General features: G+C 32.4%; 76 protein-coding genes, 1 long non-coding RNA gene and 4 pseudogenes across 103 annotated transcripts in view; 48 read left to right on the top strand and 33 right to left on the bottom strand.

Annotated features, from left to right (window-relative positions):
* The first annotated feature begins 1,374 nt into the window (after positions 1-1,374).
* On the top strand, positions 1,375-2,636 carry LOC137823928 (uncharacterized protein At1g08160-like). Its single transcript, XM_068629275.1, has one exon. It carries the CDS (start codon positions 1,469-1,471, stop codon positions 2,162-2,164), a length of 696 nt encoding a protein of 231 aa, XP_068485376.1. The 5' UTR covers positions 1,375-1,468; the 3' UTR covers positions 2,165-2,636.
* Positions 2,637-3,226: 590 nt separating this feature from the next.
* On the bottom strand, positions 3,227-5,744 carry LOC137823927 (fructose-bisphosphate aldolase, cytoplasmic isozyme 1). Its single transcript, XM_068629274.1, has 3 exons — positions 5,444-5,744; positions 4,140-4,822; positions 3,227-3,738 (listed from the first exon to the last, which is right to left on the bottom strand). Exons 1-3 carry the CDS (start codon positions 5,469-5,471, stop codon positions 3,376-3,378), a joined length of 1,074 nt encoding a protein of 357 aa, XP_068485375.1. The 5' UTR covers positions 5,472-5,744; the 3' UTR covers positions 3,227-3,375.
* A 1,263-nt stretch (positions 5,745-7,007) lies between these two features.
* On the bottom strand, positions 7,008-13,769 carry LOC137825985 (uridine kinase-like protein 4). 2 transcript variants are annotated; one of them, XM_068631812.1, is made up of 15 exons: positions 13,742-13,769; positions 12,403-12,563; positions 11,580-11,671; positions 10,393-10,462; positions 9,917-10,035; positions 9,485-9,581; positions 9,257-9,336; positions 8,766-8,960; positions 8,573-8,656; positions 8,418-8,478; positions 8,219-8,279; positions 7,933-8,026; positions 7,781-7,853; positions 7,588-7,670; positions 7,008-7,504 (listed from the first exon to the last, which is right to left on the bottom strand). In XM_068631812.1, the coding sequence occupies exons 2-15, from the start codon at positions 12,551-12,553 to the stop codon at positions 7,331-7,333; spliced, it is 1,434 nt and encodes a 477-aa protein (XP_068487913.1). In that variant the 5' UTR covers positions 12,554-12,563; positions 13,742-13,769; the 3' UTR covers positions 7,008-7,330. The 2 variants fall into 2 exon arrangements, with proteins under 2 accessions (XP_068487913.1, XP_068487912.1); XM_068631811.1 differs by having other exon boundaries at positions 13,609-13,762.
* Positions 13,770-20,462: 6,693 nt separating this feature from the next.
* On the top strand, positions 20,463-29,801 carry LOC137825543 (kinesin-like protein KIN-14F). 3 transcript variants are annotated; one of them, XM_068631236.1, is made up of 18 exons: positions 20,486-20,667; positions 20,900-21,074; positions 23,571-23,887; positions 24,474-24,803; positions 24,959-25,027; positions 25,116-25,340; positions 25,439-25,520; positions 25,632-25,727; positions 25,805-25,984; positions 26,281-26,387; positions 26,810-26,988; positions 27,121-27,285; positions 27,538-27,791; positions 28,106-28,269; positions 28,345-28,539; positions 28,652-28,843; positions 28,982-29,361; positions 29,472-29,801. In XM_068631236.1, the coding sequence occupies exons 2-18, from the start codon at positions 20,906-20,908 to the stop codon at positions 29,632-29,634; spliced, it is 3,267 nt and encodes a 1,088-aa protein (XP_068487337.1). In that variant the 5' UTR covers positions 20,486-20,667; positions 20,900-20,905; the 3' UTR covers positions 29,635-29,801. The 3 variants fall into 3 exon arrangements, with proteins under 3 accessions (XP_068487335.1, XP_068487337.1, XP_068487336.1); XM_068631234.1 differs by having other exon boundaries at positions 20,463-20,667; positions 28,652-29,361; XM_068631235.1 differs by having other exon boundaries at positions 20,511-20,667; positions 20,860-21,074; positions 28,652-29,361.
* A 958-nt stretch (positions 29,802-30,759) lies between these two features.
* Positions 30,760-32,136, top strand: LOC137825546 (uncharacterized). Its single transcript, XM_068631238.1, has one exon. The coding sequence runs from the start codon at positions 31,099-31,101 to the stop codon at positions 32,026-32,028; it is 930 nt and encodes a 309-aa protein (XP_068487339.1). The 5' UTR covers positions 30,760-31,098; the 3' UTR covers positions 32,029-32,136.
* Positions 32,137-32,910: 774 nt separating this feature from the next.
* On the top strand, positions 32,911-38,383 carry LOC137825544 (uncharacterized). The gene is made up of 6 exons (XM_068631237.1): positions 32,911-33,049; positions 33,300-33,568; positions 34,143-34,278; positions 35,443-35,535; positions 36,674-36,761; positions 37,489-38,383. The coding sequence occupies exons 1-6, from the start codon at positions 32,970-32,972 to the stop codon at positions 37,774-37,776; spliced, it is 954 nt and encodes a 317-aa protein (XP_068487338.1). The 5' UTR covers positions 32,911-32,969; the 3' UTR covers positions 37,777-38,383.
* Positions 38,384-40,945: 2,562 nt separating this feature from the next.
* On the bottom strand, positions 40,946-45,064 carry LOC137825852 (LRR receptor-like serine/threonine-protein kinase RGI3). The gene is made up of 2 exons (XM_068631639.1): positions 42,092-45,064; positions 40,946-41,637 (listed from the first exon to the last, which is right to left on the bottom strand). The coding sequence occupies exons 1-2, from the start codon at positions 44,904-44,906 to the stop codon at positions 41,225-41,227; spliced, it is 3,228 nt and encodes a 1,075-aa protein (XP_068487740.1). The 5' UTR covers positions 44,907-45,064; the 3' UTR covers positions 40,946-41,224.
* An 11,485-nt stretch (positions 45,065-56,549) lies between these two features.
* LOC137826159 (heat shock cognate protein 80-like) lies at positions 56,550-60,035 on the top strand. Its single transcript, XM_068632027.1, has 3 exons — positions 56,550-56,954; positions 57,826-57,967; positions 58,053-60,035. The coding sequence occupies exons 1-3, from the start codon at positions 56,832-56,834 to the stop codon at positions 59,882-59,884; spliced, it is 2,097 nt and encodes a 698-aa protein (XP_068488128.1). The 5' UTR covers positions 56,550-56,831; the 3' UTR covers positions 59,885-60,035.
* A 3,385-nt stretch (positions 60,036-63,420) lies between these two features.
* Positions 63,421-66,892, top strand: LOC137826158 (heat shock cognate protein 80). The gene is made up of 3 exons (XM_068632026.1): positions 63,421-63,751; positions 64,666-64,807; positions 64,893-66,892. The coding sequence occupies exons 1-3, from the start codon at positions 63,629-63,631 to the stop codon at positions 66,725-66,727; spliced, it is 2,100 nt and encodes a 699-aa protein (XP_068488127.1). The 5' UTR covers positions 63,421-63,628; the 3' UTR covers positions 66,728-66,892.
* A 5,345-nt stretch (positions 66,893-72,237) lies between these two features.
* Positions 72,238-73,172, bottom strand: LOC137825454 (putative receptor like protein 25; annotated as a pseudogene).
* A 47-nt stretch (positions 73,173-73,219) lies between these two features.
* On the top strand, positions 73,220-74,400 carry LOC137826879 (receptor-like protein 9DC3). Its single transcript, XM_068633035.1, has one exon. It carries the CDS (start codon positions 73,223-73,225, stop codon positions 74,222-74,224), a length of 1,002 nt encoding a protein of 333 aa, XP_068489136.1. The 5' UTR covers positions 73,220-73,222; the 3' UTR covers positions 74,225-74,400.
* Positions 74,401-77,383: 2,983 nt separating this feature from the next.
* Positions 77,384-80,486, bottom strand: LOC137825848 (uncharacterized). Of its 2 annotated transcripts, none has more exons than XM_068631633.1 (3): positions 80,392-80,486; positions 78,358-80,178; positions 77,384-77,852 (listed from the first exon to the last, which is right to left on the bottom strand). In XM_068631633.1, exons 2-3 carry the CDS (start codon positions 80,149-80,151, stop codon positions 77,742-77,744), a joined length of 1,905 nt encoding a protein of 634 aa, XP_068487734.1. In that variant the 5' UTR covers positions 80,152-80,178; positions 80,392-80,486; the 3' UTR covers positions 77,384-77,741. The 2 variants fall into 2 exon arrangements, with proteins under 2 accessions (XP_068487734.1, XP_068487733.1); XM_068631632.1 differs by having other exon boundaries at positions 80,331-80,458.
* Positions 80,487-81,057: 571 nt separating this feature from the next.
* On the bottom strand, positions 81,058-85,460 carry LOC137826494 (ABC transporter G family member 26-like). Its single transcript, XM_068632473.1, has 9 exons — positions 85,219-85,460; positions 84,521-84,810; positions 84,265-84,420; positions 83,578-83,761; positions 83,213-83,491; positions 82,847-83,131; positions 82,479-82,763; positions 82,294-82,401; positions 81,058-81,580 (listed from the first exon to the last, which is right to left on the bottom strand). The coding sequence occupies exons 1-9, from the start codon at positions 85,423-85,425 to the stop codon at positions 81,314-81,316; spliced, it is 2,061 nt and encodes a 686-aa protein (XP_068488574.1). The 5' UTR covers positions 85,426-85,460; the 3' UTR covers positions 81,058-81,313.
* A 3,504-nt stretch (positions 85,461-88,964) lies between these two features.
* LOC137826493 (nucleotide-sugar uncharacterized transporter 2) lies at positions 88,965-92,753 on the top strand. Of its 4 annotated transcripts, none has more exons than XM_068632470.1 (7): positions 88,965-89,092; positions 90,314-90,465; positions 90,852-91,060; positions 91,142-91,235; positions 91,366-91,532; positions 91,843-92,013; positions 92,318-92,753. In XM_068632470.1, exons 1-7 carry the CDS (start codon positions 89,068-89,070, stop codon positions 92,586-92,588), a joined length of 1,089 nt encoding a protein of 362 aa, XP_068488571.1. In that variant the 5' UTR covers positions 88,965-89,067; the 3' UTR covers positions 92,589-92,753. The 4 variants fall into 4 exon arrangements, with proteins under 4 accessions (XP_068488571.1, XP_068488570.1, XP_068488572.1 ...); XM_068632469.1 differs by lacking the exon at positions 88,965-89,092 and adding an exon at positions 89,123-89,455; XM_068632471.1 differs by lacking the exon at positions 88,965-89,092 and adding an exon at positions 89,621-89,816.
* Positions 92,754-94,786: 2,033 nt separating this feature from the next.
* Positions 94,787-102,289, bottom strand: LOC137823656 (GBF-interacting protein 1-like). The gene is made up of 9 exons (XM_068628874.1): positions 101,965-102,289; positions 101,401-101,444; positions 100,716-100,815; positions 100,137-100,269; positions 99,082-99,674; positions 98,355-98,592; positions 97,663-97,960; positions 95,742-96,173; positions 94,787-95,515 (listed from the first exon to the last, which is right to left on the bottom strand). The coding sequence occupies exons 1-9, from the start codon at positions 102,140-102,142 to the stop codon at positions 95,225-95,227; spliced, it is 2,307 nt and encodes a 768-aa protein (XP_068484975.1). The 5' UTR covers positions 102,143-102,289; the 3' UTR covers positions 94,787-95,224.
* Positions 102,290-106,821: 4,532 nt separating this feature from the next.
* Positions 106,822-109,617, top strand: LOC137827203 (ER membrane protein complex subunit 8/9 homolog). Of its 2 annotated transcripts, none has more exons than XR_011083681.1 (5): positions 106,822-107,197; positions 107,423-107,569; positions 107,699-107,758; positions 108,963-109,118; positions 109,277-109,617. XR_011083681.1 is itself a non-coding variant. In XM_068633434.1 (5 exons), the coding sequence occupies exons 1-5, from the start codon at positions 106,988-106,990 to the stop codon at positions 109,305-109,307; spliced, it is 615 nt and encodes a 204-aa protein (XP_068489535.1). In that variant the 5' UTR covers positions 106,822-106,987; the 3' UTR covers positions 109,308-109,617. The 2 variants fall into 2 exon arrangements, 1 of the variants encoding a protein (XP_068489535.1); XM_068633434.1 differs by having other exon boundaries at positions 108,952-109,118.
* Positions 109,618-110,645: 1,028 nt separating this feature from the next.
* LOC137826428 (oligopeptide transporter 1-like) lies at positions 110,646-114,644 on the bottom strand. 2 transcript variants are annotated; one of them, XM_068632386.1, is made up of 7 exons: positions 114,421-114,644; positions 113,434-113,882; positions 113,057-113,154; positions 112,271-112,843; positions 111,804-112,074; positions 111,531-111,713; positions 110,646-111,447 (listed from the first exon to the last, which is right to left on the bottom strand). In XM_068632386.1, the coding sequence occupies exons 1-7, from the start codon at positions 114,467-114,469 to the stop codon at positions 110,830-110,832; spliced, it is 2,241 nt and encodes a 746-aa protein (XP_068488487.1). In that variant the 5' UTR covers positions 114,470-114,644; the 3' UTR covers positions 110,646-110,829. The 2 variants fall into 2 exon arrangements, with proteins under 2 accessions (XP_068488487.1, XP_068488488.1); XM_068632387.1 differs by lacking the exon at positions 114,421-114,644 and adding an exon at positions 113,973-114,418.
* Positions 114,645-124,599: 9,955 nt separating this feature from the next.
* Positions 124,600-129,786, top strand: LOC137824043 (red chlorophyll catabolite reductase, chloroplastic-like). Its single transcript, XM_068629468.1, has 2 exons — positions 124,600-125,113; positions 129,060-129,786. Exons 1-2 carry the CDS (start codon positions 124,712-124,714, stop codon positions 129,669-129,671), a joined length of 1,014 nt encoding a protein of 337 aa, XP_068485569.1. The 5' UTR covers positions 124,600-124,711; the 3' UTR covers positions 129,672-129,786.
* A 1,456-nt stretch (positions 129,787-131,242) lies between these two features.
* On the top strand, positions 131,243-133,589 carry LOC137824044 (red chlorophyll catabolite reductase, chloroplastic-like). Its single transcript, XM_068629469.1, has 2 exons — positions 131,243-131,738; positions 132,743-133,589. The coding sequence occupies exons 1-2, from the start codon at positions 131,352-131,354 to the stop codon at positions 133,352-133,354; spliced, it is 999 nt and encodes a 332-aa protein (XP_068485570.1). The 5' UTR covers positions 131,243-131,351; the 3' UTR covers positions 133,355-133,589.
* A 1,538-nt stretch (positions 133,590-135,127) lies between these two features.
* On the top strand, positions 135,128-138,886 carry LOC137827202 (phosphatidylinositol/phosphatidylcholine transfer protein SFH9-like). The gene is made up of 11 exons (XM_068633433.1): positions 135,128-135,326; positions 135,441-135,469; positions 135,792-135,875; positions 135,981-136,034; positions 136,339-136,413; positions 137,132-137,185; positions 137,346-137,405; positions 137,483-137,578; positions 137,688-137,789; positions 137,893-137,973; positions 138,409-138,886. The coding sequence occupies exons 1-11, from the start codon at positions 135,272-135,274 to the stop codon at positions 138,688-138,690; spliced, it is 972 nt and encodes a 323-aa protein (XP_068489534.1). The 5' UTR covers positions 135,128-135,271; the 3' UTR covers positions 138,691-138,886.
* Positions 138,887-138,947: 61 nt separating this feature from the next.
* LOC137827201 (uncharacterized) lies at positions 138,948-142,041 on the bottom strand. The gene is made up of 5 exons (XM_068633431.1): positions 141,558-142,041; positions 141,309-141,394; positions 140,910-141,215; positions 140,684-140,767; positions 138,948-139,715 (listed from the first exon to the last, which is right to left on the bottom strand). The coding sequence occupies exons 1-5, from the start codon at positions 141,930-141,932 to the stop codon at positions 139,271-139,273; spliced, it is 1,296 nt and encodes a 431-aa protein (XP_068489532.1). The 5' UTR covers positions 141,933-142,041; the 3' UTR covers positions 138,948-139,270.
* Positions 142,042-143,496: 1,455 nt separating this feature from the next.
* LOC137825523 (WEB family protein At5g55860-like) lies at positions 143,497-147,061 on the bottom strand. Of its 3 annotated transcripts, none has more exons than XM_068631208.1 (4): positions 146,614-146,770; positions 146,459-146,507; positions 146,121-146,357; positions 143,497-145,503 (listed from the first exon to the last, which is right to left on the bottom strand). In XM_068631208.1, the coding sequence occupies exons 3-4, from the start codon at positions 146,298-146,300 to the stop codon at positions 143,746-143,748; spliced, it is 1,938 nt and encodes a 645-aa protein (XP_068487309.1). In that variant the 5' UTR covers positions 146,301-146,357; positions 146,459-146,507; positions 146,614-146,770; the 3' UTR covers positions 143,497-143,745. The 3 variants fall into 3 exon arrangements, with proteins under 3 accessions (XP_068487309.1, XP_068487308.1, XP_068487306.1); XM_068631207.1 differs by having other exon boundaries at positions 146,121-146,359; positions 146,454-146,507; positions 146,614-146,754; XM_068631205.1 differs by lacking the exon at positions 146,459-146,507 and having other exon boundaries at positions 146,614-147,061.
* Positions 147,062-151,458: 4,397 nt separating this feature from the next.
* LOC137825519 (cellulose synthase-like protein E6) lies at positions 151,459-155,990 on the top strand. Its single transcript, XM_068631201.1, has 8 exons — positions 151,459-151,896; positions 153,319-153,646; positions 153,719-153,859; positions 153,960-154,091; positions 154,204-154,416; positions 154,514-154,735; positions 154,874-155,221; positions 155,301-155,990. Exons 1-8 carry the CDS (start codon positions 151,595-151,597, stop codon positions 155,847-155,849), a joined length of 2,235 nt encoding a protein of 744 aa, XP_068487302.1. The 5' UTR covers positions 151,459-151,594; the 3' UTR covers positions 155,850-155,990.
* Positions 155,991-158,171: 2,181 nt separating this feature from the next.
* On the top strand, positions 158,172-162,574 carry LOC137825518 (cellulose synthase-like protein E1). The gene is made up of 8 exons (XM_068631200.1): positions 158,172-158,794; positions 158,920-159,244; positions 159,328-159,465; positions 159,553-159,687; positions 160,336-160,548; positions 160,792-161,019; positions 161,107-161,454; positions 161,872-162,574. Exons 1-8 carry the CDS (start codon positions 158,523-158,525, stop codon positions 162,430-162,432), a joined length of 2,220 nt encoding a protein of 739 aa, XP_068487301.1. The 5' UTR covers positions 158,172-158,522; the 3' UTR covers positions 162,433-162,574.
* Positions 162,575-166,309: 3,735 nt separating this feature from the next.
* LOC137825520 (cellulose synthase-like protein E1) lies at positions 166,310-170,367 on the top strand. Its single transcript, XM_068631202.1, has 8 exons — positions 166,310-166,718; positions 166,844-167,168; positions 167,252-167,389; positions 167,477-167,611; positions 167,939-168,151; positions 168,383-168,610; positions 168,713-169,060; positions 169,670-170,367. The coding sequence occupies exons 1-8, from the start codon at positions 166,447-166,449 to the stop codon at positions 170,219-170,221; spliced, it is 2,211 nt and encodes a 736-aa protein (XP_068487303.1). The 5' UTR covers positions 166,310-166,446; the 3' UTR covers positions 170,222-170,367.
* A 2,531-nt stretch (positions 170,368-172,898) lies between these two features.
* Positions 172,899-176,603, top strand: LOC137825522 (cellulose synthase-like protein E1). 2 transcript variants are annotated; one of them, XM_068631203.1, is made up of 8 exons: positions 172,899-173,459; positions 173,570-173,894; positions 173,980-174,117; positions 174,205-174,339; positions 174,588-174,800; positions 175,038-175,265; positions 175,372-175,719; positions 175,995-176,603. In XM_068631203.1, the coding sequence occupies exons 1-8, from the start codon at positions 173,188-173,190 to the stop codon at positions 176,544-176,546; spliced, it is 2,211 nt and encodes a 736-aa protein (XP_068487304.1). In that variant the 5' UTR covers positions 172,899-173,187; the 3' UTR covers positions 176,547-176,603. The 2 variants fall into 2 exon arrangements, with proteins under 2 accessions (XP_068487304.1, XP_068487305.1); XM_068631204.1 differs by lacking the exon at positions 174,588-174,800 and having other exon boundaries at positions 173,088-173,459.
* Positions 176,604-181,013: 4,410 nt separating this feature from the next.
* Positions 181,014-185,418, top strand: LOC137824259 (cellulose synthase-like protein E1). Its single transcript, XM_068629817.1, has 8 exons — positions 181,014-181,584; positions 181,706-182,030; positions 182,114-182,251; positions 182,339-182,473; positions 182,834-183,046; positions 183,282-183,503; positions 183,610-183,957; positions 184,719-185,418. The coding sequence occupies exons 1-8, from the start codon at positions 181,271-181,273 to the stop codon at positions 185,268-185,270; spliced, it is 2,247 nt and encodes a 748-aa protein (XP_068485918.1). The 5' UTR covers positions 181,014-181,270; the 3' UTR covers positions 185,271-185,418.
* An 823-nt stretch (positions 185,419-186,241) lies between these two features.
* On the bottom strand, positions 186,242-187,982 carry LOC137825554 (protein NOI4-like). Its single transcript, XM_068631246.1, has 3 exons — positions 187,844-187,982; positions 187,520-187,705; positions 186,242-186,556 (listed from the first exon to the last, which is right to left on the bottom strand). The coding sequence occupies exons 1-3, from the start codon at positions 187,847-187,849 to the stop codon at positions 186,512-186,514; spliced, it is 237 nt and encodes a 78-aa protein (XP_068487347.1). The 5' UTR covers positions 187,850-187,982; the 3' UTR covers positions 186,242-186,511.
* An 8,549-nt stretch (positions 187,983-196,531) lies between these two features.
* On the top strand, positions 196,532-202,564 carry LOC137825305 (uncharacterized). The gene is made up of 16 exons (XM_068630980.1): positions 196,532-196,782; positions 196,877-196,939; positions 197,027-197,181; positions 197,662-197,772; positions 197,940-198,005; positions 198,395-198,478; positions 198,569-198,655; positions 199,437-199,528; positions 199,626-199,686; positions 199,942-200,001; positions 200,292-200,460; positions 200,673-200,791; positions 200,874-200,945; positions 201,053-201,138; positions 201,372-201,468; positions 201,795-202,564. Exons 1-16 carry the CDS (start codon positions 196,638-196,640, stop codon positions 201,924-201,926), a joined length of 1,599 nt encoding a protein of 532 aa, XP_068487081.1. The 5' UTR covers positions 196,532-196,637; the 3' UTR covers positions 201,927-202,564.
* Positions 202,565-205,191: 2,627 nt separating this feature from the next.
* Positions 205,192-208,704, top strand: LOC137826640 (uncharacterized). Its single transcript, XR_011083548.1, has 3 exons — positions 205,192-205,331; positions 206,413-206,635; positions 208,569-208,704. It is a non-coding gene; the product is annotated as an uncharacterized lncRNA (long non-coding RNA).
* A 1,455-nt stretch (positions 208,705-210,159) lies between these two features.
* On the bottom strand, positions 210,160-212,660 carry LOC137826639 (probable L-type lectin-domain containing receptor kinase S.7). Its single transcript, XM_068632694.1, has one exon. The coding sequence runs from the start codon at positions 212,493-212,495 to the stop codon at positions 210,507-210,509; it is 1,989 nt and encodes a 662-aa protein (XP_068488795.1). The 5' UTR covers positions 212,496-212,660; the 3' UTR covers positions 210,160-210,506.
* A 1,553-nt stretch (positions 212,661-214,213) lies between these two features.
* Positions 214,214-218,369, top strand: LOC137826323 (nicotinamide/nicotinic acid mononucleotide adenylyltransferase). The gene is made up of 10 exons (XM_068632253.1): positions 214,214-214,353; positions 214,721-214,803; positions 214,920-214,993; positions 215,416-215,501; positions 215,749-215,832; positions 216,005-216,089; positions 216,817-216,896; positions 217,522-217,623; positions 217,975-218,033; positions 218,130-218,369. The coding sequence occupies exons 2-10, from the start codon at positions 214,724-214,726 to the stop codon at positions 218,230-218,232; spliced, it is 753 nt and encodes a 250-aa protein (XP_068488354.1). The 5' UTR covers positions 214,214-214,353; positions 214,721-214,723; the 3' UTR covers positions 218,233-218,369.
* A 4,634-nt stretch (positions 218,370-223,003) lies between these two features.
* On the bottom strand, positions 223,004-224,030 carry LOC137826320 (protein TIC 20-v, chloroplastic). The gene has a single exon (XM_068632250.1). It carries the CDS (start codon positions 223,887-223,889, stop codon positions 223,245-223,247), a length of 645 nt encoding a protein of 214 aa, XP_068488351.1. The 5' UTR covers positions 223,890-224,030; the 3' UTR covers positions 223,004-223,244.
* Positions 224,031-225,466: 1,436 nt separating this feature from the next.
* On the bottom strand, positions 225,467-226,430 carry LOC137826321 (nuclear transcription factor Y subunit B-3-like). Its single transcript, XM_068632251.1, has one exon. The coding sequence runs from the start codon at positions 226,330-226,332 to the stop codon at positions 225,769-225,771; it is 564 nt and encodes a 187-aa protein (XP_068488352.1). The 5' UTR covers positions 226,333-226,430; the 3' UTR covers positions 225,467-225,768.
* A 5,040-nt stretch (positions 226,431-231,470) lies between these two features.
* LOC137826322 (uncharacterized) lies at positions 231,471-233,399 on the top strand. Its single transcript, XM_068632252.1, has 3 exons — positions 231,471-231,860; positions 232,639-232,736; positions 232,824-233,399. Exons 1-3 carry the CDS (start codon positions 231,818-231,820, stop codon positions 233,094-233,096), a joined length of 414 nt encoding a protein of 137 aa, XP_068488353.1. The 5' UTR covers positions 231,471-231,817; the 3' UTR covers positions 233,097-233,399.
* Positions 233,400-233,736: 337 nt separating this feature from the next.
* Positions 233,737-236,398, bottom strand: LOC137826319 (cysteine synthase 2). 2 transcript variants are annotated; one of them, XM_068632248.1, is made up of 6 exons: positions 236,020-236,398; positions 235,876-235,950; positions 235,471-235,614; positions 234,667-235,056; positions 234,343-234,578; positions 233,737-234,193 (listed from the first exon to the last, which is right to left on the bottom strand). In XM_068632248.1, the coding sequence occupies exons 1-6, from the start codon at positions 236,272-236,274 to the stop codon at positions 233,971-233,973; spliced, it is 1,323 nt and encodes a 440-aa protein (XP_068488349.1). In that variant the 5' UTR covers positions 236,275-236,398; the 3' UTR covers positions 233,737-233,970. The 2 variants fall into 2 exon arrangements, with proteins under 2 accessions (XP_068488349.1, XP_068488350.1); XM_068632249.1 differs by having other exon boundaries at positions 234,348-234,578; positions 236,020-236,277.
* Positions 236,399-236,763: 365 nt separating this feature from the next.
* LOC137824433 (uncharacterized) lies at positions 236,764-237,638 on the top strand. The gene is made up of 2 exons (XM_068630080.1): positions 236,764-237,173; positions 237,311-237,638. Exon 1 carries the CDS (start codon positions 236,867-236,869, stop codon positions 237,161-237,163), a length of 297 nt encoding a protein of 98 aa, XP_068486181.1. The 5' UTR covers positions 236,764-236,866; the 3' UTR covers positions 237,164-237,173; positions 237,311-237,638.
* Positions 237,639-240,515: 2,877 nt separating this feature from the next.
* On the bottom strand, positions 240,516-243,398 carry LOC137826394 (two-pore potassium channel 1). Its single transcript, XM_068632354.1, has 3 exons — positions 243,241-243,398; positions 240,924-241,857; positions 240,516-240,824 (listed from the first exon to the last, which is right to left on the bottom strand). The coding sequence occupies exons 2-3, from the start codon at positions 241,817-241,819 to the stop codon at positions 240,674-240,676; spliced, it is 1,047 nt and encodes a 348-aa protein (XP_068488455.1). The 5' UTR covers positions 241,820-241,857; positions 243,241-243,398; the 3' UTR covers positions 240,516-240,673.
* Positions 243,399-244,437: 1,039 nt separating this feature from the next.
* On the top strand, positions 244,438-248,416 carry LOC137824378 (meiotic recombination protein SPO11-1). Of its 2 annotated transcripts, XM_068630014.1 has the most exons (16): positions 244,438-244,537; positions 244,615-244,714; positions 244,783-244,856; positions 244,997-245,098; positions 245,702-245,775; positions 245,956-245,972; positions 246,429-246,498; positions 246,578-246,614; positions 246,741-246,788; positions 246,877-246,935; positions 247,008-247,039; positions 247,199-247,304; positions 247,474-247,594; positions 247,681-247,744; positions 247,820-247,929; positions 248,260-248,416. In XM_068630014.1, the coding sequence occupies exons 1-16, from the start codon at positions 244,465-244,467 to the stop codon at positions 248,295-248,297; spliced, it is 1,125 nt and encodes a 374-aa protein (XP_068486115.1). In that variant the 5' UTR covers positions 244,438-244,464; the 3' UTR covers positions 248,298-248,416. The 2 variants fall into 2 exon arrangements, with proteins under 2 accessions (XP_068486115.1, XP_068486114.1); XM_068630013.1 differs by lacking the exon at positions 248,260-248,416 and having other exon boundaries at positions 246,877-247,039; positions 247,820-248,128.
* Positions 248,417-250,332: 1,916 nt separating this feature from the next.
* Positions 250,333-259,936, top strand: LOC137824379 (mitochondrial import inner membrane translocase subunit TIM50). Its single transcript, XM_068630015.1, has 11 exons — positions 250,333-250,469; positions 253,684-255,680; positions 255,886-255,974; positions 256,543-256,579; positions 256,994-257,055; positions 257,158-257,271; positions 257,661-257,765; positions 257,838-257,936; positions 258,214-258,373; positions 258,556-258,658; positions 259,485-259,936. The coding sequence occupies exons 2-11, from the start codon at positions 255,491-255,493 to the stop codon at positions 259,525-259,527; spliced, it is 1,002 nt and encodes a 333-aa protein (XP_068486116.1). The 5' UTR covers positions 250,333-250,469; positions 253,684-255,490; the 3' UTR covers positions 259,528-259,936.
* Positions 252,253-253,219, bottom strand: LOC137824382 (uncharacterized). The gene has a single exon (XM_068630016.1). The coding sequence runs from the start codon at positions 253,081-253,083 to the stop codon at positions 252,385-252,387; it is 699 nt and encodes a 232-aa protein (XP_068486117.1). The 5' UTR covers positions 253,084-253,219; the 3' UTR covers positions 252,253-252,384.
* Positions 259,937-261,253: 1,317 nt separating the features above from the next.
* LOC137825584 (pectinesterase QRT1-like) lies at positions 261,254-263,548 on the bottom strand. Its single transcript, XM_068631285.1, has 5 exons — positions 262,971-263,548; positions 262,424-262,619; positions 262,062-262,265; positions 261,733-261,968; positions 261,254-261,606 (listed from the first exon to the last, which is right to left on the bottom strand). The coding sequence occupies exons 1-5, from the start codon at positions 263,273-263,275 to the stop codon at positions 261,459-261,461; spliced, it is 1,089 nt and encodes a 362-aa protein (XP_068487386.1). The 5' UTR covers positions 263,276-263,548; the 3' UTR covers positions 261,254-261,458.
* Positions 263,549-265,683: 2,135 nt separating this feature from the next.
* On the bottom strand, positions 265,684-269,206 carry LOC137827128 (pectinesterase QRT1-like). Its single transcript, XM_068633345.1, has 5 exons — positions 268,788-269,206; positions 267,906-268,137; positions 267,243-267,440; positions 266,875-267,110; positions 265,684-265,941 (listed from the first exon to the last, which is right to left on the bottom strand). The coding sequence occupies exons 1-5, from the start codon at positions 269,063-269,065 to the stop codon at positions 265,794-265,796; spliced, it is 1,092 nt and encodes a 363-aa protein (XP_068489446.1). The 5' UTR covers positions 269,066-269,206; the 3' UTR covers positions 265,684-265,793.
* Positions 269,207-271,402: 2,196 nt separating this feature from the next.
* LOC137825464 (serine acetyltransferase 1, chloroplastic-like) lies at positions 271,403-272,961 on the top strand. Its single transcript, XM_068631128.1, has one exon. The coding sequence runs from the start codon at positions 271,655-271,657 to the stop codon at positions 272,702-272,704; it is 1,050 nt and encodes a 349-aa protein (XP_068487229.1). The 5' UTR covers positions 271,403-271,654; the 3' UTR covers positions 272,705-272,961.
* A 1,439-nt stretch (positions 272,962-274,400) lies between these two features.
* On the top strand, positions 274,401-278,141 carry LOC137826043 (proteasome subunit beta type-7-B-like). The gene is made up of 9 exons (XM_068631885.1): positions 274,401-274,534; positions 274,659-274,819; positions 275,867-276,008; positions 276,138-276,234; positions 276,314-276,383; positions 276,486-276,590; positions 277,040-277,138; positions 277,233-277,320; positions 277,800-278,141. Exons 2-9 carry the CDS (start codon positions 274,679-274,681, stop codon positions 277,871-277,873), a joined length of 816 nt encoding a protein of 271 aa, XP_068487986.1. The 5' UTR covers positions 274,401-274,534; positions 274,659-274,678; the 3' UTR covers positions 277,874-278,141.
* Positions 278,142-279,429: 1,288 nt separating this feature from the next.
* Positions 279,430-291,163, top strand: LOC137825453 (pentatricopeptide repeat-containing protein At3g06920). The gene is made up of 6 exons (XM_068631118.1): positions 279,430-279,619; positions 279,726-282,415; positions 288,497-288,544; positions 288,619-289,672; positions 290,434-290,665; positions 290,768-291,163. Exons 1-6 carry the CDS (start codon positions 279,595-279,597, stop codon positions 290,790-290,792), a joined length of 4,074 nt encoding a protein of 1,357 aa, XP_068487219.1. The 5' UTR covers positions 279,430-279,594; the 3' UTR covers positions 290,793-291,163.
* LOC137825058 (tabersonine 16-hydroxylase 2-like) lies at positions 284,435-286,767 on the top strand. The gene is made up of 2 exons (XM_068630732.1): positions 284,435-285,429; positions 286,064-286,767. Exons 1-2 carry the CDS (start codon positions 285,262-285,264, stop codon positions 286,679-286,681), a joined length of 786 nt encoding a protein of 261 aa, XP_068486833.1. The 5' UTR covers positions 284,435-285,261; the 3' UTR covers positions 286,682-286,767.
* Positions 284,530-285,216, top strand: LOC137825059 (cytochrome P450 71D10-like). The gene has a single exon (XM_068630733.1). It carries the CDS (start codon positions 284,530-284,532, stop codon positions 285,214-285,216), a length of 687 nt encoding a protein of 228 aa, XP_068486834.1.
* Positions 291,164-293,861: 2,698 nt separating the features above from the next.
* Positions 293,862-297,040, bottom strand: LOC137827143 (receptor-like protein 9DC3). The gene has a single exon (XM_068633362.1). The coding sequence runs from the start codon at positions 296,924-296,926 to the stop codon at positions 294,011-294,013; it is 2,916 nt and encodes a 971-aa protein (XP_068489463.1). The 5' UTR covers positions 296,927-297,040; the 3' UTR covers positions 293,862-294,010.
* Positions 297,041-297,857: 817 nt separating this feature from the next.
* On the bottom strand, positions 297,858-299,245 carry LOC137825452 (ABC transporter C family member 3-like). Its single transcript, XM_068631117.1, has 3 exons — positions 299,152-299,245; positions 298,312-298,551; positions 297,858-298,223 (listed from the first exon to the last, which is right to left on the bottom strand). The coding sequence occupies exons 1-3, from the start codon at positions 299,243-299,245 to the stop codon at positions 298,099-298,101; spliced, it is 459 nt and encodes a 152-aa protein (XP_068487218.1). The 3' UTR covers positions 297,858-298,098.
* LOC137827139 (serine/threonine-protein phosphatase 7 long form homolog) lies at positions 299,060-304,659 on the bottom strand. 2 transcript variants are annotated; one of them, XM_068633357.1, is made up of 8 exons: positions 304,515-304,659; positions 303,532-304,419; positions 302,199-302,450; positions 301,473-301,539; positions 300,312-301,157; positions 300,120-300,210; positions 299,639-300,040; positions 299,060-299,563 (listed from the first exon to the last, which is right to left on the bottom strand). In XM_068633357.1, exons 2-8 carry the CDS (start codon positions 304,331-304,333, stop codon positions 299,549-299,551), a joined length of 2,475 nt encoding a protein of 824 aa, XP_068489458.1. In that variant the 5' UTR covers positions 304,334-304,419; positions 304,515-304,659; the 3' UTR covers positions 299,060-299,548. The 2 variants fall into 2 exon arrangements, with proteins under 2 accessions (XP_068489458.1, XP_068489459.1); XM_068633358.1 differs by having other exon boundaries at positions 303,532-304,659.
* Positions 304,660-312,047: 7,388 nt separating this feature from the next.
* On the bottom strand, positions 312,048-315,155 carry LOC137827136 (receptor-like protein 9DC3). The gene has a single exon (XM_068633355.1). The coding sequence runs from the start codon at positions 315,103-315,105 to the stop codon at positions 312,187-312,189; it is 2,919 nt and encodes a 972-aa protein (XP_068489456.1). The 5' UTR covers positions 315,106-315,155; the 3' UTR covers positions 312,048-312,186.
* A 4,280-nt stretch (positions 315,156-319,435) lies between these two features.
* LOC137825451 (receptor-like protein 9DC3) lies at positions 319,436-322,575 on the top strand (annotated as a pseudogene).
* Positions 322,576-327,548: 4,973 nt separating this feature from the next.
* LOC137827138 (serine/threonine-protein phosphatase 7 long form homolog) lies at positions 327,549-333,972 on the bottom strand. The gene is made up of 8 exons (XM_068633356.1): positions 333,800-333,972; positions 332,817-333,690; positions 331,457-331,711; positions 330,726-330,792; positions 329,564-330,409; positions 329,372-329,462; positions 328,891-329,292; positions 327,549-328,815 (listed from the first exon to the last, which is right to left on the bottom strand). The coding sequence occupies exons 2-8, from the start codon at positions 333,616-333,618 to the stop codon at positions 328,801-328,803; spliced, it is 2,478 nt and encodes an 825-aa protein (XP_068489457.1). The 5' UTR covers positions 333,619-333,690; positions 333,800-333,972; the 3' UTR covers positions 327,549-328,800.
* Positions 333,973-338,847: 4,875 nt separating this feature from the next.
* On the top strand, positions 338,848-340,587 carry LOC137827141 (receptor-like protein 9DC3). Its single transcript, XM_068633360.1, has one exon. It carries the CDS (start codon positions 339,250-339,252, stop codon positions 340,585-340,587), a length of 1,338 nt encoding a protein of 445 aa, XP_068489461.1. The 5' UTR covers positions 338,848-339,249.
* Positions 340,588-348,129: 7,542 nt separating this feature from the next.
* On the top strand, positions 348,130-356,924 carry LOC137825450 (receptor-like protein 9DC3). Its single transcript, XM_068631116.1, has 6 exons — positions 348,130-351,085; positions 355,319-355,540; positions 355,758-356,063; positions 356,146-356,209; positions 356,289-356,528; positions 356,617-356,924. The coding sequence occupies exons 1-6, from the start codon at positions 348,176-348,178 to the stop codon at positions 356,739-356,741; spliced, it is 3,867 nt and encodes a 1,288-aa protein (XP_068487217.1). The 5' UTR covers positions 348,130-348,175; the 3' UTR covers positions 356,742-356,924.
* Positions 352,735-355,189, top strand: LOC137827140 (ABC transporter C family member 3-like; annotated as a pseudogene).
* A 309-nt stretch (positions 356,925-357,233) lies between the features above and the next one.
* Positions 357,234-358,966, top strand: LOC137827142 (receptor-like protein 9DC3). The gene has a single exon (XM_068633361.1). The coding sequence runs from the start codon at positions 357,855-357,857 to the stop codon at positions 358,806-358,808; it is 954 nt and encodes a 317-aa protein (XP_068489462.1). The 5' UTR covers positions 357,234-357,854; the 3' UTR covers positions 358,809-358,966.
* Positions 358,967-360,465: 1,499 nt separating this feature from the next.
* On the top strand, positions 360,466-368,425 carry LOC137823500 (DUF21 domain-containing protein At1g55930, chloroplastic-like). The gene is made up of 14 exons (XM_068628670.1): positions 360,466-361,394; positions 361,722-361,819; positions 361,908-362,001; positions 362,580-362,657; positions 362,830-362,933; positions 363,362-363,443; positions 363,827-363,966; positions 364,047-364,125; positions 364,234-364,297; positions 364,953-365,044; positions 365,851-365,916; positions 366,702-366,818; positions 367,260-367,430; positions 367,973-368,425. Exons 1-14 carry the CDS (start codon positions 360,822-360,824, stop codon positions 368,207-368,209), a joined length of 1,995 nt encoding a protein of 664 aa, XP_068484771.1. The 5' UTR covers positions 360,466-360,821; the 3' UTR covers positions 368,210-368,425.
* A 2,720-nt stretch (positions 368,426-371,145) lies between these two features.
* Positions 371,146-372,320, bottom strand: LOC137826011 (heavy metal-associated isoprenylated plant protein 47-like). The gene is made up of 3 exons (XM_068631850.1): positions 372,216-372,320; positions 371,730-371,808; positions 371,146-371,598 (listed from the first exon to the last, which is right to left on the bottom strand). Exons 1-3 carry the CDS (start codon positions 372,225-372,227, stop codon positions 371,453-371,455), a joined length of 237 nt encoding a protein of 78 aa, XP_068487951.1. The 5' UTR covers positions 372,228-372,320; the 3' UTR covers positions 371,146-371,452.
* A 5,848-nt stretch (positions 372,321-378,168) lies between these two features.
* LOC137826019 (zinc finger CCCH domain-containing protein 18-like) lies at positions 378,169-383,335 on the top strand. Of its 2 annotated transcripts, none has more exons than XM_068631859.1 (8): positions 378,169-378,808; positions 379,460-380,365; positions 380,456-380,611; positions 380,715-380,894; positions 381,703-381,770; positions 381,931-382,107; positions 382,209-382,290; positions 382,864-383,335. In XM_068631859.1, the coding sequence occupies exons 2-8, from the start codon at positions 379,476-379,478 to the stop codon at positions 382,922-382,924; spliced, it is 1,614 nt and encodes a 537-aa protein (XP_068487960.1). In that variant the 5' UTR covers positions 378,169-378,808; positions 379,460-379,475; the 3' UTR covers positions 382,925-383,335. The 2 variants fall into 2 exon arrangements, with proteins under 2 accessions (XP_068487960.1, XP_068487959.1); XM_068631858.1 differs by having other exon boundaries at positions 378,301-378,808; positions 380,450-380,611.
* A 1,984-nt stretch (positions 383,336-385,319) lies between these two features.
* LOC137824500 (transcription termination factor MTERF9, chloroplastic) lies at positions 385,320-388,120 on the bottom strand. 4 transcript variants are annotated; one of them, XR_011083264.1, is made up of 6 exons: positions 387,702-388,120; positions 387,429-387,495; positions 387,221-387,354; positions 386,427-387,129; positions 385,672-386,289; positions 385,320-385,596 (listed from the first exon to the last, which is right to left on the bottom strand). XR_011083264.1 is itself a non-coding variant. In XM_068630166.1 (5 exons), the coding sequence occupies exons 1-5, from the start codon at positions 387,996-387,998 to the stop codon at positions 386,234-386,236; spliced, it is 1,257 nt and encodes a 418-aa protein (XP_068486267.1). In that variant the 5' UTR covers positions 387,999-388,120; the 3' UTR covers positions 385,320-386,233. The 4 variants fall into 4 exon arrangements, 2 of the variants coding, with proteins under 2 accessions (XP_068486267.1, XP_068486266.1); XR_011083263.1 differs by having other exon boundaries at positions 386,440-387,129; XM_068630166.1 differs by having other exon boundaries at positions 385,320-386,289.
* A 130-nt stretch (positions 388,121-388,250) lies between these two features.
* Positions 388,251-389,955, top strand: LOC137824501 (uncharacterized). The gene is made up of 4 exons (XM_068630167.1): positions 388,251-388,482; positions 388,670-388,719; positions 388,799-388,880; positions 389,585-389,955. The coding sequence occupies exons 1-4, from the start codon at positions 388,251-388,253 to the stop codon at positions 389,629-389,631; spliced, it is 411 nt and encodes a 136-aa protein (XP_068486268.1). The 3' UTR covers positions 389,632-389,955.
* Positions 389,956-394,005: 4,050 nt separating this feature from the next.
* Positions 394,006-397,242, top strand: LOC137823743 (scarecrow-like protein 21). The gene is made up of 2 exons (XM_068628997.1): positions 394,006-394,250; positions 395,237-397,242. Exon 2 carries the CDS (start codon positions 395,440-395,442, stop codon positions 397,054-397,056), a length of 1,617 nt encoding a protein of 538 aa, XP_068485098.1. The 5' UTR covers positions 394,006-394,250; positions 395,237-395,439; the 3' UTR covers positions 397,057-397,242.
* A 103-nt stretch (positions 397,243-397,345) lies between these two features.
* On the bottom strand, positions 397,346-398,682 carry LOC137823744 (uncharacterized). Its single transcript, XM_068628998.1, has 2 exons — positions 398,308-398,682; positions 397,346-398,036 (listed from the first exon to the last, which is right to left on the bottom strand). Exons 1-2 carry the CDS (start codon positions 398,510-398,512, stop codon positions 397,447-397,449), a joined length of 795 nt encoding a protein of 264 aa, XP_068485099.1. The 5' UTR covers positions 398,513-398,682; the 3' UTR covers positions 397,346-397,446.
* Positions 398,683-401,687: 3,005 nt separating this feature from the next.
* On the bottom strand, positions 401,688-407,426 carry LOC137823461 (probable WRKY transcription factor 20). Of its 3 annotated transcripts, none has more exons than XM_068628605.1 (6): positions 406,890-407,426; positions 405,197-405,373; positions 404,275-404,827; positions 404,011-404,176; positions 403,762-403,920; positions 401,688-402,418 (listed from the first exon to the last, which is right to left on the bottom strand). In XM_068628605.1, exons 1-6 carry the CDS (start codon positions 407,106-407,108, stop codon positions 401,938-401,940), a joined length of 1,755 nt encoding a protein of 584 aa, XP_068484706.1. In that variant the 5' UTR covers positions 407,109-407,426; the 3' UTR covers positions 401,688-401,937. The 3 variants fall into 3 exon arrangements, with proteins under 3 accessions (XP_068484706.1, XP_068484707.1, XP_068484708.1); XM_068628606.1 differs by having other exon boundaries at positions 404,338-404,827; XM_068628607.1 differs by lacking the exon at positions 406,890-407,426 and adding an exon at positions 405,728-405,837.
* Positions 407,427-410,577: 3,151 nt separating this feature from the next.
* LOC137823462 (FRIGIDA-like protein 1) lies at positions 410,578-415,242 on the bottom strand. The gene is made up of 3 exons (XM_068628608.1): positions 414,220-415,242; positions 413,348-413,511; positions 410,578-413,273 (listed from the first exon to the last, which is right to left on the bottom strand). Exons 1-3 carry the CDS (start codon positions 415,037-415,039, stop codon positions 412,581-412,583), a joined length of 1,677 nt encoding a protein of 558 aa, XP_068484709.1. The 5' UTR covers positions 415,040-415,242; the 3' UTR covers positions 410,578-412,580.
* Positions 415,243-423,090: 7,848 nt separating this feature from the next.
* Positions 423,091-425,751, top strand: LOC137825627 (probable serine/threonine-protein kinase WNK11). Of its 3 annotated transcripts, none has more exons than XM_068631344.1 (3): positions 423,091-423,359; positions 423,973-424,476; positions 425,059-425,751. In XM_068631344.1, the coding sequence occupies exons 1-3, from the start codon at positions 423,318-423,320 to the stop codon at positions 425,431-425,433; spliced, it is 921 nt and encodes a 306-aa protein (XP_068487445.1). In that variant the 5' UTR covers positions 423,091-423,317; the 3' UTR covers positions 425,434-425,751. The 3 variants fall into 3 exon arrangements, with proteins under 3 accessions (XP_068487445.1, XP_068487446.1, XP_068487444.1); XM_068631345.1 differs by having other exon boundaries at positions 423,235-423,359; positions 423,958-424,476; XM_068631343.1 differs by lacking the exon at positions 423,091-423,359 and adding an exon at positions 423,392-423,532.
* Positions 425,752-428,459: 2,708 nt separating this feature from the next.
* Positions 428,460-431,077, top strand: LOC137826861 (probable inactive receptor kinase At5g53320). Its single transcript, XM_068633011.1, has 2 exons — positions 428,460-429,723; positions 430,190-431,077. The coding sequence occupies exons 1-2, from the start codon at positions 428,562-428,564 to the stop codon at positions 430,849-430,851; spliced, it is 1,824 nt and encodes a 607-aa protein (XP_068489112.1). The 5' UTR covers positions 428,460-428,561; the 3' UTR covers positions 430,852-431,077.
* Positions 431,078-436,953: 5,876 nt separating this feature from the next.
* On the top strand, positions 436,954-441,478 carry LOC137823329 (heterogeneous nuclear ribonucleoprotein 1). Of its 2 annotated transcripts, none has more exons than XM_068628410.1 (4): positions 436,954-437,958; positions 438,284-438,505; positions 438,789-439,992; positions 440,935-441,478. In XM_068628410.1, the coding sequence occupies exons 2-4, from the start codon at positions 438,284-438,286 to the stop codon at positions 440,946-440,948; spliced, it is 1,440 nt and encodes a 479-aa protein (XP_068484511.1). In that variant the 5' UTR covers positions 436,954-437,958; the 3' UTR covers positions 440,949-441,478. The 2 variants fall into 2 exon arrangements, with proteins under 2 accessions (XP_068484511.1, XP_068484513.1); XM_068628412.1 differs by having other exon boundaries at positions 437,114-437,958; positions 438,279-438,505.
* Positions 441,479-445,517: 4,039 nt separating this feature from the next.
* On the bottom strand, positions 445,518-448,507 carry LOC137823700 (uncharacterized). Of its 2 annotated transcripts, none has more exons than XM_068628925.1 (2): positions 447,791-448,507; positions 445,518-447,051 (listed from the first exon to the last, which is right to left on the bottom strand). In XM_068628925.1, exon 2 carries the CDS (start codon positions 447,008-447,010, stop codon positions 445,748-445,750), a length of 1,263 nt encoding a protein of 420 aa, XP_068485026.1. In that variant the 5' UTR covers positions 447,011-447,051; positions 447,791-448,507; the 3' UTR covers positions 445,518-445,747. The 2 variants fall into 2 exon arrangements, with proteins under 2 accessions (XP_068485026.1, XP_068485027.1); XM_068628926.1 differs by having other exon boundaries at positions 445,518-447,030; positions 447,791-448,463.
* Positions 448,508-454,371: 5,864 nt separating this feature from the next.
* Positions 454,372-460,095, top strand: LOC137826123 (kinesin-like protein KIN-12F). The gene is made up of 16 exons (XM_068631982.1): positions 454,372-454,785; positions 454,914-455,051; positions 455,350-455,433; positions 455,524-455,649; positions 455,741-455,800; positions 455,886-455,939; positions 456,041-456,133; positions 456,225-456,320; positions 456,469-456,617; positions 456,815-456,961; positions 457,052-457,181; positions 457,277-458,236; positions 458,327-458,416; positions 458,497-458,610; positions 458,698-459,477; positions 459,645-460,095. Exons 1-16 carry the CDS (start codon positions 454,492-454,494, stop codon positions 459,885-459,887), a joined length of 3,558 nt encoding a protein of 1,185 aa, XP_068488083.1. The 5' UTR covers positions 454,372-454,491; the 3' UTR covers positions 459,888-460,095.
* A 1,614-nt stretch (positions 460,096-461,709) lies between these two features.
* LOC137827027 (mitochondrial import inner membrane translocase subunit TIM22-3) lies at positions 461,710-463,794 on the top strand. Its single transcript, XM_068633220.1, has 5 exons — positions 461,710-462,042; positions 462,584-462,648; positions 462,765-462,837; positions 462,919-462,972; positions 463,336-463,794. The coding sequence occupies exons 1-5, from the start codon at positions 461,877-461,879 to the stop codon at positions 463,587-463,589; spliced, it is 612 nt and encodes a 203-aa protein (XP_068489321.1). The 5' UTR covers positions 461,710-461,876; the 3' UTR covers positions 463,590-463,794.
* Positions 463,795-465,404: 1,610 nt separating this feature from the next.
* On the top strand, positions 465,405-467,251 carry LOC137827026 (tubulin-folding cofactor A). 2 transcript variants are annotated; one of them, XM_068633217.1, is made up of 4 exons: positions 465,405-465,534; positions 465,817-465,980; positions 466,131-466,217; positions 466,928-467,251. In XM_068633217.1, the coding sequence occupies exons 2-4, from the start codon at positions 465,828-465,830 to the stop codon at positions 467,027-467,029; spliced, it is 342 nt and encodes a 113-aa protein (XP_068489318.1). In that variant the 5' UTR covers positions 465,405-465,534; positions 465,817-465,827; the 3' UTR covers positions 467,030-467,251. The 2 variants fall into 2 exon arrangements, with proteins under 2 accessions (XP_068489318.1, XP_068489320.1); XM_068633219.1 differs by having other exon boundaries at positions 465,415-465,534; positions 465,687-465,980.
* Positions 467,252-469,879: 2,628 nt separating this feature from the next.
* LOC137826280 (pirin-like protein) lies at positions 469,880-473,093 on the bottom strand. Its single transcript, XM_068632191.1, has 6 exons — positions 472,781-473,093; positions 472,552-472,601; positions 472,403-472,441; positions 472,245-472,273; positions 471,505-471,671; positions 469,880-470,590 (listed from the first exon to the last, which is right to left on the bottom strand). The coding sequence occupies exons 1-6, from the start codon at positions 472,894-472,896 to the stop codon at positions 470,086-470,088; spliced, it is 906 nt and encodes a 301-aa protein (XP_068488292.1). The 5' UTR covers positions 472,897-473,093; the 3' UTR covers positions 469,880-470,085.
* Positions 473,094-479,174: 6,081 nt separating this feature from the next.
* Positions 479,175-484,394, bottom strand: LOC137826404 (glycerophosphodiester phosphodiesterase GDPDL3-like). The gene is made up of 9 exons (XM_068632363.1): positions 484,182-484,394; positions 483,390-483,683; positions 483,077-483,195; positions 482,486-482,987; positions 481,791-481,829; positions 481,363-481,647; positions 480,926-481,068; positions 479,867-480,356; positions 479,175-479,778 (listed from the first exon to the last, which is right to left on the bottom strand). Exons 1-9 carry the CDS (start codon positions 484,273-484,275, stop codon positions 479,483-479,485), a joined length of 2,262 nt encoding a protein of 753 aa, XP_068488464.1. The 5' UTR covers positions 484,276-484,394; the 3' UTR covers positions 479,175-479,482.
* A 2,762-nt stretch (positions 484,395-487,156) lies between these two features.
* On the bottom strand, positions 487,157-492,437 carry LOC137826403 (glycerophosphodiester phosphodiesterase GDPDL1-like). The gene is made up of 9 exons (XM_068632362.1): positions 492,146-492,437; positions 491,186-491,479; positions 490,873-490,991; positions 490,282-490,783; positions 489,592-489,630; positions 489,172-489,456; positions 488,710-488,852; positions 487,902-488,391; positions 487,157-487,813 (listed from the first exon to the last, which is right to left on the bottom strand). Exons 1-9 carry the CDS (start codon positions 492,252-492,254, stop codon positions 487,518-487,520), a joined length of 2,277 nt encoding a protein of 758 aa, XP_068488463.1. The 5' UTR covers positions 492,255-492,437; the 3' UTR covers positions 487,157-487,517.
* A 5,018-nt stretch (positions 492,438-497,455) lies between these two features.
* Positions 497,456-500,590, top strand: LOC137826090 (receptor-like protein 9DC3). The gene is made up of 2 exons (XM_068631939.1): positions 497,456-498,556; positions 498,680-500,590. Exons 1-2 carry the CDS (start codon positions 497,456-497,458, stop codon positions 500,465-500,467), a joined length of 2,889 nt encoding a protein of 962 aa, XP_068488040.1. The 3' UTR covers positions 500,468-500,590.
* A 3,797-nt stretch (positions 500,591-504,387) lies between these two features.
* On the top strand, positions 504,388-507,649 carry LOC137827031 (receptor-like protein 9DC3; annotated as a pseudogene).
* An 18,257-nt stretch (positions 507,650-525,906) lies between these two features.
* Positions 525,907-529,071, top strand: LOC137825706 (receptor-like protein 9DC3). Its single transcript, XM_068631445.1, has one exon. The coding sequence runs from the start codon at positions 525,908-525,910 to the stop codon at positions 528,908-528,910; it is 3,003 nt and encodes a 1,000-aa protein (XP_068487546.1). The 5' UTR covers position 525,907; the 3' UTR covers positions 528,911-529,071.
* A 3,110-nt stretch (positions 529,072-532,181) lies between these two features.
* The window catches only part of LOC137825592 (receptor-like protein 9DC3), a 2,953-nt gene continuing 621 nt past the window's right edge, over positions 532,182-534,513 (top strand). Inside the window, exon 1 of the mRNA XM_068631292.1 lies at positions 532,182-534,513. This exon is cut by the window's right edge and continues 621 nt beyond it. Within this exon, the coding sequence (XP_068487393.1) occupies positions 532,214-534,513 (2,300 nt within the window). The 5' untranslated portion in view covers positions 532,182-532,213.

Genomic DNA, 534,513 nt, shown 5'->3' with positions numbered 1-534,513 from the left:
AACTTTAAATCTAATTCAACCTTATATAAAATAAGTTTTGCACCACTTATATATTATGTTGGACAACAACAACAAAATTATTATTAATAATAATAATTATTATAAACATCAACTTCCTTAAAATCATGATTATCCACTAAACATTACTCACAACTTTTTGATCATTTTCACTCAAATAAAAGAAGAAAGTGTTTTTGTTCTTTACATATGAACAAAACTAGATGAATTCCACCCTGCAGAAATACAAAAACGAGCATTGTTGTGGGTAATTGAAAGCATCTGTGATTGAGACTATGCAGAAAAGTGAGGAATGCTGGATCACTATGAAACATTATTAATTTGAGTTTGAATTATTGGTTTCAATGAAACATGAACCTTTACTGGCTGGCCACTTTCTTCCTACTTTTCTTTCTTAGTGCTTAAACATCCAACGCAGCATAAGTACCAACATTGATCTCAAGGGACAAAACCATGCTATAACTGCTGCACACGCATAATCCAAGCCCTTAATCAAACTCACTATTCTCACACACTGACACATGATTTTTTATTGGGAAAATCAGAATTAATTCTATTTCTTTTATATATATATAAAATGGACACTTACGAAAACAATATGCAGATAATAAAAAAATATAGTAAATAGAATAATGACATTGAGAAATTTTAACATGGTAAAACTTCCTTAACTTGCGAAGTAAAACTCACGGATCCTAGTCCAGAAAATGTCTCTAATATGAAAGTAAGATTACAATATTTGTTTCTCTGACTCTGTTAGGATAACACTCAATCTCACCCAACAAAGATGAAATACAATGTCTCTCTAACATCTCACTAGGATTTATAATCTTATACTATGATGAATATCTATTCTCTCTATGTTGCTCTTCTTCCTTGCTTACTTTTCTCTTCCTCACAAGTTTCACACGTTTCGTTTATATAGAGAATGAGAGAAAGACTTATCATATAAAGAGATGGTGGATAATTAAAACTTATCACATTTTCAACAGAAATATAATTCCAAAATTTTTGGAATGACCATCATTAAATATATTCAATGGATCGATTATAAGATTCATTACTTATGGTCCATTAAATTAAGAAGAGATAACATATTTGACAAAGTCTAAACATGCAAAAGTTGAAGCCTTAGAGAATAAGCAATCAACGAAGTGTGGCCTCTGTAGAAGTCACTCTTTAGGACCTTCTCAAACTTTGCTGCATACCAAAAAGCATGAAAATTAAAAATTGAAACACCCATTTGGTCCAAGTTTAGTTCACCAATGTCACCTTTTTCCAATACCAAAAAAACACACTGTCCCCACTGCACCATAGCTCAACTTCAAAAGCTTCTTTTCCTCTTCAGTTCCACTGATCCATTACCCCATTTACAATAAATAAACATATCACTTCTTTCTCTCCCTCATTCACTTCCATTGGTCTATTTTAGCAGTGCACCTCTTCAAACATGCTACCATCTGTTGAAGAACTTGGCATACCAAAAGAACCAAGGAATCAACACTCTCTGAGATCTGAATCTTCAAATTCCCTTGCCAGCACCAGAGCAATTCTTGGCCAACCTCGACTTCAAAGGACCAAACCAATTATATGGTGTGCTGCAATACTCTGCTTCATATTCAGCCTCGTACTTATCTTCTGTGGAATTGCAACACTGATCGTCTACTTTGCCATGAAACCAAGAAATCCCACTTTTGACATTCCCAATGCAAGCCTCAATGTGGTGTACTTTGACTCACCACAGTACCTCAATGGTGAGTTCACTCTCCTTGCAAACTTTTCCAATCCTAACAGGAGAATTGGGGTGAGGTTTGAGTCCTTGAACATTGAGCTTTTCTACTCAGACAGACTTGTATCATCACAGACAATAAAACCTTTTACTCAAAGGCCAAGGGAAACAAGGTTGCAATCAGTGAACTTGATATCAAGCTTAGTGTTTTTGCCTCAAGATGTTGGTGTAAAACTTCAAAGGCAAGTGGAAAATAACAGGATCAATTACAATGCAAGAGGAACATTTAAGGTGAGGTTCAACATTGGCCTTATCCATTTATCTTGCTGGCTGCATACCATATGCCAGATAGAGATGACTAGTCCTCCAACTGGTATTCTAGTGGCCAGACAATGCATAACAAACCGATCAAGATGAGGCAACATGGTAGAATTCATTTTTCTTGTTCATTATTTTCTAGTTTCTACTTTATTAGGAGTTTTATAGCTAATGGTAAATACAGTGTTAATGAAATATCCTGATATCTAGTCGATGTGAGATCTCCAACACACTCCTCACGCAGAGTGACAACTCGGACGCGAGATAACATATTATGGGTGTTATTCGATAATGGTGGTCTGATAAGCCCGACAAACAATTGTTAGGATATGTTTGAAAATGGCTTTGATATCATGTTAATTGTGCAGTGATATGATTTTTGTGAGAAATGGAGAAAGAGAAGATTCAGAGAGGATAGCATTTGATTTTGGTTGATGTTTTATAGTTTTCATTTGTGGATAGAGACTTGGGTGGAGGGTGTTGAAACCCTTACACCAGAAATATGTAGTGGATGAAATTTAAATTTATCTTCATCTGCTAATATCAATTTAGCAGTTTTCTTTTCCAGAGACAGGGCTAGTGAGTTCAACTCAAACGCTAAGACCAAGCAAGCGTTGAATCAACTTTTTGATATTGTTTGCTTTTGATTCCTTAATTGTGTCAGTGTCAGCTGCACTAATTGGAATGCCTTTTGATTGTGTAAGATACTTAAAGCAAAAATGTTAAAAGCAGAAAGAAACTTGTCAGAAGTTGATCATTGACGTGGTATCAACTAGGACTTTAAAATAATACATAAATAATTTGTTGTGGTGCTCTTTACATACCAAAACCATGCGTCTTAAGAGACATTTACCATAGTTTAAGCACTTCCCAAAATCATGTCTTTAAGGCCTTTAAAGCATATAGCAGAATATCCTTTTATGGTAGATGTTAGGCACAAAACGGAGTATCCTTGAATTATTAGTGACTACACAAAAAGATTACCATTATTTCTGGTTAACTCAACATGTTATTTACAAGTTACACGGGATTCGAGTTCAGCGCCAAAAAGTTCTTACAAATTACACAAGAATTCAAAATAAGTGCAGACAGTAACTTTGCCATATAATGGTAATTGCAAAATTTAGCTCCTATAATGTAAACTGATATTTGTAAAATATGTAACCCAAAAAATAAAACCTGTTAATCAGAAGCAAATGCTTAGACTGTATCATATATATGCCAGAATGCCCCCACCCCAAGTCTGTTTACAGTGTGTTTGTTACCATGGATTCACATTTAAACAGAGAAACAAACACAGTCTTGGAAGCCTAATATTTGTAGTTTTTCTCATACAAACTCTCAGAAGCCAACCCAGTTTGGCTTTCACCAACATGCTTCCCCAGAGTTGCCTCAGAATTGGCCTTGCATCTTGCAAGGAATGCTTCTTGAGCTTTGGCAACATTCTCTTCCTTTCCACCCCATGTCTTGAGTGTGCTTTGCTGCAGTGCCCTCCCAAATGAGAATGAGAGAGTCCATGGCTTCAACACCTCCAACTTGTTCATTGCATTGAGGTTCAGGGTAGCTTCTTCTTCACTTTGTCCACCAGACAGGAACACAATCCCTGGCACCGCAGCTGGGACAGTCCTGCGAAGTGCCTGAACTGTGTACTCAGCAATCACCTCAGGTGCTACCTGCATGCACACAAACGAAATTCTTTTCCAAGTTACTAATTTCTTTTGGTGCAAATGAGTGATAGGAAAAGAACACACTCCAATACAACTAGGACATCAATGACCTGTTGATACCAGTCCGACCACACTATTACAGCAAAGAAGATTAACAAAATTAATCAATGTTCAAATACTAAGAAATACATTCTTAATTACGGCATACATTCTTAATTCGGATCATAGTAATCATATAAATAGACATAAATTCTAAGAATCAGTTACGTCATCAGTACTAAATACACTAAGTTTCAGATACCAAATCTCACATTCCATCTTAATAATTCTATCTCAAGGACTACTAAGTAGTTGTATGAAGTTTTCAATTCAACCATTGAATGTATCAGTTTGAAAATGTTAGTTACCTTGGGGCTATCAGAGCCTGGAGTGACCATGTTGGGTTTGAGAAGAGTTCCTTCAAGAAGAACATGGTGATCATTGAGAGCTTTGTAAACAGCTGCAAGCACAATCTCAGTAACAGCAGCACATTTGGCTATGTCATGGGCTCCATCAGTAAGAATCTCAGGCTCAACAATGGGTACAAGGCCATTCTCCTGGCAGATGATGGCATAGCGAGCCAAACCCTGTGCATTCTGCTGGATGGAAAGCTCAGAGGGCTCATTGGGGCCAATTTTGAGAACTGCACGCCACTTTGCAAAGCGTGCCCCTGCCTTGTAGTACTGCTGGCACCGAGCTCCAAGAGAGTCAAAGCCCTGTGTGGTGGTTTCACCGTTTGTGGCAGCCAACTCAACAACACCCTTGTCCACCTTGATGCCTGGGATCACATTGTTCTCGTTAAGGACCTCAACAAAAGGCTTCCCATCAGAGGTTTTCTGGTAAAGGGTTTCCTCAAAGAGGATGACACCAGAGAGGTATTGGAGGGCATTTGGAGCGGTGAAGAGAAGCTCTCGAAGGGCTTGGCGGTTTGCCTCAATGTTCTCAACGTTAATGCTGGCTAGACGCTTTCCAATGGTGCCAGTGCTCTCATCTGCTGCCAAAATACCCTTCCCTGGTGTGGCTATGTACTTAGCATTCTTGATAAGCTCATCTGGAATTCACATAAGAACACCCCATTTGAAAAACAAAGTCAAGAGTTAATTGTTAACCTACAAAACATTGCATTTAGTTGACTACTAAAAAAAAAATATTTTGAATCTAACTTAACTTTTCAAAATATTATGAAATGCTCTAATCTCTAATCGATGTAATATCTCTAGAAACTAGCTTTTTCAATGTTAAAAAAACTATTACGTAAAATTTAAACTCTAGAAACTAGCTTTTTCAATGTTAAAAAAACTATTACGTAAAATTTAAACTTAACTCAACTTCGTGTCGTTTGCACCTACTTCTCTACTACAAATTCTATAATTTTGCAGGAGTTATTTATTTCAACTAATGTCCAAGGAGTTAGCTTTTTGAACTAAAGTCCAAGCACTCTGAACATAAAAAATATTGCATGAAGTTGGTGAAGCTCCCTAGACATGAAATCTTCATAATTTGACACTACTCATTTGATACCTTATACATGTATAGTTAACTTTCAAGTCTTAATCCATAAACTTAGAAATAAGTAGTTTAAATTATTATCCATGCAGAAGATGCAGAGATAGTGGAGTGAAATGAGAAGATATGTATGTATATGTATATGTATATATGTGTATATTTATACCTGCATACTTGCCAACAAACGCAGACATGGTTAATAAAGCTTTGAAAATGGTATGGCGGGAAACAGATAAGAGATGACAGCATGAAAACTGAGTTTAGGGAAGAAGAAAGCTATATAGATAAAAATGTGAAGGGAATATACCAAATGGTATCTGCAGAAGCCATGCAAGAGAACCACGTGTCCCCTGATTAGCCTAACGAAGGTTATCACTCTTGGATAAAGAAACGAGTGATCCTTCATTTTCACTATAAAATGGATATTTTCTGGAAAACTCTCTCACCTCTCATCTTGCACTTCCCTCTCTTCTCATATCATCTCAACCATATATATATATAAGTGTATATATATATGAATATGTATAAGTGTATCTATATATGTATGTGTTGGTGGGGTTGGTTTTGGCCCCTCCCAAAAAAATTATACACACATAATTATCCATATATAATAAATTTTAGTAATGATTTTATATGTCTTTATCTTTTGTAATATCTTTTCTTATCACAGTTCCATCTCATTTTCATTATAGTTTTTTCTCTTCCTATTTCTTTTCAGTCAAAATAGTTACATTTTTAAAAATATATATGTACTGTAAGAAAATTGTGAAATATAAATTAATTTTAAAAATCAAAATAATTAGTTATTATATTAATTAAATTAGAAATAATTTTATAAATTAAAAAAATTATTAGTATTTAAAATAATTTTTATCATTTATAAAGTAGAAAAATATTACTCTATCATCCAATCGTGTAAATTGTTATCTATGCTAAAGTTGTCGGTTTTTTCATCATAATTAATTTAAGGTTATGACATAATAGTGTATAAAGTTTAAATTATCTTTGTTGTTATTCTCGATAATAAAAACTAAATTGCTGTTAAAGGAAAAATATGAAGATTAATTTAGAATTTGAAATATAGTGTCTAAATATAATAAGAAATTCCTATCACTAGATTTCTTGTTTAATTTTTAAAAATTGATTTTCTTTTTAGAATAATAAAATATTCTAGAATTTTTAGCAAAATTCTGAAAAATAAAATATTCTAGAATATCTAGATACTAACTTTTAAGATAAGTACTAGAATGCTCCAAAATCTAATAATCAAATAATCAAATAACTCTTACACCCTCTTTGTTTATAAAAGCACGGAAAAGCCCGGGTAGAAGATGATAAAAAATGGGCAATTGTTTTTTTCACACCACAAATTTGAAGAAGCATCCATTTTTAACAGGAAAGGACAAAAATAACCTTAAATAAAATAGGTGTACGGGTAAAAATACATTTCAGACTTTCTTTTTTAAAATATATTTTTCGATTATTATTTTAAAATATATATTTTTAATAAATGAAAATAATCTTAAATAAAATAGGAGTAAGAATAAAAATACATTTCAAGCCTTTTTTCTGGAATATGTTTTCTGATTATTTTTTTAACATATTTTTTACAGTGTTTCAGCCACATTACCTATTTTAGATTTTAATTTGTTTTTTCACTGTTCTCAAGCTACATCTTATGCAATTTACAGACTCCATATACTCCCAAATAGGGAATTCAAGAAACAGTATAACTGGAACAAAATTAGATTAAGAGCTTATATATTCATTTATGCATATAAAGTACAAATCTCTGAATTCCATAAACATGAATTTTGACAAGCCAGTAGCCCACAAAGAATAAATTCAAAGAAAATTCTGGAATAATAGTAAAAGGTAAAAAAAAAAATGCATTGGAATATTCTGAGTATGTGTCTGATTGTAAAAACAAAAGGATTGTGATCAAAATTGATTTAGAACTATAACTCAGCAAAGTCTTGATTCAGAAAATTTTAGCTCTTTTTCTCAGTGAAAGACTTCATGATATCAAACCCAAAAGGGTTGGAGAGTATAACTACTGTGAAGGGAGCACCTCCTGCTGATCATCATCTGTTCCAAAATACCGATCCCCAAACTCACCCATGCCAGGTATGACACGGAAATCTTCATTCAAACCAATGTCAATATCAGATGTCACGATCTTTATTCTTGGGAAGCTTTTGCAGACCTCATGAACACCTTGAGGAGCCTGAAAATAGGAGAGCATTATGTAAAAAATTATGATAAGATATAGTGATATAATGAGGAACCACAAACATTATAGTAACTTACTGATATGAGATTGAGAAATATAATGTTGGACTCTGGTACACCCTTCTTCAAAAGTAGAGAAATTGCTTGCACAGCCGAATTACCTAAAGATGAAATGTTATTCAAAATAAAAAATCATTAAACTAAGTATTTAACTTAATAAGTCACGTAACAAACAGTTAGCATAAAAGAAAAGATGATGAGAAATGCAAACCTGTGCCTAAGATAGGATCCAACAGCAATACATGTCTATCTGAGATATCCTTAGGCAACTTCTCATATATTAGCTGCTCAATGATCAAAGGATAGGTTAGTGACCCTGAAATGAAACAAAAGCATACATAACCAAGCACACAGATGACAAACCTGTTGACCATTGTCACCTTCTCTGTGAATAAGAATTTTCCCAATCTTGATGCCTTTGCAGCATGCTCGTAAAGCATTTTCCATACTCTCGCCACTGAGATTAGATTGTAAATCAAATTTAAGGACAGTTTTTTTCTCTAAGCAATTTGTTCTTGTTTATATAAAATTGCATTATCATCATAGGAACACATCAAACCAAGTAATAGGAAAGAAAATATTTTAGTCAATACTTTATAGCAAGGATGACAAAGATAATCATAGAAAAAAATCTGCACTAAAACGATACCTCCGGATGATGGAGACACCACACAACCTCTTACAGAAATCCACGCCACTGTAAACCGACCCTGCATTAAAAGACAAGTATCAATGTAACCATAAGAAAATAAGACACGAAACAAACTAGTTCTACTTTTGAATGTTCGAAGGAGAATGTCAACTACGAATACAAGCCAAGAAAATCATCATTGAAAAGAACAGCTTACCAGTTGGAGTGAATACTTGCTTTTCCGTAAATGGAAGATGCCCTAGGCCATGTTCTACAACCTGTTCAAGTGAGAAAAAATTCACCATTAATGCTTAAAGAAAATGTCATGTCACCACTAAAATTAAGAGCAACAAATGAACCCCGTTTACATACCAAACGAATCAAACGGTCAGAATAAAATATAAAGTCATGTTTCGTTGTTTGAGAATCACGAATCAGGGTATGCATACCCCGTATCTGCATCGAAGCAATTATCCTGATAATTCAGCCTCTAGTAGCAAAATCAAAATTTGGATCTCCAGCTGAATGGGGATGATTGAAGAAATTCAACAAAAGATAAGAATACCTGAAAAGTAGACTGAATGACATATAAGTTAGGGTGTATTTTACACAAGTCATGCTGCCCAAGCTTCGTGCGGATATGCTGTACAATCAAATCAATAGCTACATGATTATCTCTTCCACGGGGTATAATGATATCAGCATACTTCTTGGTGGGAAGAATAAAGTCATCAAAAGCCGGCTTCACAAATTTAGAATACTGCATCAAGTATACAAGAATCGGATGGTAAGATAAAAAGGAATATAATAGCCTGATTTACCATCAACACAAAAAAAAAAGACAGATCATTAAAAGATTTAATTTCATAAAACTGAGTAATTACAAGTTTTTTAACCAATGAAATTGCATAACAGTCTCTCAGCAACATGAACTAAAATAACATATACAAGTCTTGAAATGCAGTGAATGTAAGAAACACGAACGCGAAAAAAAACAGAAGATAATCAAAGTGTATGAAAATGGAAGTGCAAATGGTGTGGCTGGACAGTAGCTACCTGATCGAGCACAGCTCCAATATCACGAGCATTGTCAGCAGTATCCCGCTTAATTCTTCTCGCCAAACGAATATCAGCATCTGCACTGAACATTTCATAATGTAAAATGACAGCATAACTTAGTAGTGCAACAACAACATAAGCATTCGTTTACAAAAGCCACAGGAAACACAATAGTAGAATGCAGTACGCTATAAAAGATATATTGGAAATAATATAATAAAGGACCTGTGTCGACAAATATCTTCATGTTCATCAATGCCCGCACTCGTGGATCATGGAAAACAAGGATACCTTCCAAAATAATAACATCTGCCAGGTTTACCTGCAAAACATATTAAACCAAAATAAAATGGAAGTGTGGCAAAAAATGTATTCCATATATATTTCACTCTGCTGGAAATAATAAACTCCAGAAGAAACATATATACTGCATGATTTGGCAATCATTAATAACCAAATTATTCAAATTCAAATAAGAAAATCATTGTCATGCCATCCAATATTTTTTTTTTACTTGATCTATGCAAGTAAAATAACTATTATTTAGCATGATATAAAAACTAAAAGTAATAAACTATATCAGTCTTGGCCTGTTCTGTTAAACATTTCAAGATCAAGGAGTAAAAGGTATTAATTGAGATGGAAAATATGAGATACCCGTCTCGCTGGAAAAACACCACTTTTGCAACCCTTAAAGTCATACTTCGGAATATCTACTGCTTGGCCACACTTCAACTTGTCCATTACACGTAGCAAATGCTCAGTGTCAAAAGCTTCTGATGATATCAACAACATGAATTAGAAATAAAATAGCTACAGAAAGTCCAAGAACCATAGTTCATATATATATAAAAAAAGATAAACGCTTTTAAAGTTGCTATCATGTCAGTTATTAGGTGTATTATATTTAGTAACACTTTGACATGAATTTGCAGTGGTTTCACCAACCATGCTCATCTATAGGCTAAATGAGAGAATATTCAAGCTCTGAAACTTCTTTAACACTTTCATGTTCAAATCACTTAATTTTGAGGTAAATTATGATGTAAAACTATCAAATGTTAAAATCCTGAAGCATTTTGAGAGTAAGAAAGATGCAGTAAGGAGAGAGTAACCTTTACAATTGAACTTACCCGGATGGTCAAAGTTGTAATCTTGTACTCTTATAAGTTCCTCCTCAGTCAAATTATGGTAAAATGAATCCTGTTTTAAAATAAGTAATTCATTTATTCCACTCATCGTATCACCATGCGTACAATAAAACACATCAATTCTAATTCTGAAACACATAACCTCAAAAACGTAAGAGAAGAGCAAAGTACAAAAGGAAAAGGTTAAGATCATCGCTCAAGCAACTCACTTCAGTAGCCATAATAAATATTTTACATCGTTTAAATTCAAAATATAAGAAAAAAGTTGTCGAGGGAAGTTTAAATACAAAGAAATATAAATAATTATACCTATTTAATATTCCTAAAACGCCATTCTTTATGTGGCTATTCTATTTGCACTGTGTTGTTTTTATTTATGATATCAAGTTCCAATGGGGTATTTAAAAAAAAAAAAAAATCGAATTGAGAGTAATAAAATTGAACGATGTTAACGGACTTTCTTAATTATTATGATTTATTTTTCTTTCGGTAAGCAGTTAAATAATTTTGTTTCCAATCCGCCAAGTATAGAAAATTTCTTAAAAAGACCCCAAAATTTGACCCCGCTATTTTTTAAAATAAAAAATAAATCTATAATGATTTTTACTTTCATAAATTTTTATTTCAAAATTTAAAATGGAAAGAGAAAAGACCGAATTTTTTATATATATATATAATAATTTTTACTAATTAATTTTTATAATAATGACAAAAATAATGTGTACTAATAATTCAAATAAAAATTTAATTTTAAATTAATCATAACTTTAAAAAATACGAAGAAATATATATTGAAAATATAAATTATTTTAAATGATAAATAAACATAAATTAATTTTAAATGAAATAAAATGCTTTTTACAAATAAATATATTCTAATATTTAATATATGAAATTAATTAGATTACATTAAAAAGTAGAAAGCCCTATTACTCAGGATTCAATATATGACTACTGTTGGTGAGAAAATCATTGATATTTTTACGGAAATTCAGGGAGGAAAACATACAAATTCATGGTAAAAGAGATGATGAGAACAACAAAATGCTGAATATGAATGAAAAAAGAAATAGAGGTGAAAACAATCAATTCAAAAGATTTTTGGGATATCACAGGGACAATAACAAAATACCAAGGGAGTTCAAATATAATTTGTAGGATATAAATACCTGATTAACAAGTACAACTCGTTGGTCATGAAGCTGCTGAATAATCATATCGCAAACTGATGTCTTACCAGATGCTGCTCCACCAGCAACACCTGTCACATACACAAACGAAAAAGTAAATAGAAAGGGATTTAGAATCATAGATAACTAATAAAAATTGTTAAGATGTGAAAATAAGACATCCATAGTTGTTGAGATCTTATTTTCAAAGCTCCTGCTTCTAACTTTGAAACAAAGAAAAACTCAAGTTTGCCGGAAGCTCTAATTTATGTGTTAGGTGCTGAGGTAACCACAATTTCAAAACTATAGAATGACAAAGTAACAGGAATAATCAGGTGAAGTGATGCAAGAACCTGAAGTATGTTCATTTTGGATAATTTTACTTCCTAGAGAGGAAAAATAAATACGATTAAAATATGAATTCTGAGTTGGTGGTAGTTAATCTTTCAGAATCAGATAAACTTCTGTTTCAAGAAATTTCGTTGATCTAATCTAAAACAAAATTGCATTGAAGTACGATGTCTTGAAAGGTAATATGTTCTTCTTCACTTAACAACACCAACTCACTGGAATCATTTGCTAATGCGGGAGGAAAAAGAAAACTGGTGATATTCCTCTGCCTTAACAGAACAGCACAATTCACATATGGGGTAGTTCATAGCAACCAAATCCTTGGTATACTTAGTACCATAGTGTACATTAGATGAGGCCCAACAAACAAGACAAAGTTAATGTAACAAGTACCAACATTGACTTCCATTACACAAATAGACAAAATTATGATTTTATGACTGCGTAGGCAGCTTGGCATGAAAAAACACACCTATCACAAAAGGTTGTTTATTCATATCAGTTGCAGAAGTAGTTGGTTGCTCTGTGCCAGCGTTTCTTTGCTCTATGTCATTCATGTAAACTCCAGAAAAGTGAACCTCAGATGAAAACTCCATTAAATCCACAGCGGAATTAGTTCCCATAGGCAAAGACCTGGAAAAATAAAAGTAATTGAAAATAAAAAATATAGAGAATAGGGTTGTTCACCAGTTGGGATTGATGGCAAACCTGTTATTTAACCCAATAAAAAGATATCGGGTTGGGTTAGGCGGGGTTTCTGCATTTTTTATATCAAACTCAATCCAATCCAACAGGCTCTTGAGTAAGTTGGATTGGGTCAATATTTTGAAAAAAAAATCTTCTTTTATGTTAAAAGTTTTTCAAGTACATTCAAGATTTCACGTAATTACAAGAGTGAGTCTGAATTTGAATTTGTGGTAATCTATACAAAATCCATCAACCATGTGTTTGTTTGTGTTGTTTCGGTTTAACCCAATTAAACTCAACTCAATTCAATTGGATTAGATTGAGTCTGTGCTGGGTGATTAACAACCTGATCCAATTAACACCCTTAACAGAGAAACCAATGGCAAACAAACACTGAATAAAAGATAGAAGAATATGAACAATAATAACAGTTTTAACAGCTTTCAAATGAATGTGGCTGATTGGATGAATCAAGGCAACCATTTAACCAGAACAGCAATGCATAAGCTGGATTCACCCTCCGGAATGAAGTTCATAAAAACCTTGTGAAGGATGATTTCAGCAAAGCACTTACTTCATAAAGCAGTTACACATATAAATAATCAGCAAAGCGTTATTATATATTCCTGAACTGAGCTAAAGGACAAAAAGAACTATTTTGAAATCTATTTTTTGTTTGATACATGAAATAAACAACAAGGATTGAGGACATCATCGACGCTCCCATCCGATCCGATAACAACAAAAACACGATTCCATCAGCATGCGGTGCACGTAACAATCAGTTCAACCAGAGAAGTATCAAGGCTTATTCATTCAGCGTGCAACCAAACAAAGAAAGAGATAAATTAAAAGCGTTTGAGTTGGTAAACGCGGGCATTGCAGTGTGAAGAGAGAGGAAGCAGGCATGAATGAATGAAGGAATGAAGAAATCCAGATCCAGAGAAAAGGAGAAACGAAATGCGAAAAGGATCGAAACAGTGAAACGTACCTGTGAAGAAGAAGTGAAAGAATTATAGGAGGAAGAAAGAGGAAACGGAGAGAAAGAAAAACGAAAGAAAAGGGGAAATGAATATATAGCAGCGACAGATACGGTGGTGCACTCTCTGGCGCTGCCTTTTCACCTTTATTATCGTGCTCTTGGTATATATAGTGACGTCGATTCAAGCCATAAACAGAAACAGATAATGAAACCTTCATTTTCGGCTCTGCGTCAAATTTTTTAAATATTATATTAATAGAACTAAATATAAATATCTCCCACTATTAAAAATAAATCATGAATGCTATTCAAAATATTAAATATTAAAATTAATTATACCTTTATCTGTCTTTTATAATTGTGGAAATTTGTTTATCTTGTGAATCCCATGTTTAATAGATTCTATTAATAGAACACACTTGATTACATGTGTTTTTGTTTTGATAACATGGTTAAAGTTGTATTTATGAAACTTCGTGTCTTAAATGTTTCTGTCAGACACACGTATGATTAGTAGATTATTCTAAAGTGTTCAATTCAAAAGATATTAGTTAGATTTTTAACAACTATAATCTATGTATACGGACACTAATATGTCACGGACACGAATATACGTAAAATTTCTAAAATGTAGAATACGGGGACACAAATCTATATATTATATAATTATGAATTATATAAATTGACAATAAAGGTTTATGTGCACAAATATGTTCCAAATTATTTTTTGGAGTAAAAACATGTTTTTCATGTTCACAAAGATTTGTTTCTTATTTTATAATCATAATAACAATCTATACAATAAAGTTTGAATTTTTAGAAAATTAATGTATTTTTTCTTTTCAAAATTGTATTAGAACCGTACTAGAATTGTCAAAAATCTAACAAATATTTTTTTAATTGAACACCTCACGGATATGTATACTATTAAGTGTCATACGAATGTCGGTGTCCGATCACGCCATTTAAGAAGAGTGTCCAAGTTTCATAGACTATAATACCGTTCTAATCCAATTTAAAATATATATATATTAACTTTTTAAAAATTTAAATTTATTGTATAGTTTTTTATTATAATTATAAAAATAATAAACAAAATTATTTTAAACTGAGAATTTTTTTTTATTACAAAAATTAAAATGCACATAAATTTTTATTAACAGTTTATAAAATTCATAATTATATATGAAAAGACGTGTGACGTAGGAGAAAGGTAATGAGACAGGAGAGTGTGGTTGGTTAGTGGGTTTGTGTTGAGTTGAAAGTGGAGTCTCTAATCTGTGGGTCCCACAACAGAACACCATGTTGTGCTGTCATCAAATTTTTAGATCCAATTTCCTTTGGCACTGAATCTCACACCTTTCACTATTTTCATTTTACAATTATTTTCTCTAAATATTCATTTATTTATTCCACTATTAAAATAAAAAAAATCCCTTTTATTGGTTGAAAAATAAATATCTTTACGACTGGAAGTTTTCATAAAATTGGGATAATTTTTATTTTTTTAAAAATTAAAAATATAAAAAAGTCGTATTTCCCAATTTCATAACAACTTCATTATGAAAATATAAAATTATGTGACTAATCAACCACTTTTCACAGTTCCACCTCAATATGTCAAAAGTTATAAATTATGTTATCTTTAAACAATTTTATATTATTTCTTTATATCCATAATTTTCTCAAAAATAAACTTATTTCAGTCAAAAAAAAATTATCCCACTCTTGTAGATAATAATGTCTTCAAATATAATTACTAATAAAAAAATATTTTGAATGTATTTTTGGAAAAGATAACTGTTATAAACTAAAGCTAACTAGTTTCTAAACCACTGCAGCTCTGGTAAAACTTATGATTATGACATTGTATAAGAGATTTAATGTTAATTTCAGTCGGAATAATATATATATATATATATATAAAGACAGATAATAATATTCAACTGTGATCTTTTGTACTAATGACATATTTTTAACTTGTTAAATATTACTTTAAATAGTGGTGAGGAAACTTGTAGAAAAATTGTGAACTTAATTTTATAATTAAATATTTTATAAATAAAGAATGGTAGAGAGTTTAATATTTATATCATTTATAAAAAAATATTCGTAATTTTATTTAGCCTCCAATGTATTATTATTAAAAAGATTTACTTTCATATATATGTTCTATGTTTTCTTTATTTGATTCTCTAATTTAAGTAACATGATTTTATTTACAGTCATAAAGGAAAATAAATAATATTTACGAAAGCTATAAATAGTTTACTGTGAAAAGAATAAATCGTGTTAGTAATATGGTCGAAATATTAAAAGGATTTAATAATTTGAACTTCTAAACTCTCTTAATTTTCATACATTATCTTTAAAACACCAAAAATATATATATATATATATAAGAAAAAACTGAATAATAAAGTAGATGAAAAAAAACGACGAGTAGAAATGAAAACAATGAAGTTGAAGCTAAATATATTTACTTAAAAAATCAAAGATAAAACAAAAAAATTAAGTAAAAGTATATAAAAATTAAATATACTTTACCTACCATTACCTTGATTCTATAATTTGTATAAGAGTTAGTAAAAAAATATTCTATTTATTAATTTTTTTTATAAAAAATTAAACATATGAGAATAAATGTTACAACGTAAAAAAAGTTATTAATTAACAATAAATTAGTTCTATAATATTTTTTTTAACCTAATTCAATGACATAAAAAAATTTATGTAAAATTTGTTCAATAAAAAATGGTGTGACAAGTTTAATAAATAATTACTATAATACATTTAAGATGACTTTATATCATATTAAGAAAAATTTTAAATTTAATTTTATAAAACAAGGCTTAAATCGATTTATATATTATAAAAAAGTAAAGTTTAAATCGATTTATATATTATAAAATATTTTAATCTAATTAATATGTGTTTTTAATAATATTTTTTTAAAATCGTATTTTTAATTAATTAATATTGTGTAAAAAAAGTGTATAGATTATGATAAATAGCGTAGGTCATGCGGTTCCTTGTTGGGTCCCACTAGAGGGCACTCATAATGCATCATTCATCCCTTGAAACTCGAAATTGTTGAAATCGAAAAGAGTGTTATCTTCTGTTTTAGTTATATATTGCATCAAAATTATACAATTATTGTATAAGCCCAATAATTGTAAACATAATAACTTGTGTTTTGAATTCTGGATCACATTCACTGCTTCACTTTTCATATAACTACTGGGTTAAGGTTATTTTACCTAAATTTAAAACATTTTTTCTTTCATTTTTAATATAATGATGCATAAGTTATTCATTATAGTTTTTTCAAACATTTTGAATGTATGATGAAAAAAAATTAGAGGGTAGTTAAAAAAATAATATTTGAAGAGTTTAAAAGGTAAAAAAAAAATGATGAAGAACAATTTTTCTTTTGCTAAATTACTATTATATGAAAATATAAAAGTATTTAAATTGATAGTTGAGAAGTATTTTTACTGCAGATAATTGAGTAACATAAAATAGTATTAGAGAAATAAAATATTGTAATTTAACGATATTAAAAATATAAAATAATTGTAACATCCTAAAAATTAACTAGCTACTGTACTATAAACCTTTCTCAGAACCTCTAGAAGCTCCCTTTCTCAAAACTTCTAGAAAAGCTCGTAATAAATCATAAATATAAACTTAAACAATAAACCGTATATATTTTATAATATATATATAATAATAATCTTTTATTAAATTAAATTCTCATCAATAGTATTAAATTCAAAATATTATGAAACAGACCTATATTAGCTAAAACCAAAATAATATTCAATTTCAAGCATTTAAACAAAGTTCAAACAAAACATTTATTTTTCATGTAACTCAGAATATTGTGACCATGTTAACTTTATATTCATATCATCTATAATAAGGTTTTATAAAAAAAACACAAATAATTTTTTTACTTGAAACTCATTATTTTTAATCAAATTTCAACTCAAATAAAAAAAACTACTCAAAATTTATAAAAATAAAGTAAAATATTTAAATATAACCAAATAAGTTTTTTCAAAGTGACTGAAGATAGAATCATAAGGAAATGAAGAGAATAAAAAACTTCGGCTAAACCAAAATCTTAATATATTACTCTTTGAAGAGTTTAAATAGCAAGAAGGAGGTTTAAATATAGAAAATATGGAAGTTGAAATATGTTATTGGGCCTAAAAGGCTAAAACATTTTATACCAGGGACTTCTTTTTACACCCCATGCTGCACCTCATAAAAGTTAAAAGGCTGATTCTTCCTGCACCCAATCAAATTAGACCTGTACCCAATTGCGTTTGTGAAAGTACCGAATTGTCCTTAATGAAAATGAAATTAGAGTTAAGTGATTTTTGCACCCAATCACACCTCCAAGGGTTTCTCCCATTCTGCCCCCATCGTTCTCCCATTATGCACCAATGTTCCCCTATTCTCACATCCAATCACACATCGAAGAGTTTCGTTCCCCCATTGTCGCACCCAACTCGCTCGCACCCAACAGCGAAGACCAACCCAGGAGCGCTGCGTGAGACATCATCTGTGAGGACAACGACGGTGAAAAAGACACCGAAGAAGACAAGGTGAGTTTTAACATGCATATGTGTTGCGGATTGTTTTAGGCGGAATTGATTTTTGACTTGTGGATCTTTTGATGCGGAACGTTTGATTTTTGACCTGCGGATGTTTTGATGCAGCACGTAGTGGTGTGCTGCGGATGGCTTCTCTGCAGCTCAAATCATCACCAACTCAAACCAAGTTTCTCTGCACCACACCCTACACGCTTTTTCAAAATAAAGATGACAAGGGTATACTAGAGTTTTCAAAATTCCAACAAATATTATTTTAAAAAATACTTCTGAATTAATTCAATAAATTCCCAAATGATATAATCATGAAGAGAAAACAAATGAAACAAGGAAAGTGAATGTCTAAAATTAATCCAATAAAAAATGTGGTGCAAAAAGAAGAGAATTTAGTTAATTATATAATTTTATCATTTGGGAATTCAAAATTTAGTTAATTTATAAGGAAGAGAATTTAAAAAAATGAGAAAGTAGAATAAATTATTATTTTGTAATATAAAATAAAATGGAATAAAGGTGAGATAAAATATAAAGATGTGGAATATTTAAATTGGGTAGTCAACGTTCGGAAAGAGGTTTGAATTTTGGAAGATTTTGGCTCTGATGTTCGCATTTCAAAATCTAACATGCCTTCATAGATTTATCACATGCCTTTATTCCTCTGTCAAACACTGGGTCCCACCCATCATTTTTCTGTAACTATTTTTAGACACTAAATTTGGTCAGACAAAATTATAAATATTTAAATCTAATTTTCTTTTATTGGAATCTAGAGAACCTAGTTCTATATATATATATACTGTATTTTTTAATCAATAAAACATTTTTTAAAGATAATATTACGATGAAAATATTTTTATATAGTGATTAATTTTAATGATATTATTTCAATGAATTTAAAGTTAAAAGCTCTGAGAAAGAAGAAAAACGAATTTTGGATATTTTGACCTTATAAATTTTATCATTCAGTACATTATCCATTTTGTAACAATATTATTTTAATATAGTTTTATCCATAATACTCTAATTATTGGTTTTAAATACCATCAACCACTTCTATGATGTTGACAAGCGTCAGTTATTCTGTATCTCTGACTACATAATTTTAATTATTAATTAAAATAAATTGTATGAGTCATTTTAAAATTTAATTATATATTTGTTATAGGAATTTTAAATATTCATATTTTATCCTCAGTTAAGTTTTAAGAATTTTGAACATTTTTAATTAATTCTTTTAAGATATTTATTTTTTCAAATATCCAAATTTTTTATATTTTGTAATTGAATTTCCGTTGTAAATTGAAATGACATTACGCAATATCTTAACACGAAAGACAATAATGATTTTTTTCATAATTATAAATGTAATTTTTTTAAATGTTTACAATGAAAATTGTATTACAAAATGCTTTTTTGATCAAATTAGAAATATTTTCTTCATAACAGAAAAATTGTAAAAGTTAAATAAATATACTAAAAAAACATTTAAATTATTTTTTTAAAAGTAATCAATTTTTGGTGACTTATGTAATACAAACACTCACACGGACACAGAGATACGTATAATATCTAAAATATACAGAAACATAGATTTATATATTATATAATTATATAAATTAATAATAAAGATTTATGGGAATAAATATGTTTCATTTTTTGTTAACATAAAGATATTTCTGTTAAAAAAGATTTGTTCCTTATTTTTGTAAACTTTACATTGAATTTGAGTTTTTAGAAAATTAATGTATTTCTCTTTTTTAAAATTATATTAAAATTGTAAAAAATCCAACAAATATTTTTTAATTGAAATTGATACGTGTCACATATCCGATAAATTTATCTGATACAGAAACAAAGACATTATTTAATAGGAGTGTCCGAAACTTAGTTGGTGACAATAAAAAATTTGTGTATAGTTATCAAATTATAACCCTTTAAAAATGATAAAAAATGGTTCAAATTTTTAAAAAAATATATAAAACACCAAATTTTCTTAAAGATATATAAAAAGTTCCATTAATTTCAAAATTAAGATACCTGAAAGTCATGAAAAACTTGAACAAATAAAAGTTTCTGAAGGCACAAACCATGTTGGTACGACGTCACTCAGGGCGAAACGTGCCGTTCGGTGGGTCCCACCGAGGACAACAGTTGCCACGTCAGACAGGACTAGAGGCGCCGTTAAGACGCCGTGAACCCCGAAGGACACAACAGTGACGGATACACCAACGTTCAAAATTCAAGGTGGTTTGTTTTTTAAAGTTGTCTCTGAAGAACTCAGTTCAAACTCTCCCTCCCATTGAACCAAACATTTAATACAAACCCTCTTCGAACGCTCGTTTTTCATTCATCAAATCCACGAGAACTCTGCTTCTCCTTCCAAACGCGCTTCTGGGTCAGATCCAAACACCCTTTTCCGTATCAAGAACAAAGCTTTACTTCCCAGGTGGTTACCTCTGTTTTATATGTATGAAATAGCCTTTTTCGATTCGAACACTTTGAAATTTTTGTTCTTAGATATGACGAATCACAGAAACTAATTGGAACACAAGAATGCTTTTCTCTTTATGCATCATTCAAGCACCGTTTCCAATGAATGTGTGACTTGATCGAGTTTTAACCGATACTGCTATATTAGGAGCTGCATTGAAGCATTTCTGCAATTGTTGGTGTTGCAGAGAAACATGCCACAGGAACCTTTAGCACACTCGATTTTCGCATCTCCTCTTAAGAGAGGATTGAATTTGAAAAGTTCAGGTTCAGTTTGTAACAACAATGAGGCTTCATACACCGTGATGGCGGAGGAGAGCATCAACGATCATGAATTGGCTCAGAGGAAAGCAGAGGAAGCAGGTATCAGCTTTTATCTTACTATGGTTATGTCATTGCACATTAGCACTGTTCTAATTGTCACCAAAAATGTTTCATCACATCTTCGAGAGCTTAAGAAAATGTTGTTTTTAAGGTTGTTGTTCCTCAAGATTTAACCAAAACTGGGAAGTGGGAACTCTGATTCAAAGCTGATTGAAACTAGAAACAGTGCCTGAACTCTGATACTATCTCTGTGTTTTGAAGTTGTTAACAATACTTTAAAAAATAAATTCATAGAATAATGAAACATGCTTGTTGCTTGAGTTCAGGCATATTTCTGGGAAAAGTTTCATTATTTGAGCTTAAATAACTATCTCTACCCCATGCTTTTTCTTTTACTATGATTCATATTTCATGCATTTAAAAATGTACCCTAAAATAAAGAACAAAGTTTTGTGGTCTCAGAATAATGTTTCTTTATAGTCACAGAAAAAGTTTTGCTTTTTTTTAACCCCATTGGTTTTTCTTAACGTTTATGATTTGTTTCTTACAATTTCTTTTCCATTCTGTGCACTAAATTATAAGTTGCACCTTGTTGCTCTGTTTAAGAAAAGGGGAAAAAAAGGGGATTGTGAGAAAGAGAGAAAGTAATAATTAGAATTAGATTAGAGAAATTAAACAGAGTGAGGCTGGAAAAGAAAAAGAAAGGGATAGAGAGGACACATGAAAAGATGGTGGAGCACAAAATTATGAATCGCATTATGAATTGCCTGGGATGTGTTGTTGTGAAATGGGATCACTCCCCCAACTCACTAGCATTCACTGGTGGCGTGGGCCTTTAGCATTCTCATTCATTTTTTTTCTGATTTCAACCATGTTCTTATAAACATATTTGATACGAGACGAACACGAATTTACGTATAATATAAATACATAAACACATATTTATATATTATATAATTATAAACTATATAAACTAATAATAAAGATTTATATGTATAAGTATGTTTCAATTTTTTTTAACAGAAAGATGTTTCTCATGACTGATTCAAAATAATTTGTTATTTATTTTTGTAATCATAATAAAAATTTAAATTTTTAGAAAATTAATGTATTTTGTCTTTTAAATTTGTGTTAGAACCGTACTAAACTTATCATAAATTCAACAAGTATTTTTTAAATTAGACACTTCACCGATACATATTCTACCAGTATCTTACTTACGAATATCGTGTCCGATACGTGTGTCCGACTTTGTTGGACCTCTCATAACTTAAGGAACACAAAAATCTATTATATTCATGGGATATTTTAATTTTTCCCTGGTTAATGTAGGTTTAATGAAGAATGTTTAAATTTACAACCTTATTTTACAACTACTTTTATGTCATTCAAATAATGGTCTTAAGTTGTTACTTACTTTACAGTGTATTATTATTCTTTGACTTAAACCAGTAATAAGGCTTCATTTCAAAAGGAAAACAGCATGATTTTGGTGGCATTTAATGCAACAATGCTGCAATAATCATGGCTAGATTGCTTTAACTTTAACTCCAGTGCTTGTAATTGAAGTAAACATAACTCAGTCAAAAGCATAACAGTAAAAGCCATTTAGAGAGTATGAAACAGCATGTGTTTTTCTGAATCAGAAGAAAATAGACACGTTAAGTTAATAATACTAAGAATCTAACCTTTTTCTCTTTGTTCTTTTACCATTTATTTTCTCCCTCTTTTCTTAACCAAATCAATAAGTTGAAGTAATAATGCAGTGGGTAGAAGAGAAAAGAAAAAGTAAGAAACAAACACAAAGGAAATGAAAATAAAATAAAATAAAGGGAAACTTTTTTCTGTCAATATATAGAAGCATTATTCCTAGTTAATGAGTGTCTGCTATTAGTTAATGAGATTTTTTTTAACATGTTTACTCTTGCTATGAATAACAAAATATTTTTTAGAATTTAATAAAAAAAAGTATATATATATATTTAAATTTATTATTATTTATTTACGATAGGTTACAAAAATATTGTGTTTCAGCAACAAATCATCATCACAAATAAAAACAAATGTGAAATAAACTTCTATAAGACCATGTTAAGTATAAGTTAAAAATCTAATTTTGGAAAAGTTATCTTCACAATTTTTTTATAAATTAGCTTAGAAAGAAATTTATATGATTTTATTTATCTTTTTCTATAAATATTTACCGAAAAATGATATAATTCTAGTTACAAACTTAGAATTTGTTTAGATAAACTTTTCCGCAAATAATAAAATAAATACTTTTTTCATAAATTTAAATAAATTAGTTTTAAATTGTGAAAAAAAAAATATTTTTTTGGGGTAAACGATGATTGTAAAATAAAATAAAAAAGGAAATTATGCATGTCATGAAGCATAAAACGATGTCGTATAGGGATTTCGCGCCATATGCATGACATGAACTGTAAAACGTTGTCGTATAGGGATTTCCCGCCATTTCTTTGTCTTGTTCAAATACTGGTTGTTTGTGTGTTGTGACATGGTGAGTGGGAACAGCTTCAAGGAGATACGAAGCAGCAGAATGGCTTGCCCAAATGGACAATGGCGCATCTTCATCTCTCTCCAAAGAACCCTCCGAAGAGGAATTCTGCCTCGCACTGAGGAACGGTCTCATTCTCTGCAACGTCCTCAACAGAGTCAACCCCGGCGCCGTCGTCAAGGTTGTCGACAATGCGGTGGTCGACAACCTCGCCCTTCCGTCTTCCGAGGGACCCGCCCAGTCCGCAATTCAGTATTTCGAGAACATGCGAAACTTTCTGGAGGCCGTCACCAACATGAAGCTTTTGACATTCGAAGCTTCTGATTTGGAAAAGGTGACCATGATCATGACCCTCACCCCTTTCACGTTTAAAGATGCTACCTTTTCTGTACTGTTTTTATGGGGTTGGGTCACAAAATACTATTACTTTGATATGCTTCAGCAATTCATATCTTTTACTCTTGGGTACCTCGCTTATGAGTATTTGTGAAGTATTAAGTCAGTGAAGTTATCAAAATTCAATAGAGCTACTGGGCTTGTTTGGAGAAACTTTTCCATAAACACTTTTAGAAGAAAAAAATTGAATCAGTTCCTCCATAAGTTGAGATTAACTTTTCCATAAGGTAGTTTGTACAATTAACTTCTCCAAATCTGATTTTTTATTCATGCATAATCTAATTTCATTTTATAGAAAAGCTGATTTTATTTTTCTCTCCAAGAAGATCTTATGGAGAAATTTCCTCCAAACAGGCCATATATGATAGACAGAAACATAATTCTTTTATGAATAAAAATGGAACCTGTCTTCTTTATTTCAATTTTAGTAATGCCCGTTTGGATTCGTAGAGTTACAAATTGTTTATTTATTCTGTTATGTAAAAACATGAGCATCTTTTTAAGGGTTTAATGTGTTTTTGTAGGGGGGTTCGTCGAGCAAAGTTGTGGACTGCATTCTGTGTTTGAAAGGGTATTATGAATGGAAGCTGTCGGGTGGAGTTGGTGTGTGGAGATATGGTGGAACTGTCAGGATTACTTCCTTCCCCAAATGGTCTCCTTCCAACATACTCGGCACTGAAAGTGTTGACGAGTCTGAGTCATCACAGTTTCTTCATCTGTCTGGAGAGGTATCCATTGAAGAAACCAAAGCTGCTAATGCTTTGACTTCCTTTTTTGATCAGTTTGGACTCAAGCTTCTCCTGGCTTACCTCAAAGAAGCTGATGAGGTTGATGATCTACCGTTGAATGCAATGGTAGGTAAGATCCTTCCCTATGAGGTGTAATTTTTAAGTCTGGAAATTTTGATTGTTGTTTGGAATATGTTGTGAGAAATTAAATTTATGTATGAAGATTCATTTGATTCGTGCGATCAGCAATCTTATTTGTGACTGGGTGAAATTTTGTGCAGGTAATAGATTCTTTGCTCAGGAAGGTTATCAGGGATTTTTCTGCATTGCTTGATTCTCAAGGCACTCAGGTACTTCTGAATTTAATGCATCTGTTTTCTCTTGCTGTGACGTTTCTGTTGTTTGAAAAGTTACCTAAAATATAACAACTCTCTGCAGCTTGGACATTTCCTCAAGAAAATATTGAAAGGTGATACTGGTTGCCTCTCTAAGAGAGAATTTGTGGACGCTATCACATTATATCCGAATCAAAGACGTAGTTTGGCATCAAATGAAAGCTCTAAACTATGCACTTGCGGTGGAAAACGCGACAGTAATCAGCGCAATGACAAATATTGCGCCAAGCATGCTGAAATAATTGATGCCCAGCAAAAAGAGCTTGAGGTATAAAAGTGGAAAATCTAATGCACTGCTTTAGACGATTTATCATGCGATCTTAGACTATCATCATTCTCTGTAATGATGTTTTTTTACTGGTCTAGGGACTGAGGTACTTCTATGAAGAGATAAAATTGGAGCTCAAACAACTTCAATCGAAGTGGGACCAAGAATTGAACAGGCTTGGTAAATAATCTGAAGACTTCTATTTTCAAAAGAAATATCCTTTGATGTGTTTAAAATCTTCTAATGTAATATTCTTTCATAATGCTGAGTTGAGTTCTATCTGCTTCTTAGAGAATCATATAAGGAGCCTTGAAGAGGCCTCCTCTTCGTATCATCAAGTTTTGGAGGAGAATCGTTTTCTTTACAATCAAGTACAAGACCTCAAAGGTACACAAGAATCCAGTACACTTTTTCAAGGATCTACTCGCATGATTTATATACTAAACAGATTTGCTGACTTACAGGAGCCATTAGGGTCTACTGTAGAGTGAGGCCCTTCTTGCCAGGGCAACCAAATGGACAATCTACTGTAGATTATATAGGAGAAAATGGAAACATAATGATTATGAATCCCCTTAAGCAAGGAAAAGATGCTAGAAGGGTATTTTCATTCAATAAGGTGTTTGCAACAAGTGCCACCCAAGGTATTTTAATTTTTTGACATTATTAGAAAATGTATAGGGCCAGCAAATACTTTGTTCTACATGATTATTCCTAAACGACTATGTAAAATGTAGTGTAAAGATTTGAAAAATAATAATGGGCTTATTTTAGACAATGGAGACTTGGTTATGTAACGAAGAGTGATAAAAAAGATGTAATGTGATAATATACCATGATATCATAATGTAATGCACTTGTTACAAATAAATAAATAATCTTTTTTGAAATTTATATCTTCTCAAGAAGCTTTTATGATTATTTTCTTTGTAATGTGCAGAACAAATATACGCTGACACTCAACCATTGGTTAGGTCCGCCTTAGATGGATATAATGTATGCATCTTTGCATATGGACAGACTGGGTCAGGAAAAACCTACACAATGGTAACATAACATTATACACAGAAATTAAGCAATCTATCACAATTTTATGCATTCATTCAAATTGGAGTGCTTTCCTCATCCTAAATTCTTTGATTTTATTGGATGCCTCATAAGAAATAACAGGATTGTTATGGTTTTGTACTGAAATTGGTGACTTTCTTTTCATGTCTAGTAGTAAGTAGTTGTAAAACATATAATGAATACTTAAAATGAAGAGTATATCATATGTTTTGCCATGGTATAAAATTCTATCAATCTTGGTTTCGAGATGTTTCTTCTCACAAAGGAGACAACTAAATTTTTTAAAACGACCTGAATGTTACTAAAAGCTCAAAGAAACTGGTTGTGTGATACTGCAATGTCATAAAATCATTCTAATATTGTCTTGTTTCTTATACATGTGTGTTTTACTGCTTGGATAGAGTGGTCCTGATCTGATGACTGAAGAGACATGGGGTGTAAACTACAGGGCTTTGCGTGACTTATTTCATATTTCAAAGGAAAGAGCAGATGCCATAAAATATGAAGTTGGCGTCCAGATGATTGAAATATACAATGAGCAAGTGAGAGATTTACTAGTCAGCGACGGCTCTAACAGAAGATATCCTTCAAGCCATACTTGCTGTATTTATATTAACCATTTTTCTCCTCTGCATATCAAAACTTTTTACAAATTCCAAAAGAAAAAAAATATGATTTAATTTTTCTTGTTCATTTCCTTGACAAGACATACATTGGATATACGAAACAACTCTCAATTGAATGGGCTTAATGTGCCGGATGCATCTTTAGTTCCGGTTAATTGCACACAGGATGTTCTTGATTTAATGAAAGTTGGTCAGAGGAATCGTGCTGTTGGTGCTACAGCTCTAAATGAGCGAAGCAGCCGTTCTCATAGGTAATAGTTCTTCATGAAAATAGATGGCTACTCTTGACAGAAAGTAGCAATCAGAAATGCAATAATATGCTAGAAATTGATTAAGAAAGGCTTGTGTATTACATATGGTATCATGAGTGTTTATATACAATTAGGGAAGCAAAATAAGCAGATTTCTACGTAATAAACAGAAAAGTAGAAGTTAACAGTATTAAGAACTCTAACCATAAAATATATTTTACTTAAGCATATTTCTTTTGCATCCATATGCAGTGTATTGACAGTTCATGTCAGAGGGAGGGACTTAGAGTCTAACTCTATTCTTAAGGGTTGTCTCCATCTTGTGGATTTGGCTGGAAGTGAGAGAGTGGACAAGTCCGAGGCTGTTGGCGAGAGACTAAAGGAGGCTCAGCATATAAATAAATCTCTTTCTGCACTTGGGGATGTTATTGCTGCTTTGGCCCAGAAGAGTCAACATATTCCTTACAGAAATAGCAAGCTCACACAAGTTCTACAAGATTCATTAGGTAACAAGCTCACTTCAATAGAGAAGAGATTTACCTTTTTTCTTTGTACAAATTCCACATTATAATTAGTTAGATCAACATTAAGAGTTGTTTTTTTTTTCGTTTTTGACCTTCAACCACTATATTTTTCTAGTACAGTTTTTTTTCACTCTGTTGCTTGAGTTTGTTGTCGTGGAGTTGGGAAAAGGGTTGAGATGGGTTGATTAATATTGATATTATTAATGTATTTATAAAGCCATAGTGGTTTTCTATTTTGCATTTCCGTATATAACAACTTAACTTATGCTTTGATTTTTTTCTCTCCATATCCATAGGTGGTCATGCAAAAACTTTGATGTTTGTTCATATAAATCCTGAGCTTAATGCTCTTGGAGAGACAATTAGCACACTTAAGTTTGCAGAGAGGGTTGCGACCATTGAACTTGGGGCTGCTCAATCTAATAAAGAAACTGGAGAAATTCGGGAGCTAAAGGAAGAGGTTTGGTTTTCTGCATAACTTGAGCGGTTTTCAGTTTTTCTTGGCCAATGTTTTAATAGTTTGAACATTTTATAGATATCAAATATGAAATCAGCATTGGAGAGGAAGGAAACTGAACTACAGCAATGGAAATCTGGGAATGCACGAAATCCTACAGAATCTCAGAAAGCACCAAGAGCTGTTTCACCTTTCCGTTTGCCCAAAAATGGTACCAGTGACAGCATGAAGCCTGAAAACTATCAAAGACACATGGACGATAGAAGTTCTGAGGTTATTGCATGCTGACAAAAACTTTAATATAAATTTGTGTGAACATATATTAGAAAATTGTGTTACACTAAAGTGTAATTTGTAGTCTCTAAACCTGAAATTATAATTTCAGGCTAAAACTTGTTCTTCGGGTAAGCAAAGAAGGTCAAGATTTCCCTCAACTCATACAGAAAAGGAGTCAATGCCAAAAATGTCCATTCTGGCAGAAGAAAAATTAGTGAGCTCAGGGAAAAGTAGATCACCATCTCCTCCAGTAAGGAGGAGATCAATATCCTCTGGTAGAGGGTCAGTCATTAAAAGCAAGGTCCGAAGTGACACAGCAGAAAATCAACCAATATTAAAGCATCTTCTTCCATCTAGAGTACTAGTAAATAAATCTCTTGTCACAATGCCAATGCCCTCCTCTATAGACAATAACTCAAGGGTGAATCTGCATTCACAGGAGTCAGTGAAGCAAGATCGCACTAATGAAACTCTCTTCAACAACCTCCAGAAGATAAACTCCCGAAAAGTTAATCAAGAACATGAAGAGGAACAACTCAAGCAAGCTGCTCTTGGTGTGGTAAGACAAGGTGGAACTAGGAAAAACAAGGCCAAGGTTAAGCCTCATCAACAGTTTCCCTTTAGGATTCAAAGGCCTGATATGATGATACCTATTTCTGACATGGAAATTGGCCGTGATATGATCGTGGAAGCACCTCGAAAGAGCAATTATTGTGAGCCAGAAAATGATATAAGCCTAATGGAGTCTGCAGTCCACGGTGTTAATCTTAAAAAGATAAACCATAACATCTCTAGGAATTTTCAGAACATTGGATCAAGGTAAGGATCATTAAAAAACTATACTCATTTCTTTGTGTCTTCTTATTGAAAATAACATTATTCATAGAATCATAGCCTGATTGATAGATGAGCCATTTTGTCTTTTGCAGAGGAATAGTCCAAGCAGCTGAACCATTATTGTCCAGCAAAGTTGAAAATAAAATATTTCAACATGGTTCAGGACGCAATCTTAAGGAAGGCACCAACATTACATTGCCTGAATTTAGAAGGAGTCGATCTACTCCACGTGGAAAGTTTTCTGTTTTATCTTGAGGATTTCTGATTAAAATTTGATAATTTTTTATTTATTTTTGTACAGTGACAACTATTGATGTGCATGTTGGAGTGCTGGTTCACATAATTTTGTTGACCTTCCTCTGTTTTCATGTTATGCAGCTCTTTTGTAATTTAATTTTTTGTATGTCAACATACTTCTGATATCTTGAGGTGTCATGCTGCTACATGGATAAGGTATCTTTACTGCATTTTATGCATTCAGCTCCCCATTACAAATTCAACAAAAGTAACGGAGGAACTAAAGAAAAATATTGAAAACCTTGTACAATTATTACAATTGTACTTGGTTGTATATGTTTTTTACTGTAATTTTTTTATTTAGTCTTTCGTTGCACATTATCAGTCAAATTATATTTATCCTCTACCTTGGAATTAACGAATTATGATCTCTATAGAACGCTACATGTGTACTTAATGGTGATAAAATGGAGAATTAACAAAGTGATTTTTTTATAAAGTTTTAAAATGAGTGTCGAACTATGAGTTTCAGACACGTCTCTTAAATGACGTGGCTGTGTCAGACACACATATCGATGAAAGTGTATAATTAAAAAAATATTTACATTAATTTCTAAAAATTTAAATTTATTGTATAAAATTTTATTATGATTATAAAAATAAATGAACAAATCCTTTTAAACTAGCTATAAAAAACATCTCTCTACTAAAAAAAATTAAAATATATTTGTGCATATAAATCTTTATTGTCAATACATATTTTTGTGTCCGGATCGTATTCATGTCTGTGTCTATGCTATATAGATTTCCAATATGATAGTTGATAATGAATCGTTTCTTATTTTTATAATAAATTTAAGTGATTTTCTCAGAGCACCCTATATTTAAATTAGTCCCTGATAACATTTGACCAGCTCCTTCCTTTGCTGGTTTTTTCCAAACGTGACATTTACTAAAATTAATTAGGTTGAAAATATTGCAGAAAGCGGCTCTAGTAGGGTTAAAGTTAGAAGTGCATCTTGTTTCTATCTTTCAATTTGTGAGAAATTAGTCTATTAATAGATAACAGCAAAAAAAAGGATATTCTGTTCTTGACACCTCATTGACAACCTTAGCCTAGATTTTGTTCCTCAAATCATGTCTTAATTTTCACGTATTTCAGATCATTACAACTATTGCACATAATTTCCTAACATTGCAGTTCATTTAGCGTTCAACCTTTGATTAAGAATTCAACAGAAAAGAAAACCCCACTGATTAAGAACCCCCTTGAAGCTGTTCAGGTTTTGAATATACAAGGGGTGAAATTAAGATGATGCGAGATTGTTGTTGCATTGTTAGAAGCATCTATGATGGATTTACCAATCATAATTCTCTCTGACCATTGGAGACCTAAGAGGGTCAATTATCAGTCCTGCAACAAAATTAGAAAATCACAGAAATTTGCAGGCTCAATCCAGAATTGTGCAGATTATATGGTCAATGCCTAATTCTCCTGTGAAATCTGTGATGTTAACCGTGCAAGAACCATCATCCAGGAAGAAAACAGGCAAGGATGATAAAATCACAGAAGGAGATGCCCCTCAGAATTCTGTCACCTTTGTTTATCAAACCAAAGTAGGAGAATCATTGCGAAGTGTAACAGTTTCATGGTGCAAGGACCCCACAGATCATTTCCTTGCCATGAGCGTGGATAACACATTGGAAGAAAACAAATTCTCCTGCAAGATTGATTTGGAATCAGGGCAGTCTTGGGGGAAAAAGGGTCTCAGGTCCTTTGAAATAGCAGGTGCAAGAGTAGACATTTACTGGGATCTTCGACATGCAAAATTCTCTACAAGTCCACAGCCTAACTCAGGCTATTACATTGCCTTGGTTTACAAGAAAGAGGTGCTTTTGTTGTTGGGAGATTTGGAGAATGATGCTTTGGTAAGAACCAAATCAAAACCATCCCCAGAAGAGGCTACCTTGGTATGCAAGAGAGACAATGTGTATGGGAAGAAGATGTTTTGTACCAGAGCCATTCTGGAAGATGGTAAGACAGAACATGATGTTGTGATTGAGACTTCCCTTTCTGGCCCTGATGATCCAGAAATGTGGATTATCATAGATGGTATGTTGACCAGCAGAATAATGAACTTGCATTGGAGATTCAGAGGGAATGAAATAGTGATGGTGAACAATTTGCCAGTGCAAATCTTTTGGGATGTGCATGATTGGCTTTTTACAAATGACCTTGGTCCAGGCCCTGCATTCTTTGTTTTCAAGCCAGGCTTTTTGGAAACTAGTAGTGATCCTATTAGCACAGAATGCCCAGAAAGAACTGGGGATAGCAGCACAGATGAACTGCTAGAGGAGAATTCATCCTCCACAGGATTTTGCCACTTTCTGTATGCTTGGAGAACTGCTTGAGATTGATTCATTGTGTTTTCCAAAAACTATTTCCCTTCCTTTCCTTTCTTGTAGCAAAGTAAAAGTGTTGCTTTCATAGACTTTCTTTACAAGCATTTCACATAGACTTGTTCACAACATTATGTCTTTCCCCTTTCTTGTTTTTCTTTCTTTGAGCTCCTTCATATATATGACTTGAAAATATAAACACGAACACACCCATTACCTTATGGGAATGAAAATAAAATACAAATTTAATACTTGTCCCAAGAAAAAAATAAGTATAGGTTTTTATATTGAAAATAGAGAAAAGTATACTCAAATTCTTACTCTTGTCTTCTTGTAAGAATGAAGTACCTAAAAGTATGGTTTTATACGTTTATAACTCACATTTTTATATAATTATATTACAATTTTTAATACTATTATTTTAATATTTTTTATATAATTTAATTTTAAATTTATTCTTAATTTTTTTTAAAAAAATTATTAAGAATTATACCATTCATAATACAATTGTTGCATTTCAGGAAAAATTGTATTTTAGATTACACAGTTTAGAATATAAAATTTTCATTCCAAATTACACAGTACGAAATATAATCCAGAATACAAATTTTACATTCTGAAATGCAAAAAAAAAATTACAAATATTACCCTTCAGATTTTATAATCTAAAAAATCTTCAGATTCTATATTAAAAAATAAATAAAAACGTCAATAGAATATGGGGATAATTTTGATTGATATTTTCGTAAATGTGGGGTGGAGGAGGAAAATATTGAGGTGCAGGAAGAATTTGTCCATGGACCATGGTGCTAATCCAGACCGGCCCAAATATGAGCCCGATTGACCCAGAAACTAAATTTCGAACCAAAAAAAATAAAATGGAGAAAGTACGCAGTGATGAAAACTGAAAATAAAACCCTTGAACTTGGTTGATAGACACAAACTTCAGGCGAATGAACATGGCAAGTCTCGCGGGAAAAATGGTGTTCAAAATCTCGTGCCAGCTTCCTTCTCGCAGTTTTTCAATTTCCCGGTAACTTCATTATCTCGTTTTCTGCTCCTAAGTTAAATGTTGCTACCCCTGTTTCACACTGAAACAAAATGACAGAAAGATTAACCCTTTTGAGAGTAAATGAGTAATGGAGTTCTAATTTAGCTGCCCAATTGGTGGCACTGTGTTGGATTGAAGTTAGAAGTTCAGTTTTCAGCAGGGACTATAGGTTGATTCTGAAATATTTTTGGTCATTGTTCTAATCTTTTTTGTTTTGGTATTAACAAAATAGGACCATTTGGAAGCCACAGATTTCGTGCTTGAAGTGCAGAGATTTCAGTTCTTCTGTTTCTGTTAGGTACATTGCCTGTACATTGTACAGGGTGAAACTACCTGAAACTGCTCTGCCAGTGAAAAGCCGGGGATATTGTAGTTTTCCCCATGTTAATGTGCTCAAGATAAATGGTGGAAAAGACGTGCATGCAACAATTGCCCATTGTGAAATTTCTCAAGATCCGAGTGAAATTTGCCCTGACTTATTCTTTGATGACAGTGAACAAGGTTAACGTCTATCTAATATGATATGGTTTTAGTTCATTGTTTAGTAGTTAGTTGGGCTTCACTATGAAGGATGCAGGGGAATTAAAGGTTTGTAATTTAAAGCCTTCGAATTAAATTTTATGCCTGGCATGGGATTGGTGACATAGTTTTAGGTGTGGTGATACAATTTATTATATTGTGGTACTGATTAATCTCAGCTTGTTATGAAAACAAACAATGAAAGAGGTTGTTCACGCTTCTGAGGCTACTTTGTGATTTCGTAATTGATAAATTGAACAAGTAAGCTGCTTACAGAAAATGATGATTATTAATTTAAAAGAAGGAGAAGCAGTGTTGGTCCTCATGGTTAACTAAAGCTAATTTTCTCCTGGGTCTAATAAGATCTTCTTATATTATACTGTTAACATTGCGGGTGGTTTATAAAGCTTCTAGATTCACAATTTATTTGTTTTTTGTCACTATAGGAATTGCATTTGATATCTTGCTTTAACCTGTTTTAACTCTCGTCTTGTGGCATTTTTATATCAATTTGTTATAATGGAGGATTCTGAGCGTTGTAATTTGTGGATTTTAGGTTCTTTCGATCAAATTGAAGAGGTAGCAGAGTTGACAATCAATCAAGGAGGAGACTTGGGTGACCAGGATTTGATACAAATTGACAAATTTATTAGTGATGTTGAGGAATCTGCTGTTAAATTTCTTGCAGCTAGGTTTGTTGTTCCCCTTTTGATTTTCTTGAAAATTTAATTTATTCAATGCTTGACTAGCTATGTATGAACTATATAGTCAAACAAATTGAGGAGTTTCTGAACCAAGTATGGGCGAGCATAATGCTTATTCATTTTTAAGTGCAAGAAAAAACAATTTTTGCCATGCTAGTATACTAGTCAAGTTTGTTATAAATTTTATCAACACGACAGGAGACCCTTTGAGAGACTTAGTGTATATGTGAGTTAGTTGGTTGCTCGAGTTGACAAAGCTTCATGCATCAATTTGGTGCAGGTGTGTGAAGATGACACGCCAAGGAGCTAGTGGTACATGGTGCCAATTGGTTATGAGTCAGGAAGTGTAGTGGTTGTTACAGAATGGTGGCTCCAGTCGAGTGGTTCAGTTATAAGTCAGAGGATGTTAGGCTGCCAGAAGAGCAAAAATGCTCGGAGGCCATAGAGATTGTTGGAGAGCAAAAATGAACGGAGTGTGCAATGGCTTCCAAAAAGAAAAAGTGCTCGAAAGACACAACTATTACTAAGTAGGACCATAAGTGCTTGGATTGCACAATGGTTGCTAGAGAGAAAAAAATGCTTGGAGATGAAAAATGTTGCAGCCGGTATTGTTTACTTGAAAAAGTTTGACTGACAAAGTCAAAGCTGATCCATCTAGCGAAGAAGTCATGGCCTAACCATGAATTAGTGACAAAATAAGTCACGAGGGATGGTACCACTTTGATATCATATTGAAAGGATTGCTTGTAATTGTGTGTTGTGTACATGAGTATTTTTATTTATAATGAAGAAGAGATAGAATAACAAAGAACAAAGTCAATAATTAATAATGAGAAACATTTGTTAAGATATTTTTCTATTTGATGTAATCAATCATATAATATTTTCCCATTTAATGTAATCCAATCAAAATTTTAACATCCGTGTTGACAAAACTTTCATTTAACTTTTACTCAGTGTGAACCCTTTGGAAATATTTTAGCATAGTGTCATTAACAATGAATTCCTGGAGATGTATTTGCCTACCAGTTGTTAACAAAGAAGAATTTTTGTAATAATTAGCTAACTAATATATCTTCTCTTCTGAAAAGTACAGCGTGCAAATTTAAAATGCAGTATTTTCTTTTAAGCATACTTGTCTCTGTTCCGTAGGGCACTCACAGCACTTGAATTGAGAAAGAAATTGCTTGGAAAGAGATTCTCTCCTAATGCAGTGGATGCAGTGATAAACAAGTTCCAGAGAAGGTACGTAATTTACAACATAAAATCTGTGGAGCTGTTGTTTCTTAGCCAATTTTAAACGCTTCTTACTTGGAGATTTACATGCTTTCAGACAAACACTTTCTAAATTTGGTTTCCATCAAGTTTTCGTCCAGTTACGACAAAGAGATTAATATATTTTATTTGATTTCTGTTCTAAAAAATAGATCTATGCAGTTTTGGATCTAAATTGCTATCATAGGGCTGACTTTGAATGCAGCTTTAGCCAACTATTAATTCAGTCATGGGGTCTCCATGAAGGAAATGGTTAGATAACTGGATGCTGAGGAAGAATGTGTTTTGAGAATTTGAGTGTCCCATCTTATAATAATTGGAAGCATGGTCGTTTACTGCTTTAAGTATGAAAATTGGACTAACTTATTTTGTGTTCAAAACAACATATAATCAAAAGGAAATGATGTAAGATTGCTGATATTATAGAATGAAAAGGAAAATTATCTAAGGCTTTTACTAGACATTATTATTTTACCTGGTCACTTGTGGTAAAGGGCGATTACTTCTTGGCAATCCACCCACTGAAATTTTTTCCTCGCCCTTAGATTCTTAGAATAAAGAAGAGTGACGATTAACATTAAGATGCGGTTTGCTATGAAGGTTTTATTGGCAAATAAATCATGGAGATTAATTGGGGAATTGAAATTTCTAATTTTCTTTTTTTTCATTTTAGGATGTAGTTGTTTGATAGGGTGTAAAGCTTCAAATAAATATGCATTTGAAAATGACAAATAAACAACAGATCCACAGTTTTAAAATGAAGTTACCTAGTAAAGTTTTATTTTTCCATTTAATTCTTCTTGCTCTTGGAAGGATACAAACTCTGAATTTTTTTTAAAGTAGAATATATTCTAGAATGAGTTTTATATTATTAGTTTATATATGCAGATAAAGTAATTCTATTCTATTCAGAATAGCTTGTGGGGTACATTTATCTCAATTTTTTCAAAAGCTTGCATATACCCATTTTTGGCATATTAATACAATATTGTGCAGTAATTTTCAAAATATGCTTTTTTTAAGTAATTTGTAAAGTTAGTTTGCTGGCATTTTATACTTTTGTTTATTTATTAGGGTGCTTAGTTTAATTAACCTTGTTTTGTATCAGAGGGTTGATCAATGATAGGTTGTATGCTGAAACATTTTCTCAGTCAAGATGGTCTTCATCAAGTTGGGGACCAAGGCGGATCAAACAAGTAAGTTATTCTACACAGCCTGTTCGGTCATGCATTTTTCTATTCTTGATCTACACTTCCCCATGTTTTGTTATTAATTATGTTGCAGTGCATAAGAGGAAATAATTGTGTTAGTGGTATGCTTACACTCTGCCTGCTAAAATTTATCATCATCTTAACTCTAGAACATAGAATTAGGAGGGATAGATGTAGTGCATTGTGACAGCACCTTGCTACTTCAGCAGAGCTGTGTGCACTTACTTTTTGCATTCCACAATTACTATGAGAATGCAAATGTGAAATATCATTTTCTAGTATATGTAATTATCTGTATCTGAAAATTTAGCTTGTGTATGTAATCTGTATTTTGATTTTTCCCTACAAAGTTTTGTAGTTTAATTCTTCTTTACTTGTGTCGTGGTTTAGTTTATTTTTCATAACGAATTGTTCAACAAATGCGTGACCCAACCCAACTCTTTTCTTTTGTAAATTATCTGATCCAATAACTTCTTCTATTGCTTAGCTACTTCAATCTTCTCTTCTCATAATTTCCCTTTAGTTTAGATGCTCCAAACACACTTTGGATGCACCAAAGCAGTGCTTGCTTAAAGGTTCTTCACTTGTTGTGGGCCAAGGCACACAAACCTTTCATCACGCAAGCCTTCAATACTCACTAGCCATATACCTGCTCTGCCATTATTATCCAATGGAAGTGCTTTTGTGTAATGGACTGCAACTGTTGTGGCAGGCACTGTTCAAGAAGGGAGTTAGTCAAGCTGATGCTGAGAAGGCAGTGGAAGTGGTCTTTGAGGACAATAATTGCACTGAAGATCACAAGTCAGTTATTGGCTTGTCAAAACATTCCTTGGATCATCTTTATACTCAAGTCTCAAAGCAGTGGTTCAGAGGTCAGAATGTACCCAAGGAGACAAGAAAATCAAGAATTGTTCGGTGGCTTCAGTACCGTGGTTTTGACTGGAATGTCATTAACTTCATGCTAAAGAAACTAGACATGCAGGACCAGAATTCTCCATAGTGCACAACTGGAACATCCAACATAGCAATCAGGAAATTCATTGGTGGGCTCCATACATGTTTCTTCAAGTGTATAGTAATATGGTGGTGGGGTTGAAGCCTCCTTTGGCTCTTAATGCTGTGGCAATAAAACTTGTAGTTCTTTGCTTCAATTTGCTAAAGGCATGTAGCATCTGAACACAAGGCCACACTTGTCTGGGTACATTGAAGCTACTTTTTCATGTTGAGGCTGAGATAAAGCAGGAGGCACCACTGAGAAGGTGGTACTTGTAGTCCACTCTGTCAATTCTTGTATATATGGTGCTGATTTGATATGATCCAGAAAAATGGGTGATGCGTGCTAGAAAGATTATCAACATGTCTATCCATAACACTCATCCATCAACTTGAATTATGGATTTTCTAGAGCAGAATGAGTGCCATTAATTATACAATTGCATGTGTTGAATTATTTCATAAAGCGATGGAGAGTGGAGACTTAAAGGACTAGTTGGGTGCAAACGTACTGTTCCCAGAATTCTTCACTAGCAGCACTAGAACTAATTTTAAAAATTGTGTTTGGATTAACTTATTTAAAATAAGAGTTAAATATGTTTTCTGTCATGAAATTGGTTTTTGTTACCATCCAGACAAGTGCTTATAGTATGAGAATGATTGAAACAGTTCTTTTGTATATATAATTGATTAAATTTGTGATTTTACTTTATCAATTCATTGAAAGTAGTTACAATGGTCATTAATGTGTAATTAAAATAATAATAAATTTTGAACAAACAATTTTTGAAAAAAATTAACAGAAAAATTTATTCCAATTATTTTCATCATACACTTGGATAGTTTAAAGTTTGGATAAATCAATTTTTTGTTATACTTAATCCTTAAAAGAATAATCTCTTATTTATTTTTTCATGAGAGAGCTTATGAAAAATAAGTAATTATTCCCTCTTAAGTAAGGTCTCTCAAATATGCATAAAACTATTCTTAAACCATAAAATTTGCGACAATTATTGTGGAAAGTCTGGTACATAATTACAGGGAATTGCATGGAAACAAGTCAACTTTAAGTTTTGCTAAAAAAAAACTTAATTTATATGGGCCAAAATATTCTTTAGTTTTGACATAGCAAATATATGTGACTTCAATTTGTTGCTATAGTTCTTAATCAGTTTTTGTTGATCAAATGATCTTGACCATCAACATGAACCATAAAATAAAACTTTGCAGTTCATCTTATAAATGAAAGTAAATAGAAATTAAAATATCTAGAATTCGCAATAAGGTCTTTCTAACTCTAAGGTAATTAGTAGTTCAATGCGACACTTGATAACGGTTGATTTATTAATGTAACCAAACAAAACCATAATACGAATAACTAAATAGCTTACCAGGGTTCTTTAAAATGGAAAAATATTGTGACACAAAAGTAAAAACAACATTTAGAATTTAGGGTTTAAGAATGAAAGTATCAACACTCTTTTAAAATATATTGCTAGAATGGAGCTCTTTTGACCTAGTTAAATTGCAAGTTCCATATCATGAAGGTAGTGAGAGGTGAAGTAGTGAATTTTGAGTGGTGAGTTCATTGACATATGATGCCAAATAATAGGGACTATGGAGTGAAGTTAAAGGCTATGTTTAGTCTCATATGGAAGAAAACTTCATTTGATTGCAATTATGAGAGTATAAAAAATGGAAAATATTAATCTGACGAACTACACAATGTAACACATCAATCTACAATGTAAAGTGATGTGCCATTTCAGCTGACTGAGATCTCAAGTAATAATAATCATTTGTCATCACATGAAAAAAAATATAAAAAAATAAAGAGATTAGACCCAAACCCATATATTAAAAAAAAACAATAGATATGTATAGTATACTTATTATATCAAATTAATTGTTTTACAATGCAATACCTGACATGTCAGGGAAAATCAGGAAAATAGTATTTTGATGAGAATACATACTTTATATCAAATCATGCCCCAATTTTCTTTTTCCCTTGATCGAATTCATGTATTATAAAATAATAATTCTAAACATTCTTGCAACTTCATTTTAATGTACTTTTTGTGTCTGTGGATATTCTAATGTACTTAGAAAATGTTATTCTCCTATTCTTTTCATGTATTTCTTGTTTTATTTTATCACCTAATACCACAAGCTCTTGCTCCTCAATTATTTTCTGTCATACTCTTCCTAGAAATGCCAAAAAGTCGTTCAAGAAAGAATCTTATAAAATAGAAGTGAATCTGCAAGTTCCTTGTTCTTATTTGAAATCTTCTGATCTATCTGTTATACATGTTATCTTTCACTTTTTCAGAGTAGTAAGATACATGTGCGTGTGATTAAGATACACAGACTTTCATTCCCAACTTCTTATATGTGCTTCACAAAGAGTTTTCAATTCTTGCAAAGTCTCTTTCAGACAGCACATGGGACGTGTGAGGTATTCAACGTGGGACCATGTGGTCACTCTTTGAATGGAAAGGCTGACTTCAACATGTGTGCGTGTGAATAAGAGGGGAAAGAGAGTTGCAGCCTAAGAAGAGTGTGTTTATTAAGTTATCTAATAGAATCCAACCCATGTATCTATTTCTCATGGATTTGACCAATTTCTATATGATAAATAATATAATCTTTTAACTTAGGAAAAACAGTTGATAATTCTCGGAGATTTCACCTCGATTAGAGATTATGATATTTCATTCTTTATAACTGGGTGCAAACCTCATCTTATAAATCGATTTTACAAAGTTGAATTAGGTTTAAAGTCCACTTCTTAACATGGTATCAAAGTCATTTAAAGTTTATCCTAACGAGAGTTTGTTGGACCTATCATGTCACACTATCGGACAGTTAACGGACCACCCATAACATATATTTCCACACACGAGTTGATGGCCTCGACGTGAGGAGAGCCCGATTTATGAAGTTGAGTTAGGTTTAAACTCCACTTCTTAATAATAATTTTTGACCATGTGTCATATGAAGATTTTTTGAGACAATACTCCATGTAATTTTTCCTCATTGAGAGCAATATTTGAGAAGTTTCAGCTCATGTATCCCAGGAACATGTCATCAATTTGTTTCCATGTTAATTAGTTCATTAACATGATAGACTAAAATAAGAACCTCAAAAGTTGAATTCTGGTAAAAACCACAAATATCAGTAAGGCCTTATGTCCCTTTATATAGTAAAGACCAACCAACTAGCCTGAAACTTAATTTGTTCTTTAGAATGCTTTTTATTTGTATCCAATACATGGTTTCTTGAAATATGCAGCACATATCTTAGATTACATTTGAGCATCTCTAGTAACTGTGACCACCTCTAACTCATATTCCATTTGACTCTGCACAAATGATATGAATCATATTCATACGTTCTTCATGAGTAGCATGCTTGAGTCCTCAAAAAATTTAAAGGAACATTTAGAAGTTCCTTATGAAACTACAATTTTAAGAGGTGATGGAGAAGCATGCACTGTTGAAACTCCCTTCAATGCATCAGGATCTCTTGTTGGGGCCTCAACAAGTCGAATTTCCCTGAGCAGTGCAACAGTGTCCTTCATTGTTGGACGGTCCTCAGCTCGGGTGCTGACACATAGAAATGACACAGCTAGAGTTTGTAGCATTTCATGCACAGTGGAATCAGTTCTCCCTCTCAGTTTTGGGTCAAGAATGTCACATGGGTCTCCTTTGCTTGCTAAGTGGTTCCTAACCCACTGAACCAAGTGTGCACCACCCCCAGGAAGTGTTGGGTCAAGTGGGTGCCTTCCTGTCAGAACCTCAAGTAGGACCACACCAAAACTGTACACATCACTTTTCTCAGTGATCTGCTGCATAGATGCGTGTTCTGTAATCATACCAAAAAACAAAAGTTAGTTCAGTTTCAAGGGGTTATGCAAGTACTCTGAAAAATAAATCTCACTTAAATGACGTGTTTGTGTTGGACACGGACATATGACACTAGTAGAACACGTGAGATTTTTGACAATTCTAGTATAATTTTAAAAAAGATATATATTAATTTTCTTAAAATTTAAATTTATTGTGTAAATTTTATTATGATTATAAAAATAAGGAGCAAATCCTTTTGAACCAGCCATGGTTTGCTAAAAAAAATCTAAAACATACTTGTGCACATAAATCTTTATTGTCAATTTATATAATTCACAATCATATAATATATAGATATGTGACCTCATGTCCTATATTTTAGAAATTATATGTATCTATGTGTCCGTGTCGTATCAGTGTACTGCGTGTTGCTACATAGAAAAATAACCAACTTGGTAAGAAAAAAGTACCTGGAGCCATGTACCCATAGGAGCCAGCAAGGTAGGGTCTTTGAAGTGGCTTGGAATTAGCACAATCAACATTTTCACTTGCAATTCTAGCTAGGCCAAAGTCAGCAAGGTAAGGCTGATAGCCAGGACCTAACAACACGTTCATGGCTTTAACATCTCCATGCAATATGGAAGGCTCGCAATCATGGTGCAAATATGCAAGTGCATGAGCCACTCCTACCATAACATCATATCTGGTCTCCCATTCTGCTTTTCCTTTTCCTAAACCATGAAGTAATGAGCTCAGACTTCCATTAGGGAGGTACTCATAGAACAGCAGCTTCATGTTCTTGCTGGACCCCCAACCCAGAAGCTTGATGATGTTCTTGTGTCTGATTGAACTTAGTGTTTGAATTTCAGAAGTAAATGCTCCTGACTCTGCCGATGACCACATCTTTTTAACTGCTACTGTTTGTCCATTTGGAACTGTAACCTTGTACACAACTCCAGAGCTTCCAGTGCCAATCACATTGGATGAAGTCAAATTCCGAACAATATCATCAACAGACAATTCAAACTTCTGATACAAAGTTAACACCCAATTGTTGTTTCTCATGAGTACTTTGTTAGAAACATGAGCACGAATTAAGACAAGGACTGTGAGCAGTACTAGTGCTGCACTGATGCTTAAGAGAATGGACAATGTAATCTTCATGAACAACCTGGCATGACCCTTGGCTTCCTTTGGAGTTGCAACACCAACAATGTAGAGGCCATCATTTCCTGTGAGATCACTGAGAGGGAGCTTCCTGAAGAATGGGGTATTAGCCAATTCTCCAGTGAAATCATTGAAGGAAACATTTAACAAAACAAGGTTTTGAAGGTCAGATAGAGCATCCAACTTCCCTGAGAGCTTGTTGTGGGAGAGGTCAAGCACTTCAAGTTTCCTAAGACCAGAGAACTGGGGTGGAATTTCACCAGAAAACTGGTTACAGCTCAGATTGAGAACGATTTCTAGTGAAGGAATTTGAGCAACTTCCTTGGGAATTTCTCCAGAGAAACTATTGTTTCCCAAGTCCAGAAGTTGTAACTTGGAGCAAGATAGGATCTCAGCAGGGATGCTTCCTCTGAGTTGATTCTTTCCCAAGTTGAGTTTGGCTAACTCGGTTAATGAACCAATGGAATGGCTCAGTTCACCAGTTAGCTTGTTGTCTGAGAGATCAATTAACTGTAGATTTTTGGGCAGATTGTTTGGAACTGAGCCAATTAGACCATTTGAGTGGAGGTCAAGAAACTCAAGATTTTGGCATCTGGATAGTGTAGGAGGAATTTCCCCGACAAGATGATTGCTGCTCACATCCAAAAAGTTCAAATTCTTCAAGTTGGTGATCTCAGATGGAACTGTACCTGACAGTCTATTGTGATTTAACCTCAACCTATAGAGGCTTGTGCAGTTACCTATCTCTGGTGGTATAGAGCCTGACAAATCATTGGAAAGAAGCAGCAGTTTAGTGAGGTTCCTCAGCCCAAAAAGTTGTTTGGGTACTGGACCAGTTAAGTTGTTGTAAGAGAGATCAAGTGCCTGAAGATCTTGGCACTGTGAAAGACTATCTGGGATTTTTCCTGAGAGCTTGTTCTGCCATGCAAAGAAGAGAGTCAAGCTTCTCAAGTTGCCGATAGTTGGAGGAATCTCTCCAAAAATAGCATTATTGTCAACTTCCAGTTGAGTCAGGGAAGTGCAATTTGTGATTTCAGGAGGTATAATGCCTGAAAGCTTGTTAACACTCAGTTGAAGCCCTTGTAGATTTGATAGCTTACCAAAACTGGTTGGTATGCTACCTGTGAGAAGATTTTCTGAGATGTCTATGACTTCCAGTTGAGTGCAGCTTCCAAGCTCTTCTGGGATTGTACCAACTATATTGTTTTGCCATAAGAGAAGATTCTGAAGCTTGCTGAGCTCTCCAATTTGACTTGGGATTGAACCAGAGATTGAGTTCTGATACAAGTACAGGTTCTGCAACTCACTGCACTTCCCTATCTCTTCTGGTATAGAGCCTGAAAGCAGAGTTGTGTAAATGGCTATGGTCTGAATTCTTTTCAGCATCCCTATTGAAGAAGGAAGATTCCCAGAAATGCTGGTTTCTGCAAGGCCTAACACCACCAAGTTGGTGCAGTTACCAATTTCCCATGGCACCTCACCCTTAATGTTTGTGTTCCCTCCTACTCTCAACACTTGGAGCTCAGTTAATGAGCCAATACTCTTTGGAATTTCGCCACTGAATTTGTTGTCATAGAGTGTCAAGTTCACCAGACTTGATAAATTTCCAATGATGGATGGAATGTTGCCTTCAAGAAAGTTGGCATGCAGAGCTAAAGTCTGCAGTTTGCTCAGCCTGCAAATTTCTTCTGGGATTTCACCAAAGAGAGAATTGCCACTGAGATCAATGAAAGTGAGTTCTTTACAGTCTCCAATCTCCTTTGGAATCCTGCCTGTGATGTTGGCTGTTGAGAGGGCAAGAATCTTCAAGGATCTTAGAGCTTGAAAATTTGAAGGTAATGAGCCTTGCAAGTTCACTGACTTCAAGTTTATCTCAACCACCTCTCCATGTAAGTTGCAGCTCACCCCAAACCAATTGCATGGGCTTGGGCTGGAAGGATTCCAAGATGCTAATGCATCTGCAGTACTGTTTAAACTGTTTTTCCATGCTAAAAGAGCTTGGCCTTGCTCATTAAGCAGGGAGTAACAAGAAGAAAACAAAAGAGAGTTCAACAAAAGAAGCAAGGTGAGGGAGAAGCTTTTGGGAGGAAGTGAGTGATTCCTTAAGCTTACAGACATTGCTTAGAGCAGAGAAGTGGTGATCTGTTTTGGGATTGTAGAGGGGGAAATCCTATGAATTGTTTATAGAGGAAGAGAAGAAGCTCTGAACACAAGAGCCAGCTTCCTCACTCTTTTATTAGTGTAATAGGTTCCTGTTCAATGACAAGGACCTGTCCATACCCATGATGATGGTTGTTGGTTTTTATTCAGCCAAACTTCTCTTTTTATTCATTTGTTTTTGGAAAGTAGGTGTATTCTTGAACAAAATTAAAGACTAATATATTGAAATAATGAAATTCATACACTGATATGACTTTTTTCAACACATGTTACTCTATACATATAGATTGGTGTTCTATACATATAGATTGGTGTTCGAGACGTCCACTAGATATTAGAATATTTCATTTATAAAATATAAATGGGTACAAACTTCACTTTATAAGCCAGTTTTATGAAGTTGAATTAGACTTAAAGTTCACTTCTTAATATAGTATCAGAACCATTTAAAGTCTATCCTAACGAGAATTTGTTGGGTTTATTGTGTCATCCGCTATCGGGTCGTTATTGGACCACCCATAACATATGTTTTCAAGCACAAGTTGGTGTGTTGGAGATTCCACATCGATTAGAGATTATGATATTTCATTCTTAATAATTTGAAAATCAAATTTTGATCACATACTTAAGAGATATAATTATTTTTCAATCATATCACATTACTCTTCCCTTTATATTGTTTCATCTTGATTAACCTGCCAAGCCAGTGAGTTGAAATTTTGTCAAATATGCAATCTGAACATAATCCAATTTCTTAGTTTCTGTTAGATAGTGTTTCACTTGTAGTGTGCTATGAGACATGAAACTGGTGGAGGGGTGAAAATCATGTAAGAAGACTTTTGCATTTTTTGTTCCCCACGTGGACACATATATTATCTTGTTTCTTGCTTTTATTAGACAATAGTAATTATTTTTCATCTTCATGTACTGATTTAGTTGCTGAGATTAGCAGCAAACAAGGCATGGCCAAGTAAGCACAAGGGCTAGTAAAATGACTTTAGCACTTTTGTTAAATTAGCTATTAAGATAATTATCTTACCTCAGATAGTGATGGTTGATTAATCAAATAGAATAGACATTTTGATGCTTGAGTGAAATAGCTCTGTGTTCTGTTAATCAAGATAATTTCTTCCTTTAATTAGCTAGGCCCGTTTTGTGGTCCATTTCTTTTGTGTGGCTGCAGTTTTTGATGAGCCACTGATGTGGTGGTTGCTACAAATCACCCTTAGAATTTCTAAACTTTAAGCAACTAACTTGCATATTTGAATCAGATTATCAAGAATGCAAGGAAAGGGTTTCTTTTCATGCCAAAATCAAAACTGGGTACCCATAATTGGTGTTAAATTTACTCAAATCACTGAGATATTCGTATATAAGCAAAAGGGACATAATTTATTTAAAAAATAACAGTAAGACCCATTTCGGCTTGTTTATGCATAAATGGAGTGCATGAGGAATCTGATGGAGAAGTGAAAGTGCACATGGAAGCTATTAATACATTAAGAACGATATTATAATTTGTGCAGGATATGGTCATGAGTATAGGGACAAAATTACAATTTAAAAATATATTGTATTGGTTGGTACCGAACGAATCAATCTCGAGTCTGGTGATTGACCGATCAAGTCAAAGAACACCTCAAGTCAGGTAATACAATAACACTTAAATGAGTCATATTCATATTCATATTCCAAAATATGCAAGAAATATCTTCTACAAATTAGCTAAATATGGAAAGATGTTACAAATATTCTACAGATATTCCAACAACATGTTTATATACCAATATACCTCCATATTAATCAGGGATCACGATGCATTTCAGTTAATAACTGATATCCGGCCCATCATAGCAAGGACCTATAACCAACACTATAAATAAAACTCTCTGCGGAGGTGCAAGTACGTTTCAATTAGCTTTACAATATATATTTTTCACACAGAGTAATTACTTTAACATACCTTTTTCAGGTCCATCCGACTGAATATCAATAATAAAAGGAGAAGACTTGAAGTAAGGAACGAAAAGCCTATTGACACATCGACAATTTTACAATCAGTTTTAAATACGGTTTAAACTCCTCTTTATCTATATAAATATATATATATAGACATGTCTAAAAAAAAATGAGAGAGAACAGTATCATTAATAAAGTATCATTAATAAAGCACATATTCATGATTTACACTGAAACTCCTTAAACTAGTTTTTATTTGTAATCAATATGGGTCCAAATACATGTTACACTCAATTCAAAAAGTAATTAAATAGTTAGTTAATTTGTACAGAAGCATAAGAAGTTTAATTATAGAGATAGATTAGATTGATGGGACATATAGAAAAGAAACAGGAATATGATTAGCATATAGAAAAGAAAATAATTAAGACTTGTACGTCTAATGCGAGAAAGGAAAAGAAATTCTGTTGAAGTATATTCGGGAGTCTGCACTCCCTATAGAACTCAAATCATGCAATTCTATGGTTATCATTTTCTAATTAAAAAACTACAATTGAGTGTTTCATCTTTTATGATTTCTGCAATAAAGTCTTGATATTTAAAATATATAAAAAAATTATTTAATTACACACTTTTATCTGTATTCCTTAGACACAAAATTCAAATCCAAAATTAAAAATCTACTTCAAAAGCTTGAATGACTTAAGCACTGTGAAACGGTTTATTTATAATGAAAAAGTTACTTTGACAATTAATGCTAATTGAAATACACCAGTTTATAAAATTGATCTATTTTAGTAAAAAAATATTTATTTTTTTCGTTATAATCTGTTATAAGTTGAAACTTTTGCAGACACAGAACTTTAGTGTAGCAGTTCCCCCACCTATCATATAAATGAATCTTGAAGATGATTGGATTGAAGATCCTTTTGCCTTATCTAATTTGAACTTTTGTGACTGTGTTCTGTGCATTATCAATCTTCCATGATATCCAAGTTAATCTTGGCCACTGTCCCATCTACTATTTGCTTCATTTTGCTGATGGATGGCTAAGTTTCAGCTAAGGCCACTCATACATCTTGAATCATCAAATCACCACTGTAGACTTAGGACAAGTTTTATTTATGATGCATTCGTGTAATGTGTAATTGACAGCTTTTCATTCATTTCACTCAATTCAATGAATGTGACTGCATGTATCACCTTTAGTTTAACAGTTTGCAACCAAATAGCTGCATGCTATGCTACCATATATATATATAGTCCATGAATTTTACCATAGTTAAACTTGTTCTTTTACTGATTTGGAGATGAGTGTGTGTATGAGTGTGCTTCCACACACTCAAAATAAGCATATTATGGTGAATGATGACAGAAGATTTAAAGAAAAAAAAGTGTGTATATATATAGTAATATTTCATGGTAAAAGGGAAGATCAATGAGCCAAAAGAGAGTGAATAAGGGTCCCAATGACATTCAAAAGAAGAGACAAAAGGTAGCAGGTATTCATGGATGGAAATTCCTTGCATATGTGTAGGATCCATCTCTAAACCCACCATGTTTTCTTTGTAAAAAGGTAAATCATAAAGGTATCCAAACACACAAAAAAAAGTGCAAGTCTCATAAAGTCTTACCATGGGGCATGCTATGAACAATCATGTTTATAGCTATGAGACTCGGACACACCTCTTAAATGGTATGACTATGTCAGACACATGTATCGAACATGGACACTCGTATAACATGTATGTTCAATTCAAAAAATATTTGTTGAATTCTAATAATTCTAATACGATTTTAACACAATTTTAAAAGGAATAAATACATTAATTTTTTAAGAAACTCAAATTTATTGTATAAATTTTTATTATGATTATAAAAATAAAAAACAAATCATTTTGAACCAGTTATGAGAAATGTCTTTCCGTTTAAAAATAAAATGAAACATACTTTTGCACATAAATCTTTATTATCAATTTATATAATTCATAATAATATATAGATCTGTGTTTTCGTATCCTACATTTTAGAAATTATTTTGTACTACATAGGTTTGAAGTACTCATAAATAATGATGTCATTTTTCACCCAGCAGCTACTTATGTATGAAAACAAGAAGACCCTTTTGGATCATCACTTGCCAAGACGAATTCGGTAAATGATAAAGGAAGATTAGAGAAAAAAAAATGTGTTTCTTTCTAGTTCATCTTATTCATTTTTATCTCATTTTTATCTGATGTGAAACTTTCAACTGATGTTGAAGTACATCAAACACGAATGAAAATTAGATTTGACATGGGAATCATATTTTTTAAATCTAAATCACATTCTAGTGTTGGATTCCACATGAATGCACAATATATGCATAAGCTAATCTCTTACAAAGAAAATAGCCTGCCACATGGTGACATGAATCAAAATTTTAATTGCAGGAATTGCTATGGCAGTAATATTTAAAAACAATGACTACATGCTGCTGAGGCTGTCATAATGGTGCACCTTTTATTTGAATTGAAGCAAAAATTGTTTATCAGCATTTTATGGTATTCCTTTCCTTTATAAGATTATAATAAACCTTCCCCCAGCTCCACTGGTTCTCTTTATATGTGTTTGTTTATTAAAAGTGAGTGTCAGGTTTCAGCTTTTTACTTTTAGGAAAACAAATTAATTGCATACACAGGGAAAAGAGAGTTTATATAGGTAGCTTTTCTTTAGATTCCCTAAGTATAGATTGTTAACTAGCTAGGTTCATGCTCAAGAGAGGAAAATATCTATAATCTATTTGAACAAACAACATCAGTGGAAAATTCAAATTTGACTAACAATAGAGTGCTCAATCACCACCACTCTCATTCCATTATGTTCCTACTGTCGGTAGCTATTTTATCAGTACTTGTAATGGTCCATTTGATATGTCTGTGCTCAAGAATATGGCCATTAGAGCAGGGTAATTCCACTCACATAATTAAAATAATAAGTTTTGAAAAATGAGAATCCTGACATTGAATGTGTATTTGAGTTATCTAAGTACAGATCTTGTACTTGGTTCTCTTGTTGGTGAGGAACTTTCTTTTCATTCTCTGAGTGGACAATATGAATTGTAAGTAGCAGGATATGATGCTTGGTAAAATTTGTTGGTGAGAGAATAAAAGCATTGGACATGTCTTTGTGTATACACAAGAAGGGTTGGAGTACTTTGTACCCTCTCTCTGTCTTTGTTTGGTTATAAAAAAAATAAGCCATTTACAATACTAGTGACTGTTCTTAAAAGGTCGAGTTGTTCTTAGAAGGTCGGATTGTTCTTAAAGTGGTTTTTTTGTCTTCGTTTTCGGTCTTCACGGTCTTCAGATACGGTGGTCTTTGATTAGTTCTTTTTCTTATCTAGATAAGTGGAGAATCTGCAAAAACACTCTGACGATCGAGTTAGTTCGAGTACAATATACAGTGAGTTGAGAGTAAAAAATGATCTCTGGTGTTGGATCTTCTCTGATATTTATATCTTTCGAATGGGCCTCAGTTGTCATGGACCTGCTCAAAGTTTAAAAGAGGATTCAATCATGTTGTAATCATGATTTACCATTAAACTAACTTAATTACAGTTAGTTGTAAATTTAAAAATTGTAATTGGATTAAGAGACTAATTCGACCTTCTCGACTATCCATTATTACAGTTACTATCTATTACGTTTTCAGTATTCTTCTATACAGTTTTATCTGAGTAAGATAATTATGAACAATAATGTTACCTCTTTTGAGAATTTAATGCACTTCAATTAAGCCTTTTTCCTTGGTGTTTGTTTATTATGTTTGGTTTGCCTTAGCCAGCTCTTTAGCTTGCAATAATAGAAGCAAATGTAAGCACAGAACAGAAACAGAATGGCTCCCCGTGCCCCATTTTCTGGAAATTTGAGATCAATGGAGGTAGAAAGATTATGATTTGCATTGAGGTGGACCCTTTTGAGAGAGGTCTATTGGCAGTGTAGCATCATAGGAACTTTTGTCCTTAATGCATGGCACACGTGCAATAGAGTCAGCAAGTGGTGAATTCGATGCACATCAAGTGGACTTTTGAATCCCAATAATGATGGCACAGATTGATGGAACCAACCATGATTTGTTATTGACATCATCATGATAATGATAATGAGCATAACAACAAAGAAATGGCATCAAGATTATAGTATTGGTAATTGATTAATAAGCCATTGGGTCCATCCATGGCATCCAAAAATCATGTAAGAAGAGCTGCCAAGTTACACTTCCCCGGTTCACACGTTTGGATGCTCCATCCTCATCACCAATCTTTGACTATATTATGAACAATTGAAACCTTTGTTTCTTTCTAATTATTTGCCCAATTCCTTCAACTTGTGATTGCTTCCCAAAATCATAGAGATAAGACCATGTCTGTCAATTTCTCCATAATTGAGATTTATCACCTACCCCATCACATGACCTAATTCAATTCAATGCTGTATCGTAAGGGGTCGAATGGTTTTCGGACATCTCAGTATTCGGTATCGACCGACCGTCATAAGAAAAACACATTAAAGTAAAAATATATTAACACAACAAAAAATTAAATAATACACTCTTAAATCATGATAAGTAAGCTAATATCGATCCAACAATAAAATAATCCAGGAAGACTATATAAATAAATACAACAACAGTTATTATTATTGTATTTAGTGCATCAGTATACGAAACACTTACTTAAATATCAGATAACCTTTTACATATGTATTTCGCTGAATTCCAAACGTCAAGATAAAAATCTAAAGTAAAAAATGAGAACACAACTAAATCTCGTAGAAAATATTATTTTAGATCTTTATAAAAAATAAATGTGAAAGGGATTTAGAGATTTAGAGTGCAATTTCTCCATTAATTTTACTTGTTTTTTCTCATACACTCTTTCAAACCTTTCAAAGTGAGTTTTCATCCATATTTTTACTCGATCCTTTCAATAATTCCATTATCAAAAACATTATGCCATATCCTAACGTTGCTTTAATGCTTCCAAAAGATAAATAGACCCTATTAATTAACCAACTGATAATTGCTAGTTTGGTACGAAAGAACCGATTTGTTTAGCTACTAATCACCCAAATAAGAAAAAGATACAGAAAATGACGAAGAATGCACAGGAAAATAAATTATTAACATCACGTCATTTTATACATTTATGTGCGAATAGATCGATTTCGTACTAAAAAAGCATTTCTGATTTAAGAGAAAAAAAAAATGGGGTGAGAGTGAGTTTCACATGATTGAAAGAACTGAAAAGAATGACATTATATCAAATGATAATCTCTGATCCTATCTATCATTCATATATCCGTAAGTTCTGGTTTCTGCTCCCAAATCACTTTCCAAATGCTATAAATTATTATATCTAATGTGTGGAAAGTTACATTATAATAATGGTCATTCTGCATCCAACAATAATTTTCATTTCAACCAATATTCTTTTATGGCAAAAAAAATGGACTCAAATCCATCATATACAAATGGAAAGTTAAGATCCAAACAAGTACCAATGATCTATTATTTATTATAAAAAATATTAAAATGAACTTTACCATAAAATCTAGATTTACAATCCTAAATATATTATACTAACGAAATAATAAATAAAAATACTTAATTATACTCAATCCATAAATAATATCATATATTAATAAAATATTAAAAAATATAGATTAAATATGTTTTTTTCAACTTTAGACTTATGGGTGGTTCTTATCAGTGTTTTTTTATTTAACAAACAAATTTTTAATATTCACCTCAGTTATAAGTTAGCATCAAATATTACAACATTCTAGTTCACATTAAAAATTTGTTTGTCATATAGAAAAAAACTGAAAATGACTTATTTCAATAGTTTTCTTACTACAAGTATCAGAGAATCTAAAATTTAGATTATAAATATTATAAAATAGACTTTAAGTCTAACTCAACCCCATAAAACCCGCTCATGAGGTGGGATAATGATTTATGAGTGGTCCGACAACGACTCGATAGCCAGTGGTCTGATAAGCCCAACAAACACTCGCTAGGATAGGATCGAAATGACTCCATATTACGAAGTGAACTCTAAGCCTAACTCAACCCCATAAAACTGGCTCAATGAGGTGAGGTTTGCACCCACTTATATACAATGAAAGATTCTAATCTCTAGTTGATGTAAGATTTTCAACAATAAACAAAAAATAATTTTGCATAAAAATATAACCACAAAAAATATATTTAACCTAAAAATATAATGAGTTGAGGAGAAGAGCATGAATGAAGTGCACATTATCATCATCTTTTGCCTACAAATTTTCATATAATTTTTCTTTCAAAAGATTCCGAAGCCTTGATTTTTCTATCAATAAGACTTGTGCAGCCCATTAATTAAAAGGACTGTTTGGTTTGTTATTAAACTAAAATACCTTTTTCCCTTCATTCAAACTCTCCAAATATTCTCTTTACCTAACATTATGTATTAAAATTGTATATTGTGATTGTGATGTTGTACTTTAGCTTTTTATGTTTTATATGATATATCTAGTACACATTACAATAATACCTCCTTTTATTTTCTATGTAATGAATCAATAAATATATAAAAATTAAAAGCTATAATATATAATAAATAATCAAATGCACAAAATTACTATATTTCAGTAATTTATAGATAATATGAACGTGATTAGGCTGATAAGGGTTTTTGCTTTTCCTCTTAGTTTTTTTATCTTAAAAAAAGAAAAAAAAACAATTATTTTCTTATTGTCTAGCTTGTTAATTTCGTGGAAGCATCGAAGCTGAAGCAGTGCCAATGCACTTGTGCTTATTTTCTTACAACATGAATTATAAAATAGTTGCAAAGAGTAAAATTATACCAAAATAAAATCATAGAAAAAATTAGTCATAAATATAATTAATTAATCGTAATTAGTTAAAAAAAATAATTTTCAATTCATGTTATATGGTTGATCGATATAGTTTTGGCAATATATCTGTAACCAATATTATTTTCCTCTAACTTTGGTTCCAGGAAATATGTATGATTGTCTAATTAGTTTTTAAAAATATACTGTTTTTATTTTAAATAAGTTTTTACTTCTTCAGTTGTTCCTTTTTTTAATTTAATAATTTATTATTATTATTATTGTTTTAGTCTCTGAATGTATATTAATATTGTCACCTAAATCCCATTTTTTAAAATTCTAAATTAAATTACATTTTGAAAGACTTATTAAACCGTCTTTGAAACTAATGTAAGAATATAATAAGACACATTCTCCCTGCACCCAACACATTATAACTGGCACCCAATCACTTAATAGTAAAAGACGAATATATCTTTAATGAAATTCTGAAAACTATAATTGTGATATGCACCCAATCACCTGCACCAACCCTATTCTTCTCTTCTTCCATTTCATTGTGCCTGCTGCAGCCACCGTAAGCCACCGTGTTGTGCAGTCACCGTGAGCAAGCTTGTTGTCCAACCACCGTGAGCGACGTTCTTCTCCATTCTTCTGCACCCACCGTGACCTCCATTATCGCAGGCAGAGCACCAGATCCGAAGGTACGTCATGGTTCCGGATATTTTTATCCATAAGTGAGTGAGAGTTGTGGATATTTTTATCCGCAAGTGACTTTTGAGAGGTGCGGATATTTTTATCCGTAAGGGAGTTTGGGGTCCGGATATTTTTATCCATAAGTTTGTTTTGACTTACGGATATTTTTATCCAGAATATAGTTGGGTCCGGATATTTTTATACGTAGGCACAACTGTGGCTGGCTTCCGGATATTTTTATCCGTAGGCACAATTGTGACTTCCTGATATTTTTATCCGTAAGCAACGATCAGTTCCGGATATTTTTATCCGTAAGCAACGAGCAATTCTGGATATTTTTATCCGTAAATGAAGAAGACAAGGGCATTTTAGGATTTTTAAAAGTGTGTCGGGTGCCAGTCACAATTGATCGGGTGCAGGAAGCAGTTGCCATATAATAATCTTATGGATTTTAAATCTAATATGGGCTGGACACAAGGGTTTAGAGATATCGATGGGATATTTCTTCTTGCACGTCCATACATTTCTTTTACATCTCCATTAATATGAAATTTTTTATTTTATCGTTTTAAAAAGTTTCATTTGGACTACATAGTTCAATAAATCTCTCGCATTGCACAATTTATAAGAAAAATAACTTTTGAATTATACAATTCAAAAGTTATTTTTTCTTTAAAAAAATACTTATAGTTTGCATAATTTCAAATTATTCAGTTCAAAAGCCAAAAAATAATTTGGATTATGTAATTTAAAACCATGTGACCTTTTTCATAAAATAAATGTGCCAGTAATGGTTGAGATCATGTTTGGTGCTCGTGACCACTTCACTAAAGTCAGGAACACAACAACTTCGTTGTCGATGAACTCGATGTTTGTGATAGTTTTCTTCTTAGTGACGAGTATTGTTGAAGAATACATTAAGATGATAAAATTTATCCAATTTATGCAATTCAAAAGTAAAAAATGAATTATAAATTATACAATCCTGAAGTCAATTTTGTAAATTTTATAAATAAATTTTAAGAACAAAATAACTTTCAAATTATGAAAATGTAATTCATAAATTAAAAATAACTTGCTAATTGTTTAATTTGAAAGTTTTTCCTTGTTGCACAATTCACGAAGATACTTTTAACTTCTGAATTACATAATTTGAGAAGGAGAAAGTGAAATTTTCATATTTAGAGAGTTGAAGAAGAAATGCATGGAGGTAGAAAAAGAAATGGCCCACACTGGTCACACGAAAGAAGTTATTTGGGTTGGTGATAGATTTGGGCTTAGGAGTTCCAGGCCCATATGAAAGTGAAAAGGGAAGCACGCTTATTTGGGCTTCAACACCTCAAAACTAACTTCCCTAATCTAGCACTAACCAAAATGCGTAACTAAATCTAAAACTACCTTAAAATTTCATTAATTTCAATTAATTATCTTTAAACATACAATAACTCTTATATAATCCCTCTTCCTTTTTCACTGTCATATTTTTTAAATACTATTCACAAAAACAAACTGACATGAAGACACTTTAATTGTTGTTTCAATATATCACCTTCATACTAAAATTGTCACTATATTCACAGTGTAAATTAGGATTGTTTTTAAATTTACCATATAAATTAAATTTGTCATTATATTCATCATATAATCTACACTTGAAAAAGTCAATTTTATCAACTTTTCCCTTAAAATGTTTGTAAGTTAAATAATTTCTCAAAATGGTTCATTACATTTTTAATAGGCACACAGCATAATAACAGGTCAAAAGAAAAAAAGATGAAATAATAAGTAAATTTTGATATTTCAAATTAAAAATAATATTTAATTTTACACAAAATTCTTTTATGATATTAATCTTAGCAATACTTTTTATATCAACTTTACACATGTAATATTCTTCTAGTATTATATAGTGATTTTACACTCATCTAATCTAAATTTAAGCTCTGACTTATTTTATATGAAAAAAAAAACTATTTAAATTATGTTAAAATATTCAAACTATTTCAGAAGCCTTCTTTTTACACAATATGTTAATTGTTAAATATTTCAGAGTGGAAAGGAAAAATGAAAATTAAAAAGGTGAAGAAAAACAACTCAGAATAGAGCTTCTCCCACCAAATGGACCCAAATATAGGAATGGGTCGGGTCGGGTCGGGTCCGATATATGCGATGACTATTGGTAGTTAGAGCGGAGAAGGATCTAGAAGACCCAAACCCTAGCCAAGCACTCCTACTTAACTTCACACTCCTCACGCTTCCGCCATCTCCTTTCCTTCTTCTTCGTTGCGACTCTCTCTTTTCCTGAATCTCTCTTTTTCTGCATCTCAAGATCACAGAAGGCAGATCCGAAATGTCGGAGACGGAGACGTTCGCTTTTCAGGCCGAGATCAACCAGCTTCTCAGTCTTATCATCAACACTTTCTACAGCAACAAAGAGATTTTCCTTCGTGAACTTATTAGCAATGCCTCTGATGTAACGTTTTTTCTCCTCTCCTTCATTTTTTGCTGCTTATTATTCATGTATTTACCATTCCTTTTAGGTTATTGTTGTCTTTGTTGTTTTTGTTGTTTTTTACGTCATTTCTGGCCTTTACTGTGGTCCTTCTACATATCGTTTGAGTTTTCTTATGATGTTACTAAAAAAACATCTGCATGATTTTTTGGATGTGTTATAGTTTAAATATTTTTCGATTAACTGTGATTTCTATTATTTGCCTGCTTTTAATTTATTTTATTGCGATTGATTTAACGCGGTCTTAATTTGGCTGAGTTACTATTTGCGATATTGTGTTTTTGTCCGTTGTTGTTGCTTCGCACCAAAGCGATGCTGATAATTCTCCTTTTAATTCCTGATGGTTAGAAAATGGATTTTAATGGTTTCGTCCACCTTTTATTCTGTTCCGTACCTGTTTTACTACTTTATTTGAGTTGTTGGTAGGCTTTTGCATGGTTCATTTTTAATGTTACTAAAATTCTTAACCCAACAAAATCAATGTTCGCCATTTTCTTTCGACAAAATAAATTGTTGAACTTCATTTTACAATAGAATTTGTTAAAACATCTTTTGTGTAATGTTTTGATTGTTTTTTATCTGTTTTGTTTTGAACACCATTGTTAGGATTGTTTGTGGTTTCACTGAATTAGTGTACTGTGAACTGTATTTTACTCATTCCACTCGAAACAAGGGTGGAAATATACTGTTTTTTTTTTTTTTTATATTTCGAATGGAGTGGATGGTTTGGATTGATTAGGAGGTATTACCCTTTTGTGACATTCTATGTAGGAATGTTTGCTGATCTCTGTTGGCGTTATATCTGATTTCTGGCATGTTTTTCCCTGTACAGGCTTTGGACAAGATTAGATTCGAGAGTCTTACCGATAAGAGCAAGCTTGATGGGCAGCCAGAGCTGTTCATCCACATTATTCCTGACAAGACCAACAACACATTGACTATCATTGATAGTGGTATTGGCATGACTAAGGCTGGTAAGTTAAGATGGTTTGTTAGTCTTGGTGAGATTGGTGATCTTGTATGGTAATGTTTTTTTAACATGTGCGTTTTATGTTACAGATTTGGTGAACAACTTGGGTACAATTGCAAGGTCTGGAACCAAGGAGTTCATGGAAGCCCTGGCTGCAGGTGCTGATGTGAGCATGATTGGTCAGTTTGGTGTTGGTTTCTACTCGGCTTATCTTGTAGCTGAGAAGGTTATTGTTACCTCAAAGCACAATGATGACGAGCAGTATGTCTGGGAGTCCCAAGCTGGTGGGTCCTTCACTGTGACAAGGGACGATAGTGAGCCTCTTGGCAGGGGAACCAAGATAACTTTGTATCTGAAGGAAGATCAACTTGAGTATCTTGAGGAGCGTCGATTGAAGGACTTGATAAAGAAGCATTCCGAATTCATCAGTTATCCAATTTCTCTCTGGATTGAGAAGACCACTGAGAAGGAAATTTCTGATGACGAGGATGAGGAAGAGAAGAAGGAAGAGGAGGGTAAGGTTGAAGAGGTCGATGAGGATAAGGAGAAGGAGGAGAAGAAAAAGAAGAAAATTAAGGAGGTGTCTCATGAGTGGTCTCTGGTGAACAAACAGAAGCCTATCTGGATGAGGAAACCTGAAGAGATTGCCAAAGAAGAGTATGCTGCTTTCTACAAGAGTCTTACCAATGATTGGGAAGAACACTTGGCTGTCAAGCACTTCTCTGTTGAGGGTCAGTTGGAGTTTAAGGCTATCCTCTTTATCCCCAAGAGGGCACCTTTTGATATCTTTGACACAAGGAAGAAGCCCAACAACATTAAACTTTACGTACGCAGAGTCTTCATCATGGACAACTGTGAAGAGTTGATTCCAGAGTATCTTAGCTTTGTTAAGGGTATTGTGGATTCTGAGGACCTTCCTCTCAACATTTCCAGAGAAATGTTGCAGCAAAACAAGATCCTGAAGGTCATCCGCAAGAACTTGGTTAAGAAGTGCGTTGAGCTTTTCTTTGAAATTGCTGAGAACAAGGAAGATTACAACAAGTTCTACGAAGCCTTCTCTAAGAACCTGAAATTGGGTATTCACGAGGATTCCCAGAACAAGACAAAGCTAGCTGAATTGTTGAGGTATCACTCCACCAAGAGCGGTGATGAGATGACAAGCCTGAAGGACTATGTGACCAGGATGAAGGAAGGACAGAGTGACATCTACTACATTACCGGTGAAAGCAGGAAAGCTGTTGAGAATTCACCCTTCTTGGAAAAGCTTAAAAAGAAGGGATATGAGGTGCTATTCATGGTGGATGCCATTGATGAATATGCTGTTGGTCAGCTTAAGGAATTTGAGGGAAAGAAGTTGGTGTCTGCGACTAAGGAAGGACTGAAACTTGACGAGAGTGAAGACGAGAAGAAGAGGAAGGAAGAATTGAAGGATAAATTTGACGGTCTTTGCAAGGTGATTAAGGATGTATTGGGTGACAAGGTGGAGAAGGTTGTGGTGTCTGATCGTGTGGTTGATTCTCCTTGCTGTCTGGTGACTGGTGAATATGGGTGGACAGCCAACATGGAAAGGATCATGAAGGCGCAGGCATTGAGGGACAGCAGCATGGCTGGTTACATGTCAAGCAAGAAGACGATGGAAATTAACCCTGAGAATCCCATCATGGATGAGCTGAGGAAGCGTGCAGATGCTGACAAGAATGATAAATCTGTGAAGGATTTGGTTCTCTTGCTGTTCGAGACTGCTCTTCTAACTTCTGGCTTCAGCCTTGATGATCCCAACACTTTTGGTAACAGAATTCACAGGATGCTCAAGCTTGGACTCAGCATTGACGAGGATGCTGCTGATGCTGATGCTGACATGCCACCTCTTGAGGATGTCGATGCCGATGCCGAGGGCAGCAAGATGGAAGAAGTCGATTAAATCTAACTCCATTGCTACTTCTACTGCCTTTTAGAATGTGTGATTTCACAGTCTTTTTATATTTAGTGTTCGTTTTTATTATATTTTGGAATATTTGAACTTTTGTTAACCTAGGATTCACTCTCTTTATTATATGTCAAATTTTTGTGTCCGTTTTTTTTGTGCCAATTTTCTTCCATTTTATATAACTGGAGTTTTTATAAATATATCTCGATCACTGTTTTTACCAAAAGTAGCTTAAAATGTGTTTTTTTTATGAATAATGTTTTTAAAATGATATTCAGTGTAAGTTTTTTATTTTGAAATTTAAATATTTTGGGCATTTTATGATAATAGTTTTATTGAACTATTTCTAACATTACTATTATTGTTTTGATAACTTCTCCGTAATACAATGTCTGAATTTTTTTTTGGCACTATGATGTATTATACTTACTTTTTTCTGAAGCAGATTAAATATCGAATAAAATTATTTTACACTGTTTACGTTTTCAAAGCTTTTTTTTTTTTATTGTTCATATGTATATATGTGTGCTTATATATATATATATATATATTAAACGATTGGTTTATCAATCTTTTTATGCATCATTTAATTTTATTTATAAATAATCTTAACCAGGTGAAATTTTTCCATGAATTAACATGTTCGATTAAAATAAATTTTCAAATCACTTAAAACTGAGAATTTTTAAATATTATTTTGATCATCACAGGGAAAATGGCTAAAGAAAGCAAGAACATAGAAGAAACAAATATAGGGTAGACCATCGAAAAAGTTTGTTATTTGAGAGAAGAAGAATAAAATATAGTTTATTAAATTTTTTATAATGTCATATTTCCTTTATTTTTTTTATATAAAGTTATTTAATAAATATTTACCTTATTCCCTTCATACGAAAATTGAATATCGTGATCGTGATTTTGAACTTTAGCTTTTTATGTTCTATATTTCTTTACGATCTACACATTTCTTTTTCTAGCTTCTCATACTTGTGGAAGCATCGAAGCAGTGCCAATGCACTTGTGATAAATCATTTAAAAAAAACGTATTTTAGAAAACATTATATATGTTCTAAAATATATTTGATGAAATTTCATTACGTAAATCTTGTTCTGAAAATTTATTCTAAAATTTCTATTTTAAAAATCCTATTTCAAAAATTTCATTCCAAAAATTTTAGAAGTCCCGTTCCCGGAATTCCTCAAAGTGTGTTATGAAAATTTTATAGAGATATAAAGAAAAGAAGAGTAAAATTATTATTTTGAAAGTATGGGAGTGCAACAAGAAAAAGGGGATGCAGGAAGAAAAAGTCTTATTTGGTAGATGATAGATTTGGGATTAGGGATTTTCGGCCCATATATCTAATGTTCTGGATACATAAATCCAAGTCAGTGTTTTTTTTTTTTCATTTGATGCCATTTATTTTATAAGTAATAACTTTTGGGGATGTTATATATTGTCCTTGATTCTCCATGATTTTAAAATTGTGCATGAAGAGAAATACACATTTCTTTAAAACCATACTAAAAAAATATGAAAAAGAGCATTACTATTTGGTATCTTCATAATCCTAAATGGATCAATTAAGTTTTGTAGTTTTGTGAGTTCTCAAAGTTGGGAATTTAAATATGAAACAAAATCACTAATCATTAAAACAATAAAACCAAGAGAATGTCAATCCCCATTAACATATCTCATAAAGTGACTTAAATGCATAGATTTACTCTTTAACTCAAAAGAATATTTGTTCTTTATTTTTAGTGAGAATGACCACCCTTTCATTATCCAAGAACAATTACATATAAAATGTGAATCAAAATCAAATTTATCATAAACTGTTACTTGACATATTCTTAATTTGTCACTTGACATATTCTTGTGTCTCATAAAACTCCTTTTATATTGCTTAACTTTAATTCCAAACTTAAAATGGTAAGAAATTTCATCTCATAATATTTACCATCTATCTTTCCATATAAACGAAAATATATTTGAAACCTACATCAAAAACCTTTTCTAATATAATATATTGACTAATTGATTTGCAAAATGTCAGGTAGAAAGAAAAAATGATAATTAGAAGGGCAGAAAAATATAAAATCAAAACAAAAGATGTATTTTTTAAAAATTCATAATATATATATACTAGTATTTTGATCAGTGGAACATACATGGTTTAGTTTAAAAATATGATATATCTATTATATAAATTTAGTTTTTTTTTAAAAGATTGTAATGTAATGAAAACTAATAATATATATAAATATTTACTATTACATAATCTTAAAATAATAATTATAATATTTTTTTTTTCAAACAAAGTAAAAATATATATATAATAGATATTATTAATAACGGAGAACTAAACATATAATCTATATAAAAATAAATCGATAGTATTAATAACAAAGAATTAAAAATATAATACATATTATTAAAGAAAAATAAAAATTTATATTAAAAAAAATAAAATTATTATTAACGAATATCTTTATTGATGAAATTATAACAATAATCAAATTATATAAAATAATTATTTTAATTTTAAAAATATAAAAATTTTATTTATTAATTTTAATTATTTATTAAAAAAAAACAGTTTCCAAAATTAATTGAAAAAAACACACTTTTTTTCTTCTATTCAAAATTTATTATTTATATTCTTTTTGTTAATTTTATATGAGTAACAACAAATCAAAATTAATAATTTATCATGAAAATGAATTCAAATGATTTAATTGTTTTAATATAATTATGTTTATTGTGTTATAAATTTAAATTTGTTTAATATTTTTTTTAATTAAATAAAAAAAATAAAAACTATATTGTATGAGATTTTTAAAGTTTTTTTACCATATTGCATTACATTTGTAAACTTAAAATAAACTTATTATTTATAAATTTACCATATTGCAGGAATATTTGTAAATTTAACTATTATATTATATTGACTATGTTTTTCACAATATCACAAGAGTGCAGTTAGATAATTTATAAATTATATTCTTTTAATTTTATATATAAAAAATCAGTATTAAAATATAATTTGTTTAATTTGTCGTACAAAAAATAAATACTGAAAAAAGAATTACTCCCAACCCAACCAATCACAGAACTATTTTATTTCTTAAATACCAGTATTATCATAATATAAATTAATTAAGAACTTATATCAAAATTTTTAGCATAACATTCAAACTCAATTTTTCTAACATGTTCTACCAGTTATTTAGTGGAAAAGATTAAAATAAATAATTTAAAAAATTAAAAACCAAATCAAACTTTTTAAATTAAAGTGACTAAGCAAACACAAAAATAAAATAAAGAATTAAAAAAAAAGTAACCTTTAAAAAAAATAGTCAGACATACTTGTAGTGTTAAAATTGAAATTAAATATAAAATAAGTAAAATTAATTTGTATTTTGTAGTGAAATAAACCATTTTTAGTACATAAAATAAATTATAGTAATGAAAAAAAGCAGGGAGGGGTGGAAGTGTAATTTTAAAAACAGATGGACCCAAATAAAGGAGTGGGTCGGTTCCGAGAAATGAGAAGAATAAACATTGGTAGTTAGAAAGAAGGATCTAGAAGACCCAAACCCTAGCCAAGCACTCCTACTTAACTTCACACTCCTAACGTTTCAGTGTTCCATTTCCTTTCCTTCTTCGCATCTTCGCCTGCGACTTTCTCTCTTTTCTCTCTTTTTCTGAATCTCAAGATCACAGAAGGTAGATCCGAAATGTCGGAGACGGAGACGTTCGCTTTTCAGGCTGAGATCAACCAGCTTCTCAGTCTTATCATCAACACCTTCTACAGCAACAAGGAGATTTTCCTTCGCGAACTCATTAGCAATGCCTCTGATGTAACGTTTTTTTCCTTATTATTCATGTATTTATCATAATCGTCTTATCATATTTCTGTCATCCTTTTTAGGTTATTATTGTCTTTGTTTTTTGACGTCTTTTTCCGTCCTTCTATATCATGGTTTGAATTTTCTTATTCTATTACTCAACGCCTGCATGATTTTCTGGATGTGTTATAGTTCAACTAATTTTTGATTAACTGTGATTTCTATGATTTGCCTGCTTTTAATTGTTCATTCTATTGCGATTGCTCTGGCTTTGTGTCTTTTTACCTGAAAGAGGACTGTTTGTTTCAGAATATAATTGTTTTGACGCGTCTTAAATTTGACAAGAGTTATGAAAACATATCTCTACGCAAGAAATGGTTAAACATTTTTTTGATAAACTTTTCTAAAATGGAATGGCATGATGTGATTTTTTTTACCATTGTTGGGATGTTCATAATATCGACCTTAGTTGTAAGATAAATAATTATACTGTAAGGAAAATAAATCATAACTAAATGTTGTTTAAGAGAAATACTCGTATATGTTTGTTAATTGTTAATTATTTCTAAGCCTCTTGCATTGTATGTAGTTACAACGCAAGTTTTGTTTCATTTTTTTTGTTTTGTTTTCAGTCTGAACGAAACCTTTATATCGAGAAGTTAGGGAGAATTCAAGGGAAAAAATGTTTTGTTTGTTTTTGGATCTGTTTTGTTTAACACCTTGTTAGTAATGTTTATGGCTTCACTGAATGTATTTTATTAATTCAATTCGAAACAAGGGTGGACACATACTGTGTTTTTTATTTCGAATGGAGTGGGTGATTTGGATTGATTATGAGGTATTACCCTTTGTGACATTCCATTTAGGAATGTTTGCTGTTCTCTATGGGGTTATATCTGATTTCTGGCATGTTTTTACCTGTACAGGCTTTGGACAAGATTCGATTCGAGAGTCTGACTGATAAGAGCAAGCTTGATGGCCAGCCAGAGCTGTTCATCCACATTATTCCTGACAAGACCAACAACACATTGACTATCATTGATAGTGGTATTGGCATGACTAAGGCTGGTAAGTTAAGATGGTTTGTTAGTCTTGGTGAGATTGGTGATCTTGTATGGTAATGTTTTTTTAACATGTGCGTTTTATGTTACAGATTTGGTGAACAACTTGGGTACAATTGCAAGGTCTGGAACCAAGGAGTTCATGGAAGCCCTGGCTGCAGGTGCTGATGTGAGCATGATTGGTCAGTTTGGTGTTGGTTTCTACTCAGCTTATCTTGTAGCTGAGAAGGTTATTGTTACCTCAAAGCACAATGATGACGAGCAGTATGTTTGGGAGTCCCAAGCTGGAGGGTCCTTCACTGTGACAAGGGATACCGATGGTGAGTCTCTTGGCAGGGGAACAAAGATGACTTTGTATTTGAAGGAAGATCAACTTGAGTATCTTGAGGAGCGTCGATTGAAGGACTTGATAAAGAAGCATTCCGAATTCATCAGTTATCCAATTTCTCTCTGGATTGAGAAGACCACTGAGAAGGAAATTTCTGATGATGAGGATGAGGAAGAGAAGAAGGAAGAGGAGGGTAAAGTTGAAGAGGTCGATGAGGATAAGGAGAAGGAGGAGAAGAAAAAGAAGAAAATTAAGGAGGTGTCTCATGAGTGGTCTCTGGTGAACAAACAGAAGCCTATCTGGATGAGGAAACCTGAAGAGATTAACAAAGAAGAATATGCTGCTTTCTACAAGAGTCTTACCAACGATTGGGAAGAACACTTGGCTGTGAAGCACTTCTCTGTTGAGGGTCAGTTGGAGTTTAAGGCTATCCTCTTTATCCCCAAGAGGGCACCTTTTGATATCTTTGACACAAGGAAGAAGCCCAACAACATTAAACTGTATGTACGCAGAGTCTTCATCATGGACAACTGTGAAGAGTTGATTCCAGAGTACCTTAGCTTTGTTAAGGGTATTGTGGATTCTGAGGACCTTCCTCTCAACATTTCCAGAGAAATGTTGCAGCAAAACAAGATCCTGAAGGTCATCCGCAAGAACTTGGTTAAGAAGTGTGTTGAGCTTTTCTTTGAAATTGCTGAGAACAAGGAGGATTATAACAAGTTCTACGAAGCCTTCTCTAAGAACCTAAAATTGGGTATTCACGAGGATTCCCAGAACAAGACAAAGCTAGCTGAATTGTTGAGGTATCACTCCACCAAGAGTGGTGATGAGATGACGAGCCTGAAGGACTATGTCACCAGGATGAAGGAAGGACAGAGTGACATCTACTACATTACCGGTGAAAGCAGGAAAGCTGTTGAGAATTCACCCTTCTTGGAAAAGCTTAAAAAGAAGGGATATGAGGTGCTATTCATGGTTGATGCCATTGATGAATATGCTGTTGGTCAGCTTAAGGAATTCGAGGGAAAGAAGTTGGTGTCTGCGACTAAGGAAGGACTGAAACTTGACGAGAGTGAAGACGAGAAGAAGAGGAAGGAAGAATTGAAGGATAAATTTGACGGTCTTTGCAAGGTGATTAAGGATGTTTTGGGTGACAAGGTGGAGAAGGTTGTGGTGTCTGATCGTGTGGTTGATTCTCCTTGCTGTCTGGTGACTGGTGAATATGGGTGGACAGCCAACATGGAAAGGATCATGAAGGCACAGGCATTGAGGGACAGCAGCATGGCTGGTTACATGTCAAGCAAGAAGACAATGGAAATTAACCCTGAGAATCCCATCATGGATGAGCTGAGGAAGCGTGCTGATGCTGACAAGAATGATAAATCTGTGAAGGATTTGGTTCTCTTGCTGTTCGAGACTGCTCTTCTAACTTCTGGCTTCAGCCTTGATGATCCCAACACTTTTGGCAACAGAATTCACAGGATGCTCAAGCTTGGACTCAGCATTGACGAGGATGCTGCTGATGCTGATGCTGACATGCCACCTCTTGAGGATGTCGATGCCGATGCTGAGGGCAGCAAGATGGAGGAAGTCGACTAAATCTAACTCTACTATTGCTACTTTCTTTGCCTTTTAGAATGTGTGATTTCACAGTCTTTATCTTTAGTCTTTGTTTTTATTATATTTTCGAATATTTGAACTTTTGTTAACTTAGGATTCACTCTCTTTATATGTCAAATTTTTGTGTCTGTTTTCTTCTGCCAATTGTCTTCCATTTTAAGTAACTTATGATGTTTTTAGAATTATATCCCCCCATCTCCATCACTGTTTTTTTTTTATTAAATGTAGTTTAATAAACCAACTTTTTTTAAGCAAAATAATTAGAATTAAAATAATTTTACACTGTTACGATTATTTGAGTGTGTGTACATATATATTAAACGGTTAGATTATCCTTGTTTTATGCATCAATTCATGTTATTTATAATTTATAAATATTTTGTTTTCTGATATATACATATTTATTTATTTTTTAATTTCATTTAACTATTATTTTTTTTTCTCGTTTATTGTTTTAGGTTGTTCATAATATCAGTATTTAATAAAGTACAACTATTTCATTTTATTATTTAATTATAAACATATGTAATCAAATTTTTATGAATAGCTGTCAATAAGTCGTAACTCTTTAATATGAGAAAAAGCTGTATGTCAAATATGTCCTAATTTTTCTCTTATTTTATGTCCCAATTTTATTAAGTATCCATTTTTATACTCTTTAAACTTCTCTACATGGACACAGTTTCCATGAATTAACATGTTAAATTAAAAGGAAATTTTCAAATAATTGAAAACTGAAAGGATTTTTTAAAATAACTTTAAAAAAGTATAAAGAAAGAGAAGAATAAAGAAGAAATAAATATACTTCTTCAGAATAGAAAAAGTGTTATTCAAGAGAAGAATAAAATATACTTTATTCAAACCAGAATCCATCCTCAAGCATAGTCCAAGCCTTCACAATCAAGAAAATCACAAACATTTATCTTCTTGAAAGCTTTGCATCTACTTTGTTGTATTGTTCTTTTAGAGGACTGTTTCTTTCTGCACCTCCATAGTTTCTTCTTTCACCCCATACACAACTAGAAATACTTTTTTATCCATACTTTTGTTTCCGGATTATGTAATCCAGACATACATTTAAAAAAACTTTTAGATTATGTAATTCAAAAACTAAAAAAGACTTATGAATTACATAATCCGAAAACTAATCATGCATCTGAAAAAAAAAGTTTTTGGATCATGTAATCCATAAGCTAATAACAGAAGGGTACTTTTGAAAATTGAAAATATGAAAATTTACGAATTTGAGAAAAGATTATAAAGGGGTATTTTTAGAAATATGAAAATTTATGGAGGTGGGAGAAGAATAAATGGAGGTGCAGAAAGAAGCAGCCCTTTTAGAGATACTTTCCTTTTGCACCTTGGGAGAGATTAAATGGGTTCTCATCAAAATGCAACAAAACTAAGTATAGTTTTTCATTTTAAAAACTATATAACTAATTCCATAGTCCCTATCATTTACCCTGTTTTTCTACCTGTACAGATAAACACCTAAAATAAGTACATTTATTTTTGTACTGCCATAATTTCCTCCTGCATTTCCATAAATATGTATTTTTTTTAAAAACATAATTATTTTATTTATTCATTAGTTATAAACAGATATAATCTAACTTTAATAAACAACTGTTAATAAATCATAATTCTTTAACATGATTAAAGTTCCTTATGTCAAATATCTCCTAATTTTCTCTCTTGATTTTTAGTATATAAATATTTTAATCATACTATTTTTATATTTTTTAACTTCTTTTTGTAAAGAATATTAAAATTTAAATAATTCTTTCTTTTATTCATCGCTCAAAGAGATTACTATTGTTTTCATGAATTAATGGGTTCAATCAAAAGTAAATTTTCAAGTCTATAAAAAGTAAAATAATTTTGATCAATACAATGTTCTATAAATTAGAATAAAATAGCTTGACACATGATAAGTTATTTAATTCTAACAGTTATGAAATCTCCTTAACAAGTTAATTTCATAGATTCAAGAGACAACACGTTCTTAATCTAACATAAAAAAATTGTTAAAGGAAGAAGAGAATAGAGAAGAAATATACCTGTTTAGAAGATAGAAAGGCTTTATTATTTTGATACAACAAAAAAAAAAAGTAGTAGTTGTTTGTTATAATATACAAATTTGACCAAGTAAAAGAGATAAATGAAGTAAGAAAGTACATACATAGTTCATTATAACACGATGAACGATATATTGACAACTTGTTCCAGTATACAATCTCTAATTGATGATATTAAAAAATATATTTTTGTCGTTTCATACAAAATTTAAAATTAAAAAAAAAATTATATACTAGAACAAAATTGTCAATTTATCATTTTTCTTGTAACACGAGAGTTGTTTCCATTAAAACACTTGGTATAAAACACATATTCTAACACATGCATCAACATTAGAAGAATCCAAACAACTTTATTGTGGTTGAAGTGAGGGTGTAGAATCCATTGTGGAGAGATTGGAACTAGAGTTTGCATGACTCATTCCACCACGATGGTGGCGACACTTGAAGGAACCAACATGTGTGGTGGGTGAGCACAAACAATTCCTCCTCTCACTACTAGACTTCTTCAACAATGCACGTGCACTTGTTGGTGATTCAGGCATATGCTGGTTCTTGATAACATCCATGTTCAACTTTTTTATTTCCATTTGTGTTTTTACATTCTTTACTGTGATGCAACTCTCATTTTTCTCCATTTTCCCCTCCATCTTCTTCCTATCAACATTCATTCAATTAATAATTCACCAACAAAGTATTCTAAAATCACACCAAATCAACATTTCAAAAAGATACTTGCATGGTTGGACTTTACACATCAACTATTACCGATGAACATATATTTATTCACACTCAATAACTTTAATCATAGATTATTGGAGACTATAATAATAAATAAATCCACTGTTTTAATTAATATTTATATAATTGAGTTTATTTGGGTTTTAACTATTATTTTTGTTAATTTTGTGTTTTTAGAATAAATTGGTCAAATAAGCAAAAGTTCAAGTTGTTTCTTGAATCAAAATAGAAAATAAATTCTGAGAAGAAGAAAGAGATAGTAAAAGGTTCAATTTCTCAGAAACAAAATTGAAAGCAAATCTTCTGCAAAATAAATGATATCCTATGTCTTGTGTTTAAGGACATGCATGAACGAGATAAAAGAAAAGTGATGCATATATTTTTTTATAAACAAGAAAAAAGAAGAAGAAATATTTCAACCCTTATACAATAGATCCTAACAATACCATCTACTTTTACATATCCAACTAATAAAACATCAGAAAAAAATATCTCCTCAAGCACAATCTGCAACTCTAAAATTTCATAAGGATACATGACATTCAAAATCTTGCTTTGCATTCCGAATAAGAAGTTCTAAAAAGAACCAAAAGAAAGTCATAAAAAATCCCAAACCACAAACAAGTTTGAATGTGTATTTTAAATTTATTATTATGCTTTGTTATGAATTTCTTTGGATTTGTTCTATATAATATATGATTGGCTAATGATTTAACATCTAATTATGCATCATGGTAATGTTTGAATGGGTTGACTACAGAAAACATGCATGCACATTTTGTAAATGTTAATTGAAGGGTGAAACCATATATGAAAGATAAGTACATATACCTAGATAGTTGAGAAGGATTGCACAAAATGTGATGTTCTTTTGCAGAATGAATTGTTTGTTTCACAAAAGGATTTGGATTAATTATCAGCAACAAAGTAGAGAAAAATGATCCATAAATGAAGATTATTGTTAACCCAAAGCTTAGATAGGTTATCAACCAACTAAGTTTTGCTGTTTCAAATATGTGGTATTTACTCTCAACAATTTATGGCCACAAGTTCTCAAAATGTTGTGTTACACATGAGAGAAAGATATGATTCAATTATTTATTAATTTCAACACATTTCTATTAATTTCACAGCTTATGAAATTTTACCTCTTATGAATATTCTTTATTTTGAACCATTTTGGTTCTTTATTGTGTCATCTTGGCAATCTTAAATATTTACATCATATTATTGTCTTTTATTATCATTTTGACATTTTTAGGCTATTTTAGATAATTTAACACTAAGAAATAATAATAAGATTATTTGGATAAATTTATTTAGTTGTTGACTTTATTTTAAAGTAAATTTTGTACTAGATATACTAATAAATCATATGTTCATTTGATAAGGACTTGATCTTGTGAAGCTCATCCCATTACAAACATCTACATAGTACAAGAAAATCATTAAATATAAACTAGTTTTAGAGATCAAAATAATTAGTTACTATTTAACTAAATTAGAGACCATATTATAATTTAAAAAAATTATTGGTATCTAAAACAATTTCTATTATTAATTTTTTTTATAAAATAGTTTTTAAATTGGTATCTAATCATTAGCTACCAAAGTGTTAGCTACTTACTACTTTATATTCTAAATTAGTTTCTATTAGTCTTTTAAATACTAATTTAGAATCTAAAATATTAGCAGCTAAAACCTAGGTAACTAATTTAGATAACAATTTAGAAACTATTTTATAAATTTTTATTAATAATAGAATTCACTTTATATATGAATAATTTTTTAGTATCTAAATTAGTATCTAATTTAGTCAATATAGTGACTAACTATTTTTGGTATCTAAATTTAATTGTTATTTAATGATTATCTTGTAGTACTGTCTACTACTGTTAGACGTCCTGAGCATCCTGGTCGTGTTCGTGCAGCCGGTGCAGGTGTGGGATTACACACTACTTTGGGACTCCCTCTTCACATGTTCACACTGCTACATCACTGAGTCCTGAAGAGTTGGAAAAGATTGAGCAACAAATCACTGAGCAGGTCACAGAGCGTGTGATGCAGGAAATGTCTTCAGTTGATCCTTCCTCACTCTTCTCACAAACAAAGGGAAGTTGTGCTGCTGTAGACCCATCAAAGAAGAACACTCACTCACACCAATAATCAGCATGAGTTATATATGAGGATCCTAGATAATCCACTCCACATTGAGCTGAAAAGATTATGTTAGGTGGTTTAAGATGCTTCACTCAAAGTTCAGTGACAGAACTCTGAAAAGCTTTCATTTTTTGGTCCCTAGTTAGAACACTAAAAAGGTATATGTTCTTAAATTATATATCAAGAATTAGTTATATTTTGGTTAGGAGACTAAGAAGGTAGTAAACAGGTTCCTCTCTACTGTCACATAGAAGGATACTATTTATAATTAGACAACTCTTGGTCTAAATTTTTTCATGCTCCTTTTCGGATACAGTGAGATGTTTTACTATTTGAGATCACATGTCACTGTAGGTAAATTAGAAGGATGCAAATTGTTTTGTGAAGTGTTTGAAAATTTCAATCTTACAATGGGGATGTAAATTTATAGAACTTAGAAATGTCTTGAACATTTATACTAATTTTGAAGCATTACAACAATGCACATGCAATTAGTGAACAAATGAAACATTATCACAAAGGATAATTTAGTTTTAAATTTTAAAGAGAATACAAACTTGCTAGATTTATAAACCTTAAAACACTCTTACAAATTCACCACAATTAAAGAAAAGAAAACAACATATAAAGTATCACATTTAGCTGATTTATTCTTTCATGAATCCTCAACTCAACACAGTGTTCCTTTCCAGCATATAACTTAGTTAAGCACCAAACATTCTCACAAGAAATTCAGGCTTTCCCATGAGAAATACAAACCTTCCCATCATCACTCCAAATACCATTCCACACCCATATCCTATAGCCACTGCTTCCCAACCAAATCCAAATTTCTCTTCTCTCCACAAGCTTTGTGAAGGTGGAGAATGTTGATCATGCTTCTCCCCACATTTCATTGTCAAAGGAACTCCACATAAGCCCAAGTTTCCCTCATAGGAATCATTCAAAAAAGAACCAAACTGCTTTCCTTGAGGTATTTCTCCCACAAGATTATTATAGGAAAGATTCAGCACTTAAAGAAAGTTCATATTCACCAATTCTGTAGGAATCCTACCAGTCAGCATATTTGAAGAGAGATCCAATGACTCCAGTATTATCAAATTTCCCATGGATTGGGGAATAGGACCACTGAGTCTGTTGTGGGAGAGGTTGAGTCCAATGAGTGCTTGAAGCTCTCCAATTACATTTGGAATCTCTCCTTCAAATTTGTTTCCTGATAAATCAATGCTTACAAAGTTTGTTGGAATTTTTCTGAATGGCACACTCGTGCCTTTTGTTGTAACAGTCGTAGGTGAATAATCTACTGCAATAATAGATGGCCATAGCATGTATTCTTGTGGATTTCCAACCACCTCATCTTGAACTATATTCTTCATGGATTCAAAACTTTGTATGTAGTCTTCTGGAATTGGGCCGCTGAAGTTGTTGGATTCCCCAATACCTTTTCATTGGGCCATAGCATGTATATTTCTACATTGGATTCCCCAATGTAGAAATGAACAGACTTAATGGAACTTTGCCAAATACCTTTTCAAAGAACAATCTCGAGAATCTGAATCTCAATGACAACCGATTAGAAGGTCCTTTGCCAGAATCTTTGTCCAACTGCATGCAACTGGGGCTTTTAAATCTTGCCAACAATCAATTAGAAGATACATTTCCCCACTGGCTTCCAACTCTACCGTATTTGAAAGTGTTGGTTTTGCGGGCTAATAAGTTGCACGGTCCCATTGGCATATTCAAGACCGAGCATGGATTTCCCAGTTTAAATATTTTTGATATCTCATCCAACAACTTCAGCGGCCCAATTCCAGAAGACTACATACAAAGTTTTGAATCCATGAAGAATATAGTTCAAGATGAGGTGGTTGGAAATCCACAAGAATACATGCTATGGCCATCTATTATTGCAGTAGATTATTCACCTACGACTGTTACAACAAAAGGCACGAGTGTGCCATTCAGAAAAATTCCAACAAACTTTGTAAGCATTGATTTATCAGGAAACAAATTTGAAGGAGAGATTCCAAATGTAATTGGAGAGCTTCAAGCACTCATTGGACTCAACCTCTCCCACAACAGACTCAGTGGTCCTATTCCCCAATCCATGGGAAATTTGATAATACTGGAGTCATTGGATCTCTCTTCAAATATGCTGACTGGTAGGATTCCTACAGAATTGGTGAATATGAAGTTTCTTGAAGTGCTGAATCTTTCCTATAATAATCTTGTGGGAGAAATACCTCAAGGAAAGCAGTTTGGTTCTTTTTTGAATGATTCCTATGAGGGAAACTTGGGCTTATGTGGAGTTTCATTGTCAGTGAAATGTGGGGAGGAGCATGATCAACATTTCTTGTGGAGAGAAGACAAATTTGGATTTGGTTGGAAAGCAGTGGCTATAGGATATGGATGTGGAATGGTATTTGGAGTGGTGATGGGAAGCTTTGTATTTCTCATTGGAAAGCCTGAATTTCTTGTGAGAATGTTTGGTGGTTGACTTAGTTATATGCTGAAAAGGAACACTGTTGAGTTGAGGACTCATGAAAGAGTAAATCAGCTCATGCAAGTATTATACTTTATATGTTGTTTTCTTTTCTTTAATTGCCGTGAATTTGTAAGAGTGTTTCAAGGTTTATAAATCTAGCAAGTTTGTGTTCTCTTTAAAATTTAAAACTAAATTATCCTTTGTGACAATGTTTCATTTATTTACTAATTGCATGCGTACCATAACATCTACATTTAAATTGATTAATTTTGTTTATAAGCAATATTTGTTTTGTTTTGAAGGATTGTCATTTCTATTAATTATTTCGTTAACATATTTTTATTGGCAGCAAATAATATTTCACAATATGATGTTTTGTATAAATTATAGTTTATTGCATTGGATTGATTTTATTCACACTTTAAAGTTTTAATCAAAGATTATTTTTTAATGTAATCATGAATAACTCTTTCAATTAAGATTTATTTAATTGAGTTTATTCTGAGATTAACTGTTATGTGTGCTATGTATTTATAAGTAGAGATTCTAACTAGACGATCTAGTAATTACTAAGTACGTAATTCAAAAGCTAATTATAAATTTAAAAAATACTTTCGGATTACATAATTTGAAATATTGAATAAGATATTTTTGGAAATATGAAAATTTATGGAATTGAGAAAAGAACATATGAAAGTGCAGGAAGAAACAGTCATCTCGCAAAGGAAAGTCATCACAATCACTTTCAGAAGATGGATAACAAATGGGATATTTCTTTCTGCACCCTTACATTGCATTTGTTTATTTACAATGCGGCAACGAGCGACAATTTTGAAAGGTTAATTTTGTTATTTTGAAAATGTAGGGGTGCAGAAAAAAAAATTAGGGATGCAAGAAAAAAATACCCTAAGAAATAAGCACAATTGAACTTGAAGCCCAAACACCATTCTTAACATGTGCACACCGAGAAAAATAAATAAATAAAAACTTCGAAGTTCAAGCAAAAGGTTTATTACGTTAATATTTACAATTAATATTATCAATCAATTACAAATCATGTTATAAGTAATTTCTAAACTTGTTACTGTGTAATAAATTAAATTATAGTATTTTAATCGGAAAATTTGAGTTTTACAATCTATTAAAAATTGTTGACATAAATTAAAATTTTCAAAATAAAATTCTTCAATGTGACTTTGGTTTATTTGCTTAGGTTAGATTTGTTGGCTATACAAATATTGAATATTATTTGAAAAAAATCACATTTATTGGCAAGTGCATCATCGTCGACAAAAAAACAAAAAAATTGATAATTATTTGTCTGTAATTTATTATATTTGAACTTCTTTTTCAAAAACTCATTCATTCAGGCCAATAATCGACCAATTACAACAACTGGAGAAAAATTGACTTGTACTATTATTTTTACTTTAATTTAAATATAGTTTTAGTCTAAAGATTAATACTATTTATCAAATTACATATTTTGTATTTTTCAAATTATGTAACTCTAAAGGTTAATTTTAAATTTATCTTAAATTTGAAGAGACTAATAATATTTTTCTACTTTTAAAGATTTCTTTTATGTTATTCAATTTTTTCATAAATAGTTGATATTTAGATTTCTAAGAGTAACTTTTTAAATGTGAATAATTTTATTACAATTGAAAAATTGGATAAAAATGAATTATGAGTCAACCAATATAAAAAAACATCATCTCTTATTCAAAACTATGTGTATGGATTTTTTTTATATTTAATTTAATTTTTATTTTTAATCAATGTATAATTTTTAACTCATTTAAATTCTTAAGCTAGATAAAAAACATTACTACATAGTCCATTTTTCATACATGTAAAAAGAAAAATATATGAACTTATGTACTGGTAAAAGAAAGCTATGATTTTTTTTATATGAAATTTGCTGAATTCTTGAGATATATTAAAAAATTGTACTTTAATCTAACTTAACCTGATAAAATCGGTTTATAAGATACAGTTTGTACTTACTTATATACTATAAAATGACTAGTTGATGTAAAATTAAAAAAAAAAAATAGAAATAACTTCAGTAGAATTTTCTGCATAATACATCAAATAAGAGGACAAAAAGTAAGTCAGTGTGTGCACTCTTGATTTGATTCAAATTTCCCTTTGAAGATTTTGTGTATGTTTTAGATTCCTCACTCTCACTCTCACCCCATGTGTTTCTTGAGGATAATGCTCAATTATTTACACTTTAAGTAACACTTACACATCAATACTTTATGTGTGTGAAAGTCAATTGCTACAATGTGAACTACTCAAAGAAGTGATAGATGTTACAAAGCAGTGATTTGTTTAACAATTTTGGCCATTATACAAATTTTAACCCTGTTTTTTATGCATAATTATTTGGAATTAAAACCATACAAATTTAATTGTATATTTAAAAATTAAGAACATATAAATATATTTAAATATTAAAAATTCCCCTAAAATTATTCTTTAGAATTACAACAAAGTCAAATACTGTGCAGTATCATTTGAATTAGTGAAAGTCTTTTGACTAAAATGTGCCAAAACTAGACTCTCTTTGCATAGAAACAAACTTAGAAATTATTATTCTGTATACTTTGTGAACTTCTGCACACATTTTCTCAGCCCCATTTGAAAAAATATGACCTTATGGCTGATAGTGATAGTAGCCTTTGATTCTTAGTACATTCAATAATCTCCACAACTGAAAAGAGGTAGTTAATTAATTTTAGATAAATAGACACTTGTAGTCAAATACTAATAGTAATAATGTTTCAGTGATTAGTAGGATTAATTTTACCTCCTTCACAGTGGACGTCAAATGTAAAACTGAAGATCAAGAATTTGAAGGTAATCTTCGAGATTATCCCTTTATAATTGCAACTTTGAAAGTTTAGAGATCACGATAAGATGAAAGGAACTGTTGACAATATTCCGACGATAAGTCTCCGAAACTAGTCGAACAAATAATAATTTTATTATTTAGCTCAATTTTTAAAACTATGAACATGCAATGAGAGACATGTGGTTTCTTGAGTATCTTGTAGGTTTCTGCAAAAACCCACTTCAGGAGAGTGAGTTTTCCCTTGGGAGGAAAATAAACAGTAACTGAAACCTATCACAATGGCTAAATCAAAAGAAAACTACAGAAAATTTTATGCCGAACAAACATTTGTGGATTTTTTTTCTCTTCTTTATTTCATATTTCTCTTCTGGTACAAAGAATCTGAAAAATTCTTTCAGAGATACAACACAGGACTATTACAACCATCGAACACTGCCACCAAGTGTAAATCTTCATGCCCCTAAAATGGTGGAAAAAAAGAGAGGAAAACAAAGTCCTATATCTGGTCAATTACAACAATGAAATGATATAAATAAAAAAATAATTACAAAGAAATGATGAGCCCTTGACACAAGCTCCACTGCTAGAATGGCATAGAACAACAAACAATGTACCAGCAGCCATCTTCAACAGCATATATATACAATCATAGACACACATAGATGCCTAATTTTCCTTCTGCTTCACCTTATCATCAGGCTCCCCCAATACAAATTCAGCATATAAATCCTTCAGAGCAATCATGACTGTAGTTATTAATGGCCCCATAATAGCCCCCTGCAGACCAACAAATTCCTTCAGCAATGCTATGGAATGTAAGAGAAGTAAATCTATACAAGCTCACTTATAAGATGAAGCGGACCCCAGATACTACACATATTCATTGAATCCACATGTTCACACACAATTTACAAAAGAAGACTACAATATCAAATCAAGGTATAAAGCCAAACCAGTCTAAATTTTAGAACAAGCATGGGTTGGATTGGAACTTCATGTGATCACTTAATCTAAACAATGACAATGCATGTGAGACTATTACTTCTAATTGTATGCAGTCTATGAACTATAGTGTAAAGTGTTGTTATACTATCATTCTACCACAATTGTCATTGCCATGTATGATAAGTTTATCCACTTTTATCATCACTATCTTCTTAAAAGACGTATTAGTATGATTTCTTATTGACTGGCTTGTAAAATTTTTTACATGAACAATGCATAGAAACAATACTCTACAGAAAGAGATCAGAACATCAAACGATGGAGGGTAAAAATTTACCTCTACAGCAGATGGAAACAAAGCAATTCCTCCAATGATGCTCATTCCAGTAAGATATGCACTGTGTCCGGGCACATCTTCCAGAATTTCAGTTGCCCCATAATCCATGAGGAAAAGGTGAGTAACAGACAAGAAAATGGCCACTATGTATCTTCCTTCCAGCACTAGCTGTAGTGCTGCTGGAATTGTTGCAAGCCAAGACGGAAATATGGGAAGCAAAGGGCTAATAAAGGCAAGAACAGTTGACACATACAAGAAATGTATTCTGTATAGCCTAAACAAAAGCCAAGTCAAGCATCCTTGGAAGAATGAAATCTCAGCAGTGGACAAAAGAACTCCTGAAATTGCCTTATCCAACACTTCAACGCATTTTACCTTAGCCGAGTTTGAAATTGGAACCATGTGCATCACTTGTTCTGTTACCCCACCGGACTCTGATGTTATGAGGTAATACAAAATCCAGAAAAACACCATTGTCTGAGACACAAAATTGAAAACCTCTGCAGCACCAGAGACTACAGAGTTCAAAATGGAAAACACAAACTTTGCACCGCTTCCAAGCACACTTGTACCACCAGCCAAAACACGTTGACCAACATCTATCCCTTTAACTGCATACCCTTTTGCCCTCTCAACCAAATCTTCCCTAGTGAATACAAGCTCTTGCAAAAGGGTATTAAGTTCTGCATAAATTTCCCCCCACTCTCTGTTCCTAACCCTGCCCTTCAAACTCAAGATCCTTTCCGCGAGCGGTGAAGCCACCATTAATGAATCCGTTGAAGGCTGAGAAGAGTTAGCACTAGCAGGAGCAGTTATCACAAACTGCTTAACAACCGTCACAAATTCAGTCATATTGTACTGCGCCGCCAACCCATCAATCTGATCAGAAACCGTCTCATAGAACTGACTAGTGTACTTATCCACAACTCCAGCAATGTCATTCTCCTCAATCCACTTCTTCACACCGATTCTCTCAGCATAGTTGTTCTCTTCCACTCGCAATTTCAGCGAGATCACTGCCTCCTTCCCTTCACCTCCAATCTTGTAAGAGAAGAAAATCACCCCACTCAAGAACCCGACAATCATGCCGACAATCAACCCAACAGCCACGACGGTTTTCAACCTCTTCAATATCCCTCTGGTGAAAGACGCCCCAAAGGGAGAGAAACTGAAAGCTACATTCTTGGAACTGAAAACGAAGCCTAATCCGAGAAGTGACAGAGACCCAACAGCACCAAGCCTCTCATAAGCAACAACAAAGACCCCAAAAGACAAGAGCAAACGAAGCAGAGTGGAGAACCCACTAAGCTTCCGCGAGTCCTCATTCTGGGGCTTTGGTTTCCGGAGAAGGATTGTGAGACAAGCTTGGCGAATCTCCGCGAGGCTGGTAACGAAGAGCGAGAAAACGGTGACTGGAAGGGCGAGGAGAGTGTGGAGGAGACCTAGTTTGAGAGGGTGAGACCAAAACGAAACGATGGCTTGGTGAATGAGTCTGAGAGGGATGGAGCAGAGGATGGCCCATTGCAGGGGTTTGAGGTACTGTTGCAGGAGTTTGTAGAGAGAGAAGAGGATGAGAATGGCAAAGGCGAGGCCGGCGTGAGCCATGGCTATGTAAAGGGCAAGCCGCGCCTGAGAGTCACCAGACGGGTTGACTTTTTTGTCGGCATTCGGCGGCTGCGGTGGCGGCGGCGCTGGATCGGAAGAGGGCTTTCGAAGGGAGGCGGATCGGAACATGTCGTGCCACGCCGGCGTGGACGTGGCAGAGTTAGGATCAGAGTAAGGGACAAGGTCCATGAAGAGTGGAACAGAACACAAACACAACTGCAAAAGCAAATCAACGGATAGATACAATTTGTGAATGTTAATGACAAAACATATCTTGTGTCAGATTTGAATGGCTAAGAAAAGAAACAGAGATACATAGTTTGATTTTCTAAGGTTTGTTTTGTGGTAAAAATAGTAAAGAACACAACCTTTTAAACTGACAACAAAGGAAGAAGAGTGAAGTGAAAAGTTGTGAAAAAGAATAGGTACTTGTCTTCATGGGACTCTGTCTTTTGTTGTGTTGTTCCCTTTTCCACAAGTCATCCCAATCTTCACCCTTTCATCATATCTAAATTATGAGCTTTGGTAAGCATTGATTAAGTAATGATAAATACTTTTATTCTAAAAGATTAAATTAATGAATATATATTTTATTAACAAGTGATGATTGGTTATTGAACTCAGTATTTTTCAAGTCTGCTAGATAAACAATATGGTTCTTAAAAATAGTATACTTTTAATTAAATTCTAAGCTAAAAAAATTAAGTGTTCATACTTGATACTTGGAACTCCGTTGAAGAAAACTTTATATGATTAAAGACTCAATTTTTTAAATTAAGTTTAATGATCATGTTATCACCAACTAACCCATTATTAAACATACAGAATAGAATTGAAAAAAGATAATATTTTTGTTGTTTCATTTGTGAAGATACCAACATAATAATAGTACACGAAAGCAAAATATAACCAGATTAGTTATTCTACTCACAAAAGGATTTTTTTTTATTTTAATTAAACTTTTAAATTATGCATGATCATGACTTAGTTTTGATAAAATAAATAAGTCAATAGACACTTGTTTCTATGTGATATTGTAATTAATTTATATTTAGCAACAACATAAATAAATAAATAAACTATCTGGCACTGGACTAGAAATAACAGTGTTTTCATTGTTAATAAAAGGTTGTTAAAGTAGGAACCAACCAACCAACTGTTACATAATAAGTAATAAAACAATGAGAGAAAAAGCAACCATATTATTTTTAGTTGAAGATTGAGGTAATACATAACCAGTTATGAAACTTGTTGGTAATTGTGTAGATCTTGAATACAGTGTTTTGTTTTTTCTTAGAATGTTTTGTGAGATGTTGGTGCTTGGTTGAGAAGAGAAGTTGATTTGGTGAGACTAATTGCGAACATCAATTCGTCTGCGGAGACAGAAGTAGGCAAAGACACGGAAGCAGAGAGCCATGGCTATGAGAACCCATGCTTCAGTTAAGCCTCCTTCCAAGTTTACTGTGTCAAATGTTGGTGAACTCTGCAGTGTTCTGCACCCTCTTTTGCTTTCACACTCATAGAGTTCTTCTCCTGAATACTGCACTTTTAGAAGAAGTCTGAACCCATAGTACACGAACGACAAATACTTCAGCCACTGCATCACCTTCGGTACGTGCTGCATGCAAACCATTCTCTGTTAGAAGCTATTTCAATCAAAAAAGGGTCACATCAATATTTCACATAGGTGGTGTTTATTAACATGTGACTTGAGCATTTTCATTGAAGTTCTTTTTGGAGACGAAATTCGTGAAATTGAGAAAGTGGGGATGCAGAACTGTGATTAAGGCTGCAAATTTCAATGTTGGTACTACTTTTCACCTTAGCATAGACACGGACACTAACATTGATACGACACTGACACGGACGTTAATACGATACAGACACGGAGATTAATATTACACAAACACAAAGATATGTATAATCTTTAAAATGTAGTACAAATGACACTTTATCAATTATATAAATTGACAATAAAGATTTATGTGTACAAGTATGTTTTAGTTTTTTTTTAGCAAAAAGATGTTTCTCCTGAATGGTTCAAAAGGATTTGTTTTTTATTGTTATAATAATAATAGAAATTTATACAATAAGTTTGATTTTTTATAAAATTAATGTATTTCTCCTTTTTAAAATTATATTAGAATATTAAAATTGTCAGAAATTCAACAAATATATTTTGAATTAGACACTTCACCGATACTTATAGTGTCGGTGTCCGATACGTATATCTAACACGGACATACCAATTAAGAGGTGTGTTCGACACGAACATTACCATGTAGAAGCGTGTCCGAGCCTGATAGTTTTTCACAGCATAGAGATTTATACCTGGACATAGTAGCCACCGGTGAGAAGGAACAACATTAGTACCAAAGAAGCAACTATCCCTGCTCTTTGAATGCTCATAACTGCAGCTCCAAATAGTTCTCCAGCACCCTGTAAACAACATTGTGTTCTTTAAAGCTTCAAGCCAATGATGGTTCATTTACATATAATGTCTCAACACGGCTTACTTGACTTGTTATAGCTATTAACAGCACCGCGAACAAAGTCAGGAAGAAGCATGCAGCGGTTCTCTTAAATCCAGCCATGAAGTACAAGATGAGCATGAAAAATGTAGGGTAAAAAACATGCGCCACCATGTCACACAGAGTGCTGCTTACATAGTATACACTCAGTCTATACATGTCTGCTTTCCTTTCTTTCACCAAGTAGATCTTCTCAAAAGGAAAGACATAGACTGCTCCAAAAATACATGAAGATGTCCAGAATATACAGATATAGAACATTAAACCAACCTGCAGAAAAGATAGTGGTCCATTATAATGTTAGTCTAAGAGAGTCTCAGATAGGTCTTTTTGTGTAAGGGTTTTGAAACTACCTGATCTCTAACTTGAGCCTCTGTATTGGTTGAAGATTTCCACCAAAGTAGGCCCAACAGAAGAGCAATGCCAAGTGCTTGAACTAATCTTAATTTATCAAAATAGTCCTTGCATCTTGCTCTGAATGTTCTCTTGTAAAGAATGAAGAATTGGTCCAACCAACTCACTGTCCAGTCCTTTTTAACCTGAATGGCTAGCTGAAGATGTTCTGGTGTGTTTGCTGCTCCATGATTCTCATCTTTTTCTTTTGGTTCCAGTGTTTCTTTATACTTGAGTTGTAGATACTAACAGATCAAGGGAAGGGTTATTAGGTGGTGTATAATAAGATTGAACATGCATAAAAGATATATAATGCAGAGTCTTACTTCAATAACAGATTTTGAACTGTCAGCAGAATCTTGTTCTTTGAAAACATCTTGTGGAAAGCTTATGTTATTCACTTGTCCAGTTGCCAAGTCAAGCATGAATTCTGCAGGATTCATTGGTATTTCTGGGGTGAACCTCAACGATGAAAAGTACTGCATTGCGTCCTTCGCCTTCCCATAGTAAATGGGGTATCCTTCTGATATAAGAAGAAGTTTGTCAAACATGTGAAAGATTCTGCTGGATGGCTGGTGAATTGTTGTGATTATGGTTCTTCCACCCTTTAGGCAAATCCAAAGTATTTTCAGCATATATTCCAAATTCTTGGGGGGTTATCAAAATGAGAATTAAATATGGTTACAGATACCTTGGCAAGTCCTTGAAGAGTGACAAGGAGTCTGTTAGCTGCTGTGGAATCAAGGCCTGAAGTTGGTTCATCAAGTAGAAGCAGTGAAGGATCAACAAGGATTTCATAGCCTATGCTGGTTCTCTTCCTTTCTCCTCCAGAGATGCTTTTGAGATATCCTCCACCTATTTTTGTGTGGCGACATCTATGGTTATACAAAAGATTATTTAGGGAAACAGTTTTGTTTCTTTCTTTTGGAGGAATTTGTAGCTATTTTTAGCTATCTAGCATAGACACGTTTTAATCTTTGAAATATAGGATACGGGACACGAATCTATATATTATACAATTATGAATTATATAAATTGGCAACAAAGATTTATGTACATAAGTATGTTTCACTCTTTTTTTTTAAGCAGAAAAGTATTTTTCATGATTGTTTCAAAATGATTTGTTCCTTGTTTTTATAATCATACTAAAAATTTATAAAATAAATTTGAGTTTTTAAAAAATTAATGTATTTTTTCTTTTTAAAATTGTGTTAGAACAATGTTAGAATTATAAGAAATCCAATAAATATTTTTTGAATTAGACATTTTACGAGTGTCGTATGAGTGTCGGTGTCCGATACGTGTATCCGACACGGACACGTCATTTAAGAGGAATGTAAGCATCCAGTAATCACATGTACACCTATTCTAGACACACCTTTCAAGGCCTAGGTCCTTGATAGTGGTCTCCACTCTTGCATATTTTTGTTGCTCGCTCATATTGCTTGGTAACCTTAAGAATGCTGAGAAGATTAATGTTTCCTCTACTGTAAGTTGTGGGAAAAGCACATCCTCTTGTGTAACAAAGCCAATCCTATAACACAGAAAAACACAAACAAACAGAAATTCTGTTAAATATCTAAGCACATGTCATGACATGGATGCTGATGCCGATGCCTATGAAGTTTTCTAACCTCCTTTTGACAGCAGGATTAAATCGAACATCATTGTAAGTTATCTTTCCCTTTACATTGTCTACCAATCTTCCCCCTACAACTCTCAACAAGGTTGTCTTTCCACTACCAGAAGGACCCATCAAAGCAAGAATTTCACCAGGGCCAATGCTTCCTGTCATACCCTTCAAAATTTTCTTGTATCTATCTTCTTCCATGGTGTGTTGTGTGGCAACTTTTGACATCACTGACTTCACAGGATTAGTGGAAGCCACTTGGCTACCTCTCACCTTATACTCTACATCTTCAAACTGCATATTATTGAGAATGTTTATGGCAAATAACAACAATCATAACAACTATACAATCAAGAAGCAAACACTGTTAATGATGATATTCTGACAGATTGAAATCAGTAAGTGGAAAATCATCAAGACCCTCTAAGTGCATTGCAGGAAGAACTAAGATTCTGATAAAAACAAAAACATTGCTCTAATGCAATAGAATAAATTATCATATGATCTACAATTCCAGCCAATTTTTGTAGCTGTCTAGCTGAGTTCTATTAACTCTTTCATAATTTGAAAAAGTAAGTTACATGTCACATAGAATTTGACCAAAATTATTTATACATAGTTTTTAACCATGCAATAATCTGTGGTGATGTAGGGGGAAAGAAAATCCTGATTAAGTTGCAGAGTTTAACCATTTTTCTCTACCTTGAGATAAATGGGGAAGGGGGGATCTTGGTTGAAATTGGAATCCTCAATTTTGATGTCAATCTCTGTGTACATATTCGGAAGATAAGCCTGAGACATGAACTCCATGCTGTGACCAAAGCCATTGCTCCCTGCAAATTGCATGGAGCCAAGAGATGGGGGTGACATTGACATGTCCTCAATCTCTTCTTCTCTTTCATTCTCCATTATCTTGGAAGCTAATGAGAACTTGTTGAAGTCAAGTATTGTAATAGTATAGTTTAGATACTGTGAGTCAACTGCATCAGACCAAGAGGTTGCCTATATATCATGTATGGAGGCAGAATTTTGGTTGGTGGGCCACATACTTTTCATGGCAGTTTCTTGGTCCATGAAAGGTATGAATGTTGTTCTCCCATATGCTTTGAATTCAACCATTGTGATTTGTCATTAGAACATGTCAAGAACATGAATAAATTGGCTTGGTAAGTAACTGAACGTTTATCAAATACACTTCTGCATGTCTTCAATCTCATGTTTATTAGATTGATGTGAAAAAAAAATGGAATACTTCTTTTACAATGAAAACTCAACAAAAAAGTCATTTCCATTTTGCAGATTCACTTTTCTTTTTCAAGTATTTGGTGTGCATACTTTTTACTCACAAAACATGTGGGATAACAGGTATAATTTGAACACACCTTGTTGTTTTCAGCCCAATCTTATTATGCTCATTGTTGAATATGTTTGGTTGAGTGATATGAGATATCTTTTCTTAATTAATCACGTTAGTTGTCTGATTAATATTGATACAATCATATTTAATATTCCTTAAAATTCAAATTTTGATTTTGTTAAGTGTTACCCATTACTTCAAGGCAAGAGTTAAGGAATTAAAACTATTATTTCTTGATTAAAAATTTAACAGAGATTTCTGGTCTCATAATTTCAAGGAAAATGTTTTTTTAACTATCAATACGGTTTAAAGTCCAGCACTCAGTCAGAATCGACTGAACCATTACACGCAAGCAGAGAACTAGTGACATTAATCAAAAATTAAACATAAAACAGTGTATCAGGTTAAATTCTTAATCAGGCCCAATAACAAAGGATTTAGAATAATTATATAAATAACGTCGTCATCTAGTACTAAACAATTAAGTGTTGAGTGTCAAAGTCTGACTTGAGGGTTGGAGTGTCTTTTGCAGTACCATCCAAATTCAGAGTTCACGAAAAAGAGGAAGGAGGAGTGACAGAAGAGAAGAAGTTCATCCGAGAGGAAGGAAGAGCAAGTCGACCAACCAAAAAAGGAAGATAATAGTTCTTTTAGTTTCAATTTCATTCAATATCATTTAATAAAACTGTTCTAAATTTTATAAAATATGCACGGTTTAGAAAATTGACAGATAGAGAGATAACAGGGTATTTCATGATATCAATCAATTCTCAGAAGATATGCAAAAACAAATATGAGTGGAAAACATGTGAGATGTGACTTGTGAGAAGCATAAAAAAAGAAAATTATGCAACTAACACCTCATGGAGTGAGCAGAAAAATTGGATTTTGGTTGAAAACCAGTTAGTGGCTTTTGTTAATATGAAAGCTTCACATTAATGGCAGAGCCATTTTCCTCATTTTACCATTCCTATTTCTAATATATGTTTTAACTTTTGAATGATAAATTTATTATAACGTTACGTTTAAGATTTCTCATAACCTAGTCTACATCAGCTGTGCTCATTCTGAGTAGATTTTCTTTATACACTTTTGCAGATCATTGACTGAATTAACCTTTCTTATGAACAATTAATGGAATCAAAATTAGTTGTGTAACGTATGTAACACGACACGGATCCTGATATGATATGGATATGGACATAAGATACGTATAATCTATCTCTTAAATGTAGGATATGAGAAGACATAGTAACATAGGTCTATATATTATATAATTATAAATTTATAAATTGATAATAAAGATTTATGTGTAGAAGAAGTATGTTTTAAATTTTTTTTGTAGCAAAAAGATTTTTGTCATAGCTGGTTTAAATGGATTTGTTCCTTGTTTTAGTAATTATAACAAAAATTAATACAATAAGTTTGAATTTTTAGAAAATTAATATATTTCTTTCTTTTTAAATTGTGTTAAGAAAGACCATGCTAAAATTATCAAAAATCCAACAAATAGTTTTTAAATTTGACACTTCAACTATACGTGTCATACGAGTATCGGTATATCATTTAAGAAGTGTGTGCGAACCTAGTAGCCTATCACACAACACATATCCATGGACTTATAAATTCAAAGTAGAAATTGAATTCCTAAAAGTACTAAAGGGATATACAAGTATGTGATTTTAGTCTCTAAATAACTCTAATGGTGCCAATTGAATCCTTCATATATTAAAAATTTTCAATTTTAATTCTTTTGTTATTTGCAATATATTGTGGTGACATTAATGTATTACATGTTTGGAAATTAAAATTGTACCATTATTACATTAGAATCTAATGGATTAAATCTCACACTTATAATATCAATCAAAACTAAAACTAAATCTAATATTTTACTAAATTATGTTTTGATCCGAGTTTAGAATTCTTTTTTATTAAATCATGAGTGAAATAAATTTAACTAATATTCTAATTAGTGCAAATTAATATATTTTGTTTTGCGTTTGAGTTTAGATAGAGCATTTATACCCATATCATCATACTAAACAAAAGTAAAAAAAAAAATTATATATATATATATATTATTCTTTTAATTTTTATTTAGCTAAACAAAACAAAAATAGTCATCCATTCTTATTTGTTTTTCTTTCCTTAAAACTGCAAACAAATTTGATTTCTTGGAAATTGGAATAGCATCATCTCTGGGTTTCTAAACTATTGTTAACAGGGTGTTATTTATTGGATTATATTAACTTAAAAGAATAAGATAATTCGAGTCACAACAGTTAAATTAGTTTACGATTAATTGATTTTTTAACCTTAAATATAATTAAAAAGTGATTATAATTGGTTCTGTTCTCAATTTTAGTTTAATCTTATATATTAAGCATTCAATTTCTTCATTTTTATTGTACTTATAAGTGCTTGTTTGTCATAACTCAATTTTTCTATAAATATACATGTTTTCAATATATAAACTATATAAAAATTGAAATCATAATAAATAAATATTTTTAAACATATAAATTGTACGGTGATACAGTGATATTTTGATAACATTTTCAATCTTTCTTATCTTAATTCTCAAATTCATTTTTCAATAATATTTAAAAATATACAGCAAAATGAATTATTTAACACAGATACAAAATATAATTTATATGCAGAGAAATCTTAGGCTCGTGAATTTTAACAATAACACAAGTTATATTGCAGAAAAAAAGGAAGCATTTTCCTTGCAGAATGCAGAAGGCAGAATAGCAGTAGTTTGTTTGTGATGGAAAGAAGAAAAGAAAGTTTGGATGAGTTGAATGGTTAATGGTACCAACCAGTTGGTGGAATATGAGAATAGGAAAAGGTGAATTTGTGGTGAGTGAGATGAAACTTCTGCATCAAGTTAAGCTGATATGAAAGCAGAAAAGAAGAGGTTGTAGTGTTGAAGGCATTAGATTAGGCAATGATACCTAAAAACAAAAAAAGTGCATGGTGGTGGTTGCAACAAGTGTTTGACTATTTCATAATGATATATATAACAATATTTGATTTCATGATGTCACATTAACTTCCCCGTAAATCAACAGTTACATCAATTCCTAGTGTACGAGGTAGACAGGTGTTGCTACTACCCTCACCTACACTTTCTACTAGGTTCATTTCACAAACACGTGGTGCCCTTTTGTTGGCACTCTCATCAGATGCAATATTCCTTTGGAGAAGAAAGTAAATTCCCTTCACTTTCTCTTTTGTCTTTTTCTTTTCATGCATTTCAAAAACCCCTCCTTTCACAATGTAAATTTTCTGTTTCCCCACCCTTTTGCGTTGATTGTATTTTAAGCAACATGGCCTATTAATTCGTATTTATATCAACACCCTTTTCTCTCTGCCTTTCTGTTTTGGCTTCTGCATCTGATTGGTATAGATAATCATAGAAATGCATGTGTTTTGCAAAGATTGCCTTGCATTTTCATTGCATATGTGATCCAAATCCATGAATAGGCCACTTAGTAATGGGGCTTTTGGATTCACTGTGGAGAGGAGGACGAAGGTTTATTAAAAGGAAAGACAGTGATGCTGGTGATGCAGGTCTTTTATGATTTTCTTAGCTGATTTCATACCATCTTAGTTTTATTGCATTATCTAATTTCAGTAATGTATATATATACATATCATACTTTCGCTTTTACCTATGTTCATTCATGTGTGTTTGTTTTTTCTGGGATTGGTTTTCTGAAATTTGTTATGTAATGGATAGATCTCAACTATGTTCATCTTGCATGATCTTATTTTCCTCAGCCCTTTTTGTGTGAAATGATATTTTATCGCTTAAAAAGCATTGGATACTCCGGTTTTGGCGGTGGAAGACTATAAGTTTGTTACGTTACTTTTCTTTTCTTTTGTTTTTTTCCGCAGTTTGTGTTATGCTTTATCATGGTTGCATCAGAAGGTCTTTCTTATCATGGAAACTTTCTAACACCAATTTGCATTTTGATTGAACTGATGCTGCTGTGTTTATGTTTCTGCAACTTTGATTGATGTTCTCACTCGCCAATTCAAAAAAATTACACCACCTTGATCTTCCTTTTTACAACAACTTTGTAAATTGTTTGGACCTTTGTTTGGCTAATGAGGACATGAAATGAATGTGAAATAAAGATGCATGATTTGTCTCTGATATATTCATCTTTCTTTTCCTTCCTTCTTCTTTAGCATCATCTGGCCCTTCTGCTCCATTCTTCTTTCTCTGTTGAGCCATGATGATTTAAGCTAATTTAAGGCCCTGTTTGGAATAATAATAGGGGCTTATTCAATGTCTTAAGTTTCCATTTTGCACGAATTTTAAAGATGTTACTCGTTCAATATTACTCATTATCGTTAATGTGTGTTTCCAATAGCAATATAAATAAACTAGACCTGGCCAGTTCTAATGAATCAAACTATCAGGTAGAGCACTGGAAGAACTCAGAGCTTCACTCTACAATGAAATCCGAACCTCAGAAGGAGCCAAGCGACAACAGCAAAAATATTGTGGACCAGTGGTGGCACTGTCCTTCAACTTTATGGTTGCTGTTGGGATTATCATGGCAAACAAATTGGTCAGGACAATTTGCATTCTTTTTGCTTCAGTTTTATAATGTGATGATCTGAATGCCCCAACTTATCACACTAGTAACTCTCTTATTAATAAATGGATTTGTAAGCCTAATTCAACTTTATAAAACTGACTTTACTCATAATATGTTGTCTCACGCACGAGCTCTCACTCTCAGCGTGAGGAGTGTGTTGGAGATCTCACATCGACTAAAGATTAGAGCATTTCATTCTATATAAGTAGGTGCAAACCTCACCTCATAAGTCAGTTTTAGAAGTTGAGTTAGGCTTAAAGTCCACTTCTTAATATCTTTAGATGTTTAGCCTATTGATCAAACACCCTTACACTTGAATTGTGTATAATTATGTTAACTGGTGATTATGTTAACAGGTGATGGGTAAAGTTGGCTTCAACTTCCCAATTTTTCTCACATTTGTACACTACATCACTGCATGGCTTCTACTTGCCATTTTCAAGACACTATCAGTGCTTCCTGTGTCTCCTCCATCTAAAACAACTCCATTCTCTTCTTTATTTGCCCTTGGTGCTGTTATGGCCTTTGCCTCTGGCCTTGCAAACACTAGCCTCCAGTATAACAGGTTCTTGCTCTTGCATTAGTTAGCATCTTCGTAATAAAATATTCAGAGCTTTACTGTTTGCTGACAATCCAGCTTTTGCAGTATTGGTTTCTACCAAATGGCTAAGATTGCTGTCACCCCTACAATTGTTCTTGCGGAGTTCATTCTTTTTAGAAAAACCATTTCTTTTACAAAGGTGAAGAATTACGCGCGCACACACCCTTCCCTTCTTTTCTTCTCTTTTGTAAAGCATTGAACATATCTGAAAAAGAACTATTCCACTCCCTTGTTTTTAATGCACTAATCATGTCATTGGAATGATGCAGGTTTTGGCTTTGGCTGTGGTGTCAGCAGGTGTAGCAATTGCAACTGTAACAGATTTAGAGTTCAATTTATTTGGTGCTCTAATTGCAATTGCATGGATAATCCCAAGTGCCATTAACAAAATTTTATGGTCTACTTTACAACAGCAGGGAAACTGGACAGCTCTGGCGTAAGTAGTAGTTGTTAGGGGTGCATTTGGAGGAGTTTATTCACAACTTATTTAGGCTTATGACGAGTATTTTTGTAAGTGATTGAGAATTTGACAGAAATATGACAAACATTTATTCAAGTGTACCAAAAAACTCATGGTTTGATCATGATTATGAAAACAGATACCATTTTGATCTTATTTTGTCTTCAATTGAACAACTTATACGTAAGTATTTGTTGAAGTGCTACACTTAAGTATTTACTTACTACCCAAATTTCTCTTAGGAAAAAGTATGTCAATGCACCAGCTTGAAACTTTTTCATTGTAGGTTGATGTGGAAGACAACCCCTGTCACAATTTTCTTCCTTGGGGCATTGATGCCATGGATAGATCCACCAGGAGTGCTATCCTTCAAGTGGGATGTGAACAACTCAACTGCTGTTTTTGTGTCTGCTCTCCTTGGTTTTCTCTTGCAATGGTCAGGGGCCTTGGCATTGGGGTGAGACTGCATTTCCCTTCCTACACCATTTTCTGGTGCTGATAAATTAATACTCTCAATAGTAAAAACATACCCTTCACACCTTAATAAATTAATATTTTATTCATTTTCATTTTATTTTTTAATTTAAAAATATTATTATACTATATAAACAGTGTCAAATGTATGTTTTTTTCATGGTGTTAACAAAACTTTTCTCTTTTCTGACACAAACACTATGTCATTCCTTTTAGTATTGTGGCTCCTTGGTGGAGCATGGACAAGATTAGTTTGCTAACATCACATCATGAACCAATCTTTGCAGGGCCACTTCTGCTACAACTCATGTTGTTTTAGGACAGTTTAAGACCTGTGTGATTCTGTTGGGAGGGTACCTATTATTCAAGTCAGATCCTGGGGTTGTGAGCATTGGTGGTGCTGTTGTTGCTCTCTCTGGAATGTCAATCTACACATCATTGAATTTGCAAGGGTCTCAGGAAAATATGCAGCAAATGTTGCCTTCACCGAAGCCGAAATCAACAGGTGAAGACGGCACAGATTTGAGTGTAAATATTAACAGCAGCACCATTGTCTGAGCCATATAATACAAGAAAAAACAAACACATCAGACAGACTCATTTCATGTCCTTTTCTTTTTTAGCAATTCTAATTGTGCAGCCACACTTTTTGTATAGACAGATCAGTCACAGTAATTTATCAGTCACTGCAAATTTGTTGAAGGGTAGCTTTTCACAAAGTTCCATCAGTTTCTGTTATATTTAAGTAGAAAAACTTGATTTTTGTTTATTCAACCACAATTTCTCCTGGAGCACTGAGATAAAAAAAAAAATCAACAAATATGATGAATACTCCATAAGAAAAAACTATAGCATGATATTGAAGAGCTTTAACTTTAGCAACATGTTAAAAGTATTAGAAACCAAAATAATTTATTATTATTTGATTAAATTATAGATTATTTATAAACTAGAAAGTTATTTATATTTAAAATAGTTTTTATTATTAATAAAAATTTATAAACTAATTTTAAATTAGTATATAACTATTAGTTATCAAGTTTTAATTATTTATTATTTTATATTTTAAATTAATCTTTATTAATCTTTATGAACTAATTTAAAATCTAAATATTAATAGTTAAAATCTTAATATCTAATTTAGATATCAATTTAAAAATTATTTTATAAATTTTTATTAATAATAAAAAATAAAAGTGAGAGAAGCTAACTCATCTCCAGTCTCCATTGAGAAATTGAATTTTTTTTACTAAAATATTCTAACATTCTTTGTTATTTCACTTTTTGTAACTATTCCACATTTAAACAGATAATTATTATATTTTTTATAACCACATCTAATTACTTCCTTATACTTTATTTTCAAGTTTGGAATTTTTAGAATTTTTGTTTCTATTTATTGTTATTTGTCAACAAGATATCAATTACCCTTTTATCAATTATAATAGTTTCTTGTAATCTTTAAACGATTTAACATATATTTATTGAGATAAATAAAAAATTATTCAACTATTTAGTTAAAATCAAGATAATTTATTCTATTTCTTGCAGAAACAACCTTCAGAAACAGATAAAAAAAAATAGAGAGGGTAGTTTGTCGTTAGCAATACACTAATAATTGTTAAGCAATATTGTCTCACTTATTTAGTTTATGTTCTGAAAGAATTTATATTAGGGTGATAATTTATTTAGGATGATATTGAAATAAAATTTTAATTATTATAATGATATAAGTAAATAACAGTCAATTTAAAAAATTAAACGACACATAAAATAAAAGAGAAAATATTTTTTTATTACCATAATTAAATTCTTTGGCTTTCAAATAACATTCTCTGCAATCATGTAACCGAGTGTATATTTGATATTAATATCATAATAGAATTATATATGCAGAGTTCTTAATATCATTTTAAATTTTCTACATTATTTTTAAGTTAATATTTTTTATTTCAAAAATAATTAAATATATCAGATATGAAACTTTGTAATAAAAATTGATTGACTAAATTATTAAAATATATTTCATAAATAATACAAGATAGAGTGCCAGTATTATCATAACTCAAATTAATATTAATAATTTCGGATTAATATTATTTTCCTTGATTAAATATTCCATTAACTTACCTTTGTTTAATCTATTTAAATCGTACTTATTTTCTTTCTAGTTAATATCAAAGTATAAATATATTACTGAATAAAACATCAAAAGTTATCATTCATGGAAATGAGACTTGATTAATTATTTTCTTTTCTTTTCTCAGTTCAGTTATTTGTTCTACCTTTTTTCCCTGTATATTTCTTTTCTTAAAAGTTTTAATTTCTTTTTATATACATTTCTCCAAACTTTTTTCTTTCACTTTATTTTTTATCAGACAATCTAAAAATTGCCACAAGTTTTACTTCTTTTCTTTTTTCTTAGTTTTTTAAAACTTTCTTTCATGAAAGAAACGCAAAAATCAGAAAATTCAACAAATAGTCAAACTGATTGAAAGTGAGACCTACATCAACATTCCAACTCGATATTAGCAAATAGATTAAATATCCGAAACCAAAATCACCTTTAAACAATATTTCAGAAATGAAAAACTTAATTAGAATCATGCTGGCTAGAAAATAGAATTCAAAATTTTGGAAATCAGCAGTGCCAGAAAAAATCCATAAAAAAGCACTTTCCTTCATGCGAAATCAGGTTAAGGCTCTTGAGAAAAAAGACTTTGAAATGTTCTACTGAAGAAAAATAGATCATACAATTCTTATGCTCCAAATAAAACTGTATAATTTCAATGTTCTCTGATATCAAAATGTAATATACAGGTGAGAAATTGGAACGGAAAAATTTGTAAATCTCACCTTCCAACTCTTGGCTTAGTATATTATCACTAGGAATTACCAAGTTTCTTATAGCAACAACTAAATGTTCTCTCGGGTAAAAGAAGAGGTGAGGGATAAATAGACTTAAGGCTCAAAAATTAAAAAAAAAATAGAGGAAATGAAAACCTGCAACTAGCACCCTTCAAAATCGTTAGTACAAAATCTCCACCAAAAACAGTTACTAATTTCCTTTCTCATTCTTTGGCCGCATTTTTATTTACACTTCAGATCTGGCCAGTGTTCATTCATACTTCCCTGGATCTGAGCACATCATGTGTGAACATCAACATTATGGCACCAAGAAAATGTTTTCCAGCCTAAAAATTAGAGTTCCAATTGATCTGCGCAGGCTGAGGTTGCTGGTAAGATCCTGAAGGGGGCCCTACAGTTTCAACAGGCCCAGCCACAGCTTGAGACTGTTGCAAAAGTGTTGAAGGTGAAGCTACAGTCTGCCCTGCTTGATAGATACCAGCAAATGCTCCATGAGCAGCCTGTGATGGGGGAAAGGTGAGATGTTGCCCCTGAGGGGTAAGGTTATACAGAGAATTAACTTGCAAACTGGATATGTCTTGGCCTGGAGCAGGTATCCACACTGCAGAGCCTTCACTCTGCAACAAAAAAGTATAAAACCATACAAGTTTAGTGATTACAGAAATCCAAGAATTTTGTTTCATGGGAGCACAATAAAAAGGACATACATCGATGAAACCAACCTAACAAAATAAGATTGATACTGTAGAAAGGAAGGGAATAGAAAATGAAACAAAAATTCCTGATTTATCAAGAAATAAGCATGGGTGAAATAAAAGATCATTAATAAGGAAATAAACCAACCAGCTGTCCTGTTGTGTAAATCTGATTTTCCTTTAACTGCGACACAGAAAGATCTTCATTTCCAGTGGAGCTTCCGGTACTAACTGTTTGACCAGGCGCATAACCTACAGGTGGAGTGATAAATGACCCAGAAGGAATTCCAATATGAGCTGCATTTCCTGTGTTTGTTCCTGCCTTGTATTGAGGGAGTGGGAATTTGATGCCAGCTGCTGCTGGTAGATACATGTTGCCAGCTGATGGCTGTTGAGGGAAACCATTGTGGCCTAAAAATTGGTGTATGGGAGACACATAAATTGGAGGGTAATAGTGGCCATAAGGGAAGAAGTTAGTAGGGTAGGGTGGCCTGAAAATAGAAACTGACTGTGGAGACACAGGTATAGAACTCTGTAGGGGTGGAGTTGGGCTAGGGGACACACCCTGAGAACTTGCACTCTGCAATATGAACAGATAAAAGTCATAATTAAAAGAATAAATAATATACATAGTGTAGAGTTCTGTTGACCCTACATTCAATTACTAATTGATACGCATGGTAAATTTTGTTGACTTTATGATATCTTACAAGCAATACCAAAGATAATTTCTAATTGGTTGCTGGCGTAAAAACCTTTACACAACACTGCATACCCAACACACTCCAACTAAAAATAAAATAAATCTATTTTAAAAATTGGAAAAAAATGTTAAAGGTAAACTTAATTTCTAGCGTTTAAAAAGGCATACCAAATTCCTAATGATAAAAACCTAAGGCAAACAAAAAATTTCAAAAAAGAATGCACTAAGTTAATACCTTCCTGACAAGGACAATAAGCAGGAGTATGTACTCACAGAATTAGGGGGACAAAAGGTGGGGTATGCAAAGATACAAAACACACTAGAAAACAAGAGAAACCTCCACTAAAACTATTTTAAAAAATAGGAAAGTAGATTCTGTTTCCATAATTCAAAATCAAACGATGCTAATTTTCGTAGGGATAATATGTCAGATGAAAAAAGCAATTCTCCAGTTCATCAAATTCCATATAAGCCGTAAAGCGTTCTTCTACAATCAATATCAATCAACTAGCTATCTTCCAAACTGTACAAGCTTCATAAACAAACCTAAGAAAACTTTACTTTCATTACTTGCTTTGACAATTTCAACAAAGTATTGTTGTTGCCTCTGAACTGTTTGGGGTCTCTTTGGGTAATTTTCCTCATAAACAGTAAAAGAAAAATAAGAAAAAGTAAAATAAGTTTCTTCCTAAGATAAAACTAGCTTATGCATAAGTTAAAAATCTGATATCAAAGAAGCTAATATGAGAGTTTCTACTAATTAACTTATACATAAGCTATTTTTAGCTTATATAGAAGTCTATTTCATTTTCCTTTTCCTAGATGGAAAAGTTCATCCAAACAAGCCATTGATCTCTCTTGGAGATCCATAATGTGCAGTCTCATAATTTCACTTCAAATTTCTTGAGCCTGATAAGTTATTTTCTGATTGATGGCTCACAAAAGTCCAAATGTATAACTGACACTGAACTACTGGGTCATTCCTGCATAGATTCTAATTCATAAGCCAATACTGAAACCATGCATGGGTTAGGAGTTGAAATTCATGTTTTACATTGTCAATATTTGGTAAATTCAGTAAGAGAAACATCAAGGATCATAGTGTTATCCAATAAATAAAGCATCCAAGCTGATTTTCATGAGTTTACGAAGGCAACTGTAATGATAGCTACGTACTCTCGAAAAGAAACGACTGAACAATAGAAACTGCAAATTATTACTAAAGATAGTTAGGCATCATTTATGTACACATACAAATCTAGGCACATTGAAACGTAAACATATGAAGAGAAAAACCAAAGACCACCATGAAATCCAAGCATAGGGAGAAACAGTTTTAAGCAGATGAAGATATTAAGAAACTTACAACATAGTTAGGAAATCGAGAAGTATCTTGTGCCTGGGGGTCAGTTCCCTCAAATTGAACCTGCTGAGTCCCTAACATGGTGGACATGAAATTCAAACCATAGTTTTGAGGTGTTGGAACAGTTGGAAGTTGATGGACCTCAGGGGCCAACAGAACCTCCTTCTTTGGCTGATCAACCTTTGTGTCAGTACCATTTATAGAATTGCCTTCTGTATCTGGTGTCTTTTCAATCAAATAAGTTGAAGAATGTGGATAATCAAGATGATCCCCTTGTGAAGTTAATGATGCATTTTGGTTGCTACATCCAGACAAGAAATACCATTTAAAAAAAAAATACATGAACACACCATGACACAAATAATACCTTTGGTAACAGGAAGAATAATCAGTCAATTCAGCCAAAATTATTCACGAAATAATTACCCAGCCTTATGATTGCCAAAGGGATTTGAAAAAGGTATTAATATTATCTCCAGAGAAAAACTTTCTAGAACGAACTCTCAGGCAGGTTACGGTTATTCTGCTGGTGAAGAAGTTTGATATTAAAGCACAAAGCTAAGATAATCCAACCATATACATCATTTAGAAGGGTATGAAAGAAAACATAAGCATGTGTATGCACACACAGGACGAAGGGATCTGTGATTTGATATGCAAAGAAAAAACACATATGAAGCATATGAATTACAGACCTTGAAGTTGCCGCTTCATCACTCACTGGTGAAGGTTCAAGAGCACAAGAAACGTTATTGTCCCCATCAGTTCCACTGTTAGATTTTTCAGTTGGGCCAAAAGTATCAAAGCTTCCAAATGTCAGACCACTTTTTAAAGCCTCTGGTACTTGGAAATGGTTCGGAAATGTAACATGTTGCCTTAACTCTGCTGAAGATTGCACAGAAACTTCTGAAGTTGAAACCTCCGTGATATTAGCTGTTTCAGAAACATGTGTGAGCCCACCAAAAGACATTATAAGTTGATATAATTAGAGATATATTGAAAAGTACTGAGAAAAATTATAAAAATAAAAAATACACAGTTCTTGATTTTTTTAGGTTGATTCCTTCCAACATGGAACAGTATCTAAGCAATTCAAATTTGGGTATTATTATTAGCACACAGAAGCAGAACCCATACAAGTGACATGCTTATTTAAATTATAGGCTCAGTCATCCTGCCTGTCACTTAAAATGCCTTCATGAACAGTTTCAAAGGTTCTTCTCCTGATTTATGCCCTCCAATTTTCGTGGGCTTTATTTCAGTTTCTCTTCTGAAAAATTAAATTGTCCTCCATATGGTAGAATTGTTTGATAAAAAAATCAAGGAATACTTCAACTAAGACAAGAAAGTAAATTGAAGGAAATATAATATGAAGCAACCTTGTTGCTCACAAGATTCAACAGATACAAAATAAAACTTTACCTAGAGGTGGCTGGCTGCCAGAACTAGAAGATGGCCTCAATGAATCATTTGGGGATGGAGATGAAAGTTGTGAGGGCTCAGATAACCGATTGTGTTCAACTTCATTTGACTTCTGTGGGGCATTTGTTCTGCTTGATGAACCCATGGACCCAGATTTATCATTCTTGGATGCTGATAAATCATTAACTTCTTGAACAACAGGTTTATTTCCTTTAACATGAATTGGACCAGTAGATATCCGATTGCTCCCAACTTCCCTACTGATTGCACCACTGACACCAGGATGCTGGGAGACAGAAGATGCTACAACAGGATCCAAAGAGGAATGGACACCCGAGGCAGAAGTTTGAAGTTGATCAGAACTTGACAAGGACTTTCCTTGGTCGTTACTAGTAACCAAGCCAAAGGTTTGAGTAAGGGAAGAAGGTGTGGCAACAGCAGCAGCTTGAGGTTGGACATTTTCTCCATAGCCAGTGTCATTAGCAGCTGAACTACTTTTAGGTACACTAACAATGGGAGATTGACCAGCAGACACGTGAACAGACTTCCCATTGGATTGATTTGCAGCACCATGAGGTGCAACAGCTGAAACTCTACAGTTGAAGAAATATTATTTAAAAGAAGATAATCTAACAATAAAAAGAATAAACAATCATGTCAATATTAACAATGATGTATTTATCATCACATCAACAAACAACTTCATATAAATTGTACTTTAGCAATCCAGGAGTAGAATCATAAGATATTATCAAATTGAGCATGCAAGTCAAATTTCAAGCAGGCACTTACTTCTCCTGGTCATTGAAGTTGTTACTGTGCGTTTTTGTTTAACATAAAATTTTAAGCATGACTTCAATGTGAGGTTCAGTCAGAATTTTAGCCACAAAGGAAAACAAAAGTAGAGTCATTCATCAGTCTTATTTTCACTTCTTTTAGAGTCTTGCCTTGTTTATTATCAAATAAATGCCATTTATTTCCACCATACATTTTCACATATTCAGAATTAATCTGACAAAAGAAACAAATTAAAGAAAATACAAAAAAATAGCTACCTTGTAACTTGAGATGCTGTATTAGTCTTAGTTTTCTGCAAAACTGGCTGAGTAGAGGGAGCGTGACTTCTCTCTGCAATGTGATTGACTCCATTTTCCCTTCGATTAGCTAAGTTCCTCCCACCACCACCATCTAACAACAGACATTTGCAAGATGGTGAAACTGACAAACTAATAAAGTAGCAAGAAATTTGCAGATTCATATGACAGGTCTCTGCACTAAAGTGGGTTCATTGTTCTAAAAAATAAAAAGTCATGGAAAAAATATAAATGATGGCTATTGAAAGATACTTATAGTGCCGTGCTAGATTCAAAAGGGGCGTGATAGAGCTTAACAAGCAGCAAAATAAAAGCATAATTCTTAATATTATGATAAAAATGTCTCAGTAACAAGTTACTGAGAGGGAAACACCACATAGTACTAATATCTCGAAAAAATGACTGTCTTCAAGAAGAATTTTCCTTTGGAGAACAATAGCTTCCAGGTGACCATATGTGGAAATGAATATCCATTATTGAAGAGACAAAACAAAACTAATGATAAAGCCCAAAGTCACTAAAAAGGTGGGGAGATTGTACCAGGAAAGTTAGGGGAATATCCTCCCGAAGAACCCCTTCCCCACCTCCCTTGTCCACCTTGCTTTATCCTAGGCTCATCAGAAACCCTGCTGCTCAATCCCTGAAACAATAAATTTAACTCAAATCACTCAGGCCCATAAAAATCATTAAGGAGAGAAACATGGGGCAATACACGTTTACTTATAACACGATATAAAGAATTACAGAACACATAGATAAAAAGAAACATTTTCATAAGCAACTGCAAAACAAGACCCAAGTCATTTTACTCAGCAAATAATATTATTGCATGATACCACACATCATAACAGGCAGGAAACACAAACCCAAAGTAACCAGACCTACTCAGACATTCAAACCCATAGCAACCGACCTATAAGAATCTCAACATGAAGTTTGCCAATCACAGTGCTCATAAGATGACAGAAAGGCAACTCATGACACATTGAGAACTTCTGCCCAGCAGCTCACAAAAATCAAGAAAATGAATACACTTCAATTTACTGGATAAACAGATAAAAGATTTATCAACTTCAATTGATCCACTCAATGGCAGAAGTAGTAGATGCCCCGGCCTAACAGGTTAGGGCAAACAAACCAATCTGTTTCAACAACTAAACTTTCAAGAGCAGTAATAAACCAACTGAAATACAAAAGCAGAGGAAGTAAGGAGGGGGAATCTTACCTCCTTCTTTCGGTCACGTCTCCTTCGCACCTCATGAAAAGTATCTGCGAACAAAAAACAAAAACTCAACATTAAAAAAAAAAAAGAGAGAATCTCAAAGATGCCAAAAACACATTTCTTTTCAAGAAATCCTAAATGATTAGGAAGCGTAGATACAGTGCTGAAACCATTCACTAAGCAACACGTGTGAGCGAGAGCCAGAGAGATACCATTAAACACATAAACAAAACCCTACAAAAACAACTTTAGGATGTCAAAAACTCCTTGCTCCCAAACATTGAACAGCTAAAAACCAAACTTTCAATGTCGAAAGAGGCACCCAGAACTCCCCTCAACTCCCAACAAATCAAAAAAGCTAACCAGCAAAATAAAAGAACTTAAATTAAAAGAAATTGACAAAACTGGAACTCAACTCGGGAAAGCACCTCTAACTGAAAGTGAAGCTCAGAAAAGTGGGAAGCAGTGTCCCCATTCGTGGATGAAGAGAAAGAGTAGGAATCGAGAGAAAGGAGAAAGAGAGAAAGTGGATCGAGAAGAGAAGAAAAGAGGGAAAAGTAAAGGGACCTAAATAGAGAAGCTTCTGAGCGGTTTCGTTGGGATCCATGGAGCATTCGCGTAGGACGGCGTAGATTTCATCGTCGGTGTGCTGTTTTCCGGTGATCTCGCGGATGTCTTGGATGATTTTGCGTACATTGTTTGGGATCGGAACCCTAAAAGTGGAAGAGCCACCACCGCCGCTCATCTTTGTGTCTGTAAGACAGCAACGAAGGAAGAAGGGACACTCTCTTTGTTCCTCAGACTTATTATTACAACACAAACACAAACACAAACACAACACACACACACTTACATATTATTTACTTTGAATCATTAATATACGCCAATTCCATTACTGTTCCTGTGCCTCTCTTTTTTATTTTAAATTTTAATAATAATAATAATAATAATAATAACATCTTCATAACATAACTAGGGTTTTCTTTGCCACACCGTTTCGTTTTTTTATTATTATTAAAACACCATCCCAACCCACCATTTACAAACACTTTAATTTAAATATTATGTTCAATATAAATCTAAGTAAACTCTTTTTCCACATTTTTGTAAATATGAAATCTGTTTTAATTTACTAGTTCTAGTACTTTTTCACCAATTTTTTATTAAATAATTGTGTCCATGCTAATTTTTCTAGTCAGATTTATTATCCATTTACTCAAAAAAAAATATGATAAAGAAAAGTGTGACAAAGTTTTGTATAAAAAGTTTGTTTAAGCTTGGTTTGATTTCGGAGAGATTAATAGTAAATTTTAACGGTATCGGTCGAGTTCGTACGATACTTGGAGGTCTGGCATCCGGTCAAAGACCAATCGATATGATTGATATGATCGAAATTATTACACCTAAACAAAGGATGAACGAGTCAATGGTCAAGCACTAGGTAATACACTCTTAATCATGGTACAAAATCCTAATCTGATTCAATGACGAAGGGTTCATGATAATCATATAAATAGACACAAATTCCAAGAATCAGGTGTGTCATCATTCAGTGTACTAATAGCACCGAGCAGTGAACATCGGAGTTTTACTTAAGCGTTATAGTGTCTTTTGCAGGTATCATCCGAATCCAGAATTCACGAAAACAAAGAGTAGAGAAGCGAGAGGAGTAAAGAGATCATTAAAGTAGAAAGAAACAAAGGTAGACCGATCGAAAAAGAATACAATCGCTCTTTTAATTTCCAACCTCGTTCGAAAAAAAAAACAAAGTAATTTTCTTTTATTTTCCTTTTTTTTATCAGTTTTGGATTTTTTTTAATTAGTTTGAATCTTAAATATAATATTGATAACTCTAATTCATTTCCACCATCAAATATAAAATAATATATATATATATATATATATATATATATTTTTTTTTTGTATGGATAAAATTAAGCATTCAACTGAAAAATTTACAGTATACAAATATTTTCCATAAACTAAATCAAAGGCCATGATTTAATATATGATGTTTAACAATTTAATATATATTAACTTTCAATAATTATATTGTTTCAAGATCGTGAGTTTTTTTTTTCGAAAAAGAATTATTATTTTTTGTGTGAACAATTATTAAAAATTATGAATCTCATGTTTTAATGCTTTTATTAAAATATATTAAGAGTTGCTGTTCTCAACTACATTTCTAATCTTTTAAGTTAGTGGTCCAACTTACTTAAGCAACATGTATTATTTGATTAAGTGAGAGAATAGATTTTTTCTTCTTTGTATTGTTTAACACTTTTAGTTACTTGTTTATTTAAGCAAGGAAAATGAATAGTGGCTCCATGTATTTCACATGAAGGAAATCACAAATTCCAAATCCACACTAATCAATAATCACTCGCAATCTAAATTTAAATAAACAATAAATTTAATTTATCTATTTAAATACATTAACTCCTTAAATATGCCTATTTAAACTAATTAACTTCTTAGAAAAGAAGAAAAAAAAAAGGAAGAAAATATGTCCATTATATAATAGTTTTTTGCCAAACTTTAACCAATTCTTATTAAGATTGCATCATCCTATGTACAAAACAAACTCAGATTAATTATAATACCAAAAGCATTGAAAAGGTGTTTTTTTTACCACTCTAAGAGACAATTATGACACTAAGAAAATATTTTGGACAAATCTCTAACTTTTAGGAAGTGTGTTAAAACAAAATAGGTTAAAAAAATTGAATTATAATTTAAATTTTATTCATAGTACTTTAATTACAAATAGGTTTTGATAATAAAATAAGTAAAAGTATAAACTCATCAATCTCGTTAGAATAGACTCTACATGATTTTGACATCATATTAAGAAACCCTATAAACAATATAATTCATAATGTGAAGTTTTGACTGACTTATACACTATGAAATATCATTATCTCTAGTCGGTATGAGATTTCTAACACATTTCCTCATGCCAACTTATCAGCTCATGCGTGAAACTGTATATCATGGATGGTTTAAAAGCAGATGATCTGGTAAGCAAACAAACTATTGTTATGATAAATTTTAAATAGCTCTGGTACTATGTTAAAAAGTATTAAAATGTGAACTTTAAATTTAAATAAATCTTATAAAATCAATTTTATAAAGTTGAGTTAGAGTTAAAATTAATTTTTTAATATATATTTATTTATTTTTAATAATTAAGATGTATGATAATTATTGGTATTAATATATATTTATTTATCTATAAATAACTCCTTATATATCTTTTAAAAGATAAAACTCTTATAAGATAAGTTTTGAAAAACAAATAATATATTGAATACACTGATTAACCAATCCTTTCAATGACTTGAGATCAAACTATTAACTAATAATTTTTATTTAAATGAAAAAAATATTACAATGACCAAACATCATTCCTCTAATCATAGATCTGAAAAAATTGTTAAAACTACAACGAAACACAAAATTTCAAACACACACAAAAGATATAATTATTAATTATAAAAATCTCAACATGGTTTTGAGAAAAAAATGTGAAGCTAAGATTAATCAAGAAAAAAAAGATATAAGTGAGATTAATTTTTTGAATGAAATATAATAAATATGAGGGTATTGCATATTGGATCCTCACAGAAGATGCAATAGAAACAATTATTGACAGTGACATATTTTAAGAATAAGTTAAAAGCAATAACTGAACATGCACTCATCTCTCATCAAAACTAAAACAGAGAATACCAACAAACCTCTGAAACTCCATTACTTTTTCTTCCATTTTTATACACATCAATTATTCCTCCACTTATTTTACAAAAAATATAAAATTTTATAAAATAATTTTATAATATTTTAAACTTCCTCTTCTTCTTTTTATCTATAAAATAATTTTTAAAAAATTATTAAGATTAACTAAATCATGTTGTTAATAATTCAGATTTATACCCACTTGTATAATTTAATATAAAATATGATTTTTTTAATCGTGAGATCTCCAATAAATTACCTAGTTTAATATTTATTGATTAACCCATAAAATAGCTTTATCAAATGCTTGTGATTATAAAATATTGTTTACTAACTTATCACCTTAATAAAATAATATATTATGCATACTGATATCTCCTCGTAACAACGTCCAAATATTAAAATCTAGATAAAGTGTTTGACCAAATCAAAAATTAAATAAGGTGTATTGTTTTTATTTGTCCCAAATCATGAATTTGTGGATTTCTGTGAAATAGTATTAGAATTAAATAAGATACGATATAATATAATGATAACTCAAATTTAAAGATTGCGAAAAACATTGGTTGAAGAAACATTCTATTTCACATTGTGCCAATAAGATAATACAAAATGTGTTTCATTGCTTTCTGTTATTATCAATAAGATGTAAAAAATAATAATTACAGTGATAGTGTACTACTACCAATAATAATAATAATATTGGAGGATGATAAGTGATGAAACATAGAGAAAATATTGTAATATTTTTTTTTAATTTTTAAATCCAATTCTTCATTGAAAATAAGTACACTAATTAACGTAAATTATCACATCCATGAATAAAAGAAATGTAGGATTACGATAATCCTCTTATATTAGTGAATAGTAAAGGTTAACCTAATAATTAGGATTGTTTCTTCATACACCTCCATAATTTCTTATGACACCCCATGCTTTTTATGGATGTAAAAATTCCAGATTATAGAATATAAAAGATGTTTTTCCAAATTCTATGAGTTTCTTTAAAAATTATGGTATTCGGATTATAGAATCTCTCCGGAAATAATTTTGCAATTTAAAATATATTTTTTAAGAACAAAATATCTTTTGTCTGAACTATCTGGTGTTATGGAGGTGCATAAAGAAACAACCTTAATTAAGTTTCAAATAGTAAAATACTTCCATTTTCTTTTTGCAGGCCTACCTTTAAAGGCTGCTTCTTCCTGCACCTCCATACCTTCTTTTGTCACCCCCATAAATTTTTCGTATTCCAAAAATACTCTTTTTAATATTCTGGATTACATAATCCAGAAGTATTTTTCTAGATTCAGAATTAGCTTCCGGATTATGTAATCCAGAAGTCTTTTGTGATTAGCTTCCGGATTACATAATCCAGAAGTCTTTTCTATACATAAGATTAACTTTCGGATTATGTAATTCAGAAACTTTTTTTTCAAATGTGTTATTAGCTTCCGGATTATATAATCCAGAAGTCTTTTCTAAATATGAAATTAACTTTCCGGATTACATAATTCATAGGCTTATTATTTCAAATTCAAGGGGATGGCACAAGAAGGTACGGAGGTGTAGGAAGAAAGAGTCACCTTTTAATAGACCATGGCCCGTGTAGTAAATGGGCCCAAGCCCAAGAACTACTGACCCAGGCCTGACAAACCTCAGTTACTGATAACGATTGCTATTGCAGCATTGCATAGGATACGACGTCGTTAAAAGTTGTGGCGGAGTGCGAAGTCCACAACAGTTGATACTAGATTGCTTCTGCGTGTGTTTTGTGTTTGACATTGAAACAGAAGAAGGAAACAGAACAGAACAGAAACCTTAAACCTTTGTGTCGAGAATCTCAGCCATGGGTAGCAACGGATTGAGGTACGAGATCGCACAAAACGCTTATATCAAACTCGTGCTTCACTCCCTCAAACACCCAACCTCCGCCGTCAACGGCATCTTGATCGGTCGCATATCCCCTTCCAACGACGTCGTCGAGATCGCGGATGCTGTCCCTCTCTTCCACTCCCACATCCCTCTTCTTCCCCAATTGGAGATATCTCTCATTCTGGTTCTCTCTCTAGGGCTTTTTGCATTGATTTTATTTTTTCATTCAGCTCTGATCCCATATGCTTATTTACAAAATTACTCACAAAGATGTATGCTTTCTTACTCAACAAGTGAACTAGTCAACTGGGCTAATATTTTTTTCTTCTGGGTGTCTGTTAAATTTTCCCTTTTTCTGAAGTTTTCTGATTTTTCTTTTTTGCAATCACACTTTTTTTTTGTGAGATAGATAGAGGAATATTTTTCTGCGAAAGGGTTGAACATAGTGGGCTATTTTCACGCGAATGAGAGATCTGATGACAGTGAGCTTGGTAGTGTGGCGAAGAACATCGGTGACCACATATGCCGCTACTTTCCCCAAGCTGCCGTTCTATTGGTCTGTTGTTGCATTTTTTTTTTAGTTTTTGCTAATTATTTGTTGAATTTACTTTTAGTTTTGGCTAATTTTGGTTTTACTTATCTCTTTTTGCTCATCATCTTTCTGTTCCTCTTCAATTATTTGCAGTTAGATAACAAGAAGCTTGATGCTTTGAAAAAGAGTAAGGAACGTAGTGCCATAATGCAGGTTAGCGATTTTATTTAATTTCTAAGTGTTATACGATCATTGTGTTTATCCACTCTATGAATTGTAATTGGGCTTCTTTAGATAATATAGAAACCCTGATGTCAATCTAAACATAGAAGTATACATACCCAAGCTTATTTGTGAATGAACTATAGAATTCCTTTCTAATGATGGAATCACGAAAACCTATGAACTTGTTAGAATATAAACCTTTTGGATAAACTTATAATTAGTTATTATAGAAGAAAATAAGGAGGTAAAATGAATTGAGCTTCTCTCATAAGATAAAATTGGCTTATGCATTTCAACTTTTATGGAAGTTTTCCTATGTAACTTTTTCAAAAGCTATGGTCAGGACTTGATTTTAACTAATGGGAGAAGTTCAATTGATTTTAGTTTCTTACTGCCTTCTCTTGTAAGTGTTTGTGAATAACTTTATCCAAACAAGACCGAAGTTCTGTAGTTCACTTTAGCACTGGAGAATTAGCTTTTTGCTTAAGTTTTTTGGTCTCCCTGTCCTGTTTTGGGGACTTATTTTGGTACATCAATCTCTTTATTTTTACAAAACTGCTGTACCTAAGAGCTTAACTTGAAATTGGTGGTTTTTATCTTGATGTGTGGGTTTTCATGGGTTGTATTGGTGTATAAACATTGTGGAGCTCAGATTGGATGCAAGAATTCAAGTTTCTGTTGAATGTTGTGATCCATTTTCTCTTGTTTTTTCGTAAGTCAAAAGAGAGGAATATTCATTTTTCATCTGCAACATACTGCAGCATATTTGGGAACTACTCTTTGGGCGAGAGATTTTTTTTTCCAAAGTTCTGAGGGAAGCTAGCAAAAAGCAATTATTTCTCTAAGCTAAGCTAAACCAAACTTTTACTAAGATTTATCCAATTTAAAGACTGGGGAATGAAATAATAATGCTGTGTAATGTGCACACTTTGCATGACTATAACCTCAAAGGTCTAAAGCTTCATCCAACATTTGCACTAATTACAAACGATTCTTGTTATTTGTTTCTTCTAGTTACAAAATTAAGGGTTCATTCAGAAAGCAACCTTTTTTGTTATAAAAGAAGACCATTATGTACATGATTATGGTTGCAAGAGTTTATGATATATGGCTCCCTCAATATAAAGAGACGCCTTTTGGTTGGTTACATTAACCAAGATTACCTTTTTCTTATGGTTTAGCTTTATGTTAGGGATACAAATAAGAACTGGAAGTTGGTTCCATCAGATGCGAACAACCGGTTTTCCCTCAGAGAGCCATCAGCAAATGTAGTCTTATTGGACTATATTGCAACTGAGAAGTGGAATGGAATTGTAGATTTTGATGATCATCTTGATGACATTAGCAAGTGAGTGCTTTTGCCTTGCATCACTGCTTTCTTCCCTAGCATTTTATTTATCTGTGCAGCTATAACTGACTTTTTTTTTTTTTTTTTTTATAAAAACTTTCATGTTAGGTATAACTATGCAACTATAACTTATGCAATATATATTGTATTTTTTACAGGGATTGGCTAAACCCAGGGCTCTTCAACTGATCCCAGCACTTGTTTCCATTTTGCTCGATTTACATTGCAAGTGACCATGTTCAGATTTGTTTATGCTGGATTCTCAACAATGAACAATTAGAGACTATATTTTGACCTTAGGGAAGTTGCTTCATTAAGTTTTTTCAGTTGTATAAGCAGGATATTTACCACCAGTTCGTAAAGGATTTTGGTTGCAGAGCAATTTTTTCTTTCTTTCTTGGATGTAGGTATACTAGAGTGGAGTTTTTTGTTTGTTTGTTTTGCCTGCGAGTTGTGACGATCTGTGTTTCTTGGTATAAATAGGAGTTTGAAAACAAAACCTGTTCTGACGAGATGGGATTTAGTTTGGTTTTCACCTGTTTTTTAAAGACTCTTGTTTTTTTAAAGACTCTTATATAGCTGAAGTGATGAATTTATAAATAAATATATATAATAAAAGATAAGTTTAGAATTAAATAATATAAAAAAATTAAAATAATCGTATTAGTATTTATAATGCGATTGGATAAAAAATACTAATTGTTAAGATTAACTTCTCTTACGACAGTTTTATTTTAAAAAAAAAACAGAAAATGATTGTTTATTTGATCAGGTTAAAGTAGTAGGCAGAAAAGTGTTTCCTATTTAAAAAATAAAATAAAAACTCAAATTATTAATATTATTATTATTATTATTATTATTTATAGTAATAATATTTTTATTATCAATAATAATATGAAAATAAATTTTGTCCGTGGTTATAAGTGTTATATTTATCCATAGAATCTAGGTTCGATTGTCCAACGAATAAATTGTTAATAATAATAATAATATAGTTGTATTTTTATATTTTCACATTTTAAAAATGTTATCTACGATTCACGGATTAATGTAGTGAATAAATAATTTTATAATATTTGCCTAAACATAATATTTTTGCTTTAAATTTTAATAAATACTTAATATTTTTGCTTTAAACTTTAATAAATTCTTAATATTTTTGCTTTAAACTTCAATAAATACTTAATAAATGTTGACTGTTATCATATTTTAAGCAACAATTTTAAAATTTTGTCGTATAAAAAAAACCCATTGCTTATTGCCCCATTTTTTATTGTTGTCTAATATTTTTGTATTCTTGTTGTAGTGATAGTTTCACAAAAAGAAACCGGATGAAATTTTTCTTTCGGAATTTACAACTAAAAACCGATGAAAAATTAATCGAATAGATTCAAATGTTTTTATGTCTTTTGAAATTCACTTTAAAACTTTAAATCGAAGTGATGCAAGTAGCAAGTAGATTTGTAGCGGTGGCAATGAGGAAAATTGAAGCTGAAGCAAAGTTATTGGAACAAGTTTGATTGCATATATAGAAGGAAGGAATTCACTAGAGTAGATTTTGAATACAAATTTTGTTGCATAACAATCTGTACAGCTTGTTCAACTTGGTATTGGATTGGTTTCTACAATGGAAAGGAGATCGAAAATATGGAGAAATAGCAGAAGACAGATTGTATAAACTAAGAGATGAGAAGAACATGGATGATGGGTGTCAGAGTGTAGGGCACCCAGGAGCAATTACGCCTGGAGCTGTAGGACACTTGGCCAAAGGACAGTGGTCAGCGTCTGCACCCCACCAGGCTGGTCCTAAATTGTCATAACTTTGGAGGGCAAAGTAGAGAACCACACCCATGAAAGCAAGTCCAGCGTCTAATGCAGCTGAGAGAATGTATGTGTGACGAGCCCACCAAGCTTTGAACTTGTAGTAGACGAAGAAATTGAAGAAGATTCCAACCATTCCCCAGGTTGTATAGTTCACAGTTCTTGCTGGTGGAATACCTCCAGCACCAGCAATGATGAGGGGCATGTTGATGAGTTCAATCCACTTTTGGTTGGGGTATTTGCGAGCAAGAATCCACACTGGAACAGGAAGAACTGCACCAATGAGGAAAAACCAGTTCATCCCCGGGTAAATGCCATCCTTGGTGAACATTCTCTTTGGACCCACCACTCCCCATATGATTGAAGCATTGTAGAACACATCGTCACCAGGGCATTGCCATGGACTATTATCCGGCAACTTTGTTTGATCACAGATGTTTGGAACGGTCGTCAGAAGCCACCATGCTGTGCCAAAGTACACACCTGAAGCAACTATGGTACCAACCAACTGCACACAAAACAACAAAAGAGTTTAAGTTAGATATGTTTTATGTATGTTTTGAAACCATGCACCGTCTAATCCTCTCCTACCTGCACTATGAACATGGATTTTGGAGGGATTTTCATGTAGTGGCCTAGTTTGAAGTCTCCAAGGAATCCTAGTGCCTGTGACATGCTGATGTAGCCGTAAGTCTTGAAGGCTACATTGGCAAGTGGCTTCCCGGGGTAAAGGTACCCGATTATTAACTCTGTAATCACGTTGAGCCCGGCTTGCTGCAAAACAAGTTACACTCTGTGGTGAGAAAAGACAAAACTTTGAAGCAATGGAAACTGTAAAAATGTTTGTTCTACTATGGACTTTACCATGTTTGTTGTTGCTTGAATTACCCCAATTGGCAAAGTGAAAACCAACGCAATAACAAGAGACAGTAGGACTCCCCACCACGGCAACTGAAGTTGCTTGCCAAAGCCTTCACAAGTTATTAGGGCCACAACTACCATTAGAACCAAAATGCTCACAAACCACCACTCGGGTACTTGTTCATAGTTTTTCTTCATAAGTCTGGTGTGCACATCTCCGAATCCTTTTTCTCTCAGTGCAGATGTTGTCTTCTTCCACATCTGAACAATCGTTCTGCCAAACACATACAGTTACAAGAAAAGTTAGATGATTTATACACTTGGGATATTTTATCTCAGTAATAAAATCCAACCTTTGATAGGAGAAGTTATCATCCATGCATATGATACTAAGATAAAACTTAGATACAATTTTAAGTATAGTGGTATATTAAGTATTTAAGCTTTTTCTCAAACTAAACATAACTTACTTTCCATGGAAGAGAGCAACATGCGAAATAGTGGCGGTGAGAGTTGCAAAGCTCAATCCGTAATCGAATGCAAATGTGATACTAAGATAGAGCTTGCTGTAATTGTTGTAATTATCCATATTGATGTCAAAATTTGCAGCATTCAGAATCCTTGTGACATTATATTTGGCGCCAGTGGAATCAAACGTTTTAGAACTGATGATGGGGAACTTTTTGGCATCATATACGTTGTTCCAATATGAAATGGGAATCAGAACATACATAAAGAGCACAAATCCAACCAGAATGTTGATGATGGCAAAGCCAGGAACAGCCAAAGGGGTCCCCAAAAAGCCAGCCACTGTGTTCCAGTCCAGGCCAAATGAACCAATGCCAAGCCCCGTGATACCCGAACCAATTTGTTGAGCAAGGATGGACTTTTTCCAAACCAAGCAAACCCATGAGATTGTTGCTAATCCTGGGAACAAATAACCTGGAATAATGTAATAAGCAAAGCTGGAAACAAACACCAGCAAAAAGAATTGCAGCCTTGTGTTTCCTCCTTTAGGCCTTTTCTCTTTTTCATGGAATGCCCTGCCATTCAACAAATTCATAACTCAATCACCATAATATAAAAATAAATAAAATAAAATGAAACACTTCAGTAGATTTCAAGCCACTATCTCTTCAGAATAATTTATCAGTAGACGTGTTAATACATAATATTAGCTTTAATATAATAATAATCTCTTTCATTACCATTAAAAGACAAAATGCATAAGTCACCATGAAAAGATAATAAAATACCTGAATAAAGACACCTGGACAAGGTTTGAAGGCCACCACATGTACGGTGAATCCACCAGGAATTTTCTGAAAATGCCAGCCCATCCATAACCAAGCATCTAAAAATTCAAGGACAAGAATTAGTAGCCTAACCAAAATTTTTTGAACATGCTTGTCGTTTATGGTTAATCCTCTTAAACGTGTAAAACAATTATCAGATTCCTGTATTTCATTTTTACCCCTCTTTGTCTGTATTCTTCCCCTCATCTCAGTCACATGTTTTATGCAATTTAACAATTTCTCTCTCTATTCCTTCCACCCACCATAGACACCACTATCTTTTTTCAACAAAAAGGTGTTACTTTCAACAACTGAATCAATTAATAATCACTGTTCACCTGGGTGGATAACGCTAGCAGGAAAGCAGCAACTGGGTGGATGTTCCTGTGGTAGAAAGCCTTAACAATCGTGATAATGTTGATGGCATAAACACCACTAGATCCAGCACTGGCAAAGATGGTGATAAGAGCATGCTCCTTCAAGTTGAAAGGACCAGGGTTCATGGAGAAAGACCAGTTGGTGAAAGGGAGAGTAAAAACTTTGGTTGGAAGTGTTCTGGCCATGAGTTTCCCAAGAGGGAGAGAAATAATCTGTGCTGACACAGAAGAAATGGAAAGAGGGGTGGTTCTGTAGCCGAAGAACTGGTTGATGAATGCAAGAACAATGCATGAAGCAAGTCCCAGAGTCCATGTCCTGAATGTCAGCACAGGCTGCGTAGGGTCGTCGGTTATTGGAACCGTCAACCTCACCTGCTCAATCGGAGAGTCATCCACCTCGTCGCTTTCCTCTGCAAAAACATTCACTGTTTAATCAAAAACAAACATACATACATACAAACAAAGCCGCAACAACGGATAAGAATGTTAACATGTTTCACCACTTTTGGTTGCATTCACCAGAATGTTTTTGCTAAACAATTACTGTCTCATATAACTTCACAATCTTTTTGGAAAACCCTCTTGAATGAGGACCGACAAAAAAACCCCAACACAACACTGCAGAGCAGTATTTGTTTGTCACCAAACAATTTTGTGCCAACACATAAAAAATCATTGAAAACCATTCCATTTTTTTAATTTTTTTTTTCTGATTGTGTAATGCAACTTCATGCTCAAAAATCAACCATATCCTTTAGCAAATAGTTGGTGGTAACACCATGTGCTCTCTGTTATGGCATTGACATGGAATAAAACATTAGCATGAATGTTGAACTTATACCAGAAGAACAATTATGTAAAGTTTGTATACATTTATAAATAATAAAATATTTTAATTTTTAGTTGATATGGGATTCAAATAAGTTTGTTTAGACATTGAAATGTTACCAGATATGACGAGTTTGGAATGGTGTTTATTGTCCTGAAGCTCATCCATTGGAGAGGATCTGCTTCTGAAACTGTGGATAGAACTTTGGACTCTCTCTTCTCTCTCTTCTCTGTCTTCTTTTGATTCCTCGTTCAAACACGAGAATACTCACATTGTCGGTTTCATTTTATAGGAAGGTGTGAACTAAACCAAGCAGTTACAGGAACATGTGTCTGGCTCCAATAGCGGTGTTCATTCGTGATTGACGTAAGCATGGTGAATCGACAGACAAAAATCTCAAAATCTAAGGTTATTTTAGCAAAATCTTGTTCCTGAAACCGAGTTTTCTTATTTTACAACTTGCAGCCCAAAAATTAGTTGACTTTATGAGTTGGCCTAAGAACAGTTTCAATCTTTAATTTTTAATTAAACCATGTTATTCTTTTTCTATAATAATAGTTGATAATATTTTATATATAGGGAAACTATATATTGACACAGAGAATACATGCATCTAACATCCTAATAAATTAATATTTTAATTATTTTATTAATTTAAAATAGTATTAATAATATATTTATTATTATAAACTTTTCTTTAAAACTCTAAATAATAAAAACTAATAATATAATAATATTTTAAATTAAAAAATTATTATTATTAGAATATTAGGAGCATGATTTCTGTAAATGGTGTAAATATATCAGTTTTCTCTGTATATCTATATATTTCTTATTTAATATAAGTAGAACATTTTTTACCCATTTAGTAAAAATAGGTAAGCAACTTTTCTTCTAGTGCTATTTTATTTTTTATATTTTTGTTTTCATTATTATTAAAAAAGAAATTACTTATTTTAATTGTAGAAATTGAAATTGTTCCTCCTTTTTAAGAGTAAGTCAAATTCATTCAAAAAATGCCTCATTACTATTGGGTATCAATTTTTTTTATAATTAAAAAACTTAATTGAATAATTAGAGTCTTAGCTTAGAGTTTAATTCCAAATATGTGATGGCTTTCATTAAGTATAATTTTAATTTATATAAAAAATTATTTATTTATATAAAATATTTGATGTTATCTCACTAATCACGTTCGGAATCACTTATTTATTTATTTAGTTGCATAATAATATTTAACATGAAAATTTTTATTTTAAAAAAATCACTTATTTATCTAAATTTTTAAAAGAGAATTTTTAACAACAAATTTTTCGTTAATAATTAAGCATCATATTAACTAAAATTCTAAAACTATTTAATTTAAAAAATGAAAGATTATATATTTATGGCTTATTGCTTCATGCCTCCACGCACCCACGCTCTATCTACACGAGCAGTTAAATTAATAAAATGCATTAATTATTTTGATTGGTTATAAATTCATTCAGGAAACAAATCAATTCTTAAAATTATACTAAATATATTTATAGTAGAATACATTAATTATTTGGATTTGGTATTAATGCATTTAAGTAACAATTGAATTCTTAAAATCACATTAAACTTATTTTGAATAAAATGCATTAATTGTTTGGATTTGTTACTAATTCTTTCGAGTAACAGATGAATTCTGAAAATAATAATAAATTAATTTTGGACTAAATTCATTAGTTTTTTTGAATTTTTTTTATTAACTCATTCAAGAAACAGATGAATTCTTAAAGTTATAATAAATTGTTTACTTCTATTGTATACAAAATTATAATAAATTTAAATTGAGTAACAAGCATTAGTTATTTGAATTTATCATATTTTTTAGTAGAATGTATTATTAATTTAAATTCATTATGTAAAATTAAAAATCAATAATATCATTTAAGGTTCGATAATTTTATTGATGTTATTTTTGAGGTTTAAGTTATATTGTTATACCATTTAATTGAATATACTTGTATTTAATAAAGAATTAACTTGCTAAAATTAATACTATTTATATATAATTCTTTTAATTTTAATATTAAGCATAACAATCTACATATTATATAATATAAAAAAATATAAATTAAATAATATATTATTATGCATGTATCGATACATTTTATTTTTAAATTAAATTAAAAACTAAATATCATTGTAATAGTAATACAAAATATAATAGCAAAAATAATGTACTCTTAGATTCTTACAAGCAATTACTTTCAAATATAAGATATATCTTGTATTTATCATTTTATTTTATTCAAAAATTAAATATTTCATAAATATATAAATATAATAATAATAATACATGCTATATTAATATTTAAGATGAAATCTAAAATAAGTAAGTTATAATCATTAGATACACTAAAATTATTCAAAATCTTAACAAAAAATAAAAGGATATCTATTGGTCAAATTTTAACATCAACATCAGATAATATTAATTAAGATTCAAATAATAACAAATAAATAATTAGACTTATAAAATACATCTCTCACCATAAATAAATTAATGAGACTTAGTAATATTTGTCGAAATTGGTCATGTCACTAATTGTGGGACTCTAATTGGACCACCCACAAACATCTAATTTGAAGTTCAAGATATTCATTTTCAAAGTGCGATGATGTGTTGGAAATTTCACATCGACTAAAGATTAAATCAAATTATAATATATTGATGAAGTGCAAACCACAATCTTTATTATTGAATTTTTAAATCAAATTATATAATTTTCAAATCAATACTATTTTCAACTTCAACGTGACAAATAATTCTCTATTATAAATTTAAGATATATAAAGGTAATTATTTGTTTTCATTTTATCTTAAACTTTTTAAAATTAAATATTTTTAGTCTGTTATCAAAATAACTGTTATGAATCACACCCCCCTCACGCCGAGAGTGATATATAGAAGCTCGTGCGTGCGATAACATATTATGGACGGTGGTCGGATAGGCTCGAAAATGGCTCTGATACAATGTTATGGAGTGAACTTTAAGCCTAATTCAACCCCATAAAACCGGCTCACAAGATTGATGTTTGCACCCACTTATATACAATGAAATGTCTGTATCTCTAGTCGATGTAGGATTTCCATCAATAACATATATAAAAGTCTTTTATTCTTTTTCTTGATATGAATAAGGGAATATCTAATAAAATATTATGAAGTAAATTTTAAGTTTAACTCAACCTCATAAAACTGTTTTATAAGAAGTTTATATTCATTTATATACTGTACTGTAAAATATCTAATGTGGAATCTTCAACCTCTATATTCTAATTTCAAACACAAACAAAACTTTGAGCTTATGGAAAATAAATCACAACTAAAATCAATTGATTTCATGAGTCTATAACCTTCTAGAGGATTGAAAATTAACACTGAACTAACAAGTTATATGACAATTAGAACCCACTTTAAACACTTAAAGTTATTTTTAATAGTTATTTCTCTTTATTTTGAAATCCTTGTAACAAAAGATTTTAAGGTTAACTCAAGGATTAGATGAAACTTTCTTAGTATAATATAATATTTTTGTAATAAAAATAAATATTAATTTATAATATTTTCTCTTTTTTTCTAGCTTGTAATGCCTTATTTTGACTGGGACAAACAAAGAAAAAAATAGATAAGAAAAGCATGTAGCTTTAGTAAAAAAGTGAATAATAAGTAATTATATAATATTTTTTATTTGATAGAAATAAGAATAATAAATACTCATTCTTCGTAGGAAATTATCACTCTGATTTTATTATAACTTAAAACTCAAAAAATATGTTTCATAAAAAAAACTATTTGAAATATAATTGGAAACATTAAATATCTTCTTTTTGAGAAAATGTATAGCAACTTCTAGTCACTCTTTAATATTATATATTTTATATTAGTCATTCGGATGAATAAAATAATAATAATGTTTTATTTTGTTGATGTAACACGTTAAATTATTTTTTCAATTTCATTTTTTTTTAATTTAGTTTCTACAAGTGGAGTGTCGTAATAAATATAGGTAAAAGACAGATTATACTCTAATATACTAATTTTAGTTTTGAATTTATACAAATATAAAAAAAAATTCATACACTTCTAAGATATGAGAAATGTTGAACTTAAAATGGAACAAAAAGTCAGCATTTTGGCAGCACCCTTTTACACTTTTGATACAAACTTTAATTTCATTTAGTCAACTGCCATAAATGTGGAGAATGCCCTACAAAAGCAATTCCTTATAATAATTGGAAACATTACTTTAAAGTTATTAATTGCTTTGTCCCACAAATTTTTTTCCTTTCCGAGTTAACACATCAAAGAGTCAACTTTCCACGGATTTGTTTGGTTTATTAGGAAATATCTAAACTATTATTTGAAAGTTAAGTGCACTGCACAAGTAGTTTTTAATTCAATTTTTTATGTAAAAAAATTATTAAATATTTATATATAAGATTTTTTATGAATATTTGAGATAGGATAACTAACGTATTGTTATATCAGGGATCGAAGAAACTTAGATATCTGGTAGTAAATTGGAGACAAATGGAGAACACATGGTTCTTTTATGACGATAAAGTCCTACTGAAATTCTTTAAAGTGTTTCTCATTAACAAATTCTCTGTCTAGTTAAAATCAGTGTGGTAAAAAATTGGTGTGAGTCATGTGTCTGGTCGTTAATCAGTACCGATTGAATAAGTTGGAGACAACTGAAAAACACAAGACTCTCCATGGCAATAAAGTCCTAGTGAAATTTTTTAAAGTGTTTGTCATTAAAGTTTGTACTAAGTGAAGATCGGAAGTCTGAGTAGTCGGTTACCCATATGACCTAATAATCTCTCGGTGAAAAGTAGTGTCCACGTCACATTACAGGTCAAGAGTGTTAATCTTGATTAGAGGTTATAAAGTGTAATTAGATGTTTATTGAATTTGTCTTAATCCCTGTAACGAGATAAAACCCACTAGAATAGTATAAATAAAAAAGGACTATTGTGATGAAAAATATTGTTATTTTGAATTTTGAACTAGATCACTTAAATTAACCTCATGTAACCTGAACGTCGAAATATTTTTATAAGTACTTCATCCTCTCGAACATCTCAAAAGAACATTTGAAATAAAAAAAAATTATTGAATAAAATACCTTATCAGAGAGAGAAGTTACAAGAACACATATACTTTAACTTTGAGTAAACTTACTAATATTTTAAAACCAATTTAAATGTTCCCTTGTTTTTTAAATTATAACAGAACTCCATAAAATATCTCGAATTTGATAATTTACATACTCGATCCCCAAGGATAACTTATTTTCTACTCTGAAACAACTTATCATTCATATTAGTTATCACTTGCAGTCTGTGTTGGACAAAGTGTAATAAAAGAAAATACTATTTTTTCATTATTTAGATAAATACCCCGTGCCTTAAACGGTAATAAAGAGGAAACAATTTTTAAGGGTCTTTAAAAGTAAAATCAACTTTTTATTATATAAAAATTATATCAAACTTTACAAAATAAAAATTAATTGTTTTAATATAAAAAATTGTACAATTTTATATTTATCCAAATAGATGGTTTATTTTATACTAAATTATGCTCATTAAAATAATATTTTTTACATCTCTTTCTTACGTGTGATTACAGACCAGAGAATGATGAAGTGATCAATCGTTTTTGGGAAATAAAATGTGATAGCTTTCGAAGTAATTTCTTTTCAATCTTTTCTGGTTACTTTTGTTTTACACTTTTTTAGTCTCTTCTTGAAGAGATTGTGCTTATTTTTTGTTATTTTACTTCATATTAAACATTTCTATAATTACTTTTTCATCCCTCATTTAGTTTTTTTTTAAGGAATTATAATTTCAAAGATTCGAGATTACAAAAATAATATTGTTTTAATCACTAAGATTATAAAAATGTTATAACAGTCTTTCTTTCTTTGAAACTATAAAATATTAAACAAATTCTTAAATGTTAAACATAATTTAAACTGTTTGAAAGTATAAAATACTAAACAAAAGTAATTTCTTACAAGTAATTACTTTCAAATATAAGATATATATAGTATTTATCATTTCATTTTATTCAAAATTTAAATATTTCATAAATATATAAATATAATAATAATACATGTTATATTAATATTTATTCATATCACATCATCCATGTATAATTTTGATTATATTTAAGATTATGCCATTACTTAGTCTGATGTTCTGTTAAGATGAAATCTAACTTAAGTAAGTTAAAATCATTAGATAATAGATACACTAAAATTATTCAAAATCTTAATAAAAAATAAAAGGATATATATTAGTCATAATTTAAAATTAGTTGAGGTAAATACAAACTTTAAACATCGAATAATATTAATTAAGATTCAGATAATACTAAAAAAATAATTAAACTTATAAAATACATCTCTCACCATAAATAAATTAATGAGACTTAGCAATATCTATCGAAATTGGTCATGTCACTAATTGTGGAACTCCAATTGGACCACCACAAACATCTAATTTAAAGTTCAAAATATTTATTTTTAAAATATGTTGTGTTGAAAATTCCACTATTGAGTTCTTATAAGATGAAGTTTATATTCATCGTCTTATAAGATGAAGTTTATATCCATTTATATACTACAAAATATCTAATGTAAAATCTTCAACCTATCTATATTCTAATTTTAAACACAAACAAAACTTTGAGAGAAAAACAAATTACAACTAAAGTCAATTGATTTCATGAGTCTATAACCTTATAGAGGATTGAAAGTTAACAATGAACTAACAAGTTATGAGAATTTACACACTTTAAGAACTTAAAAGTTATTTTTAATAGTTATTTCTCTTTATTTAGAAATGCTTGTAACAAAAGATTTTAATGTTAACTCAAGGATTAGATGAAACTTTCTTATTATAATATAATTTTTTATAATAAAATAAATATTCATTTATAAATCATTTTCTACTTTTTCTTTGTTGTTTCTAGCTTGTAATGCCTTATTTTGACTGGGACAAACAAAGAAAAATATAGATAAGAAAAACATGTAGCTTTAGTAAAAAGTGAATAATAAGTAATTATATAATATTTTTTATTTGATAGAAATAAGAATAATAAATACTCATTCTTCGTAGGAAATTCTTCCAAAAACTTTATAGAATAAAAATTCATTGTTTTTAATATAAAAAATTGTACCATTTTATATTTATCCAAATAGATGGTTTATTTTATACTAAATTATGTTCATTAAATAATATTTTTTACATCTCTTTCTTAGTGATCAATCGTTTTTGGAAATAAAATGTGATAGCTTTCGAAGTAATTTCTTTTCAATCTTTTCTGGTTACTTTTGTTTTACACTTTTTGAGTCTCTTCTAGAAGAGATTGTGCTTATTTTTTGTTATGTAGAAAATTTTAATTGGCATGGAAATATATTTTTAACTTTCTATTTAGCACATGTTCCTCCTTTAATTAAGATGTAGCTGGAAATATATAAAAATTAAAATGATAAGAAAATGGCATGATAATCATAAAAAGAAGAGAAACAGTGCAAGAAATTTTGTTAGAAGGACAAATTTTAGTTTGCCAAGAAAGTCATCATTTTGGAAATGTATGTTCTTCACGTTTCATTTACTTGTTAAAATGTAATGTTTTCAATAAATAAGACTTGTTTTTAGTCAATTTTTCTGCAAAAACATTTCTATGAAAGAGGTGGAGAATTAAGTTTTCATAGTTGATATATAAATTTAATTAAAAAAACATCTCAAGTTACTTTTATTAAGTGAATTGGTGAAATTAAAATAGTTAATAAAACTAATATATATTGTACTAGGAAAATATCATCAGATCCTAGTCAAAAGCTAGTCGACAGGTTGAGAAGTTGAAAGGTTAAGTGAAATTAAAAAAAAAGATAAAAAAAAATATAAACAGTTTTAATACTATATATAATGAATAAGCCCAAAAATGAAAGAATACCTTTAGTAATTATAAGGTATAAAAAGTAAAAGTCCAATATAGTTGATAAAGTTCAATAATAAACACTATAAATAGATGATCTAATTAACAGGAAAGTAGAGTGTCAACTTAATACAATTGATTCTGATTTTTATCATCGGAGCGCTTGCAGGTACATTCACAGATCAAGTCAACCTGATCGAGAGAAAGTTCAAGTGAACCTGATACATAGAGATTCCAAATCAACATAACCAAGAGATAAAACATAAGTTAACCTAACCGAAAGAGAAACCCAAGTCAACTTGTCTAAGAACCAAAAGTCTTTTTGATCAAATCATTAACAAGATATCAGAAGGTTGTGAAGACGAGAAGACAAGAAGTTATTTTACTTCATATTAAATATTTCTATAAATATTTTTCATCATTCATACTGGAGTTTCAGTTGGATGAACTAGTGAAGAGCGGCTTCTTGAAGAACTACTTAGAAGAGTCGCAGGGACTCAGGCGTCAACAGCCTTGAGAGGTGATCAGAGATACGAAGTGTCCGTGAGATTTAGTTTTTTAAGAAATTATAATTTCAAAAATTCGAGATTATAAAAATAATATTATTTTAATCAAGATTATAAAAGAAGTTATAATAGTCTTTGAAACTATATAATACTAAACAAATTCTTAAATGTTAAACATAATTTGAACTGTTTTTTAGTATATACCTACACATACTTACCCTTAATATTGTAGTAATTGTTCTTCTAGTGTAATTACTATTATAATAACCTTTTTACAGTACTACTATTATAGTAACAGTTTCAAAATCTTGTCATTACAGTAAGACAAATACTAATATGATTAACAAATTTCAATTTGAGATAGTTCTATAACAATGGTTTTAATTTTATACAGTGACAGTAATTTATTCCTAAATAATGTGTGGTGGAGAGATTAATTAGTGTTAATTTAATGCGTGTAGGGTTATGGTTTAGCCTAATGACCTAAGCAATGCATGTGATGTAACTTGCAGTGTGTGAATTCTCATGCACAACGTTTAGAAGTTCACATGCTGCTGTTCTCAACTTGTTCTGTGGAAAAGATGTTCACATGCTGTGTCATTGTTCTCAACTTGTTACGTGTAAAAGAAAATGGCTCTTTACTAAATTCTAAACTTTGCCAAACAATATTTTCCATAAATTACTTTTTATTCTTCTACGAGTAGAGAATGTATTGTACTTGTATTCTTATTTGTATGCATATTTTTAGATTTTGTAAAAGATAGATCTAGTAGTCTATACGTATACTTATGAAGTATATCTGTAAAAAGATTTTCTCATATGTATTTATTATTCATATCATGTGATTATGATAATAAATACTATTAAAATATAATAAATTTATTTATAGAATCGTGAATTTGTGAAGGTGTTAATTTTAGTTGGAATAAATATTATTTACTGTTAGGATTAATGTTTCGCTTTCATCTAATAGATTTTCATGGAACGTGCGCAAGAATAAATTATCATAAAAAATACTCTTAAAAACATCTCTATAATTTATTTATATAATTTAATTATTAAAATAGTCCAATACATTTTTTTTAATTAATTTGATATTATTTATAAAAATTTAATAAGTATAAAAAGTATATAAATATATACAAGTTAGATTTAGATTAAATTGCATATAATTTTAAAACAAAACCAAAAATCAAATCGGACTCAATAAAAGAAGTTGGTATTTAAAATTTTTAGTTCATTCAATTGTTATTTCAGAATTATTCAAATTATCAAGAATAATTATAATATTTCAAAGAATATAGAGGTAAAGGAAGAAAAAAGTAGGAGTGCAGAAAGAAATACCCTAAACACATTTACGTTGGATCTAGTGTTGAACATCACGTTCGTTGGGCCTAATGTAGAACATTACGTTTGAAAGAAAAAATACGAACTAGATGACAAGTACTTCCTGCACTTCCCTCTTTTTAACCTGCACCATCAAAATTGGGTGAAATACCCGAATTGTCTTGTCCACTTCTCCTTCACTTTATCCCACCATCGCTGCCGACAGTTCTGCATCATCATCACTGTAGAAGAAGAAGAAGAAGAAGAGACTGGAAAAAAAATCTGAGACTAAAAGTGATAATTTTAGATTTATAGATGAAGAATAAAGAGTTTTTTTTTATATATATATATATATAAATCAAAACGTATTTAAAAACATTTTTTTTTTCAAAATACAAATCTAATATCGCAGAAAAAGACAACAACACAGTAAAAAGTAAACAAAAATTGAATAAAATCAAAATTGTGATTTAAAAATGTCCAACAAAATTAGATATAGCGTGAGAAAACAAAATGGTGTGAAGGAATGAAAAAGGTGACGGAGAGAGTAAAACAGAGTAGAACAGAGTAAAACAGAGTTGAGGAATAAGAGTGATGGAAGTGATGATCTGCGACCATTTCCGGTGTTCACCACTCTCCATCTTATCTTCTTTTTCTCCTTCAACACGTTACCATCTCTCTCTACCTTCTTCTTCTTCTTCTTCTTCTTTCAGGCTTAATCCTTCTTCTTCTTCTTCTTCTTCTTCATCTCTCTGTTCCTCTCGCATGGAAGGGACCCACCAGACCCATGACCATGGCCGCTCCAAATTCATCGACTTTCCCTTCGTTTCATCTGCCCAGAAGAATGTCATGGTCGATCTCGTTTCGAGGCTTGAGAATCGCCTTCACTCTCAGCTTCTTCCTTGCACGCTTCCCCCTGATGTTCAGTATTATCAAAGCCAAACTGCCACTGCCCAAGCTTCTCTTCATATCAGATCAGGCAGTGATGATTCTCCGGTAAATTTTCCCTTCTCAACTTCCTCAATTTCAATACAAAGTCTTTATTTTTCTTCCCAATTTCGTTTTAACTTGTTTTTTAGTGATTAATGGAGTTTTAAATCTAAGTATTGGCATTAGAAAGAGATGAGGGTATTGGGTTGAGAATTAGGTACTCAATCTACTACCATATACCGAAGCAAATGGGAAATCTAGTATTTTTAAATTTTGTCCTTTTCTGTGCCCCCAAACTGTTACTGTTACTGTCTCTCCATAGTACATCAATTATATAAACAGTCCCTCCAATAATTGAAAATATACAGAGGATTTATCAATTATTGAAAAGTGCTTCTTGATATATACGTTAAAACACGATTAAACATTATTAAGAACATATACAATATACAATAATGTTCTCATACAATCTTATCATATCATGATTCTCACATATATCCATACAATTAAGAAGGAATAGGTACTTACCTTGATCCATGAGTGATCCTACTTAAACAATTGTTTTATCTCATTTGTCTCAATCTATCTCTTAGCAATTATGTTCTTGTCACACACTTTCATGATGGTTAACATTGAGACAACTATTATTTGCAGAGATAGAACCTGATAGTTTTTAGTTCCCAATCTCCATCAGATGTTGGTTTTAATTAGATATATCATATATATATATATATTTATCACGTTAACCAATGGGTCCTTTATTCTATTATTATTATTAAATCATATTCGGACCCAAAGCTCGTGAGTCACTTTATAAAAATTATTTACATAATTTCTTACATTCTCCCACTTGACTTATGAGTTATAATACTTTCATGATTTAATAATTATATAAATGCGCGCATTTAAAATGTCTTACATAAATTGGTTCTATCATTAATCAAAATCAAGGATACAGATATAATAAGAGTCATGTTACATGTCATTTCAATCGACACATTTCCTTCCATGTACTACTATATCATCCTTTCTCCTTAATATGACTTTATAATGAGAAATCCATAATAGGTTCAAACATAATGTCATTTTCATCAATAACAACATAATTTGTTTTCCACAGCATGATTTACATGCATATACATAAAGTAGAAAACATAAATTTCAGAAACTTTATTTATTCAATGAGTTCAGAGTGTCAAATAAGAATTAATAACAACATTCATCATTCACTAGTAGACATAATGTCCATATTTACAACATGACCAGTAAATGTTTTGGACGGTAACCCTTTTGTTAAAGGGTTAGCAATCATAAGATCAGTTCTAATACGTTTTATTGACACTCTATGTTTCTGAACTTCTTTAACGGCAAAATATTTCAATTCCATATGTTTAACACCTTTGGAATACTTGTCGTTTTAGAAAAGAAGACAACTGCGGAGTTATCACAATAAATTCTCAGCGGCTTGGCAATACTGTCAACAATTCCAAGTCCTGAAACAAAATTCCGCAACCAATTAGCCTGAACTGTGGCATCAAAGCATGCCACAAATTTAGCCTCCATGGTGGATGCAACAATGTTTCACACTTTTCCATGAAATCGCTCCTCCGGCTAAAAGATACACATAACCAAAAGTAGACTTTCGTGTATCCACACAACCAGCAAAATCTGAATCTGTATATCCAATCACCTCAAGATGACCAGATCTTTTATAAGTAAGCATGTGATCCTTCGTTCCTTGCAAGTATCTTAAAACTTTCTTTGCAGCTTTCCAATGATCCAATCCTGGATTACTCTAGTATCTTCCAAGCATACCAATTGCAAAACTAATATCTGGCCGTGTACAAGTTTGAGCATACATTAAACTCCCAACAATAGATGCATAAGGTATATTCTCCATCTGTTTTCGTTCCAAATCATTCTTTGGACATTGCGTGTGACTAAATTAGTCTCCTTTCTGTATTGGAACAGGAGATGTCGAACATTTATCCATTCTGAATCTCTCTAAAACTTTATTAATATATGCTTTCTGAGACAAACCTAACAGTCCTTGTGATCTGTCACTGAATATTTCAATTCCTATCACATAGTATGCTTCACCGATCAACGATGTTTTCCTTAAATCCAAAGGACACAATAGTATCATTGAACTTAAGATACCATTGCCTAGAAGCCTGTTTAAGCCCGTATATTGATTTCTTAAGTTTACACACCATGTGTTCCTTTCCTTCTTCAATGAACCCCACTGGTTGGTCCATATAAACATCCTCTTTTAAATCCCCATTCAGAAAGGCAGTTTTGACATCCATTTGATGCAACTCAAGATCATAATGAGCTACTAACGTCATGATAATTCTAAAGAAATCTTTCTTAGAAACAGGTGAAAGTGTTTCCTTATAATCAATGCCATCATTTTGAGTAAAACTTTTGGCAACAAGGCGGACCCATTTACACCCGACTCTCTTGCATCCTTCTGGCAATTCTATAAGGTCCCATACATCATTATGTGCCATTGATTTAAGCTCATCCACTACAAGAAAAACGCGAATTATATACGGATTATTACATACGAATCAAAATTCGTATGTAACTTTGGCACCATAAAACAAAAGTAACTAGAAAAAATTTAACCAATACAACAGTCAACTTCTTTTGTATTATTATGATTTTTATTATACTTATTATAAATAATAATACTAATAATATTAATAATATTAATGATATTAATAATATTAATTAATTTTAATAATATTAATGATATTAATAATATTAATTAATTTTAATAATATTAATGATATTAATAATATTAATAATACTAATAATACTAATAATATTAATAATACTAATAATACTAATAATATTAATAATACTAATAATACTAATAATATTAATAATATGAATATAATATTAATAATATGAATATAATAATAATATGAAATATAACATTAATAATATGAATATAATATTATTAAAAATATTATTAATATTATTAATAATATGAATATAATTTATATTATTATTATTATAAATTGTATAAATTATATTAATAATAATAAGTTTAAATTATATTAATAATAATATTTATAAATTATATTAATAATAATAAATTTAAATTATATTAATAATAATATGTATAAATTATATTAATAATATGTACAAATTATATTAATAATAATATGTACAAATTATATTAATAATAATAAGTATAAATTATATTAATAATAATATGTATAAGTTATATTAATAATAATAAGTATAAATTGTATTAATAATAATATGTATAAATTGTATTAATAATAATATGTATAATAAAAATGGTAATATAATCAAAGAACTTGTTTGGTCTAGTGGTTGATGCTTCCTTGATCATGTGAGTCTCTTTATAGAAATCAATTTACATAATTTCTTACAACTCAATTTTTTTTTTATGTTGATGGATAGGAATACCTTATAGACTATTCATATTAATTTTGTTATATTATGTTAAGGATAGAAGAGAAGGTAATTAGTAATAGTGTTTAGACTTGATTGGTGATTTACCTGTAGTGTACTTACAATTTGAATTGCAATGAAAAAGGGTAAACATTACCAAGTTTTTGAGTAGTTTGCAAGTAGACAAGGATGCAATCTCATTACTACATAAAAAACGGAAAAGGATAAGCCTACACCTAAGTTTTGGGGTAGATAGCTGAGGGAAGAAAAGGTGAAAAGAAAAAGAAAAGAAAAGGAAGAGAGATAGTGAAATATGTGATCAATGATATGATGGGAAACAAAAGAAGCATATTCTTTAGCACACTCTTTCGTAAACTCTTCCTTGTTGACTGAAATTTACACTGAAAAATTACAAAATCAGGAGACAATTATTAAATCAGGGGTCAAACCCACTAAAATTAGTGTCAACCAATTACAAAGAGTGTGGTGCTAACATTATTCCAGAAAGACTGTCTTTCCTCGTTGTGAAAAAGTGTGTTTTTTGTTCTGAATTTAGTCCTCATTTTTGTGTTGGTGACAGGTAGATTTTGTACTGGGAAGCTGGGTGCACTCTGAGTTACCAACAGGAGGGTCCTTAGATATAACAAGTCTTTCAGCCTATCTTAAGAGCTCAACTGATGCACCAAATTTTGTCTTTGAAATGATCCGCAGGAGTCCAACTATGCTAGTTCTGATTCTTGATTTTCCTCCCCGGAAAGACCTTGTGCTTTGGCCAGATGACCTCAAAACTTTCTACGAGGACACTGAATTGGACACTCATAGGCAGGCTCTGGAAAGAGTTCCAGAGGTTCAACCATATTTCTCTCCTTCCCTTTGCCTCCGCACTGTTTTCTCCCCTACGGCCATACTGGTTCGCATTGTGACTGAAAATGGTGGAGTAGAACGCATGGAGGAGATCATCAGGGACCATTTGGACCCCATTTCAAAGCAAGTGTTGGGGATCTGGTTGGATCATTGTGCTTGTGCCAAGCGAGATGTTGGAGAGGCAGAAAGAGCTTATCTGAATAAAAGGGATGGTCTAATTAGAAACAAGACAATTGAGATTGATCTTGGTTCAAGCTTCCCCAGGATGTTTGGTCCAGAAGTAGCAAACCGAGTACTGCAAGTTATCAAGGGGTATTTTACTGTCTAAGATTCTATTTATTTGGAATTGTTGGATATTTGTAGGCTTCAGTATTCGTTGAATCTCCAGTGATGTATGAAATCCATTATATAAATGATTATAGTAGTTTACACTTTCTGCTTTATCTGCCTCCTTCTTTTCTTTGCTAGGGATGATTCATATGACAATGACACTTTTCTAAGCCTCCATTGAAATCATTCCATGTGCTTCCATTTCAAGCACTTTGTAGGACTTGAGTTAGAAAACCCCACGCATAACTTCCTGAACTAGAAGCAAATTTTTAAACTGGGAAATGTTGTATTGGCTTCTCTATGATCTACTCTTAGAGGTTTTTTTTAACCAAATTAGGACAATTTTACATGTTAATTTTATCAAAATGGATAAAATTTTAAACAATTATTGAACGTTCCGCATAAGATACTTATACATTGTAGCGAATATAATAAATTAATTCCTGATGAATATTCTTAACGCACTCACCAAATTTGTACTATTTCCATGTATGTTCACACATTTTTTTTTTACTGTATAATACGAAAAAAGTAGGAGTGTAGGAAGAAATACCCTAAACACATTTACGTTGGATCTAATGTTGAACATCACGTTTGTTGGGCCTAATGTAGAACATTACGTTTGGGCTTCTTCTTCCTGCACCCCTACATTTTTCTTCCTGCACCCCACAATTTTCTAAATCCCGAAATTGGCCTTAATATTTTATTTGAAAAAGGAGACCGTGGTTACCGGAAATAGAAATCTTTACGTGTGCTATGGATTCAGCAATTCGGAACTGAATATTTTGTTTTTCCGTATGAGGGGGTGTTTTGGAAACAATTTTTGCATAAATTATTGATTTCTGAATTGTTGAATCTGGAAGTTTAATTCTATTACGGATTCATGGATCCAGAATGCATTTTTCTTAAATTATGGATTTTTGAATTTGGAATGCATATTTCTGTTACGGATTGGTAGATCCAGAATGCTTTTTTTGAATGATGCATATTTTGAATTACGGATTGGTGGATCCAAAATTTTACCAGAAATACCAATCCGAAATTTTTCCGGATTCCATAATCCATAATGCAAAAAATAAATATAATTCAAGTGCATTTTAGGGTTTTTAAAGAATAATAGGGACAATTTGATCTTTACATAACATTATGAGGGTGCAGGAAGAAAAATGTAGGGGAAACTACTTACGTTTGAGAGAAAAAATACGAGCTCAGAACACAACGATGGTAAGTACTTCCTCCACTCCCCTCTTTTTAACCTGCACACTCACAATTAGGTGAAATACCCAAATTGTCTTGTCCACTTCTCCTTCACTTTCGCTGCCGCCAGTTCTGAACCATTATCACTGCAGAAGAAGAAGAAGAGCTGGAAAAAAAAATCTGAGACTAAAAGTGATAATTTTAGATTTATAGATGAAGAATAAAGATTTTTTTTTTATATAAATCAAAACGTATTTAAAAACATTTTTAATTTTTTTTTCAAGATACAAATCTAATATCGCAGAAAAAGACAACAACACTGGAAACAAAAATTGAATAAAATCAAAATTGTGATTTAAAAATATCCAACAAAGTTAGATATAGCGTGAGAAAACAAAATGGTGTGAAGGAATGAAAAAGGTGATGGAGAGAATAAAACAGTAAAACAGTGTTGAGGAATAAGAGTTACAGAAGGTAGGTGATGGAAGTGATGATCTGTGACCATTTCCGGTGTTCACCACTCTCCATCTTATCTTCTTTTTCTCCTTCAACACGTTACAATCTCTCTCTACCTTCTTCTTCTCCTTCTTTCAGGCTTAAACCTTCTTCTTCTTCTTCATCTCTCTGTTCCTCTCGCATGGAGGGGACCCACCAGACCCATGACCATGGCCGCTCCAAATTCATCGACTTTCCCTTCGTTTCATCTGCCCAGAAGAATGTCATGGTCGATCTCGTTTCGAGGCTTGAGAATCGCCTTCACTCTCAGCTTCTTCCTTGCACGCTTCCCCCTGATGTTCAGTATTACCAAAGCCAAACTGCCACTGCCCAAGCTTCCCTTCATATCAGATCAGGCAGTGACGACTCTCAGGTAAATTTTTCCTTCTCAACTTCCTCAATTTCAATACAAAGTTTTCCTTTTTTTTTCCTCTTGTCTTTATTTTTCTTCCCAATTTCGTTTTAACTTATTTTTTAGTGGTTGATGGATTTTTAAGCAAGTATTGGCATTAGAAAGAGATTAGGGTATTGGGTTGAGAATTAGGTACTCAATCTACTACCATATAATGAAGCAAATGGGCAATCTAGTATTTTTAAATTTTGTCCTTTTCTGTGCTTCAATGAATAAACCATCAATCAAATTCATCCCCAAACTGTTACTGTCTCTCCATAGTACGTCAATTATATAAACAATCCCTCAATCATTGAAAATATACCGAGGATTTATCAATTATTGAAAAGTGCTTCTTGATAGATACTCAATTATTTTTTTTTTTATGTTGATGGATACTAATACCTTATAGACTATTCATATTAATTTTGTTATGTTATGTTAAGGATAGGAGAGAAGGTAATTAGTAATAGTGTTTAGACTTGATTGGTGATTTACCTGTAGTGTACTTACAATTTGAATTGCAATGAAAAAGGGTAAACATTACCAAGTTTTTGAGTAGTTTGCAAGTAGACAAGGATGCAATCTAATTACTACATAAAAAACGGAAAAGGATAAGCCTACACCTAAGTTTTGGGGTAGATAGCTGAGGGAAGAAAAGGTGAAAAGAAAAAGAAAAGAAAAGAAAGAGAGATAGTGAAATATGTGATGGTAAACAAAAGCAGCATATTCTTTATCACATTCCTTCGTGTACTCTTCTTTGTTGATTGAAATTTATACTGAAAAATTACAAAATAAGGAGACAATTATTAAATCAGGGGTCAAACCCACTAAAATTCGTGTTTTTTGTAATAATTTTCAACCAATTACAAAGAGTGTGGTGCTAACATTATTCCAGAAAGACTGTCTTTCCTCGTTGTGAATCTTGGCTTTGTGAGGAAGAAAAATGATGGCACTTGTTTTGTTCTCATTTGTGTTTGTGACAGGTAGATTTTGTGCTGGGAAGCTGGGTGCAATCTGAGTTACCAACAGGAGGGTCCTTAGATATAACAAGTCTCTCAGCCTATCTTAAGAGCTCAACTGATGCACCAAATTTTGTGTTTGAAATGATCCGCAGTAGTCCAACAATGCTAGTTCTGATTCTTGATTTGCCTCCCCGGAAAGACCTTGTGCTTTGGCCAGAAGACCTCAAAACTTTCTATGAGGACACTCAATTGGACACTCATAGGCAGGCTCTGGAAAGAGTTCCAGAGGTTCAACCATATTTCTCTTCTTCCCTTTACATCCGCACTGTTTCCTCCCCCACAGCCATAATGATTCGCATTGTGACTGAAAATGGTGGAGTAGAACGCATGGAGGAGATCATCAGGGACCATTTGGACCCCATTTCAAAGCAAGTGTTGGGGATCTGGTTGGATCATTGTGCTTGTGCCAAGCGAGATGTTGGAGAGGCAGAAAGAGCTTATCTGAATAAAAGGGATGGTCTAATTAGAAACAAGACAATTGAGATTGATCTTGGTTCAAGCTTCCCCAGGTTGTTTGGTCCAGAAGTAGCAAACCGAGTTCTGGAAGCTATCAAGGGGTATTTTACTGTCTAATATTCTGATTATTTGGACATTCTGTGTTACATACATGTAACTAATTAGCCTTGTAGTCAAATGAAGCTTCAGTATTCGTTGAATCTCCAGTGATGTATGAAATCCATAGATGATTATAGTAATTTCTACTTTCTGATCATAGAAAAATTATTGAACGTTCCGCATCAGATACTTTTACATTGTAGCGAATATAATAAATTAATTCCTGATGAATATTCTTAACGCACTCACCAAATTTGTACTTTTTGCATGTATGTTCACATATTTTTAACTGTATAATACGATACCTTGCATGTTAATCTGCTAAAAGCTGATCGTTATGATATTTGTTGCTATGAAAGAAAGATAAAGAAATAAAAATAAAGCGTGAGTTTTAATGAATAATGAATCAGAAAAAGGAAAAAGATAGATGAAGAAGAGAGAAAATATAAAAAGAAATATAAGAAAACGTGAACATTAAAAGCATAAATACTAAAGATTGAGCGAGAAACTGAGAATAGATTCCCCTTTTTTTCTTTTTTAGAATAAGAATAGATTCTCCTTAGAGCTTTGATTTGAATACTTTTTGTTCATTCACATGTTTTCTCAAATACAAATTCCTGTGTTCATCACATATAAGGTTGTCCCCTGTGTCTTCTCTAACCTGAACACCCAAAGCAATTTTATTGAAAAATTCTGTTTATGATAATTAAGAGTTTTTTTTTTCTTATATATTGATAGTTAACAGTTTGAAAACTCTAACTTAGTGTGACTTAAATAACATTGTTTCTTAAACATATTTTATCACAGTTTGATCTCTATATCTGTGAGTTTCAAAAATTGGATTTTACTACCTCAGTAAATTTTGTTTGAGGTATGATAAAAAAAATGAAGGGTATGAATATTTTAAAACATGGCATAATAAAATAATAAGAGACATCTCAACAAATGTAGTAAACATTTGACGTGACAGTGTTGCAAATTGATAAATACAGAATTGAACTCTAGGTTGAAAACAATGTGTGGTAATAGTAAAAATAGACAAGGTCCCAATTAAGCAAAACCGTTGGAAGTTAAATTATTATAAACTTTATGGTGAATTCAATAGAACTGTTACATGCACTTTCTCTTTCTAATTTGTCAGTGTTTCTATTGGATGTTTTGAAACATAAACATTAATAAATGTGTGTTGGTGTGTGAAACGATATTAGGACACGTGTCATAAATGATGTGTTTGTCTCGTACACACGTATTAGATATGTCAAATTCAAAAAAATATTTATTGGATATCTGACCATTCTAACACTGTTTCAAGATAATTCTAACATGATTTTAACACAAATTTAAAAAGGACAAATACATTAATTTTCTAAAAACTTAAAATTATTTATAATTTTTTTTATTATAATCATAAAAATAAGAAACAAATCATTTTGAACCAACTGTAAAAAAAATATCTTTCTGTAATAAAAAAACTAAGACATACATAAATTTTTATTGTTAACATATATAATTCATAATTATATAATATATAAATCTGTGTTCCATGTTCTAATTTTGAAGATTATGCGGATCAAAGTGTGTGTGACGGTCTATGTGCAATACAGGTAATACAGGTGAAACCTTGATGGTACATATTCTGATGTTGTTCTATGGCAGCCACACCATATGAAATATTGAAGTGAGGTGAATCTCCCCTTTTAAACAAGTGAACTACATAATTCTGAATTATCAAGGCATCGATCCTTAACACGGAAAAACTTGTCATTTTGGTATCATCTGTCATTTTCTTACATCAGCTCATTACCTCTACTTTTTCTTACAGAAGTTTAAAATATCATTATTCCAGTTTCCAAAACCCAGTCACTGGTTTTCCTTAAAACTTCTCAGCCAGTTAGTTTCAGAGTTTCTATCGTGTTATCAGATAAAACCAGCAACATGTGTATTACTACCCAGGAAGTTATCAAGCAGTTGGAATCCCTTATGGAAAACTGTAAGTAAGCATTTAACTTGCACTTTTCTGCTTTTCTAGGATCTCAGCTGATTTTTTTCTGTCAAATATCTTCTACTGTTTTTTTAATATATATTTATTTCTCTCTTGATGTAGTGGATGAGAAACAGAAGAACACATTCCAGGTCTGGCTTTTCTGTCTCCTTGTTTTACTTGGTCTTAGGTGTTGAGAAACCGTGTTTTATATATTAAAAAGTTTCATCTGGGGCGGGAGTTCTGAACCAAAAGAATAAAACTTCGCTGCTAAATTGATCTTGATTATCAGTACCTAGATGCTGCCAACAATTCTTCACTAAAGTAAAGCTGTGATGTGAACACTGTGATAACAGGAGGTGTTCGAAAATATTTGCAAAATACATTTTGTTTGATTTACAAATGAGGTGATCATATGAATGTTCTTAGTTTCCTTTTATTTTCTTTCATGAAAGCTTTCTCTTTGTATTTCAGAATATGCACCAGGGCTATGCAACAGAAACTTTAGTGCGGTTTCTCAAAGCAAGGGACGGGAATGTTGTCAAAGCACATAAAATGGTTAGAAAGTTTGCAGTAAAAGATTTTTATTGGTGCCAATATAGAGTTATTCTCTTGATTCTATCTTTTGGATATAACACTTTGCTGACAGTTTAACTATAATAGTTGATTGATTGCTTACAATGGAGACTAGAAAATGACATTGACAATGTTTTAGCGGTGAGTTCCTTCACTGTACATATTAGCAATGTAATAATATTATTGACTTTGGAACAACACATCTTAAATACCAATTAAAGTTAAGCATTTAAGAGTGGCACGAATGTATATAAGAATGCATGTTATCACTACCATCTAGAGTGAAATTTACATGGTCTCTGTAGTTATTGAGATATTTTCCTATTCTTATTCAAATCCCTACATCATATCACAGTTGTAGCATAAAATGGACAGCTACTATATTTCTCGATCATTGTGAATTCATGATCATAAATGTATATTTTTTTCTTGTATTTGTAAGCAGAAGCCTATACCACCTGGTTTGTACAGAAGTTTGCGAGATACTCAACTTGTGGGAATGTCTGGTTTCACAAAGGAGGTATTCTGTGCTTTTGATAGACCTCGTACAACTTTTGATCTCAGGGCTAAATTTGTTTGTTTTCCTCCACCCCTTATGGTTATTCTCTGCCAATTCTCTGCCATTAACCAATATGAGTGATGTGTAAGAATAACAGCTTTATGTAAGACACTATAAGCATTTATCAAGGACATAGCATCTTGTTGGGAATCTCTCCTTATTTTAATGGGACCATGACCAATGAATCTTGATAACTGATCCATTGAATATATTCATTCAATGATAGACATTCTAAAAGTCTTGAAATTGTATCTCTCTTAAAAATGTGATAAGCTTTAATTAACCACTATCTCTTTATGTGATAAGTCTCCTCTCATTCTCTATATAAAGTGAACTTGTAAGGAAGAGAAAGACAAGTAAGGAAGAAGAGCAACATAGAGAGAAATGAGAGAATAGATATCCACCAATAATGTGAGATTAGAAATCCTAGTAAGATGTTAGAGAGCTTTGTATTCTATCCTTCTTGGGTGAGATTAAGTGTTATCCTCAAGTTGAGGAAGTTTTCCCATTTAAAAATTTTCGGTGTCATTTTCTCTTTTGCTCTATTTTCTATTATATGCTTATTGCTTCCGTAAGTGCCCATTTTGTATTTACACAAAGAGGGAGAATTTGTTCTCATTTTCCCAACACATCTCTTATATAAAGTGACATTCATAATTGCTAATTTTGTTTTTGGCAGGGCTTACCTGTCATTGTTATTGGTGTTGGGCTTAGCACATTTGATGAAGTGTTTGTAAGGACTTCACTCCATCTCTAACCCATCTTACCAGTACTTTATGATACATTGGTGCTGCAGTGTTCAATGCTGCTTATCTGTTTGTTCTCCTTAATGTAGCATGTGGACTATTTTATTTTCCATGATGTCAAATTGTCAGTTGTTTTGTTTTGTTCAGGACAAATACTATGTACAGTTGCACATCCAAATGAATGAATATAGGGATCGAGTGACCATGGTGAGTACCTAGACTAGAGTTTTTTGGTCCCTGATAAATTCTGACACCCTAATGTTTATTTGGAATTTTTATTGCAGCCAAGAGCTACAAAGAATCATGGACGACACATTAACACTTGTGTGAAAGTCTTGGATATGACTGGTTTAAAACTCTCAGCTTTGAACCAATTGAAGGTAGACAGCAATTTACAAACTTCTTATTTACTATCTCTCAGAAGTTTCTTTTCTCACTGTTCATGCCACTAGATGCTTTCCTAGTTGACACTTTCTTGGCCATCTTCAGCTTTTGACTGCTATAACTACAATAGATGACTTGAACTATCCAGAAAAGACTGAAGCATATTACATAGTTAACGTTCCATATGTATTCTCAGCGTGTTGGAAGGTTTGTGCCAGTGTTTCATGTTGAAGGAGAGTGCACTTTTCACTTTAATTTCATTCTGATCTTTGAAAGCTGAGCTCTTCTTTGCTTCATTGACAATTGGAAGGTTGTAAAGCCTCTTTTGCAAGAAAGAACAAGGAAGAAAGTCCATGTACTCAAAGGTTGTGGCACAGAAGAATTACTGAAGGTAAACAATAGCATTACCATAAACTATTTGCTTGATCCCTCATAAATACACCTAATACGAGTTTTCCTCTTTGTTCTATTGACAGATAAAGTCATATTAAATAATACAATGCTTATGGATTTTGTTTGCCAATTTCCAATTCAGTACTGTGAAATTGCCTTTCCATAATGCAGATGTTTAAGTTTTAATTTTCTCTAGTTTTTTTAGTCATAAGAAGTAAATGTTGTGGATTTTTCTTTACCAATGGATAGATCAGTTTGGAATAAATATGGAGCTTCCATATATGTTCATCTTAAATCTATGCTTGCTAATAATTAACCTGACATAGAGACTTGAAAAATAGCACTGCCAAATTGAATTTCTTCCATTATAACAAGATTTGTTGCAACTGCGAGGGCTTCAACACTAAACCATGTTTTCAAAACTTGTAAACAGGTAATGGACTATGCATCCCTCCCACATTTTTGCAGAAAGAAGGATTCCAGGGTGCTCCGAGATGATGCAGCAGGAAATACTGAAAATTGTTTCTCCTTTGATCATGTCTTCCATAAACAACTATATAATTACATCGAGCAGCAGGCTATGTTCATAGAGTCCATATCCCAGGATTCTTTCCATGTAGATTTACCGGAGCCAGACCTGGTTGATGCCAAAATTGCCAAGACTATAGAAACCGAGTTCCACAAACTGGAAATTCAGAATGGCTTCACCAACTGATGGAAAGACCTTGCAGTTCTTGTCTGCATCTTGGTCAGTTGAACCAGGAGAATCCATATTATGCTCAGTTGTTGAGAGCTACATGGTCCATTTTGAATAAGAGTTATAATTCTTGTTCTTTGCAGTGGCCATATATTCACTTATTGCGTGTAATATCGAGTTGACGGAGAATTCTGAATGAAGTGTTTCACCTTAAGAGTTCAGGCAAGACACTATTGTCACCTATGTGGCAAACAATTCTAGGATTAACTAGCAAGTCCAAGGAACACCTAAACTTTTCATAAAATTGAAAAAGACCACAAATCAAATTCTACCTAAACAAACTGTTGAAATATTAAATTTGCATATTCTGAGGCTAAGGTTTTTTGTATGTACAAAATAAGCTAACTAGCAATTAAAAGTGACCCAGCCAATACAGTGCAAGCACTAAAGCACACACATCCAGATTAAACATTGAGCTCCTGCTCGTTTCCCTATATGTTTAGTAACTATGACTGCTCTAAAGAAGAACTGCACTAGTATCAGACATGAAACTTAAGTTATCTGAACCACTTAATAACGCTGCCAAAGTTGAATACTTTTATTGAAATTGCTTGTAGCAGTTGTAGGCAATGGCAACTGACACAGCAGCACATACAACAGCAAGAGCTGCATATGTATCTTCTTGCTCCCAGCCATCGAGCCAAGTTGTCACGGAAGGAAACTTGCGCGAAGCTCCTTTGGAACTATTGATCCGAGAAAACACAGACTCGTTGTTCTCATTATCAGCTGAGAGCTTTGCCTCTGCCTCAATGATATCCGGGTCCATTCTCTTTTCCACTAAAAATCGATTCTGATGGATAGAAGAGTCTCCATTTGACTGGCAGCAGCTAGCATTTGATTGGCAACAGCTAGCAGTTGACTGGCAGTAGCTAGCAGTTGACTGGCAGCAGCTCACAAAATTGTCTTGAGATGTAATATCATTCAGAAGAAGCCTTTGTTCTTGCTTTTTCAGCTGTTCGTCTACTGAGAAACCCATCTGACCCCTGATGACAATATAAAAAAATGTAAGAAATACAAGTCCGCATATACATCATGGACCTATGCAACAAATTTTTCATAACCATCAGCCTGATACATATTATTATCTTCAACCATGTAATAATTTCAGCAGGCTATTTTCTATACACCACCTGTCTCATCAAATTTTCATTACAAAGAAGGGGGCATAAGGAGATGTAATTGAAAAGCTATGGGTGAAGCCATGGTTTCGGAAAGTTTGGAGATTGAGAAGGGAATGAAATTACTGTAGGAGTGATCCATCATATGTACTTCATTTTGTAGCTGCTCAATTTTGAAGTCCTTGGAATTGAAAACATGCTCTAAGATTTTAGTTTGTAAATAAATAACAGAACTGGCATGTCGGATGGTATCACAGAAAAGCTGTCATACCATCCGACATTGGCACGAAGATGGCACTTCTTGTCAAACCATAATTTCAATCTCAAAATACATAAACCAAGAAGGTATTATTACTCCAAGATTCAAATGCGATTAAATCATTGATGGTAAACAGGGCTTATAGATATTGGGAGCAAAAAGATCATTTTTGAAAAAACAAAGACCTACCTTATTTGACGTCAAATTTTGTATGAAGAATTTAGAAATCCTGATTCCTGAAGGTGTCAAAAATATCTTGTAGATATCTTGACTTGCAATGATAATAAGCTTCAGAAAATTATTTTCTCACAGGCTCAGGCACTGCCCCCTAATTCTGATTGGTCGTGTGAAAATATAGGGAAGAGGAGGAAGAGAAGAAACAGATTAGAGATGAGAATCATCCACTCTATTTCTGACTAACATTTTTCCTTGCTGCCAAAGACACCCAAAAGGCCAAAACCCAGTATGGGAGAAAAAAAAAAGATAGTCTAGCAATTTAGCCTTTTATAGGATGAAATCTAACTTTTAGCCAAAATAGTAAAGAAAATAAATAGAGCACTAAGGAAACAATTACCTCCATAATGAATCTAAGACCTCCCCTTTTATGATATGATGCTGAAGCAAAAAAGGCACATCATCCGGGGTAACATATCCATACCTACATATTTCAATTGAGGAAAACATTCACCAGTTAAATAACAAAATATAACAACCAATGGTACAAAGGTCTAACAAGAACAGTAAAATAAAAAATTGTAAGAAAAAATAGTTTTTGATAACCATGGAGGTGTTCTCCTTACCAGTGGCCAGTGACTTCTCCATTCATGCTAGGTCCAAAGACAATGACGTTTCCAGCATACTGACTTCCCCCAATGTGAGAACACGGGCTTACAAACACTTTACCCTGAAGACCATGTAACTCTATCTCCTCCCTGAATCTACTGACCAAGACAGGTCCACAAACCCCACATCTGCGATCACGGGATCCATGTGAACACACAAACACAAACGAACCTCTCAATGCCTCAGGAGTTCCAGGAAGCCATTCCCCATCCTTCACAAGAACCTCTTCAACAAAGGTTTCAACATCAAAATGCGTTAACCTCCTGCAATTCCATCAAAACCTGTTGTCCACAATGATCTAAGAAAGGGAAAAGCAATTGAAAAAAAAAAAAACAAATAAGATCAATAGTACAAACCTGTATCTGACCATGTCAGGAAAGATCAACACATCCCCATTGGATGTCTCAGTTCCATCATGACCCTCACAAATCGTTAACCGAGTCTGGCAAAGAGACAACTCATAAGTCCAACACAATGTAATCAGCGCTTGACAAATGCAAAGCCGAAAAACGTGGCGTAACAATTGTTGAAGATCACGCGTCTAATAGTGATACCTCGAACATCATAGAGACAAAAATCAAAAGGGGAGCGAGAGAAGACGGTACCTCCTTTTTCATGTGAGTCTTCCTCGCAACAACGGCGGCGTGAAGCAGCCTCGGCAAGCGATCGAACTCGGCGGCTTCTATGCGCGGTGGCCAAACGCGAGGGTTCTTATAGCAGAGGAAGACATGGCGTTGGTAGAGCTCCACGGTGCCGGAGAGAGGACTCTGGCGGAAATCGGAGCGGGAGAATCCAAAATCGGGATCGGAAGCGGCGTCGGCGGAGGAGAGAAGGCCGTCGTTCTGGAAGCTTCCGGAAGCGCTTCTGGGGTCGGCGAGGTAGCTGTCGAGTTGGTCGGAGACGGTGATGGGGGAAGAATGGGAAGAGGAAGAAGGGATTGTGAATGTCAGAGACTCTTCTCTCTCTCTGTTACTCGCCATAGAGACCACAACACAATCTCCACTCTCTAACAACGTTGTGTGCGTGACTCAGTATTTGTGCTGTGCTTTTCTTTTCTATTTTTTCGAGGTTTGATGATGATGTTAGACCAGGCTGCGTTCCTCTCAGGTCGAATGTAGAATTATCGGTGGAATCGGCTCATTCATTTTGATCATGTGACACGTGTTATTATGTTCTAATTTATTATTTCCTAATTTTTCAAATCATTTACACTTTTCAATAACCAGACTATCGTAAATTATTCAAACCATCATTATTATTTGCTTTTATTTTCTTTAAATATAAAGATACAAAGAGCATTTTTTTATAATAGTTAAGACAAAATTAATGAGATATTTAATAATTTTTATGAAATATTTATTTTTATTAATAAAGAACAAAAGTATTTTAAATTATTAATAAGAAAGATAAATTTGGTAATTAATAATATTACTCAATTATTAAAACAATACTATAAATTATTGACTAATTTATTATTTTCAATTAATTTGTTAAAGAAATATAAGGAAGTATTTGATTAATTACGTTCAATCTTTATTTTGTTTCTGTATCTTTATTATAGTGAATGCGATTTCTTACAGTTTTTCAAGAACCTCGATGCCATTTGGAGTAGTGTTTATTCGATTGACAGTGTCTTGAATGTATAGTTTTTTTTTATTCTGAATTTTTTTTTAAAAACTATGCTCAAGGTGAAACAGTATATTTTTGTTATAAAAATTAAATAATGAAAGGAGCTAATTATACAGTATATATATTATTTTTATTTGAAATGTTTCCTTTTAGATGTCTTTTAAAGTTCCTTTAATAAGTAAGAAATATAATAATTTTAGATTTTAATAATATATTTATAATTCTTTATTTCCACATCACAATATTAATCTAAACGAATAAGGAAAGTTTACATGATGTTTATAAAACTGACAAAAAAGTGTTTGTTTTAATTTTGGACATATAAACAAAGTTTTATTAGCAATGGAACCTATGTAGTAAATAGTGATAAGGGTCTTCCAAGTTTTGCGTCTTCCATATCCCATAAAAAAATAGTTTTGGAATTTTCCTAAAAAGAAAAGACACTAAAATGATCTAGATTCAGAAGAAGATACGTATAATCTTTAAAATGTAGGACACAAATCTATATATTATATTATTATGAATTACATAAATTGTCAATAAAAATTTATTTATATAAGTATGTTTTAGATTTCTTTTGGAGCAGAAAGATCTTTTTCATGAATAATTTAAAAAGATTTGTTCCTTATTTTTATAATCATAATAAAAATTTATACAATAAGTTTGAATTTTTAGAAAATTAATGTATTTTTTTTTTTTTTAATGTGTTAGAATCGCGTTAGAATTGTCAGAAATCCAACAAATATTTTTTGAATTAGACAATTCACCAATATGTATCCTACAAGTGTTGTACAAGTGTCGGTGTTCAATATGTGTCTCCTACACAGGTAGGCCATTTAAGAAGAGTGTTCGAAACTTAGCAACATTACACAATGCATCAGATAATGAAGAAGAGTGGACAGATAGGCGATGATATAGTTTTTCTAATAGTTATTATAATCATCATAATGCTTTCCCATAGAATAGAACAGTTCATCATACTACTCAGACATGAATGTAGCAATATACAATAATATACTAGGAAAGTTACATTAATAAAATAATTATCATCAAACTATTGACATTTCGAAATCTTTTCCCTCATACCATGTTGACAAAAATCTGATTGCCTTGGTCTCAACTTTCACACAAACCAGTATGTTTCTCTCTAACAAATTTCAGAAGCTAAGAAGAAGATCCTCCCTCAACATGGTTCTTTTTCCTGTGAAAGATGCCACTCATGTTAGGCAAGAGAACTTTCTTTGAAACTGCCACCTTCCCTTTTTCTAACTTCCTCATCTCCACCTTTGGTAGTGAATTCTGCTTTTGAATCCTATAGTGCTGAGGAGATAATTCTGGTGTCATCTGTGTTTTAGCCAATATTTTAGATACAGCCTCAGCTACTTTCTTCTGCTCTCTTTCACGCCACTTTCTGAGCTCATTCTCCACTGCTCTCTTTGCTGCTTCAGCCATATCAGCCCTTTTCAAGACTTCCTGTGTTTCAGTCTTCATATCCTCAATTTCCTTTTGAGTTTCCTCTAACCTTTTCAGAACTTCATTTTCGCCAGCCTTTGTAGCTTCCACCTGTGCTTTTGCAGCATCCACTTTGATATCAGCTAATTTATCAGACTCCTCAACCTTATGAACTAAGGACTCAAACTCCTCCCTTGAGATTGTAACTCTTGCACCTGATTCAGAAGTTGATGAAAGAGAAGAACTGGCCCTCACAGATAAGACCCTGATCTGATCAAGAGCACTTGCCTCGGCTGTTTTTGCTACTTCTGCTTCTTGCAGTGCTGCTTTAAGCTTTATTTCGGCATCTTCTAAAACAAGTTTAGTGAGTACAGCTTCCATCTTCAGTTCTGCAGCCTCATTCTTCATATCTTTTGTTTCCCTCCTCGCACTTTCAGTTTCAGTCAACAACTGGTTCAATGTCAAAATCATTTCCTCTGATGCACCTCTAGCTTTAGATTCTTCTGCCATGTATGCCTCAAGTTCAGACTCACTTTTCTGGAGCTCTACTCGCAGACTCTCAACAACGGATTCAGTTTTGAGTTCTTTCTCTTTCAATGCAGTGTGTTCTCTTTTTACATTCTCCAGATCCATCCTAAGAGCTTCCACCATGGTTCTAAGGGAGTCCTCCTGTCCTGCTACTTTCTGCAGTGATTCCTTGGCATCATCAAGATCCAGGGTGACACTTCTCAAAGCATCCAAGTCTGATTTCTTCCTATTTTCCATTTGCTCTTGCAGAACACCTATTTCATTCATTGTCTCAGTCAGCTGCACTTCTAGATTTTTGGAAAGCCCTGGATTAAATTCCTTCTTTAAATCAAGCAAATTCCTTCTCGATTCTTCAAGGGTGGCTTCATATGATTGTCTTAGAACATTATGCTCGGTTAATGTCTCTTCTTGCAGCAAATGTGCTTGGACAGATTCAGCATTAATTTGATCAATTGATTCCAGTACAGCCAAAATTTCTTTAGATAGTTCGGATGCTCTTTTGGTGTTCACCTTCATTGCATCTTCCGCTTCTGCTGCTTGCTTGAAAGCAGAACCTCTTACTTCTAAGGAGAGATCATACCCCTGCCGAATTTTACTCAGTTCTTGCTTTGCATCATCAAGTTCTGTAACGACAGAGGCATAACTTTTAACGGCAATTTCTAACTCTTCTTTCCAAGTACCATTGGTTCCATCAGGATCACCACACTTTTCTTCTTTAAGCTGTTTTGCTCGACTTTTGAAATCATCTGTTGATTGTATTGCTTTTTGTCTGGATTCGATGAGAACTTCAAGCTTCTGTGAGAGATCCTCAACCACTCTTTTAGCCTTTTCAAGCTCCACCAGGACTTGAGCCTTGGTAGTTTCTGCATTCTTAACTTGTTCCTTTAATTTTTTCAGCTCTTTCTGGGCTAGGTGAAGTTGTGACTCCTTTGCCCATATACTCTAATAAAATAGAAAATCTTGTAAGTTGTCATGCAATATTAGAAAGGCTTTCAAAGTTAAATAATGACCAAAATAAATGAGTTTGGTTATGAAAACAGCTTGTCCAATTTGAACAACCTTGAATAGCTTTTTCAAAAGATTGATTATCTACTATGAATGCAACTTGTCTAGGATCATAGAAATCCACTTAAGCTTCAGTCTAAACAACAGAAACAATTTTCACTTATGTGGTAAATGAGAGCATGTCATTGATGACCATGACACATGTTAACAAGGAGATGCCATCTGCTACTGATCAAAGCACGATACTGGACTGTGCAGACCAAATCGTGAAACACCTAATGATGATGTAAAAGAATTCAATCTAAGAAGAATGAATGTCTCCAAAATATTTCAAATTTCACCCTGATCAAACTTTTTCCATCAAAACACAAGGTGGAGATACAAATTTAGATTCAAAATCTCTACAATGCTAGGAATGAATCTTACACTAAAGTTGTTGCTCCATTGTACCTTCTCGATGTTCAACTTCAGATATAGTTTAACAATAACAATATGGTATTCATAGTTTGTACCACCTAGAAATACAAAAAATAGAGGACAAAAATCATAGTTACCTGAGCAAAATAAGATTTTGCCTTCTTAATGACAGGTTTTTCACCAGATAAAGCTCCTTCACCAAATAGAGAAACCGCATCTTTAACAGACTGAAAAGGTGGACTGGTATCAATCTCTCCAACCGCTGGTTTTTTAGGATTTGGAGAGTTAGCAGAACTTTGCCTGATATTAGCCACCATAGTGCCTTTTATTCAAATTTAAATAATATCACAATAACAATAGGCTTTGAAGCCAACCTGGTACACAAAAAAATGATGTTACAAGAAAGAAACTGAAAGAAAAACAACATCAACACAACACATTGCAAGCATCAAACTCAAAACAATCCAACTCTCACATATCAAAGATCTCTGCAGGAAACCACCCAAAAACAACCCCCAAGTAGCCTATTCAGCCATTTCAACAAAAACCCATTAACAAAACCGCATCAAAGATTCCATCTTTCAATGAATCGAAACAAAATTCACCGACACATGTCAGAAAAGAAAAAACCTTTGAAAGAGGGTGGTTCTTGGAAAGCTTCAAAAGACAAGAGAGAATCTGTGGCATTGGATTGCAGAGCAGAACAGAGGCGAAGAATCTTCACATTCTTGTGAAGAGGGAAAGAGAGAGATGGGTTGGGATGAAGTGAAAATGCAAAATGCGTGGTGTGTTTAAAGACAAATTTTGCATCAGCATGTCAGGTACAGAAAGTTAAAAGGGGAAATAATCCTGTGCAATCGTTACTATTCAAGATTCCTTTAAAATGGTTTTGTATGCGATCATCCGGTAGAACACAGTGTCTGTGATGTGATCTATCTCAGTATCGTGACTTGTGAGGAGAGTTACTCAAAATTCTATCAGAATAAAAGTTGCAGTAAAGATGGTTGGCCACGTACCCTCCAAGAACAAAACCCTCTCAACAAACCAAATTCTTTTATTTATTTTACTTTACTATGTTATCTCTACCTGCATAATATGCAGCATATATGGAAAAAGTTCATAAATTCATGTTATATCTCCTTGACTTTAAAACTGCTCATTTTTATAATTCTGATGTAATTTTATTTACTAGTTAATATAATGATTAAAATTTTAAATAATTATCTAAACAAATATGGCAAGTTAGTAAATATTTATGAAATTTTACTAAAATAGTAAAAATCTATGAACGGTTATATCCGACTTCAAGTACGAGAGATAATATTGTTATAATAAAGTTAATGTTTCGTTACAGTTTGTTACTAGAAAATGAAAGAATATATAAAGTGACATGGACCTAGATTCCTAAGCGACCCTAAATTATACGGTAAAAAATTAGATTATTCAAAATGATATTTTAATACTTTTGAACTATCTCAATGGATTAGAGGAGGAATAAATATATAGACTCTCATTGACCTCGACTCATAAGCGATATGAGACGGTAAAAATTTAGATTATTCAAAATGATATTTTAATGTTTTTAACTATCTCAGTGTGGATTGGATTGGAGGAAGAATGAATATATGGACGGATATTAACCTTTATTTCTAAGCAATGTGATACTACACGGTAAGAACACGGTAAGAATTGAGATGATATTTGAATGTTTTTTATCTGAATAATGTTTTAATTTTTTATATACTTTTTTCAATTTTCATTGGTGTTACATTCTGCAATTTCTCACCACAATATAGCAAATTTTGTACCATTAGAGTATTGTGAGGGATCAAAGTAAGAAGAATGTGGTGATGCAAATTAGAAAGAAAGGAAAAAGACAAACTTTATTTCAGAGTTTGTCTCAAACATCTGTCAACAATTATTTGGAACACTCATGCATGATTGCTATGGTAATGGTTGCCCATACATCCTCTTCAACCATGATATCAATTTTTTTATTTTATTTTATCTGTCAACTTTCTAATGAATAATTAGTGAATGAATTAAAAAAAAAATTGAAAAAAAGTTCTATAAATTAATAATCTAATTACTGTTTATGGATAATTTTTTTTTTCTATCTAGTCCTTTTTATAAAAAGAATTATGGAATTAAAATAAATAAACTTTTCCATAAGTTCATTGGTTAATTAAATCTGTTTGGGGCAAAAACAAAATCTGAGAGAAAACATTGCTTTCTATTGTGTGAATGGATAATTGAACATGAGCTATAAATGGATTGGGGAACTATTATGTATTTATTTAAAGGTCCATTGTTAGTTAACTGTTAATACTTGAGCTTTCAAATAAAATGTAATTGCATTATATTTTCAATGTTTTTATAAATGATAATAAAGTTATTAAGATTTTGCATTCGAAATTAATTTAATTTTCATCATATATTTTTTCATTAATTTTTTTAAATCAATGTCATATTTTTTATTTGAATTTGTCTATTATGCTATAAATAAAATAAAGCGCTGTAAGAAAAGTATAAACAAAATACTTCAAAATAATAATGAAATGATAAAAGTAGAAAATGAAAAGTTGTATGTCAATGATTAAATAAAACATATAAAATTGAAAAAAGATTTCACCATATATGATTTGACAGATACTAATCATATGCCAGTGTGTTTTTGTGAATATTCATGATTAATATTCGTAGATATTTATAAATACTTGTTAAAAAGTAATTAACACTTAAAGCACAAAATAACCACATTAATGAAAATATATCTTATTATTCATATGTTTAAACTGAAGAGTTACTTATCAGCAAAAAATATGTTTCAATTCTTTTATAAGCATATGTTATTATCAAGAACATAAAATCTTCATAATTTAACAAGAAAACATTATACAATAAAAAAATCTAAAAAAACATAAGAAATTTATACCTAATATTCAATTTTTACAACGTTCATATGTAAGACTGTTTCTTTCTTCGTCTCTATAACTTTTTTTTAGGTAAAAATTATTTTATTTAAAAAAAAAATTTTAGATTTTATAATATGAAAAATTATTTTTTTCTTATTTACATTTATTGGATTGGATTGTAAAATCCATAAATTATTTTAGATCCATAAATATCTTTAGAATTCTATAATTTAATTTTTTTATAAAAAATATATTTTAGATTACATTTGAAATGTATTTCTAAATCCAGAAATATCTTTCAAATTTTATAATTTGAAAATAATTTTAAATTTCATAATTTAGAAGTGTATTTTTTAAAAGAAATTCTTTTATATTATTGAATTAAAAAATACTAAATTCGTAATCTGGTATTTTTCCATATCACTCTTTTCAAAATAAAAAATATCAATAAAATAAATAATATTTTTTATATTTAAAAAAATATAAAAGTGTACAATAAACTATGAAATTGCATAAAAAAAAGTCGATATGTAAATTATGAATGACAGTTTCTTTCTGCACCTTTACATTTTTCTTCCTCCTGCATCCTCACAATTTTCTAAATCTCGAAATTGACATTCATCTTTTATTTGAAATCAGGATCTGGAAGTGTGCTACGGATTCATTAATTCAGAAGTGAATCATGTTGCTTTTTGGATGAGGGAGTGTTTTGAAAGCAGAGTTTGCATAAATTGTTGATTTCTAGATTGTTGAATCCAGAAACCTAATTTCTATTTATGGATTGTTGAATCTGGAAGCCTAATCCGGGAGATTATTGGATGCACCAATCTGAAATTTTACCAGAAGCGCGAAATCCGGAATGCAAAAAAGTAAATGTACAATTTTTATATAGGGACGATTTTGTCTTTGCACAACATTGTGGGGGTGCAGAAAGAAATATATAGGAGTGCAGGAAGAAACTGCCATTATGAATGGACCAGTCTTGAGACGTACATATGAGCCCACGAAGCCCACTCAATGCCCAAAAGTATTATGGATCAAGTAAAGGCATAAAAACAAAACACAAAATATATGTATAATGAAAACATTCATTTTACATTCATAACAATTTTTTATCAACAAAATATATGTATAATGAAAAAGAAAGGATGTGGCACACCTTCTGTTAATATTTTTTTTTTCTGTTCAAAATATATTTTCTTATTAATAATACCACCATGTCAATCTCCCTTGTGGCATCTTGTGCAATTACATTTTTGTCCCTCAGTTAAAAAATAAATAAAATCTAAAATTTTACATAGGTTTTTTTTATCCTATTCATTTTTTTGGATTTTTCTCATTGCTCACCAAAGCATCCCAAGACATCTTTAGAACTGAAATCTTCATTAGATAAGACTTTTTGTTGTTTGTATAGTATATTTGTGGTTGTAGAATAAAATTTAGTTTTTTCATATATATATATATTAAATAAGCATATGTGTTATATATATGTTTATATATTCATTTCATTGTATCATATATTTAGTCCTACCTATGTATATGATTAAATAGTATAGTGTTTTTAGCCATAAAAAAGTAAAATTAATAATTAAACAATAACATTCTAGAATTATTTCCACGTAAAGATTTTTATTTAAAAATCTAAAAAAATAACAAAAAATACATAATTATTTAAATTCCGGTTCAAACCCGTACCAGGTTCTTATTCAATTTCAACTTAGTTTATTTTTTTTTTCTGAGTTTATCTGTTTGTGAAGTTTTTGAATCGTTCCAACCAACCAGTCAGCAATAGACTTTGACTCACTGATTTCCATCTAAATCAATGGTTGGATCCCAGTTAAAACTATGCATGTGAGTGACACTGTTTTTAGAAAGATAAAAAAATTGCAAATAAATAATAAGCAAAATGATAAATTGTCATTTTTTCTTGTGTTTTTTCTTTCAGAAAAATGATTTTTTCACACCTCATATTCCACCCTACACCTCACTAAATATTAATATTTTAATTATTTTTAAAGAATTTTTTTATTATAAATATTAATATTTTGTTATGGGTGTAGAGTGGAGTAGAGCTATGTAGCACAAATACTGACATGGACACAAACACAGATCTATATATTATATAATTATGAATTATATAAATTGACAATAAAGATTTATGTGCACAAGTATGTTTCATATATTTTTTAGAGCAGAAAGATGTTTTTCATGACTGAATCACCAAGATTTGTTTCTTATATTTATAATCATAATAACAATTTATACAATAAAGTTTGAATTTTAAGAAAAATAATGTATTTTTTCTTTTTAAAATTGTGTTAGAACCATACTAAAATTATCAGAAATCTATCAAATACTTTTTGAATTTGACATTTAACAGATACATGTCCTACATGCGTTATACAAGTGTCGGACACCAACACGACATTTACGACATTTAAAAGGAGTGTCTGAACTTCATAGAGTATAGTATTAAAATATCATGATATTTTTTCTATCATAAGACCAACCAAGTCAGATTGAGACAAGTATAAAAAGTGTGCGGACAGACAGAAATAGTAAAAAATTTACTTTGTTAAACCTAATGGACACAATGTGAACCAAGTAACCCTAAATGCAGTGACAGGTAGATACCAAATTTTACACTCATTCCATATAAATTTAAAAGTAGTGGTTCACCAAGAGAAAAGAAGTTGATGAGATCAGAGAGAAAGAGAATGAGAGAAGAGGGTGTGAGAGAAGATGTTCCTCTGTTTGAGACAAAGGAAGGAAGATTCAGAGGAGTGTACAGGGTTTTTGCATCAACAATATTTGCTGCTATCTGTTTGATCTGGTTTTACAGAGTGATGAACATGGAGAGAGTTGGAAGAGGAAGAAGATGGGCATGGATGAGTGTTATGGTGTCAGAGTTTGCGTTTGGATTCTACTGGATCATCACTCAGTCTGTTCGTTGGAGAATACTCTATCAAACACCTTCCAAACACAACCTCTCACACAGGTTCTCTGCTTTTCTTCATCTTCTCTCTGCTTTTCTTTTTCAATCAGATCTTTCTTTCTTAATTAAGAATATACTTTTTTTTTCTCTGCTTTTTCTATATTCTGTAGGACAGGATCTGAATCTTTCATTCTCAACTTCAATTCTACTATTTTTATTCAATTTTAAATTAAAAAAAAAACACAAACAGACTGCAGAGTTGAGTCAGTTTAACTGAAATATTAAATTTATTATATAATATATTTACATGTAAGAGATTTATTTTATATATGATCAGAAATTTGACTCAGAGTTTATCTCTTAAAAGAATTATATATTTTCTAAATTTATTAAAAAATTATTAAAATATATAAATTATAGGTGGACTAAGATTTTTTGTTTTGTAATCTATTACATGACTTTAGTCTTGATATATATTGTTTTAAATTTAGTGAAAAAGTCATGAAAAGATGATGTAAATTTTGTAAATAAAAATGTATTTTTCACACCATTAATATTAATATTTTAATTATTTATAATTTTTTTAATTTTAAAATTTATTTTAAAATTTTATATTTTTATTAAAATGATTTTTTTAAAACTTATAAATATTAATATATCAGTATGATGACATTGATTGTTTCGAGGGAAGTAAATGCAGCAATTAAGAGTGTTGTGCATCACATTTAAGAGACATCGTAAAAAGCAAAACAATACATTGGATTGTACAAAATGTCAGAGTGGATTTCCATTTAGAATATGCAAGCGACACAATCATCCAGGGTTAGGAATTTAATAATTCCATGATATTGTTGTTTTTCATATAGTTTAGTCATAATTCATTGTTACTCAATATTTGTTTGTTAAAATTATACAATATGCATTAATTATATGATTTGTCTTACTTGGACTTAGAAGAAGTGGGTTTTTAGATTTTTTTTATTAAAAAATGTAATTTTTTTATTAATTATTAAAAATAGTAAAATTTAAAACATTTTAAAATAGAAAAATCATATCAGTTAAAATCTAATTACACTAACATAATATTAATATTGTAAAACTGACTTTTAAGCTATGTAACACAGACTTTAAACCCTTAATTTTTTAGAAAATTAATGTATTTTTTCTTTTTAATATTGTGTTAGAACCGTATTAAAATTGTCAAAAGTTTAATAAATATTTTTAAATTGGTCACTTCAAGAATACATGTCCTATAAGTGTTATACGAGTATCGGTGTTCAATACGAATATCCGACATCGACACGCTATTTAAGAAAGTGTCTGAGCTTCCTAACTTATAAGGTAAGATTTGCACTCACTTATATCTCTAATCAATGTGAAATTTTGAACGAATAAATAAAATAATTTCCCACTAATTAAAATTAATTTATATGTTTGACATTCTACCATTTGATGTTTATTAATTACGAGCAAATATTTGGACAGATATAAGGAGGAGAATTTACCAGCAGTAGACATTTTTGTATGCACGGCTGATCCAAAGCTGGAGCCTCCATGCATGGTGATGAACACGGTCTTATCAGCAATGGCATACAATTATCCTGCAAATAAACTGAATGTCTATCTCTCTGACGATGGAGGCTCTCAGTTAACCTTCTATGCTCTCTTAAAGGCCTCCATTTTCTCCAAACACTGGTTACCCTTTTGCAGAAGATTCAACGTTGAACCAAGGTCCCCAGAAGTCTTCTTTGCTCATCATGCTCAAAGTTGCAGCACTACCACTGAATATCACAAAGCATGCTTGCATATCAAGGTAACAAAGGTTTTTTTTATAACCAATTGTTAATATGTTCATATAGTTAATGAGATTGCATCCATGTTTCAGAAATTGTACGAAGAAATGAAAAGTGACATTGAATCAGCTGTGGGAAGGGGAGAGGTTCCAGAGAATGTGAGGAATGAGCACAGAGGATTCTCCGAATGGAATCCAAAAACCACAAAACAGGATCACCCCTCCATCGTGCAGGTATCAACAATTTTACTTTCTAAAAAATAAATTAAGCACAAAATTGTGATGAATATTTTAGTTTTTTTATGTAATTAATATTTGTTGTTGGTTACCTTAGATTATAATGGATGGAAGGGACATAAATGGTGTAGATGAAGATGGATATGAACTTCCAACACTGGTATACGTGGCACGCGAGAAACGACCCAATCATCCTCATCACTTCAAAGCTGGAGCTGTCAATGCACTGGTGAGTTTCAGAATAATAATATTTTAATTTTAATATATATTATGTGTTTTTTTTATTGTCAAAATATTCTTTCTCCTTCAATGTAACATAGTAGGTTTGTTTTGTTATGCAGATAAGAGTATCATCAGAAATAAGCAACGCCCCTTTCATCCTCAACTTGGACTGCGACATGTACTCCAATAATGCAGATACAATTCAGGAAATACTGTGTTTTTTCCTCGATGAAACAAAAGGACAAGATATAGCTTATGTGCAGTTTCCACAAAGCTACAACAACATCACCAAAAATGATCACTATGGAAATTCTTATTTTGTAAGCTCTAAGGTGAGTAATAAAAACAATTTAATAACTTTAAATAGCATAGTAACACAAAAACATGAACTAACACTATTGAGTCTGATTTTCTGATACAATAATGCAGTTTGAGTTAGCTGGCATATGCGGATATGGAGCAGCCTTGTTCTGTGGAACAGGATGCTTACATCGAAGAGAAAGTCTTTCAGGATCTTACCCAAGAGATTGCAGAGTAAAATGGGAGATCAAGCCTAGAAGAAACCATAACAGAACAATTGATGAAGTGAATGAAGCATCCAAAGCTTTAGCCACTTGCACCTATGAGGAGGGCACCCAATGGGGGAAGGAGGTAAGTGTTTGTTTGTTTGTAGAATTTGATCTAAAATTTGTATCCACTTATAGTTTATACTTATTTATATACACTATGAAATGTCCTAGTTGTAGAATATTTAACAAAATGATTCAATAATACTTATGAGTGTTGCAGATGGGATTAGTATATGGTATTGCTGTAGAAGACATTGCAACAGGCCTTGTAATCTCGTGCAGGGGTTGGAAATCCATTTATTACAACCCCGAAAGGAAGGCATTTGTGGGCATAGCTCCAACAACCTTGGATGTGAACTGTCTTCAACACATGAGGTGGTCGGAAGGCTTGTTCCAAGTTTTCTTCTCCAAGTATTGCCCTTTCATTTATGGGCATGGGAAGATCCACTTGGGTGTGCAAATGGGATATTGCAATTACCTCTTGTGGGCTCCAATGTCTCTGCCCACTCTTTGTTATGCCATTGTTCTTCCAATTTCCTTGTTTCATGGCATTCCATTGTTCCCAAAGGTTGTCTTCTCCTTGGAATAAATTTGATTTCTTTCATTAATCTTGTTGTACTCACTTCCTCTCCTCCATGTTTTTGCAGCTTTCAAGCATGTGGGTCCTTCCATTTGAGTATGCTTTTCTTGCTACCTATGGCTATAGCTTGTGTGAGTATTTGAGCTGTGGATCCACGACAAGAGGTTGGTGGAATTTGCAAAGAATAAAGTTCATCCACAGAATCACCTCTTATCTCTTTGGCTTCATCGATACCATGAGCAAGCAAATAGGGTTGTCACAGACAAAGTTTGTGATCACAGATAAAGTGGTAACTGACGATGTTCGAAAGAGATACGAGGAAGAAATAATTGATTTTGGAGGCTCCTCGATCATGTTGACCATATTAGCAACAGTGGCTATGCTAAACCTTTTTGGAGTGGTTGGAGGAATGAAGAGGGTTCTCATGGAATTGGAATTCGGGTGGAGCCAATTGATGGTGCAGATTACACTGAGTTTGTTGGTGGTGATGATCAATTTACCAGTATATGAAGCACTTTTCATTCGTAGTGATAAAGGCAGAATATCATCCTCGATTATGCTGAAGTCCATTATCGTGGCTTCATTAGCATGTTACCTAGCATCTTTCATTTCCTAGTGTAGCAAAGTGTCGAAGTGCAACGCTTGAGGTACGAGTGATGATTAAGCCCACATTGATTAGAGATAAACAAATTTGATGGTATATAAATTTTGCAAACTTCATTGAATAGGGTAAGTGAGTTTGATGAGGTTGAAATGATCTTTTGGTTATTAAAATTTGTGATATTGTTATGTTATTGCTTTAACTAAAAAGTAAAATTGGAAATTATTTATTTAAATATTATTTTTAGAATAGAAATTCATGATTATTTTAAAATGATTTATTTTTTATTTTTATAATTATAATAAAAATTTATACAATAAATTCGAGTTTTTAAAAAATTAATGTAAGTGTTAGAGTTATCAGAAATCCAACAAATATTCTTTAAAATAGACACTATCAATACGTGTTTGATATGTGTGTCTGACACGAATACATCAATAAAGGAGAATGTCTGAGTCTCATAGTTAATTACGATATTCAACACTAACGTTTTCTTATTTACATTTATTACAAGTATTACTATAAATATATTTTATATAATAATAATGTTTTTTAAAAATAAGTGTTACTATATATAATGTCAACGTAATATATATATATGTTATTATAGATGAAACTAACTCATTAGATAGTATATTTTTAAAATAATTAAAGATTATTAAGTTTTTAAAACTTAATATTGTTATTTTTTTCATTAATAACACTTAAGTATTGTTTTAAGAATATAGTATTTGATCACTAATAACTCAATTTAAACACCATGTAACTAATCTCAAATTAATAAGTGACTATAGACGAATTTTTTTCTAAAAACTATTACTAAAAATTAATTTATTAAATATTAATATTAATACCAATGTTTCATAATAAAAAAACAAAATTAAAAAATTATTAAATAGTAATATTAGTTAAAGTTGATTTTTAAATTAAAAAATTATAAATAAAATTTATAAATGAGGAAAATGAAAGTTTGTTAGCAACATATTTAAGCTTTTTTATTATGTTTTTTCTTTCTTTATATTAATTATTATTAGAGTCTCGAATATAAACTTTTCATAGTCACGTTATATATATATTTTCACCTGTTATGGGCTGAAGTGGAGTGGCACCCAAATCTGGTGGTGGATCTTAATTAATATCTTGGGCTTCTTATTACGTTTATGTGTATATTTCAATGTATCTCTAAATTACATAATCCATAAAAACAACTTAATAATTTTTTTTTAGTCTTTAAAATATTATCTCACTATAAAAAAAATAATGAAATAAAAATCAATTTTTTAGAGACCAAAATAATTAGTTACAATAGTAACTAAATTAGAATTCATTTTAAAAATTAAAAAAAAAATAAATTTCTAAATAAGTTTCTAAATAAGTTTTTATTATTGTTAAATAGTTTCTAAATTGATATCTAATTAGCGACAAATGTTTTTCTACCAAATTTAAAAACTAAATAATTGGTAGTCAAAACTTTGGTTGCTAATTAGATACCAATTTAGAAACTATTTAACAATAATAAAAATTAATTTAGAAACCAAAAATATTTTTAGTTTCTAAAATGGTCTTTAATTTAGTTATTATTCCAACTAATTATTTTAGTTTCTAAAAATTTATTTTTATTTCATGATTTTCTTGTAGTGTATACTTTAGTTAATATAATGATGATTTATTTTGTTTTACTATTTAAAATTGGTTTTTATTATAAAGTTGATAACGTTTAAACTAGTTTATAAATTTATATATTAATAATTTTTTAATTTATAAAATAAAATCTAATATAAAATCTAATTTAGTCAGTATAATAATTAATTTTTTTCTATTTAATGGTTAAACTAGCTTATAAATTGACATTCTAATAATATTTTTAGTATGTAAAATTATATTTAATTATTTTATGTTTGTATTTAATAATTTTTGTAGTAAATGTTACTAGAAAGTCTAACAGTTTTTTAATTAATAAAAAATATAAATTAGTTGAGATTTCACTGTCAAGCATAACTTTAAAAGAAAGTGATAGTTTGACTACTCTTTCAATTATATATAACTCTTAAAATAATAATATTGAAAATTGTAATAGGTATAACATGATTGTATAAAAAATTAGAATTATCATTACCTAATTTTAAAATGAAAATAGTCAAAATACAAAGTAGCGTTGGCTTATTGCAATTTGATGTCTGATCACTATCTTGATTACCATAATAATGCAGTAACACAAAGGGAACTAGTTTAGCATTTCAATATTTGTCTCGTTTCGTCAGGGCACTCGTCACTTTCTTTTGGCTTTTGCTTTGAAGTCTTGGTGGGAAAGTCAGTGTAGCATGCATCACCAGAGATAATCTGAGAAACAGGATCAACTCAAAAATCATTCTAAAATGACATGCGTAGCTCATGGATCAATCACTCTTCCCAAATGATATGTGATGTGTATCGTTACCTACCATTTTAAAATAGGTAATGATACAAAGTTTTTCTTCCAAAATTATACGTGATGCTCGTGGATATTAGAATAATATTCTAGCTGAACTGCTCCAGCCACTATACGTCATATGATCTCTGTCGCCCAACCCACAGAACGACAATTATATTGAAATTTTAACAACTCATGGAAGATCATTGACTTTGTAGCTATATAAGAAACCGAACTGAACATGCAGAAGAAGAAAGTGGAGTGAGTGAGAAGGCGCAATGGGGAGTGGTGAAGAGAACTCATTGTTTGAAACAAGGAAAGACAAAGCAAGGCACATTCGGAGGCTCTATGCTGTCTCTTTGTCTGTGGCCATATGCTTCGTCTGGGCATTCAGACTCACTCACATACCTGCAAAAGGAGAAGCTGGGAAATGGGCTTGGCTTGGTTTGTTTGTTGCAGAAGTGTGGGGTGGCATCTATTGGATCTTTTATCAAGCCCTTCGATGGAACATGGTCTACAGAACAACCTTCCCCAACAGACTCACTCCAAGGTTCATCTTTGTCACCTTTACGTAGATGTTTCTATGGACTCTGTGGATAAAAATCTGTCTATAAATCTGATTTTTTTGTAGTGTACTGATTTATGATTATGTGTGTGTGAATTTCAATTTGGCAGATATGAGAGTAGGTTCCCGGGAGTGGACATCTTTGTGTTTACGGCAGATGCAGTGGTGGAGCCACCGATGATGGTGATCAATACAGTGTTATCTGTGATGGCTTATGACTATCCAGCTGAGAAGTTGAGCGTGTATCTCTCAGATGATGGAGGCTCAGATGTAACCTTTTATGCTCTTTTACAAGCTTCTTCCTTTGCCAAGCATTGGATTCCATTCTGCAAGAGATTTAAGGTGGAACCGAGGTCACCTGCTGCATATTTTAACACTGTTGGCTCAACAAAATCAGAGGACCATAACTATGTCAAACACTTGGCAACCATCCATGTATGCACCTATTACTCATCTTCTTACTTTCATCTCACTTGTTCACCAAGTATTTTGAAGACTCAGTTGCATTTTATGTGTAGAAATTATACGAAGAAATGAAAAGGAGAGTAGAAGAAGCAACAAAGTTGGGTGTACCCAGTGAAGCACGGTCAAAGCATAATGGTTTTTCCCAATGGGATTCATATTCCTCTTCACGTGATCACGATACAATACTTCAAGTAGATATATTTCTGAACTTCTTGTTTTGTAAAAGTATGTGTTTGAGACGTACAGAAAGTTTGATGCATGTTTGATTGTGTTAACAGATAGTGATGCATAAAAAGGACACAGAAGGGTCAAAGGACGTAGATGGGTGTATTTTGCCAACCTTAGTGTATATGGCTCGTGAAAAGAGACCACACTATCACACTCACTTCAAAGCCGGAGCTATAAATTCATTGGTACTATACATAATTACAACCCTTCACTTCTTAAAACAAAAACTAGATGGAGAATCACATCTCAATTTATGTTATAAAAACCCTCCAACTTAAAAATATTTGCAAGGAACTTAATTAGATTCACTTCACCTTAAAAAATCTAAGACAAACTTAATTCTACTTCTAATTAGGTTTAACTTTATCTACCCAATGAATCTCATAGGGTTAGCTCTTGTTTCGTACAATAAAATAACAATAAAGTAGTATATATGTTATTATTTCTCTATCTCTCTCTATATATATTTGTATAAAGAGTTTTAACCTTGTGAATCATTCTTCTAATATTCGTATTATAAGTTATTTATATTGATATTGCAAATTATTCAAAAACCCTTATTTATGATTTTAGGCGTGTTTAGATTTAAATAGAATAACTCTTAAAAACTATACTTATGTTTAGAGTTTTTTTTTTCTCATATAGAAACAAAATTTTCAAATTTTACTTGACTTAAATTACGGTAAATTATTTTTCTAAGACTTAAACTCAACTTAATTTTTTAATTAAATTTAATCAAACGTGTTGTGTTGTCTGTATCCTTTCACGAAATATTATTTAAATCCAGGTGCATTGAATATAATTAACATCATATTTCTTTGACTTGAATGTAGTTAAGAGTGTCTACAACAATTAGCAATGGGAAAATCATTCTAATTCTAGATTGTGACATGTACTCCACCCATTCACAATCAGTGAGAGATGCTCTATGTTTTTTCATGGATGAAGATAAAGGTCAAGAAATTGCTTATGTGCAGTTTCCACAATCTTTTGATAATATTGGAAAAAACGATCTTTACGGGAATGCTATATCAGAAATTGTGGAGGTGAGTTAGTTAAATTACTAATCAAAAGTTTTTTAATGGTTAGTTTTTAACATCTACCTATGTCGTTGTTTCTATTTGATTGTTATCTGTAAGATAATACATGTCATTCTTAAAAGTACATTATTTTGGTAAAAATATATTTGTAGTAATTTTCTTACTTTAGGCATAAATAACATTGCTATTATGATGAATATTAATACATTTCTCTAAAAGTAATTTCACACTTTCTGGATCACTTTGAAGGTAGAACTTCATGGTGGTGATGGTTTTGGTGGCCCTATTTTCATTGGAACTTGTTGCTTTCTTAGAAGAGATGCTCTATGTGGAAAGAAGTTTAATAGTGAGTACAAAAATGATTGGAATGACGAGAATGAGAATGAGGTGACCGAAGGAAACTTGCATGAACTCGAAGAAGATTCAAAGACTTTAGCAAATTGCAGTTATGAGAAAAATACCTTATGGGGAAAAAAAGTGATTTACTAAACTCTTTACACTTTCATAGACATTCATAATCATAGTCAATTATTGAAGTACAATAAATGGTTTATTCTGTTGTAGATTGGTTCAGTATATGGATGTCTTGTGGAGGATGTGATAACAGGGTTGCGGATACACTCACATGGATGGAAATCAGTATACTACAATCCATCAATAAGTGCTTTTTCTGGTATTGCTCCAACTAACTTACTTCGCACACTAGTTCAAATGAAGAGATGGGGTGAAGGTCAAGTGCAACTTTTGCTTTCTGAGTTCAGACCTAAATGCTATGGTGATAAAAAGATGAACCTAGGCTTAGTATTGGGATATGGGCACTACAACTTCTTTGCCATCACTTCCTTGTCAGTACTATATTACTCCATCATCCCTTCACTTTATCTCCTTCAGGGCGTTTCCTTCTTTCCAAAGGTAATGTGACTTTTTCTCTCAAAACAATCACAACTCTGCAACATTTTCTTCTCTCAAACTCGTTATCAAACACAAATTCACATTGTAGATTACTTAGAATTTATAGAAATTAGGTAAAAGTTGAATCATAAAAGTTGTATTCTTTTATTGCTTGATTTTACTCAATGTTATGAACTTCGGACTATTAAAGGAATCTTAAGTTGAGTAGTCTATTTCTTAAAAAATATTTAGATACTTCGGACTTATATTCCTCTAATATATATATTTCTATTTGTTTTTAATTTACTATTTATATGAATAAGAAATAAAATGAAAAATATCATGAGCGAACTAAATCCGTAAATCATAAACATGTTATGCTTTTCTATGATTCTTTAATGTTGTTAACATTTTGTGCTTAATCTATTGGTTCAACAGATTTCTAGCTTATGGTGTATACCTTTCACATGTGTAATTGTTGGAGAAATTGCTTATAGTTTGATTGAGGGTTTGAGTATGGGAGGATCAATCCAAGGTTGGTGGAATGGTACAAGAATGTGGTTGTACGTGAAAACAAGTTCCTTTCTTTTTTCCTTAATAGACGGCATCCTAGGATTCTTTGGACGTCCAAATTCATCATTTTTACTCACATCAAAGGTCATTGATGATGATGTTTCTCAACGTTACAAGAAAGAGGTCATGGAGTTTGGAACATCTTCTCCTTATTTCACTGTTCTAGCAACACTTGCATTACTCAATTTGTTTTGCTTGCTTCTAACTTTAAAGGATTTGGTCCTTGGCAAAGGTTCCTTTGGTGTTGAGAAAATGGCATTGCAAGTTCTTTTGTGTGGAGTTTTAGTTGTCATCAATATTCCCTTATACCAAGCCATTTTTGTGAGGAAGGATAAGGGTAGAATGCCAACTTCTGTTTCTATCAAGTCTACTACATTGGCTTTTACTGCATGTGTGTTCTTCAAACTATTCAATTCACTATATTAATGCAGTTTTTTTTTGTTTTATCCTCTATTGGTAAAGACATTTTGCTTGCATTATTTTATATGAATTTGTTTGTATTTCCATTGAAAAAAGATGTACTTATTGTTATACAAATAATTTGAAATGGAAAGAAATGTTCTCAATACATGACATTATTATAACTTTTGTTATTAATTAAACCTTCATTCTAAGTTATGCTAGAGGTTAATTATACAAGAGAGAAAGCTTCCTAAATATATTTATATTATCGAGATAGTATTTATAAAACAATACAAAAGGACTAAACATAAGACTTCAAGACTCAAACTTGGATTATTATTTAAAAATATAATTATTGGTATATAATTACATAACTCTTTTTGTTATTTTAATTAATTATTATTATCATTATTGTATCATGTTTCTTACCATATTAAGTAATAACTTGTTGATGAGTTACTAAAATATCATATCTATTCATTTTTTTCTAATTATAATTAGAGGTATGTTCCATTATTTGAATTTAAAAAAATTAGTAACCCCTTCAAATACAATATCTCCATGCTAAGTTTCTAAAGTTGTAAAGTCATGTTACTCTATTTCTAATTATACAAGTCTTAAAAATTCTAAAGTTGTAAAGTCACGTTACTCTATTTCTAATTATACATGTCTTAAAAATTAGATTGAACATGATGACATAAAAAACAACAACAAGCACTTTTTTAAAGTTGAGTTGTGAATAACATGGAGATAAACTTTAAATAAAGTTTAAAACACATTTAATTCTTTCTTGTTGATATTCACCTTCATTATCATTTCTTTTGTGCAACTTATCGTTCAAACTTTTTTTTTAGTATCTTTGTCCTTGTAAACTATAATTATTGTCATTCCATTTCTCATGATTTATCTCGTTATTTTTTAAGGTAGACCAAGCCATAACCGAATTATAAGATTTGAATTATTATATTATTTAATATAACTTTTATTATTATTTTAACAACCTACATATATAATCTTAATAGTTGTATTGTGTATAGTTTGACATAAAAAATCATTATTTCACATATGGATACGACCAACATAAAATATATTACTACATACATCAAATAAGTTACTTCGTGGTTAGAGATTTAAGTTAATGTTGGAGATCCCACATCGACTAGAGATGAGAGCCTTTCATAGTATATAAGTGGATGCAAATCTCACCCCATTGAGCCGGTTTTATGGGGTTGAGTTAGGGTTAAAGTCCACTTCGTAATATGGTATGTTAATTATATCTTTAGCTAATATTAAATATTGCACACCTTTTTTATGTCGATCGTAAAAATTCTTTGTTTTAAACATTTTCTTGTACAATGTTAATTCTCAAATTGGACATAATTTTCAAAATCCAATTAATGGGTGTCACTCTAGTAATGTTGGTGGAATTTTTTTCTCAAACTGATTATTTTATTTATGATTTATGTTAGCAATTTAATTGTGTGTTGAAAAAGAGAATACGATATTTATGTTAAGTTAAGAAAGATAACTTAGATTAATAAAAGTGTGATTAAAAATTCATATTTATAAATACTTAAAACTTGCAGACTTAAATTTGTTTGTTCCTGGTATATACATGATTTTTTTTAATAAGAAAAAGAATATATAAATAAAAGAGTACATAAATACCCCAACCCATACAAGGTTATGTATAAAAAAATCCTTAAAAAAAAAAAAGAAAATTACAATCCACAAAATTACAACATCTCTACAAAACTCATATGGAATCAACATCCCCAACATCCTGAACACATCCCTATGCTATAACTATCATATAAAATATATAATTTCCAAAAAAAAAAAATCTTCCACCTTTATGCATTGCATCTTTATGCATTGCATCTGGTCAAAAAATTGGTCTGATCATCAATGTGTCAATGACTAACAGACTATATCCCGCTGTCCAAGGTGAGAACAAGCCTCTAACCACATTTCATACATCATAATAGACCTTATTTGTCAAACCAAAAAAATGAAGACACGTGTAAACATGCTAAGGGCTGAAGTACCATAAAAAATAAGTAAAATCAAATCTTTTATGTAGACTATAGTGATTTATACCTACCCTTTCACTTCGTGATATACATGATAATTTAGACACTAAAAAAATATTTTTATTTTACATTATAAGTAACTAAACTTAAAGATATTATTGATATACTTTATTTAGTTTGGATTTATAAATAATAGAGTTTTCTTTTGCCATGACAATCATTCACCTCACCTAAGTCTCTCTTCTTCACGCTACCATTCACCTATTCACATTTGTCCACTCTCCTTTTTTTTCTCTTCTTCTCTTTCACAACACACGTTTAATCATTCATTCACGCCCAATAACACTCAAACACAAACCCATCAAGTGTTACCATAATTGATATTCAAAGTGATTTTCAAATTATCCCTTTACACTACAAAGAAAAATTGTTTAAATTGTTGTTGGGCATGGTTGTGAGGTTTTCAACAGTAAAAAATGAATTGAAAAGAAAACTGTGACATTAAAAAATATGCATTAGTTTATGATTGAAACAATGTTCTTAGTTTATGATTTTGGAAGCATAATAACTGAGAAGTGCCAGGCTTATGGAATGTTGCATTCATCATTATCTGCTAAAATAAAGTTGTGTATATTATATATGTTCGTTCAACCAAACAGTCCCTTGCGTATCCACGTGAAAAATAATTAATTAAATTAGTTGTTTATTGAAACTGCCACCACATTAACTCTTAAATAAATCACAAATCTTCAACCTCCTATTTTATACACTCCATTCATTAAAACTCACATGGATCCTTGCAATAATGCAAGAACTTTGACTCTTTTATTAACTAACAACTCCTCCATTCTCATTCACCCTTCAAACACGTTAACAATTTTAATAACACGTTAAACACACAAAATAATTAAAAACACAAAAGCAACTTTCCAGAAATAACACACGGCATGCAAAGTTTCGTTTCACAATCTTCACTTTACTCAAAATTATGAGATCCATATCTATTTTTCTACTTAATTTATTTTTCTCAAATCAAACACTCTTTTTTTTTGAACTATTTTTGTTTATAATTTTTTTTTTCTGTCAAAAGGATCAATTTTTTTTATCAACAATAAAAAATAATTAATAAATAAGAACTATGATATGAGCTATATACAAAATCACATATAAACAAATAATGCATTCCTCATCATAAACTTGTCACTAACTTCCTATTAATTATTAGAAAACAGGTTTCTAAAGACCAAAACAATAACGAAAACAGACCCTCACACAAAAATCTAATCGACCTAAACAAATAACTTATATTTAATCAAATACATGCACATCATGTGTCAAGACACTAGTCAAAAAAGAAAAAACAAGCTGAATAAACATTAGAAGTTATCCAAAACCAAACTTTTAATTGAGCCACGAAGAAAATTTCAGAATGATCCATCACTTCATCTTTAAAGATGTGTTTACTCCTACGCTGTTGGAGATCCCACATCGACTAGAGATTAGAGCCTTTCATTGTATATAAATAGGTGCAAACCTCAACCCTATGAGCCGGTTTTATGGGGTTGAGTTAGGCTTAAAGTCCACTTCGTAATATATGCCTCCAAATCTCACTTACCATTGCTATCCATACACTTTCCAAAATTAAATTAAAAAAAATAGATTTTCGTGTATATTAAACTACAGAAAATATCATACAACTGATATTGTTAAGAAAACAAAATACGTATGATTTGGTCAAAGTTGAGCATATGGAAATATTCATCTGGATTCATCAGCGCACTTGTCACATGCTTTTTGCTTTGGAAGTCAATGCAGCATAACTTGCGGGTGTATAAGAAAGAGGATTAACTCAAAAACCATTTTAAAATGACATGCGTACCTCATGGCACAGAATGACACGTCATGTTATATTGAAACTCGTGGAAGATCATTGATTTTGTAGCTATATGAGAAACCGAACTGAACATGCAGAAGAAGAAGAGAGAGGAGTGAGTTAGAAGGCAGAATGGGGAGTGGTGAAGAGGACTCTTTGTTTGAAACAAGGAAAGACAAAGCAAGGCACATTCGGAGGCTCTATGCTGTCTCTTTGTTTGTGGCCATATGCTTTGTCTGGGCATTCAGACTCACTCACATACCTGCAAAAGGAGAAGCTGGGAAATGGGCTTGGCTTGGTTTGTTTGTTGCAGAAGTGTGGGGTGGCATCTATTGGATCTTTTATCAAGCCCTTCGATGGAACATGGTCTACAGAACAACCTTCCCCAACAGACTCACTCCAAGGTTCATCTTTGTCACCTTTACGTAGATGTTTCTATGGACTCTGTGGATAAAAATCTGTCTATAAATCTGATTTTTTTGTAGTGTACTGATTTATGATTATGTGTGTGTGAATTTCAATTTGGCAGATATGAGAGTAGGTTCCCGGGAGTGGACATCTTTGTGTTTACGGCAGATGCAGTGGTGGAGCCACCGATGATGGTGATCAATACAGTGTTATCTGTGATGGCTTATGACTATCCAGCTGAGAAGTTGAGCGTGTATCTCTCAGATGATGGAGGCTCAGATGTAACCTTTTATGCTCTTTTACAAGCTTCTTCCTTTGCCAAGCATTGGATTCCATTCTGCAAGAGATTTAAGGTGGAACCAAGATCACCTGCTGCCTATTTTAACACTGTTGCTTCAACAAAATCAGAGGACCATAACTATGTCAAACACTTGGCAACCATCCATGTATGCACCTATTACTCATCTTCTTACTTTCATCTCACTTGTTCACCAAGTATTTTGAAGACTCAGTTTCATTTTATGTGTAGAAATTATACGAAGAAATGAAAAGGAGAGTAGAAGAAGCAACAAAGTTGGGTGTACCCAGTGAAGCACGGTCAAAGCATAAGGGTTTTTCCCAATGGGATTCGTATTCCTCTCCACGTGATCACGATACTATCCTTCAAGTACATCAATTTCTGAAGTTTTTGTTTTGTAAAAGTATGTGTTTGAGATGTACAGAAAGTTTGATGCATGTTTGATTGTGTTAACAGATAGTGATGCATAAAAAGGACACAGAAGGGTCAAAGGACGTAGACGGGTGTATTTTGCCAACCTTAGTGTATATGGCTCGTGAAAAGAGACCTCAATATCACACCCACTTCAAAGCCGGAGCTATAAATTCATTGGTACCATACATAATTACAACCCTTCACTCTCCTTACAACAAAATTTGGATGGAGAATCACATCCCAATAAAGTAGATAGCAATAAATTAATATATATGTTATTATTTCTATCTAGCTATCTCTCTATATATATTATAAAGAGTTTTAAATAACCTTGTGACTTATTCTTCTAATATCTCATAAACAAAATTTTCAAATTTTAATTGAAATAAAATACGATAAATTATTTATATAAATCTCTACATGGCGTGGTTAGTAATCTTTCACGAAATATTATTCGATCGAGGTGCATTGAACATGACATTATATTTCTTTACATTGATGTAGCTAAGAGTGTCTTCATCGATTAGCAATGGGAAAATCATTCTAATTCTAGATTGTGACATGTACTCCACCCATTCACAATCAGTGAGAGATACTCTATGTTTTTTCATGGATGAAGATAAAGGCCAAGAAATTGCTTATGTGCAATTTCCACAATCTTTTGATAACATTGGAAAAAATGATCTTTACGGCAATTCTCTATCAGAAATTGTGGAGGTGAGTTAGTTAAATTATTGATGTAATAGATTTTTTCATCTACCTGTCCATATTTCTATATTAATTTTTTTTATCTCTAAGATGACACGTGTCTTTCTTAAATGTACATAATTTTTGTGAAAATATATTTGTAGTAATTTTCTTACTTTAGACATAGATAACATTGCTATTATGATAAATATTGATATGTTTATCTAAAAATAATTTCACACTCTATTGATCACTTTGAAGGTAGAACTCCATGGTGCTGATGGTTTTGGTGGCCCTATTTTTATTGGAACTTGTTGCTATCTTAGAAGAGATGCTTTCTATAGGAAGAAGTTTAGTCGTGAATACAAAAATGATTGGAATGATGAGAATGAGAATGAGGTGACTCAAGTAAACTTGCATGAACTAGAAGAAGAATCAAAGGCTTTAGCAAATTGCAGTTATGAGAAAAATACCTTATGGGGGAAAAAGGTGGTTTACTAATCTCTTTTACAGTTTCATAGTCACATTCATAATCATAGTCAATAATATTGAGCATTTATTAAAGTACAATAAATGATTATTTTTTTGTAGATTGGTTCAGTATATGGATGTCTTGTGGAGGATGTGATAACAGGGTTGCAAATACAGTCACATGGATGGAAATCAGTATACTACAACCCATCAATAAGTGCTTTTTCTGGCATTGCTCCAACGAACTTACTTCACACACTAGTTCAAATGAAGAGATGGGGTGAAGGTCAAGTGCAACTTTTACTTTCTGAGTTCAGACCTAAATGGTATGGTGATGAAAAGATCAACCTAGGCTTACTATTGGGATATGGACACTACAACTTCTTTGCCATCACTTCATTGTCAGTACTATATTACTCCATCATCCCTTCACTTTATCTCCTTAAGGGTGTTTCCTTCTTTCCAAAGGTAATATCATTTTTTCTCACAAAACAATCACAACTTTTGAAACATTTTCTTTTTTGAAACTCCTTATCAAACACAAATTCACATTGTAAACTACTCAAAATTTATAATTAGGTAAAAGTTGAATCGTAGAAAGTTTTCTTCTTTTATTGTTTGACTTTATACTCAATGTTAAACCAAATCTTTGCCACTTAAGCTGATATATAATTAGTGGGGTTTTAGAGGCATTTTTATTTAATTGGATTTTAATAAGCTAGTTTGTTTTTTAATTTATGAACTTTTCCTCAAATTATTATTTTCATCAATTTTTCTGGTATGTTAGTTTTAACTTTGAATTTCTACTTTGAAATGGAATTTTGTGCCATGTTACCAATTGCGTATATTAATGAAATCGAAAGTTGAGTATATTTCTTCAAAAATATTTTGATACTTAGGACTTATATTCGTCTAATTATATTTTTATATTTGTTTTTAATTTACTAATTATATGAATGAGAAATTGAGATGAAAAATATCATGAGTGAACTAAATGCATAAATCATAAACATGTTATGTTTTTATATGATTCTTTAATGTTGTTAACATTTTGTACTTAATGTTTTGGTTCAACAGATTTCTAGCGTATGGTTTATACCTTTCGCATGTGTAATTGTTGGGGAAATTGCTTATAGCTTGATTGAGGGTTTGAGTATGGGAGGATCAATCCAAGGTTGGTGGAATGGTACAAGAATATGGTTATACGTGAAAACAAGTTCCTTTCTTTTTTCCTTAATAGACGGTATCCTAGGGTTCTTTGGACGTCCAAATTCATCATTTTCACTCACATCAAAGGTCATTGATGATGATGTTGCTCAGCGTTACAAGAAAAGAGTCATGGAGTTTGGAACATCTTCTCCTTATTTCACGGTTCTAGCAACACTTGCATTACTCAATTTGTTTTGCTTGCTTCTAACTTCAAAGGAATTGGTCCTTCACAAAGGTACCTTTGCTGCTGAGAAAATGACATTACAAGTTCTTTTGTGTGGATTCTTAGTTGTCATCAATATTCCCTTATACCAAGCCATTTTTGTGAGGAAGGATAAGGGTCGAATGCCAACTTTTGTTTCTATCAAGTCTACTACATTGGCTTTCACTGCATGTATGTTTTTCAAACTATTCAATTGAGTATATTGATGTAGTCTTTTGTTTTACCCTCTAATGGGCAAAGACATTTTGCTTTCATTATTTTATCTAAATATTTTTGCCTTTCCATTGAAAAATATGTACTTATTGTCATATTATTAATTTGAAATGGAAAGAAATATTGTCAATACATGGCGTTATTATTACTTCTGTTATTAATTTAAACCTTCATCCTATGTTATGCTAGAGGTTAATTACACTAGAGAAAAACCTAATATATATTTATATCATCCAGATAGTATATATGAAACAACATAAAAGGACTGAACATAAGACTTAGGACTCAAACTTGAATTATTATTCAAAAAGTATAATTATTGGTGTATAATTACGGAACTCTTTTAGTTATTTGATTTCTTGCTAGCTTTGTTTGTTTGAATTTTTGTGAGCGCAAAAATTTATTTTGGTGATTAAATTTTGAGGAGTTGATTTATTGGGATTATGTACTATAAGGCCAACCATGACCGAACCCTCCAAAAGTTTAACATATCCTGATGATCCAAGATTAACCACGGTCTAAGGTAACTAATTAAACATAACTCATGTGTACGAAATCTCTCATAATCATAAGATTAACTTGGTAAGTTATGATAAATCGGGCTCACCAACACATAAACCCACTTTGACCCTTTAAATACACGGTCAGGACCAAGACAAAAGATACGTGTTTTGTGACATTTATTATTAACTTTAGCATCCGATGACCTTTTGCTGATACCATTCCTTTTTCTGAGAAGAGACCTAGTATCGAGACAAGTTAGGTGTTGAAGTCGAAGATCCCAAAAATTTAAACGACATGGAGAAGACCTTTTCGGTTTATACAATAACATATTCTTAACCAAAATTTATGAATAATGTTAATTATGTCATAGAGTAATATGTTTATTAGTGTTATGTGTGAAATAAAACTTAAATAGATGTAAAAACAATTTATGTAGTTTGCATGACATTTCAAATAAAAAACTCACATTTAAGTAAAAAAAAAAAATCCCAATAAATATAGTTATTTTCTCAAAATGAGAAATAGTTTACTATATTTTCTACATGTATGTTATAAATAACATATCTAATAAAGCAAATATCTAACATCCATTATCCCTTAAGCAAGAAAATAAATATTCAAATAATCATATCACTTACGGATAAATTTTTCCTCACAAATTCACTCAAACATACATTAATCTAAAGAACATCACTTTCTTCTGGTTTTTCTCTCAAATCACTCCAAATTCACTCCCTCAAATTCCCTACCCGATATTAACACAACCTACAAGTAATTAAGGTATTGCCGATAAAAAAAAAAAAACAAGTAATTAAGGTGAAAAGGAAGTTGTGTGATGTGTATTTTGTTTAGTTAACTCCAGAATTGTTTACCATATTTATAAATATATAAATTTTCACTAATTTATTTAACTAAATTTTAACATTAGAAACTGATATTTTCAGAAACCCTGTATGAAGTAGCATTTAAAAAAAAATACAAACTATAAAGAAAAAAAATATTTATGTAATATTACTAGAATGACAAACAATTTTCTAATTAATAAAAAATAGAAATTAGTTAAAATGAGATTTCACTGTGAGACATAACTTTAAAATGGAAATAGTCTTTAAAACACAAATTAGCTGGGCCTAATGCAATTTCACGTAGGCTGTGTTTGGATTGATGAGTGAAAGTGTGAGGATTTGATAGCAAAGTGTGAAGAAAATGAATGCGTTAAGATTATAGCATCTTAAAGTAGATTTGTGAGAGAAGTTTATTGAAATTTGTGAGTTGTGTGATGGTCGTGAGATTATTTTAATGTATATTTATGTGATTATAATTTTGTTATTATATTTTAATCTAGAGACTTGTTGTTAGCTAAAACGATTCAATATTTATTTATTTTAATACTTAATATATATTGATATGAAAATAATTATTTCAAAAATAAAAGATCAAATCAATATAAATAGAAAGATAAAAGAATAAATTTATAATTCAGTAACACTTTATTTCACGTCTGGTGAAATTTGACCCTTTATTTTCATTTACGTCATTTTGCTATTGTACTTAATATAGTTTAATCCATTTAAAAGATAAATTCAAAAAAAAATAAAAATCTACAACTCTTACCACTACAAAGAAAATCATGAAATAGAAACCAATTTTTAGTGACCAAAATAAATAGTTGCAATAGTAACTAAATTAGAGACCATTTTGGAAACTAAAACAAAAATTGGTTTCTAAATTAGTTTATATTATTTTCTATTATTGTTAAATAGTTTCTAAATTGGTCTCTAATTAGCAACCAAGGTTTTAGAGACTAAATTTAGAAACTAAATAATTGGTAGCATGCATGCAAAAATATTCTCCCAAAATCACACTCTCGACATCATCCTTTTGTATTTTTAGAAACAGAATCTTAATATGGTTTGAGTGGTTCTTATATTTGCTGGGTAGGTTGGAGAGTGACACCCATTAAATGATTTTTATGAGTCTGTGGGGTTGGACGGTGACTACTCAAAAGGAACTTTCCATCTATACGCTCCTTTTCTGCTCTATGTTCTTATTTCTCATCATCACTGATTTTATCCGACCCACATGAATAAAATTACTAAACTAACCATAAAAATCAATCAAACATACGTTTGTTTCGAAACATCAATTAAGTTAAACAAGTTTGGTTACGAAAACAAAATAAGTATGATTTGGTCCAAGTTAATGTAGAAATATTGGTCTGGTTTCGTCAGTGCACTCGTCAGTTGCTTTTGGCTTTTGCTTTGGAGTCTTCGAGGTAGCATGCATGATTAGAGATAATTTGTGGCTGTATAAGAAAGAGGATTAACTCAAAAACCATTCCAAAATGACATCAGTAGCTCATGGAAGATCATTGATTTTGTAGCTATATAAGAAAGTGAAGTGAAGATGCAGAGCAAGAAGAGAGAGGAGTGAGTTAGAAGGCACAATGGGGAGTGGTGAAGAGAAGTCATTGTTTGAAACAAGGAAAGACAAAGCAAGGTACATTCGGAGGCTCTATGCTGTCTCTTTGTTTGTTGCCATATGCTTCGTCTGGGCATTCAGACTCACTCACATACCTGCAAAAGGAGAAGCTGGCCAATGGGCTTGGCTTGGTTTGTTTGTTGCAGAAGTGTGGGGGGGTATCTATTGGGTTTTTTATCAAGCCCTTCGATGGAACATTGTCTACAGAACAACCTTCCCCAACAGACTCTCTTCGAGGTTCATCTTTGCCACCTTTACTTCACTCATCTTCTAGATCATTTGAAACGTGGATGTTCCAACTTAAGTACTGATTTAGGATTATGTGTGTGTGAATTTCAATTTGGCAGATATGAGAGTAGGTTCCCGGGAGTGGACATCTTTGTGTTCACGGCAGATGCAGTGGTGGAGCCACCGATGATGGTGATCAATACAGTGTTATCTGTGATGGCTTATGACTATGCAGCTGAGAAGTTGAGCGTGTATCTCTCAGATGATGGAGGCTCAGATGTAACCTTTTATGCTCTTTTAGAAGCTTCTTCCTTTGCCAAGCATTGGATTCCGTTCTGCAAGAGATATAAGGTGGAACCAAGGTCACCTGCTGCATATTTTAACAGTGTTGACTCAACAAAATCACAGGACCATAACTATGTCAAACACTTGGCAACCATCCATGTATGCACCTATATTAATCATCTTTTCACTTTCATTTCACTTGTTCAACATGTATTTTGAAGACTCAGTTGCATTTTATGTGTAGAAATTATACGAAGAAATGAAAAGGAGAGTAGAAGAAGCAACAAAGTTGGGTGTACCCAGTGAAGCACGGTCAAAGCATAATGGTTTTTCCCAATGGGATTCGTATTCCTCTCCACGTGATCACGATACTATCCTTCAAGTACATAAATTTCTAAACTTTTTGTTTTGTAAAAGTATGTGTTTGAAATGTGCAGAAAGTTTGATGCATGTTTGATTGTGTTAACAGATTTTGATGCATAAAAAGGAGTCAGAAGGGTCAAAGGACGTAGATGGGTGTACTTTGCCAACCTTAGTGTATATGGCTCGTGAAAAGAGACCTCACTATCACACCAACTTCAAAGCTGGAGCTATAAATGCATTGGTACTGTCCATAATTACAACCCTTCACTTCTTAAAACAAAATCTGTATGGAGAATCACGTATACAACTCTTGATAACCTTGCGACTCATTCTTCTAATATCTCATCAACAAAATTTCCAAATTTTAGTTGAATTAAATTACCATATATTATTTATATAAATCTCTATATAGGTTATCAGTTCTTTCACGAAACATTACTCAATCCAAATACATTGAGTATGACATTATATTTCTTTATCTTAATGTAGTTAAGAGTGTCTTCAACGATTAGTAATGGGAAAATCATTCTATTTCTGGATTGTGACATGTACTCCACCCATTCAAAATCAGTGAAAGATGCTCTGTGTTTTTTCATGGATGAAGATAAAGGTCAAGAAATTGCTTACGTGCAATTTCCACAATGTTTTCATAATATTGGAAAGAATGATCTTTACGCGAATGCTATATCAGATATTGTGCAGGTGAGTTAGTTAAATTGTCGATGTAATAAAAAAAATGGTTAGTATTTTCATCTATATGTATTGCTATTTGTTTTTTTTATCTAAAAGATAATATGTGTCTTTCTTAAATGTACATAATTTTGGTGAAAATATATTTGTAGTAATTTTCTTACTTTAGGCATAGATAGCATTGCTATTATGATGAAGACGGATAAATTTCTCTAAAAATAATTTCACACTTTATTGATCACTTTGAAGGTAGAACTCCATGGTTTTGATGGTTTTGGTGGCCCACTTTTTATTGGAACTTGTTGCTATCTTAGAAGAGATGCTCTCTGGTGGAAGAAGTTTAGTCGTGAATACAAAAATGATTGGAATGATCAGAATGAGAATGAGGTGACTGAAGTAAACTTGCATGAACTCGAAGAAGAATCGAAAGCTTTAGCAAATTGCAGTTATGAGAAAAATACCTTATGGGGAAAAAAAGTGATTTACTAATCTCTTTTACACTTTCATAGTCACATTCATAATCATAGTCAATAATAATACTTGAGTATTATTAAAGTACAATAAATGATTTATTTTGTTGTAGATTGGTTCAATATATGGCTGTCTTGTGGAAGATGTGATAACAGGGTTGCAGATGCATGCACATGGATGGAAATCAGTATACTACAACCCATCAATAAGTGCTTTTTCTGGTGTTGCTCCAACTAGCTTACTTCACACACTAGTTCAACTAAAGAGATGGGGTGAAGGTCATATGCAACTTACACTTTCTAAGTTCAGACCTAAATGGTATGGTGATCAAAAGATCAACATATGCCTACTATTGGGATATTGGCACCACAACTTCTTTGCCATCACTTCCTTGTCAGTATTATATTACTCCATCATCCCTTCACTTTATATCCTTAAGGGTGTTTCCCTCTTTCCAAAGGTAATATCACTTTTTCTCACAAAATAATCACAAGTTTTGCAACATTTTCCTCTTTCAAACACAAATTCACATTGTAAATTACACAAAATTTATAATTAGCTAAAAGTTGAAACATAGAAAGTTGTCTTCTTTTATTGTTTGATTTTATACTCACTGTTAAATATAAGCTCATGTATAATTAATGGGGTTTAAATCCATAAATCATAAACATGTTATGCTTTTATATGATTCTTTAATGTTGTTAACATTTTGTGCTTTATCTATTGGATCAACAGATTTCTAGCTTATGGTGTATACCTTTCATATGTGTAACTGTTGGGGAAATTGCTTATAGTTTGATTGAGGGTTTGAGTATGGGAGGATCAATCCAAGGTTGGTGGAATGGTACAAGAATGTGGTTGTACGTGAAAACAAGTTCCTTTCTTTTTTCCTTAATAGACGGCATCCTAGGATTCTTTGGACATCCAAATTCATCATATTCACTCACATCAAAGGTCATTGATGATGATGTTGCTCAACGTTACAAGAAAGAGGTCATGGAATTTGGAACATCTTCTCCTTATTTCACTGTTCTAGCAACACTTGCATTACTCAATTTGTTTTGCTTGCTTCTAACTTTAAAGGATTTGGTCCTTCAAAAAGGTACCTTTGCTGCTGAGAAAATGACATTACAAGTTCTTTTGTGTGGAGTTTTAGTTGTCATCAATATTCCCTTATACCAAGCCATTTTTGTGAGGAAGGATAAGGGTAGAATGCCAACTTCTGTTTCTATCAAGTCTACTGCAGTGGCTTTCACTGCATGTGTGTTCTTCAAACTATTCAATTGAGTAAATTTATGCAGTCTTCTGTTTTATCCTCTAATAAGAAAAGACATTTTGCTTTCATTATTTTATCTATTATTCTATGCAAGTATCTTTGTCTTTCCATCGAAAAATATGTACTTATTGTCATACTATTAATTTGAAATAATGGAAAGAAATATTCTCAATACATGGCATTATTATTACTTTTGTTATTAATTTAAACATTCATCCTAAGTTGTGCTAGAGGTTAATTACACTATAGGTTAATTTGAATTTCCAATTATTTAAATTCTAAATTTTGTAAAAAAAACCTTAGTAGCTAATTAGATACCAATTTAATAAACTATTTATCACTAATAGAAACTAATTTAGAAACCAATAATTTTGTTATTCTCTAAAATAATATCTAATTTAATCACTGTAACAACTAATTATTTTTTTCTATAAAATTTATTTCTATTCAATAATTTTCTTATAGTAAAAGATGTGAAAAATTTAATAGTAAAGATGATTATGATATATCTCGTTTGGATGAATGAGAACAACCAAACGCAAGTAAATGTATAAATACAAGAAGTAAGAAATATTATCTGAGATTTAAAAAAAATACAATATTGGTTTTTCTTATGTATTTACATTTGAAATAGTTTTTATATTTTAATTTTTGTAGTTTATTTCTAGTATATGCTAAGTTTGAATCCAATTGAATCGGATAGAAAAGCAAGAACTAAATATCTTTTCTCTTATTAATGTAAAAAATTAAAAAGGTTATAAAGAGAAATCAAAACAATTCTTTATGTCAAACTTTAATAAATTTGTTCACACTAATCTACTCAAACATATTTTAATTCAAATAACTTTAATTTATTTAGTATTTTCTCTTAAATCACTCCAAATTCAATACTCTTTAATATAATAATTAAGATGAAAACGAAATAGTGTATTTTTTTTTTGAGTTAGCTCCAGAATTGTTTAGCATATTTATAAATATATCAATTTTAACTAATTTGAGGGTTATTTTTGTCTAGTCCTATTTTTGTTAGGTGGTTCTCTTTATCCATTTTCAAATTCACTGTTAAGTATGTAACACAGATATAGATACGGACACTGACACGATACGGATACGGAGATACGTATAATTTTTAAAATGTATGACACGGGGACACGGATCTATATTTTATATAATTTTGAATTATATAAATTAAAAATAAATATTTATGTGCAAAAGTATGTTTGAGATTCTTTTGGGAGCATGAAGATATTTTTCATGATTGGTTCAAAAGAATTTGTTCCTTATTTTTATAATCATAATAAAAATTTATATAATAAATTTGAATTTTTAGAAAATTATTATATTTATACCTTTTAAAATTGTGTTAGAATCGTGCTAAAATTTTCAAAAATCCAACAAATATTTTTTGAATTGAACACCTTCACTAATAAGTGTCCTACGAGTGTCGACACTGATACGCCATTTAAAAGAAGTGTCTGAGCCTGCCTCATAGACGGCTAAACTTTAGAAACTGATATTTTAAGAAAGCCAGTATGAAGTAGCATTTAAAAAAAATACAAACTATTAAGAAAAAAAAATATATTTATGTAATATTACTAGAAAGTCCAACAATTTTTTAATTAATAAAAAATAGAAATTAGCTAAAATGAGAAACATAACTTTAAAATGAAAATAGTCTTTAAAACACAAACTAGGCTTCTGCAATTTCATGTAATGACCACTCTCTTCATTACCATTATAATGCAATAACATAATGGTCCTTAGTATAATAATGCAATAACAGAATGGTCCTTGGCATAATAATGCAATAACAGAATGGTCCTTAATAATTTAAACATATTTATTACTGTTTAAGGCGCTTATGTTATTTCTAATATAATTTTAAATTATTATGCCATTTATATATATAGTTGTTTTTTATTTTAATGTATATTTATGTGATTATAGTTTTGTTATCATATTTTAATCTAGAGACTTGTTGTCAGCTAAAACGATTCAATATTTATTTATTTTAATACTTAATATATATTGATATGAAAATAATTATTTCAAAAATAAAAGATCAAATCAATATAAATAGAAAGATAAAAGAATAAATTTATAATTCGGTAACACTTTACTTTCACGTCTGGTGATATTTGCCCTTTATTTTCATTTGCGTCATTTTCCTATTGTACTTTCATCTTAATATAGCTTCATCCATTTAAAAGATAAATTAAAAAAAAATCTAGAATTCTTACCTGTTACACTGGTTTATATTGCAAATACAACTTTAATAATAGTTAAATTAATTTTTAAAAATAATTATAGAATCATTATTAATATTTAAAAAAAAGTTAAAATATGTTTTTGGTACTCTATAATATGAAATATGATTTCGTCCTTCATTTAAACTATCATCTATATATTTAGTATGAAAATGATTAAAATAAATTTTTCTGTATATAAAATTGATTCAATTTGAGATTTCACTTCATCAACCTATTGGAAATAGTTATAGCACCATCAATAATAAATTCATTGTTGTTTTAATGGTTGATGTCCACTATAACTACTTACAATGTTTTGATCAAGTAAAACTCAAATTGAATCAATTCCACATATAAAAAGATTCATTTTAATTATTTACGTACTACAAATACTCATATGTCCTAAAATTTGGACAAAAAATAAAAATCAATTTTATATTATAATACAGATACCAAAAACATATTCAATCCTTAAATATCTAAAAATTCGATAACAATTTATTGTAGTTTTACATACGAGTACGATTATTATAAAGTGTAATCATCGTTATTGGAGGGGTTTTTTTTATCAGCAAGAAACAATAAAATTAAAATGACTCACTTAAGGGATGGTCTAACCCTCATACAAAGTAAGAGAACAAATAGCACCTTTTCACATACACATCAAAATCCATAATGGAACCTCCTATTCTCTACTCCAACACTACCAACTAAAGAGAAATAGAAAGATCTAGGACCAACCCCTCCACCCTTATAGTAACATTAAATCGACCAGGGGTTCAAAGCACCAGTCATAAAATGAGAAACTTACTTACTGTACCTTTGAAGAGATCCAAAACCAAACCTTAACTTGTGTCAGGGAAAAAATTTCAGTATGATCAACCACTCCACCTCTAAATAAACAATTATTCCTATGTCTCCAAATCTCGCTAACCAATGCGATCCAAACATTACCCATAATAAGATTGACCAAAGAAGACGCATCCATAATTTTGAATTGTTCGAAATGGGGACCAAGAGCAAGAAGATCAACCGAACTCGCTCTTAACCATTTGTAACATTCCAAACTAGCCAAACAACTCTGCATCCAAAGAACAAATGATTTGTTGACTCCTCTGACACCCTGCACAAACAACAAAGGTTGCTCTCTACCCCTATCCCTTGTCTCTTCAAATTTACCTCAGAAGCAACCTTGTTTTCAATCATTCTCCAAGTTGTGACATGAGCTGAAGGAAGCGTCTTAATCCTCCAAAAGAAATTGTACATTCTCGAATCTTCCTCGTTTCCCTCTCCCCTTAATAAATCATAAGCAAACATGACTGAAAACACTGCAGACTCGCTATCCTTCCAAACCCATTTGTCAGCGGTCTCCAACTCAGGCCTCTTATTGAAAATCATCTCTAAAAGCTGGCTTACTTGCTCCTCCTCCCAAACAAAAAGACTCATTCTCCAAATTAAGTTCCACTCCCAAACCCCATTAACTCATTTTCCACAATTGCCTTCTTAACAATAGACCAAGAGAAGAATATCGAGAATCTATATTTCAAGACTACTGAGTCTATCCAAAACAACATATCTCTCTCAGTTCTAACCTTACAATTGAAACTCATAATTGGAGGGTGGAAAAAATACTTGAATCGTTATTGGAGGATGCTAACATATTCTCCCAAAATCATACTCACCACATCATTTTTTCTATTTTTAGAAACATAATCCTAATATGTTTTGAGTGGTTCTTATATTTGCTGGGTATGTTGGAGAGTGACACCCATTAAATGAATTTTATGAGTCTGTGGTGGTGGACGGCGACTACACAAAAGGAACTTTCCATCTATACGCTCCTTTTCTGCTCTATGTTCTTATTTGGTATCATTACTGATTTAATCCTACCCACATAAATAAAATTACTAAACTAACTATAAAATCAATCACATATACATTTGTTTCGAAACATCAATTAAGTTAAATAAGTTGTGTTAAGAAAACAAAATAGTTATGATATGATCAAAGTTTAGCATGTGAATATTGGTCTGGTTTCGTCAGCGCACTCGTCACTTGCTTTGAAGTCTTGGTGGTAAAGTCAGTGTAGCATATACTAGTGGTAATTTGTGGATGGAAAATGATGGTTTGAAAATTAAGAGTTATATATGAATTTAGAAATAAATATATATAATAAAGGATAAATTTATAATTAAATGATATGAAAAAATATTAAAATAATAGTATAAAATTTCTGGGTTATCTATGATTCCAAAATGACATGAGTAGCTCATGGACCAGTTACCCTTCCAAAATGGCGTGTGATGTTCATGGATCGTTACCTACCATTCCAAAATTATCACTTCCCTATCTACTCATGCCTTGCTAACGAACGATCAGAGCCAATTTTATATTTTCAAAAAACATTCAAGTTAACAGAATATTATATTGAAACTCGTGGAATATCATAATCATTTTTTGTAGCTATATAAGAAAGTGAACTGAGGATGCAGAGAGCAAGAAGAGAGAGGAGTGAGTTAGAAGGCAGAATGGGGAGTGGTGAAGAGAACTCTTTGTTTGAAACAAGGAAAGACAAAGCAAGGCACATTCGGAGGCTCTATGCTGTCTCTTTGTTTGTTGCCATATGCTTTGTCTGGGCATTCAGACTCACTCACATACCTGCAAAAGGAGAAGCTGGCCAATGGGCTTGGCTTGGTTTGTTTGTTGCAGAAGTGTGGGGTGGCATCTATTGGGTTTTTTATCATGCCCTTCGATGGAACATGGTCTACAGAACAACCTTCCCCAACAGACTCTCTCCAAGGTTCATCTTTGTCACCTTTACGTAGATGTTTCTATGGACTCTGTGGATAAAAATCTGTCTATAAATCTGATTTTTTTGTAGTGTACTAATTTGTGATTATGTGTGTGTTTCAATTTGGCAGATATGAGAGTAGGTTCCCGGAAGTGGACATCTTTGTGTTCACGGCAGATGCAGTGGTGGAGCCACCGATGATGGTGATCAATACAGTGTTATCTGTGATGGCTTATGACTATCCAGCTGAGAAGTTGAGCGTGTATCTCTCAGATGATGGAGGCTCAGATGTAACCTTTTATGCTCTTTTACAAGCTTCTTCCTTTGCCAAGCATTGGATTCCATTCTGCAAGAGATTTAAGGTGGAACCAAGGTCACCTGCTGCATATTTTAACACTGTTGCTTCAACAAAATCACAGGACCATAACTATGTCAAACACTTGGCAACCATCCATGTATGCACCTATTACTCATCTTCTTACTTTCATCTCACTTGTTCACCAAGTATTTTGAAGACTCAGTTTCATTTTATGTGTAGAAATTATACGAAGAAATGAAAAGGAGAGTAGAAGAAGCAACAAAGTTGGGTGTACCCAGTGAAGCACGATCAAAGCATAATGGTTTTTCCAAATGGGACTCATATTCCTCTCCACGTGATCATGATACAATACTTCAAGTAGATATATTTCTAAACCTTTTGTTTTGTAAAAGTATGTGTTTGAGATGTGCAGAAAGTTTGATGCATGTTTGATTGTGTTAACAGATAGTGATGCATAAAAAAGAGTCAGAAGGGTCAAAGGACGTAGATGGGTGTACTTTGCCAACCTTAGTGTATATGGCTCGTGAAAAGAGACCTCATTATCACACCAACTTCAAAGCCGGAGCTATAAATTCATTGGTACTGTACATAATTACAACCCTTCACTTCTTAAAACAAAGAAAAATATACTTTAACAACCATAATAAGAATTGTATATAAAAAATTTTATGGGAAGTATTTAGATATAAATATATATAATAAAGAACAAATTTGTAATTAAATGATATAAAAAAAATATTTAAATAATAGTATTGATGGTTGTAATATTTGTGGTTGTATAAAATATATGAATTGTGAATATATCATTATCCTAAAACAAAATCTGGATGGAGAATCACATCTCAATAAAGTAATAGTGTGTAGTAACATTTAACAAAATATTATTCAATTCAACGCATTGAATATGACATTATATTATATTTCTTTACCTTAATGTAGCTAAGAGTGTCTTCAGCGATTAGCAATGGGAAAATCATTCTAATTCTAGATTGTGACATGTACTCCACCCATTCACAATCAATGAGAGATGCTCTATGTTTTTTCATGGATGAAGATAAAGGCCAAGAAATTGCTTATGTGCAATTTCCACAATGTTTTAATAATATTGGAAAGAATGATCTTTACGGGAATTCTCTATCAGAAATTATGGAGGTGAGTTAGTTAAATTACTAATGTAATCAAAAGTTGTTACTTTTTTCATCTACCTGTCCTCATTTCTATTTGATTTTTTATCTCTAGGATAATGTGTCTTTCTTAAATATAAATAATTTTGGTGAAAATATATTTGTAGTAATTTTCTTACATTAGGCATAAATAAAATTGCTATTATGATGAATACTGATACATTCTTCTAAAAATATTTTCACATTTATGAATCACTTTGAAGGTAGAACTCCATGGTTTTGATGGTTTTGGTGGCTCTATGTTTATTGGAACTTGTTGCTATATTAGAAGAGATGCTCTCTGTAAGCAGAAGTTTAGTAGTGAATACAAAAATGATTGGAATAATGAGAATGAGGTGACTGAAGTAAACTTGCTTGAACTCGAAGAAGAATCAAAGGCTTTAGCAAATTGCAGTTATGAGAAAAATACCTTATGGGGGAAAAAGGTGATTTACTAATCTTTTTTACACTTTCACATACACATTTATAATCATAGTCAATAATAATACTTGAGCATGTATTAAAGTACAATAATGATTTATTTTATTGTAGATTGGTTCAATATATGGATGTCTTGTGGAGGATGTGATAACAGGGTTGCAGATAAAGTCACAGGGATGGAAATCAGTATACTACAATCCATCAATAAATGCTTTTTCTGGTATTGCTCCAACTAACTTACTTCGCACACTAGTTCAAATGAAGAGATGGGGTGAAGGTCAATTGCAACTTTTGCTTTCTGAGTTTAGACCTAAATGCTATGGTGATAAAAAGATCAACTTAGGCTTATTATTGGGATATTGGCACTACAACTTCTTTGCAGTCACTTCCTTGTCAGTACTATATTACTCCATCATTCCTTCACTTTATCTTCTTAAGGGCGTTTCCTTCTTTCCAAAGGTAATATCACTTTCGCAACTCCGATTTTGTATACAACCATTACAACTCTCAATATTATTATTTAAATATTTTTCATATCATTTAATTACAAATGTATTCTTTATTACACATATTTATTACTAAACTCATCACATTAAGAGTTGTACAGGATTGTCAAACTATCATTTTTCTCACAAAACAATCAGAACTTTTGCAACATTTTTCTCTCTCTCAAACTCCTGATCAACAAATTCATATTGTAAATTACTTAAAATTTATAATTAGGTAAAAGTTGAATCATAGAAAGTTGTCTTCTTTTATTGTTTGATTTTATACTCAATGATAAACCAAATCTCTCCAGTCAAGTTGATATATAATTAGTGGGGTTTTAGAGGCCTTTTTCGTTTAATTGGATTTTAATAGGCTAGTTTTTATTTTAATTTATTAATTTTTTCTCAAATAATTATTTTCATCAATTTTTCTCTTATGTTAATTTAAAATTTGAATTCCTACTTTGGCATGGAATTTCGTCCCATATTAGCAATTGTGTGCATCCTTAAATCTAATTAAATACATTAAATAAATCTTAAGTTGAGTAGTCTATTTCTTCAAAAATAGTTTGATACTTCGAACTTATATTTTTAATTTACTAATTGTATGAATAAGAATTAGAAAGGTAAAAAATTATGAGTGAACTAAATCTCTAAATCATAAACATGTTATGATTTTTTATGATTCTTTAATGTTGTTAACATTTTGTGCTTGATCTATTGGTTCAACAGATTTCTAGCGTGTGGTTTATACCTTTCGCATGTGTAATTATTGGGGAAATTGCTTATAGTTTGATTGAGGGTTTGAGAATGGGAGGATCAATCCAAGGTTGGTGGAATGGTACAAGAATGTGGTTGTACGAGAAAACAAGTTCCTTTCTTTTTTCCTTAATAGACGGCATCTTAGGATTCTTTGGACGTCCAAATTTATCATTTTCACTGACATCAAAGGTCACAGAAGATGATGTTGCTCAACGTTACAAGAAAGAGGTCATGGAATTTGGAACATCTTCTCCTTATTTCACTGTTCTAGCAACACTTGCATTACTCAATTTGTTTTGCTTGCTTCTAACTTTAAAGGAATTGGTCCTTGGCAAAGGTTCCTTTGGTGTTGAGAAAATGGCATTGCAAGTTCTTTTGTGTGGAGTTTTAGTTGTCATCAATATTCCCTTATACCAAGCCATTTTTGTGAGGAAGGATAAGGGTAGAATGCCAACTTCTGTTTCTATCAAATCTACTACATTGGCTCTCACTGCATGTGTGTTCTTCAAACTATTCAATTGAGTATATTAAAGCAGTCTTTTGTTTTATCCTCTAATTGGTCAAGACATTTTGCTTGCATTATTTTATCTACATATGTTTGTCTTTCCATTGAAAAAGATGTACTTATTGTCATACTATTAATTTGAAATGGAAAGAAATATTCTTAATACATGACCTTATTACTTTTGTTATTAATATAAACATTCATCCTGAGTTATGCTAGAGGTTAATTACACTAGAGAAAAAATTTCCTAATATATATTTATATCATCCAGATATAGATATGAAACAATATTGAAGGACTGAAAATAAGACTTGAGGACTCAAACCTGAATTATTATTTAAAAAATATAATTATTGGTGTATAATTACGTAATCCTTTTAGTTATTTGATTTATTGCTAGCTTTGTTTCTTTAAATTTTTGTGAGTGCAAAAAATCTATTTTGGTGATTAAATTTTAAGGAGTTGATTTATTGAGATTATGTATTGTGCATGGTCGACTAGAAATTGACACTACTAAACCGTTCAGAAGTCGAACACATCTTGAAGATCCAAAATTAACCATCATTTAAGATAACCAATTAAACATAACTCATGTGTACAAAATCTCTCTTAATCATAAGATTAATTCGGTAAATTGTGTTCACCCACACAAAAACCCTCTTTAATCCTATAAATACACGATCAAGAACAAGATAAAATGTACATTTTAAGTTCTCCCTTCTTCTAGAAGAGACCTAGTACCGAGACAAGTTAGGTGTCAAAGCCAAAGATCCCCAATGAAAAAATCTTCCCTCTATACAATCACATATTCTTAACCAAAGTTTATGAAATGTTAATTATGTCATGGTGTAATATGTTTCTTAGGGTTATGTGTGAAATAAAACTTAAATGCATGTAAAAACAATTTATATAGTTGACAGGTAAAAAACTCACATTTAAGTAAAAAAAACTTTCCCAATAAGTATAGTTGTTTTCACAAGATGATAAATTATTTAATATATTTTCTACGTGTATATTATAAATAACTTATCTAACAAAGCAAATATCTACAATAGCATCCATTGCCCCCTTAGCAGGAAACTAAATATATATCTCCATAGAAACAAATATTTTTTTCTGCTCTTCCTTGTTGCAGATTCACTTTTACAGCATGTATAATCAACTACAACAACAACATAGTTCGTGCATGACACCACCACTCTTACAGCATCTAGCTCCATAGGTTTCTATTCAATCTTTTACACCAGACCAATCATGGCTATGACTCTGCTTGAGGACTATGCATGCAACAAAACCATTTTTTCTGAAAATCCATTCACTTATTCATCAGAACACAAGTATAAATACAAAAGACCTATTAATATCAAACAAGTTTTTGTTTTTGGTTTCAAATCATCCCTCATTCACCACTAACAAAGATTATTGCAAATTCAAATGCCAAAAAGTTATATCAATTCTCAAAAAGATTAATAAAAGTGTTGTATTTTGCTACAACATAAAGCTTATAAATGATCCATCGTTGTAATGGGTCTTGGACACACTTAACTTAGATCTCTCTTGTTCTTAATAATCTCGAAATATATATCCAAACATGTAGGGTGTGCAAATCTTGTTTCAAGGAAAAAATATGAAATGCTTCTATGAAGCAAATAGGTTCTTTGAGAAAAAAATGAATCTTCCATAATAAACTTGATTATTTTGAGAAATAACCAAATAATTAGATTAAACATATGGTTGTTTCTTCCTCCATCCTAACAAATGTCTTCCTGCAACCCATTATTTAAAAAAAAAAGAGATTGTTTTACTCCTTTTAAAAATATTTTTCTGTTTCTATTTTCATAACATATTTTATTAATTACAGATTTATCAATCCAGAAATAAATAAAAAATTATGTTCTAGAAAAGGATATTTTGGAATGATTTATTGTTATCCGGATTTCTTATTATGGAAACACTCTTTGCTTTTGCTTATAGAATCCTTATTCCAGAATCACCTAAAATTGTGAAAGGTAATTTCGGTATTCTAATAAATGTAAGGGTGCAGGAAGAAATTTCCTAAACATATTATAAAAATATTTGTTTTAACTTTTTATAATGATCAAGATTTTTAAACTAATTAAAAAAATACATGTCCCCACATTTATGTCGGGTGAATATTAATAGTGATTTCAACTTTTGTGTTGTTTTTCAGTTTTTTTGTGTGGAAAAAGTAATTTTTCTCAGTTTTGGAATAGGTTTGTTTAAACATAGAAGAAGAAAATCTTACTTGTTGTTGTGTTCTAGCAGGATCTAACTGATGTCTGGTACGATGATTTCTCTTAGAAGGTGAATCTGGTTTGCCACCTGTCTTTTTATCATCTCTTGCTTTGTTGAAAATGACTGTGTAGCTTTCAGCAGAAGAAGGATCGTTAACGTCCCATTCACCAAACTTTGGTAATGGTCGACCTTCGTCCTGCACAAACAAAAACTCAGACAATTATAGAGAAATTCTCATTCAAATTGTGTTCATCCTAAAATTCAGACAATTATAATCAGAAGGAACAGATGATGAAATGCAATTGATGGACATTGAAAGGAAAATAACACATACCGACATGAATACGATGATGATCGATTTTCCGGAGAAAAGAAAGGAACGAGGAAAAAGAGGAGAAAATCTAGAATGAAAGATGGTGTCTTCGAATGAGAGGGAGCGTTATTTGGTTTATAGATGTAACGCGTTAAACGGAAGCCAATGTGCGGTTTATGCGTGGTGGAAAAAGTAACAACTTCGAATGAGAAAGGAAGAAACCAATAACAACCTAGTTTAACAAACATAGTTTAACAAATGATGTATTAAGGATAAATTATATTAAAGTTAATAAAATAATAACAGTTTTTTATATTTTAAAGGACCGTTTCAATTTAATTAGGGATGGCAAAGCGGGTCGACCCGCCACGCATAGACTCGCAAAATGCGGGCTGGTTTTCATGACCCGCCTTGCGTGCGGGTTGGCCCGTGGGCTTGTGGACCGGTCTGCTTTTTTTTAATTTTTTTAACATAGAAGAAAAAACAATTAAGTGTTTGATGTGAATGTAACTACAAGAACACATGATTCTTGACATTCTTAGGAACAACTTGAGCTGGATTTAAAAGGCACTCTACTTTAGAATTGGATCAATGTTCTAAATTCAAGAACTCACCAAAACTAAGCACCAACCAAGACTCATATTGAAGTCCATGTATTGTCAAATTGAATCAAAACAAAAGGAAAGAAGAACAAGAATTAAAACTGGACAGAATTTAAATGATAGCTACTGAACCAAAACAGAATTAAGAACACAATGCTGGAAACACAAAATAAACGGTAGAAAAAGAAGTAAACTCTAGGAATCAAAACTACCGAATGGAAAATTGAAGAAAAGGGAAGAAGAACACTTATAGAATAAGATGCTTGCTGGATTTTGAGAATTGGAAGAAGCCATTCACGCCACTTGGAACCTTGAACCAAGATAAGTGATGGAGTGCCACCACTTGAAGCTCACCATAGCTCACAAGATAAGGCAAAGAAGAGGAAGACTCAAAACTCACAAATTCTCTCCCAAATTGAGTATAGTCTCTCTACTATAAAATTCCAATCTGAATTGTACAAGCTAAGCACCTTTATTTATAGCCTAGAGGTGCTGAAAATGCAAGCTAAATGGCACACAAATGCAATGAAATTCGGTTTGGCCCCCCTAGGCTCCTATCTACACTCCCCACTAGACTCCCTTACTACTTACACCTTTTTATTACATTCACACCCCTATTCTATAAAAGAAATAAGAAGAGCCATTTTATTATACTCTTGTCCCAAAGCTCTTGCCATGCTCCTAGTAATTCGTTGGGCTTGGGCCCCTTGTTGGGCTTGGACCCCTTGATGGGCTTGGGCCCCTTGTTGGGCTTGGTCTTCATGGCCTAGAGCATCCTCTACTTGGTTTCCATCATGCTCCCCGGGTTGGAGAGAATTCGTCCACGAATTTGGGAAACCTGCAGCAAAAGGAGTGAGATCAGTAACATTGAAAGAATTACTACCAAGATAAGTAGAGGGCATATCTAACTCATAGGCATTATCATTAATCCTCTTGATGACTTGGAAAGGGCCATCACCACGAGGCATAAGTTTGGACTTCCTTAGAGAAGGAAATCTATCCTTTCTCAAATGAAGCCAAACCCAATCACCGAGCTCAAAGATTAATGCCTTTCTCCTTTGGTTGGCAGTGTCAGCATACTTACCAACTTTCTTCTCAATTTGTAACTTGATGCGGTTATGCAAATCTTTAACAAAAGATGCCTTTTCAAAACCGTCTTTGCATAGAACCTCATCAAGGACAGGAATGGGAAGAAGATCTAGAGGTGTGAGGGGATTAAACCCATAAACAACCTCAAAAGGAGAATGGTTAGTGGTGGAATTCACTACTCTATTATAGGCAAATTCAACATGAGGTAGTAAATCCTCCCAAGCCCTTGGATTCCCGGAAATAAAGCATCTTAATAATTGACCCAAAGTTCTATTAACCACTTCGGTTTGACCATCAGTTTGGGGGTGGCAGGTAGTAGAAAACAGAAGTTTGGTGCCAAGTTTCCCCCATAAGGTCCGCCAAAAGTGACTTAAGAACTTAGAATCCCTATCAGATACTATACTTCTAGGAAGTCCATGCAAACGAACAACTTCCTTGAAGAAAAGATTTGCAATATGGCATGCATCATCCACTTTGTGGCATGGAATAAAATGAGCCATTTTAGAAAAACGGTCCACTACCACAAAGATGGAATCCTTACCCTTCGATGTCTTGGGTAGTCCTAAGATAAAATCCATAGAAATATCAACCCAAGGCATTGTAGGGATAGGAAGAGGGGTATATAAACCATGGGGTTGGACCTTAGATTTAGCCTTCCTACATGCTATACATCTATCACATAAGGTATGTACGGATTTGCGCATGTGAGGCCAAAAGAAATGTTCATGCAATGTTTCTAAGGTCTTAGCTACCCCAAAATGTCCCATAAGCCCACCCTCATGAGCCTCTCTAACAAGAGATTGTCTAATAGATCCTTGGGGAACACAAAGTCTTTTTCCTTTGAAAAGAAAACCATTATGTAAGAAAAAGTCTTTATGACCTCCCTTGGAACACTCTTGATAGATTAGAGAGAAATCTAAGTCATCATGATAAAGTTCCTTTATGTGATCAAAACCTAAATATTGAACATTTAAAACATTTAACAAGGTATATCTTCGTGAAAGAGCATCGGCCACTACATTAATTTTACCTTGTTTATGTTTGATCACATAAGGAAATTGCTCAATAAACTCCACCCACTTAGCATGTCTCTTATTAAGCTTGCTTTGGCTTTTCAAATATTTAAGGGACTCATGATCACTATGAATCACAAATTCCTTTGGAAAAAGATAATGTTGCCAATTTTGCAAAGCTCTAACAAGAGCATAAAGTTCTTTATCATAAGTGGAGTAATTGAGATGACTCCCTTTGAGTTTCTCACTAAAATAAGCGATGGGGTGTCCTTCTTGAAGGAGGACGGCCCCAATGCCTATATTAGAGGCATCACACTCTATTTCAAATGTCTTAGCAAAGTTAGGAAGGGCTAGAATGGGGGCTTTAGTTAATTTATCCTTCAAAGTTTGAAAAGCGTTTTCTTGCTCTTGTCCCCACTTAAAAACCACATCCTTCTTTACTATGGCATTTAAAGGTGCGGCAATTGTACTAAAGTCTTTCACAAACCGCCTATAAAAACTAGCAAGGCCATGAAAGCTTCGTACTTCGTTGACATTGGTGGGTGTAGGCCAATGTTGAATTGCTGCAACTTTTGTTTGATCTACATGCACCCCTTTATGACTAACCACAAACCCTAGGAAGTCTATATGATCTAATGCAAAGAAACATTTAGCATGGTTAGCATACAACTTCTCCTTCCTAAGGGTTTCTAGAACTTGTCTAACATGTGACTCATGATCTTCTAAGGACAAGCTATATATAAGAATATCATCAAAGTAAACCACAACAAACTTGCCAATGAATGCTCTTAAAACATGATGCATGAGTCGCATGAAGGTACTAGGAGCATTAGTCAAGCCAAAAGGCATGACCAACCACTCATATAAACCAAATTTGGTCTTAAAAGCGGTTTTCCATTCATCACCATGTTTAATTCGAATTTGATTGTAACCACTCTTAAGATCAATTTTGGAAAATATTTTAGACCCATGTAATTCATCCAACAAGTCATCTAACCTAGGAATGGGATGCCTATATTTGATGGTGATGTTATTTATAGCGCGACAATCCGTACACATCCTCCATGTCCCATCCTTTTTAGGGACAAGTATGACAGGCATAGCACATGGGCTCATGCTATCTTGTACCCACCCCTTAGCTAATAAATCCTCAACTTGTCTTTGAATTTCTTTGGTCTCTTGGGGATTGGTCCTATATGCAGGGCGATTTGGTAAAGAAACCCCGGGCATGAAGTCTATTTGGTGTTCAATCCCTCTTAGAGGTGGTAAGCCTTTAGGAGGATCTTGAAACACATCTTCATATTCCTTTACCAAATGGTCCAAACATGTGGGACTATCCTTAGCCGACTCATATTCAATAGGTCTAGGAATAGCTAAAAAAATAGGCTTGTGAGTAACTATTACCTTTTGAACTTGTTGGGAAGATATGAGAAGGCTTCTCTTGGAATTTTTAATTTCTTTTTCTTTCTCTCTCTTTTCTCTCATTTTGACTTGGTCCTCATGTACCTCCTTTGGAGAGAGAGACTTGAGAATGACTTTGTGTCCATGGAAGTTAAAAGAAATTTTGTTGGTAAAACCATCATGAAAAATTTTTCTATCAAATTGCCATGGCCTACCTAAAAGGATATGAGTAGCTTCCATTGGAACAACATCACACAAGACCTCATCTTTATATTTGCCAATGGAAAATGTAATGAGGACTTGTTTGTTCACCACTATCTCACCCACCTCACTCAACCATTGTAACTTGTAGGGCTTGGCATGAGAGATGGTAGGCAATCCAAGTTTGTCTACCACTCTTGTGCTTGCCACATTTGCACAACTCCCCCCATCCACAATCAAAGAGCAAACTCTATCATTAATAAGACACCTTGAATGAAAAATATTTGCTCTTTGAGTTTCATCAAAAGGTTTTAACACTTGTCCAAGCATGCGCCTTATTACTAATAGGTCACCCTCATGTGGGCTTTCACTTTCACTCTCACTTGGGGATCTAGAAGGTGAGGAATGTCTAGAAGATTCGGACCCATGCTCACTACTATCTACCCCATCATGCATATACATAGTTCGTTTAGTAGGGCAATTAGAAGCAATATGTCCATAGCTTAAACATTTAAAACACTTCTTACTAGACGATTTTTGTGGTGATTTAGGCCTAGCATTGGAAGTGGAAGGCTTAGACTCTCTAGGTTTGAAAGTAGAGTCCTTAGAAGGGATGTTTGAAAAAGAGTTTTTATTTTTCCAAGAAGAGTGGTAGTAGTTATCTTTAGAAGAATTTTTGAAAGCATTTTTCCTTGCAAGTTGATTTTCAATTTTGCTAGCAAGGTGCACCACATTTTCCAAAGAAGAATATTCTTGTAACTCTACCACGTCTTGAATATCCCTTCGAAGTCCACTCACAAACCTAGCTATCTTAGCCTCCTCACTCTCATCCATATTAACTCGAATTAAAAGCGTGTCTAGTTGTTTAAAGTAATCATCCACACTTAGCGCGCCTTGATGAAACCGTTGGAGTTTCAACATAAGGTCTTTCCTAAAGTGTGGGGGTACGAATCTAGCGCGTAAACATGCTTTCAAATCGTTCCAAGAGACCACGGGCGGCCTCTTGGGTAGGTCAATGTCCATGAGGTATTGATGCCACCATTGCATGGCATAGTCCAAAAATTCTAAAGAAGCTAACTTAACCCTATGCTCATCCCTAACCCCATTTACATCAAAAATTTGGTCCACCTTAGCCTCCCATCCTAAGTATACATTGGGATCACTATCACCACTAAAACTAGGAAGTTTTACATTTGGAGAACAAGGGCCAGCCACATGTTGGCGCCTCTCTTCATGGTGATGATGTCTTGGCCTTGGATTGTCTTCATAATAACCATGGGAGTGCCTTGAAGAATGCCGACTAGGAGGAGGAGTTCTTTTCTCACGGTTTTGATGCATTTCCTCTCGGTTTAACTCCAAACTTTGGAGCCGTGCTTCCATCTTCCTTATCACCTCAAGATAGTGAGCATTGGATTGCTTGGCATTCTTTAAGTCCTCATAAAGGGCTGCCTTTTGTGGTGAGCACGGTTTGGAGGACTCTCCACTAGAGAAATGAGCCATGAGCAGAAAATACACAAAAACAGAAAACAAAACAGTGAAAGAAACTTGTTAAACAATTAAAAACAGTGAGATATAGGTTGCTGGAAAAATGCCCAAGAAAGCACTCAAACCACTCCAAGAAAAAATTCTGTCCTCAACCAAGCCTTGCTTGTGAAATGGAGTAGCTTCAAGTGAAATATGTTACAGCAAACCAACTTACTTAAGAACAAGTCTCCACACAACTTTTAAGAAGAACAAAAAGACAAGCAAGAAAAAGATGTAAACAATAAAAGCTAAACCAAAAACAGAGAGTAATGTATGACAAACTAGAAAGAATATGAATGAAAGACAATCAAGAAAAATAAGGAACTCAATGAATAAAGAAGGCACACAAAAAGAGTCCTAAAGAAAAGTGCTAGAGTAGATTAAAGAAAACAGAAAACAGCTACTGGAAATGTATTGTTTTTTTTTTTTAAAGCAAACTGTGCTATGTTTACAGATTTAACTGTACCGATTGAAAGCGAACTGGACTGTGAAAAATTAACCACAGAAACTTCAATGTCTTAACTCAAAAATGGCACTGGAATGAGGTAAAAACAGTAAGCCAATTGAGAGAAATAATTTTTTCAAAATTGCTGCCCAATTACCGTATTCTTTTCGGCAGTATTGTACACTTTTCGTATTTTATTTATCATTTTTTGTGTACTTGGAATTTTTGAGTGATTCTTTTTTCTATGCTTTTGTAACACTTTGAAGTATGTAAATCCAAATTTTCACAAATTTTCAGTGAGCCAATTAATTGCAGTAAATTGAAAACAGTAGCACGTTTGTAAGAAAACAGAGTATCCTATTCAGGAAAGAAAAACAGTAAGATGAACTAGCAAAGACATAATGGAATTTGTGTAAAAGAACTTGTATAGAATGAAGATACAAGCATGAACTCAAATCTAAAAATGAAAATGCACAAAGGATCAAGCAATAAACTAAAAAACAGAAAGTAATACCAAAGCAAGAAACAATCAAAGCAATAAAAGTACTACAAGAAGTAATGACAATTATGGAATAACATGACTAAGACAAAACTTGACATGATTACAAAATTAAAAGACATATAACAAGGTATAACCACAAGTGAAAGGAAGCTTAAGGTCAGCTCTAGGAAGGAGAATGCCATTCCAAAAGAGCAGCCATACTCATATGAACAATGAGTGCTAGAGTCCTTTTCACAAACACATGGTGTAACAAAAGAAAACAGCAAGAAAACTCAAAATAAATCCTAAAACAGAATGGTAAACAACTTGAATTAAAGAGCTCTTGAAAGTAAAGTGCAATACAACTCAAGAATTAAGCAAAAACAAGCCTAGACTCTAGATACCACATGATGTGAATGTAACTACAAGAACACATGATTCTTGACATTCTTAGGAACAACTTGAGCTGGATTTAAAAGGCACTCTACTTTAGAATTGGATCAATGTTCTAAATTCAAGAACTCACCAAAACTAAGCACCAACCAAGACTCATATTGAAGTCCATGTATTGTCAAATTGAATCAAAACAAAAGGAAAGAAGAACAAGAATTAAAACTGGACAGAATTTAAATGATAGCTACTGAACCAAAACAGAATTAAGAACACAATGCTGGAAACACAAAATAAACGGTAGAAAAAGAAGTAAACTCTAGGAATCAAAACTACCGAATGGAAAATTGAAGAAAAGGGAAGAAGAACACTTATAGAATAAGATGCTTGCTGGATTTTGAGAATTGGAAGAAGCCATTCACGCCACTTGGAACCTTGAACCAAGATAAGTGATGGAGTGCCACCACTTGAAGCTCACCATAGCTCACAAGATAAGGCAAAGAAGAGGAAGACTCAAAACTCACAAATTCTCTCCCAAATTGAGTATAGTCTCTCTACTATAAAATTCCAATCTGAATTGTACAAGCTAAGCACCTTTATTTATAGCCTAGAGGTGCTGAAAATGCAAGCTAAATGGCACACAAATGCAATGAAATTCGGTTTGGCACCCCCTAGGCTCCTATCTACACTCCCCACTAGACTCCCTTACTACTTACACCTTTTTATTACATTCACACCCCTATTCTATAAAAGAAATAAGAAGAGTCATTTTATTATACTCTTGTCCCAAAGCTCTTGCCATGCTCCTAGTAATTCGTTGGGCTTGGGCCCCTTGTTGGGCTTGGACCCCTTGATGGGCTTGGGCCCCTTGTTGGGCTTGGTCTTCATGGCCTAGAGCATCCTCTACTTGGTTTCCATCAGTGTTGAAGAAACAACTAAAAGAAAAAAGAGATTGCAAAATTAATGATTTATTATATTTTTTTTTATAAGTTTATTGTCTAATCCTAGTGAGAGGTTGGAAACCAATGTTCATGAAACCAAGCTTAGAACAAAAGCAACAAAGGATTAAAGATATAAAATTTATGTATATGTCCATACCAGTTACTTAATAGAAAAAATGGAAGTTTTTTTTTAACAACGAGATTGATTCCCGTATTTCATGCGCTCATAAAATATAAAATTAACTGTTTGTCTTGTTAAATCATTGTCACAATATAAATGAATGATCACTTAAAAGAAACCTTCAAATTTTGTAAAAAATAGTTTAATCACACTGGATTTATTTAGAATCCTTAGTGTTGTAATGTAATGAACCAATGTAAAATAAATTTTAAGAATTGATGAACAGAGAAAGTTATATTCTAACGAGTCAAGTCAATTATTTTTTTTTCTTTTGTGGACTAACAGGTCAGCCCACCTCGTCCCGCTATTAGTCCGCAAATTATGTCGGACGGGCTAATGCGGGTCAACGGTTGAAAAGATCTGTCCGTCCCACTTTTTTTTACCGCGGGTCGCCCGTCCGCTTGCCACCTCTAAATTTAATGGCTTATATTCTATTTTTTGGAATTTTGATGGTTTATTCTTGAAATAAAAAAACCTTTATTATCCAAAGAGCAAAGCAAAAGAAACGGGTACGACGTTAGGAATCGAAGGTCGAAAGAATCTAAGCATGGCGCAGGTGCTGTACATGGCTTTACCTGTACCCGCAAAACCCCGCAAAGCTGCATCATCGTCTTCTTCTTCTTCTTCCAAGCCGTTGAAGCTTCCCCGTAGAATCCGCGGCACCAACATATCCATTCCCACCACTGCCGAAGGTCACAACAAACAAACAAACCATGCTTTTTCATTTCCTGCTACAATGCTCCTAATGCTTCTTTCACTGTTACAATAAAAAAATGAAACTTTCAGGCAGTGGCAAACGTTTGCTCAAAACCCAGAAGCTGAATTTAGAGGTTTCTCCTCATAGAGCTGGTACATCCACTTTTTCCCTCATTGTCGTGTGTGCTTTGTAAGAAAGTAGAGTTTTTTATTTGTTGTTTGGTTTTTTCAATGTTGTAGTTTCTGCCGTGAGATTGATGCGAATTGAGTTCGGTGGCGCTTTTGCTGACCTTCTCAACGAGAAAGGGAAAGGTTCCGGTGAAAACGAGATGGGATATGTTCAAAGAACGCTTGGTTTTCGCACTCGGGAATTGAATCATCACGATCTTAGATTGGTTAGTAATTTAAATAGTTATCACTTTGAAAGCCTTTCTCTGCTCTGCTTCACAACTTACAGTGCAAAATGTTCTTTCTTTCTTATATTTAAATGTTCTCTTTAATATCTAATAAGTTCAAGATTGGATGCTTTGGTCAATGGCAACAACTTCTCTAGTTTCATTTCGATAATTCAATATGCAAATGAGTTATTGTTGTGCTTTATGGAAGTAGTATATGGAAATGATTGAATGCTCGCTTATCTTCATCTGGGATTAAGCACACTGTATGAGTACAGTGCTTGATTTACAGTTCTACTGAGACTTTGATTACTTCCCCTACTTTCTCCTATTTGATCAGACTTTGTAAAATCCAGAGTATTATCACTCCTAATTAGGCTGAAACTTTGAAGTATTCTGACTTTTAAACTAAACTCCCGTTCATGCCACTTCCATCAACAAATTATTGATTATTTTCTCGATTCGTACTACAAATTATAGGTCACAGACATTGTTGGGGGCACAATTCGCTGGAGAAGATATCTTGATCATCTGATCAATTCACTATGTCTTGAAAAAGATATATCTAGCATGGAACCTCTTCTGTTACAGGTGAATTTGAGGGTGAAGAAAAGTGAAAAATTACATTTTTTTTTTAATTTCGTTCAACACTGCCCATTAAAGATTTCTGGGTCAATCTTTTGAAATAAACATTCATCAGCCTGAGTCCTTATGTTCTTTGGGCATTATTAATGATCTTAGTACTTTAATTGGCCCAGATTCTACGAATTGGCTTCTATGAGGTTGTCAAATTGGACATGCCACCTTATGCTGTAGTAGATGAGGTATTTTTTTGGCCCATATGTATTTGTTGTTTAGTAGATGAATAGGTTGGATTTGTGTTGCCTGAGGCATGAGAAAATATCACAAAGAATATAATTTCAATCATGGATATGAATTAAATTTATAATTGTTAAGGATTTTCATTTGTTGAATTCAATTTTTTTAAATGTTATCTACTGATAGAGATGATTTTCTATGCTTACGTGTGATTATTTGTTTCGAAATTCAACCTATATTTATTTTTCTTAAGAATTAATCTTTTAAAATAAATTCTGATGTCATGTTACTGTAATATTGATTGGTTAGTTTTGAGGCTTTGGTTCAATATAATATATACACCATAGTCCAACCTTCTCTTCATTGTAGTATGAATCTGCTGTATGAAATGCAGAACGTGGAGCTTGCTAAAGTTGCTCTCAGACCTGGGGCTGGCAACATGGTCAATGGAATCCTCCGAAAGCTAGTTGTGCTTAAGGTTTTACTTTTTTTAGATTGAATGTCTTAACTGTAAGAGTGAGAGAAATCATGAATAATTTTATCAAATCCATTGATGTTTGGTTTGCAGGAGAACGGTACTCTTCCTTTGCCCAAAGTGGAGGGTGATGACCGTGCTCAAGCACGTGCTTTGGCAACTCTGCACTCACATCCAGTTGTGAGTGACTTACTGCTTTCACTTTTTCTATACCACTATTCATTATTCCAATTCAGAATTAGGAATCACTGCATCAGAGGCCGATAAGCATAAAAACTTTTATTTTGTGCTCAGCAATAACATTAAAGTATGAGCATGATATAAGCTTAAGATATTCAAAATGGCTGTAAACAAAAAATTCAACGAAGAAGAATTAGAACTATATGATCAATACTTAATTTGTACTCATTTGCTACCAAGCTCTAGCATACCTAAAATGCTATGCTATTGGTGTTTTCTTAATATTTTGTGGTTGTTATCAAAACATAATTAACAGGATAACGTTGAAAGCCTGAATTTTTTTATTTATTTTGGAGGTGGATTTTGTACTTCAGAATTCAGATCCAGTGCAATAATAAAATCTAATGTTTCTCACTTTGATTAATGTTACAAACCCAAAATGGAAATGAGGAGAAAAATTTATTGATTGAATTCATTTAACAATGAACAATTCCTTTTACCTTTTTTTGGCTCATAACAATTTTAGTTTCCTTTTTCTATGAATCAAAGCTATAGTAGGGATAAATTACTCCTATACTACTACCCAAGGTGCCAATGGCATGTTTGAGATCCTACAAGGGCAGGCAGAGAACCACTATATAATGAATAATTTAGTATTTTTTTAATCAAACTAACAATGTAAAGGTTAAGAGAAGGAATTATGCAATTTACTAAACTTGCTATCACCAAAATAAGATAAGTAAAATTTAATTGAAATTTTTTCTTATTTCTTCTTTTGCAGTGGATGGTAAGGAGATGGACAAAGTATCTCGGCCAGGAAGAAGCCATTAAATTGATGATATGGAATAACAGTGAGCCCAGTTTCAGCTTAAGGCTAGTGAATATTTCTTCTATTTTTCTGTGCTCTACCCAGGGTAGCATGTAAGACAAACAATAAAAAACTCAAGCTATATATCTATGATAATTTCAGAGCAGACCGTGCAAGTGGTTTTTCAAGAGATGACCTTGTGGCACAGCTTAATGCATTGAAGGTGCTACCACTTCCATGATTGAATGTTGCATTTTCTTCTGCTTATCACACTGTCTGCTTTTTATTTTATTTTTATTTTTTAATGTTATTGTAAATTTATAAAATCCTGCAATTTGTTTTTGAATGAATTCCTTTCTTTATCTACAAGTCTGAGCAGAAGCTCATGTTAATTTGCACAACACAATCGTATATTAACTTTTACCCTCTGTATCTTCTATGTCTTCCTGACAGATTTAAGTTTCTCATTAAATATCAGGTCCCACACAAGCTTTCATTGCATTTAGATGAATTTGTTCGTATCAAAACTGGGTTGCAGGTATGAATTTTCTAACAAGTATAATGAACACTGACTAGAGGAGAAAAGCCGTTTGGGATTGAATTATATACATATTTTCTACCTTATGTAATAATAGCTAATAGGTTCAATAGTGTGTAATTGTGCTTTAGCTGACTACTTGTTTGTTGTGGGTTATCTTTTACTTTCATTTCTTTTATATTTTTCACATGGGAGGCATTGAAGTTATGTTCTTTTTTGCTGTTATTATCTGTTATGAAGTAAGCATGATTTTCTCGTTTAAGTTGACTATTTGTAGGCTCATATTTCAGATTGTCATTCATGCTGGTCTCCTCAAGAAGGGTTTATGTTCAGTTCAGGATGAAAGTGCAGGTCTAGTAGTTTCTGTTGTGGATCCTCAACCTGGTGAAACTATCGTTGATGGTTGTGCTGCTCCTGGTGGAAAGACCCTCTACATGGCATCTCTTTTAAGTGGACAAGGTACTAATTCGTCTAAGATACTTTATTAAATCATATTGTATTCCAATTTCTTCAGACACTCTAATACATCATTTCTCGACTTTGTTTTTCGTCCGAGGATCTTCATTCATTTTGGCTACGAGACTTTGTTTGTCTCTACAATGTTGATATACTAGTTCCCTGCTTTTTTAGTTTTCCATTCAGCAGAATAAAAGGAAACCTTGTGTTTTCAGGTAAGGTATTTGCAGTTGATGTAAATAGTGGTAGGTTGAGAATTCTTAAAGAGACAGCAAAGTTGCACCAAGTGGATGGTGTCATTACCGCCATTCATGCTGATCTTCGTACATTGACTGTATGTTATGTTGTCCCTATGAGTGTTAACTCAGAAATTGTTATTTAATTATTTCTTATTAGTTTTCTTTTGGATTTCCCAGGATAATGGACAACTCAAGAGTGACAAAGTTTTGTTGGACGCTCCATGTTCTGGACTTGGTGTTCTATCCAAGGTGATTGTATTAGATTATGTTTCCTCATTGTCATTGTTATCACAAATTATTCAGTATATTCCCCTTTTCTTGTTTATTAATCTGTTTTTATTCCTTGGATTTTGAAGAGAGCGGACTTGCGCTGGAACAGGAAGCTAGAGGATATGGAAGAACTGACGAAATTGCAGGATGAGCTCCTAGATGCAGCATCCAAGTAAGCCAGAGATTCTCTTTGATGATCCCTCTGTGTTTGTGTACATTATTTTTTGTCCAGTGAATTCATTGAATGAAGTGACAAAAAGCTTCACATGCTGGTTGCTAATCGTGTAATCTATCAAGGCTTGTTGTTGTATGCTGATATGGAAACTTGAGTATTCTAATCTTGAAATAATTTCTGTAGTAGTAGATGAAACTAATGACACATTGCATTTTTTTCTGCACATTTAGATTGGTAAAACCTGGGGGAGTATTAGTTTACAGTACATGCTCCATAGATCCTGAAGAGAACGATGACAGGGTGGCTGCATTTCTTGTAAGACATCCGGTAAGAATGATCACTATTCACTAATCATATTCAAATATGCTATTTTTTTGTTTAAGATACTCTTGCCCTATCTGAATTGCACTACTTTAAATTACCTTTAGTTGAATTGTTATATGTCAGATGTTTTAAATGGCAAATCCTCCTTTTAAGCTTGGTGACGGGCTTCTTTGGAGAAACTAGATGCTATTTATGTTTCAGGGATATTGTTGCATAGCATTTGATTGTCTAATTCTATTTTGAGTTTTTGACACATAGCAGAATGGATTAAACACGAACAAAATATACATAATCTTTCAAGTGCTAATTTGCTACTAATTGAATTTCAGGATTTCCACATTGATCCTGTTGACAGATATGTTCCTCCTGATTTTGTGACAAGCAGTGGTTTCTTTTTCTCCAACCCAGTTAAACATTCACTAGATGGTTCCTTTGCAGCTCGTTTAGTACGTGATTCATAGAATAAATTTCTGGGAAGGAATCCTTTATGGTTCTATTCTATCCCCAAAGAGTTGTCATTAGATGAAAAATGAAGAAGCTGCTGCTTATGAGTTGAGGCTGTTCTGGTATATCTCTCTCCAATTCTTCATGCTTTGAAATCGAGCATTTAACCTGAAGTGGGAGAGGGATACTGCACTTCCAGAACAGACATTCTGATTTCTCTCCACAGAAAAGATTTAAATGAGATTGTCAGCAAGTTCTATTTCACCAAGAACTCTAGAAGAATGATGAACTGATGATCCTTAAAACAAGTACAGATACGATTTCTGAATGGAATGTCCAAGCTTCAAAGATTTATCCAGCATAATCACACATCCTGCTGCAGTTTCAGGAGATTCCTCAGTAGCTGTTAACTTGGAATGTTGTTTTTAAGGAGTGTTTGTAGCTTGATTTGGTTCAGTTTCATATTAAAAAGTCATTTGAATCAAACATCAAATATAATTTAGTTTGATTCGGTTTTAATTTAATATAAAATCTGAATCAAACCAAATCAATTTTTTGAACTACAGTTTAATTTGGTTTCAGTGGTTTATATTATTTTCAAATTGTTATGCATTTTATAACGAGGAAGTATATCATAAAGAGACATTTTTTATTATTATTGTCCTGTTTATAATTTCTACTTTTTCATATTCATAGCTAAGTTACACTGCAATGGTTATGCTTTGATAATTAACTATAAAACTTTAAATTTTATATATAAGATTGACCCTTGATTTTAAATCTGAATTAAACCGCATATTTAAGGGAAAAAATAGATCAAAACATCCAATAGAAATTGGTTTTGACCAATTTTATGATGTTGGTTTAGTTTTTAATACCCTTAACTATTTTTACTGTGACGCTACCATATACAGTAAAGAGTTATTTATGTTACTGGTGGCAAATGATACATAGGCACTTTTATAGCTGCAGTTGGTTTATAACACGATTAAATGAATGAACTACAACCTTAAATTCAGCTGATCTAAATTTGTAATTGTTGTCAGAATGATGATATGTTGTAAAAGAGTTTATTATTAGACCGTCTATCTTATGTGAAAAAGGAGATGAAATGTGTAGTAAAGACCGTCTAGTAGTGTTGAAAGGAGTTAAGCAGTGAAGTTCGTATTTGTTATAATTGTAACGTTGTTTCTTGTTTTGAACGAGGTTTTGTGATCTTTTTTAAAAATAGCTTTTTATATAGATATTCTTTTATCAGTGAAGTGTTTTCTTTCCCCTTATTCTTGTTTTTCTTGATTCCTTGGTAACCCAACACTTTACTTGGGCAGAACGTGCTTTTCTCACCCACGGGGTATCGTTTGGCAGAGTCCTTACTTTCGTTTTTGTCTTCCCCTTTTTTAGCTTTTACAGTAATGCAGATTTCAAGATCCCAAACTGATATTTATATATATTTTTTATAAAGTTTTCAATATCATTATGCAACTTAACAATAACAATCATGTACAGTTTCTAAATATATTAATAAAATGGTAATTTTTTAGAAGAAAAAAAAGTTTTGTAGGGTGAATAACATGTTAACACCTTGTTTGGAGAAATGATATGAATGGTTGTGATGAGTTGTTTAATGGAAAATGAAGATAAGGAGAAAGCTGTGACTGCGTGAGTACATTTGGTTTCTCTGAACTGTGCTATGCCATGCAGAGGCTATGACAGAGATGAGCATTAGCAATTGTTGTGCATGTCTGCAACGTGTCATGGAAACTATTATCCTCTCTGCTCTGCTCAGAAGTCACAAGTGAGAACAACAACCAAACCCTTCAGAGCATACATCACAGAGACACGCTCCATGGTCCCTCACATTAATTTCAAACACCAAAACAGGAAGACAGGTCCACATGATGGGGTTTTGGTTGGTTTCTCTCTCTCTCACAAGTGTATTCTCTTCTTAATACTGCTACCATGATTCAAGAAAATAAATGTTTTGATATCTGCAATTTTCTTATAATAGTAATAGTGAACCACTAATCATTTTGATCATCTGAAAATCTTTGCACTAATTGTTGTTAGAGAATTAACACATATATCAGATATAAACACATTTCATACTACTTGTTTCGATATTGTTAATATAATCTCACGTCGCTCATGAGTTACCGAGACGTCTTTCAAAGATAAAACCGTGACATGACACTAACTTTCCAAGGGAACAATACTAATTAACCCTAACGATATTACTTCTCATATGTGGAAAAAAATTGTCTCAAACTCTTAATAAGCTGATAGAAAAATCCTTATTTAATAAATCGATTTTATAAGAATATAAGTCTTAATATTGATTAACAATAAAAATGTGTAGAATGTTGTTAGTGATGAAAATTAAAGTCATTTGATTTTCAAGCAAAATGCTACCTAGGATCTTATTCAGCAGTGTAGTTCATTGGCTCCGTGCATTCAACTAACGACACAAAGGGCGACAGTTTCAGTCGAACAGTACAAAACTTTCACTGTCATCTTCGCACAAACCTCCACTGTCTCAAATTTGATGCTTGAATCAATTTACCCTAAAGGTCTTGCATGCACTTCTTTTTACTAGCAGTTGGTTTTCAATATTACTTTTTAAAATCATTTCTTAGAGTAAGAATTAATTTTTTATTTTTTCATTTCATTCTCATTTTTAAAGTTGACTATAACATTAACTAGTTTTTCTCAAATTCCATCAAATATTTAATATAGAGTGATAAAGAATAAAATAAAATATCTACTATATTTTTAAAAAAATATTACAGCTCTTATTTTCTGTCAAACAACTTTAACCAACAACACACAAAACCATAAAAGAAACAGAGGAAATATTAAATAGGAGACTTTGATCTCTTTATTTATAATTCCTTAGAATTAATTGTCATTATTTTCAAAAAAAAAAGTATTCAATAAAAAAACCCTTAACCAAACTAATTAATAATACATGATTGTAATTAATTACTTAGGTGATATTCCTAAGAATACATCTCTACATTTATTACACCTATAGAAGGTTAGATAGACCATATAGGCATATATATACATACATATATACATACATATATAAATACATATATAAATACATATATATATATATATATAAAAATTGAATGAGTTTGATGTTATATAAGAACCTATCTTGTTGTGCAGTGACATATTGAGTTTTGATAGAGTTTTTGTTTGATACGTTTTTCTCTCCTCATTCTAGAGCCTTCATCATGTTCAGGAACCAAAAATGTGTTCATCTTTCCCTCTCCATAACTCCATCTTTAGAATGCTTTTGCTTTTCCTACCTATATATATTATGAAGGTTATCATGCATAGTTTTCTCCTACCTGTAGAAAGGGAGAAAAGCTTAAATTGGTGAGACTGATTTGGAATCAAAGAAAATCAATATGCAGGTGAATTCATGCTTAACTGTTCAATCCTATTATTCAACATCCATATCATGTACTAATAATCTCTGTGCATATATCATATCATTTCTAAAGAATTTATAGTATATTTAAACGAATACTCATTCATTATATTTATAATCAGCATCATATCTACATGTTTTTTTTCTGATCCTTTTGCAAATAAGATCCATGGTTGTTATAATAGTCTGCATAAATTATATAGGCTAAAAAGTAAAACATGAATTTACTTCTTTACAGATCAAGCAGATTTCGTTAAAACTCACTGCATTTCATTATGATTCATTCTAAAAGCATGGAAAGAGTTCATTTATGTATCTGTATATATCTATCATTTTATGCATTTATTTAAGTTATCTATATTATCTTGAAGTTGAAGCTGAATCAACAGGTTTGATTAGAAATAACATATATGTTTTCTTTTATTTGAGAGTCCAGTCTTGAAACTACATCCAACATTAAAGAAACATTTCAAAAAATGTGTACAATATTTCCCAGAATTATTTATGGCTTGGACCATTAGTTTTCTCAGTTTGGTATTGCTTTCAAATTTGACCTAATTGTGTGTTAGAGAAAGTAGTCTCACATCTTAATTAATATGCAGAGATATAAAAAAGGAAGAAACAAGTTTAAGTGAAACCAGCTTTCTTAATATAATCAAGTAAACAAGACTCAAACAAAACGAGTAAACAAGAAAAAAGTATAATCAGATAGACTTAACTGTATATTTATAAACTTAGTATATGATTGACAGTTGACAGATAAACATATTTGTTGAGCAGGAGAGAAGATCTATTCTTATTACTAGATTGATGTGCATTAAAAAAGTCTATTAAAAATGAGTTTCTTGAAGGGATCTGAACACAGTTTAAGATTAATAATGGTATGCATGTATGTATAGATGAAAAATGCAGAAAAGAGTGGCTAAATATGCATGAGGGAAAATAGAGTAGGAAGAATTAAGATGGTGAATGTGGTAGAGGAAAGGTGCACATGCAAATGCCGTATTAATAAATGTATATGTATGGTCTGATCGAAATGCATGATGGTTGACATGTAATGACAGGTACTGCTGAAGGGTTCATTGGTGGTTGGAGGGATTGTGATGAGATATCTCATCTCATGTTGACAGAAGAGAGAGAGCACAACCCGAGAATGGTTAAAGGAGTTTTTGCCTTTGTTGGGAGTGTGCTCTCTCTTCCTCTGTCATCATCACATTCACATGCCTTTGCTTTCTAGGTAGCTAAACTAGAACAGTACATGCACCACTATGTGTTATACCTTTCAAGGTATGTCAAGCTTTTCTTATCTCAGCTTCTATTGGTTATAAACATGTCCCTTTCAAACTACTCAGATATGGCATGTCTACCTCATGCCACTGATAAATTCTAATGCTCCTTCAAATCACTGTCATATGAACATATCACCTTTTTCATAACAACTTCAAATTCAAGATAAGGGAAATAAAAGTGAATACAACTAAGAAGATTCTCTTCATTGTTATTGTAATGTTTTGGAGGAGAAGTGTATTATCTAAAAAATACTATATATAAGAAATTTTTTGAAGATTAAAGTCTACACAAAGTCATATTTACAAAGATTTAAAAAAATATATTTAAGCCTATAAACTATTTTTCATAAATTAAAAAATATTTATTTATTTTTAGGTTTTAATTATAATTTAATTTGTGTATTTAAAAATGGTTATTCATCATCAACTTAATTTTATAAAATACATATTTATCCTATTTAGATTGAAACACTGGTTGTGACAAGTTGTGAAATGAGCTGGTTTAGACATAACTGGCCTAATGGGTCAATAAATTAACATAAATTAATTTATATTAATTTAAAAAATAAAAATATATATTACCAAAAGTTAAACATTATCAACTGTTTCTCTTTGAGTTTGAATTTTGGTTTCTCAAACTAAATAGAAAATAGAAAAATGAAATGCAAACAATTAATATAATAGTATTAGTAAAATTTTATTTTTAATTTATAAAATCATAAATAAACTATATAAAAAGAACAAATAAAAATTTGTGACAAACATATTTAAGAATTTTTATTATTATGGTTCCTCTTCTTTATAATTAAACTGTATTTTCCACAAGAAATGGCAAAATTAAAAATGTAATTCTTGTACTGAAAAAATCATTGTCACTAAATAAAAATAAAATTTAAAAAATATTAAATAAAAACTAATTTAATATACAAAAATAATTAATTATTATATTGATTAAATTATATATTATTTTAAATATTAAAAAATTATTAGTATTTAAATTAATTTTTATTATTAATATATAGTTTCTAACTTATTATCTAATTAAATATCAAAATTTTAAATATAAACATTAAAATCTATAATTACTAGCTAAAATTTAAATAGTTAATTCATAACAATTTAAAAATTATTTATTAATAATAAAAACTAATTTAAATATTAATAAAAAATAGTATTTAATTTAATCAATATAATAATTAATTATTATTTTTTTATAAAAGTAGTTTTGATTTAATAATTTTTTAATAGTATACTTAGATAAATTTTAGATTTGAAGTGCTTGAATTAAATATAGTTTCTTAAACACCATACACAAGTTGGTAGTAACATTATTTATCTGCTGGGACCTCTGAGAGTGGAAAGGAAGAACAATGTATTCACTTTTGGTCTTCCTTTTTCTATGAAAAAACACACTTTGTTGTTATTAATCCCTTTCAATAAACCCTAAAACCAGTATAAAGTGATATACATAGGAAATAGTGTTGCTTAAGTGATACTCAAGATTTTGCCATTATCACTCTGTAAAGGTCAGTTTTGGTCCATTTTGGAATGGATTTCATCCTCAAACGGATTTACTCATAAAGGTAACAAGTGATGGATTCAATTAACATTAATGATAAACAAATTTTAAAAATATTTCTAATCATAATTTTGTATGACTTGTAAATGTGAATAAGTATTCAAATATGGAAATTTGTGGATATATATATAAAGTATAAAGTGACAAAAATATACTATAAGGAAAATGTGTGACCCACTAAATAGATTTATGTGAGAGATATTGTTGAAAAAGCAGTGAAGGGTTTTGAATAAACTCAATGATGTTTTATGAGGAACACATGTCACTTATAAAACCTTATTTAGCAGTGATGATGACATAGAAAAGTTAATATATTGTTCAACTATGTAAGCAAAAGAGTTTGTTGCTTCAGAAAATCTTACCAGGTGAAGATACAAGATTACAAACAAGGCAAAGATGCACTCATTCGATCTGGATCTTTTCTTTATTTTATTTTTTCCTTATATATAGCATAAACATGATGTATAATTTTTAAAATATAGGATACGGGTACACGGATGTATATATTTATATAATTATAAATTATATAAATTAATAATAAAAATTTATGTGTATAAAGATGTTTCAATTTTTTTAACAGACAAATATTTTTATGACTAGTTCAAAAGAATTTGTTCATTAATCATAATAAAAATTTATATCATAAGTTTTAGTTTTTAAAAAATTAATGTATTTTTTTAAATTGTGTTAAAATCATGCTAAAATTATAAAAAATCTAACAAATATTAGACACTTCATCGATACGTATCCTATGAATGTCGTACAAGTATCGATGTTTAATACATATGTTCGACACGGACATACCATTTAAAAGACATGTACGAGCTTCATAATTTTTATCTTTAACCTGGTCAAAAATGCCTTATATAGAATGATGAAGAAGTTAATTAAGATTAATATGATACCAAATATAATATAATATAATTGTATTTTTCTTTTGGTTCTTGACGAAATTTGTTCTCTTTTTTAAAATTATTTATTTTAATTCTTATAACATATATTTTTAATTCCCATGATATTTTATTTATTTGAATTAATTCCTTTGGGAGATATTGGATTGGGACCCAAATAAATCATCTACGCATTATATGAATATATATAATATTATTCACGCTAAAAAATGAAATTAAAAATGAAATTATAATCATTTTACAAAATATCAAATTAAAACGATAAAACAAATCATAATAATAAAATCATTTGATAATTAATAGTTTTGAAATAGTTTTTTGAAATACTATACTCTTACATAATAAGGATACGCTTAATGTTGAACTTTCCATTTTAATTTTGGTGACACTCTTTTTAGTTTGTTTGATAACAGAATAAGAGCCCAAACTATAATTTTTCTTTTAAAGTCATCATACATTCACATTTCACTTTTTTTTCTACATTAACTCAACAAATTCTCATACTATTATTTTAATTATTTTTCACATCATTTAATTAAAAATTTATCTTTTATTATATATTTTTTAAACTGTTAAATCAAAGTTACTATGAAACTCAGACACTTCTCTTAAATGGTGTGTCACTCGTATGACACTTGTAGGACACGTATCCGTGAAGTGTCCAATTCAAAAAGTATTTGTTAGATTTCCAATAATTCTAATAGAGTTCTAACACAATTTTAAAAAGAAAAAATACATTAATTTTCTAAAAATTCAAACTTATTGTATAAATTTTTATTATGATTATAAAAATAAGAAACAAATTCTTTTGAATCTGAACAACATTTTTTTCTCCAAAAAATAATCTGGAACATACTTATACATATAAATATTTATTGTCAATTTATATATTTCATAATTATATAATATATAGATTCGTGTCCCTCTATCCTACATTTTAGATATTATACGTATCTTTGTGTTCATATCCATGTCGTATCAGTGTCTGTATCCATATGTATCGGTGTATGTGTGTATGCTACATAGGTTACAACTCTTTAATTTGTAAAAGTATAATTTTTCTTTTATAAAACAGGATCCTGATTAAGAATTGTGCATTGGAACATGACTGCATGATTGCTAAACTATGCAAACTAGGTTAACAGTAACAACATACAAACTTGTGAGTCAATTGTTCACATTCCTCATTTTGTACACTTGCAAAATTGCAAACACCATTGTTATTGTTACTTGTTTGAGCCATGACCAAAACAAAACCAGCTTCTTCTGGTGTGCCCTCAGCACACACATGACATGAGAGTTCAGTGAATGAGCTATGAGTATGTATGAATGATGATGATCCCTGGAAAGGATTAAAGAATGAAAAGAATAAGTTGAGTTCAGTTGATTTTGATCTCACACATAGATTGGCTGGTACTGAACTCTTCACCATCAGACATGATGTCTTCAATGGTGAGGGGAAGGTCAGAAGAAAAGGTGAGTGTTGGCTTAACTTTTGGCACAAAAAGTGGTGGAGCTTCATTGTTCAGAATCTGAAGCACCCTTCTCATGGAAGGCCTCTCTGCACTATCAGGGTTAGCACAACTCAATCCCAAGAGCAAAAGCTTCCTCATTTCCTCTTCCTCAAATTCCCCATTCAACCTCTTATCAGCACCTTCAACCACCCTCCCCTCATGGTGCAGCCCCCAAACCCACTCAATCAGGTTCACCATCTTCGTCCCTTCTCTCTCAATTGGCCTCCTCCCACACCCCACTTCAAGCACCACCACCCCATAGCTGAAAACATCAGACTTTTCAGTGGCTTTTCCGTACTGAAGATACTCTGGTGCAAGGTACCCCATTGTTCCGGCAGTCAGAGTGGAGACTGGACTCTTGTCATGATCCATGAGCTTTGCCAATCCAAAATCCCCCAACCTGGGGTTCATGTTTCCATCCAGCAATATGTTCCCTGCCTTGATGTCCCTGTGAATCACTCTCTGCTCACATTCTTGGTGAAGGTAAACCAGAACAGAGGCCAACCCAAGAGCAATGTTCACCCTGTCGGACCAACTCAACAACCTCCCCCTTTCAGGTTCCTTGTAAAGCATCTTGTCTAAGCTTCCATTCGGCATGAAGTCATACACCAGCAACAACTCCCCCTTCTCGACGCACCATCCTTGCAGCTGAACCAAATTCTTGTGGCGCAAACCGGCTATGATGGAGAGTTCTGCCAGAAACTCTGTTTTCCCTTCGTGAGAGTGCCGCGACCTTTTCACTGCTGCAATGGTTCCGGAAGAGATAAAGAAAGCCTTGTACACCGTCCCAAATGATCCATGTCCAACAATCCTACTCGGGTGAAACTCTCTTGTCGCGGACTTCAACTCTCTGTAATCAAACGCCCTCGGACACGCCACGAAACCATTCTGAAAATCCTCTGCTCTCCCACCCCTCTGTCTCCGAACAAAAACATAACCCAAGATTGAAAAAACCACAAAGAAAGCAACAGAACCCGCAACAAGCACACCAATGCCAGCCCCCTTGTCACGCTTCTTGGAAAAAGTAGAGTTAGAAACGGAGGCAGAACCTGAGCCAGAAACAGGAACAGTTCCCACCACGGAAACGTTGTGAGGGGGCAACCTCGTTCTTGCGGGAGCAAAAGCACTGCGAAAGGTCCAACTATGGATTTGGTGAATCTCGGTGATTCCTGGAGTGGAAGCGGAGAATCCAACGTAGACGGGGTTTCTAAAGTGTTTAGAAAGATTGAACTTGACGGAGAGAACAGGGTCGACGGGTTTCGGAAGTGAATAGCTCAAGAAAACGGTGACCAGAGTTCGATCGGCGTTGTAGTCGATCCATGCAATGATGGTGTTGCCGCTCTTGAGGTCGATGCCGTGCAAGATGGGGTCACCGGTTTTGAGGGACTTCATGGCGTCGACGTCGAAGCCGACGTGGTTCTCATTGGGGTCGTCGAAGCGGGAGTCGAGGCGCGTGTCGAACTCGACGGCGACGAAGGCGGAGGGAAGCCCCAGTGGGGCGGAGAAGGAGAGGTTGGGGGAGAGGAAGAAGGCGAGGCCGTCGCCGGAGGAGGTGGGGTTGAGGTTGCTGATGGAGAAGGAGAAGGTGGTGGAGAAGGAGGCGAAGGTGGCGGTTGGAGGGTGGAAGAGTGGGATGGGATAGGTGTAGATGACGGCGCCGGAGCTGGAAGTGATGGCGGCGTTGGTGAGTCTCACGACGCCGTTGGTACATAGAGAGGAATCGCCGAGAAGGGTGAAGTTGGTGTTGTTGAGAGTGAAAGAAGAGAAGGAGAAGCTGACGCTGTTTTCTGTGGCTGTGACGTCACACGAGGCGGCGAAGAACAGCATGAAGAAGAAGAAGACAACCATGGACATGCACGTTCAAGAATCAACAAGAAATCAATCAGTGAATGGAGAACTCTCTCTGTAACACTATCTCTATGGAGAAATGTTTCCATGCATAACTTTTTTTTCTTCTATTTTTCATCATAAAGTACAACTCAAATATTCTTATATTGTTTTATTTTATCTTATTGGATTACTCATACGTAGATTTTAGTTTTATTTAAGCATTTAATAAATAAAATAAATACATTGAACTTTTAATAAAAAAAAATTCTAATGGGCTAGTTTATATTAAATCTTTATAAAAATGGATCATATTAAAAATAGAATTGAAAATTCAAATATACTTTTGGATTGAAATTTAACCTTTTGATGAGGTTTCTTTGATCAATGACATGATTTAATTCATTTGTGTCCAAGAAAAAGTATTTGCAGGTTCACGCAAATGCAATCGATTATGGAAAACATCTCCATGCATAATTTTCAGTGTTGTTTACAGTTTTTTTGTACAAATTATTTTTTATTACAAATATTTTAAAAGAGTTATTTTTATTAGTTATCTATTTTATTAAATTTAAATAAAATATGAATATAAAAATCTATAAATCTTACTTTAATTTTATTTTCATCTAATATTAGTTTTTATAATTTTCTCTCAAGTATTCCCCATTACATTCTTTTTTAAAATTATATTATCAATTCTTATAATTTTATAGCTTTGAAAAATTTTAGTCAATGAAAATATATTAGTATGTTAGCTTAGCACTTCTCATGTCTTTTTTCAAAAAAAAAATATATTAGTATAATTAATTAACTAATTAAGCTAGGTTCGCGCGTGTATCTTTTTAAAATTGAGCCAACATGGTGTCAAGGTAAAGACAATTTCTCCCTCCATCATATATTTTTTTATGTGCACTGAACACAATTTTTTTAAGGATAATATTGAGAATATTATCATTTTAATATTTTTTTTATATTATTTAATTATAAATTTAATCTTTATTATATATATTTATATATAAACTCATCACCTTAAGCTTCTACAAAATTCTAAAGGTTTTTAAAGAATCATTTCTCATTTTATAAAGGTAACTTTGCTTTTATTTTCTTTCCTTTGAAAAAAAGCTGCATAGAAGTTTGGTGTCTGTTTTAGTTGCATAGGAGCTTATGTTGGTGTGGAAGTAGAGAAAAGGTTTGACTTTTAGTTGCGGTGCAGATTATTCTGAGATAAGAAAACACATTGCATCTTTATTTTCGTCATTTTTTAGGTGAATTATGACGATATCCAAAAGTTTGGATATAAGCTTACAATGCATGAATTCGGAAGGAAATGTCAGTATCTCTAGAATAAAAATAATCCATAAGATTATTTTATTTCCAATTTAAGGTTCCGAATGCATATGTTCGGAAGTGTAATATGAATTTCAGATACTAGTGTAATATGAATTCCAGATACCTATATCCGGAAGAAGTATTTGATTTATGGATATGAATATCCATAATGATTTTTTAGTTTCGGATTGCTACGTTCAGAAGGTATCTTTACTTTTGGGTGTTGCGTACACTTAAATGTAACCTAGTTTTTCCTTCATTAAAGATATTATAGTAATTTCACATGGACATTTTGAGTGCGAATCTAAAATAATATGGTGTAGGGAGAATCAGCCCAAGGTAAAATCCAAGAGGCCCAATTGGGCCAGCGTCAGCGTGCGTGGATTTGTTGGCCCATCTAATTGAATTCTGTTGAAAAAAAAAGCGTGAAGTATGGTGCGGGCATGGAAATGGAATATTGGAATTTGGAATTTGACGTGTTTGAAGGAACCGAATTCATGAAACAAAGAAAAAGTTTGATGAATCGTAGCATTTGTGCTTCAAGCAACACTTCCAGGTTCATTCTCTCTGCAATTTTAACTCATTTCTTTATAATTCACTGCAATTTCAATTCACTTCTCTGATTTCAATCACTAGGCAAATCCAAAATCCACCCATTCTTCACTGCTTTTATGTATTCTGTAAGGCTAATTCTTCTATTGCTTCATCAATTGCACCTCATTCTCATTAAATTATGGTTTATCTATGATTTCTCATTTTTTTTTTCTAGCTTGAAACTCCATACCTTCCCGTTTAGCTGAATAAAAACGCATATTGTATTCTATTTAGAGCTTGAAACTGGAATTTGAAGTTCACTTAATCAAGGAAAAAAACTAGTTGATTGCGTTTTGATTTGGGCAATGATGGTATTTTAATGGCTTCAGGTCATGGATGTTCCTCTACCACTGGATAAATTGGCTTTAAATTTGATTAATAATGAACCCGCGGCCCCTGGAAACACCAGCAAGTATGTTCCTGTATTATTTTTTATTTATTTATTTATTTTGGGTAATTTTGCGGGGGTGTTTTCTGTTGACCTTATTATGAATTATGACATTCTTTCTCTCTGTTCCAATAAAACAGCAACAAGATATACGTAATCCTGGTGGCAACTGGAAGCTTTAATCCACCTACTTTCATGCATTTACGCATGTTTGGTGAGTTGAGTTTTAGAGCTCAGATTCTTTTCTTTATTCTCATTTTCTCAAGTTTGCAGTGCAGAAAATTGTTGTTTCTCTACCCTGAGACATTCATACTGAATAATTTTAACACCTTCCACTCCTAAGAAATGGCATGACTGTACCTTCACTCTTGAAAGTATTGATTATTGAAAATTTGATATTTTTCTTTTTTGCTGTAGAGTGTAGAAGAAATACGGGGGAGGGGGTATTAAGATCTCATATACATCATGTGAAAAGAATAATTATGCATTGGTTTCTCAATAATGTAATGGCCAAAAGTGCAAGAAATGAGAATGGAATTATATTATGAGAATATTCCCTCTCATTTAATTTTCATTTACTTTCTGTCTGTCTGATCTTTTTTTAAAAATATATATTTTTATGGATGTTATCCTCAGAGCTTGCAAGAGATGCGTTGAATTCAGACGGCTACTGTGTAATTGGAGGTTACTTGTCTCCTGTGAATGATGCATACAAGAAAAAGGTATGTTGTTGTCAGGCAAGGAGAGAAAAAGATTATCCATTGTTTATATTCATGCTTGCATGTAAAACATAGCTCGGGGGAAAGCTTATATTATTGAGAGTCAGTCAGCAATCTATTTGAGAATTAAAACACATCCAAGTTTTCAATTTACTTTTTCAGAAAAGAGATCAAATCGTATGTTAAGTTTTGCTATTAGTTTCACTGCCACATGTTGGTCTAATTGAATTTTGCTCGTATGTTTATGTAGGGCCTAATATCTGCGAAACATCGAATACAGTTATGCCATTTAGCCTGCAAAAGTTCAGATTTTGTAATGGTTGATCAATGGGAGGTAAATTACTCTTTCTATCAGCTAGACTGCACATATCTTTCTATTCCCTTTGAATGTGAAAAGAATTTGAGAGACAGTGCTTTGATGTCATTGTGTTGCAAGAAATATTTTACTCTCTGGCAACCTTATTTCTTAATATTTTGCATTTTTATCTGTCTATAAACTGGTACAGGCAAGTCAGAGCACATATCAACGCACTTTAACTGTTCTCTCCAGAGTCTACAATTCTGTTTGTGAGACTGGGTTGGTATCTAGAGGTATGCTCGAAAAACTAGCCTTAATGAAATCACTTTAATCTAATTGTCATCTCAAAGGGAAGAAGTGACACTGAAACAAATATCTTGGGCCCTGTTCCGGTGAACTTCTTCCTAAACACTTCTAAGAGAAGAAAATAGGAAGAAAAAATGAAATAAAGTTCTTCATAAATTAAAATGAACTTATTCATAAACTAATTAATAGAAACTTTCTAAAGTAACCTCCTCCAAATCAGATTTTGAAGTTATGCATAAGCAAGTTTTATTATAGCTTATGGAAAAACTTTTTCTTCTTTTCTTTCTTACAAGTCTTTATGAAGAAGTTTACCCAAACATGTCCCTAATCCTTTTTAAGAATGAAAGACCAGTCACGTTAATGTTGATCCCAGCTGCTGATGAACTTTAAAAAAAAAAATGTGCTAGGAATACTTTGTGATTTAAATAATTAATATATGATTTTTAATGTTTGGACATGTTTTGTGCAATTTCTTGGTGCAATATAGATGCATGATTGGATGGGCAACTTTGTTCTGTATGGTGCTAAAGCCTTCAAAAGTTATAAATCATCTATCCTATATGTTAATCGATTTAAATGCGATTTAGTCTAAAAGGAGCATTTATAGTTCCCTTCATTAAATAAAATGTTGTGCTAGTCTTTCATTTCTTTCTATAGATGTTTTTGACAATGTTATAACAATACAATAACTTGCTTTTATATTGATTAGTGTAGAATCCCTCAAGGTCATGCTTCTCTGTGGTTCTGATCTTCTTCATTCTTTTGGCATTCCTGGAGTCTGGGTTCCTGACCAGGTACTTATGCATTCAATATAATAGAAAAGTCTAATATTGTTTATCGCAGATTAGTTTAACATGGAGTTATTTTGAAATTCTTGGAACAAGACTTTGCCCTCCTAATAATTTTGGTAAATGAACCTTTAATGGTCGTTGAATTCAAATTCAATGGAATTAGATTAATTTTGGGGTGTTTTTATTGTTAGAAATGGCAAACTTATTGCGTAAAATATTCTTCTTCTCATGTAGATACGAAGCATGGGTTGAATATAGATTAGGAGTGTCAAACTAATGAATTGGATCAATTTTGAATTGAAATGGATTACCATTATTCCACTTATGACCCTTTAAAATGCATTAAACAAATCTAATCCATCCGTGATTTGTTTCATAAAGAAAGTAATGAATTTGGAGCAATTGAGAACTTGATATTAAATGCATTGCAAAATATCAATCCAACAATGTGATCCAGTTCAACTAATCTTTTTATTTTTATTTTTAATGGAACGGATGGATTGATTTATGGTAATGGATTGAATGATTAGTGCATAAACAGATCGAATTGCCACATATTTTGCTGAATACTGATTTGCCAGGTTGTGGAAAGGAAACAATGAACTATAATTTTGTCATTGTGCTTTAGGTTAAATCTATATGCAAAGATTATGGAGTAGTGTGCATTAGCAGAGAAGGACAAGACGTTGAGAAGACTATATCTGAAAATGAAATTCTGAATGAGAATCAGGTATTTCACATTTCGAGCTTGACCTATTTCTATTTCCCAACATGTGTTTACAGCCAAATGGGGTTTATCAATTTTGAACATTTCCAAATATCTGTTTACTGTGTATTTGTATTTAACCATATCAAGGTCAAACTGTGTTGCTCCACACGGGAATTGCAAATTAAATAATTAAAATTTATTACCTTTGTGTGTGGTAGCCCCTGCATGGACACTGAATGACTGTTAACCACCTGACATTTTGTTGACATGCTTTCGGATACTACTTAAGTGTACACCTGATAATGAACAACAATGAATTGGTTTGCTACTCAGCTTTTATGCATATTTAAATTTTCCACTGCAATTTTTTAGGATAATATCAAAGTTGTGGATGAACTTGTACCAAATCAAATCAGCTCAACCAGAGTAAGGTAATGCTATGACTTTGTTTACTTTCAAGAGTTACTGGACAATAATTTCAAAACGGGAGTCGTTGTTCAATTTTCATTGTCTTTTTCACTATTCAGGGATTGCATTGCAAGAGGATTATCCATAAAATACCTTACTGCGGATGAAGTGATTGACTACATCAGAGAGCAACAATTATACCTGAACTTAAATGATAAGTAATTACTGTTGTTTCTCATTACATTATGTATGACATATGGGTCTTTGCACGAGCAATTGCACTAACTGATCACATTTTCAATGCACAAATAATTCTGTGTTGTAAATTTTCGGATAAATAAAATGACCTGATTTATAAATTGCAAATATTCAGTTGAAGTTGTTTACTTCAACATTGTTGGAATCGTGAGTGAAGAAGCCAAACCAAATTCAATTTTAGTATTTTGTTCTATTTATATCAATTAAATATAGATACTCCAATTTTATTCCTTGATGTCATTATAATTAAAATTTATTATATGTGATAATTAAAGTAAATATTTTCAAATTAAAGAACTAAAAATAGGAAAAAAAATACGATTTAAAAAGTCATAGGAAGATAAAATCACACTTTTTAATTAAATCTGAAATTTAAATAGATAAAGTTATTTGGTTTTTTTAATTTTTGATTTATTTAATTTAACTTTATGTAATAAGGATTAAATTGATTAAGTTCGTAAATAATATGGTCTTTAAAAAAATTCATTCTCAATAAAAAAATATTATAATTAAAAAAACTGTAAAATGAATCACATTACATATGAGAGAAACTACTTAAAATTGATAAATATATAACTTATTTCATTTTTTGTATACCATATATTTAGAAAGTTTGAAGAGTATGGAATATAGAAGAATTAACAAAATCTATGAGAAAAGCTTTGAACTCCAAAACACAAACCTAATTCTGAACGTTAGTTAGAATCATGTCTCCATTTCTAATAGAACTGCAAAGACTTGTTCAGTTGTCTATATTAGACAAAGTTTATAATTAATTTTTATAGTGTAAACTTTTCATCCAACAACATTTTGCAAGGATAACAACATTTTGCAAGGATAAGAACAGATCCCATAACAAATACGATGAACCAATAAGATGCTACAAGACACATAAATTAACAGTTGAGACACTCTTAAAAGGTTTCATATTATTTTATTTATTTTTTATTGATAAAAAAAATTAGACTTATTCGATCACCCGCTATCGAATCATTCAGACTACTCACAAATATATAGTTTCACGTATAGTCAACAGTCTGATTTAAGTTAGACTTAAAGTCTTCTTACCATTTACCATAAATCAATATGCTTACTAATTAAATTTACACTATTGCCTTATCTTAGTCATGTTTTGAACAAGCATGTACAGTCGTTGCTAAATTTTGTCAAAATAATGTAAATATACTTTAAAAGACAGTTTCTTGATAAAACTTTTTCACCTTATACACTCATCATGGTGAGGAATTCATCATGAATGGTAGGACAGCTCTTACCTGAGATGAAAAAGACAAGGTCTAAAAATTCTTAAAGATAGAAAAAGAAGAAGTGAAAAAGAAAAGTTGGAAACTTTATGAATCCGTTAGCACAGAGTCATGCAGAGTGGAGGACATTAGTGTGTGCTGGTTCAATAATACGATGACAAATGAGCTGACATGCGGCACCATATCCGAATAAAAAGAAACGAAAGATCCAAGACTGTAATAAAACACTCTTATCCTCAAAGCTTTTGTAAGTTCATCATTGCAATCCCCATCATTGCTTCTTATAAATGATGTTTCCTTGTCTAAAGCAAGTAAAACATTAAGGTTTAGAGAAGAGAAGATGTTTGGAGCAGAATTTCTGACAGTTGTAGTGATAACACTTTGGTTATTATCAGAGTCCAATTTTGATTTTAAAGCATATGGGGATGCATTAGCTGATGTCATCACAACCCCAACTTGTGAAAACTGTCCCAAAACTAAATGTGATGATGACCCTTCATGTCAGCAGGTCACTCCACCCCTTTCTGCTTACCCTTCTTATGGAGGAGCATCACCACCACCTTCTGGTTACTCTGTATATGGTGTCCCTCCACCACCACCACCACACAAGACAGGACTAGGCCAGTCCCAGTGTCCTCCTGCTGCAAGTGTTCAGTGTTGTACCCCTCCTGCTCCTTACACTTTTGGTTATGGTTATGGTTATGGACCTCCAAATCCTTATTATGCCCCTCCTAATCTCTACACCTACGTGCCTTATGGGAAAGGTGAAGGCCATGCTTCTATGATTCTGCCTTTTCTAGCTCCTCTCATCACCCTTTTTTCTTCTTTCATATTTCTCCTCTGAATTTGGCTGCTTTTTGTTGTTTAGGTCTTAGGGTGATAGAAAAAAATAAGGATCATTCTAGATCGGACATGATAGACCCTTCATTGTTGTATAATATCCTATTGTCAATAAATATAGATGCTGTTGTAATTAAAAATGATGTATTATAAAAAAATGTATGAAAAAAACATTCAAAGTTACTGTTCTAATTAAGGATTACTTGAAAAATTGAGAATCACACCAGTCATACGCGTGTTTAAAGTTAGAGTAGAAGAATGTTTAAAGGGGGAAGAGAGGAAAATACAAGGGTAGGTATGGCACCAAACAAGCAATGGAGATTTAACTAACCAGTGTCGTAAGATTAAACATTAAAGAATTTAACTAATAATATAAATATTTTTTAAACTATTATCTGATAATAAATTGTCATCCAGAATAAAAATAAGATTTGTTGAGTTTTATAGGAATTATTTTTAAAATTATACATAAAGTAGCTGTTGATTAATCTTTAATATAAGAGGAATTCTAAATCAGTTGGTTAAGTAGTTTGCATGAATTATTATAACCTCCTGACATATTTGGATGAAAAAATTAATCATCAGTACAAAATTCATTGCATTGATTAAGTCTCAAACTAAACTCAAAGGACAGGGATTTATATATACTATAAAGAGGTTAAGTCTCAACTAACCAATTATTAAGTTTTGGTTCAATCGGCCATAAATGTTCCAAAGCTTCTAAATGCATAAATGGTTTGTACGATTTGTTGGTTTGGAAGAAGTACCATCATGTCAAGAAATAGAAAATTTGCATGCCTTAAAAAGTTGTTTGGAAACAAGCCATGTTAGTTGAATAAGCATGTCAAGCTAGTTTGTCAAACCTGTGCCTGTTGATTCCAGTAATTCAGGGAGGCATGTGATCATGTCTACCAAGAAGCAAAAGGAAAAATGAGAAGAGGCAATGGTAACTTGAAATGGTTTTGCTTGCAGTTCTCATATCACAAAATGAAAGGGAATAAATAAAAGCGTTTCGCAAAAGAATATTATCGAGTGTTTGATATTGGATCAGGTGAATTAGACAGAGTAGTGGATACGGTTTCAACGCCTATGAGCATTTTTCAAGAACAGCTACAATACATGAGTATTGTGTAGTTAATCATAGATACTATAAGTGAGATCAAGCATAGAACCTCTGGAACCAAATTTTATGCAGTTACCTATATATCCCACTAGAGGACATCTTGAACCTATTTGAGACAACAGATAAATAATGAAAGGAGTGCAACAATATAAAATGGAATTCCGATTGCTCTTTTAAGCAGATGCTGAGACCAAAAACAAAACTAGTACAATGCTGTGTTTGGTTTTGAGGAAAGAAATAGAGAATAAATAAGTTGAGAGAAGAGAAATAGACAAGAAATGAAATTGAATGTTTAGCTGTATGATGGAGTAGAAGTAAGTGAGAAATAACAATAAAGTGCTTTATAAGTTGTGTAATTTGATTAATCTGATAACAAGTATAGATAGAGATAGAAAGATGAATAGAATATGTAAGAAATGGTATGGTCGGTTCCACAAATTATTTCTTCTGATCTCTCCCACTACCAAATACACAAAATCGATTCTCTCCCTCCTTCCCCTCTACCAAACACACCCTAAGATTAATCAATGCCACGTTAGAGAAGAGAAATAGATTGTACCCAAGGCTATCATATCCACATCCTATTATCCTTTGATTTCACACTGAAGTTACCATTGATATGTAGTCATAATTGCTAAGGGTTGTCAATCCTCAAGCCCTCCTAAACTTGGGAAGAGTGATGGAACTTTACATTCACACATCAGAATTTATACTGCATGTAATGTAACACCTTTAGATGCTAAATGAAGATTGATTAAACCTCTCTAGGATTGTCCTAGTCCCACCACCCTCAAGCATTGACACCATCTTGTATCTCTCAGAGAAGTTTGTCATATCGATTTAAGAAACTAACCAAGTCCGGTCATAAATATTTAAGGAATTCATACCACATTCACATTCAAGTCGGGCTCACACTCCATCATCACCACTCTACATGTGTTTAAGCTATAAAGGATAGAAGAGGATGGGTAAAATCTAAAATTGTCACACAGATTATCCTTGATCAAACAAATACGTAACCAATCAAACAGAGGTGAGAAACTAATGAAATGCATTGAGATCTAGTATAGGGATATGGGTGCCTTAATATTTACTAACTTTTCGAATAACAGCCAACATCACAAATTGGTTTCAAGCTTTCAGAAAAAAGCAGAGAAAACTGAAATTAATAGTTCAATACTATCCACAGCTGCATGCTGTCTATATATGCAGCAAACGATTTCCTTTGGGTCGCCTTGCCTCCATCGCATGTAGAAAAGTTTATCAACCTAGGAGACTATAGGATATACAAAAATATCCATGGAAAAATATTCCAACATTAGCAAAGTACCTTTATTTGTGCCTCCTCCACCCTTGTACATAACCATTGTAGAAAAACACCACTCTGAAGTCTGAACTCTCATATAGCTCAAACTAAAACCTAACAATGTAAGAACTAAAAAATTAATGTGTCTTTGTGTGTGAGAAACGCGAACACTCAAAAGCCATAAACATTCAGCAAATCCAGAGAGAAAAAAAAAACGTTGAATTCAATTAACAATGGAGAAAGGGAAGCTTTTCATCGTCTTACAATAATTTGATCCTGATTCAGAAAGACATACTAGAATCCAGAAAATGTAATAAACAATTAAAATGCGTTTCGCAGAAGCTTTCTAGGATAGCTATTGTGGAAGTGAAAATGCAAACTTTTCCACTACCAAGGCTTAAGTTGCTTTGCTATACAAGTAAATTATCAATAATGGGTTGGTGAATCAAAGAACCTGCCTGTCAGCGGCATCAGCAACAATGGGCAATCTGGGGATTTGACCCATCAAGCAGGAAGAAGAACCATAAACCAAGCACACCAAGAGGAAAAAGAACACTGTGCTATCCAAACTCATCATCAAATCCAACCCCAACCCATCCCTGGGATTAAACCCTCTTTCCAAGAGGTCAGGAAAAATCAACAGCACATCAAGGACAATGGCCTGCATGGTGTTGAACCTCACATACCTACTGAAATTGGGGTTTCTCACCACAACAAAATAAAGGGTCAAAAACACAAGGAACCCATTAAAGGGAAAGCTCTTGAAAACTCTTATTGCAGGGACCAGTGGTTGAATAATGGCCTGAACAGGGTAGAACTGAGTGATTACATACTTTCCATACTGTATGCCATCAAAGAAGGGGTAAAAGTAACAGAGTGCTGAAATCAAACGGTCAGGAACATCTGCAGAGTCACTGCCATTGGATTTGGCCACCACAAGGCTTCTGAGCTGGTGGGGCTTTCTCAGTTTCTTTGGAAGAATGTTGAGTGTGAGAAGAGAAGGGTTAACAGAGGAATGCAAAAAGGTGGATTGAAGTGGTTTTTGCGAGAAGCTAGAAGCTACAGGGCAGAGGAAGGTGGAACAAGCCATGTTTGTAAAAAAGATTGGATTTTGATACAGTTATGCCAAATGGGTAGAAGAGAAGATGAGGAGTGAGAAGAAGAGAGACATGGTTCGATAACATCACAATCTTTCTTCTTTCAACAACAATTAAAAAAATATCTTTTGCTTCACTTGCTCAATATTCTAACCACTATTTTTATGTTATTGTAATAGGATATTTTTTCCCCACAACATAATAAAGTTATTGTCTTTTCATTTATTTTTATTTAGTGCAATTTTTCCCTTTTCAATTGTTTTAAATAACACATCGTTGTGTTTTAAATATTATAGCTTTCTTGGCTAATTTTAACCAAATGAGAAATAAAATAAAAATAATGATATTAAAAAATAAAATAAAATATAAATAAGCAAAATTACACTCGAATTACGGGTGTTTGCATATTAATTTCAATCGATTTTTGAATAACAACATCATCCACACAATTACTTTAATTTTCTTAATTAATCATTAAACAAATAATAAATATAATTAAAGTGTATATATAAAATATTTTGTACATATGTCGCTTTATATGGAACAATAGTATAAATATACAAAACTTAATAATTATATTTTCGTATTTTAATTCAAATAATTGATAAAAAAAATATACCTTTAATTAAAAAAAAATCATAATTGGATATAGATTTATGAATAATGTACAGGTGTGTGTGTTTTTAAATCAAATTCGAATTTGAATTCAATACAGAAAAAAAAATGTTGACTTTTTAATTTTTTATTCAATCGATTTTTGTTTTTTTTACACTATTTTTTCAGTTGTCACTGAATTAGATCTGTTTATGAAGGTTCCAAACTCTAATAAGCAGTTTTCATTTTTATTAATTGAAAATGGTAATAAATAAATAAAAAGCATGATTGATTCCATTAGGAGAAGTATAGTTTTGGGCTTTGTGGGCCGGTGGAAAATCCAAGAAAACTTGGATCAATAAAAAAAAAATTAAAAATAATTAATTACTATATTTTTAAATTAGATTTTAATTTAAATACTAAAAATTATTGATATTTAAAATAATTTTTATTATTAATAAAATTTATAATTTTTATATTAGTATTTTAATTAGCTATTTAAATTTAAATTATTAATATTTTATATTATAAATTAGTCTTAAAAAACTAACCAAAATTAATTTAAATTATAAAATGTTAAGTAATTAAAACCTTAATAATTAAATGTTAAATACTAATTTAAAAATTATTTTATAATTTTTTTTAACAATAACAACTAATTTAAATATCAATATTTTTTTAATTTATAAAATGATTTCTAATTTATTTAAATAATAATTAATTATTTTAGTTTTTAGAATTAATTTTTATTTAATAAATTTTTTAATGCAATAAAAAAGCAAACCAAAAGGAAGGCTCAAGGACAATAATGGAACAATAGAAAGAAAGTTGGAGATAAAGTAAAAGCAGCATTCCATCTCCCATCTTTGATACAGTTATGTTTACAGTGATGGCTTTATTATGAACACATGATTGGGAATGGAAGAAGAAGAAGAAGAAGAAGGAATATTTCAGAATTTGCATAATCATAAGAATGTGGTAGAAAAAAAGAAAAAGATTATTTATATGTAGTATTATCAATAGAAACATAAACAGAAACAGTAACAACACTGTCTTAACTTTACAGAGTGAAAAATTGGTTCATATTTCTTCACTTCACAGTTTAATTAAATAAATTAACGCAAGCCTCCAATTAATTAATTAATTAATTAATGAAGCATTAGTCTTTGTTATGATCATCACTGCTAATATGCGCTTTTTATGATTTCAAAAATAATATAATAAGAAAAAGGAGTGGCAAATAGAGGACCACGTCGATCTATGTATGTGTATCTCTCTCTATCTGGGTCGACCAGGGGCAGGATAACTGGGCCCAGGCCCAGGCCCAGGCTTACCCATAACCGGACCGGCACTCACTTGATGGAACGCGGGGGAGCCGTACACGTGTCCCTGGTGATGCATCATGGAGGCGGCGGAGGACGGGGAGTAATCGTAGCCGCTGACGGCAGAGGAGGAGGCGTCCTTGTCGCGAGCGGCGACGGTCTTCTCTCCCTCGATCTCGCGGAAGCGCTGGAGGTAAATTTTGAGCGGCTCCACGTAGTCCTCGAATCCCAGGGTTGTCATCGCCCACAGAAGGTCATCGCCGTTGATTGTCTTGCGCTTCTCGCGCTGGCACTTGTCGGAAGCTTCGCCGGTGATGAAACTTATGAACTCCGACACGCATTCCTGCACGGTCTCTTTGGCGTCCTTGGAGATCTTGGCGTTCGCCGGCAGAGCCTTTTTCATGATCCTGCTGACGTTGGCGATTGGGAGGAAGCGGTCCTGTTCCCGCGGCGACAACTCGCTGAAGCCGCTGTTCCCGGCGTTCTGCGCTCCCCCCGAGTCGTTGTCCGAGTCAGCCATGGACGACTCAGTGACGATTCCGAAGGCTCCACCAATTCAACTCTCTACTCTGCCTTCAGTTGACTTCAGAGTGAGAGAGTGAAGAGAAAACGGAAGAATGGAATGAGCAGGGTCCGTTGGATCAGAGCCTTAATAAGCCTTTATCTGCTGGACACGTGGAGCCTTCTACACCGTTGTTAGTGGATAAGTGTGACCTTGTACGGACGCCTTTTCAGCCATTGGATCTCACGAGGGAGCAACGATCTGGACCGTTGCTTTCGTATCCGCTTCATGCTCCACTCTAAAATTAAGATAAAAGAGTAAATAAGAAAAAATTATTAGATTATTTATCTAATATACATAACATTAATATGATATAAATATTGATATAAATCTAAAAATGTATTATATAAAAGAGTAGAACTCAAACTTTTCCAAATTAAGATAAATGAGTAAATAATTGAAAATATTTTGTTACTCCAAAACAATGAAAGATACTAATGAACTACATATACATGTCAAACAAGTTTGAATGAATTCATAATCTTACTTTTTTTTTGTTGGCCTCAATTTTGTTTAAAGTTTTCCACATCAAATTAATCTCTAGAGTTATAAAGTTATAATTTTAGTTCTGAAAATGATTAAACATATTTATTAATTTAATTTTAAATTTTTATAATTTGATAAACAAATAATTAATTTTTCAACAATTTTAAGATTAAAAATCTTTTTTTTTTGCAATTAATTTTTACTCAGTCATCCCAGTGTGAGTGTCCACAAGAAAAGTGGTTTAATAAATTATTAGATGGTGAATAATTAGTTGTAGGACAAATCAAAAGAAGAAGTGCACTGAATGAATAGTAGTTTTCTTCATTTTGAAGCAAAATTACATGTTCCAAATATCTATCTATCTAAATTCATAATATAATATATATTAAAGTATGTTATTAAAATAGTAAAGAGGTTTTATGTAAGTTTAAAAGAGAAAAAAGATATAAAAATAGTAAATAAAGTGTGTGGGAATAATGATATGGAAAGGGATAATAGGTAAAAAGGCATAGAAAGGAATGAGTAATAGTTGAATGATGGGGGAGACATAGGGCTTTCAAAGAGTAGTTTAGTTATAGTCAATGGTGACTTTGCATGCCTCACCCACCAATTCAACATTATTATTCATCTCATGTCTTTTTACCTTTTCTTTCCTATTATTTCTTTATCAAAAATTTATTTATATGTTTCATTAGAAAATAAAAATTAAAACTAAGACAAATTCATATTTTTTTAATGATTCGATACGGTTAATATAGTCCTACATCGTTTAATAGTCGAGGTCTATGATCGTTTATATATATATATTCCTCCTCTACTTACTAAGATGTCTTTGAAAACAAAATTGTGACAAAACATCGACTTCCCAACAATAACTCAAAAGTTATGTTTTAATACGAGTAATATAAGTTAATAAAATCTTCTTTCAATTACATTTATTATTGTTCAATTTCTATCTTTATTTTCCAGTTTTATATTTTGTTTCTTTCAATGTCTCTCAGTTCTACAAGTTTTTCATTTCCTTAAAATGTATGTTTGTTGTTCATAAATTAATATCAAATTTGACTTTATGCTAGGCTTAGATCAATCAGCAACAAAAAGTTGATTTGAATTACAAAAATATTTATGTCAATTTTTTTCTCTCTGATAAATATGCTAAAGGTGACGTAATTTTTTTTTAGTAATTTTGTTATATGATCATTAAGAAAATAATTTCTCCAAACTTATTAAATGTTACAACAATAATGAAATAAATAAATTACGGCATCAAATACTTAAGGTATTTAAACCTGCATTTATATATTAAAAAAAAAATTGGATAAGAGATTAAATGCTTTATTTTACCCTTTATGTGTTTTTTCTCTCTTCAACTGTTTATATTTTTAATTTTTCTTTCTATTTTTTTTTCTGTGCAGTGAGTCCTTTTTGGGTTTCAAGCCCAAGAAAACAACGGGCTAATAACGCATAACTGCAACAGTAATTTCTTTCTACACCCAAACAATTTGATGTCAAACACTAAAAAATGCTCCTTCAAAGGCATTCAAACAAAACATAATCATACTATGTTATCTAATGTGACGAAACTGATAAAATTAAGATTAGAACAAACACATCGTTGTAAAAATGAAACTTAAGATTAATAGGCCTCAAGAATGACAGCAAAAGATAAAAACTAGTATTAAAAGAGAACAATGATCTTCTCCTCAACAAACCAACTCCTTCTCCAATCTCAAATCTTGATGTTTTGTGGATCCCTTGGAGATATCAATCTCAATTAAGTTTTCATCCTCATTCATCTCATTAATTTCTGCCAAGAGCTCTGTGAAACCTTGCTGTTTGAAAAAACATTCTGGCCACAACTCTGAAAAGTGGTTGTTTGGAAGTTTGATTTCAATCAAGCCATCCTCCTCCTCATAATCATCATCTCTATCAAACACCAAGTTATCAGATATATCAAGATTCTGATTTGTACTGTGATGAATCTCAGTACTTTCTCCACCCATAGTTGAACTGGTGCTGCTTTCAGTATCTGATGGAAGTGAAGTTTTTGACTTTGGATCAGCTATTTGCTCACACTTCTCAGCACTGAGTTCAAAACTTTTATCTTTATCCATGATGTTTCTGCTTTCACAACTTTGTTGGGTAGTAATATCTCCCAATGAAGGATGTAACTCCAATTTCTTCTGGTTATGTTGGACAAGATTTTCATGCAAGGACCCTTTTGGCCTTGCCAGTGTGACAAGAAACATGGTAGATAGAAGAGCAATCAGTAGTGTACCAAGGGGAGGAGAGGATTCAGAAACTGAAAAGAAAATGAAAATTGAAAATAGAAGGACAAAAACCAGAGTGATTGGTAATAATAAACTGCCAAGACTTGGACACAGCTTGTGACTGATCTGTTGCGTTGTTACTTTCACCATGATCATTCGCTAGAAATATACTTCTTGTGTCAAAGGCAAACCAAATGCAAAGGCTGCAAGAAGTACTGTTGAAAAGGAGAAGATCTGTGGAAAAGACTACAAGAAAGGGGTGGAAAATGTGTTGTTCAATCTCTACTTTTTTGACCCTCCTTGGTTATAGGTACAGATTCTCTTGGAGATAGCAAAGCTATCTGTTTTCCAAGAATATTTACAACCTGAAAGCCTTGGAGTTGTCGAATGCATGTGCCAGACATATATGACCCCTCCCCCACACATGGTTAGATACCTGACCCAACAAAACAATTTTATCAAATCAATGGATAATGTGCTCAACAAGGACCTTACTTCTCCCTCTATTTTACTCACAACCACAAAAAACTCGTTTACAGAAACCCAACACACCAAATCAGGAGGCTACAAATTTCTCAAAACAACACTTCTTTATGAGAGTTCCTTTCTTGAGACACTTCCCTAGATGACATTTTCTTGAGACACTTCCCTAGATGACAATTTTCCGTACTAGATTTCCATCACATACATCAAACAAACGTTTGAATTCATATTAGTATGACTTTTTTTGCCGCAATGAAATTTGAGTGTGATGGCAGGTTGACAAAACTCCCCTGCAAACAACTACAATTCTTAATAAACTAAGACATTAAAAAAAGCAATGAGCAATATTTTGTAGTTAATGAATTATCTACTTGATATGATTGCTTATGCTCATCATACATACAAAAGTAATTGTTCTAGAGTCCTTTTCTGCTTCTGCATGTCATGCTCATGCAGACTCTAATGAAGTGGAGGCCCATTATAGAATATATGTATACCAATCTGTATTATCATGAGCAATGAGCCAAGCCGGATGTTGTGTGATAATGGATCATCTGCTGATCTTCTTTTTAAGGTTTTGATTCTATAGCAGCATAAATCATGGAAATCTCGAAGAATCAGAAGTAAATTTAAAGGGCAACATTCATTATCGAAGAATGACGATATTAAGGCCAGATACAACGGAAATGGACCGAAGAGGACTAATATATATGTTCCGAGAAGGCACAAGGAGCGCACAGATTAGACTAATTAAGAGTACACTTATTCTTGATTACACTGAGTGTTCTAGATTGGAGATCACCAATACTTTTGTTTGGAACACATTCCTTTCCTGCTGCACACCATATCAGCTACTAGGACCAACTAGTTCCAGTTTTCATTTACAAGGTTTGAAGAGTTTGCGTAAGTAAAGAGTATGTTCAACCATTTACACAGCTACATGCCTATATTTTGTTCTTGATTATGAAACAAATTAACTATTAGATTTTCCTAATTATTTTAGACCAAGATGGTGCTATGTAGACGTTACACATGCAGCTAATAGTTGTTTCCAAAAATGAACAAAAATTTGGTAAAAGGCTTTCAATGCACATTATCTTTGTATTGATTTCTAGAAAAGAATTTTCAATAACATATCAGAAACGTGAAATGTCCCTGTCAGCTTTTTCACCCTTTTCTACCTTGTTCTATACAATTCTTAGCCTTAATCCCTCTCATAATCATTTGCTCGTGCCAACGCAGAAATGATGTTGTAAAAAATGAAGAACAACAGACAAGAAAGCCATGGAAACAAGGCCATTCACAAAAAGACATCGCATTCATCGAATGCTTTGTCATGACTTTGATTTGATTGTGTTTCTTGGTGGGAAATCTGGTGCATTATTATGCCTTCTCCTCAATGATATTGTTCTTTACATTTTTAAAAGTCTCTTACTTTTCATCATTTGTTTAATACTTTTCATCAATAGTGTTTTCATCATAATACCATTATGTTATGAATATCAACATTGTATTATTATAAGTACTAAAACAATATCACTCCACTTAACGATTTGATATTTTAAATTATATAATTTCAAATTATATTTGAAATTAGGTAATATTTTTTTAATAGATTGGAAGGAGTTTTAACATAAATATATTGGTCATGGAAAATAGAGAATAATATAAAAAGGTGTAAAAAGGAAAATATTATACTAAAGTTGTAACAAAATAATTTTTTGTCTTTTGAATATTACTAATGAAATATTGATTAGGAATTAAAATACAACAGAGACAGCATTTATAAAAAATGACTTAATAAATAATATTTGCGAATCTTTTTTCTTAATAAATTTTCAATCATTCTACCAAAAAAGGAAAAAACAATCTAAGCATATGCTCTGAAGAATCCCATTCGAGAATTTCAGTGACAAAACTACCCTTTAGCAGTGGAGAACTTAAGCCCGATCTTTATACAATTTTGCCCCAAACGAAAGGGGCAATTGAGGCACGCGATCAAACGCGCACAGCGAAACCCTAGAGTTGGGGTTTAATTGCCCTCTCAATTTCCTCCACAAAGAAAGCATCTTTAATCTCTGGGTTGATTGATTTTTTACGTAATATTCTTTCTCGAGATCGGAGTTGGTGAAATTTTGAGTGTTCTCTCTTCAACAGGGCTTCATCGCCCAGTTCGCGTTCAAATCCATGGTCGTCAGTTTACGATGGACCCCTCTCCTCAGATTCAACAACAAGAAGACGAGTGGGGTATGCCATTTTTTTCCTTCAATTTTTGTCTTATTTGGTTCTGGATGAGAGAACGTAGAGCAGAGAACGAGTGTAGAAAACAGGGATCTTTTTGAGGTTGTTTTGTGTTTTGTGTTTTCCTCTTTTTCTTTCGATGGGGTGGGGTTTTACTAATGGATTTGTAAATGGGGGTCTTTAGATTGTTGAAGATGGCAAGGATGATTTGTTTATGCGTTAGTGTCAGATTGAATCTTGTTGATATATTGCATCTATGAGGATCTTATTTCAATCACAACGCAAATTTTTAGAATTGGATTGGTTATTATTAATGTGATTAATTAATTCGCTGTTCTAGTTTGTGGGTTCTGTCATTTTTTCTGATTTTTTTTCTTTCTGGGGCAATTGCCTGTGTCGCTCGGTGCTTATGTTAGGATCGTATCCGTGTGGAATGCTTATAGGTCCAGCTTAATCTGATTCAATTTTTTAACGCTGTTTTATTTTTTATATAAATTAGGGGCATTTAGTTAGAGTTGAAATCATGTCCTTGCATACAGAGAATTTTAGCATTGATTTAGGTTTGTTATTACATGTTCTTTATGTGTATTCTTACCGATGAGTATGTTTTAAGTTTTGTGATTTATTGTGCTGTACGTTTGCAATGAAAATGTCCTAGTCTGTGACTGTCTTGGAAGATTTTTTCTCACTGACTATGGAACAGTTGTTTCTTTCCTCTTACAACTTAACTTCTTCGGGGGGAAATGCATTTGATTTTTAATGGATGGACTCTTTTTTGTGGTAGACACTGATGGATTTGTGATTCCAAGTTTGGGAATTGAAGACTCTGATCAAAGTAAACCTCATGTTCCTATTGTAGAATCTTCGAATTCTGCAGCAAAGGTTAGCTACAGAATTCTTATTGGAGACTATAATTTCCTGTCCTGGTGCGAAGACAATCTGAATGCTAACTACATTAGTTTGTTGTAGGCTAAGAAGGAAGAGAACATCTATCTGGGCCCACACGGAGCACCTCCTTCACTAGCAAAACAGCAAGAGCTAAATTCTTCTAACCGGAAGCAGAGGCTCAAGCAAAAACTGAAAGAAGCTGACAAGAGAAATGGTGGGATGGGTAGGGAGAATAAGGTGGATAATCTGAGGGAGCTTGTGGGTGGGGGCAAAGTAAGTGTGAACGTGGTAAAGGGATCCCCAAAAGACTGGTTAGATCCACATTGCCAAGAATCTCAGTTTGAGAGAAGGTAATGCATTGGAGATTTTGGTGTCTTTGGACTATTTTTTCTTGGAGATTGTCCACTTTAGCACCTTTTGTTATACAGTTTGATGTTTCTCTCGAGACACCCAATTTGGGAGGTTATGTACCATGATAATAAATTTATCACTTAGGGTGTGTTTGGAAACGTGGTAGGGTGGTGTTGAAGAGAAGTTTTGTACTTTCAATTTATTATACGAAGGTTGAGTTGGATTGAATTGTAATCCAAACACACACTAAGTCGATTGATAATAAAGGTCTTGTGCCGCACAGTAAACTGTAGCTATTTGTGGGAATAGACTTGATCTCAATAATACCCATTAATGTAGACCAATGAAAAACATTGAGGTGGTAATGAAATGAAATAGATTTATGAATAGGATGCAAAGTGGGATTCGATGAAATTTCTTGTAATAATATTATACAGTACGGGCTTGAATTTGGAATAAAAAATAGTTCTGTAGTATTGACTTTGTAAAAACTGTTTGATGATGCACCAAGAAAGTGCTACAAAATGTCTTTAGCCAAAAAAATATCTTTAAAAATGTGCTACAAAATGTTACTAATATGTTTCATTGAGGCAATGATTTCCTTAAGACACGGGCGAACAAGATTTATTATTGGAAAGAGATATGGATAAATCAATAATAGTGATATTAGATTATGAATCCAACTCATTGGAGAAATACTAAGTATAATAGTCCTCACTTTGAATGCCTTGTCATCACGATAGTAATTATAAGTTTACCAAAGAATGACATTCCTACCCCACTCAATATCCTCACTTCTAACTATACACATCAATCACTACAATGTCCTCAGTTCTAACTTCTAAGTGGCCACTGTCAAAACTCTGAAGAAACCTATTCATTCGATGCCTAAGAACTCCAATCCAGCTGCTGTCGGTGTCAAACCCAGCCCAGACAAGTATTCAGCATTACAGAACTTGCTCAAATGTCTCATTCCACTATCGCAGAGTATGGTCACAATTGTGTGACCAGGACCAATTGCCTGTGCTACTCTAACTGCTCCGACACAGTTCATTGCAGAAGAACTGCCAAGGAAGAGCCCATCGTTCTTCAAAAGAAACCTGATACAGACATCAAAGACGACAGTCGTGACAAGCTCAGGCATGATTTCATGTAATCATTTTTTTCTGGTTGAGACAGAAAAGAAAAGAACAAACAAGTGTCAAAAGTAAGAAAAGTGGGATGCCAACAACAGAGTAAGTAACAAAACCTTGCCATTTCAACAGCCTCCCGATCGGTGCCTCTAAAAGCGCCATGAAGTTTTGCCATCGCAAAATTCTTTGTTATCCTGTTAATTCCAATTCCTTCTGTTATAGTGTCGAATGGATTCTTAAGTCTTCTTCCTTCAGCCTCCTCTTTGGTGTACATCACTCCCCGAGTTACCTTATTAAACAAACCAGAGCCTGGAGGATCTACGAGGAAGCATTTGATGTCTGGATTCTTTTCCTGTTGAACATAGGACAATAAATAATTCAAACGACTTTCACACTCAAAATGGCATCTAAAAAGTGGAGGAAGGTGGGCTGTGGTGAACCTGGAGAAACGTAGAAACACCAGCCACAGTGCCACCAGTGCCTGCTGCTGCAACAAATGCATCTAACTTTCCATTGGTCTGTTCCCAAATCTCAGGTCCTGTACCATTGTAATGGGCCCTGAAGTTCGCTAAGTTCTCAAACTGATCAGCAAAATACCCACCTTGACAGTCACTAGGAAACAGAGAGCTATAATTGTGTCCATCAGATTCATCGCCATTTATTTTTGCAGTGTCCTCCTTGCCATTCAGTTGTGAATTTCTCTGTTTCAGCGCAAACTCATTTGCTTCAGATGCCCGTCTTCTTGCGATATTCACAAAATGGTCTTTGTGAGTAATGGACACTGGTCGCACTCTTTCAACAGTTGCCCCAAGGGCTTCAAGTATTTGAGACTGAAAATTGATTCAGGCAAGACAATCATCAATCACATACAAAATCTTAGGAGAAACTATTAAATGGTATGGGACAATCACGGTTTTGACTAATCACATTCTTTTTTACATAGTGGAAAATTTGATGATGTGTAATCTAGAGATTCACCGAGACTATAGATGCGTGGTAGTCCCGGACAATCTAAGGTGGTATTCAATATGTACTTATGAATAAGTTGTTTATGTAACTAAAAGGAAAATAAGGTTAAACAGTTTTCATATAAGATATAAGCTATCTTAACAAGAAATCCTGCACAGTACAATATTTACAAGATTTAAGTTCTTCTAAACGGGAAAAAATGGTCAAACCTTCGAAGTTTAGGACTAGATTGATTTGTAGAATTGCAGGATTACATTACAATAATTATAAAACACCTTCTCAATGGCAGCATCATCTGGTATAACCACGTGGGTTTTGCACCCATAAGCAGGAGCAACAGTGGCAATGCTAATGGCAGTACTTCCAGCACTCCCTTCGGTGACTATTCCACCTGGACGTAGCTGGCCAGATTCCAGAGCCTGCGCCATCAATCATAGAGAAAAGCTTCAGGCTGATACGTACAACTAATCAGATTGAGAATGAATAAATATGATGACAAAATTGACATTGAACACCAAAGAAAGCAATTGTGTTAAAAAGGAAACTAGCAAAAGGATAAACAAACAAATAAATAAATAAAGAGTAGTGAGAAATCGATAGGATGAACCGAAGCTTTGATAATTGTACGAAAAACAGTGAATAACAGCACACGATAATGATTGAAACTACATTGAGTTAACCTCTTGAATGATTTGAAGAGCAACACGGTCTTTGACGCTGCCTCCGGGATTCAAGAACTCGCACTTGCCGAGAATCTGAGGAGAAATTGGAGGTGAGCGGAATGAATTCGTAAAGAGAAGAGATGAGAAGAGATAGAAAGTTACTTGACAGCCAGTGGCAGCGGAGAGGCTGTTGATCCGAATGAGAGGGGTGTTGCCGATGGCCTCCACGAGCCCATTCTTCCTTGATACGTTCTTCTTCCTAGAGCGGCGGTCACAGATGAAATACGTGGTGAGAGCGACTGAGATAAAGATTGCAACACCAACACCGACGGCGCCTGCGCTTCTCGCTGCCGCCGGCGCCATTTTTCCTTTCCACCCTCTGTTTCTCTGCTCCACTACCGCCATTCCCAACACCATAAACAACAATCAAAGTTATTGGGCTTTCTCACATGCTTGGACCTCTCTTTTCTCCTGGCCCATTTACAATAACACTCCCCCAAATTGCTCCTGCACCTTCAAATTTTCCGCACACTGTCTTTATAAGAACAAAAAAAAATTTACACTTCTAAAAATATATTTCTTAAATGTATTAAAAATCTGTTAGTTTTTTAAAACAAAAATTCCACATTATTTAAATTTTAAATTTAACTATTTCGAATTATTTATCCAAAAACATCCTATTGCAAGATTTGTAGTTGCAGTTGTAAATTTTTTTTTAACATAAAATTTAAGAACTTTGAAAATATTTTTTGGAAAAGCTTCTTAAAATATTCTAAATTTAGTTTCATGTCGTCCGTCGGTGGTGAAGTATTCAATTTAAAAAAGTATTTATTAGATTTTTAATATTTTTAAAAAATTCAAATTCCGTATCTATATTCGATTTGTGTGTTTGTCAGTGTCTATGATAAATATTATCGTCCCTTCTCATTTCAAAGACCGAAAAACCAACGAAACAAACACTTTTTTTTTGTCTGAGACTCTCTCTCTGCACACCTTCAACATCACTGCCATGGAGATCCAAGAGCAGGTCCTGAAGTTCAGATACCATTTTCTCGGGGCACTTCTCCTCTGTTTGACGCTCTTCTCTCTCATACTCATGGCTCCAAGATTCATCACTCTCTTGGCCTATTTCTGCCCACTCTTCCTCTCCACTGCCCTAGTCCTCGCCCTTGTCTTCGTCTTCGCCAAGACTTCCCCCTTACCCTCCTCCGACGCCACTTCCCTCCACAGTGCCGGCCAAGGCCTCCTCAATTACGTCGCCGGCCACCATGACCTGCCGTTCGACACTCGCCACAACTCTGATTAATCAAGCTTAGGTAAACACACTGCTCCTTATAATTTATGTTTTGTGGTTTTTTAAGAATAATTATGTCTTGATGTGCCGTTTAACGGTTGGGTTGTGTCAATTAACGTTGTAACTCCCTCTCTCTTGTTTTGGAAATTGGTTTTGCAGAAAAAAAGGGGATAATTGGTGAGAAGTGAAGTGAAAAATGGAGTTGCTGTTATGGCAGTGGTTTTAGATTTTGTTGACAGTGACAGTGAAGGATGAGAAGTGGCGTACATGTTGATGACACTTGATGAAATAATGCTTAGGTCATTGTATCTTGCGTCAGTCTATACAATTTTGTTGCTTTATTAGTTAATCTTCTGTTTTCACAACACAATTTACCAACAACACTTCATCTATTGTTTTTAGGTTTTGTTTAGAAACATAATTTTGATCTATAAGACTTTGAAACCTCTTCTTAAATAGTATATTTGTGTTGAATATTTTTCTTGAATGGTGTATTTGTGTGAAACACGTCTTTTAAATGGTGTATTCGTATCAGATACGTTTTTAAATGATATTCATGTTAGATACGTCTCTTAAATGATATTCGTGTTAGATACGTCTCTTAAATGGTAGACACCAGATACGATAAAATGTTTAATAAAAAATATTTATTAAATTTATGACAATTTTAATATAATTATAACACAATTTTAAAAATAAAAAATAATAAATTTTATAAAAATTCAAATTTAATGAATAAATATTTTCTACTAAAAAAAATTAAAACATAGTTATACATATAAATATATAAATATTTATTATTAATTTATATAATTTAAAAAGATTATAGATATATTCGTCTTAGATAAATACTTTAACCAAACACCAAACACCAAACACATTTTTATTTGTTTTGAACTTTTTAATGTATTTTTCAGTGATGGGAATCTAAAACGGCTCTCGAAAGTTGTGTGGAAGTGTCGTAGTCGAACAGTGTGCATCATGTGCCTTTCATCTTAGCTGCTAAGTATTCATCTGCAAAACAAAAATAATACTTTTCAGAACCCTAAAATAAATACATCAATCTTACAATCATTTTAATAATATAATAACACTTATTAATATTTTAAATTGAAAATTAAAATAAATATAATTAAACGTTATTATTTTAATTTATTAAGTAAGTATTTTTTGTTCGATGAATGTCAGAATATGCCGAATCGGTTGACTAGGTCACCACAGTTTTTAATCTCAACTCACGTTTCAATGTAAAAGGTGTGTGAGAGAAAAATATTTTAAATAATGTTAATCAAAAAAATTTCTAAGGATCTATGCATGATAAAAAAATGTTAAAAAGTATTGTTTAAGGTTTTTAAAAAATGCTTTCGGTCAATTCAAAAAGTCACCTTTAAATGGATTTAAAAATTTGTTTGGTCAATTTATATCATCTATTTAAAAATAAAATACTTAATTTGAATAAAATTAATAATTATTTATTATGAATTGTACTATTCATTATTTAAGATATAGCAGTTATAATATATGGTGGAAAAAAACTCCTAAACAATTATGACAGATTACAAGTATTCAAAATAATAGGATACACGACAAAAAAATTGACTTTAACAGTTATCATAAAGTAGTTAATTTATTACATTTCAATTTAAGCAAGTTTATAAATATTATTATTCTCTAAAAAAGCAGTTTAATATTATTTTTTTCATTCACTCACTTACAAAATCACTTATATTTTTATTGATATTTAAGCATTGAAAAATCTTCTAAAAATTCACATTATTCATACAATATCTCGAAAAAAAGACAATTTATCCTCGATTAAAACATAAATTATGTAAATTATATATATTCATTTTACAATAGATATTAAAAAAAAGAGTGTTAATATATTGACCATTATTCATTAAATTATAATTAAAAAACAATACAATATATGATAATTTTGAAATTACATTGTGTTAGATATATTTATTTGTTGTGATCACATTTATAAAGTGATATATTTTTGTTTTTCTATATAGTTATTAAAATAATTTTTTTTTTTTTATGTATAAAAGTAATTGAGTACGACATAAGAGACAATGATGCAGAAAATGGCATTATGGTTATTGGTGGACCAATACTTTTTATGAAATTGATTGCAATTTCAGAAACTACAACACAAGCCACGTATCATAGATCTAGAAGCAGTAGATAACAGCCACACAACTTTAAGCACAAATATGTTTAAATTTTCCATTTTCTTTCTTCTTTTCCTTCTGTGATGATATCAACTTTGAATTTGCAATTTCGTATAAATTATTCAGATTGCTTATTATAATTAGAAAAAAAGCACATATTAAAACAATGATAAGTAATTTAGTATACTAACTTAACTCCCTTCATTGCTTAATTTTAAAAAAATATAATTTTAGTTTTATTTCTTTTTTTAATCTGTCTTTTTCTAATATAAAAATTTAAATCAAATTTTAATTAAATAGAATATTACTATAAAAATATCACAAACATATATTAAATAAATATATATTATATATTTCATTTCACATTTTTTAAAAACGAATATAGTAGACTTATATACACTTTTTTATTTTAACTCATGACAAAATCATAATAAAACTCTGATTTGAGTCTAATAATGTTATCAACCGATAAAATATTGAGATTATTAAATCATAGCATTTAACAGAAACAATGAATATTTGTCAGTGTGTAGTTGAACAATTATAATAAGTTTTCAATTTCCAATCGATATATTTAAGATATACACTGTACATTTTAAATTAGCTTATACGAAAGTGGTTTGTCACTGACTTTTCTGTTAACTATTATTTGTGAAAAATATAAACACAAATAAAAAATATATTTCATTTTAAAAATAAAATAGTGTTGACAAAAGAAAACAAAGAAAAAAGGAAATAATATCTTTATTTTTTGTTAAGTAATGATGCTAGCTAGGATTCTACTTGTAATTATATACTAAAAAAATTAAATACATAATGAAATTTTGTTTATGACTTAGTTTTGCATTGAGCTTTTCAGAAGATTGAAATTTAAACCTAATTTACAAAATTGATTCTGAAGTGTAAAGTTTCAAGCTTACATTGAATTGAAAAAATTAAGTATGGTCGTTGATTTAGTGTCAACAATTTGATGGTAAGAGACATGTCAATTCGTTCAAAAGAAAGAAAAAATAGAAAAATATATATTGTCAACTTATTTTAATATATAATTTTTCATCGATTATACGAAGAATGAGTATTTTTGTCATTTCATGAAAAAAAAAAAAAAAAACCTAAAATTTTAGGTAAAGAAATGAGATTGTATACTGGATTAGGTTGTCAATATATCATCAAATTAATCATAGAGGTTGTATACTGAGCGTGTTTTCTTCATATCATCAATCAATAAGAGCAGATTTTCTTCATATCATCAATCAGAGGTTGTATACTAGAAGATGTTTTCAATATATCATTTATCAAAAAATATGAACACTCTACAATTTCTAAGATGAACACTCTACAATTTCTAAGATGACTGAGCAAGTGTTATATCTGAAGTTGACAGTGTACCAGAATCATCAACATCTAGCTGTTCAAACTCCTGCATCACAAGTGATATATCTTCTTCACTGATCTTCCCCATCTCTTTCAGCTTATATATAACAAATTCAGCAGCCCTATGAGAAACAAAACAGATAAAACAAAATTAATGAAACCATGCTTTTATCATTGATTGCATGATAATATATATGACTTTGAAAGAATGCTCAACTAACCCAACACTCCCATCCTCATCAAGATCTGCAGCCTCCAAATCTAAATTGGTCACTTTCCTTGTAAGCACCCACTTCACAAGTTCCTTTTGTCTGATTTCACTGTTTAGCTCTGCAATGTAGAGGAAAAACTGAGCTAAAGTAATAGTACCTGTCAATATCCAAAACACTGCAAATATTCTTCCTGCTTGAGTTGAGAAACTTTTGTCTCCATAGCCAAGGGTTGTGATTGTAGAACAAACACAGTAGAATGCATCAATAACATCCAATTTCTCAACAGTGACCAAAAAAATTATCCCCGCAATGATCAGAATCAAAAGGAGGAAAAAGACTACAAAAAGTTTGTATCTTGTTTTGTTGGTCTCAAGCTCCCTTAAAATTCCAGTTAAACCAACTTTTTGGTGCATGTGCATAGCTTTAACTATCAAAAGTTCCTGTTTCTCAACTAAGTAGTCTGCTGCTTTGCTTACAGTTATACCAATCAATGCCATCCCAGAGAAAACAAAGGCACATGCAAATAGTTTTGTTAGGTGGCTGTTTGGTACAAGATCTCCATATCCAACAGTGGTCATTGTAACAATTGTGAAGTATAAAGCATCAAGAATTCCATTTGTTTTCGTCCCCTTAATCTGGTCCCTGACAAGGAAGAAGATCAAAGCACCTACACCTAAATATACTGCGAGGTAGATAGCCACTCTTTTGAAATTTGGGTGTAAATTCTGAAATATGGATGCAGTTTGAGGAGTTGATTCTTTGCCTTGTCTCTCAGAAGGAACACCTTCTGTGTGTGGAGCACTTCTAGAACGGTGTAACCTTCTCCTGTTTAACTGCCGTTTAACCTTTTGAGTCTCATCCAGTGACCCTGACAGCAAGGGCTCCTTTACATCATTGTTGGCCATGCAGCTGAATTAAAAAACAGGGATCGGTAAAGTAGGACCTGATTCAGTTGCAAAACAGTCCAACCAACAACATCAGTCAAATAAGAGAGGAATGTATATGCACTATATTAGAAATACAAGTAGTGTTAGAGATCCAACATTATCATAGATAAGAACATTTCATAGCTGGTTTTATAAAGTTTTGTTAGACTTAAAGTTCACTTTTTAATAAGATGTTAGATTACTAACAAGAGTTTGTTGTCTTTATCCCATAATTCTTTTCATTTATATGTTGCTCAACTAATTCACTTTTATACATGAAATTTCAGCTAGTACTTGAATTCCAACAACCTCTCTCTTAAATGAGTGTCTTCCACACTAACATATTATTCATAGAGCAGATGCATTTCTTTGGTGGTGACCCTCACTTCAACTTTCAACCACAAACGCAAGATGAACTCATTTGGATAATTGCATACAAGCCATATGGATCTTCTCAATTGTGTGCCTTGACTTCCTTCTTTTGAAGAAAAGGCAGAAAATGCATCTATTTCTTCTTAGCTAAAGAGGAGGACTGTGACTTTGTAAGCATAATAACTAACATAGGGGCTTATCAGTATCAAAACATTGACTTTGCAAATGTGGTTCTAGTTCCAAAAAGAATCGTAGAGCGAACACAACTAATGAACAAGGACTTCTTGTTTAGCTCTCAATTTCTCAGTGTCCAATTTAAAACACTTCAAATTCCAATGAAAATTATTCCAGCTTCATCATATTTAACATTCCTACCAAGTTTTCGACATAAAAAAACAGAACAAAAGGACTAGAAAATGTGATAAACCTGAAGTCAACGAAGTTTGATTTTGGAAAAACAACACAGTTTTGAAGTAAATTCAAAATTCACCTGTAAGCCAAAACAGTTACCAGCAACAGTAACCCAAAATTACAGAAAGCAAATCGGAGTTTATGCCTTAAATAGCAAATTGCAAGCCTTTGAAAATAAATAGAACATGGTTCAATATCACAACCTAAAGGCAAAGGAGCAAAAACAATCCCCTTTATAAGAAGTTGAGACACTAGTGATGTCTTAAATTCGGGAGAAACTAAACTAACAAAATGGATCTGAGTTGAAAGGTTGATCATGCGAAAGACTCATTTCAAGGAGCATGAAATTTCCTCCTTTCCAGAAACAACCAGTGCTGTTCAAGTTCAACCTATCACAGTCTTTACAGAGAAAACAAGTTTGAGAAATTTATAGATCACGGATGACTAATCAACAACACCCAAAAGAGAATTCAAACGAAAACAACAAGCAGTGGTGATTCCAAAGAAGTAGGAATCGAGCTTGTAGAAGAAAGGCATGTGCTGAACCAAGAATCGAAGAGGAAAAAACCCATCACAACAAAAACAACTGAAATTGATAGTATGAGGAAAGGTCTAACCTTTGAAGTGGTTTATTGTTGCTGGAGGAGATGAGATAAGAGTATGGCAATGGCTTCTGAAAGCTTCTGATTCAGTGAAAGTGGATCCCATTTGACGTAGTTTCTTCAGAATTTAATATTAATCACGAACCGATTTGCTCGTCAAAGAGAATACTGGTTTGTTTATTTAGTAAATAGAAAATTGGTTCTTTTTTCAGAAGGGACAAAACAAAAAGTCTCATGTACGTGGTCCACTCGGTAGTTGTTCATGTTCTTTCATGTTTCCTCAACTGTATTTTAGTTTATCTTAAAAGGCTGGTTATATGTGATTCAACCATAATAACTTAATTATTTAGTTAATGAATTTTTTTTATCAGCATTTAGTTAAATTTAGTTAATGAAGATGGATTTGTAGTAACACCTCCTAACATTCTTTCGAAATTTATTTTCCCCCATCCAAATCAATAATAAAAGTCGTGATGTAATTGTCTTTCATTCAAATTAATAAGAATACAGATTATTTTGTACGTGAGTAAATGAATAATAAGGTGACATGAGAGATACTTTATCTTAATTGTTTAAGTCACTTTTTTTTTTAAATATAATTTTATTATTAAATTGACTTGATAATTATTAGATAATTAATATAAATTATAAGATGAATTATCATAATTATTTTTGTTTCAGATAAGAGTATGAACGACTTTAAATCTATAGCATTCAATTTAGTTAAGAATAAGTGTATTCTTAATCGAATGTTCATATAATTTCTGGTTTTGTGTTCTCTAATTTTTTCCGTATTAAGTCTCAAGATGGACTTACTTCAATAATAAAAGTTAATTATTCACTATCTCTTAATTTGTGTTGATAAAACATTACTATCTTTAAATATAGTATCAGATGACAATGTTTTTATCCAACAAGTCACACTCGCCCATGATCCTATAGTTTTAACATTTTTTATACATATAAATCCCAATAATTTTGATAGTTGGCACTAATTTGATGATCTTTTCTTCTCATTGAACAAAAACAAATTCAGGTTACAAAATACATTAATATTTTATTTTTTCACATCAATTAAACTGATTATAAACTTTTTTTCTTCTTCATTTTCTCTCCATCTATATATTCTTAATATTTTTTTACTCCCAAATAAATCATAAATATCCGTGTATATATATATATATATATATTAATATATTAAAATCAAAATTTGAAGAGGAAGAAGATTAGAGGGCAGAAATGGAGGGAAAGAGGAGGAGGTTAGAATCGGAGTCACAAGCACAGAGCGTGATTCTTCTGATGAAAATCAAAGGTAACGAAACCATTCAAATTCACTTCCCCAAAGCCGAACAAATTGCTATTCAAATTGTTCTCTCTCTGCATTCGCAGAATTCACTCGAGCTTTGCTCACAGACCTCACCAACGGACGCTCACCACTCATTCTCATCGATCGCTTCAGAAGCTACTGCGCCGTTCCTGACGCCAACTGGTTCCCTTCTAATCCCAACCAATCACCGTTTCACTTTTTCGTTTCTGACACGTTTTTTCGCAATGCAGCTTTTGTGCCTCCGATTTGCCGTGCGGAAAGGAAGCTCTCACACTCCGCAAGAAATCCCACGCGCACAGACTAGGTCACTCTCCTTTTCATTTCACGGCTTCGAATTATTGTGTATATTTCCTTTTCGATATTCTTTAACTGTTTACGTGAGATGAAATTGTACACACGTTTCCGAATTACGAGGCTCTGTGTTTGGATGGGTTCCGCTTTCAGTTGTCATGTTGAGAGTGATGCTGATTGTTCAGAAACTTTTGCAAGAGAACAAGCACAGTTCCAAGAGAGACATTTATTACACGTATCCTTCTTTATTTTTGGGTGAGTCTTTCGATTTGCATGGATTGTATTCTTCACTGTAACTTAAATAGACGATGAATGAGAACCATTAGTTGGATGGCGAAATCGAGTCGAATAGTATTGATTTTTAAAACATTAAGGAGAAAGTTTGCCATTATTATGGATGTTGAAACCAAATTTCCTTTGAAGTATCCCATGCTTTTGTCACTAATTTATGGCTTCAACTGTGTTTCTCTTCTTCGTGGTTTGAGATCTCTATGCTTTGTGGATCTGGCTGTTATTATAAGTTGATGTTGCATTAGTTCTAGGATACCATTGACTAAAACATGGTTGTTGTTTCTCAATTGCTGCCTGGTTGAAATCAAGTTGATTGGTTTACAAGTTTCATTTCTACTTGTACCATTGCCCTTAAATACACAAAAAAAAAAAAAAAACTCAGATGTTTTCTCGTGACAAGTTTGCAAAAATGTACCATAATACTCAGGTTCAAATTGTCACAATCTTGGGTATTATGTTGTTTAAAAGTCTGTGCCAATACCTGTTTAAAGTTTATGGTAAAGGTTTAACTTCCCATGACACACTGGATTTTTTTTTCGTGTATCTATTTTTTTTTTTACAATGCAGATCAGTCTGTGGTGGACCAAGCAATTAATGATACATGTATTCTTATGCAGTGCAGTCGCCATAACCTTAATGTGGTAGTTTTTTGCTCTATCATTTTTTTGCCATTTTTCTTTTGGTTTGGCTCCTGATGAATTTTGGCGGAAAAAACCTCTATCCAAGTTTCGGATATGCTTGTTTTGCAACTTATTTGTTGTTAGAGACAGAAAGATCTACGTTTTGGATGCTTATACTTTTTTAATTTTTCATTTTTTCAGGTTTCAGCAGGGAACGGGTACAATATCAGATCTCATCCAATCTTGGAAAATGCACTCTGTTGTCAAAATTTTCCTAATAATAATAGTAGTGGTTTTTATTTTCACATGTAATAATATTTCATGGATGTGTGTACATTTTTGTATAAAAATAAAATCTCGCCTCTGGCGCATCTAGAAAATAGAATTTGTTGTGAAGTTCAAAAGACACGTATTTTTTAATTACCCACTGCTGTAATGTTATGAGATCCCCTGTTTCATTGATATTATAGTTGATGATAGTGAAAAAATATGAGTCCATTAACGTACATCAATAACGCTAGCATTCGTGATTCTCCTCTACTGCTGCAGTAGTAATGATTAATTAATTTTCTCAAAGCTGATAATTTTTGCCTTCTATCGAGCTTTTCATATTATAATGACCTGTTTAACTAGAAGGTGCTAAGACTTATGGATCAAGTTTGTTTATGATGTAGGTTAATTATGGGCTGGATAAGATTCTCCGAAGGAGAAAGGATATTTGACTGCATAAGTTCTCCTAACAGTGTAAGAACTAAGAATGATCTGAATGAAGTAGTTGGTTTTTACCATTTAAACTAAACGCAGACATTTGACTTTTGTGCAGGTCCATCCCGTTCCCGTTCTTGTTGAAGAAGTTCAAGGTATCCTTGTTTCTAGGTGAAAATACTGCAATTGTTCAGTTTCCTTCTTATAATTATATTTGGTCTTCATATTAAGTTAAAATGCAAAGTGATTAGAATTGGGGAGATTTCCTAACCTGGTCATAGATATCATTAGTGTTGCGCAATACATATTAGTTGTGGAGAAAGAATCAGGTAAACAAATGCTTTCTTTTTGGAGAAAAAGAGGAAACAAAAAGAAGGTTCTATTGAAACGACCGTCCATGTTGAACTTCACTTGCAGTTTTCCAAAGACTGGGAAACGACCAATTCTGCAATGCAAATCACTGTATTGTCATCACTGTAAGCAATCTTCGGAAGACATTAGTTTCTTTCGCAACAATGTTTCTTTATTTGAATTCTATCTTAATACAGGGAAGAGGCTACCCAGATATTCCTACAAGAAGGTGTGAACTTTTTTTTCCGTATACTTAAGATGTTATGCTATCAAGCCATAAGCCAACTAGCCTTTTCATAAATCCCAGCAAATGTGTCTATTTGTGTGCACAATTAAGAACTTACAAACTTGATCTATCTTTGATTTTATGCATTTTGTATACTAACAGGTTTTTGCGGCTTCTGGTAGAGAATTTGCGCCTGCCTGTTTATTGCTTGGTAGATTGTGATCCCTATGGCTTTGACATTCTCACCACTTACAGATTTGGCTCCATGGTCAGTATTTATAAGTTTATCAATTCAGAAATACATCTACATGTATATAATTTTAAGGATCTGATTATCAAATGTATAGGATCATTGAGTGGATTGAATCTATCTCTATAATGGCGTAGTTAAAGTTTTATATCCTACCTAACTAATCCATTTCTCTGGATTATGCTAGCAAATGGCTTATGACACGAAACATCTTCGTGTCCCAGAGATACGCTGGCTTGGAGTTTTTCCTTCAGATTCAGAGAGATATTTTGTTCCAAAGCAGTGTCTCCTTCCTTTGACTGCTGAAGGTAAATACGATACTACTTGCAGTGTGTCAGATTGACCTAGTTGCACATCTGATCCATTAATACAGTGCTCTCAATATTCCTTGTAGACAAAAGAAAAGGTGAAGCCATGTTACTTAGATGCTACCTTGAAAAGGAGGTACCACAATGGAGGTATTGATCACATACAGTCAATGTCCTTGTCCACCTTTTTCAACTGGATTGAGATTTGTCTTGTTGGTTGTGAAGGTTGGAGCTAAAGCTGATGCTGCAAAAAGGAGTGAAGTTTGAGATTGAAGCCTTATCTGCGCACGCACTTTCATTCTTGTCAGATTCTTACATCCCATCTAAAATTGAACGTAAGTTGATAATGTAGCATGTTGGTCATTTATGTGTCAAGTTCTACACTAGCATTGCAGAATCGCATCCCACACAATGCTTCGAAATTCCGCGTGTTTTGCAAATTATAAGTTACTTCTGGGTAGGGGAATGGGCCTATTGGCTTGTATGGGTAGAAATGTGTCGGGCCAATTACTCCCTGCACCCCATTTTTAAAATTCTCACACTTTTGAAATTTTCTTTCGAGAAAGATTCTAAAACCCGTGAACACAAAATCTTTCTACAAAATTTTAATTTTAATTTTCAAAATGCTTTTTTTGGAAATGTTTGCTAAGGTTTGTTTTTTATAGGAATTTTGGAAAGTCTTGCATCGGAGAACCGACACTAAAGCCGCCATATACTGAACCGACAATACTTACTAAAAAAAGCCTATGCACACTGCAATACACTAATAAAATCATAATTTTATTATTTTAGTAATTTAATTTTATATTATAAAATACTTTTATGAATAAGTTTGTATTGACTTTTATTAGTTTAGTATACATAAGTAATTTCTATAATAAAATATTGTTTATTAATTTACTTAATATTAAAATCGTTGATTAGTATGTTATGTTCTAGACTTGCTTAATAATTAAATATTTTATTAGATAATGATTTTAAAATTATTAATGATTATAAATCATTAACAAATAGATTAATTATACAGAATTTAACAAGAAATAAATATTTTTAAAATTTATTATTTTAGATTTTTGTCATCCATCCCGCTTATCACGTAATAAAAATTAAATTGACAAGAGCTCAACAATCAATTATTGAATAAATAAGTAATTACTAAATAAAGTAAAATTTAAAAATTAAAATCACGTCTGTGTGTGATGATAAAATATAAGTTTTGTATAAAAAGTTATTTGAAACACTAATCTGAATAACTTATTAAAATAATAAGTTAAAAACTATCACAAAAAATTACCTTGCCAAACATTGTGTAAAACTAATCATAATGAATAGTTAGCAGTAGATTTTTTTTTCCTCACACTTAAATAAATTTTCCTTTTTCCTTAAGTTTTACTCACAATTTCAATTTAGTACTATTTTTCTACTAGATTATTAGAAGAAATATTGTAATTATATAATAAACTCATATAATTTTTTGCATAACATAGAGGGATATAAAGAGAATAGAGAAAAGTGTGGAATAAGATAATTAATGCGATAGAAACAGAGAAAAAAAAAATGTTGTTAATCATGTTTTAAAGTATTACTCTTAAAGTACAATATGACACTTTAGGCATTACCTGAATTCTTAAAGAATACAAATGTTTCCTATGCAGTAGCAACACGAAATTAGAAAGAAGCAAAAATCTTAATCAGTTATCCTACATAGTATTAATTAGGCTTTTCTCAGATGATTTGGTAGAATTAACATCACATGCAGAGTTATGTATCCCAAAGAACACAAAAGTTACTTTCAAGAGTGACCAAAAGATGTGTGGTGTACACCATGTGTGCCCTCCTCTTGGATTTATATCCATGTTTTTGCTTTGAAGTGCATTATTGATATAAAATCAGTGAAGTAATCAATTGCAAGCATACACCTCCCATTTCTCATTCTCTGCATGAAATTAACTCTACTTTCAAGGGGCTAAGCCACCTAATTGAAAGACCCCACTTCATTATTTTAAATGTAGTTATACATTATTGATATTGAAGGGACAATCTTATGGGCTGTCCTCATCAGTGTGATTTACGCATACAACTTCCTATGCTTAGTTTTACACATCAAGAGGGGTCAATAATTCGTGTCAGAGACACCCTTTTGATGTAACTATGTTACATATGTATTCTTCTTTATTCTTTATCTTGGATTTGCTTTCTTTGTATTATTGCCTTGTTTATGCATGCACGAACTAGTACTTTGTAGGACACAGAGACAGTAGTTTTTTTTATCTAGAAGGAAGATATCAATAAGACTTTACTACTGTTATGTAGTTTTTATTGTCTGGTGAGAGTTAGTCCAACCAAGTTTGGCATTAGAAGGAAAATATCAAACAAAAGCTTTCACTTTCGAGGTTGACTTCACTTTGGTGGAGAGGATCCACATGGAACTTAACCTCATTTAATGATAATCCAGTTAAGAGAAGCTGAAAATGAAATGCCCATAGTTTTATGCCTAATCACTGTAATGGCATTTATGAATTTTTGGCCATATGTACACCATGAGTGTAAATAATTGACACACCCTTGAGGTTGCTTTCAGAAATAACAACAAAATTCTCTCTCTATATGCTTTTATGAATTCTATTTGTAAGTAAAATAATATTCATCTAAGATAAGATTTCCTTACATTATACTATGCCCTCTTGTCTCTGTGTATGAACAGGTGTTATATAAACTTGATTGAACATAGAAGAGTTATCCCTTGGGTTTCTTGCCCTTTGGGACCATATTTCTCCTGGTCCTTGGCTCCTCCCACAGATATCAACATAGACAGCAGAGAATCCTAACATGGCCTAATTTTATGCAGGAAAAGTTGGTGCTAAACTTTAATAAGGTGAAGTTTTATGTGTAGAAAAAAGAAGGTGTCATGTAGTTTTATCTTTGTTTACCATTTTATGCAGAAGTGGTATTACAGATAAATCAGGGAGTATATGGCTGCAAAGAGAAAAAAGGAATTGCATACTAAGTTTGATTGATCCATTCTTTCTCTTGCCAATCCATGACATTAATATCATTTAATAAACATGGCTATAATAGTTACCACTCAAATTATTTGTTGTAGGCTATAATTGTTTATAGATGTCTTCAACTTCATCTGTATTATGTATAAGATCATATTTGTTTGGAGAAGTGAACTATTTTTCATATATTTTTTTATCAATTCTTTGAACCTGAAAGAACTGTGAATTAATTATTGATATTTCCTTGGCCATTCAGATTTTATATTTATGAAAGTTCACTTTCACTAGGATGTCCTAGGTTGGATTAGGTGCATGCAATCATTGACTTGCATTTGCTACTAGCCACTTTGAGAGATCTATATCAATCTTTCTAATGCATAAAAAGTAAAATGTTCAGTGTTTGATGGAAGTAAAAAGAATAATAACAAAAGGACATCAGTTATAGATAATGACTGTTCTAAAAGACAGACACATGCATGCAAGTAATTGCAAAACCTGATTTGTAACATAGTAACATGTTTTCAACTTTCCATTACAAGTACTATAGAAGTGTTCTTGCTAGATTGATACAAATGATTATGATTTTAAAAGGATCTTCAGGAAATATTTTGTAGGTGCTAAAATGTGCACACACAAAAAATTGAGGGTGTCACCTATATAAAATATATTAAAATTAAAAAATCTTTATATCAACTAGATTGAACAAATTAGTATATTTTTATTTAAGTTCAGATTCAATTCAATCTTAACATGGAGAACAACCATTTTTTTTTATTGTTCTTAGTTATTATTTTTTCTTTTAAAAAAGGATCTAGAAACTAGTTTTCATGAAAAATAAGTATGTAGACACAATAGAGACTAGGAGATTTGGACTCAAGAACTCAAACAAACTAACTAAATAAATCTCTCATCACAAAAGAAGGAATTTAGATTAAATAACCATGAAAGTAATGAGACTTTTAAAGAAAAAGACCTCTAATAAACAAAATATAGATAAATAAAAAAATAATAATACCGTACTGTGTTTGTACTTTTCTCAGCTATGAGTGAGTAACCAATTGTTTGGCTGAGCTGTAATAAGTTTTCCATTATTTGGAATACTGTTGAATAATAGAGAATGACCACACTTGAACAGGTTTTCTTACCACTTGTGATATCAGACAATTGGTTTGTATTTGTGGTCTCATCTTTCAAGAACTAATTAAACATGTTGTTATAAACATAGTACTAACATTCTTCTTAGTATGAATCCATGTTCTTAAATCACTTGTTTGTTTGCATTCATATTACTAATATTTTTTCTTTAATAAAACAACAGGAACTATCACATCTACTCCCAATTAATTTCTCTTTAGCATGTCAAATTACTCTAAATACTGCTGCTGCTATCAATCATGTGATGTGAGTTGCTGCATAATAAAAATTGTTTCCTTTTCACCCTATTAAGATCATATCCTATCATTCCAGAACACAAAACCGTCCAAATTTATTTCTATTTTGGTGCATGACATCATATTGTTAGATCTTAGCAGTGGTGATGCTTTTGATATATCCTCCAACTGTGCCATTAAAGTGGTGATCATTTACTTGGATTGTGGCTTCATTTTAAACAGGAAATTCATATTCAGAGCTTGCTCTTTGGTGAGATCAACCATAAGAAGAGAACTAATTTTGTAAAATTTCAGGAGATGCATATATTACATACAACTATAGTTCAAAAAGATAAAAGACCTCACAAATGATAACTAGGCCTCCCTAAGAAAGAAAAGAAGAACATCACTGTTGTTACTAACTCAAACCATGACTAATTTGAGCTTCAATTCTTAGATCTTCCTTCATCTTTCTAATGAAATCTTCAAATTTTTTGTTCAACTCCTCTGTGCTCAACATACTGCTTTCTTCTTCCTCTTCTATGCTCTCTTCAATCAGAATGTAATCAAGTTCTTCTGACCCTTTATCCAATTGTTCAGTTTCTTCATCTAGCTCATTCTTCTCTGCTTTCAAGAGTAGGTTACTTCCTTTTTCTTGTCCTTCATCTACCACAATGATCTTCTCTATGTTTTCTTGTACTTCTGCTTCAGCACAATTTTCTCTTTCTTTTACTTTCTCTGCTGTAGTGTTCTGCAACATTAACTCGCTGGCCTCCATAACTGAGAACTGGGATTGTGAACCATCATCTTTAATAAAAGTAGAAGGCTTATCATCAGAACTAGACCGGGAGAGAGATTTAGTTATACCAACAAAAACAAGGAGACCATTGCAAAGGAGAAAAATGTTGTTCTTGTCTATGTTGTGTGTGAAGAGTTGGGAAGGGAGTGTGGAGAAATAGAATTTGAAGTAATGTAGAAAAACAAGGAAGCAAGAAGGTGAGAAGAGGAAGGAACACACAGATACTGAAACGAATAATTGGGTAAACATAAGTAGATAGTAATGAGCTTTTAGGCTCTGAGCCAAGGTTGTTATGTTTTGGTTTTTAAGCTGATCCATAGTGTGCTAAAGAAAGGAAAGGAAATGACACTGGGGAGGGTTGGTGACAGAGTTTTGTATCAGATGACATGGTTGGTGTATGGGACTCACCTCCTTATATAGAATGCTGGGATGATCCTGTTCTTTTTCTGGTTTCCCAAAAGGCCCTAGGATGACAAATAATTGTGGGCAGATGGCATATTAGGCTCAGTTGCTCTTTATGAACAGTTCCACAAATGAAGATAACTACATGCAGGATAAGTGCCAGTTGTCTAATTACTGTATATATAGCACACATCCCACCAACAAACACTCGACACAACACGAAAACGGACACTTCGATACGTGTAATCTTCAAAATATAATACATGAAGACATGCACAATATGATCTATATGTTACATCATTATGAATTATATAAATTGACAATCAAGATTTATGTGAACAAATATGACTGAGTTTTTTCATTGTGAATGTTCAAAATGATTTTTTTCTTATAATACAATAAAAACTTATATAATAAATTTGAGTTTTTAAAAAATTATTGTATTTGTGTTTTTTGAAATTGTGTAGAATTATAAAAAATCTAACAAATATTTGTTAAATTCATGTGTGTCTGCAGAGACGTCTGTGAGTTTCATAGAGTTTTCTTCATGTTCACCAATTTGGGGTTTCCATGTCAAGTGGCACTCTTCATAGACAGTTGTGAAGGGTAAGAGAGAGAGTTGAAGGAAGGCAATAGCCTCCAAAGTCACCTCCACTTTAATCCCATAGTATAAGTTCAAAACCATGAGCTCAATGCTTATGTGTTGTTGGTGCTTGAACATGGCCTATGTAAGTGACAAAAAATGGTCATCGAACCGCGTACCACCTAATACATCTCAAGCCCTATAGTTATCATGCTGCATCTGAAAACTCTGCTATTGGATTATTCCTCAGAGAAATTAATCCTTATATTATATCCTACCCTACCAACATTATAATCACTTATTTGGTTCAGTGATTAACATTTTGAGTATGGAACATGTCACATTGAAAAGGTTTACTATTTCTAGTAATTCTACAATTCTACTGTGCTTCTCTTGTTTGAGTTTTTCAATGCAGGGAAAATGGAAAACAAACATAAGACAACCTGAGCTTAGAAAGAAGATAAAGATAGACATGCATGGAAGGTCAAGTTGTCACTTGGACTTTAGCTTTTCTTATTTTGGCATTTATAGAAAGCTATAACATAGATCAATTTTTTTTTTCTAAAGAGAGTGTGATCAAATTGAGCAAGGCCGTGGAATTAGATTTGAATTTAAAGGAATAGTTTAAACATGTATGGAATTATAGAGATTGAAATGACATAAGACTAGTGTCAAAATTTTAGAACAAAAACATATCTACAATTTTCATGTTGATATCTAATGTTAGTTTGATTATTTAAATAATTGATTTAACACTTTGTGAGAAATGAATGATGAATGTAACGATAGATGATGTTTGTTATTATTTGAAGTGTCAATCTAGCTGAAATGTCAAGTTGCATAATCATTCTTAATATGAAATTTTTTATAAAAAAAAGTGTGGTGAATCATAATCTATCTCACAAGATTAAAGTCTTAATAAATGAGTTTTAAGTGTAACTCAATCCTATAAAATTGAACTTATAAAATGAGATTTATCTTTACTTATTATTAAATGTTTTTATCATCTTTATTAATATAGAATCTTCAACATACAAAATGATATATATATTTTTAATATATATTTCTTTAATTTACAAAATTTCTGACTGTAATGCACATTTACAACTTTAGTTTCATACATCACTCAATGAAATACATTTTCAGGTAGTAATAGCAAAAGAGTGTGGGAATAGTAAATTCCATACCAAACACAAACAAATAAATTTTTTCTAAAGTATAACAACATAATTACACACACAAAAAAAAATCCAAAGTCCAAAAACAAAGAGTCTAATGAGTAAGTAATTAATCAATGTTTCTCCACATCATATTAAACAACATTCACAATCTTTAACTTTAAAATATGCATTAATCTCTTTTATATTGTAATATAGAATATCATATATTTTAGTTTTCAAATAAATATTCATTTTTTTATATTTTTAATAAACGATTTTAATTAATAGTATAGTAAGTTTAAATTATTTAAATAATTTTTATAAAATTAAATAATCAAAATGATAAATTGTATTTAATAAAGTGTTATTTATAATTAAAAATATTTTTTTAAAGCTATTTATATTGCGAATAAGCTACTACTAATTAATAAATATAAATAAAAAGCGTTAATACGAAGTAATAGAATAATAGCACGTAGCCAAACACGGTATAGTAGAAGAAGCTCTTTCTCAAGGGCGCTAGCGCAAAACCCTACTTGAACCCCTTTCACTCTCTCTCACTGCTCCCAAAATTCTGATTATGTCGTTGGGAATCCTTCGATCTCGCGCGATTTCATTTGCATCGAAGCGATTCCTCTGCACCAATGCAGCTTCCGCTCCTCTTCCTCCTTCTCCTTCCGCCGCCACTCCCAGGCGCTGGAACTTCCTCAAATACGCCGTCGTCGGCACACTTACCGGAGCCATCGGATTTTCCGGTTACGCCTCTTACGGTTCGTTTTTTTTTTCTTTCCATTTTCATTGTAGCCATTTATGGTTGATGCATTGATAGAATCTAAGTATATTTTACGTGTCTCTCTTTGTGTTCGTGTTTTACTTAATTCGGAATAGCCAATTTTATATGTTAGGGTTGTTATTCAATTATAGTAGTCTGGAATTTATGTTAGTCTTCTGTTTTTGTTGGATCGCGGTGTGCAGCTTACAATTTGGAGGAAATAGAAGAGAAAACGAGGTCCCTCCGTGAATCTACCAAATACACTGCTGCTGATGGAGCCACTGCGCTCGATGTAAGTTCTGATTCCTTTTCGAGCTTTCTTCATATTCAATTTTCTTTGCTGATTCTATGTTTTGATCTTATTATCTGGATTTGTTAGAAGAATCATATTACGGGTTTAAATATCTAGCCTTAATTTTGTTGATGGAATGGCCCTTTGGATTGTTGTTTATTGCTACGTTATACGAAGGTCCACCATTTTAATGTCCAGATAATGTTTTGATAGGGATTGCCAGCGACACACTTTGTAACGCAAATTACTATTGGTTAAAGTTTGTTGAAAATTACAATCAAGAGAGAGACTCATTAAGCAATAAATTTTTTTGATTATCAATAAATTTCAGCTAACAATAGAGTCTGTTCCCAACACTGTTCGTCATTTGATACTGTAGTTTTTCATCGTTTGTGTAAATACTTTATTGACATTCGATTAGTTCCTATTATTCTCCATCTTTTAAATGCTCTCAGTCGACCTTAGTGTTACATAGTTTTGGATTCTGACTGATTTTTATATAATAGTTATCAGTTTCTTCAGTTTAATATACTGTAAGGTGACATGTTCTAGTCCATATTTTGTGCAGAAATTTCAAGGTTTGCTCTATTCAACTGCAATGACCGGTGTGTTCCCTGAACTTTAGTCTGTACATCACTTATCCTGTATTAGTGTTACTCTGTTCCTTTAAATAAATGAATTATTCTAACCTAGTGTTCATATTAAGATAAGCCATAGGTTCTGTCTAATTATAGCCATTACATGCCCCTACTTATACTGGAGATTTTTTTTTTTAAATGGATGAGAATGTGGTATATAATCACGTTTCTTGCCACCACCTATGAAGGGTGTGGGGGTAGAAAAATAAGAAAGCAGGGGCGAGAACTTGTTGTATTGTTGAGGAGGATTACTGGAGACCAATTGACATTGTGTGGACTTTTTTTAGGGGGAGGGGTGTGGTATTCAATTCCCAATTCGTTATAAATATGTATGCCTTTGTTATTAATGACATGCTGATTCATTTTCATGTGATACCCCAGTGCCTGCTAAAGCAGTAGAGCTTTATTTGGATTCAAGAAGGCTAATTGAAGAACAAGTTAGGGTATGTGCTTGCTTTTTAATATACTGATTTTGGTTGACAGTTGTCATTTAAAAAAATTCTATTTCTTACCTTGTTAATTATGGTACTCTTGCTTGTTTTTAGAGTTATACAGAACCATACACAGACAAGCTCCTTCCTGATTTGCTTCCTCAGGAGCAACATGTGTTTACACTTGTTCTTGATCTGAATGAAACATTGATTCACTACATTTGGACGGTAAGATGTCAACTGCAAACCCACTTTTTCTTTGTTGGTAAAAAATATAATTGGTAGATCGTGTTATGCTTTTTCGAGTAACAATTCCCTTTATGAGAAATGGTAGCAGGCAGCACCACAGCCACATTCTCTTTTCAGCTCACTCTTTATTATTGGTTGAAATTCATGTGGGATGCACTAAGCTGTTGTAGGAGCCAATGATTTTGAGACTAGTGAATTTCAACCAACAGTGAAGAGTGTGTTGCTTTGCTTACATTCCTCAATCCTTTTTGTACTTTGTGTCACAAAAAATGCTTTGGATCTCTTATTGCATTGCTTCTTGCTAGTGGTCCTTACATATTGTAGATATATGACCATAATATTTAGTTTTACTTTTATATGGTATGTAGCGAGATACAGGTTGGCAGACTTTCAAAAGACCTGGAGTTGATGCCTTCTTGGAACATTTAGCCCAGTTCTACGAAATAGTGGTGTACACAGACGAACAGAATATGGTAATCTGATTTTTCTCTATATTCTCTATACTCCCCTGTATAAGATTTCCTTACATTTGTTGATTTGTGCAGTTTGTTGACCCTGTTATTGAAAGGCTGGATACCAAGCACTGCATTAGATACAGGCTATCAAGGCCAGCTACTAAGTATCAGGATGGGAAACACTTCAGAGTATGTTTTTGTGTTCTTATATTATTGTCTCTCAAATTATATATGTAAAGTCCTGTAGAAGGAGTACAGCCAATCATGGCAAATAATAAGAACAAGTGCCTTGGCAATATTACCTGTTTATGTGTATAAGTATAATATAATATTAGTAATATATAGTTTTCTTACACCTGAAGATTGTAAACAGAAAACGTAGAGTTTTATTGTGATACATCACATATGGTTTTCTGGATATTCTTTTATTGATATTTTTTCCCTTTTTCGATCCTTTGATTGGCAGGACCTTTCTAAATTAAACAGAAATCCAGCAAAAGTCCTTTATTTAAGTGGTCATGCTCTGGAAAGTTGCCTACAGCATGAGAACTGTGTTCCCATTAAGGCATGGCAGCAGCAAGATATAGATGACACGGCCCTTTTGGATTTTATACCATTTCTTGAGTGTAAGCATTCCTTTAAGATATGTTGAAGAATGAGATCATGTTTGAATTATAATTTTTTTGTCCATAACACTCCTGGAGTGTAACACTGTTCCCTTGAGATGTAATTATAAACAAACTCATACTTGAAATTATTGTGGTGACTTTCTTATAAAAGTTGTTACCTTCTCCTTATCTGTTTGCAGTTGTTGCCCGTAGTAGTCCATCTGATATAAGACCAGTGCTAGCCTCTTACGAAGGATGTGATATTCCCAGTGAATTTATCAGGCGTTCCAAAGAGCATCAGAGGTAACATTTAATCTTTTAGCAAACCTCAAAGATTATACTATTTTTAGTATATTCTTAACAATTTTAAAATAAAAAACTAATGAAAGCAGTGTATATAATTTTATAATTATAATGAAAACATAAACTTAGTAACAAGTAAACAAGTCAAACTTGTTCTTGATGGCTTTTGGTTCGTGTTCAATTATGTTTTTACAGATAGTTATGTGACTGAAGTGTTTTCAATTTGTTTTGAAGTAAATGACGAAACTAAGCTTTTGTTGTTATTCCATTTTCCTTTACATATCTACTCAAGATGAAACAGGAAGTAAACCTGATTCACCTTTACTTTTCTGGTCTAATTGCATTTTAAAGTTCACAGGATTTTTATTTTTTGCATCAAATTTGAGGATATTGTTATATTTCCTCTATGTTAGTGTGGCACATTACAAGGGACGGTCTTGAGCATGGATGATGAAGTTAGAGTCTTGTTTTCTGATCCATCTATGAACATGGGTTATATACCAGTGGGATTTTGGGAGTGGGAAACAGATGGGGTGGTTTTCATAGATATTACAATTGCTTGTCCCCCCAACCCAAGTTTCGACCATTTTATTTAAGGATTTGGGTGCATTTGAAATATTCTGTACTAGATGTTACGAGCTTCAAAAGATTCCCATGAGGCGTGGAATGTGAAGTCGAATTATAGTTGTTGGGTAGTTTATGTATATCCCCATAAGATTGACTCCGTGTTGGTGGCTTAAGGTTTTTGTTGTGCTTTTAGTTGATACACTAGTAATTTATCCTGTTTAGCTAACATTTTTACTCTGGGTATTTCCAAATGATGCAGGAGAATGCAAGACCAGAAGCATCGTAGTCGCTTCTGGAAATAAGATTGTCAGTTCCATTGCAAGTCTATAACAATTTGTTCTTTGTTGAGGCTAGCAAATGAGATCGTCAATTTCATTGCAAGTCGATTGATCAGTTTACCATTGATTTTGAGGTCACTGCAAGTTGACAAGTGATTACATAAAATAGAGAAAATGTAGATTTTGTTTTACGCAAGTCTTGCAACCCCATGTCTTCGAACTAGTTTTTTGCCTATTGTAATTTTGTTGCTGGAAAGCATTTATTAATTCAGGGGGATCGAGTTCTTTTTCACCTGATGAGTTTTTGATGCCAGATGTTTCTTGCAAGGTTATGTAATCTTGATTATATTTGCTCAGAAGTGGCTATGGATTCAGTTGCACAGTTTTTACAACTGACATAATATAAGATTTTACCTGATCGAGTTATAGTTCATTTTGTTGGAATTTTCTGTTCTGTCGCTTGATCCAGGTATATCATATTTTGATTTTCAACATCCAATGTTAGTGGCTTGCATATCTGAGTATTAATTATTCCCTCAATTTCATATTGATTGTCGATGTAGCATTAAAAAAGGTTTTCATATTGTTTGAGCTTTATAGTTTTCCAAGAAAATATTGGAAGTTTTTATTTTAATATTTGCTCTTTAGAGGAAGTACGTATTGTGATAATTGAGATACGACTAGTGGAGTTTTGAAAAGTAATAGGTTATAGATGTGAAATTTGTCCAACCAAATTGTTAAATAAGTTTGTTCATGGATTAGCTAACTGTATTTTTGATAATTTAACCTCAATATATTTAAAGTCTTCTAAGCAGGGAGAATTATTTGTTTAGGTCTTTAAATTAATTTTTTAAACTGTTTTTTAAAATTTTTGGAATTAGATGGTGTTAGTGATAATGATAGTAATCTATTTAGCACTTGGCATGAATTAATTGAGTGATGTTTTTGAAAAGTTTATCAAGACTTTAAATATGCCTTTTAGTCTTATTGGGATTAGTTTTTTTCCTTCTCTATTTAAAGATTTTAATATTTTAATTCTTCGGTCATGTGAAATGTTAGTTTTGAGTATATTTAGAAATAGATAACGTTAGTCACTATTCTTTTAAATTATTATTTGAATTTTTTATCAATCTTTTTACAAATACTAACCTTTCTTATTTTATTTCCAAATTGAGTGGTATAATAGTTTCAATATAAATCAAAATCCTTTTATTAAGATCAAACTCGAAGCACTCCTCTGTGGAGAGTGAAGTGGTGTAGCTAGTAATAAGAGTATCAGTGAAATTCGTCAAAAGAAAACCAAGATGAAGAGAAAGATTAGGTAAAAGTATATATATTTCCAAAGTCACTTTTAACATATATATAGATAAAATAGTAAATTATTTGATAATAATAAATATATAGAAGTTAAAAAAATACTTTTTATTTAAATTATTTTATTTTAGGATATTACAGTAATTATTTTATAAAATTATAGCTTCCTAACTCAGTTTGATCTATTAAACTGAACACTTCGTTCCGTTTGGCGTTCCAAGATCTTAACAATGATTATTTTATTTATTTAAAGTAAATGGTCCACCGACCAATCATGTCTAAATACACACTTTTTAATTTTCCTTCTTCACAAGCCTTTTCTTTTCTCTTCCATTGCCCTTTTGTTTTTAGTGTATTCAATGGAAGCATAAAGATGCAAGTGATAGTGGTTTCGTTTCATGGGAAGTGCTGCTTCAAGTATTAACAAGAGTATGAGAACGTCAATATTCTTTATTACTATGATATGATACAGATTAAGCTTATGGGAGCCTGTACACACACTAATCACATATCACACATACACATAAAAATAATTCCCTTAACAAATGAAGGGTAATATGTGGGATATGTAAGATTATTAACGAGTAGAAAACTAATAATGAATTATATAATGTGATGAAATACTGCATCTGATCTGAATGTTATAGTCTGAGCCACTCGTCTCCATCTATGAAACTCTTATGAAGGAAAGGTGCTACTTCATCATAGCTGAATGACTTTGACCAAGGTGCCCTGTTGCTTCTATCTGCTCCTTTTCCATCGCATAGATACTCACCAAACACTGCAGTCCTGAAATTCCATACACATATTCTGTATATGAATTCTATAATGGAATAATAACTTCACATTTCAACAAAAGCTAGTAACTAAACCATTTTTTTTATGCAATGATCTTGATTTAGAATAATATCTTACTTCTTTCTATCTGATTGATTCCAATCTGACCACCCTTCAGGAATGATAATGTCATCCATATTGCATTTGGAGTATATAATTCTAGAGTAGTTCCCCCATGCTCTGCCAAGGTATACTCTGCCACTTCCTCTGATATTGCACCCTACAAAAGAAAAACCTGTGTCTTCAGTTGCTGAATTCCTATGATGTGCTGCTATTGCTCCAAAGTCGTCCGTTATTGACTGCAGAAGGCAATTCTGCTCCATAGTTCTCAAGGGTCAGAATTAAATAAACTTGGTCACTGCTTTTTATTCTTGTAACATAGAAAAAGGCTCATCTTATATTATTACCTTGTAGAGTGATTTTGCACTGCCAAAGATAAAATCAACTTTTCCTAGGATGTCACACTCTAAGAAGTAATGATTTCCTGTGTTGTCCAAGAGACTGTCCTGTGCTCCCTTAATCCTCACTTGATAGAACATGGCTCTTTCACTGTTCACCCTCAGTGCCACTCCTTGCATCCCTTTTACACCAGCCGTTGCAATCACTGAGTTCTGCAACCACACAAAGATTGCCATTTGTCATGTGTTGGATCGGATAATGCAGTAACTTTTCCAAAAATTCATGCAATTTTAGCGGTTGAGTGAAACATGATGTATTTTTTAGGTTGCTTGAATGTGTTGAGAATTTTATACAAAAATTGTGTTGTTACCTCAAAAGTGATCCCAGTTGCACAGAAATAATCAGAGTCCACTCCAACTGTTGCTGTATCAAAGGTGCCCAGTGCCTGACCATTTGTGCCTCTATCAGATGACTTACTGTTCCAAGTAATAACAGGACTTGCTGTTTGATTTCTTTTCCCTACGAATGATACATAAGGCTTGTTCACAGCCACACGCACTTTCTCTCTGCAAATATTGCATACAAACAAAAGGGTATACAAAACATAAGGAAAGTTTTTAACTTCAACAAAAGTAAGAACAGGGACTTGATCACTAACGAAGTTTTTGGAAACCAAATAAGTGTTCATTACCCGAAAACAAAAGATTGTGTTTTCAAAAGGAGAATGAATAGAAACAAGGATTTTGATTAGAATTGAATAACAATGACACAGTGGTGATGAAAGTAAAAGATGAAATCCAATTTTGAAAAGCACAAAACATAAGAGTAGTTGCATATGATTATTTGAAATAAAACTCTAATTTTGAAAGAAAAACATCACCAAAGCTGCCATGTAAATTATGCAAGTAGCTACTGACCTGTAAATTCCTGGATAAATGTAAATTTTCACCCTATGTTTGTTATTTTCAGGAACCATATCCACAGCACCTTGAACAGTTTTGGAGTGTCCCCCACCATATTTGTTCACAACAATAACTCGAACATCGTCATGGCGCTTCAAGGTCAACCTTTGCTCATCCACCTGCAAATCTTCCCAACTAATGTAGTTCCTAATACCACCATGCCCATTTTCACCTTCTGCTAAATTCACACGAACCCACATCACGAAAACCGACACAAACAAAAACAGAACTCTGGAAGACACCAACTTCATCATCATCATCCCTGTGTGACCACACAAAGAATAAGAAACCAAGCATGAAGGGGCGTGTGTGTGTGTGTTGAAAATGTTGTTGAGGTGTTATTATAGGATCAAAGTGGGAAAACGAAACTCCAAATGAGAACAAAAAGCTTGTGTTACAGATGAATAAGTGGAGTAACGTTTTTTTTAGAGTTGAGGCATGGAGTAGCTGATAGCAATAAATGTGCGAGCGTTATGGTCATATATAAGCCATGCATGTTGTTTTTATGAAACATAAAGAGAGACCAACAAAACAAAATCATAGCTTTGTTTTTTGGTTTAATATAAGGAACTTAGAAAACCTGTCTTTGTGACTGAGACTTTTGTTTTTTGTTTTCTGCTTTTTTTTTAGCATAAACGTTGAATAAATGGGACTTTGTCTGATGCAGAAGAAAGAGTGTTGGGTAACTGAAAGTGTATTTTTTTTTTTAAAGTTGATCATGTAAAAGAACAGAACGTGGTATATGGTGTGAAAAGATGAACAAGGCAACAACAGTTAGAACGGTTGAAGATTCATGCGTGTAACTTCTCCCCACTATGTTACCTTTTGTCGTGGATCTTTCTTTTTGATTCATGCAACACTTTCAAATCTTCTTTTTCCCTCCTTTTATTTATTTATTCCTTTTCTTTTTGTTGTGCAACAATTTATTTTGATCTGGTTTGAGCTGGAAGTTATGGTTGAGCTACCAGTGTGAACGTTAAAGGGTTTTGTGAAAATGAAAGTGAAATGATTGTATCAACTTAGCATAATATTTAATTAACTGGGAGTGGAGACTTAATTGATTTCAGTAACATATTGAGTTATTCAAAAGTTGATGAATTAACTGCATTATGTTACATTAATTCTGAATTAACATTTGATGAATCATAGAGTTGGATTGCATTGATCTGAAGAAGAAAAGCAAAGAGCAGTTAAAGTTGAAAATCAGAATAATAATTGTGTGATGACAGAGTATATATATATAAGAACTGTTACAATAATAGATTACTTGCCAAATCATTTAAAGTTCTTGGTTTGTTCATCACAGAATCTCTGAACATTTAAGGAGAAAAGAATTAATAAGGTTGGGTGATGAGTCACGATGGAGTTGTTGGTGTCATGAGTTCCATGACAATGGAAACTATTAATATCTCTTTCTCTCTTTCTCATGCTTACCGTTACAGAAAACAATAAACATTCATTTTCACTTCCATAGATAAACTTCATTTTTCACTTCTTTTCCACCGTTTCACAGAACAAAATTTAAGGAAGTGTTTATTAAGCAGAGCAAAAGGTTATGATGAATTGAGAGGAACAACCAAATGATGGCTAAAAAATTACCAACCAATGAGAATTTCTGCTATTTTTTATCAGAAGATTCTTGTAACTGTTCATGTATGCATGGAACATATTTTGTGAGCATGAAGTTTCATTTTACTAATATATTCAAGGAAAAGATTTCTTTAACATCTATTATAATAATATAATAATATTTTTAATTAAAAAATAAAAGAAATATAATTAAAATATTAGCTTATTGGAATATGAAGGGTATGTTTGTATTGTTTATGTGATCTTATAATTAATATTTGTATTGTTTATATGAAGGGTATGTTTGTATTGTTTATGTGAAGGGTATGTTTATATTGATTATTAAAATATTATTTATGTGATCTTATAATTAATATTTATTATTTATTCTATTGCCAGCATATATGATTTAAAAAATATTCATATTTTATTTCTCACAAATAACCTAATCACCCACTAACTTTAAAAACATCTCCACTAATACACATCTTAATCGCATCTTATAATTTTCCTTAATTAAAATAAACTGATGTAATAATGAAATTTTAAAACTAAAAAATATATCTTATATAAATTAAAAATTACAAAAGTGTGAGGTTGTTATTGTGATATATCCACGAATGATACGATTACAAAATTTAACCAAACAGTTACAAATGTGAAACGTAAACAATCATACTTTATCAAGAAATGCAGCAAAACACTATTTGACGTGTGTTTAATTTCTATAAATAAATAAATATTTTTTTATCTATTTTTCAATGAAACCTCTAACACCCAATTAAAATTAATTATAAATTTAAGAATTTAATCACAAGCTTTTAAAAGGCAGGGATCTTAAACATTTTCAAATAATTTATAATTAATGTACTATTTTATGTTATTTGATTAATTCCGAAGAAGGTGAATTGTAGCCAAAATTACAGATGAATGGCTATAAACACTTTTGAAATGCACACAAAATTGTTTACAATTTAGGATAATTATGATTCTAAAACTATTTTTTTTTTTTTTAAGATAGAAATAATAATATTTTATAATACATAAGTAGATGTAAATCTTATTTTATAAATCTTATTTTATAAACTGCTTTTATGAAATTGAGTTAATCTTAAACTCCATTTCTTTCATAATATTCTTGAGTCATGTTTTGTTAGTATATAAAGAGTAAATAAAGAAAGAGATGAACAGAGAAGCATGCATAGGTTTCTATAGTCTAAGCCATCCATCTCCATATATGTAGTCTCTGCTCACAAAAGGCACAGCTTCTTCTCTGCTTAGAGCTTTTGACCATTCCACTCTCTCACTTCTGTTTGATCCTTTTCCTGAACACTCATACTCCCCAAACATTGCAGTCCTGTCCAAACCACAAAAACAAAACAATTTTAGAAAATTCTTCTGGTTTTTTCCCAATGCTTTTCAAATGTTATTTTTCTTTTTCATATCATCATTAGTTATTAGCATTTCCAAGTTTTAAAAAATAATATTGGTTGAAGATCCAAGTCGACTATACCACGCACGAGTTGACTAATCTCGGTATGAGATGTGTCGACTAGTACCACACACAAGTTGTCAGATATGAGATGTGTGTTAGAGATCTTATAAGACTAGAGATAAGACCAATCATAAATATATAGTTTTAAGGACAAGTTTCGCTAATCTCGTCTCGGTATGAGATGTGTCGACTAGTACCACACACGAGTTGTCAGATCACTACAAGAAAATCATCAAATAGAAACCAATTTTTAGAAACCAAAATAATTAGTTGCAATAGTAACTAAATTAGAGACTATTTTAGAAACTAAAACAAAAATTGGTTTCTAAATTAGTTTCTATTATTTTCTATTATGGTTAAATAGTTTCTAAATTGGTATCTAATTAGCAACCAAGGTTTTATCTACCAATTATTTAGTTTCTAAATTTAGTCTCTAAAACTTTGGTTGCTAATTAGAGATCAATTTAGAAACTATTTAACATTAATAGAAACTAATTTAGAAACCAATTTTTGTTTAAGTTTCCAAAATGGTCTCTAATTTAGTTACTATTGCAACTAATTATTTTGGTTTTTAAAAATTGGTTTCTATTTTATGATTTTCTTGTAGTGGATCTCAGTATGAAATGTGTGTTAGAGATCTTATATTGACTAGAGATAAGACCAATCATAAATATATAGTTTTACGGACAAGTTTCGCTAGTCTTGAAGTTAAGAAACGTGTTAAAAATTCTACTTCAGTTACTGCTTCATACTATATAAAATTTATGATAATCTAAATGTGAGTTGGAAGTATACTCTTGTCTTGATGGATCATTCCAATCGCTCCATCCCAAGGGATTAATAACATCATCCATGTCACAGTTTGAATATATTGTTGTTGCATAGTTCCCCCATGCTCTCCCAAGAAATACTCTACCACTTCCTTTGATTGTGCAGTTAACAAATGAAAAACCTGTATCTTCATCTTCTGAGTTTCTGTGATGAGCTGCAATTGCTCCCCAAAACTCAGCTACAGAGTATAGAACACACTCCTGCTTCCACACACCAACACCACTTTGGTGTTAGAAGAGAAAAATGAAAAATGAAAAATGATCTTGCATGAACTATGTTTGTAGAAGAAAAAAAGTAAACATTGAAAACAATCAAAATGAGAAGTTATTTACTTGAAACAACGATTTGGCATTGCCAAATATAAAATCAACAGATCCTTGAATGTAACTTCGGTAGAAATAATGGATTCCTGTGTTATCAAGGAGGGTGTCTTGCTCCCCCACAAGCCTAACTCCATAGAATACAGCTTTATCACCGTCTACACGCAATGCTACTGCTTGACGTTTATCTGCATCTTTATCTACCAAATTCTGCAAAACAAATACACATCATTGCTTTTCTACTGCATTCTGAAGTTTGTTTAATCAGACATTCTTCTAAAAAAATAGCTAAGTATATCATTGTAGTGTCATAGACCGATCCTGATTATGTGAAATAAGCAGATCGCCTTCTGATATTGATACTGATATTAAAGGACATTAATTTCTGTATTAGCATAAATTAGGGATACTGAATAATCAGTTTTATTGCTGAAATTGGATCAATAACAAGGCCAAACACAAGGAAGATAGGGTAGAGACTATATGTGAGACAAGACACAAGTGAGAAAGACAGCTTACACACTCGACTAAAAGTACACTTGTTCTTAGTTACTGGGTTTGAGATCGTCAATACTCTTGTTTCGAACAATTATACTATCTCATAATATCTCATAATATCTATTACATTGAATAATTATGCTTACTTCAGTTCCAAGTTAGTTCTTAATTAATTACCTGAATTGTGAGAGAAGTTGCGCAGAAAAAATCAGATTGTACCCACACAGTTGCTGTACTAATTGTGCCCATTTGTTTGCCGTTGGAGTCTTTATCTGATGCCTTTGTACTGTTTGTGATAATAGCTAAGCCAATGCCATTACCTATAGCCGCTATATTTGCATCCATTGTTATATTAGGTTTACCTATTAATGATATGAACGGCTTGCTTTTCGGCACATTCACTCTTTCTCTGCATAAGTTAATTGTGTGCCACCAAAACATTCATTACTGCACATTTCATTATCATACCAATGAGTAAGCCAAGAACTTAGGCTAATTCAAATCCAATAACTCTTCTTTTACAAACAAGCTTTGATATTCAAAAGAAAAAAAATTATCATCAAGCATAATTCCAATACCCATCCAACACTCCTATTCATAAGTTACTGAAAAACAAACAAAAAAGTTAATAAAGCCACAAAAACAAGTGTTTGATAAAAATAGTGTTCATCCCAAAATGGTGAACTAGCAAAGATTTAGGATGAGGAAGCTTAAAAGAAATGTGAAAAAGTATAGAAATCTAAGAAGTCAACTTTGAGTCTAACTCAACCTCATAAAATCGATTTATAAGGTGAGGTTTGCACTCACTTATATACTATGAAATGTCCTAATCTCTAGTCGAGATCTCTAACACACCCCTCACACTAAGACTACCAACTCGCGCATTGTACTACATATTATGGGTGGTCCAATAACGGTCCGATAGTGGGTGATCTAATAAGTCCAACAAACAATCGTTAGATAGATTCGAAATGATTCATATTAAGAAGGGAACTTTAAGCTAACTCAAGCTTATAAACCTATGAAAATGAGTAGAAAAAGTTAATTGTTGTTACAAACCTATAAATTCCAGGATAAATGTATATCTTGACCCTTTGTGTGTTGTTTTGTGGAACCATATCCACAGCTCCTTGAACCGTTGTTGAATCTCCATTACCACTTTGATCGACCACAATAACTCGACCACCAACGTTGGATGTTGTCCCTTCTTCATCCACCAAGAAATCATCCCACGTAATCACGTTTCTAGCATGATCACTATCGGTATCACCCTTCACCCCAACACACTTCAACAGCAAAACCAAGAAAACCAAACCTGATAATAACATTAACCTCATCTTAGTCCCAAACAACACACTTATAAACTCTGTAATGTGACAGAGAAAACAGTGTTGAAGGGTGAGAGAATAACAAAACTGTAAGAATGAGATTGGAGAGAATCATGTGCAACTTAATGAAGAAATGGAACTCAAAGGAGTGATTTTGTTGGTCTAGTTTACAAGTTTATAAAGAACTCATGAGCAAGAAGAAGAGGTTATAGTTTGTATATATTAATTAGGTTAGTTAAAGAAAAGGGTAGATTGAGAATGGTCAACATGCATGCATATATACATTCATATGCATGCTTGCGGTGGACACTGTTAGGTTATTGGGACCAACCACCAAATTAACCTGTTTCTTCCTCACTTCACAATTTGCTTTCATACTTCAATTTATTATATATTAGATTGGATTGCATTACAGTGCACGCAATGTTCAATGTGTCTGTGGCTACAGTGAAAGATACAGAAAAATCAATGTTGAGAAAATATAAGTTACTTCATGTTTTACTCAGATCAAATAATGGCTAATGGGTAGGGTGAAAACAATAAATGTGCCTTTAGAATGTAATGGTAATATATATGAAAAACTTACTTACACAACAACATAGTTAAACATATGTTACAATTTTTCAAAATTTCTATATCTATTTAATGATTCATGTTTTAGTAAAAAAATATTTTTCTATTATAATATGAAACAATTCATTGTCTTGTCAACATATCAAAACTCATCTTTGTATATTAACACTCATGCCATTGTTATTGAGTATAAACAACAATCAATAAAAAAGGATTTTACCTTCATTCATGGCTACCACCTTCATTGCTGTGCTATTCCTTATACCACCTTTCTATTTCTTTATTATTGATTTTAATATATTTTTGAATTTTTTTTTCTCCTAGTTTGTTAAAGTTTCTATTGAATTAAATTGGCCATTCCATTAATTTATCACACTAACTTAATCAATTTGATAAAATATTGCAGCCAATCATTCTCCGTCTTATTGACCAAAATTATACTGTTAGTATTAAAGAGATATTTTATGAAACTATTTTTTTAAAAAAAAGTTATCTAAAATTATATTACTCAAATGCTATTTATTTATTTTGTAGCGTGTGAATGTTCGGTTGGGCCATGTTTGATTGGACCTAGATCGGCCGCGTCTGAGTTAGGGCTGTTTCTTTCTGCACCCCGACAAATGACTTCCTGCATCCATAATTTTTTGAAAAGACTATTTTATCCCTTTTAAAAATAATTTCCGAATTATATTTTATGGAATATTTTTGAAACATACTTTCCAGAACACATTTTATGAATTCTATATTTACCATTCCAAAAATTAAAAAATGTGTTTTTTAAAGGGATATTCGATAATGATGTTTTTTTTTTTTTGGATTTTCTATTTCGAAAACACATTTTGATTAGGGAACCCATATTTCAGAAATATTTTTTGCTTACAGAAGTCTTATTCCGGAATCATCCAAAATTAACAAGGATAATTCAGGTATTACATAGAATGTAGGGGTGCAGGAAGAGAAATATAGGGGTGCAGGAAGAAATACTCCTGAGTTAGACATTGTAAGTCTGGCCCATAATTGAAATTTAAAAAGTCTCAATAAATTTAATATTTTTAATTTTTAAAAAATTTAGCGATTAAAATAAACCTCTTTGCCACCAATATCTGAGGTAAATAAAAAAATGAGAAGTAAAATTAGAATCAAAGTTGTATATGTATAAACCAGCCGCCGAGGAAGAAGACAATTATGTTTTGTCTTCCATGTCTTGTCCCAAACAAATTTTAATTTTTTAAGCCCTTCACTTTACAATGCCAATAATGTAAAATAGCTTTAAAATATTCAACTTTTTAAAATTATTTTCAGGACCCTAGATATCCACCATACCCAAAAGATTCTCTTTTTTTTTTTCACAAACAGTTTATTTGTGGCATATCATTCAAAAACAACTTACAAAAAGCATAAAAACCCGTGTGCTATAACATATATGATACAAAATACATTTTGCCATACATAATTATTAGTTAAATATTTTTTCTATATTTAATATTAAATCAAATAACACTTTTTATTGTTTACAATAAATTCCTATATGAAAGTATAGTATATAATGTATAGAGTTTCAAGGAGGCAGAAGAGAAGTGTAAATGACTCTTAAAATTGTATTTTTTAAGATAGGGTAGAGAAATGAATTATTTAAAATTGATTGGTAAATTATTCTAACATTTTTAAATTCAATTTACTAAGAAAGGAGTATTTTTTCCAAATTTTATAATGCATAAATTGAAAGATATTGACTTGTTAAATTTAAAAATGTGAACTTTTTTGAATGTGCATCCAAAGGGTATTATTATTTGTAGGAAAAGAGAGATTATCCTGAAGAACACCAAAATCTATCTTTGACAATCCACCAATGAATACAGTTCTTTCTACTTTTGTTATATTATATATCTTATGAAATTTATCATTCAGTGAAATTGGGATGTGGAATCTGCTCTCCTTAACCTTAATCTTTGTGTTTTCCTTCAAATCACAGATCAAAGTCACAGCATTTTTTCCTTCAAACTCTTCCAATTTTGCCTCAAAATCATGATGAGATGGTACTCCCTTCTGACTTCAACTCCAAAACAAGTGTCTCTCCTCTTTGTTAGCCACTTCCACTCCACTTTTGTCACTCCATCACCAAAACAAGTGTCCCAAATCCACCATCGTTGGTGGGGCTACCCCAAACCCAGTTTCACCCCCTCCTCACCCTCTTGCAGACAAAGGGTCAACACCTTGCACACTGGTTCCTCTGTAGAACAAATTCAAGTTCATGAAGTTGTTGAGCACGATGTTTGGATGAAGATGCAGGATGAAGCTAGATTTGATGCCACTGAGGAACCCATCTTGTCTAGTTACTACAACTCTTCCATTCTCTCTCACAAATCACTGGAAACCGCTTTGGCCAATCACCTTGCAGTCAAACTCAGCAGTGCATCACTTCCTAGCAGTGCCCTTTCTGATCTTTTTGTCAGGGTTTTGGAAACTGATCAAGCCATCATGGATGCTGTGAAGAGTGATCTGAGGGCAGTGAAGGAGAGAGACCCCGCATGCATAAGCCACGTGCACTGCTTCTTGAATTTCAAAGGCTTTCTGGCATGCCAAGCTCACAGGGTGGCTCACAAACTGTGGCTTCAGAGAAGGAAGATTCTAGCTGTCATGATTCAGAACCGGGTTTCTGAGGTTTTTGCGGTGGATATTCATCCGGGGGCTAAGATTGGAAGTGGGATTTTGCTGGATCATGCAACTGGGATTGTGGTGGGAGAGACGGCTGTGATAGGGAACAATGTGTCAATTCTGCATAGTGTGACATTGGGAGGAACTGGTAAGGTTTCTGGTGATAGGCACCCAAAAATTGGTGATGGGGTGCTGATAGGTGCTGGAACATGTATTTTGGGGAATATTAAGGTCGGTGAAGGGGCTAAGATTGGTGCTGGTTCAGTGGTCATCAAGGATGTGCCTCCAAGGACTACAGTTGTTGGTAACCCTGCTAAGCTGGTTGGAGGAAAGAACAACCCTGTTAAGTTGGATAAGATTCCTAGCTTCACCATGGACCATACTTCACATATTTCTGACTTTTATGACTATTGTGTTTAGACCTTGAAGTGTAATGTAATGTAGTGTATTCCTCAAACATGCTTTGGAATTTTGAGTTTAGAATTTTAGGTGAAGTGATCTTGATTGATTGGGGTGGCTCTTGTTTGTTAAGGGAGAATTCATGTTCTCCTACTAACAAAAAAATAACGATGAGAGTTCCCTTGATTAAAGGATGTTATGTATACCCTGCAGCTATACTTATGTATGTATACCTGTGTCACTGCTATATGTGAATTTCACTGTTATTGTTTTCATTATCTATTTTTCTTGTTGCTTAACCTTGTGGAGATTGCTTAAGTTCAGTAACATATGGTTCTGTCTGATTATTTGAAATTTCCATTCCAATGCTGTGAGTAATAAGGGTAAGAAAAGCCAGCTATAGTCATGATAAAAAATCTTTGGAAAGGCTACTTCAAACTCTCATCCCTGCTAAGTTATTTTTATTTTTATGGTCTGATGTGTGTTCTCAGAGATATCTACAATGAAATTACTCTTTAAAAAACTTACATGCGTTGGTTTATGAATGGTTTTTGTATCTAACATGTGCTCCTAATCAAGAACAAAGTTTCTTTAAGTCAAAAGCACAGACAATTCAGAGGCTGATAGTTTTTGAGGTGAAGTTCATCGATCACTCTTTATCCGGCCATAACAGGCTAAACATAAAAAATGCCAAGGAAGATATAAGAACAAAATTTGAAGGGGTATGAAATAAAAGCCACCTTTTTTCATTTTTAGTAACACAATTTTGAGTAAGTTCTTTCTCCGAACAATTTTAGCTTTTACTGTGATTTGATGCATGCAAACAAGTGCATTGGACAAGTAACACATGGTTGTTCATCAGGTCTAACTACTAGTTTTTAGGAGATTGCAACAAGAGAATGCAAAATGAATGTTGCAAGTGGAATATAAAATGGTTAAGATAAATGGTTAGTCTACTTTTAAATAGTTAAGATAAATGGATAGTCTTCTCTTAATTTAATTTAACTTCTTATTCCGGTATCATTAATATACTCTCACATTTTTTACGAGTCGAGACTAAAAGACAATTTATATACTTCTTCTTTAATTCATTAAGATATTTTTATGAATAAAACCGTGATGAAACACTAATGTTCAAAATGGACAATACCTCTATGATGATTTAAATTAAGATTAGTGTTATTTTTTAAAATTTATATTATTGAAGAGAAAACAAATTAGATTAAAAATGGATAAATATAATGTATATGCTCTTACACTAAAACATATTTTTTTTTCTTTCCTTTACTTGTATTCTTAAATTAATTAGAGTATGTGTAAGTTTTTTATTCTTCTACAATTGATTACTAATTTAGTCTTTTTCTACACAATCTTTCAAAATTTACTCGTAATTTTGTGTTTATAAATATTTTTAAATTTTTTATACTTTTATTTAAAAAAACTTATTTATAGTTTTTCATATTTTTTACATATGTTTAAAAAATTGTACATGAATTGCAATTCATTCTTCATTCATAATTTAAAATACTTCTATATTAAATAAACTTTTTAATTTATACTTTTAACAGAATATTTCCTAGTTATATTTATTTTCTTAAGAAATAGTAACAATTATCACACATCTATTTTTTATCAAAAAAAAAAAAATCACACATAACTTAAGTATATAAAAATTAAGCTAACTTTTACTTTTCTTTTTTAGTTCTTTAACTTGGTTTTTATTTTCCGTTGATTCTTTAGCTTTCAAAAGAAAATCAATTTAATATATATATTAGTAAGTTGTAGACACTGCACTCTTGCATAAATTTTCGGTTCTTTTGATAATCACTTTCAAACCTGCGCATCCTTAGTGTGAGTATTTTTTTTTTCTGTCTTCTCGTTTTCAAAGTCCTAGGTTTTCAGAACATTGCGTTTTTATGTTCTTTTTTGTTGAATTGGAGCAGTTACTTAATGTTGTGCTGAATTGGTTTTGCAGGGTCGATTTGCATTTGGAATATGTCTTCGTTGTTGGATCTTCCTCCAAAGGGTGGCTTCAGTTTTGATCTATGCCGAAGAAATGCAATGCTTGAAAGCAAGGGCCTCAAGGCCCCAACGTTCTTGAAAACTGGAACCACCATAGTCGGTTTAGTTTTTCAGGTTTGGAATCCTCACTCTTCTATCTGGCTGTGATTTATTTGTTTGTTGAGGTTTACTTGTTATTAGAAGGGTTTGTGTTCACTCTTTTCTTTGCTTCTTTATTTATTCTGAGTTTGTAACTGAGATTGCGAGCGGGTTCCGTGGAATCATGGATCCAGACACAGGATGTGAAATCATTTTTCGGCTTGGGAATTGTTGTATGAATTAAATCATTTGTTCTGGTTGTCTGGCCTTATGGGGTTGCCTTGTGCGGCTGAAGGAATTTCAGCTTGTGTGAATGTTACTAGTTTGGTTGAACTGGGGTTGGGAGGCTTTGCTTAGCTTGTGAGGTGTTTATTGCTCTGTATTTTGTTAGGGCAATAGTTGGGTCTGAACTTGCATTGTTTGATAGGGAGAGAATATGTGATGCCTAGACTGGCTCTGAATATCTTTTTTGTATGTTTGGGAAACTTCTACTGAGTAGGACTATTATTCCACTCTCTCATCTGACAAATTTGATTATTGATGCCAAAAATATCTTGTAGTAAAATGTTTAATTTGGTTCTTCAATACATGGATGATTTTCGTGGGTTGGACTGGGTGGCATAAAGAAACCGTTGGCAAGAAAAGTAATGTCTTGAAGCTCTGCATCTATTTACAAAATTTGTAATCTATAATTGCCTACTTTAAGAACAGCTATCAGCTAATCAATTGAACTCAACAGTGGATTGAGCAGGTTACTTTAGCTTTTCTCCTGTCTAACTTGTTCCATCTAGCTGAGGTATAATCAATGAGGCTTTGATTTTAATGTTACAGCCTAGGTTTAAGACGCACATCTTTTATTGTAATTTTGAAACTTAGTTGTTCCTTCTATGGAGTAAATGCTACTTTCTTGTGTAATTGTGGGAATTGTACAATTTTGTATTCTGCTTATAATGAATGTTCATGACTGTCATTTAATCCCAACAGTGTTTTGTGACTTCTTATGTCGATTGCATACTTATACTTTAATTGATTTGTATGTTATAATCTAAAGTTGAATTTTCCCACATAATAAATTTGTCTCAGGATGGTGTTATTCTTGGAGCTGATACTAGAGCAACTGAAGGGCCTATAGTGGCTGATAAAAACTGTGAGAAGATTCATTATATGGCACCCAACATATATTGTTGTGGAGCTGGCACTGCCGCTGATACAGAGGCTGTAACAGGTATTTGTTTTAAATGCATCTTTCTTCTTTCATTATGCCTTATGGATAGTTGCATATGGATAATCTTTAGTGTTGCTTGATATTATTAAGTAGAACACTTGAAAATGAGAAGTTTGTTATTTACTGTAGACATGGTTAGCTCACAACTGCAGCTACATCGTTATCACACTGGTAGAGAATCACGTGTTGTTACAGCTCTGACCCTTCTCAAAAAACACCTATTCAAGTTGAGTTTCAGAACTTGCTTGTCAGTTAATTCTCTCTCTATCGACCACTGCATCTGACTCTTTTGAACCATTGTGCAGTTATCAAGGTCACGTCTCAGCTGCTTTAGTGCTTGGTGGGGTTGATATCACTGGACCTCATTTGCATACAGTTAGTTCATTGCTTAGAACTTTGCTGCTATTATACTTAAGTTTCCTTTCTATGAATGTCTATAGTTCAATTTCTCATTACTTTTGATGCCTTGCTTTACAGATTTATCCTCATGGGTCTATTGACACCCTTCCATTTGCAACAATGGGATCAGGTTCACTTGCTGCAATGTCTGTATTTGAGTCCAACTATAAGGAAAGTTTGAATGTAAGTAAGCATATTAAGGACCAGACTTGGAACAGACTTTAGTATATTTGCACTTGGTATATTTGTGTTAAATGGTGGTGCCACAGTGGAATCGTGTGATGGATTTTTTAGTGAACTGTCAGCAATTTGTGGGAGGTCTACTATGACAGTTCCGTGGATCACAATAACATGTTTGTAATTCATATTTTTGGCCTTCTGCCATTGATAACACTGGTTTGTTTGCACTCTGTCAAGAAGAAGTTGATCAATTTATAATCATTTCAATAGAATGATACGAAGTAAATATTTATTTCAATAGAATGATACGAAGCAAATATATCTATTTCAATTCTAAATGTAAAACTGCTCATTATATTTATTAGACAGTGGTGCATATTAACTTACCATGTTGAAATGCTTAAATTTTGTTTGAAATTTGAATTTGATATAGACATTTTGATGTGGTGTAGAGGGATGAAGGCATAAAGCTAGTTGTTGACGCAATATGTGCTGGTATATTTAATGACTTGGGAAGTGGAAGTAATGTTGACGTTTGTGTGATAACTAAGGTTAGTTCCTTCATGCCCCAAGTCTACCGTTCGTTCTTCGAAGAGGGCCGTCTAACTTAAATTTCTAAACAATTTCTTCACTGATGCTTCACAGGGACACAAGGAATATCTCAGGAACCACCTTCTACCAAATCCACGTACTTATGTCAATCCAAAAGGGTTTGAGTTCCCCAAAAAGATAGGTTTGTTGCTAACTTTGCCAATGTCTTATACTTGAGACTGTAATAACCTATGGCTTTGCATAATATTGTGTCAATAGTATTAGTAGCATGGCATTGTGTTTCATCATGTGAAAATTATGATTTTGGGAATTTAGTGTTATGAAGTATTGCCGAAGTTTTACAATTTTCTTTCAATTTATAGTAATTTGCATTTTGTCTCTTTGTAATTCCAAATTGAACTATCTGCTTGAACTGATGATTTAACATTGTGTAAATAGTATCTTTTGTTGCCTTATCTTTAAGTAAGGTATCCAATAGCTGTGCATATATTAGGATTGCTACTGAGAGTTTGAGATGTTAAAACAATGAATGGCCTGTCTTTTATTTTATGTATCTTACTGCATATCCTTAATCTGCTTCCTTTATTCTTCTACCATATTAGAAAACATGGAGTATATTCCTGTACTGTACTAAATATAAATTCTTCATCTTCATTGCAGAGGTTCTCTTAACAAAAATTACTCCATTGAAGGAAAAGGTTGAAGTGATTGAAGGAGATGCCATGGAAGAGTAACAATCCTCCCAGCAAATAGTTGGTGTTTTGAATATGAAAATTGTTGTACTGTCATCAGAACTTTGGCTTTTATTACCAGAAAAAATTAATTTGATTGTGGAAATTAATTTTGTCAAATTCTATATTGGATTGTCACTAGAGAATGCTTATTAACAAAACTCCAAATAGAAACAAAAATAAGTACCGAGTAGGTCTATACATTTTGAATGATGAAAGATGTTTTTTTGGTCTATACATTTTGAAAGATGAAAGATGTTTTTTTGGTCTATACATTTTGAATGGTGGAAGATGTTTTTTTATTTATCTAAGTTGTTTTTTAAGGAAAAAAAGCTGTCCCTTACAAGTTTAATTTTGTTAGTGAACTTCTGAGATAAGGAATCAAATTTTTGGGGATAACTGTCTTTAAGGAGCAATTTGTATATTACATTTAATTTAATTTAATAGGGCAGTTTGCTTATTAAATAATGAAATAAATTCAAAATAATAATTATTTTTTAAAGTATTCATTTGAAATATATTATTATCATCAAGTTTTTCAAATAATATTAAAGTATTAAATAGTTGAGTTAGTATTCAAATAATATTATTGATTGAAAACATTATATATAATAGTTTTGTTATACTAATAAATACAAATATGTACATGGTGTCAATATTTTATTTTTCTACACTTGTATGGTCTTTGTAACATGAAAATTAACATATATTTGGATATACAAAATGTTGGATATCTAGAAAATATAAAGTGTAAAATCGCCAATTTTAAAGTATAAAAAGACTAAAATTAAGTAAATAAAAATTATAATTAACGATTGCATTACACAAAAAATATATGTTAACAACATCCCAATTCCAATTGATAAACACGGTCAAAACTTGTGTTTTGAATTTAAAAACAATAATCTTCATTATATCAATGTTAATAAATAAATATTTTCAAACCTCAAGCTATTATTTAATTTGAGGATTGTTTAAAAAATTAATATATTTAAGAAATTAATATATTTCAGTTGAATGTTTAATTAAACTAAATTAATATTAATTTAAATTATAATATAATATACTGATATTATCACTTGTGTTCCGAACAAACAATCATGCATTGTAAATATAAAATAATTTTATATTATCAATTACTTAAAATTACTATGAGCAAACATTTAAAATATTTATTGTAAAATTAATAAATTTACAATATAAAATTTATGATTGAAAACGATATAAAATTGATTTGAAGTCTATGCATAACCAGTGTTTATAAAATTATTGTGTTGAAAATTTACTAAATATTAAATAATATGAAATGAGAAACAAATATTATCTTATAAGTCGATTTTATAAGAATGAGTTAAATAGTTAAGATATGATATCAAGTTATTTTGAATTTATCATAATAATTCTTTGTTAAATTTATTAGACAATTTATTATATGTTGTCAGAATACTTATAATATAATATTATAAGTAAATTAGTTTTATAAGATTAAGTTACATTCGTAAACTATTTTAATGGTTTTTACTATATATCAGAATCAATTAATTTTTGCTGGAGAGAAAATAAAAGGAAAAGCACATTTCAAACAAGAACAGAATCATTCGTATCGTTTTGTTTGTTCACTTGCAATTTTACAACTAATATACATATTTAGTTCATGGTCTACTCTGTTTCTCTCCAATTGCTTTGCTAATATCAATAGTTTCAGATTTGAAGTGTGCGAGCACATGAAGATTCTCTCAAGGGTCCAAGGTCGTCTTTTTTTGTTTTCCCACCTTAAATAACTGCATTAATATTATCATATGAATACCCGTTTCACGGTTGTCTTTTATAATCTGATTTTTATTTTTGGTTGCAGTTCTAAATTTTCGGTTTGTTCTTAAATGTGGGAAAATAGACCCTTTGTCCTGCAAGTTTTCATCCTCCTTTTCAAATGGGTCTTCGTCTGAATTGCATGGGAAAGCTAAAGTTAATTCCTTTATGGATGATACCTCCCATTCCCAGGACAATGAACTGAAATCGGAGAGCATGAGAAAGATAGTGCATGATGTATGCAGGGTCTTGGACACTGGTCCCTGGGGACCTGCCCTTGAGGACGCCCTCAACACGTTTGATGACATGCCTCAACCAGAATCGGTAGTTGGAGTAATAAGGAGGCTGAAGCATGTGCAGGTGGCATTGCAGTATTTTAGGTGGGTGGAGAAAAAAACTGAACAGCCGCATTGCCCTGAAGTGTACAACGCACTTCTCATGCTCATGGCCAAGACCAGAAATTTGAACTACTTGGAACAGATTCTTGAAGAAATGGGTCAAGCTGGATTTGGACCCTCTAATAATACTTGTATCGAGTTGGTTTCTAGTTTTATCAAGTCTCGGAAGCTAAGAGAAGCTTTTGGTGTTATTGAAACAATGAGGAAGCTCAAGTTTCGCCCTGCTTATTCGGCTTATACCACACTGATTGGTGCCCTCTCTGCAGCTCATGAAGCCGATCTCATGCTCACTCTCTTGCATCAAATGCAGGAAATGGGTTATGAGGTAAGCGTACATTTGTTTACCACACTTATTCGTGTATTTGCCAGGGATGGCCGCATTGATGCTGCTCTGTCCTTGCTGGATGAGATGAAAAGTAACTCCTTTAATGCCGATATTGTCCTCTATAATGTATGCATTGACTGTTTTGGGAAAGTCGGTAAGTTGGACATGGCCTGGAAATTCTTTCATGAAATGAAATCACAAGGGTTGATGCCTGATGATGTGACATATACTAGCATGATAGGGGTTCTTTGCAAGGCTGGGAGGTTGGATGAAGCTGTAGAGTTGTTTGAAGAACTTGATAGAAACAGGAGTGTCCCTTGTGTTTACGCTTATAATACCATGATAATGGGTTATGGTTCAGTTGGGAAATTTGATAAAGCATACAGCTTACTTGAGAGGCAAAAGAGAAAAGGATGTATACCTAGTGTAATTGCATATAATTGCATTCTGACTTGCCTTGGAAGGAAGGGAAAAGTTGAGGAAGCATTTAGAATCTTTGAAGAAATGAAAATAGATGCAGCACCCAATCTTGCAACCTACAATATTTTAGTTGACCTGCTTTGTAAGGCAGGGGAACATGAAGCTGCTCTGAAAGTTCGGGACTCCATGAAAGAGGCTGGCTTATTCCCTAATATCATGACTGTAAATATTATGATTGATCGACTGTGTAAAGCTCAAAAACTTGATGAAGCTTGCTCCTTGTTTTTAGAATTGGATCATAAAGTTTGCACCCCTGACACAGTAACATTTTGTTCACTTATTGATGGCTTAGGCAGACATGGCAGGGTGAATGATGCCTATTTGCTTTATGAAAAGATGTTAGATTCTGATCAGATTCCAAATGCAGTGGTCTATACATCTCTTATTATGAATTTCTTTAAGTCTGGTAGGAAGGAGGATGGTCACAAAATATATAAAGAGATGATGCATAGGGGCTGTTCTCCTGATCTGATGCTCCTTAATAATTACATGGATTGTGTTTTCAAAGCTGGTGAAACTGAGAAAGGGAGGGCTTTATTTGAAGAAATAAAGGCTCGGGGTTTAACTCCTGATGTTAGGAGCTACTCAATTTTAATTCATGGTCTTGTGAAAGCAGGATTTTCAAAAGAAACATACAAGTTATTTTATGAGATGAAGGAGCAAGGACTACATTTGGACACCCGTGCTTACAACATTGTTATTGATGGATTTTGCAAGTCTGGAAAGGTCAACAAAGCTTACCAATTACTGGAGGAAATGAAGACAATGGGTCTCCAACCAACAGTTGTAACTTATGGTTCTGTCATCGATGGTCTTGCTAAAATTGACAGGCTTGATGAAGCATATATGTTATTTGAAGAAGCAAAATCAAAAGATGTTGATTTGAATGTAGTGGTCTATAGTAGTCTTATAGATGGGTTTGGGAAGGTTGGAAGGATTGATGAAGCATATTTAATTTTGGAGGAGTTGATGCAGAAAGGTCTGACTCCAAACACATACACATGGAATTGCTTACTCGATGCATTAGTGAAAGCTGAGGAAATTGATGAATCTCTTGTGTGCTTCCAGAACATGAAAAACTTGAAATGCCCTCCGAATGAAGTAACTTACAGCATTATGATAAATGGTCTATGCAAGGTTAGAAAATTTAACAAGGCCTTTGTGTTCTGGCAAGAAATGCAGAAACAAGGGTTAAAACCCAATACTATCACATACACCACCATGATTGCGGGACTGGCAAGGGTTGGGAACGTTCTAGAGGCAAAAGATCTCTTTGAGAGATTTAAGTCAAGTGGGGGCATACCTGATTCAGCTTGCTATAATGCTATGATAGAAGGATTAAGCAATGCCAATAAGGCAATGGATGCATATATACTTTTTGAGGAAACTCGACTTAAAGGTTGTCGTATACATAGTAAAACATGTATTGTTCTTTTAGATGCTTTGCATAAGGTGGAATGCCTTGAGCAGGCAGCGATTGTTGGTGCTGTCTTAAGGGAAATGGCAAAGTCTCAACATGCTACAAGATTTACTTGAGAACAGGTTGTATATTGTATTGGTACTGGAACCAATTAAGTGGTGGTCTTCTCAGAAAGTGCTTGCGTTGATAACCCTTTTCCCATTGATCATGCAAATTCTGAGACAAAGCAAGAAATTTTTATGTCCCCAGTTCTTTTGAAAGTATATGGTCCTAGCCTCAAAGGTAATTCTTACTAAATTACAGTAGTTATTCAAGTTCCAAAGTATCCGACTGCTTCATGTAAATGAGTTTTGATTGTTTTATGCTACACATCGTTCTAACTTTTTACCAATATTTAGTATGGGTTTGAGATTCACATGGATTTTCATGCTTGATGATTTTCCTGGGAACGAGTGTCTATAACTTCATTATTTTGTATGATTACATGTGTGCCACATTTTTTAATCTGTTTCGAAGATTGTAATACTGCATAGTATATTATTTAGATTCTTATAGATGTCTGAGCAAAATATTTTATGGTAAAAAAACAAGATAATAATCATGCAGTGGTCGATATGCCATGTCCATATTCTCAAATCACCTTGTTAACTTATGCTTGTTTGAGGCATAGGTATGAATGTTCTAAACCATGGATTCTGGGCCTTCATTGTTATTTAGTTTTGAAACATAATCATGATTTACTACGAAGGTATATTCTTAATGTGTTTATAAATTTTATTGCAGGGGAAGTTCCTAATTGATATCTCTCTTTTGTAATTTTTTCCCATTGTTGGAAGGATATTAACTCAAATTTGGCTGGCCATGGACTGTCTACAGGTTCTATCAATACTGAGTTAGTTCAAAGTTGGAGGCAATTTTTTTTACCAGTCTCACTCATTTGCCAACTCCTCTTGAATGATTCATTTTCATACACTTTAAATTTTCTTCAAAAGTAATTGACACTTCAGGAAAAGTGTATTTATGGTTACATGATGTTATTGGAATGTAATGATTTTGGCATCATATGAGATTTACTTCAATCCTGTGATAATATATTGTAATGACATTTGGTGTTGGGTATCAATAAATGTGATCAGAAAGAGAAAGAAAGAGGAAAATAAGAATGTGAATGGAAAGAAGAAAAAAAAAATGAAGATAAAGTAATTTTTGTACATTTTTAGTTAATATTTTCTTCTTCTTTTATTCACTATAATAAAAAAAAATGTTTAAAACAACTAAAATACTCCAATAATATAATTTTAAGTTTAATTGCATTTAAGATTTCCATATGTATGTTTACGATGCTCTAATTTTTAACAATTCACATTTTTTTCATAATTTTTCAATTGTTCAAACTAAGTCTCGTATTTCAATTCATTCTATAAGTGGGATATAACATTGACTAGCACATGAAAAAGTATGTATAAAATATTCAAATAGTAATAAAATTAGCTTCTATTAAGTTTTATTTAAACATTTTATATATATTTTGCTTTTTAAATCTGTAAATAATATATTAAATGGAATGTTTAATTTAAATAACTATAGAACTATAAGGATTATGTGATTAATTAGACACAAATCTATTTTAAAATTAGTAGCAAAACTATAACAAATTTGCTCTCGCATTTTTTTTACAAACTCTATATATCGTTTGATTAAAATTTGAGCTATAGAAGTTTTATAGTTAACATTTATTTATATTTTGACATTTTGTTAATACATTATCATAATTTTTAATAACTTTCATAAAATTATAATCCGTTTTCTTTAATATTGTTCACGTCATAGGACTAATAGAAGGTAAGCGTGTACAAAGCAAGACAAAATAAGTGACTATAGCTTCTTCTTTTTATGAAAACAGTGATTTTCAATGGCTATAGCTAAATATTATAATATTTTTTTCTCCATGTTTTTGGACTAACTACAACATTATTCATTACTGAATATTAATAAACTATTTCGTGCACTTTGTTCTTTCATTTTTTTATTCTCGCGTGATTGATTACAACATCTCTTGCAGAATATCTGTTCATTTAATATTTCATTGGGTTGAATATTCAACAATGGGTTAGTTCATAAGTTCATAAACCAAATCATATTTTTCAAAGCTTTTGCTTCTCTTCTCCTAATCATAATCTTGATTTGGAAAGCCATTGTTGACTAATCTGAGAGCCAACTCGGTAGCATGGGATTGGAGCTTCTCATTTCCTTATCTACAATCCTTACTTTCTTCATCTTAGTGTTCATGCTAATCAACATATTTTGGAGATCAAAAGCAACCAATTCAAACTCTAAGTTGCCACCAGGGCCAAGGAAGCTACCCCTCATAGGGAACATACACCAAATTGGAACTCAGACTCATAGTTCCCTAGCAAGATTGGCATGTGAATATGGTCCACTCATGTATCTGCAACTTGGAGAGCTTTGCTGCATAGTGGTATCTTCACCCGAAATGGCCAAAGAAGTGATGAAAACACATGATATCATCTTTGCAAATAGGCCTTATGTGCTTGCTGCAGATGCTATCACTTATGGCTCTAAGGGCATGACCTTCAGCCCGTATGGATCTTATTGGAGGCAGATGAGAAGGATTTGCACCATGGAACTGCTAGCACCAAAGCGTGTTGACTCCTTCAGATCAACCAGGCAGCAAGAGTTGTCAAATTTTGTCAAGGAGATATCTTTGAGTGAAGGGTCACCTATTAATCTCACTCGGAAGATTAGTTCTTTGACATATGGGCTTATATCTCGGATTCTTTTTGGTAAAAAATCAGAAGACCAAGAGGCTTATGTGGAACATATGAAGGGTGTGAGTGAGACAGTTGCAGGGTTCTCTCTGGCTGATCTGTATCCTTCTATTGGAATTCTTTAAGTTATTACTGGGATTAGGACTAGAGTTGAGAAGATCCATCAAGGAATGGATAAGGTACTTCAGAACATTGTCAGGGATCATAGAGACAAAACTTTGGACACATTGGCTTTTGGGAAAGATAGGGAAGATATAGTTGATGTTCTCTTAAGGCTTCAGAAAAATGGTGATCTCGAACACCCCCTATCAGACAATGTTGTCAAAGCAACCCTTTTGGTATGTTTCTATTAACCATCTACGCAAAATTGCCTCATAAAATCAAACACTTTGTACATGTGATGTTTTTTTCTCGTTTGGTTGATGATTGTTTGATACAGTCCAAATAGATCGATAATACAAGTTTATGGATATGACAAGAACACATTTTTTATTGCTGATTGAAATTTATTGAAAGTAAACAAATATTTATCATATATAAAATGATATGAGTTGATTTTAGATTGACACATTTTAAATGATTAAGCATTTTGAGATTAACAATTTAAGGTGAGAACCTAATTATTTACAAACATTTTTGTCTTGTAAGAAAACACAAAGAAAAAACATTTGATACTCTGATCTATGCCTAGTTCTTTTCTGCTGAGGTTCTTCCGATATTTGGTGAGACCTTGTCTTGGATGCTAAGATGACTGATTAAAGTGTGAAATGTCTCTTGTGTTCTTATTCATCTGTTTGACTATTTGGACTGTATCATAAAATTTAATGAAAATCATTGAAATATCAGTAAAAGCATGTTGTTAGTCATTTTTAAGTTATTTACAATAAGCTAAACTGATAGATTTGACTGTGATGAACTTTTGGGGATTATTGAACTTGTTAGAAGTGTAACAAACCCTGATATTTCTTTCAGGACATATTCAGTGCTGGAAGCGAAACTTCAGCAACAATTATGGATTGGGTGATGTCAGAACTGGTGAAGAACCCTGGAGTGATGGAGAAAGTGCAAACTGAGGTAAGAAGGATCTTTGATGGAAAAGGATATGTGGATGAATCAAGTATTCATGAGCTGAAATACTTGAGAGCTGTTATCAAAGAAACATTGCGTGTGCATCCACCTGCTCCATTGCTGCTTCCAAGGGAGTGCAGTGAGAAATGTGAGATTAATGGGTATGAGATACCAGCCAAAAGCAAAGTGATTGTCAATGCATGGGCCATTGGGAGGGATCCTAATCACTGGATTGAAGCTGAGAAATTTGATCCTGAAAGATTCCTTGATAGCTCAATTGATTACAAAGGTGATGAGTTTGAGTTTATCCCATTTGGAGCTGGAAGGAGGATATGCCCTGGCATCAATCTTGGCATTATGAATGTTGAATTCTCACTTGCAAATTTGCTTTTCCATTTTGATTGGAAGTTGCCTCAAGGGAATAGGCCTCAAGACCTTGATATGACTGAATCCTTTGGGTTGGCACTAAAAAGGAAACATGATTTGGTGTTGATTCCTATCACTCACTACTCACCTCTTTGAACACTCTATTGTATTCTTCAGTGTTCGTACGTTGAAAACTATGTACCATATTATAAATAAAAAATGAAACAACTTTTTTATTGAAATGGAGTAATTTTAAAGATTCTATTGCATTCTTTATCGAGTGTTGATATGTTAAAAATCATACACCAGATTACTGGTCAAATCATACTTACAAAGACCTTTAGAAAATCGAGGGACAACAATCCCGTTTGAAAAAAATATCTGCAAACCATCAAGGCAATTAAGACCATAATAAATTAATTCAGGAAAGTGAAACCATAATAATTATAATTAATACCTTAAAAAAAACAACAGAGACATTTGCAGTATCTTCACGTTCTCACAGTCTCACTTTTTTCATACTATTTACAGTTATACAAACTAGTAAGTATTAGAAAGCAACAGACAAAATTTCATGTGTCCATATTAATGACAGCGACTAAACAAGTTATTTAGAAATTAGTAATCTTCTTACCACAAGAATCGAAACACTCAAGTAAGTTGACAAGACTATCTTCTTTATTGATCTTCAAATTTTGAGCTTCTCACTAGGTTGGACTTTCGACTTCTCTTTAAGTAGGGCTTCCGACTTCTCTCTAGATAGGATTCTCGGCTTCTTCTCGATGGGTGTGTACCTGAAGACGCTCCGATGTCAAAGTCAAAAATAGTTTTATATTCATCAGATAAAATTTACTTTTTCTTATCTCTGTCTTATCCTCTATTTATAAGATTTTCTTTTTTTACTGGACTCATATCTTATTTGCACATTTCTTTCTACATCACTTTATTACTTTACACACTCATTAATTTGGATTCTTATTAAATTTATTTTATTCTTTCAGAGGACATAACCTCTCAATTATAGCTTTCGGACCATCAGTACAAGTACAATACTAAAAAGGTTGTTTAGACGACAAAGAAAATGAGAGGAAACGAAACTCTTTGCTATTAAATGACAATGACTGACACATACTATTTATAGTGTCTGTCATAAAGAGGCAAAGAATAAAACCTACTCTTTCCCTAGTCTTCCAGATGGCACATGAACAAACTGCTCCCATATAAAAACTTGAATATAATATACTTTCCTAAAAGAAATATATTAATTATAAATATTCTTCATTAATTATTAATAGCTTTAAATGAGTCACCCTCTCCCTTACACAACAATTACAATTTAATATTCTTTACACGTATTATTTTTATCTTTTTCTTACCTCTGTTAAAATAAACGGCGAGTTATCCGTTAATTTACGTGCGAATAGAATTTACCCAAATGTTCTTTTCAGTTATTTTATTTGAAGAAAAAAATAATTAATATGGTACAACAATGTTTTTTTTTTGTTTAATTAAATTTTACATCTTCTATCTTTCAAAATATTTCTCAATCATGATAAAATCCAATGAAAATCCAAGTTTAACTGTAGGAAGGAAAAAAAATAATCCACGTGGATTATGAGAGTTTAGACTTTCTTTCTTTCAATATTTCTTATTTTGCTTTGAAACTAAAAAAACCAAAATTTCCAATATATGTGTATATATATAATCTTCATTGATTCTCTTAAAAAATATTTTTTTTTAAATAAACATTTATAAATTAGCCCAATTGCAGGAGAAATGTATGAGGAAAGAAAAAGGGTTAGTTGGTGCCTTTTTGTTTTGCCGTTAAAGACTAATGAAAGTGAAAAGGTTGTTTCAATTATTGTTTTGTTTTATTTATAGTCCTTTTCTTCAGTATATGTCGTTCCATGTTCCTCTCTGTAACGCAGAGTTTCTGCTTATTACTGTTTCAAGTTTTGCTCTGTAACGCAGAGTTTCTGCATCGAATCAAAATCAGCAGCAGCAAAGCATAGCAGCCAGGTACGTTTCAAATCAAATCACATGTCCTTTCTTCCTTCGTTCTCTCATACCCAAAACAAACTTTCATTCTGCAGCCCAAATTCCATTTCTTCGCACCAAGTTTACGTGGAGCAGAGGTAACGAAGTTCCCCCCTCAAAAAAAGTCTGCGGCTTTTGGACTTTTCATGGCGTTTCAACCCAAAGCTGAACCTGGGTCCTTGGCTAAGTCTTTGCCAAGGCTCATTTCTACCGCCCTTGCAAAAGGGTACAGTGAAATGAGCATTTCTGAGCTTGTTTCAGTTCTCCGTGTTGCGTATCAGACGGAGGACTTTGATAAAGTTGAAGAAGAGTTGGTGAAGAGGGAGGCCAAACTCACGGCGGAGATTGGGCCACTCCGGGCGGAGGTTGGACCACTCCGGGCGGAGGTTGGGATACTCGGGGAGAAGATTCATATGGCGAGCCTCAACCGTATTGAAGCCGAAGAAAGGCTGAAAAGCATAGAGGAACAATGTGAAAAGGGGAAGAGATCCCAGGAGCATTATGAACAGTTGTTGAAGGAAGTGAAGAAAAATGGGCTGGTTGAGGAGTTAAGGAAAAAGAACGTTGCTTTAGAACGTGAAGTTTTTGAGCTGAAGGAGTTCAAGAGAAAAATGCAAGTGGATGTGGCTAGACTAAGGGCCAAGATCCCTGTGTTGGAGGAGGAGAAGGCTAGGGACAAGAGTACTCTTGATTCCCTTAAGATAAAGAACATGGAATTGGAAGAAGCAGTCAAGAAGAATTTGACTGTGATAGAGGGGTTGAGGACTGAAAATTGTAGATTGACAGATGAGAAGCACAAAAGTAAGACATCGTTTGAGTCTTTGGAGAGGAAATATAGTGAACTCAGTGCCAGTGTTGTGAGGCTGGAAGATGATATAAAGCTTTTGTTGAGTGGAGATGCCTCTAATTGTGGGAACACTGAAGTGGAGCCTAACCCTGGAGTTTCTTATGCTGTCAAAGATGAACAGGTTATTGATGACTACGAGCTTGAAAATGACAATGGGGAGCCTGTTCCTTTCCAAAGGACTAAAGATACTCGTCACTCTCTTGATGCTGCCACTGCTCACACTTCCAAAAAAGGGAACAAGGAAGATGCTCTACCTGCATCAGGTATGGAAATGAAAATTCTGTTATGTTTGCATCCCTTATATCTATAATACGGATTTACATTTATATAATCTCCTTTGAAAATGTTGAATTGGATCAAACTGAATGGATTAATGTACTTTGGTCATATTTCTTGGTAAGTTGAATCGTGATGATTTTATTGAGAGAAGGTAATAGCTATTTCTTGGCCAAGTTTACACAAAGAGTTTATTAATTTTGGAGAATAACCCAAGTTGTCCACTTGCAAATGCAAGGTAAGGAAGCCTACAAATGATCCACATAGTATGTTGCCCCTGTTTTCAGGCCAAGGTCGATTTTCCGTTCTTATCTCAAGTCAAACACAGCATTGTTCGTGTTGTCTTGTTTAGATGTTCAACTCATGGTTTGATTTGTAGAGTTCTGGTTATTCTATAAGATATGAAGATCCTGATTTTTAACTGTAACGTTGAGGTTTTCTTCTGCTTTATGTTCTATCATCATATTTTGGTCCCTTTTGGATACTGCAAATCATCTTTTTTGTGATTTCAATAACAAAAGAAAGAGCAAACTGAAGCAGGCAAGGTAACTCATTTTGTTTTTCCCATACAAACAAGATTGCATGTATCTGCTCTGAATTTGATAAAAGCATCCATTGTTAATTACTTGAAGAGCCAACTGTTTACTCGTATTACAGAATCTTCTAGTCTTTATTCTCCTATCTTTTGCCTGAAGTATAATGTTAAATAAGTTTTAACACATTTTTTGTGCTATCAAATTCAAATCAGAAAAGGAGATCATAGACCTAAGTGATGATGATGATGATGGGTGTAAATATCAAGGATTGCATAGAGAGAAAGCTATTTCTCAAACTATTGGAGAAAATGAACATGCACAGAGGGTTGAAACGATCAAAAGAAAACATGCTTCTGATATTGAAATTTCTGCTCCCACTTCTACATCCTATGATGATTTATTTAAAGTGGATACATCAAAGAGAAGTAAAACTTCGTTGCCAGGGTAAATGGGACAATGTCCTACGTTAAATATCATCACTAGTCATATGCCCATTTGTTTGGTTATACTGAAAACAACTAACTCACCCTTTTGTTTGTCCAACAGATACTTCCTCAGTCGCAGAATCTAGACTAGTGCAGGTGCTTCTCTACCCAATCTTATATGTGAAAATTGTATATTTTGCTATGCTATAGCCGCACTTTTTACCAAGTATGACTTTGTTCTAAATGCCTGATCTTTACTAAAGAATCAGATTAATCATATTTAGGAAGTTTTCTCTCCCAATCATGTTTTAACCTTTTTTTGTTTCATCCTCAAAGCTGAAATTATAGACTTTGTTTAAAGGGTATAAGTTCAGGGTAGCTCAGAGCAACATGTTGGTGAGAAAGTTTGTATTTATTAAGTATACTTTTTGTATGACTGAATTCTAAACTATTTATCCGTATATGTACAGAGAAAGTTGCATCCTTTCCTGATTATAATGAATTTCTGATGTGTTTCTGCTTTGAATAATTTCTACTGATTAGTGTTGAAACTGGTATGTTAAAGATTTGAAGCTGAAAATCTTAATTTCCATGACATTGTGGGGTTAGGAAGAAACTAACCTAAAGTAAAAGAGGTGACCAACTGTTCTAAACTATAAAGAAAAATTAACTATTTTTTTTTATTGAAATTTAATCTATTTTTAAAAACAAAATTACATAAAAAAAAAGTTTATTGCACTACTTAAACTACTGTGAGAGTTGAAATTAACATCCCATTGTAAGATTGAAATTTCCAAACATCGGACACACAAACCATAATATATTTTAATTTAAAATATATTCCTTTTGTAGTAATATAATGAAAACATGATATGGACTATGAAATATATTATTTTTGTTCTATTTTAAATTTGATATAATATAATTTGAAATATAACATAAAAAAACATAATAATTTAAAGTGTACTTTTAATTAAAATTTAAAATTAATTAGAACTAAAATCATACTAACTCTAAAATATTTTTATCGGTAAAATTAAAATTAAAATTTATATAAAAGAATATAATAAAATATCTATTTTTTATTTGGAATTTATTAATTACTAATAATTGATCAAAAATGTGATTTAATAAGTTATGACAGTTTTGGTCCGTCCATATTTGACCTATAAAAAGCATGAGGGGTCAGATCAATCCGTATAAACAAAGTCTACCAATGCAAATATTTTAATAATCATTTATTTTAATGTTTTACATATTCCACCTCATGAATTTATTATTGATAATAAAATTTAAATAAAATATATAATTTAAGATTAACATTCACGTATAAATATGTAAAAATTATTTTTTTCATAAAAAAATATAAAAGAAATCATTGTTTAATTTATTAAAAAAGTTATAACAATTAATCATCATTTTATCTTGATTTAAAAAACATTATAATTGATATTGTGTTTCGATATGAGATATAATAAAAGAAATTTATTGCAGGTTACGCAGAAGGAATCTAAAGAGATTAAAGAGTTTAAATAACTTTGTTCCTATTTTTCGTAGGTTGGAAGACGGATTCCGTAGGTTGGAAGACGGATTCGCATTATCATCCATATTCTTAACCATAACCAATAATATTTTGAATAATATAATATAATTTTTTTTAAAAGACTATACATTAAATATTTTATATTTCGAACAAATTTTTATAATAAGATTTTTAAATATTTGAAACAACTTTATAAAATTATCATATTTGAAAATGGACTATAATTTTATAGAAAATTATTCAAAATTATAATATTTGATATTTATTATTTAGCAGTCAAATTAAAATAATTTTAATAGGGACCGTCTAATGCATTGCTAGACCGTTTAACATCGAAAAGATGGTAGTATAGATAAGGTTAGATGATCCACAAATTCTCTCCCAACAAATCCAATAATAAAATGAATCAAATAATGTTCATAATCTATTTGCAAATAGTAAAATTAGTAATAACAATAAAGTAAAAATGAAATTTTTAAATCATTGTGCGTACAAGTAAAGTAGACGATAAAAAAAAAAAGCAGTTTAACTCTATAAATTTTCGAGCAACAATAAATTCTTTACTAGTTGATAAATATTCATTCAATCATCTATACAAAATTGAATTAGTCAAATATACAACAGACCAAAAAACAATTGAATTTTATTAATGAAACATGTATCCATTAATTTATTCATTACCTTTCGACACTCTAGTCAAATTTTTCTTTAAAGATTAAAATATTATTTTAAATGTAATTTTTAAATTGATATTAATTATTTTAATATTATACTAAAATTAATAAATTAGTAAATTTTTTCATATCAAAATATTTTATAAATTAATAATTAATAATTAATTTTATAAAATTTAATTAGTTCAAAATTAGTATCATAAATTTAAATAATAGTGACTAAAAATTTAAGTGTCTAATTATATGATGATTAGAAACTACAAAATTAATTTCTAATTTTATTATTTTTAGATACCAAAAATTAGTTTTTAAAATAGATTAAAAGTGACTAAAAAATAGTTTCCATCTACATTTTAACAAGAGACTAAAATAATGGTTTCTATAAAAAACTTTTTCTTATTTTTATTTTTAACTACCAAAAATATAGTATCTAATTATATTATAATTTTTATTAATAATAGATACCATTTTAGTAACCAATAACTTTTAGTTTATAAAATGGTATCTAAATTAGTTACTATAGAAACTATTTATTTTTGGTTTCTAAATTAGTTACCATTCAATCATTTTCTTATAGTGTTTAAACCATGTGTGTAATCACTAGATCGTCTAATTAAACTCTGTACTCTAGTTACAAATACAAAATTAACACAAATAATAGTTAATCTCATAATAAACTGAATTAAATGAATCTTAATTAAAAGAGTTATTTATGATTACATTAAAAAAAAATCTTTGACTAAAGCTTTAAAGTGTGAAAAAAATCAACCTCATCAATATGCAATAAATTATACCTTATACAAAACATCATATTGTGAAATATTATTTGCTGCCAATAAAAAAACGCGTTAACGAAATAATTAATAGAAATGACAATCCTTCAAACAAAACAAATACTGCTTATAAACATAAATAATCAATTTAACTGTAGATGTTCTGATACACATGCAATTAGCAAATAAATGAAAGATTACTATAAAGGATAATTTATTTATAAATTTTAAGGAGAACACAAACTTGCTACATTTATAAACCTTAAACACTCTTACAAATTCACCACAATTAAAGAAAACAAATCATATTTGCATGAGCTGATTTATATGAGTTGTCAACTCAACACAGTGTTCCTTTTCAGCATATAACTAACTTAACCACCAAACATTCTCACAAGCAATTTAGGCTTTCCAATAAGAAATACAAAGCTTCCCATCACCACTCCAAACACCATTCCACAACCATATCCTATAGCCACTGCTTCCCAACCAAATCCAAATTTCTCTTCTCTCCACAATGTTTCTGAAGAATGTTGATCATGCTCCTCCCTACATTTCACTGACAGTGGAACTCCACATAAGCCCAAGTTTCCCTCATAGGAATCATTCAAAAAAGAATCAAACTGCTTTCTCTGAGGTATTTCTCCCACAAGACTATTATAGGAAAGATTCAGCACTTCAAGAAAGTTCATATTCACCAATTCTGTAGGAATCCTACCAGTCAGCATATTTGAAGAGAGATCCAAAGACTCCAATTTTATCAAATTTCCCATGGATTGGGGAATAGGACCACTGAGTCTGTTGTGGGAGAGGTTCAGTCCAATAAGTGCTTGAAGCTCTCCAATTACATTTGGAATCTCTCCTTCAAATTTATTTCCTGATAAATCAATGCTCACAAAGTTTGTTGGAATTTTTTCGAATAGCACACTCGTGCCTTTTGTTGTTACAGTCGTAGGAGAATAATAATATAGTGAAATAATAGATGGCCATTGCATGTATTGCTGTGGATTGCCAACCACCTCATCTTGAACAATATTCTTCATGGATTCAAAACTTTGTATGTAGTCTTCTGGAATTGGGCTGCTGAAGTTGTTGGATGAGATATCAAAAATATTCAAACTGGGAAATCCATGCTTGGTCTTGAACATGGCAATGGGACCATGCAACTTATTAGCCCGCAAAACCAACACTTTCAAATACGGTAGAGTTCCAAGCCAGTGGGGAAATGTATCTTCTATTTGATTGTTGGCAAGATTTAAAACCCCCAGTTGCGTGCAGTTGGACAAAGATTCTGGCAAAGTACCTTCTAATCGGTTGTCATTGAGATTCAGAGTCTTGAGTCTGGTGTTTGAAAAGGTATTTGGCAAAGTTCCATTAAGCCTGTTCATTTCTAGATTCAAAATGGAAAGGATCGATGAACTCCCAAGGCATTGTGGAATGGTGCCTGTCAACTTGTTGTTGGACAACAGGAGAGTATGAAGTGAAGTTGCATTGCAAATTGATGAAGAGATACCACCAGTGAGTAAGTTGTAACTTAGATCAAGATCTCTGAGTTGGTAGTTCCTAGAGAATTGGTCCACTGGTGTTCTCAAAAAGTTTTGGGCTAGGTTTACAACAAATAAAGAATCTATTTCATGCAACCAATTGGGCACTTTTCCATTCAATTTGTTATTGGACAAAATGAGAGTTTGCAAAACTGGGACTTTTCTTGATAATTTTGGAAATTCGGTTAAACCCAAAGAAGACAAGTCCAACTCCACTAAGCGGGAGAAACTATAATTGATACTTGATTCAAAGTTTAGTGATAATTGACTTGAATTTGAAAGGTGGAGACTTTCAAGATTTTGGAACTTGGAGAAAAGTGAAAAATTGACAGAACCACTGAAGTTGTTGGATGACAGAGATAAATAAGTAAGGTTGACAAGGTTGAAAATTGATTCTGAAATATTGCCTTGTAGCCTGTTGTCACTCAAACATAGAACCTGCAAGGAATATGAAGAGATTGCAGGTATATGGCCCGTGAACTGATTATTTGATAGATATAAATACAACAACGATGGCAAAGAGAAACACCAAGAAGGAATTGTACCATTTAGCAAGTTGTCAGTTAAGGAATAATAAGCTAGATTTGAAAACCCTGCTATTTTGTTGGGCAGAGGTCCCTCTAATTTGTTACATGATATATCCACGTGAATGAGGTGCTGAAGCTTTGATAATGTTGATGGCAGCTCACCTTGGATATTGTTCTCTCTTAAATTCAATTCTTCAAGTCTGTTTGATTGATGAAATACATTTGGTATTTGACCACTGAGATGATTTTTATAGAGAAGCAGAACATTTAGACGTGGAAGGGTTAAGAGTGAGGATGGAATTGAACCATTGAGATAATTGTCTGAGAGGTCCAATAATGTAAGACTTGTAAGGTTAGAGAAAGAATGAGGGATTGGCCCTTGCAATTCACAACCTGTGATTTGTAAGACGTTGAGAGAAGCTGAACTACAACTCAGGCTTGGAAGTTGGCCATGAAGGTCAGAATTATATGATAGATCTAGGAGTTGTAGATTTGGCAAACAAAGAATGGCATCTGTCAACTTTCCCTTCAATCCAGTTCCTCCAAGACTTAGAGTGATCAGAGAGGAAGACAAATTGAGTGACGTCATTGAAGTTGATGACAAATCTGTATCAGTCAAACCTAGCACCCTTAATTCGGTTGCATTTTGGAGCATCCTCTTCCATGTGCCTTCCTTCCACTTTAACTGAAACTTATCATACATGAAGGGAGAGGGAGAGAGATCCAGTGATTGCAATTTGAAAAGATGTGAGATTTGGGGAGGAATTTCACCTTGAAAGTTTGAAAAAGACAAGTTGAGGTGTGTGAGGTTCACAAACTCACCTATTGGAGATGGAATCTGAGAGTTAGAGAAGTCATTGAAAGCAAGATTGAGTGATTGCATATGAGAAAGACTGAAAAGGGTACTGTTTGCATTGATTTTACCCTGAAGCCCACCACATGTAAGGTCGATGGCAGTCACATGACCAGAAATGGGGTGGCATGTGACTCCAGACCAAGAGCAGCAATCTGTTCCATTTTCCCATGTTGCTATGGTTGGATAAACCTGATCGCAATAAAAATAAGTATAGATAGTATTATTAATAGTTAAGGAGGCCTTGAAGTGAAGCAGAGCAAGGTTGTCATGGGGGTGACAGAAGGAATGGGAGAATGAAAAATGAAAGAGCAGAAAATGGCAACACAGAGGAAACAACCACCCCATTCCCATGGATGATTTCATTCTAACTTGTGTTCAGTCTACAGTGGTCACATAGGCTTAGTATAAAGGAGATATACTTGGATGAATATTTGTAGTCAAATGAAGAGTTGAGACAAGGTTTTGGTGAGTGAAATTAAGCTTTGATTGTGGTCCTAGACTCCTAGTTTGTCAAAGGAAGAAATTTCAAACCCTTCTGTTGAACGGATCAGAAGTCATTGTGGGTGGATCATTGACTTGGAAGTCATTGCGGGTCAGGGTCGTCCTTTTAGAGTTTTTATTTCTTCAATTATTAAGTTAAACAGACGCTTCCTCTGTTATTTTCTATTTTTTTAAAATATATAGAAACTGACAAATACAACAATTTTTTTTTGGTTAAATAGACAATTAAGTACAATATGCTCTAAAAAGTGGGAGTTTTTCTTTTGATTTTCCATTTTAAAACTTATGTTTTGTATCTTTATCCTACGGGGAGCGCCCAGAGGAGATGAGTTGTTTTTAATACCACTTAACAGCTGATATTACTTTTACTTAATTCTTAATGATATATGCATGCAGATACAATTAGAACTGAAATACTTTGGCACTTGCCCATTAAATGATCATGATGATGTCTGAAAAGGCCTAAAAAATGCAGTTCAATTTCTTCTTATTGACAAGAAAATATTTTATTCCTAAATGCCCATTTCTGCTTTGGTAGCCGGCCAAGTGAAGTCCGAAATTAAACAAATGGCAGAATGTTGACGCTATCACACTTTCCTATTACAAAATGCCAAAAATAAGGAACAAAATAACATAATGGGTGCGGCACAAGTTTAAGGGTAGATTTAGTAGATATGAAGAAAACCAAAGAAAATGAAACTTGCACGGTACATTTGGATTGAAACTGCTTGTCTAAAAAACTTTGCTATTTATGTATTAAAATGATTCTTGATCCAATCATCAAAACATCTTATGGTGGTGTATACAGATTCCAGTTCTGATTTCAGCAAAATGATGTAACATAAAAGTTTACTATACCATTACCAATATCAATTTATATGATGCATTTAGAATCCGTTTGTAACTTGATATGCATCATGCTATTTGTCGGTGGAATTATCAGTAAGGTACACTTTCCATAAAGAAATTACAATTCATGTAATCCTCCAGATTTTCATCATTATCTATAAACTTTTTCTTTGTTTCAGTTTCAATCAGTGATCATCGGATTTGTCCAAACTGGAGTTGGACCTCAGGGTGTACTCAGCAACAAGTTGAGCAAAAGATGATGACTTGTTCTCTAGCAACCTTGTTGGGGTGTCATACTCCTCAATAAGTTCTGCACCAATGTCTAGCTAAATCAGAAAATGAAACATCAAAATGCAAAGAATATCAATGCTATGTGAAGATTGAGAGCCTTTCCTAACCTTGACTAAGAAGCAGAACCATATCACTGTCAAGAACTGAAGTTATTCGGTGTGCAATGGTAATAACTGTGGAGTCAGTGAAATGTTGCCTAAGAGTTTGCTGAATCAAATTATCCGTAGCTGTATCAACTGAAGCAGTGGTCTCATCAAGAACCAAAACCTTGCTTTTCTTAAGCACAACCCTCCCAAGGCAGACCAACTGTCTCTCACCCATACTCCAATTCTCACCGTTCTCACTAACTGCAACATCAACTTGAACATTACCAATAAGTTCAAGATTAGATTTAGTACAAAGTTATGTTCAACAAGGTTGGAAAGACAAATCTTTGGGGTCGAGCTTTCCTTCTTTCCTTCTAACTTCGTCTCCAAGTTGACATTTGTCCAAGGCCTATTTAAAAAGAATGTTAACGAGTGAGCGCAATACAAATTGCGAAGAAGGATTACAAGTATAAATTTTGGTTATATTTTATATATGGGAATTTTTGAAGGATGACAACATTATAACAATAGCATAATATTTGTCATGTTAGGGTAGTTTTATGCTTTCATTTAAGTAGTAATTTTATGAAAGTCTACCATGAAGTTGTAATTTTAAGTTGGTATGACATCACGATTTACTGTAATAATACCAAAATTAGCTCGTAATTAACTATTGTATTTATATTTATGTACAATTTATGTGTTAGGGAAACATAACTTTGAACCCTATTTGTGGAATACATAATGGGGGAAAAGTACTCACTAAAAAAGTTGAATGAAAGTTATGAATTAAAATTCAAATGAAATTTGAAGTTCCATATTATTACAAGAAGGGCATGATTTATTTATGGAATGACATGCCACAAGGAGGTCTTCCTCTCTGCAGTCTCAGTCTTTGCTCGTTATGAGTTGTAGATTGGGGAGGTGGTGGAGGTGCATCATCGTTGTCATCCATCGTTTTATCCTTTCCCATCCATACCTTTTGAGGGCATTCTCAAATGATATTAATGCTTGGATGAAGACAGATGAAGTGTAGATAGAGGGGTGAATGTGAAAGTTTCGAACATATTTCGTTGAGCAGAAAAAGCATCTGATTGGTGGAAAGACATAGGGTGATGATAGTCCATGAAGGTGGTGGTTGGTGGTTGTGAAAGACTGGAGTGACTTGATTGACCAAATAATGGTGATGAAATTGTTGAGCATGAAAAGAAGAGCCAACATGTTGATACAGAGATTAGAGGTGGGGTTGGTAACTCTTCTATGGCATGTCATACTGTGAATAAACAATGGAAATTGTCAGACAAGTAAAAGTACATGACCAAATGGGTTGGTTAGTATTTAAGCTTACATCTTCATCCGAAGTTTGTTGTGGCAGTGATATGTGGCGAATGGTATGGTTAATATACCATTGCATATACGTGGTGGTGTCACGCAAATGGCCATTACCATTAAATTGAACACCTTGAATGAGTCGATTATGTCGATCTTTCCATAACACTATCCATCTTTCATGGTATTGTGGCCAATACCTCTCTGTGCGGCCCCTCATATCCTCTTTATGAAGTTGATCCAGGTTTAGCGGATCCGTGGGAATGGTTTGTCGAAAGCCAAATTGTCGCATGACCCGATCAGCCTGGTGAAATTCAACTGTTGCAAAACAAATCAACGGAACAACAGCTCGACAAACACAAGACACCTCACCAATGATCAATGCAGCAATATCATCCTCGGTGTATGGACACCAGATGAACTGCAGTACCATTTCATTAGAATAAGTCAATGGCAACAATGGATAACATGAGGATTGAAAATTGAATATAAAAGATAACCTGTTTCGACTGTAACTGGTCCAACATTGACCTTATTAATGACACTGAACTTGTAGGTTGGTGTTGCCTCTGAGAGAGTGCACGTGACCACCTGTAATAAGCAATTTGAAGTTTGAGGGTTTAACAAACAAGTTACTAATGTAGGCGTATTAACAAGTTTTGTGGAAAGTAAATGGGTTATAATGTTTATACCTTTTTGCAAGTGGATAACCAAGTCCAGAAGCAATGTCTTCTGCACTTAGGGGTGGCAAAGAAGGAGAGATGCACTTAATGCGTTCCCATGCCCAACACTGAAGGAGCAGCATACAACCACCAATATTGTCCTGGTTGAAGTTAATACCGTGATCTAATGCACGATATAAACAGGCAAGAACAGCTGAACCCCAACTATAACTGGAGACGTTATTCAAATCATCCAATAATAACAAATACATCAAATGCACCCGAGACCCCGATGTATCTGGCATAAGTAAACTCCCAATGAGGGTAAGAATATGTGCCCGTGCATAGTGAGCAACGACATTTTCAGATGCATCATCAGGAAGTTGATGGAAGTTGTTGTTTAGCCATGACAATCTTATTGTATTTCCTATGACAACATTTCCAGGGGGTATGATCCCCAACAAGTGTCTGCACATAGACACCCAATCCCCATTGGTGAAGCCGGTAACAGGTTCTCCATCAATCGGAAGACCCAATAGCACGGAGACATCTTCTAACGTCACAGTGGTTTCTCCGTGTGGAAGATGAAATGTGTGTGTCTCAGTTCTCCACCTCTCCACTAAAGCCATCACCAGGTGATGGTTGATGTCTATATTGGAAAAGGTGAGCAGGTGTCCGAATCCAACGCCATCCATCATGGCTTTAACACGAGGATGGACCAAATCTGCATGGTTCATAATCCATATTGCATGGCGTCGTGGACGAAGTAATCTTTCGTTCCCTTCCCAAACTGTCTTAGTCACATGTTTGTCTTGGAGACGTAAAAGAGACATGTCTGAAGGGAGTCTTTGATGAACAGCCATTGGAATGGATAAACTACAAGTCACAAAAATTAATACAAAAAAAAAATTACATAATATTTGCATTATAAATGAGCTGCATTCCGACCCACACATACAAAGAAAAGAATCCGAAAGACTAACTACAAATTGCATCCGTAATGAAATGGATGAGGCAGTTCCTAATAAGCTGAAAAATGTTCACATTGTCGAAACAAAGGTCACAACAGGGGAAAAACACAAATATTGTCTTATAATTTGAAAAAAACATTTCATGATAACATTCAATCAAAACATGCTGCATCAAACAAATTTCTTAAATAATAGACAGAGAGAGAATTTGAGGACCTACCTAGATTGGCGTGAGAGAGATGGTGAGGAAACCCGGGGAGTGCCCAGTGTGTGAGTTGCCAATGGTGCTAAACATGGAAGAATAATTAATACATATCATAATGAAAATAAAAGTAAAGAAATTATTGATTAACATCTCTTCTTTAGACACAAAAATTTCCACAAGTAATGAAATTGTGTTTTAAATTGATTATTCTAAACTGGTGAATTGAAATCATAATAAGTGGCAAATGTCACTTTAAACAGAATAAGGTTTTCCTATCTGAGAAAAATACCTTAACAGAGGAAGAATATACAATTAATATTACCGACATCTTCAAACACTAATAGAATAAGATGAGAAACAATTAAACAAATCCTAATAGAGGAAAAAGAAGTGAAATAGAGGAAGATATAGGATAATGGAATAATTTTTTACTAAAATACATGTTGGTCAGAGATATACTAAACTTATATCCTTGAAACAAAGTCTCAAATCAGAGCTTTGAAGATGAAAGCAATAAAAGATAAAAATTTGATTAGGTGAGAAAACTAGTTAATATAATTAGTCAGATTTTCCAATAAACAACAGTCATCGAGCAAAGTCATATTTCATGCCAGTGTCATAATTATTCAGAAGGATACAAAGTGTGACTACCATAGCTAGATATACAATTCCAACACGCTGATAATTTTAAACTAAGAACTAATATAAAATTTGACATATAATATTGGTTGGAGAACTTACTTCTCTTTACAGGGAGATTATCTATTTCAAAAAAATAGGCAGAGGATGTACATGTGGAATTAGAAGGCTGAATATCAGAAGCACGTTTTCTTTTGATCATTTCAACCCTTTTTAGATGTTCATTTTCTGCAATTATTTGAGAATTAGCTTTCTCTCCATGCAATCCTTGTGATGGACCCCTAGCATCATCATCTTCGTCGTCGTCATCATCACATAGGTCCACAATCTCCTTTTCCAATTTGAATTTTACACCTGCAGGTACAAAATAGTTGTGTTAAAATTTAACATTATATACTTCAGACGAAAGCTAGGAGAATAATAGTAGATTCCGTAATACAATTAACAATTTGGTTGTTGACTCGGCATTTCTTGAAAAATCCAGCCTCGGGCTCTTCAAGTAATTAACATTAACAACGTATCCTTTTATCAAATTCAGAGCAGATACATCTAATCTTGATTGTATGGAAAAAACAATATGAGTTCTCCTTGCCTGCTTCTGTTTGCTCCTTCCTGAGTTCTTATTGAAAGAAAATATTATCACAAGAAGGAAAGAAAACACAAAAGAGATGATTTACAGTTACCTACGCGAACAAAATATAAAAGAACATAAAGCAGAAGAAAACCTCAACATTACAGCTTAAAATTAAATCTTATACGTGACCATGACTCTACCAAATTACCAATCAAACCATGAGTTGAACATCTAAGGAAGACAACGGGAACAATGCTGTGACATTAAATAAACCTTAGGCATCATTGCACTGTAGACACCATAGGCTGGAAACAGGGGTAATTTGGCGCTATATAGCTCCATCTTTGCGGGGGTTCAAGGAATGTCTTTGTAGGCTGCCATACCTTGCATTTGCAAGTAGACACCTCAGCCTATTCTTCAAAAGTAATAAATTCATTGTGTAAACTTGGTCATCAAACCTCAAACTTGTGGTGAACTTAATTATGACATTGTTACTTCAACAACAAAATTGGATGATGTGAGGAGTGTATGCTCCTAAATTGTGAATACTAATAGTTCCAAACTATGATGAGTTTTTGACTAGTTTAATTTAAAATGGTTCAGTCATCAATTAATCCAGTTTGAGCAAGAATTGCTTGCTTCACCACACCAATTCAATTAGTTTACTAAAACATGGTTCTCGAAAATAGCCATTTCCTTCTCTCAATAAGTCGTCACGGTTCAAGATACGAAGAAATATGACCAAAGTGTATTACTCCATTCAGTTTGATCCAATTTAATATTTTAGAGGAAATTATATAAATGTAAATCTGTATTATAGATGCGAGAAATGCAAAGTGAACAAAATGTTCATTTCCATACCTAATGCACCTACAGCTTCATCCTTGTTCCCTTTATTGGGAGACTGAGCAGAGCAGGCATCAACAGAGTAATGAGTATCTTCATTCCTTTGGAAAGAAACAGGTTCCCCAGTGTAATTTTCATGCTCGTGGTCACAAACATCCTCTTCATCCTGGACAGCGAAAACATCTTCAAGATTAAGTTCGTTCTTCTCGTCGGTCAATTTACCATTTTCAGTCCTCAACCCTTCTATGACAGTCAAATTCTTCATAACTGCTTCCTCTAATTCAATGTTCTTCATGTTAAGGGAATCAAGAGCACTCTTATCCCCAACCTTTTCCTCCAACAAACGGATCTTGGCCCTTAGTTCAGCCACAAATTTGCCTTCATCTAGAATGCTTTTCTTGAACTCCTTCAGCTCACAGATTTCACGTTCTAAAGCAACGTTCTTTGTCCTTAACTCCTCAATAGTAATTTTTTCAACCAGGCCACTTGTCTTCACTTCCTTCAACAACTGCTCATAATTCTCCTGGGCTCTCTTCCCCTTTTCACATTGCTCCTCTCTCATTTTCAGTCTTTCTTCGGCTTCAATACTATTGAGCCTCTCCAGCTCAATCTTCTCCTTGAGTGGCCCAATCTCTGCCCTAAGTTTGGCTTCCCTGTTCACCAACTCTTCTTCAACTTCATCAAAATCCTTCATTTGAAACGCAACACGCAGAACTGAAACAAGCTCAGAAATGCTCATTTCACTGTAGCTTTTTTTATTGGTGCCAGAAATGGACCTAGGCGATGACCCAGGTTCGGTTTTGGGTTGAGATGTCATGAAAAGTCCAAAAGACGCGGACTTTTTTTGAGGGGGAAACGAGGAAAGGAAGAAGCAGCTACTGGGTTACCTCTGGTGCAAGTAAACTTGGTAGGAAGAAATCAAATTCGAGGTGCAGAATGAGAATTTGTTCTTAGTATGAGAGAATGAAGGAAGAAAGGAAGTATGATTTGAAACATACCTGGCTATGCTTTGTTGCTGCTTGTTTTGATTTGAAACAGAGAATCCGTGTTACTGAGCAAAGGGTAAGTAAGAAGATGAAGTGAAAAGGTGGAATAGAGAACCACGTACGGAAGAAAAGGACAAGTACGAAAAGAAAACTTTGAAGCCTGAGCGATTTCAATCAGTAAATTTGAAGTACTTGATGTATACTTCATAAACTTAAATATTAATTAAATATTTCTCATTATGTTACATGCTTCTTCTCTTCTACAATCATTATAGTTTAAAAAGAAAAAAATTTAATTTGACACCATGTAACAAAGAATATTTCCACTTTACAGCCTATTCTAGCAATTTAATAATATATATTTTTAATTTTATATTAAAATATATAAAAAAGAATATGATTAAAATAAATTTTATATATATATATATACATTGTCATTACTCTTTAATAAAAACAATTTCTTTGAATTTTTATTATAATATTTTATTCTTATTGATATTAGTATTATTATTTTATTCTTATAACTTGAATATAATAATTCTATACGTAAGAAATCAATATAAATAATTTTATATATTTATCAATATCAATCAAGTTACAATGTTACATGTTTTTATTCATTAAAAATAGAAACGAGTGACAAGAATTAATCTTAGTTCCAATTTCCTTAATTGAATTTTATTAATTGTTTATTTTGTTTTTATTTAATTTTTTGCATAAATTTATAATACCAATGACTCTTGAATCAAACTTTTACACACCTTTTGATATTTAGTGAATAATATATATTTGAAATTTTAAAAAAACTATTTCTTATGGGTTTAAGAACATTGTTATTTCTAACTCGGTATATTTGACAAAACAAAGTCATCAGCAACAAGCAACTGAGTAGAATCCTGTTGAGATAGAAACTCCTACCGCAACCGCTGTTTTTTCTCCTCAAACTCTTGACGCATCAGCTCACTCTACTGGTTAAAATTATGTTGCATCTTTTGACTTAAATCCTTTGTGATTTGTTGCCGTAATTTTCTAATCATTTCTTCGCTGGTCTATGCGGAGGATGAATTTCGTGGTGCAACACCGAAGAATTGTAAAATTCCAACCCCTTTTCCAGCTGCACGCACACGACCACAGTGCTCAGGTCGTCCAATAGCTTCACACAAGATATCTTGACGACCATAAGGTACAAAATTACCTTGGGTGCTTTGCTCAACTAAGGAATCCTACAAGAATTCAAAATTATATAAGTTTTTCACATAATTAATATTTTAAAAATAGATGCACAACTAGATGAAAATAACTTACAATTTTTTCTAAGATTATTCGGGATTGCTCAGAACTATATGTACTCGATTTTCTCATTCGAGCCATCTTCCATTTTTGGTGGCGAGTAGGTGGAGATGGAGGTTCATTAACCCCTGTATCATTTTCATGAGTAGTCGTTTGTCTTGATTTCTCCTTCTCATTTACCAAAGATTGTTCAAGCTTGCGATAACTCGCACGAGATAGTAGGTGTGGGGTCACATTCTGGGATGCTATGTTTTGTGCTTTTTTCCTAATACCCTATGAAAAATGGAATAAACAAAACGAATCAAGTGATATTAAATAATTAGTATTATGATCAATAAATAAAATAATTAAATAATTTCACTTACTGTCCACTGTTCAGATTCACGACTTTCAACGAAAAGACGCCACGTCTTCTCATCAATATTGGGGTACTTTAAACCAGGATTTTGGCCTTTATAAGATCCAAAAACATATTTTGTCGTCAACTGTGACTTAAAACTACGAAATTTAATGGCAACCGAAGATAAAACCTTTGATCTCAAACTTTGCACGTCAGGGATATCAAAATACGTCTACAAAAAGTACCATTAACTTAAAATTGATCAATTAATATTAAAAAACAATATATGATAACAATAATAATGTATACATTACCAGGATATCTTCCCAAATCATGGTTCGGTCAACCTCAGGCACCTGATCCCACAAAGGTATCAATATGGAGATCTTCTCACGAGCCACAACTCCAAGATAGCTATTGAATATATCAGCATTAGGACCAGAAGCTACCCCAGTGGTGACATCAATGATGACTGGTATTTTGACACCTCTAGCACGTCTTAATAAGAGACGCCTGAGTCTAGTAGGTCCTGTAGTGGATCTGCCGGAGGGGTGATTAGAAGAAATCGGAATATGATCGTCAACCATATCTGTGTTAAGAAAAAAGGTAAAAAATAGAGTTTATTCTAGCAATTCCGTTATAATTGATAGATGTGAATTAGTAAATTTACTAGAGAATTTATATTCAATCTATCGGGCACTCCAAAGTTACAACAATTATATAAGCAGGAACATCTAACATGCCAAACAATAAAAGATAAAAATTTGATTAGGTGAGGAAAGTCTAATTAATATAGTTAGTCAGATTTTCCAACAAATAACAGTCATAAAGCAAAGTCATACTTCATGCGAATGTCATAATTATTCAAAAAGATACAAAGTGTGATTACCATAGCTAGATATACAATTCCAACACGCTGATAATTTAAACTAAGAACTAATCTAAGCTTTCACATATAACATTGGTTAGAGAACTTACTTCTCTTTGCAGGGCGATTATCGATTTCAAATAAATCAGCAGAGGATATAGATGTGGAAGTAGAAGTCTGAATATCAGAAGCACGTTTTCTTTTTATCATTTCAACCCTTTTTAGATATTCATTTTCTGCAATTATTTGAGAATTAGCTTTCTCTCCATGCAATCCTTGTGATGTACACCTATCATCATCATCATCACCACTTAGGTCTATGATCTCCTTTTCCAATTTGAATTTTACCCCTGCAGGTACAGAAAAAATGTGTTAAATTTAACATTATTTTGTTAACATGATATACTTCACACAACATCTAGGAGAATAAAGAGTAGTAGATTCTGTAATACAATTAAAATTTTGGTTGTTGTCTCGGCATTTCTTGAAAAATCCAGCTTCGGGCTCTTCAAGTAATTAACAACGTATTATTTTACCAAATTCAGAGCAGATACATGTAATCTTGATTGCATGGAACAAACAAAATGAGTTACCTTTGCCTGCTTCCGTTTGCTCTTTCTTGTGTTCTTATTGAAAGAAAACATTATCAGGAGGAAAGAAAGAAAACATATAGGAGATGATTTGCAGTTATCTAAGGGAACAAAATACAAGATAACATAAAGCAGAAGAAAACCTCTACGTTACAGCTTAAAGTTAGGACCCTCAAATCTTTTAGATGAGCATGAGTCTACAAATCAAACCATGAGTTGAAGGTCTAAGGAAGACAAAACAATGTTGTGATGTAAAATCAACCTTAGGCATCTTTGCACTGTAGACACCTTAGGCTGGAAAAAGGGGTAATTTGGCGCTAATGTGTGGGGGTCCAAGGAATGTCTGACCTACCATGTGGATCATTTGAGTAGGCTGTCATACCTTGCATTTGCAAGTAGACACCTTAGTCTATTCTTCAAAAGTAATAAACTCATTGTGTAAACTTGGGCCATCAAACCTCAAACTTGTGGTAAACTTAATTATGACATTGTTACCTCCACAAGAAGATTGGATGATGTGAGGAGTGTATGTTCTTAAATTGAGTCTACTAATAGTTGCAAACTATGATGAGTTTTTGACTATTTTAATGTAATCCGGTTCAGTCATCAATTAATCCAGTTGAGAAAGAATTGCTTCCTCACCACACCATTTCTAATAATTTACTAAACATGGTTCTTGCCAATAGCCATTTCCTTCTCTCAATAAGTCCTCACGGTTCAAGATACCAAGAAATATGACCAAAGTATATTACTCCATTCCGTTTGATACAATTCAATATTTTTAGAGGAAATTATATAAATGTAAATCTCTATTATAAATGTAAGAAATGCAAAGAGAACAGAATTTTCATTTTCATACCTAATGCACCTACAGCTTCACCCTTGTTCCCTTTTTTGGGAGACTGAGCAGTGCCGGCATCAACAGAGTAATGAGTATCTTCATTCCTATGGAAAGAAACAGGCTCCCCAGTGTCATTTTCAAGCTCGTGGTCACCAACATCCTTTTCATCTTTGACAGCGTAAGAAACTGCAAGATTAAGCTCCACTTCAGTGTTCCCACAATCAGAGTCATCTTCACTCATCAAAGGCATAATATTCTCTTCCAACTTCACATCACTGACGCGGAGTTCACTATATCTCTTCTCCAAAGACTCAAATAATGTCTTAAGTTCGTGCTTCTCGTCTGTCAATTTACCATTTTCAGTCCTCAACCCTTCTATGACAGTCAAGTTCTTCTTAACTGCTTCCTCCAATTCAATGTTCTTCATGTTAAGGGAATCAAGAGCACTCTTGTCTCCAACCTTCTCCTCCTCCAACACACGGATCTTGGCCCTCAGTTCAGCCACAGATTTGGCATCATCTATCATTTTTTTCTTCAACTCCTTCAGCTCACAGATTTCACGTTCTAAAGCAACGTTCTTTGTCCTTAACTCCTCAATAGTAATGTTTTCAACCAGGACACTTTTCTTCACTTCCTTCAACAACTGCTCATAATTCTCCTGGGCTCTCTTCCCCTTTTCACATTGCTCCTCTCTTATTTTCAGTCTTTCTTCGGCTTCAATACTATTGAGCCTCTCCAGCTCAATCTTCTCCTTGAGTGGCCCAATCTCTGCCCTAAGTTTGGCTTCCCTGTTCACCAACTCTTCTTCAACTTCATCAAAATCCTTCATTTGAAACGCAACACGCAGAACTGAAACAAGCTCAGAAATGCTCATTTCATCGTAGCTTTTTTTATTAGTGGTAGAAATGGACCTAGGCGATGACCCAGGTTCGGTTTCGAGTTGAAATGCCATGAGAAGTCCAAAAGACGCAGACTTTATCTTAGGGGAAACGAGGAAAGGAAGAAGCGGCTACTGGGTTACCTCTGGTGCAAGTAAAGCCATTTGAGGTGCAGAATGAGAGTTTGTTTTGAGTATGAGAGAATGAAGGAAGAAAAGAACTGTGATTTGAAACGTACCTGGCTATGCTTTGTTGCTGCTGATTTTGATTAGAAGCAGAAAATCCGCGTTGCAGAGCAAAGGGTAAGTAAGAAGATGAAGTGAAAAACAGTGGAAGCGGGAACGACGTATTGAAGAAAAGAACAAGTACCAAAACAAAATTTTGAACTAGTTGAAATATACTTACAAAATTAAATATTAATTAAATATTTCCTATTATGTTACATGCTTCTTCTATCCTACAACAATTATAATTTAAAAAAATTATTCACATTATCATTTTTTAATACAACATTAAAACATATTATTAAAATTATTTCATGCAAAATAGACTTGGAAAGTTGAACATGTTTTTTACTAAATTTATATTAATTAAATATTTAACAAGAAAAAAAATATAGCTATTATGATATGTATCAAATATAGAGAACATAGAGTTTGAAGAAAAAAAAATCTTCAATCTATACAAATATTACATTTTCATGAAAAACGTAAAACCTCAAACAATGAATAGAAATTTGGAAAACATTTTATTTATGTTTTCAGTGATGGAATATAGGATTTTCAGTCTTAATATGTTTAACAGGTAAATCTGAATATATGTATTATGTGATTATTTATATTTTTTAACCCCGCTATAGAAAGTATACTTTTGTTGTGAAAATATTAACAAGTTAGTTTTAAACATATTTTTCATATGAAAGTTTCAATCAGCAAAGAATAAATAAAATAAAATGAGCCACTTTAGGGGTGTCTCAACTCTTATACAAAACTCAAAAAACAGGTTTTCTAGAACCCTACCAACTAAGGACCCAACAAACATTGTACTGCAGATCAAGCTAAAATCCCAGACAAGGTAAAGAAACCCAACAAATACAGTTATATCATCCCACCAGAGAGGTCACACCCTCAAACAAGGACATACATCCAACAACTAAACAAGATCTTTGCCATCAAGCTGGAGGACCTTACCCAAGAGTCAAGCTCAACAAACCAATACAAGGCACACCATCCAACAACTAAGTCATAACTTTGAACCGACTAAGATGTACCAAGAACCCAAATGCTAAAAATGTCAGACCAATCCTTATACGAAGGATACGTAAGCCAAAAATACCTTACAAAATACACATAGCATCCTCCCGACTTGGCCACAATAGTAACCAAAACACGCCACATAACCTTTGCCACATTTCAAACACCGTAAAATATCCAGCACCAAACCAATAAGCATACAACAAAAACACTTTTACTGCAGCACAAAACAAAGTCATCAATCCGACCCTGCCAAAAAGGAATGACCAAGGCACCTGCACATCCACGCAATACCTTCCAAGCCTCAGTCCAACCTTGCCAGATAGGAGTTACCGATGAAACCTGCACAAACCTCACAACAACTACCAAGACTGGGGAAAAACGTTAGATAAACACGCAAAAAATCAGACTTTCAAATACCTCATACAACAAAGAGGTTCCAGACACCAGTCCGAGTAAGAGAAAACAGCCGAATTTTCTTTTAATAAATCTCATGAATCATATTTATATATTTTATTAGTAGTATTTAGTGTGTAAAAATGTTTTCAAATCTCACGTATAGATATATTAAAATAAATCATATATATGTACATATTTATAATTTATAAAACTCATTTCAAATCTCATTCTTGATTTTACTTCTGTAAGATGCATGTATAGAATTAAACTCATATATTTATATTTGTCACATTATTTTTACTAAATTGTCTCACACAACAAACCTACACAACAAACCTACACAACAAACCTATATAGTAGAAACACATTTACTCATGTCATAGGGTAAATTTCTATGTGTACTAGATATGAATTTTGTTTTCATACCACATACTAGGTTATAAAAATCTCTTTCAACTCACACCAGATACAAAAATTGTTCTATATGAGTCAAATATCAATGGAATGAGGATATCTCATGTAGAATATCAAAATCAATACACAACTTAAAACTCTCAACTTAATATTCTCTCCATAAAAAATAACTATGTTCACAATATATCATAAACACTCTATATAAATATAACCTCTTCTTATTTGTTGTATTAAAGTTATATACATTTTCTTAATATAAAAAAAGTTTACTTTTTCTTTGACTAAGTTTGCTTACAGGCATATCTATGGTTTGACAAATTTAGATATCTTTAAGTATTATTTGCCACTTACATTGACTTGGAAGTCATTGCGGGTCAGAGACTGCTCTAATTTTATCCTTCAATGAAATTTAGAGTTTTTATTTCTTCAATTATTAAGTTAAACAAACACTTCTTTCTTTCTACTCATCTAAAACCTTGTTTCCTCTGTTATTTTCTATTTTTTTAAAATATATAGAAACTGACAAATACAACAAGTTTTATAGAAAATTATTCAAATTTATAATAAAAATGACAATCCTTCAAACAAAACACAAATATTGCATATAAACAAAAATAATCAATTTAATTGTAGATTATTATAAATGAAATATTATTATAAAGGATAATTTAGTTTTAAATTTTAAAGAGAACACAAACTTGCTAGATTTATAAACCTTGAAACACTCTTACAAATTCACCACAATTAAACAAAAGAAAACAACATATAAAGTATCATACTCAACAGTGTTCCTTTTCAGCATATAACTAACTTAACCACCAAACATTCTCACAAGAAATTCAGGCTTTCGCATGAGAAATACAAAGCTTCCCATCACCACTCCAAATACCATTCCACACCCATATCCTATAGCCACTGCTTCCCAACCAAATCCAAATTTCTCTTCTCTCCACAATGTTTCTGAAGAATGTTGATCATGCTCCTCCCCACATTTCACTGACAATGGAACTCCACATAAGCCCAAGTTTCCCTCATAGGAATCATTCAAAAAAGAACCAAACTGCATTCCTTGAGGTATTTCTCCCACAAGGTTATTATAGGAAAGATTCAGCACTTCAAGAAACTTCATATTCACCAATTCTGTAGGAATCCTACCAGTCAGCATATTTGAAGAGAGATCCAATGACTCCAAGTTTATCAAATTTCCCATGGATTGGGGAATAGGACCACTGAGTCTATTGTGGGAGAGGTTCAGTCCAATGAGTGCTTGAAGCTCTCCAATTGCATTTGGAATCTTTCCTTCAAAATTGTTTCCTGATAAATCAATGCTCACAAAATTTGTTGGAATTCTTTTGAATAGCACACTCGTACCTTTTGTTGTTAAAGTCGTAGGTGAATAATAATATATTGTAATAGTAAATTCCCATTGCATGTATTGCTGTGAATTGCCAACCACCTCATCTTGACCAAGCATGGATTCAAACCTTTGAATGTAGTCTTCTGGAATTGGGCCGCTGAAGTTATTGGATGAGATATCAAAAATATTCAAACTGGGAAATCCATGCTTGGTCTTGAATATGGAAATGGGACCATGCAACTTATTAGCCCGCAAAACCAACACTTTCAAATATGGTAGAGTTGGAAGCCAGTGGGGAAATGTATCTTCTATTTGATTGTTGCCAAGATTTAAAACCTCCAGTTGCATGCAGTTGGACAAAGATTCTGGCAAAGGACCTTCTAATCTGTTGTCATTGAGATTCAGACTCACGAGACTGTTCATTGAAAAGGTATTTGGCAAAGTTCCATCAAATCTGTTCATTCCTAGATTCAAAAAGCAAAGGAACGATGAATTCACAAGGCATTGTGGAATGGTGCCTGTCAACTTGTTGTTGGACAATTCGAGATTCTGAAGTGAACTTGCATTGCAAATTGCTGAAGAGATACCACCAGTGAGTAAGTTGTAACTTAGATCAAGATCTCTGAGTTGGTAGTTCCTAGAGAATTGGTCCACTGGTGTTGTCAAAAAGTTTTGGGCTAGGTTTACAGCAAGTAAAGAATCTATTTCATGCAACCAATTGGGCACTTTTCCATTCAATTTGTTGTTGGACAAAATGAGAAAGTTCAAAACTGGGACTTTTCTTGATAATTTTGGAAATTCGGTTAAACCCAAAGAAGACAAGTCCAAGTACTCTAAGCGGTTGAAACTATAATTGACACTTGATTCAAAGTTTAGTGATAATTGACCTAAATTTGAAAGGTAAAGTCTTTCAAGATTTTGGAACTTGGAGAAAAGTGAAAAATTGACAGAACCACTGAAGTTGTTCGATGACAGAGATAAATAAGTAAGGTTGACAAGGTTGAAAATTGATTCTGAAATATTGCCCTGTAGCTTATTGCCACCCAAAGATAGACCCTGCAAGGAATATGATGAGATTGCAGGTATATGACCCGTGAACTTATTATTCGATAGATATAAATTCACCAACGATGGCAAAGAGAAACACCAAGAAGGAATTGTACCATTTAGCAAGTTGTCATTCAATAATAAAAAAGCTAGATTTGAAAACCCTGCTATTTTGTTGGGCAGAGGTCCCTCTAATTTGTTACGTGATATATCCAAGTGAATGAGGTGTTGAAGATTTGAAATTGTTGATGGCAGCTCACCTTGGATATTGTTCTCTCTTAAATTCAATTCTTCAAATCTGTTTGATTTATGAAATACATTTGGTATTTGACCACTGAGATGATTTTTATAAAGAATCAGAACATTTAGACGTGGAAGGGTTAAGAGTGAGGATGGAATTGAACCATTGAGGTAATTGAATGAGAGATCCAACAAAGTAAGACTTGTGAGGTTAGAGAAAGAAGGAGGGATTGGCCCTTGTAATTCACAATATGAGATTTGTAAGACGTTGAGAGAAGCTGAACTACAACTCAGGCTTGGAAGTTGGCCATGAAGAAAATTACCTGATAGATCTAGGTGTTGTAGATTTGGCAAACAAAGAATGTCATCTGTCAACTTTCCCTTCAACCCAGTTCCATCAAGACTTAGAGTGATCAGAGAGGAAGACAAATTGAGTGAACTCATTGAAGTTGATGACAAATCTATATAATTCAAAACTAGCACCCTTAATTCGGTTACATTTTGGAGCATCCTCTTCCATGTGCCTTCCTTCCACTTTAACTGAAACTCATCATAGTGTGGGAGAGAGAGATCAAGTGATTGTAATTTGGAAAGATGTGAGATTTGGGGAGGAATTTCACCTTCAAAGTTTGAAGAAGACAAGTTTAGGTGTATGAGGTTCACAAACTCACCTATTGGAGGTGGAATTTGAGAGTTGGAGAAGTCATTGAAAGCAAGATTGAGTGATTGCATATGAGAAAGAGTGAAAAGGGTACTGTTTGCATTGATTTTACCCTGAAGCCCACCACATGCAAGGTCGATGGCAGTGACATGACCAGAAATGGGGTGACATGTGACTCCAGACCAAGAGCAGCAATCTGTTCCATTTTCCCATGTTGCTATGGTTGGATAAACCTGATGGCAATAACCATAAGCATAATCATAATAATAAGAAGAATACGTAGTAGTAATAGTTAAGGAGGCCTTGAAGTGAAGCAGTGCAAGGTTGTCATGGGGGTGACACAAGGAATGGGAGAATGAAAAATGAAAGAGCAGAAAATGGCAACACAAAGGAAACAACCACCCCATTCCCATGGATGATTTCATCCTAACTTGTGTGCAGTCTATCGTGGTCACATAGACTTAGTATAAAGGAGATATACTTGGATGAATATTTGTAGCCAAATGAAAAGTTGAGACAAGGTTTTGGTGGGTGAAATTAAGCTTTGATTGTGGTCCCAGACTCCTAGTTTGTCAAAGAAAGAAATTTCAAACCCTTCTGTTCAAATTGTTGGTGGATCATTGACTTGGAAGTCATTGCGGGTCAGAGTAGTCATTTTAGAGTTTTTATTTCTTCAATTATTAAGTTAAACAAACACTTCCTCTGTCATTTTCTAATTTTTTTAAATATATAGAAACTAACAAATACAACAATTTTTTTTTTGGATAAATAGACAATTAAGTACAATATACCGTAAAAAGTGGGAGTGTTTGTTTTGATTTTCCATCTTAAAAGTTATGTTTTGTATCTTTATCCTACGGGGAGTGCCCACAGGAGATGAGTTGTTTTTAATACCACTCTGATATTAGTTTTACTTAATTCTTAATGATCTATGCATGCAGATACAATTAGAACTGAAATACTTTGGCACTTGCCCATTAAATGATGATGATGATTTCTGAAAAGGCCTCCTAAATGCACATCTCTGTTTCTTTCCATCATTATTCCGATATTACAATGTTGGCGCTATTACACTTTCCTATTACAAAATGCCAAAAATAAGGAACAAAATAACATAATGGGTGCGACACAAGTTTAATGGTAGATTTAGTAGATATCAAGAAAACCAAAGAAAATGAAACTTGCACGGTACATTTGGATTGAAACTGCTTGTCTAAAAAACTTTGCTATTTATGTATTAAAATGATTCTTGATCCAATCATCAAAACATCTTATGGTGGTGTATACAGATTCCAGTTCTGATTTCAGCAAAATGATATAACATGAAAGCTTACTATATCATTACCAATATCAATTTATATGATGCATTTAGAATCCGTTTGTAACTTGATATGCATCATGCTATTTGTTGGTGGAAGTATCTGTATGGTACATTTTCCATAAAGAAATTACAATTCTTTGTTTCAGTTTCAATCAGTGATCATCACCGTGTTCTCTAGCAACCTTGTTGGGGTGTCAACATACTCCTCAATAAGTCCTGCATCAATGTCTAGCCAAATCAGAAAATGGTGAAACATGAAGATGCATAGAATATCAATGCTATGCGAAGAATGAGAGGCTTTCCTAACCCTGACTAAGAAGCAGAACCATATCACTGTGAAGAACAGAAGTTATTCGGTGTGCAATGGTAATAACTGTGGAGTCAGTGAAATGTTGCCTAAGAGTTTGTTGACTCCACAGTTATTACCATTGGAGAGCTTCAAGCACTCATTGGACTGAACCTCTCCCACAATAGACTCAGTGGTCCTATTCCCCAATCCATGGGAAATTTGATAAAATTGGAGTCATTGGATCTCTCTTCAAATATGTTGACTGGTAGGGATTCCTACAGAATTGGTGAATATGAACTTTCTTGAAGTGCTGAATCTTTCCTATAATAATCTTGTGGGAGAAATATATAATTGGTAAATATCATGATTTGAAACGTACCTGGCTATGCTTTGTTGCTGCTGATTTAAGTAGCTGAGACTGTGATGAAGTATGCAATAGAGTGATCAAAGCTTAAGTTGTAGTATGAATATTTTTGTCCAAATATATAATTTTAAGTGTTACATAATTTAACTACTAAATATAAAATAGTTAAATTTTTAACATTTCATTTGAATATTAGTAATTTTAGGAAAATAATAAAGAGTTGTTAGGTTGTGATTGATTTAGTGGATATAGGATTACATTTATTATTTAATAAAGACCAAGCCATCTTATAATAAAGTAATAGTGTATCTTAATTTCACGTCACCTTCTACCTAGACCGACAACAATAAAATATAAAAAAGAACTTTTTCTACTATTCTGTTCCTTCTACTAAACTCAGAGTCTTGCCTACCAAGTTACAATCTTCCTAACCAAGTTACCCTTTTGTCTCTTACATTTTTTACTACACTTTTCTGCAATCAATTTCCACTGCTTATAACCTCTAAATCTTCAAACTCTCTTTTACTGTCCCATTCTTCCAACTACACATCTCATTTTGAGTTCAGCAAATTTTGTTTTTCAACTTCATTTTAACTGCCATGTTGTCTCACAGGCACCTTTCCAACGATGTTGTCCTCATCAAATTGCATCATTTGCCTTCATTATGATCCAACTTTTGGGAATTATAGCAGTGATGTCTCAGGCTGCATGGCAGGTTTTCGTTGTCTTTGTACCTGTGATTATAGTCAGCATTTGCTATCAGCTATTAATTTGACTGCAGCAAGAACTATCACGTTTAGTTGGAGTCTGCAAAGCCCCACTCATTCAACACTTTTCTAAAACAATTTCTGGTACTTCAACCATTAGAAGCTTTGATCAGCAATCAAGATTTCAGGAAACAAATATGAAACTGACTGATGAGAAAGACTGAAAAGGGTACTTTTTGCACTGAATCTACCCTGAAGAACAAAAAATAAAAGAGCAGAAAATGGCAACACACAGGAAACAACCACCCCATTTCCATGGATGATTTCATTCTAACTTGTGTGCAGTCTAGAGTGGTCACACAGACTTAGTATAAAGTAGATATACAAATTATAAGATGGATATTTAGAGCCAAATTAAAAGTTGAGATAAGGTTTTGGTGGTTAAAATGAAGCTTTGATTGTGGTCCTAGACTCATAGTTTGTCATAGAAAGAAATTTCAAACCCTTTTGTTCAACTGATTATTAGAAGTCAAGTCATTGCCGTGATTAAATTTGTCACAATTTTCTAACCAATGGAGTAATAATAAAATGCTTATAGGCACATCAATGGTTTGAGAAATTTAGAGTTTCTATATTTTGAGTATTTTGTCAAACAAATAGTATCAAATTTCTACCCTAACCATTACGGATCATTCCTAATACTGCCACTTGGAAGTCATTGCAGGTCAGAGTCGACACAGTTATGCTCTGATTTTATTCATCACAGAAATTTAGAGTTTTTATTTCTTCAATTATTAAGTTAAACAAACACTTATTTCTTTCTACACATCTAAAACCTCGTTTCCTCTGTTATTTTCTATTTTTTTAAATATATAGAAACTGACAAATACAACAATATTTTTTGGATAAATAGACAATTAAGTACAATATGCCCTAAGAAGTTGGAGTTTTTGTTTTGATTTTCCATCTTAAAACTTATGTTTTGTATCTTTATCCTACGGGGAGCGCTCAGAGGAGATGAGTTGTTTTTAATACCACTTAACAGCTGATATTACTTTTACTTAATTCTTAAGGATCTGGCCGATTTTGATTTCTACCAATTGGTTTCTATTTCATGATTTTCTTATAGTATACCGTGAGGTCCAACTCCAGTTTGGACAAATCCGATGATCACTGATTGAGACTGAAACAAAGAAAAAGTTTCTAGATAATGATGAAAATCTGGAGGATTACATGTATTGTAATTTCTTTATGGAAAATGTACCTTACTGATACTTCCACCGACAAATAGCATGATGCATGTCAAGTTACAAACGGATTCTAAATGCATCATATAAATTGATATTGGTAAGCTTTTATGTTACATCAGATCTGGAATCTGTATACACTACCATAAGATGTTTTCATCATTGGATCAAGAATCATTTTAATACATAAATAGGAAAGTTTTTAGACAAACAGTTTCAACCCAAATCTACAGTGCAATATTGAATTTGATGTATTATCCTTTATTACGTTTTTCATTTTCTTTGGTTTTCTTGATATCTACTAAATCTGCCCTTAAACTTGTGCCATGTCCGTTATGTTATTTTGTTCCTTATTTTTGGCATTTTGTAATAGGAAAGTGTGAAAGCGCCAACATTGTGCCATTTGTTTAATTTCAGACTTCACTTGGCCGGCCACAAAAACAAAATATTTTCTTGTCAATTAGAAGAAATTGAAGTGCATTTAGGAGGCCTTTTCAGACATCATCATCATCATTTAGGGGTCTAGGGGTCTAACTGTATCTGCATAGATCATTAAGAATTAAGTAAGAGTAATATCAGCTATTAAGTGGTTTTAAAAACAACTCATCTCCTCTGGCCACTCCCTGTAGGATAAAGATACAAAACATAAGTTTTAAGATGGAAAATCAAAACAAAAACTCCCACTTTTTAGGGCATATTGTACTATTGTCTATTTATCCAAAAAAATAATTGTTGTACTTGTTAGTTTCTATATATTTAAAAAAAATTAGAAAATGACAGAGGAAGTGTTTGTTTAACTTAATAATTGAAGAAATAAAAATTCTAAAATGACGACTCTAACCCGCAATAACTTCCAAGTCAATGATCCACCGACAATGACTTCTGATCCGTTGAACAGAAGGGTTTGAAATTTCTTTCTTTGACAAACTAGGAGTCTAGGATCACAATCAAAGTTTAATTTCACCCACCAAATGCTTGTCTCAACTTTTCATTTGGCTACAAATATTCATCCAAGTATATCTCCTTTATACTAAGTCTATGTGACCACTGTAGACTGCACACAAGTTAGAATGAAATCATCCATGGGAATGGGGTGGTTGTTTCCTCTGTGTTTCCATTTTCTGCTCTTTCATTTTTCATTCTCCCATTCCTTCTGTCACCCCCATGACAACCTTGCACTGCTTCACTTCAAGGCCTCCTTAACTATTAATAATACTATGTATACTTATTATTATTATTGCCATGAGGTTTATCCAACCATAGCAACATGGGAAAATGGAACAGATTGCTGCTCTTGGTCTGGAGTCACATGCCACCCCATTTCTGGTCATGTGACTGCCATCGACCTTACATGTGGTGGGCTTCAGGGTCAAATCAATGCAAACAGTACCCTTTTCAGTCTTTCTCATATGCAATCACTCAATCTTGCTTTCAATGACTTCTCTAACTCTCAGATTCCATCTCCAATAGGTGAGTTTGTGAACCTCACACACCTCAACTTGTCTTTTTCAAACTTTCAAGGTGAAATTCCTCCCCAAATCTCACATCTTTCCAAATTGCAATCACTTGATCTCTCTCTCCAACAGTTAAAGTGGAAGGAAGGCACATGGAAGAAGATGCTCCAAAATGCAACCGAATTAAGGGTGCTAGTTTTGAATTATACAGATTTGTCATCAACTTCAATGAGGTCACTCAATTTGTCTTCCTCTCTGATCACTCTAAGTCTTGGAGAAACTGGGTTGAAGGGAAAGTTGACAGATGCCATTCTTTGTTTGCCAAATCTGCAATACTTAGATCTATCAGGTAATTTTGAACTTCATGGCCAACTTCCAAGCCTGAGATGTAGTTCAGCTTCTCTCAACGTCTTACAAATCTCAGGTTGTGCATTCCAAGGGCCAATCCCTCCTTCTTTCTCTAACCTTACAAGTCTTACTTTATTGGACCTCTCATACAATTCCCTCAATGGTTCAATTCCATCCTCACTCTTAACCCTTCCACGTCTAAATGTTCTGCTTCTCTGTTATAATCATCTCAGTGGTCAAATACCAAATGTATTTCATCAATCAAACAGATTTGAAAAATTGGATTTGAATTGTAACAATATCCAAGGTGAGCTGCCATCAACACTTTCAAATCTTCAACATCTCATTTACTTGGATATATCACGTAACAAATTAGAGGGACCTATGCCCAACAAAATACCAGGGTTTTCAAATCTAGCTTTGTTATCCTTGACTGACAACATGCTAAATGGTACAATTCCTTCTTGGTGTTTCTCTTTGCCATCGTTGTTGTATTTATCTCTATCGAATAATCAGTTCACAGGCCATATACCTGCAATCTCCTCATATTCCTTGCAGGATCTAGTTTTGAGTGACAACAAGCTGCAGGGCAATATTTCAGAATCAATTTTCAACCTTGTCAACCTTACTTATTTATCTCTGTCATGGAACAACTTCAGCGGTTCTGTCAAATTTTCACTTTTCTCCAAGTTCCAAAATCTTGAAATTCTTAACCTTTCAAATTTAAGTCAATTATCACTAAAGTTTGAATCAAGTGTCAATTATAGTTTCTCCCGCTTAAAGAAGTTGGACTTGTCTTCTTTGGGTTTAACCGAATTTCCAAAATTAAGTAAAGTCCCAGTTTTGGAAATTCTCATTTTGTCCAACAACAAATTGAATGGAAAGGTGCCCAATTGGTTGACAACACCAGTGGACCAATTCTCTAGGAACTACCAACTCAGAAAACTTGACCTTAGTTACAACTTACTCACTGGTGGTATCTCTTCGTCAATTTGCAATGCAAGTTCACTTGAGATTCTTGTGTTGTCCAACAACAAGTTGACAGGCACCATTCCACAATGCCTTGCGAGTTCATCGTCCCTTTTCATTTTGAATCTAGAAATGAACAGACTTAATGGAACTTTGCCAAATACCTTTTCAAAGTACAGTCTCCAGAGTCTGAATCTCAATGACAACCGATTAGAAGGTCCTTTGCCACAATCTTTGTCCAACTGCATGCGATTAAAGATTTTAAATCTTGGCAACAATCAAATAGAAGATACATTTCCCCACTGGCTTCGAACTCTACCGTTTTTGAAAGTGTTGGTTTTGCGGGCTAATAAGTTGCATGGTCCCATTGTCATATTCAAGACCGAGCATGGATTACCCAGTTTAATTATTTTTGATATTTCATCCAACAACTTCAGCGGCCCAATTCCAGAAGATTACATGCAAAATTTTGAAGCGATAAGAATATTGTTCAAGATGAGGTGGTTGGCAATTCACAGCAATACCTGCAATGGGAATTTAGTTTTGCAGTATATTATTCACCTATGACTGTAACAACAAAAGGAACGAGTGTGCCATTCAAAAAAATTCCAACAAACTTTTTGAGCATTGATTTATCGGGAAACAAATTTGAAGGAGAGATTCCAAATGCAAAGGTAATGGAGGACGTTGGAGGTGCTGTAAGAACAGACGGGTCATGGCATGAAGCAAACTGTTTTTTAGATGGACGTGTAGTAGCTGGAGCTAAAGGCATAAGGCCACTAATGGGTCATGTGATAAAAAACCTGAATTATGCAGTTGCAGTTGCAGCTGTTGTTGCTTGTACTTGCTGTTTTTGGTCCCTCTGGTTTCTCTGGCTTTTGGCTCAGTTACTGCAGGAATAGCTTACTGCAAGCTCAAGGCAACTCTGGCTTTTCTCATACAAGCTGTGTTAGATGATGTTAAAAGGCCAAATCAAGGTTGTTGCTCTACAAGGCTGATATTGCTGGGTCTTTGCTCTAAAAGAAGTACTTGCTTGAATCATCAAGAATATGATCCCTGTTTTTAGGTGTTAGCTGTTTTATGTTCCATGGACGGTAGTTTTTTGTTAGGAAGGGAAGAAGTGTCATATAGATAGATATCATCCTATGTATCTATATACTTTATCTGTAAAGGAGTTAGGATACCCCTAAAGTATCCCATTTTAATTTATTTAATTCTTTGCTGATAAAAAAAAATAATCCGTAATACCAATAACAATGACCAAAGTGTCGGAATTTCTCAGATTGGTTGTTGTCTCGGCATTTCTTGAAAAATCCAGCCTCGGGCTCTTCAAGTAATTAACAACAAATTATTTTGCCAAATTCAGAGCAGATACATGTAATCTTGATGATTTGCAGTTATCTAAGGAAACAAAATACAATAGAACATAAAGCAGAAGAAAACCTCAAATCAAACCATGAGTTGAAGGTAGACCACCTTAGTCTATTCTTCAAAAGTAACAAACTCATTGTGTAAACTTGGGCCATCAAACCTCAAACTTGTGATGAACTTAATTATGACATTAATTGTTACTTCAACAACATGATTGGATGATGTGAGGAGTGTATCTACTAATTGTTGCAAACTATGATGAGTTTTTGACTATTTTAATGTAATCCGGTTCAGTCATCAATTAATCCAGTTGAGAAAGAATTGCTTCCTCACCACACCATTTCAAATAATTTACTCAACATGGTTCTTGCCAATAGCCATTTCCTTCTCTCAAATAAGTCATAATGGTTCAAGATACCAAGAAATATGACCAAAGTGCATATTACTCCATTCAGTTTGATACAATTCAATATTTTAGAGGAACTTATGTAAATGTAAATCTGTATTATAGATGTAAGAAATGCAAAGAGAACAGAATTTTCATTTTCATACCTAATGAACCTACAGCTTCACCCTTGTTCCCTTTTTCGGGAGACTGAGCAGTGCCGGCATCAACAGAGTAACGAGCATCTTCATTCCTAAAGCAACGTTCTTTGTCCTTAACTCCTCAATAGTAATATTTTCAACCAGGCCACTTTTCTTCACCTCCTTCAACAACTGCTCATAATTCTCCTGGGCTCTCTTCCCCTTTTCACATTGCTCCTCTCTCATTTTCAGTCTTTCTTCGGCTTCAATACTATTGAGCCTCTCCAGCTCAATCTTCTCCTTGAGTGACCCAAGCTCTGCCCTAAGTTTGGCTTCCCTGTTCACCAACTCTTCTTCAACTTCATCAAAATCCTTCATTTGAAACGCAACACGCAGAACTGAAACAAGCTCAGAAATGCTCATTTCATCGTAGCTTCTTTTATTGGTGCCAGAAATGGACCTAGGCGATGACCCAGGTTCGGTTTTGGGTTGAGATGTCATGAGATGTCCAAAAGACGCAGACTTTTTTTGAGGGGGAAACGAGGAAAGGAAGAAGCCGCTACTGGGTTACCTCTGGCGCAAGTAAAGTTGGTAGGAAGAAATGAAATTTGAGGTGCAGAATGTGAGTTTGTTTTGAGTATGAGAGAATGAAGGAACAAAGGAAGTGTGATTTGAAACGTACCTGGCTATGCTTTGTTGCTGCTCATTTTGATTAGAAGCAGAAAATCTAATTGATGAAGTAAGAAGATGAAGTGAAAAAAGTGGAAGCGGGAACGACGTATTGAAGAAAAGAACAAGTTACCAAGACAAAATTTTGAAGTAGTTCAGTAAACTTACAAAATTAAATACTAATTGATTCACATTCTCATTTTTTTTAATACAACCTTAAAACATATGATTCACATTATTTGATGCAAAAGAGACTTAGAAAGTTTAACATGTTCTTTACTAAATTTATATTAATTAAATATTTAACAAGAAAAAAAATATAGCTTTTATGATATGTATCAAATATATAGAACATATAGTTTGAAGAAAAAAAATCTTCAATTTATACAAATATTACATTTTCATGAAAAACGTAAAACCTCAAACAATGAATAGAAATTTGAAAAGTATACATATGCCCTGAAATAAACCACCAATTTGTTCTCTGTAAGACCTTCTATCTCGGAAATCATAATAATGGATGTAGGTAAGTGCTTCTTAATTGATTATTATCCTAGAAATCAAAAAGGTAACTATACCTAATTTTATTAGTTGATCAAATATTTAAAATGTTTAGTGCTGCAAATATTTTATCACTAGTTCGATCAAGTTTCTGCCCAGATGAGTACCTCAAGAATATATTTTTAAAACGGATTATAAGGAATATTATAAATTATGCTTTGTTTCAATGTATTATTTTAGCTTCAAAGTCACAACATTCATCTGTATCTTTATAAGTGACTGTGGTAAATGACTAATTAATTCAAGATATGAAAGATATATATTGGACAGTTTTATAAATTTAAAATGCTCATTACATTATTTAATATTAATGTCATGGTCTTAAATATTATAAAAAAGTGAAATGAAGGAAGACCTTTTAGAGGTCTTTTAGGATTTTTTTATCAAATGGTGCAATTTTATATGTTAGTTATATAAATATATGTTAATTATATGAAGTAAAGATATCATGAACCATTCTTAAAACTTCTGCATTTTCACAGACTCTCTCTTCCATTGTTGGCATAGTCTCTGTCATATTAAACTCAGATTCTATCCCAAGCTCCATTCTTTTATCTCTTCTGCTATATCTCTCTTCAATTCCTTTTTTAGTTCACTTTTCTGATCACAATTTCCTACTCTTTATAGATCTCAAATACTTCATCTTTCACACAATCTTACACTGTCCCATTCTTCCAAGTACACATCTCATTTTGAGTTCAGCAAATTTTGCTTTTCGTCATTCATTCTAATTGCCATGTTGCCTCTTTCCGACATACACTTTTCTAAAGATATTCTCCTCCAACCCGTTTTTCTTCATGGCTTATCCGGCTTCCTCCACCTTCTGTTGCTTGTCGCGGTTTCATTGTCATGGGTTTGGAAGAAATTCACGACACGTGTCAGGGATGAGTCTAAGGAGAAGCTCGACAACACCCTCTTTAAAACGACCGTGTTTGTTTCTCTGGGTGTTTCTGCTTTCAGTTTTCTCCTCTGTTTCTTCAATTACTTCTACTGCTACTCTAGTGGCTGGTCAGAGGAAGAGCTCGTGACCCTTTTGGATTTGGTGCTCAAAACAGTTGCGTGGGGCGTTGTTTGTGTTTGCTTGAACAAGGGGTTCTTCAGTTCAGCCGAAAGAAGGTTCTCATTCCTCTTCAGAGCTTGGTGCGTCCTGTACCTCTCTGTTTCTTGCTATTGCTTCGTGGTGGACATTGTTGTTATATCAGAGAGACGCGTTGCTTTGCCAACTCAGTACTTGGTTTCTGATGTGGTTTCCACTTGTGTTGGTATGTTATTCTGTTACGTGGGGTATTTTGTGAAAAACCAAGGTCAGGTTCCAGAAAAAGAAAATAACGGTATTCAGGAACCTCTTTTGAATGGTGGCGCAAATGATGGTGATGCCTTGAGATCAAAAGGGACCAGGGGTGGGGACACTGTTACCCCTTTCTCATATGCTGGAATTCTGAGCTCTTTTACCTTCTCTTGGGTGGGTCCTCTTATAGCTGTTGGCTATAGGAAACAAAGGATTGTTCGAGGAGTACAACTTCTTTTTCTGGAGGATTAATGCACTCCCTTCCACTCATGTCATTGTTTGGAGGGTGATTGAAAACCAGATTGCTACCAAGGTTAACCTGGAGAGACGAGGGGTTCATGTTGAGAGCAATCTTTGTTGTTTGTGTAGGGTGTTAGAGGAGTCAACAAGTCATCTGTTTTTCAATTGCAGAGTCGTTTGGCTAGGTTGGAATCTTTGTTACACTTGGTTAGGAGTGGGTTCGGTAAATCTTCTCTCTCTTGGGTCACATTTCGAGACGTTTAAAATTCTTGATGCGACCACTTCAGTTAATCTTATTTTAGGTAATGTTTGGATTGCGTTCATAAGTGAGATTTGAACATAAAAATAATTATTTATTCAACGGAGGAGTGGTAGACTATTATGAAGTCTTCTCCTTAGCACAAATGAAAGTTTGGTCTTGGATCTCATCAAAGATACATTCAACAAGTTTCTTGTTCTCTGATTGGTGCCTAGTTCCCGGGAGATTAGCTCGAGCCAAAGGCGACAGCGAGGCCCGTCCCAGAAATGGGGCGGGGAAGGAGAAGTGGGCATGTGGGTCTCCTTCACTTGATCCCCTAGTATGTATGTACTCAATTAATAGTTGCTGATAGAGTGGTGGGGTTGGTCTTTGGATTTTAAATAGTTTTTTAGCTAGTTGTGGCAGGATAGGGAGACGGGATTTTCTTGAGGTGTATGTCTCTATTGCTTTGAAAGAGGGGTTGGACGACCACCCCTAAAGTGAGCCACATTTATTATTTCTTTTCTTGCTGATAAAAAAAATAATAACAATAATGATGTTTTTAAAGGCTCTCATTCTTCACATGCTCAACTTGTTGCTGAGTACAGCGTGAGGTCCAACTCCACTTTGGACAAATCCGATGATCACTGATTGAAACTGAAACAAAGAAAAAGTTTATAGATAATGATGAAAATCTGGAGGATTTAAGGGCATATTGTACTTAATTGTCTATTTATCCAAAAAAAATATAGTTGTATTTGTCAGTTTCTATAAAAGTCATTATATCTATTCCTCGCAAATAAAATTTCTAAAAATATTCTTTAAATATCTATTCCTCACATAATTATAAGAAACAAGTTTTTAGATGAGTTGAAAGAAAGAAGTGTTTGTTTAACTTAATAATTGAAGAAATAAAAACTGTAAATTTCATTGATGAATAAAATCAGAGCATGACTGTGTCGACTCTGACCCGCAATGACTTCCAAGTCAACGTAAGTGGCAGTACAAGGAACGATCCATAATGGTTAGGCTAGAAATTTGACATATTATTACTCCATTGATTAGTAAATTATGACTTTGGCTTTCTTGAAGCGAAATAGGAACCCAAGTCATGCATGCTTTAATCACGACAAAGACTTCTAACCAGTTGAACAGAAGGATTTGAAATTTCTTTCTATGACAAACTATGAGTCTAGGACCACAATCTTTAATTCCTTATCCTTCCATGTATATTTCCTTTATACTAAGTCTGTGTTAGCACTGTAGACTGCACACAAGTTAGAATGAAAGCATCCATGGGAATGGGGTGGTTGTTTCCTCTGTGTTGCCTTTTTCTGCTCTTTCATTTTTCATTCTCCCATTCCTTCTGTCACCCCCATGACAACCTTGCATTGCTTCACTTCAAGGCCTCCTTAACTATGAATGATGATCGTTATTGCGACCAGGTTTATCCAACCATAGCAACATGGGAAAATGGAACAGATTGTTGCACTTGGTCTGGACTCAAATGTGACACCATTTCTGGTCATGTTACCGCCATCGACCTTACATGTGGTGGGCTTAAGGGTCAAATCAATGCAAACAGTACCCTTTTCACTCTTTCTCATATGCAATCACTCAATCTTGCTTTCAATGACTTCTCCAACTCTCACATTCCATCTCGAATAGGTCAGTTTGCGCACCTCACACACCTCAACTTGTCTTCTTCAAACTTTGAAGGTGAAATTCCTCCTCAAATCTCACATCTTTCCAAATTACAATCACTTCATCTCTCTTGCTCTGGGTATCATAAGTTAATGTGGAAGGAAGGCACATGGAAGAGGATGCTCCAAAATGCAACCGAATTAAGGGTGCTAGTTTTGAGTTTTACAGATTTGTCATCAACTTCAATGAGCTCACTCAATTTGTCTTCCTCTCTGATCACTCTAAGTCTTAGAGGAACTGGGTTGAAAGGAAAGTTGACAGATGACATTCTTTGTTTGCCAAATCTACAATACCTATATCTATCATATAATTTTGACCTTCATGCCCAACTTCCAAGCCTGAGTTGTAGTTCAGCTTCTCTCAACGTCTTACAAATCTCATTTTGTAAATTCCAAGGGTCAATCCCTCCTTCTTTCTCTAACCTTACAAGTCTTACTTTATTGGACCTCTCGGACAATTCCCTCAATGGTTCAATTCCATCCTCACACTTAACCCTTCCACATCTAAATGTTCTGCTTCTCTATAAAAATCATCTCAGTGGTCAAATACCAAATGTTTTTCATCAATCAAACAGATTTGAAAAATTGAATTTAAGAGAGAACAATATCCAAGGTGAGCTGCCATCAACAATTTCAAATCTTCAACACCTCATTTACTTGGATATATCACGTAACAAATTAGAGGGACCTCTGCCCAACAAAATAATAGGGTTTTCTAATCTAGCTATGTTATTCTTGACTGACAACTTGCTAAATGGTACAATTCCTTCTTGGTGTTTCTCTTTGCCATCGTTGCTGTATTTAGATCTATCGAATAAAAACTCTTCTATGGCATGTCATACTGTGAATAAACAATGGAAATTGTCAGACAAGTAAAAGTACATGACCAAATGGGTTGGTTAGTATTTAAGCTTACATCTTCATCCGAAGTTTGTTGTGGCAGTGATATGTAGCGAATGGTATGGTTAATATACCATTGCATATACGTGGTGGTGTCACGCAAATGACCATTACCATTAAATTGAACACCTTGAATGAGTCGATTATGTCGATCATTCCATAGCACTATCCATCTTTCATGGTATTGTGGCCAATACCTCTCTGTGCGGCCCCTCATATCCTCTTTATGAAGTTGATCCAGGTTTGGCGGATCCGGGGGAATGGTTTGTCGAAAGTCAAATTGTCGCATGACCCGATCAGCCTGGTGAAATTCAACTGTTGCAAAACAAATCAACGGAACAACAGCTCGACAAACAGAAGACACCTCACCAATGATCAATGCAGCAATATCATCCTCGGTGTATGGACACCAGATGAACTGCAGTACCATTTCATTAGAATAAGTCAATGGCAACAATGGATAACATGAGGATTGAAAATTGAATATAAAAGATAACCTGTTTCGACTGTAACTGGTCCAACATTGACCTTATTAATGACACTGAACTTGTAGGTTGGTGTTGCCTCTGAGAGAGTGCACGTGACCACCTGTAATAAGCAATTTGAAGTTTGAGGGTTTAACAAACAAGTTACTAATGTAGGCGTATTAACAAGTTTTGTGGAAAGTAAATGGGTTATAATGTTTATACCTTTTTGCAAGTGGATAACCAAGTCCAGAAGCAATGTCTTCTGCACTTAGGGGTGGCAAAGAAGGAGAGATGCACTTAATGCGTTCCCATGCCCAACACTGAAGGAGCAGCATACAACCACCAATATTGTCCTGGTTGAAGTTAATACCGTGATCTAATGCACGATATAAACAGGCAAGAACAGCTGAACCCCAACTATAACTGGAGACGTTATTCAAATCATCCAATAATAACAAATACATCAAATGCACCCGAGACCCCGATGTATCTGGCATAAGTAAACTCCCAATGAGGGTAAGAATATGTGCCCGTGCATAGTGAGCAACGACATTTTCAGATGCATCATCAGGAAGTTGATGGAAGTTGTTGTTTAGCCATGACAATCTTATTGTATTTCCTATGACAACATTTCCAGGGGGTATGATCCCCAACAAGTGTCTGCACATAGACACCCAATCCCCATTGGTGAAGCCGGTAACAGGTTCTCCATCAATCGGAAGACCCAATAGCACGGAGACATCTTCTAACGTCACAGTGGTTTCTCCGTGTGGAAGATGAAATGTGTGTGTCTCAGTTCTCCACCTCTCCACTAAAGCCATCACCAGGTGATGGTTGATGTCTATATTGGAAAAGGTGAGCAGGTGTCCGAATCCAACGCCATCCATCATGGCTTTAACACGAGGATGGACTAAATCTGCATGGTTCATAATCCATATTGCATGGCGTCGTGGACGAAGTAATCTTTCGTTCCCTTCCCAAACTGTCTTAGTCACATGTTTGTCTTGGAGACGTAAAAGAGACATGTCTGAAGGGAGTCTTTGATGACCAGCCATTGGAATGGATAAACTACAAGTCACACAAATAAATACAAAAAAAATTACATAATATCTGCATTATAAATGAGCTGCATTACGACCCACACATGCAAAGAAAAGAATTCGAAAGACTAACTACAAATTGCATCCGTAATGAAATGGATGAGGCAGTTCCAAATAAGCTGAAAAAATGTTCATATTGTCGAAACAAAGGACACAACAGGGGAAAAACACAAATATTGGTCTTATAATTTAAAAAGAAACATTTCATGATAACATTCAATCAAAACATGCTGCATCAAACAAATTTCTTAAATAATAGACAGAGAGAGAATTTGAGGACCTACCTAGATTGGCGTGAGAGAGATGGTGAGGAAACCCAGGGAGTGCCCAGTGTGTGAGTTGCCAATGGCGCTAAACATGGAAGAATAATTAATACATATCATAATGAAAATAAAAGTAAAGAAATTATTAATTAACATCTCTTCTTTAGACACAAAATATCCACAAGTAATGAAATTGTGTTTTAAATTGATTATTCTAAACTGGTGAATTGAAATCATTATATATAAGTGGCAACTGTCACATTAAACATAATAAGGTTTTCCTATCTGAGAAAAATAGCTTAACAGAGGAAGAATATACAATTAATATTACCTACATCTTCAAACACTAATAGAATAAGATGAGAAACAATTAAACAAATCCTAATAGAGGAAAAAGAAGTGAAATAGAGGAAGATATAGGATAATGGAATAATTTTTTACTAAAATACATGTTGGTCAGAGATATACTAAACTTATATCCTTGAAACAAAGTCTCAAATCTGAGCTTTGAAGATGAAAACAATAAAAGATAAAAATTTGATTAGGTGAGAAAACTCTAGTTAGTATAATTAGTCAGATTTTCCAATAAATAACAGTCATCGACCAAAGTCATATTTCATGCCAGTGTCATAATTATTCAGAAAGATACAAAGTGTGAGTACCATAGCTAGATATACAATTCCAACAAACTGATAATTTTAAACTAAGAACTAATATAAAATTCCACATATGATATTGGTTGGAGAACTTACTTCTCTTTACAGGGAGATTATCTATTTCAAAAAAATCAGCAGAGGATGTACATGTGGAAGTAGAAGGCTGAATATCAGAAGCACGTTTTCTTTTCATCATTTCAACCCTTTTTAGATGTTCATTTTCTGCAATTATTTGAGAATTAACTTTCTCTCCATGCAATCCTTGTGATGGACACCTAGCATCATCATCATTGTCGTCGTCATCATCATCACATAGGTCCACAATCTCCTTTTCCAATTTGAATTTTACCCCTGCAGGTACAAAAAAGTTGTGTTAAAATTTAACATTATATACTTCAGACGAAAGCTAGGAGAATAATAGTAGATTCCGTAATACAATTAACAATTTGGTTGTTGTCTCGGCATTTCTTGAAAAATCCAGCCTCAGTCTCTTCAAGTAATTAACATTAACAACGTATCCTTTTATCAAATTCAGAGCAGATACATCTAATCTTGATTGTATGGAAAAAACAATATGAGTTCCCCTAGCCTGCTTCTGTTTGCTCCTTCCTGAGTTCTTATTGAAAGAAAATATTATCATAAGAAGGAAAGAAAACACAAAAGAGATGATTTACAGTTACCTACGCAAACAAAATATAAAAGAACATAAAGCAGAAGAAAACCTCAACATTACAGCTTAAAATTAAATCTTATTATACGTGACCATGACTCTACCAAATTACCAATCAAACCATGAGTTGAACATCTAAGGAAGACAACAGGAACAATGCTGTGACGTTAAATAAACCTTAGGCATCATTGCACTGTAGACACCATAGGCTGGAAACAGGGGTAATTTGGCACTATATAGCTCCATCTGTGTGGGGGTCCAAGGAATGTCTGATCTACCATGTGGATCATTTCTAGGCTGCCATACCTTGCATTTGCAAGTAGACACCTTAGCCTACTCTTCAAAAGTAATAAATTCACTGTGTAAACTTGGGCCATCAAACCTCAAACTTGTGCTGAACTTAATTATGACATCGTTACTTCAACAACAAGATTGGATGATGTGAGGACTGTGTGTTCCTAAATTGTGTACTAATAGCTCCAAACTATGATGAGTTTTTGACTAGTTTAATGTAAAATGATTCAGTCATCAATTAATCCACAGTTTGAGCAAGAATTGCTTGCTTCACCACACCAATTCAATTAGTTTACTAAAACATGGTTCTCGACAATAGCCATTTCCTTCTCTTAATAAGTCGTCACGGTTCAAGATACCAAGAAATATGACCAAAGTGTATTACTCCATTCAGTTTGATACAATCCAATATTTTTAGAGGAAATTATATAAATGTAAATCTGTATGATAGATGTGAGAAATGCAAAGAGAACAGAATTTCCATTTCCATACCTAATGCACCTACAGCTTCATCCTTGATCCCTTTTTTGGGAGACTGAGCAGTGCCGACATCAACAGAGTAATGAGTATCTTCATTCCTTTGAAAAGTAACAGGCTCCCCAGTGTCATTTTCAAGCTCGTGGTCACCAACATCCTCTTCATCCTGGACAGCGAAAACATCTTCAAGATTAAGTTCGTTCTTCTCGTCTGTTAATTTACCATTTTCAGTCCTCAACCCTTCTATGACAGTCAAATTCTTCTTAACTGCTTCCTCCAATTCAATGTTCTTCATGTTAAGGGAATCAAGAGCACTCTTATCCCCAACCTTCTTCTCCAACACACGGATCTTGGCCCTTAGTTCAGCCATAGATTTGCCTTCATCTAGAATTTTTTTCTTGAACTCCTTCAACTCACAAATTTCACGTTCTAAAGCAACGTTCTTTGTCTTTATCTCCTCAATAGTAATTTTTTCAAGCAGGCCACTTTTCTTCACTTCCTTCAACAACTGCTCATAATTCTCCTGGGCTCTCTTCCCCTTTTCACATTGCTCCTCTCTCATTTTCAGTCTTTCTTCGGCTTCAATACTATTGAGCCTCTCCAGCTCCATCTTCTCCTTGAGTGGCCCAATCTCTGCCCTAAGTTTGGCTTCCCTGTTCACCAACTCTTCTTCAACTTCATCAAAATCCTTCATTTGAAACGCAACACGCAGAACTGAAACAAGCTCAGAAATGCTCATTTCACTGTAGCTTTCTTTATTGGTGCCAGAAATGGACCTAGGCGATGACCCAGGTTCGGTTTTGGGTTGAGATGTCATGAGAAGTCCAAAAGACGCAGAATTTTTTTGAGGGGGAAACGAGGAAAGGAAGAAGCAGCTACTGGGTTACCTCTGGTGCAAGTAAAGTTGGTAGGAAGAAATGAAATTTGAGGTGCAGAATGAGAGTTTGTTTTTAGCATGAGAGAATGAAGGAACAAAGGAAGTATGATTTGAAACATACCTGGCTATGATTTGTTGCTTCTGGTTTTGATTTGAAACAGAAAATCCGTGTTACTGAGCAAAGGGTAAGTAAGAAGATGAAGTGAAAAGGTCGAATAGAGAACCACGTACGGAAGAAAAGCACAAGTACGAAAAGAAAACTTTGAAGCCTGAGCGATTTCAATCAGTAAATTTGAAGTACTTGATATATACTTCATAAACTTAAATATTAATTAAATATGCTTCTTCTCTTCTACAATCATTATAGTTTAAAAAGAATTTTTTTTAATATATATTTATAATTTTATATTAAAATATATAAAAAATATGATTAAAATAAATTTTAGAAATATATACACACACTCATTACTATTTAATAAAAACAATTTGTTTGGAATTAAGACTATTCTGTTCAAATTCTTATATATTAAAATGGTATTTATTTATAATATTTTATTTTTATTGATATTGGTATTATTATTTTATTCTTAAAATTTGAATATAATAATTCTATATGCAAGAAATCAATACAAATAATTTTATATATTCATCAATATCAATCAAGTTACAATGTTACATGTTTTTATTCATTGAAAATACAAACAAGTGACAAAAATTAATCTTAGTTCCAATTTCCTCAATTGAATTATATTAATTGTTTACTTTGTTTTCATTTAAATTTTCACGTAAATTTATATTACCACTAACTCTTGAATCAAACTTTTACACACCTTTTGATATTTAGTGAATAATATACATTTGAGATTTTAAAAGAACTATTTCTTATGAGTTTGATATTTATCCTTAAGAACATTGTTATTTCTAACTCGGTACATTTGACAAAATAACATCATCAGCAACAAACAACTGAGTAGAATCTTGTTGAGATAGAAACTCCTACCGCAACCGCTGTTTTTCTCCTCAAACTCTTAATGCATCTGCTCACTCTACTGGTTAAAATTATGTTGCATCTTTTGACTTAAATCCTTCGTGATTTGTTGTCGTAATTTTTTAATCATTTCTTTATTGGGCTATGCAGAGGATGAATTTCGTGGTGCAACACCGAAGAATTGTAGAATTCCAACCCCTTTTCCAGCTGCACGCACACGACCACTGTGCTCAGGTCGTCCAATAGCTTCACGCAGGATATCTTGACGACTATAAGGTACAAAATTACCTTGGGTGCTTTGCTCAACTAAGGAATCCTACAAAAAGTTCAAAATTATATAAGTTTTTTTAATATAATTAATATTTTAAAAATAGATGCACAACTAGATGAAAATAACTTACAATTTTTTCTGAGATTATTCGTGATTGCTCAGAACTATATGTACCCGATTTTCTCATTCGAGCCATCTTCCATTTTTGGTGGCGAGTAGGAGGAGATGGAGGTTCATTAACCCTTGTATCATTTTCATAAGTAGTCGTTTGTCTTGATTTCTCCTTCTCATTTACCAAAGTTTGTTCAAGCTTGCGATAACCCGCACGAGATAGTAGGTGTGGGGTCACATTTTGGGATGCTATGTTTTGTGCTTTTTTCCTAATACCCTGTGAAAAATGGAATAAACAAAATGAATAAAGTGATATTAAATAATTAGTATTATGATCAATAAATAAAATAATTAAATAATTTCACTTACTGTCCACTGTTCATATTCACGACTTTCAACGAAAAGACGCCACGTCTTCTCATCAATATTGGAGTACTTTAAACCAGGATTTTGGCCTTTATAAGATCCAAAAACATATTTTGTCGTCAACTGTGACTTAAAAGTACGAAATTTATTGGCAACCGAAGATAAAACCTTTGATCTCAAACTTTGCACATTAGGGATATCAAAAAACGTCTACAAAAAATACCATTAACTTAAAATTGATCAATTAATATTAAAAAACAATATATGATAACAATAATAATGTATACATTACCAGGATATCTTCCCAAATCATGGTTCGATCAACCTCAGGCACATGATCCCACAAAGGTATCAATATGGAGATCTTCTCACGAGCCACAACTCCAAGATAGCTATTGAATGTATCAGCATTAGGACCAGAAACTACCCCAGTGATGACATCAATGATGACTGGTGTTTTGACACCTCTAGCACGTCTCAATAAGAGACGTCTGAGTCCAGTAGGTCCTCTAGTGGATCTGCCGGAAGGGTGGTTAGAAGAAATCGGAATATGATCGTCAACCATATCTGTGTTAAGAAAAAAGGTAAAAAATAGAGTTTATTCTAGCAATTCCTAAGTTGCTATAATTGATAGATGTGAATTAGTAAATTTACTAGAGAATTTATATTCAATCTATCGGGCAATCCAAAGTTACAACAATTATATAAGCAGGAACATCTAACATGCCATACAATAAAAGATAAAAATTTGATTAGGTGAGGAAAGTCTAATTAATATAGTTAGTCAGATTTTCCAACAAATAACAGTCATAAAGCAAAGTCATATTTCATGCGAATGTCATAATTATTCAAAAAGATACAAAGTGTGATTACCATAGCTAGATATACAATTCCAACACGCTGATAATTTAAACTAAGAACTAATCTAAGCTTTCACATATAATATTGGTTAGAGAACTTACTTCTCTTTGCAGGGCGATTATCGATTTCAAATAAATCAGCAGAGGATATAGATGTGGAAGTAGAAGTCTGAATATCAGAAGCACGTTTTCTTTTGATCATTTCAACCCTTTTTAGATGTTCATTTTCTGCAATTGTTTGAGAATTAGCTTTCTCTCCATGCAATCCTTGTGATGTACACCTATCATCATCATCACCACCTAGGTCTATGATCTCCTTTTCCAATTTGAATTTTACCCCTGCAGGTACAGAAAAAATGTGTTAAATTTAACATTATTTTGTTAACATGATATACTTCACACAACATCTAGGAGAATAAAGACTAGTAGATTCTGTAATTCAATTAAAAATTTGGTTGTTGTCTCGGCATTTCTTGAGAAATCCAGTCTCGGGCTCTTCAAGTAATTAACAACGTATTATTTTACCAAATTCAGAGCAGATACATGTAATCTTGATTGTATGGAACAAACAAAATGAGTTACCTTTGCCTGCTTCCGTTTGCTCTTTCTTGTGTTCTTATTGAAAGAAAATATTATCATGAGGAAAGAAAGAAAACATAAAGGAGATGATTTGCAGTTATCTAAGGGAACAAAATACAATATAACATAAAGCAGAAGAAAACCTCAACTTTACAGCTTAAAGTTAGGACCCTCAAATCTTATAGATGACCATGACTCTACAAATCAAACCATGAGTTGAAGGTAGACACCTTAGTCTATTCTTCAAAAGTAATAATAAACTCATTGTGTAAACTTGGGCCATCAAACCTCAAACTTGTGGTGAACTTAATTATGACATTGTTACTTCAACAACATGATTGGATGATGTGAGGAGTATCTACTAATAGTTGCAAACTATGATGAGTTTTTGACTATTTTAATGTAATCTGGTTCAGTCATCAATTAATCCAGTTGAGAAAGAGTTGCTTCCTCACCACACCATTTCAAATAATTTACTAAACATGGTTCTTGCCAGTAGCCATTTCCTTCTCTCAAATAAGTCATAATGGTTCAAGATACCAAAAAATATGACCAAAGTGCATATTACTCCATTCAGTTTGATACAATTCAATATTTTAGAGGAACTTATGTAAATGTAAATCTGTATTACAGATGTAAGAAATGCAAAGAGAACAGAATTGTCATTTTCATACCTAATGCACCTACAGCTTCATCCTTGTTCCCTTTTTTGGGAGATTGAGCAGTGCCGGCATCAACAGAGTAATGAGTATCTTCATTCCTATGGAAAGAAACAGGCTCCCCAGTGTCATTTTCAAGCTCGTGGTCACCAACATCCTTTTCATATTTGATAGCGTAAGAAACTGCAAGATTAAGCTCCACTTCAGTGTTCCCACAATCAGAGTCATCTTCACTCCTCAAAGGCATGATATTTTCTTCCAACTTCACATCACTGACGCGGAGTTCACTATATCTCCTCTCCAGAGACTCAAATAATGTCTTAAGTTCGTGCTTCTCGTCTGTCAATTTATCATTTTCAGTCCTAAACCCTTCTATGACAGTCAAATTCTTCTTAACTGCTTCCTCCAATTCAATGTTCTTCATGTTAAGGGAATCAAGAGCACTCTTGTCCCCAACCTTCTCCTCCTCCAACACACGGATCTTGGCCGTTAGTTCAGCCACAGATTTGGCATCATCTATCATTTTTTTCTTGAACTCCTTCAGCTCACAGATTTCACTTTCTAAAGCAACGTTCTTTGTCCTTAACTCCTCAATAGTAATATTTTCAACCAGGCCACTTTTCTTCACCTCCTTCAACAACTGCTCATAACTCTCCTGGGCTCTCTTCCCCTTTTCACATTGCTCCTCTCTCATTTTAAGTCTTTGTTCGGCTTCAGTACTGTTGAGCCTTTCTATCTCAATCTTCTCCTTGAGTGGCCCAATCTCTGCCATAAGTTTGGCTTCCCTGTTCACCAACTCTTCTTCAACTTCATCAAAATCCTTCATTTGAAACGCAACACGCAGAACTGAAACAAGCTCAGAAATGCTCATTTCATCGTAGCTTCTTTTATTGGTGGTAGAAATGGACCTAGGCGATGACCCAGGTTCGGTTCCGGGTTGAAATGCCATGAGAAGTCCAAAAGACGCAGACTTTTTCTGAGGGGAAACGAGGAAAGGAAGAAGCGGCTACTGGGTTACCTCTGGTGCAAGTAAAGTTGGTAGGAAGAAATGAAATTTGAGGTGCAGAATGAGAGTTTGTTTTGAGTAAGAGAGAATGAAGGAAGAAAGGAAGTGTGATTTGAAACGTACCTGGCTATGATTTGTTGCTGCTGATTTTGATTCGAAGATGAAGTTGAACATGTTTTTTACTAAATTTATATTAATTAAACATTTAACAAAAAAAAATATAGCTATTATGATATGTATCAAATATATAGAACATATAGTTTGAAGAAAAAAAATCTTCAATTTATACAAATATTACATTTTCATGTAAAACGTAAAACCTCATAGCAGGGTTTTCAAATCTAACTGTGTTATTATTGAGTAACAACTTGCTAAATGGTACAATTCCTTCTTGGTGTTTCTCTTTGCCATCGCTGGTGGAATTATTTCTATCGAATAATCAGTTCACGGGCCATATACCTGCAATCTCCTCATATTCCTTGCAGTATCTATCTTTGAGTGACAACAAGATACAGGGCAATATTTCAGAATCAATTTTCAACAACCTTGTCAACCTTACTTATTTAACTCTGTCATCGAACAACTTCAGTGGTTCTGTCAATTTTTCACTTTTCTCCAAGATCCAAAATCTTGAAAGACTTTACCTTTCAAATTTAAGTCAATTATCACTAAACTTTGAATCAAGTGTCAATTATAGTTTTTCCCGCTTAAAGGCGTTGGACTTGTCTTCTATGGGTTTAACCGAATTTCCAAAATTAAGAAAAGTCCCAGTTTTGGAATCTCTCATTTTGTCCAACAACAAATTGAATGGGAAAGTTCCCAATTGGTTGCATGAAATAGATTCTTTACATGCTGTAAACCTAGCCCAAAACTCTTTGACAACACCAGTGGACCAATTCTCTAGGAACTACCAACTCAGATATCTTGATCTAAGTTACAACTTACTCACTGCTGGCATCTCTTCATCAATTTGCAATGCAAGTTCACTTCAGGCTCTCGTGTTGTCCAACAACAAGTTGACAGGCACCATTCCACAATGCCTTGCGAGTTCATCGTTCCTTTCCATTTTGAGTCTAGAAATGAACAGACTTAATGGAACTTTGCCAAATACCTTTTCAAAGAACAGTCTCACGACTCTCAATCTCAATGACAACCGATTAGAAGGTCCTTTGCCAGAATCTTTGTCCAACTGCATGCAACTGGAGCTTTTAAATCTTGGCAACAATCAAATAGAAGATACATTTCCCCACTGGCTTCGAACTCTACCGTATTTGAAAGTGTTGGTTTTGCGGGCTAATAAGTTGCATGGTCCCATTGCCATTTTCAAGACCAAGCATGGATTTCCTAGTTTGAATATTTTTGATATCTCATCCAACAACTTCAGCGGTCCAATTCCAAAAGACTACATGCAAAGTTTTGAATCCATGAAGAATATTGTTCAAGATAAGGTGGTTGGCAATCCACAACATTATTATTCACCTACGACTGTAACACTAAAAGGCAGGAGTGTGCAATTCAAAAATATTCTAACAAACTTTGTGATCATTAATTTATCAGGAAACAAATTTGAAGGAGAGATTCCAAACGTAATTGGAGAGCTTCAAGCATTCATTGGACTGAACCTCTCCCACAATAGACTCAGTGGTCCTATTCCCCAATCCATGAAAAATTTGATAAAATTGGAGTCATTGGATCTCTCTTCAAATATGCTCAGTGGTAGGATTCCAACAGAATTGGTGAATATGAAGTTTCTTGAAGTGTTGAATCTTTCCTATAATAATATTGTGGGAGAAATACCTCAAAGAAACCAGGCCGATTCTTTTTTGAATGATTCCTATATGGGAAACTTGGGCTTATGTGGAGTTCCATTGTCAGTGAAATGTAGGGAAAAGCATGATGATCAACCTTCTCCACCTTCACAAACATTGTGGAGAGAAGACAAATTTGGATTTAGTTGGGAAGCAGTGGATATAGGATATGGGTGTGGAATGGTATTGGGAGTGGTGATGGTAAACTTTGTATTTCTTATTGGAAAGCCTGCCTTACTTGTGAGAATGTTTGGTGGTTAAGTTAGTTATATGCTTAAAAGGAACACTATGTTGAGTTGAGGACTCATGAAAAAGAATAAATCAGCCATGCAAGTATGATACTTTATATGTTGTTTTCTTTTTCTTTAATTGTGGTGAATTTGTAAGAGTGTTTCAATGTTTATAAATCTAGGAAGTTTGTGTTCTCTTTAAAATTTAAAATTAAATTATCTTTTATAATAATCTTTCATTTATTTGCTAATTGCATGTGTATCAGAACATCTACAGTTAAATTGATTATTTTTGTTTTAAAGCAGTATTTGTTTTGTTTGAAGGATTGTCATTCCTATTATAATTTTGAATAATTTTCTATAAAATTCTAGCCTATCTCCAAATATGATAAATTTATTTAAAATTGGTTTTATAAAAATTCGTTCAAAATATAAAATCTTAAATATATAGTCTTTTACAAAAATTATATTATATAACTCAGAATATTATGGTCTTCAACCTCGCAATTATTTTTTGCTAACACATATGAACACAATTATTGAACAAAAAAATGTGCATTGTTGTAATGCTTCAAAATTGGTATAAATGTTCAAGACATTTCTAAGTTCTATAAATTTACATCCCCATTGTAAGATTGAAATTTTCAAACACTTCACAAAAAAATTTCCAGAGCATCTTCTAATTTACTTACAGTGACATGTGATCTGAAATAGTAAAACATCTCACTATATCTGAAAAGGAGCATGAAAAAGATTAGACCAAGAGTTGTCTAATTATAAATAGTATCCTTCTGTGTGACAGTAGAGAAGAACCTGTTTACTAGCTTCTTAGTCTCCTAACCAAAATTAAACTAATTCTTGATATATAATTTAAGAACATAAAATGCTAAAATAAACTGATGACGACTTTGAGAGTTTAATGATAACAGTTACGCTCCACATCTTCCACTTGTGCTGCGTGGTATTATGTGCAAATTTCCTGGAGGACTGAAAAGTGGCATTGTTGGGAGAAACAGGAAGTGGTAAATCCACTCTCATACAAAAGCTTTTCCAAATTGTTGAACCTGCTGCCGGGCAAAATTTGATTGACAACATCAACATCTCTTCAATTGGACTTCATGATTTGAGGTCTAGACTAAACATTATTCCTCAGGATCCAACAAGGTTTGAAGGAACAGTAAGAAATAATTTGGACCCCTGGAAGATAACACTGATGATCAAATTTGGGAGGTGGGTTGGTATAAAATATTATACTTGTTGTAATCGTTCTTCACAATTTGTATTGCGTTCACTCGTTAACATTCTTTTTAAATAGGCCTTGGATAAATGTCAACTTGGAGATGAAGTTAGAAGGAAAGAAGGAAAGCTCGACTCCAAAGGTTTGTCTTTCAAACCTTGTTGAACTTAACCGTCTACTAAATCTAATCTTGATTTTATTGCTAATGTTGAAGTTGATGTTGCAGTTAGTGAGAATGGTGAGAATTGGAGTATGGGTCAGAGACAGTTGGTCTGCCTTGGCAGGGTTCTGCTTAAGAAAAGCAAGGTTTTGGTTCTTGATGAAGCCACTGCATCAGTTGATACAGCTACGGATAATTTGATTCAGCAAATTCTTAGGCAACATTTCACTGACTCCACAGTTATTACCATTGCACACCGGATAACTTCAGTTCTTGACAGTGATATGGTTCTGCTTCTTAGTCAAGGTTAGGAAACCCTCTCATTCTTCACATACCATTCATATTCTTTGCATCTTCATCTTTCATTTTCTGATTTGGCTAGACATTGGTGCGGGACTTATTAAGGAGTATCACACCCAAACAAAATTGCTAGAGAATAAGTCATCATCTTTTGCTCAACTTGTTGCTGAGTACACCCTGAGGTCCAAATCCAGTTTGTAGAAATCCGACGATCACTGATTGAAACTGAAACAATGGAAAGGTTTATAGATAATGATGAAAATCTGGAGGATTACATGAATTGTGATTTCTTTATGGAAAATGCACCTTACTGATACTTCCACCAACAAATAGCATGATGCATGTCAAGTTACAAACGGATTCTAAATGCATCATATAAATTGATATTGGTAATGTTATAATAAGCTTTTATGTTACATCCTTTTGCTGAAATCAGATCTGGAATCTGTATACACAACCATAAGATGTTTTGATCTGGAATCATTTTAATACATAAATAGGAAAGTTTTTTAGGCAAGCAGTTTCTATCCAAATCTACCGTGCAACAGCATTGTGATGACTGAATATTGAATTGGATGTATTATTCTTTATTACGTTTTTCACATTCTTTGGTTTTCTTGATATCTACTAAATCTACCCTTAAACTTGTGCCACACCCATTATGTTATTTTGATCCATATTTTTGGCATTTTGTAATAGGGAAGTGTGATAGCGCCAACATTGAGCCATTTTGTAATGATGGGAAGAACCAAAGTATTTCAGTTCTAATTGTATCTGCATGCATAGATCATTAAGAATTAAGAAAAAGTAATATCAGCTGTTAAGTGGTATTAAAAACAACTCATCTGTAGGATAAATACAAAACATAAGTTTTAAGATGGAAAATCAAAAGAAAAACTCCCAGTTTTTAGGGCGTATTGTACATAATTGTCTATTTATCCAAAAACAAAATTGTTGTATTTGTCAGTTTCTATATATTTAAAAAAAGATAGAAAATAACAGAGGAAACGAGTTTTTAGATGAGTAGAAAGAAAGAAGTGTTTGTTTAACTTAATAATTGAAGAAATAAAAACTCTAAATTTCTGTGATGAATAAAATCAGAGCATAACTGTGTCGACTCTGACCCGCAATGACTTACAAGTCAATGTAAGTTGCAGTACTAGGAACGATCCATAAAGGTTAGGCTAGAAATTTGATACTATTTGTTTGACATATTGGTCCAGCCAACTGTCCTACCATTAAAACGAATATGATGTGAAATGAAATAGGAACCCAAGTCATGCATGCTTTAATCACGACAATGACTTCTAACCAGTTCAACAGAAGGGTTTGAAGTTTCTTTCTATGACAAACTAGGAGTCTAGGACCACAATCAAAGCTTAATTTCACCCACCAAAACCTTGTCTCCACTTTTAATTTGGCTATAAATATTCATCTTTAATTCCTTATCCTTCCATCTATATCTCCTTAATACTAAGTCTGTGTGACCACTCTAGACTGCACACAAGTTAAAATGAAATCATCCATGGGAATGGAGTGGTTGTTTCCTCTGTGTTGCCTTTTTCTGCTCTTTCATTTTTCATTCTCCCATTCCTTCTGTCACCCCCATGACAACCTTGCACTGCTTCACTTCAAGGCCTCCTTAACTATTAATAATACTATGTATACTGATTATATTTATTATTATAATAATTATTATTATTATCATTATTGCGATCAGGTTTATCCAAACATAGCAACATGGGAAAATGGAACAGATTGCTGTTTTTGGTCTGGAGTCACATGTCACCCCATTTCTGGTCATGTCATGATCACTGCCATCGACCTTCCATGTGGTGGGCTTAAGGGGAAAATCAATGCAAACAGTACCCTTTTCACTCTTTCTCATATGCAATCACTCAATCTTGCTTTCAATGACTTCTCCAACTCTCACATTCCATCTCCGATAGGTGAGTTTGTGAACCTCACACACCTCAACTTGTCTTCTTCAAACTTTGAAGGTGAAATTCCTCCTCAAATCACACATCTTTCCAAATTACAATCACACTACAAGAAAATCATTAAATAGAAACCAATTTTTATAAACCAAAATAATTAGTTACAATAGGAACTAAAATAGAGACCATTTTAGAAACTAAAAAAAAAAATGGTTTCTAAATTAGTTTCTATTATTTTCTATTATTGTTAAATAGTTTCTAAATTGGTATCTAATTAGCAACTAAGGTTTTAGATACCAATTATTTAGTTTCTAAATTTAGTCTCTAAAACCTTGGTTGCTAATTAGATACCAATTTAGAAACTATTTAACAATAATAGAAAATAATATAAACTAATTTAGAAACCAAATTTCTTTTTAGTCTCTAAAATGGTCTCTAATTTAGTTACTATTGCAACTAATTATTTTGGTTTCTAGAAATTGGTTTCTATTTCATGATTTTCTTATAGTCACTTGATCTCTCTCTCCCACAGAATGATGAGTTCCAGTTAAAGTGGAAAGGAAGGCACATGGAAGAGGATGCTCCAAAATCCAACCGAATTAAGGGTGCTAGTTTTGAATTATATAGATTTGTCATCAACTTCAATGAGGTCACTCAATTTGTCTTCCTCTCTGATCACTCTAAGTTCCAAAATCTTGGAGTTCCTTACCTCTCAAATTTAAGTCAATTATCACTAAACTTTGAATCAAGGGTCAATTAATTATAGTTTCTCCCACTTAGTGGAGTTGGACTTGTCTTCTTTGGGTTTAACCGAATTTTCAAAATTAAGAAAAGTCCCAGTTTGGGAATATCTCATTTTGTCCAACAACAAAGTGAATGGGAAAGTGCCCAATTGGTTGCATGAAATAGATTCTTTACTTGCTGTAAACCTAGCCCAAAACTTTTTCACAACACCAGTGGACCAATTCTCTAGGAACTACCAACTCAGATTTCTTGATCTAAGTTACAACTTACTCACTTGTGATATCTCCATCAATTTGCAATGCAAGTTCACTTGATACTCTCCTGTTGTCCAACAACCAGTTGAAAGGCACCATTCCACAATGCCTTGCATTTTCATCGTCCCTTTCCATTTTGAATCTAGAAATGAACAGATTTAATGGAACTTTGGCAAATACCTTTTCAAATAACAGATTTAATTGTCTACTTTTCCAAAAAAAATTTGTTGTATTTGTTAGTTTCTAAAAAAAATTTGTTGTTCCAAATACCTTTAAAAAAAATAGAAAATGACAGAGGAAGTGAGGTTTTAGATTAGTAGACAGAAAGTGTTTTTCTAACTTAATAATTGAAGAAAGAAAAACTCCAAATTTCATTGATGAATAAAATGAGAGCATAACTGTGTTGTCTGTCTTTGACAATTGCCTTACTTATATGCTCCTCGTCCCTTGCTTTCTTATTCTTACACCGATTACTGCCGATGAAGCTTTGGACATCGATTCTATTCTCTATAACGAAAACGAAGATTCAAAGTTTCCGGACTTATACTGCGCCATCTCTGAGCCCCTCTCTTTCCAGTAAGAAAGGAGACTAGGGCTTTCATTTATACTGGACTGGATCCGACGGAGCCTGCTGATGTACAAGAAGATTAAGATCTTATCATAGAAAAGATTCTCTTCAAGCGAACCGGCCTATCCTCTGCTCTGTATAGGGCTCAGTGGCAGTATTAGGACGATCCATAATGGTTAGTGTAGATATTTGATACCATATGTTTGACATAATACTTGAAGATATAGAAACTCTAAATTTCCCCAACCTATTGATGTGCCTATAACCAAGTTATTATTAGTAAATTATGACAAATTGGTCTAGCCAACTGTCCTACCTGGGAAAATATCTGCAAAACAAGAGAAGAAGGTGGGCTTGGAATTAAAGATATTCGTTGTTTTAACTATGCGTTGTTGGCCAAGTGGAAATGGAGAATTCAAGGAGAAGAAAGAGGGAAATGGAAGGAGATAATTGAGTCGAAGTATGGAAGTGGAACAGATCAGTCACCTATCCCTATTAAATACCAATCATGGTGGTGGAGAGACCTCATTAAGGTGTGTGGAGAGGAGAGTTCGATGGGATGGTTCCATAAAGAAATCAAGTGGAAGATTGGTGTTGGGGATAAAATAAGATTTTGGGAGGACTCTTGGGTCAACAATAATAGTTTAAAATCAATTTATCCTAGACTATATACTTTATCAGTTGATCAGGGGTTAAAAGTGAAAGAAGTTGGTAGTTGGGTGGACTCGGTATGGATCTGGAATCTAAGATGGAGACGTCCTGGATTTGAATGGGAAGTTGCATTACAGGAAGAATTATCAAGAACTTTGGCTGGATTTAAACTAGATAGAGAGATGAAGGATTGTATGACATGGAAAGGCGAAGACTTCTCTGTTAAATCTGCATATGAACGTGTTACAAAAAGTGATTCATGTAATAAGAGTATAATTTTCGAACATCTCTGGATGTCTAGAGCATTTCCAAATGTTCAAATTACAGCATGGAGGGTCTTATTGGATAGGTTACCAACAAGGATAAACCTTTCCAGGAGAGGTGTAGGGATAAATACATCTCTTTGTGCTCTGTGTCAGAAGTGGCCTGAATCGGCTCAACACCTGTTCCTAGAGTGTGAATTTGCAATACAGGTATGGAACTGGTGTTTTAGATGGATTGGAATTATGTCTGTACAACAAAAAATCCTCAAAGACCATTTTGAGAGCTTCTATTTGATGCAGATGAATTATAAACAAAATTTTGTGTGGAAAGGTGTATGGACAGCTATAGTATGGAGCATTTGGGATCAAAGGAACAGAACTATCTTTAAACAAGATAGTGTTGATATGGAGGAAATATTCCATATGGCTCAACTTAAAACTTGGTTATGGTTGAGGTATAGAATGAAGTCCTTTAATTATTCTTTCTCTGATTGGCTTTTAAACCCTATCTTGTGCATTAAAAGTTGCTAGTAGATGGAAGGAGTATAGGGAAGGAGTCGCTAATTGCATAGAGATGAAAGGAAGATAGGTTAATGGTGGAAGGGTATGAGGGGTTATGTAGGAGGGATGGATGAAGTGTAATATAGAATTAATTCTAAGATTGTTATAACTGTTCTTTATCAATTTGTATTACTTATATCCTAGCTGAAAGCTAGGAAAGGTTTTCTGGTTTCTGGTTGGAACAGGATACCATGGTTTGCGTGGACAGAATGGTACAAGATGGGGAACTTATGGTTTATTGTTGTGCTGGAAGGTGTGTACTAATACAAGGAACAGCTTGTGGAGATCCTGTAGCCACAAAGGACTAACGCATTGTTGCTGTCTTTATTCTTGGTGTGGTCTGGTATGGGGGAATGGTGCTGTCAAAGGTTATTCTGCTGCACAGAATTCTAAGTAGCCAAATACAATTTGTGTTTTTTTCTCTTAGTGCAGACTTTGAGCTACTATTATTTTGTTTTAATGCTGATGTTGGTAATAGTTTTAGGAAAAACTGGTGCAGAATTTACACCTGTGTACACCAGTTTGGAATCAATTAGTTGTAGGTTTTTGACATCTAAAGTTTCAGAACTTTTGGGTAATTGATTTTGCTCTATATCACAAGGAATGGAACTTTGTGATTGTGTATATGGGTTGGGTTACCCCTGAAGTAACCCTCTAATTTAATTTATTCATTGCTGATAAAAAAAAAATGATGTTAAATGACTTTGAAGTTCATGCTTGTATGTATAGGTGAAAGAGTTTTAATGACGACAATGACTTCTAACCGAATGAACAGAAGCGTTTGAAATTTTCTTTCTATGCCAAATTAGGAGTCTAGGACCACAATCAAAGCTTCATTTTAACCACCAAAACCTTATCTCAACATTTAATTTGGCTATAAATATTCATCTTTAATTCCTTATCCTTCCATATATATCTCCTTTATACTAAGTCTCTGTGTTAGAATGAAACCATCCATGGGAATGTGGTGGTTGTTTCCTGTGTGTTGCAATTTTCTGCTCTTTCATTTTTCATTCTCCCATTCCTTCTGTCACCCCCATGACAACCTTGCACTGCTTCACTTCAAGGCCTCCTTAACTATTAATACTATGTATTCTTCTTATCATTGCCATCAGGTTTATCCAACTATAGCAACATGGGAAAATGGAACAAATTGCTGCTCTTGGTCTGGTGTCACATGTCACCCCATTTCTGGTCATGTGACTGCCATCGACCTTGCATGTGCTGGGCTTCAGGGTAAAATCAATGCAAACAGTACCCTTTTCAGTCTTTCACATATGCAATCACTCAATCTTGCTTTCAATGACTTCTCCAAGTCTCAGATTCCATCTCCAATAGGTCAGTTTGTGAACCTCACACACCTCAACTTGTCTTCTTCAAACTTTGAAGGTGAAATTCCTCCTCAAATCTCACATCTTTCCAAATTACAATCACTTGATCTTTCTCTCCCACAGTATGATGAGTTTCAGTTAAAGTGGAAGGAAGGCACATGGAAGAGGGTGCTCCAAAATGCAACCAAATTAAGGGTGATAGTTTTGAGTCATACAGATTTGTCATCAACTTCAATGAGGTCACTCAATTTGTCTTCCTCTCTCATCACTCTAAGTCTTGGAGGAATTGGGTTGAAGGGAAAGTTGACAAATGACATTCTTTGTTTGCCAAATCTACAATACCTAGATCTATCTGAAAATTTTGACCTTCAAGGCCAACTTCCAATCCTGAGTTGTAGTTCAGCTTCTCTCAATGTCTTACAAATCTCAAGTTGTGAATTCCAAGGGCCAATCCCTCTTTCTTTCTCTAACTTTACAAGTCTTACTTTATTGGACCTCTCAGACAATTCCCTCAATGGTTCAATTCCATCCTCACTCTTAACCCTTCCGCGTCTAAATGTTTTGCTTCTCCGTTATAATCATCTTAGTGGTCAAATACCAAATGTATTTCATCAATCAAACAGATTTGAAGAATTGGATTTATGTGAAAACAATATCCAAGGTGAGCTGCCATCAACAATTTCAAATCTTCAACACCTCATTTTCTTGGATATATCAAGTAATAAATTAGAGGGACCTCTACCCAGCAAAATAACAAGGTTTCCAAATCTAGCTTGGTTATCCTTGACTGACAACTTGCTAAATGGTACAATTCCTTCTTGGTGTTTCTCTTTGCCATCGTTGCTGTATTTATTTCTATCGAATAATCAATTAACGGGTCATATATCTGCAATCTCCTCATATTCCTTGCAGGATCTAGATTTGAGTGACAACAAGCTACAGGGCAATATTTCAGAATCCATTTCAAACCTTGTCAACCTTACTTATTTATCTCTGTCATCGAACAACTTCAGTGGTTCTGTAAATTTTTCACTTTTCTCCAAGTTACAAAATCTTGAAAATCTTTACCTTTCAAATTTAAGTCAATTATCACTAAACTTTGAATCAAGTGTCAATTATAGTTTCTCCCGCTTAGAGATGTTGGACTTGTCTTCTTTGGGTTTAACCGAATTTCCAAAATTATCAAGAAAAGTACCCGTTTTGAAATATCTCATCTTGTCCAACAACAAATTGAATGGAAAAGTACCCAATTGGTTGCATGAAATGGATTCTTTAGTTGTTGTAGACCTAGCACAAAACTTTTTGACAACGCCAGTGGACCAATTCTCTAGGAACTACCAACTCGGATATCTTGATCTAAGTTACAACTTACTCACTGATGCTATCTCTTCATCAATTTGCAATGCAAGTTCACTTCAGATTCTCGATTTGTCCAAGAACAAGTTGACAGGTACCATTCCACAATGCCTTGCGAGTTCATCGTCTCTTGCAATTTTGAATCTAGAAATGAACAGACTTAATGGAACTTTGCCAAATACCTTTTCAAAGAACAGTGTCATGACGAGTCTGAATCTCAATGACAACCGATTAGAAGGTTCTTTGCCAGAATCTTTATCCAACTGCTTGCAACTGGAGCTTTTAAATCTTGGCAACAATCAAATAGAAGATACATTTTCCCACTGGCTTCCGACTCTACCATATTTGCAAGTGTTGGTTTTGCGGGCTAATAAGTTGCATGGTCCCATTGCCATGTTCAAGACCAAGCATGGATTTCCAAGTTTGAAAATTTTTGATATCTCATCCAACAACTTCAGCGGCCCAATTCCAGAAGACTACATGCAAAGTTTTGAATCCATGAAGAATATTGTTCAAGATGAGGTGGTTGGAAATCCACAGCAATACATGCGATTGCCATCTTTTATTGGAGTATATTATTCACCTACGACTGTAACAACAAAAGGCACGAGTGTGCCATTCAAAAAAATTCCAACAAACTTTGTTAGCATTGATTTATCAGGAAACAAATTTGAAGGAGAGATTCCAAATGTAATTGGAGAGCTTAAAGCACTCATTGGACTGAACCTCTCCCACAATAGACTCAGTGGTCCTATTCCCCAATCCATGAGAAATCTTATTAAATTGGAGTCATTGGATCTCTCTTCAAATAAGCTGACTGGTAGGATTCCTACAGAATTGGTGAATATGAAATTTCTTGAAGTGTTGAATCTTTCCTATAATAATCTTGTGGGAGAAATACCTCAAGGAAAGCAGTTTGGTTCGTTTTTGAATGATTCCTATGAGGGAAACTTGGGCTTATGTGGAGTTCCATTGTTAGTGAAATGTGGGGAGAAGCATGATCAACATTCTCCACCTTCAGAAACATTGTGGAGAGAAGAGAAATTTGGATTTGGTTGGGAAGCAGTGGCTATAGGATATGGGTGTGGAATGGTATTTGGAGTGGTGATGGGAAGTTTTGTATTTCTAATTGGAAAGCCTGAGTTGCTTGTGAGAATGTTTGGTGGTTAACTTAGTTATGTGTTGAGTTGAGGACTCATGAAAGAATAAATCAGCTAAATGTGATACTTTATATGTTGTTTTATTTTCTTTAGTTGTGGTGAATTTGTAATAGTGTTTCAAGGTTTATAAATATAGCAAGTTTGTGTTGTCTTTAAAATTTAAAACTAAATTATCCTGTATGATAATCTTTCATTCATTTACTAATTGCATGATAAAATTAATTAATTTTGTTTATAAGCAATATTTGTTTTGTTTGAAGGATTGTGAACCCCATTATAATTTTGAATAATTTTCTATAAAATTCTAGTCTATTTCTAAATACGATAAATTTATAAAGTTGTTTCAAATATATTATAAAAGTTCTTTCCAAATATAAAATCTTAAATGTATAGTATTTTACAAAAATTATTATACTATATAACTCATGACTATTACGCGGGTTGGTCCGACTTTGATGTTTTTTTGATGTTATATTTGAAACTATTTTATATGAAATTTAAAATAGAATAAAAATAATATATTTTACAGTCCATATCATGATTTGAAACGTACCTGGCTATGCTTTGTTGCTGCTGAGAGTGTGATGAAGTATGCAATAGAGTGATCAAAGCTTAAGTTGTAGTATGCATATTTTTGTCCAAATATATAATTTTAAGTGTTACAATAACTACTAAATATAAAATAGTTGAATGTTTAACATTTCATTTGAATATTAGTAATTTTAGGAAAATAATAAAGAGTTCTTAGGTTGTGATTGATTTAGAGGATATAGCATTAGATTTATTATTTCATAAAGACCAAGACATCTTATTATTCCACTGCTTATAACCTCAAAATCTTCAAACTGTCTTTTACTGTCCCATTCTTCCAACTACACATCTCATTTTGAGTTCAGCAAATTTTGTTTTTCATCTTCATTTTAAATGCCATGTTCTCTGGGTGTTTCTGCTTTCAGTTTTGTCCTCTGTTTGTTCAATTACTTCTACTGGTACTCTAGGTGAAGGAAGAAATTATTATGAGAAAATATTTATACACAGTAAAATAAACCACCACTTTGTTCTCTATAAGACCTTCTATCTCGAAAATCAAGTAATGGAGGTAGGTAAGTGCTTCTTAAAGTATAAAAATTGTTACGTAGTTAAAAAAAATAAGATGAAAGGCAAGAATATAATATACCCAGTTGTTCATCCAGATATTTTATCACTAGTTCGATAAAGTTTCCACCCAGATGAGTACCTCAAGAATATATTTTTAAAACGGATTACACTGAATGAGTCAAAAATAAACCACTAAAAGTACTTATAATTTTCCAGTTCTTCTTTTGAATAAGCAAATAAACCAGACTGAGATAAAAAGGGAAGAAAATAAAAGTAATTAAAAAATTATTAAAATAACTTAACATAGATATTAGATATAATCAATTATGCTTTGTTTAAATGTATTATTATATTAGATAACAACATTCATCTGTATCTGTATGAGTGACTGTGGTAAATGACTAATTAATTCAAGATATGAAAGATATATTCGACAGTTTTATAAATTTAAAACACTCATTACATTGTTTAATATTAATGTCATTGTCTTAAATATTATATAAAGTGTATGAAGTAAAGATATCATCATACATTCTTAAAACTTTTCTATATTCTAGTCTTAAAACTTCTGCATTGTCACAGACTCTCTCTTCCATTGTTGGCATAGTCTCTGTCATATTAAACTCAGATTCTTGTATCTCTTCTGCTATTTCTCTCTTCAATTCCTTTTTTACTTCACTTTTCTGCTCACAATTTCCTACTCTTTATTGACCTCAAATACTTCATCTTTCACACAATCTTACACTGTCCCATTCTTCCAAGTACACATCTCATTTTGAGTTCAGCACATGTTGTTTTTCGTCGTTCATTCTAATTGCCATGTTGCCTCTTTTCTTGCCCCTTTCCCACATACACCTTTCTAAAGATGTTCTCCTCCAACCCGTTTTTCTTCATGGCTTCTCCTGCTTCCTCCACCTTCTGTTGCTCGTCGCCGTTTCATTGTCATGGGTTTGGAACAAATTCACGACACGTGTCAGGGATGAATCTAAGGAGAATCTCGACAACACCCTCTTTAAAACGACCGTGTTTGTTTCTCTGGGCGTCTCTGCTTTCAGTTTTCTCCTCTGTTTGTTTAATTACTTCTACTGGTACTCTAGTGGCTGGTCAGAGGCAGAGCTCGTGACCCTTTTGGATTTGGTGCTCAAAACAGTTGCGTGGGGCGTTGTTTGTGTTTGCTTGAACAAGGGGTTCTTCAGTTCAGCCGAAAGAAGGTTCTCATTCCTCTTCAGAGCTTGGTGCGTCTTATACCTCTCTGTTTCTTGCTATTGCTTCGTGGTGGACATTGTTGTTATATCAGAGAGACGCGTTGCTTTGCCAACTCAGTACTTGGTTTCTGATGTGGTTTCCACTTGCGTTGGTATGTTATTCTGTTACGTGGGATATTTCGTGAAAAAACAAGGCCACGTTCGAGAAAAAGAAAACAACGGTATTCAGGAACCTCTTTTGAATGGTGGCGCAAATGATGGTGATGCCTTGAGTTCAAAAGGGACCAAGGGTGGGGACACTGTTACTCCTTTCTCATATGCTGGCATTCTGAGCCTTTTTACCTTCTCTTGGGTAGGTCCTCTTATAGCTGTTGGCTATAAGAAGACCCTGGACCTTGAGGATGTTCCTCAACTAGACAGCAGAGACAGTGTTGTTGGAGTTTTTCCTGGGTTCAGAGATAAACTTGAGGCTGATTGTGGCACGATGAATAGTGTCACCACACTTAAGTTGGTGAAGTCGTTAGTGATGTTAGCGTGGAAGGAGATTCTTTTCACAGCTTTTCTTGCAGTGTTAAGCACTTTGGCTTCTTATGTTGGTCCTTATCTTATCGACAGTTTTGTTCAGTACCTTGATGGAAAACGGGTATATGAAAACCAGGGCTATGTTTTGGTCTGTGCTTTTTTCTTTGCAAAGATTGTAGAGTGTCTGACCCAAAGGCATTGGTTCTTTAGGGTGCAGCTAGTTGGACTTCGAATTCGTGCACTACTTGTCACGATGATCTATAACAAGGCTCTGACCCTTTCTTGTCAGTCAAAGCAGGGTCAGACTTCTGGAGAAATAATCAATTTCATGACTGTTGATACTGAAAGAGTTGGTGTATAAAAATCTTGGGCTGGCTTCAATTGCTGCTTTTGTTGCAACTATCCTTGTTATACTGGCAAATGTTCCCTTGGGATCATTGCAAGAGAAATTTCAGAAGAAGTTGATGGAGTCGAAAGATGCAAGAATGAAGGCCACGTCCGAGATTTTAAGGAATATGAAGATTCTCAAACTACAAGGATGGGAAATGAAGTTTCTAGCAAAAATAACTGAGCTCAGGAAAACTGAGCAAGGCTGGTTAAAAAAGTTTGTCATGACCACGTTTGTGTTTTGGGGTACCCCCACATTTGTATCTGTGGTTACTTTTGGTACTTGTATGATAATAGGGATCCCCCTTGAATCAGGGAAGATATTGTCTGCACTTGCCACATTCCGAATTCTCCAAGAACCCATTTATAGCCTTCCAGACTCAATTTCGATGATAGCACAAACTAAAGTGTCTCTTGATAGGATTGCATCATTCCTTCGTCTGGATGACTTACCCTCTGATGTTGTAGAGAAGCTTCCCCGTGGTACTTCTGATTCAGAAATTGAAGTGGTTGATGGAAACTTTTCTTGGGAATTATCTTCCCCTAACCCAACATTGCAAAATATAAATCTTAGAGTTTTTCACGGGATACAAAGTGGTAAGATTGAGGATAATATATTGTTTGGTAAACAAATGGATAGGGAAAAGTACGAGAAGATACTTGTAGCGTGTTCCCTGAAGAAGGATCTGGAGATTTTGTCATTTGGTGATCAGACAGTCATAGGAGAGCGTGGAATAAATTTGAGTGGTGGACAAAAACAAAGAATACAGATTGCACGTGCACTTTACCAAGATGCTGATATATATCTATTTGATGATCCTTTTAGTGCAGTGGATGCTCACACAGGCTCTCACCTCTTTAAGGTAACTTGGTTTCATCATTTTGTTTATTATGTGTAATATAACCAGAGCTACTATATTTTCATACTGCAAAATACAGATAATCCTTGATATTTAGCGCTGGAAACTTTTGTTCTGCCAACACAGTGACTTGAACTTAATTTTTTCCCTTTCATATGTTTTATGTGATTTGAAGGCCTTGCTGGTTTAGCGGTTACTTATGGACTAAATTTGAACGTCATACAAGCTTGGTTGATATGGAATCTCTGCAATATGGAGAATAAAATTATATCAGTGGAAAGAATACTTCAGTATACTTGTATTCCTAGTGAACCTCCCCTTGTTGCAGATGAAAATCGGTCAGATCCTTCTTGGCCCTCAAATGGCGAGGTTGATATTCAAGATTTGCAGGTACTTTGAGCTAATATATATATTTATGGTTTTGTACTTTTTTTCTCTTTCATTTTGTGGTCAATTGATTTAGGAAATTCATGCCAAAGTTTTTTTTAACTAAATGGTTAGAAGTTAGCTTCTGAAACACGGAAAAATCATGCAAACATATTTCATAGCATTATTTATACATGGTGTTTTGTGGTATGTTTAAAATGATGTTTTGCCCATTCTGAAGGTTCGTTACGCTCCACATCTTCCACTTGTGCTGCGTGGTATTACGTGCAAATTTCCTGGAGGACTGAAAACGGGCATTGTTGGGAGAACAGGCAGTGGTAAATCCACTCTCATACAAACGCTTTTTCGAATTGTTGAGCCTGCTGCCGGGCAAATTATGATTGACAACATCAACATCTCTTCAATTGGACTTCATGATTTGAGGTCTAGACTAAGCATTATTCCTCAGGATCCAACAATGTTTGAAGGGACAGTAAGAAATAATTTGGACCCCCTTGAAGAATACACAGATGATCAAGTTTGGGAGGTGGGTTGGTATAAAAGATTATACATGTAATCGTTCTTCATAATTTGTACTGAGCTCACCCAATAACATTCTTTTTATATAGGCCTTGGATAAATGTCAACTTGGAGACGAAGTTAGAAAGAAGGAAGGAAAGCTCGACTCCAAAGGTTTGTCTTTCGAACCTTGTTCAACATAACCGTGTACTAAATCTAATACTTATTGCTAATGTTGAAGTTGATGTTGCAGTTAGTGAGAATGGTGAGAATTGGAGTATGGGTCAGAGACAGTTGGTCTGCCTTGGCAGTGTTGTGCTTAAGAAAAGCAAGGTTTTGGTTCTTGATGAAGCCACTTCATCAGTTGATACAGCTACGGATAATTTGATTCCGCAAACTCTTAGGCAACATTTCACTGACTCCACAGTTATTACCATTGCACATCGAATAACTTCAGTTCTTGACAGTGATATGGTTCTGCTTCTTAGTCAAGGTTAGGAAAGGCTCTCATTCTTCACACAGCATTGATATTCTTTGCATCTTGATGTTCCATTTTCTGATTTGGCTAGACAATGGTGCAGGACTTATTGAGGAGTATGACACCCCAACAAGGTTGCTAGAGAACAAGTCATCATCTTTTGCTCAACTTGTTGCTGAGTATACCGTGAGGTCCATGTCCAGTTTGGACAAATCCGATGATCACTGATTGTAAAAGTTTATAGATAATGATGAAAATCTGGAGGATTACATGAATTGTAATTTCTTTATGGAAAATGTACCTTACTGATACTTCCACCAACATATAGCATGATGCGTATCAAGTTACAAACGGATTCTAAATGCATCATATAAATTGATATTGGTAATGGTATAGTAAGCTTTTATGTTATATCATTTTGTTGAAATCAGAACTGGAATCTGTATACACAACCATAAGATGTTTTGATGATTGGATCAAGAATCATTTTAATACATAAATAGGAATGTTTTTAGAGGAGCAGTTTCAATCCAAATCTACCCCGTGCAACTGCATTGTAATGACTGTATATTGAATTGGATGTATTATCCTTTATTACGTTTTTCATTTTCTTTGGTTTTCTTTATTACTACCCTTAAACTTATGCCACACACATTATGTTATTTTGTTCCTTATTTTTGGCATTTCTGTAATAGAGAAGTGTCAACATTGTGCCTTTCTAATATATCTCCTTTATACTAAGTCTCTGTGTTAGAATGAAACCATCCATGGGAATGTGGTGGTTGTTTCCTGTGTGTTGCAATTTTCTGCTCTTTCATTTTTCATTCTCCCATTCCTTCTGTCACCCCCATGACAACCTTGCACTGCTTCACTTCAAGGCCTCCTTAACTATTAATAATGCTATGTATACTTATTATTATTATGATGATTATTATTATTGCCATCAGGTTTATCCAACCATAGCAACATGGGAAAATGGAACAGGTTGCTGCTCTTGGTCTGGAGTCACATGTGACACCATTTCTGGTCATGTGACTGCCATCGACCTTGCATGTGCTGGGCTTAAGGGTAAAATCAATGCAAACAGTACCCTTTTCAGTGGACCAATTCTCTTGGAACTTCCAACTCACATTTCTTGATGTAATTTACAACTTACTCACTGGTGGTATCTCTACATGAATTTGCAATGCAAGTTCACTTGTGATTCTCGTGTTGTCCAACAGCAAGTTGACAGGCACCATTCCACAATGTCTTGCGAGTTCATCGTCCCTTTACATTTTGAATCTAGAAACGAACAGACTTAATGGAACTTTGCCAAATACCTTTTCAAAGAACAGTGTCATGACGAGTCTGAATCTCAATGACAACCGATTAGAAGGTCTTTTGCCAGAATCTTTGTCCAACTGCATGCAACTGTGGCTTTTAAATCTTGGCAACAATCAAATAGAAGATACATTTCCCCACTGGCTTCGAACTATACCATATTTAAAAGTGTTGGTTTTGCGGACTAATAAGTTGCACGGTCCCATTGCTTTATTCAAGACCAAGCATGGATTTCCCAGTTTGAATATTTTTGATATCTCATCCAACAACTTCAGCGGCCCAATTCCAGAAGACTTCATACAAAGTTTTGAATCCATGAAGAATATTGTTCAAGATGAGGTGCTTGGAAATCCACAACAATACTTGCAATGGGAATTTAACAGTGCAGTATATTATTCACCTACGACTGTAACAACAAAAGGTACGAGTACGTCATTCAGAAAAATTCCAGCAAACTTTGTGATCATTGATTTATCAGGAAACAAATTTGAAGGAGAGATTCCAAATGCAATTGGAGAGCTTCAAGCACTCAATGGACTCAACCTCTCCCACAATAGACTCAGTGGTCCTATTCCCCAATCCATGGGAAATTTGATAAAATTGGAGTCATTGGATCTCTCTTCAAATATGTTGACTGGTAGGATTCCTACAGAATTGGTGAATATGAAGTTTCTTGAAGTGCTGAATCTTTCCTATAATAATCTTGTGGGAGAAATACCTCAAGGAAAGCAGTTTGGTTCTTTTATGAATGATTCCTATGAGGGAAACTTGGGCTTATGTGGAGTTCCATTGTCAGTGAAATGTGGGGAGGAGCATGATCAACATTCTTCACAAAGAGAAGAGAAATTTGTATTTGGTTGGGAAGCAGTGGCTATAGGATATGGATGTGGAATGGCATTTGGAGTGGTGATGGGAAGCTTTGTATTTCGCATTAGAAAGCCTGAATTTCTTGTGAGAATGTTTGGTGGTTAAGTTAGTTATATGCTGAAAAGGAACACTGTGTTCTGAAAAGGACTCATGAAAGAATAAATAAGCTAAATGTGATACTTTATATGTTGTTTTCTTTTGTTTAATTGTGGTGAATTTGTAAGAGTGTTTCAAGGTTTATAAATGTAGCAAGTTTGTGTTCTTTTTAAAATTTAAAACTAACTTATCCTTTATGATAATCTTTCATTCATTTACTAATTGCATGATAAAATTGATTAATTTTGTTTATAAGCAATATTTGTTTTGTTTGAAGGATTGTCATTCCTATTATAATTTTGAATAATTTTCTACAAAATTATAGTCCGTTTCCAAATATGATAAATTTACAAAGTCGTTTCAAATATATTTAAAAAATTTATTATAAAAATTCGTTCCAAATTTAAAATCTTAAATGTATATTCATTTACAAAAATTATATTATATAACTCATAACATTATTGGTTATGTTTAACAAATAATCCATAATAATTCCAAATTTGATGACTAAAAAATCAAATTAAAAATTCAAATGACAATTAGAGTTCTATTAGAAAAGGATCAAAGTTATTTTAATTCTTTAATCTGTGTTAGAGTCGTGTAACTCGAAGTCTTCTGTACTAATTAATGATGGGTGAGGAAAAATTAATCCATATAATTAATTTGCAAAAAAAAATCATTATATTCCATGTTATTGAAATAAAACATTATATGATTAGTTACATACTTTTTTAGTAATTGAAAAAATAATATTTTTAATATTTTTTTATGCAAGATTTAACTTTGATATATTTAGATGTGAATGTTTATCATATTTATTTAGTGAATTTAAATTTTATTATTAATAATAAATTCATGAAGTTCAATAAATATGTAATTATTAAAATAAAATTATTATTAAAACATTTACATATAATTTTTCTTTTAGACTTTGATGTTTGTTTAGGTCAAGTATGGACGGACCAAAATTGTCATAACTTATTAAATCATATTTTTGATAAATTTGTAGTAATTAATAAATTCAAAATAAAAAAAAGAGACATTTTATTATATTCTTGTATAAAATTTAATTTTAATTTTACCGATTAAAATATTTTAGAGTTAGTATGATTTTAGTTCTAATTAATTTTAATTTTTAATTAAATTACACTTTGAATTATTATGTTTTTTAATGTTATATTTCAAACTATTTTATATCAAACTTAAAATAGAACAAAAATAATATATTTACAGTCCATATCATGTTTGCATTATATTACTACAAAAATAATATATTTTTATTAAAATATATTATGGTTTGTGTGTCGGATGGTAATGAAACTATTTTAATATTGTAGAATAATAGAAATAATAAATTTTATTAAAATAGTTAACTAAGATTCTGGATAAATTATTCATCAATCTCATCTTTATTCATTCTTTTCCATCCTTTACCCTAAACAAAGTGTAATTTTTTTCTTTTAAATAGTTTTATATATGCCAAATGTAGTAATTTAGTTATATTTTAAAAAATTAAAATGAAATGTCAACTGAAAAAAATATATTTTGTCATCTTCTATTATTTAAAGAACCCATTAACAACTTAATTTTGATATTGCTATAATATTATAAATAAAATATTATTATTATTATTATTATTATATTTTTTAGTGCACTTTTCAACATTGTGGTTTTAAAGAGTGAAATATCTGTAATTGAATCCCACATGTGCCTCGGATCCAGCAAGGTGTGCATCGCACGCGCCACCTCTCCCAGTTTTCACTACACCCTTTCAAACCCTAATTTTTCTCTTATTCTTTTCTCATTTCCATTTTTTTTTATTTCAAGACACCCAAAAATATAAATTATTTCGCGTATATTCGTTTATTTGTTCCCCTGCTGTGTTGCATCGCCCATTCCACGGTACCCATTTCATCACTAAGCAAAATACAATTACTTTCAGGGCATAGTTGGGTTTGTTTATTGTTCTGTGCATGAAGTTTTGATTTTTAATTGGTGGGTGTTGTTGCTCTGTTATGACTGATGGCACTCGAATCTTGGGTTCTGAGTTACCGAAGCTTCAACCCCAGATCCAGATTATTTTACCCTGAGCATGGAAATCGGCGAAAGAGCATACCGATCAAAGTTTTGGGTAGAAATGCTAGATATCCATTTCCCTCTGTTTCCAGTTGTGTTGGTCCATCCACTTTTTCAACCCTTCAGGCTTCAAGTTTTGGAGCAGATGCCAAGTTACTAGATAGAACTCGGTTGAGGTGTTTTGATGGTGGCAGTGATGGTTTGAGTGAGAGGAATGCTGTTTCCGATACCAATTTGAACTTTATGCATGAATTGTTGAAGAGGGGAATCATCCTAGCTGCAACTGTTTGTGGGGTTTTGGTGTTTGGATGTCCACGAGTGTTTGCTGTTGAAGGTGTTGTGGATGCAGGATATGGCGTTATTGGACAGAGCATACTTCTGCTTAGGAATACTTGGCCTAAAGTGTTGCAAGTTCTTCGTATATTTAAGGAGCAAGGTTTGGTGCTGGCAGTGCTTTTGAGCCTTTCAGCCTTTTTCTCTATGGCAGAGACTTCAATCACCACACTTTGGCCTTGGAAGGTATCTTGTATGCTTTATCCTCCTTTTCTGAATGATAATTTTTGTGTTCTTTGAAAGATCTTCCTAGGAAACGTTACTTTATATCCCTTATAATGGCATTGTTCAGTTAGACCTACTAAATAATTATATTGCCAAGATGACCAAAGAAAGTTAAATGTTACTGATTTAAGAATCAATTGCTATATTTCCTTTTCTTTTCAAAAATGTTTTTCGGTCCTTTAATATGCTTGCAGATTTTGCACATCAGATTTGTTATTCCCTATTATTAATTTAGTTTATTAAAGTTTGAACCTTAAATCCTAATATCTGTTTATGACAATGTGTAAGGTTCGTGAGTTGGCTGAAAAGGAGTCTGAAAATGGCGTTTTCAGACTACTCCGAAGTGATGTTACTCGATTCCTTACAACAATACTTATTGGCACAACGTATTCTCTTTTCTTTGATCTTATTATTGAAGATATAATTTTTTAAACTAGAGTATAGAATGTATCTCATGCTATTTGTTGTATGCAGGGTGGTCAATATTGGGGCAACTGCACTGGTCACTGAAGCAGCAACTGCTATGTTTGGTGAAGCAGGTGTTAGTGCCGCAACAGGAGTGATGACTGTATGTTTTGATTCTCTTGCTCAAATGTAAAAGAAATCTACTATTTCCAGGACCTCAAAACATGCTTAAATGGCTTATGCATTGTTTCGATCATAAAAAAAATCATATTCACTGGGCCACTTGATTATTATTCATTTGGAACATTGAATCTTTCAGTATGTCAACATGCCGCCCCATTAAACTTGCAAACTCCTGAATTGATGTGGTGGGAACAACAATTTGACATGTAAAGCTTGCTAGCTTTATCACCAATTTGTGAAAAAGGTGCCCAAGCTAACTTTTGAGTAAGATAGAAAAGGGGATATGATCTATTATTTGAATTTATACAATAAAAAGCTGTCAAATATCAGAAGTTTAGACAACATTATAGGATATAGGATATACTTTATCTTATTGTGTTAATTTTTTTTTTTTGGTATAGGATTTACTATACCAGAATAAATTATCTTTTCAATCAGATCTATTCTAGCAGATTGATCACAGAACAATTCATATGGTGTGTGCACGTTTGTATATTTGTATTCACATGATTTTTTTTCTCATATCTGGATTTTCTTTTCTCTCTGTAATCAAACAAGGTTGCCATTTTGCTTCTCACTGAAATCACTCCAAAAAGCATAGCTGTTCATAATGCCACAGAGGTGGCCCGTTTTGTGGTAAGTTGTAAATTTCATGCCCATTCTTTTAGTAGTTTATAAAATATTATAACATAAATGATGCTGATCATTAATCATTTTGTTTTTTTTTAACACGTAATTCAAATTTTCATGATATTTCTGCTTCAACTTCTTATGTAACAAACATTGATATTGATCCTAATGCCTCTAGGTCAGGCCAGTTGCATGGCTTTCCCTGGTGCTGTATCCTGTGGGAAGAATTGTTACATATCTTTCAATGGGGATGCTGAAATTGCTTGGCCTAAAAGGAAGAAGGTCTGCTGAAAAGATAGCCAAAGATTAATTGTCTTTTATCATATTGTATATATTTCTTTTTCTTCTTTATGGATGTTTTATGAAATCTAACTTTTATCTGATGCTAAATATTAGTTTCTTCATCTCAAGGGTGATTCTCTTTTTATTTTTCATCCATACTCCTTGAGTTTTTTCCTCAATGGTGAAATGAAATCATTTTATTCATAATTGTTTTTGGGTTTCTAATTTGGTTGAATCATGTGGCACAAGGCAGTAATCCTTTTTCCTTTAAGTATTTTTTACTCATGGTTTGGAAGAAGCCTTGGTTTGCCAAATTTGTTTGTTCATCATATGGAAAGTGACATCTGTTTGTTGAAGTAATGATTGTGGAACATATTGTTATTAATTTTTTTGAACCTCAATGCTAATGTTATTGCTTACTTTACCAGTGAGCCATATGTAACAGAAGATGAGCTAAAATTGATGCTAAGAGGTGCTGAATTAAGTGGGGCAATAGAGGAGGAAGAGCAGGTAATAAATATTGGGTTCAATATTATAATAGTATCATTATATATTTGTCTTCAAAACGTTTTGCCTTTTCTCTCTTTTATTGACTATAGAATTTCATAAATATGGTTTGTTACAAGAATTTGTTTCTCTTGAATTGAAGTACATTATGTCTTTAAGAAATAGAAACCGAAATTTCATCTGAAAAGCATAAATAAATTTTCACTTTTCCATTTAGAAGTGTGCCCCTCCAATTTTTCTAATAGTAATGTATGTTACTTTATTGTCATTCCTCTTCAGACACACTTACAAAAACCTAATCTTCATTGATTATTATCGATATTTTAATCCATTTTTATTTGTCTGTATCTGTTAACTATCTTAAATATATGTGTAATATGTCACAGGATATGATTGAAAATGTTCTAGAGATAAAAGACACACATGTCAGAGAGGTTATGACACCTCTTGTTGATGTTGTTGCGATTGATGGAAGTTCAAGCCTGGTAGACTTTCATCACTTGTGGGTCACACATCAGTACTCAAGGTATTTTAAAGGTTTCCTGGTTTCAAATTTACAATGATGTAACTTCCAATGTGCTAACTGGATCATGGCATGTTTGCTAGGGTACCTGTTTTTGAGCAGCGCGTTGATAATATAATGGGTATAGCATATGCAATGGATCTGCTGGATTATGTTCAAAAGGTTGGGAGCTTTTACTCCCAACATTTTTTTATTTACAAGTGCTTTACTTATTAATTTATATCCCCCAATCCCATAGTTTGCAGAATTATAATCTGTTTGATTTTGAAGGGGGAGTTGCTTGAAAGTACTACTGTTGTAGATATGGCTCACAAACCTGCTTATTTTGTACCTGGTAATTCTTTTTCATCTTGAGTTCACCTATGGTCACCCATATTCTCGCAATGTAAGCACAGTCACATAAAAGCATTATTTATTTTACCTGATGACTATATTTGGAACCAGCAATCCTCTCCTTGTAAAATTCATTTTCATACTTTTTTTATGTTCAGCTTTTTGTTCATCTGATGCATTAAAACAAGTTTCTTATTCACTCTTTATGTTGTTATCTTTGCTGTGTTGATTGTGTTATTCCATTTATTTCAGTGCATTTTCCAAATCTATTTTAAAATTTAAACACACTCTTCTTTTTGTTTCATCAAGATATCCTTTCTTTCATTGACAATAAATTTGCAATATCTTTTATGCCCTGTTATAAACTAATAATACATACACACCAATTGGAATGCAGAAGGGAAATCTTCAACAATTTTTATTTCTGTTGTGCTAGTCTTTTATGATGAAGTATTCATTTCTGTTGTGCTAGAATTAAGCAGCAGCTTACTATGTCTTGACTACTAAATTTAATGATCACATCACGATTCATGATTTTTCTCTTCATATTGAAATTAAATTGTTAAACTGATTGAATTATCTGAAATAGGAACACATCTATATCTTTTTAACTTGGTGCAGAATGTTGAAATGGAATATTATTACTGATTTTTCAGATTCAATGTCTGTTTGGAATCTTCTTAGAGAGTTCAGAATCAGGAAGGTTCACATGGCGGTTGTTCTTAATGAGTATGGTGGAACTGTGGGGGTATGTGCACACCATACAGAATGCAACCACCTCAGATCTTTGTTTGACATAAATATGAATATAAATCTGTAAATTTATGCTTTATTGTTAATGCATACCACTGCTAATTACAACCACTGACCCAAAAAGAAGGATATTTCCCAATTGGTTTTATTTATTTCAAAATCTTTTCCAATTATATACCAACCTATTTTCTATTCTAACTTTAAATAAAAAGCTATCGGACCCGACATTGAGATCATTCCCTTCACAATGAACTATGGCAAGAAACTTTATAAATGATCCTGCAGAAATGTTATCTTTTATTGTGTAGATATGTGTCTATGTTGTGCTACACGTTGTGTGCTGTATATAATTTAAATTGTTTTTTCTCACTTTACTGATCTAAAATCATTGTAACAAAACCAACAGTCTTTCTGGTTACAAGGCTATTCTGACTTACTAAATGCCCTTATTTACCACTATTTCCATAATGCACTTGCCTTTATCATCTTTCCTGCTTATGGTAGCAATTAAGTTTGAATGTCTAATGGCTGTGTTTCTTTTATGAGTTCATTTTTTAAATGATTTTATGGTTCATCCTTCCACACGCCTGTTGATTTTAGCAATGGCTAATTCACAACTAGGTGTAGACATAAATTGCTTTTATTGATGGCTAAATCAAAAGAAAGGTTTATTTCTTCACAGTTTATCAGATTGTAATTACACACTTCAAGTCTTCTGAAATCCATTCTACATAATCTTATAAGTTCTACAGTTTTCAGTTTATCGAATCTAGATGTCTAATTTATATTGGCATCTAACAGATTGTAACTCTTGAAGATGTTGTGGAGGAAATTGTTGGCGAAATCTTTGATGAAAATGACTCAAAGGTAAAATGCTTTTGCTTAATCTTTACTTTGTTTCTTTTAAATCACTGAAAGTGAAGCATATGTTGAATTTATCTATCTTTACTCTCTTTCACCCAAAAGAAGAAAAGAAAGTCCTTTTTATTCTGTACATTTTTTTTCAACCGTTTATATGGACTATTTATTTGTCTTTCCTGCATAATCTTTATATGATAACTATCAACAATTTAGATGTTGACAAATGGTCTGTTTGATGGCTACCGGTGGTGCTTTGCTGAAAGTTCAGCTTGTGTTTTAGGCTCTCCATTTTCATGGCTTCAGATTGATATAATTCAAAAGCATTTAAAAAGGTGTGAGTTTTTTTAAGTAATACAGCATGGGCCGAACTTTATAGGGTAAAGTAATGGAAGCTCCAGCAGGAAAGAAAGTGGTTAAACTATTGAATGGATCAGTGTTTATTTGACGAGCTAATGTTGTTATTTCATAACTAGGCAGTCTTGGTTGATAAAGAATTTAAAGTAAAATAAAATTTATTTTTAGCCATTCTCAATTACAAACTCTTCAAATTATAATGTAAATGTGTGAATATGGAATTGAAGTAAATGAGTGGGGAATCAGTGATGCTGTGTAAAAGTGATAATAATGCATGTAAGTGCAAGTCATTGTCTGTAACAGCAGTAGGACCTTAATGCACTTTGAATTTAGCCATCAGTGCCTAATCATTTTATTGTTGATGACTATGACTATTTGCTCCATTATAAATTTTCATTAAACAACCATTTTACATACTTTCCTGGTGATTACTACAGGAGGAGATACAGAAAAAAACTGGTTACGTAGTAATGCGAGCTGAGGGCATTTTTGATGTGGATGCAAACACATCTATTGATCAGCTCTCAGAAGATTTGAACATCAAGATGCCGGAGGTCTACAACTTCTTTTACATGCAACTGTCATATTTGTCTTCTGATGACCCTACTAATTTGACTGGACATAGTGTAGTTTTCCTGTTTGTATAGCAATAATTAAGTTGTTTATGAATTTACTCGGAATCATTGTAGCATTATAGACCTATATTTGCATCTCAAATAGGCAGCCACTCCATTGGATTTCAAGTAGGCACCGTGTGAACACATTTTTTATTTTTTATTTCAACTCAAGTTATGTACAAAATTGGGAAAATGCACAAATTTGCTATATTTTGGAGAAATTTATGCTATTAACAATAACAGCATTTCATGCATCCTTGGGTTAGAGTTGAGAGACAATGATCTCATTTTGGAATTAATTTTTCTTACTATTCATATTGCCAAATCTGTTGAAGAATTTCAGCCCTCTTGATACATAGGTGACATATGCTATTTCAGGGTCATCAATATGAGACAGTATCAGGCTTTGTGTGTGCGGCATTTGGATACATTCCAAGGACAGGTGAGTTCATAAAAGTAGTTCTTGAAAGGGAAGATGAAGATGATAACAATGAGGCCAGTGCTGAACAGCAGGATCAGAAGGAAAAGAACCAGATTTTCAAACTTGAGGTAATGAATCTGTTCCTGTCTAAAATTGTCACTTGTGGAATTTTTGCTTATATTTGTCCAGAGTTGAAAAAAATGGATGGTGAGCACATAAATAATACAACCAACTATAATGATAGCATCACACAACTATAATATACTTGCATGTGTCTTTTAAATATGATTGCTCTACTATTACTCGAGCTACACTAAAGATGTCAATGCCATTTTCATCAAAAAGCTTGTTCACAAGTTTGTGCTTTGATTCTGATTTTTGAACTGTTAAGTAGACTTTAAGTCTAACTCAACTCTCCAACATTAACATATGGTCAGAGAAGCTATTTAATAGTACTTTGCATACTGCTAGCTTGTCGAGAGATTGGAATTATATTTTCATAACCATTGCAATTTTTTAGCTTGCGTGAGCCACATTCACAACGTTTCAAAATAACCTTTTTTTGGCAATCTGTATGAACTAACAAACTGAATCTAGAGCTTCTCCTTAGCCTACCCCAACCCCTTTTCTTTAGAATGGAAAACATGCATCTTCTTTGTCTTCTGTGCAGATACTAGCTGGAAATGCCAGAAAGGTGAGCGCAGTTCGGTTTGAACGAATAAATAATGATGAGATGTTGGAGACTAAAGTCACTCGCATGGTCCCCAAAATCATGAAAAGAAAATGGATCAGTGCTGAAAACTTGGAGGAGGATGCAGAATATGATGGAGATGCATTTGCAAAGAAACCACAGGATGACAGTTCTGGAGAAAAATTAGTTGAGCAGGAAAATTCTAGTTCAGAATAAGTTAGTTTCATTCTTCATCTCCTTTTCTCTCTTTCTTTATACCTGGCATGCTTTTGTGCCATTTTTGCAACAATCTGTAAGATGGGAAAATTGAGATACGTGTACAAAATGAGAAGCAATGAGACACATAAAACCCTGCTAAGACAAATTAGAGGCGTCTGTGCTAACACAAGTCTTTGAGGCTTTGGTGTAATAAAGGTAACAGGTTTTTGTTAATCCCCTCCAATTTTTCTACCTCACCTCTACAAAACAAGAAAAACATATCTATATTTGGCTGCCTATTTATGGCTTTATGCTTTTCAAAGCTCTCTGAGTTCAAAGCTTTTACAGTTATTTTGTTGTACAACAAAGACATTTCTTAAAATCAAATATGAAGCTTATGAAAAATGGGTTAAGATATGTATACAAAGGTGATATATATGTATTTATATATACCTTAATTTGCATGATTGTATCTGGTATTTAATCTCTCTTTTTTGCAACTAACATCTTGTGAAATCGATATGATATTTTGTTAAGAATAAACTTAAATCCCTTTATAATCTCTCTGAAATAATTGACTTAATTCCTAAATGGAGAAAATATTAATTTTTGTAGTTAAGATATTTATTTTCATGTTTAGTAATTCCATTATAAATAAATTATAGTTTGTATTAGAAAAAATCTATTTAAAACAAATAAATATTGTAAATTTTTAACTTATTTCAATGAAACAAAATTTTAACTTGCTCCAGTAAGTTTAATGACAATTTATGATATAGGATGGCTTTGTTGTGTTTTTTTAAGTGATTATTTAACAAACAAAATGATTTTGTTTGCTCTTTTTTATATGTTTGTTTTAAAAATATTTTTTTTAATTACTTTTAAGAAACAAATGTTTATATATTTTTTAATAAGTAATATTTTAAAAAATATTTCAAAAAGACTTATTTTAAGTTCAAACAAAATTGTGCCTAATATCTCATGTACTAAAAGCTTGTTTAACAAGGGCCTAATTAAGTTATCAAAATATTGGTTTATATTTTTTAAAAGTTGTTAGATTACTATTTTTTTAATGTAAATATTTTTTATGTTAAAATTACTCATTTTATGTTGAGATTTTAAATTCCCAAATGTCAATCTTAATTACTTTAAAAAATTATATTAAATTTAATCTTCTATCTCAAATTCAAGTAATACTTCAAAATAAATTGCTTTCATTTTATAAATTACTTCAAATAAAAGAAAAAAGTTGTTAGATTAATATAAATAATAATAAATTAGTAATTTATGTTTGATTATTTTACTTTAAAATGAAACTTAATATAAATTCCTTAACATAGAGAAATATACAAAACGAAATTTGAAGGAGAAAATTTAATCCCCTTGTCAATGATGCTCAAGCGATACAATTCAATTTCATTCAGCATATACACTTTTGGCTTTTACACAAAAACAGTTTCATTAATTACTTGTTTAATAAATTCTTTTTGCTTCCAACTTTAATTCTTTAAGTATACTAAATTAGTTAAAATAAATATAAAAAATATAAAAAAATTATTTATTTTTAGTATTTATTTCTATTAAGTTAGTGTTGATTAATCTATATGTTATGAATTTGTGAACCTTCACGACAACAAACATGAATAGAAAATTATTTTTAATTTAAATATCTAAATTTAAAGATGATAAATCTCTAACACTCACAATTTTTTTATAATTTTTTATATAAATATTTTTTCATTCACACACAAATCTCTTTAGATCGACTCTCTTTATCCGTATTCATCTTCTTCATTCATATATCTTTCACTCACACTCATCTTTTTTATTCACATATATTTTTTCATCTCTTTCATTCACACTCATCTTCTTTTTCTACTACAAATTTTTTTTATTAAAGATAAAAGTATTTTACCATAAGTTTTTTTCTAAATCACATAACATTGGCCAAAACCGACAAAACTTAAATTAATATTAAAATTCATATAATAATTATTAAAGTTCATTGGAATATGGAATCATATCCATAATACTTAATATGAATATTATGAATGTCTCTTCATGCATTTGTGTGTTCATCCTCTCCCTCAAACGTGCTGCATCTACTTCTCCCACTATAAGAAAAATCCAATTTATCTACGGACAAAATTCGTAGGTAATAGCCAAAATCCGTAGGTAAATCAACATTACCTATGGATTACCCACGGAAAAAAATCCGTATGTAATGTTGGCGTCGGTAATTTACCTACGGATATTATGTCCATGGGTAACGATCGAAGCCAAGTCCCTTGAGATATGTCCATAAAAGCTTTAACTATTACACCAGTCAAGTTTTGTTGTCATGTTGTGATTATTATTATATTTATAAGTATGATTATCAATATTAATATAATTAATAAAATAAAAATTAATAACATTATTCATATATTTAATATCATCATTATCATTAATATTGTTTAATATTATTAATATTATTAATATTATTAATATTATTAATATTATTAATATTATTAATATTATTAATATTATTAATATTATTAATATTATTAATATTATTAATATTATTAATATTATTAATATTATTAAATATTACTAATATTATTAATATTATTTATATAATTATTATGATAATAGTTGGTAGGTAATAGAGATCTGATAGTTCGTAGGTAATAGAGATTTGTGAGTAATAGTTGGTAGGTAATAGAGATCCGTAGGTAAAAGTTGGTAGATAATAAGATTCGTAGGTATAGTTGGTAGGTAATGCGGAATTTACCTACGGATTCAGAATTCGTGGGTAATAGTTCGTAAGTAATGCTGAATTTACCTACGGACTCAGATCCATGGGTAAAAATCCGTAGATAATATTGATTTTTTTTGTAGTGTCCTTTCATCATCTCATTAATATATTCATGCACAGTGAAGATTGCAGAGTGAGTAAGAATATTCAGCAATACAGAATAAATCATATGGTCTATAAAAGTTTCAAATTACCATCATCATTATACAAATAAAACAAAACATGCTCCTTATATATACGAGGTACAAATAATCATGGATACAATTTTGTTTGATACTTTAGGAAAGTGTCACCAAATAAAATCACTTTCACTTTATGGTTTATATTAGAAATAACTTATACATCAGACTATAATTCAGATTCTAAGTTTACAACAAAACGAATTGAAACATAGAAAAAAGTCATCACAACAAATAACAACATGACATGAATGGTGAGTGAGGTTGGTATCTCTTCAATATTGTTCATGTATCCTTAGCCACACTAATTAGCTCAGCATACTTGTTCACCTTCTTCCTTAAGCATGCTGTCAACCCTGCTGCATCCACTCCTTCTCCTTTAATCACCACTTTATCTTTGCCTCCCCTTTCAAAACTAACCGAACAAACACCTACAAAACATTATTCAAATCTTGTGAAGAAAAAACTTATTAAAATGGAAAATTTCACTGCTATCAATCAGATTCTCTGCTATACATTAGTATAGTGATTGTTAAAACTGATAAAAGCATTCTATATATACCATCAGCAGTGGTGCATATCGACATAATCTTCTTCTTGCATCCACCACAGTGGAGTGGCACCTCAATTTCTATCCTTTGCTGCATAATTTACAAGTACAACATTTCATGAGCAACCTTGTATACATGTATATCTAGAACTATATCTTTATTAAGAAGTGGATTTTAAACCTAACTCAACCTCTTAAAACTGGCTTATGAGAAAGGTTTGCACCCAACTTATATATTATGAAATGCATTATGGATGGTCTGATAACCGATAGTGGGTGGTCTAATAAACTCAACAAACTTTCGCTAAGTTAGGTTCGGACTATGATAATACTATATTAAGAAGTAAATTTTAAGTCTTACTCAACCTCATAAAACTGACTTATGAGGTGAAGTAGGTGAAGTTTACACGAAATGTTCTATAGATAAACAAACTGCATGAAACTTTCTTGAGAAATAGGAAAAATTAAAAACTGAAACTAAATGAGAAAATTGCATACCCTCATAGTCATATTCTCCTCAGATTACAGTGAAACAGCTTAACTTCTGATTCTGGCAAATCTTCTTAACTTCTGATTACAGTGGTGAATGATCCACCAATTAATGCATTACACATATATATAAGCATGTTTTAAACTAATTAACTTGCTATACCTTGGTGTGATCCACTTTTCATGGATTCAACGCGGTTGCCACACTGCATCATGAGAAATATAATATACATTTAAAAACTATTTTATTCTTTTAATTTATTAATTAATATTTCTCATCTGTCAGACAGTAATCTAAATGATAACATAAATGTTTTTGTGTATAATAAGGTACGTTATTGATCAACTCATCATTTCATGAGTTGATGATGTCATTAGGTAAAGTGACTTGTTCTCACAGCCATGCATGTTCATGCAGCCTTCTAGATACAATTTTGTTATATATCATTCAAAAGTCAAAACTTCACTCATAGTCTTCGTAGTTTTGTTCTTTAAGAATAGTGAACATTTGGATACTATCTACGCTAAACATGTGACTTAAGGATGCATTTAGAAGATTAATTAAACTATATATTACTAATTAGTCAACTCGATACAAATTAGAAAGAATTTGTTCTCATTTATTGTGTAAATGCAAAATGTTTTAAAGATATATGAATTCAAATTATTTTATATAATTTGTTTATTATTATAAAGTAAAAAAAAGTTATTATATACAGTAATTATGTAATTATGATAATTTGATTTTGTGAGTGAAAGCTTGGAGAGGTGGATTTGACTTAAATATACAGAAGGAAATATAATATAATGATTGGATATATATAATAATAATGAAAAGGCTGTGAATTAGGTCAGAGGAATGAATCTAGTTATATGAAGGTTATACTAGTAAATTAGTAATTAACTATATAAAAAAATTATTTAACTGAAGTTGATAAAAGATAATGATTTGGGTGGTGTTGACTTTTCAAAGTAATTTTTCTTAATTATGTGGTCACACCAACACAAGATATATTGCTGAATGATCCTTAATTTAGAGTTATTTACATCACAATTCGTCATCCGAATTCTACGTTTTTTAATAAAAAAGTTAATTAATTAATTTTGTTTCCAGAATAATCTTATTATATTTATTGATACTCTCTCATTCAAAATTTTCTTTAAGAACTTTGGTACAATATGCAATTCTGAAGAGTATTCTTGCTAAAAGTTTAGTAGAATCTTGTTTCATATGTAAGAAACTTTTAATATTCAATTTTTATTTTATTTTAAGTAATAAATATCAGTAGCAAATTGTTTCTTAATAAACTTTCAAAAAGATTTTGATAAGTTTGCTTATGAATGTGAGAGTTAGACACAAAATTTTGCACATGAAATATAGTATTCACTCTCGTGATAATTGGATACATTTGTATCCATTAATTGCAATTGACTTTTTAATCTCATAATAAAAGTTAGAAACTGTGATTTATATATAATGTTTGAATACTTTTATTTTAAAAATAAAATTGAAATGAACCATAATATGAAATGCTCAACTTGAAGTAGTTAAATATACATTTAAGAAGCAATAATAGTTGACTTTGTAACTACACATGCATGGTGATTTTTGTTTCAATGTTTTCTTCCACCTTTATATGTGAGTGAGTTTTTAGATTTAAAGATACAAAATTCAATGCCTTGTTAATAACGTAAAACTTTATTCATTCAACATATAAAAAAAACAAACAGAATGTCCACATAAAATAAATTAAGAAAAAGTCAAGAAAGCACTTCAATATAAAATAGATTTATCACTTATTTGAATATTATAAATATCCATAATATTTAATATGTATATATATATAAATATTATAAATATTTATTCATTCATTATACATCATTAGTATGTCGGTTCAACCACTCCAAAACATTCCTCTCACTACTCGTCAATTTGTGATTTGTGTGAGGCTATATATTTATAGGTGATTCAATAGTGGGTGACATGATAGGTTTAAGAAATTCTCATTTAGAATAGATCATAAATGACTTTGATACTATATTTATAAAAAGAACTTTATCTTTACAAAAGTCTAACTCAACTTTATAAATTTAACGATGAAATTTGTAATCAGTAATAAATGACTTAACAAAAAAAATATTAATAAATGAATGTGTATACAACAATTAGTCTTATATCGATATCTATATTTAGAATTTTGATAACTTATGTAAACTAAAACTTAATTGTAATGTAGTTTTAAGAATCATGAAAGATTTCTTGACAAAGAATAAAATTTTAAAAAGCTAGTTGCTTACTCTCTTAAAATTTCTTGAAACAACTTATTAAAGTAGGTAGCTCTCAAATACAATTTTAATTTTTTAAATAAAAAATGTACAATCATGCACAACTTTCATATTTTTTTAAAAGAAAAAGTTTAATAGAGTATATAGTATTTTAAATTGAAGAAACCATAGTTAAATACAACTTCATACTTGTAGTATTTTTAGTTTCATGAAAACCGTAGCTGGTGAGTATAACAGCCCAAGTGCATGTTTGCACTATCGTTCTAATAAGTTTTTACTTTCTGCACCCCTATTCTTTTCCTTCTCAGCCCAAGTGCATGTTTGTACTATCGTTCTAAGAAGTTTTTACTTTCTGCACCCATATTTTTTTCCTTCTCACTTCAAAACAACCAATCTACCTTTTCAAATAGTGTGAAAACGAGTTATAGAAAGAGAAGATAAATCAATTAAGATGAATGAACCTTATTATACTCACTTTTCCTTTGTATTTGCAAGAATTCATTTTAGTTTCTTTGGTTATTTTGATTGAAGGTTGAGAAATATTTTTGATTGGGTGAGTTATTCGGTGCCATAAACACATGACAAAGACAAGACAGAAAAGTGGCATGTGATCAAAACACACTGCATGAAATTTTGAAAACATAAATCGTTTCCAGCATGCAAACTCCTCTTATTGGATCAGTATCTATCGACATCCAAGGACTTTTTCTAATTTTTTAATCTGAAAAAAACATGAAATAAAATGTCCATGCACCAACACGAGTAACAACACATGTTTATGGACCACTCCTACAGAGGTTGGAGATGGAAAATAATAGGTTGTGTATTAAGGTTTTTAGAATGAGTTGAAACTAACCACTATCACCTGATATCTTCTTTTCTATTTTCATAAACAACAACTTTACTATATAAATAAAGTATAAGAGCTTCTTATTTTATATGATTATGTTACAAATATTTTTTTAAAGCATTGTTTGAAATAACTGTGTGTAACTGTTACAGAATTATCTTCAGTATGGATGCGTTTTATCTATATAAAAAAATCCATCAAAATATATATATACAACAGTGCAACAACTAAATTATTATATATATAGTCTAGTGAAAAAAAGATAAAGTTCAACATTAATGATTTCTGTGATAATATACCAAACAAACAACTGAAAATGTAATTAATTTCTCTACCGGTGTACACAATTTTCAAAATTAGTCAAATGGAATTTAATTAGTGCATATTTCCAACCATTTAAGGGTAAGAGTAATTCATAATTGGCTCTGATCCAATCAAGTGATATTATTGGTGATTTGAAATAATCAGAATATAAAGGATTGTAGAGGAGATCATTGGCATATGCTAGTCTTTAATAAAATAAAAAACATATAATTAGAAGTTATACATAACAAAAGTAAATTATAAACTAGTAATAAGTTTATTTAATTAATTTATAAACTATAATTTAATATATTTGAATAAAAATTATTAAAATAATTTCATGATAATACACTTTATGTCATTTTACATTTATTATTTATCTTATTAACTAAATTTAAAAAATATTTATAATTTAATAAATTAGTTTTGAATCTAGAATTTATAAATTATGAGTTTATCCATAACCAATTAAAGCTATATAAATGATAACAATAATCCCCACATTACATATTACATAACACAAGTGTTGTGAATAAATAATAATATCCTAGTATAATATTTTATGTCAATTAATCTAATATGACCTAAACCCTAAACACCTTTCATACTTGTAAGTATAAAATTAGTAGTTAGTCCTATTAGAATAAGGTGAAAAAAATAATAATATAAACATTAATTGCTGTAGTTTCATATGTCTTTTTTTTTTTTGCATATAAATGCAATGGTTGTATCCTTGAAGACAGATTGTTCTTTTGTTTTATTTTAATTAACCACTTCATGTTGGTATTTTTGGTCTAAAAGAAAGTAATAATCCATACTTAAAATTCTTTTAATAAAATACGATGCTAATATGATTTTTTTTTAGGAATGACAATGTTAATCAGCTCATTAGAAAAAGTGTAGGATGGTTAAATATTTTAAATTGTATACTATCAAATTTCTACTATAAATAATTAAATCATAATTTTATACTATCAAAAACTCACAATTTGTAATCTTTTTATTACATAACTATATTATTGATTTTATAAGTGATAGTTGCCATGTAATCTATTTGTAAGCAGCCATAAGAAGAAAAGGTGACTAACTAGAATTAATTTATAAAATGTAAATAATAAAAAATTATGTTTTTGAAGGATTAATTTTGTGGATATTCTTAAAGACTTTTTTTTTTATCAAAGGGATTAAAAAAGGATTTAGGATTTTCTTAAGTAATTCATATTAAATTAGTAAAAGTTAAATTTTTAAAGTAGACCAAAATTAACCACTTTCAAAACTTATTTTTATATTAACTTTTTTCTTTAAATATTAAGTTTTCAAGGTCACTTTTTTTATTTTTCTCAATAAGTAATTACTTCATTCATCTTTTCATCTACCAAAACAACTAAAATTCACAGTGCAATCCCTCCACTCAATAGTAAAAACCCATTTGCATATTCTAATAAACTACATTATCTCATTTATATTTATATTCTATTTTTAAATGTTCACTTAGATCACATTCAAATAAATTTAGTGTAATTTAGTAGATGTAGTATGTTATGAAAGTACAGATAGAATGATCATCCTTTTTATTGATCAATCATGTTAATAGTGAACAAATAATATGTTAAATGATGATTAACAACTCTTTCTACTATTGTACCTAATAAAGCACAACTATTTGTTCTATTATCAATAGAAATTATTTAGGCCACTTTTTAGAACAACTCAACCATTTATTGGGAGTTTTTTAATCAATAAAAGAATTAACCACAATCTTATCTTTCAAACAATTGGTCTTTTAAGAGTTAACTTTATTGATTTATGTACACCAAAAATATTTAATTAATAAATGTAGCACAAACTATATTTTTTACTTTTTATTCAAGTACTCTATATACTTTTCTTTTATAAATCTATACAAATTAATAATATATCACATTTACCTTCTATCCTAATTATTAAATGAAATTTTAGAACAAAACAATTACAAATTCTACAAATTAAAACAAAGAAAACTAAGATATCACATCATATGAGAATTAAGTGTAACAAAACAACCCATTTCCATACATTATTGACCACAAAAATTAAGGTTTGAGGTGACATGAAAGGATAAGATTTAGGAATTTTTGCCTTTCATTTGATACCCTCCTTCAGGTAGGGCCTAATATAACCAAACTGAGAATGAATTGCCAAATCAGCATCAATAAGATTATAAAATGACATTGTTGGATGTTGTGGACCATCTCAGAATTTTGAGGGTCCCATTTACCATTAACAAATAACTCAACCTAAGTGGACCTTTCACTTGGTTTTGTGACATAGATTTATGCAACTTTTTTAGTTTATAGTATTTAATATAAAGATTTAGAGAAGTGGCATTGTCCCATCTGTGATTGTGTTCCCTCCCAAACAAATTGAAATGCAAAATGTTGCACCACAAGCAGCCCTTTAGACTTAGCCTCTTTCCAAGGTCTATATTTTCCCTCTCATGGTCCCCCTTCACCATATTTGAGTTCCTAAATCTTCATCATCATCACACATTCAACCAATGTCTATTTTATCTGTTTTTTAATAATGATTATTTGGATAAACTTTTAAATTTAGGATTTTGTTCTTTGTAATAGTGTTCAGATTTTTTAATACTAAGCCTACTTTTAGAAACAGAATAGTTTAACTCTAAGTATAGACAGATAAAAATTGCAGTATTTTTTGTCACCCTACCTTGGTGTGAAGTTGAGCAGTTGAAGTCCTAAATTTAGTACCACGTTGGATCTTCTGAATTATTATTATTATTATTTTGTAAACAGAAAAGAAGGAGAGTTAAAAGGGTGATACTGAGCAGTTCCAAGCAGTTATAGTCACGAAAATCAAGCAAAATATTTTGCCTCGAGTTTGTGACTATTCAACACCTGTGATTCTATAAAGCTTTTAAATTTGGAAGGAAATAGATACTGTACAGTCACTACTTCAGAGTTCACTGGATTTTGATTCTGAAAGAGAGAAACATGAATGGTGTCTTTGTCCTCTCTGGATTCTGAGACTTTACAACATCCATCTTGTTTTCTTTCTTTGCCTTTTGTATTAAGATGAAGTTCTTCAGAGAGGTTGATGGAATGATGAAAAAGTTCAGTTTTTGAAACATTTGCTGCACTGTTTATCTCCTGCTTTTTTATGGGTATGCAGTTTTGAAGATTTTTGTTAATTATTTGTTTTTTTTACTCTTGGGGAGAGGTTTTTACTTGATTTATTTAGAGAAGGGTGTTTGAGATTAAACTTACTCTTCCGAGGAGCTTTAGACATCCATCTTCAAATGTCAGTTTTTGATTTGCAAATGATGGTTGTTTTCTTGTAATCATTTGTTTTCTGTTATGACTTTGTAATTTTTGGTATGTGATTAATGCATGTGGTATTTCTGAGAGTGTTTCGTGCTCATTTCCATATCAGGAGCAAGTTGCATTTCTGGACTGCATTAAAAATCAGTCCTTTTTGAGTGATGACAGAGAAAATTGAGGAAAACATAATGCAGTGTGTTGCTAGGTTATTTATAATTGATCCGTGAAACAGGGCCTCTTTTTGAGAAGGAGCATCACCATTTTTTTTTCCGTTGGATTTGTTAAATCTAATGCTTTTGTTTTTTTGTTTTTGTTTGTTTAGTTCATTGTTATGGTGTATTAGGTCCTCAATTTTGCTTTTTTAAGATCAGGACTCTGGTTTTTCTTTCATCCCATGTATTCTGTGTTTAATCTTTGCGATGTGGTTGAGTTTCTTTGTACTTGTTCTCTGAACAGTATTCACTCAATTTTGTTTATACGGGATTTTTTTGCAGTGACAATATAAGAGTTATGGATATTTCTCAGTGTACAAGGATTGTGTTTGATAAAATTCATAAATTTGAGCCAGAGCATGCTAGAAAGATAATTGGCTATCTCCTCCTAAAAGATCATGGAGAACTAGAAATGGCAAAATTGGCTTCTTTCCCTGACTATTTCATCCGTGAAGTGGCATTTCAGGCCAAAAGGGAGCTCCTAATATTGTCTATACCAGATATGCTCCCAATTTCACATATTCTCAACCCTGAACAATGTTTAAGCCATTTAGCAGTAATGTCCCCTAGAACTCCTACTTCACCAAGCTTTCATGTTCCCTCTCTCTATTGGGATCCACAACCTGCTGGCAATATCAATGCAGACTTTATGGCAATGAACTACATGGATTCCATCATGGAACTTCAGAAGCAGACACAGTTGTGCAGTTTGGAGAATCGTATAGATGCTGTAAAGACTAGCACAGTAGGGGTTGCCAACGATTACTATAGAGATGCTTCTGCTGCCAATCTGGGTGGAAAAGCTAGGAGAAGGTTTTCTGAATTTCCAATGAAAGTTTGTCACTATTTCAACAAAGGATTCTGCAAGCATGGAACAAGCTGCAGATTCTATCATGGCCAAGTTGCTCCTGAGAATTTATCTCAGATGTATGGAAATGATGGTGTTGGTGAGGATCAGGTGATTTCCCCAGGGTCACTAGCACAGCTAGAATCAGAAATTATTGAGCTTCTAAGATCAAGGGGCAGTCCAATATCCATTGCTTCTCTGCCAATGGCATACTATGATAAATACAAGAAGGTACTGCAAGCAGATGGTTATTTAACTGAGAGCCAAAGACATGGCAAGTCTGGTTATAGTTTGACAAAGCTTCTTGCGCGACTGAAAAACAGTATTCTGCTCATAGGCAGGTAAAGTCTTATAATTTTTTTGCATGTATTGTGTATTTAGTGTTTGATCTTTCTGATCCTAATGTGACTTTTTTTGTGGTTAAGTTACAGACCTCATGGGCAGCATTCAGTGTTTCTGGCAGAAGATGCTCCCACACAAATGCTGGAAGGAGAGTTTGCTCGAAATATCAGTGCTTCACGACAAATATATCTGACATTCCCTGCTGACAGCATTTTCACAGAGGATGATGTCTCAAACTACTTCAAGTACATTGCATTTTTTGTTGTTGAAGTGCAAGTTCACACTACTTTGTATTTTTGCAGTTGATTATTTGCAATAGTGAACTGACTTTATATATTTCATTTGTAGCGCATTTGGGCCTGTTGCAGATGTTAGAATTCCAAACCAGCAGAGAAGGATGTTTGGATTTGTGACATTTGTTCATTCAGAAACTGTCAAAGCTGTTTTGGAGAAGGGGAATCCCCATTCTGTTCGGGGTTCTCGGGTTCTTGTGAAGCCTTACCGGGAGAAAGCAAAGATTAATGAGAGGTGAATTCCTTGTCGCTTCCTTTCAATCTCTTATTTTTGAAGTTTTTATAGTTTTATGGCTTCAAATCCTCATTTATTCTTTTAAATGCAGTTGTTTTGTGAAGTTCGTGTTGTAAGATCAAAGCTTATAGTTTTTGGTTTGAAATGACAACATAATTGTTATATGTTTTGCTTAGAGTTAGCAAAATTTAATGATTTTTTCTTCCTTGTTGATTCCCTAGTTCTTAGTTCTTCCTCCTTGTTCTCTCCTTTCGTCTTACTGAAAGAAAGAGAAAAGAGACAAAGGAGGAAACCCTGTCAAATTTACAATATTTGCATAATTTCAAACTGTTTACATAGATATTCTCCATCAAGCTGGAGTATATAAATCATATGGCACTTATCACCTATAATTTGAGGACCTTTCAGTTCAGTGCCTTCGAGGAAGTCTGTTACTTGAACATTTGAATTGTCAAACTCAGTAATGATGTCTCCTGGTAAGATCTTTTCCTTGATGATGTGGTGATCTCTCAATGTTTGGTCCTCAAGTCAAGAAGTATTGAATTTAAAGCAAAAATGGAGGGCTGCTTTTACCTCATTGTCTGTAAAAGAGATATATGGATGGCTATGAACAAGACATACCAAATAACTAAACCACAATGATGAATATGCTAAATCATGCATGGAAGGGGAATTGATGAAGACCATATAATGATTTCAAATGCATTATTTGAAGTCTGTAGCCTATTTACATCTTAAGAAATCTTATATGCTGCTTATATTTGTTTTTCTCATATTAATTTCCACATGCATTTCAATTTGGATGCAGGAATAGAATTGAGCACACTGTTTATTATTCACCACGCTCTGTAGATACGGACTCTGAACTCAACTCAAGTATGATATTATCTAGTCTAGAATCTAAATATTGTTTCTTTATTATGGTTATTTAGAAGAGCATATTTTCTCATCCGAGGTATTTAATGTTCTGCTTTCTCCTGTTCCTCTTGTGGTAGAAGATTTTGTACAATCTAATGCATAATTGTAATCTATTTAGTTCCAAGAAGTTTTGGGAATCCTAGATCCATTAGGAGTCAACTGATTGAAGACCAAGACCAAGAGCAGACTCTGGAACATGAGAGGAGAAGTTTTGCACAACTGCAGTTTTCCTCAATACCTTTATCCACCTCACCTAATTTTGGCTTGTCCTTGGATGAAACAAACATTTCAGATGGTGTGTAAGAATACATTACATGTTTGCTTATCAAAAGTTTCATTTCAGTATGTTCTATCTATCCTATTATGTCATATTGATTGAAATAAAGTATCATTCAGATCACTTCAATTTCCAACCACTAGAAGAATCTTTCCATGGTAAATCCATACATACAGATGACAAATCCTCTGATGAGGAAAGGTATGCATCCATTTCTTTTCTTCTCTTACACTCTAGTGCCTGCTTTTTTTAATACATTAAAGTTTAATTTCACTCTTTGTTTCTCTACTATGTGCCATTTTTTTGGTCCTTTTGCTTGAATTTAGTGCTGCAATTTATCAAGTACCTATGTGCCATCAAACCCTTTAAGTGTTTTTCATCCAAATCCATTAAACCATTTTAAACTTTCTACTAAACACTTGAGAAACTAATTCAAACAAACAAAAATTGGTCAGATAGAGTGACAAAAGGTTTAAAAATGAAATTATATGCTTTTGTCATCTATTTTCTAAATTCCTAGGATTCTGATACATGCTCAATACCTGGCATAATTCTTATCTGACAAAAAGATCTCTAAAACAATGTTTCACTTGGTATTCTTGTAAGAAACACAACAGCTTTTGTTTTGTGAAGTAGAAAATGAGACCTGGTACAAGTTATATGTGTAGATGACATTATTTGTCTGCAAACATGCAGTTTGACTGCTGCAACACATCTCCTGAAACATTTTTGTTGACTAAAGATCATGTAATTTGTGTTTTGAATTTTATCCAGCTATGAAGGACTCAACCTCCCAGACAGTCCATTTGCGTTTCCAATAGATAGTGAGATGTAAAGAATCATAGTTTGAGATACATATACAGGAAATATAGAGAGTTCAAACAGATCAAGTCCTGTTGTAGCAGCTCCATTTTGATACACAAGACAAGACAGTTCTTCTGTTGAATTATTTTTCAGCTAGTGCAGCAATTTACTCAAAATTGCTGAAGAAGAGACATTAGAAGGATTTTGGAATTGGTGGCATTAACAAAAGTTTGATGATACATGTAAGAAGGTTATAGTTTTTAGTTACAGAAAAGGTGGCAGTGGTTTGAATTTTAGAACATATAGTTATGTTTTGTTTGAGGAAGTCATTAGTGGATAAAAGGAACTATATCCACATTTTTTACTTTGAAATATTTGTCTATTACTGAATAACTATGCTCTTTTCAATAAAGGTTTTTAGTAAGCCTTTTATATTCTAGAATTTGTGTTCATATTTGCTTTGGTTTCACATAATACTTCCTTCTTCACCTTCATAATTATGTTTCAAATTATATAATCACATAATATATTTTATTACGAAAATTGTACCCAAAAAAAATTAACAAAAAAGTTGTAAAACGACTTTAATATAAATAGATTAACTGTTACAACTTACCTCTTTTCTGAATTTCTGTTGCGTTTTTGAAATTAAACTTATTTTATTTTATTTTTCTTATTTTAAATGATGGAATAATTAGTGAATAGATAAAATAATTATAATAATGTAATAATTTTAAAAAAATTGAATGTAAAATGAATTTAATTATAAACGGTTTCTGAACCTTAATGGTACACTTTATAAATTAAATCTAGAACCCTAAAACCTAAAATTTAAGGATTTATCCTTTGCAGTACGATTTAGTATGTTTTTCTAGATTTACTATTTATATTTAGGGTTTGTTGATACTTGTAAGTTTTAGGTTTTAAGGTTTAAGTTTAATTTTGTACTATTTATGTTTTTATTTTACGATTTATATTTACTATATTAACTAATATAGGTTTTGGGATTCAATATTTACGATTACGATCTAATTTTTAAGATGTACTATTCTAAATCTGTTTTTAATTAAATTAATTTTACATTAAAGACAATAACTCAATTTTTCTTAGATCATTCTATTATTATAACAATTTTATTCATTCATTAATTATTCCATAGTCATCACCCTCAAGTACGACTTATCTATTACGGAAATATTTTTTTTTTACCTATTTCAGAAATTTTCATTCCAAATTTCACTGGGAAAAAAACTTCAGCATTAATCATAAAATTTTCTTTCTAGTTGATAGAAAGAAAGGAAATATAATTAATAAAAATAGATTAAAAGTAAAGAAGAATTAAAAAGTATATTTACATGTTAAATTATATGATTTGACATTTGATTGTGATTGGTGTGCCTTTGATACTTAATCATTGTTGTGATTGTGATTTAGTGACTTAACACTTTTGACCATCTAATCTAAATTAATTCAATTTTGAACGTTTTTGGTCAATAAGATTTGAATATTTAGAAACTTCTCATTAGAAAATTTAACAACTATATTGACCATTTTTATTAAATTGATTATCTTATAATTTGCAATTTTCTTTAGTTATAACCCTCCTTTTTATTTTTCTATCTCTCTAATGCTAGATAATCAAAGATGTTTGAGAAACATATTTATCACAATTTTTCTATTACAAAACCAGCAAATCAATATAAATACAGGATAATGAACAAGCTGCTAAGAATTGAGTAAGAATAGTCATCATTATAGAGTAAAATAAGGACTAATGTAATCTGTGAATAATCTATTCGAACATATGCCTACATTTAAAGAAAAAAATAGTTTTCTTACATAAATATCTACCTATGTAACACAAACCACTCACACTATACTGACACTATGTAACACAAACACAGACTCTGACAAACATGGACAAAGAGATACGTATAATCTCTAAAATGTAGGACACGAGAACACGAATCTATATATTATATAATTATGAATTAAATCAATTGACAATAAAGATTTATGTGCATAAGTATGTTTTAATTTTCGTTTAGAAAAAAAAAATGTTTCTCATGGATTGTTAAAAAGAATTTATTCCTTATTTTTGTAATTATAATAAAAATGTATATAATAAGCTTGAGATTTTAGAAAATTAATATATTTCTCATTTTTAAAATTTTGTTAGAATCGTGTTACAATTGTCAGAAATTGAACCAATATTTTTTGAAGTGGACATGTCATTGATATGTGTCCTACGTGCCCGATACGTCGCACCGTTTAAGAGACGTTTAAGAGGCGTGTCCGAACGTCATAACCAAGATTTGATTAAAGATTTTCTATTTATTTACAAGTGAATGATAAAGAAAGTGATGTATTACACCAACCGAAAATGTATACATCTAATAAACCAGGTAGAATTAATTACAAGGAACTGAAGAGAATAAGAATGTTATTTCATCAACTCACTTGTGATAAAAATTGCCGCAAGGTAACAAAAATTGTACAGGTCTGGTGATGGCAACGAGTCCTATTCATTTCAGATACACAACAGAAGAAAACAGAAGAAAGATATATCTACAAACACATGTCATTGAAGGTAAAAAGGAAGCATGAGAATGGCGATGACAGAATCCATAAGTTGAATCTTAAAGTTGATACACCTTCGTTCTTCAATTTATACCAATATAAGTTTGCAATATTGTCCACAACCTGTGATAAAGTATGGACTAAAGGGTTAATAACAACATACTGAATGTGTTAAGTATTAACCAGCAACAAACTCACCTTAGGGAGGGAGACAAAGTGTACCATGTGTTCTGCTTTTCAGCCACAAGCACTTTGAAAACAACTGTTTGAATCCAGCACAAACAGCAGGAATAAATTTCACACTAGTTGAGCAGCTTCTCCCCAGAACAAGTCACTGATTCGAATGTCATTAAATCATGTGCAGAACAAACTCTAATGACTGACTGAGCTTCAGCCACAAGAACATTTTGTAGCAACTCGTTCCATGACAATAATATTTCAAGAGATTTCTCTTCCAGTACTCATGCAAGTTGACTGTACAAACTTGATTCTGATTTGTCACATTTTTCTTTCATATTTCTCAGCAAACTTTTGAAGTAATAATCTCTGACGGAATGCCAAATACTTATCCAAACTTGTTCCAGCCCATTGTTGGCAAAAACATTCATCAGTTGGTACAAAAGATCCAAGGGGAAATGGTCCTTTTGGAGCTTTCTTTAGGGAAACTAAGAACCTATGACGAGGACGAATTCTCTGGTCCAAGGATAAACTAAGATACATTGGGTACTTGGTCAAGGATTGCACCTCATTGTTAAGTTCATTAACCAAGTACAAATATTTGGGTTTTAGATTTTCCTCCAAGGACAGAGATAGCACCTGCAGACAGTAGCCAACATTAACAAGAGGTACAAACTGTTCTTTACATTAAGAAGTATCAATCCAAAAGATACAAAAATGAAAATTTGGAACAGTGAAACAGGATACCTTTCATAAATTAATAACAAGGAAAATACCTGCAAAATTTACCTGTGTTAGGCTAGTCAATACTTTCAAGATATCTGAATTTTTCATTCCTATGCTCCTTAAGAAATTTATTCTTGGAAGTAATCCATCGTCTATGCTGTAATGGAGAAGTTGGGGATGTTTTTTCACCATCTTCACAATGCTATCCCTGGGTGCACCCAACTCCTTGGTAAGAAACATATAACGCATATTCCATGAAATGTCAATTCTTTGCACAAGAATTTGGGGACTAAGCTGAATGACCTTACCCAAATCTTTTTCCTTGATGCCTACTTCCTCAACTAAATATCTAACTGTAGGTTTTAACGAATTCTCAACACTGTAAGAAAACAAGGATGGAGTAGCAGCAATGATTTGCCCTATTCTAGAATTCGGTATGCCTAGGCCTCTCAAGAAAGCAACACGAGACTTCAAATTGTTCTCCACTGTATACTCAAGAATTTGTGGCTGCCTCAGAAGGATTCTTCTTACATCTCTATGTTTAACACCAACACTCATCAAGTATTCTAACCTTTCCTGTGCAGAACCAACGTTGATTTGAAGTGCTTGCATGTGCCTCTCATATATTTGGATAAAGTGTGATTCCTTCATTCCAAAGGTGCTCAAGTAATCAAGAAGTGGTAACCATTTCGAATCCAAAGGAATCTCTTCAGACAACCGAGGATATTTTTTATTCTTTACATTTCTACTAACCTGCAATTTGTGAAAAGAAAAATGAGGCTCAAGAGCAAAACAAGTACACCATTTGGTACTAAATAGCATGATTTGACACTAAATAGCTCACCTTATCACCATATGGTACCTTTCCACTCTCATTTCGTTGTAAGGATGCCACTCTCTCACTTCTAGGCAATCTAATGCTTTGTTCATTGTCCAAAGATCTCAAACCCCACTCCCACTCCTTCTCTTTATCTTTTCCTGCACAAGCAAGGTTATGAACATTCAACTTTCCCCTTTAAACTACTCAATAACACTCTTTCAATTCTACATACCTTTAACTGTCTTCGACTTCAATCTCTTGTTACCAACACCAAATTTAGCAGGCTCAGCAAATTCCTCCTGCACACACGTTCAACAATGAAAGGTAAATTAACAATAAACAAGCAAACATCAATATCAGATTTAAGCAGAGGATTCAACATTCCACACTTTTGTTACATTTTGGAAAAAGGAAGCATTTCAAATGCCTAATCAAAAACCCACTTCACTTATCCATTGAATTTAAGGCATTAACTTTGACCACACAATGAAAGCACACAACTCACATCAGAAAGCCAATCATCATCATCATCATCATCATCATCTTCGTCGTCCTCCTCCTCCTCGTCCATTTCTTCATCTTCATCATCACTATCGTACAGAGACAGTGCCTCTCCATACTTTGACCTTCTGTTGGTCTTGAGAATGTTCGGATTCGAATGTGCTGCAAGTTTCACTAAACTCTTCAACCTTGCAGAACCCAAATGCCCTCTCTCCAAGTTCCGAAATTGAGAACAAAAACACAAAGGAGTCGAAAAGTATAGGAGGGGTTTATAGGGATAGAGAGACATAGAAGCAGCCATTGCTAGAGAGAAACAGAAAAGAATATACTCCAAAACCCTAAATCAGAATCTCTCTGTGCACTACCAGAGGTTTATCCTCTTTCTATCTAAAACGGTGTCGTTTCTGCTTAAAACCATATCTTGAACATGAGTCCCACAAAATAACGCGTAGGTGGCGCGAGCCCGTGGGCTAAAAAAGCCCACGTGGCATTCTTTATAACGGTTGTAGTGTTGTGAAGAGTGAAATGAACGGGCTTGGCGAGTTAGTTAACTATGGAAGGAGCAGTAGCAGCATCTTCTTTGTCTCTGTTTTCATTGGGGAGTGTGAAAACTAGGAGCAGAGTGTGTCGGATATCTCCCATGTCTGAAAGACAAGGTTGTAATGTTTGGATTAAGAATGGAAGAAGAAGGGTTACGGTTGGTGCAGTGAATGTGGAAGATATAACCACAGTACTTGATCCAGCTCCAGTGGAAGTTACATGGCAAATTGTGGTCGGAGCTATAGGTACCTTAACTCACACAAACACAACCTTTGAAGTTTTTGCTTTACTAGAAATGTTCTTATGGGACAAACAAATCTTAAATGCAGATGTTTTTAGCTGTTTTCTGTTTTGTCCTTACATTGATGGAAAGAGAATGGTGTTTTGTGTAAGAAATTGGGTTTTGATTTTCTTTGAGTTTGAATTCTGCAGCTGGGGTTACCCCTTTTGTGGTGGCAGGGATTGAATTTCGCAAAAGAATTGTAAGTCACTCTTTTGGTTGTAAGTGATTAGGTATGAAACTGGTGTGTTTCATGTGTTGATTGTTGAATACTGTTACAGATAGCTCAAAAAAGATGTGAGGAGTGTGGAGGATCAGGGCTTGTCCTAAGAGAAAAGGAATACTTCCGTTGCCCAGAATGTGGTATGATTGCATTCACTTCTTCTCATGTATTGTACTCTGTTTAAGCCTCTGTTTAAGCAATTAAGTATGCAGGTGGGAGAATTTCAATGTATCTCTCTGAAATATTCCTGATTAATTGGGCTTTTTTATGTGTCCTGTAATTGAACATCAAACTCAAAATATTGAATGCCTTGGAATTGTAGAAATTCTTGCATTACCAAGCTAATTTTAATATCCGTTGCCAACCTGAGAATATTGTGGTGTTAAAATGAAGATTTTCATTGGTCCTTTTCCTTTTGGTTCACAATTCCTGTCATTTTGGTTGAGGAGCTGTGACAAGTGATATAATGGTCAATTCTAGCACAAGTTAAAAGTGCTTTTGAGAGTTTTTTTTCATTAGAAGTAGAGTTTTTCTATTAGAAGTTTAGAGTGTTTTTCAACAGATAAATTCTCAAAAACTCTGCTAGCTTAGAATCCAATGAGATTATTAGTACATGTTTAAGTTATTGGCATCACTAGTAGCTTCTGTTTCAAACCCTTTAACTGGATCTCACAACCATAATATTGATGTAGAAAAATTGGTAAATTATGATCGTGAGTATGAACTATGAGTATGTATGAACGAGTTTATGCCTTGTTGCTTTTCCATTTATGTATTGTTGATTTACCCTTAACCAACTGCATAATTCATTATCTTGCAGTCCTTAATAAGCTATCTATTGCAGGAGGGTTTCTTCCTTGGCAGTCCTGGAAAAGATTCTTTTCAGGCTAATTTCAACAGCGTTGTACAAAAACCATACTTCAACAGTGACAACTTTATTTAACAGAGATTCAATGTTTGTGAGAATATTTCATCATACACAAACGTAAACAACATAGTAAAGCTATTTGCAATACCAACTACCATATTTATTAGAAACATTTTAATTTCTTATTTATTAGAAACATTGTAATTTCTTTTTGAGACAAATAGTATTTGCTACCCTATTGATATGTCCACCTCTAGGAAAAATAATTGTGCAGCAACAGAGACATGATGTTTGTGAAGTCTCAGTATTTGGACGATTTGTGAAAGTGGTAGAAGTTTGGTTTTCTAGCTGTTTTTTCATTGTAGGTTGTTCCAATGCCTATGATTCTGATTGAATAGACTCCAATTTTCATAATCTTCAAATGCATAGGATATAATCAGACTGAATGTGTTTAATAAGTTGATAGAGCAAGGATTTAAATCCCATAGTAACCATTTTAGCAAGGGGTTGGCTTACCCAGTTCTCCATTTTAAGACTATCACATCACAGAATAAATTTGATAGAAGATCATCTGGCCACCACATTTTAGAAAGAGTTTTTTATTTTTCTCCAACATTGAAAATATATACATAGCCGTGTAGGTTTTATTTGGGTTTGTTTTGGAACTAATTCTCATGGGTCATGTATTGGACCTAATAGAATAGGGTGTAAATAGTAAACATGACATAGGAAGCATGAGGAGTTCACCTAGACATAGACAAGGGAAAAAAAACATGAATGTTCACGTGTCATCTCTTCGATAGAGAAGATTTTTCATCAAAAATGGTTACTCTATGTCATCTTTTTGTCACCATGGGAGTGGATATTTTTATGGTTAAAATCTACATCTTGGTTGTCCTTGGCACTATAAATAAATGTGTTAGGCCTCTCATAAATACAACTTAAATTGAGTAAGAAATTTATGCCAAAATGTTCTCACTTGACTCAAGTTCACTCTATGTTAGCAAGTGTGTGGACTCTTTAGAAGTTGGCTTACATCTTATAAACCTCTACTTTCACACCTCATCAAATTCACATTTTTGACCTATTCTTCTATATAATTTTTGCAATGTCTCCATGTAATCAATTTAAAATTATAAACTCCATAACAAGCAAGGATTTAAGACGGGGTTTTCATCAAAATTTAATTCATAGCATATGAAGATTAGATGTGGTGGAATCAATAAAATTTTGTAAGCATTCTACATATTATGAATAAGTTATGAGGAGAATAATATAACCAATCATCTAAGAGCCCCTCAAAGAATTTTAGTGATTTTGAAAATGAATAAGAAGCATGAGCAAGCCATTGCATTTGCACTCGCATACACTGATAGGTGGAAGAGTTGTATCTACATAGAGAGAGAATCCTTTCAGAAACTTAATAAGTGACACTTTAATAAATAATTTAGACATTTATAGACATGTGATCCAATAAGAAAAACAAAATGTTACAAATTATTAAAAAAACCACAACATGTGCTGGACTTAATCTATATTTTAAAAGAACGTCTAAAAGGTGCTGATGTTGTTACAAGTTTTTTGAACATGTATTTATTTGATCTCATCCCTTATCGAAATAATACATATCTTTTACACCAATCATGTCTCTCAAGGGAAGATTATCATTTTAAGGTGGTCAACATCAGTTTTCTTCAGATTATAAAGTCCTTTTTTATCGATACCAACTCCATAAGAAGATTCTTTTCAAATTATGCAGCTTCACTTATTCCATTACTGATGTCAGATAGGAGCAATTGTTAGTTGACCCTTGGCTAACTAAAGTAGTCTACACGAATCTGTAACAAAATCTTCTCACCTTATCCTTCATCTACCTTTTAGGTGTATAGTCTTACATCATTGATAATTATTTCAAGACTTTATCACATTGCTTCTGAAGACTGCATCACCATCTCTGTGCATGGATCTTGCAGTAAGTAAGGCTTTTAAAAAAATAAGTGTCACAGTTTTTTTTGACATTTCACGTCGACTAGTTATAAAAACATTTCATTAATCGATAAGTTTAAAGTCTACTTGATATGATATCAGAGTATCATATCAGAGTCATTCAGTCGTTATCCAACCACCCAGATACATAGTCTCACTTGACAAAGTCTTAGTATTAGGCTTGAAGTCTACTTGTAATTCTGGTAGTATGGTGATTATTTCCTCATTTCTTTTTCTTTTTTGGCTGTTTTACATTTAACAATCCTTGGCTTGGTGCTTGAGTTGCTACTCACAGCCACTCTTTTGGACTTCAATGTTTTCTGTCTATTAATGAAATTTTAGTAGTATTGATGGATTTCAACTCCAAATTTTGTAACTTTATTGGGTCCCTTTCCTTGCTTTGCAAAGGGTGATGTCATGAATCATGAACGTGGATTCTTTACTTTGCAACAACTTGTGGCTCGAACTCCTCCAAATCACAGTTGAATATCACATCAATTGGTCAATACTAAGAAATTGTAAAGTCATTTGACCAATTCACATAACACTGGTCAATCTTCAATTAACAGGCACAAATCTTGCGATTACTGAGTAGTCATAAAACAAAATGAGAAACAAAAAGAAATGAATTAAAAATGTATGACGTATGGGTGACAATGGATTCGTGTCATCCTATATTGTGACTTACGACATGAACAATAATTGTGGTGTGCAGCATGTTGGTGGTGAAAGTTAAGACAAACGGAAAAGAAGAAAGTGAAGACTCTGAGTTCAAATTTCAACTAAAATTCCAGAATTGGAAACATAACAAATGGGTTTTGAAGAGTGAAAAGAAACAAAGAAATGCAGCATTCATTCTGATGTGAAACAGATGAAGACACATTTATGCATGTCGGTGATTGCTCGTAAAAGTTGTTGAATTGAATACAAAAAAGTGGAGTTGGTGGTTAATTAAATGTCTAACTACATCAACTTAGTGGACTAGTTTAAGAGCTATTTCTCATTATTTATGTTTAGTTTTTCAATTTAACAGTCAAATATAAATTACTTATTAAATAGGTAATTTATATATATATATATATATAGAAATTATATCATTTTTTTGAATAATTAAAATTAAAATTTTCACCTTAAATATCCCTTGGCTCTGAATAGTATTAAGAATGGAAAAGCGTGTGGGGCAAATTATGTTGGAAGAAACATGCATCAACCACTATACCGACATGAGGAAGATGTTTAATCTAAGAAACCACACATGTTTAGGGTTACTTTAGCTACAAATTTTCCACTGGATTTTTTTTATCTGATAAAAATTTATATCTTAATTACTAAAATAAAATAAAAAAATATTAAAATTAATAAGTCGTGTCAAGATGACATGATTTCAGTATAAAGAAATCGTATTAAGGTGACACGACTTTAGTTATTTGAACTAAAATCGTGTTAAGGTAACAAAATTTCATTATAAAGAAGTTGTGCTAAAATGATACAAATATTAGTGTGTTTAAACTAAAAATCGTATCATGAAGACACAACTTTAATATAATCAAATTTTAAATAAAATTGTGTTATTAAACAACACGGATTATGATAATTTTTAATTTATTTATTTATTTAGATAATTAGCAGATAAAATTATACCAAATCAAAAAATCTCAAGTAAACCATTCGTTACATATAAACAAAAAAGGGATGTGAGATAATACAAATTTAAAATTTATAAAAATATAAATGAAAAATAGTGATGATTGAGAGGCAAAGAATAAATCTCCTTTAAATAAATCTAAATTAAAAAATATAGAAAATTATAAATGGTTTGGAATGTCATCAATCTCCTTTAAATAAATCTAAATTAAAAAATATAGAAAATTATAAATGGTTTGGAATGCCATCAAGAGAATTTTAAGTATAAGTTGTTTCATATTTTTCAATAAACAAACTCATGTGATTAGTTTCAGATAATTATTCAAAACACGTTTTTTTATAAATTAACTCATCAAAGTATACGTGTTGACTCCTGATATGATTTCTTTTCTGCACGCGTGATTCAATTTTACAGTTATTGATTACTGTAAAGAGGGTTAAGTTTTTTTATATTCAAATCATAAGTTTTTTTTATAAAAAAAAGTTTATGTATGTTCTACACGTGTGTCTGCATTTGGAACAGTGAACCCAAAAGAACACAACGGTTTCAGACTTCTTTGTTATGCATTGATGCTTTTAACAGGTGAATATGCAGAGGAATTTTAAATAAAAATATAATATTTAATATTGTTAAGATATTTTTTTTATGGTATTTTAGTCAACAAATTTAATTTACGTGTTTATTGACAACTAATAAACAAAATAATTAGGAGATAAAATTTAAACGTGATTGAATATTGAATATTGAATATTGAATCCGTTTGTGCAGTGGCTTCAGAGTAATTTCATAAGAAGAAAAAAACAATACTTATTCATTGTTTAAGTAAACGTTTTCTATAAAATATAGCACTCAACAACCTTGTATTTGGTCTTGCCTCCATCCTTGAATAAACAAAATCCCACATGCATGACAAGCCCTTGTTACTTTTAGCTGCAAAAGTGCTTGGTCCTTGGATTTGTTCTCTGTTGTTTTGGCTTGAAAGTGCACACCATGCTTTCCTTTTCAATTGAGGTGAGAGTCTCTGAAACTATTTGGTGATCTTGTTTTGTATGATGATGTTGTGGGAGGAAACTGGTTTTACATATTCTACCATATACAAGTGTCTGTGCTTGTTAAGTTGAAGTTGAAGGAGATGCAGCATCTTGTTTTCTTTACCAGTGAAGAAAAGAGTTACTTTTTATGGCAGTTAATGAGTTTGTGAAAATTGGTTGCTGATTAACTTTTTATGTGGTTTGTTTAATTGGGAGCTATTACTTTCAAGTTTGAGCTCTTTGTTGTTTTATAGTAATGATTTTTGGTTTTTTTTTTTCTGGCTTTTCTGTTTTCTTAGGGAAAAGCTTAGTGGAACACTTCAGATTTGCTGAGGGATTTTTCAGAATTTCTTTGTCTCTGTGTGTTTGAACACAGAATGAATTTGGATTTGATTGCTTAAACTTTTTATAGTTTTTACTTGGAAGTTCATATTCACCTTTCTGTGTAATTGAGTTGAAGTTTAGAGCATGTTCCAAGTTTGAGTTCAAGAAAATACTAATGGATCTTCTGAGTATTCCTTTTAAGGAATTGAAAATCATGAAAGGAATATGGGAGGCTTTTCTGAACAGTCCTATCTTTTCACTTTTATATGAACAAGGAATGATGGGACAAAGAATGAAAAAAGTTCTTCCTTTAAGCAGCAGCAAGTGTTCCAAGATTCATTATTTAATTAGGTTTATCAAACTAATCTCCATTTCTGGACTGCATCAAATTTGAAAGACAAACAATAACATGGTGGAAAAGTAAAAAACTAAAGCAGAGACTGATAAGTAATAATTATGAAAAGATTACAGTTTTGTTCATATCTTAAGAGCTGTTATGTGCATGAGGATTGTGAAAATCAGACACTTTCTCTTTGTTGTTCGACCACACTGAGACTGCATGCTTGTTTTATATGGTTGTAGCTCTTGTTGTTGTTTTTATCTAACTTTGTTGCTTTAATTGTTGTGTCACCCTTTCTGCAGAATCTCTCAGATTTTGATACGGTGCTCAAATTCAGCTAGAATTGGAGTAAAACGAGGACAACGATCACATAGCTCAAATTGAAGTCACTGACAATTGTTGTTCCAAAAGAGGAGAAAACAGAAAACTTTGGAGTGTTTAAAGCAGAAAAACATATTGGTATTGGTGGTGTCTACATATATTCAAAGAACCATATATTTTTCAAATGCAAATGTCTCATAAACATAAAATGTCCTATGAGCCTGTCCAAAATTTTGGGTCATGCTGCTTCCTACAAAGTGAGAACCAAGACTACTATTCATCCTCTGATAACAGTGGCCATGCAACCTACCCTTCTGTTCGTACTTCAGAACAATATTGCACCCTGGAATCTTCTACAAAGAACAGTTTTCCTTCCCTTAATTCCCCATCTACTATCAGTTTCTCACCCAACAATAGCCCAGTCTCAAAGCTGCAGCCGAAATCATATGTGTTGAGTTCACAGAATTCTCTTGAAATAGCGAATGATTCACTAGAAAATGAATCTTGTTTGACCCATAATGACAATGAGCTGAGGCACAAGATAAGAGAGCTTGAAAGTGTTATGTTGGGACATGATGCAGATATTCTGGATATGTATGATCCTGTAATTCCAGAGGAATCTGAGTCATTTTTTCTAGAGGCAGAAAGGTGGAAGAAAATGATGGAAGTGATATCTAGAGGGGATTTGAAAGAGATGCTTTGTACATGTGCAATAGCAGTGGCAGGAAATGATATGGAGACAACTGAATGGTTGATGTCAGAGTTAAGGAAAATGGTCTCCATTTCTGGCAATCCAATCCAAAGATTGGGGGCATACATGCTGGAGGCTCTTGTTGCAAGACTTGCCTCTTCAGGAAGCACAATCTACAAAGCCTTGAAGTGTAAAGAGCCTACTGGTAGAGAACTCCTTTCACACATGCATCTACTTTATGAAATCTGCCCATATCTCAAATTTGGGTACTTGTCAGCAAATGGAGTTATTGCTGAAGTGATGAAGGAGGAAAGTGAAATCCACATTATTGATTTTCAGATCAACCAGGGAATACAATGGGTGAGCCTAATCCAAGCTCTTGCTGGCAGACCTGGAGGACCCCCCAAGATCAGAATAACAGGTTTTGATGACTCCACTTCAGCTTATGCCAGAGAAGGAGGCCTTGAAATAGTGGGAGAAAGGTTGTCAACACTTGCACAATCATATAATGTACCCTTTGAGTTCCATGCGTTGGAAGTTTCTCCCACTGAGGTTGAAATTAAGGACCTCAAACTTCGACCTGGTGAAGCTATTGCTGTGAATTTTGCCATGATGCTGCACCATCTTCCAGATGAAAGTGTGGATAGTCAGAACCATCGAGACCGGTTGCTGAGAATGGCAAAGTGCTTGTCTCCAAAGATTGTGGCACTAGTTGAGCAAGAATCACACACCAGCAATCTCCCATTCTTCCCCCGTTTTGTTGAGACAATGAACTACTACTTGGCTATTTTTGAATCAATTGATGTTGCTCTTCCAAGGGAGAACAAAGAAAGGATTAACGTGGAACAGCATTGTTTGGCTCGAGAAGTTGTCAACTTAGTAGCATGTGAAGGGGCAGAAAGAGTAGAACGTCACGAACCTCTCAAGAAATGGAGATCACGTTTCACTATGGCTGGATTCTCACCATATCCATTGAACTCCTTTATAACTTGTTCCATTAAAAATCTTCAGCAAAGCTACCAAGGACATTACACTCTAGAAGAGAGAGATGGAGCTCTATCTCTTGGTTGGATGAATCAAGTTCTTATTACTTCTAGTGCTTGGAGGTGATGATCCAAACACAACTGGTTCCTATTTGTTATTGCAGACTTTTTGTTAGTTTATGTATCATCCTAATCTTAAGCAGAATTCCTCATTTCGAAGTCAAATTACTCTGTAGTTTGTTAAAACACACTAGATTTATGTCAATAATTCCAGTACCAGCAAACACGATATCATTGCAGATGATTGTTGTTACTTGAGGTATCAGTTTGAGGTATCAGCTTAACTGAGATGTCAAGTTTTACATAATGATGTTTAACATGAAAGCTTTTATAAAAAAAAACACACTATCATCAAATTTACAAACAAAAAGAAAAACAGAAGCATGTATTCTGTATTTTGCTATGAAACCCATACAAAGATAAAAAGAATGATGACAATTTACACCTACAAAACTTGTTAGCTGAAAATTATTACAAAACAAGGAAGAATAGAACTGGGATTTTTTGCTACAAATTTCTCTAAGCTAAACTGCATTTTTCCTAACCCAGTTGAGCCAGGTCCTTCATATTCACCATCAACTTCATTTACTGGAGTTCCAGCAATTATCCTGCAAATTATTGCAGCTTTTTTCACACTGTGTACCCTGGCAGCTGCTCTGTTACTCAACTCTTTGTTACTTGTATTGAGGTGAATGTCGGTGTATTGTGTCTTGAAATTAAATTGAATTATTTGGCAAAGATAACAAGATGGATCTTTACAGAGGTCATGAACTCTCTTTGTAGATTTCCCTTGGAAACATCTCACTGTAGTACCATAGAACCGCAACAGCTCATTCCCATCAACTGTGCTCCTTGGATGCCTTGGATATTGCACAGAGGCCACCTTCTTCACATTTTCTCTATAATTTTCAAACCTTTCAAGGACTTCTTCTGAGCAGCTCACCCTGAGGACTGTTCTAACCTTTTTCAGTGGCTTTGATGTGTTGAACCAAGCTTTTTGAAAGATCATTTCCACAATTTTTCTTGATGGGTCTCCAACACTCAGTTCTGCCAAAGTTTTTGAATGATGTGAACGAGTTCAAAGAATATAACATACACATAGTGAAAGAAAAAAAAGGATAAAAGAAGTTTCAAGTATACCTCAACTGCTCCAATTAGTTTTCCTCTTAAAAGTTACAAGCCTGTTACATTACAATGACTTCTGAAAAATCATAATTTTTATATTTCAAGCTTCTTTATCATGAAACACTGAGTTTTGAAGACATGAAAGCATGTTGTGTTGATGCAAATAGTAGCAGCATGCAACTTGGTAACTTACCATGAAGCCTTGCCAGTGTATTGCTTGGTCTTGAAACTACCAGGGTGGTTGGAGTAGGCATTAGAGGTCTATTATATCCATTCATTTTCTCCCATTCTGAAACACAGCCACTTCCCTTGCTGCATTTTGTTTGCTGCTTGATTACATCGTTGATCTTGTTTCCACATTTGACATTATCCTTCAAGGAGACCCATAAGGCATGCATCTTGTTCTTTGCTCCTCTTCTTCCCTGTGTTGAGTGGAATATATGACCACAAAAAAAATGGTTTCTAGTGAACAAGTTCGTTGTCTCAGTAACATGCACAAAGTTGAGGGACAAAGAAAGCAAAGAATATATTTTTTGTTCACTAAACTCATTTCAATTTTAAAATTTAGTGGAAAGAAAAATATAATCTGCCATTATAGGTATAATTGTTTTTATTTCTTGCAGTATGTTGACCATTATGTATAGAGATAAAAGATTATGCGTTTTTATATATTTTACCATGACCTTGTGTTATTTTTACAGTATTGTAACAGCAACAAAGACAGGGAATAACATTAAAAGAAATTAAAACAGTGTTTTGGTACACATTCTGAACTTAAATTCATTTGGTATTAAGACAAACATGTTTTAACCTTTTCTTTCTCCTTCTGTGACAATGGGACAGAGATGATGGATCTGTTTTTAAAATGAGAAAGAAGTGTCTACTCTGGAATGTTTTGAGAAAGGCAAGACACCAGTGGACTCCTCAGTCATTTATTGCTCTTTTGTCAGTTTTGGCCCAGCGGTCCTTTGATTCAAATTTATTTCCAATGTCAATATCAAATGCTTAGCTAGTCAAATTTTACTAAAAAGTAAGATTAACAACACCAGTTCAATCAGGAAATATGTACCTAACGTGTACTTTTGAAGGTTTAACCTTATATTACTTATACAAGACTCATCGATATCGACACAAACACGAAAATATGTATAATTTCTAAAATATAAAATACGGAGACACAGACTTATATATTATATTATTATGAATTATATAAATTGACAATAAAGATTTATGTGCACAAGTATGTTTCAATTTTTTTTAGTAGAAAGATGTTTCTCATAGCTGGTTCAAAAAAATTTGTTTCTTATTTCTATAATCATAACAAAAATTTATAGAATAAGTTTGAGTTTTTAGAAAATTAATGTAGTTCTTCTTTTTAAAATTGTGTTAGAACTGTGTTAGAATTGTTACAAATCCAACAAATATTTTTTGAATTAAACATTTCACTAATATGTGTTCTACAAGTTGTACGAGTGTCGGAGTATGATAAGTATGTCGGACACGAACACACCATTCAAGAGGTGTGTTCAAGCTTCATAGTTTTTTCCAATATCAGTTTTTATCTGTATTTCTCTTTACCATAGTATTTTTCTTTTAAAATGTACACACTTTAAACTTATTGTATAATATAATTTCTCTTTTGATCTATGAAAAAGAAAAAGCGATATGCTCAATTCTAAAGACAAAATAGAATATCAGTCGTTTGTATATTGGTTCTGAAAAGTCCCTTCATATATCAAAGACACAATCATACAGAAACATGATTGTCTTTTTTCTTTGGTATAAAGAGTCATGCCACTAGCACTGCCACTGCTTTTCCATTTACATGACAAATAAAGCAAACCAGAGATCAAACTCTGTTATCCCTAATTTGGTGTTTATTTGTGTGAAATTTAGAACCATTTGAGTAGGCATAAAAATATCATAATGCTCTGAAGGGTTACAAATTATGATAAGGATGTAGAATTGTACTCATGGGTGGTTGATCTGACTCTGAGGGAGAAGGAATCAGCCCTGAATCTATACATCTTGGTTCCACAAATGACAAATATATGAATTTAAGAAAGTTGTACTTTACTTGCAGCGCAATTAAAGGCCAACGTGAACATGTCAGACTGGTTCAAAGATAAAGCCAAGAGAATCCAATCGTCATCAAGGATGTACTCTACCAATATTCACAACAGTAACATTATGCTAATCCTGTTGCTGATTAACCAATTCAAGAAATTCATCCTAAATCTAAGAAATGTCTGCATGATATTTACTGTAGACATTGCTAAAATTCATTTTGCTATTTCATCTATTCTTATAATCTGGTACTGAATATCCCCTATCAAGTGTTATTTCGCTCAATCTTCTTTTTCTAGCCGTTAAGTGTATGTTTGAAGGATGGGGATACTTGCAAAAACACTCCAACACTCAAATCAGTTGGGTGTTGGGATGCTTATGAATTCAGAACCGAAAGAGTCATTATCTTTTTTTCATAAACACTCCAACACTCAAATCAGTTGGTGTTAGAATGCTTATGCATTCAGAATGAAAAAATCATTATCTTTTTTTCATGAGAGTATGTTTTATTTATAGCTTTCTATTGGACTTTAATGACATTGGCACATGTCCAATAACTCTCTAATCTCAAATAGGGACTCATTACCTTCAAACTAATCTGATTGACCAACCAGATTATATCCTTGCTGGCCGTGTGACCGTTTAGTTCTAATTATGCAATTGGCTCCATCACCTTTCATCTGTTTTTCTCTTTCTAGAAACATTCTTGAATGCACTCAAAATTCTTCTAGCTAAACTAAACACGCCTTCACAAGTGACAACGGAATATAATAACAGCTAAACTAATGTTAATGCAATGTACTAGGAAATGTGCAAAAGAAAAGGAAAAGAAAACCTTATTTTTTTTCTGTTCGGTTTTCTAGAAACAAACAAGCACAGCACAGTCGGCAATGCTGGTCCCCCTCTCAAAATTACAGACTGAAAGGTACTGTGTCCTTTTCTACGCTGAAACCAAGGGATTTCGCTTTATCAGTTGCTAAAGTGAGGATAAGGTATATATGTACGTAACAACGTATAATATAACATCCACCGAGTCTTTCATGTGTGAATAGAGAATAGACACATCTATCTATGTAAAAGTCTAATGGTTATAATCTCTCTGCACATTCTTGTCAATCACGCAAGAGGGTGTTTGAAACGCGTTTCTGAGATCATAAATCGTGTCAATGATGAGAGAAATGCAAAAGCTAAATCATGTGGCACTCACTTTGATGTGAAAACCCAAATCCATGCTCCATTTCCAATCAAGCACTAAAATTATGCAAGTTTAATCTGCACAAAACAGTGAGAATGTCCAACATTTACAGATCTGTGGTATCATCACGTGCATTCCAACTTCATTATATCAGAACAGATCATCAATCACGGGGTATGTACGACTTGTAATCAGTGCAGTGGGGACTAGGGACCGAGTCTAAAAATTGTGAACACGAGATACAATGTTTAGCAAAGGGTTTAATGCACTTTTACAGGATTTGTGGGAGTAACTTTGCTACAAGCCTGATATTTATACAGAAGAATTTGGATATGATTATAAATAATTATACAATTACAAAGATTTAAAAGTCAACATGATGATGGAGCTGCTACAAATTCTACATAACGGCAGCTCTGGAATAGTGATATAAACATGAAAGAACTATCTGCATTTTCTTACAGAAAATGAGATGTTACACCTTTGAAGCTATACCCGCCAAAAATTTAAAAAGAAAGTAAAATGTTACTCAGAATTTTTATTTTCATGTCTGGTGTGTGATCAATTTCCTGGACCCATTAGTATTCTTCCCATGCTCTGTGGGCAAGGATACGAGGCATGGTTTAAAGCTGGACCATCACTCCTATTGTCTCTAGAACCATAGGGATTAGAGCTGTTATTTAGAACACCAAAGTATACTGGAGCTGAGGTAGTATGAACAAACTTGAAATTGGAATTACTTGTGTGAGTTTGAGTGTTCCCAAATTCAGAGTGCATTATTTTGCCTTGTGCGTTTGATCTATGTTCAGCAGCTGAGCTAATGCCCATCCCAAGGTCAAGGCTAATGGTATCACTTTCTTCTAACTTAATTCTTGTCTGTCCAGCTGCTGCAACTGCCATGTCATGGCTGCTATTCCTAGCAGCTGGTACATCATGATTGTGTTTACCCTCATATGTGGTTATCACTGCTTTTGGATCATGAGATGCCCTCTCCACATGTTTTCTGACAGGGCAACCCGCATTTGTGCATTTGTAATAACTCCTACATAAGCAGCATAGTAAGATACAAGATTAACAAGAAATATGTAGTTGAGTAGCATATTTTAGCACTGCAATTAATTAGTATGAATCATAAGGATGGATCATAAACATGCAACAAGAATATCAAGGTCTACCAAGCACATATTTGATTTGAATTCCATACTTTTAAAGCATTTCCTGAAGTAGCCACACAACACACTAATATAGCAGAGGAATCATAAGAAGTAACCTTTTGAGTCTTTAATAATGACATCCACATTGATGATTGTCTCCATGAAATATGGTACAGACACTTCCCAGGACAACTATAACAACAAAATTAATTCATGTATATAATGCCCAACTTGACTTCATCAAATGACAGCAAGCTTAGTTGTAACATTGGGATCAGCTACACCAGTCATTCATTAAAACAAGCAGGATTAATCCTAATAAAATACACTGCCCACATGTCCTTCAATCTTTATGACTGTGTATAAAGCCTGCAATGATATGCATATCTTCTTGTCCTTCCCCTCCCCGCACCCTAGATTTTCTCATAACTTGGTATGGGCATGCAAAAATAATGTTTGATCCTTTCCTTTTGAAAATACTTCCCTATTATTAATAATCTACTGCCACTTTAATTATCCACCGTACTTCTTAGCAAAATTTTAGCAATCACTCTATTAATTTTCAGTTTGTCTTACCTATGCAAGTATTTAATCATTCTCATCAATTTTATACTACAAGTACAAAAATAAAAAGCTTCTGAATGAATATTAAAAACAGCTTTCGAAGTCATCCAAGTGAAATTTCTCCACCTAATGCTTTCAAGAGCTTAAAATTTAAAATAACAATTTCATAATCTAGCAAGTTATTTTTCCATTGCTGTTCTTGAAACTGTAAAACATCATCTACCTCACTCATAGATCCATCAAAGTATCCCTTACCAAAAAGTTTACTGTTAATGAGGATAGTCTAATACCAATAAATATATATATATATATATATAATGTGTGTGTGTGTGTATATACCCTCACATTTTCATGTCTGAATATAATCAAGTGCAAGATACAGATTTTCTTTATGGACCAGGTTAGCATCATGGCTGCAACAGGGGTCTCATAGCGAGAGACTAGCTAACACTAATCATACTAAAAGAAAAGATTGTAAAGCAAAATGATTGAAAAGTGAATATTTAAGTTTCAATAAACTATTATATCATGTTAATTCCTCATTTAAATTGTTGTCTACCCAACAAATACAAGAGCAAAAGCTTGACAATAGTAAAAGAAATCATTTGACAAATCACATACAATAAATTGAATTTATTAATTTAACTTCGACCCAGTGAAGACATACCTTGGGTTAGGATTGCCTCTCACCACCTTTTGGCCATACTTACGCCAGCGATACCCATCATCCAATATATCAACCTCACTCAAAGTTTGTACAACAACCCGTGGCTCCCGGATAGGCTTAACTACAGGAGTGATGTCAACATTTCCAAGTTCCATTTTTCTACACAATGAAAAGGAAAAAACTCAGCAGCAGCAATGCAACCGAGCACACATGCTGAAGAAATTCAGAGCTTCAACCAAATTGTCATACCTTCGCTTTGAGAAGGGATCATCATCATCAGCGTCATCACCAATCCTGTTTGACACAAACCCTACACCCTCTAAACCATCACCATTTGTTGCTACATGTGATGGCTCAGAAGCACTGTTGGGCTCAGCAGCATGGGACAACTGACCATACATGGAGGGTGCTTTGTCTACAATAAAAAGGTAGAAGATAAAGAAATCCAGCTTATTTTCTCTGCAACAAGTAATGATAAAATGGAAGGTATGATAAGCATCTGGCTGGTATTACCATCTAGGCCAGCCAAAGAAGAACCCTTATCAGATCTCTCTACTTGAATAGACATAATAGTACCAGTAGAGTATCGGCAGCTTGGTTGAGGCTTAGGATGATCATGTGTTCCCTTGTAAATTATCTCAGTAATTTGACCATCATGAGAACGTTCAAAAAGTTTTTTCACTTCACAGTTAGGATGTGTACATTTGTAATAACTGCGTGGAAATTCACTTCCTTTAACAAGTTTTTGGCCATATTTTCGCCAATTGTATCCGTCATCAGATGTTTTCTCAGTTGCAACTGAAAGTCCACTGCCTCTAACATCCACATGTGATGCTTGAAGCCCAGTAGCTGTGTTGCCTTTGTGGTTAACGTCATCCAAATCAACATCAACAGAAGCACTAGGACAAGAACTAACCATTTGTACAGGTGATGATAGACTTAATTCGTTAGCAGGAACTGCTATCTCACTTTCAACTAATGGTGAGGAAACAAATGATTGAGCTTTTCCTAGACCTTCTACTTGAGTTGATTGTTTGATAGCACGGTTATTGAAGTCTGCAGGAACCTTAACATGAGCAAATAGCATTGGATAAGTGCTATGAAATTAGTAATCTTCAAAACAATATTAATCAGAACATTAAAACACCATTTGTTTTTGTCTAACACTGTAATCATGCATAGGACTATAAATTATAAAACTATTCAAATGAAACAAGACTTTAGGAATTGATTTTGTCTCATGCGACAAAGTTTGAGTAACATAACATCAATCTTGATAAATTTGAATTATGATTAATTATCCCACCTTGTTTTGTCAGTTAGTACACAGATTTAAACCAAGTAAAGTCAGGATGGAAAACAAAATTTGAGCCCATTCGTCCATGTGATTTGAAAGTTATTTTAATCAAAGTGTTGCCAACATCAATTTCATTACCATATTCAACCTGTTGAGTGGTTTAAACTCAAAGAAGCTTGATTTCCTGTCATCAACAGTATTGTTACTGAAGCATGAAGTGGTTACTGCAAATGTGGCAGAGGCAGCAAAAGCCTTAGAACCATGTACTGTTTGCTGAAGCTTGCGGAGGGACCCTGTAGTTGGTGAAGACTCCACCTGCAACAAATGGACAAATAATATTTAAACTATAAGCTCTTTGAGCAACAGTTGTGGAGTGAAATGAAAAATTATAAAGTAAAATGAACAGAGAGATACGGGGAACAATTTCTCTTCTCAAAAACCAACAAAAGGAAAGTAGGGAAAAGGCAAAACAACAGCAAGTTCTTGAATATCTGAAAACCCTAAGGCCTCAAACAGCAATCAATAAACCTAGGAAATCAGTAATAACAGCAGAAAGAGACCACATATATAATCTTCTGAGTAAACCAATAAACCTAAACTAATTGAATGGTGTTATCAGCTAGTGATGTAAGCAACCCACTATTATTGAGCGTAAGCAAAGTTTTTTACTTTCTCCTGCTGCTGATATTGCATGTTGTTTATTTGGAGTCCGTTTGACAAAGATACCACAGTACGTTATAATTTGCAAAAGTTAGTTATATAAACAATCAATCATAACAAAGAAAAGACACTCCTACATGAATGTAGCAAAGAATTCCACTCGAATTAGGACCATACAGACTATTAGCGTCTAGAAACAAGTCCTTTCACAAAATCCAGACCCACAATCTTTCTGACATTCCCTATATTATTCTCACAGCACATATAACTAAAATCAATCCACTAATCGTTGGTAATACATGATTCGTTTGCTCCACATATATAAATAGTAAAGGAAAAGAAGAGGATTTTCTGTGCACTCTGCTGCACCGTTGAAACAAAAACAAACAAAAAGGGCAAGCACCAACAAAAAAGAAGATTCATTATGTGAAAAAACAACACTGACATTAAAATAAATAAAGGAGAATGTCGAGCGATCCTCAACTAAAGTTATATTCCACCAAAGAGAATACCGTATTTAAGCATAAAGCAACCAATACATAATCCTATAAGAGCAAAAGCATCAGAAACTAACGGACCCATTCACCAAAATGTACTACTAAATGAAGGATAAAAGAAGTAAAGAGCCAGCTCTAAAGAAACAATTTTCCACGAGACTGAACCAGCATATTAGAATTTCGAATTTTACATAACAAAAAAAAAAGCATCTTCAGCTCATTACTCACCAGCATTCAAATCAAGTCATTTTAAATCATCAAATTATTCCACCAAATCGATACGATTTGACACCAGCCCAGATAAGCCCTATTGGGTAGCTGAGAAACCCCAACAAAATCACAGTGAAAAGAACAAATTTTTTATATGCCACTCCCTATAAGTGGCCTTTACCTTACATGCGTCAAGTAAAAAAAACAGTAAAACACAACCTTTGACCAACGTGAACTAAAAACGACAACATTCCCCTGTATTCACTCGAGCATTTACCTTTCCTTCTTCTGTTCCATTTCCTCTCAGAAAACACAAAACCCTCTGAAAATTGAAAATTCTCTCTAACAAACACCAACCCGCTTATTTCCATTCTTCACCAAACCAAACACCTCAATTGGAGTTCCCAAAGCAGAAGAGGAAGAAGAAGAAGAAGAAGCAAAAGAGCACACACTCACTCACTCACCTTCATATTGGAAAGAAGAACCGGTGATTCCAGAAAGGACGTCGGACTCAGTCCCGGGGGAATCGTGATGCACGGCGACCTCGAGATCGGAAGCTTCGCCGGCGCAATCAGCTTGTATCTCGCCGTCAAATTCTGACCCGACCCACTTCGATTTGGATCCTCGGATGCCCCATTGAGCCGGAGCTCCGAACTGGGGCCGGGCTCGGCGGCGGCGTCCATTGTGGGTGGTGGCGTTGATGAGGGTCAGAGCAGAAGTAGAGATATAGCAAAGGGCAAAAGGGTCATTTCAAATATGCATGTTTTTTGTTTTGTGGGTGGTGTTGTGTTTTGTGTTTTGTGTTTTGTGTTTGAAGGTTGTGTTGTGTCAGAGATGGTGGAAGTGCAGAAGGACTCAGTTGACTTGCAATGTTGGATCTCACTTTCTCTCACAAACAACTCACTCACATGTCTGTGACTCTCTTCTCTGTCATTTTAAACCCTTCTTTCTCACCTTTTTTTTTTTTTGTTACTTCTCTGTAACTAAACTCACACCATCATAAAAAAAAAAAAAAAAAAAAAAACAATCATCATGGAAGTAATAATTGAGGTTGAATTGTAAGAGTTTCTGGATTAGATTCATTTGGGATTACAGTAAATTTAACATATTTAATTGGATTGGTTTACTTTTGAGTTTTGAAACAAAAAATTCTTAGTGTAAATTAAATTGGTTATTATGATAAAAATAAATTATTATACTTTTTAAGTTTTGAGTTTTATTTCTTATTTGTTTTATATAATTTTAATGTTAGTCTAATGTAAGATAACAAAATATTATTTGGTATTTAATTACTTTTATTAAATATTTAGATTTTTAAAGATATTACTTTAAATGTATTATTAATTTTATTCAAAAATATAATAAACATAAATATTTTTTTTTTTAAAACATGGTAACATCAAATTAAATTCATAAGAAAAATAATTTTAAAAAGAGGAAAAAAATAAAGTACTAATACCTAATCTAAAAATTAAAATTCAATCTAGTTTAAAAAAACATACATTTAAAAAGTGAATCAATTAAAATTGGTTTGATTAAGATTGGAGAGAGTGAAATGAATTAAATTCAAAAAATGTTCAATGTACTTATAATTTAATTGGAATTGTGAGGTAAATGGAATCAACTTAATACAAAATTATTGGTATTAAATTGTTTGAGTTTAACAGGTACGTATTGATGGTGTAAAAGTATAAAACTTTTTAAATAGTAAATTAATTTAGAGTTTAACAAATTTAAATGACAAGTAAAAAGTAAATTTTATTTATTCACTGCTTTAAAAGAATACATTAAAGGGATGGAGAGAGAAAAAAGAATGGGTTGTGTGGATTTATAGCTTTTGGACTTTTTAAAGCTGATAGGTAGATGATTATGTCAATGAATGATACACAATTGGATAAAGATTTTGTAACAAAATGATTATTTTACCATTCGTTAAGAGAATTATTGTTTGCTTAATTTAATTTATGATGTTGTTGTGTTCATGGCTAGTTATTAAGCTAGGTAAGAGTTGAAAGTGAAAAGTGGTGTGCCAAGTACCAACCAACTCTATGTTACTCTTCACCTCAGACAATGAGTATTAGTGAGTGATTGGTGCAAAACTGTGAAACCCTTTTGAAAGCCAAAGCCAAACCAGAATCATTTCACCAAAAGGGTTAGATTCAGATAATTTAACCTCATGAATGGGAGAGTCAGTCTCAAGCAATGACCTCAGTGTGTAGTTTTTGTCTATGTTACTTGAACTCTGATCAGATGATTCAGTTCAAGGAATGCAGTGTCGGCAATTCCCACAGGGAAAGTGTTTCATGTGTTGTGCACTGAGTGAAGTGACAAAAAATGAGAAACAGAAATGGATTTAACACCAATTAGTTCACAGAATGGAGTGGTGCTAGAGGTTTTGGACACTCACTGACTACATTGTTTAGGGGGTCTAAATGTGGCAATTGTTGACCTGACCACTTAAATTAAATTCCATTTGGGTGTTTTTCTGTCACAATAATAAATGAGAATGTTGTCAATTTTTCATGGATATGCTGTAAAGATCTTGGAAAGAGTAAGTTAACATGTTGGTCTCACTGTATTAAATATCTTCTTTCTTTACTGATATCACACCATTTTGTTCAAAGAGGCTAAAAAGGAGTTGAGGCTTAAGTTTTGGTTTAGTACTATAATGTATAGGGTATTATTAATGAACATGGTCTAGAAAAGCACAAGAGATTGAAACATTTCATTAGAGTTTGTTTTCCTTTCTCAAATTGGTGTGGTTTTTTACTTTTAGCAGTTTGAAGACAGAGGAATTGGAAGGGTGTACTTGGGCTATGATTAGGTGAAGAGAAAGGAAAGCAGCAACAACAACAAATCTAAGCATTTAACGGCTTGAGATGCAGTTAAAGCAAAGTTCTCACTGGTTTTCTAAATCTTTACAATCTTTGTGTTGAGTAATATTCTTCCTCAAATAAATTTGTCTATATTAAATGCTAAAGCACGTCTTTTGTCACATCCAAAATTCCCTGTCTTGTCCATCTCTCATCACACTTATTTGGTAAAAATTTCCCAATAAAATTGAAAGATGAATTGCTTATTCACCATGCATTTACTTTCTCCAATTTATTTAATGCATGAAATTTTAAAACCGTACAAAAAAAGTGTTATGTTATATAGGAAAGAGAGGTTGTATCACATAGAATGTTCGTATCAAATATCAACACTCATAGAACACGTACTCATAGAAGTATCTAATTCAAAAATTATTTACAATTCTAACACGATTTTAAAAAAGATAAATCCATTAATTTTTTAAAAACTCAAATTTATTATGTAAATTTTTATTATGATTATAAAATTAAGGAACAAATCACTTTGAACCAACCGGAAAAAACATATTTATGCACATAAATCCTTATTCTTTATTATCAATTTATATAATTCATAATTATATAATATAAATTCGTGTCCCTTGTCCTATATTTTAAATATTATATGTATCTCCATGTTCGTACCGTATCAGTTCGCGTTGGTGTCTGCACTACATAACTTATATCTCAAGAATTTTATGCAAAAACCAAAGAGGTTTTTAAAGTTTTAAAACTAATTTTTAACTTTTTGATGCTTATTTCTCAGTGTGTATGAAAGGTTTTGCATAAAAAAAATCTCATTTGAATCCTTATGATTAAAAATGCCACAAGATATAAACTCACTATCTGAATTGCTTCTTGTAAATTGAATTGCTTTACTTTATTGATAGCTTTAGGATGGTAGTTCATATAAAAAAATGGCAAATGAAAACAAATAAAATACCCATAATATATGACTTAATAGCTTAAGATAAAATATTGAATCTGGGTAGTGTATTTCCTACTAATGTTAAATCTGGTAAAACACAGTTCATATATAATATTATTCAGTGTTCTTTGCCAAATGAAAAGCATCAGTCATGAATAGGTGAGGGATGCAAGGTCCATTTTCTTCTGAATGAAATTCTCAGTACCAAAAAAGAAGAGAGATGGCAAGTCATCTACGGCCAATTTCCATGGAACACACTGAGAATACGTCTCAACCATCGTTAGTAAACATACAGAAAACGAGGTCTCTTACATGTTGCATTACCAAACCATCAATACAAAAAGATAAGAAATGGTCTCTCAGAAGGTGAGATGAATAATCTTCACAGACACATCTTATCATAGGTAATAGATCACTTCAAAGGTACAACAGTATCAGATCCCTCTCATACACTTGCCCTTCTTTTTGTGTTAACTTAACTATTCATAGGTAACATTCAAGCTAATTCATTCATTCAGCTAATAACTTCCCCTAGTCAGAGATGAAACTTAAAAGATCAAACTACTGTGCAGAGGCATAAATCATAAAACCAAATGGTGCTAAAAAATTGCCAAGTGACCCTACACCTAGTAGGATATGCATGCACACACACACACTAAAAAAGAATTGTCGAAACTCATTTCACAAGTTAATCTTAACTTCACCAGCCTCAATGTGGCAATTTCTCTGTATTCCTCCTTTTTTTTGCTGGGGGCATTGCAGGAGGAAATGGCTGTCAAAATCCAGATATAGCATAGGTCCACAGGCCATGCAAAGGACTCACAACAATAACCCACCATCAGAAAACATGGCGTTCAAACATAAGCCATGTGATTGTCATGGGAAGTGTGACAATGTGAGGCAATGCCCCTAGGCATTTTTCTTCATGATTAAAAAAATACAAAATATTAGACTTCAGACAGCCCAAAAGTTTACTTTCCTACATTTTCAGTGTCACATAACCTGGACTAGCCCAAGGCGATAGGAACCCAACAAATTGTAATTTGGGCTGCTTTCTAAAAATAGAGACCTCAACTACTATAGACCAAAGCATACAGACCATGATTCAACCAAATACCACTACCATGATGACATTTAACATCAATTCATCTACATATACTGAAGATGCAATATACTGAACTAGAATTGGTTCTATTAGACAAAATAAAAATATTATTCATTGGATGTAAGTTGTCAACAAAACAAATGTCAAATGCACAATGAGATATGATTCAAACAGATGATTATTATAGTACAGTGGCAGCCATAATCCGTAATAAGCACCCTTCACGATCAAGAGATATGAATCAGTTCAAAATACAGAGGAATTTTCAAATCAAAGATATTAAAACATAGTTTCTTTGCTAATTTTGGCACAAAAAACATGTTTAAAAGAACCAAATAAAACCAACAATTTATTTTATTTCATACAGAAAACTCATTGGCCAAAAGACAAAGAAACCATAGATAAGAAACTGTACTGAAAATAATTTTTTCACACGAGCACAACAGACAGTTCATACAGGATATTGACAAAATAACAAAACAAATATGTTGTATTTTTCAATCCATGTGGATGATGCATAGTCTCGTGGATGAGAACAATGAACACCATTCCCCTAGGATTATTTTAAGGCTTCAGGAACGGATGTATTACCCTCTGTTTTTGGACTAAAATCCTTAAAACCGATGGAAGAGAAAATTGAATTTCTTTGTACAGTGTGAGATGCAGCCAAACAAAAGTTAAAATCTAGATAGAGTTGTCTGGGTGTGAATAATGCTAAATACTTATCATTCCATTAATAAATTTTGATAAGATAAACCCATAACTGAATTTAATTTTTTTTTTATCATTTACTAGTATGAAATTATGCACTAGGACGTGGAAAAAAATGAAACCCTCTTGAAACAACTATAGCGCAGACTCGTGTAATAACTAATCACAAGCAACACTAAACCTAGAAAATTTGGAAAGTTTCTATTTGCACGGGTTATCCCTTTGAAACCCCCTATCTTAGGCCTTAATGCCTGGAAAAGAAATAAGTCTAGGCAGCGATGAAGTGCGAAAGCAGTGAAGTGAAGTTTAAAGAAGACCACGATCAACCAAAAAGGAAGCTTATAGAAGTAAAATTATTCAAGTAATCAAATTTGTGAAAAAAATCATTCCCTCACAACCCTTCGTGCAGAATCTAGTTCCTTTCCTATACTCATGGAGATCAACAAAGCAAGCTATGTTTTTACAATTTAAAGGCCAGAAGTGCAAAGTCGTGGAGAAACTAATACCAAAGCTACCAACCCAGGAGTTCAGCATTCAAAAGAAAAAGCAATTTCTTGATCTACTGATGATAAGAGGTTTGATAATAATGTTGCACACCATAAGCAGAGACACTATCATGATAACCAGACAGCACAAGTGGCTCTGATGAATTTGGAAGAGAACTACCATGACCAAGATTGCCACTGGGACCCATTGGGACACCATCAAGACCATAAGGCCCAGTTGAGGTGCCTGTATAAGGCAAGATGGTTGGGGATGGAGCCTTCATGCCATATGACATGGTTGGCAAGTTCATGTACGGATTTCGATGTTCCGATAACAAACCTTGTGACTGGAAATGAGGTTGTGGTTCAGGCAGCAAGCCTGATGACTGGAAACGAGGTTGTTGTTCCAACAACAAACCTGGTGGATGGAACAAAGGTTGTTGCTCCAGCAACAAACCTGATGACTGGAAATGAGGTTGTTTGTAGTGGTGAGGGGTTGAACTGGCACCACCGACACTATTCAGAACAGCTGCAGAACCAACTGGGGCAGAAATTCGAGGACGCTTGATCCCACTTTGTAGCTGCTGATGAGAAGGAGGCTTGGCAGAAAAAGCAGACGCATTATATTTTAAATTTGCCTTATGCTTCGTCAATTGGTCTATACGCTGTTGAAGGCTTTCAGGTGGATATTCTGTTTGAAGATTATGACTTTCAATAACCTTAATTGCCGATTTCAGTGCATGGACTTCTCTGGCTGTGATTTCATTCTGCAAAAACACCCAAATAAATACAGGCAGTGACATCATATACCCCGGGTAACAATCATGGGGAGAATACTTACAAGTGACTTCCCTTCCTCAGAAAGTCTTTTAGCAAGTTTCTGAGATTCATTCACGTGAGCTTTCAAAATGGGAATTGGTGGAATCTTATCAGCAAGATTGAACTCAAAAACATACTTGACAGCTAGAATATGTCTGCACCTGTCAACAAGTTTGTGAACAAGACCTGCAAAACACCCAAAACAAAATTTCCCTCACAAATTAAACACCAAAAAGGGAAAAAGTAGAAATCAAATAACGGCAGCATAACCATTTCAACTTACAACATTACACTATTTTTAAAAAATTCCAACTCCAAGACCACATAACATAAACACTAGTGGTTACTAGTGTTTTCAGTCGCTGAAAATGGATTATCTTTAGGTTTAGTTCCCAACTTATTCTAGATCAAGAACTAGACCCAGAGGTATCATCACAACCAGAAACCATAGGACTAATTCCATAAGGAAGTAGATTATCAGTTATTGCCAGCTCCTACACCAACAGGTGTTGCACTATTCGCATATTTAACCATCGAAATCCTTTCATATGTTTAAAAGATCCAAACAACTATTTGTGTCAACCTCGTCAGTAATCCCCAACATTCAAAATGATAAGTTTCCACCTAGTAATCTTGAAATACTCAACTTTAGCCCCTAAAAGTTAAAACTCCTGGGGCAAATACTTGCTGATTCACAGTTTAAGGGATTAACATTTGCAAATTTCAAGATTACAGAAACTAAAAACACCATTAACCCTAAACACTAGAGTCACAACAACAGGTAACAAGCTACAAGCCTACAACAACAAAACACAAACGCGGCTACGTAACAGCATCTCCTAACACCTCATCATACTAAACCAAAACATCAAATTCAAATGAAAGGGCTCCAACCTGGAACTTTGTCTGTCAAACCAACACTTCTGTATAGCTCAGGAAGATCATCATTGGCAGCAGCCATGGCAGAGAAGCTGACAATCTCATTCTTTGTCAATTCAGAGAACAACCCATAAGCCGCCACAAACTGCAAGAAAGTCATGGCCCCAACACCATCACCACCACCTTCACTTGCCAAGCTCCCCTTCCACTCCACACACAACCTCTTTGCTCTCTTACTCACCTTAGAACTCACAGAAACGGACGCAGCCCTCAACTGCTGAAACAACAACCCGCAAGTCCTCTTCCTCTTGCGCAATTCCTTGTCATCTTTCACTACATTCGCACCCACGACACCGTCCAATGCATCGAGAACCATCGACGCGGGATCGGAAGCACGCTTGAAGGCACTCTGGAGGTCAACCCCGAGCGCAACCTTGTCTTTGAAATGATCCCCAACGTAGTCCCGCAACCCTTTTCCATCCATGCAGTTGCAGAGGGCAATCATGCGTTCCGCGTGGGTTTTGGGCAATGCAGCATCATTTCGCGATGATGGGTCAGAACGGGAGGGCGGAAAAATGGAATCTTTGGAGGGAGAGGGTGGTGAGTGAGTGTGTTGCTGTTGAGAATCGAGGGAATGAAGAAGCTGAAAGCGTTCAGAGAGGGAGTTGTGGAGGGAGGTGAAGTGGGCATCGATGTGGGACCATGAGGGAGGGAAGAAGGAGGAAGAGAGGAGTGAGGAATGGGTTTGGAGATCGTCGTAGGCTTTCTTCAAACTCTCCTTCTTGGCGTCCACCAGTTGCAGAGCCGCAGAGATGGTCTTCGTCGACGTCTGCATTGCTGTTGCTGTTCCTCTGTTCTCTCGGAGAGAGATGAAGGATTATGAACACTTTTATTTCCAAATTCAAAACCCTAAAATTGAAACCACAATGATGATGATGATGATGTTAGACAAGGTGGTTCAGTGCTTTGCTTTGTGTTCCTGAATGAATTGTTGTGATTAGGTTGCAGAATGCAAAATACAAAATCACCGTGAAATCTGAAAATGTTGTATCTGAATCTCACTGGTAATTGTTAAGTTGGGCCTGTGTTCCCACAATGTGTGGGCTGATTTGTTTAAGGTTTTTGCATTCTGCACCCCGTTAATTAAAAGGCAATTGCTTCCTGCACCCAATCAATTTTAACTGGCACCCGACGAACTTTTTAAAACCTCATTGTACCCTTGTCTTCTTTATTTTGAAAAAACGTGTAGAGTGAGGTGCACAAAAGCTTGGTTTTTGTTTTGGTGGTGATTTGAGCTGCAGAGGAGGTGCTTTTAGTGTAGTTGTGGAGGGACGTTTTCAAGCCAAGGTCTGGTTGACATTGTTGTGAGGTAAGAACTCATTTAAACTAGTTTTTCGCATTTCGTTATCCAGAAGCCTGGTTATTACCTTACAGATGTTGGCATCCAAAATTCATTATTAGTCACTTCGAATGTAAAAATTCGTAATTATTTAACATTTGCAGTTGAAGCTTCGGACGCCCGTATCCGTAGTGTAAAAGTAGCTTACAGATATCATTATCCAGAATAGGGTTCTGCATTTCGGATGTACGTATCCATAATGATAATGTATGTGTTCCGAATTTGGGAATGCGGAATTATGTTTTTTGCGTTATGGATTTATTTATCCAAAAGCTAAGTGATGGTTTTTTTTTTCAGCATTGTCAATGCATACAATGGAAATTCCAAGGGAGATTGATGTGTGTAATAGATTAGATGATGTTGATCTAAAGCAGTCAATAACTTATAACGCGTTAGACAATGAACATAGGGCACATGAGTGTAGTGAGGCATTTACTACAAATGATGTATGGTAAATATTAGGCTTGTGAATGTTATTTTTATGAATGATTTTAAATTTTGGCATATGTTGTTATAGGTATTTCGTGATCGAGATGAGCTGTTAGAGTGGGCGAGAAGTGTTGACTATAGTTATGGGTTTGTTATTGTTATATTGGGGTCGGATACATGGACGGGGCAACGAGGAAGGATGACCTACGTATTATTAGGTTGTGAGAGAGAAGGTAAATACAAACGGTATAAAAAAGACGTAGATATCAGTCGAACGAAAAGTAGGAAGTGTGAGTGTCCTTTCAGAATGCAAGGCAAACCAATGAAAGGTGGGCAAGGATGAATGGTTGAATTAATTTGTGGTTCTCACAATCATGATTTGGCAGAGACAATGGTGGTTCATCTCTATGTTGGCCCTCCTAGATAGCCTTCGTCATCAATTTCAACTTCTTCTTGTTCAATATAATCTTCAAAGTCTTCATTTGGAACTGAAGTACTAGGACCACCCCGTTTTCTTCTAACCGATGCAGTTGGTCACACACGGTCCGAATTAGAACGTCTTTCACCTCTAGTCCTCACCATTTTACTATTCATAAATGTTAGAATAGATGGCTTTAAACTAGAGGGGGGTGAATTGTTTAAAGAGGGTTTTCGTAAACTTTTAAAACAATAATGAAATTATCTCAAGAAACAATTGATTCAGAAATTCAGTTCGCCAAAATAGCAAGCAAAAGCTGCAGTACCAGAAAAACAATTGGTTGTTTCGCAGAAACAATCGGTTGTTTATACTAGCAAACAACAAAATAAAACTGAATTTAAAGAGTTAGAGATAGAGAGATTGTACACAGTTGTTTATACTGGTTCACTCCAAACCCAGAGCTACATCCAGTCTTCTCAGAAACCCTGAGGAAATCCACTAAGCAATCACACCTTGATCACTTACACAACAACCAAGAGAAGACCTAGAACACCTCAAGACACACACTCTTCTTGGCTAACACACCAACACTAAGATTGCTGATCTTGATCCCCTCAAGAACACACAGCCAATCTCAGCAAACACAGAAACGAAACTAGTTTTTCAGAGTACAAGGATTACACTTGTTACAGAAGATAATCTGAAATCAATACGAGCAGAATCCTATTCCATACACTTTGATCAATCCCAAACTCTTAGCAATCTCAGCTCTTTGAAAAACTCAGAAACTCTTTTCAAAACTTGTCAAAAGATTAAAATGTCAAATCTGTTTTTCTGAATATATTCAAAGATGTAGTTTGTTATCAAATCTTAACAAACTCTTAAATTGCATTTAAAGATTGGTCAAAGCATTTAATGACGAGAGCGTAAGCAGTTAAATCATTTAAAGCTCAGTCAAAGATAAAACAGTTTTTCTGTTATGGTCCCAAAACAAACAATCGGTTGTTTTCTCGAATCAATCAGTTGTTTTGGTACTTAACAGTTCAACCATTTTAAAAACAGTTTCAATCTTTTTCTCAAAACACCTAAGTATAAACAATCGGTTGTTTCGACAAAACAATCGGTTGTTTTAACTTAGTTTGAAAACATTTTACTTTCACAAAGATTGAGAATGCCTATGCTTTAGATTTAATCAAAGGGTGGATTACAACATCCAAACTACCCCAGAACTATACTAAACCAGCACAGCAACACCAAGCACAGCCAAGACTTCAACATCCTTCAAAGGATTTGAATTCTTCAAAACTTGAACACCACTTGGTTCAATAATAAAAATAACATCCAATCAAAATTAAAATGGAACAAAGATAGTATAAAATAACAAATAAAAAATACCATATTGCTAAGTGCCCTAATCTTATAACACAAATTGTAAGGGCAGAGATAGTAGGAACATCAATGATCATAAAAAACTAGTGCAAGAAACGCTTCTGGATCCCTTCATCCGCAGTAAATATGGATATTAATATCCGGAACTCATTCATAAGCAAACCCTTCCGATGTAGCCATATGCAACATGTAAATACCTTTCGCACAAGCATATGCGGAAGTAAAAAATGACTTCCGCCTAAAACTATCTCCAACACACACGCATGTTAAAACTGATTGTCTTCTTCGGTGCCTTCGTTCATTTTCATCGTCGAACTCTCTCACAGATGATGCTTCACTCAGCGTAACAATGGACGACCTTCGCGCTCCTAGGTTTATCTTCGTTCAAGGGATCCTTCAAGTCAAGCCTCCGTTGTTGGGTGCGAGAAAGAAGTTGTTGGGAATGCACACTCACAAATTTTAGTATATGAATGCATATTAAATTCCTTTGTTCACAAGGTTTTTTTTTTCAAAAAACAAATACACTCTAAAATGTGATAAATGAAATAATACATTATAAAGTCAAATGTAATATTACATTTCACATTACACATTCCAAAGTATACCCCAGATTTATAAATACATTATAGAATGTAGAATTTGGAATTTAAATTTTATCAAGATAACTTTGTCATTCCATTCATTCATAGGGTGCAAATTTAAATTATTGGAGTTGCAAAATGCAAAAACCCTTTATTCAAATCCAATCTATTATTTTTTTATTCGTGGGCCACCTCCATTCCACTTGAAATTCCTAAAATTCCTATGTGAATAATTTGTACATTCCTTTTTGAAAAGTACTTTTATACTAATTAAAACTTAACATTTTATTTTTTTCTTCTTAACATGAAATTATTTATTATTTAAAATTGTTGTAATGAAAATCATGACTCTTTAAAAAAACATGTTGGAGCAACATAAAATAACTTAGATATGTACAAAATTGAATATTGGACCAAATTGAAAACTCTTTAAAATCTAGTGACTAAACTTAAAAAACAAATAGAATTGTAATTTAATCTATTTTTTATTCATTTTTAATAAACTCTTTTATATATTGTAACTTGTACATTTGGTGGGGCAAGAACCAAACAATGAAATAAAAAGAAAATTTTGATATGAATTCTATAAACTTTGGTCATCAAAGGATGTTGTAAAGTCAGAAATTAATTAATGATTAATTTATTTTGAAGAATTTTTCAGAATGATAAGCATAAATGTTAATAAAGGAAAATAATTATTTCACATGATATTGGATATTGATTCCACCACACGCCATGGATAAAGTCAAACTACAATATTTTTAGGTTTAACTTCACTACGAATCAAATATAATAAAAAAATAATGTTTAGTGAATTTATTATTGGTTAATTTTAATTTCTTAAACATGATTTACGCTTACTATTTTAAAACACTCTTATTATTGTTAAATTTAAACATATTTGTAATAAACATAACTGAGAATCATTTAAAAAATCACAACTTTATTATACGAAATCAAAATTATTAAATAAATTTGATCACTATTTTTAATAAGCATACAAATATTTAATTAAAAGTATATCTTATTCGCATAATTTTTTTAGAAAAAAGTTTAATATTTATATATTTCATTTCATTTGTTTGTTCGTACTATTACGAAAAAGTTAAATAAAGTCCTTTTATATTTTTAAAAGAAATATTCGTTTTTATATCACTTTCCACTTTGAATCAGATTATTTACTTTTTTTTTGCATTGAGAAATTTGATTAACTTTTTTATTAATAGTATAAATAACTAATATATAAACTTAGTATTTTTGTATTCTAATATTACTTGAGTTTAATATTTTATTTGTTTTTGGTAGATTCATATTTTTTATTTCTGCTAGCATTAGATTTTATTAATTAGTTAAATAAGATTACTAAAAGTGTTTTACTTTTTCAATGAATTATCGAAAAAAAATTATATGATGCATGTTTGACTAATGAAAGCAATTAAAGAAAGCATCTTCAAATAATATATGGTTTGACTTATATAAAACATTATTTATAAGGAAATTGTTTATTTTATAGTTATATTATATCATACTACAACATCACATGGGATTCATTAGTTTATAATAATAAACAAGGTATTGGTTTAAATAAGAAATCGATATCTTTAAATTTTAAGATAATACAATTTTTTCATATTATTTTAGTTTATGATAAACAAAATTTATTATAATATATTATTAGTTTTATTCATTGATAATTTAAAGAATATTAAAATTCAAGTTTAAATTAAAATGGTAAAATGAAGAACAATGGTCAAAGTCAAAAAGTTGTCAAATCAAAATTTTGTAGTCTATAGTAAAAATCTAATGTTAAAGACTCAATAATTTACAGTATAAATATATGACTTGATTAAAAGGTAAGTAGAGTGTTTTTTTAAGAAAGATAACAACTTAATTAAAACAATTCTGACTTTATTATCAGAACACCTTATAAGTACACACTAGCTGTCCGACATAACCGAGAAGTTGTGAAGGAAAAAAATCACGAAAGACACATCAAAGAAAGGAAAGACGAAAAGTGTTGAAAAATAATTAAATTCATTTTGATAAAAGTCAAATAAGAACAATAATTAAAAATATTAAGAAATCAATATATAACATTAATTTAATTTAGTGGAATAGTCTCCATATTAAGAAATTTCAAAATAAAAAATAACTTTTCCCATATGATAATTACTACTTATATTCCAAACAATAACAATAAAAATGTACATTACACTTTAAAGATTATACTAATTGATAGAGTACTATATATCTCCAATATTACAGATCAAAATTCAAAAAGGTAATAAATATTTTAGAATAATAATGTAGTTATTTTAAATTTAATTTTAATGAGATAAAATTATTTTATACTTTATTTTTTTTAGTGTAGGATGTATAATTGAAAAATAAATGAAAAGAAAATAGTAGAGAATGAGAAAACATTTGAGAAAATAAGAAAAAAATATACCACTTTAACTATCTTTTTGTATTAAAGCGCGTCAAGGCGCGAAAAAGTTCAATAGAAAGATTGTAATGAAAGTTTAAAAAACGAGAAAAAATATTAAAAACATGAAAAATATGTTTTCTTTACCTAAAACTAAAATTTGTAGAGAAGGTAAAATTTGTGAAGAAAGTTTAATTATATGCTATTTTTTTATAAAAATTAATAAATTATATATGAAAATTATATTTTGATATATATACACATATTATTATAAGAAAATCATTAAATATAAATTAATTTTAGTAAAAAAATAGTTAGTTGCTATATTGACTAAATTAAATATTATTTTAGAAACCTAAACAATTATTGATATGTACCTAAATTAGTTTCTATTACTGATAAATAATTTATAAATTAATATTTAATGAGCTATTAAGATTTTAGCTACTAATTCTAAAATTTAAATAATTTAAGTAAAACCTTTTAGCTAATTAAATACCATTATAAATACTATTTATCAGTTATAGAAACTAATTTAGATACCAATAATTTTAATTACTTTTTATCTTTAAAATTGATCTCTATTTAATGATTTTCTATTAATGTATATTTAACATTATAGTTTCTTTATTAATATTAATATTTTTTATATTATAATAAAATAAATAATGGAAATAAAAAATAATTATTTTTTATGTATTTCTATTAATATTTAATATTAATTTTGTAATAATATTTTAAAATTTTCTTATATTCATCAATTCACTCTCAATTTTTTAAAACTTTCTTATATTTTTTTTTACTTTATCTATCTTAATCCAAACAATCTTAATATTTTTTCTAAATCATTCTAAATTTTTGTGTATCTTAATCCAAAAAATCTTAATTTCTTTACAATTTTTTTAAAATCATTTTAAATTCATCCTCTCAAATTTATTTCTTGATAAAAAAAAGTCATAAATGTTCTTTATTTGCTCAAGAATATCATAAATGTTACATTTATTTTCTCAAAAAAATCATAAATGTTAACTTTAATTTCTCAAAAAAATCATAAATGTTAACTTTAATTTCTCAAAAAAATCATAAATGTTAACTTTAATTGCTCATTTATCTTTATTTGGATTCTTGTGACCACGAGGAGAATGTGATTCGAAAGCCACCCCTTCCCTCTTTCCCGGAAAATAAAAACATGCAATCATCACAACTCTCCACACGCGCCTTCATCTTTGTTGGCTCCTCACGCGCTACCACTCACGCTTTACGCGTTGACCGACAAACAAAACGCAGTCGTGTTAATTCCCAGGTTGCAGGATTTGACTTTCTTCAACACAAAAAAAAAAAAAAAACACACGATTGACACGAGTATTCATTTTTTACTTTTCTAATACAGTAACTATTTAACACTTGTATAAATATTTATTTAATGAATATATTTAAAACATTTAATGATACTTTTGTATTTTGTATGCTTCATTCATAAATCAATAATTAGAATAACACAGAGATACAATCATAGAAAAAAATTAAAACTATTATCCTCTGTAAAATTTAAAAAATCAATTTGTTGCCTTATTCATTTTTTTTCTTTCTAAATTCATTAATGTTTGAAAGTCATATAATTTAAGCAATTAAGAATTGAGTAAATACACATTGAGATCAGTAAATGCTTTTGTTTACAAAATTTGAATAGGAAACCTATTTAAAGGAAAATAAAGTTAATATTTTTATGGAATTTAAACAAGGGAACAATTTTTACTATTATTATTAATATATCATAGATGTTTCGTAATTGATGAAATAATTTTCTTAATGATTGTGACAAATAAAATCAGGTTTATGTTTATTCATATATTTAATTAAGGAAACATGTGTGCTGATAAATTGATTATTGATATTTATGATTTATTTATAGAGAATTGTAGTTTACTTTTAGAATTTTTTATGAATATATATAGTTTATATATATATATATATATCATTTTTGTTAACATATAACTTTGATTTAGTTTTCCTTTTTTTATATTTTTTCCTTTGTTAATATATAGTTTATTTTTTTGACATAATAAAAAAAGCATGAATTTTTTTCCTTTAATTTAGTTTTCCTTTGTAATAATATTTTTTTTTTTTGTGTAATGACATATTATTGTTATTATTTATAGTGATATCGAAGATGAAAATTTTATATAAAAAACAAAGGAACAATTTCAAAGATATAAACTTTTATATTACAGCCAATTTAGTGCTCACACCACCCCATTAGAAAATGTAGAAAAGTTGAATTCGAAAAAGGATAAAAAGAATAGAAGAAAACAAACAATATTGAATAGTATGATTAATTTGGCCCTTAATTATTTCTATATAAATAGTAGAACGTTTGCACGTCTCTGACACCTTTCATTTGTTTTTCTGTGGAAAAATTGAGGTTGGAGCGTAGTCAGCTCTCTTTTTTTCTGCCGAAAGCTGCAGAATTTCATGCTTTTTTCTTCTGGGGTTCAGCAATCGGTTCCCTTCAAGGTATATAATCTTCTCCTTCTTCTTCTTTCATGCATTAGATTCATGTACCATTTTTCTCTTATATGCATACTCATGTAGTTCACCAGATTTGAAGTTGAAGCCTTTTGTGTGTGTTTTCTGTTTTACTCATGATGTCTGATAAATTATTGGATGTTCTGTGTTCACAATTCCAGGTAATGTTTCATGTCACACATACATGGTTTTATTGACTTTGTTGGGTAAATTCAAAAGTTTTGACTACAATTAAGTGGAGATGAATCAAAATTATGAACATATGTGGTCACACTAAAAATTAATGACCAAGATAAAAAAAATTGTTTTTTTGGCTAATTTTAGGTTGTTACATTTGTCTGGCAGGTTTTTTAATTTTTTTAGAAAATGTTTTATCACTAATTTTAGTTTTTGTTTATCTGTTGTTATGCAATAATTCCTCCAGTGTGACACAGGTCTGTTCTTCTTTGATAATTTTTGTTTGAATAAATTTTCAATTTGAAAACTTTAAGGGGTTTGTTTTGTTATTATTCGTTTCCTCTTTTTTGTGGCATGCTGAATTTGGTTTGATCTGATTTGATTTTGGCGTTGCTGAGTTTCTGATTAGTGTGGTATGTGACAGATGCCGTTTGTTACACCTGACCCTTCAGACAAAGATTCTGAGCCCTTTGTTGAGACGGATCCAACTGGTCGCTATGGTAGGTACAGTGAGTTACTTGGGTGTGGTGCTGTGAAGAAAGTGTACCGTGCATTTGATCAGGAAGAAGGAATAGAGGTGGCTTGGAACCAAGTGAAGCTGAGGAACTTCTGTGATGATCCTGCCATGGTGGATAGGCTTTACTCTGAAGTGAGGTTGCTTAGAAGCTTGGCCAACAACAACATCATTGCACTTTACAATGTGTGGAGGGATGACCAGCGCAACACTTTGAATTTCATCACTGAGGTTTGCACCAGTGGTGATTTGAGGGAGTATAGGAAGAAGCACAGGCATGTCTCCATGAAGGCCCTCAAGAAGTGGTCTAAGCAGATTCTGAAAGGGCTGAATTATCTGCACTTGCATGATCCCTGCATCATTCACAGAGATCTCAATTGCAGCAATGTGTTTGTCAATGGGAATACTGGCCAGGTGAACCCTTTTACTCAATCATTGTTTTTCTTTCTGTAATGTGTTTGATAGATTGACAAGGTGAAAAAAACTTTGGAAAATGGTTTTAATCTTTTTGTTTTTTTATTAAATTTCCTTGCTCCGAAACGTTCTGTGTGACATCTAAGTAATTAACTCGAGCAAGTTATCATGTCTCCTGTTTGCTTGACAAAAAACAATCGAATTACATTGTTCATAGAATAACAATTTGATGACTGTTTTTTATTTCTTGTTCTTAAGTTTTGCTAAAAAAATTGATTTTATGAAGAAAAATGAGAGGTGAAATAAGTGATACATTATCACTGTGTATACTGGTTTCCACCTAACATTTGTGTTTCTAAGCTTTTGATCTTTATATCAAGTTGTTCAATAACTTCGTTAGGATGGCATAAGAATTATCTTTAGGAACTGTTCTTATTAATCTTTTTTTTCAAAATAGAAAATAGTTTTCAAGGACCAAGAAAACAAGCCTTTAGCCACCTATTAAAACCAAAGACAATCTTAATTATACTGTTATGTTATGGCAAAATGTGTTTTTAGTAAACTTTTTTCCGTTGTTATCAGGTTAAGATTGGTGACTTGGGTTTGGCTGCAATTGTGGGCAAGAACCATTGTGCCCACACGATTCTTGGCACACCAGAATTCATGGCTCCGGAGCTATATGATGAAGACTACACAGAGTTGGTGGACATTTACTCATTTGGCATGTGTGTGCTGGAAATGGTGACAGTGGAGATTCCTTACAGTGAATGTGACAATGTTGCAAAGATCTACAAGAAGGTGTGTTCTGGAGTTAGACCTGCAGCCCTGAACAAGGTGAAAGATCCAGAGGTGAAGGCCTTCATTGAGAAGTGCCTTGCTCAGCCAAGAGCTAGACCTTCTGCAGCTGACCTTCTCAAAGACTCCTTCTTTGATGAGATTGTTGATGATGACGACTAAACTTGTGCTTCTTCTTACCAGTAAAACTGTACTCAGTCCTTACATTGGTATAATATGTTGATTTGATGTAATGGTTCCTTAATTTCATTCACCTACCTATTTAGGGCAGGCTAGAAACTTTTTTTTTTCTCTTTTTTTCCATTTGACAAGCTGTGAAATTGGACAAGGGTTGGATTTGGGTGTAGCAGGGGAAGGTTTGATTGGTGATGGTGTCATTTTGTACATAGGAAAATTTACAGTTGTGCAGCATATACCGAATGATGATTTGATTTGATTTGACAATAAATGCTAAAAAAGATGTAATCAGCAGTCATTCAATAGATGCGTGATGAAACATAACTACAAAATCTTGAAAAATATAATAAAATCAGTGCTGACAAATTTATGAAAAGGTTTAGAAAGAAGATTGTATTTTGAAAAGGTGCGTCATCCCATTTTAAACAAAGGAACATGTGTTAAGGATTTCTTCCAAACATAAAATAACAATTTTAAAACTACTCTTACTATATATATATATATATATTGAAGTCTTCATCCATGAAAATAAAAATGAACAGTTTGTGTACTGTTCAAAAAAGTTTTACTTAATCATTTTATATAAGTTCATTTAAGTAAACTCTAAATTTACAAGCCTGAGGTTTGAAGTAATCAAGATAGAAGCACTTCAGTATCTGTGATATGAACAATGAACCCTTCCTTTCACTGTCACTTTGAAGAGAGAAATGAGATCTTGAAGCAATCAAAATGGGAGGGTGAAAAAGGGTTGTTTGAATTGTTTTGAGGGCAAAGAAAAAAGTGAAGTCAAGGGTTTGAAAGCAATTTGGGCAGCAAGATTTGTAGTTGGAGGCCAGGCTACATAGAATAACTACAACAAGCAAAATGAGTTGTTGATATTAAAAAATAGGAGTAAAGGTAAGCTTAATGATGAAGAGGAGTGGGTGTGAATAAAAGGGTTTAGAGAGAAAACATGTATCGTGCAACCCCACTATTTTTTGTTGGGGAATTATTGTAGTGACCCCTTAGGTGTACCACATCTTTTTTTTCCTTAAAGCAAATCCAGATTTTGACAGAGAACACTTGGCACAATTGTTACACATGTAAAGCCTTATATTCAATAGAAACAGACAAGTTGAAGATCATACCAGAAAAAATTATGAACTTAACACTATTGATGAAGATTTTCTTAGTATTTGTCTTCTCATATTATGAACAAGTGATATCAGAATGATACTCTTCTTGTTTACATCAGCAAATGACCTCTTCTGACACAAAGAAAGTGATGAATTTGGAGAGAAAGAGTGTGTTTGCATCCTTTGAAGGAAGCTAATTTGAATGGAAAATATTTGTAGACCTTTACATAATTTGAACCTCTCATGCAAATTGTGCATGTAGCTGAAAAATAGCATACCAACATGCAAATTCTGCATTTCTCCTCCATTTTGAAACCAAATATGTTGTCTTTTGAAGATTCATTTGCATAGAACCAGCTGCAATCATAGATCTTTGGTGGAGGGTTTTTCCTGTGTTCAGTGTTTAGATTTTTTATTTATTTAAACATACTGCTGTTTTACAAAACTAAAACTGTGGCAGGTATCAAATAATCCATAATTATCTTTTTAAAAGGTATCTGATTCTATAATGTTATTTTTCAGTCCTTTTTCTTTGTTTACAATTTTTTTAATTCAAATAACCTTACTTGAACAATGTTTTTGCAGAGTGGAAAGTCAAAGAATGTTTATACTGAATGATTGGCTGTTCATGTGCAGCATATTCATGGCATGCCAGTTGCTAGTTAATCTAACCATGTGTAAGACAGCTATTTGCCAAATTGTTAAGAAAAAAACCAATTTATTTTCAATGTAAAAAACATTTTGGCTAATACATATGTAAAAAAAAAATATTATTTAACAGTTACGTTGCATTTGAATGAACTTTTTTTAAGAAGATATAGTTTTTTTTATAATAAATTTAAAATACTTTATAGTAAAATATATGGGTTGTGTATTTTTTAAAAAATATGTAACAAAATTGATTATGAAAATTTCAAATTTTACTCCAAAAAATTCTCTCATATTAAATATTTAAAATTCAAAGAAGTGGTTTAATGTAATCTTCCTCTTAAGTCTTTTAACATCAACTCATCTTATCTCTAACTTACTATTTTCTATTCATTTCCTTTTATTTTCTGTCTTCTTGTCTTGTTTCTCCCAAACAAGGCTTTCTTTTCTTTCCCTTTCTGTCTCTCATTCATTCCTTTCACCCATAGGACATCATCATAAGAATTGAGAAAATAAAGCAAAAAATAAATAATAAATATAGCCAAAAAAATCTATGTATGATGAAGACATAATCATGTCTTCAAACTTTTTAATTTTATTTTTTAGTTTTGTGTTTTGCCTTTAAAAATCTTAGCCGGCACACCTAGATATTACATAAATAAATAAAAGTTATTCTTTCTTTCTTATATATATGACCATTATGTGTGTCTTTAATATGTTTGGACATATTTCTTTTCATTAAAATGACTCATGTATTTTTTACCTAATTAATGATGTTTTTGGATTATTTGAATTCTTACATTCTATTTTTAAAGGGTAAATCCAAGAACCATACATATATATAAAAGAAGAGATATGTCAAATTTAGTGAAGAGATGAATATTTATATCACATCTTTATTAGTGGTAAAATTTTGTATAAATAGTGTTTCTCTTTATGAGATCCATTTATATAATTGCCAAAATTCATACAAAAACTGTTTCAATATATAGTAGTTTTAATGCAAAAATCAAATTGTTTTAGTTAAAATCTCAAACTAAACACACTGTAAAGTTTAGAAGTGTCTGTAAAATCACTTCCTAAGAAATTCTAAGGATAAATGCTTCATGAGAAGATTTATACTGACATGATGTCTTAGAGTTTTGTATCAGTTTTAACTTTTTAGCTTGCATGTAGTTATGAACATAGTTATTAACAAAACATCGATGATAAAAACAAGTAATACAAGTACCAAACGGAAGTTCCTATGAAGAGACATGTCTTTATCCAATGTACAAATAGAGAAGCATGCAGCACTAGCACGATTCATTTTGACAACAGAGGAAGAAGCAACAGGGACGACCACAAAAAATGCAGAACACAAGAGGTTTTTCTATGTTCATGCTATTTTTCTTTGCTACCCTTTTCTTTATCATAGAATGTACAAGAGGTGAGTTATCAGAATCTGAGTCTTTCTTCAATTTCCTAAGGGCACTTGATCCCCAAAACGTGCTTAATAACACTACCTTAGTTGGATCGCCATCACATTTGTGCTTGGCCAAGTTGAATGGTGTAAGATGTGACTCAAATGCTACCAATATTGTGCACATAAGGCTTGAGAACTTGAACCTTAGTGGCACAATTGATGCAGATTCCCTATGCATGCTCCAAAAGTTAAGAGTGTTGAGCTTGGCCAACAACAACATTAGAGGAACCATTCCACCTTCAATTTTGCATTGTACAAGGTTGACACATTTAAACTTAACCAACAACCAATTGAGTGGGAGGTTGCCAATGGCCTTAACAAAACTGAAAGATCTAAGGAACTTAGACATCTCCAATAACATGTTTTCTGGTATGATTCCTAGTAAACAACAATATAAGAGACTATCTAGTTATTATGTGACACCAAGTGATAAGTTGGAAAACAATAGTACCACAGAGGGGCTAAAAGAAAGTGACACAAACACAATGCAGCCACTGACACCAGATAATTTATCAGACACTGTTTCTGATAATGCCAATGGTTCAAGGAATTGGAAGACTGGAACTTTGGTGGTGTTACTTTTGGGCACTGTGGTTCTTGTGTCATCCTTTTACTTTATGGTGAACAAGTCATCAAAGTTGAATGAAGGGAGAAAGGTAGTTAAAGAGAATCATGATGTGTTAAAGGCTCCACCTAAAGAAGTTCAAGAGGTGAACCTAAAGGAAGGAGATTCTGAGCTTGTTTTCTTTGTTGAAGATCGTGAAAGGTTCACACTGGAGGATCTGCTTCGAGCCACTGCTGACTTGAGGAGTGAAGGCTTTTGCAGCAGCCTTTACAAGGTGAAACTGGAGAACAATGACCACTATGCAGTCAAAAGATTGAAGAATTTGCAGGTTTCCTTGGAAGAATTTGGTGAAACATTGAGGAAGATTAGTAACTTGAAGCATCAAAATATTCTCCCTCTTGTTGGTTATCGTTCCACCAGTGAAGAAAAATTCATCATTTACAAATATCAGAACAATGGAAGCCTACTTAATCTGCTAAACGGTATGTTTAGATTAAAAATTTTCATCAGTTCCAATACTCTATCCATCACTTTCTCTGTGTTCCTAAATATGTATTGCATGCATAAATATGTTTCTGCCTTGATCATTTTGCACAACACTTGTTGAAACCTCACTTTACTACAATAGTACAAGGAACACTGATGCTAAAAAGGAGAACATTAATTATTATATCATGGTATAAAAGTTATTCAGCACTTAAGCACAAATTTTGCTAATCATTGCTCTTTGAAATATCAGAAGTGAATAACATTTTATTTCTTACTTTCTTAAGCATTGCCCTCCAGATAATAATTAATGAAGTCAATTTAAGTAAGAATTATGTAGAATATACCTATAATGTAATGAGTTTTTACACTCTTATCCATCAAGAATTATATTGTACAGTAAAAGTCATGTTATTGATAGTACAAATACACTAGGAGTAACTGATTTTGGTTTTGTAGCAGATTATTTAGCAGGTAGAAAAGATTTCCCATGGAAACTGCGACTGAATATAGCATGTGGAATTGCAAGGGGCTTAGCCTTCCTATATAGGAAGTTAGATGACAAGGAGGAGGTGATTCCTCATGGAAATCTGAAGCCATCAAACATCCTTCTAGATGAGAACAATGAGCCACTGATAAGTGAGCATGGTTTATCAAAATTCATGGATCCAAATAGAGGTTTTCTCTTTTCTTCTCAAGGATACACAGCTCCTGAAAAGAGCCTCACAGAAAAGGGTGATGTATACAGCTTTGGAGTGATTCTCCTTGTTCTGCTAACAGGAAAAAGCATAGAAGTTAGCAGAATAGACCTTGCTAGATGGGTGAGGTCCATGGTGAGGGAGGAATGGACAGGAGAAGTGTTTGACAAGGAAGTTAGGGAGAATGAGCATCAATGGGCGTTTCCTCTTCTGAACATAGCCCTCTCGTGTGTGTCACGTTTCCAAGAAAATAGGCCAACCACTGTGGATATTCTGCAGAAGATAGAGGAGGTCATGGATCAGCATGAACAATATCAGGAACGTTTTGCTTCCAAATGCTGTTCCAATGGATCCAACCGTGATGAGTGTTGTTCACTTCACAAAATCATACCTGAAACATGGGATTCTCCAGGATCAAATTACTGATTTAACTTCATGATCAGTGCTCCCTATAACATGTATTCACCTACTTATTTATCATAAGGGCATCATCATCATCATCGTCTAGAACATGAACATGTGATACTTTGTAGTCGTGTGTTTGTTATTTAGGAGTTAATCCTGTACTGTGAAACTATGCTTTTGAACTCACAGATACATGTTGTTGTAATCTTTTGTTAGTTATGAATTTGTTTAACTATATTTGCTATGTGAATGTACATAAGCATCAAGCTGTTTACATACACAACAACAAGCAAAAACACAGAGGTGTTGGAGTAAGTGCACTTGAAATTGAATTTCAACAACTTTGTAGAGAAGAATGATGTTATCAAACTCTACATATACTAAAATATTGATAACTTTTTGTACCGGATAAAGAGGAGCCTAGATAATACCTGGAACTGGTTGTACAATTGTTGATGTACCGGTTGTCTTTTCGTTTCTCTCTTCAAGTTTTCTCCTTTAATTGTTGGTGTTCGGTCGAAATTGACTTGAAAAGATATCGACGTTTAAGTAAGTACTCTGAATGAAGAGTGCTTATTGGAAAGCTCATAACAACTTACCTTACACCCCTGTAAAGAGTTAAAGCGTCTTTAATATATATTAATATGATCCGTCGGTCATCGAGATCGAGTGACTTAACTTGTTCGATATCAGTATACTTTTTTGTTCATCCAGAACAAAAAAAAGTGTAGCTAGCATGGTGGAAGCCATACTCAAGCTAGCTACATGAATTCATGAATTTTTACACACCTGAAGAAGTGAATAATGATAAGCATGGCATGCGTTTGAAACTCGTTGGGTTGAATTTTTGAAAATCAATGAGGGAGTGCGAATGATAATCACTGCTACAAAAAGATAAAGTAATCAAACAGTTGATTGAAGAATAATTATTATGTCCCCTGGAGTCAGTTCAAGTGAAATTGCAAAACATGAAGTTAATACTTTTTATGAACATGTTTAGTTTGATGGAACAAAATAGAATGAAGTACATGGGAAGATAATACTATAATAGAGTGAAATGAATTAGATAAAATAGATTTAAAATTGGCATTCTTTTATTCAAGTATTTTATAATAGAAAGAAGGTGAATTGTAGTTTTTTAATTCCTATGTCTATTTTATGAAAAAAAAAATTATATAATTCACTGAAATGATATAAAAAAAAGTAACTTAATAAAAAACCATGTTTTAATTTTGTAATTTTGAACATAATTTATACTATAAAATGTTAAGTTTTTTAATCATTAAACATTTATTATGATTTATAATAAATATTTGAGAAGGAAGAAAAAAACTGAACATTTGTATTGAGATCATAATTTTAAGTCTAGAATGTTTTAAGATCTCATGATTAAAGTATGATGAGATAATATAAAATTTAAGACCTTAAGTAATAAATAAGATCTTAGATCATAATAATTAAAAAATATTTTTTTTGGAAATATATATTTCTATCAAAAAATAAATAAACCATTAGTTAAAGTGTGAGTTATAAGACTCTTAAATTAGAATAAAAGTTGTATAAAGGTCTAAAAAATTATGTAATAGAGTGGAATCCACAAAAGGTAAGCATGTAATTTTTTTTTATAAAGTTAATATATGAATTTTTGTCTAATTTTTCTATATTTTTTTATATAATATTTTTTTTATGTGATGTTTGAGATATCAGCGTATCTGAAATGTCAAGTTACATGAAAGTTTTTATAAAAAAAAGGCAAGAAAATGAACTACATGTGAGTGATTTAATTTGTTGCTAAAGTCCACTCAGGTAAATTAGTTTTCTCAGTTTTGTTTCCAAAATAGTTCTTCCAAAGGATATTTATTGCAACAAAAAAAATAAGCCTAGCTTAGAATAATTTCTATAATAGCTTTTATACATTATGTATCTAACTATTAATTAATAAAGTTCAAAGTTATCATTTTGATTTTAGGTTTTAAGGTTTGCTATTGGTCGTAAAGGTTCATTACTAGTAAGTATTTCATGTTTACAAGTTGTAATAAAAAATTATACTTCAAAATGTTCATTATTTAGAAATTTATTTACATAAATAATATTTTAAGTAGAGATGACGATATACAATAGGTTATGCAGGTCAACTCGTAACGAATGATATCAATATAAATTTAACTAGGTCAACTGGTATAGGTTTGTCATGTCTTGTTATCAACATTAATTTTTATTAATTTTATTTTTTTAATATTTATTATTGTAAATAATTGATTGTGTGTTGAATATAAGTAAGTACTTTTTATTTATTATTTTATTAATATAATTTATTTATAAGTACAAATCTATATTTAATTTCAGTTATATTTTAATATTTTTTTTATTTACTTGTAGTAAATAATAAATCATTAACTTTCAAGTTTTTATTTAATTATTAGAGTTAAAACTAAACAAGATGGAATGCATCTGATACCAATTTCGTCTACAAAAATGAACAAGAACTATTTTTTAAGCAAGCAGTCAAATTATAGAAAAATACTTAATTCAAAATGTTTTTATTGTGCAATCAATACTGGGATATACTGGTCAAATTAGTAGTTGTCATTGTTGACACATAGGTAAATTTAAAATTAAATATCCAAAAAAATAAAAATAAAAAACTGATCTAAAATTACGAAAATCAATGAAAACAGATTTTTTTTATCTATTTTTCTCTCTCTTAAATGATTGGTTTGATTCAATATTTAATTTAAAAACTAAGAACAAAATAAAACCATTTATTATACTTAAATGTAATATTTTATATTGTAGTTTTAAGTCATCTCGAACAACAAGTTGAAATTACAAATATAATAACAATTATAAAAATCCCAACACTAATTATTTATTTTAAAAAATATTAAATATTTTTAATAATTTATAAATATTATAAAAGTTTATCCAAATGATACGAACAAATATTACTTTTATTTGATTTGAATTTTATATTAAAATTGAGAATAAATTCTTATTTATTTTTTACGTTTAATGAAATTTTTAATAAAAATAAAACCAAACACATCTTTATTAGTATAAATAAATCATTTTTTTTCTATAATTAAAAAATTAATTTTTTTATTCTTTATCCATTTATTTCTCCTTCAACCTTTTTCCTTCACCAAACAAATAGAAAATAAAGAGAAGACAAAAAATAATAATTATAAATAATAAAGTAAAATATACTTCATTTCACTTTTTTCAATGAGCATCATTCTAATTTATAAAATCCAAATCAGTATTTGGAACTTTTCTTTGGGCTTGTTATTTATTCCCTTGGACAAACAATAGTCTCATTTTTAAGAAAAAAATTCTTTTGCCTAATAACCTAGCAAAGATACTGGAAGAACATGTTAAGGATAAGAATACAAATATACGTATAATTTTTAAAATATAAAACAAAAGAAATAAATTTAAAAATTATATAATTATAAATTAATAATAAAGATTTATGTACATAAATATGTTATTTTTTTAACAGAAAAGTATTTCACATGATTCAAACAAAATTATTTTTTATTTTTATAATCATAATAAAAAGTTATACAATAAATTTAAATTTTAAAAAAATTAGTGTACTTTTTTTAAAATTATGTTAGAACCTGTAGAATTGTCAACGAGTGTCTTATAAGTATAGGTGTCTGATACACATGTCCTACGAGTGTTTTATAAGTGTCGGTTTGATATTCATTTAATAGATATGTACGAACATAGCTCATAGCTACACTGATTAATTTTTTATGTGAAAAATTTGACTTTTTAGTTTTATTATTATAGGAAGATGACAACTTTAAGAAACCAAACTTCTGAAAAATAACTTGCTACCCAAAACATGAAATTTGAAGGTTGTGTGTGAAGGGTGTTTAGGACATAAAGCCCTAGGAAAAGAACATCTCACTGTGAGAAAAATCCAAAAAAAGAGCCTCTCAACTGCTGAGTAACATCAAATGCTTCCAAATCTTCAAGTCAAACTTGGCTTTCCCTCTGATATTTATTGGTCTTCACAGCATTGATTCCCTTAAATGTGCTCATAATTTTAAGACATGTTTTTGATCCATACATGTAGGAACTGTGATGGCCAGTGGGCTCAAACTGCAGTTAAAAGGAGTCCAATGGGGAAGAGGGAACAATGATGATTCACTCTTCAAATGTTTATTCCTTTTGTTTTTCATTTTTTGAACTGCAGAAACAGTGAAAACATCATATTTTTTTTCAATATTTGTTGCATAAAAGGTTTGAAAATAAGAAAGAGAAAAGATGAAGAATAATGTGAATGTGCAATGATTAGATTGTACGTTATGATGGGTTTGTTTTGGAAAAAATCCAAGGTAAGAGGTTAGTGTAGTTGAGCTGCAGATACTGTGACTCTGGCTAGGCCTTTTAGAGTAGCTTTCAAGGTGTCCATAGAAGGAACTAACTCATCAAATCACTGTGGAAAATGTGTTACCAACCACTCTTCCTTTTCCTTCATTTCTCAACTTTCCTTAACTCTTTCTTCAGTCTTCAAATCACATTTAGATAATAATGGAACCATAGACTTTAATTCAATCTAGTGTTCCTTCATCCTAATCTAGCTTCTATTTGTAATCTCTCTTATGTTATTTATGGTTAACTAAGTTTTTTTTTTTGAGTTTATACTTTTTCGTCTATGTATTATAACACGAAATTAGTTTTTGCTTATGTTCTAAACTTTAGATCATTCACGTATTTGTAGTATAAAATTGATTGAAACAATTTTTTTTTTATGTGAAATGATTGCTAGTTTTTTTAAGGATTGATAGTTTTTTTTAAATTCGTTGTTGTTTTGATGGTAGAATGATGTCCATTATCACATTAAAAAAATAATTTTTGTTTTTGGTTCAAACTTTAGACCATCCAAATATATTTGTAGTATAAAAATGATTGAAATAATTTTTTTTATGTGAAATGATTGCTAGTTTTTTTTCAATGATTGATAGTTTTTTTTAAATTCGTTGTTATTTTGACGGTAGATTGATATCCATTAACAAGTATAAAAAACTTATTTTAATCATTTTCACACTATAAATATTTAAATAGTTTAAAATTTGATCTAACGAAAATCAATTTCTTATTATAATACAACATTTTTAACCTAGATTTTTTTTTGTCTTTAAAAATGATAACTTTGAAAATTATCAATACTTATATTTTATCCCAATATTTAATAAATATATTGGAGGTGAGTTTCGTAGAGTTATTGAAAAAAAAAGGGTTTTGGGTGTTGTTTTGCTATTGGTTGTTATTGTATAGACACAAGCATTGTGAATCATTTGTTGTTGGTTTTTGCTTTGTTTATAGGAATTACCCGTCGGATTGCATTGCACTTTCAGTTGGTTCCTCCATCAAAAACTCATTCAATTTTTAAATTAAATAAACACATAAGTTGATGCTCCATCTACTCCCACCATAACCTAACATTTTCATATTTTTTTCACTTTATATCCTTAAAAAACTTATAAAAATCTTACACTTTTAAAGCATATTTTGTCATTATTTGTATTAACCTCAACCATGAGTAGTGATATCAAATTTCAAAACGTTTGTGCAAAAGCCAAAAAAAAAACCTACAATTTGAAGTGTAACGTACACATTCCTCTTATGGCTTTCCTATTTCCAATGCAAATGATTTGCTTCCTAAGTAATGCATCTATCCAAAACAAAAATAGTTAATAAGTTATAATTTTTTTTTTCACTTCCACCAAACTAAGTTATCAAAATCTCAAACACCATTTTGTACCCAATTATGTGGAACTTCTTTCTTTTATTTTATTTTTATTTTTTTTAATAAAATAAACAATTTTTAACTTCAAATTTTTCTTGTGTATATTTTTTTTTCTTTGTTAATAAATTCATTTGTTTCTACCACTATCAAATTCCTTCAATCCAACACTAATGAAGCTAATCATATACCCTCTATTTTCCAACTCAAGACAACATGTTTTTGTTTTCTACATTCTATAATTCACATTCTTAAAATAAAATAAAAAAATGTTTTATTATTTGAACCAATCTACTCACCACATTTTTTAATATTTTATCAAAAATTTTAAAATAGCATACACGTTCCTTATACAACAATCCATTCAACAACTCCACTGCATTCACATGAATTTCTTTTGTGCAAATCAATGTTGGTATTATATTAAAGAGAAAAATAGGTGGTGATTCACAATTTTTTTTTTCCTTTTATACATAGTTAAATCATTTGATTTATACAAAAAAAAAAAAAACATGATCTGTTGTCATTTGCTGGCTCCTCCAAATATTCTTGCACGATTTGCAGTGTGTGTGTCTGTCTCTCTCTCTTTCTTTGTGTTGTGTTCTTTGTATGTATAGGTATTTATATATAAATTGTGAAGTGTGTTTTGTTTGGGGATGAAATTGCATTTGTTTTGAATTAATTAAGGGTGGGTAGTGGAAGCAAGCAAGGAAGGAACAAGATAAGAAAGCAGAAGAGGAGAGGAGAGAGGGTGCCATGCCATGCCACATCCTCTGTTTTCATTCCCATTCTTAGTTTTCTCTTCCATTCAATTTTTTCACATAACCTCTCATTATTATTATTAGTTTTACTTTCTTTTCTTTCCATCACCAACCATTCATCTTTGAATGGTGATTTTCCTTCCCATCTGGGTTCCTTTCATATTCCTTTCATCTCTTCACCTCTCAAAATCCCTTCTTCTCTGATCCCAGAAGAAAAAAAAAACACTAAAAAACATAAAAATTAAAAATTTATAAAAAACTAGACACAGCTGCTGGGGTGGTTTCTCTCTTTGCTGGATTAGAAAGTTTCTGGATTGAGGCTGCGAAGATCCGATTAGATCGAATTTGAGATTGCCCACTTCGTGTCTGATTAAAGCACCAACTGGGTTCTGGCTGAGATTCAGGATAAGGTGACCCTTCTTCACAGATTTATCTAATCTGCATTTCTGATCGCTCTGCTTCGTTTCTCTCTTTGCTGGATTAGATATTTTGGTTCGGCTTTTGATTGATGCTCCGAAGATCCGATTCTCTTAGATCGAATTTGGCATAACCCACTTCATATCTGATTGAAGCACCAACTGGGTTCTGTCTGGGATTCAAGATAAGGTGACCCTTCTTCACAGATTTATCTAATCTGCATTTATGATCGTTTTGCTTTGTTTTTGCTCGTCAAAAATTGAATCTTTCTGGGGATTGAGCTCAATTATGCATTATTCATTGAGCTGTGTATTTAGATTGGTTCTGGGACTGGAACTTTGGCCATGACTCGGTAATCTACAATCTAGATTGTGTGCGTTGAGTTTTGTAATTTTTATGTCTTGTTGTTTTTGGTTTGGCATGAGAATTTTGATTCCGTGAGAGTGGTTGGATTGGATTTGTTTGATGAAATGAGTAATTGATGGCTAACTGGGCATGGTTGGTGGCAGAACAGATGGAATCGGATCTTGGCAAGCTCTTCATTGGGGGGATTTCCTGGGACACTGACGAGGAACGTCTCAGAGAATATTTTGGGAAGTATGGAGAGGTAATAGAGGCTGTGATCATGAGAGATCGCACAACAGGTCGCGCTCGCGGTTTCGGTTTTGTTGTCTTTTCGGATCCTGTTGTTGCTGAAAGAGTCATCATGGATAAACACATAATTGATGGCCGCACAGTGAGTTTTTCATTATAGATTTACTAAGCATTATGTCAATATATGTTATTTGGATGGGCAGTGATGGGACCTATCTGAATTTATGTTTGTCATGGAGATCATTGTGTCCCTACGTTTGTATTTTCTACTATGTTGGTGTGATATAAATCATGTTCATTTTGGGCTCCATTGAGCTGAATTTATGGCTGCATTGTATTAAGCTTGGACTTACTTTGCTTATAGGACAGGAAGCTGAAAATGACTTGTAGTTTTGATCCATCTGTGTTGTGCTCTCAATTTTCAGGTTGAAGCTAAGAAAGCTGTTCCTAGGGACGATCAGATCACTGTAAACAGACAGCAGACTGGTGGCATCCAAGGATCTCCAGGTCCTGGACGCACCAAAAAGATTTTTGTTGGAGGTTTACCATCAACAATCACAGAGAGTGATTTTAAAAAGTACTTTGATCAATTTGGTACAATTACTGATGTTGTTGTAATGTATGATCACAATACCCAGAGGCCGAGAGGTTTTGGCTTCATCACATATGATTCAGAAGAAGCTGTGGACAGAGTTCTTTATAAAACCTTTCATGAACTCAATGGAAAGATGGTTGAGGTCAAGAGGGCAGTTCCTAAAGAGCTTTCGCCTGGACCTAGCCGGAGCCCATTGGTAGGATATAACTATGGTTTGAATAGGACCAGTAGCTTCCTAAATAGTTATGCTCAGGGTTTCAACATGAGCCCAATTGGAAATTATGGAGTCAAGATGGAAGGAAGGTTTAGTCCACTTACTACTGCTAGAAGTGGATTTACCCCATTTGGCTCCAATGGTTATGGAATGGGAGTGAATTTGGATTCAGGATTGAACCCAAGCTATGGAGGGACTTCTGGTTATGGTGGCAGTCTTGGATATGGTCGGATAAGTCCCCTGTACAATGGCAACCCAAACAGATATACCACTCCTATTGGCAATAACGGTGGAAGTGGGAGAACCGATTCTCTAATGAACTCAGCTTCTAGGAGTGTTTGGGGAAATGGGGGCCTGAACAGTGCTGCCAATAATCCAGCCAGCCCTGGCACTTACTTGGGATCTGGAAGTGGGGCTTTTGGTGTTTCAATCGGAAATAGTGGAGCAAATTGGGGTTCATCAGTTCCAACCCAGGGAGGAGGGGCTGCTTCTGGGTATAGTACTTGGGGTAACACTTATGAAGGTGGTGATAACAGCATTGGTTTAGGAGGTGGAGGGTATGGAAGGAACAGCAGTCCAAGTGTGCCTCAATCCTCAACATTTACAGCACCAACTGGTGGTTATGAAGGATCTTATGGGGACTTGTACCGCAGTGGTTCAGTTTACAGTGACTCAACTTGGCAGTCTGCTGCTTCTGAAATGGATGCTTCTGGTTCGTTTGGTTATGGTGGGCTTGGTGGTATGGCTTCAGATGATCCAGTAAAGAGTTCTGAAGGTTTTATTGGAAACTACAATGTAATAAGTAGACAAACTAATAGAGGTAAGATCTTTGGTACATTCTTGATTCCTAAAGAAAATTAGGTCATAGTTTATATACACCGTCTGTTGTTTATTTCCATTTGTGTTTTTGACTTCTATATTTCAAAATCGGAATTTCACCGAAGGAAGTTGATAACCAAATTTGTTTACTTTTAATGTGCTGTTACATGTGTCTTTAAGCTTATGATCATCGTGCTTGTAATTGTGATATAGATAAAGATAACATGGAAGCATTATTTATGTCTTCTTTTAATTATACCAAACACTCTAGGTTCTTCACTTTCTTGTTCCTGAATTCTCAATACTGTCCTTGTAAATTCTTACTGCAGTCTAAAGGTATAAATGGCCCCTTTGGTTTGTTTGAGAAAACATTTTATGTTCTCCTATCTTATTTTCACAAGTGATTACTAAAATGTCACTTTATTTCATGTTTTCGATGATTTGTACAGGAAATAGTTAAAACAAAACAACTGAGAAGTGCAAATATCTGGGAAAACGGGAATAAATAAAAACGTGACGTTTTCTGTTATTGTTACTGAAAAAACAGAGAATGAAATATTCTCAAACCAAGCATGCCCTTAGCTTGCTGTATTAATGTTTCTTGATTGCTGCCATTTAAAGATATTGGAATTTGATGTTTCATGTGAAGTTATACAAACTTGCAAGAAGCTAGAGATGTAGGCATGGATTACTCACTCTTGTTAATTCTGTGCATGATTATTTTCTCAAGAATTAGTATTTGAGAGGTTCAAACTGTAGCAAAATATAGATGTAGATTGCACCCTTTGATTCATTATGTAAAATGAGCTCTGATCATAATACTTTCTTGTGCTATACTATTGTGAAAGGGTTGGCATTTGAGCATTTCCATTACATTTTTCACCTGTTCTGGTTGAAGTTCATTTTGTACTAATTTTCTTCTGTTGATGCCTACTTGTTTCAGGAATTGCTGCGTAGGAGATATGTTAATTGGATATGTTATGTTATGGTAACAGTAGATGAAGGGGAAACTGGTTAAAGAAAACGAGGTATTGTGAAACCATACAGAAGCTAAATCAGTCACAAGGGATTTTGTGTAAGGTTTGGGATTTTTGTTTTGTCTTTATTTTTCAAGGCTAGGATTCCTTTCTTGGAATTTGATTGAGGTGTAACATCAGATTGCGGGATATACTCAGGAAGATTGGTTCCAGTAGTTTGATAGTGCAATGCTGGAGAGATGCACCATCTTTAGTATGCTTAATGATAGTTTTTTAATTTTTGAATTTTTTCTGCCACTGTAATGCTTGGCAAAGGTGTTTGTTCTTGTCACCATCTTTTTTATGGGACATGTTTCTGATCAAATTGTAAGTGAAGTTCAGTTTGATTTATCAGGTTTGATACATTAGAGGGGCACCCATCTTGGATCCCCCATCAAATAATTAGTTACTGGACAGATATTATTTTTTGTTAGACTTTTGTTATACAACTTCATACCTGCATTGTTGTTACATTCCAAATCTGCTTCCTACTGATATTACCACTTTTCACAGTAGTTACTTTCTCTTCTGTTTGGTTTTTGTATCTTTGTGGTGAAAACATTGAGCATGTTATAGCATCCACTTATGGATCAAAATTGATTGGTTGAAAAAGGGAGAGTGGTTCAAGATTCTTTGGTGGCTTGTGTCTGCCAATAGTAAATAGTAACTTTTAGTTTTTTGGTTGTTTCTTTCTTGCTGTTCCTTCCTAATAATAGCAATTTGGATTTGGATCTTGGATAGAATTTGTGTGTGGTCATGCTAACTCTTATCCTTATATGGATCAGGATTTGTCTTCTATCCCTTTCAGTTTTCCCCTGAAAAAAATCTCATTACACTGTGGTCCTCTCTCTACACAGACATACATAATTGTCTGTATATACACACACACACATATATATATATATATAGTTGTGTGGGATTTTTACTAGTCTGTGCAATTTCACAATGTAATTACCAAAATGGATAAAATTTTAAAAAATTACCTAAGTGGGTAAATCGTGTCAAGGTGGTACGACTTTCTGATCATACGTTGACACAACTTCAGTTCAAATACATCGAAGTCGTGTCAAAACATCGAAGTCATGCCACGTTGACACGAATTCTTCATACTGAAGTCGTGTTACATTAGCACGATCTACTCATTTTGGTAATTTTTTGAAATTTTACCTATTTTGGTAATTAATAAGTGAAATGAAACCAAAATGGTAAACATTCATATATAATTGGAGCTATTAAACAGCTTGCATTAAGTTGGATATGATCATATGAGCAATAATTAGTACAATATTTGTTTAAAGTATCATGATTAATCCAGGCCATGCAAGCCTGTCTTGGAGGTTTTAGAGTATTGTGTCACATGCTAATCCATACAAATGCACATGCCTCAATTATGTTGAAGGTTATGGTTGTAGAGATATGGTGGAATCTTTAATTTGAAGACAATAGCTTGTGTCAATGTTGGCTTTTAGACATCCTTAGACATTTAAATATGTGAGATACCATAATTCATTTCAAACAAAGTTTTGTTTTTGTCTTTTCATTTTATTGGACATTTTTTAACTTTTATATCAAATAATATTAGTATAATTTAAAAGCACATATTCTTTTGATTCTAATTTCATTGATCAACAATGAAACATTCTCAATTTCTATTCACACAATCCTACATCAACTAATACTTTGAGAAAGCTTAAAATGCATGTAATTTTTGAATGTGAATAATTCATGTATTAATAGTGTAAATGTCTTCTATATTATCATTTAATTTTAACATGCTGAATGTAGTCATTTTTATTTTATTACAACAGTTTTTAAAATACACTAAAAGTAATTGTTAATTAGTTTTGGCAATGTTAAAAATCTTCACTGAAAATATACGTTTATTAAGAATCTGTTATGATAATAATGCGTTAACTTCTACAAGTTAAATGGTTTTTATTTTTCTATTTAATCTCCAAAGCATAATTATAATAAAAACTTAATATGAAATCTACATTCTAACATTTATTACTATTCTTAAACCTAAACTAGAGATTTTTCAATTCAAACATGAAATTGTTGAAACTAGTTTCAAAGAAACTAGAAGGTTGTTCAACACTTCAACTAATCCACTTTTACAGTTCAACATAAAACATTTTTAATTTTTATCACAGAAAATAATCTCCCAAAAACACTTTCAATTTTGCATTTAAAGACACTAAAAGCAAAAAGATGTCACCAGCACCATTTGCAGGATAGTGAAACACCATTAAGGTTGTTTAAAAATCATATCAGTGACTAAAACATAGAATTATGCAGTGTTTTGGAAAAACACTTTTATATTCCAAGTTGTGCCGTAGAATGAGAGTTTTCTGTGTGTGTGTCTGTCATTGACAGCAAATGGTTTCCCTATGGGATTGGGGGCCATGTGTTTGTTCCTTCCACACTTGTTGTCAAACCAATGCTCACATCACTTTGCAAGCAATCAAAATCCATAGTTGATGCCACAAATGAACTGTTACAACAAGTTCACAACTTTTTCCACCCTTTGCTTCCCCATTTGTCATCTTCACTCACATGGTCCCCATCCACTCCCCATAATTGTTCAACCACTATGCTCAAATCAAACCAATTCTACACTACAATTATAAGATTAACTAAAACCCAATTATGCAATCAAATAAAAGTTCAAGTTGAAACAGAACCTCATCAGACTTTAACTTGATATGCACTTTCTGAATAAAGTTGTGACAGTAGCAATTTGACAATTTGTCTCTTAACTCTAAAATAATTAATAAAATTAAAGATTTATTTTATAAATTAAAAAAACTATTAATATCTAAAGTAGTTTCTATTTTAATAAAAAATTATAAAATAGTTTCTAAATTAATATCTAACTATTAGTTATTAAAATTCTAGTTACTCATTACTTTATATTCTAAATTAGTCTTTATTAGTTTTGAAGAGATTAATTTAGAATCTAAAATATTATTCACTAAAATTTAGGTAGTTAATTTAAATACAAATTTATAAATTATTTTATATATTTTTATTAATAATAGAAATCACTTTATGAAAGTATTTTGAAACATGATGCACCCAGATTAATAAATTTACTAAAAAATAATTAGAGGAAAAACTAACTACATTTTATTATATATTCTTTAGTTAAGTATTCTGATTTAATTAATAATATACCTTTTTTGCATTTTCTTTTTTAAAATTTTAGCCATTAAATATTCTAATTTAATATTTATTTCATTTATTTAAGATTATTTTGAATAAAGCTGAAATTGAAATATATTAAACAAAAGAAGAAAATTAAGGCTTCATTATCTATAATAAATTAATAAAAAATTAAACAAAATGCAAAATCAAACTGATAAGTAATCATACCCTTTTTCACTTCCTTTTTTTATAATTTTAGCCATTAAAATACCCTTTTTAAGAGTTTGCAAGTTATCAAAGAAGAGATAGTAATAAATTCTACATCCAAAAATAGATGGTACTATATACTGTATATTATATTAAGAAATTATTATATTAAAACTAATTGTTATAAATTAGAATTTCACATTGAATTGCTTTGGTGCTCCCAATTTCTGTAGGAGTATTGCATCAGTTTTTATCTTTGTCAGTTTCTTAATATTGGATTAGTGATAACATCTTTTATAGGTTTCTCTTTATCTAATCGTTACTTTTTCTTATATATGTAAGTGGTATAGAATCTATAGATACACACCTCTTGTGCACTACTGAGAATAGATTTTCTCATGTTAAATTTTCTTATGATCATATCAGGTGAAAACTATATTAACAAGGTATTAAAATTTATACTATTTTAAGGAAAACAGATAAAAACATAAAATCTTCACATAGTATCAGTCATATGAAAAATCATGAAACAACTAAATTCTTGGCACTCTAGAAGATTCAAATACCTTGAGACTCGGACACACCTGGTGTGTTTGTAGACGGATCGGGAATGAAGTATCACTCCCGATCTTTATTATCAATTTATGTAATTCATCATTATATAATATATATATATCCATGTTCCGTGTCCTATATTTTAAAGATCATATTTATTTCCGTATCCGTGTCATTTCAATGTCCATGCTACATAACAAATACCAAAAAGATTCGGCATTAGATTATATTTTGCTCAACCTGAATTTCTACATAGTTGACATTATAGGAGTATTTACTTTTAGTTAACAAACAGCATCATTCCAAGAATCCAAAGTTGTTGAACTTGAATACAAAGTGCAGGTTTAAGGCCCAAAGAAGCATGTGTATTTATGAAAAAGAGAAACAGAAGGATGATGATTGTGTAGGACACTGTTGTTCGTGTGAAATAGAGGAAAGCAAAAGCATAGATGATTTGGTCCCCATCAACTTTAGTATTAGCCATGTGAAAAGTGGGACCATGTTATGTTACCACTCGTGATTATGCACAGCATGAACCTTTTGGTACATGAATCAGCTTTCTCAAATGTTGACATCCAAATCAAAAAGAAACACAAGAAAATAAAGACTAAGACAGAAAAAGTTCATGTAGCAGTTAAGATAGGACCAGGCCTGTGAGAGTACAAAGTTAAGATTCTCTGTTGCCTATAACAGATCAAGAACAAGTACACAAGCTGAGAATCTCACTGGACAGTGCATTATTTCATTTCACTACTCATATCAGTTTTTTTTGTTCATTCTAAAATCTAAGTCACCTGAAAGTATTCCCTTGAACCAAAGGAAACCAAAAGTTCAGAAGAAAGCCCTGCTGCCATAAAACACACGGGAGTTAGAGCTCTTTGGTGTCTGTATCTTCTGCTGTTCGGAGCTTGAGTTTCCTGAACTAGTTGGTCCACTTTCAAAGTCCATAGGAAGCTTCATTTTCGCCAATGACTCTGTGAATTGCTGCATGCTTTTCATGTACATGTCTACTATGTCCTGCTGCACCATGTTTGACTCAGGTTCGATGTTAACTGTCACAACAGGCTTAGGGAATGACTCATTCAGCACTCCATTTGAGGAATCAGTCTCACCATTTTTGACCTCCCCATTTTTCTCTTTGTTGGCTGAAACTTGTTCCTGATTGGGAGACTTGGAAGCAGCAGCAGCAGCATCTGATGAGTCTGAGCTTGCAGCCACTGAAGGAGATGAAACTCCATTTGTTGACACACTGGTGGGTGGAGAATCAACCTTAGGAGGTTCAGCAGACTCCACACTGCATGCTGAGAAGCTCTCCACAAGCTGAACGCCTGCTTCAGTAGTCAGATTTTCAGTATCAGTAGTGGTCAAGCTACCAGAACACTGACTCTCCTCACATGGAATACCAAAGTATTCTGAAACCATAAGGTGGTCTTCATTTGCAATTTTTGGATCCGGGAATTCAATTTTGTCTAAATCTCTGACCAGTGATTCGCAAGATTCGGAGTCCTTCTCAGTAGGCATTGCAGAAATGGCAAAAACATCAGGCGAAGTGCCTGTGTATGCAAGAGACAACTGCACAAAACCGGCTGGTGAATGGAACAGATCGGTTGAGGAAAGAGAGAACTCTTTCTCTAGTTTGCCTTCCTTCACCAATACTTCTGACAAAGGCACCAAAGCAAAGCCAAGCAACTGATCTTCAAGATAGTTCTTCACCCTGCTCAGCATCCAGATTTCACATTTGACAGCAGAATCAACTGTCCTAACGCTTAGACGAAGATTCTCATTGAAGACAGGGTTCCTTCCTCCTCCATTGATAGTCTTGGTAGAAACAGCATTCTCAGGATTACTAGTCAAGCTAATTTTGGCATAAACATCTTGCTTGTGGTATATGCAGATGTTATGAATGTCCCTGGCCTGATGAATGTAAACATCAACAGCACCAATGAAGTCCTCTGAACTGGACCTGACTGCTTCCTTTCCATTGACTTCAATGTCCTTAGAGAAAGGAACCGTGTAAATATCAGACTTATACTTCTCAGCTTCACCCAAGACAGAGTTCTTGAATGGTGACACAATAGACTGTGGAGATTCCATGATATCAGTGATTTGGGAACCTGACAAAACACAAAAAACTCCTACAAAATCAAGTCACTTTATGTTAAGCAAAAACTTCAAACTAACACCACAAATGATTATTTGAACTCAAACAGGAATGGATAGAATTAGCAAAACCAGGAAGAACACAAAATTCCCTATTCCATGACCAAGACAACTAAACTCTCCTTGAAAAAAGTAACAGTGACAACCTAGGCAGGCTCAAGCAGATCCAAAATAGACACAGATTTTCTAGTATGTGGAGCAGATACAAAAAGAAAGCAAAGAAAGGCAACAGTCAAATCCCAAATGTGAAAGAGAAGTAGGAAGCTTCAATTTGAATTACTCTTGAGGTTGTCGTGTGAATTGAGTTCTTAACTCACGGGAAAGAGGTCAATTCAGAAACAGCAACCTCAGTTCAAACCTAACTTTTACACCTGAAAATCAACGTCCACACAACCCAAGTAGAGCAAAACGAATTCCACCACAACTCCAGCTTCAAAATTCAAACTTTCAACTTTCTAGGGAAATACCAAAATACCCAGAACCGGCCAAAAATTTAAAAACTATCAATAGGAATAAATAGTTCCAGATTTGACCAAAGCCTAATAAAGCTATGAGCTTTTCTCTGCTGCTCTCGGCATAAAAAACCCCACATGAATCCAAGGGAAGAACCAGTGAAAGCAAAACCAAAATTCAGAGACAAACATGAAACAAAAGAAAACTAAAACACAGAGAAAGACTTTGATCAAAAACACAAAAGAAGGTGGCTTCACACACCTGCCTCAGATCCTCAGAGAGTTGGTTAGCCTCCAAAGTCAAAGCGGAATGTCCTATCTCTGTGGCTCTAATCCAGGATGAAGGACACAAACCGTGTAGGAGATGAGAAGGAAAAAAGCTGGCTTGTTTAGAAAAAGGGAAGGATAATGTGAAAGGAAAAGGAGGAAATAGTGTGAACAGTGAAGAAAATAAAAATCTTGAGGTGATGTAGTGTTGTTGTGACTGGGGGAGCTTGTGTGTTGGTCTATGATCTTGTCGTGTGTATTTGGAGTGTGTATGTTATGAGTATATATGAGTTATAAATATGGTGGCATATACATACACACACAGAAACACATTTATTGTAATGGTTGGATTGGATATTTTGTGGGGATGAAGAGGGAAAGGATAAGGTATGATTATGGAAGGGATGGTAGCAGCCCCAATGAGAGATGATTTGTATGCATTTTGCAGTTGGAAGTGGGGTATGCTGCTTATGACTTTTTTCTTCTCCACACTTCTCTTTCACACTCTCACTGTCCCCACCTACGACTTTCACTCACTGCAATTCTGTCCTCTTCTTCTATTTCTTCGTGTTATCATCCTCAAAAGCCTTATACTTGAGGCTTTGGCTCATACACCCACAACTGCATAATAATCAACTGAATCTCTTTCTCTTCATGTATGATCACATAAAGCAACATGTTTCTCAATGTCATTCTTTTATCTGAAAAAAAATATGTAGTGAAAATGTGTGAGATTCAGATACGTCTGTGTGGTGGTTGTATCCAACAACAAATATTAGACATCAACACACTCGTACAATCTTCGAAAAATATGTATCAATAAAGTATTCAATTCATGTAAATCTTTATATTTATATAATATATAGATTCATATTTCAATCTATTCGGTATGGTATAAGTGTCTTTATCCGTGTATTTCTGATAAATAGGTCAAAATTTCATCATAGAAAGAGATGCATGATTATTCTGTGAGTCTAGAACATGAGAGGTTTCTTGGCATGATACCAACGGTCGCCCACTCAAGAGAAGAGCTTTTGCACTTTAGTTCTAGAAATTTGCCCTTTTTCTTTGTTCATGGGTCCCCTGCCATATGCTTCACCAATGCATTTAGCACCAAGGTTTTACAAAAAATCAAAGATTAATCATGGTGGGGTCTTGTGCTTTCTTCATCAACTGAAAATGACTTTGGGGTATCAATTAAAAATACAAACTTGGAGGAGGTAGACAACAGTGGCGTCATTAATTCGCCATTCAACAACCCTAAATTCTGTCTTTGAAATTCAAAACACTAAAATGGTGTGAATTCGTTTCATCAAATCACCATAATTAATTGGTGTGACCCATTCTTATTCGTGCCCTTCACCAATTGGATCATTTTCTCTTGTTTTTCTGAATATGGCAAGTGGCTTGAAATAAAATAAAAACGAAATGAAAATCTCCATTGTCTGTTTCTCTTTTGCTTTGATAAGGATGGGTGTGAGACCTGGTTAAACAGAAGGTGGTTTCATGGTTTCATGTGTCTGGTTTTTCTACTTTTGCTTATCAAAACCCTCTTTTTCATCTATGGATGTCGTAATTTGCGCTCAAAGATTTCACACATTAGACACTTTAATCAAAATTATTGAACAATAAAGCTACTTATAAACACTAAATTAATAAGAAATTTCAATCTCTTCTTTCATTACTACAAGAACATGTGGATACCATACAAGACTTTTTAAGTGTTGCAATCTATGAGATTCAAATACGTTTTTTAGATAGATAGTGTGTCTCTGTCTGTGTCGGACATAGGACACTGATGATGACCATACGATATTCGTAAGATATATATTGGTGGAGTGTCCAATTCAAAAAATATTTATTAGATTTTTAACGATTATAATATGATTTTAATATAATTTTAAAAATGAATAATATACTAATTTTCTAAAAACTCAAATTTATTGTATAAATTTTTATTATGATTACAAAAATAAGAAACAAATCTTTTTGAACCAGTCATAAAATCTTTATTTACCAATTTATATAATTCATAATTATATAATATTTAGGTTCTGATACATATTACGAAAGAGTGGACTTTAACTCTAACTCAACCCCATAAAACCGGCTCATAAGGTTGAGGTTTGCACCCACTTATATACCATGAAAGGCTCTAATCTCTAGTCGATGGGATCTCCAACAAATATATAGATTTATATTTTCATATATTATATTTTAAAAATTATAAATATTTTTTATTCGTATTCATGTTGTATTAGATTGCAATTTGTTCTTAGATTGCACATAAAAACAAATAAGGCATCCCCTAAGTGTCAATAGTGTGTTGAACCCTTTCTTGGCAATGAATTGGGTGGATTAATAGCAATTAAAAAGTTAATTTTTGGCAAAAATTGATACTATTATTGAATTTCGTTTTCTCATAATCGTTTTCAATCAAACCACATTCTTTGACTATAACATGTTCGTTCACAGGCCGGCACCGACCCAATCCTATTTTCTTTATATGCAAAAAAAACTATGAGAAAGTGTCACACTTTTTATCTCTGTTTTTTTTTAATAAAAATAAAATAAAGAATAGAGATGAAACTTTAATAAGATAAAATAAAAAATGAGTTTGTGGAGTTAATTCAGTTTTCGTACCATTCTATTCTTGTTTTATTCAGTCATATTATTTTAAAATATACCCTAATTAACTGATATTCTATTTTTAATGGCTCTTTTAACCTTTGATAACAAATTTTAACAAAAGGACATTTTAGAAAAAAATATAATTAGAAAATTTAAAGGACGCTAACTAATTTTTTTATTTAGCATAAAAATGAGGTAAAAATTTTGTTCCATTTTATTTCGGAGAGAGAGTATATATTTTTTAGGATAACGGTACAAAACTGCGTACAGAATTATGTATTCTTATTAAAATGAACTATACGTAAATTGCCAACCTTTTTTTAGTGAAAAGTTTGGTTAAAAATGTAAAATTTGGAGAGTAAGTATATTAATTTAAGTTATTAAATACTTTACTGTAAAATATATTTTTAATATATATATATATATATATAATTGATCATAAGTCTTTCTTAATAATAAACCTTTCTTAGTAATGACTCTGAGAATATTTTCTTAAATTCTATTTAAAAAAACTTGTTAAATGCATATATCATCCATCTTTTGGAGATCATATATATGTGGATTTTTTTTAAGCATACATATTTCATTTTATCTTTTTTTTTCATTTTTTAACTGAATATTGTTTGGAACATTTTTATATATAGTCGTTAATGATATTTTGCAAGAAGATAAACTACAAATTTCTTCTTGAATTAAAGATCTCTTAATAAACTACAAATTTATTATATATATGTTGAACCAAATATCTTAACCAAACACGTGTTGCATTTGTAATCCCAAAATCACCTCATGAAGATTTGACAAATAATCTACATTTTGAAACATTTAAATAAGATAGACTAAATGACCCTTAAGGTAATACAATATCTTCATGAATGTCATGAACTATAGATAGTTAATAAATTTACATCAAACGTTATATCAAGCCTAGTATAATTAGTAAGATACATTAATGTTTTTATAATACTATTATAATATTAAGATAATGTACTTTAGGAACAATTTTTTTTCACTGTAATTTGTAATGTATAATGAATATGTTTCAACTTTTTAATCATTTATCCAATTAGAGTTAGATTTGTTTCGCCCGCTTTACATACAATATGTGTATTGTTTTTTTTAACTCGTTCCGCATAAGGTTAACCTGCTTTACATACAATATGTGTATTGTTTTTTTTAACTCGTTCCGCATAAGGTTAACCTGCTTTACATACAATATGTGTATTGTTTTTTTTAACTCGTTCCGCATAAGGTTAACCTGCTTAAGAAATATTTTTTTAAAAATTAATAAAAAAAATATTATTTTTGAATAAATTTAATTATTTTTTTATTTAGATGCACTAGGTAAATGATCTTATAATATTATTCTCATGAAAGATACGTAGTAAGATGTTATTAAAAATTTTGGAAAGTGAAATATAAGACTGCATGAAGAAGATAAGAGAATGCATAAAAAATTTATACATCTTTTTATATGGGTCATGCGGGTCAGTCCATCCTACCCCAAACTTAGCCCGCGTGTGAAACGGATCTAAGTGAGTCAACAAACGAATTGGAATAAACAACCCGTGTCATGTTTTTCACTACAGGTCAACCCGTCTCACTTTACCATTCCTATAAATAATACAAACTTCGTGTTTTAAAAAAAATACCTTTATTTAATCAATTTATAATATCATTTAAGATTCTTCATCTCAATTATTTCTTTAAATAATTAATTATCTTTGTAAGTTAATGAGAAATTCCACAAACAAAATTTTTTATAACTAATTTATATTCTAATATTTTCACATAAAAAACATGCACACAACCTTGGTTGAGTTATTTCTAAAATTTATTTTTTATTCATGTAAAGACTCGTGATCCTATTTTTTATTCTGTTGAACGAACATCTTTAAAACTTTAATAAGTTTATGATACTTTATGAGAATACAATGTATTTTTAATGTGCAACTTTTGTTCCTTCATGTAATAACACATTTGCTCTTTTGGAGCCTTCAATTATATTATAGGACCACATATATTCCTAATAATGACTACTTGAATTATTAAATAAGAGAAAAACTATTATTCTTGCTAATTTTGTATGAGTTATTGCACTACCAACTAATATTCATTATTCATATTCTTGAAAACTAAGAGTTGTTGTACTATTTTTTGTGACTAGTATTAAACATTATTCATTCTTATTATTCTTGAGAATTATAGGAGTTATTACACTATCATTAAGATACACATCTCTATTATTGTAGTCAATGTCAATATTAATTCTTCATATACAAATAAATACTATAAACAATCAATATAAATAAATAATATTTATAAAAATATAAAAATACAATAATGTCATGAGTAAAATATTCATTGTCCTTGAAATTTTTCATAAAATTTAATAATATTAAATTATAAAATAATCTTTATGAAAAAAATAGCTTGATAAAGTTATATTCTTAATATTATTAATAAGGTTAAAAGTTTTCCCAGGTCAAATAAAAAAAAGTAACATCTATGTTACAATAATAAAAATCATCGTATTCTTTTTCAATATTTTTAAATGATTTTTAAACAAATTCAACAAAATATTTTGACGAACTACAAACACAAAATCAATGACTTTTACCACCACAACCATAAAGTATATTTTCATTTTGCCTATTATTCTTTTTATCCTTTTCCCCTTTCCCTTTTTACTTTTATATTATTTTTCCATTTTTTGTGAAAAAAACATTTTTTATGACATTTTTCAAAATCATAATAGAAGTATCATCTCAATCTCAACCATATAAATACTATCATAAAAACCGTATATGGTTGCATTTACTTATTAGAATCAAACAATAACAATTTATAATTTTTTCTAACAATACTTCGTAATAATAATTATAAAATCACACAATATAACATAGAATATATAAATAAACTTATGAATGTAGACAAATATACTAATAATAAAATATTAAAAATAAATTTTGAAATTAACCTCAAAACATGTATATAAAGTTATTTAATATCTCTATAACAATTATTCATGGCAAATATTATCGAAGTAGATAAATTACATATATAGAACAAGAGAATAGTTGAATTGAGTCTTGTAATATTTTCACAAACGAGATAGCTTATTTATTTATTTATATATAGGTACAAAGTTATAACTATCTTCAAATGTTTTTGTGTATTAATGGAACTTAATTACCAATTACTATTTATTAAAAATTATTAATGGAATATGTATTATAATATTATATAAAAAAAATCAAATATTCATAACACTTCTATTTAAATTTAACGATGTTTAAGAGTATGTTTCGTTAAAACTTTACTATAACTAAAGAAACAAAACATAAATAATGCATTATCTTATAATCTCACTAAAAACTGTCAAAAAAAAATAAAATAAAAAATCTTCCATATGTGTTTCTAAGCAGTTCAAAAACTTTACTTAAGTACATATAATTAATCAATTAATCATCACTAATTGTATAAAATAAAAAAAGTGTAAATCATTTTTAAATTATACCGATATACTTTTAAATTTAAATTTAAATTTAATTATTTTTAAAAACTTTATGAACAGAAAAAATAAAAAACAAGTACAATTAATTTCAAAATAATTCATAATAGTTTATTTAAAACAAGAATTGTTACTTGGAAAATTAGAAATAAATTATCACACATATTTATTAATTTACGTGTTAAATTAACATGTGCATGATTTTTTTTTCATTTTAAAATATGTGTACAAACTATACTTATTGTAATTATTAATATTAGAGAAAAAAAGTCATAATCACAACAAAAAGCACAATTTAAATTTAATGTTTATTTTTTTCTCAGAAGCAATCATATTTGTCTTTGGGGGTAGTTTAGTCATTGCATGTTGTTATCCTTTTGCAACGGTCATCTAAACATAACTGGATTCAAAAACTTGTTTCTCTTATCTGTCTTCACTCTTGTGAACGTTTGAATCCAAAATTCTCATTCTTTCTCTGTTCTTCTCTCTTTCTATTTTCTCTCTGTTGTGTATAGATCCATTACTAGTTTATCTACCTCTTCTTCAAAGCCATGAGGCAATTCAGTAATAAACAAACTTCAGAGACTCGTTTTTCTGGCACCATTTCCTCCACATCTCTCAGAAACTTTCTTCCCAGATCATTCTCTTCCAAGCACAAGCCCACTTCAAACTCTAAAATCCCAACTTCAGATGCAGAGAACACTCCCCCCACCGATCCCAACATCTTGATCAACCATGACCAATCGTTGCCTTCCACAATCAAGCAACCACACTCAAAATCCTCAACTTCTCAGAACAACCTCCACCAATCGAAGCCCCCCTCTGAATTAGACCCCTCAGTGAAGGTAAGTACAATTTTGTCTCTTTTGAGCTTAGTTTTTGAATTTTTGAAGTTGTACTCTGTGAGTCTGAAGATGGGTAAGTGCAAAGTTTCTGCTTTTTTTTGTTTGCTTATAACTTAATTTTGACACAGGTTGTAGTTCGAATCAGACCTACCAACAACAATGGCATGGAGGGAGATCGAACTGTTAAGAAGGTTTCTTCTGATACCTTGTGTGTCGGGGATAGGCAATTTACCTTTGATTCAGTTTTTGATTCGAACACCAATCAGGTAAAAAACTTCAATTCATCTTGTATTTGTGATTTACATTTTTTTTATCCTTCATTAGTTTTGTATAACAGTATTGAGGTAATTTACTTACTATCTATATGACTAAAAATGAACACCAAACCAGATATATTTGATCTTTCAATAATTTTCTCTAACCGGTTTAAGGTACATAGTTACCATTTACATGACTTGCTTTATGAGGGAAACAGCTAGGAATTAATTGTCTTTAATTCCATGTTGTTGCTTCATAATCATAAGAGAAGATAAATGTGATTTATATTTGCTTCTGTTTGTTCAGGAAGATATTTTTCAGTCAGTGGGTGTCCCCTTGGTTAAAAATGCTTTGGATGGTTACAACACTTCAATTCTGTCATATGGCCAGGTACTCATGTTTGCTATATTATGGTAATCTTGATTGAAATATTAAGTGTTGAACATTTTTTTTTTTAATTTTCTTTTAATCCTTTGTTAGTCTGGAAGTGGAAAGACTTATACAATGTGGGGTCCCCCAAGTGCCATGTTTGAGGAGCCCTCGCCTCAAAGTCACAAGGGAATTGTTCCTCGGATCTTCCAAATGTTGTTTACTGAGCTTGATAGAGTATGTTTTACTTCCCACTTGAACCACTAAATCCATTTTCTACAATGTTTTCTGACTATTAACAATTTTTCATCCTCAATTACTATATTAGGAGGAGCAAGCGTCTGATGAGAAACAATTCAACTATCAATGTCGATGTTCTTTTCTTGAGGTGATTTTTTAATAAAACTTCTCATTTTGGCTTCATCATTTTATGATACTGATCTAGTATTTCTTTGTTCTATTGTTTGAAACAGATATACAATGAACAAATTGGGGACTTACTAGATCCAACCCAGCGTAACCTTGAGGCATGCATATGTCTTCCTTTTGGTTTTTCATTAAACTATTTACTAAATACATTGGCTTTTCATTGCTGCATGCTTATTATGGCTGGTCCAAATTATTTCAGATGAAAGACGATTCCAAAAATGCGTTGTATATAGAGAATCTGACTGAGGAATATGTTACTAGCTATGATGATGTGATGCAAATTCTGATTAAGGTAGGGACTAGGGAAGTCTCAAAGCAATTATATTGCTGAAAATTAGATGTCTACATGCTATATGTACTAATTTGGTCTTTATATGCTTCAGGGACTTTCAAGCAGAAAAGTTGGAGCAACAAGCTTAAATTCTAAGAGCTCTAGATCACATATCATTTTAACTTTTGTGATTGAATCTTGGTGTAAGGTATTACTGCTATAGTTGTATTCAACAACATGACTAGCTGCAGAAGTTAACATTTTTTTCTTATTTAATATTGAGACAGATTCATATTGATACTTTCACTCTTATTTAATTGCTGCTTCTGGTTTTCTCTCTTTTACTGGTGATGCAGGGACTATCATCGAATGGTTTCAGCAGTTCAAAATCTAGCAGAATTAGCCTTATTGATCTTGCCGGCCAGGACAGAAACAAAGTTGAGGATGCAGGCAAACAATGTCAAAAAGAAAGCAAAAATGTGAAGAAGTCCTTATCTCAGCTTGGGTAAGATGCCATGCCATGACTATGTTACATTTGGTTCATATTTTCTGCAGTTTGGGTTACATTTGCTAGTTTAACACACATACATGGTTTCTCTTGATTTCCTTTTCTCATGATTTGTGAATTTAACTGTCTATTGCAATTTTAAGTCTCCTTATTTGTCCTCTTTGTAACCTCTAATTTTGTTTTCACTGCTGTAGGCATTTAGTGGATGTCTTGACTAAAGAAACACTCTCAGAAAAAGCCGAAGTTTCAAACAGGAATTCCTGTTTAACCCGTTTACTACAAGAATCTCTTGGTGGAAATGCCAAACTCTCGTTAATATGTTCCATCTCACCAGATAACAAGTAATTTACCTTGACCAATGAGCATTACTATTACTTAACCATATTATATTTGTTTCTAGAGGTGGTAACCATTGTATCTGTTGATTGTAGGAATAATGGCGAAACTTTGCGCACACTCAGGTTCGGACAGCGAGTAAGAACCATCAGAAATGAACCTGTTATCAATGAGATAAAGGAGGATGATGTTAATGATTTGAGTGATCAAATCCGGCAACTGAAGGTATTGTTTTCCCCCAAGACTTTATTTGAATATTTTTCAAAAGGGTTGTTGCAGATATAACATAACATCCAAGAACTATGCATGTTTGATCACAGGAAGAACTTATCAGAGCAAAAGCTGAGGTTCGTTGCTCTGATGGGATAAAAAATGGATACTTCCAAGGACGTAATGTAAGGGACAGTCTCAATCAGTTGCGTGTCAGCTTAAACCGCTCTATACTCCTGCCACGCATTGATAAAGACACTGATGAAGAAGATGTGAATGTGGATGAGGAAGACATAAGGCAGCTACGCCAGCAGATTGATGAATTGTATCATTCATGTGAAGGGAATACTAAAAGCAGCATATCTGGCAGCGAAGATGGTGTGCAGTATTATTCTGTTGCTGAAAATGGTGATGCAGATATGACCAGTGGTGATGAAGTTGAAATGGAGGAGGAAGTATGCTTTGAAGAGACAGTGAGTAAGCTTTGTCCCGAGGAAAGCGAGGGATCTACAACAACCTTGTTTACCTCAGCTGATGACTTTGCCTCAAGGTCAATTAAATCTTCATTCAGAGACAGCATTTCAGTTAGCTCATGTGGTCGGTCTCCAATACTTGAGGAACCACCCTTGTCTGAGTCTCCAAAAATCAGAAATGTCCAGAAGGAGAGTGAAGATATATTACGACAATCGTTCAAAGAGGGGGAGAAGATGCGTTTGTCCCTACGATCAAGCAAGGTTTTTCCAGGTCCTACCGAATCCTTGGCTGCAAGCCTTCAGAGGGGATTGCAGATAATTGATTATCATCAGAGAAACTCAACATTAAACAAATCTTCAGCTTCCTTCTCTTTTGATCACTTGACACCTTGTTCAGAAATAGACAAGGACGATTCTTGTGATCAAATAAGGCAGCAGAAGAAATATTCCATCGATGAAAGTACTGCTACCTTGCTTTGTGAACCTTGCCGTAAGAGAATTAGCAATCAGGATTCTACTGAGGTTCAAGGCAACGTAGAATCAAGGACTGAAACTGAAGCAGAAAATCCAGATGGGCTGACAGATAATGTTTCAAAAGTATGTGCTATAGAAAATTCCCAGAAAGTTTTGCGATTAGTTATCATGTAAAGCTCATTTATCTTATCTTATTATTATTCTTGCTTCAAGGATTCAATGGAGAAAGCGATTGCAAGAGAAAAGGAGCTAGAGAATGTTTGCAAAGAGCAAGCTGCTAGAATTGAGGAACTAAACCAAATGGTACAAGGAGCCGTTTCATTCATGAATTATATTTTCAGTGTGAATTTACATTACTGACAATTTGGTTTGGGTTTATCTAGGTGGAGAAGTTGAAAGGAGAAAAAGAACTACAATCTTCCATCATTGTGTATGATCCAGAGAGAAACAAACAGACTAGACAAGAAGAGAATAACTTGTTGAATGATGAAGACGAGGTCAGTTGTTGGTTTTGTAATTTACTATATAGTTCTATCCAATTGAAGGTTTATATCTCATATCTCAACCTTTTATGTTGTTTGCAGCTTCCAAGAGGCACTTCAATAGCAGATATTGTAGAGGAAAAATGTGAAATTAAGGAAGTCCAGGAAGAAGTAAATAGAGACAGCTCTTTTGATGCAGCTGAGAAGGAAGAACTTCTCAAGGAGATTCAAAATCTGAGAAGCAAGCTGCTAATATGTGGCGATGCACCAGTTAGAAAGTCCACCGACAAACTAAGATCGTCATTATCCTTAATGTCAAGATCCATTCAACAGAGAAAAAGTGTTGTATTTTCTCAGGAGAATAGTGGAGATGATGAGGTAGAGAAAGAGAGACAAAGATGGACACAAATGGAAAGTGAGTGGATTTGTTTGACCGATGAACTAAGAGTTGATCTCGAGTCCAACCGTCTGCGGGCAGAGAGGGTAGAGATGGAACTGAGTTTAGAGAAAAAGTGCACTGAAGAGTTAGACGATGCACTGAAAAGAGCAGTTCTTGGACATGCTAGAATGGTGGAACACTATGCAGATCTCCAAGAAAAATACAACGATTTAGTTGCAAAGCACAATGCTATAATGGAAGGCATAGCAGAGGTGAAGAGAGCAGCAGCCAAGGCTGGAAAGAAGGGTCATGCTCGCTTTGCCAAGTCTCTTGCTGCTGAGCTTTCTGCATTGAGGGTGGAGAGAGAAAGGGAAGCAAAATTCTTAAGAAAGCAGAACATGAATCTCAAGATTCAACTTAAAGAAACTGCAGAAGCTGTTCATGCTGCTGGGGAACTACTTGTCAGACTAAGAGAAGCTGAGCATGCAGCGTCTATAGCCGAGGTAAAAATCTCATCATCAATTCTCTTAAAATGCATATGGTAAAATGAAGGTTGCTAAAAACTTGGTGCACAAACCTGAAAAGGCAACTATATGTCACAAAAGAAAGAACTTCCATATTTTGGTTATTTCTATGTTTTTTTTTCTTGATTTTGGTATTTCTTGTGCAGGAGAGTTTCACAAAAGTGCAACAAGATAATGAAAAGCTGAAAAAGCAAATGGAGAAGATGAAAAGAAAACACAAGATGGAGATGATTACCATGAAGCAGTACCTTGCAGAGAGTAAATTACCAGAGTCTGCTCTGCAGCCACTATTCAGAGAGGATTCTGATGTGGTTCAAAACAATGCAACTTCCCATGATGATCAGGCATGGAGAGTAGAGTTTGGAGCAATCTATCAACAGCATTATTAGTTCCAAATTTCTGGGATTAACAATTGATGACTTTACTTTGTCTGGCATCAGATCCTTCTTGGATCAATAAAATTCATTGTATTGTTTTATAATTCATTATATTTTTTAAGCATGTGTGGAATTTCAGTTCTTTTGTCTCCTTGTACTGACAGTAGGTAGGTACCAACATTTGAATGGTTTAATGAAAATGTTTGAATTATTTGAGGAATGGAAATGATTTCTGCAATGCAGACACAACTCGCAAGCATGAAATGACATCTAACACGTGAAAATGTTAACGTCAATCAAGGCTTTTAGTTCAATTATAGTGATATTTTCATTCGTATAGATAAATATGTAAATTATAAATATAAATATGAAATTAAAAGATTTTCTATAAAATAATTTATTAAGTTTTAGAATCTGTCTAAAAAAAACTTTGATAGTTTGTATCTACAGTGCTTGGGCACTCCTCCTCTTAAATAGTGTGTCATGTGTCGGATACATGTATCGGACACCGACACCAGTAACATATTGATGAAGTGTCAAATTAAAAAAAAAAATATTTTTATTAGATTTATGACGATTCTAACATAATTTTAAAAAGAATAAATATATTAATGAAATCTAACACGTGAAAATGTTAATCATTGTCTCAACTGTTACTCAAGGCATTTTGTCCATTTATAGTAATATTTTTCATTTGCATAGATAAATATGTAAATTATAAATATAAATATGAAATTAAAATATTTTTATAAAATAGTTCATTAAGTTTAGTTATAAATTTAAAATCTATCTAAAATAAATAAATAAAACCTTTTGATAGTTTGTATCTATGGTGTTCAGACACTCCTCTTAAATTCTCTTAAATGACGTGTCGGATATACACACCGCACTTGTAGGACACATATTTGTGAAGTGTCCAATTAAAAAAATATTTTTATTGGATTTCTGACAATTCTAACATAATTTTAAAAAGAATAAAATACATTGATTTTCTAAAAACTCAAACTCATTATAATTATAAAAATAAAGAATAAATCATTTTAAATCACTCATAAAAAACATCTTTCTACTTTAAAAAATCTAAAATATACTTATACACATAAATTTTTACTACAGTTTATATAATTTATAATTATATAATATATATTCGTATCATATTCTATATTTTAATATTTTAAAGATTATATTTTCGAGTTGTATCAGTGTGTATATTATCATATCAATATCTATATCTTTATTAATGTCTGTCCTGCACATAGGTTTGTATTTCACGTGAATGATATAATCTCGTTTAAACACATAAAGATCATAATTAGCAGGTGCTTACTAAGTTTCTTTCATTATACATATATAAAATTTATTCACGTCTTCTATGATCAACGAAGAGATATATATATGATATAAATTAATCACTTAATATATAAATATTTTTAAATAATAGTTTGATGACCGTGATCATGTCACGCTTTTAATTCTAGTTTCAACGATTTGAATAATTTTCGGCGCATTTATTAATATTTTGAATAATCATTTTACAAATAGTTTGCATTAAGATTTATTTAAATACAACAAAAATTGTATAATTATTTTAAAACCAGTTCGTCATTAATTTAAGATTGTGTGTAGATATTACTTGTAAGAAAAAGAACTATTGAATAATTATTTTTTAATTAAATAACCTTTAATGCATTAATTGAAAGCAATTGTAAAATATCACGTGTTGTTTACATCTTTTCAAAAGAAAACTTTTACCGTGAAGTAAACAGTGGAAAAAGATGAAAACAAGTTCAAATATTTAATTATTTATTTATAATTATAAAGTGATTTTTTTTTTGTTTACCTAAATCGCAGAGGGTTTAGGCTTAAACGCAGTGGGAGGCGTCAAAACGACGTCGTGGTGAGCGTAGGAAGGGATAACATCACACTCACACACAACAGAATTTAGAAGAGAAGAACCAAAGAGGAAAACGAAGGAGAAAGAGAGGTTCAACTTCTTCATCTATGGCGACGCCAGATTCTGACGCTAATTCTCAGCCTCAAGATTCTGATTCTCTGTCCATTCCTAATCCTCCCAACGCTCTCGTCCCCGCCGCTCCTTCCGTTTGCTTCCTCCGCTTCGTCACCGACTCTGCCGGTGGCGCTCTCATGGGCTCTGTCTTTGGATACGGTTCTTCTCTTCTCATTTATTCGTATTATCGTATTACGCCGTCGTTTTATCAACTGATTACCGTTTATTAAGCCTGATTTCTTCGCTCACCTTTTAATCGAAGATTCGTTGTTTCTGTTGATAGTGTATGTGTTTGTTGCGGATATAGTGCCTTCGTTGTGTTGTGTTTTTTTTTTGTATTGGCGATTGGTTCGTTTTAGCTATGATTTGCAGTGACTAGACGATTGACGCTTAGTTTAGTGGAACTCTGAAAGAGTGAGTGTGTTTTTTACTTTACAGGAGCAAGTGTCTGGTGTTAGGTTAAATTCAAGTATGTTTAGGTTTTTTGAAATAGTTAATTTAGTTTTCAAGTAATGTAGGTTAGTTGTGCTCAGTGTGTATTTGAGTGAAAAAAACACTAGCACGGGATTTTTTAAGGTGCGTTTATCCTGAAAAAAGTGCGTGTATGTATTTGATTGACAAAATCTTTGAGAAATATGACTTAGATTTGAATTGATTTTTTCTGATTTTGCTTAGAGATTCTTGATATGGTCTGTTTCAGGTGCTGGATTGTTTAAGAAGAAAGGTTTTAAAGGATCCTTTGTAGAAGCGGGGTCTTATGCAAAGGTGCATTGGGATCTCGGTGCTCTTTTAGTAGCTTGTTTTACGTTGGCTACGTGATTATGTTTATTTTGTTTGTTTTAATTTAGCTTGTAATTAATATTTTTTTTCTTTGTTTTTAGACATTTGCAGTTTTGTCCGGAGTTCATAGTTTGGTTGTGTGCATCTTGAAACAACTTAGAGGAAAGGATGATGGTAGGAAAATTTAACTACAAAATGTTACTTTCGCCTTTTATTGATCTTCCACTGGTAATGTGAATTCTTTTGTATCTGCAGTCATTAATGCGGGGGTAGCTGGTTGTTGCACTGGTCTTGCTCTAAGCTTTCCAGGTATCTCTTGTTTAGTTATATAAATAAATTGACGAATTTTTCTTTCTTTGAAACTTGTAAAAGGGATAAAGGCCTTGCCAATGTGGCTATTCTGAATAAGCTTTCTAGTCATTCTTGATATCATAAGGAAAGGTAATTTTGTCTATAATCAGTGAGTGTGGCAATTTTTTGAGATGAATTACTCTGGATTCCTCTCTCTGCATACCATCACCTTAAAAGGAGGAGTGGAAAAAGTTTGCTGACTTAGAATACCTTCCAATCATTGCTAATTTTAAAAAATGTTTAGCTAAACATGCTTGTAATATCATTTTGTGTACTTTCTTTGTATTTTGTTATTAGCACTTATCCACTATGGTTTTGCAGGTGCTCCACAAGCTCTTTTGCAGAGTTGTCTTACTTTTGGGGCATTTTCTTTTATTATGGAAGGGCTAAACAAGCAGCAACCAGCACTTGCAGTTCCGATGTCATGGAAAAAACGATCTGTGCAATACAATGCACGTCCTCCCCTGGCACTCCCCCTGCAACTCCCTCTTCCAGAAGAACTAAAAGAAGCCTTCTCTTTTTTCTCCGAGTCTCTGAAGAAGCGCAGCAAGGGATCTTATCCGACATCTCAATAAGAAATCGGGTATCTTGGTTGTCTGGTATCATGTAGATAAGTTGTCATCCTTTGTCTTTTAGTTTTTAGGTTCCTTGTAGCTTTCATCAACATTTATTTTTATGAACTTAAGGATGACTGCAAATTGTCGAAGGACATGGATTGTTTACATGTTACTGACTTCCAATATGGTTTGTTTTAACTGGGATGGCCTATGTTTGATGATTGATCTAGTTTCCCAAACACTGATACTATAGTATAGCACTATTTGGAAGCGATTTTTATTGGAAAACAAAACTCTGCAATTTTGCAATTCTGCATAACTGACCAAACATTATTACGTAGTTATTAGATCCCAATTCCAATACCTACATCGCTCAAAGTTTGTTGTAACCTGTGACATTCACGGATTTACCGTTTTGAATTAGAACATTATCTTTCTCAAGTTGGTTAGAATTTAAAGAGCATTCAAGCACTGGGTTTTCTTCTTGGGCATCCACCACTGTCTTCACTTGAATTCCATTTATATTGTCGACTTCCCATAATTATCAAACTTGGTACTAATTTAACCTGTTCACGTGCTTTAAATGTAGACAATTAAACTAATATCAACTACATGTACTCGACGGAAATTACTGAATAAGCATTTGTGCTAATTTATCTGTAAATCTATGGGGACAAATGCATTAGCATCGAGTTCGTACATTACGTGAGCTAATGGTAAAATGATATTAGAAAGGCGCCATCGTGTCCCACTTGTTTGAAGAAATTTCTTTCAAATCAGCTTATTCTAGACACTTGAAAAAACTGTTTTGAATTAGAAGAGTCTGATAATAAGGGTGGTCTTAAATACCGCACTCTCCTACTGAGACTAGAATGATTTATCTTAAATATTCTCTAATTTTAATACACATGACTACACACTAGCTGAGTATTTTCTGTATTATACGTGAATACGATTGTGTGAATTGATATTGCCCACTTTTTTAAAGCAATACTAACGAGCATTTTAAGGAACCTGACTAAAGAATCTACTTCTTCCTGCACCTTCATATGTTCTTGTGTCATCCTCATAAGTTTTTGTATTCCAAAAATATCATTCTTTAATATTCTTATTACATAATCCATAAGCCTTTTTCTAGATTTTATGTATTATGTAATCTGGGAAACCTTTTGTGATTAGTTTCCAAATTATGTAATCTTGAAGTCTTTTCTAAATATAAAATTAGCGTCTGGATTATGTAATTCAAGATACGTGATTAGCTTTCGGATTATGTAATCTGGAAGCCTTTTTTTCAGATGTGTAATTAGCTTATGGATTAAGCTTTTCTGGATATAAGATTAGCTTCTGAATTATTTAATCTGAAAGTATTTTTTTAGATGCATGATTAGTTTTCAGATTACATAATCCATAAGTCTTTTTGGATATGATATTAGCTTCTGGATTATATAATCCGGAATATATCCAAATTATATAATCTATAGGCTTCTCTCAAATCCAAAAAAATTCTGAATTTTATAAATCTAAAGAACACTTTTGGATCCAAAAACATCTTCCAAACTATATACGAGAGTGGCACAAGAAGAATAAAAAAATATTTTTAGATTTAGTATGGGAGTGGTACAAGAAGGTATGGAGGTGCAGGAAGAAGCAGTCTTTTTATGGACTGCACTCCCCATTATTTCCAATGAACTGTTGCCAGCCTTTTTGTTGTGAAGATTTTCAAATTATTGAAGTTGGGCCAAGAAACAGAAGTGGAGAGATAATTGTGAGAATTGGACTTTGACCCTATGGGTTTCGGCTTCCACGCCGAGGGGTGCAGGAAGAAACACCCAAAGTAATTAAACGATGCGTTTTAATGGAGAAAAGGAAAGATCCTCTTCAGTCTTAGCCTCCTTCACCGTGGATCTGCGTTAGGGCACTGCAAGCAGGAACAACACAGTGTGCAAGACCACTCAAAGAAAAGGTAAAGTTGAACATCATCGCTCCATTTTCTTCTTCCTTAATTCAATCCTAATTCTTCACTCACAATAATAATCTCGACCGAATCTCTGCTGCTTTTTTCATGTTTTACTCTCTTCGATCATCTTTCATTTCTCTTTTGGATTCGGAATGCAGATTTACATTTTAAGGACGGGAATCATCGTGATCGTGATGAGATTACATTACGAACTTTTTGATTTTTTATTTGGAAGCAAAATTCGTCACAGTTTTCTTTCTATGTGCGTTTTTTTTTTTGTTTATGTAGGAATTATTTGAATGGCTACTTTGAAGAGTCTGAAGATCAAGACAGGCACTTGCAAACGTATAGTAAAGGAGTTGCATTCTTATGAGAAGGAAGTTGAGAGAGAAGCTGCCAAAACTGCTGACATGAAGGAAAAGGGAGCTGACCCTTATGATCTCAAGCAGCAGGTATTATGCCCTAAACAATCTGCCTCTGCATTTCCATTCTTTGATTTTTGAAACTAATCATACGTGTGTGTTGTTTACTTTTCTCTGCTAAAAACAAGATTGTAGAATTGATTGTGACTTATGTTGAACTACTTTTTTGGATATGAACAGGAAAATGTGTTGGCTGAGTCTAGGATGATGATTCCTGACTGCCGCAAGCGCCTTGAGGCCTCTCTGGAAGATTTGAAAGGAATATTGGTACTTCTTGTTTCTGTGCTTGCTGTGTCTTTCAGTTTCTTCTGTCATGGATATTTTTAGTAACTCTGACATTCTCAGCATTTGATGCCTTGGCTCTATCATGAAATCACCCTGCTAACTTAATTGTTTTCACTCTTAATTGGTCTGTGATAAGATGGTGCCTGTTAGTGATGTATGTATTGTGACCAAACCGATTGGGATAGGAATATATACCTGTCTTACTTATCATTCCTGACCTTTCTAGTTCAAGGTTCAATACAAAATTGTGTTTCCTAGTTCCTACTGTTTTATTCTCTCAACTACTAGTCCATGGTTTCTCAGAGAATTCCTGCAACTTCCTCTTTATCTCATTTAATCCTAAGTGGAAGTTAAAGAATTATTGACTAGTTGGGATTTTTGATCTTTATTTGAAATAAGAGAAAGGTGCAACTAAAAAGGCTTCTGTACTATGTTAAAATATTTTGTACTTTTATAAATATTTTCTGCAAGTACTTTTGTTATTTATCAGCCTATTGTGTATGTATATTTGAATCTGGGGCTTCAAAGCAAACCAATTTATTTTCATTTATGCACAAAGCTCTTTGCTTTTTATCCCAGGTGGTTTCTTGATTCAAAAATCAACTTGATATGTTTAATTTATGCGTTTGTTGAAATTGGATGGTAACTTTTATTACGGTGGAATTTTATTTTATTTCATTTCCTACTGTCAGTCTGAGTTGGAGGACTCTGATGAGAAGGCGGGTCCTGAAGTTGCCGATGCTCGAAACACCATTGTAGAAGTTGAAAAAGTATTTGAAACAATAGAAGCTTAAGGGTGTGGGTTGATCAATGCTGTTGATGGAGGATATTGTGCCTGTGTTATCCATTATCCAGTCAGAAGCAGTCATACATTCTTCTGGTTGCATGAGCCCTCTTCTCCCCTGTCTATAGAACTTCTGAAACTGAATGAATATGAAAACACTGTATCAATTTGTCAAAGCTTTTGCTTCTAAACTTCTCTAATTCTATATGGTATGCCACCTAAAATTCATTAAGTCCTTAATTTCGGCAGTATCGTGTTTGAAGATAAAGGAATTGTAAATTTGGATGCCATCCTAACTTCTTTCTGATAATAGTTTAAGGCATAGCAATAATCTATCTAGCAGATACACTGATACGATACAGATACACAATTTCGAGACACTGATACGGATACAGATACACAATTTTGGAGACGTGTCCGAGTCTCTAACATATAATAAATTAATATAAGGTTTCACGTTTTCCTCAAATTTTCAGATAGAGTTGTAAACCTACTTTTGTTAGTCAATTCCATAGACTGCCTTATATAATTGACAAGTTTTAATCAATTTTTTCTACAGCTGGTTGATATTTTCTCCCATTAGAGTTAGTATTAAGTCGTTGAAGACCAATGCTAGGAAATTTTACAATAGTGGGGCAATTTTGCACTCATTCTACGAGAATGAGTAGATTTGTGAAATTCTACTTAGATGAACGACTTTAGCGTAGAAAAATATATATTAAAAGCATGACTATGGAGATTTCAGTGTATAATTATTTTTTTATTTTTAGAAAATTATGTTTTTAAAACATAACAAATTTGTGTAAAATATTTGTTGTCATAAAATAAAAATATTTTATTATTTTATATATTTAAATATATCAATAATTAGAAAATAGAATATCGATTCTAACATGAAAATATTCTAAAATAACATAAAATACAAACTTCAGAAACATTGATGTATTAAGTCGACAAGTCACTCTTCTAATGAATCACATATTAAGGAATATATTTTAATAAAAAATATATAAAAAAAATTACGTATGTGTTATAACTATATTTTTTTTAGTTAAAATTAGTGGTGTTAAAAGATTGGATGTAAGATTATTTGATTTTTTTTATAAATTAATATTTATGTTTTGTGTATAAATTTTTAGATTTTTTAATATGAATATCATGTCGCATGGTCACAATAAAGGTCATGTTTCAAAATTTATATATAAACACAAATATTAATTCATGAAAAAACAGCAAATAATTTTACACTCAATTGTTTAATATAATTAATAATTAATTTTAATTTGGAAATAGTGATAATACGTACATAAGTTTTACTTCTATTTTTTTAAATATATTTCATGTGATTTATTATGAGAGTGACCTGTCCTAATTTAAGTGAATAATGTTTTTGGAGTCTAAATTTTATTTTACAGAACTTACGTGTAATTCTAGAATATTTTTAAAATCTGTTTTATTTTTAATTATTGACATAATTAAATATATAATGCAATAAAACATTTGTAATTTATGAATTTTTTACACAATTTTTTTAAATTATATATAAAATAAAAAATAATTGAACTAAAATCATTACATGTGGGACGAATTAAGTGTAAAAAAAATTAACAGTAATTAAATTTTAATCATAGTCGTGTTTAAGTAAACATGACTTTTTGATTCAATTTTTTAACTAAAATTGTGAGAGGTCATAACAATGGATGGCAACTTTAGAATAATGAGATCTTGCTTAAAAATTTCAAATTAATATTTTTCTCGTAAAATGAGTTTAAAATTGCATAATTTTTTATAAAATTTTCATAATAAATAACATATACAGGGTGATATCAATGATTATTTGATATTGATGACAAGCAAATTGTATTAAAATATAGTGAAGAAAATTTGCAACCCTTAATTAAGAATATTATTTAAAGTCAACCAAAATAAAATAAATGAATCCGAAAATACACACACAAAAAGGCTGCTGGTGAATAACAATATTCAAATCGTCCTTCATTGACTAAACCTAATTCTTTGTTTATTTGGTATGCATGCTACAACAAACAAAACATGGATTTAGGATAATTGACCACATTTATTCAAACTTGCTAATACAACCTATTTTAATCTATTTTAATGTAGTATCGTTTTCACTTCCAAATGTTCAGCATACTAATAAACATGAAACATTTTAATATATTTATTACTAAACTTGTATTAGTTACTTAGTGGATTAATTACATATAAATCAACCATCTCAAATCATTTTGCTAATTAAAGAGTAATGTACTTGAAAGTTGTAAAACCTTTTTATACCATTAAATGAGGTTGATGGTTTCTTCACTTTGCTCTATCTATAATCAAATTGAGAAAAACTTTCATTATTTTTTTTTATGTCAAGTCAATTTTTTTTTAAATGACCTCATTTCTAACATTAATAATAAATAAAATAATATTAATCTTTTGGAGTTAAATATATTTTTCGTTCATCTTATTCAAAATTTATTTTTTTATCTGTAACCAAATTGTATTTGTATATACTTATAGTAAGAAAAATATTAAAATAATCTTTATTAATGTTTTTTTTACGTAATTTGTTTGTCACATAAAAAAATTACATAAAAAAAAACTACCAAAAATCTATTTCAATAGTTTTCATAATATAAATATTCAAAAGATGTAAAATTTGGTTCAGATAAAAAATCAATTTTGTATAAAAATAATTAACAAAAAATATATGACTTTTTTAAAAATCTTATTTATTCAATAAAATTCTTAAAGTTAATCAAAGAAGATTGACACTAAAAATATATATATATATATATATATTATTATTGTTATGAAAGAAGATTATAAGGAGAATCTAAAACCAAAAAAATTAAAAATAAGGGTAATTAACTATAATTTTACTCTGCTTTTGGACCTACTACAAGTGGATTTTAATTTACTCGTTCAAACACTATAGTATAAACATAATATAAAGTTAAAAAGGATAGAAACTCTTGGCCTAATTCATACATTCCAATTTACATCAGAACTTATTTTTCTTCCCAAATCAACCAACAAATGTGATCTAAAATAGAATCAATAATCAAGGCTGAGTGCACTTTCAGATCTCCAGTGTCTTGCTTTCTCAAATCCATTGGTATAATTCTCATAATCATCAATTGTTTGGTCAATCTCTTCTTGAGTGTTCATCACAAAGGGTCCATATTGCACCACAGGTTCTCCCAATGGTTCCCCTCCAACCAAAATGAACCTAAGAACCTTAGAAGATTTGTTACATGCCTCAAGGCCATCACCAGAACCAAGAAGAAGTATATGATGAGAATTCACAGGTTGAGACTTTTGGTTCCCAAAAACACCTTCTCCTTCCAATATGTACACAAAAGCATTCCATGATTTTGGTATAGGTTGCTGCAAGTGAGCACCAGGTTTAAGGGAAAAATCCAAGTACATGGTTGGTGTCCTTGTGTAGATTGGAGACTTTATTCCAAGAGCTTCCCCTGCTATCACTCTAACTTTGATTCCATCTATCATAGTTTCTGCTATGTCCTTGCTCAGCATTTCTTGGTACCTTGGTTCAATCCTAAGATAACAGTACAAAGACATGTTAAACCAAAGCATTGGCGTCTGAATTAAGAAACTACTTTACCACTTTAACTTAAACTTCAAGGTAGACAATGATTTTTTCTTAAAGGATCACAAATAGTACTTCCAAGAAGACACTAATGAAAAAGTTGAATTCTTTTCAAGTGGGTCATCCACAACCAGACAAATAAATTTGAAACTAGCATTCACAACATGCTATGGTTGCCCTTTTATCATTGAAACTTCCATCATCACCATGGGAAATATGGGGTGAGAGGCACTTTTTTTATGCTGGCCATTTCAGGCCATTTTGCACACTTGCTTCCTGTAGAAAAGCACTTCTATGATGGCAAATCATGAGAAAAAAAGTCACTTGTGAAAGTGAGGAAGCCATATCTTGATTCAGAAAGTTTAAAAAGATTTTACTGTTTCCTTGTGAAGAGAGCAGTTCCTTTTTGTCTCACTGATATTTGGTGATGAGCATCATCCAAAAAACTATACCCCAAATCAATGATGAAGATCTTCAGTGATGCAAAGAGTGCGTCATCAAAATAAGTCTAACATTGTGATTTCAGTATTTCATTAAAAAAATCATGGTGAGTGGTTACTCTTATTTGGAGGTTTTTACATTAAGCTTTTTGGTTGTATTAATTTCAAGAAGGTTTATCACCTGAAATAACAAAGAGTAGTTTTTGCATTTTTAAATTCATTTGACATGATTTTGTTGATAAACATGTATAGTTGATGCTTATCCAAACCAACTATAAATATGACTAATGACTTTTGTAAGTTCAATTAGTACTTAATTAAGTTGCTTACTAGTTTTGACCTTTTAAAAGGGCAATAAGTGATTAATTAAGATATATATTCAAAAGTGTTTATGTGATTGGTATAGAAAGATTTTGCACCTACATTTTATGTTTTGAAGAGAGGTTGATCCACAGCTGGAGACCCTTTTGGGTTCCTTGAGCTGCAGGCATTTCTGAGTGAACTATCCCTCTCCCTGCAGTCATCCACTGCAAATCACCAGCTTCAATTGTTCCCTTTCTTCCTTCAAAATCTTCATGTGTTATAGCTCCCTGAATTGGGCAAAAAAGTTGCATTCAGGTGAGGTTAGCACATCAGCACAAGCATATGTCACCAATACACAACTTTAGATACATTACATTACACTCAAGATGGTAGTTGGCATTCTAGAAAAATAAGCATGATAGCAACATGTGGGGTCACTTTTGGTTTTGTGCTCATAAGTCATAACCAACTACTATGGTAATCTGAACATAAACTTTAATGGTTTGGTTTTTGTGGCACTAATCAAAATGGCTCATTAATTTGTGACTTACATGTTGCCACACCACCAGCACACAGATTCACACCATTTTGAGCTGATATTTTGCTCCACTAAAACTAACTATGAGCTAATATAGAATAATACATTATAAGGCGAAATAGTACTATTTTGTTTGCTTCTAATTTTTGGTTTTTCAACTATGTTGATTTGCATAATGACATTTATGTTGTGTGCCTTTGACTTTATAACATGGTTTGCAAGAAAAAAAATAAAAGGTTTCTCAAACGTTGGAAAACAGATTTATAATCAATGAACAAAGGAGGAAAAGGCAATGAACTGAAACAATGAAAATTAGCTCTACCTGCAACATGTATGTGACTGTCTCAAATCCTGTCAAAAGAAAAGTGAAAAAAACAACCACAAGGAACAAGGAGTCAGAAGCTAAACTGAAGAACATAACATCAATGACACAAAAGCTGATAAAAAAACATCAATGACACAAAAGTCTAATTGACAAACCTCTATGTGGATGATCAGGAAACCCAGCTGGAGCAGTGACTGCAATATTTCAGAATTTCACATTCTTAGAAAAAACAAAACAAGATTGACCCTGATGTATTTTTTCAGTATTGAAGTTAATAAACAGAGAAAATCAGAAAGATGCACACCTGAGAATTCATCCAAGACAAGGAAAGGATCAAAGTTCTTGAGCTCAAATCTGAACACACCCACATAACCAATCAATTCAAAAAGCTCAGTTTTCAAAAACTTGCAATGCAATATACATTTAAATTTAATCTACACCTCTCAACCTTATCATCAAAACCAGTTTCAGTTAAACAAAATCTCATCTATTCAGAATGGCTAAAGAAAAACTGCTATATCACTCTCTCTTACCTCCCTATGCTTCTTCTAACAACTGCCCCAACACCCTCATGCTGAGGTCTGGCCAAAAACTTTCTGGCTACAAGACGAGGTTCTTTAAGGTGACTGCAAATATCTTGGTTCGGCATTTTGTGGAAAAGAGAGGAAAAAGTTGTGGAATGATGGAAATGTGAGGAGCAAGACAAAGATTGTTTAAGGTATATATAGGAAAGTGGGGGCTGTGGCGTGAGAGGAAGAAACAGAGGCAGAGGTTCACTCCTGGAAAGTCAAACCTCAAAACGTATAGAGTTGCCTGCCAATTAAGATCCACATCGAATAGAATATCGCTTTGCTTCAGCTCAAGGCTCTTTTTATTTCCTTATTCCCATGTACGTCACCATAACGCACTCATGATGCATGTCGTAGGAATAGCCATACCAACTTTTTTTTTTTTTTTTTTTTTTTAATTTTTATAATTTTCATGTTAATAATAAAGTAATTACTAATTTTTAATTATTACTTTTTTAGATAATGGGCAACTAAATAAATGCCAGTGTAAGAAATATTTGAAAAAAGGAAAAATTGAATTTAATTATTAATTCTGAATAACAATACAGCTCTAATTTCAAGGACTATTTAGCGTTTAATTAAAATATTTTATCATTTTAAAGTATAATATTCAAGAGAAAAATTATATTTTTTACACATTTAACAACAAAGTCAAAAAATTTATTTATAAAAACTAAATTATCTGGTTCTTAAATTTTCACGGTCGTAATTAATCTTTTATTTTTATTTTTATTTTTTATAAGAGTTTAATAGTTTTTTTTAATATTATTCTGATTAGTTCTTCGAATTTTTATTATTCTTGAAACTTCTTAATTTAGTTTATTTTTTAATTAAAATAAGTCAATATCATACATTATGTTATAACAATGACATGTAAGATAAATAATAAATTATACTCGTCATTAATTAAAAGTTAACTTTTTTATTAATACAACATAGAAAATCAATGTTACATTATAACTACAATATAGAATAGCATTTAATGAAAATGATTACACCGATTTGTTTCTAGAAAGTATAAATCAAATTAAAAACCTTCAAAATAATAAGATGAAACTAAACAAATCTTGATAAAAAATCATTAAACCTTTTTAAAAGGATTTTTTTTAACTTTTTCTTCATTTACAAATGTAAAAATTAAAAAAAATCATTAAATAATAATTAAAAACTAAAAATAATTAGTCATTATATTAATAAAATTAGATATTATTTTAGAGATTAAAAAATTAATTGTATCTAAAATAGTTTTATTATTAATGAAAATTTATAAAATACTTTTTAAATCAGAATCTAAATTAATTATAAGATTTTAACTACTAATATTTTAGATTCTAAATTAATTTTTTAAAAATTAATTGAGAATATAAATAGTAAATAACTAAAACTTGATTAGTTAATGGTTAGATACCAATTTAAAAAATATTTTATAAATTTTATAAATAATAAAAAATACTTTAGATACTAATAATTTTTTTAATTTATAAAATCATCTCTAATTTAATAAAATAGTGATTAATTATTTTAATATTTAAAAGTAGTTTCTATTTAATGATTTTTTTTTATAAAAAATCTAAATCTAGAATAAGTGTTAATATAAATAATTGTATAACAATTTTCTTAACCAACATAGGTATAAGAAATTGGACTTAGGAATTGTTTAAAATGAAATGTGTGGTTTTTATATTAAAAGGAAAGTTAAGGTTGAATAGGTGGAGTTGTGCATCACTTGACATCACCCACGTTTCAGAATCACTTATTTTTTAACAACCTTCCTTCTTCATCATTTCTTCTACTTTACCATTTTTAGCCTACCTTTTTACCTTTCACACTTTTTTTTATTTTTTAAGCACATTTAAGTGCTTCTAAACTTCACTTCTTATTTTTACTTTTATTCATTCTCCTATACTTTATGCCATGTATTCAAAATACTCTTGGGAATTCCTTGGTCCCACTACAATAATAACACATAACCTTACGTTTGAACCTAACACAAATATGGTTTAATGCTCAACTTGAAAAATCATTAGTTGATTTAATAATTAAATTGCTCTTTATTTTTATCTACAATATATTTTATACTAAACAATATTTGGTGATATTTGAAATGATTGGATTAAATATTTAGAAATAGTGTTATTCCTTACAAAGAAATAGGTTAAGTTTTAATGTTAGTTTGTAAGGTATTTTTTTGTTCTATGTAAGTACAAAAAAAAATTGTATATTAAGAAGTGGAGTTTAAATGTAATTCAATTTTATAAAAATGGCTTGTAAGGTTATCGAACTTATATACTATAAACCGTGTATTTATGGATGATCAGATAGTGAGTGACCTGATAAACCCAACAAACCCTTGTTAGAATAAGTTATGAATGAATTGATATCATCTTAAAATGACATGATAGGTTCAACAAACTCTTGACAGACTTTAAAATGAATCTGATATCATTTTAAGAAGAAGACTTTAAGTATAACTAAACCTTACAAAATCAATTTATAAGTGAGGTTTAAGCCACAATAATATTTATCTCTGGTCGAAAATGAGATTATCAATAATTTTCAATAATAAAAAAGTTACACCTGATAAAATATAACTTTAATTATTATTGATGATATTATTTTCAGCTTGATCATCATGTTCAAAAAAAAGTTATCATATCACTCCAAAATTAAAAAAAAAAGGGTTGATCTATGACTCAACATGGAAAATGAAGCACAGTGAGATATGGATGAAGGAGTGGTGGTCCTAAGAATAAGGTAGTATGCAAAATTCTACTTGGTAAATATAAATATTAAAAATGATTTGTTTTTTGCATTGTTAACATCTTTCCAAAAATTAATTATGGACAAACAAGATAGTGTAAAAGTGTACTCTAACATATCTATTCAAGTTAATGCACTCTTTTTTGTCAGATGAACAAAATTTAGTTTTCTTCAAGAATGAAAAGATGAAGGTAGAAAATCAAAATATTTTGTATCTTGTTCAAAAGATTGTTAAATGAAATCATATCATGCAAAAAAAAGCATAATGAAATTTTCTGTGAATGGGTCTTGTTACTTTTGTTGAAACCATGGTGTTGGAAGATTTAATTTAACAAAACAAGTTTGAAATGGTAAAGGATTTGAGATTGAGTTGTTGTGAGTGAGATATTTGAAGATGGTGTTTGTGTGGTGATAATAGGAGAGAGAAAGATGATAGTATTTGAGAGAGATGTTTGATCATCATCATCACCTCATGTGGAAGGAATTAATCAAAAGTTTGAAAAATGGTTTTATGAAAATCTTGAATCATACTTCATTCATTCTTCTTGCATCAAACTAAGTAAGTACAACAAACAAAGGAAAAGACTCTAAGTTCCACAACTTTACACGTTGCACCACGCAACTACTTACCACACAAACAAGCCTTCTTCCAATTCTAACATTCTAAATTAAGGTATTTTTGCATTAAGGAATGATGGGTAAGAATTCGAGAGAAAAGTGTGGAAAAAAAATGTTAAATTGTTTTTATTGTTGTATGTTAAAGTGAATTTGTGAAAAGAATGTATTGAAATTTGTCTGTAATACGATGATTATGAGAGATTTTTTAATTATTTTGAAAAATGTAAAATGTATGTTTGCAGATTTATCATTGTCTTTAAAAACATTTAAGTAATAAAATATGAAGTATTTTTGTGTATATATGAGTTGATTAAATTTTTTAAATTATTTTTAATACGTCAAAGTTTTTCATAAAAATAAATTTTTGAGTGATGCAATGAGTGTGAATAAAATTTTAATTTTTTTAATTAATAAAAAATAAATATTATAAATTTTTCTTTATATTTAAAATAATTAAATAATAATAATGAATTAATTTATATATTTATTTTTTATAATTAATAATAATTTAATTATTATATAACTTTTTTTATAAAAAGTGTTTTTATTTATTTTATTAATAATATTATAAAATATTTGATACAAATAAAATTATTATTATTATTATTTTGTTAGTCGAAATATATCATATAAGATATAAACCTTTAGTATATAGTGAATTTTGCAGAATTTGTTGGAGATCCCATATCGATTAGAGCTTAGAGCCTTTCATTGTATATAAGTGGGTGCAAATGTCAACTCTATGAGTCGGTTTTATAGGGTTGAGTTAGGCTTAAAGTTCACTTTCTAATATGGTATCTCTATAAAGAGAAACAACTTATAATTAGAATTGAGTTGAATTTTTAAATTTATTTTCTAGTAGAACAATATCATATTACCTATAATCGAATATATCTCTTTTCCATCTTAAAAAAAAAACTTAAACTAAATTTGAAATAAAATGGTGATAATTGTATCAAATTATTCTTCATTGCGAGTCTTAAACCCCTTATAAACGTTGGAAAAATGTAGCAAAAATGGCTTGTTGACCGAGTTGATTTTTAAAAATAGGTATGAATTGACCTAAACTCGATGTGGGTTACATCACCACTCATTTACTTTGTTTCTTCTTTTCAACACCAAAAGAAATCTATAATAATTTCCCAACTCAAATAATAACAATTAAATTTGTTGTTAACAAATGTTTTGCATGACATCATTAGAACAAAAGCATGACGCATCAAATCTTCAACTCTTTAATTCATAAAGGTAATACACAAACATACCTTTCTAATAAATATGCTTCTTCCTTCATTTTCATTATCAATATCTTAGAAACATTTCAATCTTTATTTTATTTTATTTTATTTTAATAGATTAAAATACCCAATAACATTTCATTTTTTTCTATAAAAAATATATTAATTATTAGTTTAATACTTTTTTTTCCCACTAGTTCTTGATTAGGTGCCATTTTTCTTAGAAATATGTCAAATTTATTTATTTTTATTAATTGATTGTGATGATGTTACTATATTTTAATTAATAAGTTAACTTTAGCTGGAAGAGTGTGTTTCACTGTTTTGCATAATATGTTTATGCAATAATATTTTTACCATCAATTTGATGGAAAATACTATAATAACTTTAAAAAGGTGTAATCAAATTAAAACTATTAGAAAAAATATCATAATAATAAAATAAGAAAACTAATGAACTTAATTTATAAGAGCTATTTGTTAATATATTTACGCACTTTTTAAAAATACATGTTACTAAATTATTTGGATTTTATAATATAATTATAAGGCTTGTGCCACCAAAATCATGGGCAACTAAAATTGAGAGTGCAATTATGTAGGAAAATTCCACATACTTTAGGTCTTGTTAGAAGCTGTGGTGAATTATTATTCCATTTGTTTAACACAATTCGCACCACAATTGGTCATTATTGCTCCCAATATTTTATGACTTTGTGTCTCATTTCTACATCATACAATCTCTTACAGAGACTTCTTTATAGTGTTCATAGAACCTCTGTGAAGTTGGTGCAGGATGGGAATATGGACTTCCCTGTATCAATTGCTGCTCTGCTATCTTTGGAGATTTTCAGTGTAATTTAGAGAAATCTCAACAGAAGTTGGCATGATTAACTCATTAATATGCTATTGATCCGAAAAGATGATGCCAAATATTTTTTGGTAGTATTAAGAAGTATTAACTTGAAAAGATAAAGTTTATATCACTTATATAATATGAAATGTATTTATCTTTAGTTAATGTGAGATCTCCAACACACTCTTTCATACCGAGACTTATCAACTCGAACGTAAACTTATATATTGTAGTTGGTTCGATGATGAGGTAATCTGATAAGTCCAACAAACTCTTATTAGAATAGACTCTCATATCATATTATCTACTTATATATTATGAATGTGATTATATCTAATTGCGATCTCCAAAGTGCATAGTGAAATCATGAATTCAAAACCCAGTGAAGATCCACCACCACCAGTTTGTTTGGGATTGTCAAATTCACCATCTTCTGCCACTCATTTTGTGAGTGAGGTCAAATGCATTCATTAGGTGCATGTATAACTTAAATAGTACATAATTGTAAATCTTCTGATATTTGTGCTTAATTCCTGTAAATAAAAAAATACACGCTTCATAAATTAAAAGTCTTCATGCTATTGTTTATTTTTCTCAATGGCAACAACAAAATTTGAATTTAAGATCCTGAGTTATACAAATCCTTTGTTAAGGTAACTCTAGTGGGTTTTTCCAGTTGCATTGGATCATAGTATATTATGATTAACTTATTCTTCTAAGAGTGCGTTTTACTCATTTTCCACTTTCTGCAGTTGCAACACCAATTGATGTGTCGAAAATCATTACCCATTAGCCTTCAATTAAACTGAACACCATTCAAACAATTACTATGTTTTGTATTCGAGAATGCAGTGATTTCTGTAAGTTGCATGTAGGATCAGGAGAGTAATACATAACAAATGCATAAAAGTATAAATATATCTTACAACAAGAGATACAAAATACAAATCGTATATACCACTAGAGCTTGTGGTCACAGTATAATCCCGAGAAGCAATTGGGGATTGAAAGAATTTGCTCCTTTTAAGTAGAACAAAAAATGTGGATTGTTCATGAAGTCAATCTGAAGCCAAAAGTTTCATGCCACTCAATCCAAGAAGAGATGTGCAAAAGCAGGGTTGAAACCAGCAAAACCAACCTTTTCTCCTTTTATTCTTTGTTTTTTCTTAGAAGTAAGCTTAAAGATGATTTTGCTCAGAGCAGAAGAAGGGAAGCTATGAACACAGCCAGAGAGGAAAAGAAGAAGCAGACAGCAACCTTAGACTGTGCATTTCCTGGTGGCGCTTTGGTTTCAGCAGTGGGGCTGGAAGCTGGGGCTATTTTAGCAACAGGAGGCAAAGCTGGCTCTGCAACTTCAGATTCTGTCAAGGGTGGGAGTGGTGCTTCAGCTGGAGGCAAGAAATCTGGGCTAATCAGTCCAAAAAGACCACCTGGTTGAACAGGGTCCATGTAAGTAGGTTTCTTGTCACCCAAGTTTAAGCATTTGTTCCCTGCAGTAAAATGGAGAAAAAACATTTCAGTAATGAATAGGTTCACAAAAAACGACCACATGGTACAGCCGAATTTGCCAGCTCTTACTTCTGTATCTGTCGGCAGTTTTAGGGAAATCAGTGATGATACCATCAATTTTTATGCCCTCAGCATTTAGATATGAGTTTATCTCAACAGTGGCATCTGATAAGAAATCCCATGCTTGAGAAACAAACTCATTGCTGAATGTCTCTACAAAAACTGAGAGTTTGGCAGCGTTTAGCTTTGGCACAGTTTTCGTAGTGCCTGTCAGGAATTTATCATTAATAGAAAATACAGACTCCTTGTTGACAATCACAGCACTAGCAAATTTCTTTATATCTTCAACAGCTTCTGATGCAGCATCACCCACAATCTCGTCAATCTTGTACACAAGCTCGTAACTGGTTTTCTCTTTGAACTTTAGCAGTACCGAGCTATTAGTGGATTGAATATAAACCTTTTGGGATCCGGGTTTATCATAACCTGCATTGCTCAAAGCATTGATGACTGCATCAATAACACTTAATCCTTGCTTTTCAGCAAGATAGGCTGCATTCTGATAACATGAAAAACAACAAAACATGCATGTTAGTAAATGGAAGATGAAACTCGAAAATACAACAATTATTTATGTTTATCATCACCATAAAAAAAACAACATTCTTTACTTGGTAGAAAAAAACCATGCTGAAGAAGAGTTAGTGGAGAAATATTTAATGTTAAATTCACATATATATACAAGTTTTGAGCAAGTGAGTCATTTGGGTTTTGGTTTCAAAGAGAAAATAGTCAGCAGCACAGAGTACAAGAAGAACTCTAGAGTTAAAAACTATATATTTCATAATCTTCTGGCATGGTTACAACACTTTAGAACGAATATATGGTCAACAAAAACAAGTGCAACAGGTCTTCTAACCATTTGATAGAAATAATGCATGATAGTAGTAATATTTCATAATTCAATTTGCCCTGTCATTTGACGGTGAAATCAATCATAAGAATTATTAAGTAACTAAGTGACCCTAAGCCATCTTCACAAAAAATTGTTTTATTCTTACAAAAAAGACTAAATGTTCAAATAACAGCAGATATAATAAATGAATTAACAGGTATGAAAGAACAAACCTCAACAATGATAGAGATACCAGATAGAGAAGTCTGATTTTTTGTCAAGGACAAGAAATCTGATAACGACACCAAATTCCCGGAATTCTTAGATTTTGGATTCCTGAACAATTTGTATTTTGCAAAAGGATTCGATATTGAGGCTGCAGGGCAGATAGAGAAGAGAAAAATATGTCAAATATTTGTTGTAACATTTTCTGGCAGCAGCCAAGTGAAAGGCACCAATATGAAGGGGAATATATAAGCTAATTTCCTCTTTGTTCCCAACACAGGACTTGTATCAATGTGCATATATCTCATTCTAAATTTTGGCTAATTCAAAGTATCAGTCAACTAAGCTTTGACTAGTCTGGATTAACTCCATGCAAATACAGAAATATAGAAGAACATTTTACCTAATTGAATAGCAAACGGCTACAGAACTTAAGATCACTTACGGGTCAAAGTTTTTATTTCATTCCAAGTGAGGTTGAATGCAAATATGCCACTGCCAGTTTTGATCTCAGGGATAGTCATGCCAAATTTGCTGAAGTTTGATTTGGCAACTGCCGTACCCTCTATAAGGTCAATGGAGTTTAAGCAAAATGGTGTTCCATCCTTTGACATTTGAACCGGACAGTCAAGAACATCCACACCATCAGCTATGGCCTTATCATATGCTAAGTTGGTACAAGCAGGATAATCCCCACTTGCTCCATATTTTGAAATAATCAAAGTTTTATCTGAACCATGATAAAAAAATTTAAAGAAACAAATCAATAATGGTGCAAGCTTTGGTTCCATCAAATCCTCAAACAATAAAAACACTAGAAATCGCTAAAGAACAAGATGAGAATACATATTCCAAAATTATAACTAAGTATACCTTGTTTCGTAGCATTGGTGCCTAAGTGAGAAAAGCAACCTGCATAACAAGAAGACAAGTGAATATCTACTTAAGAGAGGAAACAGGAATTGTGAACGCAAGCATAAAGACATGTTTTGAGGTTATAATTTATGAGTATGCAGAATGCAGAAGCAGCTAATATGGAGCACATGCTTATGTCTCATTTTAGGGAAATTTCATCAGTTAAAATTAACTTACACGTGAATTAATTTATAGAAGTTATTTCCTATTAACTTCAAAATCTGACTTTTTAACTCGTGAATAAGCTAAGCTTAGGTTATACAGAAGTTAATTTCATTTTTTATCTCCTAAAAGTACTTATGGAAAAGATTCATCCAAACAGACCCTATGTATCTGTGAAATATATTGAAGGGGAGGGGAGGACAGCAGATTTTTCATTTCTAAATTTAGAAACATATAAAAGTGTTAGAAAACAGAAGAAGTGATGATGATTGGTAATTTACATGATAATCTCTGATTTTATTCTTCAAGTTCTGTTATCTTTAGAAATTCTCAAATAGTTAGAATGTTTACATAAAACAAATACTTTTTGCTCTCCTCTAATATCTTCTATCCATAAAACAACCTACGTAAACAGGATTTTGATCAGATCAAATGTATTCTAATTGTAACAGGCTATTCTGACAATATGGGAGAAAAATAAAGAAACTTACCTATAGCTTCAAATGGAGTAACGGGGAAATCAGACAGCACACCATCAACAGAGAAGTCACCGTTGTCTATGAACTGGAGGTACTCAGTAAGTGGATCATAACTGTAATTGAAGCTAGATGGAACATCATTCACAAAATCTGATCCAAAAACTTCTAGCCCCACTTTATGTGCATCCGAGACCAAAGATGTATGTGGTTGTAGATAAAGACTTCCATCTACTGGCCATATGTATCCCTTTGGAACAAGAATTCCAGAAGCAAATGTCTTGATAAATGTAAGATTCTTTAAAAGCGATCCATAAGTCTGATTGATTGATGGTTCCAACTCATCCTTATCCATAAACCGGAAGACAAGTTTTGTTGTTTTTAGGTTCAAGCGTGAAGATATACCTCTCAGAAAATTAACCTCCGGTGAAGAGATATAACTGAAAATTATTCTTTTAGAAGCTGAAATCACAAAGCTTCTCATGCTCAAATTGTGCTGTGCGTAGAATGTATCATGCTTTAAAATATCAGAGAAAACAAGAGTTAGTTTTGAAAGAAACAAGAAGACTGAATCATGAGAATGGATTATGCGTTCATTCCATTTACCTGAATATTCAACCATATTCCTTTTGGTTTTTGATTAAGTGTAACCAAACCATCAACAGTAAGAATTTGAAAACCAACGCCATCAAACCGGTTGGTTCGAGAATATACTCCCTGAGTTACTGTCCAGAAACAGAAAACAGTGAGGAACTATGTAAAACAACAACATCAAAGCTCATTCGCAAACTGGGAGAGAGAAGTTAAAAAAGATCCTGCATTAGATGCTAGACCTCACATCAGCAACACACATTCACTGTAGAAAAGAATCACTTAGTCCATCAAATAAAACTACGTCTTTTAAATAAATTAAACTCACAGAAGACACTGTTTAGCTGCTTCATGGTGTAATCCAGAGAAAAATAGCCCCTGATGGGTACTCCATTAACCAAGTAACTTGTGGTTTCATTTGGGTATCTGGAGGCAATGTAAGTAGAATTTGCAAGGTTTATGTCTGGTAGGCAAATCCCAACTGCATCTTTTGTTAACTGCACATCACACGATACATACACATCCGGCCCAGTCGTTATTACTGCCAAACTATAGGCACTATCACTGGAATCAGGAAAAATCCCTGAAAATCCACCACGTGCCACAACCAACGGGGGACCTCCTGCGAAACAAGAACACAAGTTTCAAAACACCTTGCACAGTGAAAAAAAGTGGCAACAACCTTTGACGTTACATCGACAACCTCAAGTTTGCAAGCAAAAAAATCATTAATGCTGAAAATCCCACTTTCACAAGTGATGTGATATGGCTAGAAAAGAGTATTCTGCTGAGTTAAGCCTAAATCCAAATTCCAAAATAGTTTCAAAACTTATATGAACAATTTTTGGTAAGGTTATGAAGTCAGTCACCCTTGGACCATTATCCGCCACTGGAAGATGTCTTAATACTTGACATGTACGGTCGTTTAAGGAATTGTTAGAAATTTCACATGTGGTTAAACACGAGTATATAACATAAGCTGAGCCAAAACTTTGGGTAACAATTGTTAATAATCCGAACTCAGCTGAAAGAAAGCAATGAAAGTTGAGAGAAAAGAAACGCATGGTAGAAAGTTAGTTGATATAGGTTGAGAAAATAGAATGAGTGAGAAATTTTTGACCATTGAGTGTTTTCCAAGCAGATATCTGAGCAGATACGATAGCAATAAGAGAGTGAAGAAGAAGGACGGCGGAAAGAGCGCGTGGATTCCACATCCCGGCAAAGTTGGAACTGAAGAAGCCAACCACCTCAGAAAATCAAAGAGAAGAGAGTAAGTGTTTGTATGTGTGTGACACTGCGCTCTTAACTCAGAAGCTCAGCTGAACTTACATTTATATATTATGTAATTATATTTAATATTATTGTGTTGAAAAATCAAATAAAATAAAAGGAAATGACACGTGGCGTATCGTGGTTGGTCCAAGGGAGTGGATTGAGAAAACACACAAAACGGCGAGGGTGTGCGTGACTAAGTGGTGTCCATCGTGGAAGGACACGTGGGACCCTGAATTGCGACTGCGATTTGATTAGACATAGCTTGAATAAATGAAGGAATAATAAGTTTATATTTATACATATTATTGTAAGGTATGTATCCGTGTTCAATTCAAAAAGTATTTTTTGTTGGATTTCTGACAAAATTCTAGTAAGATTCTAACATAATTTTAAAAGAGAACAATACATTAATTTTCTAAAAATTCAAATTTATTATATAATTTTTTATTATGATTATAAAAATAAGAAACAAATTATTTTGAACCAGTCATGAAAAACTTTTTTCTGCTCCAAAAAAATAATCTGAAATATACTTGTGCACATAAATCTTTATTATCGATTTATATAATTTATAATTATATAATATATATATTTGTGTCTCTGTGTCCTTCCGTGTCTTACATTTGAGATATTATATGTATTTTCGTGTCTGTGTCCATATCGTATCAGTGTTCGTGTTAGTATCTTTAAGTTGTACTTATACATTATTATATTATTAAAGTGTGTTGTGAAGTGGGTATATTTTTTTTAGAGAGGTGTCCAAATATTAATTTTCCAAGAAAAAAATTGGAAGAGAGAAGAAAAGTATGAATGAGAGGAACCTCAAGTAATAAAGTATATAAGGTGTTTTGAAATAGTCTTGGCCACAACAAATGTTTGGAAGCTCGAGATGTCACACCAAGACAGTGATCTCTTGTCTTCTTAATAAACTCTAAATTATTTATCATTAACCTGTTATCTAAACTGTTGATATTAGTCATTTTTATTTTTTTATTACAAAATTTTATAAGCAAATCATTGGGCTAAAAAGATATGAATGATAAAAGACCAAGACTTTACTTGTATACACTATGGAGAGAGATTTGACTGGTGTGTTCATTTCATAAAACAACAACTTTTGATTTTGTTTCTTTAATAACACTAGTTTCTCATAAATGTGCATGAATTTGAATTACGATGATGTTCTGGCCCCACTCCCATACATTAAATTCTCAGTTTGTCTTGTTAATATAACAGATCATTGTCTTGCAGTCACTTCATCTAAAGTTTCAAAACAGTTTCTGAGACCAAGACTATTTCAAAAAAACCTTATACTACTTAACTATTTGAGGTTTCTTTTTTCATTCTCTTTTTTTTATGACAGTTTTGCCTTGCTTCATTTGAAGAACTCCTTCACTCTAGGATCAGAGAATTCAAACTAATGTACAAGATTTTGTTCTTTACATTTAGGATTAAACTCTTAACAAACAATCAGGTCCTTCATATTTATTTTTCATTTATATATTTTGAATTGTAGAATTTGAAAGATATATCTAGATATAGAAATGGATTATACAATTTAAAATGTTTTTTTAATATACATTGAAAATATTTATCTGGTTTTATTTTTTGTAATTTACATATCTATCTGGTTTTCGAAAAAAATGAATTTAAAAATATTTTTGGATCTATAAATATCTTTCAAATTTTATTATATGAAGTTTTTCTAGATCACTCATTCCCAACTAAAAAAATATCAATGAAATAAAAAGTAAGAAATAGGGGATGTGAGAAGAAACTGTAAAAATGAAGGCAGGAACAACTTGGTTGCATGATATTGAGTTCATGTATTTGTTTTTGAACCTATTGACAAGACAAAACCAATGGATCAATTCTCATCAAGCAAATACAAACTTGGATTTCTTGGTCTTACCTTTAACTTATTCTCTTTTGGCATCTTTTCTTAGAAACCAATTTAGTAAAGTTCTCGTATTACATAAAAATAAGAAAATTAAATAATAACTCAATCTTAAAAAATCAGCTTATAAGATGAAGTTTGTACTCATTTATATATTATGAAATACTCTTATGTCTAGTTAATGTGACATCTCCAACCCATTCATTCTCAAAACTTACAGACTCGTGCATAAGACTATATATTATAGGTAGTCTAATAGAAGATGACTTAATAAGTCCAACAACTCTTGAATAGATTCTAAATGACTCTAATATTATATTAAGACATGAACTTTAAGTCTAACTTAACTTTATAAATCGACTTATAAGTGATGTTTGCATCCACTTATAATATGAAATATATTTATTTCTAGTTAGGATTTTGAACGGGAAGTGTCTAGTTGTTTGCTTGGGATTGTCAAGTTCACCATCTTCTGCCACTCATTGTGAGTTATGTCACTCATTGTGAGTCAAGTTAAATGCATTCATTAGGTGCATGTATAACTTAAATAGTGCATAATTGTAAATCTTCTGATATTTGTACTTAATTCCTGTAAATAAATAAAAAATACACGCTTTATAAATTAAAAGTATTCATGCTATTGTTTATTTTTCTCTTAGCAACAACAAAATTTGAATTTAAGATCTTATGTTATACAAATCCTTTGTTAAGGTAACTCTAGTGGGTTTTTCCTGTTGTATTGGAACATAGTATATTATGATTATTTTATTCTGCTAAGAGTGCGTTTTACTCATTTTCCACTTTCTGCAGTTGCAACACCTATTGATGTGCCTTCAATTAAACTGAACACCATTCAAACAATTACTATGTTTTGTATTCGAGAATGCTGTGATTTCTGTAAGTTGCATGTAGGATGAGGAGAGTAATAAATAACAAATGCATAAAAGTATAAATATATCTTACAACAAGAGATACAAAATACACATCTAAAAAGAATTCATAGATATATACCACGAGAGCTTGTGGTCACAGTATAATCCCGAGAAGCAATTGGGGAACTAAGAATGGACAATCATAACTACAACAAATAAGATTCAAAGAATTTGCTCCTTTTAAGAAGAACAAAAAAAATGTGGATTGTTCATGCAGTCAATCTGAAGCCAAAAGTTTCATGCCACTCAATCCTAGAAGAGATGTGCAAACACAGGGTTGAAACCGGCAAAAACAACCTTTTCTCTTTTCTTTTTTGTTTTTTCTTAGAAGGAAGCTTAAAGATGATTTTGCTCAGAGCAGAAGAAGGGAAGCTATGAACACAGCCAGAGAGGAAAAGAAGAAGCAGACAGCAACCTTAGGCTGTGCATTTCCTGGTGGCGCTTTGGTTCCAGCAGTGGGGCTGGAAGCTGGGGCTATTTTAACAACAGGAGGCAAAGCTGGCTCTGCAACTTCAGATTCTGTCAAGGGTGGGAGTGGAGCTTCAGTTGGAGGCAAGAAACCTGGGGTAATCAGTCCAAAAAGACCACCTGGTTGAACAGGGTCCATGTAAGTAGGTTTCTTGTCACCCAAATTTAAGCATTTGTTCCCTGCAGTAAAATGGAGAAAAAACATTTTAGTAATGAAGAGGTTCACAAAAAACGACTACATGGTACAGCCGAATTTGCCAGCACTTACTTCTGTATCTGTCGGCAGTTTTAGGGAAGTCAGTGATGATACCATCAATTTTTACGCCCTCAGCATTTAAATATGAGTTTATCTCAACAGTTGCATCTGAGAAGAAATCCCATGATTGAGAAACAAACTCATTGCTGAATGTCTCTACAAAAACTGAGAGGTTTGCAGCGTTTAGCTTTGGCACGATTTTCGTAGTGCTTGTTAGGAATTTATCATTATTAGAAAATACAGAGTCCTTGCTGACAATCACAGCACTGGCAAATTTCTTGATATCCTCAACAGCTGCTGATGCAGCATCACCCACAATCTCGTCAATCTTGTACACAAGCTCGTAACTGGTTTTCTCTTTGAACTTTAGCAGTACAGAGCTATTAGTGGATTGAATATAAACTTTTTGGGATCCGGGTTTATCATAACCTGCACTGCTCAAAGCATTGATGACTGCATCAATCACACTTAATCCTTGCTTTTCAGCAAGATAGGCTGCATTCTGATAACATGAAAAACAACAAAACATGCATGTTAGTAAATGGAAGATGAAACTCGAAAATACAACAATTATTTATGTTTCATCACCATAAAAAAAACAATATTCTTTACTTGGTAGAAAAAAAATCATGCTGAAGAAGAGTGAAAGAAGTATTTACTTTGACGATGAAATCAATCATAAGAATTATTAAACCCTAAACCCTAAACTAAGTGACCCTGAGCCATCTTCAAAAAAACATGCTTTATTCTTACAAAAAAGACTAAATGTTCAAATAACAGCAGATATAATAAATCAATTAACAGGTATGAAAGAACGCACCTCAACACTGATAGAGATACCAGATAGAGAAGTCTGATTTTTTGTCAAGGACAAGAAATGTGATAACGACGTCAATCTCCCGGAATTCTTAGATTTTGGATTCCTGAACAGTCTGTATTTTGCAAAAGGATTCAATATTGAGGCTGCAGGGAAAATAGAGAAGAGAAAAATGTCAATATTTGTTGTAACATTTTCAATATGAAAGGGAAATTTTTGCCGTGATAGTTTATCAGTGAGACATGATTGCTCTTTATAAAGTGAATATGTAAGCTAATTTCCTCTTTGTTCCCAACACAGGACTTGTATCAATGTGCATATATCTCATTCTAAATTTTGGCTAATTGAAAGTATCAGTCAACTAAGCTTTGACAAGTCTGGATTAACTCCATGCAAATACAGAAATATAGAAGAACATTTTACCTAATTGAATAGTAAACGGCTACAGAACTTAAGATCACTTACGGGTCAAATCTTTTATATCATTCCACGTGAGGTTGAATGCAAATATGCCACTGCCAGTTTTGATCTCAGGGATAGTCATGGCAAATTTGCTGAAGTTTGATTGGGCAACTGCAGTACTCTCTATAAGATCAATGGAGTTTAAGCAAAATGGTGTTCCATCCTTTGACATTTGAACCGGACAGTCAAGAACATCCACACCATCAGCTATGGCCTTCTCATATGCTAAGTTGGTACAAGCAGGATAATCCCCACTTGCTCCATATTTTGAAATAACCAAAGTTTTATCTGAACCACAGATAAAAAAATTTAAAGAAACAAATCAACAATGGTGCAAGCTTTGATTCCACCAAATCCTCATACAATAAAAAAAACTAGAAATCGCTAAAGAACAATATGAGAATACATATTCCAAAATTATACCTTGTTTTGTAGCATTGGTGCCTAACTGAGAAAAGCAACCTGCATAACAAGACAACCGAATATCTACTTAATAGAGGAAACAGGAAATGTTAAAGCAAGCATAAAGACATGTTTTGAGGTTATAATTTATGAGTATGCAAGAATGCAGAAGCAGCTAATATGGAGCACATGCTTATGTCTCATTTTAGGGAAATTTCATCAGTTAAAATTAACTTACACGTGAATTAATTTATAGAAGTTATTTCCTATTAACTTCAAAATCTGACCTTTTAACTCGTGAATAAGCTAAGCTTAGGTTATACGGAAGTTAATTTCATTTTTTCTCTCCTAAAAGTACTTATGGAAAAGATTCATCCAAACAGACCCTATGTATCAGTGAAATATATTGAAGGGGAGGGGATGACAGCAGATTTTTCATTTTTAATTTAGAAACATAAAAGAGTTAGAAAACAGAACAAGTGATGAAGATTGGTAATTTACATGATAATCTCTGATTTTATTCTTCAAGTTCTGCTATATTTAGAAATTCTCAAATAGTTAGATTGTTTACATAAAACAAATACTTTTTGCTGTCCTCTAATATCTTCTATCCAAAAAACAACCTACGTAAACAGGATTTAGATCAGATCAAATGTATTCTAATTGTAACAGGCTATTCTGACAATATGTGAGAAAAATAAAGAAACTTACCTATAGCTTCAAATGGAGTAACGGGGAAATCAGACAGCACACCATCAACAGAGAATTCACCGTTGTCTATGAACTGGAGGTACTCAGTAAGTGGATCATAACTGTAATTGAAGCTAGATGGAACATCATTCACAAAATCTGATCCAAAAACTTCTAGCCCCACTTTATGTGCATCCGAGACCAAAGATGTATGTGGTTGTAGATAAAGACTTGCATCTACTGGCCATATGTATCCCTTTGGAACAAGAATTCCAGAAGCAAATGTCTTGATAAATGTAAGATTCTTTAAAAGCGATCCATAAGTCTGATTGATTGATGGTTCCAACTCATCCTTATCCATAAACCGGAAGACAAGTTTTGTTGTTTTTAGGTTCAAGCGTGAAGATATACCTCTCAGAAAATTAACCTCCGGTGAAGAGATATAACTGAAAACTATTCTTTTAGAAGCTGAAATCACAAAGCTTCTCATGCTCAAATTGTGCTGTGCGTAGAATGTATCGTGCTTTAAAGTATCAGAGAAAACAAGAGTTAGTTTTGAAACAAACAAGGAGACTGAATCATGAGAATGGATCATGCATTCATTCCATTTACCTGAATATTCAACCATATTCCTTTTGGTTTTTGATTAAGTGTAACCAAATCATCAACAGTAAGAATTAGAAAACCAATGCCATCAAACCGGTTGGTTCGAGAATATACTCCCTGAGTTACTGTCCAGAAACAGCAAACTGTCAGGAACTATATAAAACAACAACTTCAAAGCTCATTCACAAGCTGGGAGAGAGAAGTTAAAAAAGATCCTGCATTAGATGCTAGACCTCACACCAGCAACACATATTCACTGTAGAAAAGAATGTCTTAGTCCATCAAATAAAACTACGTGCTTTAAATAAATCAAACTCACATAAGACATCGCTTAGCTGCTTCATGGTGTAATCCAGAGAAAAATAGCCCCTGATGGGTACTCCATTAACCAAGTAACTTGTGGTATCATTTGGGTATGTGGTGGCAATGTAAGTAGAATTTGCAAGGTTTATGTCTGGTAGGCAAATCCCAACTGCATCTTTTGTTAACTGCACATCACACGATACATACACATCCGGCCCAGTCGTTATTACTGCCAAACTATAGGCACTATCACTGGAATCAGGAAAAATCCCTGAAAATCCACCACGTGCCACAACCAACGGGGGACCTCCTGCGAAACAAGAACACAAGTAAGTTCCAAAACACCTTGTACAGTGAAAAAAGTGGCAACAACCTTTGACGTTACATCAACAACCTCTAGATTGCATGCAAAAAATTATTAATGCTGAAAATCCCACTTTCACAAGTGCTGTGATATGGCTAGAAGAGAGTATTCCGTTGAGTTAAGCCTAAATCCAAATTCTAAAACTGTTTCAAAACTTATATCAACAATTTCTGGTAAGTTTATCAAGTCAACCTTAGACCATTATCCGCAACTGGCAGATGTCTTAAAACCGGACATGTTCGGCCGTTTAAGGAATTGTACAAATTCCACATATATAACATAACTTGAGCCAGAAACATAATTCTACGGTGGTGAATCGACAAAAATTTCATTCAGCCAAAACCTTCGCTAACAATTGTTAACAAGCTCGAGAAACGCAAAACTATTGAGAAGCAGTGCATCAATTATCGACAAGCCAACACAGAGCATGGCTTGGCTATTTATCCAAATCCGAACTCAGCTCAAACAAAGCAATGAAAGTTGGGAGAAAAGAAACGCACAGATCCTACACTTGGTAGCAAGTTAGTCAATACAGGTTGAGAAAACAGAATGAGAAGCAGAGATCGAAGCAAGAGAAAAATACATTAGAAGAATGAGTGAGAAATTTCTTACCGTTGAGTGTTTTCCAGGCAGATCTCTGAGCAGAGGCGATAGCAATAAGAGCGTGAAGAAGAAGAAGAAGCGCCGCGAGTGGAGCAGAGAGAGCGCGTGGATTCCACATCTCGGCAACGTTGGAACTGAAGAAGCCAACCACCTCAAAAAAATGAAAGAGAAGAGAGTAAGTGTTTGTGTGTGTTTGACAGTGCGGTCTTAACTCAGAAGCTGAGCTTTTCCAAAATGGTAATGGCGTTTTGGTATTTTTCTTGCGGTTATATATTGTGGATTCGTATTTATATGTTATTATTTAATTAAATTTAATATTGCTATGTGAAAAAATAAAATAAAAGGAAAAAGCTGGGGAAAGTGGTTTTGACTGATGTAGCAGGTGGTGCGGCGTGGGGTCCACAATGTGGTTGTCAAAACTCTGGCAGTGGAAACGTGGCGCATGGTGGTTGGGCGAAGGGAGTGGATTGGAAAAACGCGCAAAACGGCGAGGTTGTGCGTGAGTAAGTGGTGTCCACCGTGGGAGGACAACGTGCGACCGTGAATTGTGACTGCGATTTCAGTAAACGGCTTTGATATTATGAAAGAAGGAATAACAAGTCTTGTCAAAGAAGCGTAAATAATCTTGTGTTTGTGTGATACACATATTAAATATTAACACTTATACTATATGTATTAATGAAATATTTAATTTAAAAAATATATAAATTTTTTTAATACGTAACATAATTTTAAAAAATAATAATAATTTTTTAAGAATTTAAATTTATTATATAAATTTTTGTTATGATTTTTATATAAGTAAGTAACAAATTTTTTAAATCAATTATAAAAAATATTTTTGTTTATAAACATAAATTTTTATTATCAATTTATATAATTTATAATTAAATAATATATAAATTAGTGTTATGTATCTTTATTTTAAAAGATATATGTATTTCCGTGCATATGATTGTATCGTATGAGTATACACTTAATATATATATATAGAGGAGGTAAAAAAGAAAGTCTCCTTGTCTATGTTTTCTTTTTACTACTGCACTATAATTAAATTAGTTTAATAACTAATTATTAATTATAATACTAAATATGCATTAAAAATCTAAATCTGAAACCTCAAATGATCTATAAAATATTTTCATAATTAATCTAATCCATTGACAGATGAATGACAAAGTCAATGGATGGAGGTTTTCTTTTTTTTCTTCTTCTTCAAAGTTATGGTTGCTCCACTTTTAATGCTATTATTAATTCATAAACATAAATTAATGACGTTTATAATTGGTAAAATAATTAACACTGACATTGAGTAGGTATGTTTTTTTAGAAGCTAATTTTCTTGGTTGTTCACCTCATTTAAAGAGAGTTGTACTTACACATTCTTATCTGTTATAAAAAAAATAAAAGAAAAAAAATAAGATTCCATATTTTCAGCTAATTTTGTTAGTATATATTTAATTCTCATTTAATTTTATGTTTTATTGTATAGTCTAGTCTCTTCATTCCCATGATTTTACAAAGTTTTTTCATTAAACTTACAAAAATTATATATATATATATATATAAGGTGTTTTTCCAAGAGAAAATTTGGAAGAGAGAAAGGTATGAGTGAAACCGACCTCAAATAATTAAGTGTTTTTCCAAGAGAAAAAATTGGAATGAGAGAAAAGTATGAATGAGAGGAACCTGAAATAATAAAGTATATAAGGTGGTTTGAAATAGTATTGGCCTCAACAACACTATGGAAGCTCCAGATGTCACAGCAAGATCTTGCTAATAAAGTCTAAATTATTTATCATTAACCTATTATTTTAACTGTTTATATTAGTCATTTTTTATTTTTTTATTACAAAATTTTATAAACAAATCACTAGTTTAAATAAATATTCAAGTTTATTGAAATATTAGGATAAATAGACACTCAATCAGTATATTTGAAAGTAGTCAATCAGTATATTTGAAAGTATTGTCTGTTTTAAAATTACAAATTTTATCACGGTTTACTTAGCGAGTTAAGAAAATAAATGTATAAATATTGTTTTAAACTCAACTCATAAGTGATGTAAGACTATGTTGAATATATAAAATAAATATTGTTTTGGATAAGAATTTTGGCGATCTCAAACCTATAACATTTAGAGTAGTAAAAAATAAGTATACTCTTAGTCTAGTGAGTCATATGTTATCTTTCTTGCGTATTATACTAAACTCTATACCTTATCTCCTTTGTATCTGACCTTGTCATTGACCTAATTCAGTAATAATTGTTGTCTCATATTTAAGGTTGATTATTCAGATCCTTCGATTTGTAGATATGATGTTAATGTCTTTAAATACGAGCATCAATAGTGTTGGATATGAAACTAGAACCAATTAGGTTGGGCTGACTAGACACTATGTTTAGTTGGTGGGCTTAATCATTGGATCCCCTTTATAGTTTATATTTGAAGAAATCATTATACTTGTAATTGGTGTGCAACATGATAGAATGAAAACCTAATAGTTATCCTTGTGGATGTAGATTGGAGTTAGCGACGGAACCACGTTAAATCTTGTGTTATTTATGTGTTATTTTTTCCCATCAAATAGATGACCATTTATCCACAAAATCAAATTCAACCTATAAAAAATATATATATATATATATATATATATATATATAAATAATAAAAGATCAAGACTTTATTTTTATATCACGGAGAGATATGATGTTAATATCTTTAATTATGCTCAAAATCGGATTTGACCTATAACATTATATATATGAATAATAAAAGATCAAGAATTATTTTTATACTATGGAGAAATTTGACTGGTGTATTCATTTCATAAAACAACAATTTTGATTTTGATTCATTAATAAAGAAAAACAAAAGTGAATAGAAGTTTCTCATAAATGTGCATGACAGCGAGCTTTGTGTTCATGAATTTGAATTACGACGATGTTCTTGCCCCACTCTCATACATTAAATTCTCTCAGTTTGTCTTCTTAATACAACAGATCATTGTCTTGCAGTGACAACATCTCAAGCTTCAAAACCGTTTCTCAGACCAAGACCATTTCAAAAAACCTTATACTAAACTATTTGAGGTTGCTCTCATTCATACCTTTCTCTCTTCCAAATTTTCTTTGGAAAAATAATATTTGGACACCTCTCTAAAAAAAATATACCCACTTGACAACACACTTGAATAATAATGTAATGATGTGTTTTTCTAAGAGTGGCATAATATTTTAATTTTAAGTTTTTTTGCAATCTTTAATATTTATTCACTGTATTTACTATATAAACAAGTTTTTCATGTAAGGAAACATGACAAGATAATACTATATCCATTATTTTTTTTACAGAACTGCTACTACATTTTTTGTTCTGTTTTTAAATAATAAAATGCCTCATTATAGTATTTAAGATGATTATTTAATATTAATCATGCTTTTAATATTCTAACTAATAATGCAGTCATTATTATTAAAATTAATAAATAATACATATGTATATGTATATATAAAAATAATAATGCAAGAGTTGTGACTTACACATAGCATAGCTGGCAGGGTCCCTCTGTATTCTTAGGGCAGTGGCTATGAAAAGAGAAAGGTTATTTATTTATTCCTTAAAAAAGAGAAAGTGTATGTTGCATCACTTTCTGAATTCTATTGTCATCCCATATATAAAGTACTGGAAATATTAACTTTTTATTTGGGAAAAGGGTTTAGTTAGGTTAAACCTTTTTGGTGCCTCAAAGTTGAGCCATGAAAAAGTGTAATTTGTGAAAATAAATGTATGCTTGTTCTTAATTTGAAATGGGTTGTGTTCATAAAATATTTTAATTTAAATCAATGACCTGTAACTTTTTTTTAAATTTTATGTGACAATAGAATATGATGCGAATTTGCGTCCCAATAATTATTTTAATGCAAGAGCCAAATGGAAAATGAGATAGTGCATTATGAGTAAAAATATTATTTAACTTAATCTTAAAAAATGTGTGGTTGAAAAATCAAAGAAATGCAGAAAATGATTCCAAGTAAATATAAAACAACAATAGATTTTGATGTTGAAGTTGAGGGAATGTAAAACTAATGTTTGTGTTGAGTCAAATAAGCACTTCCCTCGGTTTTGGGCTTGAGCTTGTTATACTATAATAAAATCACGTTGTTATAATGACTAAGCTAGAAACAGTTTTAGAATTAGTTTTATGTTATTGTTAAATAGTTTTTAAATTGTAATTTAATTAGTAACTAAGATTTTTCTATCAAATTTAGAATCTAAATAATTGGTAACAAAAACTTTGATTGCTAATTAGACACCAATTTAGAAATAATTTAACAATAATATAACTAATTTAGAAACCAAAATTTTTTTAGTCACTAAAATGATATCTAATTTAGTCATTATAACAATTAATTATTTTTTGTTTCTAAAACTTGATTTCTATTTTATGATCTTGTGGTGTTAGTGCAATCTCTGTATAGAATAAATACCTTTCATATTCTGTCTGAAATTAAATATTCTGAATTGTAAAATTTAAAAGTTATTTTCACATTATATAATTTTAATATATTTTTTAAAGATAAATATAAAATATATATTTTTGAATTGTGGAATCTAAAATGTATTTTTTAAAGATAAAATGGTTTTTTTTATTGATGTATGGGATGTCAAAACAAATTTATGGATGTGCAAGAAAAACAACCCATATTTGTTAGACTATGTTTGGGCTTCAACAAGCTACACGGTCCACAATAATTTTTAGGATTGCAAACCTAACTGACTTATGACAATTACTTTCTATATGATAAAATTTGAACATGCACCTAAATTTTTATGTGAAATTCCCCTAAATAAAATATATTATAAAATTCATTTTTTAGAATGAGTTTTCGAATTTATTTTGAAATTTTATTTTTGAAACATAATAATCTTTTCCGAATTTGCTTTATCGGAATGTATATCAAGAGGGAAACAATATGGGTTTATTTTTTGGATAATAATTAGTTAACAAATAAAAAGATATTTGATAAAAATGAGATGTGGTATTGGAATATTTGTTCGTAGTTGGAAAACTAAACCCAACTAAATCCATTTTGGTGGAAAAGTATAATACATTTGAAGATGAAATTCAACCCATGTGCCCCGTCTTTGAAGGCAATCACTCCAAATCAATTTGGAATTTGGAACAAATGAAAATATTAGAAGCTTAAAGATGCCGTGTTCATCTTGATATCCTATTTTATTTTGGCTATAAATCTTCATCTTTCATTCATTTAAGTAAATCACACCAAACACTTTTACTTAGACACACTTTCAAATGGAGTCATGGGTGGGGTGGTTGCTTCTTCTATGTTGCCATTTGTTCCTCCTTCCCTTCTCATTCTCCCATTCCTTATGTCATAATCAAGACAAAATTGCCTTGCTCCAATTCAATAACTCTCTCACTTATTCTATCATTTATGCTCATAACTATTATGATTCTATTTGTGAGAATGTTGTTCCAAAGACCGCAACATGGATAAATGGGACAGATTGTTGCTCTTGGTCTGGGGTTACTTGTCACCCCATCTCTGGTCACGTCATAGGCCTTGATCTTGCCTGCAGTGGTCTTACAGGTGAACTCCATCCAAACACTTCTTTTTTCCGTCTTTCTCATCTTCAATCACTTAATCTTGCTTTCAATTACTTTTCCAACTATCGATTATCATTTCCTTTTGGTGGGTTTGTGAGCCTCACACACCTTAATCTGTCTGGTAATACATTTCTTGAAGGTGAAATTCCTTCCCAAATCTCACAACTTTCCAAATTAGAATCACTTGATCTCTCTAATACTCCGTTAACGTGGACAGAAAACAGTTGGGAGAAGTTCCTCCAAAATGCAACCATTTTAAGGGAGCTTATTTTGGATTATGTAGATATGACTTTTATTTCGATGAGACCACTCAATCTATCTACCTCTTTAGTTAATCTTTCTCTTAAATACACCAGAGTTTGGAAAAACTTGAAAACTGACATCTTATGTTTACCAAAACTTAAACACTTATGCTTGTCAGCGAATAGTGTTGAGCAGTTTCCGAACTTGAGTTGCAGTGCTGCTTCTCTCACTATATTGGATCTTTCATGGAACATGTTGGAGGGGACAATCCCTGCCTCTTTCTCCAACTTCACACTTCTTACTTCAGTTGATCTCTCACATAACTATCTCAATGATTCAATCACATCCTCACTCTTAACCCTTCCTCATCTATGTTTTTTGGATCTTAGATTCAATCAATTTAGTGGCCAAATCCCGAATGTCTTTCCCCAGTCAAACAAATTTCAAGAATTACATTTGAGTGCTAACACTATAGGAGGTGAGTTACCATCAACACTTTCAAATCTTAGACATCTCCTATTCTTGGATCTTTCAATGAATCAATTTAGTGGCCAAATTCCATCCTCACTTTCAAATCTTAGACATCTACTTCTCTTGGATCTTTCAAAGAATCAATTTAGTGGCCAAATTCCATCCTCACTTTCAAATCTTCAACATCTTATTCACTTGGATCTTTCACAAAATAAATTTAATGGCCAAATTACATCCTCACTTTCAAATCTTCAACATCTCGTTATCTTAGATCTTTCAGAGAATAGATTTGTGGGCCCCCTGCCCAACAAAATAGCAGGGCTTTCAAACCTAACTCGATTATCCTTCAATGACAACTTACTAAATGGGACAATTCCTGCTTGGTGTTTATCTTTGCCATTTTTGCAAGAACTGAATCTATCAGAGAATCAATTCACAGGCCATGTACCTTCAATCTCATCTCAATCCTTGGAGTCTCTATATTTGTGCTACAACAAGTTACATGACAATATTCCACAATCAGTCTTCACCCTTGTAAACCTAAGTCTCTTATGTTTATCATCAAACAACTTTAGTGGTCTTCAGAACTATACAATCTTCACCAATGCTCCTCTCTTAGAGATATTGTATTTATCTTCTGTGGGTTTAACTGAATTTCCAATTTTTTTAGGAAAAATCCCAATGTTGATAGAGCTTGATCTATCTGACAACAAATTGAATGGAACAGTGCCAAAATGGTTACATGAAATGGGTTCATTAAAATTTTTGAACCTATCCCACAACTTGTTGACAACTCCAATGAATCAATTCTCAAGGAACTACAACCTCAAGTTCCTTGACATTAGTTTCAATTTACTCACTAGCGACGTGTCTTCCTCAATTTGTAATGTAAGTAAGCTTCAAGCTCTCATATTGTCTCACAATAAGTTGACAGGCGTCATTCCACCATGCCTTTTTGCAAACTTGTGGGGCCTTTATATTTTTGATCTAGAAAGGAACAAGCTAAATGGCACCTTACCAAATAACTTCTCAGAGAAAAGTGATCTCGTTTATTTTAATGTTAATGATAACCAATTGGAAGGTCCTTTGCCAAAATCTTTGTCCAATTGCACAATATTGAATATCTTGAATCTTGGCAACAATCAAATTGAGGATAAATTTCCTCATTGGCTTCAAACTCTACCAATGTTGATAGTATTGGTATTACGAGCCAACAAATTGTACGGTCCCATTGCAGATTTAAAGACAAAGCATGAGTTTTCAAGTTTAGTTATTTTTGATATCTCATCCAACTATTTCAATGGTCCAATACCAAAAAGCTATATACAAAATTTCGAAGCCATGAAGAATGTCTTTCCATATAAAGAGAGTGAGCTATATGAGGACATTGCATTTGTGTCACTTAATGGGTCCCAAAGTGCTACAGTTGGACATGTAACTGTAACTACAAAAGCGATAAGTATGACACTCAACAAAATTCCAAGAAACTTTGTAACCATTGATTTATCCCAAAACAAATTTGAAGGACAAATTCCATATGTAATTGGAGAGCTTCACTCTCTTAGAGGACTCAACTTTTCCCATAACAAATTAAGTGGTCTTATTCCCAAATCCATTGGATATTTGACAAACTTAGAATCATTGGATATCTCTTCAAATATGTTCACCGGTAGTATTCCAACAGAATTAACCAATTTGAACTTTCTTGAAGTCCTTAATCTTTCCAATAACCAGCTTGTGGGAGAAATACCTAAAGGAAAACAGTTTGACACTTTTTCAAACGACTCCTACCTAGGAAACTTGGGATTATGTGGGTTCCCATTGTCAACGAATTGCAACAACACTAAACAAAATTCTCCATATTCTCTGAGCTTTTGGGGAGAAGAGAGGTTTGGATTTGGATGGGAACCAGTGGTTATAGGGTATGGATGTGGAATGATATTTGGCATTTGCCTCAGACTTTTGTATTATAGGAAAGCTTGAATGGCTTGTGAGGTGGTCTTAATACAAAGGGGAAAAAGAAGTCATGAGAATTGTAGCAAAATAAATGAGTGGAGAATGTTCCATGCACTTGTTTTTATTCAATTTCAATGTAAATCAAGAATCTTATCAGACCATATTGTATTTGAGATTTGATCAATGTTTAGTTGTGAAATAAATGTATTCTACTTTTGTTGTCACATTTCCTTTGTCTGCGTCTTCAAATTTTGTTTGTGAAAGGAATAAACTCACTTTATTGTGACACATCTAATCTTTCAATCAAATCATATTGAGATGATAGTACATATCAAATTTAAAATAAATTACAATTTTTTTCCAGATTAAATTATCTAAAATCTGATAACTCTATATTGTTAAAAACATAACAAATGAAGAAACAATGTTACTCACAATTTCTATCTCCAGTTATTTATTGATTTTTCACTCTAAAATTTTTTTATCCAAAGAAACAAACATTTTATTAAACATATTACAAGTTTGGATGAAAATGAATGATAAACGTCTTGATATTCTGGTAGAGGTGAACTAAACCTTCGTTTGAAGGTCGTAAAAATGTCTTAAAAGATTTAGTGGTGTTGAGAGGTGCTTATAATGGAGGTAATAATTAATTCACGGTTTCACATAACCTCTTTTCATGGAAATAAAAATTTAACAAATACAATAATATGGACATATTTTTTTAAATATACAATTCTCAAATTTATTTTTCAAATCTTGTCATAAATATTAAAAATCAGGGTGTTGATATATTAACACCGTGAACAATAAAAACATACACTTCACACCTTGATAAATTAATATTTTATTCATTTTTATTCTATTTTTTAATTAAAAATATTATTATATTATTATAAAAACATTAAATGTGTGTTTTTTTTATTGTTCAGGGTATAAAAAAAAAATCTCTAAAAAATATTACATTCTCATTATAGAAACAAACTTTTAATATATGAAACACACTAAGACATTGAATTGGTACAATCAATCTGCACCTCTATACATCCTACTCTAGAGTACGTAATCTGAAAGTCATTTTTCAAATTCATAATTAGCTTATGGATTATGTAATCCGGAAGTCTTTTTTCAAATGAGTTATTAGTTTCTGGATTACATAATTCGAAAGTCTTTTCTAATATGAAATTAGTTTCTGGATAATATAATCCGAAAGTTTTTTTTCAGATGCGTGATTAGTTTTTTGATTTCATAATCTAGAAGTCTTTTCTAATATGAGATCAGCTCCCGGATTACATAATCTGAAAGCTATTTCCGAATCTAAAATTAACTTCCAAATTATGTAATCCAAAATATATATAATTTTTTTAAATTGTTACAAATCTATAAGGGTGGCGCAAGAATGATAAAAGTGTATTTTCATAATTTGTATGAGGTGACACAAGAAGATATGGAGGTAGAGGAAGAAGCAGTCAACACTCTTATTTGAACTCGTTTGTGGGATGTCCTCTTTGGGCTTATTTGGACTCATTTGTTCTCTCTAATTTGGGCCACTTATGTCAAGCTATGGCTGTTTAGCAACTGTTTTCTACAACATTGTTTTTTAAGATACTTTTGTGTATGTGTGATGTTTGTAGTAAATCTGGTCCCACTCTTTAATTAATTATGAATTTAATATTTATTTTTTAAAAATAATTAAAATAAGAGATAAAGAATTAGAATGTGGTGTGGTGGGGGCACATATTATTGGGCCATATTTACGATTTGTTTTTGTATCCTTAAATCTTTTAAGTGTTTTTAGTTTCTATTCTAAATTTTAATTGATGTAAACTTTTTTTTAAAATAATTAGTTTCTAATCGAAATTTTAATCCACGTTAAACTTTTTAAATTTCTATCCTTAATTAAGTAATAACACGAGGTGATAATTATAATTGATTGTTCAATATATGATGTCATATGATAATTTAATAATTTAATGAGAAAATTAGGTATATTTTTTAAACTTTCTTTGAATTACCCATTATCTAATTTTGTTATTAATATATATATATATGTATGTATATTTAATTTTAACAATATTATTTTAAAATATATTATATAATAAAGCCGATTAGTATCAACACTTAAAGACAACAATAATATAAATATATTATTAGGATATTTTGAAAACAAAATAATATATTTTTAAATTTTCAAAACAATCTAATTCTAAAACAATTCAAGAATCACAAATTGCATTAAAAAGTATTTAGTATGTTTGCACTTACACTTTGTCTCAGTCTTATGGTTATCCAAACTCTTCATTTTCTTCAGTGATTGGAAAAATAAAAAAACTGATAGTATTTTTCTCATACTTTTTTCTTTAGTTTTACTAAGACCAAAACTGTTACACTTACTTTGGTCTTAAGCTCACGAAAACATGTTACAATTGGATAGAAAGGTAAAAGATAGATCATAAGCACTAAAAAATATTTATAATAAAAAGATAAAGATAAAGATAAACAATTTTCAAACACTGAGTCAAGAAATAAAACAACTTATGAATAAAATAAAATAAAAACGTGTGTACAACGATTGAGAGAAGCCGAATAAATCCTAAACTTTTACCTTTTGCTTCTATCTTATACAAACAAACATTATCCTCTTTTCTATGAACTTCTTCAATCAAAAGTTCAAATTATTTACATAAAAAAATTGTTGATCATTGAAAAAAATGTACAATTCTCGATCACTAATTAAAACATCTTCCTAATAAAAACAAAACAAAATTTGATTTAACCTTAATAAATCCTAAACTTTAAATTCTTATCTTTTGCTGGAGTATTGAACAATCAAACACTATTATCACCTTTGATCAACTTGTTTAATCAAAACATGTTGGAGATCCCACATCGACTAGAGATTAGAGCCTTTTATTGTATATAAGTGGATGCAAATCTCAATCATATGAGCCGATTTTATGGAGTTGAGTTAGACTTAAAGTAAATTTTGTAACAAAACACAAACACCTCCTCAATAAAATTAAATAAATAAAGGGTTTTTGTTGAAAGATGAGACATGCACTTTTTGAATCGTCTTTCTTCCATTGAGAAAATTTAGAAAGTGGGAAAAACCTACCATAGGAATATTAAATATATTTGCTCCTCCTTTTTCTATGCCTTTAATTTTCTATCTATATCTTACCATCAATTTCAACTCTCCAAGTAAAATTATCATCATTTTACAAATTTTATTATCCATGTTTTTTCATGCATTTTATCATCAAAAGTTTTATTTTATTGAGTTTATAAAAAGATAAAAGAAGTCATTTTGTAGCTAATTCTTGCAAAATGATGTCATATTAAACTTATTTTGTTTAGTTTAAATATTTCTCTGCCATGTCATCTCTATATTAGAAATTTAATAGATTGATTTATAAACAATAGAAAATTTTGATAGTAAAATATGTTTTCGATTATAAAATCTGTAAATTAACTATAGTTGAACAGTAAAAAAATATTATTAAATTTTTAGATACAGTATTAAAAATATAAAAAAAATTGTATATATCATATTAAAAAAAATTATAAATATTTTAGTATTGATGTATATCAAGAGGGAAACAACATGGGTTTATTTTTTGGATAATAATTAGTTAACAAATAAAAAAATATTTGATAAAAATGAGAGGTGGTGTTGGGATAATTGTTTGTAGTTGGAATAGTAAACCCAAGTCCCAATTTTTGGGGCATTGACTTAAAGTCAATTCCATTTTGGTGGAAAAGTATAATACATTATTTGAAGATGAAAATCAACCCATATGCCCCGTCTTTCAAGGCAATTTGGAAATTGAAACATTAATGAAAATATTAGAAGCTCAGTGATGCGCCGTGTTCATGTTCATATCCTATTTTATTTTGGCTATAAATCTTCATCTTTCATTCCTTTCAGTAAATCACAGTGAACACTTTTCCTTAAACACAACTTCAAATGGAGTCATGGATGGGTTGGTTGCTTTTTCTGTGTTGCCATTCGTTGCTCTTTCACTTCTCATCCTCCCATTCCTTATGTCATCTTTATGAGAAAACTGTCTTACTCCAATTCAAGACCTCTTTCAGTGATAATGATTCTGATTTTCTTTGTGAGAATGTTGTTCCAAAGACTGTAACATGGAAAAATGCGACAGATTGTTGCTCATGGTCTGGGGTTACTTGCCACCCCATCTCTGGAAACATCATAGGTCTTGATCTCGCCTGTAGTGGTCTTTCAGGTGAACTCCATCCAAACACTACTCTTTTCCATCTTTCTCATCTTCAATCACTTAATCTTGCTTTTAATGATTTTTCTTCCTCACAATTATCATCTCTCTTTGGTGGGTTTGTGAGCCTCACACACCTCAATTTATCTGCTTCTGACATTCAAGGTGAAATTCCCTCCTAAATCTCACAACTTTCCAAATTAGAAACACTTGATCTCTCTTTTAATGGGTTAATATGGAAAGAGAGTAGTTGGAAGAAGTTCCTCCAAAATGCAACAATTTTAAGAGAGGTTATTTTGGATTATATAGATATGACTTTTAGTTCGATGAGGCCACTCAATCTATCTACCTCTTTGGTTAGTCTTAGTCTTAAAGATACTAGAGTTCAAAAAAACTTGAAAACTGACATCTTATGTTTGCCAAAACTTAAACAATTATGCTTGTCAGATAATAGAGTCAAGTACTTTCCAAACTTGAGTTGCAGTGCTACTTCTCTCACTATATTGGATCTTTCAATGAACAAGTTGGAGGGGACAATCCCTGCCTATTTCTCCAACTTCACCCATCTTAGTTTCCTCGATCTTTCATATAACTATCTTAACAATTCAATCCCATCCTCACTCTTAACCCTTCCACATCTAACTTTTTTATATCTTCAACTCAATAAATTCAGTGGTCAAATCCCAAATGTCTTTTCCCAATCAAATAGATTTCAAGAATTAGTTTTGCATTCTAATAGTATACGAGGTGAGCTACCATCAACACTTTCAAATCTTCAACATCTCAATCTCTTGGTTCTTTCATGGAATCAATTTAGTAACCAAATTCCATCCTCACTTTCAAATCTCCAACATCTTCTTCACTTGGATCTTTCACAGAATAAACTGAGTGGTCAAATTCCATCCTCATTTTCAAATCTTCAACATCTTATTGTCTTGGATCTTTCAGCGAATAAATTTTATGGTCAAATTCCATCCTCATTTTCAAATCTTCAACATCTTATTGTCTTGGATCTTTCAGCAAATAAATTTTGTGGTCAAATTCCATTGTCACTTTTAAATCTTCAACATCTCGATATCTTGTTTCTTTCAGAAAATAGATTGGAGGGCCCTCTGCCCAACAAAATAAGAGGGCTTTCAAACCTAACTCGTTTAACCTTGAATGACAACTTACTAGATGGAACAATTCCTGCTTGGTGTTTATCTTTGTCATTTTTGCAAGAATTGGATCTATCAAAGAATCAGTTCACAGGACATATACCTTCAATCTCATCTCAATCCTTGGAGTTTCTGAATTTGTGCTACAACAAGCTACATGGCAATATTCCACCATTAGTCTTCACCCTTGTGAACCTAACTGAATTATGTCTATCATCAAACAACTTTAGTGGGCTTCACAATTCTTCATTCTTCATCAACGCCCCTCGTTTAGAGATATTGTATTTATCTTCTGTCGGTTTAAATGAATTTCCAAAATTATTACAAAAAATCCCCATGTTGAGAGAGATAGACCTATCCAACAACAAATTGAATGGAATAGTGCCTGAGTGGTTACATGAAATGGATTCATTACAATTTTTGGACCTATCCAACAACTTGTTGACAACTCCAATGAACAAATTCTCAAGGAACTGCAATCTCCAGTTCCTTGATATTAGTTTCAATTTACTCATTGGTGACATATCTTCCTCAATTTGTAATGTAAGTAGTCTTCAAGTTCTGATCTTGTCTTACAATAAGTTGACAAGCGTCATTCCACCATGCCTTGCAAACTTGCGGGATCTTTATATTTTGGATCTAGAAAGGAACAAACTAGACGACACTTTACCAACTAACTTTTCAATTAATAGTGGTCTCACTTTTTTGAATCTCAATAACAACCAATTGGAAGGTCCTTTGCCAAAATCTTTGTCCAATTGCACACAACTGGAGATCTTGAATATTGGCAACAATCAAATTGAGGATAAATTTCCTCATTGGCTTCAAACTCTACTAATGTTGACAATATTGGTATTGCGAGCCAACAAATTTTACGGTCGCGTTGCCGATTTAAAGACAGAGTATGGTTTTTCTCGTATAGTTATTTTTGATATCTCATCCAACTATTTCAATGGTCCAATACCAAAATCCTATATACAAAATTTTAAAGCCATGAAGAATGTCATTCAATATAAAGGGGGAGAGCAATACAAGAAAATGCCACTTATGTCACTTAATGCATCCAAAAGTGAAATAGATGAGTCTGTAACTGTCACAACAAAAGCGATAAGTATGACACTCAACAAAATTCCAAAAAACTTTGTAACCATTGATTTATCCCAAAACAAATTTGAAGGATAAATTCCATATGTAATTGGAGAGCTTCACGCTCTTAGAGGACTCAACTTTTCCCATAACAAATTAAGTGGTCTTATTCCCAAATCCATTGGATATTTGACAAACTTAGAATCATTGGATCTCTCCTCAAATATGTTCAATGGTAGGATTCCAACAGAATTAACCAATCTGAACTTTCTTGAAGTCATGAATCTTTCCAATAACCAGCTTGTGGGAGAAATACCTCAAGGAAAACAGTTTGCGACTTTTTCAAATGAATCTTACCTAGGAAACTCGGGATTATATGGGTTTCCGTTGTCAGTGAATTGCAACAACACTAAACAAAAATCTCCATCTTCTCCTAGCTTATTGGGTAAAGAGAGATTTGGATTTGGATGGGAACCAGTGGTTATAGGATTTGGATGTGGAATGATATTTGGATTTTGCTTGGGATATTTGTATTGTAGGAAAGTTTGAATGGCTTGTGAAAATGGTTGGAAGTGGTCTTAGTATAGATGTGAAAAGAAAGTCATGAGAATTGTAGCATAATAAATGAGTGGATATGTGGAATGATTGGAGAATGTTACAAGTACTTGTTCTTCTTCAATTTCAATGTAACTCAATTTAGTTGTGAAATAAATGTGTTCTATTTATTGTTACCACATTTCCTTTGTTTGTATCTTTGAATACTGTTTGTGTACCTTTAAATCTTGTTTGCGAAAGGAATTGACTCGATTTATTTTAACCGATTTAACATTGCAATCAAATTATGATATTGAGATGATACTACATACTAAATCTAAAAAATATATAATTTTTTTTTAAGACTAATCTATCTAAAATGCCTTATAACGGTTAATATTATTAAAATTATAACAAATAAAAAAACAATGTTATTTAGGACTTCTATCTCAAGTTATTTATTGATTTTTTATTTCAATTTTTTTTCAAAGAATCAAACATTTTATTAAACATATTAGGTGAAAAGTAATGATAAATGTCTTGATATTCTGGTAGAGATGAACTAAACCTTCATTTGAAGTTCATCAAAATGTATTAAAAAATTCAGGGGTGTTAAGAGGTGTTTATAATGGAGGTGACCATTAATTCATTGTTTCATATAACCTCTTTTCACGGAAATAAAAAATTAACAAATACAATAAAAATGTTTTTTTTCTGAAATATACAATTCTCAATTTATTTATTTTCGTATCTTATTATAGACCTTAAAAAATATTACATTCTCATATTATAGAAATAAATTTTTTAGTATGGGAAACACATTGAGACAATGAAATGGTACAAAACACCCTTATTTGAACTCGTTTGTGGAATGTCCTCTTTGGGCTTATTTGGGCTCATTTGTTCACTCTCTTATTTGGGCCACTTATGGCAAGCTATGACTGTGTAGCAAACCTTCATAACTGCTTTCTACAACTTCTTTATGACTGTTTCTTCCTGCACCTCCATACTTTCTTCTCTCACCTCTATAAGTTTTCAAATTTCCAAAAACACCTTTTTATAATATTCCGGATTATGTAATTCGAAATTCATTTTTCAAATTTGTAATTAGCTACCGGATTACATAATCCGGAAGCCATTTTTCATATACATGATTATTCTCCGGATTACATAATCTGGAAGTCTTATTTAACTTCTGGATTATGTAATCCGAAAATCTTTTTTCAAATGAGTTTCCGAATTACATAATCCGGAAACTACTCTATGGGAATGACACAAGAAGGACAAAAATGTATTTTCATATTGTGTATGGAGGTGGCAGAAGAAGATATGGAGGTGGAGGAAGAAACAATCCTTCTTTATTTTTTAAGATACTTTTGTGTGTGATGTTGTGGAAAATCTGGTTCCACTCTTTAATTAATTATGAATTTAATATTTGTTCTTAAAACATAATTAAGATAAGAGACAAAGAATTAGAATGTGGTTTCGTGGGGGCACATAGTATTGGGCTATATTTACGATTTGTTTTTGTATCCTTAAACCTTTTAAGTGTTTTTAGTTTCTATTCGAAATTTTAATTGACGTAAACTTTTTATTTAAAAAAAAAATAGTTTCTGATCAAAATTTTAATTGACGTTAAAATTTTTAATTTTTTAAATTTCTCATTAAGTAATAACACAACGAAGGGATAATTATAATCATATTGATTGTTTAATAGTTTATGACGTCATATGATAATTTAATGAGAAAATCAGGTATATTTTTTAAACTTTGTTTTAATTACTCATTGTCTAATTTTCACTTCAACTATATTAATAAATTATTTAATTTTTAATTTTTGAGAGGTTGTGCTTGCTTGTTCTGGTGGTAAAAAGTTGGTGATTTAGATAATTTTTTTTTATATTTTTACTGAGAATGATTGTTTTTCCATTTATTTTTTCTTTTCATTTTTTAAAATACACTTAAAAACTTTGGATATACACTAAAAAATTTAAGACGTTTTTATTGTTTTTTTTATCAGCAAAACAATAAATAAATGTGAGTTACTTTATGGGTGATCCAACCCTTATACAAAATACATGACCTTTAACCTTTTCCACAACACACACCCCGCCAACTTCTAAATACTTAAATAAATTCAGAAAGAACCGCCTACAACCCTCACTCTTATACCCAAACAAAACATCAAAACATCGTCTCCATACAGACCAAAGGATCCGCACACCAATTAGAGAAGGAAAAGATCGCATCCTGCGACTTGGAAGTAACATAAGCCCATGCCTTTAGTTGCACCAAAGCGAATACTTCCAATACATCTATTACACCCCCTCTAAATATTACTCTGTTTCTATGTTTCCAGATTTCGTTGACGACCGCGATCCAAATCACTCCCCAAACCTCATTTACCGAAACAGACTCGTTGCTCAACCTAAACTGAGAGAAATTTAGCAGTGGAACATTATGAAACACACTTTGCACACCCAACCAAGCACAACAAAGGTTCCACACTCGCCACGCAAAACTACACTCAAAGAACATATGAGTGTGAGATTTATCCTCCACCCCGCAAAGACTACACACAGAACTTACCACCGTGATCCCACGTTTTTCCAAGTTGACCTTATTAGCCAACTTATTTTCCAACACCCTCCAAGTCGTAACATGTGCAGAAGGTACAACCTTACACTTCCAGAACTTCATAAACTCCCCCTCTCTCTCCCCTACTCGACCCCCCCTTAGACGGAGATACCCAACTTTAACCAAATACCCTACCTCCTCCCCTTCCTTCCACTCCCAACTATCTTCCTTCTCCAAATTCAAGCTCACACCCTGAACTTCCTGAGACAGTAGACACACTAAATTTTTTTCCCACTCAAAAAGATTCCTTCTCCAACCAAACTTCCAAACCCAAACATTGTTGTTCCAAGTGTTGAAGCTGGAGGAAGCTTCTTCCCTACCAAGGCTTGATGTGTGTTTGATGAAGAAAATAGCTTGGGTGCTTTGAAGAGTGTAATAGGTTTTTAGATTGGTTTGTAATTAGGCTTGTATTGTGGAAGGTTGCCTTTTGCTGTATAACCCATCCTAGATGCCTAACCAAGTCTAGATCAAGCACATGATGTGGTCAAATGGTTTTTTGAAAAGCTTTTGAAAGTGATCTTAAAAGTTTTACATCAGTACAAAAATAAATCTGTTTCATGGAGAAAGAATCTGTTTATTTCTTCTCTGTTAAAAGATTTTTGAAAAGCTTTTAAAAGCGCTCTTAAAGGATTTTAAATCAAGTACAAAAATAAATCTGTTTTATGGAGAAAGAATCTGTTTATTTCTTCTCTGTTAAAAGTTTTTTTAAAAGCTTTTTAAAGTGCTCTTAAAAGGTTTTAAGACAGTACAAAAATAAATCTGTTTCATTGAGAAAGAATCTGTTCATTTCTTCTCTGTGAAAAGGCCTTTCTAAAATTCAATTAGGGCACCAAAGGTACAACTCAGACAGTTATTTCAGTTAGCTGAGTTGGCGTTTTTTTTTTCACAAAATAAACCTGTTGAGTTCAAAAATAAATCTGTTGTTTTCATAATTGCTTTTCAACTGGTTTTTGAAAAGAAGTTAGAAACTGGTTTCTTTATAAAGAAAAGTCTCCCTCACATAAAAGCAAGCTGAGCAATCACGTTTTGACAGAGATCAAACACTTTCTGTGTGAGAAGAAGGATTGAGAAAGATTTGTAAAAGGTTTTCCAAAGGGATTTTCAAGTGTGCTTGTTCTAGGAAACCTTTGATCTTGGTGAAGGTGCTGGTGCAGTTTCTGCAGCAAAGTGAACTACTGGTTTTGAGTTCTTGCATCTTCTTTTCAGGTGTAGTCCTTCCTTTATTCTTGTTTGTAAAAGTGTAAGTGTTAGTCACTCCTTGATAGGGTTTCTTGGAGTGCAAGGTGTGCTGAAATAGGGTTTTTCAGCATTGATTGTGTGGTTCTTGTAGGGTTCAAGAACTGCTGTGTTTGTAAGTAAATTGGTACTGTTTTTAGTGAATTCCACCTTGGGGTAAGGTGAGACTGGATGTAGCTCTGTATGAGTGAACCAGTATAAAAGCTTGTGTGCCTTTTCTTCTCATCCCTGCACTCGTTTATGGTTTTGTTTAATTCTGTCAAGAACTAAATCTGTTCTTTTGAAATTGAATCTGTTAATTCTGGGTTTAGTAAAAACTGTTCTTCCTGATGTGTTAAAGCTTTCTGATCACAATTCTAAGCTGAACAAATTCAAATTGTGCAAGACTGCTCTGAAGAATCAATCTGTTTCATGTAAAAACAATATGTTCTTTTTGCCTCTGGAATACTGAAAATTGTATGTTCTTGCGAAAATTTTATAAGCTCAATTCACCCCTCCCCTCTTGAACTTAGACACTAATAGACCCAACAATTGGTATCAAGAGCTAGGGCTTGTATTTTGCTCAAGTGTATGCATGATGTCTGAGTTTAAAATGCCTTTTGCTGAAGGTGCATCTATTAATAGACCCCCTATGTTTGGTGGTGTTAACTATGCTTTCTGGAAAATCAGGATGAAGATCTTTATGGAGTCTATTGACATGGGAATCTGGGATGCAGTGGTCAGTGGACCCTTTATACCTATGCAGGTTGTCAAAGATGAAACAATAAAGAAGCCTTGGTCTGAATGGAGTGAAACCGAGAGAAAGAAGGCTCAATATGACTCCTTAGCCAAGAATATCATCACCTCTGCACTGAATATGGATGAGTTCTTTAGAGTCTCTCAATGTAACTCAGCTAAGGAGATGTGGGAGGTACTAGAGGTAACTCATGAAGGGACTGATGATGTAAAACGGGCAAGGAAGCACTCACTAATTCAGGAGTATGAGCTATTCAGAATGCAATCTGAAGAAAGTATTGCAGATGTGCAGAAACGATTTACACACATTGTAAATCATCTCACTGGTCTTGGTAAAGTCTTTGACAAGGAAGAGCTCAACATAAAGGTGCTGAAATGTCTTGATAGAAGCTGGCAGCCTAAGGTAACAGCAATCTCAGAATCCAGAGATTTATCCAAGATGTCCACTGCTGCACTCTTTGGAAAGCTGATAGAGCATGAAATAGAGCTGAAAAGATTGAAAGAACAAGAAACTGTGGAGAAGAAAGCCAAAGGAATTGCTCTGAAAACTACCTTGGAACATGATACAAGTGAGGAAGCAGCTGATCCTGAACATGATGAGACCGTGAGTCTGCTCACCAGAAAATTCAGCAGGTTTCTTAGAAAGAAAAACCGTGACAGAACTCAGCAGAGAAAGAGGTACTCCAAACAACCTAATGATTCAAATTCTTCCAATTACACTTGCTTTGGATGTGGTAAACCAGGTCATATAAAAGCTGATTGTCCAAACAATCAAAATAAAGAAAAATCAGCAAGCAAGAAGAGTGACAAAGGTAAAGGTAGAAGAGCATACATATCATGGGAAGAAAATGATGTATCCTCATCTAGTAATTCCTCAACTGAAAGTGAAGAAGCAAATATGTGCTTCATGGTGAATGATGAAGGATTCAACTCTGACTCAGTAAGTGATTTCTCCACTGATTCTGAAAATTATGATCAGCTGTTAATAGCTTTTAAGGAAACGCATGATGAAGCAAACAGATTGGCTATAATGTGTAACAGATTGAATAGAGTAAATAGGATACTTGAATCTAAGGTTAAAACTCTTGAAGAAGAATTGCACAAAGCTAAAACTGAATTAGTTAGCCTTGAATTAACATGTCTGCATGCATCAATTAAAACCTGTGATAATTGTAAGAAGCTGGAAAAACAGGTTGAATATTTGTTAAAATCGCTTTCAAATTTCACTAAAGGAAGAGAAAATCTTGAGACCTTATTAGGTTCACAGAATGCTGTTTTTAATAAAAATGGTCTAGGATATAAATCTGAAATGAAAAGCAATGTGAAAAAGCTGTCCAGTTTTTTTTGTTCCTTCCAAAACAGGTTTTTCCTCTTTTACTCATTCAAAAACAATGCATATTGCAACATGTTTTTATTGTATGAAATCTGGTCATGTATCTAGAACATGTAAAGCTAGGAGGTACCTAGTTCCTAAAGGATTGGCCAAATGGCTTCCTAAGGAAAGGTATTAATCATGCTGGACCCTAGACTAAAGGGGTACCATATGTTCTGAATCTGTTTTGTTGCAGAAAAACAGCAGGAAAAACCAGTGGTACCTTGACAGTGGTTGCTCAAAGCACATGACTGGTGATGTGACTCAGTTTATAAATCTGAAACTCAAAGCTGAAGGACATGTCACATATGGGGACAACAATAGAGGAAAAATTCTTGGAAGAGGAGATGTTGGTATTAAAGGCTCAACTACTATAGAGAATGTACTGTATGTTGAAGGGCTAAAACATAGTCTTCTAAGCATTAACCAGCTGTGTGACAAGGGATACAAGGTCAATTTCGAAGCCAACACTTGTACAATTTCAAATGAAATTTCTGGTAAGGTGTTGTTCACTGGAAAAAGGGTAAACAACATCTATCTCTTAGATATTATGAATAGCTGTTCTGAAAATGAATGTTTGCTTTCTAAAAGTGATGAATCTTGGTTATGGCATAGAAGGCTAGCTCACATTCACACAAATCACTTGAATAAGCTAAAGTCTAAGGATCTTGTTTCTGGCTTACCAAACATAAAATTTCAAAATAACAGATTGTGTGATGCTTGTGTAAAAGGAAAACAGATTAAAACTTCTTTTAAATCAAAAGATATGGTTTCTACAAATAAAGCTTTGGATGTTTTGCATATGGATTTGTTTGGACCATCTAGGACTGCTAGCTTAGCTGGAAATTACTATGCTTTGGTGATTGTTGATGACTTTTCAAGATATACATGGACTTTGTTTCTTGCTTCGAAAAATTATGCATATAAAGCCTTTAAGAAACTAGCTAAGGTTCTGCATAATGAAAATGAAAACAGGATAAAACAGATTCGTAGTGATCATGGGGGAGAATTTCAGAATGCAAAGTTTGATAAATATTGTGAAAAACATGGAATCACACATAGTTATTCTGCTCCTAGGACACCCCAACAAAATGGTGTTGTTGAAAGAAAGAATAGATCACTAGAAGAGTTAGCTAGGACTATGCTAAATGAATCTGATTTACCTAAATACTTTTGGGCTGATGCTGTGTATACTGCTTCTTATGTGCTTAACAGAACATTGATTAGACCAATTCTTAAGAAAACTCCTTATGAATTGTATAAAGGAAGGAAGCCTAGCATTAGTCATCTTAGGGTATTTGGCTGCAAGTGTTTTGTTTTAAACAATGGTAAAGATAATTTGGGGAAGTTTGATCCTAAATCAGATGAAGGAATACATATTGGTTATGCTATAAATGGTCATGCTTATAGAGTGTATAACAAAAGATTGCTTGCAGTTGAAGAATCTATACATGTTGTGTTTGATGAAACAGATTTTTCTGTGCCCAAATCTGTTCTGGATGAACCTGGTATGGATGATTTACGAACCATTCTGCAACAGAATCAATCTAGTAAGCTTGATGCAACTAATTCAAATTCTATCAAAGAATCTACTGTGAATGCAGGTTTGCCTAAAGAATGGAAGACTCCAAGGGATCTCACTCTTGACAATGTAATTGGTAAAATTGAGAAAGGAGTCTCAACAAGGAATTCACTCAACAATTTCTGCAGAACAGTGGCTTTTGTGTCACAGATTGAACCTAAAAATCTGGAAGAAGCACTGCAAAACAGTAATTGGATATCAGCAATGCAGGAAGAGCTGAACCAGTTTGAATACAATGAAGTGTGGACCTTGGTTCCAAGAAAGCATGAGATGAATATCATAGGAACCAAGTGGGTGTACAGGAACAAGATGGATGAACATTGAGCTATCACTAGAAATAAAGCAAGGCTGGTTGCTAAAGGTTATAATCAAGAAGAAGGTATTGATTTTGGTGAAACCTATGCACCAGTAGCACGTCTTGAAGCTGTCAGATTACTTCTAGCATTTTCCAGCATACAAGGTTTCAAGCTGTTTCAAATGGATGTCAAGAGTGCATTCCTAAATGGCTACATCAATGAAGAGGTGTTTGTATCTCAGCCTCCAGGGTTTGAAGACCACAAAAATCCAGAACATGTGTACATGCTCAAGAAGGCCTTATATGGATTGAAGCAAGCACCTAGGCAATGGTATGAAAGGCTAAGTGAATTTTTGCTCTCTCAAGGATATAGCCGTGGAAATTCTGATAAAACTCTCTTTATAAAGAAGAAAAGAGAAGATATCATACTTGTGCAAGTCTATGTAGATGATATTATCTTTGGATCCACAAATGAAGAGATGTGTGAAGACTTTGTGAAAACCATGAAAAGTGAGTTTGGGATGTCAATGTTAGGAGAAATGAATTTCTTCCTTGGACTACAAGTTAAGCAACTCAAGGATGGAATTTTCATAAGCCAAGAAAAATACTGCAAGGAGCTGCTCAAGAGGTTTGATATGGATCAATGTAAAGCAATCAGCACTCCTATTGCAACAAGCTGTCAGCTAGATCAAGATTCTGCAGGAAAATCAGTGGATCAAACCAAGTATAGGGGTTTAATTGGTTCCTTGTTATACTTAACTGCCAGCAGGCCTGACATTATGTTTGTTGTGTGCTTATGTGCTAGATATCAATCTAATCCAAAGGAATCACACTACAATGCAGCAAAGAGAATTCTGAAATATTTGCAAGGATCTAAGGATGTTGGATTATGGTATCCTAACAAGGTATCTTTAGATTTAACTGGTTTTTCATATTCTGACTTTGCAGGTTGTAAGGTTGATAGGAAAAGCACAAGTGGAACTTGTCACATGCTTGGATCAAGTCTAATCTCTTGGCATTGCAAGAAACAAGCGTGTGTTGCTCTCTCCACAGCAGAGGCAGAATACATAGTTGCTGGAAGTTGTTGTGCTCAAACCTTATGGCTAAGGCAGCAGCTAAGTGATTTTGGAATTCTGCTAAATAACATACCTATAAATTGTGATAATACTAGTGCCATAAATCTGTCTAAGAATCCTGTCATGCACTCAAGGACTAAACACATTGAAATTAGACATCACTTTCTAAGAGAACATATAGCTAATGGAACTTGTGATATAAAATTCATTGGTACTGAACTTCAATTAGCTGACCTATTCACTAAACCACTTGCTAAAGACAGGTTTTATTTTCTTCTAAATGAATTGGGTATTATTAGCTTGAATTGTTCTCTGCAGTGAAAATTTCAATCTGTTGTTTTATATTTTAACATGTTTGTTCCCTGTTTCAGAAATTACAGCTGTGACTAGGAAAGAGAAAGATTTACTTTTCTCTCTCCCACTTTATGGTTGACTGCTTTTACGGTTATTGACCAGCAGGTCTATGCCAATTAATGTGTGGGTATCCTAACTAATTGGATTTTGTGTAGATGCAACAGATTTGATGTGCCAAAATCAGGTTTCAAGATATTCTTATGTGAACTCACACCTGAACCTGCTGCACCATTGGAATAAAATCCATAGCATATCTGATATTTTAAATCTGTTATCTTGCGCTTTAACGTGTTGTTGTGCTTCAGTTTCAGAATTGATGATCTTTGACCATTGACTGCTCTTATGGTTATTGACCATTGGTTTATGACATTCATGTGTGAATATCCTAACTGATTTAATATCTCTGATTATGTAACAGATTTGACCTGATAAGTTGAAACATGTTTCCAATATATTCTTGCTTCTTTCAAAACTGCATAGAATAGAATCTGACTTGAGTCTGATTTTGTTGCATTCAAAACCCGTGACTTTCAAAAACTGGCTTAAATCCTATATAATCCTGGTGTTTGAACAATTACTTTCACATCTTCTCATCTCTTTACCAAGCTGTCCAGGTGCAAATACCAGCAGTTTAAGCATGGCATCATCTTCACATAGAAAGAAGAAATCCAAGGAGCAATCTCAAAGCAGCCAAGGCATTCTGGAAAACTGGTTTGCTGGAGATTCAGAGGGAATGACAAGGTTCATATATGAGACTGGCAGAAAGCAAATCAATGTACCCAAAATGCTTGAGTTCTCGTGGCTGAAAGAGGAGAATTTGATATAAGCAAAAGACTTGCTCAAGCATCAAAAGTTGAAAGAATTTCTGGAGATGACTAGAAATGTTTATCCAGACCTTGTGAAAGTATTTCACTGCAACCTTGAACAAGATGGTCAAAATCTGGTTTCCCATGTGAAAGGAGTGAAGCTGAAGATCACTAGGGAAATTTGGAGCAGTATAGGTGGAATCAAATACTCAGGGCTAAAAGTAAACAAAGGAAACACTGCTGGGATTCAAGGGTTCAATAAGCTGCAGTTTTATAGAAGTTGTGTGAGGAATCCTACTGAACCAGTAGCTAGGTATCACGCAGGTAACCTAACTTTGATTCCTAGACTCTTAGCTCATATAATTGTTTGGCAGCTCACCCCTCGAGGAAGCAATCATGTTGTTCTTCATGAGGAAGACTTGATACTGTTGTACTGTATCATGAACCAGCTTAAGGTAAATTGGGTAAGCACTATGGTTGAACATATGATGAAATCTGCAAGGCTTCCTGATTATCGTCTTCCCTATGCAATATTTGTGTCAAAACTAATTGATCATTTTAAAGTGGATACTACCAATGAAAGGAATGACACTATTAAAGCTGCAAGTGAAATAGATAACTCCACTCTCATGAAAATGGGATTCTATAAGGAAGAAGATGGCTGGGTTTTCAGAAGAAATGCTGGACAGAGGGTTGAACAAGAAGCGGCTCCTCAAGGAAATGAAGGAGAAGCAAATGCTGATGGTGTGCAACACATGGATGAAGATGTTGCTGCAACAAGTCAAAATGCAATGGTTGCATATGAGGCACCTGAGTACAGAGGTGAACCTCTGTCAATGTTTGAAAGACAAGTGCTAAGCAGGCTGGACACACTCACCTATGAGCAGAAGGCATACTATGACATGACCTACGCTAGGTTTCAACACTTGGATGACCAACTTGAAGGAGTTCAAGTGCAGCTAGCTGAGCTCTACTACAAGGACAAGTGATCCTAATTCTAAGTCTTTAAGTCTTTATTTGTTGTTGAACAATTCTGGTTTTAAATCTGTTTTGTCTTTATTCTGCATTGGTTTGTAGTTGATTTGTGGTTTGTAATAGACCTCTATGCTGGTTTTATTTGAACTGTTATGTATGGCTATTATTTCTTTGGTATCTTGTGCACCCATTCTGTTTGATGAATCCAAAGGGGGAGAAGAATAAGAAGAATAGCCTGGTACAGGTTCTGCAGTTGATATTCACAGAGGTTGCTGATGTGATTCAGATGTTAAATCTGCAGGTATATCAAATCTAAAATTTGTTTGTTCTGTCTTGACATCTGTGTTTTTTTGTTTGGTATATAGTACTGTACAGGTTTGGTCATGATCCTTCTTCAAAGCTGTGCAAAGCAAAGGGAATTTGTCTCCATCAAACAGGGGGAGATTGTTGAAGCTGGAGGAAGCTTCTTCCCTACCAAGGCTTGATGTGTGTTTGATGAAGAAAATAGCTTGGGTGCTTTGAAGAGTGTAATAGGTTTTTAGATTGGTTTGTAATTAGGCTTGTATTGTGGAAGGTTGCCTTTTGCTGTATAACCCATCCTAGATGCCTAACCAAGTCTAGATCAAGCACATGATGTGGTCAAATGGTTTTTTGAAAAGCTTTTGAAAGTGATCTTAAAAGTTTTACATCAGTACAAAAATAAATCTGTTTCATGGAGAAAGAATCTGTTTATTTCTTCTCTGTTAAAAGATTTTTGAAAAGCTTTTAAAAGCGCTCTTAAAGGATTTTAAATCAAGTACAAAAATAAATCTGTTTTATGGAGAAAGAATCTATTTATTTCTTCTCTGTTAAAAGTTTTTTTAAAAGCTTTTTAAAGTGCTCTTAAAAGGTTTTAAGACAGTACAAAAATAAATCTGTTTCATTGAGAAAGAATCTGTTCATTTCTTCTCTGTGAAAAGGCCTTTCTAAAATTCAGTTAGGGCACCAAAGGTACAACTCAGACAGTTATTTCAGTTAGCTGAGTCGGCGGTTTTTTTTCACAAAATAAACCTGTTGAGTTCAAAAATAAATCTGTTGTTTTCATAACTGCTTTTCAACTGGTTTTTGAAAAGAAGTTAGAAACTGGTTTATAAAGAAAAGTCTCTCTCACATAAAAGCAAGCTGAGCAATCACGTTTTGACAGAGATCAAACACTTTCTGTGTGAGAAGAAGGATTGAGAAAGATTTGTAAAAGGTTTTCCAAAGGGATTTTCAAGTGTGCTTGTTCTAGGAAACCTTTGATCTTGGTGAAGGTGCTAGTGCAGTTTCTGCAGCAAAGTGAACTACTGGTTTTGAGTTCTTGCATCTTCTTTTCAGGTGTAGTCCTTCCTTTATTCTTGTTTGTAAAGGTGTAAGTGTTAGTCACTTCTTGATAGGGTTTCTTGGAGTGCAAGGTGTGCTGAAATAGGGTTTTTCAGCATTGATTGTGTGGTTCTTGTAGGGTTCAAGAACTGCTGTGTTTGTAAGTAAATTGGTACTGTTTTTAGTGAATTCCACCTTGGGGTAAGGTGAGACTGGATGTAGCTCTGTATGAGTGAACCAGTATAAAAACTTGTGTGCCTTTTCTTCTCATCCCTGCACTCGTTTATGGTTTTGTTTAATTCTGTCAAGAACTAAATCTGTTCTTTTGAAATTGAATCTGTTAATTCTGGGTTTAGTAAAAACTGTTCTTCCTGATGTGTTAAAGCTTTCTGATCACAATTCTAAGCTGAACAAATTCAAATTGTGCAAGACTGCTCTGAAGAATCAATCTGTTTCATGTAAAAACAATCTGTTCTTTTTGCCTCTGGAATACTGAAAATTGTATGTTCTTGCGAAAATTTTATAAGCTCAATTCACCCCTCCCCTCTTGAACTTAGACACTAATAGACCCAACACCAAGCTCCTACCTCTGTGACCGTAGAAGCTTTTGAGACACTAAGTTTTTATTGGAGATAATGTCCAATATGAATGTTTTTGATATGACAGTTTTGGATATCATTATAGATTTTGTTGTCAAAATATAAAATGGTCACACTTGAATAGTCATAACACGTGTAGTTTAATACATTTTATAAAATTTAAATTTGAATATAAAAATTAGTAAATTGCACTTAATTTTTTATTATAACTGTTTTAACATCATACATTTTGCATATGTAATCCAACAAATTTATTTAAAATAACGACTTTTATTATATAATGTGACTTTCATACGTGTTTGTATATGATGGTTTCACATATCATCATACATCTTGTTATTACAAAGTATAAAATATTGAATCGTTAGTCCACCAACACCTATAGATAGTTTAATATAAAGTTAAATATGTTTTTCGTCTCTGCATCTAACATGAAATTGATTTTTGTACCTAATACAAATTTTAGACTATTCAAGTGCTTGTAGTGTGAAAATGATTGTAATAGTCTTTCTGTATGTCAAATTAATTTAATTTGAAGTTTTACTTCATCAACCTACTAAAAGTAATTATAGTAGACATCAAATTATAATCAAAACAACGATGAATCTTAACAAAAAAAAACTAACAATCTTTAAAAAATTTAACAATCATTTCACATATAAAAAGATGCATTCCAATCATTTTTCATATGATAGTCTAAAGTTTGAAAATAGATAAAAATTAATTTCGGATTATAGTAAAAAAACATATTTAACCTTCTAATATATTGTATAAAGTGACATTTTAAAATTATAAACAATATCAATTAAAATTGTTGTAATTCTTTAATTAAAATTATAAATAATTTTTTTAATTAAAAACTTCTTTCAATATAAATAACAGTACATCTAATCCCATTGTTTTGTTATTGTATGGTTTTTCTAATCGCCATTTTTCTAATAAATTTTAAAATATAATATGTGAGTGTCGTATAAAAATTATTAATTATCCACTAGTTTGTATAATCTCGTAATTTAATAAAACTTGTTCTTAATAATTACCAATAAAAAGAATGATAAATAAAACCTGTTTTTAATAACTTCCAGTAAAAAATGATAAAAAAAATTAAATTAAGCTACTAGCATTTGTAATTTCATATATAAAAACAATTATAATTAATCTAACATTTTTTATTAATTGTTTGGTTTAAGATTCAAAATAGTGAATCCAATAGTTAACCAATATCTAAAATATCCAAAAAGAAAAAAAAAAGTTATAAAATATTTTTCTCTAAACATATTTCTAAATTTATCATCAATAATAAAAACTAATTAAAAATTAATAAATTTTGTAGTCTATAAAATAGTATTTAATTTAATAAATATAAAAATTAATATTTTTTTTTAAATTGGTTTATAGTAGATTCTAATAGTGAAATTTGTCAGCATCTTCCTAGTAAGATTTTCTTCCCCTGTTTAATCTTCTTCTATCATTCATGGATCATTTTCAACATGTCAGGAATAAATAAAATATTAATTTTATAATATAATATAAATAAAATATTAATTTTATAATATAATATAAATAAAATATTAATTTTATAATATAATATAAATAAAATACTAATTTTATAATATAATATAAATAAAATATTAAATTTTTAATATAATATAAATAAAATATTAATTTTATAATATAATATAAATAAAATATTAATTTATAATATAATATAAATAAAGCATTTAGAAATTTTTAAAACAAATAACCATATTAAAAAAATAAGAATCATCCAAATCCAAAATAATGAAAAAATAAAAAAACTGATGATATTTTTGCTCATACTTTTTGCTTTAGTTTTACTAAACTCTTACATTGATAATAAAAAAATAAAGATAAAGAGAAACAATTATCCAACACTCTTAGTTAAGAAATAAAAGAACTTATCAATAAAAATAAAATAAAAAACTTGTGTACTACTATGGAGAGAAGTCCAATAATTCCTAAACTTTTACCTTTTTGTTTCTATCTTAAACAAACAAACATTACCCTCTTTTCTATGAACTTCTTCAATCAAAAGTTCAAATTATTTACATAAAAAAATTGTTGATAATTGAAAAAAATGTACAAGATCATAAATTAAAACAACTTCTTAATAAAAGTAAAATAAAATATAATTTAATTTTATTGAAGATTTCACGTGAACGAGAGAAATTTGAATTAGTTTTAAATACATTTCTTAATAAATTTTAAATTCTTATCTCTTGCTTGAATCTTAAACAATCAAACCCTATTCTCATCTTTGATAACTTCTTTAATCAAAACACAAACAATTTTCTCAATAAAATAAATAAATAAAGGGATATTGTTGAAAGATGAAACATGCACTTTTTTAATCGTCTTGGTCTTCCACTCAGAAAATTTAGAAAGTGGGAAAAACCTACCATTGTATATTTTTAAATATATTTGCACCTCCTTTTTCTAAGTTTTTAATTTTCTACCACAATTTCAACTCTCCAAGTCCCAAGATATTAAAATTAAAGTGTTTGATTCTACACACTCAACTAAAACACACGTTCTAACCTAGAAAACTATACTAAGAAAATAAAAAAAAAGTGAAAAAAATTAATAGCAAGGCATTAATTAAAAAATATATTTATTACTGTATAGCAAACTTTTTATTTTTTTACCTCGTACATAGTATTTATAATTAAGTTTATTCTCTTCAACAATTTTAGAATTAATTTTTAATTCTTTAAATATTAGTTAGTGGTCTTATTCCCAAATCCATTAAAGATTTGACAAACTTGGAATCATTGGATCTCTCCTCAAATATGTTCACCAGTAGGATCCCAACAGAATTAACCAATCTGAACTTTCTTGAAGTCCTTAATCTTTCCAATAACCAACTTGTGGGAGAAATACCTCAAGGAAAACAGTTTGCAACTTTTTCAAATGACTCCTACCTAGGAAACTCGGGATTATATGGATTCCCATTGTCAATGAATTACAACAACACTAAACAAAAATCTCCATCTTTTTCGAGCTTTTGGGGAGAAGAGAAATTTGGATTTGGCTGGGAACCAGTAGTTATAGAATATGGATGTGGAATGATATTTGGAATTGGTTTGAGATTTTTGTATTGTAGGACAACTTGAATGACTTGTGAAAATGGTTGGAGGTGGTCTTAATATAAAGGTGAAAAGAAAGTCATGAGAATTGTAGCACAATAAATTACTGGATATGTGATCTACCAGAGAATGTTTCATGCTCTTGTTCTTATTCAATTTCAATGTATGTCAAGAATCTTATCACACCATATTGTATGAAAGATTTGATCTAGTTGTGAAATAAATATATTCTACTTTTATTGTCACATTTCCTTTGTTTGCATTCAAATTTTGTTTATGAGAAGAATAAACTCATGTTCTTGTAATCCATCTAACATTTCAAATTTGGGAGGTGATCACTGATTAATTGCTTAACATAACCTTTTTTTTCATGAAAACAAAAAATATAAAAAATACAATAAAAATGGATTTTTTTTAATGAAATATACAACTCTCAAAATTATTTTTCAAATCTTGTCATAGACATTAAAAATATTATATTCTTATATTGTAAAATAAACTTTTAGTATGATAGATTAAATTATTAATTTGTCTTGTTAATCATTGTCGTTGCTATAGTGACTAAATTAGAGATAGTTTTAGATACTAAAAAAACTTTTGATTTCTAAATTAGTTTCTATTATTGTTAAATAGTTTTTATATTGATATCTAATTATCTCACTACAAGAAAATCATGAAATAGAAACCAAATTCTAGAAACCAAAATAATTAGTTGCAATAGTAACTAAATTAGAGACCATTTTAGAAACTAAAAAGAAATTTGGTTTCTAAATTAGTTTCTATTATTGTTAAATAGTTTCTAAATTGGTATCTAATTAGAAACCAAGATTTTAGATACCAAATTTAGAAACTAATTTTTTTTTTAGTTTCTAAAATGGTCTCTATTTTAGTTTCTTTGTAACTAATTATTTTGGTATTTAAAAATTGGTTTCTATTTCATGATTTTCTTGTAGTGTCTACTAAGGTTTTTACTATCAAATTTAATGATTTTCTTGTAGTAAAATATAAAAAATTAAATTGAAATAATACAAATCTATATTTTAAAAAAAATCTAATTTGAATTTTAAATCCATATTTTTTAAATTCAAATTTGGCTTATTCAAGTTTAAAATTAGATAATTTTTTCAAATTCAGTTTTTACGAAAACATTTGTTGCACTTTTATAGGTAACTTAAATTACCCATCTCCTATTGCATCTTTAGTCGATAAATTTGAATAAGAAATTTGGTAAACTGCCCATAACTATTTTTATTGTATATAATATTATTTATGAACGTTTTTTATATGACGGTTTCGTATATTGTCGTAGATTTTGTCATCATAATATATAAAAAAATATATACTTCAATAATCACAACATCTATAGTTTAATTTAATGCATTGTATAAATCTTAAATTTAAATTTAAAAATTAATAAATCGCTCTTAAATTTATTATTATAATTCTTTTAATATAATATATTTTAAATATACACTAAAAATAATTGTGTTGAAAGATGAGACGTACACTTTTTGAATCGTCTTGGTCTTCCACTGAGAAAATTTAGAAAGTGGGAAAAACCTACCATAGGAATATTAAATATATTTGCTCCTCCTTTTTCTATGCCTTTAATTTTCTATCTATATCTTACCATCAATTTCAACTCTCCAAGTAAAATTATCATCATTTTACAAATTTTATCATCCATGTTTTTTCATGCAATTTATCATCAAAAGTTTTTATTTTATTGAGTTTATAAAAAGATAAAAGAAGTCATTTTGTAGCTAATTCTTGCAAAATGATGTCATATTAAACTTATTTTGTTTAGTTTAAATATTTCTCTGGCATGTCACCTGTATAGTAGAAATTTAATAGATTGATTTATAAACAATAGAAAATTTTGATAGATAAATATGTTTTCGATTATAAAATCTGTAAATTAACTATAGTTGAATAGTAAAACATATTATTCAATTTTTGGGTACAGTATTAAAAATATAAAAAAAATGTATATATCACATTAAAAAAATTTATAATTATTTTAGTATTAATGTATATCAAGAGGAAACAACATGGGTTTATTTTTTGGATAATAATTAGTTAACAAATAAAACAAATATTTGATAAAAATGAGAGGTGGTGTTGGGATAATTGTTTGTAGTTGGAATAGTAAACCCAAGTCCCATTGTTTGGGGGCATTGACTCCAAAGTCAATTTGGAAATTAAAACATTAATGAAAATATTAGAAGGTGAGTGATGCCGTGTTCATCTTCACATCCTATTTTATTTTGGCTATAAATCTTCATCTTTCTTTCCTTTAACTAAATCACACTCAACACTTTTACTTAAATACAGTTTCAAATGGAGTCATGGGTAGGTTGGTTTCTTCTTTTATTTTCCCATTTGTTTCTCTTTCACTTCTCATTCTCCCATTCTTTATGTCATCTTCACGATAAAATTGCGTTGCTCCAATTCAAAAACTCTCTCACTTATGATCATGACTATGGCTTTATGTCTAGTTGTTATAATTTTGTTCCAAAGACGTCAACATGGAAAAATGGAACAGATTGTTGCTCATGGTATGGGGTTACTTGTCACCCCATCTCTGGTCACGTCATAGGCCTTGACCTCAACTGCAATCATCTTTCAGGTGAAATTCATCCAAACACTTCTCTTTTTCGTCTTTCTCATATTCAATCACTTAATCTTGCTTGCAATGATATTTTCTTCTCTCCTTTATCATCTTTCCTTGGTGGGTTTGTGAGCCTCACACACCTCAATCTATCTACAACTCGCATTCAAGGTGAAATTCCCTCCCAAATCTCACAACTTTCCAAATTAGAAACACTCGACCTCTCTTCTAATATGTTCTTAACGTGGAAAGAAAGCATTTTGAAGAAGTTCCTCCAAAATACAACAGTTTTAAGGGAACTCATTTTGGATTATGTATATATTACTTCTAGTTCGATGAGACCACTCAATGTGTCTACCTCTTTGGTTAGTCTTAGTCTTAGAAACACTGGAGTTCGACAAAACTTGAAAACTGACATATTTTGTTTACCAAAACTTAAACACTTATGGTTGTCAGATAATAGTCTCAAGCAATTTCCGAACTTGAGTTGCAGTGCTGCTTCTCTCACTATATTGGATCTTTCATGGAACATGTTGGAGGGGACAATCCCTGCCTCTTTCTCCAACTTCACACATCTTACTTCAGTTGATCTCTCACATAACTATCTCAATGATTCAATCACATCCTCACTCTTAACCCTTCCACATCTATGTTTTTTGGATCTTAGATTCAATCAATTCAGTGGCCAAATCCCGAATGTCTTTTCTCAGTCAAACAAATTTCAAGAATTACATTTAAGTGCTAACACTATAGGAGGTGAGCTACCATCAACACTTTCAAATCTTACACATCTCCTACTCTTGGATCTTTCAATGAATCAATTTAGTGGCCAAATTCCATCCTCACTTTCAAATCTTAGGCATCTCCTTCTCTTGGATCTTTCAAAGAATCAATTTAGTGGCCAAATTCCATCATCACTTTCAAATCTTCAACACCTTATTTACTTGGACCTTTCACAAAATAAATTTAGTGGCCAAATTCCATCCTCACTTTCAAATCTTCAACATCTTTTTCACTTGGATCTTTCAGAGAATAGATTGGAGGGTCCTCTACCCAACAAAATAACAGGTCTTTCAAACCTAACTCGATTATCCTTCAATGACAACTTACTAAATGGGACAATTCCTGCTTGGTGTTTATCTTTGCCATTTTTGCAAGAATTGCATCTATCAGATAATCAGTTCACAGGGCATATACCGTCAATGTCATCTCAATCCTTGAAGTCTCTGTATTTGTGCTACAACAAGCTGCATGGCAATATTCCACCATCATTCTTCACCCTTGTAAACCTAACTCAATTATGTCTATCGTCAAACAATTTCAGTGGTCTTCATAACACTTCATTCTTCACCAACATCAATTGCAAATTCCCTCACTTAGAGATATTGTATTTATCTTCTATGGGTTTGACTGAATTTCCAAAATTATCAGGAAAATTCTCAATGTTGACACGACTTGATCTATCCAACAACAAATTGAATGGAACAGTGCCCAAATGGTTACATGAAATGGGTTTATTAAATTTTTTGAACCTATCCCACAACTTGTTGGAAACTCCAATGAACCAATTCTTAATGAACTACAACCTCGAGATCATTGATCTTAGTTTCAATTTACTCATTGGCGGCGTGTCTTCCTCATTGTGTAATATAATTTTTCTTTGGGTTCTCATCTTGTCCCACAATAAGTTGACAGGTGCCATTCCACCATGCCTGAATAACCCTTATATTTTGGATTTGCAAATGAACAAACTAAATGGCACCTTACCAAATAACTTCTCAGTGGGTAGTGAGCTCATTTATTTTAATGTTAATGACAACCAATTGGAAGGTCCTTTGCCAAAATCTTTGTCCAATTGCACACGATTGAAGATCTTGAATCTTGGAAACAATCAAATTGAAGATAAATTTCCTCATTGGCTTCAAACTCTACCAATGTTGTCAGTATTGGTATTGCGAGCCAACAAATTGTACGGTCCCATTGAAGGTTCAAAGACGGAGCATGGGTTTTCAAGTATAATTATTTTTGATATCTCATCCAACTATTTCAATGGTCCAATACCAAAATCCTATATACAAAGTTTTAAAGCCATGAAGAATGTCAATCCATATAAAGGGAGCCAGCTATACATGGACATACCACTTATGTCACTTAATAAGTCCAAAAGTGTTACAGTTGGATTTGTATCTGTAACAACAAAAGCGATAAGTATGACACTAAAAAAAGTTCCAAAAAACTTTGTAACCATTGATTTATCCCAAAACAAATTTGAAGGACAAATTCCATATGTAATTGGAGAGCTTCATGCTCTTAGAGGACTCAACTTTTCCCATAACAAACTTAGTGGTCATATTCCCAAATCCATTAAAGATTTGACAAACTTAGAATCATTGGATCTCTCCTCAAATATGTTGTCCGGTAGGATTCCAACAGAATTAACCAATTTGAACTTTCTTGAAGTCCTGAATCTTTCCCAGAACCATCTTGTGGGAGAAATACCTAAAGGAAAACAGTTTGACACTTTTTCAAACGACTCCTATGTAGGAAACTCGGGATTATGTGGATTTCCATTGTCAATGAATTGCAACAACACTGAACAAAAATCTCCATCTTTTCCAAGCTTCTGGGGAGAAGAGAGATTTGGATTTGGATGGGAACCAGTGGTTATAGGATATGGATGTGGAATGATATTTGGAATTGGCCTTGGATTTTTGTATTGTAGGAAAGCTTGAATGACTTGTGAAAATGGTTGGAGGTGGTCTTAATATAAAGGTGAAAAGAAAGTCATGAGAATTGTAGCATAATAAATTAGTGGATATGTGGCTTGACTAGAAAATGTTCCATGCTTTTGTTCTTGTTCAATTTCAATGTATGTCAAGAATCTTATCACACCATATTGTATGAAAGATTTGATCTAGTTGTAAAATAAATGTGTTCTACTTATGTTGTCACATTTCCTTTCTCTCTCCAATCAAATTTTGTTATGAGAAGAATAAACTAATTTTCTTGTAACCTATTTTACATTTCAAAATTTGGAGGTGACCACTAATTAATTGCTTAACATAACTTCTTTTCATGAAAACAAAAAATATAGAAAATACAATAAAAATGGAATTTTTTAATGAAATATACAACTCTCAAAATTATTTTTCAAATATGGACTAGTTTGTGGAATGTCCTCTTTAATCTTTAAACTTATGTTGGGAATCTCTTATTTGAGTTGGTTTGTGCAATCTCTTATTGTCATATTAAGTTATTAGTTTGTCTAGTAAATCATTGTCGTTTTGTGACATGGAATTTCAAAACTGTTTTTGAGACCAATACTATTTCAAAAACCTTATACTACTTATCTCTCATTCATAATTTCCTCTCTCCCAAAGTTTCTCTTGGAAAATAATATTTGGGAACCTCTCTAAAAAAATATACCCACTTGACAACACACTTTAATAATATAATAATGTGTGTTAAAATGTGAAGTTAAAAAATAAAATAAAAATAATTAATCTCCAATTTTTTTCTCTCTTTCAAAATGCATTGAATTTAAAAATAATAATGTAAAAGTTGTGACTTACACATCTTATGGCAGTGGCTATGGAAAAAAAAGGTTATTTATTTATTCCTTAAAAAAGAGAAAGTATATGTTGCATCACTTTCTGAATTGTATTGTTATCCATATATAAACTATTGGAAATAATCAACTTTTTATTTGGGAAAAGTTAGGTTAAACCCATTTGGTTCCTCAAAGTTGAGCCATGAAAAGTGTAATTTGTGAAAATAAATGTATGCTTATTCTTAATTTAAAATGAGTTGTGTTCATAAAATATTTTAATTTAAATCAATGACCTGTAACATTTTTTAATTTTATGATAGAAGATTATTAGAATTTGCGTCCCAATAATTCTTTTAATGCAAGAGCCAAATGGAAAATGACATTGTGCATTATGACTAAAATTATAATTTTCTTAATCTTAAAAAATCTGTTGTTGAAAAATCAAACAAATGCAGAAAAAATTCCAAGTAAATATAAAACAGCAATATTCCTTTTGCTCATTGATGATACATTTGCTCTTTTTGTCTTCAAACTTTACTATATTTACTCTTTGTGCGATCAAAGAAATTGCACATTCCCATTCTGGAATTATATTCATATAGCTAATTTTGTCTTTCATGTAATTTTTTTTTAATAATTAGAACAATGCGAATTAATTAAGAAACCAAAGCTTAAAGTAAGGAAAACTCTCAATCATGAGTTCAAGTACAACATCTAACAAAAACCAGTTTTTCAGTAGATTAGAAGATAAAAAACAACTGTTGTAGAGAATTGAAAAATGAAACTTATATTGATGAAAACATCATAACTCAATGGGGATTACAAAGAAATCAACTAAAAAGGTTTAACTTTCCATGCAGAGGTAAAATAAACAAAAGAATTACAAAGAAGAAAATAAACTAAGAAAATCCTATGAAGTTCTCTCCTCTCTCTTTGAGGCTTGTGTCTTTTTATAAGCTTTTATGCTCCAAGGATCTTGAAAAAATATTGTAATTTAGATTTTGTTAATCGTTTTTAACTTTACATCATTATTGTATTTTGCAAAATATTTTATTCCAATTCTGTTTATGAAGATATTGTAGATTTTATTTCCCCTTTCTTCACCTTAGATATTGTTTTCTGTTTTAATTCAAAGAAACCACTTAGACTTTTGCATATTTGACTCAATAATAAAGATAAACACTTCTTTTAAACCATTTACTTTATAAACATAAAATTAACAAAAATAATAATTAAAACCCAAATAAATCTAATTCTATGAAATCAATTAAAACAATAAATTAATTTATTGTTATAATTTGTTTATTATTATATTCCTTATGCAGTCACCTTAACTAATTCATTTTTTAATTTTGAAATAAATGAAACCATTAACACAAAAGGCTAAAGGTCTTATTACAAATTCATTGTGAAGTAAAGAAATCATATGAAATACTTGGAAGTTCTTAGATAAAAATAATTTAATAGATTCTATTCACTTTTTGCATAAATAACATTAAATTTTTGTATCAGAAGTCTGATTGAACAAGACAAAAAAATGATGCTATATTTCTCTCTACTCTAACCTAACATTGCCAAAACATGAATTAATTAATTGCCTTCTCTAAATTCTTGAAGCTTCATCTTTCATAAAAGTCATTAATTTACACACGAAAGTCAAAAGGGCCCAATGCATTAAAATTAAAGTCGTTGAGTCTACACACTCAACTAAAAAAACACGTTATAACCTAGAAAACTATACTAAGAAAATAAAGAAAAGAAAAAAAATTAATAGCAAGGCATTAATTAAAAAATATATTTATTACTGTATAGCAAACTTTTTATTGTTGACCTCGTACATAGTATTTATAATTAAGTTTATTCTCTTCAACAAGTTTAGTAAATATCTTTTAATTCTTAAACAATTTATTATCAAATCAATATCTTTATTTTTTTAAACACTATTATTTATATGGTTAACAGATGACAAATAAATAAATAAAAAATGCTACAAAAAGAAATAGAAAATGTGTCTAAAAATATATAGCATTTTATTAACGATAAAGAGTATAAGGAAGAATAAAATATTTACTTAATTGCACTTTTTGCCGTTAAATCATCATCATTTTACAAATTTTATTATCCATGTTTTTCCATGCATTTTATCATCAAAAAAATTTATTTTATTAATTTTAGTAAAAAAGTGATTTTGTAGGTAATTATTGCAAAATGATGTGATATTAAACTCATATTGTTTATTTAAAATATTTATATGGCATGTGATCTCTTTATTGTTTGTAGTTGGAATAGTAAACCCAAGTCCCATTGTTTGGGGCATTGACTCCAAAGTCAATTCCAAATGCCCCGTCTTTGCAGGCACTGACCAAGACAAATTGGAAATTGAAAACATTAATGAAGACAAACTATTTTATTTTGGCTATAAATCTTCATCTTTGATTGCTCTAAGTAAATCACAGTGAACCCTTTTCCTTAAACACAGCTTCAAATGGAGTCATGGGTGGGGTGGTTGCTTTTTCTGTGTTGTCATTTGTTGCTCTTTCACTTCTCATCCTCCCATTCCTTATGTCATCTTCATGAGAAAACTGCCTTGCTCCAATTCAAGACCTCTTTCAGTGATAACAATTATCATTTCCGTTGTGATAATCTTGTTCCAAAGACCAGAACATGGGAAAATGGAACAGATTGTTGCTCATGGTCTGGGGTTACTTGCCACCCCATCTCTGGTCACGTCATAGGCCTTGACCTCACCTGCAGTGGTCTTTTAGGTGAAATCATTCCAAACACTTCACTTTTTCGTCTTTCTCATCTTCAATCACTTAATCTTGCTTTCAATTATTTCTCCTCTCAATTATCATTTCCTTTTGGTGGGTTTGTGAGCCTCACACACCTCAATTTGTCTGGTGATTTTCTCTTTCGAGGTGAAATTCCTTCCCAGATCTCACAACTTTCCAAATTAGAATCACTTGATCTCTCTGATACTTTGTTAACGTGGGAAGAGAGCAATTGGAAGAAGTTCCTCCAAAATACAACAGTTTTAAGGGAGCTTATTTTGGATAAGGTAAATATGACTTCTAGTTCGATGAGTCAGCTCAATTTGTCTACCTCTTTGGTTAGTCTTAGTCTTAGAGGCACTGGAGTTCGACAAAATTTGAAAACTGACATCTTTTGTTTACCAAAACTTAAACACTTATGCTTGTCAGAGAATAGTGTTGAGTATTTTCCGAACTTGAGTTGCAGTGCTGCTTCTCTCACTATGTTGGATCTTTCATGGAACATGTTGGAGGGGACAATCCCTGCCTCTTTCTCCAACTTCACACATCTTACTTCCCTCAATCTCTCAAGTAACTATCTCAAAGATTCAATCTCATCCTCAATCTTAACCCTTCCATATTTAACTGTTTTGGATCTTCGATACAATCAATTCTATGGCCAAATTCCATCCTCACTTTCAAATCTTCAACATCTTCTTCACTTGGATCTTTCAGAGAATAGATTGGAGGGTCCTCTACCCAACAAAATAACAGGGCTTTCAAACCTAACTTTTTTATCCTTCAATGATAACTTACTAAATGGGACAATTCCTGCTTGGTGTTTATCTTTGCCATTTTTGAAAGAACTGGATCTATCAGATAATCAGTTCACTGGACATATACCTTCAATCTCATCTCAATCCTTGGAGTCTTTATATTTGTGCTACAACAAGCTACATGGATATATTCCACAATCAGTCTTCACCCTTGTAAACCTAACTCACTTATGTCTATCATCAAACAACTTCAGTAATTTTCATAACTCTTCATTCTTCACCAACACCCCTCGCTTAGAGAGATTGTATTTATCTTCTGTGGGTTTAACTAAATTTCCAAAATTATTAGGAAAATTCCCAATGCTAACAAAGCTCGATCTATCTGACAACAAATTGAATGGAGCAGTGCCCGAGTGGTTACATAAAATCGATTCATTAAAAGTTCTGAACCTATCCCACAACTTGTTGACAACTCCAATGAACCAATTCTCGAGGAACTACAATCTCAGGTTCCTTGATATTAGTTTCAATTTACTCATTGACGACATGTCTTCCTCAATTTGTAAAATAAGTAATCTTATCATTCTCAGCTTGTCACACAATAAGTTGACAGGCGTCATTCCATCATGCCTTGTAAACTTGCAATTCCTTTTTGTTTTGGATCTAAAAAATAACACACTAAATGGCACTTTACCAACTACCTTTTCAATGAATAGTTATCTCACTATTTTGAATCTCAATAACAACCAATTGGAAGGTCTTTTGCCAGAATCTTTGTCTAATTGCATAAAACTGAAGATCTTGGATGTTGGCAACAATCAAATTGAGGATAAATTTCCCCATTGGGTTCAAACTCTACCAGAGTTGACAATATTGGTATTGCGAGCCAACAAATTCTATGGTCCCATTGCCAATTTAAAGACAAAGTATGGGTTTTCAAGTATTGTTATTTTTGATATCTCATCCAACTATTTCAATGGTCCAATACCAAAAACCTATATACAAAATTTTAAAGCCATGAAGAATGTCATTAAATATAAAGGGAGCGAGTTCTACATGAACACACCACTTACTCAAGTCAGTGCATCCCTAAATGTTATGATTCTATATATAACTGAATATATGTATGAATCTGTAACTGTAACAACAAAAGCGATAAGTATGACACTCCACAAAATTCCAAGAAACTTTTTTACCATTGATTTATCTCAAAACAAATTTGAAGGACAAATTCCATATGTAATTGGAGAGCTTCACGC

This window comes from Phaseolus vulgaris, chromosome 8 (genome assembly GCF_000499845.2).
Source record: "Phaseolus vulgaris cultivar G19833 chromosome 8, P. vulgaris v2.0, whole genome shotgun sequence".
Lineage (NCBI taxonomy): Eukaryota > Viridiplantae > Streptophyta > Magnoliopsida > Fabales > Fabaceae > Phaseolus > Phaseolus vulgaris.
This window is presented reverse-complemented; position numbering and strand designations above follow the sequence as displayed.

Excerpts from the sequence above, each read along its gene's own strand:
- LOC137825584 (XM_068631285.1), bottom strand. The coding sequence starts at position 263,275 with ATGATGATGATGAAGTTGGTGTCTTCCAGAGTTCTGTTTTTGTTTGTG. Across the intron at positions 262,620-262,970 it reads ATTTATCCAGGAATTTACAG|AGAGAAAGTGCGTGTGGCTG; the intron begins GTCAGTAGCTAC and ends CAATATTTGCAG. Across the intron at positions 261,607-261,732 it reads AATCAATCAGATAGAAAGAA|GACTGCAGTGTTTGGTGAGT; the intron begins GTAAGATATTAT and ends ATGGAATTTCAG.
- LOC137824259 (XM_068629817.1), top strand. The coding sequence starts at position 181,271 with ATGCAGAGAGCAAGAAGAGAGAGGAGTGAGTTAGAAGGCAGAATGGGG. Across the intron at positions 182,474-182,833 it reads CCGGAGCTATAAATTCATTG|CTAAGAGTGTCTTCAGCGAT; the intron begins GTACTGTACATA and ends ACCTTAATGTAG. Across the intron at positions 183,958-184,718 it reads GCGTTTCCTTCTTTCCAAAG|ATTTCTAGCGTGTGGTTTAT; the intron begins GTAATATCACTT and ends TTGGTTCAACAG.
- LOC137826394 (XM_068632354.1), bottom strand. The coding sequence starts at position 241,819 with ATGGCCAACAATGATGTAAAGGAGCCCTTGCTGTCAGGGTCACTGGAT. Across the intron at positions 240,825-240,923 it reads GATGAGGATGGGAGTGTTGG|GGCTGCTGAATTTGTTATAT; the intron begins GTTAGTTGAGCA and ends TGTTTCTCATAG.
- LOC137825554 (XM_068631246.1), bottom strand. Across the intron at positions 186,557-187,519 it reads CTGCTAGAACACAACAACAA|AAAAAATGGTTTTGTTGCAT; the intron begins GTAAGATTTTCT and ends ATGGATTTTCAG.
- LOC137823743 (XM_068628997.1), top strand. The coding sequence starts at position 395,440 with ATGCAAATGTCTCATAAACATAAAATGTCCTATGAGCCTGTCCAAAAT.
- LOC137827202 (XM_068633433.1), top strand. The coding sequence starts at position 135,272 with ATGTGTATTACTACCCAGGAAGTTATCAAGCAGTTGGAATCCCTTATG. Across the intron at positions 136,035-136,338 it reads ACATTGACAATGTTTTAGCG|AAGCCTATACCACCTGGTTT; the intron begins GTGAGTTCCTTC and ends ATTTGTAAGCAG. Across the intron at positions 137,406-137,482 it reads ATAGGGATCGAGTGACCATG|CCAAGAGCTACAAAGAATCA; the intron begins GTGAGTACCTAG and ends TTTTTATTGCAG.
- LOC137825452 (XM_068631117.1), bottom strand. The coding sequence starts at position 299,245 with ATGGATGACAACGATGATGCACCTCCACCACCTCCCCAATCTACAACT. Across the intron at positions 298,552-299,151 it reads GAGAGGAAGACCTCCTTGTG|TTAGTGAGAACGGTGAGAAT; the intron begins GCATGTCATTCC and ends TTGATGTTGCAG. Across the intron at positions 298,224-298,311 it reads GGTTCTGCTTCTTAGTCAAG|AACTTATTGAGGAGTATGAC; the intron begins GTTAGGAAAGGC and ends ACATTGGTGCAG.
- LOC137827027 (XM_068633220.1), top strand. The coding sequence starts at position 461,877 with ATGGCGACGCCAGATTCTGACGCTAATTCTCAGCCTCAAGATTCTGAT. Across the intron at positions 462,649-462,764 it reads AAGCGGGGTCTTATGCAAAG|ACATTTGCAGTTTTGTCCGG; the intron begins GTGCATTGGGAT and ends CTTTGTTTTTAG. Across the intron at positions 462,973-463,335 it reads TCTTGCTCTAAGCTTTCCAG|GTGCTCCACAAGCTCTTTTG; the intron begins GTATCTCTTGTT and ends ATGGTTTTGCAG.
- LOC137825627 (XM_068631343.1), top strand. The coding sequence starts at position 423,488 with ATGATGTCTGATAAATTATTGGATGTTCTGTGTTCACAATTCCAG. Across the intron at positions 423,533-423,972 it reads TTCTGTGTTCACAATTCCAG|ATGCCGTTTGTTACACCTGA; the intron begins GTAATGTTTCAT and ends GGTATGTGACAG. Across the intron at positions 424,477-425,058 it reads TCAATGGGAATACTGGCCAG|GTTAAGATTGGTGACTTGGG; the intron begins GTGAACCCTTTT and ends CGTTGTTATCAG.
- LOC137824043 (XM_068629468.1), top strand. The coding sequence starts at position 124,712 with ATGGAAGTGATGATCTGCGACCATTTCCGGTGTTCACCACTCTCCATC. Across the intron at positions 125,114-129,059 it reads CAGGCAGTGATGATTCTCCG|GTAGATTTTGTACTGGGAAG; the intron begins GTAAATTTTCCC and ends TGTTGGTGACAG.
- LOC137823500 (XM_068628670.1), top strand. The coding sequence starts at position 360,822 with ATGGCACTCGAATCTTGGGTTCTGAGTTACCGAAGCTTCAACCCCAGA. Across the intron at positions 361,395-361,721 it reads CCACACTTTGGCCTTGGAAG|GTTCGTGAGTTGGCTGAAAA; the intron begins GTATCTTGTATG and ends ACAATGTGTAAG. Across the intron at positions 366,819-367,259 it reads TGAACATCAAGATGCCGGAG|GGTCATCAATATGAGACAGT; the intron begins GTCTACAACTTC and ends ATGCTATTTCAG.
- LOC137827026 (XM_068633217.1), top strand. The coding sequence starts at position 465,828 with ATGGCTACTTTGAAGAGTCTGAAGATCAAGACAGGCACTTGCAAACGT. Across the intron at positions 465,981-466,130 it reads CTTATGATCTCAAGCAGCAG|GAAAATGTGTTGGCTGAGTC; the intron begins GTATTATGCCCT and ends GGATATGAACAG. Across the intron at positions 466,218-466,927 it reads AAGATTTGAAAGGAATATTG|TCTGAGTTGGAGGACTCTGA; the intron begins GTACTTCTTGTT and ends TCCTACTGTCAG.
- LOC137825453 (XM_068631118.1), top strand. The coding sequence starts at position 279,595 with ATGAAGATTCTCTCAAGGGTCCAAG. Across the intron at positions 279,620-279,725 it reads GATTCTCTCAAGGGTCCAAG|TTCTAAATTTTCGGTTTGTT; the intron begins GTCGTCTTTTTT and ends TTTTGGTTGCAG. Across the intron at positions 282,416-288,496 it reads AACATGCTACAAGATTTACT|AGTTTCTGCATCGAATCAAA; the intron begins TGAGAACAGGTT and ends TCTGTAACGCAG.
- LOC137824382 (XM_068630016.1), bottom strand. The coding sequence starts at position 253,083 with ATGGATCAGCTTAAAAACCAAAACATAACAACCTTGGCTCAGAGCCTA.
- LOC137825523 (XM_068631205.1), bottom strand. The coding sequence starts at position 146,300 with ATGGTGGCTAATATCAGGCAAAGTTCTGCTAACTCTCCAAATCCTAAA. Across the intron at positions 145,504-146,120 it reads CAAAATCTTATTTTGCTCAG|AGTATATGGGCAAAGGAGTC; the intron begins GTAACTATGATT and ends CTATTTTATTAG.
- LOC137826428 (XM_068632386.1), bottom strand. The coding sequence starts at position 114,469 with ATGGATGAGCTTCAGGACAATAAACACCATTCCAAACTCGTCATATCT. Across the intron at positions 112,844-113,056 it reads GTCCAGGTGTCTTTATTCAG|GGCATTCCATGAAAAAGAGA; the intron begins GTATTTTATTAT and ends GTTGAATGGCAG. Across the intron at positions 112,075-112,270 it reads GTTGCTCTCTTCCATGGAAA|AACGATTGTTCAGATGTGGA; the intron begins GTAAGTTATGTT and ends TGTGTTTGGCAG.
- LOC137825519 (XM_068631201.1), top strand. The coding sequence starts at position 151,595 with ATGAGATCAGAGAGAAAGAGAATGAGAGAAGAGGGTGTGAGAGAAGAT. Across the intron at positions 154,092-154,203 it reads CTGGAGCTGTCAATGCACTG|ATAAGAGTATCATCAGAAAT; the intron begins GTGAGTTTCAGA and ends TTTGTTATGCAG. Across the intron at positions 154,417-154,513 it reads CTTATTTTGTAAGCTCTAAG|TTTGAGTTAGCTGGCATATG; the intron begins GTGAGTAATAAA and ends ACAATAATGCAG.
- LOC137823700 (XM_068628925.1), bottom strand. The coding sequence starts at position 447,010 with ATGGAATCTCCACAGTCTATTGTGTCACCATTCAAGAACTCTGTCTTG.
- LOC137827138 (XM_068633356.1), bottom strand. The coding sequence starts at position 333,618 with ATGACATCTCAACCCAAAACCGAACCTGGGTCATCGCCTAGGTCCATT. Across the intron at positions 330,793-331,456 it reads TAATCTCCCTGTAAAGAGAA|CGCCATTGGCAACTCACACA; the intron begins GTAAGTTCTCCA and ends TTCCATGTTTAG. Across the intron at positions 329,293-329,371 it reads ACCAGTTACAGTCGAAACAG|TTCATCTGGTGTCCATACAC; the intron begins GTTATCTTTTAT and ends ATGGTACTGCAG.
- LOC137824501 (XM_068630167.1), top strand. The coding sequence starts at position 388,251 with ATGGAAGGAGCAGTAGCAGCATCTTCTTTGTCTCTGTTTTCATTGGGG. Across the intron at positions 388,720-388,798 it reads TTGAATTTCGCAAAAGAATT|ATAGCTCAAAAAAGATGTGA; the intron begins GTAAGTCACTCT and ends ATACTGTTACAG. Across the intron at positions 388,881-389,584 it reads CTTCCGTTGCCCAGAATGTG|GAGGGTTTCTTCCTTGGCAG; the intron begins GTATGATTGCAT and ends TATCTATTGCAG.
- LOC137826879 (XM_068633035.1), top strand. The coding sequence starts at position 73,223 with ATGAACAGACTTAATGGAACTTTGCCAAATACCTTTTCAAAGAACAAT.
- LOC137825059 (XM_068630733.1), top strand. The coding sequence starts at position 284,530 with ATGGGATTGGAGCTTCTCATTTCCTTATCTACAATCCTTACTTTCTTC.
- LOC137824379 (XM_068630015.1), top strand. The coding sequence starts at position 255,491 with ATGTCGTTGGGAATCCTTCGATCTCGCGCGATTTCATTTGCATCGAAG. Across the intron at positions 255,681-255,885 it reads TTCCGGTTACGCCTCTTACG|CTTACAATTTGGAGGAAATA; the intron begins GTTCGTTTTTTT and ends CGCGGTGTGCAG. Across the intron at positions 256,580-256,993 it reads CTATTCAACTGCAATGACCG|TGCCTGCTAAAGCAGTAGAG; the intron begins GTGTGTTCCCTG and ends GTGATACCCCAG.
- LOC137825546 (XM_068631238.1), top strand. The coding sequence starts at position 31,099 with ATGCCTAATTCTCCTGTGAAATCTGTGATGTTAACCGTGCAAGAACCA.
- LOC137825848 (XM_068631633.1), bottom strand. The coding sequence starts at position 80,151 with ATGGACCTTGTCCCTTACTCTGATCCTAACTCTGCCACGTCCACGCCG. Across the intron at positions 77,853-78,357 it reads TGTTTCCATCTGCTGTAGAG|GGGGCTATTATGGGGCCATT; the intron begins GTAAATTTTTAC and ends GTTGGTCTGCAG.
- LOC137827201 (XM_068633431.1), bottom strand. The coding sequence starts at position 141,932 with ATGGCGAGTAACAGAGAGAGAGAAGAGTCTCTGACATTCACAATCCCT. Across the intron at positions 140,768-140,909 it reads GGAGAAGTCACTGGCCACTG|GTATGGATATGTTACCCCGG; the intron begins GTAAGGAGAACA and ends TGAAATATGTAG. Across the intron at positions 139,716-140,683 it reads GTCTTAGATTCATTATGGAG|GGGTCAGATGGGTTTCTCAG; the intron begins GTAATTGTTTCC and ends TATTGTCATCAG.
- LOC137825305 (XM_068630980.1), top strand. The coding sequence starts at position 196,638 with ATGGCGCAGGTGCTGTACATGGCTTTACCTGTACCCGCAAAACCCCGC. Across the intron at positions 197,773-197,939 it reads TGGAACCTCTTCTGTTACAG|ATTCTACGAATTGGCTTCTA; the intron begins GTGAATTTGAGG and ends TAATTGGCCCAG. Across the intron at positions 201,139-201,371 it reads CTCCTAGATGCAGCATCCAA|ATTGGTAAAACCTGGGGGAG; the intron begins GTAAGCCAGAGA and ends CTGCACATTTAG.
- LOC137825852 (XM_068631639.1), bottom strand. The coding sequence starts at position 44,906 with ATGTCTGTAAGCTTAAGGAATCACTCACTTCCTCCCAAAAGCTTCTCC. Across the intron at positions 41,638-42,091 it reads CTATGGGTACATGGCTCCAG|AACACGCATCTATGCAGCAG; the intron begins GTACTTTTTTCT and ends GTATGATTACAG.
- LOC137825464 (XM_068631128.1), top strand. The coding sequence starts at position 271,655 with ATGATGAGATGGTACTCCCTTCTGACTTCAACTCCAAAACAAGTGTCT.
- LOC137827142 (XM_068633361.1), top strand. The coding sequence starts at position 357,855 with ATGACGAGTCTGAATCTCAATGACAACCGATTAGAAGGTCTTTTGCCA.
- LOC137826280 (XM_068632191.1), bottom strand. The coding sequence starts at position 472,896 with ATGCCGAACCAAGATATTTGCAGTCACCTTAAAGAACCTCGTCTTGTA. Across the intron at positions 472,442-472,551 it reads TGTCTTGGATGAATTCTCAG|TCACTGCTCCAGCTGGGTTT; the intron begins GTGTGCATCTTT and ends GAAATATTGCAG. Across the intron at positions 472,274-472,402 it reads TCCTGATCATCCACATAGAG|GATTTGAGACAGTCACATAC; the intron begins GTTTGTCAATTA and ends TTCTTTTGACAG.
- LOC137826403 (XM_068632362.1), bottom strand. The coding sequence starts at position 492,254 with ATGTGGAATCCACGCGCTCTCTCTGCTCCACTCGCGGCGCTTCTTCTT. Across the intron at positions 489,457-489,591 it reads CACCAATGCTACAAAACAAG|ATAAAACTTTGGTTATTTCA; the intron begins GTATAATTTTGG and ends TCTGTGGTTCAG. Across the intron at positions 488,392-488,709 it reads GTATCTCTATCAGTGTTGAG|AATGCAGCCTATCTTGCTGA; the intron begins GTGCGTTCTTTC and ends TCATGTTATCAG.
- LOC137827139 (XM_068633358.1), bottom strand. The coding sequence starts at position 304,333 with ATGACATCTCAACCCAAAACCGAACCTGGGTCATCGCCTAGGTCCATT. Across the intron at positions 302,451-303,531 it reads TGAAGCTGTAGGTGCATTAG|GTGTAAAATTCAAATTGGAA; the intron begins GTATGGAAATGA and ends TTGTACCTGCAG. Across the intron at positions 300,041-300,119 it reads ACCAGTTACAGTCGAAACAG|TTCATCTGGTGTCCATACAC; the intron begins GTTATCTTTTAT and ends ATGGTACTGCAG.
- LOC137823329 (XM_068628410.1), top strand. The coding sequence starts at position 438,284 with ATGGAATCGGATCTTGGCAAGCTCTTCATTGGGGGGATTTCCTGGGAC. Across the intron at positions 438,506-438,788 it reads ACATAATTGATGGCCGCACA|GTTGAAGCTAAGAAAGCTGT; the intron begins GTGAGTTTTTCA and ends CTCAATTTTCAG.
- LOC137825058 (XM_068630732.1), top strand. The coding sequence starts at position 285,262 with ATGGATAAGGTACTTCAGAACATTGTCAGGGATCATAGAGACAAAACT. Across the intron at positions 285,430-286,063 it reads TTGTCAAAGCAACCCTTTTG|GACATATTCAGTGCTGGAAG; the intron begins GTATGTTTCTAT and ends TATTTCTTTCAG.
- LOC137825522 (XM_068631203.1), top strand. The coding sequence starts at position 173,188 with ATGGGGAGTGGTGAAGAGAAGTCATTGTTTGAAACAAGGAAAGACAAA. Across the intron at positions 173,895-173,979 it reads AACACTTGGCAACCATCCAT|AAATTATACGAAGAAATGAA; the intron begins GTATGCACCTAT and ends TTTTATGTGTAG. Across the intron at positions 174,801-175,037 it reads CTATATCAGATATTGTGCAG|GTAGAACTCCATGGTTTTGA; the intron begins GTGAGTTAGTTA and ends ATCACTTTGAAG.
- LOC137826158 (XM_068632026.1), top strand. The coding sequence starts at position 63,629 with ATGTCGGAGACGGAGACGTTCGCTTTTCAGGCTGAGATCAACCAGCTT. Across the intron at positions 63,752-64,665 it reads TCATTAGCAATGCCTCTGAT|GCTTTGGACAAGATTCGATT; the intron begins GTAACGTTTTTT and ends TTACCTGTACAG. Across the intron at positions 64,808-64,892 it reads TATTGGCATGACTAAGGCTG|ATTTGGTGAACAACTTGGGT; the intron begins GTAAGTTAAGAT and ends TTTATGTTACAG.
- LOC137825543 (XM_068631234.1), top strand. The coding sequence starts at position 20,906 with ATGCCACAGGAACCTTTAGCACACTCGATTTTCGCATCTCCTCTTAAG. Across the intron at positions 23,888-24,473 it reads AAGCTTCTGATTTGGAAAAG|GGGGGTTCGTCGAGCAAAGT; the intron begins GTGACCATGATC and ends GTGTTTTTGTAG. Across the intron at positions 26,388-26,809 it reads CAGGAAAAACCTACACAATG|AGTGGTCCTGATCTGATGAC; the intron begins GTAACATAACAT and ends CTGCTTGGATAG.
- LOC137826159 (XM_068632027.1), top strand. The coding sequence starts at position 56,832 with ATGTCGGAGACGGAGACGTTCGCTTTTCAGGCCGAGATCAACCAGCTT. Across the intron at positions 56,955-57,825 it reads TTATTAGCAATGCCTCTGAT|GCTTTGGACAAGATTAGATT; the intron begins GTAACGTTTTTT and ends TTCCCTGTACAG. Across the intron at positions 57,968-58,052 it reads TATTGGCATGACTAAGGCTG|ATTTGGTGAACAACTTGGGT; the intron begins GTAAGTTAAGAT and ends TTTATGTTACAG.
- LOC137824433 (XM_068630080.1), top strand. The coding sequence starts at position 236,867 with ATGGAGATCCAAGAGCAGGTCCTGAAGTTCAGATACCATTTTCTCGGG.
- LOC137827128 (XM_068633345.1), bottom strand. The coding sequence starts at position 269,065 with ATGAGGTTAATGTTATTATCAGGTTTGGTTTTCTTGGTTTTGCTGTTG. Across the intron at positions 267,441-267,905 it reads CAACTTCTCTCACAATTCAG|AATTTGGTAGATAAAGATGC; the intron begins GTAATTAATTAA and ends TTTGTTTTGCAG. Across the intron at positions 267,111-267,242 it reads ATGCCAAATCGTTGTTTCAA|GAGTGTGTTCTATACTCTGT; the intron begins GTAAATAACTTC and ends GTGTGGAAGCAG.
- LOC137826090 (XM_068631939.1), top strand. The coding sequence starts at position 497,456 with ATGGAGTCATGGGTGGGGTGGTTGCTTCTTCTATGTTGCCATTTGTTC. Across the intron at positions 498,557-498,679 it reads TGGATCTTTCAATGAATCAA|TTGGATCTTTCACAAAATAA; the intron begins TTTAGTGGCCAA and ends CATCTTATTCAC.
- LOC137826319 (XM_068632248.1), bottom strand. The coding sequence starts at position 236,274 with ATGGTGTTGGGAATGGCGGTAGTGGAGCAGAGAAACAGAGGGTGGAAA. Across the intron at positions 235,615-235,875 it reads CTCTTCAAATCATTCAAGAG|GCTCTGGAATCTGGCCAGCT; the intron begins GTTAACTCAATG and ends TTGATGGCGCAG. Across the intron at positions 234,579-234,666 it reads GTGTTTCTACGTTTCTCCAG|GAAAAGAATCCAGACATCAA; the intron begins GTTCACCACAGC and ends TATGTTCAACAG.
- LOC137827141 (XM_068633360.1), top strand. The coding sequence starts at position 339,250 with ATGGGTTTAACCGAATTTCCAAAATTAAGAAAAGTCCCAGTTTTGGAA.
- LOC137823461 (XM_068628605.1), bottom strand. The coding sequence starts at position 407,108 with ATGGACGCCGCCGCCGAGCCCGGCCCCAGTTCGGAGCTCCGGCTCAAT. Across the intron at positions 404,177-404,274 it reads TTCTTTGGCTGGCCTAGATG|ACAAAGCACCCTCCATGTAT; the intron begins GTAATACCAGCC and ends TTTTTATTGTAG. Across the intron at positions 403,921-404,010 it reads GATCCCTTCTCAAAGCGAAG|AAAAATGGAACTTGGAAATG; the intron begins GTATGACAATTT and ends TTCATTGTGTAG.
- LOC137826323 (XM_068632253.1), top strand. The coding sequence starts at position 214,724 with ATGGATGTTCCTCTACCACTGGATAAATTGGCTTTAAATTTGATTAAT. Across the intron at positions 215,833-216,004 it reads TAATGGTTGATCAATGGGAG|GCAAGTCAGAGCACATATCA; the intron begins GTAAATTACTCT and ends AAACTGGTACAG. Across the intron at positions 216,897-217,521 it reads GAGTCTGGGTTCCTGACCAG|GTTAAATCTATATGCAAAGA; the intron begins GTACTTATGCAT and ends ATTGTGCTTTAG.
- LOC137823462 (XM_068628608.1), bottom strand. The coding sequence starts at position 415,039 with ATGCAGACGTCGACGAAGACCATCTCTGCGGCTCTGCAACTGGTGGAC. Across the intron at positions 413,512-414,219 it reads TTTGACAGACAAAGTTCCAG|GTCTTGTTCACAAACTTGTT; the intron begins GTTGGAGCCCTT and ends GGTGTTTTGCAG. Across the intron at positions 413,274-413,347 it reads CTGAGGAAGGGAAGTCACTT|AATGAAATCACAGCCAGAGA; the intron begins GTAAGTATTCTC and ends GTGTTTTTGCAG.
- LOC137826320 (XM_068632250.1), bottom strand. The coding sequence starts at position 223,889 with ATGGCTTGTTCCACCTTCCTCTGCCCTGTAGCTTCTAGCTTCTCGCAA.
- LOC137825544 (XM_068631237.1), top strand. The coding sequence starts at position 32,970 with ATGAACATGGCAAGTCTCGCGGGAAAAATGGTGTTCAAAATCTCGTGC. Across the intron at positions 33,569-34,142 it reads CTTTGATGACAGTGAACAAG|GTTCTTTCGATCAAATTGAA; the intron begins GTTAACGTCTAT and ends TGTGGATTTTAG. Across the intron at positions 34,279-35,442 it reads GTTAAATTTCTTGCAGCTAG|GGCACTCACAGCACTTGAAT; the intron begins GTTTGTTGTTCC and ends TCTGTTCCGTAG.
- LOC137826043 (XM_068631885.1), top strand. The coding sequence starts at position 274,679 with ATGTCTTCGTTGTTGGATCTTCCTCCAAAGGGTGGCTTCAGTTTTGAT. Across the intron at positions 274,820-275,866 it reads TAGTCGGTTTAGTTTTTCAG|GATGGTGTTATTCTTGGAGC; the intron begins GTTTGGAATCCT and ends AATTTGTCTCAG. Across the intron at positions 276,235-276,313 it reads CTCAAAAAACACCTATTCAA|TTATCAAGGTCACGTCTCAG; the intron begins GTTGAGTTTCAG and ends ACCATTGTGCAG.
- LOC137826639 (XM_068632694.1), bottom strand. The coding sequence starts at position 212,495 with ATGTCCATGGTTGTCTTCTTCTTCTTCATGCTGTTCTTCGCCGCCTCG.
- LOC137823656 (XM_068628874.1), bottom strand. The coding sequence starts at position 102,142 with ATGAGCGGCGGTGGTGGCTCTTCCACTTTTAGGGTTCCGATCCCAAAC. Across the intron at positions 101,445-101,964 it reads TCAGAAGCTTCTCTATTTAG|ATACTTTTCATGAGGTGCGA; the intron begins GTCCCTTTACTT and ends TTTTGTTCGCAG. Across the intron at positions 100,270-100,715 it reads ATATTCCCCTAACTTTCCTG|ATGGTGGTGGTGGGAGGAAC; the intron begins GTACAATCTCCC and ends GTCTGTTGTTAG.
- LOC137824378 (XM_068630013.1), top strand. The coding sequence starts at position 244,465 with ATGGAGGGAAAGAGGAGGAGGTTAGAATCGGAGTCACAAGCACAGAGC. Across the intron at positions 244,715-244,782 it reads GCCGTTCCTGACGCCAACTG|CTTTTGTGCCTCCGATTTGC; the intron begins GTTCCCTTCTAA and ends TTCGCAATGCAG. Across the intron at positions 247,305-247,473 it reads CTTACAGATTTGGCTCCATG|CAAATGGCTTATGACACGAA; the intron begins GTCAGTATTTAT and ends GGATTATGCTAG.
- LOC137827143 (XM_068633362.1), bottom strand. The coding sequence starts at position 296,926 with ATGAAATCATCCATGGGAATGGGGTGGTTGTTTCCTCTGTGTTGCCAT.
- LOC137826123 (XM_068631982.1), top strand. The coding sequence starts at position 454,492 with ATGAGGCAATTCAGTAATAAACAAACTTCAGAGACTCGTTTTTCTGGC. Across the intron at positions 455,052-455,349 it reads TTGATTCGAACACCAATCAG|GAAGATATTTTTCAGTCAGT; the intron begins GTAAAAAACTTC and ends CTGTTTGTTCAG. Across the intron at positions 459,478-459,644 it reads ATGCAGCGTCTATAGCCGAG|GAGAGTTTCACAAAAGTGCA; the intron begins GTAAAAATCTCA and ends TTTCTTGTGCAG.
- LOC137825518 (XM_068631200.1), top strand. The coding sequence starts at position 158,523 with ATGGGGAGTGGTGAAGAGAACTCATTGTTTGAAACAAGGAAAGACAAA. Across the intron at positions 159,688-160,335 it reads CCGGAGCTATAAATTCATTG|TTAAGAGTGTCTACAACAAT; the intron begins GTACTATACATA and ends ACTTGAATGTAG. Across the intron at positions 161,455-161,871 it reads GCGTTTCCTTCTTTCCAAAG|ATTTCTAGCTTATGGTGTAT; the intron begins GTAATGTGACTT and ends TTGGTTCAACAG.
- LOC137826493 (XM_068632469.1), top strand. The coding sequence starts at position 89,380 with ATGGGGCTTTTGGATTCACTGTGGAGAGGAGGACGAAGGTTTATTAAA. Across the intron at positions 90,466-90,851 it reads TTATCATGGCAAACAAATTG|GTGATGGGTAAAGTTGGCTT; the intron begins GTCAGGACAATT and ends TTATGTTAACAG. Across the intron at positions 91,061-91,141 it reads ACTAGCCTCCAGTATAACAG|TATTGGTTTCTACCAAATGG; the intron begins GTTCTTGCTCTT and ends CAGCTTTTGCAG.
- LOC137826019 (XM_068631858.1), top strand. The coding sequence starts at position 379,476 with ATGGATATTTCTCAGTGTACAAGGATTGTGTTTGATAAAATTCATAAA. Across the intron at positions 380,612-380,714 it reads GATGTCTCAAACTACTTCAA|CGCATTTGGGCCTGTTGCAG; the intron begins GTACATTGCATT and ends TTTCATTTGTAG. Across the intron at positions 381,771-381,930 it reads GGACTCTGAACTCAACTCAA|TTCCAAGAAGTTTTGGGAAT; the intron begins GTATGATATTAT and ends TAATCTATTTAG.
- LOC137823927 (XM_068629274.1), bottom strand. The coding sequence starts at position 5,471 with ATGTCTGCGTTTGTTGGCAAGTATGCAG. Across the intron at positions 4,823-5,443 it reads GTTTGTTGGCAAGTATGCAG|ATGAGCTTATCAAGAATGCT; the intron begins GTATAAATATAC and ends TGTGAATTCCAG. Across the intron at positions 3,739-4,139 it reads CAGGCTCTGATAGCCCCAAG|GTAGCACCTGAGGTGATTGC; the intron begins GTAACTAACATT and ends GTGTGCATGCAG.
- LOC137825520 (XM_068631202.1), top strand. The coding sequence starts at position 166,447 with ATGGGGAGTGGTGAAGAGGACTCTTTGTTTGAAACAAGGAAAGACAAA. Across the intron at positions 168,152-168,382 it reads CTCTATCAGAAATTGTGGAG|GTAGAACTCCATGGTGCTGA; the intron begins GTGAGTTAGTTA and ends ATCACTTTGAAG. Across the intron at positions 169,061-169,669 it reads GTGTTTCCTTCTTTCCAAAG|ATTTCTAGCGTATGGTTTAT; the intron begins GTAATATCATTT and ends TTGGTTCAACAG.
- LOC137826011 (XM_068631850.1), bottom strand. Across the intron at positions 371,599-371,729 it reads GATATGCACCACTGCTGATG|GTGTTTGTTCGGTTAGTTTT; the intron begins GTATATATAGAA and ends AATGTTTTGTAG.
- LOC137825706 (XM_068631445.1), top strand. The coding sequence starts at position 525,908 with ATGGAGTCATGGGTAGGTTGGTTTCTTCTTTTATTTTCCCATTTGTTT.
- LOC137826404 (XM_068632363.1), bottom strand. The coding sequence starts at position 484,275 with ATGTGGAATCCACGCGCTCTTTCCGCCGTCCTTCTTCTTCACTCTCTT. Across the intron at positions 483,196-483,389 it reads GCAGCTAAACAGTGTCTTCT|TAACTCAGGGAGTATATTCT; the intron begins GTGAGTTTAATT and ends GTTTCTGGACAG. Across the intron at positions 481,069-481,362 it reads TGAAATAAAAACTTTGACCC|CCTCAATATCGAATCCTTTT; the intron begins GTAAGTGATCTT and ends TCTGCCCTGCAG.
- LOC137825450 (XM_068631116.1), top strand. The coding sequence starts at position 348,176 with ATGAAACCATCCATGGGAATGTGGTGGTTGTTTCCTGTGTGTTGCAAT. Across the intron at positions 355,541-355,757 it reads TTGATATTCAAGATTTGCAG|GTTCGTTACGCTCCACATCT; the intron begins GTACTTTGAGCT and ends CCCATTCTGAAG. Across the intron at positions 356,529-356,616 it reads GGTTCTGCTTCTTAGTCAAG|GACTTATTGAGGAGTATGAC; the intron begins GTTAGGAAAGGC and ends ACAATGGTGCAG.
- LOC137823744 (XM_068628998.1), bottom strand. The coding sequence starts at position 398,512 with ATGCATGCCTTATGGGTCTCCTTGAAGGATAATGTCAAATGTGGAAAC. Across the intron at positions 398,037-398,307 it reads TACACTGGCAAGGCTTCATG|AACTGAGTGTTGGAGACCCA; the intron begins GTAAGTTACCAA and ends AAACTTTGGCAG.
- LOC137824500 (XM_068630165.1), bottom strand. The coding sequence starts at position 387,998 with ATGGCTGCTTCTATGTCTCTCTATCCCTATAAACCCCTCCTATACTTT. Across the intron at positions 387,496-387,701 it reads ATGATGATTGGCTTTCTGAT|GAGGAATTTGCTGAGCCTGC; the intron begins GTGAGTTGTGTG and ends ACGTGTGTGCAG. Across the intron at positions 386,290-386,439 it reads TATTGACTAGCCTAACACAG|GTGCTATCTCTGTCCTTGGA; the intron begins GTAAATTTTGCA and ends TACTGTCTGCAG.
- LOC137826322 (XM_068632252.1), top strand. The coding sequence starts at position 231,818 with ATGGACCCCTCTCCTCAGATTCAACAACAAGAAGACGAGTGGG. Across the intron at positions 231,861-232,638 it reads ACAACAAGAAGACGAGTGGG|ACACTGATGGATTTGTGATT; the intron begins GTATGCCATTTT and ends TTTTTGTGGTAG. Across the intron at positions 232,737-232,823 it reads CTTCGAATTCTGCAGCAAAG|GCTAAGAAGGAAGAGAACAT; the intron begins GTTAGCTACAGA and ends AGTTTGTTGTAG.
- LOC137827203 (XM_068633434.1), top strand. The coding sequence starts at position 106,988 with ATGGGTAGCAACGGATTGAGGTACGAGATCGCACAAAACGCTTATATC. Across the intron at positions 107,759-108,951 it reads AACGTAGTGCCATAATGCAG|CTTTATGTTAGGGATACAAA; the intron begins GTTAGCGATTTT and ends CTTATGGTTTAG. Across the intron at positions 109,119-109,276 it reads CATCTTGATGACATTAGCAA|GGATTGGCTAAACCCAGGGC; the intron begins GTGAGTGCTTTT and ends TATTTTTTACAG.
- LOC137825985 (XM_068631812.1), bottom strand. The coding sequence starts at position 12,553 with ATGGGAACTAATTCCGCTGTGGATTTAATGGAGTTTTCATCTGAGGTT. Across the intron at positions 10,036-10,392 it reads TTACAACTTTGACCATCCGG|AAGCTTTTGACACTGAGCAT; the intron begins GTAAGTTCAATT and ends TGATATCATCAG. Across the intron at positions 8,280-8,417 it reads GCAAGTATTCACTCCAACTG|GGTCGGTTTACAGTGGCGTG; the intron begins GTAAGCTGTTCT and ends CTTTTAATGCAG.
- LOC137826494 (XM_068632473.1), bottom strand. The coding sequence starts at position 85,425 with ATGGAGAATGAAAGAGAAGAAGAGATTGAGGACATGTCAATGTCACCC. Across the intron at positions 83,132-83,212 it reads GTTCAAAATCTGTTATTGAA|TATCTACAACTCAAGTATAA; the intron begins GTAAGACTCTGC and ends TTGATCTGTTAG. Across the intron at positions 81,581-82,293 it reads CCGGTGGCTACTATGTCCAG|CACGTACCGAAGGTGATGCA; the intron begins GTATAAATCTCT and ends GTTTGCATGCAG.
- LOC137826861 (XM_068633011.1), top strand. The coding sequence starts at position 428,562 with ATGCAGAACACAAGAGGTTTTTCTATGTTCATGCTATTTTTCTTTGCT. Across the intron at positions 429,724-430,189 it reads CCTACTTAATCTGCTAAACG|ATTATTTAGCAGGTAGAAAA; the intron begins GTATGTTTAGAT and ends GTTTTGTAGCAG.
- LOC137824044 (XM_068629469.1), top strand. The coding sequence starts at position 131,352 with ATGGAAGTGATGATCTGTGACCATTTCCGGTGTTCACCACTCTCCATC. Across the intron at positions 131,739-132,742 it reads CAGGCAGTGACGACTCTCAG|GTAGATTTTGTGCTGGGAAG; the intron begins GTAAATTTTTCC and ends TGTTTGTGACAG.
- LOC137823928 (XM_068629275.1), top strand. The coding sequence starts at position 1,469 with ATGCTACCATCTGTTGAAGAACTTGGCATACCAAAAGAACCAAGGAAT.
- LOC137826321 (XM_068632251.1), bottom strand. The coding sequence starts at position 226,332 with ATGGCTGACTCGGACAACGACTCGGGGGGAGCGCAGAACGCCGGGAAC.
- LOC137827136 (XM_068633355.1), bottom strand. The coding sequence starts at position 315,105 with ATGAAATCATCCATGGGAATGGGGTGGTTGTTTCCTTTGTGTTGCCAT.